Below are 479,010 nucleotides of genomic sequence, written 5' to 3'. Positions count from 1 at the left end.
TGTCAAGTCTATGCAATATTCTATATCAGTTCATTTAGAGTCAAAAATATTATTAGAACTAACAATGAGCCTGTTTTGTTTACTCACTGGCATTAAGTTATACCTTTTTCTACAAGTAAAATAATCTGTAGATACCTAAGAAATTAGTAAGTCCCAGCACTCTGGTCTTACTGTCTCCACTGGTTGCTCTGGTGTACTTAACTTTTTTTTGGTTGCACCAGCACAAAAGTTTGATGCACCCAAATATTTGACAGGTATCTTAAAGGCTGTGGAGAGAGCGGTCACTTGGGAAGAGCAATGTTTTTTATGTGCTTTTTCAGTGTTTCAATACCAAATGTAGTAGAACCAGGAGGCATTATGAGAGGTTCATTTACATACACTTTGCTAATTTTCAAACAAATACATCAGGCCGAACACGAGGAGAGTCAGAGTGGAGTACATGCCGGAACATGTATTGAGCAAGCATGTGTGAGGTTTGAGTGCACATTTGACAAATTGTTTGTTCACATAGACATGTGCCTTAGTGTCACTGCATACTCAGGTGGGTGGCTGTGCATTGAGGTTAAAGGCACATTTAGAACAACATAATTACCAGCAGCGCAACACAAAGGAACCAGACTGGAAGTGATATCTCTGATTGGCTTAGACTACGATAGGAGTCTAATCTATGTTTGTATCACAGACTTTTTTTCTCAGTAGCACCAGTGCAACCTCTTACTTGGACAGTACTTGGGCTAGGAAGTCTAAGCCTACTGTTAAATGTAGCGCATGCACATAAAGTAAAATTAATCTAGATAGTGAGTGTGAATTGTAGAATTTTAGGCAGGCTGGGTAACAAAGTAAAACTGGGGGTAACAGCCAATTAGACAAAGCCAGGTTTTGTGTTTCACTGCCAGAAACCAAGTAAGGTAAGAAAAGGTATGGTAATTGTATTTATATAGCACATCTTCAGCGACAAGGCAGTTCAAAGTGCTTTACATGAATTAGAAGGAAATATAAACAAAACAAAAAAGCCAAAAGAAAGACTAAAAGGTTAGAGAGGTATAAAACTAAATGTTGGTTCCAATTGTTCTGGGTTGGGTTTTAGATTTGGATAAAGCTAAATGTTGGTTCTCCATGTTTGATTCTTGTGCTGGGGTGCTAAGTAAACTAACAGGAGTTTCTCTGGGTCTTTCTCTGATATTAAAAGTATAAAGCTAAATATTGGTCTAAATAATAAGTACTCCACAATTTATAAATGCAATAAACTAAAGCGTACAAAGCTAAGTAGTTCTCCACTTATCTGTTTGAAATGTTCAGTTGCCTAAGCTCCCAAAATGCTAACTACATTTGCTATTCGGCATCTGGAATGGGTCTAGTTTATCAATCAAATTTAAAATTTTAGTTGAAACCTCTTTCTTTCTTTCTTTCTTTCTTTCTTTCTTTCTTTAATAATTGATTTTAATACTTGGTTTCTCTAATGTTTCTGTCTGTGTTGGCAGAATTACAGTCTCTGTTTGTTCTCCAGGTTGACCATAAGGTACTCTGAGTGTGTCTTATATGCTGAAGCCATTCCTGCAGATGGAGATCAAGATGACAGACGGTAATGCCTCAGTGCTTCATTGGGCCAAATACATTTGTTTCTCATTACCATGTATTTGCAGTAATTCTCTTATCTGATTCTCTGTTCCTGTTTTGCTTCAGTCTGAGTTTGCTCTTGTTCCAAACGTCATGATCTGTAGCTGTACCGCCACAGATACCAACGTTCTCTTTTCAGTTTCTTAAGGACATGATATAACCACATATGTAGACAGCTGCAGCGAAACACCTCCTGTAGGATGTGACGTAGCCAATGATTAGCATTTACGTAACTCAAACAGTAGTCGGAGGAGTCTGTCTGTGTAAAACCACAAATGACAGTGATGACACTGTGGAAGCAATTTTTTCCATACACATGGACACCCCCTTCTGTAGCTCATAGTGTAGGCGATGGCTGACAGAGCCCTATATAATGTCTCTTCACATGCAACTAGAAAGTGCAAAACTGAAGCACACCGGTATGAAACAAGAGTTTAGAGGCAGATTTTATGCCCTTGTGTTAGAAATATCAAGTAAGACACAAAAAAGTTGTTAGCGGCATTATGTATAAATGAAAATTATATTCTTGAGCTCAAAGGTTGTGTGTGAGTCAAAGTTAAAGAAAACCAAAAAATGTTTTTCAAACCTACCACAAATTTCACTTCATTGAACACATTGAAGAGTGTTTGTCATTTACCCAACCTTTTATTGGTATTTTTCCTTTGTGGGAGAATGGAGATTTGTATGACTAATCAGAAGAAAAAAAACATACATGTTTTATGTAGCCTTGCAGCTACTGCATAAGTTTGCTGTTTGCAAAGATGCCAGTTTTTTCCCAGATTAATTAGCTTTTCTTTTGTCAGGTTGAAAAAAAAAAGATATTTAGTTAACTGACAACTTTTAATTACCTTTCTTTATATTTGCCCCTTTATGTATAACTAAAGATACTCAAACAAAGGTGACAAAGGATCGCAGCGACAGGCCTCACAAGAATAAAGGAAGTAAATGAAACAGAATGCATGAAAGGAAGCGGGCGACCACAATGCAACAGGGACCACAGTTCAAAACAGCACTGGAGATAAGACATCCGTCCATTTTCTGTTCACCCTTGTCCCTATTGGGGTCGGGAGGGTCGCTGGTGTCTATTTCCAGCTACGTTCCGGGCGAGAGGCGGGGGACACCCTGGACAGGTCGCCAGTCTGTCGCAGGGCAACACAGAGACATACAAGATAAACAAACCATGCACACACACACTCAGACGTAGGGAGAATTTAGGGAGACCAATTAACCTGACAGTCATGTTTTTGGACTGTGGGAGGAAGCCAGAGTACCCGGAGGGAACCCACTCATGCACAGGGAGAACATGCAAACTCCATGCAGAAAGACCCTGCCAGGGAATCAAACCCAGGACCTTCTTGCTGCAAGGCAACAGTGCTACCAACTGCCACTGTGCAGCCTCTTTCGGAGCTAAGACATGAAAATCCAAAACCATAAAATCATCACAATTTACAAACCCAAAGATTATCACATCGGCATGGACCCACTGATTGATCCATGCCTGTGTAGCCACAACAAACTGTGATCCATGCTGTGATGGTTTTATTAGAACCATCACAAAACTTTTCAACAGTTTGAGCTACATTACTTTAACTTTTGTAGCCCTACTCAGCCACCATGTTGATGAATGTTCAAATCACTTCCTTTAAGGATCACTTTTAATAGACATGAACGCAAGAACTGCAGTTTTGGATATGATAACCATCTGCCCATTTTTCTTACTTTCAACACCTTTGATGATCAAATATTCATTTGTTGCCTAATATATCCTGGTCCAGTTGACAACCACCAAGGTGTAGTCCTCAAATCAAATCCAAATATTCGATGTCTTTAAAACTGTATGTTAACTTTTAAAATAAAATGGATGAGTTCATGTTCGTTGACATGAATTTTTGTGAAGCTAAGATTATCTTCCATTATGTAGCTATTTGAAAACAAGAACATGATAATGATAATGAACCTTAGCCCATAAGTTCTAACCAGTGACAGCTTGAAGAGTGTACTTTATCCTTTTATTCAGTGTGATTATAAAAAGGTTAAGTTCAACTGGTAACAGAGAAGAATATTTGAAAAGCACCATACTGTGATGTGCACAGTGGATATTGTAATGTTAATCAACTACTTAAAATAAGGGTTAGTGAATTTAAAATACACACCAATAACCGTCTTAAATTTACAGAAATAGCACAAAGAAAGTCACAAAAGCTAATTCAGAGATCAATACATTTTTACTCAAATAATATACAGAATATAAATACAAGTTTGTCGTACACACACGAAGAAAAAACATACGATATGGGTAAAAAAAAACAACTAGAAATATACATAGACACCAATGAATGGATGATATTTATCTTCAGGTGCTAGTAAGTCAGGCTACAACTCAAAAAACCCCAAACAAGTTTGTTCCATGTAAAGTGTGCTTAATTTCTGTGAAACTGCACACCAACTTCCTGGATCAGTGACATTTACAGGCAGTTTTGGGGAGGTACTCTTTCATCTGTTATTCTGTCTGCAGCAGACCTTCACATTTAGAAGCCATGGTGGTTCTTGCCTAAATATCACACCTTGTGCAACTCAATCCATCAATGGTAAATAATAAAATAAAAAATTAAAAAAAATACAACTTTTCTAGAACACTTAAAATATTGATCTGGGAAGGTTTCATTCCAGAAAACTTAGACTTAGACTTAGACTGACTTTATTGTCATTTTGCATGCACAGGGTGTATACAGAACGAAATTTCGTTGCATATACGGCTCAGGACAGTGTTTTGAGCTTCCCATGATAACATCCGAAGCGAGTGAAAGTGCAGGACTGACAGTAAAATAGAAGTTATTTAGCTCTGTACATGTGCAAGGTATAAAGTGGAGACCAGATTTTGAGTGCAGTCCAGTTAAGAGTTCAGCAGTGTGATGGCAAGTGGGAAAAAGCTGTTTCGGAACCTGGTGGACCTGCACCGGATGGCAGAGGGCAGCAGGGAGAACAGTCCATGGTGGGGGTGTGAGGGGTCACTGACGATGTTTCGGCCTCGGGACACGCAGCGCTGGGATGAAATGTCCTGAATGGAGGGAGGGGGGGGCCCGATGATCCTCTCTGCTGTCCGCACCACTCTCCTCACGTTCTTCCAGTCGGAGGCGCTGCAGCCTCCACACCACACAGAGAGGCAGCTGGTCAGAATGCTTTCTATGGTGCTTCTGTAGAACATCTTGAGGATGGGCGGGGGCAGGTGTGCTCTTCTCATCCTCCGCAGGAAATACAAGCGTTTCTGTGCCCTCTTGACCAGAGACGTGGTGTTCACAGTCCAGGTGAGGTCGTTTGTGATGTGCACCCCCAGGAATTTGGTGCTGCTGACCACCTCCACAGCCGAGCTGTTGATGTGCAGTGGAGCGTGGCTGGGCCGGTTCTTCCTGAAGTCGACGATCATCTCCTTCGTCTTGTCAACGTTCAGGATCAGGCTGTTGTCTCTGCACCAGTCCACCAGCTGCTCCACCTCCTCTCTGTAGTCCAGGTCGTTGTCGTCTCTGATGAGGCCCACCACCGTTGTGTCATCCGCTTTTTTCTTTTATATGATTTCACGATCAAGACGATTTTTAATTTTATTATCCAGCTCTAGATTTTAAACTAGAGGTAGTAAAAAGCATCCCAGACTTCTAAAAAAAAAACCACAACAATAGTCTCTGATGTTTTCTTTATTTTTTTTATTTATTTTTTTTACAGTGCCTAAACTTTACATACCACATGAGGGCGCCCAACTCTACTGAACTAGTAACTTGAACATGAGCAGGAAAACTATTTAGGATTCAACAGAGAATTGTTTTGGTTTTGCTTTGTGTTTTTCCATTGTGGTGTCTCCCCCTTGGCCAGACAGAGAGATGTCATCGGTATAAAAAAACCCCACCATTGCTCATACATAGTTCCAAAAGCTATAGAAGTAAAATGTTCATAACTTTACATCAGTATAAGTGATATTATTTCAATAAATAATACATTTTCAGAAAAACTTGAATAGAGGACACTTTACTTTACACTGCATATGTAACATGTTCATTTTAATGTAAAATAAAATAAACAAATACAAAATGAATCCAGTCATGGTATTTTTAAATATTTTTCCTACCTAAACCAATATCACCTTCTTGAAAGGAACCTTCAATTCTTAGAATGAATCAACATATCTGCAGTTTCCTTTTGGGTCGATTTTACAACTCACTGAGACGCAACCAGGCATGAAGCTACTTAGTGCTCATCTGGTAAATGGTGAAAGGTAATTAGGGCAAAGTTTCATACTCCTCTGACTGCACTAATCTGAAAAATATTTCCAGCAAGGCACAAACAACATGAAAGTATTCACATTTACAATATCAGTCTTTCCAAACACCAGAACAAGAAAACAGAGGAGGCAACTCTTGGTGGGGGGGAAAAAGAAGCACATTTTGCTCCATGTGGTACTTTCCCTCACCCCACATATTTCTGAAAACAGATTTTTTTTTTTTTTTATCTTGTACAAAAGAGACATACGACTGTTGGAACAGACCAAGAAAACACTGAATAACACAACAAAGAAACTTAAAAGCAATGTAAATGAAAAAGAGAAATTTTGTTCTATAGTTTTTTTTAACATTTGTATAGGGTATGTTTTATAGTTTATACCCACATTATTGTTCAAAGTGCATATTTCTCAGAGTTGTCCCAGCCCTATTAGAGCATGTATAATGTCAGCAGAAGGTCTATAAAACCTCCATATAAATGCATATAGAAAAAGATTCACCAGGTAGTACTGGCAAATGTATACTTATGAGAAAAAAACCATATACATCATGTCAGCCATTATAATTCCTCCTAAGAAGTATAACATCAAGAATACAAATGTCTACCTTGAATGGTTTCACAGTTTTAAAAAGCGAGGTATAATTCAAAAATCCTACACTGTATTACCACAGAACAAACTGTCAAATTTTGACCACAGTATAGATTAAAAACACACCTGTTACAATGCAGATGTTCTGTGTTTTATGTAACACACAACAAACAATACAAGGAGGATCTGAGGGGTCGGCAGTAAATTAAACTTTTCCAGGAATGGCTCTCTGAAGTATCAGATGAGGGTTTTCGTCAAAGAAAAACTTCATCTCACGGCTCTGGGTTTAGTTTCAAAGAGGACTCACTGCCATCACCGCTTTCCTCAACTGGCCTCCGACACAAAGAGTCTTTGGCTGTAAACAAAAATGCACATATGATTAAGACAAAAGTAATTAGGAAACATTTACCACTATTTTCCATTATGCTATGCCAAACCATCTTGGATTATTAAATCAAAAAACACAAAAAATAACTTAGACAGTCAATAAAATGCATATAAATGTTTTTATTTACTAAATAATGTGTTGTTTGATGGTAAGTTAAAATGGATAATCAACTGTGCAGGAGAAACACACTAGCATCTTATTCCAGTATAAAAACTGAATGACTTTTTTTGCTACAGGTGTCTTCAATGTTCTTGCACTTAAATGAACATATACAGTTCTGGAAAGAATTAAGAGACCACTTAAAATGAGCATTTTCTCTGACTTTACTCCTTATAGGTAAATGTTTAAGTAAAATGAACATTGTCCTTTTATTCTATTAACTACTGACAACATGTCTCTGAAATTCCAAGCATAAATTCAGAATTTATTTGCAGAAAATGAGAAATGGTCAAAATAACAAAAGGATGCAGACCTCAAATAATGCAAAGAAAACAAGTTCATGTTCGTTTAGAAACAACAATACAAATGTTTTAGTATTTAACAGGAAGAGTTCAGAAATCAATATTAGGCAGAACAACCAGGAGATGTTCAGTGCAGTGGTCTCAATTTTTTCCAGAGCTGTATATTTTGTCACTAAATTAAGACCTGTGAGCCCAGATTGCCTTTAACTTACTCTGTACTGCTGGTTTTGACTTCCAGCAGGGTGTAACATGCAGCTTGCAGGTCATTGCTGTCAGCCCGAGCAGTCCAGTAATTCCCAAAATGAGAATGGCCGTACCTGGAATAAGATGAGACAGTCCAGCTACAGCTTACATCACCCTAAAATCTGAGCGTGACAGAAAGCAGGAAAAGTCTTACCTATGTGAATGCTTGTGAGCTGCATTGTGTTTCTCACAGTGGTTAACTGAACAGTAGTTGTGGTGGTACTTGAGAGTGTCTGTGTTGGAGCCCCCTCATGTGGACGGCGTGTCGTTGAAAGTGAGGGGAAAACCTTTTTGATTGCTGTGGGGGCTACAGTGGTCTGACTATCATTTATCATCTCCTTACACACAACGTCAGAGGTTGAATTTCCAGCCTGTTTAATCCCTGCAGACTTACAGCTGCAATAACATAACAAAGACAAAAACAACAGCTTTTAGCTACATGTGTACTTGAGGTTTCAAATGGTGTGCAACTACTGAAACTCACTCTTTCCATTTTTGACATGGTTTGTCAATATCCTTGTTGAAATAACCTTCCTTGCACTTTGAACAAACTGCCAGTGGGAAAAATAATTGTTTTAATTAAGGTTCAGCCTTTGAATCAAATAATAGAACCTAAGAAGTTTGTTTGAGTCTATACCTTACCTCCATTTTCCAGTCCAGAGCCTATATCACATTTACAGACGCCTGAATCGCTTGAAAATGGAACAAAGCCATCACGACATCCACATACAGTATTTTTCACTGTGGTGCACTTATCTTTGATGAAGCTTCCTAATTCTGTAAAACCCAAAAAATAATACATTTTAGGATTTAAACTACAGAGTCGTTGGTTTAATTTGTAAAAAAGTAGCTAAAGGACAGAAGGCTTCATTCAATGTTTACACTTTATCATTGGCTGTTCACAGAACAGCTTTTAGTCAGTACATGTTAGCAAGGCTTTTACTACTACCTTCATCACACAGAGTGCATGCATCACAACTTTTAGAATCCTTTGGTGTTGCCCGAAAAGTTCCTTCCCCACACGGCGTACATAGTAGTTTGCCTCTATGGGATTCCGTCAATTTCTCACCTACATATTTCACAAGTTGGAGAAAAACAAAAGTTTAACTTCTAAGTACTTCAGAAAAAAGACAGAAACAAAAGAAAATTCTACATCATTACACAATTTTTTAAAAACACCCAAAAGGTTATTTTTCCTACCTTTGTTACATTTTGCGGCATCCGAATCAACAATAAACACATTAAGAGTCAAAATGAAGATGAGCAGATTAAACAGAAACATATTAAGTCGTTCTCTGTGAGTCGTGACACAAGGTTGCTTGTGCACAGCTCCACTCGATTGTGAAACAGGAACCCTTGTGTGGGCTTTTAGTCGGCATCACGTTGCCTTTTCCCCTTAAAAAAAAAAACCCAACCCACTATGTCAGTCATATGGTTGGATATCTGAAAATCTACAGCTTTAAAGCTAAAACTAATTTCAAAAGCACATTATTTATTTACATTCATAACTTCAAAACTCATTCATAACTCTCCCCATTAATAAGCTTAAACAATCTCTCTTTTTTATTATTTTATTTTTAAAAAAGATAGAGAATTGCCATAAAAGAAAATCTTATGACATATAAACTTAGAAGGGATGAAGTTATGTGTCTCTAAAAATATAGCAACAAAAAATAAAACCAACAAAACCTGATCCTTTTTGCAGGAATTAAGTTATTAATAATGTCCTTCTGTGTTAGATTACAATTTATCGATGAAGGTTAGTGACTTCTCAGAGGTGTTCAACAAGGTTCCACACTAAATCCACTGTCGTTTACATTTTCTCTTTGTAAATATAAATCTGTTTTATTAATCACTTTTGTGCTTTAGAGCCCACCAGCCTGATGGGCCATCTACCTTGATTTCCCTCCTTGTCCAACTCTGGATTCACATGCTACATCCATCAACTAATCTTCTTTCCTTTAATAAAGAAACGCTGGTAAAGCTAAACCTGCTGAAAAAGCAGCTCATATTTTTGCTTCTCCACACTTAAGCCAGTGTAACACAATGCTTACTGGACAGGAAAAAGCATTCCCGAAACCATCAGTCATAAAAATGTTCTAGTCAGGTTTTAAAATGTTCAAACGGTGAGGTACTAATTCACCTCTGTGAAACGTGTTTGTCTGATCTTTGAACTAGTAATTTCATTGACTCTAGCTCTTTCTGTTCTAACCATCATTCCCCACAAAGGAGGTCAGTAGTTTCAGGTTGTGACTGAGGATGTTGCCTAAGCAATTGCATTGGTTAACTCATTAAAGAAAAAGATGTCAAAGACCCATCAGGCATTTACATAGAATCATTATTGCATCTTTAAATTTATCTTCTTACACAGTCATACTCAGTAAATGACACAGATTATGCATACCATTGAGGTTTGTTTATTACATTGAAATTACTTTTAGAAAATAACAACTTTAACCAAGTGTTAAACATACTTTTCATTAAGCCCACATCAGTCAGTGTCTAATGAATCTGCATAAACTCCTAAATATGTTTTTTACGTATACGTATTCTAATTTAATGAATGTGGCTGTATATTATTATTCCTTTATTTAAATTCTTAATTTTATTTTATTACCTAGTTTTAAAATTGTTCCATGTATTTGTTACATCACTTTCTTATTCTCCTTCTTACTTATGCCGAGTAATCAAAGTTCCCTTAGTGTTTCTACACATTCAATAAAATCAGCAAAACTGTTTTAGTGGTCTTTTATCACCCAAGAATTATAATAAATCATTTAGCTTTTACACTGTGTGTCATATCCTCAGAGATGTGCAGTGGTTGGAGTGTGTGTCTGGGGTGTGTGGCGGTGTGTGTGTGTGCGTGCTCCTACCTTCTCCCAATGCAGGGTGTGACTGGCAGGTGACTCCCGCAGTTGATGTTCATCCGGTGTGATCAGGAGGAGCTCACCTGGAGCAGGTTTCCCTGAGGCAAATAGTTCCACCTCATAAGTGGTACGCAGACCTCATCTTGTCAAAGCTGTAGTTTATTACGCATAGTTCCTTCCTTATTGTCTTCCTTCCTAGGAAACCAGTTCACTCTGCTCTCTGGAATCCCATTTTTGAATCTGCATAAAATGGAAACATCCGTTAAAGGAGTTCATGCATCTGATCAAAATAACTCCTTTCTGAGGTTTTCCAGGTCAAATCCCACTGCAAGGAGATCCAAAGGCAAACCCAGGGACTAAATATGCCTTTGGTGTAGGAACACCTTTGTATGCAGTCACAATGAGTTGGAGCAGGGCTTTTCAACGAGAGACATGCCATAGCTCTTTGGTGGGGGTCGTGACATGAAGGTGAAAAGAAATGAAAACGTAACTGTGGACTTCAGCCAACTATCCCACACCAGTGACAGAAATAAAATTGAGAGATTTTCACTGCCCAAAGTTATAGTGAGTAAGGAGATAGTCTTAGTCAACAAAAATGTGACTAAATGACCATAAAGTTGGGATTTTCATGGGCTGGATCTAAAATATGCTCCACTGCCACAAACACGAGTTTTTGTTTTATTTTTATTTTAGCAGTTGTTGTAGAAAGTTCATACTTTTAGCATTATAAATGACAAGGTAAATGAAGCTTCATATGTTGTAGCGCTACACGTAGCTAAAGTAGGGAAACACCACAACATCAGTGAAACATATGACTGTCTGGAATATGAAGCATAGCAACAGCAAAACGTTTACAGAAATAATAGCAATTATATAGTTTGGGAGGAGGGGGATAGCTCTTTCAAACTTTGAAAACTTTTGAATTAAGAGTATTACTGGGTTGGTTCTCTCCAGCAATGCTCCCTTTGGGTGTGGTATCCCTGCAACCAGTTCTCACATTAGGTGGAAAACAACTAATGGAAGATTTTCATCTTCCATTAAGAAATCTTAATGGAATTTTAGTAATAAAGAGGGTAACTAAAACTGACAAGTTAGAAAGTTTTAATACTCACACATAGTTTTAAAAAGTTAGAATCCTATGTATATTCAGCTGTAGTCCTTTTTGTTAATATCCTCCTCTACATCGATTACGGATCCTTTTTGTAGTATGAGTGACCAGTTGTCTGTCTTCAGTGTTCGATTTCAGCTGCTAGATAAAAACAAGTTCTAGGATGAGTCATATGCCAGATTTATTCATTCAGGCTCAACCAATCCAAGTCCAAACAACTCCTCATAAGAACATCTCTGTCTATACACTGAGGACAAACTCTATGTTTTTGGATGATGAGACAAAACCACATTAAGAGCTGGAGTAGTTCTATCAAGCCTGACATTTCTCAGATAAAGGCAACTTTTTAGCAAGATTACTGTCACATCTTTGGTTAAGTATAATAATGTTGGTGAGTTCATTCCAGGTAAGTCAATATTTTGTGCATATCATGCAATAACTATGTTGGTTCTGGTAACTCAAACTTTGTCCAGGTTCCTGAAGAATAACATTAACACTGGCTTCATTCATGAGTTTTTGGCATGGTGTATTGTATCGCAGCAAAAAAGAAACCTTACATTAATAGATTTATAAATTGCCCTGATTGGAAGCTAACGGGTTGTAAAACAAAGTATCCAACTTGGAAGTTACTCTATGCACGCTGTTGGTTTTTGACTCAGCTGTCCAGAGTTAAAGTCCTGATCTTGGGGAATTTGCTGCATGTCTTCCCTTTTTTTTTTCCTGCTCATTTTCTGTTGGAATGTAGTGCCACAGAATTAAAAAACAAATCTACCCAGTATATTTAGTAAGCCAGTCTTGATGCATACAAGTTTTGGCTTTGTTTAGTAAGTATAAACTCAAATACGGCTACAGTTTTAATCTTTATCTCAGCTCACCATACAGTCAACTGCTATATGGAAGTAAAACTGCTGACTGTTTTCCTTCTAACTCCTGATTTTGGAAAATTTGCTGCCTCTGGGGCCTCCTGAGTTATTTTTGGACTTCTTAAACCATTTTTTCTTGAATAAGAGGCAAAGATTAGTTCCTAACACTGAAAAAACTGCCTCAGTCTCATGCTAAGTTTTGAATTTGTTTCTGAAGTAATTAGCTCAGAATCTCATATAGGCATTGTGAACTGCATAAATCTGTTTCCAAGCGTTTGTTTCTTGAACTTTTCAAGTAAATAGTTGTTATAGCAACTACTTTAGCCTACAATGCTCTGTAAGATAATAAGGTGATTTAAGTACTAAAAATATGTTTTTCTTTGTACTGTTTATTATAGGGAGATTAAGATTGAAATCTGTGTTTTCCAGTCTTTTCAGCAGTCTCCATTACAATAGAGGTTATAGTTAGGAAACAAAACATTACCTTCAGTAATTAAAATTTACACTAGAAGTATTTTTGTTATGTTTTTCTAACCTTTATCTGGACCATTTCCTCCTTTTTGAGGGAAAAAGTACACTGCGGTAAAGGTAACGGAAACTTAGCAGCTTTTCGGTAAGAACATGACAGTGTGCGTTTGCATATGGAGTGCACATGGAAATAACCACACACTGATGATTAACCTGCAAGATATACAACCACTCACCAGCATGCTTCTTAGTAAACGGATGTCGAAAACACCTCCACCCTTGCTTGAACTAGCTTATAAGTACGAGCGAAAATACAGGTTGATTTTTTTATGAAAGGCACTTCTGTAACTCTGCTCAAATACTGTCAAAAGTCAGTTTAACATTACTTTGAAAACTGTGAATGAGTTTCAGATGCGATGCATTAATCTTTTACTCATAACCTGAAATTACCAGGAGATAAACATCTTAATTAGTAGAGAACCTGAGTATTTATTTCTATTTGACCTCACATGAAGAGAAGAGTACTAAGAGCTACTACTTTAAATTGGGGGAATAATTCACCAAAACGTTTTGCTCATAAGATAGCAAACCAGAATCTTCCTTTTTGGATCAAGTACGTTTACAGATATTTTAATTACACTTTATGCACATTTCTGGTTTCTGTGTATGATTTCATTTGTGTGAATATTACTATATACTATTTTCTTTTTATAGTAGATTTTTCTGAAGATTTGCTTCACTTCTCAGAAAATAAATGAAGTAGTCGATAATTCTAGACTTCTCTATTAAAACGTCCTTCGGTAGATCACCTTTGTCTTGTGCAAACCCTGTGCAGTCTTGATTTTATTCCACCCAAAACCACTAAACAAATTTGATGTGTATGTAGGGATTATAATACATATTCTTCTGAGAAATTAGTCTCATCAATGCAGAATTTTGCATTGTCATAAAAGGAAAATAACCCATAAACCACTTTTGGTTTTGTAGAAACAGCAAAAACCTCTAATGATGTATTTTCTGGGAAGATAAAACTCAACATAAAATTTGTCATTTAAGACACACAATTAAAATACTCCTACTTTGCAAGAAATGTATCACACTAGTGTAGAAAACAACTCAAAAAAGTAAACTTTTTTACCACTGCAGTTAACATTGAGCTAAATATAAGTATGAGTTATACAAACTTGTGCAAGTTTTATATGTAATAATAATGTACATTTTAAATATATCTATTGTAGTTTTGCCTAAAATGAAGTTGCAATATATGGAGTTTCTTTCCACAAAATAAATAATATTGGTCTTTCATTGGTGCCTAAATATATGTCATTAAATGTCTTGATATTGACATTTAAATAGATAAAAACTCCATATGTCTAACATAAAAACTATTTCTTTAAACTGTCTTTCAATTTTAACCTTTTTCTGTCTTTTTATGATGTGAAGTCAGTCATACCTCGATGCACAGGATGTGCTCTGATGTATGTTTCCGGTAGCAGCATCAGCAACCTGTATCTGGAATAATAAAGAAGGAAGACGGTGGTTACTCTGATCTTATCTGTGAGCACAGCAGAAAATCTTAAGCTGGGAAAAACTAAGCAAGCTAACATGGTAACTGTGGTTTTACAAATGCAGAAATGTGTTTATATGAATTAAGACACTAACAAGCAACACTGATAAGGAAAATGTTTTTCATGTAAGATCCTAATTTGCATGATTTTCCTATTATTAAACCACAGTCCATGTAACCATAGCAATAATAATAGATAATTGAAAAATAACAAAGCCTCTTTGACTGATGTGCGTTTAAAGCCTGATAAATGCATTTTGCAGTAATAATAACAACATGATTCTTATACTTGCCAAATAGTTTTTGGTGGAGGCAGTAGGTGGGTTGGTAAAGGTCTGTTTCAATACAAATAATAGCACCATGTCAGTCTTGGTCTTACTTACTCTCAGCGCTGCATTTAACACAGTTGATAATAATATAGATCACTTGAAGAAGAACTAGGTGATACTTTCAGGCACAGCACTTACCTAATTGGAGTCTTATTTAAGACTATTTTGAGTCTTTATGTAACTGTAAATTAAAACAAATAAAAAATAACATGTGGAGTTCCTCAAGGTTCAATGGGACCATACAGATGCTCAGCATCTATTTGGTCCCATTTGTTTAAAATCTAAAAAAAAAATAATAAGAAAATGCATTACCAAAACTACACAAATAACATACAGTATGTCTAAATAGCCATCTCGCCAGGAGCCTACAGTTCAATTAAAACATTGGTTAAATATGTTAATAAGATAAAGATGTGGAAGTGCCAGAATTTTCTTCAATGAAATGAAGATAAAGCCTGATAAATGCAGGCTATATCCAGTTTCCAGTTTTCTAGAAATAATCAAGTTTATCTGTATAACTTATTTCAGCAACAAGACAGTTCAAAGTGCTTTACATCATGAAAATTTAAAAAATAAAAACATCATAAACACATCACACAGTCTCCGATTGTGAAACCAGTAACAGACATTACATTACAGTGTCAGCATTAAAATCATCAACACACATCAAATATGTTGGTCAGAAGCAACTCTAAACATGTGGGTTTTTGATTTAAAAGAACTCAGTGCTTCAGCTGTTTTGCAGTTTTCTGGAAGTTTGCTTCAGATTTATGGTGCATAGAAGATGAATGCTGCTTCTCCGTGTTTGGTTCTGCATGTCTTTATAACAAATTATGATTTTTGGAGCCAAAGAAGAGCATTTAAAAGTCAACACTGAGCTTTAAGCAATAAAGTTAATAATTCCTACATTCGGCTGCAGTTCATTTGTTTTGTAGCCTCAGAAAAAATAAATAAAAGAAGGCGGCATATTAGGTAGTTAGACCAGACCAGAGCACTTTCTGCACACCTGTCAGTGTGGCGTAAAAAGTTGCAAAAGTTTGTACAAAGAGAAGCTATTTCTGTCAATTTATGTCACTAATAGCACATTTAAACACCTGTGTTTCAGTGATACACAGTGTACCACAATAACCAGAGTCAGATCAGGCTGAAAGTGCTGTATCATTTGAAGATTAGGTGGAAGTAATTTACCTAGCTTTAACACATACTGTATTTTATCTACTGTAAATACTGGTTTCATAAATTTTATGTTGAGAAAACAGAATTTAGAAAAGTGCCTCTTCTGCCTGAATTTAATTTGTAATTATGTTATTTATTTATTTTTTTCATCTTTACTCTTTAAATTACCAACATTTGTGCATTACCTTGTATTTTTGTCTGTCTGATTCCATCTATTTTTGATCATGCTTATTCAAGAAATTGTTGCCCTCTCATTATGCAACACAGAACAACATGAAGAAATAGCATTCCAAAAATAAGTGATGAATAAAAATATATTTATCCATACATCAGGTGAAGCTAGCAAATAGTTTCATCTCACCAAAGTGGGATGTTGTTTAATAACATGAAACCACGTGCCTATAAACAAGTCTTCAAATAAAAACATGCAGTATTTTTTTCCATTACATAGACATCTAAACCTTCTTGCCACTGCTGATGTGTGGGAGGTACAGCTTTGAGCCAAACATTTATTGTTATCAATGACACCATTAAACAGATTTTGAGAATTTGAACTTTCTTTCCAAACCACGCAATGACATAAATCTCAAAATATAAAAGTTTGGGTCAAGTGGAAAGTTAAGCTTCAATATATGGTTTGGATTGCTCATTGGATCCCTTGCTAGTAAGATCCTGGCAATCCCATAAAATATGTAAATTGTACTTTTGCTAACTTCTACCTGAGACGTTTCTTGGGCGTCTTCTTTTTACTTTTACTTGAGTACAAAATATGTTGAAGCGCTAAGTATAATTATTGTGTATTACCCTTTTCCTTCCTGTAGGCGGTGCACTTTCCCATGAAATGCTTGCAACGACCACAGATGAAGAAAGTGCTGTTGTGCGACATGCCGTAAATTATGTGGCACTGTTGAGCAATACTTAATATTTTGTTGTTCTTAAAAGAGAAACTGTCACATCAGGCGTTCACCAACTGAGTCCAAACAGTGCCTGACTTTCGATTTCACATTACTTTCGATTTTTGATGTGATTTGTACCGACATACACGTTTCAGTTTTTCGGAAAATCCGCGTAGTGATCGTGTTTTCCTGTGTGACACAAGGAACTACACTAACCGCATTCTGTTGTAGAAGAACAGGGTTTGTCCACTGATCCTGTTTCTGCCACCCCCCGCTCCACAAAACGATGCTGGTCACCGTTTTCTGCGCGCCGAGGGATCGCCCAGAAACCACGTTTGCCCTCGACGTGTCCCCGGAGCTGGAGCTGAGGGACTTTGTAGCACTTTGTGAACTGGAGTCAGGAATCCCAGCTGGGGAAATCCAGGCAAGACCCAAACTGGATGTAGCCGCGGAGCTAACGCAGCTAGCAGCTAACGTAGATAGCATGAATCGCACTGTTGATGATTTGACGCTTGAGCTGTTGCGAAACATGAGTTATTAACAACAGATATGCTTTTAGACATATTTTCACTCATTTATTAGGACATTATGGGAATAGAGTCATCTACCATAGCGTGAGCTTAGTGTCAAACCTGTAAAGTTAACTGTTATGTGAGCAAATTAAGTAGTTATCTGTAGCTAAATGTTTCTGGTTGGGTTATCAAGATAAAGAGAAACTGTAAGCTCATAGCTTAAGGTCCGGTGAATTTTTAACAGCTTTAACACTAAACACAGCTGTATAAATCTGCTGTTATTTTTGTTTTAGGAACCAGTTGGAAAGTTCAGTGTTTTCACTGGCCTTGTGTTTGATCTCAACTAACAACTATTTAGATGCACCAATCGACTGGCTAGAGGTCGGACGTAGACCATTTTTCCCTTGATCAGGTCCAAACAGAGATTGACGGATCAAATACTGAAGTCATGTTTTATTTCATATTTATGAAAAGCGTCAAATCAAAGAAATCCTATTTATTAGCTATAAATATATCACTGAATCATGTATACTGTGGTCTTCTTTTGAGTTTAAGAAAAATAGTCTTTATTATCCCTCAGTAGGGAAATTCAGGTGTCCCAGCACCAAAGTCCAAGCATGTAGTTTTACACAAAAGTAAAGATATGTACACATTTAGAGCATATAAAAAATACTGTGCAGTTATTAAAACTAATTACATATTTTGGTACATATGTGTGTACCAAAAAAACAAAATGTGTTTCCCTTAGCGTCCAGCAATCTGTTACTGAAGAAGCACTACAGTTCAGCAACAGCTTCACGTTGGGTGGGAAACACTAGGAAAAATAGAAAAAGAACAAGAAAAAAATTATTTGATGTGTAAATCGATACTGTGATAATCGCTTCAGTTTAAAAAACATTGGAATATGTATCAACCACAAAAGGCCTGATTGGTGGATCTCTAAATATTTTTCATAGACTTAGACTTAGACTTGTACTTTATTGATCCTTTGGGAAGACTCCCTCAGGAAATTGAAGAAAATGTAAGAAAATTTAAATAGAATGCATTAACACGTAATTGTATACTCTTTGGTCTAAGACTGTACAAAAATTAACTGATTTAGTTTGACGGAAAAGCAGTCTTCTGGAATACTTTGCCAGATTTCTAACGGAATCTTCTAAGACATTTTTAATTTGGGATGTAGGCCTCCTTTTCCAGAAGATCCATGAACTGTGTCAGAAATGTAGAGGTCCTGGTTATTTGGATATCTGTTACAGAATATAAAGTGTGTTAGGAGAAAAAGCAGGCAGCGGTGAATCTGATAATACTAATTTCTATTCTCTGCTCGAAACTATAACTGTGTCTATAACTGTTTGTTTTTTACATTCATACAGATCTCTACTAAACATACTGAAAACAAGAATGTTAAATTAAGATAAACTGTTGCATTAGACATGCTGTCCGTGGACATAGACCAGTATATTCTCTGACTAAAATAACCTTGATTAAAAATACCAAGCTTTCACATTATCATTTTATTTAAAACAACAAAAAAAACGACTATTAATGCTGTTACTTCATAACAGTTATCAAGTGTTGCAATGTGACACTTTGTTTACAAAAAAATGTGCTTATATCCACAGAAATTTTTTATTGAAAACGATTCTCTGAAAGCCTGGAGACCACTTTAAAAAAGAAGAATTAAAATGTGTTCAATATAACAATTCCAATTTTCCAAAATCTGCTTTGATGCAAGATTTAGTGGGACCTAATATTTTAAATTTCTCCCATGCATTCAAAGTTTATTTGTCTGTAATCTAGTTGGCCAGCATATGAGTTTGTTCCAGATCTTCCTGACCAAGATGCTGAAGTTCAATGCGGTTGATGTGATCATTGTGATGATAGAAGTGAAAAAATATTTGAGGATTAATCAGAACTGAGATCTTGCAATGTTTTGCAAAAATATTATGATTATATGTTGTAATATTTTACCACATTACAGAATCCTCTATTATTTTCCAACAAAAATTAAATTACTCATTATGCAAAAGGACAAATTACTGTTTCATGTTATCTCTTGTTGTCAGGTAAAATTCTTGTAGCATTTTAAATTCAATTTACTAGAACAAGATACTTGCAAGAAATAGCTCGTAGTGAGTGCAGCATGATTGGACTGCAGTGGGATCTCCATCGATTAAATAATCTTAACCTTTCTTCCAAACAGATCACGTATGTAGAGCAGCCCCTAAAAGACCCCACCCGTGCCTTGGGGACTTACGGTGTCAAGGATGGAGATGTGGTTGTTCTTCGACAAGCTGACAGAAGGCCTCCACAAACTCAACCAGCCTTTCCAGGTAACATGTCTGTTGACATTTCCTTTGACCAGCAGTCTGGCTTATTAGCTTTTAGGGCTTGACACACGGGAGGCAACGTCACTCCCTCTGCATTTATTTCCTTTGGAACTTATATATATGGTGACAATCGCTTGTCCTCCTTCAACCAAGCGACCGGCAAAATTTGTGCAAGTGAAATTTCGAACTTAGAGATGTGAAACAGAGTTGAAAGTGTGAAAGAGGTAGTATTATGTATTTTCCAGGCATGCAGTGACATTTTTAGCACAATCAAGCAACTATATTACCTTCAGTTCTTATAAAGATGTTGTGTATATCAAGCAACTTAAGACATTTGACTTCCCTGCCTTGAAATTGGGTGTGTGTCTCTTTAAGAAGCTTCTGCTCTTTCTGGCACTCTGCCTTCAACAATGCCTTTCCATTATGCTGTTTACAACCGTTCTTTGGAGAGTTGGTCTGAGACGTAGTTCATATGATTGCTTTCAATACCAGGCATGGTTTTGATTGGGGAATAAACATTATGGCATTATACAAAGCTCAAAAAAGTTAATTTTATATATTTCCCTCCCTTAAATGTTTGTCGTTGCTGCTATTCGCGTCCCATGTGTCAGGTTAGCTTTTGCCTTTCACTGTCATTCGTGCATGTTTGTGCCTGGAAGGATAATAAGCTCTGTTACATGGTGGTGAGAAGGTCCCATGTTCAAGTCCCAGTCTTTCTGTTTTTCCAGTGCTTGCAAGGATTCTCTACGGGTTCTTAAGCCTCCTCCCACAGTCCAAACACAAGTTAAACAAAAATTACATTTATTGGTGTCCCTTAACTTCTTTTATGTGTGAATGTGTGTGAGGGTGGTTGTCTTTGTGTTTCCCCGTGTACTTTGCCTTTCATCCAGTGACCGGTGTCGATAGGCTCTAGACTCCTCCACCCCACCACCATTGGTTGGAGTCGATGGATGGATGGTTGAAAAGTCTAACTTCTTTCCCTTTTTCCTTCTCATCAGGCCTGCCCCGTATCGACTTCAGATCCATCACAGTCCCTGGCACCTCATCTTCACCCAATCAACTTCCTGCCCCGCAGCCGCGGCAACAAGCTCCGCAGCAGCCACCACCGCCGCAGCCGCAGCCGCAGCCGCGCCCCACACAGCCTTCTACGCCGATGGCCTTTCGCGGCTCTTCGCCACAGGGCCTGGACAACCCCGCCTTACTACAACAGATGCTATTATCCAATCCACATGAGCTTTCCCTTCTCAAGGAGAGAAACCCTCCACTTGCTGAGGCCCTGCTGAGTGGAGATTTAGGTGAACACATTAAAGTTTTTAGTGCCTTAAAGAGGCTTAATAACTGGGGAGTTTTTTAATATTTTTGTCACATTACCAACACTAACTTCAATATAATTTATTAGGATTTTATGTAGGGTATAATTGAGAAGAGAAACACAGAAAAGTGTGTTATTTGTTTTTAGTATTCTCAAGTCAACACGTTTTAGAACGACCATTTGCTGCAATTTCAAGCATGTCTGCAATCTCCCATACACAATTTTTGGCAAACAAGATTTTTCGTAGTTTTTTTACTTTCAAAAATGTCTTTCCTCTTGCTTGTTTTGCATAAAGATCAAATTGGTGGCGTAAACTACGTACGTGTGTTGTATCAACAGATTTCCAACTAGCAGTTATTTGATCCCTCTTTTTTTCAGAGCGTTTCACCAAAGTGCTGCTGGAGCAACAACAGGATCGAGCCAGAAGAGAGCAAGAGCGAATCAGACTTCTGACCGCTGATCCGTTTGATTTGGAAGCTCAGGCAAAGATTGAGGAGGACATCAGGTAGGAAAACATTTTAAAAAATCACTATAACAACTTACTTCAATGCAATACAAAATACAACACAGCTCTGGTTTCACTGATAATGAAAGTGAAAAATTTGAACATGATTGTTGTAATTTCTAACCTAATTCAACCGTGCATTAAAATTCAGTCTTGACCACCATGTTTTAACTTTCTTTCTTTTACCAGGCAGCACAACGTGGAGGAGAATATGACAATTGCAATGGAGGAGGCCCCTGAAAGCTTTGGACAGGTGGTTATGCTGTACATTAACTGCAAAGTCAATGGCCATCCTGTGAAAGCTTTTGTTGACTCAGGTAATGAACATAAAACCCTGATGCCTGATAAAGTTTCTACAAGTTTGTTGGTCAAGAAACGGAGCGGTAATAAAACATGCGAGCGCTGAACAGTGGTTTAGTTTCAGCATGTTCAAAAATATCTTGGCTTCAAAGTTAGTGGGAATGTCACTTTTAGTTGATCAGGATTTGTTTTATACTTGAATTTACCTTTCTGTTTGTCGTCCTGTCATATTTGAATACATGTAAAAAGCAACATTAACTCACCAGCCATCAGTATCTGACTTTAGTTACAGTCATTAAAACTGACATTCAAGCATGAATTAAAACGACGCAGTATGTTTGATACCGAAATTGCACCTTTCAGTCCTGTTTTGTCAATTTTTGTCCTCCTTTTATCCGTTTTTTGTTTGTCATGTTAAGGAGCGCAGATGACCATCATGAGCCAGGCATGTGCAGAGCGCTGCAACATCATGCGACTGGTGGACCGGCGCTGGGCGGGGATCGCCAAAGGAGTGGGCACTCAGAAGATCATCGGCAGAGTTCATTTGGGTAGATGGCTTCATATGAATACAGCTCTTCAACATGTTAAAATGTAGTACATTAAAATACAACAATAATGGTTTTATATTCACTCAGGCATTATCCTCTTTAATTTTACAACACAGGTTGTGATTTAATAAGCGTGAAGCGATTAGAGGCTTTTTTCCTGCTTGCAGAATCAAATTTTTTAAATCCAAACCAGCAGAGCTCGGTTAAATGTAACTATTTGGATACTAAATGTCCTGATATTATCTGGTTATGGAGCATCAGAAAATATTTTTTTCTGAAATCTGGGTTTATCGTATTGTTTATAATTTATTGTGATAAAGAGTTTTTATTTATTGTTGTCACAATAAATATCAATTCATAATGTTTAAAAACTCCCAAAACTCTCCACATGGTTCAGATTATTATTTTAACTGTTTTCTCCACTGTTTGTTCAATGAAAACATTAATAAATAACAATATTTTTGAATATATGATTAAACAGGGCTACTGTGTGCAGTCTAATGCTACAAATAACACTTCTTTACATGACTGGTGTCCTACATAAGTACCCAAAATTGGATTGTTTTTCAAGGTCAATATTTGTGTTTGTTGGGCTATAATTACTGTGACACAGTCATATGCCTTCCTTACAAAATAATGATACAACTTTAAGTCTTTATTCACCTTTTTCTCCTTTTTCTTCCTTCTAGCTCAGGTCCAAATAGAAGGAGACTTCCTTCCTTGTTCTTTCTCCATATTGGAGGACCAGCCGATGGACATGCTGCTAGGCCTGGACATGCTGAAGAGACATCAGGTTAGCTGTATTCAAAAAGTATATTTAGATGATAAAATAAATAAATAGAATAAAATTTACTGAGATGAGTTATATTGATGACATTGTAATTTATCAATGCACGTGCAGAAAGGCTTTTATTTTTCCTCTCAGTAATTTAGGGACGCTTTCTGTCCGCTTCTCCTCGTAGTGTTCAATCGACCTGAAGAAGAACCTGCTCATTATCGGCACCACGGGCACCGAAACGCGCTTCCTGTCTGAGGCGGAACTGCCGGAGTGCGCCCGGCTCGCGTACGGACCAGAAGGACGTGAAGACGCGCATCCAGAGGAGATCGCTGACAGAGAACTGGCAGAGGCGCTTCAGAGATCTATACAAGAGAGTGGTAAGAAGCTGTGTCAGCGCTCTGGTTTCATTTATTTACTTTTTTTTTTCTTTCCAGCTCTGTTAGATTTACATTTGCATGTGCCACTTAAAGCTTCTTACTCGCAACCTCATTTATGCACTCATCTGAATTTCCAGTCACTTCATGTCATCACCTCGACAGTTTGAATGTGTTTCAAGAAAAAGATGAGATCAGATCACTGTCAAATGAGATTAGGATCTAATGTCATCAGAACTAGGCTCCTGGTTACAGAGAAACTGATATTTATGAGGTGAAACTTAACTTCTGCATCTCGTCATTGGTGTAACGGACCTGTCAGCTGTACCGCTCATGGTGGGTGTCTTCCTTTCTGTACTGAGTCAAAATCTGGAGGAAATCCCCTCCAAAATGATGCATTAGTGCCAACTTACAGTACCTTTTTATTATGCAAAGATATGAAAGTCTAGTATGAGCTTCTGCTGCGGATGGCAGTTCAGATGGATGTCTGAGGAGCTCGACAGAACCACTCGGAGCCGCCTACTCAGATAAACTGAAAAGAACATGCAGTTCAAGCCGAGACGTAGGAGGTTATTTTTTCTAAATCAGATTAATAAAATGCAAGCCGAACATAAACATCCGGTGGCAGGAATGCAAAAACAACAAACTGGAGACAATTTTCCATCAACAGAAACTCTCTGGTAATTGGTGACATACGTTGCGTTTTGTGTTCTCTCTGAAGTGGGAATATCAAAGCTCATAAACAAAAAGAAATCAAGCAGTGCTTCCCCAGACGTAGGATTCCAACTCGGAAAATTGGAGATCTGTGAGCAACAAGGCTTCTCCGTGTATAAAACATAAAAGCTTCATGAATAACCAGTTTATTTTCTCTTCCAACCACCAAACTAGAGGTGCACATCGTTCTTAAGCTTTTTTGGAGGGCAAGTGCCTTTGAAGTTGTGAAGCCAAACATTGGAGAGAAATATGTTTAATATTCACTTTACTGTCAGCAGGTCAGAAAATCACAGAATTAAATTAAGAATCAATTTCAGCACACCAGTAAAAAAAAAAAAAATCTGCACAGAAAAAAAACAACATTGTGCCAGATTTGTACTTATAGCTCAAACAAATACTGGCTCGACAACAATCCAGCAAAAGTCAAACAGTTCAGGTTTTCAAACATGAACCTGAGACAAAATTAATGCAGCATTGTTAGACATTTGTGAAACTGCAATAAAAGGCCATTTTTATCCTTTTTTACATTTAGATCATATTAGAACTGCTCTAATTCCAAAACCACAACACCAAGACACTTCAAAGCTGGACTGGATTATTCTGCTCTAATAGCAGAATATTTAGAACCATGTTTGGGATTTGTGAAACCTTTTTCTGATTTGTGAAACTTCACTGAAGTTTAGATTACTATTCACACTTATTCCATGCAGTTTTTTTCAAATTCAACTCTAATTCAAAACCACTTTATTAATCCCAATGGGAAATTAAATGTTGGTGTAACTCATTAATTCAAAGAGTTATTGTAGATGGTGATGGCTGTTGGAAGGAAAGATCTTTGCAGCGCTCTGTTAAGTGAAGTTTCACATATTAGAAAAAGGTTTCACAAATCCCAAACATGGTTTTAAATATTCTGCTACTAGTTGAAAATAATCCAATCCAGGTTTGAAGAGTCTAGGTGTTGTAGTTTTGGAATTGGAGCAGTTATACTATGACAGAGATCCAAAAAAAGTGGTGAAATCAACCTTTATTGACGTTTCACAAATCAGAAAAAGGTTTCACAAATCACAAACATGGTTTTAAATGTTCTGCTATTAGAGCAGAATAATCCAGTCCAGGTTTGAAGAGTCTAGGTGTTGTAGTTTTTAAACTAGAGTCAATTAAAAATGCAGAAGGTATTGAAAAATTAGGTGGTATCGCCCTTTAGCCATTTCCCCAATCGGAAGCTGGAATCGGAAACCAACTTCAGCTTCGTCACCAGTTTCCACTTGTCAAACCATGCGATCGATAGAAAGTTTTGATCCACAATCACGTATCTGAAGGTTGAGAGGCATATGAGTGAAAGACAGTACTATGGACATTTGCTAAATGCTTACCAAACGGCTAGAAGCCTATCTGCAGCAGGGTCTCCTACCTAGGCTGGTGAAAAACAGCAGCAGCTGTCTTTAAGACGCTGACGTGCAGCTGGTCATGTGACCCTAAAGCCACGTGATCATTGACACACTGAATAGTGTTTGGTTTATTTTTGTGCCAAAGAAATTAAGAAAAAGAGCATTTTATTTTAAAAGAAATCTTTAAATAAAAATACATAAAAGTGAATCTAACAAAAATGGAAAAGATTATCCTGGTTACACTTACATATACTTAAATTAATTATGAGTATTATAATATTTTGAGATTTTGAAGATGCACTTAAAACATGTGGACTGATTATACAAGAGATAATTTCACCAATTTTTCAGAAACTAGAACTGGCTGCACTAATTTGAATTTGATGTAAATTTTCTGTATTCAGAGACTGAATTATATATATACGTATATATAGACTAGACTTAGACTTAGACTTGTACTTTATTGATCCTTTGGGAAGACTCCCTCAGGAAATTGAAGTTACCAGCAGCTCCCAGGCAAAAAACAAAAACATATATATATATATATATATATATATATATTATACTGGGTAAAATACACACTTAAACTCTAACCTTTTAGGTTTACAAGCATTCTCCTTCTGACTGGACCTAATATTAATGTTAGTGAGTCGGAAACAAAACAGTTCAAGCTTGAGTTTGTGTAGAAAGCTTAAGACTGGGGTGAAGGCTAAGAGCCCTTCCAATCTCAGATACATGGAGTTCATTTTAAAAGATAAATGATCAAAAACAGCAGCGGAAACATTTGGTAGCAATTATAAGAAGCGCTTCACTGCTGTCACATTAAAATAATGGTCAACTCTAGATGAATGAAGTCCCTTGGCTGAAAATATTTTCTCAAACATGATGATTTCTTATGATCTGATAAATGCGGTAGAACTGCAGTAAATTATGCTCAGCTTGTTCTCAGTTGGAGTAAACCAATATATGATAAGATTAAAAGTTTTAATAATTGATTTTAAACGTTCAGCCGAAGTGACTTCATTCAGGAGATCTTCTTCTGCGGTTGACTGATGGGTTTGTGAACATCCCGATGAAGAACCCGGCCTGGGCTCAGGTTGTTTTCAGATGACACTTTTCACATCTGACATGTGTGAAAAGGCCGACAGTTTGGTTTGGTTGCATGCTCTGTGTGTGACTGCTAACTTTCTCCGTCCCTTTGCATGATGTGTGTGGTGTGTGCCCCTAACCCCTGAGCAGGAGAGCACTGATGCATTTGGAGACAGCTGAAGAGGGCCCGACCAACCAGGTACTGCAAACTCACAAGACCATTTCCAGAGCTAAGTCCATTGCTGTTGAATCATTTAGTGTTTTATTTTGCTGTTATTTTGCTGCTGTGTGGTTGTTGTACCTTTTTATGTTTACTTATTGGTGTATTAAACCTGAGTTTACAACATTTAAAAATAGCAAAAGTGGCATTGTTCATAAGTTATTAGTGTGAGAGAGCTGAACATTTATAAATGTGGTTGAAACGTCGTCCAGCTGACTGAGTCCCAGTTCTGCTTTCTCCCATATTAGACACTGCAGATGGACAAACTACCTCACTGCAGCCCTCGCCATTTATGTTACCAAGACCCTTAGACCGAATGGCCATACCCTCCTCTTCCTCTCAAAGCCCTTCTAGTTGTCAATCACAGAACCCGACCTTGGATCGCTCCCAGTCTGCGCCGGCCGCCGTGCAGCAGGCCCCACAGCTTCCTGAACCTTTGACCCCAGAAAATGATGCTTCTCCACCTCATAGCGACCATTTCCACCATCTGCCTCACCAAAGCGAATCCGACATGTCCCCCACTCCCAGTCCAACATCGGATATATTCGCCAGTGAGTCCCAGGACCCCAGTGGGGTGGCGCCAGCTGACGGTGTTGAATCTGACCAGGTGGAGAGCTCTTCACATGAGGAGTGTTTGCCTGAACAGCCCATGGACCAGGAGGTGAACGAAAGCGAAGCGGCGGAGACCGCAGAGGCCGACTCCGTTGAAATGGCGTGTCCCACCAACTCCGCTGAGAGGGAGCAGCCTGACAGTGACCGCTGCTCCAGCTCCGACAGCATCCCGTCCCTGGCGGCAGCGCTGAAGGAGCTCCACGAGCTGCTGGTGCAATCGCAGAACCGCAGCATGTCCTGCTCCCCTTCCCACCCGCATGGGCAGGACTCAGACAAAGCCTCCCCCGAGCCAAGCACACCAACGCCAGAAAACACCCAGTCTGCTCCTTCTACTGCCAACGCAGCTGCTGCAGAAACAAGTGATGCCAAAGCTAACTGTGCTGCTGACGAGAAACCATCGGAGAGTCCTGTCCCTGACCTCCAAGGTCAGGCTGAGCGTCTGCATGAAGACGCAGCAGAAATAGGGGAAGGGCTCGAACCGCCACTGTGCCCCGACAGCTCAGAGGATAGAGAAGAGACCTGCGTTAGCGACAGTTCTCAGCCTGAGCCGGAGGTTTCCCCCGGTTCTGCAGCGGTGCCCGAGTTCAGGGAACCACCGGAGGGGCAGCACGGACGAGGAGTCGCAGACGGACAAGCCGCCAACACCCCGGATTCCCTTCAGATGGAGCGAGCTTTCCTCAGCCCTGCATCAGCGGCTGTTAGCCCGCCACAGGAAGTTACAAGCACCTCGTCCTCGTCTGCTACTCTTCTCACTCAGGCCCCTCCACCTTCGTCGTCCCCGGCCCCCGTCCCACCCTCTCCACGTCCCTTTATGGAACAGTTCCCAGCCGAGCACATCCAGAGGATCCAGGCAGCGGGTTTTTCTGCCAGCGAGGCGGTGGAGGCACTCGAGCAAGCCCACGGCGTAGTAGAGATCGCTCTACTGGCTCTTCTGGCTCGCAGCATCACTGTGCCCACCTAAACTCATGAGCAATCACACAAGAGTCCCCGGCCTCCCGACTCAGCATCTGTCTTCTTTATACCTTGTTGCAGATCCAGATGTCTCAGTCTCCTATATGAAAGGGAGCTTGGAAAAGCCACAGGGAACAAAAAACACAAAATCTTATCTAGTATTTTTTGGTCTACTTTGTAACTCAAATATCTTTAAATACGCTTGAAATAAGACAGATGTAACTTACAAGTAACTTTTTAACAAGATGTAGGAGCTTGTTTTATGATGTGAATAATTCCTCAAGTGCTAGTTCTACTTATAAAGTGAAAAATCTCTTGTTATAATTCAATCTGCCACTGAAACCAGTACTTTTTCATCAATATTAAGGAATTATTTACTGAAAACAAGCTCTTACATTTTGCTGAAAAGTTTGTTTTATCTTATTTCAAATGTAATAAAAAAAACTGGACCAAAAATACTTGGTAGGATTTTGTGTTTTTGCAGTGAATCCTGTCTCTTGGTTTGTCATAAAGAAAATCTAAGAGGAAACAAGAGAACTGGTCATTTGTTTGTGGCTATTACAGATATGTGAGGAGTGTTTGCATGCAGATGTTTTGGGTAGCCCATCAATCAAATTGGTTTTTTAAGCAATTTGGTATCATTGGATTTTTTTTTTATTTTTTTTTTTTTGCCTTGTTTTGTTTTCCGACATTGATTTGTCAATACATACAAATAGTACAATTAATTCTCAAACCCTTAAATAGTCAAAGTTTCTCTTTCTGAAAAATCTGTTAATCATGAATACAGTCTGTGCTCCTTTGCGGTTTTTCTTGTTTGTAGCCCAAATGATGACAGAACTGCCTATTGGGAACGTAAGCAGCTCATATTCAAAGTGAAAAATAATTGGAAATCTTTCAATTAACAGTAAACATCACTAAAATACCAATTGTATTTAAATGCGAGAGTAGATGGCATTTCTGGTTCAGCATGTCTCTTACAGAAGGTATCTTGTACTGTTTGTATGACTCTGCAATCCGAAAGCTTTCCAACATGTAGATTACAGAACCTGTTTTAAGCTCTTGTTCTGAAACTTTTTATGTGTCAAATCCTCGTAGTGTGTTTATACTTGAAATTATCCCTTTTCTTTCTCATTTTGAGTCTGGCCATCTTGTCAGTGCATCATATATCAAGGAGTTTCATGGCTTTATTTGAGTCATACCTACAATATTCAGGCAGATTTCATTATTTACTTTTATCTTGTAAGAAATTTTAAATTGCAAATAAAATGAAACTAATATTTGTATACTTTGTCTGTTTCAAGTCATTTTTCATTATTCATATGCTAAACAAGTAGTGAGGTATTTGAAATATAGTTTTTTTAACTTTGTATCTTACTGCTAACATTGGTTTCTCATTGAAGTGGAATATTATCCACAGTTCATCTATAAGTTATTCATAACCCTTGCATTTTACTTTTCAAAGATTCCAGTTTAAGGAGTCCTGACTGCACTTTTTGTCATTATTTCATTTTATTTATTTGAAAACAAATTAGCATTTGCAGTACCATTTTATTTATTTTTTTTTTGTGTAAAGCGATAGGAAAGGGGCGGTAAAAGTAAAGTTCTACAATATTTATTGAATTGGACTGTGAACCTGAATAAATGTGAGTACATGACTGCATTATACAGTATATAAATGAACTGGGTATATTTACACGTAAAGATGGTAAATATACTCCTTCGCCTCCTCGTCATCCTTTCCGGCCAGGTCATCCACCGGCTGACTGTCAGGGAGTGCCGCTGTCCAGCTGGGCGTGTCTGAGATTATGCAGGCGGAAAAGTCACACCGGTTTCTGCTCCTGTGATTGCTGCTCAGACTGGACCCGACTGGGTGAACGTCTATTTAGTCTTGACTGGCTCTGTTGCTGTAGTTTGTGTCCATAGTTATAATGTAAGCAAAGTGTAGGAACTTCTTCATACAGTCGTATACGTATGGGACGTTTTCAGCCCGGATTCATTCTTTATGGCTTCTTTTAATGTCCGAGCAGACGGCATGTATGGCTTTAAAAACGACGCTGCAGACAATCTGGAGCCTGATTTGGAGCAAGGCAATGAAAGTCATATTGGGTTTTCTAATCTGGAAAATAACTTTCATGGAAGTGGTGACAACGCAGACCTTCCTGAGGATTACAGGTGAGGTGAAACAGGTGGACTCGAATAACACAGGATGTTTTGATTGCGACTTTTATTCCTTTTTAGTCTAGATGTGTCTTCAGCTCTGAAACGCACCAAACAGGAACAGGCGTGGGATTTGCTGAGTCCTTTATTAGACCTACACACTTGCCCTGAATCTCAAAAGGATGATTCATCTTTACCTGACGAGGGGAATCTGGAAGAAGGGTGAATGAGGTGTAAAAACTCAACTTTGTTTTAACAGGGTTATAGTTTAACTAATGTGGCCTCTTCTTATAAATCCAGGGAAGCAAGTTCAGATGAGGAATTGCAGAGTGTGACATTCCAGTCAAAGTACATCAATATTTGTGAGTTAAAATATTCTTTATCTCTTGTTTTTACTGAAAAAAGGATTGAACACCTTTGATTCTTTTTCTTTTCAGGCCCTTTGTATCAGGACTACTCCCTGCAGGCTATCGGAGACGGGATTCAAAGACTCAAAAGCGGGCTTTTGTCAGACCTGGGCAAATCTGAGTCCGTTTATGGTCTGTTTTCATATTTGAGGGCTAGCAACCATTTAGAGAGCGAGTCTTCTTTTCTGACCCCTGTCTCGACTTCACCTACATCTCCAGCTTTTTTTCACGGTCGGCGGTCTGCTTTGAGACGCCACAGCCACTTTGGAGTAGTATCCCCTCATCAGTCTGCTGATTCAATCTCAACCGAGTCTTGTTCTAATGGACGAGCTTTTACCTTAAGCATCGCAAAGCGTTTGGAGTTTGAGGATCCATCCCCAACTCAACCACCCAGTATTAGATTGACTTCTTGCACACTCTGGCAAGACTTGGAAGAGGTGAAAGCTTCTGGTCTGCCCAACATCTTGACACCCAAAGAGATTGACCTTCAGGAGGTACGTGGCTTAAAATGTTGAACAAAATGATCTCGGTAGATTTGGTATTTGACGACTTTTCATTGCTTTATTAGTCCATGTTTGAGCTGATCGTCTCTGAAGTGTCTTACTTGAAGAGTCTCGGCGTCCTTGTCAACCATTTCTACGCATCTAAGGTGCTGAAGAAGACGATGTCCACAATGGAGCATCATACTTTGTTTTGCAACATCCGACATGTGATGGAAGCAAATACAAAGTGAGTTCCTCTGATGCGACTGGATGGTTTTTGTTTTTTTAATTTTATTTATTTCAGTATGAATGACTGTTTCCATTTTGAACTGGTGTCTTTTAAAGATTCCTTCTGGATCTGGAAGCTCGACTGGGAGAGAGCCTGACCATATTTCAAGTTGGTGACATTGTGCTGCAACACTGTGGAACCTTTAAGCGACACTATGTCCCATATGTGATCAACATGACGTATCAGGAGTCACTTGTCAACCAGCTGATGTAAGCATATTCCGATAGTAATGATACTGGCCTAAATGGATATGGACAGTACTTTATAGTTTACTGGGAATGGGGAAAATTGATAATAGGTCAGACTGTAAGTTTCTAATTACAATTAAAAGCAACTGTGTATCTTTAGATGCATCTTGATTGGAATGTCATTGCACTGGCGATCAATTTCTGTAATTCAAATCAAAGTAAAACAAGTTTATAGCTGTATTATGCAGTGAAACCTCAAGTATTAAGTTGAAATATGGCTTGCAGCAAATGAAGCCTTAAAAAATGATCTTTCAGTTAGCTTTCAATATTGCATGGGCCAAATAAAAATGTTTAATACAGAAATGTTGGACCACCGAGGGGCAGTTTAGTCTTTTCTTGTTACCCCAGGTGGGAAATCTCTGGTTGAGGTCTGACTTAACAAGAGGTGTGGGACAGTTTTTACCAATGTCCTGGATAAATCTTAAGCTGCAGTCCATTCTTTGTTAAATATTGAGTGGATCGGTTTGTGTGTCTTCCTATTTGACCTTTTCAATAATGTGTGGCTACAGCAGATTCAGCAATCACATCTTGTGGATGGACAACTAAGTCAATATTCTCCATGATTCCCATAACAAAACTGTAAACTTACTTTATCAAATTGAATTTTGGGGTTTTGTTACCAGTGGATTCTAATTTGCGATGCACCTAAACTGGGTCTCTTAAGATAATCTGTTGAATGTTAAAAGCTTTTCCAGTGATTTGATGCCAAACATCTATTGCTTAAAATTGAAATGTCACAAAATATTGACTGATTTTATGTACTATGAACATTGGACTTTATTGCACATAACTAAGCTAATCTTTCCTTGTTTAGGCAGCAAAACAAAAACTTTGTGTATGTTCTGAAGAAGCTTGAAAGGGACCCGGTTTGTCAAAAACAAGGACTGAAATCATTCCTGATTCTCCCATTTCAGAGAATAACGCGTATTAAACTTCTACTGGAGGTAAAACTTAACATGGGTTGATTATGAATGCCTGACTTTGCACACTGCTTTAATTTTCGATTTTGATTTCAGAGCATCTTAAAATTGACCGAGCCAGATTCTGAAGCAGCTTCAAATCTCTCAAAGGCCATAAAAGGCATCCATGAGGTACGGCTGTTTACTCCACCGAGTTGCAGAAATTACTTTTTCCCTGTCCCTTTGAATCCAGAGTTGATACAAAAGTTAACGTAAAGCAATTTTCAGATTTTATTCCACAATTAAATCATCTGTAAACATAGTAACTGCATAGTACATTGGCTGCAGCTTCCTAATGCCCACTTATGAACAACCCAAAAATTATAACTGGGCATTGTTTGATTTCCTCCTGGATTCAATGAAATAAGATTTAGTGTTAAACATGGCCTTTAGAAATACTTCCATTCTCTAATTTTAACACATTGCATGTTCTTTCTTACATTGAGAAAGATTGTGTTGGAGTGTGACCAGAAGGTGGAAAAGATGAAACGCTTGGAGGAACTGATCCGCCTGGAAACGTTGATGGACTTTGATGACATTAAGGTGTTTGTTTCAACATTTCTCTTCAGAATTTGCCATGGATGCCCATTTATGACACTAATTTCCGAATTAATCCCTATCCATGCCAGTTGGTTCCTCTGGTGAAAAGCACACGCTTTCTGGTCCTCCACGGACCCCTGGACACTGTGGTGACCTATGGGTCAAAACTGTCAACAGTCAGGATCTACCTCCACCTCTTCAATGACCTCTTGATCATCTCCTCAAAAAAGTACAACACTTAACTCTTTTAAAAAAGGCTGAGGTGTTTTTGTTCAGGAAGTGAATTCTGCAGTGTTCTTTAACTGATTAAGTCCAACCTTTGTACTCCTACTTCCAGGTATGAACGCTTCGCTGTGCTGGATTATGCCGTCTTCCCTGAACATGTAACTGTGTTGGCGAATAAAGTTCTGGGACTTCCTGTGGATTCTTTCCTATTAAATCTGTCTCAGAGTCAGATAGGACCGCCAACTGCCATTATATTGATTGCAAGTAAAAGGTAAAATTAGGTAAACTTTTTTTTTTTTTTAAGTTCAAACTGGTGAATTAAACTTTGTTTTTTTTTTTTTTCCAATTGCAGCTTTGAGAAAGAAGTATGGATAAAAGCACTTTCTAACAAGTGATGGCTGGATTTGGATCATTTTTTAAATGGGGGGGGTGGGATGCATCTTGTTGGTTATTTTGGATTTTTTTATTCTTTGGACTTGGTTCTTTCACACCAGTGCACATTTTAATTATTGGCTCATGGCACTCTTGGAGAAATGTTCAACATGATGTTGGGAGTATACAGGTGTCACCATTTCATTGGGGTTTAACTTTAATGTATTTTATAAATAAAACATTTTATGAGCTGGGTGATTCTGAATGTGTTAATAACGTGGTAAAATCTTATGATAAAACGGGTTTTAAATCTGAAGAACCTCCGATTTATGTGACTCAAACGGTTCATCTGAACATCAGTTCACAGAAACTGATCACATCAGCTTGTATGAACCAGAAACGCTGGTTCACACAAGCCAGCATTTCTGTTCTGGTTCTCCTGACGCTGTAATACAAAGGTTTCAAACTGCATTCCTTGAGGGCCTAAGTCCTGTAACTTTAGATGTGTCCTACACAATGAATTAAATGGCAAAACTGCCTCACTAGCAAGCAGACAAGCTCTACAGAGATCTGCTAATCCTCTGCTGAAGCATCTAAAGGTTGCAGGACTGGAGCTTGGCTTCTCCTCGATCAAGTTTATTTGTAGTGCATGCATCAGCAACAAGGCAGTTCAAAGTGATTCACGTCATGAAAACATTTACATAGTGTTTATGAAAACCAGTAACAGACGATGCATCAGATATTTTGCTGTACTATTTATTTTCTACTTAAACACCTTTTTAGTTTCATATGATTGGTTATTGAAATTAGGTGTGTGTGGCTCCTGAAGCATGTATGGCAGTGTGTTAATTTAAGGCAGAGGTGTCAAACTTAATTATAACTTGTTAAAGCCACAATGTGACAAGACTTTGACGAAGATTTGCAATGCAGAATTTTTGCTATAGTCTACACAATAATTGGGAAGAGATCTGGAGGCCAATCACTGCTGATTCTAAGTATTCAAAGGTACAGAGGTTGGAAAAGCTGCACAGGTAGCAGTTATAACTGCAGTTTTGATTATTTTGAAAGCTAACTCTACAGCAGAAAAAAAAACCTGTTCATATAATGCATGGAAATGAGTTTTGCCTTGAAATTGTAGCTTTTTTTTTTTTTTTTTAGCCACAAAATATCCATTAGATTCCTGCTCCCATTGTCGTCACTGCATATTAGGAGATACCGGTCGCTCCCTTTAGACTGTAATATACCAAAATGACTTTGATCAGGGATTTTTAAGGTAGAGTCCTTGTCTTGTGCTGCTGTTGCCGACCAGCTGCTCCAGCTCTAACACAGTCCTGATGCCACAGGTTCTCGGCGAGACAGTTGAGTATGGGGGCTACGTCACCCAGCCTATCGCTGACCTCCCCACCTGAGTGGAACACCGGTAACCTCCATGTCTCCTGGAACTTCCTGACATCTCTCTCTGCCACATCGCAGTGCATGAAGAGGTCAAACCTGAAGCGAGCATTAAGGGAAAACATGCCTCTCAAAAAAAGCTGCCAATTCCAGTGCACTTCTGGCCAGCTGTGTGAACTATGCCTTCTATATTTGATCCTCTTGCTTACAAGAGGAACTAACTGGTAATATTTCCAGCTGCAAAAACAAACAGTGTGAAAAGTACAGGAGCACTATCTGTCAATCTTTTTCTTTTTAGTTAGTAAGCCAACTCTGAGATGAGTTGCAACCAAAACTAAACTCGGGTCATCATATTCCCAGTGTACTTTGTAATAAGCAGAATTATAAATATGTGCTGCAAAACAAGCACTTAAAAATAGCAAATTTTGCTTTGTGCTTATTCTGCATTATTCATAAAGATTGTGACTAGAATAAGCAAATATTATGCATAGGTTTTACAACTGTAATATTTTGAACACCTTATGCTTTTCTGTATTAAAAGTGATTATGACACACAGGTTTTTCTTAATACACTACTGTTTGCAAAGACAAATGTACAGCTGCATAGCAAAAACTGCTGTGAAATATTATTTCTTCATAAGGATACTTTGTACCAACCACCACTTTGACAAGACAGTCTGTTGACTCGGTCCATTTAGTCATTTGATTTGACAAATCTTGGAAGGATGTCCTGTCGGTGAAGGAAAAAAGGAAGAGGACAGCGTCCACCTGTTCCTTACAGGACTGGAGGAAAGGAAAAAAGAAAAAATCTGATTTTAAATCAGATTTAAAATCTGATTTAAAATCTGATTTTATGCACAGTTCTTCTCAACTGTGCATAGCTTCATATTTGATACATACTGGAAGCAAATGGTCAAATCTGCGTAAGGCATTCTCTCCACAGTCCCACAACTGCAGACGGAAGAAAAGCACTCTGCCATTTTCCCTCAGTTTCACAGGCCAGTACACCACTGTCGTCTGAATCCCTTGAATAGCATCAAAAACATGACAAGAAAGTTTAAAAGCAGAAAACTCTCTAAGTGTTTTCAGAGAGTTGTAAAGAAAAAAAAAAAAAGATCAGTGGTGCAAATCAAACCTACCTGTAGTTTCATGGTGCACACTAGGAATATTTAGACCAGCAAGGCGTGCAGCGAGAGCTGTTTTCCCAACTCCACTCTTACCAGAGATGAAAACCTTATAATCAAGTGTATCCACGGCTGCATGTGGGGGCATCACAGGAGACTCCAACAGACCTGGTTTAAGAAGAAAAAACATGTTTACTATGCTGGAGAGAATGTTTGTCAGTAAGTGGTGTTGAGATCTCAAAAATAAGAATTGTCTTTAAATTTGATATTTGTTTCAAAAAGTTTAAATGCATTTGAGTCTAGGTGTCATAGAAGAAGAAGGCTATTTGTACTGGCTTATTAAGCAGTTTTTCCAACAATTGACATAAATGTTTTAGTTGACTTCTAGTACTGAGAAGACTTGATACTGGAAATAACTGAATTAAACCTCAATTTAATGTGTTAATAATTACCAAAATTCTTCCGATTCTTCTTTTGTATAATTTTGTTGAAGTATTCTTTGCTATCTTTACATCGATGCCAGTCAGGGACAATAAATGCTCCAGGAGTAACTCTTGCCATCATATATGCAACTTATGCAGCTAGCATCAGAAACTCTTCGGTTTGGTTAAAAACAAATAAAACGTTTTGCTTGGTTGATAGAATCCAGCATTAAAATAACGATTCTTCACATAAACGTGCCCAAAAAAATCAAAATTCACAATTAAGTGAAAGGTAATAAGGAAAAAGATATATTTTAGCAAAAATGCTAGCAGTTCCGTAAACTAAAATCCGTTTCTTGACAACCGTTTATGTCACTTCCGTTTTGAATGTTGCCTTCGTTGTCTGTCGGACGTAATAATTCCACTTTTAAAATGTAGCATTTCGAAAGAAATATTGTTGAAAACATATATGTTACGAGAGATTATGATAAATTTGAGTTCAGCTCATACCGCATTTCTTTCTTTTCATCAACAAGTTCAGTTATGTGATTATAGATTTCCGTCCGTTTCAAAGAGTTTATGTGCTGCTGCACTAACAGGAATGCTGAATTCAGGTTGGTTAGTTTTAAACCACTGCTATTAGGGAACGGAATGTCATATATTAAAAAAAAGACCGTAACATTCTCTAGTCTGGGAACTTTGGGATTTTAAGATTCCTATTTTCGCTCACCTTTGAATGTTACACAAAGACATTTCACGATTCACCACCTGGGGTCGCTAGAAAACAACATTTCTTGAAAGGTTTGGACATTTTTATATTAGTGCTGGAGAAATATTACAGAGCAGCTCAAAAATGATCCCTTGAGGAATCCTTTGATTTTTGTGTTACACCTGTCTCTCTCACGCAGAAAAATATTTTGTCATCAATGTGTTTATTTTGTTTGTTAAATGAATGCTATTCAGTTCTCACAATTCAGAACAAATATTTACTTGTTTTCTGAACAAACAAACAAAAACTTGAATGCCAGGATTAGTGATTAAATTGCCGCTAGAAGAGCAAGAAAACCTGTTTTAGCTTGTTGTTTCAGGAAAAGGTAGAAAACATAGAGCATTTTTCATTCAAAAGGGGAAAGGACAAAACCTGCAGGATGTTGTTCTGTTACTATTTCTTCAGCAGAAAGCTGACTGAAATCATTTTGCAGAAGTCCTTTGTCTTAAAACAATAAGCAACTAATCTCTTAGATTAGTCTTATATTAACAAAGGTTTAAGAAATACTTTGTAACGCTGTCTGACTATGTGAAATTATCCTCTAAAATAAACTAACACACATCACACAGCAAACTGGAAAAATGTTGCTAATTAGCCACATTTCCTGTAGGATGTGGACATATTAAAATCTTTGAACGTGGAAAATACTTTTTTTTATACAGGTCATGAATCTTCAGAAGCCTATTTGTTTCTGTCTTCAGGCTTGTAATTTACCTCCCTTTTGTTACAGTTGTCAGCACATATGAGGCTCCCATAATAGACTGTGGGTGCCTGTGGAATGGGTGTGGATGCTCGATCTCCGCTGATGGAGACACAGTGGAATATGACACAGATATTGGACATTTAATGTGTCAGAACTGTTGTTGAACTCCTTTTTGGAGGGTTTAGCATTTTTAGACACACCCTAGCCTGGCAGTGTGTCATTCTTTGTGTATGAGTGTGAAAAAAAGGTGTGGAGATGTTTCGGTAAAGGACTTTATGCTAAAATTATAAACTGTTACCAACATTATATTTAAAAAAAAAAGTCAAAACAGACATAAAGTTAAGATTAAATCCACATAGGAATGCATAGGAAAGAGTGTCTCATGTTAGCTCATGTCAGCAACGTCATCCCCAGTGAGCATTAAGCCGAGCCTGGCCATTTTAACTTGGCTGAGCAACAGATGTGAAATGGAGCACAAATGGTGTGAGATTCTGCTCCGCCTTGCAAAGTCAAACTTCCTGACAGCCAGCAAAGGACGAGCTCTGTGAGGCAGAACAGCTAATTAGAAAGTAAAACAAACTGTAAGCTGACCTTTACAGGTCTTATTCACAGCTGTCGAAGATGTTTGATTCATATGTAACACATATCATAACAGACATGCATGAAGCATATACAGTGGCTTGCTAAAGTACTTACCCTATCCCTTAAACTTTTTTACATTTTATTTTACAGCTGAAGTGTATTTTATCAGTATACACTTCAGTTGTTTAACTGGTTTCCTTTCAGGTTTAACCATGTATTAAGATACACCTATTGTCACATCAAGTCTGACCAGCTTCCCTCTTCCTGCTAAAAGAAAATGCATCCAAGCAGCATGATGCTGCCACCACTGTTCTACAGTGGGGGGGTTGTTTACAGTCAAATGTAGTGTTATAGTTTTTCTCCTTTCAACCATCTGAGTTTTCACAGAACTGCTGCGTTTATGAGGAGACTAAATTACCCATGTGAACTCTGTTTGCTAATTTCTTCTGAAGCCAATGGATTTTATTTGGGGTTGTCAAGGTAAAGGGGAGCAAAGTTCACACAGACACATAATGAAAAGAAAAAAAAATGCAACCAGGCAGTACTGGCGACAAACATTTTATTCCAACATATAAAAAACTGCTGGGCTCACATTCACCAGATCTGTTATTTTGTATGACAAATGACATAAATATAAAATACAATAAATATTAAATAAAAAGTGAACAGTTGTATTAAGACATGATGTAAACAAACAAATGAAAATATCCGATGAAGACATGAACTGCAAAACATAAGAATCTGTGATTTTTGCCCTGAGTGAAATGAGATTTACAAATTTATAACCAAGTCACAAATTATAGAAAGTAAAAGAAAAAAAGGCTGACGGATCCAGAATAGAAAAAGGTGAGTGCTTGGTATATTTCAGTCAGTTACCACAAGTGCAAGCACTCTCACATTATGCATGTTTTCATACATTTTTGTAATCTACATCATAGAAATCATATATGTTCAACATATGAGACTTTTTTTTATATAAATTATTCTCCTCTGTTATGATATGGTACACAAATGTGCTCAGTTCTCAGTCCTTTCTGAGTGGCTTGGTGGCTCCTCTTTAATCATCCAATGTTGGGCCACATAAAGACGGAAAAAAAAAATCCTTGCAGCGTGGTTCGGTTTCACTCCCCCCCTTCAGTCCCCTCCTGGTCTGAGTGAAATGGCATGGCCGGTCAGTGCACTTTGATTTAAAGGAATGCTTAGATCACACTGCAAACACGCTGAGGGAGCTGGTCTCGTCTTTCAGGCCCAGGATGCTGTATGCTATCCTCTTCATGTGGCCGGGCAACCGAACGCCAATGTTCCTAATGTCTCTGAAAAGAAGCAAATCAACACACTGCTGTCAGAAGGCTGAACACAAGTGGGAATCTGTAACGTATGCAGATATAAAAGTCACATTCCGTAGCTAAATGTGCTCCTGTGGAGTAATTACAGCTCAGAGCACCAGAAAGTTTAATTTGCACAGACAAATAGGGTGTGTAACAGTCTACAGTTCCTTGAATATTTAACTTTAAAAGTTAAAGCCATGCAAGAATTGTTTAAACTGTCCACACATAGTTGTGGCAGTTTATGATGGAAATTAAATTAGCACATTAAGTATTTATAATTCCTCAGTGTGCTGATAAAAATGCAGCATGCTGAAAGATGAATCAGCACAGAACTTACTCAGGCCTCAAGGCGAGCACATGGTCCATGGTGGTTATCCCCGCTCGAGCAAAGCTTTCGTTGTACTGGCTCATCTTGATGGACTCGAGCCACTCGGGCACCGATCTGAACATGGTGGTGTCACAGCCGCTGGTGCTGGGCAGGCGGATGGAAACGCTGCAGGGAACCACAGGAAATCAGTATTCACAAGCACATGGTGCACATTTCTGTGCAAGTAATGATGAAAATACACCATCGTCTATTAATCTCTCTCTCTGTAAACCTTCTCACAAACTTTATAATAATATTTATACCAACTCTTATTATTTAAAAAAATGAATATATATATATATATATATATATATATATATATATATATATATATATATATATATATATATATATATATATATATATATATATATATATATATATATATATATATATATATATATATATATAATATAATATATATATAGGATGCGGTCAAGTAAATGTATTTACTTAAGTAAATATATTTACTTAACCGCTGAACAATTAATGCGATAAATCATGATGAATTGATTATAGAAATAATCATCAACTAATTTAGTAATCAATTAATGGCTAACTATTAATTAATTTCCTTAGAAAAACAAATATTCACAGCAGCAATTAAGTCAAAACTGCAAAAAACACATATACATTTTGAATTTCAGATAAAAACTTCATTGTCTGTAAATATGTTTCACCCAAAACTCCTCCAGTGGCATAATTTTCACTTCCTCCAGTTCAAATTCGCTAAGGAAATCCTATATTATTGTATGTTATTAAAAACATTTTATTGATTTACTTGTTTATTTGCATCTTTTAATGTATTTCTAATATTGTATAAAAAAAGCTTAAGAGGTAAAATGAAAAATCTGCAGAAAGTGCTCTTTTTTTTATCAAAATAAGTCAGAATAATCAGCTAAAAATAATCATTAGTTGCAGTCTTAATATATAACACAATTTTGAATATAAGAGTTAGGTAAAATTAGGTATGCAGGAGCTATTAACACTATATACAGTACAGACCAAAAGTTTGGACACACCTTTTAATTCAAAGTGTTTCCTTTATTTTCATGACTATTGACATTGTAGATTCACACTGAAGGCATCAAAACTATGAATAACACATGTGGAAATATGCACTAAACAAAAAAGTGTAAAACAACTGAAAATACCCCTTATATCCTAGTTTCTTCAAAGTAGCAACCTTTTGCTGTGATTACTGCTTTGCACACACTCTGCATTTTCTTGATGAGCTTCAAGAGGTAGTCACCTGAAATGGTTTTCACTTCATAGGTGTGCCCTGGCAGGTTAATAAGAGGGATGTCTTGCCTTATAAATAGTCATGAAAATAAAGAAAACCCATTGAATTAGAAGGTGTGTCCAAACATTTGGTGTCTGTACTGTATGTTTGCAGTAAAAACAATTTTAAAAAATTAAAAAGATGAAATGTTAGCATAAGCACATGTCCTCAACATCATAAACAATATATCAGTTACCTCATGTGTCTTTCTCTAATAAATAAAACAAACATTTTGTCCTTACTGTGGGTCAAAGTCAGCGATGGTTTTCAAAGATTCTGGACTCTGCAGAAGTTTGTCCAAAATGTTGACGATGTCTGAGAAGCGAGGTCTCTTGGAGCGGTCGTGCTGCCAGCACTGAAGCATGAGCTGGTAGATAGCAGACGGGCAGTCCATCGGAGCAGGAAGCCTGAAAGCCTCGTTGATAGCCTTCATGACCTGAGGAGGAGAGGGAGGCCGAGTTAAGGCAGCTCTTGAATTTAAGGTAGATTTATGACCTACAGTCAGTTTGAACAGGCAGCAGTCCAACAAACTGCTGTGCACCTACACTAACATTAAGATTTGATGAAAATGGTGAGAAACCACATGCTTGGCCGTAAGGTTGCTTTCAATCACCACATTCCAAACACAGGCCAAAACAATCAGTCATCACAGCCATAAGGGTCGTGACAGATGAAACATACCTCATGGTTGCTCATGTCCCAGTAGGGCCGTTCTCCGAATGCCATGACTTCCCACATGACTATCCCGAAGCTCCACACGTCGCTGGCCGAGGTGAACTTCCTGTATTCAATGGCCTCTGGAGCGGTCCAGCGGATTGGGATTTTACCTCCCTGACACCAGAGAAACATCAACAAACCAAGCTTAACATGTGACAGGAGAGGAAATATGAGGCGGTGAGGGACCAAACGCTTATGAGTGGAAACACAATTAACAAATGTGCAGTGGATAGAGACTAAACCCAGCTGAGTTGGAGTTTCTAATTCTGTTTTAAAGCTGCAGTATGTAACTTTTACAAAAATATGTTTTTCCATATTTGTTAAAATGTCACCATGTTGAGGCAGTATGACATGAGACAGATAATCTGTGAAAAAATCAGGCTTCCCCAGTGCCACCAATGCCGCCCCCAGTCAAAAACAACCAATCAGTGCTAGGAGGAGTGTCTTAACGCTGTCAATTATGCTCGCACATCTAGCATCGCGTAATACGAAATGTGCTAATGGCAGAGAAACAACTCAACTTTACAGGAAAACCATTTATCCGCTGTCATCGGTGGCCATGCTAACTAGCATTAGCACTCATGGCTATGATGTGGTGAACCAGCCAAGTGCAAGCGGGATGGAGTGAGCACAAGAGTGACTGACAGAGCTAAGACCCTCCCCCGGACTCTGATTGGTTGTTTCTGAACAAGTGGTGTATTTCTGCATCTAGTACCGGGAGTACTAGCTGCCCGTTTATTTTTTCAGATTATCTAAAAAACACATTTATTATAAAAGTTTCATACTGCAGCTTTAAAGACGGTGAAATAAAAAGCTGGACTCACTCTGGTCGTGTAGGTGCCCTCGGCGTCGTCCTCCAAGACACGAGAAAGACCGAAGTCAGATACTTTGCACTCCAGGCTGCTGTTGACCAGGACGTTTCTCGCCGCCAAGTCCCGGTGGACATAGTTCATGTCAGAGAGGTATTTCATACCAGCAGCTATTCCTCGCAGCATTCCCAAAAGCTGGTATGGAGGAATCTCTGTATCATGTTCCTAAATTAAATTAAAAAATATATATTTCTTGTTTATGTTCTTTATATAAGCATTTAGTGTTCTAAAAATGGTATAAAAATGACAAATTAATGTTCTCAATTTTCACAAAGTTTAAGGAAATTTAGACACCTACCTTTAGATATGTATCAAGAGCTCCATTCTCCATGTATTCTGTTACTATCATGGCATGCTTGACTGAAAAGAAATTTAAAAATATCATTATAATTCAAATTAAGCTTTACATATCCATCCAGTTAAACAGAAGGTCTGACTTAAGCTTCATACTTACATTTGGTGACGACGCCTTCGAGCCGGATGATGTTTGGGTGTGAGAACTGGCCCATGATGCTAGCCTCGCTAAGGAAGTCCTGCCTCTGTTTCTCTGAGTAGCCGGGCTTCAGCGTCTTGATGGCTACAGCCAATTCTCCTTTCCTGGGAACCTTCATCATGCCCCGAAACACTTCGCCAAACTCACCTGTTGAGCACAGAAGATGAAAGGAAACGTTTCAAAATGGTTCAAAGAAATGTCATTAAACTTAAAGCTGAAACTGTCTGGTGACCAGTGTTGAAAGACCCAAAAAGAGACAACTTTGTAACTCTTTGATTTTACTATCAAAATGAAATAGAAATAAAGCGTTTTGAAATTCTAAATGACTAAAATCGATCAAATTTTGGTGATCGGAAATCAGCCACTAAATCTCCAATCACTGTGTCTCAAATTAAACTTATGAATATTTACCGACACCGATGACTTTTTCCTTCCTGATAATATTTGGGTCAATTTCTTTGACAAATTTTTGGATGGCAATGTTAGGGTCCTCGTACGTATGAGGGTCGACGTACGCCTTCAGAGGCTTAAGCTGATCTGAAGAAGAAAACAAAATAAGCAAAAATAAGTACAAAAGCAACATTTCATTACCGTTTGACAAAACACTGCTTTCCTGGTTTGCTAACCTGTAGAGAAGTAGGGATCTTCAGGTCCTCCTCTGCCCCGGGAGCACAGACTCCTGAGAGGAAAAACAAGACCAATCACTGTGAGACTAAGCAGAATAGATGCCAGCTTTTAATAATTGCAGGTCAGCCTCGGCTGAATCAGACAAAGGATTTATTCCACAGCAGCCCTAACTATTACTACAACCCCTCCTTTGTTTTGAGGCTGATAATAATACAGCTGACAGGTTTGTAAATGGTACACAATATTTATCTCAATGACACACACATGTCGAATGTGGATTTAGAGTCGATGGAAACGTACCTTCTTCGCAGCAGCAGGACGGCGACGACTATAAGCAGGATGACAGCCACTCCGACCACCGCTCCCATCACCAGCGTGGGCTTGTTTTGTGTCTGAGATTCAGCTGCACAAATCACACAAGATCATTGTCATTTTGAAAAACACACACATTTACAGGACATATTATTCTGATGTGCGTTGGATTTAGTGGCTTTTATGGATGTTTGTACCTAAGGCTGACGTGTGAAATGGTTGGTCCTTGCTGTAGCTGCCAGGCATAGCTTCAGGACTCAGTTTGACCAAAACTCTGAACAAGTAGGTCGTATCTGGGGTGAGGTCATTAATCTGGACAGAGTTTTTGTCCAGAATTAGGACTGTGTAGGTGGTCACATCGCTCTCTCCCTCAATATCCTGCAAGGAGAATTTAAAATTGTGTTAGAAAGATTTATTCTAATGCTAATCTATATTAAAAGCCAGCCATAGTAGCGCTTTATACATTTTACATGGGAAAAGAAAAGCTCTCCATCTTACTTTTTTGCGGTACATCAGCTCATAGTGGTGACTGATGTGGGCTGGAGGTCTGCGAGACAGAGTCCAGGACAGAGACAGACTGGTGGGCCCACGGTCATCCAGATGGATCGACGTCACCTTGGGGGGATCTAACGGTCGGCGAGAGACAGAGCGCAAAATAATGGTTAGTGACTAATCATAGTGTTTGGAAATGAAAGCCTTTGGGATTCAGCGGGTCAGACCAAATTCCTCCCTGTGTAGTAAGTCCATCTTTTGTAGAAGCCTTTAATTGAAACGTTGTACAAAAACAGTTTTTTCCTCTCTTAAGCTGGTTGGAACCCTAGCTCACGGTAACTCAATAAGTGACTCTTATCTGAAAGCTTCAAGACTTTAGTTATATCACACAAAGACACACGGATGTGTAAAAAAAAGCTTAAAAGACGTTCAACTTCTAATGCAGCAGCACACTGACACATTCAGAGGAAAAATCACCCTTTAATCTGATTACATTTACTCTTTACGTAAATTAATTGTATTAATAAATAGCAAATTATATTTTGTTCTATATGTAAGGAAAATATAGATTTTTTTTCTTTATATGACATATAACAATAAAAAAATATACAAAGAAAAATCTACATATTGAGAAATTCACTAGTGTTTCACAATTATTGACCTAATTGACAATTCCTATTGAATAAATGTAACAGACATATTTCAATTGTAGTTTTGTACATTTATCCAGGCATTGTTGTAAGTAATCCATGACTAATCCCTTAAATATGGCGTGACACAAAAGGCTACTCTTTAAAAACAGGCTTTTATTTAGATCTAATTTTAACACCTAGTATTTACTTTGTTTTATTGTTTCCTTTTTTATTTATTTATTTTATTTTTTATTTAGATTGAACTCATGCAGCATTATTCAGATAAATTTTAGATGTTATGTGATGTCTGACATTTAGTCGGTTTGTTAAGCTGACACAAATAAGGTAAAACTGAACATTTCATGTGATTTATGTATTTTATATTTTATTGTAACGCATTTGTGATTCATTTATTTGTTATATAAAAGAGCTATATTATTTAAAAAATAGCTTACTAACATAAGGCCAAATTCAGAAAATTACAAACAAAAAAATCTTAGGTGAGAAACTACAGTATGTTCTCATATTTTTTCCATTTTGACAAAAATGGCCTCTGTTTTCTAGGAAGTTGCGGATTATTGGTTAAAAGTCCCTCAACAATAGCGAAACTAAAATAAGCAAATTATAAATTTCACAAACTCCTTTAGGTACATTCATTTAAAAGAATTGTTAAAGATATAAATGATTACTTAGTATCTAATCAGATTAAATGTTGGATACTTCTGAAACCTTGAGAGATTAATTAATTTGAAGGCCTTTTTATACATTTTTATCACAATAATTACATGGTGGTAATGTAAGCTTACACTAATGATCAATGAATATTTATAGGAAATGAGGCCCATAAATCTCACTTGTATAATCCAGAGTAGTGGTGATGGTTGCAGTGGCCCTCTCTGTGCCGTACTGCGACACCCCGCTGTGAGCCTCCACAGTGAATGTGTAGTTGTGATGCGAATCCAAGTCACTAACAACAACTCCGGGCTCCTTAAGTTCTGTCGGACCGGTCTCAAAGCGGATCTTCTCGCCACAGGCGACGCACTGGGACTCGTCACAGATCTCACACGCCACGCTGTAGGTCAGGTCGCTGCGGCCTCCGGTCTCCAGAGGTGGGCTCCAGGACAGCAGCAGGCGGCCATCTCCCGACAGCGTGGTGGAAGTGAGGTCGCGTGGGGCGCTGGGCGGAGCTGAACCAGGAAGTAAGTCAGTCACTCAGAAAAGTCCTCTAAGACAGACCCAGTGAGTCCAGATGGAGCTAGAAGTGAGCAGGATCTCTTACCAGAGCAAGCTGCTGTCAGAGGATCAGATGGGGATCTGAAGAAGCCGTCCTCACAGACACACTCGGCTGCACCGGCTAAAGACGACTTGGTGTTATCCGGACACACTTGACAAAACTCGTTGGAGGCAGACGGTTTGAAGTAGCCTGGTTTGCATTCTGTGTGAGAGAAAAAGGGTGTGTTCATTTCAGTGTGACAAATGAAAGAGACAAACAGAGGAAGGAATGAGCGATCAAAAAGCAAACAATAAGCTTGTCCCTGTCAGTCTGGCCCTTTTTCAACCAAAAGGAAGCATTTGTTGTGACTAACCTATAATCACATAGTCTTTGTATCCGGAAGAATGAGACGGGATTTCCCTGTTGATCTGCCTGCACTCGTCCTTTTTTTTTTTCAGCCTGAAGGCATGATCTCAGGTCACAGTGCCGGAGCCTACCGGATGGCAGCGGGGCAGTAAATCCATCAGGTGATCGGATCTCTCCTCTCCCCTGTGAACTATGCGGCTCAGATTTCTGGTAGATAATATTTTTTGTTTTTGCCAAAGGAAATGGCAGCTTGGAAACTGCTGGAGTGGTTTAAATGGACTTTTCATTGCAAAGATAAAGAGCTTTCCAGGGCATGAGAGGTTAATGAACATCCATGCAGGACAAAAATCAGAAAGTGAGCTGCAATTCAGTCAGAGGCTGTTGTTTCCGGCCTTTCTTCCTTCCTTTGTGGAAGCAGATGCGCATATTTTCTGACTGGGGTAAGGCCTCAGCGGCCGCTGGATGTTGGGCCTCCACCCCAGGCTCAACTCTTTCACAGATTTTCTTCCAGGTTTCCCCTGTATTTAGCTCCATCCATAAATATCTAACCAGCTGTCCAGGAAAATGGTCTCTACAGCATGATGCTGCCACCACTATGTTTCATTATAGAGATAATAGTTTTCTGCCACACCCAGCTTCCTGAATGCCAGGGCTGGACGACATGCCTGAAAACTTATCACATTTAACATTGGCTGATATCGATAATTAAGTATTTGGTTTTTTTTGTTTAAAATATTTGAAATACTGACAAACTTCATCTTCTATCCACAGTTTTCACTTCACACCATTATTTTTCTGTTTTTAAGCAGTTACGAGGCAAAGTGGTAAAACCTTAAACTGCTACTGCGCAAGTTACTCAACAGGTTGTTGCTAGGTAACCACAAGTAACTCAACAGGTTGTTGCTAGGTAACGAAAGAGGTAGAATTCTTCAGCCTACCTTCCCAGAATGCTGTGCGGTTCTGGATCGTAGTTCAGTGAAATTATTGAATACTCTATCAAACATATTATCTATTGATATTGGCTATTGATTTAATGTCCAGCCCTATTGAATGCTTGCCTAAAACTTTTCATTTTGGTTTCCTCTGTCCAAAGCAAACCTTGTTCTAAACATGTGAATGTGAGAGAGGCGTCAACTCTTAACTACAGTGGATTAAAAAAGTGACAAAGTTGTGTTTTTTGTTTGTTTTTTTCAATATTTAAAGATCTCGTCTACAATGCTTTCTGAGGACCTGCCTTTAGTCTGGCGCCTGCTCTGGTGACAGAGAGAAGAAGTCTGGCGAACGTTGGATTAAAGACATGGGCGCGTTGCTTCCCCACCAAAGCAGGAGGACCTTTGCACCCCAAGTAGTGCTGGTGCACAAGAGGAGAAGGAGCAGGTTGAGTGTGGGATGAAGATGAATAGAGGGGGGACGGCAGGGGCTAAGGTCTGGAGCACCAACAGAAGCGCTCTCTGGGGAGTCACTCGGCGACAGGGGGGGTGTAGCCGAGGTTATTTCGAATAAGAAAAGGGGGCCTGCCCATTTTATCTGGAGCTGGAACAGCAGGACCTCTGTCACGTACTAAAGGAACTACGGCCCCATTCATCCATTGTCTGTGAGATTGGACAGAGTGGTGCCATAAACAAGTTACATTGCTCCATATAAAGCTCATAAATGGCAGCATGTGTGCAGTGTATAAAAACCCCAAACATTGTTAATGCAAACTTTGGCAATAGGCAACGCCTATCTAAATGCTAACCATGTGTTTGCATTGCATATCTGATGCAAATTCCAATACAAAGCATTTGCATGAGATGGCTGAAAGTTTTCCAAATTATTATCTCTGCGTTTATTCTTCTGATGCTCTCACGCTCTCTTATGCTAAAACTCTCAAAAGAACATGAATTACGCACCGCTGCATCCAATAATCGAAGCAATTTTTTCGCTCTTTGTGGCTCAAGCCATTGTTATAATGAGTGAGAGCGTGGATTAGGGAGCTCGTTGCGTGTGTTAACAACCGGATGAAAGAGTAAAAGGAGACCGAGTGGGGCATGTCATTGGCTAACAGCTGTCCTGTGGCTCTACTAATCCTCCTGACTAAATTACACCCCACACCTAACTAAGCAGCCCTCAAATCTAACCTCCCCTCATGCACCAACTGTCCACTAAAGAACAATCTGCTTATTTGTGTCAGTCAGCATTCCTCCTCATGTCGCTCCTGCTTCCTTTTCCCACAGCAGTTGGACTCGCCAGTGGAATCCACACGCAGGACATGAGCCTTTTAGGATATCACTTTCTCTTGTTGGCTGACAGAAGATCACAGTTTTTTTCTTTCCTTTTTGTACCCCCCCTTTGTGTAACAACAGATGTTTCCTCTGTCTTATTAATCAGGTTATCATCTAAACTTTGGAATCATACATTTCCCTGTTCAAAGAAAATTTCCTGCCTTTTTGTGCCAACTTCCGTTTCCATTAAGAAACCTTAAAGATTAAAACAATCCTCTGTTCCATCTTGATTTTTTTTTTTTTTTTACAATGTGATTGCGACACTTGTGCTTTGAAGTGCAGTGCTTATCAGTTCCTGGTATGTTGGGCTGAACTTTTCAATATCAGTTAATTGGCCTTCTAATCAATTGTTTAGTCTATATAAAGCAACACAAAATATGCAATTGCAGCTTCCCTGGTGAGTAACAGCAAAAAGGATTAAAATAAATGTAAAATTTGAATATTATTTTGACAAATCCAACCTTTCGAATGAAATTGCTGCAATCACAATTAATGATTCCTGTAAAATAAATGAAAATTAATTATTTGTTGACTTAAAATTCACTTTTTAAAGTTATTTAAAGTGTTTCAGAAATTTTTATTTTCAATCCATGACTTCCGGTTCATAAAATGACCTGAAACTCTTCAAAATGTAGAAGGTAAGTAAACATGCCTTTCTTCTGGTACATTTCTTATCTACAAAGATCAAACACATCTATTTTACGTAAAGGAACAGATAATATTTGTATTAAAAGGTGCTTTTCCTTAATATCCGTTCAATTATTATTTTATTTTGGTTCTTTATCACTTATATTAATTAATTAGTTTTTTATTTGCATTTTAATCATGTTTTGATAGAATATTTTTATGCCCCAATTTTTTAATCTATGAAAAAAATATCTAATTAATTAACTAAATCACCTGTATTCTGGTCTATTCCATTTTTTAAGAGTTGCTAAGTGAAGCGAAGACCATTGATATAATTACGAAACAGAAACTCATAAAAAGCCCATTTTAAAAATGTAATTGATTTTAAAAATGATTAAAAATGTTAATAATATTATAAGTTTATTTTTTTGTGGCCATTGAAAATTATGAGGACGGTAAAGAACACATTCTCCAAATCTCATTGTTAGCCAATGGTATTAAAGTATCTATTACAAGAATTTATTTTAATTTTAGTTGCACAATATTTTACATTAATTGTGGAGGAGGTTGTATCAGTGGGAAAAGAGTCAAAATGCAAACAAAAAACCCATATTTTTCCACATTAAACAGCTTCAAAAGCACTTCATTAACCACTTAAAGGATTATTTCCCTTGTGTTTAGAACCTATAAAAGCTGATCCCTTGACTCTGCATGAATGGTCGTACAGGAACAGGTTAAGAAAACACATGTCTTCGCCAGTCAAGGTGGCTCGGACTGTGAGGAGTCATAAAACCGCAGCCTGACTCAGTCTAACCCCTGAAAGGTGTGTCAGCTTCTTCCCTGCAATCTGTGGTTCTGGTTGCCTTAGCGACCTGCCCAAAACAAATTTCTGCGAGGAGAAGACACACGCCGCTTTCAGGTAGTCACTGCGACACATTCACACAGCCCTTCCTCCAGTCAATCAGCGCTGAAGGTACTGCGGTGACGTGAGGAAGAAAGAATTCCTCTCTGAAATCCCCGCAGCACACTGACGGCCCTTCCTCCCTCCTTCCTCTTCACTCCGTACCGTTTCTCCTCCCACGTTTCCTCCAGATAGTTCAACACACCACACCCCAGAATACCAAAGGACAGACCAACTTTTCTATTCACGCAAACAGAGCACATAGAGCATGAATGCCAGCGCTCTGTCCTTTTCTTATTTAAGAAACTTACTTCTACTTACATTTATATTTTGACATCCATTTTATTCGATTTTTTTTAGTTGAATGTAGTAAAGTTCATCTACATATATATATATATATATATATATATATATATATTTTTTTCAAGATTTTGGAAAGTTGAGTGGAAGAAAAAAGTGTATAAGAAAATTGTTCAGCAGTAGGGAAAGTAGCAGCCTTTGTATGTAATAATATTTTATTCGAATAAACAGTTCTGTGTTTTCATTAGATGTAATCCCCAAGATTAACTCAAGTAAATCCCTTAAATATCTATATTAATCACTTCCTATATCTATCTGTGTGTGGATAAGGAACATATGAGCTTCAGTTTGGAAATTATATTGCTTAAAAAAAATTTAATCTGTCAAAAATGGTAATTCCTAAGAGGCAGGCTGTTCAGTGAGTTGTGTATGCAAGGATATATTTAGAAAGTTGGGTGGAAGGAAAAAGTGTGTTAGCAAAACGTGTAGAAACAACAGGGATAACTGCAGCTTTGAGGTAATTATAGTGGAAAGCCAGCTCAAGAGTTTCACAAGATCTAGAATGAGTCATTTACAAGGTGGACATACTGGAGTTTGAGGTTAGGATTGTTGGGAAACGTTTGATTTTTACAATGGAAATTTAAACTTCAGAAGCAGCCTAAAGGTAATGTTTAATTAATTGGAATAATACATTATATTTATAAAGTCCAACTTTTCATCAGTATTGTGTTGCCAGGAAAAGCTCATTTTTGTTGTGAAATTTTAAAAACCAAAGTAATACACAATTCATTGGGCAATTTTAACTACCTGTAATATTTCTAAACATTCAACATTGGACTTTGTATGAATGTCTAAGAAGAGAAGAAATTACATTTTATGTCAGTTTTAAACCTTCTTGGATTTGTACTTTTCATAATAGAATTTGTGTTTGAGTTTTCAAGAAATTTAACTTTAGCTACACAGCAATTTTCCATCATCTCATTCTAAGGCTTTAAGTTCAGAATAAATACTTTTATGACATAAAAGAACAAAACTTTCAACGGTCATATAGAGTTGCATTTAACAGGAAGTCGTAAAACCGTGCCTCATTCTTAAAACCAAAGAGACCAGGGCTGGAAACAAAGGGCTGTTGGGCAACAGGTACAATTATGATGAGGCATCAGAGGAAAACAGTTGAAATTTACTCACAGATTGACTCTTCTGTGTAATATGAAGAAACCTTTATTTGCTGCCTTCTCTTGGCATTTATTTCCAAACAAACCTGATATAATTAGCATTCCTGCACACTCATTGCCCACCGCCGAGACAAATTTGTTACAACACCCAAAGTAAGACAAACACAGTTGAAGGCAGATTTCTGGCAAGGCTTACCTTGGCAGGAGTTTTCTGTGGCTTCGTATCCTGGGAGACACTGGCACTGCACCACGGGAACCACCCATTTACCCTCAGCTGTGCAGTAAATGCGTGGGGTGGTCTGACTGACGGCATTCTTCACGCAGACTCCCTCCACCTCCCTCAAGGCATCTGCAACCGTCTCCGGGAAGGCTGCCAGGCTCTGCACGGTGGACGGACACGTCTTGTAGTAAACCCTGACAGACAGCAGGGCCACGCAGGCGCCCATGTCCTGGAAAGCCAGGTAGAAGCCCTTTTTGGACAGGGGCACCACTGTTCTCGTCTCGGTGTTGACCTTCGGCACCCGGCCTCTTGTGACCTCATCGGGGGCGATGGTGGCGACCTTGCGGAACTGCCCCTTGCGGAAACTGGTTCCCACGTCGGCGTCAGCCTCCGAGATGAAGAGGTTGAACGTTTCTTTGCAGGTGACAGAAGCGCCGCCGAAGGTGTTGCAGTCCCGGACGATGAACTGGAGCTCCACAGAGACGCGGCTGCTCTCCGGGCGTCTCTGAATGAAAGTTGTCCGTACCCAGTTGTCCTGGTCAGCAGAGTCTACATTACAAACGCTGTAGGTGTATAAAAGTGAGCTGTTCACCACCGTCTGAACAATCTCCCACTGCAAGAAGATAAAAAAATGGCATCAATATCACCGAATGAAAGCGGAAAATTTCCTCATGCTTAGGCCTGTCACGATAACAATCATACTGGATGATAAATTGTTCCACAAGTTATTGGGATAAGTGATAATATGGTTGTTTTGAGACCATTTTGAACTAATATAATGTCAATGGCATACAAATGCAAGATTAATAAGCAAAACAGAAAGAACAAACGCAATGAATTGTGAAGTCTCTGTAAACTAGACATTTGTCGTCTAATTTTTAGTAGAAAGAAAGAGAAAGAAGAGAAAAATGATAAATCATGCAAATGGAAGCTAATTTATAATGCGACTACTAGATTTATAGGTTATTGCAACAGGCCTACTCAAGCTTTCTTAAAAGCCCCTAAAGCTCAGAAGTCTGCTGAAGCTTTTTTCCCAAACATTAACATCGTCTGGGCATGTGCCGTGCGCTCTCAACGTGTGTGGTTTTCCATTAACACACATGGCTGCATGCGTGGAAGGAATCAACCCAGCAACTACTACAGTAGAACCAACATTTATGGCCCTTAAACAAGCTTTGTAAGCACAGCGCTGAGAGAGGCATGGCAGCAAAGTCACCAGCAATTAGAGGGTTTTTTACTGGAGGGAAGCACTGACGTGTAAAAAGATTAAAAGACTTAAGTCCTGATTAAAATTTAACACATCATATGTTAGCAGTTCGGTAAGGTTTTAGGGAAAGCTTGAGTCCTCAAACTTTACAACTGATGTGGAAAAGACAGTGCACCGCAGATGAGTTGAACACAGACACAGAAGAGAGCGTGTTCCTATTAAGAGTAACTAACTAGTAGAAAAGTATGTCTTTGTAATAAAACAGTAGCAACTTAAAGAACCATAATCTTTCTATTTTTTAAACCATTTTACTTTTATTTCAAACAGAACTCTGACTGGAAAGCCTTTGCATACCCTGTTCACTTGTGGTGCATCATTTCCTGTCTCAATTTTACCCGACTCTTTGGTCAATAACATAATGCAAATTGGTGACAGTGTTTATAAAGGTTCATAAAAGACCAATCGCATGGAGTGCAATAACATTTTAACCATTTTAAAATAAAAAAGCTTTCTCGATTTATTCCATTTATACATTTTAAAGATGCTGCAGCCATATTGGACGCTGAACTCTTGATAAATTCCAGCTTTCCAGCTTAATTTTGACTCCATGGGAAGTTCTTGATTTGTTTTTTGATTGAGAACTACAAAAGATTTTAAAATTATACTACTTCCCAGGGAGGGTGTCAACTGCTTAAAGTCTTCGAACATGCCAATCCCTTTAACTATGCAACTACTGAGGAATTTTACAGCCAAAAAATAGACTCCAGAAAATAATGATCCTACGTGCAAAACTAAATAAATCTTGCAAGTGGAGACAAAGTTGCAATAGAACAAAGCTCAAATTGGACAAACAGGGAAATCCTTTTTAATACAACGCCAATCCGTACATTCTTAGATCTTTGAGTGCAACAAGAAACAGAGACCACACTCTGGAAATGGCCATATCCTGTTTCTTATTTTGGATGGAAAGCCACTGAACTATAGATAGAGATGGGAAAGATGGCTCTGTACATCTGGATGAGACTTTTTTTCTCTCTCTGTAATGTCTTTCCATATCTCTTCTGAGTGTTATCTCTGCTTATAGAAGGAGAGAAAATTTAGCTTTATGGTTTGGACATAACGAGTAATCCACTGTAGGCCTGTAAAACGCACTTTGGTAGAGTAAATTTAAATGTAGGTTGAACCCTGACATTTTAACGGCATTCATAAGCTCTTTATGAAAGGGTAACATTAACACAAGACAAGCTGCGCTCTGCCAAACCTCATCGAGCTGCCGTTCATTCCATCTCTCCCAGAGAGCTTTTTTAGTGGAGCTAAATGAGCAAGAGGAAGGCCTCTGTCATTGTCACCAGGCAGGTTTTACTTTCACAGAAGTCGTCCTCGTAAAAAAAGTCAAGTTTCAAGTCGTGAATCTGGAATCCTAAAAGTGCCTGTTGAGGCATAAAAACTCACCCCGTTCTCATTCGGCGACGTCAACCATCCCAACTCTGACCCAGAAGCTTTCATATCTAGCAACACATCTGCAGGGACAAACAGAAATATATGACTTAGTTACAGCCAGTTCAGGCTCAACTGATAACGTCTGACTCATAAAACCGTGACACGACTGTCCTGTTTTATTTAATTTATGTAACCATTATTTTACCAGCAATAATGTAACCATTATTTTACCACCATTATTTTACCTGCAAAAAGAGAGAAAATCTCTTTTTGTGAGGGAGTACTCCCCAAAAGGCCCATTGACTAAAATTTAAAAAGGACAGACAACTATTGGGCAAAGCATTATAAAATTCACTTAAGTAGAGATGAAATAAAAAAATAAAATAGTAGCACATGAGATTAAGAATAACAATTACACTCTTTGGTTAAGCAGTTAAGTTTAAAATTTGTTCATCAGAATAAATTAAAGTACAAATTTGCCTTAAATGTGCTTGGGTCTAACTTAAAGCCCAGAGGACCAAAAAGAGAACACAGCTCTCAAAGGAATTGTAAAAAAAAAAAACTCAATGAATTAGAATTTTATGAAATAATGTAGTTATTTCAGTAATTCAGCTGAAAAGTGGTCATATTTAAACTTTTAATTGTGTTCTTAATTTAGGGTTATGTGTGAGGGAAAAAAAACATGTTCACTTTCTCAGTAGATAAGAATGTCACAGCCACACTTTTTCCATCCACTCAACTTTCCATTACTATGCTTGGATAGAGTAAGAGCAGCTCATTTAGCAATGGCCTTTTGTGGTTTGCTTCCTTGTGGACGGTTTACCTTGCTGCTAAGGTGTGCAGTAAAAATAATGTATAACTTAAGCTAGAGCGTAACAAGTCTGATTTAGATTTCCTTCTATTTAAGTTTTCTTGGAAACTGATTTGGGGTTTCATTAGCTTAAAATAATCTGTAAAACACAGAAACTTCAGATTCTGAACTGGAAGGAAACTCCAAATTAAGTTCTTCTTGGGTCCATTTGAACAATGCACCGTCTCTGAATTGTATTACAGTATAATATAAACATAAGTAAGCACAAAAATCCCCTTTGGCCAACGCAAGGCTCAGATATAAACTATTGAGCTGTTAAGTAAAACTCTCAGCTTTGATCTGAGGGTGGGGAAGCTGTTTTATGGGGGGCACATGCCACGCTCTCACGTTTTAATCAGCCATGTCGGTCTTATTCAGATTTTCAGGGACCGTGTCCTCCAGGGCTCAGGGTGCAAGATTTAATAGTGTCTGAGAAAGGCGTGGGCTTTTAAACGACCATGAAGCGGGGAAATACATGAATCTGCGTGACCCGATAGAAACAAAAAAAAAAAAAAGAAAAGTGTGACATGTTAAATCATGAAACAGGTGCCCCCCTTCAGCAGCTCCAGAGCCAGGCGCCGATTCAATTTTAAAGAAGACGGATGGAGTTATTAAGAAAAGGCGATAATCAAAGCATTTCCATAATCATTGTGTTTTATTACAACTGCAAGTTCAATAAATGAACAGACGAACTCAAAACACGCTGCTCTGGGTTATTTTTTTTGGCTAAGCATAAAGTAAATACAAACAAAGAAAATAAATGAAAGTTAAAATAAAAATCTAACAGCAAGAAAGTTTAAGCTGCTACTGGAAAACAATAGAGCTAAATCGGAAGCAAAACTTTAAATTCCAGCCTCCTGACTCATAAGGTGCGGTCCAGTGAAAAGCTATCAAACTACTTTTCTATACAACGTGATTTAAAAAGTACTTACGTTCTTTTGACTGAAGGCTGATTAAAACTCGAATAATAAATAGAAAGAAGCAAAAGTTGACCCGAGGCTGCCCCATGTTTCCACACAACTTTTAAAAAGTCGTGTATCCCGAACTCATGTGCTACTCTCCGCCAGTCCCACCGTCTCCGGTCCCTGAATACTTTGTCCACACCGGCTGACTGAACTGGAGCCTCTCGGCCCATTCAGAAACAGGTGGCGTCATAGCTCCGCCCACCGGCCCGTGGAATGTGGAAGTGCTCCAAATATGGAAATAGGAGGGCGGAGCCAAGCAGCTGTTTCATTGGGGAGAAGTTGATCCTTTTTTAATTGCTCCAGGAATGTATCAGCCATAAACTAATTCGTGGAATAAAAATGTCCTCAGGGCAATAAAATGAGAGCTGATGAGAACAACACATGGCTCACAATGTAAAAATTAACTATAGATGTAATTTATTTAACTGTATTATTATATCCATATTAATTTTATAAATAAATATAAATAGAGGCGATTCTGGAAAAAATGAAGAGCCCTCCGCATTGAATCCCATTGAAAACCTCCTGGTTATTCCACCAACTATTGATTTCTGATCTCTTCCTGAATTAAAACATTAGTATTGTTGTTCCTAAATGAATATGCATTTGTTTTCTTTGCATTATTTAAGGTCTGAAAGCACTGCATCTTTTTCCTTATTTTGACCATTTCTCATTTTCTGCAAATAAATACGAAATTTTTTGTTTGGAATTTTGGAAACATGTTTTCAGTAGCTCATAGAATAAAAGAACAATGTTCATTTTACTCAGACACATATTTATAAAAAGTAAAATCAGAGAAACGGATGATTTAAAGTGTTCTCTTAATTTTTTTTTTCAGAGTTGCATATGCATATTTGGAACAAACTTCCAGAAAACTACAAAATAGCTGAAAGGCTGAGTTTCTTTAAATTAAGACACTGCACTCATCAATATGTAATATTTGCTAGTTTTCTCAATTGTTCACTGCAAGGTGTATTTTATGATTTTGTATTTTTGCGTTTTTATGATGTGAAGCACTTTGAACTGCGTTGTAACAGAAATGTGCTATTCAATTGAACTTGATTGATTTGTTGATATACATGTAATTGTATTTTAGGAAGGGAATAATACAAACATCTGTCAAATTTGAAAGGCTTAATTAAAGCTTCCACTGATATTTTATCAATCTGTTTTTCCTGATGAGTTGAGTAGTTGAGGCTGGAGGGCAGCGTTACCATCACCCTAATCTTAAGCTCCCTTGAAGTATAGTAGGTCAGGAGTCATCTGGTGTTGACGTGTTGTAAAATGTTGATCAAGTTAAAATATTATTTTATGCCTAAATTTATCAGGCATATAAATAATTATGGGCTTATCTACCTTTATTTAATTGAGACCAGTATGGCTAAATTGTAGTTCTAAAAAGAATATTTGCTTTTCCAGTCAAGCAAAATTGACAAAATTGGAAAAGCATGAAAAATGGTTTTTAAACAATCACTTTATAAAAAAAAAAAAAAAAACCTCACTTGAACCTCTTGATTTTGATATGCAGACATATAAACATCTAATTCTATTTCTTTTCATTGGTACTTCAGTTTTCTTAATTTACTTATAAACCACCTTAGATGTTTATTCTATGTATAATGTTACAACTAAATGACTGTATTACAGTGCAAATGGTGCATATTGTGACATTAAAAGTGTGTTTAGGCCATTCAATGATTTGACCGTCTCTCAAGTAATTGCCTGAATCCTCCACAACTTGTCCAGGTCTTGTCTTTCCCACGGCTGGTAAAGGAGGGGTCAAGTGGGGGGGTTGGTCTGGTATGAATATATGACTACTAATGAGATGTTCCTGAAAAAGAAGTTTAGGATTTGGGTATGAATATGAGGCCACAAAGAAAAACCCAACAATGGCATCACCTAGCAACTGTTATCTGCAGGAATGTCAGAGTCAAGTCTTCTCCGTGGAGCGGATTGCACTTGGAAAGAAGAGCCCCCTCAGACTGAGAGCAGCAGAAATGAAGAGTGGGACAAACTGAGGTGGGGGGGCAGAGACCATCCAGACAAAGAGTCCCCCCAAAAAAATCAGCTGAAGGGTCGAACATTGTCTTGTTCAACGTTACTAAACACGGGCATTAATCATACAACACGGAGAATGGAAGATGCTGATAAAAAGAAGCAGATTAACAAGTTAAGTGTGGGTTGAATTATGACTTTCTGACCTTGTAGGGAAAGAAAAACGATCTGACGCGTTAACTACTTTCAAAATTAATTGCAGTTTAAGTCAAAACTCATGTTAGTTGTGCATTTTGTTCTGTGTTATATCAGATGTAAATATGTTTTGTGAACATAATTTGATTTATGGCAAAGTTAAATGGAGTTTGGTGTTATCTCGTCTTTTAATTTGCTCTCTTAATCTATTTGTCAGTTTAAACTTAACCAAATACTCAAAGCACCTCTTAAGTGACTGAACTTTTGTAATAAAACTCCCCTAAGGAGGAAAAGAAAATGCAATTGCACTCTTTTAACACCTACGTATCTCTTACCAATCAATTATACAATCCACATTCATCTGAGTGCAGACTAACACTTGAAGGAAACGTCCATCCCAAGCACTCACTTTGCCCTTTTCCTTCACTCTTCACGAGTTTTTGAAAACACGTTTACGTGCATTTAGGTGCTGCTTTCAAGCGCTGGTGCTCGCGCTCTGAGAAGTGCTTCCCGTTGTCATCCTGTTCTCGAGGGTGTCAAAGGTTAACACCCTCTCTAACGCACAAGTATGCAAATGCTTTTCATTACAATACATGCTCCTTTTCATTTACCTAACATAGCATGTGTCCTGCTGCAGAGTGTGGACTGCTGCCTCACAGATCGCTCGCCCCCTCCCTCTGTCCGTCCCTCATTGCAGGGCTTCTGAGGGTGATGACAGCACAAAAGTTTTTCACACAGGGGGTTGGGCTTGCATTTTGTGGGTCAGCGAGCAACGGCCGATGCAGCAACGCCATGTCATTCAGACCTGGTTCCCCCACCCCACGCACCTCCCCTTAAGCCTCACTGTTCCTGTGGCATCAGCAAAGATAGAGATGGAACGCTGCAGAAAACACCAGGGAGTTTGTGTATTGCAAGCATGAGATCTACCGGCTGCTTTCCACAACTCACAGTGAGAAACCTGAAAACCCTTGTTAAGAGATGATGGATTCACATGTTTGATTATCATGTGAATATGAAGATGAATCCTCATCATTTATTTGCACACAATACATCATTGCAAGATTTCACCCGAGAAAAGCAAACAGGCTCAAAGGTATTTAAAAATGTCCTCATCTGTATTTCACAAATTCATTAGTTTCCTTAGTGTAATATTATATTTCAAGTGGCATGTATCCATTCAGTGCTTGCCAGTATTATATTTGGCCCCTTCCTAAGTCTCTAACTGCCCTTAATGCCCTGAACAGCTGTATATTTTTGGTGGCTAAGATCCAAAAGCTGTTGGAGACATTATAATGAAAGAAAAGCAAGACAAATTCAGAAAAATGCGGGTCCACCGCAATCTATATTAGTGCCATTACATAATTGTAAAAACAAGAGCTATACCTGGATTCAAGTTCAATTTAAATATTATCAGTTAACAATATTTTACCACATAAACATTGAGTGCCAAATACATATCTTAGAAGATATCAAAAGATGCTAAAGAAATTAGGTCAAATTTAATCTAAACATAAAAAAATAAAATAAAAAGAAAGACTGGGATATTAAAGTACAAATATATCAGTGTTGGAAAACTCCAGATGTACAGTTCTGGTGAAAAGTTTATTTACCTCAGTGTTGTAGCTTATAACAATCATTTGAATCATTCTTTTTTCAGACTAACAGTATCATACAACTAACTTCTGTGAATTTCAAAAGTTCAATGTGTCTATTTTGGATTTTCTCAAGTCACAAAGTGGGAAAATTATTCAGACATGCTTAAACCACAAATATTTACTTGGGTATTACGTTTTTTTGTTGACATCTTCAAGCTTCAGGAAATTGTTTTCTCTGGGGTTGTTAAGGAAGCCTATTGTTTTTGAAACATACAGTTTTATCCAAATTCCAGCTATTTGACCCAACCTTTAAAGTAAAGCAAGCTGGTTGGAATGATTCAGGACCAAATTTTAATCCGATGAAGACTACGTGGAAGTTGTCACAGCATTAGTGCCATGAATAGAGAGAGCATTGACCAAGTAATAGGCTTCAACTCCATACTGGACATCTTCTGTCTCTTACTCATTTTGGAGGAGAGTTTCAGGGTCAGACAAGGCAAACGCTGTTTCACCACAACATTTGCATGCTTTTGTAAGCTCAGAGGAGACAAGGTGAGACTTTCACACCAAAGAACTGTACCAACTACCAAGCATGTAGGTGGTAACATCATGCTGTGGGACTGTTTCGCTATAAGAGGTAATGATGGGTTGCACAATATGGGTGGAATGATAAGAGAAGACCAAATTCTTCAACTTTGTCTAAAATAATCATCTAGATGATTGAAAATTGACTCAAATGACTGGTTTTGTAATGGATAAAGCAGATAAGGCTAAAGAGACATACTGACATCAACTATGCTGGAAATATACAGACTGTGGTTGAAATTTGTGTTCTTTAAAACAGAAAAACATTATTTCAAACTACTTTTGATGGGTACAGAAAGAGCATGGCTGAGGTGTTGCTTGCTAATCAATCGTTTGTAAGGGTGTATGTATTTTTGAGGAAGTATACATAATTTTAGCTGCATGGATTAGTAAAGATCTACAGTAAATTAAAATTTTCACATCCAAATTAAGTTTTAAAAAATTGTGTGTTCATTTTCACGCTGTAAAACAAGTGGATGTAAGCTTTTCATTTTAATTGTGTTACACATTTACACACAAGCTAAACATATTCTTTACAAAATAAGATCTAATTAAAGAAACAGATCAATAATTTGCCTTTAAATCAGTTAAAAGTTCTGTTTCTGAGGTTTTTAGCTACATTAAAGGAGTCATTAAAGCTTTGGAGTTAATCCTCGTGAGTATTAAAGGAGATCTGATGATCCTACAAAAGATACAGGCTTTTAAACCACAGAACATTGTGCAATCCCACATCTGATAACAGAAACCACACAAAGCATGATCTGTGAAAAGAAAACAACAACAAAACAATGTGCTGACAAATCCAGGAGATATCCCTGCTGGGCAACTACAATGGCATACCTCTGTTCACCACCCTTGGTGTTTTAGACATGACTGGGCATCACACAGGATGGAAATTTCATCAACATGAAAGAAGTATGCAGAAAACCTCTGTTCTAATGACAACACAACAAAAGCAACATTCTTTCATCCCTGCAAACATTGAATGGATCTTGTAATCGCTTCTTTATCCTTTACTCTCTTGTCTACTCTTTTGTAGAAAAGCCTTCATGTTTTTTTTTTCCCTCCTTCATGTCTTGAGTCATTTCCCTTTGAAAAGTCCACATGCCACCGCTGAAGACACTGCCTCCTTCAGCTCAGGGCGGGTGTCTCTTGTCCATAAAGGCTCCCCCGTGTGCGGGAGAGATCTCGGAAACAAAGGAAACAGCACGTTCTGACAAGTTTTGTATCATGAACAGAAGAACTGTGAGAATGTGGTTAGAAACCCAGGAAGTTACTCATAGGGAACATTGATCTGGTCCCGATTAGTGCAATTACACTGACCTAAACCAACGAGCAGCAGCAGACGAACACAAAAGGTCTCTCAGCATGACAGCAAACTAAGATACTTTGAAATATGAGACCATCTAGACTTACCTTACACTTCAGACATAAAGTCATTTTTATATTAAATATGAATTTTTCACATTTTGTTACAACTGCAAACTTCCACCTGCATTGCTGGACTTTTATGTGTTGTTTTTTTTCAGATTTTTTTCTTTTCATATTAAAAAGTGAAAAGTATGACTCTCTGAATCAATACTTTATAGAACCTCCTTTCTCTTCAACAACAGCTGCAGCTCGTTTTGCGTTATGTCTCTACCATGTTTGCACATGTACAGATGGGAATCTCTAATCATTCCAGTTCGCAAAATAGCTGAATCTTAGTCAGATTTCAATGGAGACTTTCTGTGGAAGCCAATTTTCAAGTCTTGTTCCTCAATTTCAATTAGATTTAGGTCTGGATTTTGATGTGAATATGCTTTGATGTAAGTCTATATTTAGGGTTGTTTTGCTGCTGAAAATGAAACCTCTGTCTCAATCTTTGGTCTTTTGCAGCTTCTAATAGGCTTTCTTTTAAAATTGTCCTTTGTTTTAATGCAGCCATCATCCTGTCAACTAGCTTCCCTTTTCTTGAGGAAGAATACCATCCCCACAGAATGATGCTGCCATCACCATGCTTTATGTACTTGCATGTTGGCCAAGACATTCTCTCACATATTTGCCGTGTTTCACATGTAGGAAGCTGCAAACACTCCTTCTTAAAAGCTAACTTTCAAAAGTGACGATTGTTGCCATGACTTCATAAAGAACAGATTCCTAGAGTAACTAATTGTATAATGCTCAATCAATCAAGCAATCTTGTAAAGCACATGTCAGCAACAAGGCAGTTCAAAGTGTTTTACATCATAAACACACACACACACACACAAAACACAAAGTTATACAACAGTCAACAATTGTCAAGTGCCAACATAAAAATGTTAATTCATGTTTCATTTATACTGCTTCAAAAGCAACTCTTAACAGCTGGGTTTTTAGTCTAGATTTAAAGGAACTCAGTGTTTCGGTTGTTTTACAATTTTCCAGAGGTTTGATCCAGATTTGTGGTGCATAGAAGCTGAATGCTGCTTCTCCATGTTTGGTTCTGCGTACGCAGAGCACACAAGAACCAGAGCCAGAAGCATAAGACCCAAAAGGTCTGGAAGGTTGGTACAACAGCAGATCTTTAATGTATTTTGGTGGTAAGCCGTTCTGTGATTTATAAACTAAATCAGTGGCTGCTTCTTTGATGGATGTTGTAGTTGCTTACAGTAGATGGAGATTCATACCTTTGTAGGTTTGTAATTGTGCCATAATCTTTCTATTTTTGGATGGGATATTTAATCATGTTCTGTGAGACATACAAAGCTTTGGTTTATGGTTTTAAAACCAAAGTCGGATTTAGACTTTTCCACTACAGAACTGTCTACAACTCTCCAATTTGCATTATTTATTGTTATTTCAACTGCTAACTCTATGTTTTCTCTTTGTTTTGTTTTTTTTTTTCTTCCATTTTCTGATTGGCTGTGTTGCCTTCCTGAGAAGTTCATCAGCTGAGATGATGCTGCCAGCAACTAAACATTCTCCCTCTGCTGCTATTAATGTTTTACTTTTCATTACCAGAAGGTTCTCCTACATCAGTGCTTCTGTTCCTTTTTTGTGTATTTGCTGTCTTCTCAATCCTCAGTCGTGGCAGATGGCCGCTCATACTGAATCTGGTTCTGTGGCTGGTTTCTTCCTGATAAAGGTGAGTTTTTCTTCTCCACTGTCACTGCATGCATGCTTAGTATACGGGATTGTTGTAATGTTAACAACACGATGCATGTGAAGTCCACGACTGGATTCAATCTGGATGGAAAACTTTTAAATCTAATTTGAATAATGAACTGAACTTAATGCGCTGCTTGATTCTTGGAATATATGTATTATTGATTGAAATTAATTTTTTTGCATAGTGCCTTGAGATGACTTGCTAACTAAATAAACTAAATCAAATTAAATTGAAATTGAATCTGCTGTGTCTCCATGATTTAGTTTGTTTACCAATGCTCTAAAAAAAAACTGGAATTATACTAAGATTAAACGACACCGGAAATCTGTTTTAAAAGGTGGTTTGTAAAAACCAGTAGCTACACTGGGTTTTCTCCAGGCGTATCAGAGAAAATCAAATGAGAGTAGAAGAACTTTTTTGTGAAAAAAAGTAAGAAAAGAAAACAAAAGAAGTAAAACATTTTGTTTTCCTTCCCAGTCACAATCAGGCACTGATTTGTGTTGATCTATCACTCAGAATGCAAAGCAATACAGTGAAGTTCATAGTTCTCACAAACTATAAAGTAGAAAAGATCGAGGGGTATAAATACTCTCAAAGTGCATTGTGTATATCAAATAACTAGAGCTTAACATTACTGCAAGGCCCTGTGAGCCATTTAAAAATGGGCCTGTCAATCATTCCTGTGTATTATGTTCACTTATTAGCATGCAACAGGTTGTGTATTCAAATTTATCCCAAACTGCAGTCGCTATAATCCTCCTCGTCTGGCAAATGAGGACTGGGGGTGAGGACTGAGAGTGAAATTGCCTTTAGTAAAGAGCTGTGTTAATTCTAATGAGTGTTGGCAAAGCAGCCTAATAAAGATGACAGCACACATTCATATGCATTCATTTGTGTGCTCAGCTTGACGAAGTCTGCCCCGCAGGCTTAACAAAGGGGAGGAAGGAAGCCGGGGGGGATGTGAGCTGTGGAGAATGACTGGGGAGGGGGAGACGTCCTGAAGTCTCTCCATGTCTGAGGTTATGGCAGTGACAGCTGGCTCTGCTGGGGCTTATTCTCTCTTCGGCAGTCTCCAACCATCACCTCCACAATAACAGCCAGACTGCGCAACACACACACACACACAAACACAAACACAGGATGCTCCATCCTGTTTACTGTTTACATTTCACAGAGACTGACCAACTTGGGAGGGCTTGATCACAGGCATTACAGCTGCCCGAGAGGCAGCAGTTTGTTTTTCTGACCACTTCTCTTATCTGTCACACCTCTTAAATACTTCTCAAACCTTTTATCTAAAATGTTGCAAGTTATCCTACAAGAAATATAAACAAACTAATTCTCCAAGGAACTAGGGGTGTAAAAATAGCATTTTGAGTCTAGTTTTCAGAAAGTGAGAAGCTAAGTAGCTATGAAACATTGAACAGCTGGGTCAAGGGTGCTCTGACGGCCACATCTGTTCAGAGGAATAAAAGAGCAGGACCAGAGACAACAACCTGCAGTGTGGTCCACAACAATAAGATCATTACCGAGTCAAAGGGGACACATGCTTTCTCTGAGGGACGCTAGGAGACAGCTGAACAATGCAGGTCGAATAGAAGCTGATATTTGTCCACCAAAAATCAGCTGCTCCTCATCAGTTTTCGTTTTCTTTTCACTTTTTTTAAATAAAGTTGTTCACTATGTAAGAGAGCTGTTATATTTAGTATGTTGAGCTAATAGGACCAATGCTTTAAGGGGCAACAGGACAGCTGTGAAAAGCAGCGGTATCACTCAAAGACCAAAAGAGGGCGCTATTGGTTTAACAACACAGCAAGTGGAAGCACAGTCATATTGTAAACAGCTGATAAAAGCAATTATGACTCCTGAATTTTTTATTATTTAATTGAATCAATACCAATCCATTTTAGAATACATTTAAGAATCCTGATTATGACTTTCAGGACTCTGCATGGTTAAGATGTTTCCCATATTACTGAACAGTTGGACCATACTACAGATCTCATGGCTTAGACCAAAATCCTAAGGTCTAGAAGTCACTCAATTCAGACTGTTGCACCTTGACTGTGGAAAAAAAACAACTAATTTATCAGATTTTTTTTTACCAGCTAAAAAAACTTAATTTATATAGAAGAGGATTGGGGCCACTGAAAAAAAATAATCTGAGATTAAAGTCAGATTTTTTTTCAGTGGCCCTAATCCTCTTCCATACATTTATTTGAAATTAGTTTTCAAAAAAAGCTTAATTTCTGCAAAATTATGTAACTTCAAAAAGTTCAAATCAAATGGTAATAGAACTATTGATATTTGAATAGTTTGTTCAAATACTAACAAACTATTTGAACAAACTAGTTGTAGGAAGGGCGGATTCTATAACAATCTGCCTTTTAAAGGCATCATATCGATGTGTCTCAACATGAAAGTGAGTTTGACAACCCCTGATTAAGAGAGACCAAATAACCTGACAGTCAGCTTGGATTCAAAGCCAAGACTTTCTTGCTGCAAGATAAATTCAAATTCAAAATACTTTATTGATCCCAAAGGGAAATTAAATAGCTGCTTACAAATAGTTTTTATCTATACTCTGTTTTTCATAAGTGTATGGTAATAAAACTGGGTAGAAAAACCGAGAGGAGCGTCCGGAAGAACTATTGCTTCAAAACACCGCCCGCGTGGAAATAGAGCCACGCAGATCACGTGACTGGGACAGGAAGCGTCCTTTGATGGAGTTGTAGGCAGCTCAGTGCAGGTTCGTTGTTTCACTTTTATGTAGCTTGTATGTCCCGTTTATATATATTTATTTACGGCGAAGAGTTATTTATTATCACTTTCTGTCGATTTTTACATGAGGCCACAAGTAGCAACGGCGCTGTGCTGAGTGTTAGCAGCGGAAGTGGAGTTTGACAGCTAGCAGGTGGAATCGAGTGACCAACGAGTTTTTCAGCAGTAAATGTTTGTCTTTTGACACATGAACAAACATCTTTGAGGATGTAATATCGATGAGCAAGTTTAAACCTGGGTCCTTGGCGCTGTAAGTCCTATTTGTTGCCACCTTCGTTAACGTTTAAGTACTTTGAAGCAGCAGCTGTTCACGTCGTTTGTAGCAGTTTGGTGACGTTTATTCATTGCAAATGTAGCCTTTGCACAAAAAAAAAAAAAAAAAAAAAAGCTACAAGGGATTCACCGAGAAATAGTCTCCAGAGGTTTAACGGTGTTTAGCCGGAGATGAATGCGGTTGTCGGGGTAGCAGGTAACCGGGGCACCAAATTTGACACAACGTGAGCGATAACGGACATCAACAGGCAACCAAAGGATACGCGGCGTGTGCGTTAATGTGGGGGACAAACTCCAACACTTTGTCATTGTTTAGGAAAACTGACTAGTTAAGAGTAACCTATTACAAAAATATTTGTTATTTATTTCTTTAAATATATTTTAAAAAGCTTGCATGTTTATGTTCTAGAGGGGCATATGTACAATTTAATGGGGAAATAGCATTAAGATATACATTTTAAATTCCAAGACCAGATGTGATTTAACATTAGTACAGTACAGATCTCTCCCAATTAATATTGACATTTCTGATCCAATATTCTTCCAAATTCTTAGTTATAATACGTCTTTCAAAAATCATTAGTAGTTAGAATATTCTTATACTTGTATATTTGTAAAAGTCCTTTTATTTTACCAAAAGATCTTGGTTCTGCATAATATGATATAGTCATCATTAAAACAGGAACAGGGAATATTCTGCTTTGAGATAAAACTAGTTTTATTCTCTTTCTAGATGAAATATTCTGAAATTAGACTATAAAATATTCACTTTTTTTTATTAAAATGGATTTCATGAGGGCTAACTATCCCGTTTCACATATAAAATCAGTTGGGTTTGTAAAGTACAAGAAATGGGAAATTTTAATCAACAGGCTGACAAAGTTGTGCTTGTCCACAGGGAAAATTAAATTTCAACAATAAACTCCAGCTGTGTTGTCAATAGTGAGGGGGAAAAGACATTGAATAGTAATGCTGTGTATGTGTTGTTTGAAGGACTTTTGAAAATTATGCAAACTTAAATTATGTTTCCTTCGGGATGCTTGTTTTTCCAGAATATTTGTGTTTAGGGAGTGGAAAAAGAATATAAAATGACAATCAATACTGGTTCCTAATATCTTTTTATTGCCTCTGCCCTGCATAGACTGTGCAGGAGCAATGTAAATTACTGTTTAGGACACACAAGTGTTTTGAAACCAACATTTGTGATGTAATAAAACATTACTGCACTGTAAATATTAAACTCAACCATTCAAAGAGACCTTTCTGAACATGATGAACTTTGCTGAGGGGTTCATTGTTAGCTGCACTGTGTTAAAGATCATTTAGATTATTAGTTTCGGTCTGTAGAGAAAATATGTATCAACCCTGAAGCTATATCTGAATGCATAGCATATTCTAGCTTATTGAATATTGTGACTGTACTCCATGACGGGGAAAGAGGAAATATTAAATGTAGGAACGGCACCGGAATAAGAATGTGTCCTCTGATCATTTTTACTTTATTGTGCAGCAATTTTAAATGGAATAGAAATATTATTTATAGTTCTACTGTGGAGAAACTATGCAAATACCAGCTGGGATGTAAACTTTAAATGAGTTTGAAACAGCTGGAAGCAGTGATGGTAGGAAGGATCTGCGATGACGCTCCTTTGTGCACCCAGGATGCAGCAGGTTGTTAATGCAGGAGCTCTCCAGTTCACCAACAACGTTATGCACATAAAAAAATCAATCTGTGCTCCAAATGTTGTACATGTCTTTTTTTTTCTTTATTTTATTTTGCTCGCAGCTTAAGACTGAGGAAGTAATAGGCTAAAACAGAAGCTTATATGTTTAAGATATTTTCCAGTGGAAAGCAGTAAAACACTTTGATCATTTTCAGTTGTCTGGGCTACATTTAGTATTTTTGCATTTGGAAAGCTGATATTTTGTAGCTGCTCATGCAGTTTGGCCTTTGCTGTTTGCATTGCTGCAGTGCAAACATTACAATCAGCAGCTGGGATTCCAGATGTTGCTCATAAAGTCAGCTTCATCCTGTGGGTGTTCTAGTCACTTTGCAATTTTCAGTCTCCCTTTAGATAGTGGAAATTAAACCATTTTTCCTCCGAAATGATGATAATACAGGTGTTTTCATTTACTTAACTACATTATGTAAGCTTTACTTAATCTACAGTATTACATTGAGACATTAAGTGCTGCAAAATTTTTACAATCTTGTTCTCCCAGCGAAAAAAATATGAATTAAAATCAAACATTTTATTAGATTACAATAATCTTATTTTGATTTAAATATAAATGGCTTTTTCAATATTTGTTCTTTTTATCTGTTTCTGCTTGTATTATATTCCAATTAATTTAAACAACTCTAACCCTTCTTCTTATTATTTCTAATTAGAAAAATATTAAAGTATAAATATAAATATTAAAGCACTAAATATAAAGTATAAGAAAACTATTTGGAGTGATTGCTCTTTAAACATAAACATTTAAATGGGGCCTGATAAGTGAAGTAAATAGACAACGGCCAAATCAACATTATGAGCTGATTATTCTTTTCATAATGTCAGAAAAAGTAAAAACGAATGAAGCAAAATAAAGAGTATTTTGCTTTCTTAAAATCAAGAATTGAAGCTGTTATCCATAAAAAAAAATACGTAAGGCACCTGTTTTTTATTTACCTATATTTCCAGTTAATTAAAAACTGTTAACTGTTACATTAATTCAGGCATAGAAGAATTGACTAATATTGGTGTAATGTGAAGCATTCAACATTTTGATCCGTTGGGTTCAACTTAATCAATAATAATCTACTGACCAATAACGTTTTTCATATAATTTCTCCAAGTGTGGAATAGGATGACTTAATATGTTGCAGATTCAAGCCGCTCAATCATCCATCTTTTCTCATTTTCATCAAAATATCCATTTTGTTTAAGTTTTTCTGCCTTTCTCAATAGAGGCCTTTTATCCCTTGCAAAATCGTCAGTAAGTGGGCAGGATTTTCCCAGAATTCCCAATCAGTCCAGCTCTCAGACTGGAAGCTTAACGCCCCTGTGCAAAGAGCAAAAGTCCACACCCCTGGCGGGTGGTCATTGCTGCACACCAGTTTGGATCAATGCCTCTAGAGTCTAGAGGAACAAAAAAAGAACAAGAAACGACGACTTTAAGTAAATAATCTCTTCTGTCATTGCAGATGGAAACGTTTATGGTTTTAAAAAAAAAATTTTGTATCTCTGTTATGTTTAAATTTTGCTTGAGAAATGAGATTTGTTGCACCAATAAGTACAATAACAATGTGTACATTTGTAATTTTATTAATGGAGTTGAACCTTGTCATTTCACCCTATCCCTACATATTTGGGTTGTCCATTAATTGATTAAAAAAATGGATTATTTTGTTCTTCTGTGTCCACACAGGATTTTTGGACAGTTGAGACTAGAAAATGTCTTTAGCTGTCTCACTGCTCCTCATCGCTCTATGTGCTGGCGGAGGATACGGTGAGGAGGGAAAGCGAACTCAGAAAGCTGGCCATGTGTCTGTGGTCATAGTCGGAGGAACTGGAGACCTGGCGAGGAAATATTTGTGGCAGGGATTCTTTCAGCTGTATGTGAGCCAGGTCAGTGGTGGAAACACCTTTTCTTTCTATGGGGGAGGCTTGTCCCCGTCTGAACAGGCCACACCGGTCCTCTTTGAGATCCTGAAGGCGGTCACCTGCTCCAAGGACGTTTCTCAGGACCGCTGCGCCATCCTGAAGGATCAATTCCTGCGGCTCTCGCAGTATCGGCAGCTGAAGACTTTGGAGGACTACCAGGAACTGGCCCGGCACATCGAGCAGCAGCTCCAGCAGGAGGGCATGACAGAGGCCGGACGCCTCTTTTACCTCTCAGTCCCGGCTTTCGCGTACGCAGGTGTTGCAGAGAAGATCAACAGCAGCTGCAGGCCGGCCGGCGGGACCTGGCTGAGGGTCGTCCTCGAGAAACCGTTCGGACACAACTACCGCAGTGCTCAGGTGTTAGCTACCGAGCTTCTGGGTGCATTGAAGGATGAAGAGATGTACAGAATCGACCACTACTTAGGGAAGCAGGTAAGAAAAGATCCATCACACCATGTTACTGTCCCACCAGGCAATTTACATGTTTAATTACATTTTTTTATTCTTCTTTTCATGAAAAAAGGTGGTGTCAAAAATACTTCCATTCAGGATAGAGAACAGGAAGTTTTTGGATCCCATTTGGAACAGGCATCACATTGAGAAGATAGAGATTGTTTTAAAGGAGACTCTGGATGTTAAAGGTGATTAAAGGTTTCCTCCATTTTGTTTTTACACATCTTCACACTCACTACTAGCCAAATAAATTATTATTGTTTGGAAGTAGCATAACGCTACACTGAAACATTTAGATAAACCGAGTTAACCGAGTCAGGGGGAAATAAATCCATGTTTAGAAATATTAGAAATGACAAAACCACTTTATTTTCTAAGTTGAATAGTGTGTCTAGGAATTTTAATCAAAAATCCATGACATATTCTTTTCTTATTGTGTAAATATAGGTAGGTGGCATTGTGAACTCTTTTAAATAACAGAACATTTCCAATAAAAGCTGATCGTCTCTACAAAGAAAACAAAAATGTTTCCTCATTTAGTCTTTAAATATAATAATGATCCAAAATATAAGACCAAAGTAACACAAAAATGGTTCATCTTGATCTGAAAACCTAAATTCTGCAGAAAACATGTGCAGAGAATAGAAGAGAACAAAGGACTCTGGAAAATGAAGATATTTTGTAAAAGCAATTCTCTCTTAATGTCATTTTTTCTCTTCATTTGGATTTTTTTCTAGTTTTTAGTGGGAGAATATTGCAACAAAGGGTCTATAAATGACATAGACATCTTTAACAAACTTATTTAGTTCTTTCATCAGCTCTTATCCTGAACTAAATTTGATTAAGTGTAAAAGTGTTTGCTGCTTTTAGAAAAGTACTAAACGTCATCTAACTCTGGAGGTTGTGCACCTTTACTCTTTTAAGGCTTGTCATTCACCCCATGCTAATTGCTCCATAAACGGCTACATAAGACAATAAACAGGGCCATCAGGTCATCTGTTGTTCTTTCAACAATACCCAATCCAGAGAAACTTCAGAAAGGGAGGTCAAAGTTCAGATCAGAGTTCATATCCTTAAAAAAGGGTTAGTTAGTGCTTTATTCTCTGGATCAGAAAATATGAAATGTGAATGTTTCAATGTGAATGAAGTTAAGGTGGTGATCGTGACAGTTTCAATCTTGCTATAAAAATGTTATGCATACCTAATGTAAAACGAACTTACTTATTGAACCTTTTTATCTCTTCAGATTGTTAAAATTAAAGCAGTGCAGCCCTACTTTGGTCAAAACTGTCTCAGTCCAACACATAAACAAGTTACTAAATAGATATTCATGGAATATATATTTCAAAATGTGTCAGTCTGTTACATAACTATATTTGAAAATAATTCATTACAATTTGTATCTATTGTATAATCATATAGAATATCGTATAGAATAATTTCTGTATAAATTATTTAATTGTAAAAGTTATAGTTAGTTAGATAAATTAGTTAAATGTCATGAATAACACTTCTGAGCAACCCTACAATTCTTAAAGGGACCAGAGTCCAATAATTCAAAACTTAAATATTTTTAATTCAGAATTATTTAATTAATATTTAAGAAAACTTTGAAGAGTTATTTCAAACTTGTGCATCTAAAGCTTATATTGCCACATAACATATTTAGATATTTTAAAATATTTGTAATATTTTTTTTTTCAAGCTTATCAGAGTGGGTGGGTGGAAATAACGATGCCAAAACATGAAGTTTGGTGGAGCTACACTGATGGCTTAAAGTGTGTCATAATGGACTGCGGCACAGAAAGTATTTACCATAAACATTTACTAAAATATATGTAGCGTTTAAACATAGGAATGAATTCACATAGATATGTATGTATTCAGGTATTTAATTTTAATTTCATTTATCAAATAAGATATTTCACTTGATAGATATTTTGTATTATATTTTTTTCAATATAACCCAATAACTGATTTCATTTTTGAAAATATGGCTCCATGCTGCCTCTTGTTTTGGTGCCTCAGGTCGGATTTCCTTCTACGACGAGTACGGAGTGATCCGAGATGTCCTGCAGAACCACCTGACCGAGGTCATGACCCTGCTGACCATGAAGCTTCCTGCTAATGTGAGCAACAGTGGAGAAGTTCTTCGAAACAAGCTGGAGGTCCTCAGCTCCATGCTGCCGTTAGGAAAGAGTCAGGCGGTCATCGGACAGTACCAGAACTACAAAACCGAGGTCCAACAGGAGCTGAATAAAACCAAAGAACATGTCAGTATGACATCAACCTTTGCAGGTGAACACACAACTTTCTTTCACAATATTACTTGTCTTTATTTATGGCTATCGTACTGCTTGAATGTCTCATTTGGACATGTTACACTCACAAATGTCAGTTTAATTTGTTGGTACGTTGTGAGTCATAAAATGGTTCATAAAAATGTAGAAAAAGGAAAATAATCAATCGATTTGTAATTTCAAGAGGGTTGAGAGATTTTGGACTGATCTTAACAAAATGTCTCAAATTGAGTTCGAATGGAAGCATCTGTAAAGGTCAGATTTCAAGTCATACCCCAAATTCTCAGATTTAAAGTTTCGCCTTGGACTAGGCCACTCTGAACTCATGCAAATGCTTTGTTCTAAACTATTCCATTGTATGTCTATGATTGTTTTTTTGTAGAGCCTCTGACATGATCTGCTCTTATTTAGCTTCATCTTTCCTGTTCATGCTAAAGGAAGACATTTCCACAGCATAATACTGTGTAAATGAATGCTGTGTTAGGCGATAAAATGTTTATTTTCCTATTTTAAAAAGTTATTGAATAATTTTTTTACTTGGATCTTTTAATGTGTTTGTAATATTGTACAAAAAAGGCTTAAGTGGTTGAATAAAAACTCTACAGATTGTGCCTATTTATATGAATAATCTTTAGAATAATTAACAAAATAATCAATTACTAAAATAGTCAGTAGTCGCATCCTTAGTATTTTCTTTACTGTGTTTGTTTAATTTGTAAATATAAATTCTGCTTTTGTTGCAGCCGTTCTGGCCCATATCGAGGATGCGCAGTTCGAAGGCGTTCCTGTTCTTCTGATCTCTGGGAAGATGTTAGACGAACGCGTCGGGTACGCGCGCATCCTTTTCAAGAACGACGTCTTCTGCCTTCAGAGCCAGAACAATGTCCACTGCAAACCTAAACAGATAGTTTTCTACTTCGGCCACGGCAGTCTCAAATATCCAGCGGTTCTGGTCAGTAAGAACTTATTCAAACCAGCTCTGAAAGGCGGCGAGTGGAAGGAAGTGACGGAGCACAAAAACGTTGACGTTTTGGGTTTGCATATTTCCGATTACTTTGTGCAAACTCCGACAACAGAAAGGGAAGCGTATTCAGAGCTCATCTATCACATTTTTGCTGGACAGAAGAATAATTTTGTCAGCACTGAAAACCTGCTGGCCTCCTGGGAAGTCTGGACTCCGCTCCTCAGCGCCCTGAAGGGCTCCTTCCCTCGGATCTACCCTGGCGGTGCCGACAACGGAGACATGCTGGACGTTCATCTGAGGGGGAAGGAAATCCGCTTCTACAGCGAGGCCGTGATCATCAACCCGGATCAGGTGGGAGGGGCGTCGGCCAGCAGCTTTCAGGTGATGCAAGGGAAGTTTCGCAGTGCTCAGATGGTGTCCGCCTGGTCGGAGGAGCTGGTGGAACGGCTGGCCGCGGATATGCAGGAAGCAGCCGAGGCAGCCGTGCGGGAGGGCGGAGTCTTCCACCTCGCTCTCTCTGGGGGATCCACTCCGCTCGCTCTGTTCCACAGGCTGGTCCTGCGCCACTTCTCCTTCCCCTGGAGAGACACACACATCTGGATGGTGGATGAGCGCTGCGTCCCGCTGACTGAGACGGAGTCCAACTTCCACAGCATGCATGAACACCTGCTGCAACACGTGAGGATACCGTACTACAACATCCACCCCATGCCGGTGCAGCTCAACCAGCGGCTCTGCGTGGACGAGGACGGAGGAGCCCAGCTGTACGAGAAGGAGATCAGCAGACTCGTTAACGTTTCCAGCTTTCACTTTGTGCTGCTGGGCGTCGGATACGACGGCCACACCGCTTCTCTGTTCCCCGGCGGGAAACTGAACGAGACTGGAGGAAGTCTGGTGGCGCTCACAGAGAGCCCCATCAAGCCCCATCAGAGAATGAGCCTCACCTTTAGCGCCATCAACCGAGCTCGCACCGTCGCTCTGCTAGTGATGGGCAAAGGCAAACATGAGCTGGTCACCCAGCTGAGCCGAGTTAAGGACAACCTGGAGAAATATCCCGTCACCTGGGTGAAGCCAAATAACGGAAGGCTAGTTTGGTATATAGATTATGATGCACTTTTAGGATAGGTGATTATGCACTGTAAAAACACAAACACCAAGTATTTTCAAACTGTTTTCTAATGCAAAATATCTTTGTACACCAGAAATAAGATGAAATTAACTTTTCAGCAATAAATAGGAGGTTGTTTTAAGTAAATGATTAATATTGATGAAAAGGTTCTGCCAGTGGAATAAGACATTTTTCCCATATTATAAGTTAAAATGTCATGTCCCAGTTATAAATAGCACTTTTTCAACAAAATAAAAGGAAATACAGACTTAAAATACTCGCATGTAAAACCGATCTTATCTTAAAACTGGGATGCACCTCTGTCCTATATATCGTTCTGAAAAGTTACTTGTAAGTTTGTCTTGTCTTATCTCAAGTGTGCTAAGATATCAGTATTAGAAACCGGATCAAAAATACTTAGTGAGATTTTGTGTTTTTGAAATGTGTTTTTCTTATTTTCGATCAGAGAATGCAGCTGCTTTTAATGGAAGTGGTGGTTAGGAAGCAACACAAGCACCAAGATGACCAGGAACGTCAAGTTTTTGCTTTAACTATAAATCACATTTACTAAACATTTTCTTGTTTGAGCTCAGGACAACACACACATTTCACTTTAAGAAGCCCTTTAGGCAACTAGTTATGAGTTATAAATAAAGTGTGGTGATAAAGTTAACCTTTAAATCAGGACGGAGTGTTCAGTATTTGCAGTTTATAGTTAATGGCTAAAAACTTCTGGTTCTTTCCTATCAAAAGGTGAAATTTTATGTGAAATCTGTGTGAGTGAATGCAGTTGAAGATTTGTTTTAAAGCGTTTATGAAAAACTGTGATTATTGTTTGTGGAGATGTAGACAGATCACAGGAATCCAAGTCTCCAGCTCAGAGCAGGAAGTTTGAACCATGTGATGCTGTGAAATCTGGTGCTTAGAGCCAAACAAACACAAGAGAGATTTATTTTAGACAGAATTGGTGTGTTTGTTTGTCATATCAAATCTCAGGTGTTTCTGCAGATACTTGGTGGCAGGGTTACAATGCAATTAAGAAAAGTCTTAAGATTGAGGTTCTCTAGAGTGATGACGGTTATTTGTGCTGCAGAGATTTTTAGTCAGCGTATCAATAACCCCTAAATAAACATTCCTTTCAGATTATTTCTGTACAATCTGCAGGTGATTTTTTTTTTTTAGAAACCTATTAATTACAGACAGAATTGATTGTATTTCAGTGAATTGTTTATGAAGTTTGCCTTGAGAGTTCTCTTTCAATAAAAATCTGATTTATTATATTCCTGCTCAAATCATCCTTTATTTGATTCATTAAAATTAATGAATTTTATTTGATGTCAGGCTGTTGCACCTACTGGAGATTGAAACGTTATTATTAGTGTTATTTCCTAAAAAGAAAATATTATTTCTAATATTTTAGGTCTGCTTGTTCAGAGAGAGAAACAATTTGAGTTTTATTAAATTTCTGAACAGCACCAGTAAAAATATGTTTGTTTGTTGCAACCTTAAACATTAAAAACACAAATGTCAGCCATTATTGCAAAATGCTGGTGAACAGATTGAGACAAGTGAAAAAGGACAGAGCTACTTCCTGTGTGTTTTAACAAATTAAGTGCCTTGAGCCATAACAGTAATGCAAAATAATTTGATATTTAAGAAAGAAGGCATTGCTTTCAAAGTTCAAAATGTTTCAAGGATTTAGAAATTTGTGATGCTTTCTTTTTTTTTTTTTTTTACATATTTCCATATTTTCCTGTGAACAACCCAGACTAACAGCCAGATTTCTTTACATTTATGATCGAAACAACAAGCTTCCCCTAGAAAACTCAATCTGATCAGCTCACTGTTCTCCACTGGACATATTGCAAAATATAATCTAATTAAAGGATGAAAATTAGATCAAACATTCACATTTTTAAATTCTTTTCTAATCAATATCTAACATCTAATCTAAACTCCAACTCCTCACAGTTGGTGCTGGAAATTCTGAAAAATCTTTACATTTTGAATAGTTTAGAAAAGTTTAGGAACATAAATGCTTTTCATCAATAATAAAACACTCTGATTTACTGTTTTAATTAAAAGTTTTCAGTCTGCATGTGTATTATCTGTAGTTTTCAAACAGCTTTAGTCTTCCAGGAGTCTATATGCTGATATTTTTAATTAAACCAAAACTGGGGTCATTTGTTCAAAGTTGGTTTCAAAGAAAATTCCGTTTCCTTTCCAAAATCTGATGAATAAGCCATCAATTTGCCTTTTTAAACCAGGAAATCTTATTTTCGTGACAAGAACATCTTAATCGACATCTTAAGCTTTTGTGCCTTATTTACAGACGTAATGAATTTTAAAACAATAAGGTGATGGGAAAGAATGGAAATTAATGCTTCAATTTGATTTTCAGACTAAAATGTAGATATTGCCTTTTATTTATGAAATCGTGATGCAAATTTGACATCTGTTTTTAATCAGCTTGGCTTTACAACATATACATATAAATACAGTTTACATTACAGTGTAAATTACACATCTCAGTTTATTTGACAGCATGTTGCATACATTTCAAACAATCATCACATCTGTTTTTCTGCAGCCAGCATTAAACCCGGAGCTTGATTAACTCGCCTGCACTTTTGTCCCTCTGTTGGTGGTTTTAAGTTTCCGTCTGCTGCCGGATCAGATCCCTCATGAATTCTTTAAAGTGAACTGTATCCAGTGTCGATGGCGCGGGGACAGCTGGGTCTGTTTTATCACACGTTGTTCCTGCTTGTCGCCTGCCTGTTGGTTAACCACAGTCCTGCTCTCACCATGAAAAAGCCTAAACGGACAGAAACAGGTGTCAGATCTGCGGAGACGCAGATTAAAGCCGTCAGAAATGTCTCACCTGCGCTGAACGCAGAGGCGACCGTCAGAGCGACGGACAGGTAGTACAGCTCTGTGGTAGTTTTGGCCTGTGGGCAAAGACACAACTCATTTTGATGCAGTAATTTTGCGTTTTCTCACTATTGCTGCTTTTCTTTTCTTACACAAGCGGCTGCTGTGAGAGTCAGGATGGCGGTGCACAGTCCGTGGCCGCATGACAGAAGTCCAAACACATGATAGGCAGCCCACAAGCCCTGAGGAACCGGATCTAGCAGCGTGAATACCACTGAAAGACCTGAGAGGAGAGCAAAAGTTAAAATTATTTTTTGTTTTTTTTTTAACTGCATGTGATTGGACTCACCTGAAGCAACGATGGACAGGGCAACAGAGGCCGACAGGTTGTTCAGAAGAGGTTGCCTGCAGTATCTTGAGGATTTTGACCTTTTATGGCAACAAGAAAAACACTTTTACATGTAAACCCATGACTTGTGTGTGACTTTACGTGATGTCTACATCCCAGTTACCTCCCCATGACGTAGAGCTGGGGGGCCAGCACCACCACTATGAACACTGCATTCACTATTTGGCTGTTAATGAAAATTACACATCAGCTGTCATGCCTGAACGTAAATAATAACTCTCTCTCTATAAGTGTACTTACAATTTTAATCTCTGGTTCAGTGGTATCCATCTGCTGCTGTGATAGGCCATGAAGACCAGCATGTAGAGAAACATCGATGCTGTGCATTCAGGCGAGGGCGGGTAGAAACACTGCGCTGTTGGCTAAATGTGCTCCAAGGAAAGATTGGGTTTCATTCACTATTATTATCAGGGTCACTAACACAATACAATTCCCATCAGATGTCACAATTTATCTTAGATCGTCATATTTATGTGTGCATAATCTTTGGATAAAAAACTATGAGTTATGAATCAAATGTTGATATCAAACATAACTTGAGTAACATTTTTTTTTAAAATCTATGTAAATCCAACTTGGCCCTTTATGAAAAGGCAAACCTTATAATTGTTTCTTCCAATCTAGTGTCATCAAGCATTTACAATGACTGCTGATGAGTTTTTCACATCACAATGCAGTAATTTAGCCCGCTTCCTCTTTGGAGATTTGTTTTACTTCATCAACACCGGAGGAATTTTGAGGATAAACAGCTCATCTTACTTTTATTATGGTTCCTCCTGTCTAGGGTTTCCACCGACCAGGTAACTGGTTTGCCTTCCAGTAACACTATGAATAAGCTTGTATAACCGATGGATGGATCACATTATCCTGGCATCCTAAGCCAAAATAAAAAAAATGTACCAAGTAGTATTTTAAAAGTAGAGTTCGCAGCATAGTCTAAACAAAGAGAGGGCAGACAGAGGAAAAGCAGCTCCACCTGGTGTCCCTGAACAGGTCTGGTGTTCCAGTCAAAAACAGATTTGTTTTGGGAAACCAGAGTCTTTGCCGTCCTCAAGGCTGAGAACCAGTTTGTTAAAAGTTGCTAGAAAGTGGAACAAAATCCAACAATTCTTTTGAATGAAGTCAAATTCATTTTACTTTAGTTAAAAGACCAGCCTCATAATTTTCTATTTTAGCCTGCAGTTTGCAACATTTCTCAGGCCTGATCTTTGGCAGAGCCAAATCCACTTCGACACACCTGCTTCAAATTGATGCTTAATCAACAGGCTGCAGAACCTAAATGTGTGGCACTGTGTGCAGGGAGCTTCCTCATATTATGCAAAAACTATTTCTCTTCCTGTGTGTCTTGAATAAGAGAGGTGAGCGTTGCAACACCCTGCCTCATGCTGACGCTATAAAACATCCAGGAACTCGCACTGCCAAGTTTTCAAGACAGCCAAACCTCCAAAATGCCTGCAGACTACAATGGAACATGGGAAATGGTCAGCAATGACAATTTCGATGGTTACATGGTTGCACTTGGTAAGGTTTTCTTCCTTTAATTATTAGTTCGATGCATTAGCTGTGTGGATGTCTTAATTTTTAGTCAAAATAAGTGTTAAAAAAAACAAGCCTGTGTTATGGATGATTTTTCTGAATTAAACTGGCTTATGTCTTGCAGACATTGGCTTTGCAACACGCAAAATCGCCGCTATGCTGAAGCCTCAGAAGGTGATCAAACAAGATGGAGATTCTTTCACCTTCCAAACCACCTCCTCTGTGTTAAAGTACGAGTGCTCCTTCAAAGTTGGAGAGGAGTTTGAAGAGGTGACGAAGGGCATGGACAACCGCAAGTGTCGGGTAACTGAACAAATAACGTTTAAAACTTTCAAATCGGCATAAAATTAAAACATACCGAGAATTAATAGTGTTTTCTTTTACACCTCTACCAGTCTGTGGTTAACTGGGACAATGATAAGCTGGTGTGTGTTCAGAAAGGAGAGAAGAAAGACAGAGGCTGGATTCACTGGATTCAGGGAGACGAGCTTCATCTGGTATGCTGGCTCACTTTTTATATTCAGTTGGAAAAGACACACTAGTCCTGCATGCCATATTTAGAATTAACCCCTTTGCTCTAGTGGAATATGATTGTACTGTTTATGTATGAGAAGTCCTACAAATTTGATAAAACTTTCATTTTTCTCTTTCAGGAGCTGACCTGTGAAGGTCAAGTGTGCAAGCAAGTCTTTAAAAGGATGTGACCCTGACTTTAAAGATAATGGCATATCTTGTACATGTTTTCATCATAAGATGAGATGCATGCAAAATAAAAAAAAGCAGACCAGTGATCGTGATTCATTTCAACACTAAATGCAGGTGCTTTGCATTCTGTTCTTTCTTTTTTTTAATTTCATTATCAGAAGGCACAGAGAATATACCCTAGGTATAACAAAATTATTTTTGATTTGACTGGAAGTGATGTTGAGCAGCAAACGGAGTTTTTTTCCCCCTTGAAGGTCTGAAAAAGAGTTTGGTGGGAGGAGATGTCCCCTTTAAACCAAACGGTCACTGCCTGCACAAAACAAGTCTTTTCCCCAATGTGTGTTACTAGTACAAGTCACAGTGAAGAAACTTGTATTAGACTATAGTAAATCTATAGTTTTATAGATTCAGTGATGAATCTATAAAACCATGTTCTAGCTGTGCAAGCAGAGAAATTGTTACTGATTAGGATGATAATGGCAGATATTACATAACTTAAAAAGTACTGCAAGAACAAAAAGCTACCAAATGGTGTGTAAGATGCAAATTTTACGTTCCTTTTTATTGCTCTTGTATGCAAAGTAGTCAGTAAATTTTGAGGTCTGAGTTAACAAAAACAAAACTCTTCCCTGAAACCTGAAAATTGGTTATTCTTCACCAAACCACTGCAAATATTTAGTTTTTATTTAACAACCAACTTCAAATGTCCCAAGTAATGTACCACTATTTTTTGTTGGTCAGCATAACAGTACCTACAAAACTTTGTAAAGTGAAATAGCTTATAAAAATGTTTGAGACCCAGTTACAGTAAATCAGCTTTGTTTCTTATAAACCTTTCAAACCCACATGAGTTGGCTACATTATTTTCTTTTATGCCTCATTTAACATCCCTTTGGGATCAAAGTTTGAATTTGAATTATGGGCAGATACTTGTTTTGCATAAGGGCAGATCTGACCTTTCAAATGCAACTAACGATGCTGTTAACATATATAATAAAAGTACAACACACACTGAATTATACAGAGACTGCAATTCATATTGAGTAGATTCACTGACTGTTTATAGTATCCAAATATTTTAACTATACATTCAAAGATGCCATGTGCTTTTAGCACATTATCAAGCTTTTGTAGCATTTAATCAACAATCAAAACCTTTCTAAATTTGGATCACATCCGAAGGTGGGCACCGGCTTCCCATGAATAGGTACTGGTGAAAGGAAATCCAGTCCGTTAACAATAAATGTAAACCACTTACCATGCAGATAGCGTTGAATGTGACATACCTTGCAGTTCACCATTAGGGCCACGTGGGGGCGCTGTGTAATTTCTCAACTCAGACTTTAGAGTCGTTGGTTTGTGCCGCGAGTTTTTGTTTCGTCCGCCACTAAAAAGTTGAATCAGTTAACAACCAGATCAAACCATGAGCTAACAATACGCTTCAGCCCGTCATAAATCGTATTTGTTCGACATTTTGGTTATTTTTGAACGTATCTCGCAGCCGCTCAAAAATGTCAGTAGACAAAGAGGAAGCTCGTCAGGTAAGAGACATTTAGTTACCATTGCTATTATATCCACTTAGCCAGGGTAGCCAAGGTCGCATTAACATCCCTCTGTCAAAGTTTGTAATGAGTTGGTTTTGTATTTAGAGGTTGAAGGCAGCGGTTCATTATACGGTGGGTCGTTTGTGTCAGAAGATCGGAGAAGAAGAACACCGGAGGGAGTTCAGCCGACAGACCATAGCAGCCATAGCGGAAACGACATTCAGAGAGTGCGGTGAGTTTCTGAATCATACAGTGCGATTTTCACACAACACCGCCGCCTCACATAGTGATGGAATAAGTCATTCAATGTTTCACTTTTATGTGGCCCAACCTGCCAAACATAACATCTAAACTAAGGTTGTCCAACGTGTGGCCCGGGGGCCATTTGCGGCCCTTGCCCCACAAGCAAAGAGAGCAATTTTTACAGACAAAATCTTCTTTAACATGTTTTCAGATAAAAGACAAGTATTTTCCTTTACTAACGATGTTTTTCTTTTCATTGATTGCCCTAAACAGCAAGCACTGCCCAGTTTGTTTTGCCTTGCATAAAAATAAGAGAAAAAGAGAATAATGAGCCCAAGAAAGGTTGAAGAATATTTACGTGGCATTTAAAACTGATCCTGTTTACATTTCTATCAACAATAATTCACTAAATTTCTAAATTGACATTACTTTGTTATAATAAAAATATTGTTCATTTAGTAAGCGATGAAAACAAATGTCTTCAGAAATAAATTTTTAACTCTTTGATTAAAAAAAAAATAAAAAACTTTGTGGCACTTGAGTTTTCTCGGTCCCAGCAGCCAACAGCGTCAACACTCCTAAACATTTTTTTTATTATATTGCAATATTGTGCTTTTTTTTAAAGTTGTTTCACATTGCAACTAAAATGTATGGTATTCTGTTGTGATAGACCAATAATTTGTCAATTACATCAGGTTTGTTTGGCATCTTCCATTAGTGAAAATGTTTCTATTTTCACTACTCAGATAAAATAAAGCAAGAAATGGGGGACTGATAAATGTAAAATGGCACAATGCGATCCTTATTACTGTCTAATGAAAGCAATGTTTTTACATGTAAAATCTACCTCAAATGTAATGTCTAAAATGTATTGCAATTAACACAAACATCACATAAAATCCTGTGATCAAACATTAATGATCTTTTTCCAGTTCAACCTGTACAAAATTAGGCTCATAATGTTAAATTTTAATCTGCAGATTTTTTTTCTTTACATTTTGAAACTCCTGTCACAGTTGTGATGTAATATGTTGACAGAAAACATAACAAAATGGTTTTCTTTCCTTCTATGCAGACATCTTTGCCAAGGATCTGGAAGCTTTTGCCAGGTAAGGCTTTCCGAAGCTCAACCATTTTAATTATTCAGGGTTTTATTCCCCTAGTAAAAAACAGAAAAAAAAATTATATTGTGACTGCTCTATTTTGTTTTATCTTTAGACATGCCAAAAGAAGCACAGTGTCTGCAGAGGATGTAAAACTTCTAGCCCGCCGCAGTAGAGCTCTGGTAGGTTTGAGAAAAATAACCAAGTTGCACGAATCCTCGTCACACTTTCAGTATACTACAGTTGTTCATGTCATATATGTATATACATATTCTACACAAGACGGCACATTTTTATTGTTTCATTTGCCTTTATTTAGTCCAACCACATACAAAATAAAAGTGAAGAACTGGCCCAGGAGCAGCGAGATTCCAGAAAGAAGAGTACAGTGAAGAGGAAGAGCAGAGAGACCGAGGAGGAGAGCAGAGAATGAGGACAAGACACAGGGAAGCCGGCAGTGTCTGACTTTGTGCTCAACATGCATAGAAAAATAAGAGCTTGACAAGAACAAACTGCTTTAATGAACTTTACAGCACAAGACTGATATATAAAGCTAAACTCGTCTCAGGAGGCATTTAGTTGACATGAAGAGACGAATGATGAGCAACAAAATTTTAAAAGAACTGTTCATGTAACATTTACTGCGTCCAATAAATCCTATATTCATCTACCTGGTTTGGGTTGTTAAACATACCATTAAATCCTCTAAAATACTGTTTGACATACCGACTAAAGCTTTAAGGCAGTTTGCCCCTTCATTATTTTGTCCTGACTGATTCACACCCAAAAGCCTATTAAATGGTGGTTACGCTGTTTAACAATAAAACCCAGAATAAATAAATAAATAAATGCATATTATTTACCTTCATATTTTCTGTAATTTTTATATAAAAAATCTGGGTCTGAATTGTTATTCCAATATGCAATTTTGATCCTTGATCAAATAAAACACTATGCAGGTAAGTATTTATAGGAAATAACATTCCTTAAGAAAAACACTGAAAACAAAAAAGAAACTGTTTACCAGTTGTAAAAGCAGCTATGAAGTTATAGAATAGAATTACTTTATTCATCCCAGCAGGGAAATTATTCCCTGCTGGGAAGTTTCCCTAAGGAGAGTAGGAACTGATGCATGGTTACTACTTTCTGTAGATTTGAAGGTTTAAAAGCAACCGAAACTGCAGAAGAACTGGCAAGGGGGCGAAAAGGAAAGTACCCGCAATTACAGTAAACCGACTGGCTTACAATATTAATTTAATCCATGCATAGAGCTCAATATTTATAAAGCAATAAAGTAGAGATGCACCGAGAAACTGGCTAACTACTCTTATTTCATGATGATCTGAAACCAACATCTGATCTTTTTTCTGATTAGTAAAAGTACCAACAGGTCATGCAGAAAACTTCCCTCTGTGAGGAAGCTGTCACTAAGACTGTTAGCTATTCTCAATGTTGTTGTTTTTTTAAGTTCAGAGCGAGTGAAGCTTTATCATCCTTATAGAAGGGACAAACACTTTCTACAGACATGATGGAGGGAGTGAAACTTCCCAATACAGCAAGCAAATGAACAACTTAGTCCAGTAGCTTCAAACTCCAGTCCATGAGGGCCAGTGTCACACAACTTTTAGATGCATGCCCAGGTTAAAGATTTAGGTCATTAGCAGGATAACAAAGTTGAATGAATGCTGAGAAAGCAATTCAGCCACTTGAATCAGATGTTAGAGGGAACGTCCAAAAACTGCAGGACACCAGAGACACAAAGACTGAGCTCTGACTTCAACAATCTAATTAGGTTGGAAATTTGATTTCAATGGAGCTTGCCAAAAAAATTTAATATTGTATTTTTGTGAACAATAAACTTTAACATTTATTGCAATAACTACTAATAACATTTATCATGCAGCAAAATTTATCATGACACGTTTATTTAGGTTGCTTCTTTTTTGGGGGTAAAGAAATCTCTTAGGAGAAACAGTTTAATTTTCTTTACATTCAGAAACTTAAAGACTAATTTGTCATTCTGAAATGTAAAAGAAAAATCTGATTCTGAAAAAAAATCTGTATTAGTATCAGTAGGTCAGAGCTAAAAAAAATTGATCGAAATTCAGCAACTGCATCTCAGATCGGTGCATCTCTACAAAGAAATTGTCCAAATGCAATATTTATATTTCCTTTGAATCATTTTAGGAGAAAACTAATAAAAGCCAGATAACTGGGTGCGTGTTTGTTAAAATAACTTACCACAAACCTTCAAAGCTGATGGTTAGAATTGGGAATGTGCTCTAAAAAGCCAACAGAAGCAGCAAAAGGACAGGTACTACCCCATGTCATGTCTGAGAAGGCCACACACTGAAAGTGTTGGAACTTCCATCTTCTTCCTTCAGGTCAGGGTTCAAACGGAGACCTCGACCAGCAGAGCCCAAGGTCCCTAGATATGTGAATCGAATTAGATGCTTTGGATTCCACAAACCGACTCAAGCAGTATCAGCTAAGTAACTATTCAAATGAACTTTATTAGAGAACTCCCTTCATTTGACATGTTTTTCTTGTTAAAAACACCTCACAAACAACAAAGAGCTACCGGGCACCATTGGACACACACGTCTCCACGTTCTCACATCCTCACTCGCGGCCCCCCAGAGTCTTCAGCAGGTGTCATCCACATCAAGAACACACTTACAGATCAGTTCAATTAACATGAAAGCACACACCATACAGCATTCAAATCAGATAATATAAGCAATACAAATATTCATCACAACATTCCACTACAGGTTTTATATTTCTGCACTTAGACATACTTAGAAGGAAGGAAAAAACTTGCAAAGAAAAAAAAAAAAGAAAAAGGGACAAATCTTGAAGTACTAATTAAAGAATGTCCATGTTAGGGGGGAGGCGCTCGTCGCATCCGCAGCTTCCACTCACACACTCAGAAAAGCAGTCAAATTGGGCTCTACCACCGCACAACCAGTCCTTTCCACGCGTCTCTCTCCGTTCGCTCACTCATAGCTTCACTCCTCGCCACAAGCCATCCTCAATCGCACTCATCAGTTCTTAAAATGTCAGTTGCGCAGTTCTCTCCTTTTTTTTTTTTTTTTGCTCTCTTAAAAAAAGTGGATAAAAGTGAAAACACCCACCGTCTCTTAGAACATGCGGAGTGAGGCCGTTCTTTGATGGCATAGCATTTACAGGTGGGAAGAGGGAGAATGATACGGGTATCACCCCAAGAATACTGCCAAAGAGGAGCTTCGTCGCGGGGAAATGGAAGAGAGGTGAACTGCAGAAGAGATTTCAGTGAAGGCTTTTCCACAAAACTTGACTGCAAATAAAGTTGCACTTAAAAAAAAAAAAAGACATTTAAGTTTCAACCAGATTCTTTCCAATGCAAGATTGCCTCTCAAGCCGATGGTGACAAAAGCCGGATAATGGTGAACCGCAGACATTCATGCATTTTCTAAATGGGCATCACATTTCACAATACATGCATTAGAGAATCCAGTTGAAATGGATACAAACAAACAAGACAGCAAAAATAGCACTTTAGTCAGAGATCCTGGTAAACAATTCACTTCAACAGTTCCTAAATTAAATCTTTAGCATTTTTTTTTGTCTCCAAATGTACAAAACGTCTTTCACCAAAGTGTTTAGTTTTCAGATACGCATCAACACCAGAAATAAACTTTTGAAAAAACTCATCTCTCTCACAATACTTACCATAGAAACACTTAACTTACATACCCCACCCAGAGGACTTTGACTCCATGCTGGACCCAAACCCTGAGCTAAACCCACTGCCACTGGTCGTAGAGTTTGACCCTGAGCCCCAGCCCAGACTGGCGGAGCTGGTGCCGTAGTTGCTGTTGCCTGTGCTGAAAGACTGACCCTGGTCCCTGCTCGAACTGGTCCCACTAGAGCTGCTGCCTGAGGTGGACGTCTGTTGCTGGCTCGCCAGCATACCCATCATGCCCCAACTACTCTGCAGAGCGGCCTGAGCAGCGGCCATCATGGCGGGGTTCAGGCTAAACGACCCGAAGTTAGCCAGACTACTGTTAGCGCTGCTCCCCAACCCACTACGGTTGCTACCGAACGCCTGGGCCCCGAAACCGTTTCCAAACCGGGCCGTACGGTCAAACTGCCTATTGCCATGTTTGGGCTCAGCGTTTGAGATGTGAACACTGACTCCTTTGATGATAAGGTCCTCTCCACAGAGAGACTGGGCGACCTGTCGGGTCAAAACAACAAAAAACAGCACTTAACCCCTTACACGCATCATCTGTTTCTGCTTTTACGTCACTTTAAATGTTTCAGCTCAAACCAATTTTAATAGAGAAAGATAACCCAAGTAAATATAAAATAACAATTTCATTTATTAAAGAAAAAAACAATCCAAATAATAAGTAATCGCTCCCTGTTATGAGGAATTACTTTAATTATATTTAATAGTTAGCAGTAGGTCTGTTGGAATAAGCAAAAAATCAATTAATTGCATGATAGATTAAAATGCGCTCAATAATTTCCATTTGCATGATTTATCATTTCTTTCCATCAAAAACTGGATACAAAAGTCTTCAATCTGGTGCTTTGGTCTGAAGTAGCTCTTTTTGTGAAGGACAGCTTTGTTTACAGAGACTTCATTATTAATTATTGTTTATTTATTTTGAATATTTAAAATGTCATCCAGTTCCAGTGTTAAATGTTCATTAGAATCTAAAGTTTATTGAACTTTGAGGATTTGTTCTTGCATTACCATTATTATACCATTTGAAAGTGATCTCTAAACAACTGCAATAATTTCTGGGACAATTTAACGTCCAGCAAAATGTCTTTTTGTGTCAGGCGTAGTTGGCAGTTCACTCAGTTCCTTTTAACTGCTGGTATGTTGCATTTTTCTAAATGCTGCATCAGGTGTAACATTGACGCCACTTCTCAAAAGTCCCCGAAATATTTTCTCAACAATTTCTGCCGTGAAGATGATTTTTTGATACTGACAGAAAATAGGATTTTTTTTTTGTTTTTGTCCAGTGTCAACACTGACCTTAACTGAGAAATGCAATATCTGTGGTGCTTCGGAGGCTTATTTTTGGTTCTTTTGTTACGTTCTGGATGCGATGTTGATGAAGCATTGGACCAAGTTTAGTTGGCCAGCTATTTCTGAGGTTTGCTGGAGTCCCAAGACTTATAAAATGTTTTTGTAATTCTTACAGGATTGATACATGCTAGTAATTTTGTTTCTTATTCTTGAATTTCTTTGGATGGAATCATGAATTGTTCCTTTTTAAGACCCGCCAGCCTACTTCCTGGCTTCATGCAGGTTTTTTATAAATGTGTTAGTTATGGAGGTTCTTCAGTAATCAAGCTTTGATCTCTGTTTTGCAAAAACATCGAGCTAATCACAATCAACATACAAGATATGTTTTATTTTATGAGGAGCAAAACTAATTTAAACTACTTTTCTTCTCTGGTTATTGTTGTCTGACATTAAAACCAGTTTAATTAGCTGAAACATTTAAGTGTGATAGAAAAGCAAAACAAAAATGTATTAGACATAATGACATGTTTCTTTTGCATTTAACACAGTACCTGATCATCTGCAAATGTCACAAAGGCAAAAGCCCGGAATGGTTTGGGGATAAAGACGTCTGTGACTTCTCCATACTGCATGAAAAACTGTCGAAGGTCATCTGTGGTCATGTCCTCTGTGCAGCGTCCGACAAACACTTTCCGGCTCCTCAGTGGCTCGTCGGGACCTTGCTGTAAATAAACAGCAGAGGGGAAACGTAATTGTTGCAGAGTGGCAATAGCAGATTTTTTCTTGCTAATATATGCAGCTATGTGGATGGACATTACCATATTCACCTTCGAGTTAGGAAGCTTGCAGTCACACCATCTTCCGTCAATCATGTGGCGCTGGGAAATCACTTTTTCCTGAGCTTCGTACTCTGTGAATCTCACAAAACCAAATCCTTTGGAGTTACCAGTCTTAGCATCTCGTTTAACCTGAGAGAACAATAATCAATAATAAACACACATCCGCATAAAAAGCAATTTAAAAATGCAGTTTATCAAATAAAAAAAGCAGTATGAGACGCACCTGGACCATTATAACTTCTCCAAATGTGCTAAAGTAGTCTTTCAGGTCCTGTTCAGTTGTTTTCCAGGGCAGACCCAGAACAATCAGGTCAGAGGTCTTCATGTCTCCCCTCTTCATCTTCACAGCCGAAGAGGCATCAATTTCATCCATTTTCCTTTTGTTATCTAAAATCAAATACATCAATTAACCTTGAACAGACATAAAGACCTATTCTCTTCTGATTCATAACTCTGATTTCGTTATCCGACACGTTTTAGGTGAGCTTACAATCAAATAGAAATTTTTATCCAATGTTTATATGAACAAAGGCTGGATTTAGCAATTATCTGCTTCTTTTATGCAATCTATCCGTCTTACCATTTATAATTAAAGGGCTTTATTGGCTCTGTTGTACCCACGTGTTCCCCAGTAAGAGATTGTGTTTGTGTTCCAAAACCCATAAAAGGAATTATTGTAGTCCTTTAATTCAGGCAAACAAAACTGGTAGCTATGATAAGTCACACTGTATTTCATATTTTAACTGGTCCTGTTTTTTCCTCTTCGTGATGCATTTTTTGACTTTTATATTTAAACATTTGTACCATACTGTAAAATTCAATCACTTTTGCAGCTACATAAATTTTATTTAGCTGATCATTTATTTGATAAAACATTTGTAACATTCAGTCATACAGAAGATCCACAAACCATGAAACAACATGCAGAATTTGGCCTCCCTGGTTTGTTTTCAGCATCTCTTACCCTTATTAAATCTGGACTGAATTATCCTACACAATCTTTAAAGCGCAGTCGCTAGTCAGTGAAATATTTATGTTGTTTATATCAATTTAAAAAGAAGCTGCATTACCTTAAAATTTTAGATGTAAACAAATTAACTCCAGCTTAAATTCATTCATAACTTAAATCAGTGTAGAAAAGAAAAATGATCAAACTTTGTAACTGGACAAAAGCTGATGTGTTATGACACTTTAAAGATGAGGCATTTTGAATAAAAATCAAGCTAAATTACCACTTAGTATTCAAAAATTCTGATTTCAAATGTTATGTTATGTATTGCTATGGTGGATGTAGTTCAGAAGACAAAAACCTTTTTCATGCTTACCCAGAGTTTCAAAATTGTTCAACTCTAATAAAGCATATGTAACAACTTGTGACCTTTCAAGAGGTAACATTTTTGAAACTTTCAAATTTCACTGGATGCTTCATGAAACTGTCCAGTTTCGGCTGCTCTGCTCTAACTTGGAGGGCGTGGCAAAAAAAATAAGTAAACTTTTTCCTCACTCCGAACACTACAAATCAAAATAAATAAAACGCCTCTCCGTCACACAGAACAAAAGTGTATTTAGAAGGTTTCCGTGTTTACCTTTTGGGTAGTTCACTACGTATACAACGTTCCCCCATCCGTTTTCTGGCGCGTGCAGGACCCCCTCCACGAGACGCACTCCACGCATGCACTGGGACACGGGGCTCCTGAACCGCAGGCCGCAGGCCCCTGGAAACTGAGCCGCTACTGTTGACAGCAGAACCGTACCGTCGTCCTCGGCCGGGATCTCCATGGGCTCCTCGTTTTCCTCTTCCGCCACCCGAATGTACCCCTCCGCCATTCTCGTATTTAAGAAAAAACTTGTTTTCTGAATGAAAACAGAAAAGCGGTTAGCCCCCCGTTTGTCCGGCTAACCTTAGCTGATGCTAACAGAGCTGAATCAGTCAGCCCAATCTGTTGGTTGTCTGACGGAGAAAAGCTTCTCAACTTAACGTCACTTCACACAACCACGCCACGATATGTTTAATACCAACTTTCTTCAACAATTCCCGTAGATTGTGCTACAGGACGAACATCAGTTTTGTTCTTCCTTTGTTCGATGCAACACTGGGACAGCGATCTGTTTCGTCAACACCGGATGACAACAGTTCCAATGCGCTTCTCCGCCGGCGGGAACAAAACTTGACAAAACTATTCCCCCCCCTACAAAACTAATGTTCGCAAACTTGAAACGTTTCAAAATTTTTTGCAAATGACTCTTCTCGACTCACAAGTAAAGCAAGACACTCGGTAAAGGTGAGTGTTTTTCCACGAGGCGAAAACAGACGACACCACGTCAGGCCTTCCAAAATGGCATGGGCTAAGCGAAGCAGGACCTACGTCACTTGGGTGGGCGGTATCATTTTTAGGAGGGGTCCTTTTCTGTACTCTGCCTCATAAAAACGACAAATCAAAATATCTGTCGTTACCTAACGAACAAATCGACCATTATATGTTGTAAAAAATGCTAATCTATTACAGCATGTTCGTGGCTGTGATGAACTACACTGCAGATAATCAGTTTGATTTGTTGTTTCGCCCCTCGACATGAATCGTTCAGGCAGAGTTTTTTCATCCATACAGACAACTTCCGTCAGTTGGTATGTCGGGAAAGGGAAGATGGCGGTCGTCCGCACAACCTAGTAAAGAACGTAGCGTTTACACTTGACCTGCTTCGTTTGGAACAACTCATTTTGGCATAGTTGTCTTAAATACCTTTTTACCAGACTAAAATAGAAAATAGATTCTGAATTTATTTTTAAATAAAAACCTATACTTTTGTTTTAAAGAAGAAAAATGTATGAAGACAGAGCTTTATGTGTAGAGACAGAGTGCAATAATATTAAGGTTAATTTTTACATTTTTATCGTCAATAGCTTTAAATAGGTCCCATTTACACTATTTCTAAAATATTTTTATATATATATTTTCACATGCATAATGTAAAGTGAGAAGAAACTCATTTATAACCATCATACTTGTAAGAATAATGAAGTTGAATTATTTGTCTTTGTTGTTTCTAATTGTTTGGATTCAACTAAAATGGGAATCAGTGATTTTGAAAAATAACCACAGATTCTATAGGCCATAAAAAACATCCAAATATTACTGGGCAAACAAAGTGTATAAAATGTGTTGTTTTCTATCAGAAGATGCCAATCGCATGAAGCTGTTACTGAACTGGAAAGCTCTATGTGTGAGACTACTGAATCCTAGGTGCACAAAAGTGTCTTATAGTAGTTCCTTCCTCTCAGCAGCTGTTAGACTCTATAACCATTACTGTTTATACAATTGTATTCTTTTGATTTATTGATGCAAATTAAATCTATACTGTAAAATAAATTTATCTACCAAAAGGAGTGCATAAGATTAAGATTTATACACCTCAGACTTCTCTTTCAAAGAACTTAAGATATTCTGGAAATGTTTTTAGTCTTGATTATTATATGATGACATATATACAGGTTGCAAATGTTATTTTTCTTTGTAATTCAAAACACTTAGATTGATCTTAGAATAGGAATCAGTGACAGATATGTGCATGGGCCAGTTTTCAGTACCAAGATCTACGGTATTTTTAAAAGCTGTGTTTTTAAAACTGCTAAAATTATCCATCCTTTTCAGCATAAAGGTGACTTAAGTAATAGAATGGTGGCTACAAGAAGCATTTTAAGCAGACTGGCTACCTGAACAGATTAAGAATAAAATTTTTATAGTTGTGTCAATCTATAAAACAGTAAAAATGGATGCCACTTTGCTCAATAAGCACACAAAAAAACTCCAACTCAAAAAGGAGCTGTGATTATCTGTATAGTTTTTTGCAGCATAAGTAATTCTTGATTTTCTGGTTAAATTAATTGATGCTATTTTAAATCCAGATTATGTGACTCTCAAACCTGAACATCCTAAGGCTCAACAAAAAAATTAAGACAATTTGAACAAAGCTGTCTTAAAATATGTTCCCCTTCCACCATTAAACTGAAACTAATGTTATAAAAGTTTAACTTGTGCATTATTAGTATTACCCTTACAGAGGGAGGAAAAAAGCTTAGTGTTTAAAAATAACTAGTTACAACTTGATGAATGTTAACACAAAAACATGTAAAAGTCAATTAAAGATTTTTAATGCACCAAAAGAGATCTCAAACAGCTTTTTATTACATTTTTCAATCAATAACAGTACAATTTAGTACAGTATCTATCTTGCATCCAGCTCACCGTGGAACACCAACAGACTGAAATGAAATACAAAAAGTGGAAAGGTACATAAGGGTGCCGAGCTCTATATTATCAATGGAAAGAGAAAAGGAAAATCCATCTCAGTTGAATCGCATTTTCACTTGTGGCCACACACGAATACATCACATTTATTGTACATCATTGCAGAAAAAAAAAAGAAAAGTGAAAGTATCTCACAACCTTAACAAAAGTGCTTCTGTATACAGTGAAATGGCATTCAGATGCTCCGATTTTCAGTTTAAGACCAAAAAAATAAAATAAAATTGTACAAAAGTTTTAGTATGGACAGTATGTGAGGACATTTTTGTTCCATTGAGAGTGAAGATTGGAAGGAGAGGATAGATTTCTCACTATGATTGTTATAATTTTTTTTTTTATTTAAAATGGCATCAATAGAACTGGTAAGCATAATTTACACTAAGTATGAAGTTAATATCAAGCCTTTCATCATTCTTGCCCACTCTGGTGCATAGCATTACCAGTATTAGTACATGATGTATGCAGAGTTTGAGCCTAAAAATGGCCTCTATTAAGTTCAATCAATAGGTTAACTCTCCTTTTTGGTAACAAAAGAAAATCTAGGATTTTTTGCACCATTGAAAGCAAGTCTACAGCATGCACATCTAAATTAACTCGTGGCAGACAAAATTTTATGTCTTAACTTAAAACATCAGACCATTATTTTCAGACATTGATTTGTACATTTCATTCACAGAGTTGTAACTGCAGTCCCAAGCAAAGGAAGTGTGTATTTAAGTCAGGTGAGGTGTTTCACTCAAAGTGGATACAGAACACAAAACCCCTTCTATATAGTAAATTCAAGCCATGCCTTATTAAACTCTGAACCTAAATCACTACCCTGCCCTTCCCCACCAAAAGCCAAAAAGGCATGTACAAGAATCGAGGGGTTTAACTGGATAGTTTTCCTCATAATAACTCCGTTTGTACTGGAATGAGCATTCATAACTTATAGCATGTGCCTGGTTAATTAACAATGTTATTAGTTTAGAGGCGAAGCTTCATGTGCAAAAAGCCGTGATGGAACAAAAACAGCTAGAATATAAATACATCCTGGACATTTTCGAAAGCTGCTCGTGTAATATGATCCAAGCTTTTACTTCTGCGTGTTTTTTTCTTTTTTCTCATTTGATTTACCTGGATTACAAAGACAAGCTGTAATTCAAACATATCTAAAACCACTAAAGAAATATGACAAAGAGAAAAGCCATCGAGAATAATAAACCATCAGAATAGAAATCTTAAAAAAAAAAAAAAAAGTTAAATAATTTGTACAATTACACTCCAACATTTGCTTTCAAGACGCACACATTTGCATGGGATGATAGTGTTGTTTTCTCTTTCAAGGTAACATAAAATGGTCCAAGAAGGAATGCACAAGTTTCTGATTTGATACCACAGGAGATCCTTTCTTAACTAGGTGATAAACAATTGTGCTCTTCTTTGTGTAGGAAAGGCATTGGTTTCCCTTCGTTTTTGTGGTGTCCAAGTCAGTTTAAACAGTGTTGAAGATGACGCTGTGAACATTCTCAAGTTGTAATGGTCTTCCAGTCAACTTTGGAGTTAAAAGAACATCTGGGGAACAAAGAAAGACATTTTGAGAAGCAGCAGAAGAGAGAGTCATGGAGAAACAGAGAAGCAGAATAGCATACAGATGTTTATGCCTAGCAGCTGAGCCGGCCCATGAATTCTCAGAATATTTATTAAAGTCAAGATAAACTAATCGTCTTCAATTAGAGATGCACCGAGAAATCAGCTGGTGATCGGAATCGGACGATTCTGTGCCTCTCCTGCCCTGACCGGCGATCAGCTGGTTAGAAATTCAACAATCCAACTGATCCATTTACAGTGAATGAACTGTTCCTACATACTAACAGGGGTGTAAAAACTGCACTTTTTAATAAGGATGGTGCCCTGAGGCATTTAGATGACGTCAGAGGAAACTGATGTAAGAAGCTATATACAAGGAACGTTTTCTTTGTCATATAAGATGTCTGTGGTTCAAAAAGCTGAGAGAAAGACAGCAAGACTTCCAGCTGAGAACAGGAGGACTGAACAAAGTACAGTAAAGTCTGAGATTTTACTTCTGCCTGTCATAAAACTTTGAAATGCTGGCAGCCTTTTGAAAATTTCAGAGTTCTATTCTATAGATTACACAGAAGTATTTTATAGAGATGCTAGCAACATGTTAAAGCAAGCATGACACTTAGGCTATCATAAAAAACGAATGTCCGCACAACAAAGGAAGGCTGGCAAAATGTAGTTAAAGTAATGTTCCTAAAGAGAAACTAGAACTGATGAAGTTAGTATTGGCAGGACAAAGCTTAACAAAAAGCAGAAATAGAAAGTCAGGTACAAAATTCTGATCGGTGCATCTCTACCTTTAATGCAAATACGACAAAAAGAACCTTCAGGCTTCAATTCCAGATCTTCAGAAAACTGTCCCAGGATCCCGTTGCAACTGCCATGCCATCGTCAGTAACTCCCAGGCAGCTAACGCGGTTGTCATGTCCAGCCAACACACCTTTAAAAAAAAAAAAAAAGAACTATCAGTTGTCAGGTCTGTCAAAACAGTATGGTGCCACACTAACAGGTCAAATGTAATCACTTTGGGAGTTTATTGACTTTATTCTCAGCTCAAAACTTCAGCAAATATCTGAATTTCTTTAAGACAAATTTCTTGTCAGTCACACAACTCCAGCAGAACTACATTTAAATTACTGATAGTCAAAAGAAAGTACAATAAGTCGAGTTCAGGAGCAGAACTTTTAACACACAACTAAACCTTAGTGTAGTAAAGCTGAAGGTATTTTTGACCTTTTAAAGTTTACAATTGAAATTAAGTAATTTAAGGATTTTCTGAGACTTTAAGAGGCCTCAGGAAAAATGAATGGTAAAAAATTAACTTGTCTAGAAACTTCCTGTGACCTTAAGATGCTTTAAAGCAACTATTGTTTGACAGCTGTAATTCCTGGTTTCTTCTTCATGTTTTAGCTATTTCCCAGCTGCCACTCCCACAACTTAATGAATGGGTGATTAACAGGTATCTGTAGCATCTGCTAAGGTAGTGCAAGCCTCTGAATGAAGCGTGAGAACCACTGTTCATACTGTTAGGCAGCCTGCTGACAAAGGGAGAACTTCATCTTACTGCCATTAAGATGGCTGCTGATTAATGCAGAATATTAACTCTAATCATTGCAAATGTTTAGGTTTCACACCAAATGTACCAGCTGTTAACCAGCACATTCCCTTTGAGGATTTTTATTGCACACATGATCATGCTACTAATCCAATTTTAAATACACCATCCATCTTTAGCTTTCAAGGTAAAAACTTCACCCTCTCTACCAATGCTGGGTTAATGATCAGCAACAAAGTGATCTGACACCATTTTTGTACAAAATGTAATGTAGTAGAAGAGTCTATTTGAGACAAACCTGTTTAAGACATTGCTCAGTTACTTACCAGCACGGTCAGCTTTTAGTGTGTCCCACACATTACAGTTGAAGTCATCATATCCTGCCAGAAGAAGGCGGCCGCTCTTGGAGAATGCAACAGAGGTAATGCCACATATGATGTTGTCGTGAGAGTAGATCATCAGCTCTTGATCAGCTCGCAGATCAAACAGCCTGCAGGTGGCATCATCAGAGCCCGTGGCAAAGGCATTGCCATTAGGGAAGAACTGAAACGTGCAAATGCAAATATTGAAGCACAACAGTGGTACATAACTTGGCCACATTAAGAGTGTGCATTTAAAAAGTGAAGCCGAGCTTAAATGACTTACACAGATAGCATTAATGTCAGACTCATGGCCAGTGAAAGTCTGCCTGCACATCCCCTCTCGAACATCCCAGAGTTTAGCAGAGGCATCGCAAGCACCAGAGACGAATGACCGAGTGTCGGGGCTAAGAGACAGGCTCATGACATCACCTGTGTGTCCAGCAAATGTGGTTGTCTGCTGGCCTGTCTCAATGTCCCAAAGTGCACTGTGAAAAATAACAAGACAGTCAGACTGTTTTCAGTTCCCTTCATAGAAAAATACTTAGACAAGTTAAGAGTTTCTAGCCATTTTTTTTTTTTACTTACCAAGTGGTATCTCCAGAGCTTGTAACAATCTGGTTGTCGTCAAGAAAGCGACAGCAGGACAGGTATCCTAACAGTCAAATAACCAGCAGATAAATTTGATAAATAACCCAAAAATCCAATGCGGTTTTATGTAAACCTATACTTGTACACAAATACACTGTATTTGTGAAGTATCCTATACCTGTATGTCCTGCGAGCTCACGGCTCACACGTACATTCCCCTCACGTGTTTTCAGGTTGTAAATGGAGCAGATGTTGTCTAAGCCACCACAGGCCACATAGTTTCCTGAAGGTGCATATGCACAAGTCATGACCCAGGAAGATCGAAGTGGAATGGCATGAACCTGCAGAACACAGCAACACACACAGAAAATTTAGTTCAGAGAAAATGCAAGTTTGAAGCAAGAATGTTCCGTTTTTGACAGAGGAAAAGATAGAAATTTAAACAGATTAGAAGCTTGTTTAACTTTAAACAAAAGGAATGCCAGTAAAAAAAATATGCAGAACTGAACAAATCTCAGTACTGCTAAAGTTTTTCCTACAAGATCTGACTTCACTTTTATAATGCAGCAAATATTACTGAAAGCCAACACTAAAAAAGAAACAAAAAACTTGAAATGAGATTTTAAAACCTCTGAAGATATTAAGGTATACAAGATGAGAAAGAAAACTTTCTAATCATAACTCTATGCTTGCTGATGTCATCCTGCATTGAAGCCTGATGGAGCGCGGTGTAGAGGAGTAGCCATCCCACAGAGGCCATCAGTCCTCAACTCAGCCATCTGGGGTTCAATTCCTACCCAGGAACCTTTGCTGCATATCTTCTCTACCTCTACCCATTTCCTGTCTAATCTACCACAAATAAAAGTTACTAGTGCCAAAAAAAACCTTAAAAGGGTATTGGGCAGAGTTTTGACCTTGATTGGTACTGACCAGTCAGAGACTCAAAATCCTCTCTAAACTATCAGGTGACTCAGATAACAGCCTTCAACTTGAAGGCTGTTATTTAAATTCAAAGCCTCAGACTAAGTGATGTTCGATATCAGAGAAAGCAAAGACTTGTAGGTGACATATCTGTGGTTAAATCAGGCTGAGAGAGCAAAACTTAAAGCAGATAACGGGAAGGTTTAATAAAGTAACAGAAAGTCATTCTATGGTTAAGAATTTAAGCTTTCAACCTGTTTGGATTTGGAAATATTTGCAGCTTTTTGGGAAATCTTTTGAAAAGAGCTTTGGTAAGGATGCATCGTCTTCAGGAAATCCAGACAGTTACTGGAGTTTTAATAATGATGGCCATTCTAACCATTAACACAAAGCTAAAACTGCCAAACCTGCTGCCTTTTGTTATAAAATTATTTTTTTTTCTTACACAACTGCTATCTCACACTCATTGTTTTTCCTCCTATTGTGAATAATTAATAGCTTCTATCAGCAGGAATGCTAGGAAATATAATCTGAATGCTGCGCTAACATGTTCTTGTAATACAGCTCTTTAAAAAACTGTCATAGATATAAATTTAAAGTAGCAAATCAAAACTTGACATCAGCAACAAAACTGCTTGTTGAACCTATAGTAAATTACTCACTTACGCTTAAGCAACGTGTACAGGTTAGAGAAGACTGGCGTATCTGTACACCAGAAGAACAACTAATATTTTATTACACATAAAAAAAAAACATTTGCTGGGAGTTTACCTCAAAAGCATTTTAATGTGCTAAAAACAACAGAAATTAAAACCCAACTCATCAGTTTTGTTTTAAGAACTAAAGTATCAGCTTCAGCACATAAAAAATAGGTGTTGCAGTATAATTCTGTTTTTGCTTGGATCAGTGCAAAGAACCACCAATAAACTAATTTTCTTCTTCTGAAAGAGGAACATATTTATTTATGGAATAAAAAAATCAATTGTGCAAAAAGCAAAATCACTGATTTGTGCATCCGTGTATACTGCTGCACATTTCATTTTTACTGTATCCTTAAATAAAATTCACCTTGTTTGTGGTATAGCTATCCCAAATAATGAGTTTTCCATCTTGAGAGGCGCTGACCAAAAGCCTAAAAACAGGAGCAAGAACAACATTAGACAGCTGGAAAATGGTTTCAGCTAAAAATCCATGTTTAGAAAATAACGTTGACGTACCTGGAGTCTGTCCCCCAGTGCATGGCATAGATTTTGGCCAAATGACCCCGCAGCGTTCGTCTTGTACGCATCTGGATTCGGCCAACGGCTTCGACATTAGCTGTAATCTGCAAAACATTACAGACTTTTGTTAGGCTTAGAATGATCCACTGAATTCTGCTGTATTCACAATGAATCTTTCAGAGCAAAGCACTCTGTCAGACATTACCTGTGATAGTGTGGCATCTGCACATGCTTTTCTAGCATCCTGGAAAAAAGAGAATTTAGCTCTTTAGCATATTTACATTTGTACACATCACATGCGCCAACTTCTATATAGACAATCGAATTTTGTTACTTACTCTTATCTGATTTTTGAGCTGCTCTGCCTCTTGGCGTAACTGGTCCAGTTCACTCATCTTATCCTGCTTTTTTTAATTACCTTACTCCAACTACCAGGGCACTTGTTGTTCTAAAAACAGACAAAAAAGAAAAGGAGAGAGAAAAAAGTAAACGTATACAGTCAATATTTTATTTTAAGAGGAAGAGCAACATTATTTTTAAAATTAGTTTAGAAATCTAAAATGCAAAATGGTAATGGCCCAAAAGCAATTTTAACCAGCAGATAGAACAAAATGGGCAACATACTGCTCCCTGTTCAACCTTATAATTCTGCTGCAATGTCGATGTGTCCTGACACACAATTCAGATCAGCAGACAAATCCTGTTAAGGCATGACTTTCCTGTGATCCGAAAAGCAGTCATTATCCTGTTGACCTCAATCCCTGGGATAGTCAGAATTTTCGCCAAGTGATCAATAAGCCACTTATATTAATACAGCACCAAGAGGACATCTAAATGTCCATCTAATAAAGTAAATATATTCAATTCAAGCCATAAAACTAGTTTTTATACTCGTATTAAACCATCTAATGTCTCATTTATCAGAAGTTTAGAACGCAATTAGATTAATTGGCTTACAAAACAAAAGTATTTAGTTTAAGACGATTCTTATGCAACAGTTCATTAAACTGTATGACAAAAAACTTTAAAAATAGCAAATCCCTAACAGTATTTTTTATTTGTAGGTAGTCACAAATTACTTAGAGATTGCAATTATAATTTAATACAGCTTTGTATTAATACAACTACAACTGGGAACACAATTACACTCCATTGTTTGTGATTATTAATATTTAAAACTATCTCTGCCAGATTTGATGGATTTTCTGACAGTTGGAAACATTAAAATCTGAGTGAACAGGAATACATTTATTTTTTTTAAATATTTCTTCTGCAAGCTAGATTTCTATAGATATTAAGCACAACCTTTAAAAAAGATACTCCTGACATGAGCTTTAAGTATAAATTAAATTATATCCAGTAGCTAAATCTAAATCAATTAAAGCTTCACTAATAACCACACCCAAGACAAACTATAAATAACGACAACGTGAGATAAGCAGTGAATAGCTATGAGTTTGCTTCTCAGTTCCCTTACCTGGTGTCTTTCAGTCAGTACACTAATGTCACTGGCAGTTGCAGGACGTGTTTGACAATCTTCTCTACCTGTCTACGTCATCTTTCAGATTTGCTGATTGGTTGACCTTTCTAACATAGATGATCCTCTTACGCTCATTAATCTTGTAATAAAACGTGTCATGGAATATAGTTATTATTTAGTTACATCCAGAGACAGGAGAATGCAATCTTCATCACGATAGAATTTGAAGTTTAAAGTTAATATATAAACTCAGATTTAGCCTCTTTGTACTTTTTCAATCGATTTGATCAATTTTCAGATAATTCTGTTTATTGAAGTCTAATTTGCAATATTGCCACTAGTGTAACTGTAACATTGTTAAGCTCGCTATGGACAAATCTATAATCACAATTATTTATGCTCAACATTATTATTAACACAGTTCCATACTGTTATACATAAAATATTATGTAGCCCTAATCCTTTGTGAATGATTTATGTCTACTTTGACAGCAATTCATATTTTTTTATTTACTTTTTTTTTAAATCTTTGATTAGTTTTTTGTGGTTTTTAAATCTAATATATTATTATTTATTATTGAACATTGCCTACAGAAACAACAACAAAACCCTTCTATTTCCAGTTTTATCTGAGGCGCCTGATAGCATCTGGAGAATATTGTTTAATTTGGGTTTCAGAACCACATTATTTTGGTCTCAGATGTGATACTAACTATTTCTGCAGCAGTCCGAATCACTTTCAGTACCCTTTAAAGTGTTACAGCCCTTTTTTTCCCTACAAATTGAATTTAATTATTTAGATTTCTTTCTAACTTAGTTGTAATTTGCATTCACCACTTGAACTTTGATGTGTAACATCTTTGTGCCGTAACCAAATTTTACATATCCCGAGTAGAGAACAGAAATAGCTGCACATTTCCCATTAAGATCTGTAGATGCCTACAGTTACGGAGTTCCTCTCTCTCATCACTTCTCCTTTCCAAGCGCCTGATCAGGGTCAGCTGACTGCATGATAAACAATGAGCAGTAGCAAACAGCCTGGAGTGGCAGCTCACTAGCTGTTTCCAAGTCCTGCAAGGCTTAAAGAGATGTGTTTGTTTGCGATTGCTGTAACTGAAGCTGCAATTTTAACCAACTTAGAAGAAAAAGGGCCACATGTAAACATCTGTTTACAAAAGACGGCCGAAATCTGATAATGCAATGTTTTACAGATCTAAAGCTGGATCATGTAAAAGGCCATAACCAGCAATATCACTGAGCAACTCCATAATCCTAAAAGCTGAAATCCTCAGTCAATGAGTCCCTAATCCAATCCATGTCTGCTAACAGAAATAGTAGCAAAGCCAGTCCAGGCATTAGAAATATGTTTTCAGCCTAATAAAAGGATGAGTTTAATCTTAATTCTTTCATAAACACATGAAAAAAAAAAAATTCCAGGCACTTGGTTTGAAAAAGTGCCTAGATTAATGGCTGCCATTAAAGTGACTGTCCTGAAGCAGAAATTCTCTTTTAGTTCTTGTACAAAGAGAGGGGGAAATGTGCATTATTAAAGAATATATACATAAACTAAATACTAAAAATTAAACAATGAGTTTGGACATTAAAAGTTAACAGAAATTATGCAATATTTAACAGGCAGCAGTAAAATAAACTGCATTAACAAACCTGACAGGTAATCTCTTACTGTTTGCAGTGTGCATGTTGAACCAACACTGTATTCAGTGTGCAAACAGCTACGGAAGAAGTTCTGTGTAAGCACTGTGATTTGCCTTCAACACTGTTACAAACAAATCAAATACTTTGCATTGTATTTGAATGCCTCTCTGAAAGCTTTTCAGTTAGTTTGTTGTTTGTAAGGTGAGAACATTTCAGTAATTCCGCATAATATTGCGTCAAGAGGCTACGAATCAGATTGCTGGTGTCAAAGTCCAATCAAATATATGCATTTAGTTAGCAACACACTATGTGTTGATAATATGCTATGCACTAATGAAAATGTGAGAAGATGCAGCTAAACGCCATCTTGCAGACTGCTGTCTGCTAGTTAGCTTTGCTAACAGATTGTCGGTGTAGGCCTACAGGCAGGGCAACGCTCATATTCGGAAGAAAAACTCACATAAACGCTCAAATTCCTATATTTCACTTAAGCGTCAACAACGACTTACCGAAAATGGAGTCTAACCACAAGTTTCTATGAAATTTACACCACGGAAACCGAACGGCTTCATCGTCTAATGCAAAATAACGAAACCACAGCCGCTTTCAGGGAGGACTCCGCTGATCTTCCGCAATTGCACGGAGTGCTATGTAGTTAGCTTTTAAGCCAACACCGGATAAACCCAGAAAGTGTCTTGTTTACCGTCCCAGAGAAATCCACTTACTCGGACACCACCAATCTCTTTAAACGCTACTGGCCACGGCTAATTTAATTGCACCGTATCAGAATATTTACGGGTTTTTTTTTTAATCTTGTAGTAAAACCCAAGAGTGTAGAAAAAAAAAGAAAAAAAAAAACAGCAAGGTCGGGCGGCGGTGGCCTGTATCGCCACAGTGAGACAAATGTAATTAACACACACGGGGTGTTTTATCCCCCCCCCAAAAAAAAAGTAAACGAAATTTGCTATTATGTGTTACAGAAATTTAGATGGTTTCAAAGGAAAGGCGGTGCACATCTGGGGCCGAAGTAAGCTAACGTATTGGCTTCCAAAAACAGGGTGTTAACGCGCCCACATTAATGTTCCTTCTATCCTAAAGTGTTGACTTTTTATAAGCATAATTAAAGAAAGCTGATGCTGCTAAGGTACAGAATTAAGCCATGTTAGTAGATTAGTTATTATTGTCATTTACAAACATCTGATAGCAAATTTGTTTACAGGACATTTGATTCAGCCCAACCCTATGTGTCAACCTGAATCCACAGCAACATCTTTACATTTAAGATTACAATATTATTACACTTTGCATGCAACATATACAACATGCGATGTTTCTTGTTGTTATTTCTTAAATCTTTTTTTTTTTTTTTCAAATTTTCAGGCGACTGAGTAGCTTTGAGACTGGTATTTTAGGCCAAGAAGCACCTCCCCTGACTGGGCCATTATTGCCTTCACTGACAGCAGTTTTGAAAGGCTAACAAGAACGCTGCTTTAACGAATCCCAGAACCTTTCGGCGACATTAAGAGTAGTTAATGTTTCGTAATTGCCTGGATGTAATGCACACAAATGGTTGCCACCATCTTCCCACTCGCTCCTGACACAAAGTTCCGAGATTAACCCGAACCCTTACGGCAAACTCTCATGCAACCGCTCATAATAAAATAAGCTTATCGTTAGCAAACCGATGCTAACTGATGGCTAAGAGGCTAGCTGCTGCTACCCCACCCCCGGGCAGTTCGATTATACCACAATTCACCAGCTAATGGGATTAACATTTAACTGTTAAATTGCGATAACGCAATATAATAGTCTGATTTTGCCTTACCTGATTCAATCTGCGCCTGTTTTTGCGTTTTGGCATTGACTGGAACCCAAGACGGCGTATTCCTCCGATCCACGCATCAACGAACAGCACAGTGCTAGCTTTCTAACTAGCTAAGCCAGCTAGCGTAGATTTCTGAGGAGCAGCCCTTCCCGAACGCAGGCTACGGCTGGGGAGCTTGACAACCAGGCGGAGAGGGGAGGGGGTGGGGGAAATCACACCCACAAGCCTTGTGTGGATGACAGTGCACTGGCAGTCAACCGAGCTAATTTTAAAAAGTCACTATTCCTCACCAACAAGGGAGCCTAGACTCTCACCTTTGCAAAACCCAACACCTGCCCTGTCCGTAGTATGACTCTCAAGCAGCCATCGACCGATGAGATGGGCGCGGTAACCCTGCAGTCGGGTCTGGGAAACCCCACGTTGCAGCAGCAGCAGCGATGGAAAGAGGAGCTTCGATTCGATTGGAGTGTTTTTTTAGAGAACTGAAGACGCAACTCTTAATTGTTTCTTTCCAGCAGTCTTTCACACATCTCATTTGCGACATGTGTTTTTCACGTAGATGCTTAAAGAACATGATGTTCATTTTGAGCTTCCCCCCTCGCAAACCAGCCTGAATAAAACGGTCAAATTTCTAAAGTAGGAAGCAGAGGTGGGCTGAGTATCCAAACAATGTACTTAGTACAGTAGCACTACTTCAATAATATGTTTACTAAAGTAAAAGTGAAAAGTAGCTGTCTATTAAATTACTAAAGAGAGAGTAAAAATGCTATACAGTAAAGAAGCTGATTGTAACATCTCTTTAAATATATATATTAAAAAAAATCATATAGACAAGATATGTGGAAATCCTTGTAGTATATAGATAGACTGAAAAAATAGACATAAATAAATAACATGATTAGGCTCCAGCACCCCACTAGGGACAAGGGTGTACAGAAAATGGATGGATTGATGGATGGATTACAAAATAACAAGCCATAAGAACTGTACACGTCACTTTTTCAATATAAAACATATTGTGTGTCTGATATATTTCAAATTATATCAGACAGGCAAAATGTAGTTATGTGGATATCTTAAAGACTAGAATGAAAAAAATAGACACAAATAAATAACCTGATTACAAAATAACAAATTGAGCCAGATGAAACTGTTCACTTTTTAATATAAAACATCAAACTAATATTTACAGTAAGGTATATAGAGTTGAAACCTGATATTTACATACTGAGTATAAAGTCAAACAATTTTTTCTCACTGTTTAATGTTAAATCAAACCATACGTTTATTGATTTAGATTAGTTAGAATTACCAAAACTATGTCTATTTACTAAGTGCCAAAAAACTTGATGAGAATATTTTTTTGAAAATTATTTTGTAGCTAGACATTTCAGCAGTACCTGGGATAACTGTCTTTTAAACTGCATGACTTGAGTCATAACTATATTTCTGTGTGTGCGTGGGGGTGTGCGTGTGTGTCTTAGAGGAGGGTAGAGTACTATCGTTGTTAAATTAAGCTACACATAGACAATAAAGTTTCAATTTTAAGATCTACCAAATTCTCACCAGATAAGTTGGAGGCTGCCAAACACATCAGAGTTTAGTTTCAACATTGTCACTGTACAAAAAAGGATGTTGAGAAAGTTGCAGAGGTAAACTGTTTATTAGCATTTCTGCTGGTCTATGTTCTCTAGAGGTCAAACAATGAAATGAAGAGAATACATTAGAAAATTACACTGATTTTCTTGGCTTAAAAGAATGCTCTTATAAGTTGGATGTGACATTATTGCAAGATCTGGGGTCTAATTTCTTATACAAATCAAATCCACCGTTGGTGTTGCCATTGAGCAACTATTGTGATAAAGAAATTTTGTGGGCATATTTAGATTTAATTTATGCTTGTAAAACAAATAAAACAAGGCATTTAAAGTTGAATTTCCAGGCCAAGCAGTGTGGCTAGGTATTGAAATATTTATTTCTACGTCATCTGGATGTTTTTAGAAATCAAATAACTGCACCACATTTGTTCTGGTTGCTGGGGCAGGTGCAGCATTTTTTTCCAGAAGTGGTTGTAAACAAAGTAGACTGGGACTTCTTCATTTTGCTCTTCCCCTGCCATTTTACAGAGGGTCACCTGCCTCCTTCTCACCCAATCCCTGTCATCTTCTTCTCTCACACCAACTCTCTCCATACTGTGCCTCACAGCATCAATTAAACATCTCTGTGTGCTTCCTCATTTCCTCTCTTCCATCTAACAGGTCTTTCCTATATATCTGCCATCCCTCTGCTATCTCAGCCTCGCCTCTTACATTTGTTTCTAAACTGCTCAGCTTGATCTGTCTTTTAGTCTCATTTTTGTTTTTTGGTCTTCAACAGGGAAACTGCGAACATAACGTCTTCCACCTCCAACTCTGTGTTTGTGCTTTTGAAAATCACTTTCTGCTTCATGTATCTCTACTGAGGAATCTCAACATTGAACTGATATGCTATACCCAGAAAAAGTTATTTCACCAATCCATGTGCTGAATTGTACTTTTACACTTATTGTAAAAAAATTTTTTCCATTTCATTCAAATAATCTAATGATCATTTGGTCTTTCATTGCAACAGGAGTCGCTGTAAGTTCTAAAAGAAAAGCAGCCTCCACCTTGTGACTGGAACTAAGCTAAAATTTGTTTGATTTCACACAATCTATAAACTAAATTTCTGCTAATATTTTTTTCTGGGTCTTCAGTTAAAGTCAAATGTTTTATGACTACATTGTTACATCAGCTTTCATTTTCGACCATTAGAGAAATGCCTCCTATCTCACAAAATTAATTAGTTCTGGTCTGTGAAATAAACAAAAAAAAAAAATTTAAATATGCAGAAATTTTCTGACTTAACCATTTTTCTTTCCAAACAATGCAGTCAGCTCACATGCAATAAAAAATAACTCAGAAAAACACAAAGGCACTTTATACCGATTAGAATAAATTTAATACGAAACTTGTGTTACGGTACAGGAAAGGTATTCAGCAGAACGAAATACATGAGAGGATGACAATCAGAGACCTCTGTTGAGTGTATCCAGCTGATCATTATTCTTTGGTTTCTCTCAGTCTCACTCTCCCACCCTTCGCCTCACCCATTCAACATTTTATCCCATGCATCTTTTTCACTCATCCTCTTTCATTAAAACCTCTCCCTTCTCTCTGTCCTCCAGATATCGAGGGCTCAAAGTGGGTTCAGATGACATAATGCCTGAGATAGCCCCACTAATTGCACATTAATTTCCACCACAACGGCTCAACCAACATACACTGCTAGCCCACATCCTCGAATTAATGCCTACAGCACAGTCCATCGATGTTTGTCCTCAGTAGTTTAATACAAAGTTTTGCCTAAAAGGAGGCTCAAGTCTAAAAACCTTACATGGTTCAAAATCAGCATAAACAACCAATGAAAACATAAAACTCTGTTACATCCTAGAATTACATCTCCCACAATCACTTAAATGATTAGGATTATCTTTGTCACGAATGCATCTAATAATATTGATGTAAAATTGCATTACAACATTTAAATGAGCTAATTTAAAGATATAAATGTCAAAGAAAACTTAATTCTGTCATATGCACTGGATGCACGAAAAATCAAAATAGCATTTGAAAGGGACAAGGAGGGAAAAGTGGAGCAGAGACACAAAAGTACACAACATTTTGTTGGTAAAATAAATGCAGGTTTCATGTTTTTGGTTTCTTTTCCCTTATTTGTCACACAAGTTTCTCAGATCCAGCCGAACCTGTTGGAATACATGAAGCAGGTTAAAAGCGCTCAAAAAGCATCACTTTGTGCCCTGATCCAAGTGAATTCAAGAACAGATGTAGAACAAAGTATTAAAATAAAAACATACTTAGAAAAAAAAACAACAAAGGTCCTTCTCACATTCTGGAAAAATATTCTGTGACCCGAGGAGACAAAAGCATGCATTGCATTATATGTGGGATAAAACTAACAGAGTATTTGAGGAAAATTGCAACAACAAAAAAATTCCGAGATATTAGAGTGGTCTAGTCAAAGTCTGGACTAAACTTGGATTTGTTTAGATTAGACTCAGTGGGCAGAGCACTTTCCTTATACCACATGTTGATGTGTCCATGGGTGAAGCATTTGTTGCATGTTGGTGTGTAAATGAGTGAATGTAGCTCATTCACTTATTCAGCGCTTTTAGTGGTCAGTTTGCTTAGAAAATCACTCCAGTCCATTTCCTTAATAAATGAAGTCTGTCTGAAAATTTTTGTTTTTTTACTCCAGATATCTTTGTCTGATATTAACATTAGTGATCTGAAATGTTTTGGTGAAATTTCTACATAAGAAAAATTTGCATATGTATTAGATTGATAGGTTCAGTTTCTAGCAACTATTCTAACACCATGTTATGATGCTGTACAGTAAGTCTATGTTAAATTGGGAGTTAATGTTGTTTACAATGTGAGCTGCATCTGGAGGTGTGTATTTTATTGTCTTTTTAAATCAATAATCAAAACGCTGCAATTCTCTGCTGGTAAAATGTATTTGTTGTTCTGAACAATTTGAGACAAATGTTAATAATATTGCATATCATTCATATAACGCTATGGAACTAAAATAATGAAGAGTTTTCCTATAATCTTTTTTCTATTTTCTAAATCAAAGATATACTTCACGTATGTGAGAGAAAAGCTTTGTATTTTAAAAACACAATGTTATCTAATACTGCAGTACCGCTGCAGTGATGCCACTTCATCGCTAGGTGGCAGTGGTTCGTAACAGTCAAAATATTAGGCTGAATGAAAGAGAAAAAAAGTTCTGATCACATGAGTACACAGCAATCAGTCCCATAGTATTATAAGAGTAGATTTATGTGCTGTAGAAAAACATATCCTGGAGTTCAGAACAATGTAAAGGTCTTTGCTAAAATGTTTTAAATCAATAACAATCAAATTAAATATTTATGTAATATTGCAGATTGATTTTGTTTTAAAATTTCCTGGCTTATTGCAACATTCTGAAGTCAGATTAAAGCAATTACTATTTTAGTATTTTTTGTTTCATTTCTGTGATAATTAACAATCCAATAAAGTCTCATTTTAAGTGTAAGTTAGGAACATTATCTCATTTTTAATTATAGCAATAAAATGCTCATTTCTTTCAGCCTGTGATATAAAGTTTTCATGGACATTCCCTTTCAGAAATGCACACAATTAAGCTGTATTTTTGTTATTTCATCTGTAGTGCTGGAGGATATCAATGCCACTTCCTTTCCTGTTTCCTATTTCCCCTTTTGCGTTCCTGCTCGTCTTGTGCCTCCTTTTTCTCCGTGAGCAGAGAAGAAGAAAGAACTGGTGTAACGTGAGATACTGCAATTTGAGATTGTGTCTGAGACGCTCTGTAAATATTTGAAAAGCGCGTCCCTTTTATTGAGCAAGCTACAGTTTACAGTTTCACAAACCTTGTGATGCTGTGCAAAAACGTACATACAAGCAGCTTGGAGTAACCTGAAAACTATGCAGGGTTAATTGAATGAATGGATGTGTTTTTTAAGAGGGGTAACATGTATCATCCCCTTAACTTTTAGAAAGACTGCAGCTATAGAAATCTAGAAGAGAACTGGAAAGTTTTGTAAAGTACTTTAACATCTTATATTCTTGTGAGTCATCCTTAAAAATCTGACTTAATACTAAACTCACCTAATCCTGTTCATACTGATGGGCTGCAGCAGGCTGCAACCACAGAAAGAAAAAGAAAAAAACAACTACTGTACGTATGCTCAGCTTTGTATCTATTTAGAAATAGAATAGAATAGAATAGAAGTACTTTATTCATCCCAGCAGGGAAATTACTTCGCAGTTACAGCATAGAGACAAGACACAATAACAACTACCACTGAGTAGTAGTTGTAGATAAAATAAAAAGTAAAAAATAAAATATAAAATGCTATAAATTGTAAAAATATAAAATGCTGTTAATATAAAAAGCAAGTTAAGAGCAGTCCTTGCAAAGATTCAAAAAATGCAGATATGTATATATAAATATATGTACAGCAAGTGTGCCACAGTGTAGTTGTGCAAAATTGGACTGATTAGCGCAGAACAATGATTTAGCTTTTATTGTACAGTGAGATGGCATGTGGCAGGAAGGATTTCCTGTATCTGTCCCAAAATGCAATTTTGTATGATATCTAAAGCACTTTAACTGATTTGTTGCTGAAATGTGCAAAACAAATAAACTTAATTGATTGGATTGAATTAACCTAACATGCATTGATTTAAATGGTGAAAGAAAGGCTTGGTTCAGTGTCAGGCAAAAGTATTCATGACCTTTGAACAACCAGCATGTGGCTGGCTGTTCAAAAAACACAGGCTGATTATTTCTCTGGAGGAGCTGCAGAGATCTACAGCTCAGGTAATATGCCAACAGGTCAACTATAAGTTATTCACTCCATAAATCTGGACTTTATGAAAGAGTGGCAAGAAGTAAAAGGCATTGCTGAAAAGAAATTATAAGATTTGCAGCTTGTTCTCAAGCCATCTAGGGGAAAGCGCTATGATTGGATGATATCAAAATCAATCTTGTTTACCTGTAGAAAAATCCTATAAATGGCAGAAAATAAAAACTGCATTTTATTCTTAAAATATCAACTGCACTGTGAAACATGGTGTTAGTGGAAGCAAGATGTGGGGAGTCTTTACTTCAGCAGGAAGAGGGACGACCATAGAGTTTATGGGAATGCGGAGGGAGCAAAATAAAAGACCATTCTGTGAAAAAATTCCACGAGGGGCAAAGATTTTCCTTCCAGCCGGACCATGAGTCTGAAGCACAGAGGAATGGTGTTACTCAAATCATAATCAGATTAAATAACAGTCCAATTAAAGATTCACCTAAATCAAATTGATAATGTGTGGCATAACTTCGCAAATGTATTTTTATGAATACTATCTATTAAATCTGACTGAACTTGATCTATTTTACTGAGAAGAAAGTGGAGAAATTTCAGCCTCTGTGCACAAAGCTGCAAGAGACATGCAATAATAAATATGGAAAACACACCTTTTCCATTTGTACAAAAAAGCAAACATCTTTCTGCTTCCACACAAAAATTATGCACAACCTCGTGTTCTATTAAGGAAAAAAAATAAAAATAATTTAAGTTTGTGAATCTAATATGACAGAACATGAGAAAGTTCAAGGGTTGTGAACACCAATGCAGGCATTGTGAGAATATGATAAATCCACTCTAGAAGACCTTCAGGCATTATTGGTTAAAAGTTCAGCTATGGTTTGAACTAAAGGCCTTCATGATGGGAGGATAAGGCATGACCACTGTGCTGCCTAATTTTGATTGCTAATTCTTCTTCATGGAACAAAATGCAGCCAGGTTATCGCAAATCACCTTCACTACAGAACCATAGAGTTTTAAAATTGTTAGCGTACATGACGTGTATTAATCTGCAGGGGGTTTTTGTTGTTTTTATTGCATTAATCCATTTACATCAGAGACTCTAGCTGCTTTTAACCTGTACAGATCATATACCAGATGATCTCACTCTTCTTCTGCTCTGATGGTGCTTTGCCCTTCATATCCAGCAGAAGTTTAAAATCTAATTTGTCACACCACAGGACGCTTCATTTCACCTCGGTTCATGCTAAAAGCTTTCTGGCCAACAGAAGCCATCAGTTGTCCTGGATCTCTTTTATATATGTTTCTTTTACATCTATAGAGGTTTAACTGTGCCATATGAAGGCAACAATGAACTCCTTTTACTGTCAACGATTGTGGGACGTCCTACTGAACCTGTGATGTATGGCCATAACCTATGCATTGTACGGTAGTGTATTCTTCATGCTGTGCAGCGTAGCCCATGATTCTCAGCCATTTTCAGTTCTCTGCATGTTGCTGGCATTGCCAACAGAAATTGACATGGATTCCTAAATATATTTTAATATTATGCAAACAATAAACCCCCTAAATTTGTTCCAGTTTTGTTGAACCCCCACAACAAAAACGGGTAGACATTACACTTCTTTATGTTTGGTGTAAATCTGATGACCTCTCACTAGATTCATCATCATACAGAGAAATCAGAAGCCCTTAATATGCTATAGCTCTGCATTTCTGAAATACAAAGAAAGTTTTACAATTGAATGTTCCTGAATTATTTTAAAAACATTTTTCAAGAATTTTAAACATTTTGCTTTCAATAAATTGGTGCAGAATGATCTGAAAATTGATATAGGGCCCTTTTGACCTTTTTAAATAACATCTCAGCATCTTAAATGACATGGATAATACGTCTGTAGATCCTTTCCTGACTGATTTCAATAAAAGCGCAAATCAGTTTTTGTGTGTGCACAAGTAGTTTAATTGTAACATTTGCTGTACTGCTGCCCATTTTGGACAACCTTGAAACGACATTGTCATGTAGTGGCGGTGTTGAGGTGGTGAGGCAGACGCTGTAGACCCAGGATAAGATAATAAATGATTTTAATAATGAATGTCCAGAAAACACAGTCCAACCAACGGGCAGCACGGCCAAGCTGAAGCCAGGGCTTGAAGCCGGTAGCAGCCGTTACACAAATGGACGAGACGACGGACTGGGAACACAGATGACAGACTAGAAGTCAGAATGAGACGAGGACCCGACAAAGACACAGACACACAGGTGACACTAAATACACGGGAGGGTAATTAGGGAACGAGAAACACCTGGGAGTAATCGAGGGGAGAACAGGACAACACGGAGGCACAGAAAACTCAAAATAAACACACAGAAAAACACGGAACATGACAGACATTTAATCCAAATGAGGATTTATATGTAGATAACTAAGCAACTAACTACAACTCCAGATTCCTAAGAGTGTTTTATTATCTTCTTTTTCTTCTTTCTTCAAAGTGAAATTTAAACCACTGATAAAAACATAAATTTTCAATGGCTTTTATCAAATTTCAGGTCTGAGATTATTTAACTCTGTGAGTTAACTCTCTGGGGTTGTGTCAGAACTAAGAATATATCAGATGTATTTTTATTTGTGTGTTTTGGCAATTGGGACTTTCTCATCAGAAACCACTTATGAAAAACAACAGATTTTAATTTTAGTTTTTAAAAACAGCATATTAAACTGTAATGCAGCCTTTGTACTTTTGTGGAAAACATTGGAGGAGTAAAAAGTGTATTTGTTTGATTTTTGTGTATTTTCCGGCTAAAAATACTTCACATAAAATTGCCAGCAAAAAGGGGATAAAAGAAAATCATTTTGTGGATCTTAAAAATGTACAATGGGAAGTGATTATCACATGGTAATAGGGTAATAAAATAAAAGGAAAACTATCCAGCTTTTCCATTTCTCATTTAATCATTTTAATTTTGAAAACAAAACAATGTCACATTTCTCCTTTAAACCACAAAATAAAAAATACTTATATTTCTACTTAATGTACTGTAAGCTATTTGAAACCAATTTTTGTTGGTGTGCTATTTTCTTTATCACTGCTACCTGATGGGGGAAAAAAATTCTGTACATGCACAGATTTAAAAGTTTAGTTAATTTTTTGTCTGTTCTTGTTTGCTAAATACATTATTTTAACCTCTTTATTAAAGGAAGCCTTTGAGCAAATGGGCCACAAGTTAAATGCTGCACTAATTAGTGTTCCATCCATCCATCCATCCATCCATCCATCCATCCATCCATCCATCCATCCATCCATCCATCCATCCATCCATCCATCCATCCATCCATTTTTTTTAACACCCTTGTCCCTTAGAGGGGTTGGGAGGGCTGCTGGTGGTGTCTCCAGCTAACGTTCCGGGTGAGAGGTGGGGTCACCCTGGACAGGTCGCCAGTCTGTCGTAGGGCAATAATTAGTGTTCTAATTTAATTAAAATCATTATATAATATTTAATGAACACAAACCATACTAGGAAATAGGACTTATTTTAGAAATTGATCTCTTACATCTACATTCATATTTATCATGAAAGACATTTTTATGTTTAGACATAAAAACGATTGCTTTGCCTTTAATCTGAGCTGTAGCGAATGTAAAATTTTCCTCATGCTTTTCTTGGCTAAAAGGACTTTAACTTTCCACACAGGGTCCATATAAAAAAGAAAAATAGCTTCTATTAAACATCCTAAGCTATCTTTGTTAGATTAAAATGTATATGGTCTGTAGCTCAATTCTTTGAGATAGAGATGAACGTACACCCAACCATGTTTTTGTTGTCAGTGGCAAAACGTGTTAAGATTTACAAACTTCAAGTATAAATTTTGTAATGCAGAAACAAGAAAATAAAAATATTAAAACACACTTTTGAGTATCTACGTTTTACTTCACTTTACATATTTGTGTTAGTGATTTCTGCAAAATTACATGTAATCTGAAAACTTGATTTTGTTGACACTCTCCTTTTGTTGTTGCTAAGCATACTATTTGGCCTAGAAATGACTTAAAATAAAAGTTATGACTATTTTAAAAAAAAGAAAACCTGAACAGTATTTTAATTCCTGCTTGTGTGAGTAAAGTCATTGGATTGAGGGTTAGCCATCACAGGGTTAATTTCCTTAGACCTACCACCCGGATGCAGTCATTCACATGGCTCTGACAGCATCTGGTGGTCACAGCCATTAAATCCCATTCTCATCCCTGTAAAGCCAAACGGGCAGCAGATGCAGCCAACCACATTCATGATCTTGAAGCCATCAGACCAATTGCAGGGTGCAGGGGGAGGGAGCTCACAGCACTGATCTTCTGTTTGCAGCATCCCAAGAGCAGCCTCTGTTGTGTGAAATACAAGAAAAAGGGCAAGACAGCGGGAGTGAATCCAAGGAAGCAACTCGAAGAACTGGAAGGGTGGAATCTCTTGGGGGGTGGCAGCCAGGATAGGGTTACTTTTGATTTGTGGAGCTCATCCTTAGAGCAAATGGCTGTTGTGTCAGTGTAAACAGCCTGTGCAGTACCTGCATTGCTGAAGGGGGAAGGAGAAGAGGAGGAGGCGGCACAGACACTGGAGCAAATGTTACCTCTTCCTATGAATGTTTCCTGTTGTTAGGTAGCCCCAGACCTGCTGTTGCTCACCTCTTAACATGCATGTTGTATGTTGAGGTACGTATGCATATCTTATCTGAGGGTAAGACCTGCTCATGTTGGCAGGATTAGCAGCCGAGATGCAGCACAACTTAACTAAAAATAACATCAAGAGGAGCATGACATGATCCCATCCAAAGAGCTGTGAGCGTTTGTTTTTGTGCAGAGCAGGGCAACGCAGACTGAACTACACCAGCCGACTAAAACCAGCCTTTGTTTTTCATTGGTTGGCTTCAGTTGCACATGTTCCTCATTAAGAGCAAAAGCAGACAGGATGAGGAGGGAGGTATGGATCATATGTCTGTGCCTTCCTGTGTCACCATAGAAAGCATGCTCTTTTAAAAAAGGAACCTCTTCATATGTGTAAATCTCGGGGAAAAACTGCTATTCGCTCTCATGGGACTTGTGTAGTACGCAAGTAGGTGGGAGGAACATGGGCTCAAGCCATGCAGTGGATATTTATGGAACCACTGTGTGTGGGTGTAAGTTGAGTTTGATGTCTGAAAGTGCTGCCAGCACATTTCCTAGAGGTGAACGTTACAGTTAGAGTGGTTAGTATTCCTCTGACTTTATGAAGGATGTACACCAGATTCCTCCTGTACATTTGTTACCCACATCCTGCCAAAAAAAGAAGAAGAAGAAAAAAAAAGAAACACCCGCCACAACCTTGCTGGCACTAACAGCCAGGGGCTCAATAAAAATCTGGATTTCTAAAAAATGATTTAAGCATATCATCAACAGATACATGTAAAGCATTTTTACTTGTGTCTCCTTTTGCAGCTCATATGGAGGAAGAACCATCAATGCCTCAGCAGACCATAAACCAACGGCAGGGCGGCTGTATTGACCATGAGACACGTTAGAAACTAAGCAACACATCAACATCCACACCAAAATAAAGGGAAAAAGTTTGAGAAAATTTGCTTGAGAAACCTACACCCGACCATGGCTGTGAATACTGCCAAGACAACGTCAAGTTTTCTCTCGACAACTGCAACAACCGCCACGGACCCGTTGCTCTCAACGAGCCTCGGACCCAGAGAAAACATCACCTCAAGAACATTTATGACTGTTACCCTAACAACGACAGCAGCAACAACAAACGAGACCAGTTTCAACGCCACCGCGGCTCCAGACGTGGTGATTGAGGGCTCGAGTGTTGGAATGCTGTTGGTGCCCTTCGGCATCATCACCCTCATTGGCTTAGCGGTGGCAATAGTAAGGAACTGATTCAAGATTCTCCTATGTTGCTCTTAACTCCTTTTGATGATCTAGTTAATAAATATTTTAATGTCATTTTTACTATAGATGCTGTACATTCGGAAACGGAAGCGGTAAGTGTTTACATTTTGCTGAACTATCTTTACAAGAGGCTAGAGAAAGCGTTTTTGTTTTTCTTAATTTGTTGCATAATTTGCATGTAAAGATGTAACTTAAGGTGGACAAATGTGGGTTTTTCGGATGCAAATCTGCTTAGCAATTTGCATTATCTTTATGTTTTTAAACTGAACTTGGAATCTCTAAGAAAAATGGTTGATTGACCAGAGAGCACAGATGTATAATAATGATCAGAGCATCATTATGAGGCCTTTTGAGGGAAGTTCGCCCTGCTAAAACATTTAATTTGATGAGCTGATGACTGTTGAAGAAAGACCGGACACCATAGATCCAAAGAAAGCCTGAGGCCTTCAGAAGAAAGACGTGCAACTTTTCAGTCTGAAAATGATAAAAACAGCCATTCTATTATATGTGACAAAAAGAAAAAAAAGTTTACCTACGACTGGAGATCTGAAAGGAGGAAACTTCTGCTTTCTACGAAAGGCATGAAGGCCTGAGAGAAGTTTGTCAGAGAGAACATAGACAAAGATCAGGATGTTAACAATGATCTTTGCACATTTAAGCCTAAAACTGAATTATTTTGACACCAGAAAGGAGGAGTTTTAGCATAAACCAAATTGTATTTCTTATTAACTGAGAAAAACAAGTTTAATTTCTATAATGTTTTCCTATAATTAAATCATTTTCTTTTTCATAGACAAATTTAAAAGATGTCGATGTGTGAACACTTCTTTAGAAAGAACTCAAAAGGGGTCTCCTAATTTTCCCCCCACAACATTACAATAGGAAAAATGCTGACATGTTCACATCTATTCATCAATACTCCAACTCAGTACAACTAAAAACATTTCCAACATCATCAGAACAAGAACAGTTTGTAAAACAAGAATTACTTATGAAATCAAATGTCCTCTTGGACGCATTTGCTATCCTGTGGAAAACACAAGGTGACAGTGGGGAGGAACAACTAATTTCTCACAGGAAGGAACCTCCAGCAGAACCAGACTCTGTTTGTGTTTCAGGTTAGAGAAGCTGAGACATCAGCTCATGCCCATGTACAACTTTGACCCGGCTGAAGAACAGGACGACCTGCTGGAACAGGAACTACTGGATCACGGACGGGATGGCAGCCTCGCAGGTCCAAACGCCAAGGTAGGCCGGACGGCGCAGAGAAAACATCAGCACATTTCTAATCTAAGCTACATCTAATTATGACTATTTTTTGGTCGAAGTTTTCGTTTTTAGTTGTTAATGTGTACTTGTGTATAAAACTTTCACTTGTTTATAATGAGGTTATTATGATTTATTCTGTCTTTGTGTTAATTTTTGCTTTTTTTTTTATTTCTGTTTAAAGTTTTGACAAAAGGGCAAACATGGTAAAGTATCACCCGTGTGACCTTTGAACCTCTTCTTTTAACCTCACTGTTCTTCCCTACACTCATGCTGTCCCTGTTTCAGTATCCACAGTAACAACAAGAAGGCAAAACGTTTGAAACATTTTTTTATTCTAAAGAAAATTAATTGATTAATAAAAGAAACAGTTTTGCTTAGTCTCTTTCTGTGAACCTGCACCCTTATAATCTATCACTTACTTTCATTATTTATCCTTCACCCATGGATTCATAGAAGATGTAGCTACTGAAGGCCACTGAGCAAAAGCCTTTAAAATGGCGCCGTGTGATACAAAATGTGGGACTAACAAGAAAACTAACAAAAACCATTCAGTACAAGTAAAATCACACAGTGTAAGTTTTTGTTTTAGACAAAAAAAAATCTACAGTATTTTTTGGACTATAAGCCGCCACTTTTTCCCCCACGCTTTGAACCATGCGGCTTATAGCCCGGCGTAGCTTTTCTGTGGATTTTTCTTCAATCACCAGGGGGCTCTTTAGCAGGAAGTGAATCATTGGAAGTCAAAATTGTAAATCAAAGAAGAAAGTGCTGATTTTCATTTAGAACAAGCACATGCTAGCAGCATGCACTTCGGAGAAATTTCTTCAAACTCATACCCCCTCATCATGGAAACCACACGAAAAAGTTCATATGATGCCGTTTTTAAGTTGAAGGCTATCAATCTGGCAGTACAGGAGGGAAGTACAGCCGCTGCTCGTAAGCTCGGAGTAAATGAATCCATGGTTTGGCGCTGGAGACGCAGGGCTGCGTCCTTAATAGCAGATTTATTAAAAGACGCAGCCCTCTGCTGCGTCCTTGTGGAAAACCGAGAGCGGCGGAGATACCAGCGGTTTATTGCCCGGTGCGGCTTATATTATGTATGCGTCCAGTTAAAAAACAACAAAAAAAACCCGACTTTGTGGGTGCAGCTTATAGTGAGGTGAGCTCTGTAGTCCGGAAAATACGGTACATATTTTTATTAGTTGGACACATAAAATGTTAGTTTCTGATTTTAAAAGTTATCTAAGCACTGCTTTGAGTCTTAGAGGTTTTAAGCTGCCATTCATCTGTTTAATTACTATTGGAGAAATTTATTTGTACCTCTGGCAAATATGTGCCTTATTATGAATTAGTATTTGATTTACCAAAGTGATTAGTAAATAAATGTATTTAAAGTAAAGGTTGGATTTTCCAAGCTTTTCAGATTAAGATTTTGTTGCTGTAACAAAAGTTGGGTATTTTTTGGGGAGTTTTACTCGTCTTTATCCGGAGTAACAAAATATATACCTACATTTATGTTTGTAGCATCTGGTGTTAATTGTACAACTGCTCAAAATCTGAATGTTAGGATTAATGCAAGAGCTTTAATTACCATTTAACATGTTTAACCATTTAACCCCAGTCATTTTTCTACATATAATTATTACACTGTAAAACCTTTTGAGGTGGTTTAACTTGGAAAAGGTAATTTAAGTCAACAAGAAAATTGTTTTGATTTTAACTCAGAAATTAAAGTTCATGAAGTTGATTTAACAACAAGAGACAAGTTTTCTAAACATTGTTTTTAAGTTAATTTATCTTTAATTGTGAGTTTTTACTTAATGCTGCAATTTAAACCAAATAATTATTTCACAATATGCAAGAAAAAAAAAACTGCTTTCTCCTAGTTATAGAGCCACCTTTCTCTATTATTTTCACTCACAATATCAAGTTAAAATAACTATTTTACTTTAGAATAATTTAAATTCTTCTTTCAAATTGTATGAATGAAATTTCTGATCTGATAATGAATTTCATTAAACATGAAAATGAATTGTTTAAAAAGGTTTAGTGTGAACAGGACATTAACCTCAAGCTTTAAAATAAACATTTGTCTTAATAACACATGAGTCAGATCAATGTAATGCACTTCCATCTCAGGATACAAAATCAAGCCGCTAAGCATTCTGGGAAATAGATCCCACTCCTGTCATCAGTTTTTAAGCATAACCTAAAAACTCTAGTTTATTCAACTTTTGGAGGTTTGACAAAATTAATAAAAAGTTAACAGCAGTTAACTGTTGTAGGTTTATCTTTCACAAACTCACATTCAGGTTCTAATCTAAAACTCACTAAATGTATTTGGTTTAAAGAGTAGGAGATGGTACAGACAACTAAATGCAGCTCAAAGGTTTTACAGTGTATATGAAAAACCTACACTTTTGTCTGTATCAACACCATTTCTAAACAAAACAGCAGGAGTTGCAGTGGACTCATTATAAACTTCCTCTGCTTTCTCCTCTGCAGACTCTCACAACCTCCCAGGGGACAACGCAGCGACCCAGTCGTCTGGTCTTCACAGATGTTGCCAAAGCCCTCAATGCTTAACAGCCCCTCTGCCCTGCCTGGTCAACCCCAGCCTGCAGGAGAGCTGCAGACCACATACCCAGACACAGACTGTCACTAACAAGGGACAAACAAAGGGAAGTTAGACTGTTTTAGGCTTAAACTGGAGGTCTGATAAATGTTGTCTTCACAACGCGTCAAGTGGTTGTATCAAAGAAAAAACTCAGAACAATGCAAAGGGTTAGTAATGATCTTGCACTATTATTATTATTCACTGGGGGCACCAATTAAGTGTGGCACCCTTGTTTTTTTAAAACTATGCTCCGTCATTGTTAAAATATTTAATAGCTTGTCAGTTTCTGCATCTATGTTTCTGTTTCATATGAGGAAATTGTGAATCTGTTATAGTGATTTTGTGGTCTTACACCTCGTATGCTGGATGTGTCGCCATCCTCAATCTGTTTTCCTCCCTATTTGTCTTCTTTATAGACTGTGGATTAATATCATTTCCATCTGTACACATTAAAAATATATTTAAAAAATCCAGAGGAAAAAAGACAGCACAAATCCATGGCAACAAATGAAGAGTGTGATATTTTTATTGATAAGCGATATAGAAGCAAGGTAACACAAATCACAACGTAAAGAATCATAACAAAATATATATCACAGGTTTGTGAGTTGTATTAAAGAAGTGGATGAGGACATATCAATAACATAACTATTACATTGTGTTAAAGGTAAGGCATTAAAGATGATTTCTCAAGTTACAGTTCAACTTTTCAATAGTTGAAACTAGATCAAGTACTGTATGTAACTATATCACTAGCAGTAAGATCACAAAACAACATTGTCCCCTTACAGAAAGAGTAAATATCCAAACACAGCTCGTGTAAAATAACACACTGACTTAGCTGGAGTTAAATTAAGAGGCACCTTTCAGGGTGACTCATTCACTTCTGGTCATATCAATATAGTGAGATGAGATGTGTGTGTGTGGACTACTGCAGTATTCAAAAGTTATTTCAAGATTTTATGATCCACTCTGCCTGCAGGGCTGATGGACACTTCTGGCCTTAAAAGGCCGCAAGTGTCCCTAAAAAATGGCCCAGGCTTGGTTCTCTTCAGAGGTAGTCCAGGAGGGCTAAATAAGTAAAGTCAATGCAACATTGAATAAATCGGTAATGTGGCAGCAGCTTAGGCAACGATGCTGAAATACATAAAATAAATGATGTATCAGTAAAAACATAAAAAAAGTGTTTGAATATAAAGTAAATGGGTGATTTTCAAGTAATAAGCAATGCAAGAGGGACATGTTTGATGCATTTTTAAAGAGATTTTATAAAAAATAATCTGTAAAAATTCTCATTTTATAAGGAATACTTCAATATGTCAGCGTAAGAACAGAAATCCCAGCAAGAAAAGGTGTCCAGATATTTTGGATTAACTACTTTTAGATTAACTACTTTTTGGAGGTTTGTTATTCGCTGTTGACGCAATTCTAAGGTAGGGTTCTGTGGATTACTTATCAGCAATCAGTATTTTATCTTTAGAAGAGAGCTGTCTGAAGATTTCAGATGTCAGACAACTGCTAACTAAAAACTCAGACACTTTTTATCAGATGTGTGGTTGCAAACACTAGTAGCTCAGAGTTTCTTAAAGATAACGTTACAAATAGTGTTAATTTAATCTGTAATAGTGACTACATGTTGAAAATTATTATTTGGTTCAAATTATGCTTTTACTAGAACTAACTTAGCAAAAGGGCTACATTTTGTAAATGGGTTCCTGCTCCAACCCACCTGATGACAGTTCATTATTTCCTCAGTCTGTCATCAAACCCTTCAAAATAAAAGCATGACCCTTTCATTTAAATCAAGTGTGTTCAACCAGGAGAACATCTCAAGGAGGTAGAAAACCAGCAGCTCTGAAGGACTGGTTACAACATTTTCTGACACATTTTGCTTTGGGTATTGACTCTGATTTGCTGACCTATTTTAACACATTTCGCATGAATTCAGAAAAACAGGCAAGTAACTAAATTCACAAGTTCTTAGCTCTTCTCTCTAATCTCTTCTTTTACAAACTCAAGTAGTTCAGACAGTCTGCAACAAGTGCGACTCTGACTGATAATAAATACCAAATAGAATCCCCCTTAAAATATCAGAACCTTCTCCTTACAGTATGTTTAGGATGAACTGATGATAATTAACAGTGGTAGTAATCTATAGTGACCACTTGGTATTTGGAGGCACTCATAGCTGAAGGAGCATTTAGTCTGCCATGGAGGGCAACAAAGAGACTTAACGACTAGATCAACATGTTGTGAGTGTTTCTGCTCACACCTAGAGCTGATCAACATGCAACCTTAAACCAGACGTGGCTGGTAATGAAACTGGCACTGTGAACACCAAGAAAACTCTGTAATTAAACGGTATACCTTGATGATTTATTGTAAAAACCAGATCAAATACTTAAATAAAGTGACATTATCAATGATTTTTCTGCCCAATAATAACTAAAAATGTCATAGCTTTGATCATGGTACAAACATGCATTTATGACTGAGATTTTTGCTCTTAAGTTGACTTATTAATGAAGAAGCAACCATTTTTTTGTCTACAGGGGTATTTCCTGTAATTATCAGCCTAATTTTATAACTATATATTTTCTTCATTCTTCTTCTAACTTCACCAATATAAGATCTAAAAATTATCAACGCACCTGCAGGAAACATGCAGGTCTATAGTTCATGTCTTGGGATTTCTGCCAGCACTGAACACACCATTAAAAAAGTTGTATTTTATTTATTGTGAACATGAAAGTAAACAGAAACAAAACATCTTACCCGGAAAAAGCAGCAAACCTCTTAGTTAAGGGGTTTCATTGAATCATTTCAGTGAAAACTAATGAGTGTTTTATGCCCAACTAATAAAATCCTCTGTGCTTAACTGAAGCTTAAATACAGTGGCTTGCAAAAATATTGAAACTTATTAAACTCTTTAGACATTTTTGTTATATTACAACCAGAAACGGTAATGTATTTTACTGGCCTTTTTATGCAGTAGACCAACAGGAGGCGATGCACACGTGTAAACTGGACGGATACATGTTTCAAAATGTATTTAAAATACAAATCTGTATTTAAACCCTAATAATCTGATGTAACCAAATGCATTGAGAAGCCACCTAAACCAAGGGATTAAGCCAAGGAATACTGCAGGAATAAAGTTGTGGAGAAGCGTAAAGCGGTAAAGTTATTAAACAACATCCCAAGCTTTAAACTTCTCACAGAGATCAGTTCAGTTCATAATCTGTAAATAGAGTATGGCACAACTTCAAATCTACCAAAACACGGCCTAAACCGCCATGCGGGGCGAGGAAAGCAGGAGCTGCAGAGATCCAGAGAGAGATGTGGCAAAAGTACAAAACCGAAGTTCAGAGAAGCTCTCCCTTGAGAAGTTCTCTCTTGAACTAAATGGTAAAGAAAACATGCAAAGCTGGCAAAAAACATACTTTAAAAGCCTGCACCAGTAATCGCAGTAAAAAGTGATTCTTCATCTTCTAACTTCTTCACTGTGTTGGTCAAAAACATAAAGTCCAAATAAAACACACTGAAACTTGACAAAGTATGAATAAGTTTAAAAAGTTATGAAGAGTTTTGCAAGGCACTGTATGTTCAGAAGCAAATATTATCCTTTAAAGCAAAAAACTCTATAAGACCCAACCTTTTTCACCTTGAAGTAGTAAAAAAAATGAACTCATAAGCAATAAAACACACTATCAGTTGAGTACAATCCTGTCGTGTTATTGTAGCACAATTGGGTCAAGTACATGCAAACATTGAGGTTCATCTAATGTATTTCAGCACGTTGCGGCTATTTTGCTGCCAAGAATTAAGTGTCACACATACATTTTACAGTGTAAGAATCAGAGGAAAAAATACATGATGTAGTAAAATAAGAAAAAGAATAACAATCCCCTCCCCATACCACAAAAAAAATCAAAATAAAAAAATACAGGTTTTCATAAGGTACTACACTCTAAAAGGCAAGTATTTCATCAAGTTGTTGTAAACTATTGGCTGCACTTTAATTCCCAGGAGATCAGAGTCTCGCTTCAGTTTTTTTATTTTTTTTATTTTATCAGATACAGTTATTTTTCTGAAATGATATTGATACTTTATCTGTACACCTCCGCTGGAGTGTAACATCCTTTTGTTACTTGTGTGTATTTGTTGGTTTGTTGGCATTTAGCCCTGAAACTTGTTGATTTGCATTGGTACACATGCCTGTGGTTGTGTGTGTGTGTTTTTTGCGTATACAGTATCACTTCTGAGGGAGTGAAGGATAACTTTGCAGGAGGATCTTCTGTGTTTTTGTGTCGCTGAGGTAGAATGAGAGATCAAGAAACTGAGGCTGACTGAGGTTTTTACATGAGGTCTTTGAGTCAAGGCATACTGGTAATGTCAAATACAGATCAGAATCGCACAACAAACACAGCACCACAATTATTACTGAGTAGATATCATGTTCCTGAATAGATATGTACCTGAGGTTTTCATAAATGACGTAAGAGCACTGTTAAAAAAGTGAAATCCTGAGAGTGGTAAAAATGACACCTCAACACTGCGGTTGACTCAAGTATTTCTGAAGGTTTTGTTTTAGTTATTTCTTTTTTGTTCCAAAACGAAATATCCATTTCAACCTTTGGATTTAAATCAGTCACTTTCTGCTTGGAAGAATTTACTCAGCAGAGGTTAGGAAATAATCTCTGAAAATGGATATTTCAATTTGAAATCACACCAGCTTTCACAAAAATGAATTCAGCTTGCCATGATTATGTTGTCACATTGGTTTGAAAATATCAAGTTTAAAACAGCTGACAGAAAATGTGCTGAAACCCGGTTCAGTTTGGTTCCTTTTGTCCTTTTTTAAAAAAATTCTGCCTCTTTCTTTTTGTCTTTCTCTGCGTCTCTCTCGCCATTCAAACACAAAACATACAGACATGCGTTCCCACACATGCAAAAAATCTCACAGAGACGCTCAGGGCAGCTGGCAAAATAAAGGAATAGTTCCACTTTAAGGGAGAAGCATTCTTTCAGGTCTTAAAAAATGCAAGAGAAAAGATTACATTAGATGGGTTTAAAAATTTGCAATCCAGACGATTAAATTTATTTTAATTCTCTTTTACATGTAAGACATAAAGGTTAAATTGGGTGCATTTAGTTAGTGGGGTATTAAACCACTAATTATTCCATATCTTTGAGCTGATAGCCTAATATAGAGCTAGAAGGCACAGGAGGAACTTAAACATTTATTAGAAATTTTACATAGAACTCATATTCAGAGATCCACACATCTGGCTTTTCCTGATACCGATTAATACAGTTTTCTTTGCTTTTTGACCTATTGCATTTTTTTTACTAAAGAATATAAGAAATAAAAGAAATAGAAACGCGTAGCAGTTTTTTTTTAAAACAGGCTGCAGCTTTGAATCCAACAAAGAATGAAGGAATCATCCATTAAAGCATTAAGCGTCAAACCTAAAGGACTGAATAGCAAATAAAATAAATCTCATGAGGCCTTCTGATCTGATCAGAGCCGATTAAAGGAAAATTGGCTGATTCTGATCTCTGATTGATTAATTAGTGCATCTCTAGTTATATACACACTGCCCTCCATCTTTATAAATAATTAAACTCTATCTTTTATTGCAGAAGCATAATCTCATAACCTCAAACAATTTAGAAAAATACAACTTTTAATTTGACTATATTTATTTAGTCTGGAAACAAATATATCTTATGGTAGAAAATAATTGTTTTTAATAAAATAACCCTCAGGAAGTACTAATTATGAAATAGAATTTTATTGAATGATTTACTTTTTAAGCTGAATGTTCATTACTTATTTATAGTATTTCATTAAAGAGGCCCAATTCTTTTAGCCATCCATTCAAACCAGAAAAACAAGAGAACATGTTAATCAATTAAGGTATGTTGATAATTGTAAATGGACGTAGAAGCAAGAAAATAGCTGAAATACTTAGTTCCAAAATAAAATTTTGAATGTTTTAAAGCACTGGAGTTGTGACAAATAAGGCTGGATGCTAAGCCAAGTGTATCTTGTCACCACACAGTGAGGAGGGTTGAAAGGGTTGTTGTTGTTTTTTACTTTAATGTTAAGCTGTTGAATTTCTTTTACCAATAACTATGGAGGGTGCTGTATGTTGGAGAACCTGTGCTATATCACTTTGCTGTTTTCTAAAAGGCACATTCATGCTGTCACAAGACAGGAAGCGTACGTTTTTATTTTATTTTTTTTGCCTCCTGTCTATATATAAAATACAAATTTTCTTAATATTCAGCAACTTTGCAAATACTTTTCCCAAAAGCTGGAACCATGCCTTTACAAAGGCTCAAACGATCAGATACTCAAAGCAACAACAAATCCATGGTGCTGTTTAGATCAGGAGAGGAAACTGCTGTCTGTGAGGATTTTCGTTTTTGGGTGTGAGTGTGTGTAAGTGTGTGTGTTCCTGATTTCCCATCACAGATAGGGAGTCAGATTGTACCCCTGTTTGCTTGAGGCCAAACACTGAGGTAGGTAGAGAAGGATCCCATCTACTCCGATTCCTCCTGAGCAGGCACCTGAGATGAGTGGCCCTCCTCGGCCTCCTCCGAAGGGCCCTGGAACATCCGAGGAGCAAAAAAAGGAGAAAGATCAGTTATTTTCTGAGCGGTGACTCACGCAGCTCAAAAGGTACTGAATCAACGATAGAAAGAGCACGCGAGTACAAGAATGAGTGGCAAAAACTTCACGGGGCAATTGCGTGCGAGAGAGCGAGGCTCCAGCCGTCAGACCTAGAAATGTGAGGAAGACGACGGTTACATCAGGAAACCAAGAAGACAGGGGAAGAGAGCAGTTAGATCAGGTTTCCCCTCGCAACACTGACTCATTCTTCCCCTTCGTGTGCGTGCCTCTGAGAAAGGAGTCTGTCTCAATGGTTTCAGTTCTTTTAGGCGCCCTAACCTCTTTGACAAACTGCTCAGCGCAGAGGATGCGATAAGGCGAGGCGAGGGGCATCGTGTTGGTAAACGCTGTTGTGCAACGCTCTCGACAAGATGGCTAAAACAGCCTGAGGTTTCTGAGAAACGCTCCAAAGGTGGATGAGACCAAAGGATCTTTATGCCATGTGGGGAATTCGGCACCAGAGTCTGTGAATTTCCAAGAATTCGCCACATCAACATGAAGTCAGTTCAGAAAAAACAATGAAACTTGTGCAGAGACAACTTACTGAAAGTTGTGCTTATGTACAAAAAACACTTTCTGCATTTTTAATATTAGGGGTGATTAATTTAACCGTTTGAAACTGTCACAGGTCTGGGGAATGGAAAGTTAAAAAAAACATTCATATATTTATATTTTTTTAATTTTTAACTTAAAACAAGTTTTTAAAACTTTTTTTTTACATTAATAATTTGCTGCTTCACTTTTAGATATTCACACATTTACTAATTTAGTTGTTTTTTATTTTTTTTTTTTGCTAAGCTTAGTAAAAGTAAATTAAAAATATCACAAACATCCAAGATTAAAGGTGGAAATGTGAAATGAAGAGTAGGGCTAATTTTTGTTGAACTTTTTTTTCTGATCTTTGTACATCAGTTCAGGTAAAAACAACACTTTATGTGACAAACGATTAATTAGCAAGCAACTTTCAAAACTTGTATTGCTAAAATAAGGTTATGTCTGGTTTTACTAGTGCTGATTAACTCACAGTCCATACAGCATGACACTAACATGGACATAACCTCTGGAAAAACCTCTTAAAATGATCCGTTTCTCTGATTTTACTCTTTATAGACATATGTTTGAGTAAAATGAACATTGTTCTTTTATTCTATGAACTACTGACAACATGTCTCCAAAACTCCAAGCAAAAATTTTGTATTTATTTGCAGAAAATGAAAAATGCAGTGCTTTCACACCTCAAATAATGCAAAAAAAAAAAAAAAACAAGTGCATGTTCATTTAGAAACAACAAACTAATGTTTTAACTCAGGAAGAGTTCAGAAATCAATATTTGGTGGAATAACCAGGAGGTTTTCAATGGGGTTCAGTGCAGTGAGCTCTAAGTTTTTTCTAGAGCTGTATTTATAGTAAAATAGAAGAGACAATATCTCAATAAATGCCAGCATTCTTTTATTTTTTGTCATTTATATTCACGAACCGCTTTAATTCTGGCTTTCAGTAGGAAGTGTCACAAAAAGATTATTAGACTTATCTGGTCACCTTTGGAAAACTTTCCTGCATCCCTACACAAAATGATCAGTAAAACCAGAAAGTCAATGAAATATTGTGACATTTATACATGCCCTTATCTTTATTATAAAATAAACCAAACACACAGCATAAAACATGAGTGAGGATGTATTACAGGGTGATGCCCTGAAGCAGATGGCAGGAGATTAACAAAAATCCCACAGGAGAGATGATCTGCCTCTTCATCCACCTCTGCTTAGAAGCAATTTCAGAGGGAAGTGAGATGAACCCAGACTATTAACTATTAACAAGTAAACTGTTAACTAACATGTGAGTCTGGTTAACAGGTGACTTTTTGACGCTTTAATCATTGTAATGCAACAACCTGAGGCTCCTGGTGGCTTAATGGATAAAAAGCCCAGGCGCATTTTTCCTGACTTTCATTATCAGGATTTAAGGGAGATGTTTCTGGAGCGGCACGACATTTCCAGTAATTTTACAAAGATTTACTTGTTAATGTTTTTCAGTTGAACCCCTGAATATTGAGGGATGATTACAGCATTTTTTAAAGGTTTTTAAATTAGTGGTAGACATTAGACCTAAACCTCAGCTTAACCACTGACATTTAACCAAGATCTTTTTTTTTGCTGTACTTGTGCCAGTCATGAACCGGTTACCGTTATTGAGGCATAGCAAGCTGCTGTTTCAAAACTACTAGTATCTCTGTTTAGATACTAGTATCTAAACTAGTATCTAAACAGAGATACTGTTTAGATACTACTGAACAGTATCTCCTGTTTTGAAACAACAAAATAGATACGGTTTTATCTCCTTTTCATTAGATAAAATACAAGATATAAAAGTGAACAAAGTTTTCTTTAACTGCATAGAGCACAGAGTTACAAAGTATTGCCCCTCTCCCACCTGTTGATAGCTACTACACCTTTTTCTTGCTCAAAGGAAAAACAAATACAGCCATAAAACACAGTGTGGAAACTAAAAGCATCCACCACACTTATGAAGGTAAAGCTGTTTTAAAACTATAGCTGGCCAAGGCTCTCTCAGAGCAGACAGACTGACTGATTAACCAGCTTATAAAGGCAGAGCAGCAAATACTAAATCTGCAGAATAAGCCCATAAAAAACACAACATGCGACATGTTTGTCTTTTCATCAAAATTAAATAAAAATAAAAAGTTTATAATTGCAGTAATAATGTCAGATCAGACTGGCGATTTCCAAAAATGTCAGCATGAGATTTCCCGCAAAAGGTGATTTTTTAAAAACCTCTAAAATTTTTAAATGATTAAATCAACGAGCAATTAAATGACTCAAAGTATCACATTTAAAAAAAGGAAAGCCAATATTTAAATTGTGAAGACAGTTTTGTGTTCTAGTCTCAGCAATCATATCATGACTGCTCATGTTTCTGTATTAGTATTATGTTTAAAGTGAAATGATATGAATCAGATGGACCAAACAACAGCCTACTTTCATAACTTATCATTTGATTCTCTATCTCTACAGTGCACCTTATGCACTTGATCTATTATGCTTGTTATGCATTTATTAAAATACTTCTATATGCAATACTTTCTAAGTATTTTTATGTTTTGTTTTTCAGAAAAAAAACCCAACAAATAATCGTAGCCAAATATTTGCATAAACTGTTTTCTTAATGTCTGGCATGAAATTAATCAAAGTTTAACGTCAAACAAGAAGATGTCTGTCAATATCTAGATGCCTGAAGGTGCAACATTCAGTTGTTACAGGCAGCATGGGAGTGTTTAGCTATAATAAAATTTAGGAAGAAGATGGATTCTATTTTTCTTGTATGAAATCAGCTTGCATAAATCCCAGGACATAAATAAAATATCTTGTGAAGATGCTGGGTGAAGATGGTAAGAGAGCCATTATGGAGAGTGAAATCAGTCCTGTATCTACGTGGGCTGAAAGGCCACTCTGCAAGGAAGAAGCCAATACTCCAAAAGCAACATAGGAAGCCAGATAGCAGCCTGCACAAAAGCTGTAGTTTTTGGAGAAATTACCTTGAAGAAACAAAAGCATCAATATCTTTTGAGGAAAGAAAATAGAAACTTGCAAATTTGAGAACATCCCAAACTGTGGGGTACAGTTGGGGAATCTAACAACATTATGATTTTTTGCCTGACAAAGAAAGGACTGGTGAACTTTATAAAATACATGACGTGGAAATATTGAAGCACATCACAAGATATCTGAGGTAAAGCATCTTCCAAAAGGATCAATGACCCTAAGCATGCCACCAAATTAGAGACGGAGTGGCTTAAGGATGGAGTGGCCATCGCAAAATGTGTTTGTGAGTGCACAAATCTGACCCAGTCCCATCATGTCAGTCAGGTGGAATGGGCCCAAATTACACATAACTCTATTGTGAGAAGCTTGAGGAAGGAAAAGTTGATTGTAACAACCGCAAATGAAACAAATGTAAAATTCTCTTTAGAAATGTCTATCATTTTTCTAGCATTTAGGGAACAGAAATAATTTAGCAAATCCTGACATAAACAGGAAAAACGTTTTGACTGATTTAATGCCAAACAGTAAGAAAAAAATGTTGTCTTTACAAGCTGCACATAAATATCTGTTTCCAACTGAGTGTTTTTCCTTCAGAGATGCTGCAGTTACGCAAAACATCTAAGGAGTAGTTTGATCACTAACTACCTCCGACATATATTTACTGTAACAGCTTGTAGATCAGATTGTACCTTTACAGAGCACTGCTGTCGATTCGCAGAACATAGTGACTCTGCAGCTGAACGTAGATTTAAATGTGATCAAAGCTTGACACAAGAAGACTTGCAAACTGGCACCAGTCAAAAGGCAAACGTGTGACACAGAATGAAATTTCTGTTTAACTGAGGCGACACGCTCAAAAACTCTCTCCACCTATAGTTTGATCTGATTGTAGATGTAAGTTAGACTATAAAAGAGTGGCAACAAAAAAAATGCTGAAATGAAACTTGGTGCAGCTGCAGTCAAAGACAAGTTTACTAAAGGGTATATAAGGGTAGAGGCCTCAGTAATTAAGAGCAAGAGCGGCAAACATTTTGAAAATTTTATATATTAGTGGGGGAGAGAGGTTATTACTGTTATTTTATTATTTTTGCCAAACAACTAGGCTTTAATGCCTTAAAGAGCTGCATTAAAACAAAACTAGACCACCCTGCTACACCTTTTCATTTTCCTCACCTGCTGCTCTTCAGTCACTTCTGGAACAACTTTCCGGGGCTGTAAAACAAAACATAAAACACAAGACAGTAGAAGCCATTAAAGACTGATGGAAAATGAGAGTTTCATACTGAACAGCTCCAGCACACACACACACACACACACACACACACACACACACACACACACACACACACACACACACACACCCCTGCACGCACGCACATACACACACACATCCACACACCCCTGCACGCACGCACATACACCCCCACACACACGCCCACAGACACAAAAGCTTTAGACACAAAATGCATTGCAAAAGAATCCATACCCCTTGGACTTTCAACCACAAACTTTGATTTTATTTATTTGAATTTTATCTGAAGATATTTTTTGAAGCAGTGCAGTGAACATTCATGTTTACTGTGATACATCTAGACACAATCCAGTGCAACTATAGGTATTTAAAAGTCACATAGTTATTAAGAAAAAGGGGGGGAATAGTACAAAGATCCACTATTCATTTGGGAAATCAACACAAATCTAGCTTTTATGGAAGAGCGGCAAGAAGAAAGTCACTGTAGAAAACACTGTGTCACATAAAACTAGCAAAGCTCACCCCTATGGCAAAATATGGTAGTGGCAGAATTATGATGTGGGGATAATTCTCATTAACAAGGCAGAGAAAAGTTGGTTTGGGTCAAATACAGGTCTATCCTAAAATAAAATCTGTTGGCTCTTATGAGTCCCCATATATCAGGACAACTAGATCAATACATATTCAAGAGTTAAAATATCCCAATCAAATGTCCAATTAAACCCAGTTGACAGATTCTCTTTAACCACACTGGGCTGTTTTGTAAGGATGAATGGTCTACATATTAATTGTCTAGATGAGTAAAGCTGGTAAAGACATTCCCTTCAACCTCTTACAGCTGGAGCTGCAGCAGACGGTGGCTCGACAAAGTATTGACTCAGAGGATGAAAACAAATGTATTCCACACTTTTAAGATATTTATTATTAAAAAACTTAGAAGACCATGTATAATTTATTTCCATTTCACAATTCCAAATCACTTTGTGTTGGTCCACTGCATAAAATCCCAGTAAAATACTGAAAAGGTGGGGGCACTGGGCGGCCCAATTGGCAGAGATTGTGCACCATATGCAGAGGCCACCGTCCGTGACGCGGTCGTCCTGCGTTCGATTCATGCTCCGGGACATTTACTGCATGTCTTCCCCCTCTCTCTCCACCTTGTTTCCTGCCAGTTTACAGTTCAATGAAGACCAGTAGTGCTAAAAGTGTGTGGTTGGATCTTTAAAACTGTGAAAAAGTTCAAAGGGTCTGAGTACGTTTGCAAAAACCTGCATATTTTCAGTCCGTCCATACGGGCCAGTGAGAACTCCATACCCATTTTCTCGGTCGCCCTCGTGGTCGCCTCTGCCCAACAGGCTCTACTTTCTGAGGAGAAACCAAATCAGTGGTGGGAAAAGTTTAGATTACATGCTACTATATTCACATTCCTCTCAGGAGGTTTTATGCAGAGGTAACTTTTGGAATATGCAATGTCCTTCTGCTTCCTGAATGTAAAGAGCTGCATTGATACTGAGCAAAAATAATTAGTCAAATCTCTCCTCAGTATGTTGACATCTAGAGTACCTGCACAGATTTCAAGTACTAAAGATGCACTTACCTTTATGTAAACAACTCCACAGATAAAAAGATTGCGTCTAATCAAACAGTAAAACCTTCGTGAACTCATGTTAATGTTTTCTCTAACTGAACTTTCCACAGAAAGATGGATTTGTGTGATTGGCATGTCTAATTGCATCCACTAACTACCTCAATCTGTTGTGTTTTAACAAGTTTTAGAAGCTAAATTGACTGACAATAATTGCTACCTCAGAGCCACTGATGCACAACAAACTAGTTTATTCACTGGAGGTTTAATAAATGCAACTCAGCAAAATCCATCCATAAAACAGAAAAAACCCCAACTTGTTTTAATCTACAGTTCTACCTTTTAACATGGTTCAAACAGAGAGATGTGACAGGAAGGTTGCAAACAGAAGCTCAGCATTTGAATCTGTTTATATTGCAGCTTCCACAAGTGTTCAAAGTAAACTATAACTTGATTTATTAGCATTTATCAGCAATGCAATTAATATCTGGATATTTACAAGTTAATAGTCAGGTGTGAGACTTGTTTTTCAGAAAATAATTGCTTTTGTTAATTGGGTTATTTATATCTGGATTTCAGCAGAGTCCAGTACCGGTTCTTCTTAAAGTCAACAGTGGGAACACATTGAACAGGTAACACTGTCCTGACACAGCAATACATTTTTTTTATTTTGTTGTTAACTGAATGGCAGCATTTTTGTTGCGCTTTGGCCAAATTTCTCAGAACATTTCTCATTTATCTATGGAGTCCCCCAAGGTTCAACACTGGGCTCTGTCCTTTTAATCAATATGTTCCTTTACACAGAAGTTTTAAAGAAAAGTGAAGAGATGATACCCAATTATATTTGTCTCTATCTGCAGATGTTTTCTGGATCACTTAAGTCTTTGGTTAGTTGCATTGATAAAATAAACATTTTTAATCTTTTCTTATTAACTTTATTAATTGATGCAAAAATACACTTACAATAATGTTTATGGAGTTTCTGTCTTAAAAACAAAGAGTTCTGAAACCTTAAACACTTTTGACACTGATACCATACTATCACATGTGAAAGTTTCAGAGCATGTTTTTGTAATAATTATTGTGAAAAGTATTTTATGCTATTGTGTCATCTCTCTTTGCATCTATAGTGTACATAAATCTGAATCTTAAATGATTTTATTTCATGTCCAATGTCTCCAGGACGTTGGCTCCTGTGTCTGATTGAGTTGATTACCAGGGATGCTCTGTCCAGATTAATAAGGACGGCCACCGATAATCTGGAAATCATACGACTCGAATGAAGAGGGAAAAGGCTGCTTTCAATTATAACAGCTCAAAGCTCTGCAGAACCGTGTCAGAGATTTTAAGAGCTGCTGTGTCTTTCAATGCTGTTAAAACTGGCTTAAATTTTGTATATATACATATATTTTTTTGCATTTGCTTTAATTAAGTTACTTTTATACTGTGGGGTTTAATTTTTTCATTATTATTTCTTTGTTTACTTATTTTTAAACAAAGTGAGTGAGATGACATATGAATTAGTACATCTGTTTACTGATACCTCAGTTTAAGTTTGAGAGTTTTTGTTTTTATTGATCCTTTTTTTCTCTGTAAAGCTATAAGAAAGCACTGTTCCTCTACTCTTAGTATACAAATAAAGATGTCTTCTTTTTTCTCACTATTATTATGACAGGGAGTTTACATATTATGCTGTAAACTTTTGTTGTCATGATGATGACGTACTAAATTAATCTGACTTTAAATATTTTCTGGCATTTTATTTACAAAATGATAAAATTATTGTAAATGCAGAAACCTGTCAGTGACTTTGGGATTTGTGATATATATATACATATATATATATATATATATATATACTTTCTGCAATAATTTAGTTATGACATTTTACTGAGTCAGCTGGTTTGGATAAGATTGGGGAAAGTTTCTGGCACACCTTCACTGACTCCCAAGATGTGTGGAGAAGGTCTAAAATCTGCTAAGGTGAAGATCCCAGCAACACATGAAGTGGTAAGAAACATATTGATTTGTAGACCAATTGTTTCTGGCCTTCAAATAATCCTGACAAAGGTCACAAGCTGAAACAACTCACAAGAAAATGATGACTGAGACTTCCAATCATTTCATCCTGCAGAGTGCATCAGCAAGTGGCTGAAAATGCAGAGCAGATACCCATGGATAACTGATTTTATATGAGTTTGTTTTTTTTACTTTTGTAAGGTGAAATATTTATTGTAACTAATCAAAATGCATTGAAAACAGAAAACGAGAAAAATCACCCAATCCCTATGCGTTATGCGACAAAATGCAAGTATTTGTATTCCAGGTTCCAAATTATAGTGAATGTCATCACATGTATGATTTCACCATCAGTTTCTGAACTATTCACAAAGGTCTGAGTTTACAGATTAATACTTTCTTGGTAAAAACAAAATGTTGTTGATCTTTTGACGTCATGGGTATGTAGTTGTATATAAATATGAAAGTGTTGTGGTGAGTTTTAACCTTCAGTGCAGTTCTGGGGCCTTTGCTCTTGCTGCCCTTTGGTCGTCCTCTCGGCCTCTTTGGGGTCGGTGGTCCAACGGGCTCCTTTAGAGAGAGATTACATCTGGAGCCAAAGCTAACCAATCAAAAATGCATTTTCCACCCACGCTCTACAAAAAAGACAATTCAGCTATAACTTAAAACTAAATATAACTGGCTTTTGAGGTGAGTGCAGCCTGTAAAGTTTTACCTGCTGCTGTTTCCGAGGTCGACCCCGACCCCTGCGCTGGGGCTCCTCAGGCGACTGGGCTGTGCTCGACTGAGGAGATGGCTCTTTGGTCCCACGGTCGCTCATTCCTGCGTCTGTCCACCTGCTTTAGAGGGTGTTGGCATCAAAGCCTGGAGCAGAGGCCTCTGGGGCTTTAACAGGGGAAAGAAATGACTTTTAATAGCAGAAATAACAATCTCAACACCTTTAATAAAGCGATGCAACAATCCTTGTCAAATTGCTTAATCAAATATTAGTACTTTCAATCGTCTACTTTTTGAGAGGTTTCAGACAAAGGTGTTTAAATAAGAGTTGACTGTATAACAAGTATAATTGAGGACCATGCAGGAAATGTTTCCAAGAGCAACTGTGGGAACCACTCATGCTCAAGCCTTGGCACTGGGAGCATCGGAACATAGACTCTGGCAAATGTTGAGAAACATGAGAATGGTGTGCAGAGACTAAAAGTAGCACAGATATTCACAACTCAATCTGCCATTCAAGATCTGCATCTATTGCACTGATGTCTGCCTTCCCTCTGTCAGCTGATTCTCAATGGGAAAGAAGCAAAAGTTACTGCAGGTTAACTTACAGCTGTGGCAGTAACACACAAATACGCAGACACAAGGAAGAAAACGAACCTATTGGTAAATACACAAAACTGAGAAACAATCAGACAAAAGCATGTTTGGGACTGTTGTCACTGATCTGTTTTGGTATTATGTGGACAATTGTAATCATTATTTTATTTTAGTTTCTGTCAGTGGTTTGGGATTTATGTAAAGCATTGAATTGTAACCATCAAGGCAATGTCAATGTTTCTTATACTGCCATTGTAAAGGAACGCTGGAGTAAGATATGTGGCACATTATTACATTTCAAATTAAATGAAAATAGCATATTTGATCAACTGGATGGACAACTATATCTCTTGTTGTCCTCACCTGAAATTGATTTTAGTAACCAAGCTGCTGAAGATCAAAGAGTGATGGAAAAATTGTGATGATGACGCTGATTAAAATTAGCCCACATTTTCCTCTCTCTTTTCTTTCTTTTCCACTATCACAAAGTGTCTTCACTATCAGTCCTGGTCATTGAAATCTAGCAGAATCAGCAAATATAGAGTCAGCAGGTGTTGGCATAACGGACAGTAAACGTTAACCCAAATAACCAAATATTTTATTGCAAAGTAAAGTTTAAATGAATTGTCCTAGAAATATTCCAAATATTTTATAGCTGAAACATTTCTCACATTGATAAAACAATAATGACTGAAATTAACATGATGTGCAGGGGTGCATACAGAAAGGTTTAAAATTAGTGGTTGAATTAAAGGATAACTAACAACTAATGAATATATTATGAGTCAATACTAGCGTGGTGTCATGCATTCCCACCATCTTGCATTAATATGGTAAACAATTAGAAGCTTATTACAAGGATTTATTAACTACTTGGTAACAGAAAATGGTGACTATACACCCTCTTGAAACTTCAGCAACTGAATATGATCCTTTATAAAGTCATTTTAACAACAAAGTCTGCAGAATTGCAATTGCAAACAAGCGCTTGAAACTGATATTTGGTTGATTATAACATTTGAAGTGCCAAACTTATATTTAGTGAGCTGGACAGAGTTATACCTCCCTCAATGTATACACCTGCAGGAAGTTTTAGTGTCAAGGATGCTAAAGCTTGCAGGGAATTATGGGAATGCTGAGATGATGAAAAAGGAAGTAGAGCGGGGAACACCCAGGAAGTTTTGAAAGGGAAGACCAAATGGGAAGCACTAACAATCTTGGACAGGCACAAAAAACCCAAAGCTGCTGCTGAAATTTCTTATGAGCTCAACCAAAATGTATGTAGCTGAATCTGAATCTGATTGGATTGATTTTGATTAAATAAATCAGACATGTTTGTCAGGTAAAGTACAGTGAGATGACATTTGAATTAATTAAATAAGATAAATAAATGAATAAACATCGTTCAGGATAACTAAATACTCGTGCTGCTTTTATTTATAAGGGTTTCCTACGAAAAAAGGAAAACTGACATAAAACATTTGTTAAACAATCGGTGCAACTAGTTAAAGTTCATTAGTTTCTGTCTTGAATCCATATTTTATGAAAAATATTTTGTACTTTGAATTAATGGTTAGGGTTTATTGCACCAACATCGTGATTTCAATATTCAAAATAAATATCACAATGTTTTGTTTGCTTTAAGTGGCCCGTTTCCTTTTAGAAACCGTTGGATAACTTAATTATGAAAACATTTCAAAATAGCTCAGTCTACAGCTTTTTTATTATTATTATTAATTCTCTCCAGCATGCAGTGATATGGTGAACAACGCGTCCTTGTGTTATGTAACCCATACCAACTTTATTTGCAGGGATTTATGAAGTTTTCGGTAACAGAAAAAACCGAATGGGAGCCATACATCTCGCAGAAACTAGGTGTCCCAAGGTGGTCATTCACTCAGAGCCTGGCTCTGTGAGGAATGTGCCAAACGCTAATTGCCATCACAGCCTATTAAAACGGCCGCACCGAAGCAGGAAGTCGGAGTAATTCGAGAAATGCGTCCTCGCTGGACGGATTTAAAGCCAAACGAGACGCACGACGTCGCTTCGTCGTTCGCAAAACACTTCTCGGAACAACAACAACAACAGTACGCGCCGATCTGATGTGATGTGATCGGCGGCGCAGCGTCCACTCAGACCGCTCCGTGTTTGGCTCTCCAGTAGGGGACTGAATGTACTTTCTGCATATGGGCGGCAGAACCATAGTGAGCAGAAATACACACTAAAAGCCGAACTCGACAGTAGGAAACAAGGCGAATCCCCTGTTGAGTAGCTGGCGCGTGTTGACGCCAAAATAACAAGTAGAAGCCATCGACTTTTACGTCTCCTTTCTTTTTTACATTTTTTTAATTTATTTTAAAAGGCAGAAAGTCGACAACATCCCCCTGCTTCCATCACTTGCGCAACCCATCTCTCTCTCTCTCTCTCTCTCTCTCTCTCTCTCTCTAAAGTGTGTTTGTTTTTTAGGAGCGATAACACAGCAGGTCTACATGGGGGGAGAAAATTGGGGAAATGTCGCGCTGAAGAGACGGACAAAAAAAGAACAACTTTCCATGGGACAAAAGGCAAAGAAACACAGGTGCAAAATCTCTCCTTTCAGAGCGTGCATGTATGCAGATATATAGGCTCCATGTTCAGGCTGAGGAGTCATGCAGCCACACACACTGAGGCAGACAGAGGCGGGAGCAGAGGAAGTTGATCCTTACCTTAGGTCGGTTTTCAGCTTTACCTGGAAGTTCACACACACTCCGCTCACTTTGTGCTCCTGCACAACTATGAAAATCTTAATGTATCGGCTGTCTCATTGGCTGGATTGAAATGGTAATCTCACCCCCTCTCTCTCTCTGTTTCTCTCTCTCTCCCTCACTCACTCCCTCCCTCCCTCTCTCTCTCTCTCGCTCCTTCCTAATCGGAAATGTGTGTGATCCCCCAGACGTCCAGTCACGAATACCCCAGATGCAGTATAGTGGGGGGTTGCACCAGAGCAGTATGCATTGCATACTTTCTCTATTAAAGCATGTTTCAAGAAAGAACGGGGGTAGGAGGGTTGAAAACAGAGGACCCCGCCCCAAGGGCTGCTCCACTGGACCACCCACTTGAGAGGGGGAAAGAAGACAGGGGTATTACCAGACTAGAGGGTCTGGTTCCGGGGTTCACAAGGAAAAAACAGAAAAAGAAGAAGTGGGGGAGGCTGGGAAGTCCCCCCCTTCTCTACCCCCCCCCCCCCCCCCCCCCCCACCACCACCACCACCACCAAAAAAAAAAAGAAGGGAGGGAAAAGGTTCAGTTTGCTTCATAGTGAGAGCAGACAGTCTGCACAGTTTCAAGCAGAGCGTTTCACTCACTTTCCCTGCTGTTATCTCCCCACCTACATGGCCAGAGATACACAGTATCACTAACCTTGTAAGTCATAAAGGGCCGCTGTATCAAAGGGCTTCATGGGAACCTAATCTGCTGGGCTGTAAACTGTTGTGCTATTGTTTAGAGGGGGGAAAATACAGAATGCGTGTCTTATTTAATCAGTTGTTCTGCAAACATGTGTTGTGTTACACGTCTCAGCTGTATTGAAACAGTTGTAACAGATGATTATTTTTTTTAATGTCTATGCTTCTCCTTTCTTCCGAGTGGAAAGCCTGTAAACAAGAACAGCTTTAGCGAACGAAGAACGACCGCCGTCTTCTTCCCCAAACTCTGTCTCTTTATTACAAATTGTCAAAATCATGAAATCATGCAATCATACATTGAACATTCCTTTGTGCATTCATGTCCATGTGTCCTTCCGTTGCTCCAAAACAACCATATTCCATCTACTTCAATAAACAACATCAGCCCACACCAGCTGTGACAGCATCCAAGGGCCAAATCAAAACAACTCAACAATCAATTTAAATCTTACAGATTTACATAAAAAGAAAACTATTTCTCAAGTGCACTGACATTTTAAGACTACAAATTTCTTTGAATTGTAATAACTCTTAAAATGTAATCATATTATTAGTTCTATAATTTAATATGGACATATTTAGATGGCTACTTTAAGCTCTGAATAACTACACTAGAATCGATTACACAGTAGGGTGGATAGTGGTAACGTCTATAATAAATGTTTGAGACTCTGATGAGAACTGATTTCATGTAACAGAGTAACCTTAACCGTGTTGTGTTATCTGTTAACAGATAACAGGAAACCACCGTAACCTTAATAAGGTTGGGTCGGGGAGTGGATCGGAGTTTATAGATACATGTAGCAAACTCTCTATAACTGTTTTACGACCGTTAAAGCTAAAATCTCGTTAACCGTAATTCTGAAAAAAAAAAAAAAAAAAAAATCACTCTTTTTTTTCCCCTTGAACGTCTAAACACGTCTAGCATGTAATTACGAAATCAGCACCAAATGAACTTGTAACTTTACACTTTAGCGGGGACAGTTTCCACTAGCTTCACACCACTAACCTGTAAACAAGAACAGCTTTAGCGAATGAGAGAACGACAGCCGTCTTCTTCCCCAAACTGTCTGAGGAGCGAGGGGGCGGGGCTCCTCACTCTAGGACTCCTGGTGAAACTCTGTCTATAATTTGGTTCCCTGTTTTTTTCTTTAATTTGACGTGGTATTTTGGTCAATTTCACCCTAAAAAAACATATATAATGCATCGTAATACTAATAATTTATGTGGTGGCTTATACCCTTAAATTTTTTTGTCTATAAACAAATGATTATTACAATCTCCCACTTTATGGTGTATCACAGTTGCAGATGTCTTGAACATTTCCACATTCTGTCCTGTTACAATGACAGAACATTGTATTTAGTGTGATATCTGTATGGAAGTAGCACATAATTGTCAAGTGGAAGAAAAATGACACATGGTTTCCAATTTCCTTATTTAAAAAAAACTGAAAGGTGTGGCGTGTAAAAATGTATTCAACACCTCTGAGTCAGTACTCTAGAGAATCACCTCCAGCTGCCAGAGGAATGTCTTCCACATGTTTTCCTCTGTTTTATTGCCGCTCTTGCGTACATTTTTAGATTTGTGGAGTTCAAAATAAATAGTTATCTGAGTTGTGCATCTTTACATCCTCTCCAAAGTTACTATTAGCATCTTGGCTGCTTCTCTGATTAATTATTTCCCCACCTGGTCTGTCAGTTTAGGTGAGCAGCCATGTTTTGCAGTTGTGCAGTGCTGTTTTTATTTTCTTATATTTTAGTGAACAGTATCCTCTCATGCTATGTTTACAAGGAGCTGGACAATAAATCAATAACAATATTGTGATAGGCACTATAATAAATCTGAGAGATTATTCTATATTCAATAAAATATCCTGACCCAAAACCGCATAGCATTCTGGGGGATGAAGGCAAAGGAAAGGCTTTGGTCGCTCAACCTGTCACAGCAAGCTAAACAAGGTGGGTGGGATCAACTAACTCACTCATTCTTTGGTTACCTAGCAACAGCCTGCAGAGTAACTAGCAGCAGTTTCAGGTTTTGCTTCTGTGCCACATAACAGCTTAAAAATAACAATAAAAGTAAAAAAAAACCTATGAAAACTGTGGTCACGCCACCAGTTTGGCAGTATTTTATATATATATATATAAACAAAAAGCTAATCAATAATTCTCAATATCAATAATTAATATGATATCATCATGCTATTAGTTGCATTTCAATTTAGGGAATACAAGTAAGGGAGCTGAATACGTATATGTGCCTCATTTTGACAAGACATCTTTCCCACACCACTTAACAGTGTTTTAAAACATATTAAAACATTTTATTTTATCTATTTTGGAGAAAATGCTTGCTATCTTAAACCAAACAATAAAACTCACTCTTTTTCTTTCAGCTTTATGCAGAAGTTTATTCAAAGTGATGAATTCAGCTGAAAAGAGTTTGCAGCACACATTCCAGCGGCGGCTAATGCTGGACCTCTAGTGGAGTCTTGTCAGGTGAGCCTGCTGGCAAGAGCCCAGCATATAAAGCTGTACGTTACAAAAGATGGAGCCCACCTCTGAGTTGGAACCACGGCAGTGACAGGTTCATGATGTAATTCAGAAATACCCAGAATGAATATCCAGTGAAACCACAATATTACACAACGTTACATTCAGTCAGAGACCAACACGGTAAAGCGTTTAATTCACTAATAATACACCTACTTTTCAAGTTATTATAGCAAAAAGCAGAGTAACAAGGAAAACATTTGCATATTTTTGTGGCAGTTTTTCTCAGCATTTTAGTCAGGGTTACCAGAAGCTTCTGCAAGAGCTGCTGAGAACTTGTACTCATTTATGAACCGGACCTGTCATCATCTTTATGTATTACTAAGTGAAAGTGAAGAAAAATGATCCATCAACGTCCACAATCAGTCTCTATTAGTTTCTGCTTGTGCAGAAAAAAACAAAAACAAAACAAAGATGTCGCACGCACAGGTAAAACGTTGGTGCCAAAACCAACAAGAGGAAGACACTGCAGGGAGTTTTTTTTTTTGTTGTTTTTTTTGTAGAGTGTCCACGTGTCAGAGTTCAGTGGCCCTCTGCAGTCGGAGATTTGGTCGGACTCTGATCTTGAGGTTTATTTAAGCTGAATTCCGTGGGCTCATCAGGACCGGGTTACAAAAATCCTCCTATAGAACTAGAAAGAATGTGCAGCGCATACAGTTCTGCATAAGGCACAAAGGCATGTCTTTGGAGGTGGGGGCAGGCATCAAAAGACAGGCAGAGGAGGGATTTCTTTTAGAGGCTGGGGGCAAAGAATGTATTTTGGAGCTCCCACTCAATGCCAAGGCGAGACAGGGGGAGGCGTACAGTTTTGTAGTAATGGGAGTACTTACAGGGGGGGTGAATGTTCGGATCTTTAAAACTTTGCTCTAAACCAAACTCTTCTCTCGCGGTGCTCCTTGTCTCACCCAGATGGGAAACAACTCATTTGATACAGTTCTTTGCAAAAGTATTCACACCTCTTTAACTTTTTTTTACACAATTTATTGGGATTTTGTAAAGGGTAATTAGAAAGTCTAAAGAAAATGACGCATGCTTTCAACTTTTGGTGTGGATATGTATTCATCCATTGTCCATACCAGCTTGTTCTTGCAAGGCGCGGGTAGACAACTGATATCCCCTCCCTCCAGTGAAATATGGTGGAGGCAGCATCATGCTGGGGGATATTTTTCTTTGGGGATGGATAGAGATAAACACAAGAAAATCTTTGATGAAAACCTGCTAAAATAGACTGGCAGAGCTTCACCATCAAGCAAGACAACAATCTTGATCTTAAGCCTAACATCAGACTAAAGCAACAATTAAATGGTTTAGCTACAAACATATTAATGTGTAAAACTGGCTGAGATCTAACTGACAATCTGTGGCGATACTCAAAACCTAAAATTCACAAACTTGTTTTCTTTTAAACTGCTTCAACCATTTTGCAAAGAAGCACGAGGACAAATTTCAGTCCTCATGCTTAAAAGCTGATAAAAATACCTCAAACGATTTGTAGCTGTGATTGCAGTGAAAGTTAATTCACGATTTTGAGCCAAACATTTTAGATTTTAGTTTGCAAAAATATTGTACAAACCAAGTGTGAAGCTTTGTGTTGATCTATCAAACAAAATCCCAATAAAAGACAATACCATGCTCAATGTGCTGTTCTTGTTTCAAAACCTTTTTTTTTGTTAATTATCTTTTCATATTTGGCAAGAGGCTACATTGTACAACTTTAAAAACAGTAGTTATTATCAGGAAGAAAGTTTATTAGAGTAGGAGTCAGAATGTAGATGTACTTAAATTAATCATGGAGATGTACGCATTAGCATATTATACACTTGTACACAAATTCAACTCTGACGGACTGAAAAATCCCAGAGGATGAACCAAAACGTTGGATTTCCAACTTGGAAAGTCAGAAATGCCTCATCTGTTCTTCTAAAATGTGGTTAGAAATTTAACATTTCACCTTTTACACTTTTGTCTGTCCCTTTGTCACAAAATTACTCCAAAACATGCATAGCAACTTTTGTTAGTAAACATGTTGTTAGAGGGATTGAATGCATTAAAACAGATCAATATGTTACTACTTGCAGCTTCTCCTCGTTTCAAGATGCAACACTCAGCTCCTTCAGACTAGCCAGAAGCAATTAGCAATCACCAAGTGGAACTGCATCTGCTCAGTTCATTATAGGAGCAACGTCTGAGTGAAACGCTGGTAAAACGTTGTTAAAGGGTTAATGGAGGAACGTTGTTTTGATGACCTCCTGAAGGCGGAGTTTCAGAAAGAGCAAGAGCTTCTTAAAGAGACAGAGGCCCAATTTCAAGGCCTTAAATTAGAAAGCAAAATTTCTTTTAAGTTGTGTTTGTTACATGCAGTATTTTTATAACAACTGAAAGTAACGTAGTTACTTTATTGTGCTATCACACGCCACTATATGTCTTGAAAATACTGGCCCTTTAAAATGTAAGGAGTCCATAATGTAAAGCATAGCAAAAAATGTTAGCAAACACCAACATTTTCAGAATGAATTAGCTCCAAGTTTCAGTGCAATAAAAGAACTTAGAGCAGATACAAAACAACAAATTACACTGTGTTAATGTTTACAGTAAGAGCCCTTTCTGGTAACACTGTGGCATCACAGCTACATAACATTGGACATAAATCCCAATTGTACAGTTTGATTAGCACAAGTTTTAACTTCTAACAAAATAAAAATGTCCATCTCTTGCGAATGTTGAAGCATTTGCTCAGTTCCTAGATGGTTAAGCCATCTCCATGACCTTCTTGATCCAGTCTACGTACACAGACACGCGAATGAAAATGTTGGGCTGTCCCGGGTGTCCGCAGCGCCTCATGGGGATGATCACGCCCTCCAGCACCCAGCAGTCGGCGTTCTGACACGCCAGAGGGCCGCCGTAGTCTTTCTGCAGACACACAGCAACAACACTCTGGAGTCATTATTTGTCTCTGTTATGACTGAGTGTCACTGCCGAGGTGGGAAACATCTTGCAGTCACATCTTGCCAGTTCACTTACATTAGCCATATGGTGGATGCGTTTGATTTATAGGAACTTATAAATAACTGTATGTTCTCTCCTCAAAGCAGGATAAATCAACCGAGGAGTTTTTTTTTTTTTGAGGGGATTTAATCTATGGCGGTTCACATGCTTTACTTCTTGTCAAAGAAAAAGTTTCATGTTTGGGGAAATACATTTAGTCACTTTTTATGAAAGATTTGGAAAGCATTATTTATTAGATTTTATTTTCTGGAGTGACATTTCTGTTACTGCTACTTTTCTATTATGTCATTGTTTAGGGCTATTGGAGATGTTAGTAAGAATAAAAGAAAATGCTAAGAGTTTAGGTTATCTTGTGGGCTTGGTAGTGGGCAAAGTCCAATGTTCTGTGTTATATATGCTGGTGTGTAGTAAACGTAAGGTTTGTTTCCTCTACCTGCCATCCCAACAGCTCTGGGAACATATTATTACTTGACCTAAAACAGAGTTTAAGTATTTGCCTCTTTGGGCCCTTCAGAGTGACTCCTAACTCACCAAAAAAAAGAAAAAACAATAATGCTTTTAACACCGCTTTTAAGTAGATAAGGTAATTTAAAACACAAGTGTATTTTAAAGGTAATTTTTGCACAGACCTTCCACAACAGATTGACGATAACGATGCAAGAAATGCCAGAAAAGAAATGGTTATTTAATTAAATCACAAAATAAACTTAACATCTAGAAAATCAACCTCATGATCTCCATGATCCTGTTTGTTCACTAATGTTTTCTAACAAAGTTGTGAATTCTTCATTTGCTTACTAAATAGACAACTTCTGACGTCAGTTGGTGGCACTGGATTTCATTTAGAGTGCAAGGGGTCTGGATTACAAATGCATGAAATGCTTTTTATAATTTTTATTCGTAGTTAAAGTTGAAAACTTTGTTGTATTTTCTTTTCAATTAACCACTCTCCTGGTTTATCACAATAAATCATAAAGTGCATTGAAGCTTTGATGAGATAAATTGAGAATACTTTTGTAAGACACTGCATACCTTCAAACTACCACAAGGGGTCAGCTTAATGCTTGCGTGATCGTCAAAAGTGTGTTTATTGTACAGTGAACCCTCGCTATAACGCGGTTCACCTTTCACGGCCTGGCTGCTTCGCGTATTTTTTGTGCAGTTTTTTTCCACAGTGCATTGTGTTCTGCGTCTTGATTGGCTAAACAGTTTCCACGCTTCTTCTCTACTTGTGTGACAGCAACGTTACGGTATTTAAATATACGCAGTGGCCTGTTTTAGGGGCGCTAAAGCACATTTCAAACTGAGTTTATACACCTCTGGGAAAAATTTAAAGTTTCTCTGATTTTACTCTTTATAAGTATATGTTTGAGTAAAATGAACATTGTTCTATTGTTCTGTGAATTACTGACAACATGTCTCTTAATTTTGTTTGTGAATGTCTGTAAATAGGCAGTTAGATTTAGAATATCTTCTCATGGGTCTTAGCCCTGCTGGGGGCTAAGCACCCCTAAAAGTCAGATCCTAGAATCGCCCCTGAATATACGTAATACAGCTTGGCAAATTTTGGTAAATGTTTTTGCCCAGAAGAAAAAAAGAGCGGCAACTACCGATAACTATGTTCTTCTTTCAAAAAAACACACCTGCACCACAGGCTTCAGAAGAAGAAGACACCAGAGAGCGCAGCAGCCGAGGCACAGTGAAATACCTCGAGTCACAATTTGTCCTACTGTACTTCGTATTTATAATTAAAATTATTATTTTACTGTAGTTATTTGTAAGAAAGCGTTATATTTGTTTAAAAAAATGCTTGGGCCTGAAAACAGGTTTTGGTCTTTGGTTTCAATGTAGAGTATTTAATTATACTGTATAATAATTGTAAAACAAAATAAAGGTAACTACTTCACGGATTCTTTTCGGAACGCAATCCCCACAAAAAACAAGAGTTCACTGTAAATATATTGTTTATTATTTCTGTATAAGTAAAGAAAACTGCATGAACTATGAAAAAGGCAGCCATCAACATGTTCACTGCAGACACCTACCTCACAGGCACCAACTCCAGCCTGAAAAGAGTTTGTGCACATCTCATTTTCTCGAACGCGACCTCTGAAGTATCTGTTGCATTCAGTGTTGCTGATAACTGGCACGTGTGCAACATTGAGGACAGTCTCATCTCCCGTCCCTGAAGAAACAGCGACAAGAAAACTACAGCAAGTAGCATGCTCAGAAAAGGTGCAGAAATGTTCCTTTCTCTTATTTGCATGCGATGTTACTTTAACCTCAAGTTTTAATCTTTTGCAGAAAGTGCATCAGTAGCCTTCTGACTCCAGAGTCTCTCTTACCTCTCGTCTCACCCCATCCGGCTATTTCACACTTTGTGTGCTCGGGCACTATGTAGCGCTCAGGAGGGAGGCAAATCTGAGAGACACGCTCGTTGAACTGGGCCGGACTTGAGACAGACAGAACGCGCAGTCAAAGGAGAAGCTTTGGTAGTTATTTTGTTCAAGTGGTTGTGTGTGAGGGCGTGTCCTGATGCACGATTATACACACTACTCCAGCTGCAGCATGACCAGCTGAGACTCAGAGGGTCCACACACGATCTTGGTGAGAGGAATGGTTTGCATGCTAGGCTCTCCTTCCTGCGGGTCACGGAAAAGAGTTCCCATCATGGCGGAGTACCCAGGAAGGTCCACATAGCTGTCAAAAAAAACGAAACATGAAGACAAACAACAAAAAAAGGCTGCTGCTTATTTGTTTAAAATAAAACAATAAGATTATGTCATGCATTTTTGTTTTAAATCTTTTCTGTAAATACCAAAAGGGTCGTAATTTTACCCAAGGTTATGATAAATCTCATACAGGCCAGTGCTTGTGTATGAATGTAACAACTAAATGGTTATATTTTTCTGAAAAAAAATTCCTGTGCTACAATACGCTACCACAATAAAACATTATTTTATTTTATTTTTTGCAACTACCAATCTACTTTTGAGTTGTCTTAGGATACAAGATCCAGCTAATGAATGCATCAAGAAAGTGACGCCATGTTTAAACCAAATTGATGTAAAATGTTAGATTTTTTTTCCTTTTCTGTATTTTCAAAGTTAATAATCTGACAAGAACTTAAAAAAACAAACAAAAAACAGTTGTAGTTGGAAACTATTACAATTTATAAACTAAAAGTAAAGGTTGGTGTACCACACTCACTGACTATAAAAGGGTTTTCCACCAGATTTTTATTTACATGTTAACTAATAAATTAACCATTGTACATTGGCATTATTGTTTCAATTGAGCTATGTTATCACTATATTTTTATAATATATTTTACATTAAATATATTTTAAAAATTTGTTTGCTCCACGTTTCACGTGTAAAATCTCAGAGCCTTCCTAAATGAACTACCAGGAGGAGAAGCACTGCTTTGTGCTGATCACCCATCTGGGATTCACCAGAGATCCTCCACAGAAGTGGTTTCCTTTCCTGCACACAAAGAGGTCAGAGGTCATTCACGGCGCAACAGAGACTGTTTTGATAGTTCATCACTAAACGCCGTCAGCTGTCAGCCTGACCTGTCTCTGAGGCTCACAGTCCACGGCGAGTTCCCAGGGATTCCATTCACGATACGCAACCTGGTCGGCTGGGGACGGTCGTCTCTCTTCCCGCACTCGCTGAACTCCACCGTCTCTGTGTTCACAAAAACACAACAATATGACGGCACAAGAAAACCGTAGCATCTTCTGAGCAGCTTTTTGTCCATATTAATTTGCAAACTAACCTACAGTTTCTGTCAGTGGCACTTTCTCTCCAGCTGTTTGAAAGCAACAGAAAAAAAAAACTGTTAAAGTAATAAAAAGAGGATTGGATAAACAGTTTTCTTGAAGTATTTTAAACTTAACACACAAAAAGCAGAGGTAAGTACCACACTGTTTAATGGCGCAGTAGTCAAACTCAGTTTTGGGGTCAGTGGTGTAGCACCAGGGCCCGTGTTGGTCCCCGTCTGGGTTACGGCAATAGTTCTCCGTCAGGTTGGCGTCCGGGTGCGTCCGTGGGTTTATTCTAAAAAATAAATCACACAAATATAAATATATTAGTCATATGAGATAAGAGCTTTGCTTTGTAGAAGGAGGTTGGCTTTTACTTTGGATTGTTTGTATAAAAGCCTGAAAGTATCACCACACCTGGTCTGATGAGGTGTGTTCACGTTCCATTTCTGACAGGTGATGCCTTTGCGAGTTTTGCGGACGACACCTCTGTAGTTTTTTCCATTTTCCTGGTAGCAGTCTGGGAAGATAAAAAGACTATTGTCACAAGTAGAGCTGGACAATGTGGCTGGGAAACGTATCGTATCGCTCATATTAGTCGATATTGATCATTATTGATTAGTTTTTTGCTTTAAATATCTAAAATACTGTGAAATTGGTGACATCACCTTTCAAATTTTATTTATAGCTTTCACTCCATGCAATTGTTTATTATTTTTAAGCAGTTATCAGTGAAACCTTAAACTGCTACAAAAGTTACTCAACAGACTGTTGCTAGGTAACCAAAGAACGAGTGAGTTGCTAGGCAACCAAATAGCACGTGATTTAGTTGACTCCATCAACCTAGCTTAGCTGGCTGTGAGAGATGGAGGAGTTAAAGATTTTCATCAACCTGTATCGGATGTATTATCTATTGATATTGATCACGTGTTTATTGCAGTATATATTGCTATTGATTTATTGTTTAGCCCTAGTTATAAGTGAAATAAAATTGTCATTAAAGTGGAGGAGTGCATTAAGACCTTCACTGGATTTATTCTTAGATCATTTCTGAATCAAGGCGAAGTACCCTCGGCCTCTATGTCATCAGCGCAGCGTTTGATCTGCAGGCAGAGAACAGTCCTCATCTCTGGCACTGACGTAAAACACCAGGGAGCCTCAGAACCGTCTGGGTTACGACAGTAGTTTTCCTCTAGACCCCTAGATGAGACATAACCAAGAATCAGTTCAGCACACCAATAATCCTCCTAATTTAGAGAATTAGACAGCCCACTGAATTATCACAGTGCCTGGCAATAAGTGTTCTCACATCTTAAATATCTTTTTATTCTTATGCTCTTTCTCTTGAATGTTGGTATTTATGTCCATTTTGGTTTTAGATCTTTTCAGTCCAGTTCAGCCATTTATTTGTTTTTCCCTAAATCTACCTGTTTGTGTTCTAATGCTAAAGCTAATGATCAAATCAAATCAAATTTTATTTGTATAGAACATTTCAGCAGCAAGGCATTTCAAAGTGCTTTACATCATTTCAAACACAGAAACACAATGCAACATAGAATCAACAATCAAAACACGACATTAAGTCAAGTTCCATAATTGATTACGTTTCAAATACAATCTGTTGAGACGTTTACTCCAGACACGCACGCACCATACATGCACGCACACTCAACTACGGACACAAAGATTCTGCACAAAAGCCTTTTGTCTCATATGGACACTTTCTGTAGAAACGAAACTTAACTTTAGCTCATCACCTGTGGCAGTGATGAGCCACAGGTGCCTATCCCTGTGGCAATAGGCAGTGACGTAACACACCAGCAGACCAGGAGGCGGACTTTAGGATATAAGTAAGGTGTCTTCCGTGTTTGAGCAGATGCTGTATAGATTCGGGTCTTTACACTTGACATCCACATAAGCCTGTAAGGGTAAGCGCCTCTTTCTTTTAGCGCTAAAAGAATAAAATAAGTAAACTCTGATTGTTCTGTGTTGGCTGATTTCCTGTTCGTGTGCTCACACGTTTTGGGTCCGTCGAGTTCTATCTTAACAAATGGTAGCAGAGGATGGTTTCGTGTTGAGATACGAGCAGAGATTGGACGGGCCGTTTAAGGCAACAGCCTGCCGGGACAGTACATGGGTGTTGGGCCCAAATAAACAGGTGAGGAAGCTTTAAGAACGCGCTGGCCAATCTCGGTCAGCTCGAGAAACGCTAAAAGCGGTGAGAGCTGGCCACCATAGGACAACGTATATATTGGGTTAAGGTTGATCGCGATCTGCTCCTCAGATGAAGTATAAGTACAAAGTATAAGTAAAAGGTTTTGCCATCGAGGACAAAAATAGGAGCTCTGTGGAGCGTGGATCCATTTCTGTGTCTTGTGTAAAGTTGTCTCTTTTATGTCAGCTGTGTGTGTGTCCGACTCTGCCGCCGAGCAGGCGTTTTGTCCATGCGTCGCTTTTCTGTTTGTTGTAAATGTGCTTTGAAACCATGGTTGGGGTCTGGGAACTGTAATTTGGGGAGAAGTTTTTAACTTTATCTGCTGTGTTGGTTTTCTCGCCGCCGTGCGAGCAGAAAGAAAGAAAAAAAAAAGGAGACAGGGGCTCGCCGCCGTGCGAGGCAGTAAAAAAAAGGCAGATAAGAGGAGAGGTGACCTCTGGGTTTGAACATGGCGGAGGAGGTCGACAGGGAGAAATACGATTTGAAGTGGGGCACAGGGCCCTGGATGACGCTCGGGGAGCAAATGGACGGATTAATAACTTATCTGGGAGAACATGATGAATTCCAAAAGGACTGGGATGGACAAAAAATACAAACTAAATTAAAAGGTCTGGTGGAAATGGATGGAGGCGATTTGCTAAGCAGACAGCCCCTGGGGAAACATTTGTTGCAGGGAATCAACAATTCTAAAAAACATTTGATAGACACTATGCAAAAAGAAGGAGAAGCAGGAGTTTCCACTAAAAGAAGCTGTAAAACAAACAAGCACCGTAATGGGCCCGGGGGATGTTTTCCGAACAGTGGGCAATGTCTTCCTCAGGATGTGTTGCTCCCCGAATGTATGATGATCTTTCAAAGATGTGTGGTCTCTTAGAGACCAAAAGGGGGAGTTGTTGAGACGTTTACTCCAGACACGCACGCACCATACATGCACGCACACTCAACTACGGACACAAAGATTCTGCACAAAAGCCTTTTGTCTCATATGGACACTTTCTGTAGAAACGAAACTTAACTTTAGCTCATCACCTGACCAATAGGCAGTGACGTAACACACCAGCAGACCAGGAGGCGGACTTTAGGATATAAGTAAGGTGTCTTCCGTGTTTGAGCAGATGCTGTATAGATTCGGGTCTTTACACTTGACATCCACATAAGCCTGTAAGGGTAAGCGCCTCTTTCTTTTAGCGCTAAAAGAATAAAATAAGTAAACTCTGATTGTTCTGTGTTGGCTGATTTCCAAATGTTCTTCAGGTGATAGAAGGCCGACTTTGTGACTGTCTTTATGTGGCTCTGGAGGTTCAGGTCAGAGTCCATCACTACTCCCAGGTTTTGGGCCTGATAGCTGGTTTTAGTTATAATATCTGAAGCTGTGCATTGAGTCTAGATCTATAACTCTAGATCGTTCCTCTTCAGGTCCAAAAATAATAACTTCAGTTTTGTTTCTGTTCAGCTGGAGAAAGTTTTGGCACATCCACACATTTATCTGTTCAGTGATTGGATGGGCTCTGAGTCACCTGGTGACATCGTAATGTAGAGCTGTGTGTCATCTGCATAGTTATGGTAGCTAATATTATTTCCTGTTATAACCTGAGATAGTGGGAGCATATAAATATTGAATAAAAGGGGTCCTAGGATTGAACCTTGGGGTACCCCACATGTGACCTTTGACCTCTTTGATGAGAAGTTTCCAATTGATACAAAGAAATCCCTGTACTTAATGTAAGATTCAAACCAGTAAAGCACTGGACCGGAGAGTCCGACCCAACTCTCCAGTCGATTCAGTAATATGTCATGGTCAACAGTGTCGAAAGCTGCACTGAGGTCCAACAGAACCAGCACTGTGGTTCTCCCACAGTCCGTATTTATATGGATGTCATTGAACACTTTTACGAGGGCGGTCTCTGTGCTGTGGTTAGGAAGCTATTTAACTGTTTACACACAGCTTTTTCAATAACTTTACTTAATGATGCACTTCCACCTGAACACACCATGTTCATGGCAAAACACAGTGATGGCAGAATTATGTTGTGGAAAGAATATTTGATGGGAAGATTAATTTAGCTAAAACCTTGTTGTTAAAGGTGGCAAAAGTAAACAATGTAACATTTGTCTTTCACATCACAATGATCCACTACTTTATGTTGATCGATCACAAAAAATCCCAATAAAGGACATTGGAGTTTCTGTTTGTTACACAAGCTAAACTAGTGTGATTGCTTTTACAAAGCACAAGGAATAACATTTACTAAATGAAATTATGTAAATCGTTGCTGGTAGATAAGTGAACAAAAAGTCACAGGAAAACTTAAATACGTCACTCTGCGGCCAACCAGTTTCACTCTGGAATTGCTAATAGTCTGTTAGCAAGTGTTAGCAGAGAAATAAAACTGCAAGTTATTTCCTGCACTTATTATACTAATATGCAACCTGTCCACCCCCTCCATTAAAATCAACACAGTGCTTACTTGCACTCATAGATGTTTGGGATGAATGGATGTCGATGAGGAACCTGGACGTCCCATCGCTGACAGGGGATGCCAGACGCCGTCTCATTGACTTTGCCACGATAGTCTTCGCCTCGGCCTCTGAAGCAGTTGGTGGTGAAGCTGGAGCGCTGCCTCTTCTCCACAAGGACTTCAGCTAAAGTCACGGAGAGATGTTTTTAAGAAAAATTAGCTTTCATATGCACAGATAAGAGGGACTGATGCTATTATTAGAAGAAACATAATTTATTTAGTGTTGCAGCATTTTTGTATTTTCCGTGGAACGTAATGACATTTCATAGCACAATCAAGTAACTATGTTGCCATTAGTTGTTATAAAAATGCAATATATACCAAATATAACTTGAAAGGAATTTAACTTTGAAATTTAACACCTTGAAATTGGGTCTCTGTCTCTTTAAGAAATTCCTGCTCTTTTTGAAACTCCGCCTTCAGGACGTCATCACAACATGACTCCTCTATTAAGACTTTAACAAACATTTTTATCAGCGATTCATTGAGAAGTAACTCCTATAATGAGGTCAGCTGATGCTCGGTTCCACCAGGCGTTTGCTAATTGCTGCTGGCTAGTCTGAAGGAGCTCAGTGGGGAAGGGCAGCTCTGAGGATGAACGTTGAAGGTGGATCTATATCCATCGAAGTGTTTTGCACAGCTGAATGGTTGCCATGAAGATTAAAGGATTTCTCAAACATGCATGGAAGAATCGAGCATTAAAACGTGACATAAAGTTGATTTTACATGTAACTGAGTAATATTTTAGATATATTGCTGTATAATTCAGCCTTTGGACTTGGTGAAACACAATGAATTAACACCAGGTGGTTACATGGTTCCTCAAATTATTTCAAACCGTGGAAACTTCGCACGGATCCACAAGCAACTTCTGAGCCTCTCTACCTCCAGACTCTGGAAACTTGATTCCCAAATGAAATTCTACATGTTTTTAATCTAAAAATAAGAATTTGGACGACTGTTTGTCCTTCACTGACATTAAACATTTCTATCACACCTTCTGGTTCAAAGAGACTCAATGAAAAAAAACACTGCTAGTGTGGCCCATATCTTTCTGAATATTTCTGTTGCGGGTCTTGTGGTTCATCTCAACTGAAGCTATTGAATGTTCTTTCCTTTGTAATACTCTCAAGTCCACATTTATCCCAGTGTTTTCTGCATATATTTTGCCACATTTTCCCTTTTGCGCAACTTTCTGTTATATGCTCTATCACAGCCAACATTTTCAGTGATTATTCAGTGATTTAGGAAGACAACAGTATCCCTTATGATTGGATAGCTTATGATGTAATATTTCTGTTTTAAAGATGAAATTGTGTTGGTTTGGCTATAGATATAAGTAATATTAATCCAGATTAACAGAAATCAAACATTTTAATTCTCACATGTCTTCATTCTCACTATGTTGCTATGAAAGCAGTTACTTTTCTAACAGGGACTTTCTTTGTTGAAACTTTTAAACGTTTATTTAAACTTAACCAGTGTTTCCAAATAGATTTTAAAACACACAAAAAAAAAGTCAATCAAAGGGAATCAAGAAAATCTAAAATATGCAATGCAATTAAATAATGTAAAATAAAGTATTAGAGAGAGGCGTGTAATGTTTTCATCAATTATCTCTCCACAAGATGGCGTTCTTTTCAAACGTTTGTGGCGGCATTGATCTGCTTTATCACCAGAAAAGCTCGTGTTGTTCTTGACACATTTCACAACTCATGCTGAATGCTGGGGAAAACATTGAATTGCTGCTTAAAAAATAATTAAATAATAATAATCCTACACATTAAATTCTATTAGATTTTCATTGATCAGTCAAAACAAATCAGGAGAAAAAGAACAAATAAGAAACCAAACAAATAAAAACTAATTTAATCCTTAACAAGTTGCATAAACAATAAAATAGCTAGGGAGTTTGCTTCAATTAACCCTCACTGACCCGAAAGACGTCTGGGAATAGTCAAACTTAAAATCTTGGACAAACATCTGTTTGGTTCTGCTGCAATCAGCCCTGAACCCGACACACCGGTACCAACCCTTAAATGTGTCATATTTAAGAAACTATTGTGCCAAACAATAACAAGGTGATTTAATTACTTTGAATTAATAACATAACCTAGTCCCATTGTGTTTTTCAGGAATCAGCTTTTTTTTTCTTTCCACACTAAAGCAAATAAATAAAGGAAAATACTAAACTAAACTTTATAATAAGACAGAGACCATTGCAGTTTAGTTATTAGAAACAAAAATGTAATCCACAATGCTTAAATTTTGCATTCAGTGACATAAATCTGTCTATCCAGCTTAAAATGTGGAAAACATGGACAAGTTTAGGATTTTTGTGCAGAAAAATAAATATTTTCTTACTGCATTTGCTGATGTCGCAGCTCTCTCTCTCTGTTTCAGTGTCGGTGGTGTAACACCACGGCACCGGAGAGGCGTCCGGGTTACGGCAGTAATTATCATCTAAGCTCTTGTCAGGGTACCTGAAATAGATAGACATCGCATTAAAACATTAACATGATAAAAGATTAAAACCAAATATTAAACAATGTTGATGAAACTGCCATCACAATTATTTGCACCTCTTGTAAAGATATGTTTTATCTTTTAATCTTGTCTACACTTGGGTCCGTGGTCAGCCTTGTTTTTCACAAGATTGTATTATTTTTCTGACTGGAGATATTGGCCAGTTCAGTTTAGCAGCTATTCTCTACATATATCTGGTTTACTTTAGCGAAATGTTGTTTTGCGCTTTCCATTTTAAACAACTGTCTGTAGAGAAATAGGTTTCAATTTTGTATTCTACAAAAACAGAAATGCCTGGATACATTTTTGAAGGAAGTAAAAGTTCCTCAACACTGAACATGAAACAGGTAGATATCCTAAAATTTGTCCAGTTTCATTTGTCCTGAAAAAAGTAAACTATTTGCGGTACCAAAATGTGCAGATGATTTAAAACAAAATTATTTCATAATGCCCCCATGTCTATGCTAATAAAAATGTTACTTTACTTTAAAGTTTCAACTCTGAGGTGTATTTCTTAACTACTCCAACACAGCCCAGTATTAAACTAAACGAAAATTTAAACTTTAAAGATCATTACTTCATCTGCTGTGCATGTTTTTTGCTCACTGACTTCACAAGAGGCACAGGAATCAAAGGTTCAGCTGGCATAGCTTTAGCTACAGCCTGGGGGATTTTTGACCGAATTTGACAGACTCTGAAGCATTCAAGTTGCACTTGATGGGGTTCAACCATAAATGAACCAAAGTTTTACTCTGCTGACTCCCTCGCCTTGGAGGATACTGCCACGAAGTAAAAGCTAAAGGTAAAAGTAAAGCAGTTTTTTAAACTACAGCTTTTTATTATTCTGATTCTGAAAACGCTCTAATCCTCATATACCACCTTAAACAGAAGCGCTATTTCCCTTTACAGTAGAACTGCAGGTAGTCTGAACTCATATTCCCAGAGCAACTTCTCTGTTGCTCTGAGGATGAGACATTTTTATTTATCATTTCCTCTAGTTTGTCTGGAATTATGCGTCAGCTAGTCATGACACAATAATGGCTGAACATCTTCCATAATGAAATGGAGTTTGTGTACATAGAAGCAGTTCAGAAACTGTTTCTATGTATTTATATATATATATATATTGGACTATCTTATTGAAATCCATGTTGAATTTTCTCCTAGAGCACAAATGTTTTGCTACTGTTAAGGTAAATGGAAATGGAGAAATTTGATTGAAAACATGCAAAAAAGGGAGGAAAGACATTTCTGCAAAGGATTTAAAATAAGTTGCCTTATATACTGCTCAAAAAAATAAAGGGAACACTTAAACGACACAATATAACTCCAAGTAAATCAAACTTCTGTGAAATCAAACTGTCCACTTAGGAAGCAACACTGATTGACAATCAATTTCACCTGCTGTTGTGCAAATGGAACTTTGTACAGAACAAAGTATTCAATGAGAATATTTCTTTCATTCAGATCTAGGATGTGTTATTTGAGTGTTCCCTTTATTTTTTTGAGCAGCGTACCTTTAGTGATGTCCTCCAAGGATATTGCACATGGAAGCTTAAATTGATTGTTTATCCTGATTGAAAAATTTTAAACTGAATACCTGGAAAAATATCAAAACCACAACATATTTCTCTATAGGTGAACAGCAACATCTAAAAAATAGCAATGCATTGCAGCAAAGAAGCTAATCAATTTGGTAAGCTCACTAAAAGCAGTGCAGCTATGCATGAACATGTACTTTTCAGGCTGGTAGATGTGTTGATGAGGGAATTGCTGATCCCATCTCTGACACTCTTTGCCGCTCTCAGTGTGATCCACCTGGCCTCGGTAGTCTTCTCCGTTGCAGGTGATACACACCTCTGTAGACACAGGCACAAAGTCAGACATTTTTATGCAAGCAATGAGAAAAACTCCTCAAAAATAAGCAAACCAGCACATCATTTGTTGCTAATAGAGTTACACTTCTTTAAGATCTGTTAATCTATTTGTGAAACACAGTAAGAAGAACAGGAATTGTTTGATTTTTCTGTCATGGATCTGTTTTTTTTAGGCAAATGTTATTACAAAGATGCTGAAACTTGCACTTGCCACAAAACTGCAGCCATGTTTTCCGTGTTTACACCGTGTTCCAAATTATTATGCAAATTGTATTTAAGTTTCATAAAGGTTAAATTTTTTGTTGTGCTATTAAATGTATAGATGGTATTGAGGGTCAGGGCTCTTTGAATCGCTATAATTAATTTCAGATAGCTGTGTTGATTAGTTTGTCTGGTGAGCTCAATTAAAGGAAATCTACTTAAGAAGGATGTTCCACATAATTAAGCAGGCCACAGGTTTCAAGCAATATGGGAAAGAGAAAGGATCTCTGCTGACCAAAATAATCAGATAGTGTAGAGCCGTATGACAAGATATGAAAACATCAGATATTTAACAAAAACTGAAGCGTTATCATACTGTGAAGAGATTTGTGGCTGAGTAGTGGATTGGTGGTGGATGGACACGGCTATGACGTCAGCAAGGAGGTGGTGGAGTCATGCTTTGGGCCGAAATCATGGGGAGTGTCATGAAAAGGAGTGGTGATGAACGTGGTGAGGCTGACGCTGTAGACCCAGGTTGAAGTAAATGAATGATTTTAATAAAGAATGTCCAGAATGACACAGTCCAACATGGTCCAAACAAACGGGCAGAACGGCCGAGCGGAAGCCAGGGCTCGACGCCGGTAGCAACCGTAACACAAACGGACGAGACGAAGGACTGGGTACAGACAACAGACTAGCAGTCAAATGAGACGAGGACCCGACAAAGACACAGACACACAGGTGACACTAAATACACAGGAGGTAATCAGGGAACGAGAAACACCTGGGAACTAATCAAAGGGAGACAGGACAACACGGAGACTCAGAGATACAGGAAACTCAAAATAAACACACAGAAAAACACGGAACATGACAGGGAGAGAATCATTGGTCGGCCTCTTCAGAGTCCATGAAGGTGTGAAAATGACCTCAGCAAAGTATATGGACTTTCTGACTGATCACTTTCTTTCATGGTTCTAAAAGAAGAGCCGTACCTTCAGTAGCAAAATCATCTTCATGCATGACAATGAATGCTGCAAGGAATACCACTGTGTCATTGGCTGCTATGGGCATAAAAGGGGAGAAAGTCATGGTGTGGTCACCATCCTCCTCTGACCTCTGACCTATTGAGAACCTTTCCTCAAGCAGAAGATCTGAGGGTGGAATGCAGTTCATATCAAACCAGCAGCTTTGGGAAGGTATTCTGACATCCTGCAAAGAAATTCAAGCAGAAACTTTCCACAAACTCACAAGTTCAATGGATGCAAGAATTGTGCAGGTGATATCAAAGAAGGGATCCTATGTTAACATGTAACTGGGTCTGTTAAGATGTTTTTGATTGAAATAGCTTTTGATTTTAGTACATGTGACCACTTAATGCTGCACATTCAAAGAATGACCGTTTGCAGTTCTTTATAATCCATGAAATGTTTAGAAAATCTGCTGTGCATAATAATTTGGAGCAGTGCATTTTGAGTTTTTTATTTTTGAAAAAAATACTCATGGGGAGCTTTGTTCAGTAAAATTTGATATATACTGTAATAGTTCATGACTTGAAATTTATACTGACCGTCATTTGCATCGACCATTTAGGAAAATCTGAGAAAATATCACTTGCATAATAATTTGGAACACAGTGTATGATGTTTCAACAAATCAAAAGCTCTAAACAGCGTGTTCTTTAGTTTCTTTTTCCATTGAAGTTGTACATATAACAATCTTATTTGCAAAAAAAATTATTTTCACAAAAATATCTTTTGTGAAAATTAGTGAGAACCTAAATTTTTCTGTCAATGACTTGTTTTTTTAGGCAAATATCTTTACAAAGATGCTAAAACTTGCACTCAACCACAAAACTGCAGCTATATTTTCTTTACAATATTTCAACAAACCAAAAGCCAAATCAGTACATCATTTGTTGCTAATAGAGGAATAGGTTTTTTTTTTATTTGTGAATATAATCTTCTTTTTAAGAAACAAAGTAAAAAAGAGCCTGAATTGTTTAATTTTTGTATCAAAGATCTTTTTTTAAGGAAAATGTCTTTACAAATATGCTAAAACTTGCATTCAAAGCTGCACCTATATTTTCTATATAACATTTCAGTTGCGTGTTCTTCAGTTTTCCATCCTGTCAGAGTCGTACCGTCTTTGCACTGTGGGATGTTGCAGCTTTCGTAGCGTCGCTCGGGGTCGGTGGTGTAGCACCACGGACCGATTCGATCCCCGTCCGGGTTCCTGCAGTAGTTCAGCTCCAGACCGTTGGTAGGCGAAGGAGTCCATCTGAGACAAACAGGGTGGTTTTAACTGAGTGACAGATTGACCCGCATAATGTGTGGGTGGTGACATTCAGTTTACACGCTCACGGCGGCTGGATAAACTGAAGCGCAGGACTTGGACTGAGAGAGAAAACCCACAGCGCTCTGATGAGTCACTGCGATGTTTGTTTTACTAAAATCTACAGAGATCTGGATGTTTCATCTGGAGTTGCACAATTTGGGTTTCCCATGAGGCTTGCACACTGTGTGGCGAAAACAACTATTCAAATGTTTAACCAGAGTAATCAGACCATCTTTATTTATATTTGTGTCCTTTTACATTATTTTGATGTCCTTTACATGTTTATGAACAAAATTGGGAACAGATTGCTTCTGAACTACTTTCTCTCATCTTTTTAACATTAACATTGGTTAGACTGGAAACTGAAGACAAAAAGAAAACAAATAATTCAACTTAAAAAATTGAGTTAATTAGTTACAAGTAACTAAATTAAGTTTATCCAAGTACATATATTAAGTTTAAGTTGTCATGTTAAATGCGTAAATAAATTAACTGTGACGAATTTTATTTCATTACATGTCACAAATAAAGTAAATATTTTAAGTTGGAGCGCCATTCTCTTCTGATATTAAGATTTTAATTGTTGCTCATATTTTGTGCCTGCATACAGTGTATATTATGGAAATAATTCAGATTAACTGTCAAGTTTTGCTATTTTGCTGTCAAAAAAACTGATTTATGTAACACTTATTTCTTAATAGATATTACAAACAGAAACAGGAATTTGATACTCTTAAGTATTTTTGTATTTCCTTCATTGGTGTATTTAGTGTTATGTATTCAAAGCAAAAACCGGATCTTCCAAAAATAACCAGAGGGTAAAGTATCCCCACTTTTTCTTCAACTAGATTACACATCTTTGTTTTTATATATTTTATATATTTTAAATGTTTGAAACAATGTTATTTTTTGTTATATACGTGCAAAATAGGGATTTATAAGGAATGCAACTTGACATTTCTCAATAAAGAGCTGACTATGTGACGATTTGTCATTTTTTAAATTGTTTGTCACATTGGAGTTTAAAAGTATTTTCAAATTTAATTCAATTCAAAAGCAATTCATTAATCCCAAAGGGAACCCGAATCATAATTAATAATATATCATTAATGTCTTTAAAAACCCTCTCCATACTTTGAAAGGATTATTTCTCTTGTAATATGTTTTAAGGCATATTTATGATAATTATTGACTTGTACAGGAAAAACAAATCACCTGTGATCGTGAGGAAACTTTGACCACCACTGCTGGCAGGTGAGTCCACTTTTTGTGGTGAAAACTTTCCCCCGGTAGTCTTCCCCTTTACCTACAATGCACTTCCTTACATAAACTGCAAAAACAAACCAAAACAGTTATGTTTAAAAAAAAAAAAAGCAAAATTACTGCAAAGCTGATTTTCACCAGCCATCTCTTCACCTTTCTTCTCGTAAAGATCACAGTTGACGTTTCTCTTTACTTCTGCGTTGCTTCCGTCGGCAACCCAGGGCAGATGTTTACAGGTGCCAACAGGACGAATCTCGTAGTTGAAAGCTCTGGAGATGAGAAATGTTTTTCAGTGATTTTTACAACCAGATAAATTACCAGTTATGCATGTTTGTAGAGGGAAACTGTGAGCGATGTTATCGGATGTGGGAGATTCAGTGTCTACTGAATGTGTGGGGAAATGTGTGCAAATAAACACTTTTTGTCACAAACAAAGCTATACAAACAGTAACATTGAGTATATCTCACAGACTATTTCCATATTTAGGAGCTTCAGCAACTGCTCAAACTTCCAACTCTGACAGATATGGATGAGGGGTCTAATGCTGAATTTGCATCATAATTCATCACGATGTAACATGGGGGGAAAAAGTGTGCGTGGAGAGAGTTTCTCCTCTCTTTGGGCAGCAATTAAGATGTTTAAAGTGACAGCAGGAGATAAAATTAGCCTGGAAGAGGACAGCGTTTAGTGTAGGCTGATGGCAAGACACCTTCTGTACATGCAGGCTATGTTGGCGTTTGTTTACTGCTCACTTTTAGAAAATTCAACTAGAAAATGCTGCAGAAATCCAGAATATTTATGTTTAAAATTAGCATAAAAAGAGATTGGAGAAATTTTACTTAAATTTTACTTATTGTTATTTTGTTCTGAAAAATTCAAATGTAACTAATAAACAGGGATACGTTCTTACAAATTCATCTAGTTTATGAGCCTTGTAAAGATTTAGAGAGTGCTTTATATTTCTGCTGACTTCTTTGATATCTGAAAGCAAAACCTTGGGTTTTAATATAAATACTATATTGGGGGTAGATTATTGGGGATATCAGAAAGCACTGGTTGTTTTTTTCATGTCATATTTGAAATATACCAAAAAAGAAATGCTATATCTACCAGACTGAATTTTATGCCCATTTTTACTTGTCTAAACAGCACAAGTGTAACTAACTTGAAAGGAAAGAGTCTGTGAACATGATGTTTACATTTTTGTAAAGTATCATCAATTGGTTTTAAGTTTAGACTTTGACTGGGCCATTCAAATACTCCTTTTTAGTTCTGGTTTTATATGTAGGTTAAAAAAACTAATAAACAAATAAAAACTAAATCAAGCCCAGTATAAGTCTCTTGCAGCCTCTAACATGTTTTACTCCAAAAGAAACTATTCCCACAGCATGATGCAGCCACTACCACACTGAAGACAAGGGATGGTGTGTATTCAGAGAAACACGAAGTGATTCTTGTCTGCAGACATTGCGGTTTTACCTGCAGTCCTGAGATTGTGAGCAGCGACTTGCGCACTCCTCCAAGTTCAAACCCGGCAACATCTGCATCCGAGCTGCGTTCCAGGCGGTCGGAACGAGCTCCCGGCCCTCGGAGCGCTGGTAGTCGTTGAGAGAACTGCGGAGCGCTGCTCATGTACAGCAGAACCCCAGACATAATGCAGATGTGAATGTGTTGATGCTGATAGAAACGGTCAGCAGCAGAACAGTGGCACCATCAGCAACGTTTGGACATGACCCTGCACACATGTAACCTTTGGACCAAGACTCTCCTGCTGCTGTTTTGTGTACTGTGACAAAAGAGAGCTACAGATAGCTGCATGTTTACACTTAGCTGCTAAAACACACCTAATACTTTAGTCATTTTTCATCATATATCCAAAACAAATCAATCTTCTAACTATTTACAGGGAATTATCAATTACTTTTTCTGATTTCAATTTTCTAAATCTTATTTTCTCTCTGTGATACAACTTAATGTCATTGTTAATCTGGTAAAGTGTCTCTAAAAGTAAATCAAACATTTAAAAGTCTTAACTAAGTTTAAATATGGGAAAACTAGGGTCTTACCGGTACTCAATCCAGTAGTCAGGAGAATACAGAGCAGAAACAGCTTCATTTTTTGCTTCTAAGGAAGATAGAGCTCTTTTGTAATGATACTGTAATCAACTCTGATTTAATTACAATGAGGTGAGTCTGAATTTTGCACTTCTGACTACAAGCCCACCTCAAATAATTTTAAAAACAATAAAAACCCTTAAAGGTTCATTAAATTGTCAAAATTCCTCACAGAAAGTCAGAAAGCAGAAATCCAACAGCCCACAGCAGAGCACTAAGCTGCTAACCAAACAGTTGCCTTAATCCCCCAAACAGCTAATCAATAAGCTTATTAATCATTAATAAGCAGTGACATATCGCCTTGTGGTCTGTAGTTTTCCAGAAATCCGCTAGGGGGCAGTAGGGTAGTTTTTAGCGGTGTTTTACTTCTTCCCATTTTCCGGGGAGTTAAAGTGAAACTGCAGCTGCTTCCTTGTTTGCATCGCTTTATTTTCTACAGATTAATCATCGCTGTTCGGGTAAGAACATGCTCACATTCTCTCCGTGGTTGTCATGAAGGTGCAAATAGCGTGAACTGAATGGAAAATGAGTTAAGGTGGACTTTGCTCAAACTCCGACACGCTGCAAAGCTGCAAACTTTTTCACCGTGCAGTGATCACACATCAGCTGCAAACACAGAAAGAAAAACACGTGGATGAACAATAAATGGAAACATAAAGCAGATAGATGTTGCTATTTTGTGTGAACGGCCTAATGTGTCGCCGCAGGTAATCTGCAACCTGGGATTTTATTGCCAATCCCTTATAAATCAGCAGGAAGTCACTTCAACCTATTGTTTGTCTGCTGTATCGGCGGGAATACTTTAGTTTTTGACAATCTCAACATTTGTTCCAACACTTATCAGAGCTTTTGTAATTTCTTCTTTGGCTCCACTGTGTCTGGTGTCTTTCTGTGTTGGAAAAATACAAAATGTTGACCCATGCTCCACATTATCCATTAACTGAGCTTTAGTGCTGCTTAAAAGTATTCACTACCTTAGTGTTTTACAGCCTGTAATGGATCACAAAGCCTTTTCTTTGGCTTTGAGGCTGGAAAATCCCAGTGAGAGCTTAACAAAATTACTCCAAGAGCGGGTAGTTCTGCAACAATGATCCATACCACGTCAAAGTCCACCTCTGACTTACGTAAAGCAAACAAATAAACAGAAAAAGATTAAAATTGTATGCTGGTCTAGTCTAAGCCTTTACTAAAATGAAGCACAGATTACTAATCAAGCCATTAATTATCAAAATTCCTTCAATATGGCTGAAATAAAACCATTCTGCAGAGACGAGTGAGACAAAATTCCTCCACAGCGATGTTAAATAAAAATAAATGTATGCAAGTGTAAAAATAAATAAACTAGAATAAAAGGTTGATGGTAGAATTACATTTTAACCTAAGGCGATGCAGGTTTGAATAGCTTTTTCCCTAATAAGGGAAATTATCACTAAAAATGCTCTTTGCATTTACTCAGGTTAAAATCTGTTTACTAAAACTGAAACATTTAAATCTAACAAAACAAACAAGCAAAAAAAACTAAATAAGTTTGAAGGGGAACATTTTTTTTTAGAGCTTTGTTTTCAAAAATGCTTTTCGAGGCAACGATTAATCTGAAGCTCTGGTATGTCACTTGAATTTTAAAGAATATTTCTCACAAAACGATTAAAGAATATGAATGCACAAATTAATCTGATTTAATGACCTCCTGTCAGTTTTAAGATGTTTTTTTTTATCGTGTTTATTTATTGAGTTTTGTTTTAGAAACTAGCAATACCATAAATAAGTCCTTCTGGGGACAGATAAGGGTTTTTATATTGAAGTTGTCCTCTAGGCTTCCAGTTCTTTTTCTAAAAGTTCAGTTTCCCTATAGATTTAAATTAATCAGCCACTGGTTCTTGCAGAACATGATGAGCTGATATTTCAACCATTCATTCAGGTGTGTTCCAGCAGAAACACTCCTCTCTTTCAGAGGGTTCAGTGTTCAGACTGTGCAACTTAAAGTTCTGGGGTTTCATGTTTAATTCGGCTTGATTTGGTTGTTTCTCTCCAGGATGTCGGCTGTAAAGATGAGCGAGGGCAGTGTGGAGGTGGAAAGCTGCAAAGCTCCACTTTTCTACAGACAAAGCGAGCCGGCCGAGGGAGAAGCAAAGATGTCGGTTCTTCTCCTTCACGGTATTCGTTTCTCATCGGAGAACTGGCTCAACATCGGCACTCTGGAGACGCTGGCCAAAGCTGGCTGCCGAGCGGTCGCCCTCGACCTGCCAGGTGCGTCCAGTGTGAACAACTTTCAGATCAGTCAGTCGAAGCACTTAGGTCATTGCCATTGAAAGTGCTTCACAAAGAGTAAATGCTAAAACTATTGTCATGTGGACACATACAAATACAACACCGAATATAAGACAATAAAAGTTAAAGGGGCAGTACTATGTATTTTCCAGCCACATAGTGCCATTTTATCACATAATCAAATAGTTGTTATCTTTGGAGTTTATAAAAATGCCATATATAACAAATGTGACTTAAAATCAATTTGGGTTTGTAATTTAACACCTTGAAATTGGACCTCTGTCTCTTTAAAAGCTCCTGCTGTTTTTGAAATGCCACGTTCAGGAAGTCAACACAACATTGCTCCACTATTAAGCCTTGAGCAACATTTTTACCAACATTGCACTGAGAAGGAGCTCATATAATGAGCTCAGCTAACGTGCAGCTCCACCAGGTGTTTGCTTATTGGTGCTGGCTAGTATGAAGGAGCTGAGTGGGGGAGTTACACGGGAGGGTTGCTCTGTGAGGCAGAAGTTTGGAAACTGCAGCTCTGAGGAGGAGCTGCGTCTCAGAGGCGGGGCTACGTCCACCCAGGCGTTTTGCACATCTCAATGGAGATTAAAGGATTTCTGCAAGAATCAATGCATGTTTTTGATGAGGGAATAACATAAAATATAAAGCTCATAAAAGTTGATTTTACTTAACATATGTCTTTATGTAGAATTAGAAACAACAAAACTCAGAAAAGTAAAGGGATATCAAACCGTTTAGACCAGTGGTGTACAAACGTTTTGCACTGGGACGACACTGGCACCTCGGTGATCAATTTGTTTTCCTATTTAAAACAAAATAATTTTATCTGCGCAGCAATAAATTTAACATGAAACAAAATAGAAAAGACCAGATTGTCAGTCCAAATAAGAGTCTTATATATTTGCCTTTGCAAAAAAAATAAAAAGGTTTGCATCTTGCTAACTTTTCTGGTTGAATGTTTTCTATTTTGTTGGTCTAGAAAACAAATTTCAATCTCCTTTAGGAGTCCTTTCTATGTCTACTGTCCACTTTCCTGTCCTCAGAACTCGGTCGGTCCAAATCGGCCAAAGCGCCGGCGTTGGTGGGAGAACCGGCCCCCGCAGCGTTCCTGAAGGAAGTGTGTGAACAGCTGAGTTTGAGCCCTGCCATAGTGATCAGCCCGTCACTCAGTGGGATGTACTCCCTCCCTTTCCTCCTGGAGCATCAGCCTCTAATACGAGCCTACGTTCCCATAGCGCCAATCTGCACTGAAAAATTCACAGCAGAACAGTACCGGAGCGTCAAGGTATTTATGCGAGAATGTGCAGGAAATATGGATTTTTCAAATCTAAAAAAATTAACTGTGTGTGTTCAGGTCCCGACGCTGATCGTTTACGGCGACCAGGACCCTCAGCTCGGAGAGGCGTCGCTCCGTAACCTGAGCAGTCTGACGAATCACAGGGTGGTGGAAATGAAGGGAGCGGGACATCCGTGTTACCTTGACGACCCAGACACCTGGCACAAAGCGCTTACCAACTTCCTGGAGACTCTGTGAGGCACTTCGCTCAATTTCAAACAAAGAAATTCCCAGCTAACACACAAAGGACTCAAAGGAGCCAAACAAACAAATCACTCACAAGACATTCCTCATGCACTACAAAACTATGATTGCAAATCAAATCACTGGAAGGTTTTTAATGTTCATTTTATGTTACATTTTGAAAGTCAGCGGCTTCTGTGACCACTAAGACAAATGTCAGAAATGTGATATCTCTACTTTTGCAGTTAATAGTCAGACCAAATCAATGCCCATTAATTACTTGCATGAACTGCTTTGGCTTTTTTTCCCCATAATGTTGTCGACCATTACTGCCCTCTTGTGGACTGTATCAGTAACTGTAGGAAAGCCTTAACACCTGAACCTGTTTGTAAATAAACAAATACCAGCATGCACGTCTATTAAAAACCTTGAGAGATAAAATTAACTCATATAAAGTTTGTAATTAATTAGTTTTAGTATCTGATATACTAACAGGACTGTTTGATGGTTGACTGGAAAACAGACCAAACCAAGGTGTAGGTTTGGTTCTGGTCATTTGATCCCAGTTTCTGTTTCCATCCTCAAATTACGTTTTATTTACTTACATGAGCTCCTAATGCTGCACTTTGCATCACATCTGAAACCGAGGCAATGTAAAGATATCTTACCAGATCTATAGAGACAAAAGACTGGATTGTTGCTTTATGATCCAAACTCATATTTTTAGATTTAAGTAAATTTTGCATTTAATTTGGAAACTGAAGTCCCAGAGTTTGTGCCAAAAGAGGCACATAATCCAAGTTTCTGGAGATCCTCTGTGATGATTTAGGAAGCCCTCTGCTGGTATTGGCCCACTGTAAGGAAAATACCTGGACATTTCAGAGCACAACATTCTCGTCTGCTGACGAGCTTTATGCAGATGCTGATTTTAATTTCCTGCAGGATTTGACACCTGCCCACACTACCAAAAGTACCAATACTTAGTACTTACTGGCCATGTTATCGCTGTAGTTGATTTGACAGCAAACATGTACTTTAAAAGTTCCTTGAATTCACCTGAATAAAATGATTAGGTCATCAACAACCCTCTCTCTAATTGTAAGATGCGTCTGTATCCATAAAGCTATTTGCAGATACTGCATATTTTTGTCCCAATTTTTTTGCCCGCAGATAAATAAACACACCACACAGTTAGATGAAGTGAAAAATATGAACATTATTTAATAACTGATTCTCTGTAATAAACAATTTGAAAATATTTTACAAGGAGTCACAGACACAATATTTTACAAATTTTTATTTGCAGAAAATGAGAAATGATCAAAATAATGAAAAAGATGCAGTGCTTTCAGACCTCAAATAACGCAAAGAAAACAAGGTAATATTAATTTAGGAACAACAATATTAATGTTTTAACTCAGAAAGAGTTCAGAAATCAATATTTGGTGAAATAACCAGGAGGATTTTAATGAGGTTCAGTGCATTTTTTTCCAGAGCTGTATTTCTAATACATTTAAATCTAACAAAGCAAAAAAAAAAAAACTAAATAAGTTTGAAGGGGAAAAATTTTTTTTAGAGCTTTGTTTTCAAAAATGCTATTTGAGGTAACGATTAATCTGAAGCTCTGGTATGTCACTTGAATTTTAAAGAATATTTCTCACAAAACGATTAAAGAATATGAATGCACAAATTAATCTGATTTAATGACCTCTTGTCAGTTTTAAGATGTTTTTTTTTTATCGTGTTTATTTATTGAGTTTTGTTTTAGAAACTAGCAATACCATAAATAAGTCCTTCTGGGGACAGATAAGGGTTTTTATATTGAAGTTGTCCTCTAGGCTTCCAGTTCTTTTTCTAAAAGTTCAGTTTCCCTATAGATTTAAATTAATCAGCCACTGGTTCTTGCAGAACATGATGAGCTGATATTTCAACCATTCATTCAGGTGTGTTCCAGCAGAAACACTCCTCTCTTTCAGAGGGTTCAGTGTTCAGACTGTGCAACTTAAAGTTCTGGGGTTTCATGTTTAATTCGGCTTGATTTGGTTGTTTCTCTCCAGGATGTCGGCTGTAAAGATGAGCGAGGGCAGTGTGGAGGTGGAAAGCTGCAAAGCTCCACTTTTCTACAGACAAAGCGAGCCGGCCGAGGGAGAAGCAAAGATGTCGGTTCTTCTCCTTCACGGTCTTGGTTTCTCATCGGAGAACTGGCTCAACATCGGCACTCTGGAGACGCTGGCCAAAGCTGGCTGCCGAGCGGTCGCCCTCGACCTGCCAGGTGCGTCCAGTGTGAACAACTTTCAGATCAGTCAGTCGAAGCACTTAGGTCATTGCCATTGAAAGTGCTTCACAAAGAGTAAATGCTAAAACTATTGTCATGTGGACACATACAAATACAACACCGAATATAAGACAATAAAAGTTAAAGGGGCAGTACTATGTATTTTCCAGCCACATAGTGCCATTTTATCACATAATCAAATAGTTGTTATCTTTGGAGTTTATAAAAATGCCATATATAACAAATGTGACTTAAAATCAATTTGGGTTTGTAATTTAACACCTTGAAATTGGACCTCTGTCTCTTTAAAAGCTCCTGCTGTTTGTGAAACAAAACCTTCAGGAAGTCAACACAACATTGCTCCACTATTAAGCCTTGAGCAACATTTTTACCAACATTGCACTGAGAAGGAGCTCATATAATGAGCTCAGCTAACGTGCAGCTCCACCAGGTGTTTGCTTATTGGTGCTGGCTAGTATGAAGGAGCTGAGTGGGGGAGTTACACGGGAGGGTTGCTCTGTGAGGCAGAAGTTTGGAAACTGCAGCTCTGAGGAGGAGCTGCGTCTCAGAGGCGGGGCTACGTCCACCCAGGCGTTTTGCACATCTCAATGGAGATTTCTGTAACATTCATGAAAGAATCAAAGCAACAATCCAGGCATGTTTTTGATGAGGGAATAACATAACATGATAAAAAGCTCATAAAAGTTGACAGTTCAGACCAAAAGTTTGGACACACCTTCTCATTGAATTCAATGAGAAAGTGTGTCCAAACTTTTGGTCTGTACTGTATATCTTTATGTAGAATTAGAAACAACAAAACTCAGAAAAGTAAAGGGATATCAAACCGTTTAGACCAGTGGTGTACAACCGTTTTGCACTGGGACGACACTGGCACCTCGGTGATCAATTTGTTTTCCTATTTAAAACAAAATAATTTTATCTGTGCAGCAATAAATTTAACATGAAACAAAGTAGAAAAGACCAGATTATTGTCAGTCCAAATAAGAGTCCTAGATATTTGCCTTTGCAAAAAAAATAAAAAGGTTTGCATCTTGCTAACTTTTCTGGTTGAATGTTTTCTATTTTGTTGGCCTAGAAAACAAATTTCAATCTCCTTTAGGAGTCCTTTCTAAGTCTACTGTCCACTTTCCTGTCCTCAGAACAAGGTCGGTCCAAATCGGCCAAAGCGCCGGCGTTGGTGGGAGAACCGGCCCCCGCAGCGTTCCTGAAGGAAGTGTGTGAACAGCTGAGTTTGAGCCCTGCCATAGTGATCAGCCCGTCACTCAGTGGGATGTACTCCCTCCCTTTCCTCCTGGAGCATCAGCCTCTAATACGAGCCTACGTTCCCATAGCGCCAATCTGCACTGAAAAATTCACAGCAGAACAGTACCGGAGCGTCAAGGTATTTATGCGAGAATGTGCAGGAAATATGGATTTTTCAAATCTAAAAAAATTAACTGTGTGTGTTCAGGTCCCGACGCTGATCGTTTACGGCGACCAGGACCCTCAGCTCGGAGAGGCGTCGCTCCGTAACCTGAGCAGTCTGACGAATCACAGGGTGGTGGAAATGAAGGGAGCGGGACATCCGTGTTACCTTGACGACCCAGACACCTGGCACAAAGCGCTTACCAACTTCCTGGAGACTCTGTGAGGCACTTCGCTCAATTTCAAACAAAGAAATTCCCAGCTAACACACAAAGGACTCAAAGGAGCCAAACAAACAAATCACTCACAAGACATTCCTCATGCACTACAAAACTATGATTGCAAATCAAATCACTGGAAGGTTTTTAATGTTCATTTTATGTTACATTTTGAAAGTCAGCGGCTTCTGTGACCACTAAGACAAATGTCAGAAATGTGATATCTCTACTTTTGCAGTTAATAGTCAGACCAAATCAATGCCCATTAATTACTTGCATGAACTGCTTTGGCTTTTTTTTCCCCATAATGTTGTCGACCATTACTGCCCTCTTGTGGACTGTATCAGTAACTGTAGGAAAGCCTTAACACCTGAACCTGTTTGTAAATAAACAAATACCAGCATGCACGTCTATTAAAACCTTGAGAGATAAAATTAACTCATATAAAGTTTGTAATTAATTAGTTTTAGTATCTGATATACTAACAGGACTGTTTGATGGTTGACTGGAAAACAGACCAAACCAAGCTATAGGTTTGGTTCTGGTCATTTGATCCCAGTTTCTGTTTCCATCCTCAAATTACGTTTTATTTACTTACATGAGCTCCTAATGCTACACTTTGCATCACACCTGAAACCAAGGCAATGTAAAGATATCTTACCAGATCTATAGAGACAAAAGACTGGATTGTTGCTTTATGATCCAAACTCATATTTTTAGATTTAAGTAAATTTTGCATTTAATTTGGAAACTGAAGTCCCAGAGTTTGTGCCAAAAGAGGCACATAATCCAAGTTTCTGGAGATCCTCTGTGATGATTTAGGAAGCCCTCTGCTGGTATTGGCCCACTGTAAGGAAAATACCTGGACATTTCAGAGCACAACATTCTCGTCTGCTGACGAGCTTTATGCAGATGCTGATTTTAATTTCCTGCAGGATTTGACACCTGCCCACACTACCAAAAGTACCAATACTTAGTACTTAATGGCCATGTTATCGCTGTAGTTGATTTGACAGCAAACATGTACTTTAAAAGTTCCTTGAATTCACCTGAATAAAATGATTAGGTTATCAACAACCCTCTCTCTAATTGTAAGATGCGTCTGTATCCATAAAGCTATTTGCAGATACTGCATATTTTTGTCCCAATTTTTTTGCCCGCAGATAAATAAACACACCACACAGTTAGATGAAGTGAAAAATATGAACATTATTTAATAACTGATTCTCTGTAATAAACAATTTGAAAATATTTTACAAGGAGTCACAGACACAATATTTTACAAATTTTGCCCTCTTCTTCTTTTTGTTTCATTATTTTTTTTCTCTTAAGCTTCATCTGTACAAAAGAATGGAGCGACATGGACCAGTGCCCAAAAGAGAAGGAGCTAAATCTTCCACACGCACAAACATTCACGCTCACACACACGTACAATAAGTAAAACAAAAACAGAACCAAAAAAAAAGAGAAGAAAACCATTTCGACGTCAGATCTCAAACTTATCAACAGTGCTGTTTTCCTATATATAATTTTTTAAACATCACTTTAACTTTGACTGATTTAACTCTTTTTTTTTTTTTCTCTAAATGTTGCTGTTTTTTCACACTCTTTGTCAAACATGGTCACATAGCACCAGACTACAGACTACAGAATCACATACGCACGTCTTTCCCACAGAGACGCACCAACACAGAGGCAGCGAGGGTCGCGGGGGGGACGCTCTTTATGAAAACATTGCTTGATGTCTTAAAGCTGATCCCTCCCTCTCATCCCCAAGCTGGTCCAATTTGATATAGTTTTTCTTTGTTTTTTTTTTTGTTGTTATTTTTCTGTTTTTGGCAAAAGGAAATCTGTCAAACCAGAGAAATCAGATGCGTGTTTCCAGTCGGGATTCACGCAAAGATGAAGCTGCAGGATTCGTCCGTTTGGGCCCGTGCTGCTCTGTGGAGACCCACTCCCTGAGCTCACACAGAAACAGGGCTCCTACGCAATCTTGAAAAAAAGACACAAAATTATGGGATTTGATTTGAGAATTTTACCAATCTATGATAAGAAATTGAAGTAATTATTCTATAATTTAAAGTTTTGTTTTCCTGTAAAGCTACTAAACATCTCACCTATTTTCTTACTAAATAGACAGCTCTGGGAAAAATTAAGATACCACTGAAAATGATCAGTTTCTCTGATTTTACTCTTTATATGTACATGTTTGAGTAAAATGAACATTGTTCTTTTATTCTATGAACTACTGACAGCATGTTTCTGATATTCCAAGCAAAATTTGAGTTTTTATTTGCAGAAAATGAGAAATGATCAAAATAAGGAAAAAGATGCAGTGCTTTTAGACCTCAAACAACGCAAAGAAAACAAGGTAATATTAATTTAGGAACAACAATATTAATGTTTTAACTCAGAAAGAGTTCAGAAATCAATATTTGGTGGAATAACCAGGAGGATTTTAATGAGGTTCAGTGCATTTTTCTCCAGAGCTGTATTTCTAAAGCTGTTGTTGACAAAGTTTGCACCACATGTCAGTAAGAATCCAAATAATCCACACATACAAAAAAACAAACGCAAATTAATTTAGAAATTATGTGAAAAATGTATAAAGACACAGAGAACAAGTATTGATGACTGTTGTTCAGAAAGCAATCCTACCCCCTGATGGTGTCAACAAATATTCTCTGGCTTAAGCCTAATTCATGGTCCATCAAAAGGTCTTCTCATTACCATTATTGCACAAGAAACATCTCATCTGCATTTCTAAATCTTTAAATGTACCAGTGCACCGCTGGATCCATGATCAAAAAGTAGAAAGAAAATTATTTCACCTTAATCCACATCATTATCGCAGAAAGATAAAATAATAATCAGGGGGACATAAGGATGATCCACAGAGAGCTTCCAAAATACCTGGAATTAGTAGGTGGAGTGATTTCACAGGAAAAAAACCCCGAATGCACAAAACAGCTATTGTCTCTACTACACTCATTGCACAAGACTCCACTGCTGAAGAAAAACTATGCATCTTAACTCTGCTGCGTAGCTTTTGGAAAAGTTTATCAAATTCTGGGAGAATCACTGGACCGACAGTGACGTTTTAAGGAAGTAACATCATCATGGTGAGGGGTTGAGAAAAACTTTGACTAGAGGAATGGAGAAAAGTCCATCTAAAGATAAAATGGTAGAGGGGATGAAATTCACTTTAACACATTTTAGCAGGTTTGTATGTGTGTTTCACTTGGATTCATGTTGTCATCAGGTGAGAACTTAACGTTACTAGTTCCTGTAAAGTTACATATTTACTGAGAAAAATGTGTTTAGTGGTTATTTTTCATATTAAATCTTTCTTTTGCCACATCTCAGCATGGGTATTTGTGGTAACACTTTATTTGAAGGGGTGTGCATAAGACCGACATGTCATAAACATGACATAACATCTGTTATGAACATGAAGGAGTCTTCATTAATGGTTATGACTTATCATGAAGTGCCATTCAGTAAATAATGACACTTTGAATGCAAAGTTGTACTAAAAGTTGCATTGAAAGTCCAACTTTGCGTTTAAAGTCTTATTATTTACTTAATGACACTTCATGACAACAGTCATAATCATTCATTCATTCGTAACAGGTGTTATATCATGTTTATGACAGTATTATCTCAGTCTTATGCACACCCCTTCAAATAAAGTGTTACGGTATTTGTTAACTTTGACTCATGATTTTTAATTTTGGGTAACATATAAAGGCACAGTTAGTCATAGATAAAAATTGACCATTTTACAGGTTTGTAGGCTTCATGTCACCCATCTGCGATAAATCAAGACGTTATAGATCAGAATCGGCTTTAAAGACTCTGGACTTAGTACAGGATGATCTAGTCCTGATCGAACAACTCTTAATTTAAATAGATTTTAAAACACTGATAATGTCAGTCCAGATTCCCCAACAAACATTTAAATGCCTTTTACTGTACCGATGAATCAAAATTCAGTTGATGATTTGGGTAATTTGAGGAAAAGGTTTTGTTCTTCAATGTGGCAAAAACTACAAACAGGAAAAGTATGAAAGTTTTGAGATCGGTAGGAACCCTGCAAAAAACACCTGTGGACTGACGTCCCTGTCTTCCGTCCGCCCACCGGTACAGCGTCTCCCAACTGGGCACAAATAAGTGTCATTACCACGTCTGCTTACAGGTGTGTGTGCACAATGTCTCAGTGCAGGTGCACAAAGTGTAGGTTTTCATATTTAGTGTACGGATCCTGGAAAAGGGGAAATATCAGGGGGCACATTTCCACAGGCACGTGTTTAGCGTTCATTTACAGACAGTGGAAATAGGGAATTACAGACAGAATTAATGGCACATGACAGAGACAAACAAATGCCAGAAAAGTAAAACTGCATCAGGCATCAAAAGACGCCAAGAGTCCAATTAATAACACTCTTTAGCTTTAAATTTAGCTCCTTTAACAGTCTCTTTCTTTTTTTTTTTGTCTCAGGTTTACTAGGAGCTGAGCTGCAGTTACTGTGCCAGCGTGATTTGTCACATCAAATAGTACCGACGACTGTACAGTGTGTGTGGTGAAGGTTCAAACTGTTGCATGACTCATTCTCACCTGAGCTGCACAGTGAGATCTGAGTGGGTGTGAACATCCAAGGTCAGAGGCTTTTAAAAGGGGAAATCTCCCACCCGCGCTCAAGCATTTTTAATGCAAACATGCACCGATCAACAATTCATTAGGAGAGAAAATAAGTAAAAAAAAATAAATAAATCAGAGCTCAGTGCACCTTAATGCATAACACTAAGAAAAGTCTGTGAAGGGAGTATTTTAGAATCGGTTAGGATATCCATGAGAAACGGGGTTTAAGTGGGGAATCAAAGCTCCTCACTGAGTAACACTAAGGCATTTAAAACGGCTTTGATAACTCTTTTGCATTCAGACAGAAAACACTAAAACTACACATTCTTCACCTCCTCAACATCAACATTTAAATAGAGTGGCACCTATCACTTCTGGTCAGAAGTTTACATGCACACTATCTGTATATATCCCATGGATTTAATAAATATTTTCTTTTTTTTTTGCTGGAAAACGTAGTTTTTTTTAAAAAACATTTTAGTTTACGTTGGATATTTTCTAGTTCTAGTTCCGTCCATTCCTGGTTGGATATTTGACCTTTCCTCTTGGCAGGATTGGTAGAGCTCATTAAAAACTGTTGGTTTCCTGGCACAGACCCATGTTTTAAGCATAGATCACACATTTTGATGTCAATGCCATTTCAGAAACTTATTGTTAGCCAGCTTTATCCATTGAAAATTTGGTTCTGATTGGGATTTTTGTCTTGTTGGAACTTCCATCTATTTCAAATTTCTAAGACACTCAGTTGTTGATTTCTACTGAAGTCGAGTAACTTTGAGGTAGTCCCTCTTCATAATTGTTGCACACTGCAAAAACACCAAATCCCACTGAGTATTTGTGACTTGGTTCAAGTGCAAATGCCTCAGTACTCTTGAAGACAAAACTAGCTTACAAGTAATTTTTCAGCAAGATATTTGGACTAGAAACTAGACCAAAGTTACTTGATAGGATTTGATGTTTTTGCAGCATGCCAATACCATAAGCAGCAACTGAACCCCAAAATGTTGTTAAATGTGCAGAAGATGTTTATCCAACTATTAAATTTAGCCAAATAATACATTTGAGATTGTGTATTTGTAGAAAATTGAATTATTATTTATCCAAAATCACAGAGGTGATATGTAATTATTCTAAGAATGTAGGTCTGAATGATATTGCTGAAAAAACACATCACAATATAAGAGTTTCATATCAATTGATATCAATAATATTTGATTAGATTTTTTTGTTTTAAATATCTGAAATACTACCAAACTGGTGGCGTGACTGTTTTTGTTCTGAGCATTTATGAGGCAAAACCTTAAACTGCTGCTGCGCAAGTTACTCAACAGGTTGTTGCTAGGTAACCGGAAGTTCTCAAGTTACTGCTAGGTAACCAAAGAGTGAGTGAGTTACTAAACGCCACAAATCTTTCTTAGCGTTCCTTGAGAGGTTGAGCAGCTAGAAGTGATCTTCTGCTTAAATTCCCAGAATGCTGTGCGGTTATGGATCAGAGTTCAGTGAAATTCCATCAGATATATTATCTATTGATGCTGATCCCGTGTTTATTACGACTTATGTCACTGATTTATTGTCCAGCCCTATAAGAATGATTCAAATTCACCGATACCAAATCTGATATGCATACGAAGCTCTGTGACTTCATGTAAACTCACGACCGGAGTAATAGGTGGATCTTTTAGTTTATTTCTCCACCACAACACTAGATTTTGTCTGCTGCCACACAGAAACAGTAAGAAACAGCTGTTCTAGCTCAAATATTACCCCCGCCTCCCGGCCCCAAACCCGCTCACAGAACCGAAGATCCTTTCGAGGGCTTTTAAAACAAACGCACATACGCACACGTCCACAAACACACACAAACCAGGCAGAACGATAGCAGTCAGGTGGCCCTACGAACACACTATGGCCAGTTAACTCGCTGTATATCAATAGTGTATCATAGCTCTATACATGGTTTTGTAAAGGAACTGTATAGTAATCCCCGTGTGACGGCAGACCGGAGGCTCTGGAGGGGGGGAAGGACGTTAAGCGGAGCCGGTCAGCGCGGAGGCTCAGTGTAAAGCTAGTTCTACAGCATCAGCCGACAGATTCAGTCTCCTGCAGCGTCTCAAGCCTCAAACATGGTACTATACAGTAGCTTCACTCTTATACAGCCAAAACAAAGTGCGTAAAGGCACTATGAAACAGCTCCTAAACGCGGGAGTCTGAACGAAAACAATTATTATTATAAAGAAAATCCATACATTGCAATGGCGAAAGGACAAACTGTGACTACTACTGTACGTGATCACCATATTTAGTGGCTCCTACTGCGCTATAGATGGAAAATAAAAAAAAGCCCCTATCCCCCAGCAGCGGATGGTTTTAAAGATTAAACAGTGTCAGTCAAAGGTAAAATTAGACATGATTGGCCCGTCCCAAAGAAAGGCTTTGATTTTGACACGAGTAAACCACATACACACAACAACTGTGATTCGGAGCGTTGGTGAAGTACTTTTTCTTTAAGAGGTGAGGTTTTTTTTTTTCTTCTTCTTCTTTTTTTCCGAGGTCAGAATGGTTCGATTGATCGTAAAAGAGAGAGTAATACCACACGACATCAACAATGTTCCAGCAGCAACCGAAAGCTGATTCAGATTTTACAGCCTGGGGGCCTGCGAGCCAGAAAGCACTAGCACTGATAGACTATAATAAACACTTCAAGAAAAGCTTGGTATTCTATCGTGTAATTACAACAATGCTCCCCAGTGGATCTCGTTTGTTTCTTAAAAAAACAAACAAAAAACAATAATCTACTAATTAGAGCTGCACAAAATGAGTCAGAATTCAGCTGCTGCAAATCTAATTCTGGTTTCCTCTTTGTGTTTTTGGCTACAAAAATAAGACCACGTGAAAGTATATCTCATTTTGGCAAGTAGATATAGCGCATTTTAGGTTAACACTTAACTTTCTTTTCAAATTAAATCCTAAGCATACGGCATGTTTGGAATACTCATCACTTCAGCAGGTAATACTTGACATTTTGAATACTTGTTTAGTTTTTTTTTTTCTTTTTTCTTATTATCGTCTGTGGTGGAATAGCTGGCTGGAGGATCCACAGCCTTACGAGAGGCAGATGGTGAGACTCTGAGATGAAGGAGAAGAAGAAGTCCGGTCATCGGAGGAGGAGGGCGGACAGTCAGCCCCAAATCTCCAGTCTGTATCAGGATCTCTCTCTTATCTAGATGAAGGTGGTATTTGGAGAACAAGGGGGTTGTTTTCTCTTTTCTGGGGTGCTTTGACGGTCCTGCACCGACAGCTTGGCTTGGAGATGTAGGCTGGTCGGGCTGAGGACACAAACGTCCAGCGTCCGAGCTGGACGGCGCCGCACTCTGGGCTTCCAACTGACCGCGACAGGAGGTCCCGCAAGTAACTATGAGTAAAACAACATGAGGGCGCGGGTATGGAGGCGAAGAGTCGGGAGGGATGGAGGGTTTTTTTAAGGGAAGGGAGCGAGGATGAGGAGAATGAAGTTAATGTAACAGAGAGTGATGATGGGGGCTGAGAGCTGAATAAAGCAGCATCAGCTGAATGAGCAGGAGGGTGTAGAGAGGCGGACGGAAGGAGTGACCTCTTCCACAGTCTGACGTGTTCTCCTGCAAAACGACACAGAAGATATCAGACTTACGCATCTTTTTTTAATTCCAAAATACAGACTGCAAATGTAAAATAGTTCCTGATTGTAGCCTGGAGTGTGCGCTTTTCATTTTGGGATAATTTTGACCAAATTAGTTGGACTAATCTTCAGAAATTACCTTCAGATACAAATCTCAAACCTCGCGGGTTTGAGATTTGTATCTGAATCTATTTAATCAACATTTCCGTTAATTACTGTCAAGCTGACATTTTTGGAAAGTGTTCAGAGGGAAGCAGAGTAACAACTAAGTCAGGTTTTTAATAATAAATACCTGAAATGCTGAGTGAGCACCAAAACCTACACAGAAAAGTTGCAGCTAGTTTTACATCTACATCAACATTTGAAAAGTCTTACTCACAGGTGATGAGTGTGACCTGTGAGCATCTTTTAGTTAGCAAAACAAGCCATTGTTGATTTCCTTATCTCCCACAAAGACTGACGAATATTAAACTAAACTATAATCAATGTGGTTATTAAAAATCAGAATTGAGTAGTAACCAGTTACATTTACTCAATTACATTCACTTGAATAACGTTTTGGGAAAAAATGTACGTAAAGTCAGAATCTGCTTTAAGTCTATTTCTGCCTATAAAGGGAACAATTTAATGACACGACTCTGAGTATACAACCGTTTGAAATCAAAATGAAGAGTTTGAAAAAATTAATGCAGACTAATTATTTCAGAAAAATTTAAAAACAAGTAGAATACTTCACTATTATTGATACCCCAGGAGAAGATCTAAAACTTTAAATAAACATTGTCGACTCCAAGATCAAATTCTTCGCTGTAATTCTCTTTATGAGGCGTGGAAATTCATTTTTGCTTCTCTTACCGTCCTCGTCTTGTTTATCAGAGGACGTCGAGATGCTATAAACTTCCTCATTTAGGTTTTTTTGTCTTTCCAGTTTTAAAGAGAGAAAAAGAAATATGGATTGAATCATATTTTTACCCAAAGGAAACAAGAAGTGATAGCGTATAAATCAAAAGTTCCTTGACACTGATAAATCAATAACAAAATTCTTTGGAATCATTTTGTTGAATTTATTGGGGTTATTTATTATTAAATGTTGATCTTTTTTCCCCTGATAACACACAGTGGATCCCTCGTTTATTTGCGGTTCAGTATTCACAGATTTCTCTCCAGAGCGCAACCTAAATATTAGCAAACAAATGCAGCTTGTATAGCTGAAATATTTAGCTGCAATGTTACTTGACAGCCAATCGAGGACCGTCGTTCTTTTTCTTTTTCCATTTCCGTTGAAAGGCTGTAACTCCGATAAGGAAGCCTGTAATTTTAGCTTCTGCAACGAAGCTTTTTCTCTGTGTGTATTAATGGTTATTAAGGTATATTTAAGGTTAGAACTGTTAAAATAGACAGTTGTAAATGTTTTAGAGGGGATTTCAAGAATGTGTTGATTTTAATTATTCGGTGCTGAAACTCCATGAATACCTGGGTTCAGTGTTCTCAAATCAAAGGTATCAAATTTTATGTTTCTCTTTACTCTATCAGCAGCCCTGTGTGTGTTAGGATTGTTATCAAGGTACACGCCTCCTGGATTATCTAATCCCTGATGGATTGTACCTCAATTCCCATCAGTTACGTCACTAGTAAATTTGAAAAATACATTTTTCAAATTTATTTTTACATTCTCTCTCTGATTAAACCAGAAAAGTAGGTGGTCTTTATTCACGCAACAGAACATAAAGTAAAATATACTCAATTACATGTTATGTACTTCATCTTACATATCTTTTTACATTTAGGTTGTCAAATGAGCCTATAATAACAGGATTTTATGGTTGTCTGAAACCTTTGAAAACAGGTTTTGATGATAAAATAAGGTTGTTGCTTTAATGATTGCTCATATTCTGGAATTTGCTCTTCTATTATGACACATTTTAGGGAACTATTTTCAGGTGTGGATTAATACACATTTAGGACAATAAAAACGTTTTCACAGCAGGAGACTGCGTGCTATCTTGAGCCAATTTATGCTAGAGTGTTGACAAATCATTACATCAGTATGTTTTAATTACAAAGTAATAATATGAAACGCTATATCATTACCTTCCTAAAATAAGTTTTTTGCCAAAAGTGATTTTTGTTTTGCCTACAATATTTTGGAAAGAAAGCTAGGTGGTGATTTCTTTTTTTACAAAAGCACTTTTGGCAAAAATGACTTGTGCCATTATTTTAGGAAAGTGACGATCTTGAAAATAATGGAATTTTCTATGATTTCCAAATGTGTTATTGTCTGGTTGTCCCTGAACAAGTGCGGTAAAACTAGCTGACTGAATAAATCTCAATAGCTGCGGAAATTAATAACATCTAAAACTCTTACAGCTGCGTTGCTGTCGAAACAGGTGGAAGGTCCTTTTCGATACCGTGCGGTCGTCATTTCTTCACACGGATTTTCCTCCTTGACTGATTTATTACTCCATTAAGGAACATTTAAAATATTCTAGGAATTAAAAACCCAACAGCGTTGAAGGAGAGGCAGGTTTGTTACTGTGTCTGTAGCAGCTGGTGTGTAAAAAGTGGAAAGGATACACTCCTCCTTGTCCTGGGAAAGATCTTCTATCTCGCAGGAGCTGCATGGCAGCTTTTCTGCTACCACAAACAGCAAGTTGGTGTTGTTAATCCTTTTGGCATGAATCAGCCTGCAGTGAAAAAGACAGCTTTGTCAACAGCCTCCCTCTGCTTGCTTGCACCTCGCACTCATTTGCTAATGGATCAGCAAGATTTATGAGACAGCCTTACAAGGCTCATTTAGCCAATAATGTGACCATTTCATTTAAAAACGACGCAGGTTTACAGGCTGCTTGCCAACCGTGCCTCTGTCTATTCACATGATTTGCGTGAAAGGACACATGCATGACCTGGAACAGTTTCCGCAGTCTTGGAGGATGTTGTAGGAGTTGCTGAGGTTACTGAAGTAGTACTGGGTTTGGATCATCACGCAGCTCCTCTCTTTTGACTCTATTACTTCCGCTTCCACCTCATCTGCAAGACCAGCAGAGAGCAGAGACACGTTGGTCACCCGAGGTTCTGAACATGTCCAATGATGGTGAATTTAAAACTATGCTCACACTCACCTGTGACAAACCAGCTGTGATAAGCCAAACCGTATAAAAGCTGTTGGAACAAGGACCTGTTGTGACAAGAGATGCAATTAACAACGTGGAAAACCAGTAACAGGTTAGAGGAAAATTATGTGGAGTTATATTTTTTGCTGTTTTGTCAAACAAACCCATAAAATACAGTATAGAGAGCTGCAGGCAGACATTAATTCAAGAAGACAGAGCTGGAGGGAAAAGAATATATTCTGAAACATTTTTTTATACAGTTCATTAAAATAGTTTTTAGTTAGCAAAAAGTGCCACTGTGGATTTCCTTATCTCCCAAAAAGACTGACAAATACTAAACTAAACTATAATCAATGCGATTACTAAGAACCAGAATTGGGTAGTAACTAATTACATTTACTCTATTACATTTACTTTTTGGAAAAAAAAACTACTTTTCAGAGTATTTTTACTACATTTCACTTTTTACTTTTACTTGAGTAACTTTAGTATGAAGTACTGCTACTCTTACTTGAGTAAAATTTCTGGTTTCTCAGTAACTTCACTGAATTAAGAACACGTTTGTTTTAACCAAATATTCACCAGACTCAGACGCATATTAGCAGTTTTTGCTAAAGTTTCATAAGTTTTATACTGAAAGAAATTGATTTGGAAATCTGCATGACTTAAATATTAAATGGCTGATGTTATAATCAGTTACTCAGTACTTGAGTAGCCTGTTTAGTAAATATTTTCACTTTTACTTGAGTAAAAATATGTTGAAATAGTTCTACTCCTACTTGGGTAAATTCTTTGGGTTCTCTGCTCACCTCTGTTAACAACACTGATATTAACTACTGATAATAGACACTATAGTCCATAATAGTTGAAATAATTGTCAAAGGAGAATATTTTGTATTTTATTGGGACAAAAAATATAATATAATTATTTAAACTCCATTGCAGTCTTTTTTATTTGGGACTGCATGTCACTGTAGTCAAAGCACTTACACAAATTTACAAAACAAATCCACAAATAACTACTTAGTTATTATTGAACGGGATATTTATTGACACTGCACTGCACTTAGTCATATTTTTAAAGATATTGATATTTGTTGCTGCTATTGGAACTACCACAGAAAAACAAAGAGTAAAGGTAAATATCCCAGCCCTACTTCAGCATTTTGTAGTTTGTAAATATTGCCATGTATAGTTCAACATTGAAAAGATAACTCAGTTTTTTTTTTACGATGACAAAATAAATGACCGATCACCACCAGAGATCACAGACCCATAACATTTGAAGCGATGGCTCATGTCCATAATCTGAGGCATTTCTAGTATTTTATGGCTGTGCTGCGAAAGAAACAATAACTTAAATATAAACAGGAACAACTGAAGATTCATTCACAGCCATTTTTTGTTCTTATCTACAACAGAGCTACAGATTGAGACATTTTTATCAGGCTTCAGCCTATAAAAAAGTTTGATGTCCTTTGCTGTTGCTGCTTGTATAAAAGTAATAAGTTGCTTAAGTGTCCTTTTGGCAGCTCAGGTGTGATGGTAGCAACAACAGGGAATAAATGTCGGCACTAATGGAGCGCTTAGATTTTATCATGATTTAGTCATTATGACTCAACATGACTTAAACTTGATCTATGAGCCTTTTAAATATGGAAATCTAATTTCAGTGTGAAAGCTATAGTGAGCAAAAAAGTGTCTTCTCTTTTCACCCATATTACCAAAATGCTACTGCCACAGGTATTACATCTAAACCAGGAAGTTAGCAAGAACCATTTACCAATCTTTAAGAGCTTTCCGTGCCTCCATAATCGTTTATTATTTGATGAAAAAAGCTGGTTCTGTTCTGGGGACTAAAGTGAAGCCTGGGAGAACTTGCTATTATGTGTAAGTATTGCTTTTTATGTCTGCCGGTCATAATTATTGTATTTCAATGCTCAAAAATGTATCCTGTGTAGAAAAAACATATTAAAAATCTATATTTTTTTATCCACTGGACAATTTCTTTGACCAAAAAAATAACAGCAGTAAAAAAAAATGCAATGAATCTTTGAAAGCACCAACAATTAACTAACTAGATAGCCAGTCTCCTACTTTGAATCCAGATATAGCTAAATAGCAAAATGTGCACATTATTTTGTGCAGTTTATTGACCCAGAGTTCAAACTGCAAGGAGCGAGGTGCTTCAAATCTTACCATGCAGCAGCTGACGTCCACCATGCCAGGTTAACAAAGTCTGCAATCGTAGGCTGCAGACAAAGAAACATTTAATCATTTCTTTCTGCTTAACGGGTCAGTATAATTTATTTGCAGTTGCCTCTTACATGTTTATCTTTCTAAAATTACTACTTATATTTTTGTTTTTGACATAAAGTAGCATTAATTAAAATGAAGGAAAAGTTTTGTCCATTTTGGGACCACTCAGTTACTTTTCTGTGATTTCACAAAGGGAAATTATTACTGAAGATGAAGACAGAAAAATAGTTTACTAGAAGAAAAAATGTTTTGTGGGGGAGTTGTTAGGTAATGCCATAATTTTGTTGGGATATTGGAAAAGGTACTCAGGATTTTGAATACCTTTTCTGGATCACATAAAAGTAACTCAAAAACTTGCAAAGCTCTAGCAAAATGAACTCAGTCTCTTGAAACGCTCTCCAGCATTTTGAAAAATCCTTTGCGTAATCTTAAAAAAATAACTCTGGATCCTACTAAACCTTTGGAAAAGTAAGGAAATATCCCAATGAACCTTGGAGGTTTTCTAATTAAAAAAAAAAATTGATAGTTGCACAAATAACTATCAGTGTTGCTAAACTCTGCTGGAGTCTTAAAAAACAAACTTGGATTTTGTAAAAGTGCCTGGTATGTTTGGAATCGTGTTCTTACCACAAACACTCCTCGCCTTGCTGCTCCAGTATCACTGTTTTGTAATAGTTCACACACAGACTGATAATCAAACGACTGCTTGCGCTTGTAGAAGGAATTGTTGTACAGAGCGTACATCAAGTTTGGGTCAACGACACCAAGAAATTTGCCCACCTGCAACGATACAAAGCTCTGCTCAGCACTTGGTGATGACTAGAGTAAATCTGTGATGTCTGAAAAATACATCTGATTTTTAATTAAACCTCGCTCCAGTCATCCTTCTGATTTGACATGATTAGGAAACCGCCGTCATCAATTAAATAGCACAGGAGATCCTGCAAAAAGACACACGGCAACAGGAGTTTGAAGATTATTCAGGAGAGAAACAGAATATTAAAATACATCATTTAAATTTGTACGGCTAGCGTAAATACTCACATCACTATTAGCTTCACAGTCCATCTCACAACCTCTGTTTGGTCCACACTGTCATGGAGGAAAACACAATTTGGTGCAGGAATTGAAACTCCCATCAAAATTATTCTTTTTCTATTAAATTAACATTTAAAACATTATACTTTATACCGTATTTGAGCCTTGACGGCTGTCCGTATGGTTGCTGGCAAGAATCTTGAATTTATCGGTCCATGCTTCCAGGTCTAACTTTACTCCAAGAACTGAGAAAAACGGAGTAATATAAGCATTAAAAATTATATTTAATGCATAAAATAACAGAAGAGAAGTTACATACTTCCCCTTTATCTTGATCTGAATCATTTTCCCTACCATTTGTAATGACGTTTTTCTGTTTGCTCACCTGCAGGTTTGACCGTCTTCCCGCCTATTGTGATATCCAGAGCCGTGCTGACCAAAATTCCCACTGTGTCGTTTTCTGGGTTCAACAGATCGGCCCCAGCTGCATGAGACACACACACACACACACACACACACAAATCAAGACACATGAAGGGGGTCGGAGGTTCAAGCTGTGGTTTAGTTACGCAACCAAAGAGGATCATTCACCTGATCGATACGGTGCTGTGAAGATGTAACCCTTGTTGTCAAGGCTACGGCGGTAGTAGCTGGCATTAAACGGCTCTGGGTCTTCCTCCCAGGTTTCTGCAGCTCTAAGATTTAAAAGTAGCAAATATCTGCTGTTCAAGCTCCCTCCTCGACCTTATGTAACATCCTAACTTATCATCCAAAAATAGAACCGAGTGAGAAATGTAAGATCTAAAGAAACAGCTGCAGTCAAGACACACAGCAGTGATGAAATCTGCTCTTACTTGTTTGGAAAGACTCTTGTTATGCCTCCATCTGTTGCAGCAAACACAGCCAGGAAGCCATATCTAAATGTCAGGATTGAGGAAAAACAAACAGGCAGGACTCAGATCTACAACTTCCCCACTGGTGATGTTTGAGAATAAACTTCAATCAAAGCAGCTTGGTGCTACTCACGTATTTAAGTCTTTATTCTTCCACACTTTATCGACCAGCTGCCGGATGATGCCAGTGTCAAGAATCAGATTGTGAAGGAGCAAACTGTCACCTGGATGAAAATTTAAGAAACACAGAGAGGATGGTGGAGTAGTACTGAGATTGAAACAAATTTTATTACTACCTTGTCTTGCTTTTGTAGTCAAAGCAACATTAGCTACACGTGTTTCTGTGCATTTAAAAAGAATAAAGTTGCTTTCATTTTGTGTGCAACAAAAATAAAAAGTCCAGCAAAACATTTGCTAACTGGATCCTTCAGAAACAGAGCTGCGTTCGGGGTTTGATTGTAAAATCCGCATCGCTGAACAATTTCACAACCATTACTCAAAGATGAATCTGTGATGCATTTGTTAGAGACTATTTTCATCTGCAGATTAAAACATTTAAAGCACTGCAGCATTTCTGGCAGCAGGATAGTGGATATGGGATTTACTCAAAATAAACTCAACAAAAAGGGAAAGAAACACAAGGAAAGGACACTTTATCAGTGGAAAATGAAGAGCAGACAGAAACTGCTGCAGAATGTTGCACTTAGATTATCTGGTCTACATTTATTTTCTTAATCAGATTAATTTAGAGATTTTTCCTTCAATACGCAGGGCTCCAGACTAATGTTTCTGCACAGGTTGTTCTGGTACACCAAACAGTACCAAATACATAATATTTTTGTTATTTCATGTGCATTTTGACAGAAAAGTAGTATTGCAGGCTACAAAGATGAGTAGTAGTCGTAGTAATTACATTTTTTGCTTCTGCTGCTCCACAACAGATTATATCTTGTTTATGTCTGAAAAAGGTTTGTCTAAAGAATTAGAGCTTGTGTTGCATTTAGAAAAAATATGAAGTCAGAAAAAGTTATTATCTTCTAAATTTGTGTATCTTCACCGTATTCTGTCTGAATGTGTTATTATTTAAGACGGTGGAGGTAAAATCAGTGTAAAGCGACTCCTTTACAAGGGTTTTCTGTGTCGATTTCACTGCTGCGAAAAATTACAAAGAGTCCAACAACTGAATCAGTAAAATTAATTTATTAGATGAAACATACAGCTCTGGAAAAACTTAAGAGACCGCTTAAAATGATCATTTCTCTGATTTTACTCTTTTTAGGTTTATGTTTGAGTAAAATGAACATTGTTCTTTTATTCTGTGAACTACTGACATCATGTCTCTGACATTCCAAGCAAAGATTTACTATTTATTTGCAGAAAATGAGAAATGGTCAAAATAATGAAAAAGATGCAGAGGTTTCAGACCTCAAATAACGCAAAGAAAGCAAGTTATTTTTAATTAAGAAAGAGCAATACTAATGTTTTAACTCAGGAAGAGTTCAGAAACCAATATTAGGTGGAATAACCAGGAGGTTTTCAATGGGGTTCAGAGCAGTGGGCTCTTCAGTTTTTACAGAGCTGTATGTGAGGAGTGGATCACAAACACAAACACAAATCACACATTGCTCAGCATTTAAACCTTTTCAAGTCATATTTTTTTGACATCTTTAGGGCTTATTTTGGACACTTGACACAGGTTGTTTCTCATCTGAGCTTCTGAGATATTCGTTTTGATAAAATATGGCCACCTGACTGCTGCAGGCAATAAAATGTGTTATTGTTTCGGTAGTAATCTGGAGCACAAACATGATGACTATGATGCAGCTGCTTCACTGGACAGACAAACCAAAACATTATGATGACAGCACCCAGCAAAACAGTAACTAATTTAGCATTAGCTACAGCTGGGCCGTGATATGTATTGCTGCTTCTAAGAGACTTCAAATGTTGGGAAACCAATAAGAAAACGGTTGTTTTTGACAGATATTTATTTGCTTGTGCAACCAAATTGCTTGAACTCTGGAGTCCAGGCTTGTAATAGGAATAAAACTTACATTGCTTGGAGTCTGGAGTCACCTTCTCCATCAGGGCAATGAAGTTGAGCAGGAACTCGGTGTTGTTGTTGGAAAGTTCGAGATCATTGCAGTACTCCCTGAGAAAAAGGCAAAGGACTCAAATGTGGCAAAGTAAAAGCAAACAACAAAAAAGCAACAATGTTGTCTTTGCCATCAACACTGACTCTCTCAGATGTTTCTCATTGAAAGACACACAAAACAGGGTGGGGGAAGCATGAGTCCACACTCACGTTGAGTGTTGCTAAAGTGAGTGGCATGCTCAGGTTCACAAAATACTTCCACAAAGGACGGGACAGCGAGGCAAAGCATGAGAATAACTAAACTTAGTTTGGACTTTTTTAAAATGTGGGCTTTGGAAGAGAGGTTATGAGTTTTATTTTCTCAGGTTGGCCAGTCCGACTGGGAAACACTCCTAAAAGCTTTAAAACAGTTTAAACGACTAGTAATTAAGTTAGCATATTTTTTCTTTTAAATTAGAGGCTAGTTTACCTAGCAAACAATCTAACTTTATTAAAGATCACATTGTTCTGCCATCCTTTATCAGTAATGTTCCAGGTAAAACTTTATTAAAAATAAGATGTAAAAAAAAAAAAATAGAGTCTCTTTATTACATATATTTTTTTTAAATTCTTTTTGTGGGCTCTAGTGTCCCTTATTTTTTGAAAGTAGGCTGACAGGAAAGGGAAATATGAATGAAACATTGAGCTAGAGTGAAATATTTAAAGTCTACATGGTGTCTTGTTCTTTCTTTTATGAATTTAGGCTAAATAGCCAACTCTATTTTTTTTAAATAATTAAAAAGAAATTTAAGATATAGTTAGACAAAAATGGTTTCTACTGGGCACTAAATGATCAACAAAATGTATTAATTGTGGCTTAAGTCTACAAAACAAAAAGTAAAGAAATTTATAAGAAATAATGGTTGATTACACCCAGTGGCCAGCACATGTACTTTTAAATGTTTCTTCAATTATAGTAGATTATCCACGCAATCAGTGTGAGGCAATCTGCACTGGATTAAAGAGATTAGAACAAATATTTAATTAAGCTAGAGTTATTTTACTTCTCTTTCTCGACAGTAGGGGTCACTGCTGATTTATAAGGGTCACATAAGTAGCTGAAGAAGAACCTCAAATGAATTTCAAACTTCCTTAGCTTTTATTTTTCCTTTAAACAGATTGGATTTTAGTGATTCAAACATTTAAAACTAATGTATCTGCTCTGCTCAAAGCTGTTTCCATTATGTTTATACCAGATTGTTTTACATCATATTATCATTCTGGCCAGCTATGCCAGATTCATAAACTCTCCAAAAGACCCCACTTCAAAAACTCCAAACTCATCAAAAAAAGGTACAAGGATTTTTTTTTAAACAGAGAACAACACATGCATTTTCCCCTTTTTGGTTAAACCAACGATATTTGCTTCATAAAAATAGTCTTTCCTGAATAGAATCACAACCTAATGGCTTCAGATTGTATTTTTGCAATGCAAACATGCAGGATCACACAACAGCACCATGCAAACATCCAACACGCTTTTGTAGTTAATTTTTCAAGAATTTAAAAGTATGGAACAACAGTTGTGACAGTAATTTATGATCCAATTCAAAAGTTGTAGGCTCCATTACGTACATAACAATAAGACGAACTAACAAATATAAAAACTACATAAAGTGACTGAAACACGGTGAAAAACTGATGACCACCAACGACAGCAAGCATTCATACAAAGGGCTACCTGGGAGCAATGAATACATGTCCTTCAGACTCAAAACTGTTTGGCAGCAGAGATTCAAAATCTGCAACAGAAAGGGGAGATTATCCAGGAAGAGCAGTGGGCAGAGCAGCGGGGAGTAAACTGGGTAAACAGCAGCTGTTCTTCAGAGGTGCAGGGACGCAGAAGGGACTTTACCATAGCAACAGTGAGGTATCATGAGAACACCAGCGTTAGCCAATATGGTGCCTAAAACACAACCTGACTCGATGCATCACCACTTTTTACTTCCACAAGCACTCACATATTCGGTTTGATTGTTGCTTTGCCAACAAAGACCCTTTTTTCTTTCTGATTAGGTTTGATTTCAGTCTGATTTTTTATTGTATTTTTTTTTTTTTTCAGACATCTGAGAACTGACTTTATCAGGCGTGATGTGTCAAGAAGCGAGTTCTCAGACAGATTGTGCATAATGAGTGCTTTTAGATCAGGCAGGCATCAACATGGCCAACTATTTGCAGGGGGGGAGGAGGTGGGTGAAGGTCCTAATGGAAGTGGTCACCCCTCAGACCGACAGGGGGAGAGGACTCAGAGAGACACTTAATCGGGGGAAATGCATCACATTGTGAAAGGCATGATGTGGGGCAACTTGGGTTGATCCATCTGGAACAAAACAGCAAGAAGAAATGCCACTGAACCCTCAAAAGAGTCCCATATTTTCTAATTGACTCAGAACCAGAAGAGAAATTTAACACATGCTTAGACGAAATAGAGTGCCCAGGTAGTTTTCCGCCCACAATGCCATGCACATCCGGGGTCAGGTTTACAGAGGAAGCAGTGGGCCGTGCCCCTGGCGGTCTGAGGGGTGAGGAGGGAGGGGAAACAAGCCAATGGAGACGAGGAGTACAGAGGGACAACATTTAGGAGTCAGGTGAGAAACCTGACAGCATGGGGAGACCTGAGAGGCCAGGATGGAGCTCAGCCCTGTGGCATTAGTCTGCACACTGCACTGTTTCCAGCTAAAGGCAGACAAACTACGGCAGCCAAGCTGTTACAAGTCTATCAAATTTGGTCAAAGTACATCTATACCACGGTGTCAATAGCTGCGTTTCCATTAACAATAAAACTGTGCACATCGAAATTACGAAAATAAATTTGCTAAATAGAAACACACCAGTTTTGAAAAACTCACAAAACTCACATTTTTTGTAAAACAGTATTTTGTAAAACTGCAGTAGAAACACTTTTTTGTGCATCATACGAGTCACGTGGTCAACAGCCTTATGTTGCTACTGGTGAAAACGACGCAGAAGACGACAGGAAGTAGTAAAAGGATGATGGTTTGTCTTTTTCGGACAATGTGCGGGTCACAGCATCGCGCAGTTCATAAAACGTGTCATTTTAACATGTTGAATCCATAACTCTTCTGTAAAATCACCGACAACAATTTCCCCAAAACACCACATAAGTAGCTCCAACACCTGAAGAAGGCGTCAACGTCTCCTCTGATCATTAGCGCCATGACTAAATTACAAATATAGTCTGATGTAGCTGTTAAAATTCGTTGCTGCTATGATTTTTAATGATAATTGCCTGAATAAACTTATTCTTGTGTTTTTAGTTTAATTTCTTATCTAGCAGAAACACTGAATTAAAGAAATTGTGTTGTTTCGACTTTAGTTGAATAAAAACAAAGATTTGTGCACATTTGTAATGGAAACGCGGCTAATGAAACTTTATGACTTTATAATCTGAAGTGTCTTGTCTTATTAGAAAAATATGAGAATGTTTTACAATTATAAAAAATATGTCTGTTTACCTTCCAGGTTAAAAGACTCACACATGCATCACTTTATGTTGGTTTAACTCATAACATTCCAATAAAAACACTATAAATTTTGGCTATAATGTGACAAAATGTGGAAAAGTTCAAGAACTATGCATAATTTTGCAAAGCAGTAAATAAATGTGTGATTGTGCAGATTTGGCACTGGAAAAAAAATTATATTTAAATCTAATACCTGAATGCTAGTGTAAAATGAACTAGTTACACTGTAGAAAGAAGATGAAAAGAGAGAGACTGAAGTTAATTAGAGGGGAAAATAGAGAGATTATGGTGAGGTGAAAGAAACAGAGCCAGAGAAGGGACAGCTTCTCTGAAACTGTCTACCAAAGAAAAAGGGATTGATGTGGGAGTGGGGACAGAAGACAAATTTAAACAGAAAACATTAAAGTCTATCATCCGTGGGTGCTGTTGCTTTGCTTTTTCCCCAAAATATATATCTATATATATATAGATATATATTTAAGGTTCCTGGAACAGCAGATATGTGAGAGAGAGAGAGTGAGGCTGAGGACCGGAGGAGTCATTGTGGGATCTGAGCTGCAGCAAGAGGGTCAAGAGGAGAAGGGATTAACGAAGGAAGAGAGGAGGGGAAAAGGAAGAAAGAAAGGTTGAAAGGGCTGAAGGCATGGTTGGCAGGGACAAAGGCAAGCAGGCTGGGACAGGTGAGAGGAGGGAGGAGAGGAAGGTTTAGGACAAGGGGTGAGGTAAGGAGGAGGAAGCGGTAGGGATTAGGAAGTAAAGGTAGGGAATGTGGACCGATATGGAGTATACTTGCCCTTGATGTATGAGACTGTGTGGATCCATCAGAGAAGGAGTGAGCAAGAAAAGAAACAGAGGATCGGGTAGGAAGGGGAGGGGGAATCACAGACAATATTTTATTCAATAACTGTTTGAATAAAAATATTGTTTTCTTGAAAGAAAAGAAACCAATTCAAGTCAAACCAGACAACAGAGAGAAATAAATGAAGAACAAACATTCTTTCTGCAAGACCAAACAAAGAAAAACAAAGACATCCTGGGCAAAGAAAGCCAGGAAAGCCACTTAACACAAATTGTGAGAAATAACCATGGCAGAACAAAAGAGAAAACATAATAATAATTAAAAAACACCAGGAAAAGAGAGGAGAATCAGGGTCTGGACAAAGAAAGAATGAAAGACACAAAATGTGTCCCAAATCAGACCCAGAAAAAAAAAAACTCCCACAGTTGAAAAGCCATAGTTCCAGGCCATGTGGGAGTTTAGCAATCGAATGATTCCAAAGCTGATCAACATCTCACACCATCCAAAAGAAGAGGAAATAAATTCCCACACATGACAGAAAAAAAAAGAAAAATCATAAAAATAATCATAAGGAGTGAAAAGCATGCATTTTTTCACAGCTTTCTGGTCAGAAACATCCAATAATTTAAAACACAGACGCTTCAGAATCATTACTATGGTGGAGAAGAGGCGAGAGCATTTGGTAAAACAAAAAATAATAGCACAAAGGTCACCATTATTTTCACCTGAGGAGTACAGTAAAACCACAGCTTTCACCTTTCTGTCTGTTCAGTTATTTTTTTCTTCAGCCAGTGTGAAGAAAAAACATCACCATTTTACAGCACAGCATGAAGACAGGAGGGAGCGGGGGGAGCGGAGGAGGAGGAGTCGAGGGACTCGGGAACCGAATGATCCTGCCTATCAGAGAGCATAGAGAAGGGGGAGAGGGAAGCTGAGGGGCCGGGGCAGACCAATCCCCTCGGACACTCCATATGATGATGTTGGAAACCCGCAACAAATGACTGAATTCGAGTGTAAGGTCACATCAGAAAGAGAGAGCAGAGAAAAGAGGAGGAGGACAGACTGAGGGGAGAAGGACGCTGGGTCTGACCCAAAGTACTTACACTGCACCTGAAGGATCTGGTCACTTAGGTTGGCCTTGACATGGTTCTCACTATATGTGGGCAGTACCAACCCTAAACTGAGTTGGGAAAGATAAGGAACAACGTAAGCAGACATACAAATACAGCTTTGGAGAAAATTAAGAGCCCACTGCACTGAAAACCTCCTGGTTTTTCCATCTAATATTGGTTTCTGATCTCTTCCTGAGTTAAAACATTAGTATTGTTGTTCCTAAATGAATATCAACTTGTTTTCTTTACATTATTTGAGGTCTGAAAGCAGTGCATCTTTTTCCTTATTTTGACCATTTCTCATTTTCTGCTAATAAATACTAAATTTTTGCTTGGAATTTCAGAGACATGTCAGTAGTTCATAGGATAAAAGAACAAAGTTCATTTTACTCAAACATAAACCTATACAAAGTAAAATCAGAGAAACTGATCATTTTAAGTGGTCTCTTAATATTTTCCAGAGCTGTATTTCACATTTTCGAAGTTTATTGAATGAGCCAATGAATACACCTTCATTCTACTTTCAGATTCTTGCTTAATTCAATGCATTCAACAATGTGCTAATAGTAGCTCTAATAGTATTAACAACAATAAGAATGATAACTGGGGCGCACCAATTGCAGTTTTCTTCCCTATCGTCGATTATTGATCGTTAAAAAGCCTGACCTGCCAATTCTGATTTTGACCAATACCAATTTTTTTGTCTGAAATTTCGCTAAATTTAGCAAGAAAGTCACCAAGTTGATAACAGTGGGGAGAATATTGTCAACTGAAAACATGCAGAAATGACCTGGAGGGTCAGTCTATCAGTGAAACCTCTGTCATTGCGGAGCAGAAGAGGTCAGTGGGTTATTTTTTGATATATGTATGTAGACATGTATATATAGATATTGGGGTGAGGTAGATAAGATCGACTTCACATATAAGTATCAGCAGATCACCAATCTCCTAAAATAAAAGCAAATCGGCTGGCCGATAAATTTGTGAAACCCCTAATTATTAATGACGCTAACATTGCTGTGTAACAACAATAACATAATACATCAAGACAGTTTCTCATATTCATTGTAGACTATTTCTTTATACTAAAGTTTGAATAGTCTAATGTTTGGACATTGCTTTAATGCCACAATCAGATTCTTCCATAGTTTCACACCACAGACTGAAACGCAAAAACTTCTTTTCCTGGTTCTGATCTCCAAGCTTTTAATTTGCATTTCCCTCTGGGATTATAAAGTCCTTCTTCTTTTGAAAACAATTTTTGAATATTTTCTGGTAGCTGTTCACTTTTAAATAAGATGCACACCGTTTGTAAATTCACCATTTCAGTAATAATTTAGAGTTTATAAATACTGGATTTGTGTGATACAGGTAACCAACCTTATTGATAATTCAGCAAAGAATGTGCAGTGCTTTCTGTTTATTTAATATAAAAATACTCTTTGATATTTTATTTTGTACCTGTATGTGTATTTCACAGAAAAGATATTTTAGGATCATTCCTGCGACGTATGTGGATGTTTTAATTGAAAAACATCACTCAGTTGTGCAGAGCTTTAGATGTTCTCCATCTTTGATTTGCTGTAATTTCCTAAAAGCAGGAAAGCCTTTTTCTCTTTGTGCGACAGAAGCATTTGATGTGCCACATTTTCAAACAGACCCTATAATCCACTGAATGTGCTATGATTTCCTTTTTTACATAAAAGCAAATCTAATTTAGCACATCTGTGCAGTGACAACCTTGCAGACCCCCTGTGATCTCCAACAACCCCATTAGTGATGTCTAAGGATGGGAATAGTGTAAGCGCTTCGAGTTTCACTTCACATTAACTAATTTTCCCCACATTACAAGTGAAGCTAACTTGGTCCTCATCAAACTGTTCATAAATCCGGATGTTTTGGTAAAATCTGACCTTTTCATTTTACCAAAAAATGAAGAGGTCATTTGAATTTTTTGGTATGAAAATACCAAAATGAAAAAACATTTAATCTATTTTAAGAGACACAAAATCATAAAAAAACAAACAAAAAAAAAAACAGCACTGTCATCAGAAACAGCCCAAATCCAAGTACAACTTTAACACTTTCTAATGTCATCAATAAGGCCAACTTGTAAACTGATGGAGGAGAATAATAAGATCCAGGCTAATGGTTCGGCCTTTATTGCATCAGTCTTGCATTTGCACATTCAAGAGAAACAAGGTACTCATCCCCCCAATGCATAAAGCTCATCTATCCCTCCGTATCACCAATAAGCTTTAAGAAACTACAATTGAATAGCCGAAGATTAATGCTAGCTTATCTTTGGCCCTGGTTCTCACGACTGAATACTTTTCAAATTCATTTTTAAACTAAACATGAAATGTTCAAAAGGTTCACTGATCCTTTTCTAGTCTTTGTGTGACTGTATTTTACTTTGAAATGTGAATTAATTAGGAGATGCATAAAACTCAAGCTTTCCAACAAAGCGTTTTATGCATCTTTGCACTTTAAAACACTGCATTTAAATGACGCTCACACATTTGTAAGCATTTCTAGTCTACTATTGATTTATACAGCAAGAAAAGGTATACAAATAGGCTTAAAATTTTAGTTTGCCTTTCTTGTAAATAATTGTCTTTGCCATAAATTGAATTAACACATTTTATAAATCATAGTTAAAAATATTAAGGTTATACAAACACACACACTGCTTGCATTTGGCTTAAAAGACAGAATGAGGAAAGAAAAGCACAATTAACAACTAATGTATGGTTTATTTATAAAGTGGTGAATAAAAAATAAAAAGGTGAATTAATATGATTTTGTTGTTGATCTTAAGGCAGAATAATATTTTCCCCTTAGGATTCTTTTGAAGGTTTTTATTTCAACATATTTTTCTTACTTTTTACTTTAATGACGCTAACAACAAATTCAGTTTCAAAATTCAGTTCTAGTAATTTTTCAGGAATCAACAGGTGATCGATAACTATGTTAATTTATGAAGAGACTTCATTTCTCAGATTTTTGGTCAAATAAAATATCATGGAAGAAATCCAGAATATTTTACTCAATGTGTGCAAACCAAAGACTTTTGCTGCAATAGAAGCAACACTTTGTCCTGATGCACTTTGACCAAATTCATGTGAGGTCTTACAGAGTTAGTATAAAAATATACATATTTATGTTATAAGTGGATTCTGCCTAATCCATCAATGTGTTGCAGAACTAAAGAATATATTGAATTTAAAGCAAATACTTCAGCACAGGGCATTGCTTTTTAAATTTTGTCCTTTTCAATGCGTAAATGTACGAAAACACCTGAAGTACAACACATAACAGGACCATGCTTTAAAATATCTCATTATTGCAGACCATAACAGTCAGATTTTAAAATTGGATAATCATATAATTTCGTAGATAAAAATTAACAGAACTGGGCAAGTATTTGCAGATGTAAATCAGAAATCAGACTGTGTTAAAATTGCAACTTAAATTGTAAAAACTGGTTTGTATTTAAATAAGTTTTAGACTTAATTTGGCATTTTTAGTCTCTTAAATGACCTAGTTTTGGTATTTTTTACTACCTATTAAAACAGTAACTCAGTTTGGGAGATGCAGCAGCTGCACTTCATATTTATAACTGTGAACTGCTCCAAAGTGAAAGAAGATATTTAAAAAACACTTACAGGTTCGAATATTTTGTTCTGAATGTCAGGTAATGCGTTCTTAGATGCAAACCTACCTGTAGTTTGTACCTTCTACGGGCGTCCATGTGTACGTTCGCATGGCTTCGTCGATGTATCTCTGTGGGTAAACACAAAAGAACTACAGTGAGCTAACCCTGCTAAAGGATCTGCACATTTCGCCTCCCATAATTAGAAGGAAACAAAGGGCAGTGAACACATTGACTGATTCAGATTCATTACCACACTATGCAGGAAGGTGCTACTTTGGATCATGATTGAGTCACATATATTGATGACTTGCCTCATCAACTGACTTAATGAGCGTCTTGATTTTTCTTTGCCCCGATTTGCCATCAATCATCTGTCGGCGGATCTGCAGGAAAGCAAAACAGAGGATGCAATGAGAAGGCACACAATACGCAGAAAAACAAAAGAATTAAATATAACTGAAATCTGATATTTATATACACTGTATAAAAACAAGTCACAATTTTTCCTTCTGTCTAACATTAAATTAGACTAAAGTTTTTTTGTTTCATGTCAGGACTTAAAGCAGGAGTTTTCTGCTTCTTCTGGCATTGAGTTGCAGAAATACATGAATCTAAAGGTGTTGTCTCCAAATGATTTTAATTATGTTCTTACTGATTTCGAGAAGGAATCACCTGTCTGTAAATGTTTCAGCTGAGGAATCTTTTAATTAACGTATTTATGACGTTGTGCTGCTGATGTGCTTTTTTAATCTCAATGGTATTTCCCAGGTGAAATAATGGTTTTAAAAAAAATGGTAAAAGTATTTCTGTTTGCTAAATGCCAGAATAATAATAACAAGGAAAAAATGATGGACTTTCACGTGTCTGGTTTATCCTGGCATGTATAAACAGCATGGGAATGTCCAGACATGATACCACAAAAACAAAAGTAAAAGAACTTGTGAAAACGCTGGATGAAGCTGGGAAGAGTATCATTATCCACAGTGAAATGTTGTCCTCAGAGAAAGAAATCATTTATTACCGAGTGTACCATAAAACACAGATACACTCATGGGCAAAGATTTTAGTCTTTGGAGGCATGTCCTGTGGTATAACGACACTAAAATTGAAGTATCTGACCCTAATGAAAGCCTGACAGTAACATCCTAACAATGTAGTACAGGGGTGGCAGCATCATGTTGTGGGCTGCTCTGCTAAAGGGACTGGTGCATTTCACAAGATACATGATAACATGAGGAAAGAACATTTCAAAACATTAGCCATGATGTTAAAGCTTGGATATAAATTGGTTTCCCAAATAGACAATAACTCTTAAGTATTCTGTCAAATTAGTTACAAAGAGTCTCATGGACAACAAACTCAATGATTTAGAGCAGCCATAAAAAAACGTTCTGTTCTTAGTAAGAAATTATGTGTCTAGAGGAGTTGCTGATGATGATGGCAGCCTATAAATCTGACTCAGTTACACATATTCTGTCAACTCAAGATGCATATTGATAGAAGCTTGTGGAAGGATAAAAAAAATCATAAAGTTTTTGGGTGTTTTCCCCCAAAAATTTGCTAAATCCGGTGGAAGGACGCTAGATGACTGCCATTTTTTGAGTTAAAAAATGTTTGAAGTTGACAGAAAATGTGAAAAAAATGTTACTTGATAATTATGTATTATTGGAAGAGTAACACTTGGACACTAACCATAAAGTCTTAAAAAAGGGGAAAAATTTAAAAAAGCTAAACTAAATAAATAATGCTTAGCCTAATGGGAGCACAAGTAAAGCCTGGTGGCCCACCAGGCTTATAATACGCTGGGGGAAACCCTGAAGTTTAAATTCTGTCAGTCACTGAAGAAATATGTAAAATTATAAATTATTATTGATATTGTAGTCTACTGAAATGAGATCAAACGTTTGGTTGCTTCAGTGTGAGTAAATGTTGTCTGTTTTATCCAGTTATTTCTGATTTTAACTCTACTAAAAACACCTGAGAACCAATTTGTTTCTGATAACTCGCTTTACCTCCTCCTTGTTGTTATCTTCTAGTTCTGCATCCAGAAAGTCCAGAGTGACAGGCTCCCTGAAGTTAATGATCTGAACAGCACAGAGGGGTGGGAGATAGTGGGGGAGGAAAAACATAATTTAAAACAAATGAAGTCCATATTTAGATTTAGAATTAGGAAACTAATTAGATGCGCAGAGGCGGACCTACCTTGGGTCTTAGGTTAGGATGCAGCAGCACGTAACCGTTTGGGTCAGTAGCAAATGTGTAGCCATTGGCCCCAAGCTGCAAACAAAATAAGTTAGAAAATGATTTATTAACCTTTCAAAGATAAAATATGTGGGTATGATAATGAGACCAAAGAATGCTCACTCTGTATGTTGGAGTCTTCTTCTTGATTTCATTAATTGCAACATCTACTCCCATAACCCCAAGGATGAGCTGATTCTGTAGGATGAAAAGAAACTATTAGGATCCTAATATAATATTAAGAACTCCTCTTTTCCTGGAAAAGGAGGAGATGCAAAGCGCCGCAGCTCGAGCTGGAAAATCTATCAGGACAACGATTAGTCATGCATTTCACAAAGAATGAGAAAAAGAAAACCACAAGCAAAATGTAAAGGGTGTTCTCTGGAAGACTGGCACAGAAATGTAGCTAGCATTTAGTATCTACGCCAACAAAAGCTGCACACCATAGAAAAACATGGTGGTTGCAGCATCATGCTGTACGGATGTGTTTCTTCAGCGGGCACAGCGAAGCTGCTCAGAGTTTGCTCAGATGGATGTACAAACTCAACTTTCAGAATTTATCTTTAGACGTAATTTGTTTGTAAACAGTGTTCAAAACCATGCATCCTATTGCTTAAACTTTACAAAACGTTGTGTTCGTCTATCACATGAAATTTGTTAAAGTTTGTGGTTGCAACCTTGTTCCTACATGACTGAGGAAAACCTCAAGGGATATGAATATTTTCAAGGCATTGCATCGTTGTGGTCAGTGGATACCACAGACAATTTGTTGTAATGTCGGATGTCACCTCAAGGGGGAGGTGTTGCCACAGAAAGTCAGCGCTGTGTGAACATCATTACAGATGATTGATGATGGTGACACGCAGATAAATAATGAATATAAAAGCTGAAATCATTATGTATGTTTGCGTGACTTTAAAGCTTCGCCCACTTAAAGGGCAAGAAAAACTTTTTAACAGAATAATAATATTAATAGATTGGTTTGTGAGTCATACTGATTTGTGTGTGGGTGAGTGGATTGGTAGAGACTTTAAAAGTCAGTTGTTTTTACCTGAGAGCTAGCGCTATCTGCAGTGAGGTTGAAAACTGGCATCGTTCCTGTGATGACAAGCCCCAAACCCTTAAAAAAAGGTCAGAAATTTATAACTACAATTAGATTTTAAATAATCAAAATTTCTCTTCAGTAGAAACTGGAGACTTGTAAATAGAAATTAAGTGCCTTCACCTTGATTTTGCAAATGAAAAAACCTTACAATGATACACAATATGTTCAATAAGATAAGAAAAAAGAAATCTAAATGAGCAAAAACATATATTTTTTGTTTAAATATACATTTTGTGTACTTACCAGAGCATCCTGGTAGACATTGGTCCACTGCACCTGTTTACCTTTAGGCCCAGCCAGCACCATGGGACGTCCCAGGACATCCAGGTATTCCTTAAGGCAGAAACATTTACACTTACTGCTGTGAGTGTCCACAGTAAACATAAATAAACAGACATTTATGGCAGCCATCGTGCATTGCCATTAAAGGTAGAGAGCTTGTAGAGCCCTCCGATGTTCATCTGTCATAAAACCACAAGACCCTGACCGGCCTTGTCTTTGTCACCACATAAAACCAGCGGGCCACCACCAGCGGCAGCAGCATCCTGGTCCGACAGAGCCATAAAGAACCTCACCCTCACCCCCCAGTCCCGAAGCCACTTCAGGCACTTTCTCATCGTTATGAAGCAGCTATTAAAAACACATTAGGGTTGTCAGGGGTGCGACGTACAAACATTTCCCAGAAGCTCTACTGTCAACAATGGCAGTGTGAGAATATCCCACAGCAATTCTGAATGGAGGTGAAAAGTTAAGTCTCCTGGTAATTTGATTTATTCTGCTTTTCTCAGGAGACCCCATGTCAAAAAGCTAATATTATTTTAGGTAAACAATTATTGACCCTTGTCACTTTGGAGATTATGTGGTAAAATTATTAGGTGCATAACCTGATGGCAAACTTAGGAAACATTATGGTGCCTGATTATAAGCATGAGTCACTACCTTTGTTAATATTTTCAGAAGCTTTGAATTCATTCACCTTTTGACTGTTTTTACAGTATTGTGAAAACATTTTGTTTGTTTTACACACTTAAATATTTCAGATTATTAACCAGAGTAAATGCAATGAGTCTTTTACACTCTTCTTTGCAGAAATGTTTTTATTTGGCTACATGGAAAGGATTTCAAATATTGAATGGCAAAAACCTTATAATGATACATAGTATTTCCAATAAAATATTGGGAATATTTTATTGGAAATATAATGTAAGATTGACTCAATGATTGAAAACATTGAATGAAAACCAGTGGCCATGCATGGTGACTCCCTATTATTCCAACAAAATTTAAAACCTGACTTTAACTACTCTAAAACCTTAATTTTTATGTGTTTAAGATATTCAGAGTCCTGCTTCATAACTCGAGTGATAGAGAAGAATCAATTATGGCAAGTCATCTATGTCTTAAAGTAGCAAACCATCAAATGACCATAACATAAGCCCACCATGTCTAACCATTTGAATGAGGTTATTTTCTGAAATGCCTTGTCAGTCTGATAATAACTACCAAGGCCTTGCTATTATCAGTTTATTATTGAATTAAACTAAACAAAAATACTACCCCTCCTAACCTAAGAAAACTGAAAAAGTAACAAACTTATTGACACAGTTACAGCCGTTATCCAAAAATGGAGAAAACAGGAAGAGTTGTGATCTTTCCTGTGTATCAAAATGACTCCAAGAGCACATTGACAATTTAACTGGGCAGACATGTTATCCAAGACAGAGTAAATCCCTCTGAGTTAAGGTGAAAAACTGTGGGTAATGTAGGGCTGGACAATAAATCAATAACAATATATAAAACAATGACACATGATCAATATCAATCTGATAGAATATTAAATATTTAATATATAGAATATTCCCTGAACTCTGATCCAAAACTGCACAGCATTCTGGGGGTTTGCAGGCAGAGGAAAGACTTTAGCCGCCCAACCTCTCACAACCAGCTAAGCAAGGTTGGTGGCACCAACTAGCTCATTCACTCTTTGGTAACCTAGCAACCCTCTCGCTCTTTGGTAACCTAGCAACAACCCACTGAGTAACTGCCGCAGCAGCAGTTTAAGGTTTTGCCTCATAACTGCTTAAAAATAAAAAAACAACGGTATGAAGTGAAAACTGTGAGTAGAACAGGAAAAGCCATGCCACCAGTTTGGCAGTATTTTAGCTATTTAAAACCAAAAAAAAAAATCAATAATTATTGATATCAAGTTTTTTAGCCATATCGCAATGCTTAAAAGCTGAATTTGTTGTGCCCATATGTCAACCACTTCAAATGAGTTGTACCAACTCTGCCAAGAAGAGTGGTCAAATATTCAACCACAGTTATGTTTACAGAAAGTGTCTGACTGGGTAACAAATAACCATGTAATATTTATTCATATATGAATAGCTATGGCGCATTCAATACTTAAAAATTTTGAAGTCTTAAAAATGAAACAGGTTTTATGCTGAATTAAAATCCCACCTTGGAGAAGGAACTGTTAAAATGTATAATTAAAAGCTTAATAATATTGTAACAATCAGGCCCATGGTGGAAGTATGTAAACTTAAAGCATGAAATGTAATTTGACTACATCTTAACAAACCTTTCCACATTAAAATGAACAGAGAAATATGTCCAACGCATACTTCATGCATAAAAGTAGATATATGCATAAAAAGTAGCCATTTCAGTGAAATGCTTTTGTCCATTTTGTTTTCTATCGTCTGAACAGCGAGCAGCTGACAGCCGTAACCTATTCTATTATTAGCTCAATAAAAGTCCAGTTTAATGCGCCACGGGGAGATATTCCATCAGGACAGTGACAGCCAGACCTTTTCACGGGATATAGTGGAAATTTTCCGCCTGGCTAGAACAATCTAGGAAAGCATAACAAGTCAGCAAGAGACATGACACAAAGAAAGCAGAGCCACACAGAGTACTGCTATATCCCCGTGTGTTGATTAAATGCTATTTTCGTCCTAACTGGGAACGAGCAGCTATAATTGCTAAAAGTAAACTTATCGGTGTGCACCAACACCAACTATTTCAAGACTAGACTTGCAGTCCTATAAAAGTGACTCAGGACAGTACTTGTAAAGTTTTTCCATCTGCAGTCCATCTGTTATCCGAATGCTGCCATCTTATCCAAGTGAGACGGTGTAATGAGTGATTTTGAAGGGCAGAGTACTGTTAAATGATGTAAGGTCTCACTGTTTTCTTCTACAACCACCTTCAGAAAACCTATTAGAGTAAGTGGCAGTTCTCAGAATATAAATATGCCGGAGTTAATGGAAGAGCTGACAGTCTATTCCTGGGCTGGCTGGCTGGACTGGGGGGTGGGTGGGTTGGCAGAGAAGTGAGGAATAAAAAACAAGAAAGTAGGAGGAGAGTGATGGCGTCGTAGCTCCACCATCAACGGAGAGACAATTTTTACACCTGGACTGAGGCTCTACCAAGGGTCTCTCAAAGGTTGTTGCCTTGAACAAATGTGACATCACTTGAGGGGCAAAATGTTCTGAACGCAAGAGGAAACTCAAGCAGAGTGTGCAAAGTGTTAAAGAGTGAAATGTGGTAAATCTAACTTTCTGTAGCTAATTCAGCTGTTTATCAAAGTATACCAACTCTAACCTTTGATTCTACTTTGTGCACTAAAAATACATTTGGAAAAAAATATATATTTTCTTTATACTTTGCTTTACAATATAACTTTTTTTTCTTAACACAGATAATAAATGTCTGACGATGGAAAAGCTTTGTCAGCATTTCAAAGGAAATCTTCTCCCACCTCTTCAGTGAGATTTGCTCCACAGTTATATTAAAGGTGTGGTTATCCCTGATGCTTATACATATTTTTCTTACAGTTTTTCCTTCCACTCAACTTTCTGTGGTTTGTTACAGCACTCAATTTCTTCAGAAATTTGTCTTTTGTGGCTTAGGAAACTCAGTGTCTGTTGGAAAACTGCCCTGTCAAACTAAATATGGGGCTTTGATTACCCATACGTTGCAATTACCATAATGAGAAACACTTAAAAAATATCGTTTTGTGTAATGAAGCTGCATAACTTATGAGTTGTGAATGCTGAATTGAATTGCTAATATGAATTTACTTTTTGATGCTATTCTGAATTAATGCTCCTGTACTATTTAAGGATATGACTTTGGTCATCTGCCCTAAAAGATGTTAAATGTCCTTTGTGTAAGAAGGTGGCAAAAAAGAAACCCAGCAGAGCATTTGGAGAACTCAGTGCTATGAGTCCATCTTACAGAAGTAACTTTGAGAGCATTTCACATAAACCCACGTCATCTGAATCATCACTACGGTGCTAATCCTGAACGAACCTCCATCAAAACAAGAGGGATTTCATCTACTGGGAAGTCAGGTTTGATCCAGGCAGTTTCTCAACATTTAGATGTCAATTAAAGTCAAGATCTAGAGAAACTCATCCATGCGTTCATCTTCAGTCGTATTAATTATTGCAACAGCGTCTTCACAGGTCTGTCCAACAAATCAATCAAACAGCTGCAGCTGATCCAGAATGCTGCTGCTCGCGTTCTCACTAAAACCAGGAAGATGGAGCACATAACACCAGTTTTAAAGTCCCTCCACTGGCTCCCTGTAGCTCAAAGAATAGACTTTAAAATACTGTTAGTTTATAAATCACTGAACGGCTTAGCACCACAATACATTAAAGATCTGCTGCTGTTGTATCAACCTTAGGGTTGATACAACAGCAACAACAGTTGATACAACCAGAACCCTCAGGTTCTGGTTCTGATCTGCTCTGCATCCCCAGAATCAGAACCAAATGAGGAGAAGCAGCTTTCAGCATCTATGCACCACAAATCTGGAACAAACTTCCAGAAAACTGTAAACCAGCTGAAACACTGACTTCCTTTAAATCTTCACTAAAAACCCACCTGTTTAGAGTTGGATTTGAAACGTAATCAATTATGGAATTTAATGATGGCATTTGACTTAATGTAATGTTTGATTATTAATTCTAAGATCCATGACTTTGTGTTTTTGTGTTTGTTATAATGTAAAGCACTTTGAAATGGCTTGCTGCTGAAATGTGCTATACAAATAAAATTTTATTGATTGACTGATTTACACACCTACGATACTCTGTTTTACACAAATTAACAAAACGAGCCAACACAGATTTCACAGCACTGTTAATGGGAAGGAATTATGAGTTTGTAGGCTTTTGATTTGTTTTTATGCTGTGCACAATAACTGAGAAGACGTTAAAGAAATATCATGATGTAATTGTTGCCCCAAATGTCCAATTTATGCTCAATTCTGACTCTGTGTTGGGTCTATAAATGTACTGTGTCTTACCTGTGTGTTGATTCTGATGGCTCCAATTGATGGTATTTCAAAGTAGTAACCTGAAATAAGAAGAGACAGACAGTACAGTTTAGAAATAATAAATAATACATTCAACTTTCTTATTGGGTATGCAGGTGTCATATTCAGTTCATGCATAAATTTCAAAGTGTGTCCTAATGTGAACCATTTTGGAGACCGCAGCCTCATCTCCTCATGTACTTATTAGGTGCATGCATGGTCATAAACCCCAGCGGATGACGGTGGGACACACGGACACGGCGGCGCTCGTAGCCGCTGACCCTTTGTGTTTGAAGATGTACTGCAGGATGTAAATGTGGAAGCTCATTGAGAATGCTGAGCCCCAGGCACTGCGGCTGATTAGGAATGGACGAGAATGACCGACTGGGTCAATAACCGGGCTGCTCAACAAGTTATTAAAGCCATGAGTGTTTATACAAAGAGCCGTGAAATGGAGGCAGCGTCTCCAGAATGTTAAAAAGCAGAGGCAACTTTCATTATTTCGACACATTAGGCAGTCTCCCCGCCCCCGCCGTAGTGTTTGGTGGTGAAATCTCCCTTCTCAGTCTCAATTCATTAGAAAATGAGAGCACTCATGCACATCCGTAAACATTTTTGAGTTTATAATTCACAAATGCACACACACTGGCACAATGTTGTGCTTGGTGCCAGGGCTCTTGTCTGTATGCTAGACAAGTTGTGTTCAGACAGACGGGTGATTTTAGAGCAAAGCACCACAAAAAGGTGTAGAGAGGAAAATATGATTTGGATTTTATAGGTTCACACAGCAACAGATGTGATTTTAGAGTCGTGGCTACACTCGATGTTCATGAAGAGGAGGCCCAGTGTCCAGTCTACCAGATAACAATGATTTAGATCTGAATACCTTTGTTTAGACGACTGCTAACTGAAAGACTTCAGCTTTTACAACCTCAATCGCTAGAAATCTAGAGATAAACCACCATTGACTGTATCCTACTAAAAAACAGATCAAATTATGCAAATAATTTAATAATTTAAATAAGGTACAATTAAAGTACAATTAATTGCAAAATGAACGTCAAAGATAAAGATAAACTATCTTGTCAAGAGATGTTAAGAAAAATTGCAATTATTGAGCATGGGATATTATCTCAAGACATGTCATGTAATCATTACATTTTAGTAAAATTAAAAATGTAATAGTAAATTTCAGATGCTATATATGCACACACTACATATAAAGACAATATTTCTTCAGTCATATTAAATCAAATCACTATTTCTTTTAGTTCAGTCGGGATTATTTAAGTTCTTTGTATTGTAGAATGAGAGAACATTTCTTTAAAGAGTTTGTTTTAACTTTTTTAAAAGATTTCTTTAAAGAAATGTTCTCTCATTTGTGTGAAACTGAGAAGCAGCTGTGAATACACCATACCAACGCTCCGCTTCCATTTTACATCATGGAAAAATAAAAATAAATAAAAATCAACCAAGAAATTAAGAAGAGATTTATGGACTACCGCAGGTCTGGTTCTTCCTTTTCTATAGATTCTGGCTTCCTCAAGGTGCCATGTTAATCTATTAGAGCAATAATATGTGAGAATAAACATTATAAGCCAACATAAAATATGTTGGAGATGTTTATTTATTACTCTGTTCATTTCTGTGTCCCGCAGATGGACGTATCTGTGTTTCAACCCCACAATAAACCAAAACACCTTGAGAAAATGCTGACTGAAGCTAGTAGGACATTCAATTAACCACAATGGAACAAGTTAAACGTTAACATGGGCTGAAAATGCCACTCAGAAAGGAAGAAGCCTTTACTGCAAAAAGCAACACCTGCATGTATCCCAGTTATCTGTTAGGAAGAATCAGTTGATTTCCCTCAATCAGTAAATTTCTTTGCAAGACGCTTGTTAAAGGATCCCAAAAGGGATCATAATGTTTCAATTGCAATTTTTTACCAAATACAATGAAAATATATGGAAACGTGTGTGTTTATCTCTCATTATTGTGGAATTGAGCAAATAATTTGATCACAACTGACATAAAATAGAAAATTTTAGGCTAATACAACAGCAGACATAAAAATAATTTAGTTATATAATATATATATATATATTACATATAGTATACAGCTATATAAGAAATCATTTAAATATCTGGTTTCAGCTGTATAGACTAATAGACCCTTTGCACCTCGCTCACCAAGACAAGAGCAGCACTTGTTACGCAGAGATGACAAAAAGATGCCTGTGGGATATTATGCAGGATAGAGTTGAGCTCACATTTCACAGAGATTAGAGAAGCGCTTGTGGCCGGGAGCTGGCGAGTTTGATCCTTGTCCCCGGAAGCCTTTATATGAATAAAGTCTAAATATAGAGGTCCAAAATTTGATTTACTGTATATGTGGCATGACTGCATACAATAGCTGACACTGATTTTAAACCAGCAGACCTTTTCTGTATTTGCTCACTGTCCCTATGTGTATCTAAGAGTCAAATAAATGTAAAGATGATATATATTTTATAAATAATATTATAACTATAATACTATACTTAATACTATCTTTCCAACAGATGTAATAGATGTAATAATTTCTTCTTCATTCTTTGCGTCTTCACCTTTTTAAATCCATTATAAAACTGTAACAAAGTGCAATACTGTTAACAAGAGTTAATAATCTATTTTCTTCATAGTGCATAGCAACGCTATTATAGATGAACTTAATGCTTTATATTCTTTGAGCAACTTTAGAGTTTGCAGAAAATATCAACATAATTTAGGATGTTTCTGTAGTTACAAGTTCAAGGATGTAAAATACATTTAGTTCTGGGATTTAAAAAAAGACCTTAATAATCCACTATTATTTAATACATCAAGACAGCTGACCTTTAAAGCAATTCAGTAAAGCATTGTGACTGAAATACACAATGGATTACAATTGGGCTTAAGATTTAATAAGCACTGGCTTTTTCCAACTCCTTTTCAAACTGATAATGAAAGTTTTGAGTTTTCACTCTGATGTATCTGTTTTTAGATACAAAATTAATATTTCAATCACATGTTTATATGTTATAATCATGTTGCAACATCTTGCTTGCCAAAATATATGCATATGCTTAAACTAGCACTTTGTTGAAGCACAGTTTTATTACATTTCAATATTTACTCCGTTATAATGAGCATAATTGTAGCTGTTGTAGTAAAAGCTTTTGGACATTTGCATCCTTTAGGTCAAGCCATAATTTGGAGATTGTCAAGGATCAAAACGTATCAGTCAGGAGAAGGGCAGAAGAGAAGACTACACAAAAGCGTCACAACATTATGCACATTATGACAGAGGCAGTGATCAATAATAGTGGAGAAAATATTGACCAGGGACATGGAAAACTGACCATTTCTCCAAAACTGATGGGAAAACAGGAATGAAAACATTCAGTGAAAATAAGTCAGGCTGAGCAAAATTAACATTTTTGTGAAATGATTAGCATCACCTTCTCTATGTAAGCTTATTTCTCTCCGTTCTGTTATTTGTTAGAGCAAAACTCTCAATAAGAGCTTAAAAACACACACAAAAAGTTAATTTTTTTGGACAGGATTAAAACAAAATTTACATTTTGCACATTTTTGTACTCATATTTAGTTTTCTACTGCTTCTATAAACATCACAAAAAACCCTTAAGAAAAAACACTCATCTAGTTTTTGGAAATAAGTTCATGTTTTCTGGTGTCTATAAAACGACCCATTTCAAAAACCTCTGGAATGTAATGTCACAAATCATTAGGCACAACCCCAGCCAAGCCCAGCCCGTTACCTAGCAACCCCAGAGAAGCCCAGCCCCTCACCTAGCAACCCAAGCTGGAGCTGAGCTTCAGGACATTTGGTCAGCTGGTTTTACTGCTACAAGAGCTGTACAACTTTTACAAAAGAGTGTAAATTAACAAGGAGGCATGGCCAGCAGCAGCTTATTTGTATTTAAAGTGACAAGAGCCCCTAAAACATCTCAGTCTGAAAGGAATCAAAACATGAAGAACTGACCAGAATAAAATTTCATTATCCAAGAATGATTTAGTGCAAAAACTTTTATTGTATTGTTTTGTATAGCCCATAGGTCTATTGTAAGCTGTTCAAGGAAGCCTAATTTTTTACCTATAAAGTAAAAATTGGACAAAAGCTAGCGTCTGCAATCGCCCACATGGGTGTCAGCGTCTGAGTCTGGAGCGGCAACACTATTGTCTTTAGTACTATGATAATCACTACAGTTGTGAACAACAGAGAGCATGTTGGCTCAGAGGCATAATCCTGGACTTCCCCCTGTCTGTCAGGGAGATGGTATGCTAATCACTGCTACCAGACTTCTGCTGCTAATTAATAACAACTGCTGGGGAGATGCTTCCACGGCACTTGGCTCCATAGGCAATGTTTATGGGTGAAAAAATAATAAGTGTTCAGAAAAAAAGCATAGCAGGGGCAAGACGTTAACGCAGACCAACATGAGTAAAGCGGAGATCAGGCAACAGAGACAACAGGAAACGGAGCTGAGTCATCTGTCAGACTGTTAGTCAGAGACCTGCAAGTCTGCTGGGTTACTTCAGAGCTCAAGGCTGAAACAACAGATTTCATCACCCACTAAAGTCCGACAGTCATTTTTACATAGGTTTAAAATAGCCAGAGCAAGTCAATACCACAGTTTTAAAGCTATTTTCTGGTTTCATATCATTTGGTATTTCATTGTCTGGAAATAAACATCCAAAGAGATTGTGAACATTTTCACCAAAGAAGTGCTCTTCTGTTAGAAGTTTGTTACTCAATAAGGCAATCAAACAAACCATGACTTATATTTTGAAGCCTAATATTATTGAAAAACTTCTTATTTATTGTGACTAAACACAATTTTGTAGCCTTAAAAAAATAATAAGGCAGGCAATTAGATACAATAAACTAACTACAGTAAAAACTACAGAAATATAAACAAGGCTGACATCATTGTTCATTTTGCTAAACTCTAAATGCTTGTTTTGTTAGAATAAAATCAAGCAACAGTTCATTAATTTAACAAAGAAAATGTGGGAAACCCAAGTGGCAGGACTACAGAAGCTATTGTTTCCTCTTGCTCCCTTTTGAAAGCTTTACCTCTATTTTATTTTCACTTTTTTAATATATGTATAACACAATTAAAAATGAGGATTCTCCCATCATGGGTTTTCTAAGGATTCAATACTAAATAGACAACCAACAATAAGTTGATCACAGCCACAGTTACTTCCTTTTCTTTCTCTCTCTATCTTTCTTTTTTTCCTTCTTTCTTTCTCGTTTACAATAAAACAAAAATTCACTCTTCACTTACCTTTATTAGCACATGCTATCCACTGCAAAGGGGTGACATCATAGTTATGCTGCCCAACAGAGAAGGTGAAAACTCGAACCTGGTTCAGGACAAGAAAACACAGAAAAATAAACTATATTTCATTGTTTGAACCTCCTTAAAACAACAGTTTCTGTTGCAACTCTTCCTTTTGCTCTTTAAAGAAACTCTGAAAAACATCACTGATCTAAATATTTTACTGCTGATTCATTTTAATTTGATACAACCAAACAATTTCACAATTAAATCTGATTTGAACTGAGGTGGATTGCAAGGGAAATTATGTTTCACATCAGAATTTTAACATACAGGATATTATAGAAGGAATTACAGATAGATTAATTTTAAATGTGCTGAGGTGAATTGGATTTATTAGGATTGCAACCCAGTAAATTTTAATGGAACCTTCTTACTTTTTATGACACCTTAAATTGATTTCTCCCGCATTTTGTTATTATATAAATTCACAAAGCTGAATGAAGTTTAAAATGGCAAATTATTAAAATGGAGGAATTTGGTGTTGACAGCAAGACAAAAACGACAAAACTAGTAAAGCAGTGGCTGAACCACCATATGCTCTGATGATACAGCGGCTAATTAGTCATCAGGTCAGAGCTGTTGACACCAACTAAGCAACAAAGGAGAAAGATAAAAAGATAGAAAGAAAGGATGGGAAGGAAATCTAAAGACTGGAAGAAGGAGATAAATCATGTAAATCAAAAGGAAAGGGAAGAAATCTTGGAGAGGATGGTTTGTGCACAGATTGGGATGCTTGGCATGTCTGACTAACACAAATGTCTGCTTAATAAAGAGACAAAACCATGGAGACAGGAATCGATGGACAGAAAGCAGCCAAACAGACATACTCACAGTTTTGTTGGGCCAGTTATACTTCTCAAAGATTTCCTGAGCACGATCTTCACCGCCATCTGTAAACATCATTATCATCTTATTGCAGTTGGCCCTCGGGGCACTGCTCTCCTGTGACAGGCGAACGGAAGACAGTGAAGGAAAACAGAGAGACAGATTACAGAAAGTATAAAGCAGTAATGATATAGCTATCTTACACCACACCTATATTTCACATATCTTACTTATGTGAAATTTAACTTCGTTTTGAATACTAATAACTACACCGAAGCATCACCCTGAACACTCAGATTCCACAATAAAGCATGGTGGTAGCAGCATTGTGCTGTGGGGATGCTAGTAGGGAAAGTGAAGTTGGGCAAAACATTGTCAGACATTGCAAAAGATAGTTGCTCATTTTAGGAATAACAGAAGAAGGTTTGAACCTAAATCCAGATGAGATTTTGTGGCGTCTACAGTCAAACTGAGCTTAAGCTTTGAGAAAAGGTCACTAGACCACAAGTATCTTTATGATAAAGATTTATGGATCTTTATGAAAAAAAATAACGAAAAAGGAAGCCACGGCTGAAGGAATACCAAAAGAAGTCCCGTTTTCAGTTTGCCCAACCGATACAGCAAACATGTAGGAGAAAAATTGTTCAAAAAATGTAACTTTTTAGTCTAAGTGTGTGGAAAATTAACACTGCTCCTCAAACACAAACTCACTCTTAAACATGAAGCCTGACCTACAATGGAGGTGGATCTCCAAAATATTGATGAAAATTAAGTACAGTAAAAATGAATTCTATCCTATTGCAATTTTTATATGTAAATAATTAGAAAAACACGGTCAACTGGTCTCTCTAAATTGTCCTTGGCTGGAAAACTCATCACAATATAAATGTTTCATATCAGTTGGTATTGATAATTATTGATCAGGTTTTTGTTTTAAATATCTCAAAGGATGACCTTTCCTGTTTTATCCACAGTTTTAGCTCCACGCCGCAGTTTATTCTTAAGCAGTAATGAAACACAGTGGAGAAATCTGAAACTGCTGCTGCGCCAGTTACTCAGCAGGTTGTTGCTAAGTAGCCAAGTGAGTTGCTAGGTAACCAATGAGTGAGTGAGTTGATGCCACCAACCTTGGACCAGATTTTAAGAAATACTCTACTGACTGAAGTATGAGATGTATTCTCTACTGATATTGATCATGTATCTATTGGGATAATATTGCTATTTATTTATTATCCAGCTCAAGGTGTGCATGCTGGTTTGCCCTGTGATGGACTGGTGAGGGTGGATAAGTGTGTATAGCTAATGGATGGAAAGATCATTTTAAAACCCATGTATCAATTTTCTTCCACTTCACAATTACGTGGACATTAATTTAATTAGTTTGCTTCGGTTCATCAAAATTTACAGTAAATTACAAATACAATTTGAGAAAGTTGTATAAATCTGCCAAACCCTGTGAGCATTCAACCTAATCTTACAACTTCACTGCTATCCAAGTGTATCTCTCTCTCTTTATTTGCAGCACGCACAAAGCTAGAATTAAATCTAAAGTATATTATATTAATCAACCATTAAATATTGTTGCTCTCCGTCTCCCCCCACGATACGACAGCTGCGGCTGATATGCAGGCCAATCTGACAAGATTCTAATAAAGATAAATAATATTGCTGCGATTACATATTTTTATTGTGCTTCTGCCACAAATCATTCAGCGAGCTGGCAAGAGACAGCGATTAAGATCCCCTCTCTTCTCCTTTTTATTTCTCTTTTCTCCGACAAAATGCAAGGATTCTTGGCTCTGTGCCTCCCAAAATGCACAGAGGAATATAAAGTGTCTGTGGCTGATCTCCTCTGGGCTACACTCATCAATCATCCTATCAGAGCCCATTAGCGTGGCAGCCTCAGAAAATGCGCCGCAGCATACGGAGCTGAGGCAGCACCTGTGCCGGGAGCACGTGGATGGGCTGCTGCTGAGAAACCTCGTCTCCGTGTCGGCTGCCACTCCGCCGCAATGGCAGCCATAATCAAACCTGCCGTTAAAAATGACAGCCTTCTGGAAATGTCTAATGCAAACCTGGGCTGCTCACTGTCAGACATGTGGTATCACCATAGTTTGATTAATTAGATTAGACAAAAGCATCAGCCTTAGAAAAACAAAGCTGCCTTTCCAAGAAAAGCTTGTTAGCTCTTACATTGAGAAGTTGCTCGAAGGCAAACGTGAAGCCTGATTTGTAATCTGTGGTTCCTTTGGCCTGCATATGCTTGACGGCGTCCTTGAAGATCTTCTTGTTGCGAACATTGGCTTGGACCAAAGTCCTGAAGCACGGGACGACAGCCTCTGCCTTTTCGTTAAACTGGAAGACAGAGGACAAAGAAAGAAACAACACGTATCTGAGCATTGCTAGGAAAGAATACCACAAAGTTAGCCAAAACACAACTGTGTCCAGCTGAGTATCTCTGTGTTATTGGTCTGGTGTGTGCAGTTCATGGAGGCAGGATGCAGACGTGGGTGTGTGCAGATGCAAGCTGCCCTGCCACTCTCCACCTGGCAGTAAACACCGATAATTACAACTTTCCCCCACAAAGAACAGGTGCACCTGAAACGATGCTGCAGCGCGCCCAACGTAAACCCAGCCAAGGTAATATCATCTGTCTCATCTCATCCACCAAATTAGCCTAAAATTGCGCTTACGTCCCTTCATGTCTGTGTGTTTACATCTGCGGCCATGTCCAAATTCGGTGTCTATGCATGATCATGACATTAGCAGCGATGTCTGAAACGCAGTGTTTCAAATGTTTCTTCTTGAAGGTCAGATTCAGATTTCGCTGACATTTTCAGCACTGATTGATGTGAAACGCTGTGTGTGAGAAAAGCTGACATTTCTCATAGGAGTCGTTGTCACATATTTAAAGAGGCAAAGGAATCAAAAGCAGGCACCAGCAACCCTCCCGACCCCATTAGGGACAAGGGTGAACAGAAAATGGATGGATGGCTGGATGAAGGAATCAAAAGCACTGTGAGTTAATATTATTACATTGTTCGTCTGCATAATGTAAAAAGGCTGAGTTCATGTAAATAGCATGAAGGAAAAATTATTTTACATAAAAAGTTAAACATTTAATAATTTTCTAGTTTCAGATTTTTAAAGCTGACTTTAAGCTATAAATTACTAAAATTAACTATTATATTATTGAAAAATAGCAAATATTATAGTGGTAGTAATAGTAGTATAAAAGAGCCAAATAGAAGGAAGGAAGGAAGGAAGGAAGGAAGGAAGGAAGGAAGGAAGGAAGGAAGGAAGGAAGGAAGGAAGGAAGGAAGGAAGGAAGGAAGGAAGGAAGGAAGGAAGGAAGGAAGGAAGGAAGGAAGGAAGGAAGGAAGGAAAAATTCAATAATAAATGATGGAAGGAAGGAAATAGGGTGCAAGGAATGAGGACATGAGAAAGGAAGGAAGGAAGTTACAAAAAGGAGGACAGAAATAACAGAACAAATGAAAGTAGGAGACAAGGAAGAAGATGGAAGAATGTTGAACACAGAGGCAGACAGGAAGAAAGGAAGGACAAAAGGAAAAATCAAAGGATAAAATAAGAAAGCGAGGACAGAGATTAAGACAGAAGGAAAGAAATAAATGAGGATGCAAAAAAAGAAAAAATGACACAGGGAAAGAATGGAAAAATGTTAACCACAGAAAAAGAAAAAAGACACAAGTAGGGAGTAAAGGGAGCAAAGATGGAAGGAGGATAGGAGGAACAGAAGTTGGACAAAAAGAAATGGAGTAAGGAAAGGAAAGAAGATGGAGTAAGATGAAAAAAATGAAGGAAAAAAGGACTGCAGAGAAAGAGCTGTGACACAAGGGAGGAAAATAGAAAGAGGTATTTAGTAAAGAAAGGAGAGGCACAAAGAAGGAGGGAATAACTCACAAAAGGAAGGAAAGGAGGAAGGACACTGTGGCAGTGTATAGGACATGAAAAGTAGGAGAGAAGGTTGCAAAGAAGGAATGATGAAGGAAGAACAGAAGAAAGGAAAGAATGAAAGGCAAGAACAGGAATGAAAAGCAATAAGATGTGATGAAAGAGAAGAAAGGAAGGACAGAAATAAATTAGGAAAGACAGAAGCTGAAAGAAACAAGATAACATTTATTAACAGAAAATTAAGTTTGGAAATACAAATAAGTTCCATACTTATCCAAACCTGCCTGTTCAGGAGCCCAAATTTACAGAAAAACAATTATTGTTGTATCTAAATTGGTGTCAGAAGTAATGTTTTAAAGTCCTGAAAAACGGAGATGCAGAAGACAGTGTTTGGTGTTAATTTTTGGCTAAATTCTCATGTCATTAATGCGTTTTGCGTTGTGCAAATAATTCGCAGCAGGCTTGTGTAAACCCTCACTTCCTTCACAGTGGTGAAAATCAGATGCGTTCCCACCCAGATTAGCATGCTCATTTCTTGCTCTTGGAGATGGGATTTAGGGCCATACAGTGGCTAAAAGCAATGGATTATGAAGGATTACCGAAGAGAGTCGACAAACAGAAGCACCACACCAAGCAAGCAGACGTGTAGGGGTGAGGGAGTGTGTGTGAGTCTGTGTGTGTGTGTGGGTGTTTGCACTGCAGAAAGCAAATTTTGTGTGTTATCTGCCCTGCAGAATAGAATAGCAATCATATTCCCACACATATTAGTTCTAGTAATAGAAAACCTGGTGATCAGAAAGACACAGATGGACACAATCCTATATGGACATAAATGTAGGAAGAGCAAATGCTCTGCAATAGAGGAGAGATGTGGTTTCCACCGCAAATAAACAACAGGGGACAGAATGAGCCCACCGCTGCGCCTAATGACTCCCAGCTTAATTAGAAACCGCCAAATAAAAACTGCAAATACTGGCAGTAATATCACTTGCAGTAGTGAGTCATTATAATAATTGCAAATAATGATTTTACAGCTTTGACGTACCTTCGCCACATTGACATAGTCATCGTCTGATAGCGTGTCAAGCATCGCTATGACGGAGGTTTTCATGAGCTTTAGAGTGAGTCCGCTGACACTGCCGCTCCTGCAGACAGCAAAGAAACAACGATGCTCAGAAACATGCAGAAATATTACAATTAGTTTCCTTGTTTTAGAAATTATAAGTTGGAACTTAACTATCATTTGCATCTAATTCCCCCCATGATCCAGTTTTTGTTCTTTAATGAGTTGATGATGAGGATGCAAATAAAGGATAAGATGTAGAATAAGATAAACTAAAAAAATCTGGTAAATTAATCCCAATTAAACTGTAGTGAGTTGATAAAAGAAGTGAGATGATAAGTAGTAGATTTGTCCACATATGTTCATAATTATTATTTCTCTCATATTATATAATATACATATACAGTATATACAGCTCTGGAAAAAATAAGAGACTACTAAAAATGATCAGTTTCCCTGATTTTACATTTTATAGGTATATGTTGGATTAAAATGAACATTGTTCTTTTATTCTATGAACTACTGACAACATGTCTCTGAAACTCCAACCAAAAATTTAGTATTTATTTGCAGAAAATGAGAAATGGCCAAAATAACAAAAAAGATGCAGTGCTTTCAGACCTTAAAAAACAAGTTCATATTCATTTAGAAACAACAATACTAATGTTTTACCTCAGGAAGAGTTCAGAAATCAACATTTGGTGGAAAAACCAGGAGGTTTTCAATGGGGTTCAGTGCAGTGGTGTCTTTAATTTTTCCAGAGCTGTACATATAAATCTACTACTATGACTGAAATGGACAAATTATAAATACAAAATAAAGGACAATTACGTAGAATATTTATGTGTTAAATTTTCAAAAATATTATAATTTAGAAATCAATCTCTTTTATGGCAGCAAAGCAGGCTATTTTTAGATAGTCACCACATTTTTTTAAGGCTCATAATATAATTTAATGCTAGACAATTATCCATAAAGAAATAAATGTGAAAGAAAGAAATATGAATTTGTTTGAGTGAGGAAAAAAAGACTTTAATAACTACATTTCTCATCATAAGTTACATTCAGCTTGCATATTTAAGTCCTCTGGTTCTTAAGTTGTCCAATGTCACTTTTCTCTCCCACATCTTGAAGATTTACCTGAACCAGTAAATCAGGATGTAAGGCTTAAAGGTCAGAGGATAAGAAGCAATCATCGTCTTAAACTTTCGCCTCCCCTCAGACCAACAGGTGGCACTGGTGTCCTTTGAAGGCGATAATCTCTGCTGGATCCAGGGACAAGGTGAGAGAAAAGCGAAATACTTACACATCTACAATGATGACCATGTCCTTTGGAGACGATGCACCTTGGATATACCTGCACAAAAGAGGCAAAGAAAGGGCTTTAATTCGTTCCCATAATCTCTGAAAATTGCACTGAAGAAAGAGGCCAGAGTCACAATGAGCCCAGTCATAATAGTACGAAGCAGCCATAGCTGAGCCCACTTAAGCTACAGAATAGTGAAAAGGCTTATGTGCTTAGAAGAGTTAATAAGTTGTTATATACTTCAGTGTTGGCTACAGCCGCTGTTGGCTGACTTCAATGCAGATAGTCCTCTTCAGTGAATACCAGAGCCTGGTCTGAATAATTGTTGCATAAGCCGGAGTAATTACTAGTTGATGGTTTCAGCATGTAGCAACACATCTGGCACAATAGCCTGCAGTGAACTGTAAAAGCCTCCAAACAAATGTGGAGATGGCCATTGTAATGGGCCCAACAAACACATCTTTAACACCATATTATCAGTGTTATTATACTGTTAAAAGTGCAATCATCTCTTTAAACAAAGGCTGAATGTGTTCAATGTCTTAGATATTTTTAGATGGTATTACACTAAACAGCAATCTTAAAAGCTGCTTAATTATATAGATTTGTTTTCTATTTTGGCAATAATGACAGAAGAAATTTCAGGGAAACTTTACACAAAGTCACATTTATTTAAGGGTAGAATAACACTTCCTTTTCTGATGCTAATTAAAAGACAGGGGGATTGTTAGTGTAACTTTTATATACGGTGCCTTGCAAAGCTATTTATACTATTTGAACTTTTTCACTTGTGCACTTGACATTTTGATCTGCACTTAGTGTTTCACACGTCTGGTTTACATTCAAAGTCTACGTGGAGGCGCGTCAAAGGCGTCAGACGCTACAAATTGCCCTAGCCATTGTTTTCCGTTGCCGACCTATTTGTCTGACACGCTTAGCTCTTCAAGTCGTGCCGTGACTTTGAATGTAAACCAGATGCGCAAAACCAGCACACATTATGCTGGTGTGAATGCAGCATAATACCTGACTCTGCTCCCAGACCAGGTCTTTAAAAAGCCTGACCTGTCGATTCTACTTTTGGCCAATACCAAATGTTTTTGTCTGAAATGTTGCTGAATACAGCAAGAAAGTTGCTGATTTTGTAACAGCAGGGTGACTATTGTTAACTGAAAACATGCAGGCATAAACGTTTGGCTGGTTCTGTCAGTCAAACTTCTCCCATAGGAAAGCAAAACAGGACAGTAGTTGATTTTTAGACTTTCACTGAGGGAGATGAGATCATTGGATAAGATCGACTTCAAATCTAAGTATCGTCCAATCACCGATCTCCCAAAATTAAGGAAACAGGGCCAATTTATTGGTGTACCCCTAGATTAAGTGAATTTTCTCAAAGGGAATGCCAAAAGCCAACTTTCTGGTGCGTTACCCATTGAAAACATTTTTTTTTAAACATGTTTAGGACTTTCATAGACAACACCTGCAAGACTAAAGTCCCTCTTTGCACCTTTTATTTGTAACTGGGAAACTACTAAAACCTCATGCTCTCTATCCACTCAGCTAAAATTTACTTGTCAAGGAACAGCCAAACTAGAGCTGACCTGAGCAGCGGAAAGCCCAAGTTGACCCGAGTAATTTCAGTAAAATAAGGTATCTGACGTTCTGTTCCCTCGTCGGCTCTTCAGCTGGATGTCAAATACATTATCGAGTCTGGCGACGGCCCTGTTGCTGCTTCAGATTGTTATACGAAGCACCTTCCCAACGATGTGTGTAAGCTCACCGGACAGAGACGGTAATGAACTAGCCGGCGTATGTAACATCTGAACATTGTTGATAGGGGATGACATACAGAGGGAAATCAGAAATGCCTTCAGTCTCTTCCAGTGGCAATTAAATTCACATTTGCCAGCGATACAAAGAGAGCTAAGATGGATGGACAGCCAGGGCTTTTCTGCAGCTCGATGGCGGAGGGGAGGGTTGTCTCAGATGTGAGTATTAGTTTGACATTCTGAGGAAGTGAGCAGGCAAGCAGTTAGCAGCCGTCTTAGGCAGAGCCAGAGCAATCATCAGGGGTCTCTTTCTGCTGATTATCGGCCGTTCTGCTGAGTGCGGAGGGAAGCCAGCTGCCCGCGGGCCAAAGAGGCTCTTTTCGCTCGCTCGGCCAGGCTGATATGAAGGTTTGAGCGACAGAGCCCCAGTAGGCACCACTCTAAACTGCTGAGTGACCCCTGACCTGTGTTGACTTCTCATTGCCTGGTCTGCTCGAACTGCTTTGGTGAAAGGCTTAAGTGGAAATCTCAGGAGAAACAGGGGCTGCTTCATATGAGGTCAATAATTGAGCTCAGCTGGTAGTGAATATAGGCAAAATATATGTGTGTGTACATAAGAGGGAGATGGAGAGAGGGAGGAAGATGGAGGAGTGAGAATCCAATTATTTTCAATAATAAAGGATGCTACATCAAAGGTAGAACTTCCACAGCTTTCCACTTCTGTGTGGCGACAGAAATCAGGTCTGGAACCATGAGGCATATAGGCGTGCATGACTTTTATCAATTTAATTACTGAAATCTTAATTCAAGGCAGTGAGGGAGAGGGCGGAGGAAGGACCTGAGACTCCACACTGCGGGGGCCGCTTTCTTTTTAGCAGACTGAATTTGTGAAAGCGATCATCGATGCGGGACGGAAAGCTCGGTCAGAATGAGGCACACGTCTCAACTCCCCGAGGCTCCCAAACAGATTCACCTCGTCTGGAGATTAAAGGAGGGTCATTTGGCAATGGCTGATGCTCGCAGACCAACTGCGAGATTTCATTAACTTCCTTGGTCAGTCTACTTCTCATCGAGGAGAATGATCGTTTAATGGGAATTCAACTTATTTTCTAGGGGGTTAAATGTTAATTATAAGGCATTGCAGGCTTTCATTACCATGTCATTACAGGTCATCTTCATCTCCACCAATGCAAAAATCTCAGACTGAAGAACTATGCAGGCTGCACCCCTAAAATATGCAGAGGAGATATTACTTTCAAGCAGATCATTTCTCTGCAGCTGTGAAAGAGGCAGCATTGATCAGTGGTAATAGGGTTTAAGAGAAATGTGTGAGCTGTTATGGAGTAAGGAAGAGTAACGCCTGAGTCAAAGCTATATAGTGCTGCCATGGCTGATCTTCCACACAGATTGGCCTGGCATATCGGCAACATCCCCAGTTTTTTTTTTTTTATTCGTCGCCTGAAGTGCGACTGAATTTTGTCTCTGCCTCTGAGCAGGAGAACATCAAGATCAGAGAAAGTGGGATATAGAATCAAGGATTTTCAGTCTACAGACCCAATATCACACTTCTGACGGATAAAAATCATGAACTGAGGCTGGTATCCGGGTATAATACACCACATTTTTGACTCTCTGATCCAGATGTGTCGTTTCTGCATGGATTCCAGTCCGTAATTACCTCTCGGCTCCTGCCCACTGATGCCATTCTTTCCCTGTCATTACCCGGTCTCCTGCATGCCAAGGCCAGGTGACAAGCAGATGGGCCTGGCTGGTGCTGAACCGAGCCCGCAGGCAGGCAGTGGACCCAGCCTTTCAGCTTTTTACCATCCACTAAAGGTTATAAAGAACAACTCATCACTGCCAGTGAGCCATCAAGAGCAGTATCCTGTATCAGACATGGCCACTGTATTTCACATAATGATGTGTCAGCTCCTGTTTATTCTGATGCGCCAATTAGAGAAGATAAACAACTGCCATCTGAGACTTTATATCAGTGCCACAGTTCATTATAAAAAATCTTGGATCAAGATTTAGGTTGACATAACACGCTAATTACAAGTTGAGTCATGGTACACCTCCAGTGATTTTTTTTTTTTTAGAGTAATCCTTACTGAAAACCACAAGTCACGTCTTCAGTGAGCTAACTGATGAATCCAGCTTATAATAAATAAGTAGTTAACAGCATCGTTCAGTTTTTGCAGTATTCCTGTCAATCAGGTGGATTAATTTAATCCTAATAGTATGTTTACCGAAAGGCAGATGCAGCAAGCCATAGATGCAAAGAAGGACTCTTCATAAGCTCAACGAAATTATGGGCAACCCTGACCATCCTTTTCATGAAACTGTCTTGGGAAAACAGAGTGTCTTCAGTCAGAGGCTTTCTTAAATTCACTGCAATACAGACCGCTACAAGAGCTCTTTCCTGCCAACAGCCATCACTATCTGCAAAAACTCTTTGAACACTTTGAATTAATGAGTTACAAGAACATTTAATTTTCTTTTGGGATCAATAAAGTATTTTTGAATTTGAATTAAATTTGACTTTGCATCAAAATCTTTTACTTGCTTTCAAAAGACCACAACTGTGGATCTAGTAGCTAAAGGAGAAATGTTTTACTGAGATAAAGACAGATTTCCTGTAGCACCATCAGCCTACATTAGGGTTATGGCTGGCCAATATGGCTGAAAAATATATCACAATATCAACGTTTCATATCAGTTCATATTGATAACCATTGATTTACTATTACTATTTTTTCTATATCTGAAATACAGATAACTGGTGGTGTAACCTTTCCTGTTTAATCCACAGTTTTCACTTCACACCGTTGTTTATTTTTAGGAAGTTATGAGACAAAGTACTGAAACCTTAAACTGCTGCTGCTCAAGTTACTCAGCATGTTGTTGCTAGGTAACCAAACTTGAAACTTGAAAGGGGTGAACTTGAACGTTCTTGTTACCCGGCAGATTGTTGCTAGGTAACCAAAGAGTGAGCTAATCAAAAATTGATTAGCTCACAGTTGAGCAGCTAAAGCCTTTCCTTTGCCTACATTTCCCAGGATGCTGTGTGGTACTGGATCAGAATTCAGTGAATACTCTTACTGAATGTTGCATATTCTATCAGCTGTGTACTCTATTGATCTCGATCATGTGTCTATCAGAATCAGAATCAGATTTATTGTCATTGCCAGTAAACAAGTTCGCAGGCTCGTAAATTGTTTTGATGTATTGATGCAAAAATAAATACTGAAATAAAATATGAATATGAAAAAGAAAAATATGTATGCATGTGAGCGAAGAGAAAAATCCCAGGTAAAGGTGTCCGTGGTCCCTGTCTGCAAAGCCACACAAGAACCCCTAACTCTTTTAGTCAAGAAATACGCTGAATCTGCCGCAGATGCTAAAAACATAGGCAGTAAATCAGTGGAGGCAGAAGATCTATTGTTTAGGAGCTCTGCACAGGTGTAACAGCTTGTTGACACTGTATTTAGACATAAAAACAAACAAGGCAGAGAGCACCAAAACATATATATCATGTTGTATATTGTTATTGATTTATTGTCCAGCCCCAGCCTATGTCTAGTAAAATCACAATCCAGATGCAACAGCATGTAAATGCATTTCAGATTTTACAATCTGCATTGCATTTACATTGTTTTAAAAATTCATGGCCAGATATTTAATGTTGGCTTGTGATGTCATCCAGAAGTATTGGCTCCCCAACAGATTTCTTCCATTGCTGCTCCTTTTTCCAAGCCTTGTATATGGTGGAGATATCAGCACATTTTTATCTAGATGGAATGAACCCTAAGACTATTTGTTATATATCTGTTTTATTTTAAGACATATGATGGAAAAATGAACACAGCAAGACTTTCTCTAGCCAAGGGCTACCACACTTTCACAGAAATCATCAATAGGAAGGATTTTTGCATTATTTTCCAACTGCTTACATTATTTTGGTAATAATAGCTAAATTATGTACTTAGACAGGGAAATCCTTCATTAAAAATGTTGAAAAAAAAAGCTGATATAAAGCCCAACTCCTCACATATCTGCACCATCAGCTTGTATAACCATAAAATACTAACAAACTCTAAAATATATCACACATTTTGTAATATAAAAGGGCTCCCAACATAACAGATCTGTTTGTGACAACATCTCTGATCTAGATAAGGCCTGGTACACGCATGCAGCCAACGTGTGCTCTTTACACTGAAGGCAGAATAAGGTATCGCTCCAAGAGAGACGAGATTAAAGCGGCTACATTCACAGCCACCCCCTCCTTTGCAACACCCCCCGAACCTCCACCAAAATAAATCTAAAAGAAATGCAATATACAAGCGATGAACACAACAACATATTCTGCGTTGCGGTGATTGCAGTTCGCTGCTTTTGTAACAGTCAGGTAAAAGAGTCTCATTGGAATTCATGAAATAGTTTTATCACAGCCCAGCGCTGTACAATCAATACATTAACTGCGCTGGGGGGGGGCGACTCTCTCGCAGGAGATTGTGTTTATGCACCCTGACCCATTGTGCAAAGTGTTGAGCGTTACATTTAAACGGCGGGAATAATCTAAAGCATTTTTAGAAACATGCAACGGATGCATGGGATGGTTGGGCCATGTTTTATAGTGAAGTTTACTGTTGATATGAATTGTGGTGATTTTTACTGGTAATCATGGGTGTGCACATGGTGAGCATGCTTTGACATTAATTCATCATTTACAAAAGATGTGAGGACAGTAAGCACAAAATAATGGGGAGACTGTATAGAGCGCAGTGAGAGAGCGAGTGTGTGAATTTGTGTTGTGCTGATGGGCTTATTATTTTATGGACTGCTGCTCTCTTAGTGCTCCTGTGGATGTGCAAGGCGAATTGAGATTGAATTAAGATAAAAATATAGGGGGACAGTTCCCAGCGAGCCTGCAGGAGACAGAGATGTTGTCTGCTGCTTATTTATTCAACTTTGTGTTGATTACTGGAAGCGTTGCTGCCACCGTTTAAATTTCTGTATTTTTGTGTGTCGAGGAATGTGCAAAATGTTCTCTCTTTCAACATTTCTGCTGTTTGAGTATTTCTCATGCAACCCGTTCACAGACAATTGCAGCCCTTGATGCACTTTCATCTTGTGGTAAAACTCTTAAACCTTGTGTCACCTTCAGCAACAACAGCGATGTCCTCTGACTCAGCGTTCACCTGAAGTGGGGTGAAAAAAAAGAATGAAAGGAGGAGGCAAGGCTCCGGGCTCGGGATATTGGGAATAGTGTTTTAGGGAGCCTCAGCTTCAGGGACTGACCAGCAGTCATAATATTTGTGACGAGGTCAGATTGACTTTTTGAAGAAATCAATATGTGATATAGCCTACATGCTGTTGTGAACCTGGGAGGTAATGGGATCTTTGCAACGCTTGGCTAACAGGACTCCATGCCTTTTCTCTTGTTATTCCTCTTTCTATTTTCCCTTTCTCTTTCCTCTGCCTCACCTTACCCTCTGCTTTGCTTCCTTTGATGAGAAGAATAGTCATAACAATGAATAATGTTAATATTTAATGTCATTGTAATTGGTGACAATTAAATGCAATGACTGGATCATTAATTTTCTTGAGGGAGCTGCTGGAAGAGGGGAGGGGGAAAAATCTGCTGGATGGTTTTTCATTTTTTAAAGCCACCCTGGTCAGACAAGAAGCTGTCGACTGGAACCAGTTAAAGCCACAAATTTACGATCCAACAAACAGTAACAGCTTCCTCCATGCCAACCAGACTACAACCAGACTGCAGCTTTGACAAAGGGAGTATAGATACAGGTCTGCATCAATCTAGATGTTACAGAAACATGTGATTAGATCTGTTGCAATCTGCTTGCAGCATCTACTGTATCTTGCTAATCGACCAATGAGATCTGACAGATGTGTAAGACCTGCACATCTGTCAGATCTCACACATATAAGAGAGGTGCCGTTCTATGTTGTTCATCATTAAAAGTTATAATAATACATTTAATCAGGGCTCCTAAATGTTTTACTTCAAAATTTCATACATTTTAAGATTAAGCTTCCCAATTTTACTGTCTATTTCTGTGCCAATGTTACATCCACATCAGTGATTTGTTTTTCCATTTTTCAGACTAATATCCATCTCTAACTGTAAATAAGAAAAAATAAATAAAATAAAACTATCTGAATACTTTTTATTGTAAATGTGAACTATGTCCTTTTTGTCCCTGGACCGAATAAATAAAGAAATAATAAATTCAAATCTGTTTTTTATAGGAATGAATATAAATTAGAATGCTCCATCAGCCCATTGTAGACGTAAAAACAACATTATTGCAGTCTTAGTGCGACGCTAGGGAAGATTGTGGTAGACGTCACGGACTGACAAGCGATGGGGATGTCCCGTCAGACCATCAGTTCCCAAAACCACAGAAAAAAAAAAAAAACCTTCTTGGGACTCTGGGAGGATTATGAATGTTAAAATGAATTTGAAAACAAGAAATAAAATAAAAACATTCCTGAAGAACCACGCCTATCAAACTAAAATAAAAAATGAACTACTTCAAAATTTTAAGTCTTGTTTAATACAATGAGATGTTCCTATTTTCAATGTGTAATTCTTGCTTGGAATTTCAGAGACATGTCAGTAGAACAATGTTCATTTTACTCAAACATATAGCTGTAAAAAGTAAAATCAGATAAACTGATCATTTTAAGTGCTCTCTTAATTTTTCCCAGAGCTGCATGATGAGAAAAAAATCTGAATGCAGTGAATCCAAAATAACCTCAACCAAAACAGATGGGTCAAAACAGCAACAATCTTTGCAACAAGTGGGAATGTAAAACTGTTTCACTGACCACTTCTATGCTTTATGCATGTGATCTGTTCACGTTTTATGTAAACATTGAAAGTGTTATTCATGTCACTGTCACTCTGAAGGATGCTGGCCTCCTCTGATATCACAGAGACACATTTGATGACCTCGCCTGACCCCAACCAAATGTTCCAGCGACTGTTCGACCTCCACAGCGAATGTCAGTCAAGAAAGCAGCATGTTAGGCTATAATCACACAAGCCTGACCTGACACATCATGACCCCGCCTTCCGCGCACCCCGCTACTCCGCTCCGCTACGCTTTGGCACAGGTTGCTAAGCAACAGGCTTACAGGAGCACCTCTGAGTCCAACATGAGGGAAAGCTCAACACAATGACAGTGACAAACATGGAAGGCCACGGAGGTGACAAGGTGTCCCTTTGCAGAGAAAAGAAAATCACCCTCTTCCTCTGCCTATCCTGGTCACACAAGCCGCTTCCGCTCATCCTTCCCATCCATTGTTTCTTCCTGTCTCCGGTCACAACACTCAGGAATTAAGCTCCGGTGTAGTTTGGGTTTTGAGCTGACAGATGAGAGACAGGATTAATGTTCGAACTTGTCCTTCAGCGCCGCAGTTTCTGTTTACAGCAGTTTGCATGTTCACGGCGAAGCCTCAAGTGACAGTGCAGCACTAAGGAGAATTTTGTCTGCTGTTGACTTAATTAAGTTGTCAGAGGGAAGCCTTGTTGGTTTCATGCTTGTAAAAACAGTGCTAAGTGATTTATTTATTTATTACTTAATTTCAAGCACAGTCTGACATGAACTGATATAATAAAATAATCTGTTTGCATGAAAGTCATCTGCAGATGAATTTGACATTGATGTCTTACAAAATAAGAGATAACAAAGGTTGAACCATTTTACTTTACTTTTAATTAAATAATCTATAATCATAAAGATAAAAAAAATCACTGAAACATTGACCAATATATTTGATGTGTACTGATGACAAAATGTGATGTAAAATAAATAAAATATTACTGGTTTCTTAACTGCGACTGTACGATGTTTTTACGACTTTTTATTTTTGTGTTTTTATGATGTAAAGCACTTTGAAACTTCATTAATTAATTGTTTGATAATACAGATCATTTAGTGTATGTTCTGAGTTCATGTTTGAAATGGCTTGAATGTGCTGTAAGAAAACAATTAGTTTTAGTAGAAAGTTGGAGATTTATGACAATAAATAATAAATCGATTTCAATTAGAAGAGAAGGCGTTTAAATTCAACGTTTTCTATTTGCTCAAACCTTTAAAACTCAATGTTTTACATTTACTTACCACCAATTTTCTTCCACTTTCAGTCTTTCTCAAAGCTCAGCTTAGTGTGCAGATTGAATATTTGCTTGATAAAAAGAATAATAACACTATTGAACGTTTCTCCTGTGTGTGTTTGTTCAGTGCAAGCTCTCTGGCCTGACCTCAAACAGCCACTCAGTTTAAACCGGCCGGAGACCGAGATGGAAAATGGGGTCAGGTCTAATCAACACCGCTGTCATGATTATGTCCACTCCACTCCAACCTGTAACCAGGCAACAGGCAGGGCTGCCACAAAACCGATGTGACAGCTGCAGGTAGATTGAAAGTGTAAAGGGTGGACAGAAACCCGTGGGTGGGTGTGTGAAGAGGGTAAAGTGGGTGAATGGCCTCATTTTTTTCCCCCAGCCAGATTTTCTTTATGTGTCTGTTTGTCGTCACCTACATACAGGTCAAGAAAATGCTTTTTTATATGTATAATAAACAATATTTCTGAACCCAAGATTACAAAACATACATAAGAATGGAATAATAAAGCTAAAAAATACATTTTTTATAAAATCTTTCACTCCTCCTGTGTTTCAATCTTCTTTTGAATGTATTTGTTTTAATGCATACCTCCTTGATTGTTTGCTTGTTTGATACTTTTATTGCTGTTACTCGTTCTATTATGTGGTTAATTATTTTGTAGATCAATACCCGTTTTTGCTTTTTGTCACTATGTATTGTCTTTGTGTACACACTAATTGGTGAATTAAAAAAGTGCATGCCCATATGTGTTTTGCAGATTATAATGATTAAGTGATCTTATGGCCAGGTTCTTTTCAGAAGTCAAAATACGATCCAGTACATATTCAAGAATGTCAAATTAATTTAAGGATTTTATTCATGGAATTGAGTCAATATTTTATGAGGTTTTGAAGATTTTACAACAAAAAGCATCTGTGACTTTTAAAAGCATGAACTGGGTGCTCATGTTTTGATTTATTTGAGAATATTGTCTAATCCATGCTGGCTGAAAGAATTATACATGCAGGTTAATTTTACTTCTTGAAATGCATATTTTTATAGGAACCAGAAAAAATTTTAGCTAAATTGCAATTTTATGTAGTTTAATAACTTGAAACTAAAAATAAAAGTTAAACTTGGCATTCATATGTGTTTGCTGTCTAAATAATTAGACATATTATAATGATCAAGTAATCTTATGAGCAGATCTTTCAAATGGATATTGTAACTTTAAAGTCACCAAATCTGGAGCTGCTGAATGTTTAGTGTTTAGTCTCCACAAAAGCTCAACACAATGATACAACAGTACTTTAGAGTTCACCATCTTCACCACTTTTGCATTATTGTTTTAATGTTTGGGATGATTTCCCTAAACTGCAAGACAAATTCAACATTCTTCCAAAAAGTTCAGACTTCTTAGGGAATTTCAGTTCATTTTAAGACGAAGACTTTACGAGTTATCTGGGAGTAACAACAGCACAAAGCTACAGTATATTAAAGTCGAGCTTTAAATATCCTTCACATTTTATGAGAATTTGAATGAGCCAATTTCTTATTGAGTGCCAGAAAATCTGTTATTAAAACATGACATCCGTATAATACTGTAACGCCAATTATAAAATCTCCGGTAGATCCTTCTTGTAATAATCTGGAAGGTAAAAGCTACTAAGTATGGAGTTTATTCCTACCATGGCCTTCTGCGAACGTCGTAAAGGTCGATCTTGTTGGGCGCCCTCCAAGGAGTGGCTGCAGAGAGCAAGAAAATAAGTTCAAATAATCCTCTCACTGTCGGACATTTTCCACCAGATGAGATCAAAGTAATCATAATTTCATTCTCTCTATCAAGCTACTAGCACAGAAAGCTGATAAGATGTTCTGCAGCGGAAAACCTGATGGATTCATTTAGACTTTATCTTGCCATAACGCAGAGGGCAGAGTGTTGACCTGATGAAGCCTACCTGGGTAGTACCGCGTCACGCCCGTGGCGCTGCCGAACACCTGCCAGCGCAGAGAGCTGTCCTCGCGCCGGTTTTCGATGAAGACTCGCTCCAGAGCCTGTGTCCAGTTGAGCTCATTCAGGATCACAGGCGCTGAAAAAGAAAGAAGATTACAAATATATAACGAGCCCCAAAATAACAGAATCATGCTTTAAAAAAACATTTCAAAGTAATTTGAGATTTAAGTTGGTTACAGACTACAAGGCAAGCCTGAAACTATGCAAAAACATTTTTTTTATTTATTTGTGAATAAAGCAGGCCGGTGAAAATAGTAAATATTAGACAGGTCTCTTCATTGACTTCATTCAAGTCCTTGAATTAAAACTTACTTGCATAATAAGGTTTTTAATATTTGAATCATTTTGTATTTTTATTATTTTACTTTGTCTTACATTGTTATGTATTTTAATTGATTGGGTGTATTTTTTGTGTTTGTTGTGTCATTTAGGATGTTTTAATTAATTTGTTTCAATATGACGCACTTAACATTAGTTTAAAATGTGCTATTATTAATTATTATTATTATTGTTATTATTACAGTATCTCATCACTTCGTTCAAAAACAAAGAAAACTTGTAAATTCATAAAAAATTGCAATAAAAAAGTTTATTTCTGTATTATTGTAAATACGGAGAACAATACATTTAATAAAGTGGTCATAACATTTTTTTTAAAACTTTCTTTTACATTTCTGATGTAAAAAGTTATTTAAAATTTGACTGAGAATTTGATTTTCTTTAATGCTATAACGGTATTAATAATTTGTTCAAACTAATACAAGCTCAGTTAATTTTCTGAGTTGTTTGTTTCAGACATCTTGATCTTAATAATTGTATCTTTACACCTTCCCATTTTTGTACATTAGTTCTCTCCTTTTTTTAATTTTGTGTTATAATCAAGTTAAAACACCCAAATAAAAAAAAATACTAAAACATGTTACAAAGACACTGGTCAATAAAAACCAACAAAACTTTGGGTTTTTCTCTGTAAATAAGCCAAAGGTTGAGGTGAACAACCTTGTCTCTGCCAGCAGAAGTGGGTTGAGAGCATCAGGATGGATGCATGCAGGAACCTCAGGCCATCTGAGCGCCGCATTAGTCTAATCTGTCTGATCTTTGTGGCGCACACAGAGGAGGTCACCTTGAAGGAGGGTCATCCTGCACGTCACTCACAGCATGCGGAGGAAGTCTGCTGAATGTCGGACATCAGACCACTGCAACTTTTTTCTGCAGGTCTGGTAACAAATTGTGGTTGTTTGTTTAAAGCAGTAAATTTACTGTGTGTGCTCCTGCAATGGTGGCCATTTTATAGAGGGAATATAACATTTTTAACCTTTAAATATTGTAATTGTGAAACATAGATAAATCATAATTGGATATTCTGGTTTTGTATAGTCTTTAAAAGCACTTTTTTTGGCAAACATTAAAAGCCACAATCACTTTAACTGCTGGACACATTATTATTAGCTTGATAAAAAAAATACTTTTTCCTTTTTCAACAAGAATATGAAGGATGGATGTGCACTGTAAAACGTTTCAGCCACATTTAGTTGTGTCTACTGTCTTCTACTCTTTAAGTCAAATAAATGTAGCAAGTTTTAGGTCTTGAACCTAAATGTGTGAGTTTGTGAAAGATAAACTTACAGCAGTAAGTTGTGTTAACTTTTTATTAAAAGTTGAATAAACTAGAGGTTTTATGTTAGCACTTAAAAAAACTGAAGAAAAAGACAGGAGTGGAATGTATTTCCCAGAATGCTTAGCGGTTTGTTTTTGTATCCTGAGATGGAAATGCGTTACATTGATCTGACTCCTGCATTATTAAGACAAATGTTTATTTTAAAGCTTGAGGATAATGTCCTGTTCACACTAAATGTTTTTATACAATTCGTTTTCATGTTTAATAAAATTCATCATCAGACCAGAAATTTTGTTAATTCAATTTGAAACAAGAATTTAAATTATTCTAAAATAAAATAGTTATTTTTAACTTGGTATTGTGAGTAAAATAATAGAGAAATGTGGCTCTTTAAAAGTTTTCTTCTTGCATATTGTGAAATAATTATTTGGTTTAAACTGCAGCAATAAGTTAAAATTCACAAGTCAAGATTAATGAACTTAAAAACATTATTTAGAAAACTTGTCTCTTGTTAAATCAACTTCATGAACTTTGATTTCTGAGTTAAAACCAAAACAATTTTCTGTTTAACTTAAATTTCATTTTCAAGGCAGCAGGTGGACTTTCATTTTGAAGTTAAGCCACCTTCAAATGTTTTACAGTGTGCAGCTGATTGTTGCAACACAGAAAGAGGATGGAGTTAGTTGTTTTTGTGAAATTATGGTTTATTTCACAATAATTTTTAAATTTCTGTTTTCCATCAGTAGCAATTGGGACAAAAGAAGAATTGCTTTTCCAAATGGGTCCCAGTGAATGATATTTGACTCCACTTTCAATCTGAATGTCTTTAATCAGTATTTTAACTTTCCATCCATCCACCTTGTTATTAGAATTACAGTAACGTGAAACAACATGTTGCGGGAAAACAAACAGCTGAGACACTGATAAAGTTTCAGTGTTGTTACAGACAATATCATTGAATTATTATTCTGATTCCATTACTGTAGCTCATTTAAATCTAGAGGAGTAAAACAAAGCTTGATGATGTGGAGAAAAGTGAGACTTGCACACACTCTACATGGTTTGCTAATTTAAAAAGTGTGTATTCTGGTAACACCGCTGTTGGGAGGAAAGTTTTGATGAATTAGAGTCAATCTGTCAGCTGACTCCAGTTTTGTTCAACATTGTGGAGAATTACAAGCTGGCTTGGTGTGCCACGCGCTTTTAAATCTATGCATAAAGTGCCTGCTTGCTATGTCTCCAAGGTACTGCTCTCAGACAACATCGCTTCTTCTCACAGGATAAATCAGTATAAAAATCTCAACCATATGAGATTAAGCTTGAACTGGGGACTGGTTTAGTATGGGGTGGACTTTGCATTAAGAGTTATAAAGTATCATTCCTGTGTGAATTGCAAGCTACATTCCATTTAAGTTTAAAAAAATAAGATTTTTTCGTGTGCATCCAGAATAAACCCTTCATCGCCTGTTCAACAGTAAGTGGTATAATACACCACAGGTGGTGAATAACACAAGTACCAGATCAATATTCAAGTCTCTGACTTCTACTTTGCACAGTCCTTATTTTCCTTCCACTTGTATTCATGTAGTTATTTTTTTTTCTATTCTAATAAATTCCTTCAACAACACACGACATGGAAACACACAAACACACACACACACACACATCCAGACACTGCAAATGCTTTCAGTCTGTGTTTAATCGCCAAGCTGAAGTCAGAAGACGGGGAGTGCAATCAGAGGTTTAATAGCCACCTGATTAAAGAGGAAACAAGAAGAGGCGCTGAGCTGCGGAGAACTTCACTCGCTCCTCTGATTTAATTACTCAGCCAACCAAAGCTAGATAAGCCTCAGAACAGACAAGTCCAGCTTTTCTCAACGCTGCGTTTTAATTTTACACAAATAAACGCTCATTATCCACTTTTCCCATGCTTCCAATTACTGCAGCGTTTCTGACGAGACATTGGTCTAAAGGTAGCAAATAGGCAACAAGTATTTTCTCATTCTGCTTGTCTGCTGAAAGGTCACATTTTAAAAAATATAGTCAGATGAAAAATCACTCAATCATTAATTTATTTTCTTATTTTGCCACCAGGAAGCCATGTTCCATTGTGCAAAATTTACAAAATTGCAGCGCCTAAAAAAAGCTTGGCATTATTACCGTCTATCAGAGTGCAAAAACAAACAACACAACAACAAACACACAGCCAAATCAGGAGGACATGAGTGTGTGAAAGCCAAATTGCTGCCATCACCCAGGGGAGCTCCTAGATGTGTTTTTCTTCAAAATTTAAAGACAGGAGCACAAAGGAGGAGCGGAGGAGGTTAGAAACGGCTCTACAAGTGAGCAGAAACTTAAAGACCAATCTAGAGAGGGGGTAACGGATGACTGACGGAAAGAAACAAAAAAATCAACTTGAGTGAATGGCTGCTCTACAGAAAGGAAAAGGGAAATTTCTTACCCATGAAATCAAAACTATAAAAAACAAACAACTGAAAAAAATCTAATAAAACATTCAAAAATATATTGATCAAATTCTAACATTTTCAAATACGTTTTGTAAAAGTTATTGAACACAACACAATTGGTGGTTTATCATGAAACCATTTTTTTTTTTTGCCTTGAGTATTTTCAAGTTTTGTCTCTGTAGCTGTTTGATGATTCATGCCAGTGATTCACTGCAAACTCCCAGAATGAGAAAGTCAAAGAGCTTTACCCCTCATAACTCAGTGTTTACATTTGCCAAGAGTCCAGATGGCGTGAAGAACCAAACGGTTGGAGCTAGAGAGAGACATTAGTGAAGCTTTTAGTGTCAGCAACATTTGCAGCATAAAATATTCTGACTTGTGATGTCTGTGCTCTAAATATTTGTGGGGGAAATGGTTCAACCAACATTCCCAGAGTTATCTAACCCTGAATAAATAACCACTAACAATATACTATAACAGCGGTGTCAAACTCATTTTCGTTTGGGCCAAATCAAGGTCAACAATGCTCTTAAAAGGCCGGTTGTGCTAGAATGTATTGATTAAACCTGTTCACAAATTTCTAAAATATCAATGAATTATTAAAATTAAATAATATTATTGAACATCTTTTCAGTCCGTCTAGGATTTCGTAATACATTTTGCAATTTTTTGCAATAAAAATCAAAATGTTTGTGGTGCTAATCTGGAAATATTTGGGATATTTGCACTTATTTATGAAGGTAAATGCAACACTTTATTACTCGCTGTATAGATCATGGACTATAATCTGACATCAATTAAAGCTGAGGCAGCTGTTTAGTACAAGTAATAAAGTTTTTGACAATTTTTGAGAAAAATCTGCAATAAACTCCCAATTATTAGCACAAAAATTATTCTTATTCAGGGACATGTTGATTTTTCATGAATTTCTACGGTACTTCTCAAGAACCTGAAGGGACTAATTGATATAATTTGGCAGTAAGCAGATAAAATAACTGCATTGATTTGATTGATAACATAATATTTAAGCACATTAGTGTTTAGAATCTAGAGGACCACATACAAAGCTGTGGCGGGCCGGATTTGGCCCAAGGGCCTCAGGTTTGACACATGTGTACAATAACAATATCCATCAATCAATTAGCTATACCTGCTTATCCTTGCAGGGTTGAGGGAAAAATAACAATTTAACACACTATTATTATACTATAATAATGCTACAATTGTATTAACCAGTTGGTAAAGAAATCATTAATTTCAAAAACAGTAAAAAAAAAACTCCAACTAAAACCCAACATACAACCTAAAAAAGTTTTATCTTTTAATTGGTCATAGGTTAGTATATTTCGCATTAACTGAGAATATACCTTAAAGTCTTCAACTTTATCACAAGTCTTATTATAAAGATCCAAATTGGTTTCTTTTCAAGATTTCTGGCAATTTGTCAAAAAAAATAAATCCTTTCTAGGTAATTTAGATTTATTACTGCCTTCCAGAAAACTGCAAAACAGCTGAAACGCTGAGCTGCTTTGACCCGTCATAACTAGAACATTGACCATTTGATGTGTATTCAATATTTTAATCCATAAATAATTCATAATTGGTGACTATATGATGTTTTTAAATTGATGCAAAGTATTTTGAACTGCTTTGTTGTTTAAATGTGCTATAAAATAAGCTTGAATTACCTTGATTTATTAGTGAGTGGCTTAAAGTTAAACAAGGTCAACAAGCAGCCAAAGTGCAAAGAAAAAAATATTTTGAAAACCTGGAGAAATGTTAACACATTATCTTAAAAGATTACACGAAAGCAAAGTAAAATCTAAAGAATGTAGGTTTAAAACTTTCGCACAGCTAACCTAACACAGCTAGTATCGAACACTTTTAAATTTTCTTCAGTGCGAGTCTGTGCCTGACGGCTGATAAGAGCCAGAAGGAGGTCCGTGTGTGTTTATGCTGCTAGCCAAAACTAAAACAGTCACATTTGAACCGCCTCCCGCAGCGTCGGGGCAAATCTGCCAAAACACACACATCCGCGCACGGGAACGCATATCTGCAGGTGATCTCTGCAGAAAAACTGGCACATCAGAGATAAGAGAACACAGCAAACTAATTCTCTTTGATTTATTCAGTAAGGATATGCTGCGACTTCTCTGGACAGTTGATAAAAAGACAAATTTCCCCTGGGTGGTGGTGGAGGGAGGGCACGCTCACCCCGTCAGACGGGGCCTAGGAGCGCCAGTGTGGCCTCATCTTTCACCTGAAATGCGCTTCTCTCTGATATCTTTAAAAGGTAATTCATCAGCGCGCCGCTCCCTTGACATTTAAAGCACCCTTGGCTTTGCACCTTTATGGAGCGAGACTGCACACCAAGTAGGGAAACAATTATGAGCGGGATTTATGGAGCATCGCTGCGTGAGATCATTCCTCAACTCTCACCGCCGCGGCTTCTCCCCTCCCCTGAACGCCGGCGTTCGTACATTCTTCACAGTGATGTATCTCAGATTAAGACTGAACCGATCTGTCCCTTATGCCCTGTATTAATCCAACTTTATAAAAATAAGTACATGGCCTTATTATGCACACAGAGCAGAGAAACAGCACCGTAGTAAAGCCACAAGTGGTGCCTCATGGGAAATCCATGATGGTATTTGAAGCCAAACGCTGAAGCACTTTGAAGATTTATAATCATTTACACTGAAGTGCTTACACATTATGAGAAACGAAGTTTCAGGAACATTCTGATGCAATCATTGAAAACTTTACATGAAAAGAGGAAAAACAGACCCTTTAATAATTTCATAAATTGGAATAGAGTCACCTGAAGGTGGCGGTAAAGAGTAAGATAATAGGGATTGTAACTAGTTACATTTACTTGAGTAATTTATTGAGAAAAAAAAACATATTACCTTTACTACACCGTACTTTTGACTTCTACTTGAGTAATATTATTATTTATTCTTATTTGAGTAAAATTCTCAAATAAATAATATTTATTTGAGAATAGATATTCTCAAATAAATATTATTTATCTCAGCCTCATTTAAGTACAGAGCACTGAGTAGGAAAAACCTTTTTGGGTCTGCCGGTCCAAATCTTTTTGGGGCCCTGAGCAGATGTCCATATGTAGCCCCCCCCACCAACATGTCAACACCAGATGCTTTATCATTTCTGTAACATTTCTGTTGCAATGTTTTATTTTTAGTTTTTCTTTGTTGATTTATTCTATTGTGTTTTCGTTTTTGCAACACACTGTGGTGAAGTTTTAACCTGTTTTTTAAATGCTGTGTAAATAAATTTGACATTGACGTTATGTGTGTAAGATGGCTACTGTTATTAGCATTGTTTGTAACTAGTGTTGTTATGGCTATTAATTTTAACCTTACAGGAGTAGCGAACGACAAAAACTAAGTAACTTTGAGAAGCAGAGTGGTATTTAAGTGTACCATATCTCTTTAATTATTTGAAGGTAACATCAGCTGATAAACACTAAATTTACAGTAAACAAAAAGATTGATATCTTATATTTCAGCCGCCAACAGCATAATTTATATTTATTACAGAGGAGGATGATTACTGTCACTGGAGTGCGGCTCGATTAATTTTGCTTCATGTCTTCAACCTCTGCAACTCGACGCAGCTCTGCTTAATTGTTAAACTTTTCAGCCTTTTGTCTGCAAGGGATCACCAAGACAATGCTACTGACAAAGACTGAATTTAACTAACTAAAATTACTAATCAACATTCCACTTTGCAATTATAGTTATTTTGCTTTCTTTTTGCAAATAAATGCCCCGTCTTTTCAAACCCAATTGGTTGGAAAAATGTGGTTTTCAGTGTAGACCACAAGATTTGAAATGATGATTTTCCTCCTTAATTATGAACAAAACAATTATTTAGCTGATGAAACAAAGAAAGGAAAGAAGGTAATTCAACATGAGCAGCCCAATGATCATCTTCTTAGTCAGTTTGTGGCTGTTTCTTATTCTTGTGTCAATAAATACAATCATTTTTAAAAGTCATTAGACTTATGAAACTCCCAGGAGTCCAAGATTAAAGTCCAAGACATTTAATCTTGGACTGAAATCCTTTAATCTGATGACAACAATGTTCACACAACTTTTAGCACATTTGTCTGTGCTAAAAGATTATAAACTAAGATTTTGTTATTAAGTGTATTTGTTTTAAATACAATATTCTAAGTAATAGTTTAAGTTATGAGCTGCATTTATCCAATCCAGCTGTTAAAGTTAATACTTTATGATAAAGTGGATTTAAGAAGAAAACAGGACACCTGATCACCCCATATGACCAACAAAGTCCTGACTCTAACTTGGATAAGCTTTGGTCCAACCAATTTTCTTGCAAAGATTGAATAGAAAAGAATCTTATTCACATTCCAGTTTGTTCCTTTTGAAAAGATTGGGGCCAATTTACTTTGCTAGTGAATGGGAAACTATTCTGCGCTTACAATGGAAGGTTCTTTTCACACTTTGTATGTTTTATATTCATATTTAAATTTCAAATTAAATAAAATCCTTTAAACCTTTCATTTTTTTCTTAGTCACATAATCTAAATCATCTGAAGGTAGCTCTGCTACTGTCCGAGTAGAAAAGCGGTGCTGCACTCATTCAGCTTGCTCTCCACAGGAGTGGGTTTATATCTGAAATTCAAAGCATTAGAGCTCAGATAATACACCGATGCTCTATTTTTTTTTTTTTAAATCCTGTTAACCTTACTTTGATTTTGTCTATATTCACTTGTCTTGATTGACTGTTGCATTATTTTCCATATTTCTGGATTTTCACTTCTCGTATCTTTTTGCTTTGCGCCTCTGAGCTGCAGAATTTTTCCCACAGCGATGTGTATTTCTGAGCAGCAGAGATCAGATGCTGCTGTTTATTCTGAAGACCTCACAGACTCCAAATAAAAACAAACCAGCAGCCTGATGTACCAATAACTTCCTCCACAGTTCAAAAATCACTACGCAGCGGCACCTCTGCTTCTGCTGCATGTATCACCTTTCTTCTCTTCCCTGCCGTATTGTCAGCACAGTTCATTCTCCATCTCTCTCCTGCTGTTCTCCTGTTTCCTTCCTGTCTCCTCTTCTTTCCTTCAGGCCTGATTTTGAGCATGGCTGAGTGTTAAAGGAGCTTGAACCTTAAAGCCTTTCATCCCGCGGAGGGAAAAAGGCAGCAACAAGACCTGGCAGCATCTCACACATTCGAACGCACAGATTTATTTTTTTTTCCGCATCTTCAGAGAAAAAAAAAAGTATTTTTATGGCTTTGTTATGAGGAGAAACAAAATGTAGAGAATAATCCAAATTCCAGTTTTTATTCTTTAAAGTTCACAAAACTGTCAAACTGTAAAGCAGCTACTTAAATTATTTTTAGCCTTAGAAATATCCTTTTGTCAACATATTGTGTAGTAAGGTGAATTTGTTGCACTGGGTATTTACTAACTGCAGAAAACTTTCTCTAAGCTAAAACCAGCCATAACAAAAATATGACTTCAATGGTTTCAAAAAAATATTTATACGTTTTGATCTTTATCCCAATTTGTCACAATGCAACAATAAACCTCAAAGTATTTAACAGGAATTTTTGAAGAATAGATAGAAAGCAGAAAGAAAAGAATGCATAATTGTTTTCAGTTTTTTACAAATAAAAATTAGAGAAGACTGAGTTTGGATGTGTGTCTGGACTTTGACTGGGCCATTCTAACTCTAATAGTGCATCCACACCAAATGCATTTTGCGTCCGATGCTTCAAGTTCGACGAGTGTGCACTTTGTAGTCCGACGTTTGACATTTTGCTCTAGATGTGCGTCAGTCTTGTCAAAATCGCTCTAGGCTGGATTTGAGAGGAAACTCAAACGATTCCACCGTCTCCTGCATATTTCATCCAAATATTTGGATTTGGATAGCTCAAATGTAGGGATATTTTGTAACAGTAAAAGTTATAACTTACTCGACATTTCTACTTTCTCGCTGATCCTCTTCCAAGTCAGGTCCTTTCTGTTCCTGCCTCTGTAGTCATAATTTAATCTGTCGTAGATTACAGGTCGAAAGCAAACAGCGACAATTAGTTTATCCTCCATGGTTCTTTTTATTCTGAGATCATGTCGGAAAATGCACCACTACGTGCTGGTTGATGCTCCGCGTCGAGTGGCAAAAGTTCAGATTTTCCAATTCAAGCATTGGATGCATCAAATGCTTTGAATGGCACTGCGCTTGACGCGTGAAACGCATCTCCACATAGACTCTGAATGTAAACCAAACGCGCCTGACGCTCAAAACGCGGTTGGTGTGAACGCACCATTAGATCAACTGCCTTCTTCTTGCCACTAAATCCAAAGATCAGATTTAAAAAGTTCATGAATAATAACACTGGTGTGTACCTTTGTTTTTAAGTTACTGCTTGTTCAATAATGTTCTGTAACAAACCTCTGAGTCTCCACAGCTGGATTTACACTAGGATTTAAATACACTCATACGGACTCTATTCACTAATTAGGTGACCTCCGAAAGTGATTGGTTGAACTGGAGTTTTTAGGGGCATCAGTAAGGCAGCTGAATATAAATGCTTATAAATAAAAGTCCATTGTTCAGATTTTTATTAATACAAAAATTTTAAAAAGCATATCAGTTTTGCACAAATTCATGTTGCTCTGCCACTCAAAATCCAAATAAAATACCTATAAGTATGTAAAATGTAGTTGTGACTCTGCATGCTGAGCTTTTATGTAAAATCTTAAAGATGCAAATCATGCCAAAACATAATTTATTATACATTATGTCCTAATTTTTCTGTCTGACAAATATTTTCTGGTGAATACACTTTTTTCCAAATAGTGTGCTTGTTATTAACAATTTCAGTTTTTGCAAACATTAATCTCATACTCCGATGGTGGGCAAACAAAAGCCAAATCTTCAGAGGAAGTGCGATAATTCAGAGAGAAACAGACAGGAGACATCCTGAGTGCACCTCAAAGTAGTTTTTCCAATTAAAACCGGAGCAGTAAATAACAAACACAGAAAATGTAATTTGTGAGCCTGGTGGTGAGTGAAGAAGAGTTTGCAGTGCTGACTGTTCTAATTAGAGTGAGGGTAAATGATAGTGCCCCTTCACTGGGCACACACTATAGGCCTGGGATGGGTGCAGGGCAAAAAGAGAGAGCGAGAGAGAAAGATGTAGAGAGAGAGACAGAGAGGAGAAATGGAGTCAGTAAAGTCAAGAATGAAAGAGATGCAGCCCGCGGGTTTTAGACAGTCTTTTGGTTTTACTTTAAATCCCTTTTCCTCACTTTTTTTTTCTATTTTCACAAATTACTTTTGCTTTTTTCCCCTGCATTTAAATCTGGTTTGATGTTGAGAGGGACTGAGTTGATCTCCACCATGGTGTGAGCTGGTTGACAGTGAAGCTTCCTCTGCTGGAGGCAAAGTGTTAAAATGAAAACAGACTACATTTGTACAAATGGAAACACACATACAGATGTACTCACTGGCTGACAAAAGCTACACTTATTTATTTGGCTGTGCCCAATCCTTAAATTATATTTGGGTTAAGAAGGAAGAACTTTAATAGGTGGCAAAAATATTAAGGGGACATTTATTAAGAAAGTAATAACAAGAACTAGCAAACATATTTTGTTATGGACAAACCTGCGTGTCTAAAATGTTGCTATTTTTTAAGATTCACTTTAAACCAGGTAAAATTTAAAGTTTGAGTCATAAATAACCTGACAAATGCGTATCTGTTTCTCTTTTTTTTTACCCTTCACACATCTCAGCCCTTTGTTGGCTTTATCTGCTGCATCTCTTGCACTCAGTTTCTTCACGCGCTGCGTATGATCTTCCTCCAGAGGTGCCCCAAATTGTTATTTTTTATTGTTACTTAAGCTTTTTGCTGGGAGGCAGCCACAAAGCAGACAGAACTGCAGCAACATAAAAGCAGCATTTCAACAAGCAGCAACTTTAAGGAGGTGAATGCAACATTTTGTGTTGTTTGCTGCATTATAAGCTTGATTTGGCTTGGAGTTTAGGCTTTTCCATGCTGAGCTCATCTTACCTTAGATTTGGTTTGATTTGATGCAAACCAAATCTAAATTGGCTTGATTTGATGCATTGCCTTTTATTTATATGCAGTAATAACAATAAATCACTGTTGTACCACAATGTAGCTGCAGCCAAGTCCTAAAATATTTGTAAATAGCTTTAAATTTTGGCTGCAGATTGTGGTTTATGATTTTAAACCCATAATTGAAAAGGCCAACAAAATTGTATTTTATGATGTTCCATCAATTTAAACCCATTTTGGTTAGATGTGAAGACTAGGAAAGACTTTTTCTGCATTTCAATAAGGCATCAAGTGTCATTACCCCAGTTCCCTAGTGAGCAGTCAGTCATCTGTTTACGGCAACAAATTATATTCTGTAAAATTTTTCCTAGTTAAAAAAATTTACAGAAACCTGGAAGTTTTTTGTCTCCAATAGAAAACTCAAACTGCCATGGCTCGGCTTATATCATGGGAAAATGTGTTGTAAATGAAATGATATTAATAATAATAATATTCATTTAATCTGCTTGAGATCCTCTGGTTTAGAATCTAAAATTTCTTGACATGTCAATATGCAAGCCTTTTATATTTGTTTCTGTACAAACAAAGGTTTTATATGCACATTCTTAGTATGTAGTAGGACTGTCTTTTAAACCTTGGGATCTTGGGTTTAAAATTTTGGGTATCCTTTAAAAGACACGAGAAATGTTGCGTAATTTTGTTCCGCAGAGAGGCATATTATTGAGGTCACATTCTCAAATTACGTCCTCTGGAGTTATTTCCAACTTTAGAAACATGCTTTAAGAGAATAAAACCTGCTTCTCCAAGACAACCGTGGCCACATCAGTTTATTCATCTGTGCCAATGTGGCGGTGCCCGTTTTGTAATAGGCAAAGATAATTAGAAGTAAACTGCACAAATGTTTGACCTGAGCTAATTAGGAAGTTTGCAGACTTTGCAGCAGAGATCAGTAGAGGGATAATGAATTATAAAATGGTTCATTACTGCGCTTAAGGGACCTGCTCAATCTCAATAAATGGACATGGGGCCTAGCAGACGCATCAAACCAAAACGCACACATCGCCTCATTGAGCCGCTGAAAGACTGCTATTAAGAGATTTTTTTCCACCTCTTTTATTTTATTAAAGAGTCTCCTCTTCTTCTCTGACATCTAACCTTTTGGTTTGTCACAGCTTTTCAATTTGTTCATGAATATCTACTTTATGTGAAAATGCTGTTTTTGGGAAAACTGTCGAATTCTACAGATAATCTAAAAACAAACATCAACTGTTTGCATTATACTGTACTTTATGCTGTGAGCTCCACATTTTTAGCTTTAACTTTCCCTGCCTTTCCTCCAGCGTCTCCCTGAGGACCGAGTCTGCCCACTCGCACTGCCCGTCTTCTGATAATACTAAACCCACAGATTTATTGTAGATCTAGACCCATCAAGACCCAGAGGACAACAATCTGCCCACATTAGTTTCCCCAGACATGCTCTCCAAGGCAGCCTGCAGGCTGGACGTAGAGCCAAGCATGACAGAAAATAATCCTCTTCTACCAGCCGACAGCTCCTGGTAAAGCCGTTTGGTCTAGGTTTAAAAATATTACACCAATTCTGCAGCTTGGTTTGACATTTTCAGACAAAGCTATCGAAAATAATCAACTGAACTTGAGACCCCCATGCAAATAGAGATATTAATTAATTTTATGTCACATTGTTTTTATTCAAAATGTGGAGTCTGCATGAATGAGTCCGGCCTAAAGAACCTCAAACTGCTGGATTTCAGAGGTTATAACAGCGGACGCTAATTCAGCCTCAGGCTACAAATGGCCAACAGGGATGAAGAGCGGTGAGCTTCACAGCCTTGGATTTGTCTAATTCTTTAAAAGTTAGCTTGCAGGAACCGTTGCTAACCTCAAATAGATGACCAGATACTGAATACATGCAGCTTGTTCAGATCTGCCATGAGGGAAACACAGACAGGCACCAATATAGACTCTTTGTGTGAATGAATTAATGAATAAAAATACTTCACCAACAAAAATCAAATACAAGCTGTTTACGTCTGAGTTTTTGTTACATATTTATCAATCAAAATACTCCACGTTGACTTGTTGATGTCCAGCAGAGGTAAAAACATTAAACAAATGAATATTTCTTTACTAAGTCATGATTGGTTTGGCTGATTTAATAAAACTCAGTCGTCTCTTCTACACAGAATTGTTCCAGTTCAGCTACATTAGAGACGTTTGAGCATAAACTGGTTTAAAACCATCCTATGGGTTCTGATAAGATTTAAATCCAAACTTGGCCCTTATAAGATAAAGTAAGTTTGCAGTATCATTCAAAAATGGTCAAATGTACCTTAAAAGCTTATAAAATATAATCTGAACAACGTTATGTGTTTATGGTCCATGAAAACGATGTTACCTTTAAAAATCCTTCCTTTCTTAGAATAGTTAAGTTTGTTCAGCAAAAATATGATTTTAACGGTAAAAAGCAGAAGGAAGACACTTTTCACATCAACATAATTATAAAAACAAAACTTTAAGAAATCCAGGTGTTAGCATCAGAAGGCACATCCACGGTAAAATATTGATTTATATGGATTTTACTGTATTTTTACAGTAAATGTCTGATAACCACAGCTGCTGGTATTTTACCAAAATTAGAGCTGTGTTTTTACAATGTCAATAACTCCAAAAAAACCTAATTTTTATTTTAAAATGTTATTTTAATGATAAGAAATTTACTATCTGTATGTTATAAAAGATATTCTGACTTCCCATGACTTCATATGCAGACATGATGCAGTAATAATGTTCAAAATTTACTGCAATATGTCTGCATTTCAATCATTTGACAGCTCAAATCAAATGAGCAAACATAATGTACAAAGAAAACGTCGAAGCAGCTCAATGCATGTCAGAGAAAGAGGAACCCAGATGTACAGCCCCCAATTTTTCTTGAAGTAATTTCTAAATGACTGAAAATTCAGTTGTGCTCAGCTTGAAAAGAGACTCATACTGTCATCTAGGGAGCAGGTGTCCTGAGCTACAAGCTGCTGGATCCCTAGTTTAACAAGCTGCAGACTATATAAACGTACATCGCTCTGAGCCGAGAGGCTGCAGATAAACAGACAACAAAACATCTGATCCAGGATCCAACCCTCAAATATTTTACGACTTGTAAACATGGGCAAACAGAGAACTTGAGGTTCTGTTAAGTTTAACAACACCTTCTGTTAACGTATGTGGGTGCAGACATGCAAATTTCAGCCTGAGATAACCAACAATTGTCAAACCTTTTGATGCATTATTCGATTCTATTTCCGACTTAAACCCCAAAATGTAACAAATCATTCACCTTGCAGCTGTTTCGCTTTATAAAGAACATTAGCAAACCGATTACCATAAAACAAAGTTGGAAATAAAAAAAAAACATAATAAGATGCTGCATTTTGCATCAAACTAGGTCTCTGAAAAGATGTAAGTGTTTGATCAGAACTTTGCCAGGGACATGCAATTTGGTTACAAAGGACCTTAAAGAATGACTCTACACATGCAAAGCTAAAATAATTCTCAATTGCATTTTTATCAACAACTATAACACAACACACATGCTTATAATTGGATTGGCACAAATCTGCAGTTGGCAATCTGAGCAGTGCAGATCGTGCAATGGGAGCTAACTAAACAACATCAATAGTAAACATTTTCCACAGAGAAGAAGAGGAGAAAAAAGAAGTAATTCCATGCACCGTGCCACTCTACTCCTTTAGATTTCACCAGGCTCAATCAAGAGCCCTTTATCCTCTGGCTCACATCCTCAGACAGGGGATCCAGAGCTGCCATAAAATGGGTCTGGGAACAATGCACAGCCTTGATTGCTCTATTGTGAGTTAGCTTTGGCCTTTGACATCTTCTCCTGAACCAAGAGTGTCTAATTCTGACAAGATTTGTCTGGAGAGACGCAGCTGGAGGGCATTGTTACAGACAGGTGCCATAAACTGCCTGCTTGACAAAGAAAGTCAAGAGTAAGACAATGACGGAGAGGAAGAAACCGCTGCAGTAGAAATGTTTGCTCATTCCCTGTTTCTCTTTTTAGTTGTTTTTTAAGAGTCAGGGTGAAAGTGTCCAAAAGGTTAGAGAGGTGAGAGGTAGATAACAGAGGAAGCATGTCCATGGAAACCCTAGAGGGTACATGTGTAGGATTTTGCTCATTTAGCGGCTGCAGACTAAGGATGGTGTTATGTCTGCAGGGCTGAAGAATGCTGCGCAGGAAGGGCAAGGTCTACGATAAAAAGCACGACCGCTAAAAAGAAAATACAGAAAATACAGTACGAATCAGTTCGAGAGCGAGTATCTGTCATCTGAAATCACTTTACTGTGCAAAAGTGCAAACCAATATCAAAGGAGATTGAGTTACTGAGTGAGAGTGAAGAGGATGTGTCATCTAGTCATGACCTGAATGTCTGAAAAAAACCAGGAGGACGTTTTGTTTCACCGTAAAAACAGATGGCAGGCATTCATCTATATATACACTCAGTATTTACATAAATATTAAATTAAAAATAAGGCTGATAATGAGTTTTATGACAGGACATTTTGAACCTAAAACAAAAATAAGAGTCAAAAACGTTTGACATGATCTAGTTGCTACAATATAAAAACTGAAAAGCATTAGTGGTTTCCACTAATGCTAACATAATAGACTATTACAGTTATAATGTCTATAACATTTAATCAATGCTACTTTAAATTCCATACATACAGGACAAATATAGAGTAATTAAAGCTAAATTAAGTGTTAGATTTTAAGTGATCATTACGCAGTTAATTAGTTAATTAAAGTGAATGTCTGCAGTCGAGCGCTTCACTGACATGCTGCTTGCATCGCAGCTCGTTAACTGTACCTCTAAAACAACATGGCGGACCACCACTTTCCACACAGTGGACATTTACTCCTTTCAGATCATCTCTACATGCAATTTTTAACCCTGTAATACTTCAACATCTCTATTTTGAATTAAATAAGTTAAACAAATGTTGACTTTTCTTCACGCTTCTTAAGCAGACTTAGAGATTGTACCTATTTTTCAGTCGCTGAATGCTTTTGGATAGGAAACTGTAGTTTGTACCCCACATGACCACAAACTACAGTATCTTGCAAAATCTTGGCTGAGCAAGATATCTGTGAAAAACTCTGATTCTCTGTGCAAGATTAATCAAAAAAGTATGTAAAATGCCTTCCAAATTTTTGGGTGATCATTTCAATGTCTGGAACATGTGTACATATGTAATTTGTATACAACAAATGTAGAAAATACAAAATAGAGCATGTTTTAGAACATATTTGACATTAAAACAGTTTCATACAACATTACAAAATCAAAAAGAATCAATTTTTATCTTCAAAATATCCATCTAGGTTTGTTTTTCTATGCCCAGGTCTTCCACAGTTAACATCTACCAGGTCTTGACATGAAGCAGTGGACTGAGTTTAGCCCACCATTATTATGTTGCTGATGTAATAAGAGAAAAAAAACAACAATCTTTCTAATTACGTTTATGAATTTCGGTTCAACTTATTGCAGAAACTTCAACTTGTCAAAGTACTTTTTGTTTATTTTTACAAAATCATGGTAGTAATAATAACTATGATGAATTTTCACACAATACACTGTCAAACATTTGAGCTGCATTTAGTTGTGTCTACTATCTTTTACTCTTTAAGTCAAGTAAATTTAGCCAGTTTTAGATTTTGAACCCAAAAGTGAGTTTGTGAAAGATAAACTTACAGTAGTAAGTTGTGTTTACTTTTTATTAATTTTGTCAGAAAGTTGAATAAACTAGTTTTTATGTTACCGCTTAAAAAAACTGAAAAAGGAAAAAGACATTAGTGGGATCTATTTCCCAGAATGCTTAGCGGTTTGTTTTTGTATCCTGAGATGGAAATGTGTTACATTGATCTGACTCCTGTGTTATTAAGACAAATGTTTATTTTAAAGCTTGAGGTTAATGTCCTGTTCACACTAAATGTTTTTAAACAATTCATTTTCATGTTTAATGAAATTTACTAGCAGATCAGAAATTTTGTTCAATCAACTTGAAACAAGAATTTAAATTATTCTAAAGTAAAGTAGTTATTTTAACTTGATATTGTGAGTAAAATAATAGATAAATGTGACTCTTTATCTAGGTGAGAGAAGTTTTTTTCTTGCATATTGTGAAATAATTGGTTTAAATTGCAGCATTAAGTTAAAACTCATAATTCAAGATTAATAAACTTAAAAAACAGTGTTTAGACAACTTGTCTCATGTTAAATCAACCTTATGAACTTTAGTTTCTGAGTTAAAATCAATTAACTCTTGTAGAGTTAAATTACATTGTCAAGGCAGCAGGTGGACTTTATTTTTCAAGTTAAACCACTTGCAATTGTTTTGCAGTGTAGTTATAATGATAAACTTTCTAATCTCACTGTAATAGATGCAGAAACCTGACCCAGTGACAGCTGACAAGATGCAGCATTGCTGCCACTGACATCATCTCTGCATTATTCAACGATAATATTGTAATCATACGATTGTCTAATATTGTGCAGCCTATTAACACTCGTCTTTTTCTACGCACACGTGTTTTTGTCTGCGTGTTTTTGTGTGTGTAGTGAGGTGAGAGATTTTTGAAGGATATTCTTCTACTGTCTCTCAAAAAGCATTTACATTACATTACTGGTGTTTTGAAATGTGGAATAACTTACAGCCTTTGTATATATCTGTGGGAATCTGGACGGCACTGGAGGAGTAGTTGACCTTGTTTTTAAAATTTGGATCGTCGACAAACTCCAGCTCCAGGGAGGACGAGGTCTCCAGCGGAGCTTCCTCCTCTCCGTCCTCTGTCTGCTGAAACACACACAGAGTGGAAATAAATAAGAGATGAATCTATATTAAAAAAAAAACAAGATCACTGAGCTGCATTTTGTAACTTTCTACACTGTGATTCTGGAAGACATATTTGTCCTCGGCATATTATCTTTCTTCCTGATTCGCCAAATTTGAATCATGTTAAGCATAAAAATGGTGATTATTCTGCCTTCTGTCTGACCTCAGATTCAGTGGTTCTGTTCTCTGCCTCTAATCAGAGAAAAACAGCAGGTATGAGCTCAGTTATGAAACAGAGGGAGCCATTAGTAGCTATGATAACTACCACAGACCAATGTGATGTTAGAAGAATTAACCCCAGCAACCGGCATCACTTAATTACTGTTTATTTTCTCACCCAGCATATTTGATTACAGACTTTCTTCTCTCCTGCCTCATAATGTGAGAATCAAACTCCCTTTTTAGGGTGTTTTGTTTGCAATTTGAAGCCATATTTTGCATTTCAGAAGAACCAGATATCAGACAAACCCAACATATTGAAACAAAATAAAAGTTAGGGAAGGTTATGTGATTTATTGGATGAAATGATTGGAAGAAACTTTATTTGCTTGTTTCTGATTTGACATAAAGAAGTGCATCCAATAAAAAATTTTTAACTATCACAACTTTACCACTTATACAATTAACTCATTCATTTATTTTATACTTGTTGAATAAAGAAAGTCCTAAATCCTAAATGATTTTGATAAAGCAGTAAGGGTTAATTGGATGTGACATGACTAAAAAAATTTTGTTTTTTACAAAGAATGTGAATCAGAAACTGATTGATGGCTTGGCTGTAATTGACTATTAAAACGCAATTAGAAACTGCTGCCAGGATGAGCCAGGGGAACTTTGAGACGACGCTCCGCTGTAACAAAACAGAGGCGGAGATAACGTTACGAAAGAAAATGACCCATGAGACGATTTCCAGCTCAACAATTGTCATAAAAACCTGAGGTTGACCTGGAAATGAGCAGCAACGTTTAAAAAATGCTAAATAAAGGCTTATTGAAAACATAATTCTGTATATTTCTCTTGCTCTTAGATATCTCTGTAGTTATGCTGCTATAGTGTTAGGCTGCTTGAGGACAAACCAACCACTTTTTCTCACTTTCTTCTTCTACTACTCTCCGATTTGCATTACTGGCTGTTATTTCAATTGTTCATTTTATGCTTTAAAAATGAAAGAAGAAATCAGTTAAGATATTGCTGCCAAAATCTAAATATTATCCCTCCCTGCTATTAAAGTTTTACTTTTTATGAAATTAGAAAACAATCCTACATCAGTGCATCTGTTTCTTTTTTGTGTATCTGATTTCCACTCATACTGAGCCTGGTTCTGCTGCAGATTTCTTCTTGTTAAAGGGGAGTTTTTCCTCTCCACTGTCGCTACATGCATGCTGAGCATGACGGATGGCTGACACAACACAGGCGATTGTCTACTGCCTCTATATGGTTGTCCAGGAGGAATGAACGGTGGTAATCAATGAGATAATAACATTTTAACCTCCTGAGACCCGGGCTTTTGTTTGATGTGCATTTTTTATGTCTCCTTACTATTTGGGATTAGTATGACCTAATTTTAGTTGAAATTAAATTTTAGCTTTCTATGTGCTCTTGAACTATGTCAAAACCAATGCCCTCATATGAGGACAATGGGTCTGTTTTTGCATATACATTTCTCCTTGTCATTTGGGATCATAAGGACCCAATTGGCCTAAAAATGAAATTTCAGCTTTCTACAATAAGTGGTTTTCTCAAAACCCAATGTCCTCAGACGAGGACATTGGGTCTATCTGTGTGACGATAAGACCATTCAATCAATGTTATTATTTACATCTGTGTTTACAAAAATGTAATGTCCTCATATGAGGATGCAGGGTCTCAGGAGGTTAAATATTTTTTTTTTACAATAGTATATTTTTTCTTTATTTGAATAATTAAAATTTCCACAAATAGCTAAAAATGTTTTTGTTTTGTTTTTTTGCGACACAATTGGGTTTTAAAATGTTAGCTTTTACCTAAGTTGACTGTCAGAGCTCAGTATTTGTTTGTCATTTAGAGTGACTAATTCTCTCAGTGTTGAGCTGGTACCCCCCCTTCCTCCAGAAGAGCCCAATCATAATTAACCAAGGCAGTGTCTAATTAGAAGCTGAATAAATCCACACAGGAAAGACTGATTGGTTCATTTTCTTCAACCATCTACCACCTGTTTTGCTCGATTCATTACCCAATTTGTTAATTTTATCTCCCCGTTCTCGAGGCTTAATTAAAGGCTGAAGGGGCCAGAGATGACATTTCAAAGCTTCTTCCAGTCCCGCCCTGCGCCGACCACGGCTAACCTGAAGCATCACTCATGGACCTGGGTGTGCGTCAGATCAAAGCGACATCACACACACACCTTCTGCCAGGGCAAAACAAACATTCATCACCCCACAGATGGGAGCATTGTTACGTGACAGTCCGGGATATCGTGCCAGTCATGCTGTAACAGCCTAAAAGCAGAAAAAGTTTGATTGACCAACATCATAATCAAAGTTGTAGTAATTCATTTTATGTGTTTGAAAGTCCTGCTGCAAGCAAATTACAACCTAGAGTCATGATTGGCAGTATTTCTCTACCAGGCAGATTAAAGTGCTGCATTTAATGTGAAATTAAGCAGACCAAAGAATATTTTTATGTTTTAATTATTCTTTGCTATAGAATGAGGTGTAGCCATTTCTTTCTAAACATACAGCTCTGGAAAAAATTAAGAGACCATTTAAAATGATCAGTTTCTCTGATTTAACTTTTTATAGGTATGTGTTTGAGTAAAATGAACATTTTTCTTTTATTCTATGAACTTTTGACATCATGTCTCTGAAATTCCAAGCAAAAAATTTCTATTTATTTGCAGAAAATGAGAAATGGTCAAAATAAGGAAGAAGATGTAGTGCTTTCAGACCTCAAATAATACAAAGAAAACAAGTTCATATTCATTTAGAAACAACAATATTAATGTTTTAACTCGGAAAGAGTTCAGAAATCAGCATTTGGTGGAATAAAAAGGAGGTTTTCAGTGGTCTCTTAATTTTTTCCAGAGCTGTAGAATTATTACCACCATGGTAAAGATGTATAAAAGGCCTTCATTTAGATTACTTACTGGTGAGACTCACTCCCACACAATAAAACATTTAAAACAAATCTAATCTTTAATTAAACACATCTATTTAGGAATGAAATCTTACATAAATAAATTATTGTAGAGTCTACATAGGTTTTAAGGATCAGGAGAAAGCTCGGAACTAAATTGCCTTTAAGGTCCGCGTGGTCTTGTTCAACAGAGGTAAGAACAGTGTCCATATCTTCTGCACACAGTCAAACTTGTTTCCTGTGCAGTTTGGATTCCACCAATCTGACCTTTTTAGACAGAATATGATCTAAATATATCAACAAAATCTGTCCTGTTTAGGACAGTGGTCCAAAGTTGGTCTTTGAGTGCTGCTGTCTTGCATATGTTGTGATCTTCTTCTTGTTTATCACAATGGAAAGATCAAAACCGTCGTTCATTACAAGGCTTCTGTAAAACCCGATGACATGCTGTGAAGGTAATTAGGCTGTCTGAATCAGCTCTGTTAGAGCAGGGACACATCTAAAACATGCCGTGACCTTCAGCATGCACAGAAGTACTTTGCAGTCGAGTGTTGAGAGTACAACCCAAAAAGGTCAAGTGCTTTCTTTAAAATTAAGAAATGTTGGTGTCTTGTTCATAAGTAAAGGACGGATGCAGCAGGAGAGACGGGAAGGCAGCATTGGGAATCTGATAGCGTCAAGCCTGCTGTAGTTTATTGCTGTAAAGACGGAGCTATCCGAAGAGAAAAAGCCTTTTAATTTACCATGTTTAGACTCTACTTGTGGTTATGTGATATGGATCTTTTCTGAAACAATTGCCAATAAAAGCGCCTGATATGAGTTTGTTGTGTTGAGCAGCTGCACCCAGGTTTCAGGATGGGGTGAGGTGCTAGCTCATCCATGAGGGACTAAGGGTGCATTCACACCTACCCTCTTTAGTCCACTTTAATCAAACTCTGGCTTATTTGCCTAGAAAGTCCAGTTCATTTGGGGAGGTGTGAATGTGCAATTAAAACCTAGGACTCTGTTCGTTTGACATGAACTCTGGTGTGGTTTGAATGTATATGTGAATGCCAAGTGAACTGGAGACCGCAAAAAAAGCAGGAAGTGAACTGTAGGGCAGAGCATTCTGGGTAAATAAAACCTAAACAAACAAATGCTAGAGCTAGGCAAAGTGTCTAGCTCTAGCAGGAGAAATGGATCATGGCCTTTTACCAAAAACAAAAGAAAAATCTTACAATTGCTAAAATTTGATGATACTCCATTTTTCAAAAAAGGCAATTGAGCTCATGTCTTCTGTAGAGCTTTTTGTGTCGTTTCCTTCAGTAGTTTGTGATACAGCGCCACCACAGGTGAGGAGGTGAACAGGTTTTTCAAAGAGCTCAGATCACTTCATACAGTGCAGATTGAAATTTAACCACATGAAAATGTGACAAATGTTGCGATTTTGATCCCTAAATGAACAGAGTTGGGTGAACTGTCAGGTGTTAAATAATCCTGAGTACTTCTGCTGCTCATCGGCATAGAAAGGAATCGGTTTGGTTCCAGCATCTCTTTGGAGGTTTTTTTAAGAACATCGCACTAAAAGAGAGGAGCTGTCTGTCCATTCTGGACTGGGTTGATCGACAGAGGGATGTCTGGGTGTTTCTCCTTGAACTGCTTCTCCAATGAGCAAATCCACAGCAAAAGACATACAAGGATGGATAGATTTATTGCAAGGTTTTATACATAACTTCACCAGGATCACCAATAATTGCGGATGTAATGTATATTTTATTCAGTATCCAAAAAGGCTTCTTTGTCTGGTTTACAGCAAATTAAAAAAAAGCTAAGAAAATCTGAAAATGTCAATACATTTTTTTACCATAAAAATGAATATCGGACATGCTCGGGTACATTACACTTCACTTTTGTAATAAGGGTGAAGCGACAGGAGGAGAAATTAACGAGGTGAGGTGCACAGGAGGGGAAAAGAGCCTGACAATGACTTACCTTTTGCTTGAAACCAATTTCATGTGACATCCTCTTTATAGTTCAGGATTATATTCAAGCATCAGAGCTTAACTGAAGAGATTCACCAAGTGAGACCGACTGGGAGGGTAACTGGTGGGAACTCAGAGAACGACCTCTGCCTGACTCCCGCCATCGGTTCTGGGAGGTCGTAAAGTTGTAGACGAGCGGGTCAGAGGTGTGTCACAGACTCGGCCTCAGTGTGCCATGTTAATGATGACCGATGTTCTCCAATTAGATGTGCTGACAGGCCCTAAAGCGCTGTGTCATTAATCACGACACTGTCGTGCACAAAGAGAAAATCACACCATGATTTATTGCTCCTCTGCTTCTCTTTTCTCACTCTCTGCTCCATCTTCTCCCTGCTCTGGTGATCTAAAAGGGATTCTTCCCTGCCTCCCTGAAACTTAATCAATCAGTCGGTGTGATTTCAAAACGTACTATGTGCAGGAATTTCAGGGAAAATCTATTTGTTTAGCATCTGAAACTTTTCTTTGAATGGGATGACTGACATAAATAAGAGAAAAGCTATGCTGCTGTTGGACGTCGTTGCGCGATTTGTGTTTGAAGGACGGCAATAGGTCAGGTTGACCGCTAACAACAGGCTCATCCATCGGACAAAAGAAACTCCGGAGAGAAGGTCTGGGGGAGGACATCAGAATTCACAGACTCATGCATGTCGACCTGGCCGTGCTCAACATACAGCAGTGCCAACTCACTTATGCACACAGACAGCGCAGGATCCTACGACCTGAGAAGGAAGGGCATCAACACCGAGAAGGCCAGGGGAAGGGGCAGGAAGGGCTTGCAGGAAGGGGTGAAAGGGAACAGGAAGTGGATGAGTGGGATTTTGTGTGTCTGGAGGGGTCAAGGCAGGCAGACGGTGCGAGGAAACGGGGGGGCGGGGTTAGGGAGCAGTCCATACTGTACTCACATAGTCTGAATCCGCTTTCGAATCGTAGTATGAAATGGCATTCTCCTGTGCAGAAAAGAAAAGTAAGAAGAAAAGATGGTGAGAGAAGATATAGCGGTGCCTATATCAGTCCCGACCTGTGGTGGTGAGCAGGAGAGAGAGGTCATGGTTATATTCAATCACACCGTTCAGCATGAGAATATAATCAGCATCACAGAACACAGGAGGAGTAGTGTGATGTAAAATGATAGTCATGACGAGGCAAGATGTACAAAACTTGTGTTCAGCACAAGTTTGAATCTCATAGTGTGAAGTCAGATGGTCTGAGATGAAGCCAGAAAAAGGACCCAGCAGCGCAGTACTGCATTTTTCTCAAATTAATATTGTTTTTTCTGTGTTCTTACAAACATCCCCATCCAGATTTTAGAAACCAGAAGGTGGTATAACATAAAAACCTATCACATAAATACATAAATACAGGGGAAGAACATTCTAAACATGGAAAATTTTAATGAAAAGATAAATTAGTGAATATTTATATCAACATGGAACCAAAACAAAGAGTCTCGCATACAGTGGACCCCCGTGAATAATGTGCACGGATTCACCTATTTGCAGATTTTTCTGAGGAACATTACTTCAAATTATTTGTGGAAAATTTAGTTATTTGCAGATTCTTTTGTAGAGCAGATCTAAAACAATTTTAAAGATTATGCAGCTTAGGGAGCTGAAATCCTTAGGCACAAAGCTAGTTAGCACACTATTGGCTAAGGTTTGCAAAACAGCCAATCCAGGAGCACTATATATTTTCATTGGAACTGACTGGCTGTATTCACAAAGGGAGATGCATTAACTAGCTTATGTGATAGTACTAAGACAGATTCCAATATAGATATTAATGTTTATTAAGGTGAATTTGGTGTTTGAACTACTAAAATAGGTTTTAGAGGGGGTTTCAAGAACTTCAGCAAGGGGTTAGGGATAGGGTTAGGTTTCGGAGTAAATACAAAATATTCAAAATATTCGCATTAAACAAAGACCTACAATTTTTTTTGAGTGTTTGGATAAAGTGTTTTTCTATTTCTTTGTCTAGATTTTAAGTCTGTCCTCAACATTAAAACCCCTTATTGAAAATGTCCTCCGAATTAAAAGATTTTCACTTTTCAGAAAATATCACCCTATAATGGGCAAAATTCGTACCAATCTTGAACTGCGGTCAGCAACCTCACAAAATCATTCAAGGGTTGCAAATGACGTTGGAAAAAGTTTTAAACAAATTTAAATTAACCACATATTTTAAGCCAAGTCAAATGTTGCACAAAATCATGTTTGAAACAAATAAATATTGTTTTGTAGAATCTTTTAGCAGCCAGTAAAATTTTTCTCTAACCAGCCACAAGGGTGTCGTTTCTGTTGTTTCTTACCCACATAAAGCAAATGTGGGTGTGGAGAAAAAAGTCAGCTTTCATTTTATGCTTTCAAGCTTTCTTTTCCATTTACATAACTACATTATAAAAAAAAAGCTTTGTAAAATCTTCACTTTGGAAAATTTGTTTTTTTCACCTACAAATTAGTTTGCAATTAAATGAAAAAATCAAGCAGAGAAAAAAGACTTCTTTGAAAGCATCAGTGTTGGTGTGGACAGGACCTTTTCCTCTACTTTTTCTCCTCTGTGGGAGTTTTATCACCCTCTGCTGTTAGTGTGGAGTTGTGGTAAACAGCTCCCAAGCAGAGAGCAGAAATACATGTAAAAAAACATTAATAGGAGTGAAAATTTATACCACTCCATTTAACTGTTTCGTTCCACTTAACCACTTGAGTTTTTAGCTACCAGATTCAGATTTTTACACACAAGCTTTCAGACTTTATCCACCCTCGTTTTCAGCAGGTTGGCTACGCAGTCGTCCTCGTTTCCCTCTCAGCTGGAGTCCTTATCGGCTCCCAGGTAGGCGTGAGGGTTGGCAGTGTTTGGCAAGCAACATCCACCGTGTGGTCTGCCTCATTATGATGAGTAGAGACTGGCTGAGGATGCGTTCTCAAGGGCAACGCTGTGACTGATGCGCCCTCACTGGCAGAGCTGCGGTCGCAGTCTGGTGAGGGACGCCGGCTGACAGAAAACTGTGGTTTCATGTTTTATACGCTTTCTATTTATTTCTATCTTAGCATTAGAGATTTTTGCTTTTTCACACATGCATCCTCTTCATTTTAGGTTAAAATTAATTACCTAGGGTTAGCTTTATATTCCTTGGCACTTAATTCAAAATTTCACACTGTAAAAACAGACACTCGTTGGAAAGACTGATACGTTATCATAATTAGTAAACATGTTTGGTTTAATACGCTGTAGGAGTCAAGTAATCAAGCCCAGATCAGGTACTGCATTTTGCCTATTATGGAGGAGAAAACATATCAGCAAATGTTACCTATTAAGAAAGTAAAATCTACTTTGATTTATTTAAGAATATTTTAATTTGATACTGTATCGCAAAATATTCTAACAAAATAATTAAATGTACCTTGAAAAACTATCAATACCCATGTAGAATTTTCACATTTTGTCATACAAGTTCAATCTGCAGTATACAGCTCTGGAAAATATTAAGTTAAGTTTTTCCAGAGGTGTATATTACTGGGATTTTACATCGTAGTAGTAGTGTATACCTGTAGAGTAAGAGGGAAATGATACATGGTTTGTGTAATGTGACACAAATAAATATATGAAAAGTGCAGAGTACATATTTATTTGTGCCCTTCCACTCATTTACCTCTGGATAAATCCAATATAAGATGATGGGAAAGAGGTTCAGGAAAACATCTCTAAACATACAAGAGGAGATACAGAGAAATGCCTTAGATCAGAGCATATCCATGCATTTGAATGACCTACACCCAATCTAAACACCTAAAATGAGACCAGAATGAGAAATGAGCTTTAACAGATATTCTGCATCCAGTTTGACTGATACAATTATTTGAAAGGGAGAATGAGCAAACATTTTGGTCTGTAAATATGCCAGATGAGTTACTGATGACAAATGCTTGCCATCATTTTCAAATTACTTGCAAAATAAGTTAAATACCATGTATCATTTTCCTTCCACTTCATAGTTATGCTTTACTTTATGCTGATTAAACACATGAAATCCCAAATAAATATACCGTAATTTGTGGATGTAATCTGAGAAAATGTGAAAAACTTTGAGTCATTAATACTTTTCCAACACACTGCACTACATAGTATAAACTTGTTCCAAAATAACAGACTTGAATTATGCTGATAATTAATCAGACTGCAACCAGAACTCAGTACAGCAAAATTTAATACACTTCCTGAGATAATTTTTCTCTTGGACAATTAATCAAAATACTTTCTCCTTAATTTAGATTGTTGAAATGAACAAAATTAACAATATACTGGTTGGTAAGAGGGTAAAATATTTTAAATTGAACATTTTTGGGATTTCTTTGTGATAATCACCAACAATTAACAGAAAAACCAATAGTATTTGAAGACTTAAAACAAAACATCACTGCTGTTATTGTCCATGAAAATATGTTTATGTTCAATTTCCTTCTGTTATCTCCTGCTAATCTTTGTTTAGTTTAAGAGTCCTTCCCCTTTTTCCCTAATTGAAGGCCCCAGCACTTAAAAACGTAGCACTTACATTTAATAGCAAGGAATGAAATAGGATTCAGACACACCCTAACAATTACAAACATCATATTCAAAGAATTACTATTTTACTTTTCTAAATTTCTCTGGGTTACTCTCAGGATACGCCCCCTGAAGACATCACTGCTACGGTCAAGCACAGGTCAGCCAAGAAAGTGGAGTACCAAAAGAGTTGGAAAAAGGGAAAAGGTATGATCAAACTGAAACTGACACCAACACAGGGTGCCGATTGTGGAACAAGAAGAACAAGAAGAGAAAGAAAAAAATTCTCTGACACACATCCTCAACCTGCCAGCAGCTCCATCTTCCCTCCAGCTCTGAAACGGATCAGGAGTGAAGATGGAAGGAAATGAGAAGAGTGGAGGGATCGGAGCGGATCAGTCAGGGAGCAAACTGGCTAAGTTGGAGGTTAGGTTTAGGTCGGGCTGATATGAGGGGATGGACTGAGAGAAGGGAGATGTATGGTGGTCGAGTGTGTAGAATGAAACAAAAAAAGACTGCCAGGGCTAAAAATAGCTGATGCCTTTGGAGAAAGAGTAGAGGAGAAAAACAGTGAAAGAGGGAGGGGAGACGGGGTGTCGTGTCTGCCAACAGGATGGATCCAAAGCCCAGTCCTGCTCAGACTGGTCTGTCATTTCTAAGGCGTTCACTCTTACAGCTGCTGCATTACAAGTCCTAATTCAGGGCAGCTTTCTGTAGAGAAATGCCTGGTTCTCCACATCCAGAGCACAACATGAACAAACAGATACAAGACAGTGACTGTGTTTCCATTACAAATCTTTGTTTATATTCTGCTGATTTCGAAAAGATATAAGTAGTTCTCATGTGACGTCACACCTCCATGAACAGCCATCTTGGCAGGCGGTTGCTATGACAACAATGAACAAGCCACAAGCTTAGAACTAGCTCTTGCCTTGTTCTTAACTTATAAACAATACAATAAGTACATTATAAGTATTACTCAGTCACAGATATTTATACTAATGTAAATATCAGTAATGTTTACTGTAGTTATTACTGCCAAACTAGCAAAATTAGTTTAGCTAATGTAGCTTTTATCTGCAAGCAAAGACGAACATGTAGCCTACATGTATGTTACTACGTGTACTTCCTTTGCGAGTCACCAGAACCTTGTTATCCACATGAAGAGATCGTACGTCCTTTACTAAGTTATTGAAACATTGATTGTATCCATCCCTGGACTTCAGGCTGTGAAGCTTCTCCATGGTGTACACACTGTTCATGTTCACTAGGTAGTGAACTATATTTTAGTAGGAGATCGGAGGCAGCTTGTCCACTTCGTCTGACTTATTTTTCTTCTCCATCTCATACGGGGCCAGTCTGACAGCAGCAAGTTTGTTCATGTATATTTCTCTAGCACATTGGTCAACAATGTCTACATATTTTCTTTTTGTTGGTCTCAAACCCATGACTCCCGTATGCATTGCACAAGTGTTTGCCTATTAAGATGGTGCAGATCAGACTTGTGGGAACAATGTATTGCTGTGTTTACATTAAATAAAAAATAAAATCAAAGTCAAAATCAAAATCATAAGATACATCCATATATCTCATATAGCTGACATTGTCTTATCAGTCGATATAGATAATTATTGATTCTTTTTTGTGTTTTAAAAATCTGAAATACTGCCAAACTGGTGGCATGACCTTTCATGTTTTATCCAGTTTTCACTCAACGCCGTGAAAACTGCTGCTTAAGCTGCTGCTGCGCAAGTTACCCTACATGTAGTCGCTAGGTAACCATGAGTTATTCAACAGGTTGTTGCTAGGTAACCAAAGAGTGAGTGAGTTGATTCCACCCACCTAACACTAGGACTACCAGGATTTTGAGAAATTCCTATCTCTACCAAGAGGGGCCAAACTGGGTTATTAGCATCCAAATGTGGCCAAACTGACGACTCTGAATGGTCTAATTAGCATCCCTGTAGATGAGCAGGGGGGAGGAGAGCCAAACTCACTACATCAACTTTCACGCTCAATACACAGCAGTTAAAGTCACCTTCTCCCCACTCCCCAATTCAACATTTAGGCGTATGCTCACATTTTATACATATAAAAATGACTGCAAACAGACGTGCAATTGCACTGTTTCTCTTAATTTTAAAACATTTCAATGGATAATTATGTAAATGGAAAGAAGATAATTTATTTTTAAGATTTTTTACTCAATTTTTACCATTTGCATGTGAAAAAGGCAGAATTTTGTGTTTCATAGACTCAAGTGTGCTCACCAAAGTGTTTAATGTAAACATTTTCATCAAATCCAAGGTTCTTTATTGCATTTACATTTTTATCAACCCTGATGGAATTGAGTTACAGAGACCAATACCTTTACCCAAGCAATTCAGAAATGTTCTTCTGACATTTTTACTGTACCAGCTTACATCTTATTCAGGCCCAAAAACTGGATACAGTTATCTGTCGATGATAGGCAGAATGTATCTTAGGGAGAATTTAAAGTTCAACACAGGGCTAACACAGAAACACACCAAGATGGCTACTTAGATGTACTAAAACAAGGTATTTTGAATATTATTAATATTTATGCTTTAGCACTGCTAGAGGAAGTCCAAACACTAGGGCACGAGAGAACGCAAACTCTACAGAATAAATCCAAGGCTACGATTCAAACTGGAGATCTTTTTTTCCAAGGAGACATTGGTAATTACCACACCGCTGTGCTGCTTCTGTGTAACTTTGTATTTATTGATATTGTACATGAAAAATGTTTGAAATGTATCTTTGTTCAATGCATTTGTGATTTTTTTTTCACAAGTGAATTGGATAAAATACACAGCAATCTTCAGCATAAGATAGCTCATCTTCTCCACAAGTTGAAAAAAATTGCATTTCCTTTCCCACTTATAACACATTGGCATGTGATGTACAAGATATTGAGAGTGGATTTGCACACATCTGCCACAGGTTCCCAAAGTTTCAGGAGAATTGGGGTAAATTCACACCAGCCCTCTTTAGCCCACGTTAATACTCTTTTTCATTTGCCTAGAAAATTTGGTTGATTTAGGGAGGTGTGAATGTGTACTCAAACTCTAATGCGGACCAAAGAAGTGAACTCTGGTCCTCCTAAAAGCCTAGGTCTCGGTTCAGCTGAAGTGAACTGTAGTGCGGTTTGAATGTATACGTGAATGCCAAGTGGTCCTGAGACCGCTCCAAAAGCAGGAAACGCACTACAGCAGAGGGTACTTGTGTGAAAAACAACATTCTCCATAGTTTGATGCCTCATCCCCGACTCATGCTGAGCAGATTTTGTTGAACAGTGTTTGTTTTTTCACATTTACCCAAAGACAAAATAAACATCCAACAACAGCTAAAATCTGAGGCCACCCCACTTTTGCTTACATTTTTAAGAATCAAGTTGTGCTTAGTGTCTTGTTCAGATTTTGTTCTGTCATTTCCTTCAGTGATTCTTAGTGCAGCATTTTCACAGGCAAGAGGATAAACAAGTTGCTAATGGGGTTTCATTTGTTTAACACAATGCAGTGTGAAAGCATATCTTATCAACTTAAAATGTAACAGATGTTACAATTTTGAATGTAATGATTATCATGACATGTAAACAAAAACAGAGTCACGTCAGATTTTAGCAGTTGTATGACTTCATTTTTATCTTTGGCAAAAGACTACCAGCAATTCCTCCCGCTAGCGCAAGACATGCACATTTGCTTTGGTTTATTTATCCAGAATGCTTTGACCTACAATTCACGTTTTGCTTTTGGAATGGTATTCACTTTGCTTGGCACATACTTATGCATTCAAACCACACCTAATAACCCTGGTTATTAGGTAGACCAGAGTTTGCTTTTCGATTTCTTTATGGTTCCATGTCATAAATGCCGGGGGTTATTTCTGTGTTTTTTATAGAGATAAGAATAACATTGATGCTGTGTAAAAGATCGACAGCTTGTTGAGTATTTAAACCTACAAAACCAACAGCAGAAGAGGCAGTCAACAGACGGGGGTGAGGATGCATGCAGTGTGATAGGCTTAGACGTTGACAATTGTTGAAAGGATGTAGATGACCTGCATGGAACAAGTACTCTTAGTTTTCCTGCTAATTACTCTCTGATTCCAACTGAACACACCTGGAAGATGGCAGCTAACATCCTTTCATCGACATCATTAAATTGACTTTTCACCATAGTGTGCTGTGAAACCCCAGTCCTCTATTGCAATTTCAGAGAAGAAATTATAGAAAAGACCATAACCATCCACCAGTCACTACAACAGCTTATTACTAAATAATTAATATAGGCTAGTGGACAGACATTTCTGCCTATAGTACACATTTAAAATCAATTAAATGGTGCAGTTGTTGTTGCTTGTTAGGTTAACAACTGACCTAACAAAACGTATGCAGTAGATCATGAACAGTTTATTAGCTGATAATTTAACCACTAAGAAAAGACATTTAATTTTGTTGTAAAGTTTGCAAAAAAAAAAAGCCGTAAACAAAGGATGCAAAATATACAAAGTTTTAGAGCGCATCTGCTATTAAACTGGTTAACATGTTGTTTAAAAAAGAAAATTGAGAGTCAAGACAAGATACTAGAGGGACAAAACTTAGAAAACAACATCAGGATTTGTTGTAAGAATTACCATGCAAAGAGAAACTATGCATGGGACTTGAAATATACTGCATTTGGTGAGCAGGGGGGAGGAGAGCCAAACTCACTACATCAACTTTCACGCTGATTGTCCTTGGAACAGGATAGTAATGGCCTTATTTACATAACAAAGGCGCCTCTTCACACCCTCTCTTGGAGGGCCAAACTGGCCCCTCTTTGGTAGCTCTAGGGACAGGGCCAAACTGGCCCCTCTCTGGTACCTGGACGAAGATTCCCATTTTGGGAATCTTTGGTAGTTCTAAGTTTGTTTTTCCACTGCCAACTTTAGACTTTAAAATTAAATAGCATAATATTGCCTTTATGCTGTTTCACTGTAAAGAACTGTACTATAATAAACTAGAAGCTACTAAACTGTATTACCAAAAACAATGAACTCACTGCCTGCTTCTAAACAGACCATCCGACACCCATGACCTAGATACCTAACCTATTCTGATAAAAGCAACTAAGCTGTTAAAGTCCAGAAAGGCAACATACATCAAGACAATATTGGACTAGATAAAGCCATATTTTAATCCAAATATTCCACAACGGCACACAGCAGTTCTTTCCCTAGCAGCCCTGGGTAATTTGTAGTTACTCATGATTGCAATCTGAGCACACATGCACAGATGAGACAGCTCAATGCTTGTGTTTCCAAAGCCACCATGACCCTGAGTCATGACCAGGGTCAGGGGAGCCATCTGCTGCAGCTGGTCACAGGTCTCTTTGGGTACCGATTTAGGTTAAACACACATCTGATTCCACATAAGCACAGCAATTATCCTACACTGATCTCCTTACCCTTTATGCACATGAAATGTATGCTGTTTACATGCAAAGAAAATTGCATAAGGTGTTGATTTAACTTCTAAATTCATTTGCACACATATAGATTGGGCATGGGCTCAGTGTTGAACGTAGGAGAAATTCCCACCAACACAAAGTGCTATCAGTAAATTAAATCTATGACTCAGAGTGAACCAACAAATACAAAAAGGGAGACAAACACTGAGGTCAGGTGATGATCTCCTGCCCCTCCCCTGCATCAATCTCCTGCGCTCATCTTCTACACCCCCTATCCTCTCCTCGCTCTTATCTCACTCTGCTTCCTTTCCTCTCATTTTGCTTCATCACTCCTCCACCTCTTCCTCCTTCTATCCTTCTCCTTCGTGCCATGTCTTATCTTCATCTCTCTCTCCTCCCATCACTGTTTCTCCAACCAGGCTCCTCGCACCAATTTCAGACTTCGGCAAAAGCAGCAGCGTGTAGGTTAGATGTCTAGCGTTGCTATAGAAACCGCCTCTCTGCTCCAGATTACAATGTGACTTTGTCACTGCTGAAAATGTCTGCTCACTTGAACATCTGAGCGGATACGTGTTCTCCTGTCTTTCGCTTTGTTTTTCACTCAGTTTCAACATGAGATTGATTTTAAAAAACATCAGACGGGAACATAAAATATCCATCACCTTAAAGTTGCAGTATGTAACATTTATAAAAAATATGTTTTTTTTTCCCCCATTTTTATTAAAACTGTCACCATGTTGTGAAAGTATGAGACAGATAAATTGTGAAAAGATTGATCTCTTTCACCTCCTACCTGAGCTACTGCTGCTGTCTGAAGAATCACACGGCTCCCAGTCAAAAACCACCAATCAGAGCCAGAAGGAGGCTCTTAGCGCTGTCAATCAACCTCATGTATGCTGATTAATGTGCTAATTTTGAAAAACAATTTATTGTTACAGAAAACATTTGCCTAGGGTCATCAGTGGCTATGCTAACTAGCATTAGCATTCGTAGCGGACTATGGTGTGGTGATACAGCTTAGCAAAAAGGAAGAGGGAGTTGGTGAGCATGAGAGTGATTGACAGCGCTAAGACCCTCCTCCTGGCTCTGATTGGTTGTTTCTGTCTAAGTGATGCATTTCTACAGGAAGCACTGGGTGAAGACACAAGTACTTTATTTTTTCACAGATTATCTGTCTGATATTATACTCTCACAACATAACAATAATTTTAAAAAAATGTTATAAAAACCTAAATTCTTTAAGGTCACATCCTTTAACACCTAAAATTTCAATATGTGCAATTTGTTCCATTAATGATTTGTTTGAGCAGGGCGACAACAGTGACTGAAAAATGGCCGAACATGGAGACGGCTGTCATGTTCACGCCATGAGTGAGTACAGTCGCTAGGAGTAAACCTTTTGAATCTGAATTCCCCCGATGTGCAAGTGGAGACAGGTTGACATTTGAGTGTGTGACAAGCGCTCCATCATGGGTGAGGACAGATTACAGTCATATTCATATCTCCTCTGGACACCTGCTAATGATTTTATAATTACAGAAGACACTCTCTGGCTCTGCTGTGCCCTGGGGTGTCCACACAAGCGTGAAGTAAAAAAGCCAAACACACGCAAACGGCACACCCTCTCCCAGATAGTCTAGCAATCATTCCTTCCACCAGTTTCCCTAATGGAAGCTGACATTATATCAAACACAATAAAGGATTTCATTTACTGCTCTTCATTAACCCGCACGCATCGGCCCCGAAAGGTAAACACCCCACCTCCACCCCAACACACACACACACAACTCAGCTGGTGTGGAAATTCAGCAAGAAAATCTTAACATTAGTTTGTAAAGTTTTCAGTTTGGATGCATTAAGAATGGCGGGTCAGTGAGTAACAATGCTGTCCAACTCCTGTGTTTGAGTCCTGGCCTTGATTGTTTTTTTCATGTTCTCCCTCTGAATGTGTGGCTTTTTTCTGGGTACTCTGACTTCATCCCACAGTCCAAAAACATGACTATGAGACGAGTTGGTCTCTAAAAATGATCTAAATTGTCTTAGGTATGAGTGTGTGTGCATGCTTGTCTGATGTGTTGGGGTGCTATGGGCTCCAATTTGACCTTGTAAGGTCAGACACTGAAAGTTTTTACCTTTTTCCAATCAGTGAATGCACCATTTTGGAGGTTGAGGGACCAAAACTCCTTGGTGAGGTTACAGATTATAAAAAAACTCATAGTTGACTCTATTAGGACCCAAAAAATAAAGTTAGAGTAACAACAGAGATTTAAGAAGAAACTTTTTTACATTTTCTACATACCTAGACAAGCGATTGATTGACTGAAGGAAAGTGATACAACGAAGCAAAATAAAATAAATGTGTTAACTGAGACATGCTGTTAGCATGTCTTAATAGACCATAAGGTTAAAAACAAAACCATACATGGAAAAACTAAAAGAAATAACTAAAAATACATTTAAAAATAAATAAATAAATAAAAAGAGTGGGTGCAAGAAAGAGTGATTCTGACAGCAGATAACAGGAAGGTCAGCGCCATAAACATTTGTCTAAATACTTAATGACTGCATACAACAACAAAATAAATTTTAAAGTGGTTTTCTTTAAAACTTCTTACAACAATTGAGAATGTGGGATCATCTTAAATCAGTGTTGAAAAATTTGATCACAAATTCTGATTGTTGCATCTCTGCTTCTTTCTCTACTCTCTCACTTCTCGTTACTGCTCCTTCTTAGACCCCAGAGAACCTTACCGCCAATATTAAGTGGTTAAAAGTACAAAAACATGAAAATACTGAGTTTAAGCAACAGATTAAGTACACCAGTATAATCTACACCTCTCAAACAACACTTCTATTGCTCACACACCAAACTTACACCTTACAATTTGCATTATTTTTACTAGGTAATGACTGACATCTAATTTCTTCTGGAACACAAGGGCATTGTCACTAAAAGGACAGTTGTCAAAAAAATAAAAAGGAAAATCACATGAACGCCATCAAAAACTAATTTGCTCAGCTCATTTCCTTTAGTTTATGTGGCCCAGAGGTTTTTCCCAGTGTGAAAAGGTGAACTTGTGATTTTTAAATGGCTGTAAATTAATCATAGACATGTGAAAAATGTCAGAGATCTAAAAGCCCTCTAACTGCTTTGATCTTGAATTGGGGAGGTCATCTGTGAATAAGATATGAAACCTTTTATGTTTTCAAGAAACATCAAATCTAGAAAAGGTGCAGGTGCTTAATTACAAAATATGCCGTTTTCCTGTTTTACTCTAACGGGAAGGAAAAGACACTAGTGTGGTTTAGTCGGTGTGCGAACTTTAAAAACACCTTTGTACATTTTGTACTTCATTTGTTGATTGCCCCAAAATCAGTCTGCCCAGGAGAGAAGTGACTGGACAACAACAACACATCCTTTGTGAAGGATGCACAACAATTTTGTGCAGGGCTGCTACTGAATTTGAATTTCTTTTGTCTTTTGTTTTTCATGCTCCAGGCTCTTTGTGATGAAATCCACTGTGATCGTCTCCCTTTGTATCAAACATTCAGCCAATCGCTACACACTGTGTGTATAAAGAAAGAAATTAGATGCAACTCCAAGTGTTAAAGTGTTTTTTCGCTTGATTCTTGGGGATTTATGTTTATAAAGATAATATATCTGTAAATATCGCAGTACTTAAAGGGCCAGATGTAAAATGCTCTAAAACCAGAATGCACCTGTTGAGTAGCCAGACTGAAGTCTGTTTCTCTTCTCTTTTTTTTTCCTGGTACTTGAATGTGCCTTTGTGAAGTGGCCAATCTGCACCAGCAATAAACACTTCTTCTATGTGAAAGAGAGTGAAGAAGTATCATTTCCAGATGACTTCATGTGTTTTTCACAAAGAAATGTGCTATTTATGTTATAACGATGTTTTACAAAGAAAAAGATTCCCTCATGATGCAGGGTGGATGGCGTGGGAGATAGAGCACCACATAAAACGGTCTGGCTAGTAAACAGTGCAAAAACACAAAATATTACCAAGTATTTTTGGTCTAATCTCTACAAAACTAATTAATAAATAACTTTTCAGCAAGAAATAGGAGCTTAAGTCAATAAATCCTTAATATGGACAAAAAAATACTAGTTCCATTGGAAGATTATTTCTCAAATGACAAAACATTTTTCCATGTTATAATAAGTGAAATAATTTACCAATGGAATAAATATTACAGAAATATTGACTCAAATGAAGCTCATATTTCTTGCTGAAAAGTTAGTTTTGTCTTATTTTAAGTGTACTAAGATATTTACACTAGAAACTAAAGCAAAAATACTCAGTAGGATTTTGTGTTTTTGCAATGAAAAAAGCATATTTTAACATAAATATTTTTCTGTTTGGATTTAACTTGTGGTTTTAAAAGCACAAAAACAAAAGTAAACCAAACCAATATATTTTTTGTGCCCCATAGGTCTAAACACTAAATGAAATGTGTTTAAATGGAGGTGGGGAGTTACTGTTGCACAGACAGAATCCCTCTTTAATTCTCTTATCTCTTCTTATTGCATCTTATTGCATTGAATCACAATTGGCAATTTGGATGCTGGCCTCAAAACTATGTGGCCAAGGTGTTTGAGTTAGAATGCTTTTAAGAAAATGTGTTGTCTCACAAAAATGCCTGCCCATAATGTGAAGTCAATAAATAAAACCTTTCTATAAAATTAAAACTGTTGGCCTGCAGGAGGAGAAAGCCAAAAAGGGAGAAAGCGACTGAGCTTAAGTGAGACGCAGATAAAGGAGTGCATGACAGCGGCCTTGGGCGCGGCTGAATCCCTCTTCTTCTGTTTTCTCGTTGGCATGCCCCACATCTCCAGGCTCTTAAGCGATTAGGGAGCTGCGGAGACCGTGCCGTCCAAGCATAGCTCCATGCAGATGTTCATTTTTATGCCAATAAACAAACGTGCCCCCAGATTAAAGCTCCATTGCACAGTGCAAATTCAGCAGAGTGAATGGCATTCTCCATACTTGTGTCATCAGTGTCCTGGCCCCTCTTCAGACAGAGCCTCATGGCCCGTTCCAACTGCACACTCACTTGAATGACTTGCACAGGGATGGGCAAGACAAATACGATTGAATAAAGAAGTGAAAACAAAATGAAAATAAATGCTCAATTTTAATAAATGTGGCTGAAAATGTTGTAGTTATATCTCATGCCCCCAATTTTACCCATCAATCTGCAATTTCCAGCCTTTTAACATCTCTTTGTAAACATCCTGCAGGTCTCATTATTACTTTCCCCTCCTCTTTTCCGTCTCTGCTGTGCTGTCTCTCTCTTCCTGAGCCTGACACTTCCCCTTGGTAAAAGCAGCTAAATCACTCTGTGAATATTCCAATCCCTGAGATAAGAAAAGGAGGCTTTGTCCTGCTGCACTCTGGGTAATGCTGTTCTCCATTGTTGGATGACAGGGCTCCATAGAGAAGCAGGTTTTAATTTTGATAGCATCTCCACCCTGCATGGACACAATGCCAGATAAAACCCCTATCCAGCGTGACACACACATGCCAGCATCCCCCAAACAAGCCTCAATCTGTGCAACACAGGAGAAAGGTGGTGTAGCACACAAGATAAACCGGTCACAGCAAAATGAACACTATCACATGACCCCAGAGCAAATGCAATTATTGCCCTCGTCTAACATTTTACATCTATAGCCACGCTGACAATTTACGTACAATCTGAACCTCCACATCCAATCCCACCGCAACCTTTGTATGACAGGGATGCACCAACGTTTCTGAGCGAAAAACGATGCCAGGTTCTACTTTTGCAGATAGGCTGAATGCCAATTTTCGTTTCTCTCAGATTTTTCAAGCCACATTACCTCAGTTAGTCCTGAAAAGTCAACCGCCCTGTCCCATCCCCTACCCGCTGACCGAGTGCCCAATCAACAATCAGCACTGGCCAAAGGAAACCTGTAATTTTCGACCCTGTAATCATTTCTATCAGATGCTTTGCTGTCCTTCACAATGATTTGAAAATTTAAATGACAATGGCCACTTTGCTTTAACATATCTGCAGGCAGCCACGAAGGACAGCAGGGATGCAATACGGCACGAGAAAAACTCCAGCCGCAGCCTAACAAGCATCTGACCACTCAGAAAGGTAAAACAAAGCTCCACTGAGACGACACATCCTCAAAATGACACAGTTAATGCAGCCTGGAGGGAAAAAACCTTTAGAAGTTACACAGATTAGAGCGCGTCACAAAAGTATTCACATCCTTCAGCCATTTTTTACACTGTCTCTATAATAAGCATTCAAAGAACTAAAAAAAAAATTTACTCAGGTCAGATGAAAAAACAGTTAAAGCAGCATTATGCTGAGGGGATGCTTTATTTTCAATAGGAGCAAGCAAGTTGGTCAGAATTGATTGGAGTTAAATTGAGCTTAACATGAAGTAAAACTCGAAGAAAACCTTTTAGAGGCAGCAAAATCCACGGGTGTAGAGCTTCACCTTTCAAAAGGATAACAATCTTAAACATACAAGCAGAGAAAACATTTTAATTTAATTCAAGGCAGGTAAATTACAGCAAAATTGTACTCAAGTAAAAGGAGAACTACTTCAACATATTTTTACTCAAGCAAAAAGTAAGTAAAAAGAAATGACTGAAGTAGAGTAAAAAAGTATTTGGTAAAAAGTCTAATGAAGTGCTGAGAAACTGATCATTTAATATTTAAAAATCATCAGATGGATCAAAGTATAAAGTTAAGTGGAAAGTTTGGTATTTTAAGGTAAAAATGACAATAATTCATATAGGTAACAAAAATAACAAAAACAGGCATAAAAAATGCATTCAAATCAGCTTTTTTCAGTATAAAAACATACAAAACCTTAACAGAAACTGCAGGTGTGTGTCTGTGTCTGGTGAATTTTTGGCTAAAACATGTTTGTTCTTCATTCAGTGGGAAGAGAAACCAGATATTTTACTCAAGTAAGAGTAGAAATACTTCATGATTAAATTACTCAAGTAAAAGTAATAAGTACAGTGAAGAAAAATATTGTTAAAAATATACATTTTTAAAAAGTTACTCAAGTAAAAGTAAGTAGTGTAATTGACTAAATGTAATTAGTTACTACCCACCTCTGAATTGAATTCTTTTGCCCCTGCTGCTACAAAATTAAATTTATGTAAAGCGGAAAAGAAAAAAAAAATCAAGAACAAAAATACTAAATAAAATAATCTGTCATGAAAGCTAAGGGAATTAAATATAAATGTAGTTTACAATAGAATGAATCATCTAATTGCTACAAAGAGGAAAAAACTTAATTCTAAATGACTGAAAAATGAAAAATTATAAAAAATATAAAGCAAATAGGAGCTAAAAAAACATTAAATTGCTTTTAATGTTCCAGTGGTGCCCAACTGTTATAGATGCTCTACGTTTTTATGCTATTCTCTATGGATATACTGCATAAAAACATTCAGAAGAATTGCTAAAATCGGCTTATTTTCCATTCATAACCATCAACATTTCTTATTTGGCTCTATAAGAGCCCAAAAGCTGAATGTGGCTACATGTGTAGTTGCAGACTCTTGGTATAGTCAAAGTTCAGATGTATGGTTCTACAAGGTTTTGAGTTATAAGGCTCAACAAACATGCATGCCACACTTTTTAGATTTTTATCATGTGTCCTTTTCGTTTTTTTCATGCCACTATACACTGAGAAAAATCCCAATAAAATCCATACAAATTTGAAGTTTTAACTTAACAAAATGTAAAAAAGGTCAATGAAATTAAAAAACGCATACAGTCACGTTTAATAAATAAGAATATTAATTCCTATGAGGCTCATTTGTTGGATTAAAAGTATTTTTTTAACAGATTTTAAGCAGGTATTAAATATATTTTACTTTGAGCTCACATTTCTGGATTTAAATGTTTTTTTTTACTCATCTGATGTAATATTCCTAAATGTCATGTTTTTTTATTAGCTATATACAGAAAATATCATTAACAAAAAAAACAAAGACACAGCAGTTTGTGTAATTTATCCATATAATGTGTTTCACTGAGTGCAATGAATTTCAGAAATAAATTAACCTATAGACAATATTCTCATTTAATTAATGGATCTATAGCAGTGAAAACAGATATGTGTCTTGAATTTTGTTGCAGAAACTTAAAAATGTTCCCTCTGTAGCCAAAGTGAGATATCTGTCAGGCTGTCAGTGGAGGCAGCAGACATTTACAGCCAAGAGCATAAACAGAAACATATGTGATTCAGGTCTCGTTTGTGACCCATGCATCAACTATCTTTCTCATCTATCTTTTTCTCACCTTTTTTTCCTCACTATAAAAAGACCAAAATGGTTTAAAAACTTCCCTCTGGCCAGAAATTATTCTGATAATCCCTAAGTATCGAAATCTGTCTCACATTCTGTAATGCTAACTCAGAATCCGAAAACGTTTTTCACCGAAGAAAGTTATCGCCAGTCCATATTTCATTTTTTCATGAGTCTGCCCCGAATGGACGGCACAAATAGAATCAGGTTTACCCTTTAAAATGACATTTCATGGGTTTTGACCGTGTGGTGAAATGTGAAAATCAGGGTCTGCAACATGGCTCGCTGGATTCCTCTCACTATCGATTCCCATCTTCTGTGAGGCAGGGCATCGATCGGAGGGATTTAGACATGGGGGCCGCTTTCTAAACATTCCCTCCTGGCAGGCGGCTGCATCCCAGCTGGCCCGACTCCGCCTGACAGAAAGCTTTACCGCCACACCTGAGCTTTTTTTTTTATTTGCACACATTTTCCATCTCAGCTTTTTTCATTAGCTCTTTTCTTATTTTAAAGCAGTGTAGACTGTGTTCACACTGCAGGATGAAGTGACCCAATTCCCAATTTTTGTCAAATCTGATTTTATTAGAACTTTATTTTTTTCAATATCCAAATATACAGTATGTGACTTGCATGTGTTCTCCAGTGTGAACTCCAAACGACCAGAAAGTGTCCCGCATGCTCAGTAGAGGGCGCAATAACACATGGAGAGCGTGCTCAGTGTTTTGCCAACAGCCATAAAAAAGAAGAAGAAGTGCTCAGTGTTTACAGAAGCATGCTAACGGAGGCGCATATTTTACGATTTTAAAGTTGTTGTCTCATAGCAGCCAGTATATTAACAACTTAATCCTCATTACGGTCCGTTATGGTTGTTGTTTTTATTCCACTTATGCGTATCAAGACGCAGAATAGCGACGTTTGTCGAGTATCAGTGACGTTAAGGTAGGATGAATGTGATCTGAACATTAGGTCACATTTGAATTGGTTACGTAACGGATATCCAAGTGGCCTGGGTCACATTTTTTTTAAAAAAATCCTAAGGCTACATTCACACTGCAACCTGAAGTGACACAATTCCAATTTTTTAGCCATAATGCGACCTATATCTGATCTTTTCAAATGTGACCTGAATTTGAACGGCCAGATCACATTCAACAGACCTGAACATCATTGATACTTGACAAACATCACTACTCTGCAAGTGGGAATAAAAACAACAATCACGGCGGACCGTAATGAGGGTTAAGTTGTTTACATTCTGCTCCAGTCGGACAACATCTTCAAATTCGTAAGCTATGCTCCACCATTAGCATCCACATTTGCTTCCGCAAACACTGAGCACGCTCTCTATGTGTGACGTCATTGCGCCCTCTACTGCGCATGCGGGACACTTTCAGGTCGTTTGCAGTTCACACTGGAGATCACATACAAGTCGCATATATTTGGAAGTGTAAAAGACTACGCTAAAAAAATCAGATTTCACGAAAAAGTCAGACTTGGTTACTTCAGGCTGCAGTTTGAATGTAGCCTTAGATTCAACATCTTTCTTAATGTACCTGCAGTTTTTGTTGAGAAGAAATAATTGAGACAAAATTGAAACATAAACGGCAGGGGAAAAGACACAGAAGCAGCAGCAGGAGGAAAAAAAGCTCAGAAAAAGGAGGAAAAAATTTAAGTAGGCCATTTCAACACTGTCAAGCACCACTTAAACAAATTACAGAAGCTTACAATCAAGATACAGAAATTACAAAACCATTGGGTCACCACAGCAACCAAAAGTCTAATCAAAGCTGTGATCAGTGCAGTAGCTGATGGAATGAGAAGAGGAGGAGATGATGAAGACGAGAGGAAGGCTGCAGTCAAAATGGACCTTTATGCCGTAAATTGGGTTGAGGAAAAAAATCAACTAAGTAAGCTCAACCAAAGAGTGTAAATAGGACAAAGTGATGATCTAGAAGAAAGAAATGAGTGAGACGTAATCTCAACAAATAACTAAAAAATAATCCTGCAGATGCAAGTTTTCTTAATTGAGTTAAGAATTAAATTTTTTGCAACCTTAGAAAAATATTTCAAGCTGTAGTTCAGTCACACTTCTCCTCAATACTATAAAAAAAATCTTTATCAAGAATAAGATAATTCACTGCTCTACATATGTTGTAGTTTTACTGAAATGCCACAGTGGCTTGATGCATGTTGGTAAAACCTAAAAACTGTTGGGATGAGACTCAGTCAAGCTCCATTCATTTAAATCTAATTATCAAATAAAAACAACACAGTCATGTTCCTATTCAAATGCAGTTGCATTAAAAACAATTTTTAAAAATGTATACCAGTGAACGTTTTCAAGCGGGTTTGTTTTGTTTTATGGCTAAAAGAATAATTTACAGACAAACGCGACTAAAGTTGGCCAGTTGCTCAACAGTTTAACTGACAGCGAGCGATGCGACGCGGTCGGGAAACGTTTTACGATGACAAAAGGCGAAATTAAAGTGCAAAGAGAGTGGAGACATAAAAACAAAACCATGCGTGAGTGTTGTGACATCTCCTCATTTCTGTCTATTTTACCAGAATCTGAATCTGTCCGACGCAGCCCTCATGAGATTAATGTATTCTGTGGATAATGGAGCTGGCAGCCTTGAGGGCTACGCTGAGAGTTGCCACAATGATTCTCAGTCATTTCCTCTGAAGGACCAATTTACGTAAAATAGAGGCATTATAAAAGGAGTCAAACTTGGACAAAGTGAACAAAACCCTTGCAACTTTCACTCGCAACTCTTCAGGTCATGCTACACCTCTTAAAGGGAATTCATTGTGAGTTCAAAGCAGGTCATATTAAAGTTTCTATTGAAATTGAATTATCTCAGAGGTTTTGCAGAATACCACTTTCAGAACTGCCAACATAACTTTACAGGCTAAAAATGTGAACTACCGGTTTTATTTTGCAGCACTGTAAAACATATGAAGGTGGTTTAGCTTGAAAATGTAAGTTTACCTGCTGCCGTTAAAATGCAATTTAACAAGAAAATTGTTTTGGTTTTAACTCAGAAATTAAAGTTCATGAAGTTGATTTAACAAGAAACAAGTTTTCTAAACAATGTTTTTAAGTTCATTAATCTTGAATTGTGAGTTTTGACTTAACGCTGCAATTTAAACCAAACAATTATTTCACAATATGCAACAAAAAACTTCCCTCATTTAGTTAAAAAGCCACATTTCTCTATTATTTTACTCACAAAATCGAGTTAAAATAACTATTTTACTTTAGAATAATTTAAAGTCTTGCTTCAAACTGATTGAACAAAATTTCTGATCTGATAATGAATTTTATTAAACATCACAATAAATTCTGCTAAAAACATTTAGTGTGAACAGGACATTATCCTCAAGCTTTAAAATAAACATTTGTCTTAATAACAAATAGACTCAGATCGATGTAACACACTTCCATCTCAGGATACAAAAACGAGCCGCTAAGCATTCTGGGAAATAGATTCCACTCCTGTCTTTTTCTTCAGCTTTTTAAAGTGCTAACATAAAAACTCTTGGAGGTTTGACAAGATTAATAAGAAGTTAACACAACTTACTTCTGGAGGTTTATCTTTCACAAACTCACATTTAGGCTCAAAACTAAAACTCACTAAATTTACTTGACTTAAAGAGTAGAAGATAGTAGACACAACTAAATCCAATGTTTTACAGTGAGGTGGCTCAGAGGCTGGATGCAGCTGAACATGCATGTGTACAGAGGCAAAGCGTGAATATTACTCCTATGTATAAAAGTGGGTGGCTGAGTGGAGATGAAGGGAGAAACAGAGGAAAGAAAGGAAAGAAAAAGAGGAGACTGTGTTGTCCTATGATGAAAGGCTTGATTGATTAGAGAGTGATGATTGCAGTAAATGGCCTGGAAGATGGCTCCATCTCTGTTTCCCGTTTCCCCCTCGTCTCTTCCACCTTCTTCCCCCACCGCTTTCTCTCTCCCTCTCCTGGTTTCATCATGGCAGCCCATCAGCAGAGTGCCCCTCTCTCTCTCCTAATGGCACAGCTATTAGCACTAATGCATTTCCCAACGTACAGCAGCTGCCACATCACAATCTGAATGAAAGGACATGTCTTCCTCCAATCTCCACAATCTCCGTCCCGTCTTTCATCCAATCTCGTCTACCGGTTCCGAGGTGCCACGCTTCATGTCAACGCCTCTTCATCTATGTCAAAGCAGTCATCATCAGAGCCGCGGTGTGACGGAGGGGAAGAGCGGCTGATGATAATGTAGCAGATAATATATTGTTGATCATGTCATCAGTCTTAAAGTGATGATGACCAGAGACGATGTTTCATTTCGTGAATTCAACCTTCGGTTTGCTCAAAGTTGTTATCTTAGTGACTCTAGGAAACACCGTCTAACACTATTTGTACATGTGTCAAGATTCTCAACAGGCTTCATTAAGCGTTAAACAACTGGAAGTCAGAGGCAGCTCACAAATGACAGCGCCAAGCCCACAATCTGTGATTTTAAAGCTTTCTAAGAGAGCACATAAACAAACAGCAACAAACTATCAGTGTTCAAGCTGACATGTGTTTGTATTTGCATTCTGTGGATTTTTTCCCTTTTACTTGTAGCAGATAAATTCAGTTTTCAGTTGTTTTTGGATACTAAGGGACATGCATGCATACAAATCCAGAGCATGTGCTTGACTACTATTTTAGCAGGAGGATAAGTAAATACCAAGGTGTTCAAAAGTTACAGCTTGAAACGGCAAGAAAGAAAAAAAATAAGATACAGAGACAAAGGGTGCACCGATTGCAGTTTTCTGGCCAGTCATCAATTAAGATCAATAAAAAGTCTGACCTGCTGATAGTAATTTTGGCCGATGCGTTTTTTTTTTTTGTCTGAAATGTTGCTAGATATAGCAGGAAAGCGGGGTGACTATTAATTGCAAACATGCAGGCATGACCTGATGGGTCGGTCTATCAGTCAAAACTTTCTCACAGCAGAGCAAAAACGGACAGTGGTTGATTTTTAGACCTTTGCAGAGTTTGATAAGATCAGTGGATAAGATCAACTTCACATTCAAGTATCGGCTGATCACTGATCTCCAAAAATTAAGTAAATTAAGATAAATTTTTCAATGCACCCCTAAACAAAAACGACGCCAAGGAATGCTCCAGATTGAGCAGAGTTTTCTGCAGATGTTGCAGACTGTGTCACATTTTTCCAGAGGTTGCAGAAACCCAAACTGCAGTCACACCGTGTCTTCCCTAGTTATATATGGCGGTGTTTTAAAAAGCACATGCTACAAGGTAATGAGCATGAGGAAACGGAAGGGGTGTTGTGGACAATCCTGCATGTGCTTCACTTTGAATAGTGTGTGTACATGAGGAGCAAAGCTGTGTGTTCTGCTGGGTTGTGACATTACTTTCACTTGACCTCCTTATTTGAAGTTTCCCAAAAAGTTCATCTTCTGACCGTGTCGTCAGAGCTGGAAAGTTGCTTTTAAGAGAATGATACTTTAGGCTGTTTCCACACTAAATTATTCACATTCTTTAATGCTACTGTAATGTTCATCTATTTATTTTGGCTTACATTACACTGCTATGTGCTTCAGGTGTTCACTGTGTCTTTACTTTAAGTGAAATGTTAAATATCTCCATGAAAAACCCTATCATACACACAGATGTTACAACATTAAATGTTTATGTGATACAATATATTCTATGTTAAAAAAGGAATTAAAAAATGGAAGTTGTCGGTCAGCCCTAGCTTTCAACTTTTATCATTTTTTATTAATTTTTTATGGTTTTAACGAAGATTGACTTTCAATAATTGTACAAAGAGCCACCAGCATCTACAGCTGAAAATGATGAATACAAGAACAAATACAAAACAAATCCTTCTCTAGCCCAAAAATAAATTTTACATCCAGTAATTTACGTCTTTTATGTTTTATGTTGTATTCTTTTCTTCATTCACATATTTCCAATGTAAACATTTTCAGATGTGTGTAAAAACTGTGTTAGAAGGAGTTTCACTGATAGACAGTGACATTTTATCCCGAATTGGCAAACACCCAGTTAATCACATCAGCCAGAGAAACGCATACTGGCTTTCAGACAAAAAATATTTTAAAAGGATTTCATCCTTTAAAAAGTTATTTTTAAGATTTGTTAAAGGAACCAGACCAAAAATTATCTAAAAGCATAAAAACTAGTTGCATCTGGATGCTCCTCACCAAGGTCTCATCATTTTTTGTCTCCCATCTTTTGTGAACAAAAGGACAGAATAATGTGATATTTGGCTCCAAGCCTCAACTTTCTCTTTTATTCCAATGAGGATTGCAAAACAGCAAAGAAAATCACTCTGCCACCTTAGTGACTCTGCTGCCAGCGCCATTTTCAGGAGCCGCAGAAGGACGGACACCTGACCTTGACAAATCATCAGCTAGCTGACACTGAAATGTCTATTTCACACACCATTTCATTCCAAAGGATTTAAAACCCTGAACGGCCATCGCAACAGTTGTTACAGTCAACATTTTGCCATCCGTAATGTCCAGCCGGTCAGACGCCGGCTCCGCTGTTAGTCCAGGAAGAAAAGAAGGAGCAGACCTTCCCATCGTTACCAGAACAGCTGCCATGGCAGCCGCCAGGAGGACCGGGCGCGTCGCTGTTGTCGCTGGTTTGGTGAGGGAAGCAGCTGGGCGGGCCTGGTGTTAAAGAACCCATCGCTGAACACAGTGGATCTCAAAAGTGCACACACCTGTCAACAGGTTAAATTTGAGCCTCTCCATCACAAGACCAAACAATTTTGTCTATGGAGGTAAACCTGGAAAGACTACGTGAAACCTAAAGGATCTGATTTCATTTTCAGAGTCCAGACTTGATGAAACCACCCTGGTAATCCACTTTAAATATACCTTATATGCTTTTGGTTGGTGTATTTTTGATTTATTTGTTTAGCTTGTTTTTTTTACATTTCTAACTATTTCAGTTTTTCTTCTTTTACATTCTATTTTTTAGTCCCATCACCAAAATCTTTCTCGGCAAAGTGGAGTTGTAACTTAGTTTTGTTTCCATAAGGAAATGATCTACTTGTCTTACTTCTCCCAAATGTTAAAGTTGACTTTTTAATGTTTATGCATGTTTGGGTAGTAACTAGTTAAATTTACTCAATTGCATTTACTTGAGTATTTCTAGGAGTATTTTTACTATGCTGTACTTTTTATTTTTACTTGAGCAGTTTTATTATGAAGTATCATTACTCTTACTTGAATAACATTTCTGAAAAGCGTGGCATGCATATGTGTCCATCTCAAATGTAGAAACATATGATACATCTGAACTTTGACTATACCATATATTAAGCTTCTGGGCTCTTACAGAGCCAAATAAAAAACATTTTTAATTATAACAGTAAATGATCTGATTCTAGCAGATCTTCTGGATGTTTTTATGCAGTACATCCAGAGAGTATCTACAACAACAAATTAATGGTTTTTTTAGCTTTATGTACTTCATATTTTTAAATGAACTGCATATTTTCGTAGTTTTTCATACTGAAAAGAACTCATGAATTGTTTTTTTTCTTTGTAAGTCAGATGATTCAGTTTGCTGTAAAATTAAACTATATTTTTTATTTCATTCCATTAACTTTCATTACATATTATTTGATTTAGTATTTTTGTTTATAATTTCTATTTATTTATTTTTGTTGCTGTATACAACATTTTATTTTGTAGCAGCAGAAAGAAATAAGAAATAAATTCAGAGTTGGGTAGTAACTAATTATATTTAGTCAATTACTTTTACTTGAGTAACTTTTTAAAAATATATATTTTTAGGAGTAATTTACTACAATATACTTTTTATTTTTACTTGAGTAATTTCATTATGAAGTATTTCTACTCTCACTTTAGTGCATTTTTTGGTTTCTCTTCCCACTGAATAAAGAACAAACATGTTTTAGCCAAAAATTCACCAGACACAGACCTGCAGTTTCTGTCAATGTTTGATAAGTTTTTATTGAAAGAAACTGATTTGGAAATAGTTTATTATGCCAGATTTTGCTAGTTTTTCTTATTTATATGATATACTATCATTTTGGGCTTTAAAATACCAAAATGTCCACTTAACCTAATATTTTAGTCTATCTGATCATGTAATTTTTAACTATCAGATGATAGTTAAAAAAGTAAAATCATTGATAATTTGACTTTTTAATAAATACTTTTGTACTCTTACTTGAGTAAGTTGTTGGATGGCCACATTTTACTTTTACTTGAGTAAAACTATGCTGAAGTTGGGCTACTCTTGCTTACAATACAATTTTTGGGTTCTCTGACCACCTCTGGTCATAGGTTACGCTCTAAAAACACACACACACACACACACACACACACGCACACACACACACACACACACACACACACACACACACACACGCACACACACACACACACACACACACACACACACACACACGCCCACCCCCGCCCACACACATCAACTCTACCCAAAAAAACCTCGTCTCTCATGCATCAACACCTTTTCTTTCCATTTGACAGACTGCTCCACCCGCTAGTTTAAGATGCAACGCGTTTCTCCTAATATGCCCAAAGAGCACGAAGCCCTAATCTAATTAGAGTGTCAGTCAGCAGAGTGTTCAGCCAAAGAGAAATTAGGAAAGCACAAAATCTACAAACAGGGGGGAAAAAATCATCTAGCAGGGATGTAGCATATCTAACCGTCCCACCAGATTCTCCCCTCCCCACCCACCACCACCACCTTCTTTTTGTGATATTTTTTTAATGGGCTCACTCTTGCCCCCGCTGAGATTCATTACCTGGCCTAATTATAAAGGCAAATGAAATCAACTCAATACATTATTAATAGAGAAGCACCATTGGGATTCATTTGCAGCATTTGCAACATTATGGTATATTCCAACTGTTTTCATGCCTGATTTAGCACACACACCGATAAGAATGAGGTACGTGAATAAGGTGGAAGTGAAGAGAGCGAGGATGACTACAAAGCTGGACTGGACAGAAAGAGTTTTGAGCAGAAGAGGGGGGAAAAGGATGGAGCGAAGAAAGGTTTTAGAGGAGAAGGAGGAGGAGGGGGTAGGGATTAAAGAGAGAGCTGGTTTTTCCACTTGAGGGGCTATTGATGCTATATTGGATGCAGCTACTTATGAACAGGTGTGCTATGTGTGGAGGACTGTGACCCAGGCACCACTTCCTGCATGGCTACACATCCGATTGAGGCGCATTGGAGCCGGACAGAGAGAAAGCCAGAGAGAGAGAGGCAGGCATCAACCCCCTCGGGCCTAAGATGAAGGGACAGCCGTGCCGCATCCTCCCTCCTTCAAACCAGTAGGGTGAAAGCGAGGAGTGCAGCCCAGCCACCGCAAGACTACAGCTTCAGAGTGTAAGCAACCATGAATAAAAACGGACTTTGCAGAGAAGTAGGGCTTATAATTATTCGCTCTGAATCAGTTAAAGCCTTTTCTCAAATATCCCCCAGGAGGTATCAGGTTAAAAATCCATTTGTGGGAAGTGTAGCATGACAGTGAGCTCGTCTCCCTGGAGACAGACGATATGACAACAGGGGAAGTGTATAAATATCTATTTTACATATTTATATAAAACATATACAGACATGTGAAAATGGAAGGTTGTCGTGTTCAACTGGTATGTGTCTCTGTCTCTGCGACATGTAAAGAAAAATAAATGTTCTTTCAACTGGACGAGCAGATTTTATAATCTGAATTTCAGTCGTTTAATAACCAAATATTCTCCAGTATTCTCCTTGAAAAAGGACACTGAAGAGCTCAGATCATTTACTGCTTGAGCAAAACCAACTTAACTGTAATTAGTTTAAATCTGAAGACAATTTAGTTCATTTGAAAACTTTTGTTTATTCCACAATACATGGAATCAATTCTTTAAAAAAAAGCCTTTCTTAGTTTTATTAAACCTAAATTCAATAGAAACCTTTTAAAAAACTGAACCGTTTCAATGTTTTGATCTAGTTTTATGTATGAATCAAAGAGTAAATGTACTTAAGGTACAGTTGGCACATTTAGGTTTAAATTAATCTTTTTAATTCAATTAACGATTTGGAGTCTCAACTTGAATCTAATTGAGAATCTGTGAAGGGAGTAAAAATTAGGGTGATGATAAGGAGGCCTCCTAACCTCAAGCTGGTCACCAAGGATAAATGGACAAAACACCAAATGACTTGTGCCAAAATCTAGTTTGCATTTGTAAGAAAGGTTTATTGTTGAAATACCAATAAAAAATTTCCATGGACTAAAGAGAAAAGTGAACAAATATGTAGTTTTTAAAATAAAATGTAGATAAAAATGTATAAATTGCTGAAAACCGAGCCTCCTTTTACATTCTCTTATTATCTTCTGAGAAACACCTGTCTCATCTCCTATCAAATACAAAGTTTTAATAAGTGTTCACTTCCTCCTACTCCTTTTCAAACAAAAAATAAGTGGTAAACTTAGTTATGTGTGCAGATGTTTTCTCCGTCCTACTGTCTGCTGTCCTCTTGTTTTTACAAAGCTGTTTGAAATAAATAAATCAATAAAATAACTCAAGCTTCTTGGCTGAATGATCTAAATCTACATCTGCCACCAGTATGAATAATTTTGGGTTTAACAGGAAATGTAGGTGTGAATGTTATGTTGGCATTTAAATGTTTATAAATTGAACAGTCAGTGAAGCACAGCAGCATACACATCACAGTATTTCATTTTACCTTTTCTAGATTGAAAGTATGCACCCTATTGCTTTAAAGGTCAACTGCAAGAAATGCAAAGTTCAACACATTGAAAAAACAAAGCTCTACCACACGGTCTGATAATGAAAAGGGCCATAAAAATACCAACGTTAAAAGTGAACAGTTTTACTGAGTGTGAGTAAACACAGAGCTTGTTTTTGCACTAATTATCCTTGTGATGCTGACCACATTGTCATTTAGCGCTAACAAGTTGGGAACTGATAGACTGAAGAGGAGGTTGGTGGGAACGGGCTGGAGGTGGGAAGTTATGTTTGTTTATAAGTAAAACAGAGAGGAGAAAAAAAAGACCCTGGGAAAGACGAAGACAAGCTGGAGGTCTACTTTACCGTCACGCCGTCTTTCCACACATGCTCCTTCTGCAGCTGCTCAGCCTCTCGGACCAGTTTCTGGAAGAAAACATAAAAAAAGTAAACATCAGAAATCTGCAGGATATGGATTTAGAGGCAGGATTGGGGACCAAATAAGCAATAATGATCCAGGAGAACATTTTTGAAGTCAACACATTATTTTAGCCGCATTACAATTGTTTATTTTTATCCTATATGTGACATTTATAGTTTTGCTCCGTGCAATTAATTTTATTTTGTTTGTAACTGTGGATAACGCAAACTATTAAATACTTTCTTTCATGCTTACTAGCACAAAAACTGTGATTTGTAACAACAAAAAAACAGACTTGTAAGTGCAAATGTATGGGAAAAAAATAAAGAATACAATTTTAAACGTTTATTGTATAGCCTTTTATAGCCAATGCTATAAAAAGTGTAGACTACATTTTTCTACAACTAGTAGTCCAATTAAAATAGTGCCAAACAATGCTTCAATGCCTTAGTTCTGCAAACCTCTGTTATCAGGTTATATTGAGATAAAATGTTCAAATACTTAGTATTTTTCTTTTACTTTTGCTGTGTGTTTTTATCATAACATTTATCATTTATCGAGTTGAGGGAAAATTCACTTCATATTTGTGTCTTTTACTAAGAAAGAGCTCCATGTTATCCTGGCATATAAACATGATGCAATACAAAAGCACTTTTCTTAATGCATTCAAAGAAAGGAGGTGTGTTGATCTTCATAAGTCAGGAACACCTAAACTTACTCGTTGCAGAGCAATAATTAAATTGTTTAATGTGATTAACAAAGCTGGATGAGGATGAGAAGAATGGCAGCTGATGTGAAAAACTCTCCAACACTCAAAGAACTGCAGCACAGAGTGACATTTTCAGGTAATTTAGTCGACCATTAGATGATGTCAATAGCACACACCAACCTACTGATATGCAGGAAAAAGGTTTTTCTGTCCTACCTTCACAAATGTGGAGTTAGTGAAAAACCGCTGGGTATTTAAGCAGATCTGAGCTTTGATTAAAGGAATAACTTCAGCTTTTAGGAAACGTTTACTCTTCTTGTAATTGCAAATGATGAACAGGTGGAAAAGAACCTCAAGCCCATATTGAGTGATGCTGTGGGCCATTTTGCCTTGCATATGCCTTTTGAAACGGCATCATAAACTTCTTGAAAAGTTTGAAGAAGTTGAAATGAACTAGTTTAAGATAAAATCTGGCAGGCTCTACCAGAAAAAGAAACAAAAATGGGAAACGTACTGAATACAGGTTTGCTTTTATAGAATCCAAACTCTTTCCACAGCCATTTCAGTCCTCACTTCAATCTAATGTGTCTGTGAATGTTTTATCCTAAATTACCATAAAGTACCCCTGCAAGGTTATGTTGTTACAAAATGTGCTGTCATAATGTATCCGGATCTACAGCACTTTTTGGATAACCTTGAAAAAACCTCTGCTACGCATGCTTCTCGACTGGGAAGTAATCCAACTAGCAAATACATCTCAGCCTTCAAAACGTCCCATCCTTCCTCCTCTTCTCCTTCACTTCCATCTTGTGTCTGTATCTAGGTTTCCACAGACCTCTAGGGGGCGATGGTGAAATTATTTTTGTCCCAGAATGGCGTGATTGGCCACAAATCCCCAAGGCTCTGAAATTACTCACTCTATTTAGATGCCCTGTTACAGTTAGAGCTCATTCATCTGAAGGAAGATTGCCGTCGCCTATCAAGAGAGACATTTTATCTACAAAAAACACTCAAAATATAAACTCTCACTATAATAGAAGCTATCTTATTTCTATAAGGCGCCCTGCCCACCTCTTCTTAGCGGTCCCAACAAAGCCTCTTCATAAAATGTAAACAATTTCCCCGGGATAAGAACGTAAAGCTCCTATCATGAGGCAAACATACTATGCTGACTTAAAGTGTCAGCATAGTATGTTTTAATACATATAAAAATGCAATATGTAGAGGAATTTGCACTGATTTTAATCCCTTGATTGCATATTTTATTTTATTAAAAATAGCTAAAAATAATTTTAAAATGAACTTATGATGGTGTACATTTGATAGGAATATAAACAACATTATAAACTGCCAGCACAGCACAAACATAAGCTTGAGACGAAAGCCAAAGTAAGGAGATTTAAATATCTCGACCGTCTGTTAACTGGGGTAAACCGTCCTATAAATTTGGGGCAGCCAGTGAAAAAGCCTAATCACCTTTATGTTGGATCTGCAATGCAGAGAAACTGGCTGGTTGACAGCAGCCTTCTTATGTTTATTGGACTGGATAAGAAAGATGGAGCCAGTCCACCAAAACCTTGGAAGTAGACGCTACTTTCAAAGTCAGTCTGGAAATGTACATCTAAAGAGGGTAAATATACAAAGACTGGATGCAAATGACATATTAGAAATTAGTTTATTTTTAAAGGCTACACTAAATTGCTAAAAGTAGTGATTCTCTTGCTTTCACACACATTAACTTTAATGATATCCCATTTTTATCAAAAGGTTTAATATGATGTCAGCCCATCCAATGCAGATATAAATGCTCTTCTGGGAAGGCTTTTCATAAAATCTAGGAGTATATTTTGGGAATTTTAGAAAAGAAATACATCACAAAGGCAGAATGGATCTATACTTTCATATAAAAGTTTTACCCCATCCTCTGAATGGCGTAGCTAGAATTGAGTCTCACTGGATCAGGAAACGCTGTCCAGTCTTTTCGTGTCTAATTTTGGTCAACCTATGCAAATTTTATTCTTAGTTTACTATTCTTAGCTGACAAGACGGGATTCAGTGTTCCCTTCTGCTGCTGTTGCCCATCTGCTTCAAGGTCAGAAGTGTGGTACATTTCATATGGATATTTTACATACACTGGTTGTAACAAGAGGTTATTATTTGAGCTGCTGTTGACTTCCTATCAAATCAAACCAGGATACTCATTTTCCTCTGACATCAACAAAGGAGATTCACAGTTTCTGAAATATTCAGCACAACATCCACCAACAACAATGAGCTAGCCTATAGTGCTTCCTTGTTCAGATTAGGTCAATGGTCTATACAAAACATGTTCATCACATTTTTGCACAAAATCTGTCTTAGATAATGAGATTTCAGTCTGGTCAGTCCTGCCAATTTTGAGCTCCTTGTAGGAGCTCAAAGTGACAAGACATTTAGGACGTCTTGTCACTTTAAATCCAAATGACCTGCTGCTGGCCACGCCCCCAACTCAACATTTACACTCACATGTGAAAAAGGCTGCAAACAGAAGCACAATTATATAACTGTACATCTTTGAAAAGCAGAACTATATCCACCTGCACAACCAACAAGAACGCAGCAAGTGGTTTCTCAATAGTAAGTCAACAATTAAACACGTGTCTATTCCAGCAGCCAATGTACAGTGCATACAGCAGTAAAACCAGCTGACCAAATGTGCTGGAGCTCTGCTTGGGTTGCTAGCTCCTGGAAATGGCTAGATAACGATGTGATGCCCGTGGAAAGTGACTTAACAAAAGGGAGATTTTTGAAACAGTTTATTTTCAGATATCAAAAAACCAAATATGTAGGTTTTTAATCACTTTAGCTTTGGAAGCAGTTGAGACCCAAATGGAAATACAAAAAAAAGCAAAATATGGATTTTTAATAATAGGTCCCATTGAAATCTCCTGTAAGTAAGTAATATTCTAATAATATTGTACGTAATATTCTGATACTCAGTTTGAACTTAAGGAAGTCACGTTAGTAAATTCATTGAGTTGCTGCCACATGATTGGCTGATTTTTGTTTCTGTGGTTGACGAGCAACTCTTCATAATCCAAAATATCACCACCAACACAGTTATGGAGTTTTAGAAAGGACAACAATTCAGCAATTTTTCATTAAACAGGATCAGTTTTGCAGCTAGTGGAATCACACTGGTAATCTCTTGGTGAAACTATAAACATTACAGGAATCAGTTTGGGATCAATAAAAAAAACAACAAAAACACCACACAATAATCTCCAGGGACATTTCATTTCATTTCGCTGTAACAATATATGTGACTTAGCTGTTTATTAATGTATTGTATTTTGCATTGGTTGATATTAATCACATGTTATCTTTAATCTGGCAGCTCTTTCATCCCTTTAGCTCAGTCTTTTTTGGGAGATTTAATCTCTCGGCAGAACTGTACTTTGTTCTTTTTGAATTTTCAGCTCATATTTCTATCTATTCTATGTTCCTCCAGCTGTTTCTCCCTACGCATTCCTCCAACCACTCCCCCTCCTGCTGGACAACCAATTCTCAGAGAACCTCTCTCTTCCAGAGCAGGTTAACGCAGCCCCCTGCTACAAAATCGCCATGTGTCTTAGCGTGGTGTTCGCTCTTCTGTGTTAGCCCAGATGGATTGGCAAGACAAACAGCCAATGAATCACAGTGAGAGATGTGGGAAGGAGGGGGGCAGGGATATATCATCTATGCTGGTGGCTGAAGCCCAAGAAGCTTATTGCGCTGGATGAACATAGTGAGATCAGCACAGAACAGCCCAGATAAGCTCTGTACTGGCCCACACAACACAGAAAATAACACAGCAGAGTACAGGCACAAACACACCAGAAGAGTCAACAGCACTAACATATACTGCAAAATACATCATGTTGTTGGTTATTTGTCAGCCAACAGTCAAGGTCAAGAGCCAAACAGAGTTCTGTGATGGATAGTTAAACTTGAAGTGTGGGCACTTAAACACGGAGGAATCTGACATATATAGCACTGTGCACATGTTAAAAACCACTTCTGAGGCATTCTTTGTAGACATTGTTTTAAAGATGACTTCATAAATAGTGTGAAGGTCTCTGGAGGTCCTAAATTTTACTTATGCACAACCATAGCAGCATGCTTTGAAGTATCTTCTTTAAAAATATGACAATGTGGACAGATGGAGGACAACAGAAGAAGAAATAAAAAACTATTGACAGATGATAAACAGTATAGCATTAAGTAGCTCAAGTGTAATATATTTAACAAAAGGGACTAAAGGACATGAAGTGATGATCATCTGCTATTTAACAAGATTTAATCTAATACAGACTATGGCTGCAACTAATAATTATTTTAGTAATAAATTATTCTAACGATTATTCTGACTGAGTAATCTTGGGGAAAAAATAGGCACATTCTGCAGAGTTTTCATTTAACCACTTAAGTGTATTTCATACAATATTACAAATGCATAAGAAAAAAATAAATAAAAAAAATTGTATTGCTTAAAATGCAATAACAGGATTCTTTAGTGTTCGCTTGATAATTTGTAGAAGGCTGGAAAAAGTTATTCTGACATCAACATGTGAAAAGCTCATCCTTTCTGCTCCAACTAATACTGAGTAGTTGTAATGTGTTATCTTTTGATTAACCAATTAATAACTGACTGACAATTGATTAATCTCGATTAATTCAGTCCCATTAATTGTTGACCTCACGACGGTCACTCGAGAATTTGACCTTCAACATATAAAGCATTTTAAATTATTATAGAAATCAGAAAACACAGCTTTAATCTTGAAGGCAAATTGGTTTTTTTGTTTGGTAGCTGCATTAGAACACAGGCTAATTTTAAAGTAAAGGCCGCACAATATACAGTATTCACAATATGAGTGTGCACAATAATAATACTGTCCAGAATGCGGGCTGCACAGTGGAGCAGTTGGTAGCACTGTTGCCTTGCAGCAAGAAGGTCCTGGGTTCGATTCCCGGCCCGGGGTCTTTCTGTACATTGTTCTCCTTGTGCATGCGTGGGTTCTTTCCAGGTACTCCGGCTTCCTTCCACAGTCCGGTAAATTGGTCTCTCTAAATTCTCCCTAGGTGTAAGTGTGTGTGTGTGTGCGTGGTTGTTTGTCCTGTCTGTCTCTGTGTTGCCCTGTGACAGGTCACAGGGTGTACCCCGCCTCTCGCCCGAAACATTTGCTGGCCTCTTTCTAACTATACATTTGTGTTGAAATTTTGAAAAACTCCCCTAAATTAGGCGGGATAAGAGCAACAAAAGTGCATGATTCAAGTCTTTAGCACAGCCGTTTATGCAAACACTGTTTAAACAAACCACTTAAATGGCCAAAATACAACAAGCTGTTGAGGAATTACACTGATGAAAAAGTTGTGGTCGCCCACAGTTAATTCACAGAGCAAGGCGACAGCGCGGGGGAAATAATCAGAATAACGGAAAGCTCAGCAGGGGACGATCGGGATCTTTAATATTCATAACAGCTGAGTTCGCTCCGTTCCGGAGGGGAGCGGTTTAATCACTCAAAGTCATGTTGTTTCTGGGGGAATGACAGCACAACAGGGACGACCGGCGTCACGCTGTGGTGAGCGCCGACTCGACACCGGTCCGCCTTCTGTGATTGCTGGAGCCCGTTCGGCCCCTTCACTGAGCATTAACTTAAAGGGCACTCGACACAGCGCTCTGTCGTCCGCGTGAGCCGCAGGGACTCTTCAAAACGGCCCTACAGTGTAGGTGTTAGAGCGAGAGCGCACTCGAGAAAGACGCAACATGGACTGTACATGTGATTGCGGCTTTGAATAAGGTACTCAACATGTGTCAAATTAACCCCCTTTGCCTAGTCTCTCAGAGCACTTGAGTAACCTTGGGGACCAAAAAGACTGTGAAATGACTCTGTTGGGGTCATTTAACCGTCTCAGAGCCACTAAGGCAGCAAGGAAAGACCTCTACTAAATTCTGCAATGATTGGCTACAATGAAGAATCACAATCACAACAGCAAGTTCCACAGCTCATTGAATATGATCCCTTAATGTAGCAGTATAAATCCATCCCACATTACAGAAAAAATAAAAATCTAGCATTGATACGATTTTTAGAAAAAATCTTTTTATACTGACATGATCAAAAAGAGACATACTTACCAGATTATTTAAAAACATCTCTTAGGGATGATCAAACATTTTTCATTACAGCTCAAAATGCAAAGAGATTTAATACTTAATTGAAAATTTAATTTGATGCTGATTATTTTATAAATTAGTTTTCTGTCATGAGCTGAAAGAGCAGTTCATGCTATGAATGCTATGCCATGCAGCAGTTGTCCATTAGGGGGCAGCAGACAAAGTAAGTGAGCAGCAGCAGCCAGTGGAGCCTGTCAGAGTGAGAGCAGTCTGCTTTAAGCTCTTCATTCTGTCTTCTCCACTCGGCCGGGATTAAGGCCAATCATAGAAATCACTGAGTCAGAACCGGCCCCACAATAACAGATGGAGGGACTTTCCACTCCAGAATTTTAAAACATCACAGACAAACTCACTCTCACTTCGCCTGGCAGCTCCTCGTCGTCACCATTCCCCCCGCCTCCTCCTCCACCGTTCTTTTTATCTCCCCTCTTCGCCCGTCTTTTTTTTTATCCTGCCATCATACCCCGTACTCCATTTCTCTCCATCTGTCTCAGTTTGCTGCCCTCAATCTCCCCCACTCCCCTCTTTTCCTCTAATGCCTTATTAATTCCAGCAACATAGTTACAACTTCAACTTCAAAACAGTTTAACTGACTTCACAGAGAATGGGGCTTGTCGGTAACAAATGACAGAGTTGGGAAGAGGCTTGGGAAGTTGAAATGGACCCGTTTGTGTTGCTTGCACTATTATTAAATGATCCATTGCACCAAATACAAACAAATTGGTGTGTGGTGGTAAGACTGAAGGGTACAGCTGAAAAACTTATCCCAGCATGTGTTTCATATCAGCTGAAATGTAGATAATTACTCAAAAGTTTTTTTCTTTTAAATATGTGCAAAACACCAGTTTTGCAGTATACCTTTCCTATTTCATCCACAGTTTCCACTCAGCTGATGTTTTTTATAAGGCAAAACCTTAAACTTTAGAAACTATTCTAAAGCTATTCACAAGTTGTTGCTAGGTAACCATAGAATGAGTGAGTTGCTAGGTAACCAAAGAATGAGTAAGTTGAAACCACCAACCTTGCTTTTCTCATTGAGCTGCTAAAGCCTTTCCTCTGCCTACATCTCCCAGAATGCCGTTTGGTTCTGGATTGGAATTCAGTGAATATTTTTTTGATCCTTTGTACGTGACGTCACGCTCTCCAGAACTCTGCCCAGTCCGCCATGACGGATGTCAAAACAACCAACGCGCTCCTTTAAAACTATTCTAAAAACAGACATCTGTAACTTGATATCGCTTCTATTTAGTTGACGTCACTTTAAAAATGGTCATTGGGTGCTGCACGATCGGCTGCACAAATGGACAAGGATAGTCATTTTGTTTTATAACTTTTAATGAGGAAAGATGCGGCAGCCAAGGATAGCAGCCGTCAATCATAATGAGAATCAGCCCTCGATGTAATCACAGATTTACAGAGAACTAGGTAAGAAGACTAACTTTCATAAACTTTATAAATAAGCATTATTAGAAAGACATCAAATATTGCATTATGGAGAAGGGAGGCATCTAACCATGGAGACAATGCCGAACCGTCATGTAACGCAAAATGCATGGAAAGAAACTGGTTAGCATCTTGCCTTTTGTACTTTTTTAATCCTGCTCCGGTGTAAGGAAAAACACTGTTAATGACATAGTGATATAAATCATGTGGTGTGAATTCAGGCAAAGTCTGTAATTTGATCAACACATCAAACTTTTGTAAATACCACCGTCTGTGAGCCCCAACAATATTGATGTGAACGTAACAGGTGTGTAACGTTCACAGACTAATAACCTCGACTGGAACAAGTAGAGGCCATGAATAAACCGGCAAAAACAATTTCAGTTGCTCTGATCAATACTCCCATCCGTCACTTACGATGTTCGTCATGGCGTCTTGAATGATTAAATGACGTAGTTGCAAAGGGTCAATACATTTATTATTGAATATTATCTTTTGATATTGATCAAGTATCTGTACTGATATATATATATTGTTATTGATTTACTGTCCAGCCCTACGTGGTGGATATTTCTTTAATAGATGCTCCTCTTCAGGGTCACCACACAATGTACATGTCCATAACGGCAAAATAATGACCCATAATTCCATGTCCCTGGTCGAGTGACGATTGGCAGATGGGTATTGTAGTCCTTATTAGCAAACTGTAACGGAGGATGTTCATGGATGGGTGGGAAGGCATGTCTTTGTTCTGAGATCCAGAGCACCCTGAGGCAGGCCCGTTTGCAGGCGCCATGCGTGTATCACTATTGTAGCATTTGCTCAGATAATCCCTGCCTTTGTTTCTATCCCATAATCTTCCCCCACCACAACGGAAATGTGAACAGTTTCTTTAGCCGTTCTCCAGTCGTTTCTCACTCCACTTTTGCTGTTTCTAAAGAGACTGGATCTGGAGCAAGCTCTCACCTACCCACAGCAGCAGCATCAGCAGCTAGTCACCAGCTTTTCACAAATCAAACAGCAGCTTTTATACGCTCAGCGAAGACCCAGAGAAGCACCATATTGCAACAGCAGCCTGCCAGCATTGTTCTGAAGCCTCTGTGAAGATCACTGAGACAAAAAAGGCACATTTCTTTACTTTGGAACAATACAGTAAAGCTCTGCAGCAGCTATATTCATTTATAATGGATCCTAAGAGTTTCACTGATAATAATTGACCTTGATCAGAGGCTGTTGTGTGCTCATCACTCTCCTTTTAAATTTATGATGAGGGTATAATCAAACTACGATTATGTTAGAAGCTCAAGTCAAAGAAGCAAATAAGCTATTACAATATACTGACTGCTGATGTATCTCCATCAAAAGCAATTTCTGAGAATTTATTCTTTAGATGTTGGGATGTTAGAGGTCGACTTTATGACAATAAAGACACAAAACTATTATAACTTGTGGATGCTCAGACAAAATGGAGAGTAAAAGAGCATTGTATATACAAACTGTCCTTATGATTCACTGACAGATAAATACATGATATTAAATGGCATTATATTCTCAAGCTATAAGGAATACCATCATGTAGGACCACTCTGCACAATTTATTAAATTGCAATCCTCAATATCAGTGTGTGCAAAATTGCAATTGCTATAAGAAGTGCTTGCATGTACATTTTATACATTTATATTACATATAAATAAAAGGTTTATACTTTTGTTCACACTGTATATTAATGAAACATTCAGACAGTTGTGCCTCCCTATATGCCCACAGCCATTAGAGATTTTATTGGCTGAAAATGAAAATTTTTAATGAAGCAAAATAAAGTTGAGGTGAAAACATACATTTATCTCGACCAACAGTGCAATATATAACAATATTGTCATTACATGTTTCTCCTAATTCCATGCAGCACTAGCTAAACTAAGAGCATCATGCATTTAGATTAACCTAAATGTATCTTGTAGTCAGAAACTGATATAACATTGCCTTTTTTGCTACAATATTTACAATAAAACTACAAATACCTCTCTATATTTGTGGTTTAATTATTGTATTATTCACTTTCATTAACTTATTTTAACATCACATGAATATGAACAGTTTAATTTTCTTCGTTGTCAGCAGACTTTTATATTCAAATGTGTGTTGCTGTGTGTTTGTTTGGTTCCTTACGCCATGTTTTTTACTAGATAAATGTTGTTTATTAATAATTGAGGCATTTATTTGGGTCGAGGGTCTGATTTTATATGAGGAAAGCACTTTTCCTTGGTTAATTGGCATTCAGCACAAGCAGTCCATCGCTGTTCTTTGTTCTTGCTCAGACTCACTTATTTGCTTCCTTTCCCTATAGTTTCATAAACTACTTTTTATGTAGTAGGCGTACATTTAACTGGAGAGTTGCTGCTGCTTCTCACCGTTTGAATCCATCTACAGGGTTTATCTAATCACTCTAGACTGTCTAAGACAGAGCGTGCTTCAGATCTGTCAACCTACTTCTTAAATGTCAATTGTACTTGACAAAAGCTGGCAAATTTGCACAAGCTGATGAAAATGAGATCTTCTGTGGCCTTAATGCTTTGTTATATGACATTAAGTGAGATATATTTGCACAGGAAAATGGTGATAAAAACATGATTTTCATTTTGCTGTGCAGAAGGGGAAAAAAAACATATGGCTTTATGTTGTTACCAAATTGCCCACTTCAATGCATTTTATCAATTGAATAAAGCTTTTGCAAAAAAGTGAAAATGAGAATCCCCACGTTGTACAACCAAGCAATGTAACCACTTCACTGAATAATCTGTAGAATGTAGATCCAAAGGGTTGACACAGTCAACAATGAAAATTTACCTTTCAACTCCATTCACACTTAAGCTTATAATGGCTTATTATTTTAAAACCTTCTGAATTGAGCAAAATACGATTTTTACTCTCAATGATGCTCTGTGCTCAGTCTGATCTGAGGGAAATTTTCAAACAAGCTGGCAGCACTTGGACAACTAACAGGACAATATAAGTTGAGAAAGGCAACAGACTCATCGTGTTTTGAGATCACAGCCTGAAACCTGCATTGAATGGAGTTTGTATTGATCATTTATTGCTTTAAAATGACCTACAAAAGCTGAGTTCTAAGCTAAAATTAACACCTTGTGTGTGAACTTTGCAACATAAAACAAATAGTCCTACATCCCATGTCTGTCACTTTTGCTATGTGAACACAGATTACGTGAGCATACAAGCAAGGAACATACTAGATAATAATTCTGAATTTCCAGAAAACAAAATCTTTGAACTGGATTCCAATTTAGCAAAAGGTTTGTTTACTACACTATGAATTTTCCATTAAAAATAGACAGAAAAAGTCTCAGTTTAACCCAAAATTATGGCTCATCCAGACTCTTTTGGGCATGTCAGAGCTTGAAAAAAAGAAAATGACATCTGAAAATATAGCTCTTCTCAGTGTACATCAAACCAGAATGTGAATCAGTGTCATTCATCATAGCAACCATTCTTCCAAACCAGTTTTTCATGTTCATCTTTCTCCATCACAGATGTAAATCCATGTAAAATTACACAGATATTAAGGTAAGGGTGCATGTATGCCGTACCAGCAGTACAGTCTCCTCACAGGTAGCATGAGCTGTGCATGCAGCAGGCCTGTAGGGGGCTCAGGATGAGCAGCAATGAGTGTGCTGAAACAGGCAGAATCAGCTCACTGACATCAATGTCTGCTTGGGTGGACTCACACTATATTGTTTGATTCACAGTCATGGCCATGCGCAGCCTTTTTACAGGAATTAACGAGAGAAAATCAGAGAAATGGAGTGAGAGAGAAACGATGCTTAAGAGTGGCATTTACATGAGAGCAAACACAATAGTTTCATCCCACTCTAGCAATATGCAGCGCGTCTCAGACGGACAAAATTGCTCTGTCTGGAGCAAGTGAGAAATACATATAACAAAACAAAACAAAATATTATTCCACTTGAAGGAAACTGAGCCCATGACCGTTAACAGATGCATATGACTGCACGTTTGTTTTGTCCACTTCCTCAGCAGTCTGAGGGGGGAGGAGCAGATTGAAGTGAGAGTGATGAATACAAGGATGCTCTGACAGAACAGCCGAGTTAGATTTAAAGCTGTTGCCTGTAAACTGATGCATCTGAAAACATATTTACAGGAACTGTACAAAAAGACAATCATTGCTACATTTCACACTAACATATGTATTTCAGAGTTTGGATTAATTTTCTTGCACAGTTTGCCAAATAGGCTCAGTATTTGGTACCATTAATTTGAACTGCATGATTTGGGCATAACTTTTCTCTAAAAGCTTCTTGGCTCATTCCTTCTGACAAACCTGGTGAAGCTCAGTCAAATTTGCAGGTCTCCTTGCTAAAAACATTATTTTTTACCTCTACCCATACATTTTTTATGAATCTGACATCAAGCCCTTTAATGTTGAATAAAAAACAATTATTTTATTGTTCTTAATCCACTTTATAAGAAGATTTTGTGAGTCATTGTCCATTTTAAAGACCTATATAAGTTCCTGGCTGATGTCTTTAGATGTTGCTTCAATATTTCCACATAATATTGTTACCTCACTAGGCCATTTATTCTGTGAAGTGCACCAACTACACCAGAAGTACAACTACACCTGATGTTAACCACTAACTTGATTTCCTTTTTTGTTAGAATAAATACAATGAACCTGAATGTGTCTGTTGTGAAGCCAACCTACTGGACCTGAGACAAACATAGAAGGGGTAAAAATGCATCTGCAGATTTTAATCCTTCTTCCTCTCTGATTGGCCTTAATTCCTAGTTTAGTTACAGCGCACATTTCACTGTGGACAAAGAGACACTGTGAACATCTTCAGGCAGCTTCTTTAGCAGCTTCCTTGCTTTTGTTTGTGGTTTTATATTTACATTTATAGCTTTAAACACATGTCCCAAGTTTTGCCTCAGATTAGGGCTGAACAATATCAAAACATGCGTTATGTGATAATATTGCTAAATCTTGTTTTAACAACATGACTTGCAATGAATAAACAATTAAAAACTGTTGATGTCTTTTAGCTTTTGATTCATACTATATATAGTCTGTATAAAGAGAATGTTATGCAGCAACTTTTAAAAAAACACCTAGGATTTGCCTCTCAATAATTTTAACCTAAAAGTTGCTTCTGGTTTCTGGTATTGCAACAAGTTAGTTGTAGTTTCTGATTTTGGGATCTCACTACTTCTTTATCTTATAAAGCCTTTTATGTTGCATTAAACAACAAGTGTCAACAAATATACAGGTGCAGGAAGAGAGCCTGAGTCCATTGTACTTAAATAATTGCCTGACACTTATTCTGGTCTTGGCAATTCCTCAAAAAATGCAGATTTCAAACAATGATGTTGTATTACTAATACGTGCCCCGAACACTGATTAATCAAAATGTTGTTAATTAATCAATCAGAAACTTTTGAAAGCTGTGAATTCATCTAGTTTTCCTCAACGTTTTATAAAGGTAAAGCAATTTAAATCATTGAATTTGAAAATAGAAATTACTTTGGCAATCCTAACTGATGTAAAACAGAAAACATTTAGTCAAACGTTAATTTAGAAAGTGAGCGAAAGATGCAATGTGCACACACTGTATGTATACATTTGTTTTCAACTTTATATGCATGTTCTACATTTCTAATCAGGTCAGAAACGGCCCTGCTAATCAACATGCAATCAGTTAAACACTGGCATTTGCATTGCAGTTTCAATGAATATAAAGGTGGAAAAAGCCACTGCAATCTTCATTTCTGAAGGCTAGAGTTTAGAAATACTGAATCCACTTCCCTCTTTCAGTCTATAATTTCTTTCATGTAACCATTTCACCAAATAGTGACTTCAATAGGGAGTCAGAACAGAATGATGTCAGAGCAAAATAGGCAATTCACTGGAGGAAGTGAGGTAGTTGATTTTATTCCTCGTCTCATTCCCACCTCAAAGCCAGACTAAGATAATCTCCGTCCATCAGTTTAGAAACCTGTCATTTCCCCTCACCTCCACACAACAACGTCTGCAGTTCAAGGGCAAACAGTTTATTTTTTGCCTCCCGTTTTTGCCCTTTCGCTTCAATCAGCTTCATTCTTACTTGAAGATTGCTGATAGATTGCTGAACGCAGTTCACGCCCGTGGCTTGTGAGGGCAGTCGTTATTCAGTTAAAAGGTCACAATATGTTCCAAGAGCAATATTGTGACGTATCGCAGATTTACTTTGCTCCCTCCTTCTGTCTCTGCTGCTTCAAAGGAAAAAAATATGACAAACCCGTTGTCAAATCGTCAGGGAGCCCGGTGACAGAAAACGGGGTTTGACAAAGTGTATCACTGACAGTGTGTGGCCGGTCAATTGTTCAAGATTTTACACACACATGTGCCCACACACACGCACCCTACAGAGTATTCCAGCAGACATAGGAGTGGAAAAACATGCAGACACGGCCGTCTCTCAAAGCAATTACAGCAGATTGAAACCAAATTAAATTTGAAGCCTAGAGCAACACCGGCGACTGAACGCCCATGACAGATATGACAGGGGAGGAATGGGAGTGCTGCGGGACCAAAAGTGGGAGCAGTGATGTAGGAGAAAGGCAGGTGTGGGTCACAGAGGGAGAAAGCTGCGTGGAAAGCAGAGAAGGTAGAGAGAAGTAGGGCAGAGAGTTGGTGTCATATAGAAGAAACATCAGCAGTGAAGTCTACAAGATTTAACACACCATATGGATGGTTTTAACTATATATTTTATGTGATTCTGCAGAGACTTTTGAAAGCAACCCATATGTTTCTGGTCGTACCTTAAGGGCTGCCGCTAGTTGAAATGACTTTGAATTTACACTCATTACAAAAATAAACCAAGTTGTACATTTTAAACTGGCTTAAGATGTATCCTCTATCACAGTGGTTCTCAAACTTTTTTCAGTGATGTACCCCCTTAAAAATATATTTTTAGTCAAGTACCCCCTGACACGGGCAAAACATTTTTGGAATTAAAAAGAGGTACAGTGCTGTAAAATCACTGTCTGATTTATTAAAGCCAAACAACTTATATCAGTGAACCTGACAAATACATCCATATTGCAAACATTGCATGGTTAAACAAAAAAGAAAAACAGAAGACGGTGACCACCAGGAAGGAATAAAACCAGTCAAAACTGAAATATGCAAAACGCTGCTAATTTATATTGGTCTCTTTAATGGTACAAAATTAAATATATACATAAATAACTAAAATGTGTTCACAGAAATAAATCTGTAATTTAATTATAAATAAATTATATTTTGTTTACAAAATAAATTAACTTAATAAATAAAGATTTGCTCACAAAAAAATAAACGTTACGTCTTTTAGGATAAAAAAAAGAAGATTGCACTTTAATCACTTTGCATTGAACATTTGATTTGATTTGAACCCAAGACTTATTATGAGGTGCCTGCTGATTTTTTAAAGATATTTTGAAAAGCTTCACGTACCCCCTGCAGTACCTCCACGTACCCCCAGGGGTCCGCGTACCCCCATTTGAGAACCACTGCTCTATCACATCGCGTTTCATTATATGCACTTTTCACAGCTGGAGGCTTGCATGGTGTACAGTGTTTTTTAATTCAGCCAGTGACAAAATTCACATGACTCAAATTACCAGCTGTTTTTTTTTTTCTCTTGTATTCAACTAGTTTAAGTTGCAACTACAAGCTGTTGTTGTCCTGCAGATAAAGCCACAATAATAAAGGGAAGAAAATGTAAAAAAAAGAAAAAAAAAGAAATGTTTTTCAATATTAATTTAAAACTAAAGACTGAGACTAAATTTATTTTGAAGTATTCAATTTATATTGGGAGGAAATCAATATAAAATGCAAATAACTTTTGCAAATAATGCATTTTTACAGTCTGAAAATTTATTTAGCTGTAATCATTTCTGCAATAATAATAATAATAATAATAATAATAATAATAAAAGGTTGTTTGTAGATGGTGTTTCATTGATCCATTATACTTCAGCTTTGTTTGATGTTATACATTGTATTTTAGTTGTTTTTGTGCAAATGGGCAAAACTGGCTAAACATATGTGAGCTGAGCTGTGGATCCACAAAGTATTGAGTGAATACCTATGTAAATATAATTTCTTAGTTTCCTATTTTTAATACATTTCCAAATCAGTCAAAAACGTTTTCCCGCATTGTCATAATGGGTTGTTTTTGCATAAAAAATCTGAGGAACAAGATCAATTTCTTACAATTTAGAAAAAGGCTGTAGAATAACAAAATGTGGAAAAAGTGAAGGGATGTGAATATTTTCCGAATTCACTGTACACCAAGCCAGTAAAAGTGTACAGCAATCTGGACAGCGGGAAAAATTTTAAATACAGTACATGCTTCGTACAGTTAAGTAGATTTTCACAGTTTTTAGTCCTCCACAAAGTATCACTTCTCCACTTTCGTTATTCTAGTCAAAGAAATCACAGAATTAGTTCTGGTGGCTCTTGAACATCTGATGTTATCTCCCCCTCCTGAGTGAACAGCTAATCCTCCTCTCTTCGTTTTTTCTCTCTCTAACCAAGCTCCATCTCGTCTCTGTTTCTCCTCCCCAACAGCAAACTGTCTATCTCCCCCCGAGGAGTTTTTTTTTTTTTAAACTAGAGAGGAATAACGCTAAGTGGCACTGCATTAAGTACAAACAGAGTGTGCTGTGTAGCTATGTGAGCACACATGAATACTCTAATCACCAGCCAGTGGACTTAAAGTGTCTGATAACTCAGGAGTTCTGGCTCTTCTCTCTCTCTCTATCATTTCCTTCATTGCTTTAAGTCTGAATTTAAAAATCCGTTAGTAAAAACATAATTATGGATCTATATTGAGGTCTATACTTCTGCAGCAAAATGATGTTATTTCAATTGATAATCTGCTGCAGCTTCCTATAAGGATGAACAAATTAAAGATAAAAACAAGGTTTATGTGGCAGATATTTTACCACTTCTTCATACAAAAATCATTTTGAAGACAATCCAAATGCTCCGTCTGCTCTGCGTCCTCCTCATTGAGTCGTAATCTATCACTAATAGTTTGTAAAACAAAAACAAACCAAATATTCAAAGAGATGCAATTTACAAACTATGTCACTTTCTTAAAGAAACAGAGGCCCAGTTTCAAGGTGCTAAATTACAAAGTCATATTTCTTCTGTAGAGCATTTTTATAACAACTGAAGGTAACATAGATACTTGATTGTACTATAAAATGACACTATGTGCCTGGAAAATACATAAAACTGACGCTTTAAGCAATCTTTTTGACAAAGCTAAACGCAAACAGTGCACAGACTCTGCAAAAACAATAAAAAAGTTAATTTACACAAGGTGGCACCAACAAGAACAAGAGGAAACTTCTGTATTTTTGTCATATCGACAAATATCTGTTGTTCATTTTGGCTGCAAGAGAGAGAAAGCATGTCTTCTGATTTATATAAATTATAAATATACACAATATGTTCTGGTTTTCTCTTGATGGCCTGTGTTATTTAACTGTGGCCAAATTGCAGCAGAGGGAAGTTGTTAGCTTGGAAGAGTCAATGTTGGAGCAGACATACCTAATTTTAGGATTAGGGGCACAAGTAAACTCAGACTTAAAATCATTTAGCACAATCTGTTCCTAACAGAAATCATTAATGGTCACTCATGGCTGAATGAATAAAAAGAACACTGTCCCTTTTTCTTGCATTATGGTTCTTAAAGGGAAATATGAATATGCTAAAATCAGTATCAGTGCGTCCAAGTGTCACAAACCCTGAAGATTTAAAATAGGCAACAGACCTCTGAATAGTGAATATTTAATTATTTGTCTGTTGGGTCTTTGTGGGACACCGAAAAGATTTTTGGAAAAAACCTCTACTCAAGCTAATAGAATGGCTTCTAAATATACAGAAAAGAATAAAGCAGAACACATTAGCAAGTCAGACACTTCAGAAACACATAAAAAGCGAGAAGGAGGGAGAGGCGAGATGACAGGTGGGCAGCAATGGCGCAGTATAACCTTGACGAAGAGCGTCTTCTGACAAGCATCTGCCTCGCGTAATAATTTAGAAATAATCTCCATCCACAAAGGCCCAGCAGTCTGGCGAGGAAAGCGTTCTCTGGCTGATCGATCACTCCGATTCAGACAGCTGCCGCTCTCATTGTGCACAGGCCTGACATCGATCTTAGCCCATTCTCCTCCCGCCTCAGTCGGACGGAGAAGGAGGATGAAAAAGTGGGACAGAGTGAAGCTGGCGGTGCCAAACTAAGGGAAATAAAAAGGCATGCAGATTGGAAATCTGATTTTAGAGAATACAGAGCCCGGAAAACTGACTGAGGGGGAAACAAAAAACCTTAACAAAAGCAAAAGGGCGCATTTCCACAAACTATTAAACAGGGCACATGTTGTCCCCCATGATGCTTCGCTGTTCAACCAATATCATCCACCGGACAGCAGACAAAGCTTTTGTTGAAAGCCTGTGAAAGAGCAGCAGGTGGCCACCCACTTTCATAGAAGAACACACACTAGCACACGCCGGCACAACCCTTCAACACATCCAATTACTACTCAGCATTGTGACAGCATTAACTGCCACCGTGCATGTGGCCCCTGGCTATTAATTGACTTTTAAATAGTCTGCCATTAGCACCAATTTAAATGAATAGATGTACTCCTCCGCCTTAACTCAGCACACTATGGTGAGGCTGCTGTTAGGAAGCAGAACCACTGAGTCATCTGAAAAAGAAAAAACACTGCGCAACAAGAACGGTTTAAAGTAGCAGAGTGATGACAAAGTGAGCCTCTAAAATATGCCATTATCATACACGCCCTGATTACAGTATTAGAAATGCAGTGGAAAGCCACACTGGAACCCCTGAATGTAGCACTTGTCCTATCTAGAGGTTTCAGCTTCTGGAGGACAAGAATAGAAATTTTAGCCTTTCATCTTTGTTTACTCAATAAAACCTGAATAAAAATGAAAAACGGAGAAAATGCAGAAAGACATTTTTTTTCCATCTTCAAAACAAACTGTTGACACCAACAAGAAAGCAGCAATTATTTGATTAGTAGCCTCCAGCCTTAGCCAACATTTAAGAGTTGGAAGAGCTGTTGAGAGAGAGAGGGAAAAAAAACAATTAAGCCAAAAAATACAAGTATACTTAAAAAAATAACTGGTTTCCATGGATATGTTGTCAGCCATTTTGTATGAGATATTTTTGCACTAAACTGCATGTTTGATTTTTTTGACAGTTTTTCAGTTTGACATTGAGCCTGGTTCGGTTTATCAACTCTGCCGTTTTTGGGTGTATCACAGATAGTCAGGAAGCTGAATATAAAGAGACACGGTGTGGAAACAGTCATTTTATCTTCAATGTGGGGCTAGACAACATGGATGAAAAATTTATCACGGTATATGTGTTTCATATCAGTCAGTATAGAACATTTTTGTTTAGTTTTTGTTTCAAATATTTTAAATACTGCCAAACTGGTGACATGACCTGCTGTTTTCCACAGTTTTCACTGCACACTCTATTTTATTTTTAAGCAGATGAGGAACCTCAAACACTTAAACTGCTGCAGTTACTCAGCAAGTCGTTGCTAGGTAACCAGAAGTTCCTCAACAAGATGTTGCTAGGTAACCAAAGAGTGAGCGAGTTAGTTGATAACACCAGCCTTGCTTAGCTGAGTGAGAAAGCCTTTCTTCTGCCTTCTTCCCTCAGAATGCTGTGTGGTGTCCAGGTCAGTGAAACTATTGAATCAGATGTATTATCTATTGATATTTATTACATGTCGCGACATATTGTGCTAGATTGATTGACCAGCCCTACTTGAATGTGTAAAGCAAAGGAAATGGTTGTAGATTTCAAGAGAAACAGGAATAGGTAAACACTATTTCTGTCTTGGGAAACGAAGTGGGAGTGGTGGAGGAGTATAAACACATCCGTGTTCACATGGACAAGAGAATGAACTGGAGTTGTAACAAAGCAGCCAGCAAGAAGAGACAGAGTAGACTTTATTTGAGGAAAATGTTGCATATCTTTGATAAGTCTGTTATGGAGACTGTAATCTCTTCTGCCATCATCTGTTACAGTAGCGTTATCAGAGCAAGTAACTTAAAAAGACTAAGCAATCCACTAAGTGTCTCCAGTCAGAGGCCTCTTTAGAACCGCTGTAATGCAGACCTCTACAGGAGGTCTCTTGTCCATTGCATCAACAACTCTGAAGAAAATTGTATGATATGAGTTATAACAACATTTAATTTCCCTCTGGGCTTAATAAAGTATTTTTGAATTGAATCAAATTTGAACTATGTCGTAAAAATGAAACTACATCCGATTAGTTTTGTTTTAAGGTTGCTGTTAAAACAATATCTAGACCACCAAATATTGGTGGTCTATATCTGTTATGACATCATTTAGATGTCATGGATGTTCAAAGAGGGTAACTGGGAATTTATTTATGAGTTCTGTCCACACATGATTGGCTGAAATACCACAGAAATATGTTGAGCAGCGTATCAGAGCCATTTTTAAAATACATAGTATGTTTCAACTCCAATATATCTTTGGAAAGAAACAACTGTCTAGCAGAAACTGGAGCAAAATATCTGTCATGGGGGGAAAAAAGAAAAGAAAAACATAGTACAGCATCTGAAACATCAGGGGGGAGTGAGTTTAGTAGGTCACAATCGCAATATGTAGGCCAAACAACATGTTTCTTACATCACATGCAAGCTACCAAGTGTTACAGAATTTTCATGAAATTCATTTCCATAAAGTATTGTTGAATGACTAAAATTTGCATCAGGAAATAAAATCCTGACCAGAGCATCCGTTGTTATAAATATGTGATCCAGGTGCCTGGAGGATAGAAGAAGCTTTTGATGGAGGTCAAAGGGTCACAATGAGAGCATAGATTGTTTCTGTGGCATTTTATAAACATTCTTTCTCCTCAAAAAATAAGCAACATATCAGTGAAATATGTTTAATATATATAAATATACGTTTGAAATTCTGACAGATTATTTTTGTGGTTATAAAGTCTAATTTTTGAAAATACCTTAATATTCCTTGATATTAGTAACAAGCCAATTCAAATTCAAATTCAAATTCAAACTCAGGACTACTTTATTGATCCCAAAGGGAAATTAAATGTTGTTGTAACTTATATTCATTCATGCATTTATTCATTAATCCTACAAATACATTGGCACATTTACAATTCCTCCTGGCATTCTTGGTCTCAGTGGTGTTCCCATCCAGGCAAACTGTTTTAACAATATCCCTCCTTTAAACACATGGTTGTAACTCTTAACATGGTGGTTCTGAATTTACTCCTTCACTTAATCTAATACTTAAAATTAAGATTAACTTGGCTATTTGTCAGTGACAACTTCTCTACTTAAAGGCATACTTTTGTAAAAGTAATCACCACAGGTCACTTCATAATTCCAATATGAATTATATTTGTAACCATGGTGACAAACAAGGATTCAAAGTAATTTTCTATAATCTAATATAAGCAAAAAAAACTGGTTATGTGACTAATAAATATTTTTTGCAACAACTGGGAGTTGATCAGAGTTAATTTGGTTTCCACTGCAATCATATTTGGTCATATTTTCATAAGTCTCCTGGTCCAAGTGGAGATCAGAATCACAGTGAACAAAAATTGGTTGTAATTTAAAATGTTTGGTAACACATTATTTGAAGGGGTTTGGATAAGACTGACATAACCACTGTCATGAACATGAAGGAATCTTCATCAATGTCTATGACTTGTCATGAAGTGCCATTCAGTAAATAATGACACTTTGAGTCAAAAGAGTTGACTCTTAATGGACTTTTAAGGTAAATTTTAATGCAACTTTGCATAAAAATGTCATCATTTACCAGATAATGAAAAGTTGACAGTTTTAACGCACTTTAATGCAATTTTTAATGCAACTTTGCATTAAAAATGTCTTTAGCAGATGTCAGTATTATGCACACCCGTTCATAAAAAACAAATGTTGTTAATTAAATATGTATTGATCTGTTTCTAATCAATTGCCAATAGTTCACTACTGCTATTCTGCAATGTCTGGTGTACAGCACAACATACGTCTTTCAGTATGTGAAGTAAGAGGTCAGATGTTCTGGTCTTATTGAGATAAGTTGAACTCTAGCTTGTAAATTTGTAGTCATTGATAGGGATTAATGTGTATCCAAGGAGGAGAAGAAGAGGTAAGTTACTTTTATCAGCGGCTGCTAAGATTACAGAAGCAAGAGATGCCGACAGAGAAAACGTGCACAAAAAAAAGAGGAACGAGTGAGATAATTATTATCACAAAGGTGGTTTTCCAAGGTCGATATTTGAGATTCTCCTCAACTATCTCTTTGAAGCAGAAACCCCCACCAGTGTCTCGTCTCTCCTTCGTTGCCTCCAGGTAACCTCCTATCAACCCTTCACCACCTCTCCAGCTACAACTGTCATTCTCCCAGTAGGAAAAACTGCCTTCAGTCCCTGTGGTCACTACGGCTCACTTCTTTTCAAGCACAGTCATCCATTTAGTTGATAAACAACAGGGCTTCTCTCCATGCAGTTTGGGTAACCACCGGCCGATGAGGAAATTGGGTAACTTGGCATTAAAGCACTTCTTTTGGCTTCAACTTTATTTGTACATAGAGGAGGGGAAATAACTGCCAGTCATAAAAAGTTTCAGGTTATTAGGTTCAGACAGGCTGAAACAGGGTGACAGAGTTATGACGAGCTGTCAAAGTTCAAGACTGGGGGGCAAAACCATAAATGAGGAAGAAGAGGAGGAAACATTGGAGGATGAAGGGTAGTGAGCCGTAACAGCGAGGCAGGTGAACTGAAAACTCCTCCTGAGGACTGAGAAGTCTTTCCGTCTTAAATCACTGAAACAAAATGATTTGCAAGACATTTAATTAAGTATTCTATATTTTCTATATTTATCCAATATTCTGTATTTTACGCTTCATGTATTGAGAAACAGCACAGTTAAAGACACATTATGATACTACAGTGTTTATTCGCTGCACTGGCCAGCTTATATGAGTGATTTTTCTCCCTAATTGACACAAAGTTGCTAAAAATGAGCTGAAAAATAGCCATAAGTGAATCCAAGAGAATGAATAATGCTATGCACACTAAAAATAAACTAGATCACAGTTCTGCAACGCTATGAAGGCGTGAGAAGATACTGAGCTCTTTAACATCTCCACACTTTGTTAGACTATAACCACAGACCTTTGTGTTTTATAACTTTATGTGACAGACAAATAAAAAGTTATACATATAGTAATATTCAATAAATTAGAATATATATCCCCAAATGAGTTTCTTTTGTTAGACTAAAAGTACCTTTTGAAATTAATTACCTTCAAGCAGGTATTACAAATATTTTCATTAAGACAATATTTCTGTATTTAATAATAGTTTTTTTTTTTACTATTTTAATATATTTTAGACTGATTTATTAATATACATTGTTTATGAGTATTTTTTCTATCTTTTGTATATGTTTCATTAATGTTCTCCATTTAAGCCATGTTTAATTTTACAAATGTTAACTGCTGCTAGCTGTTGCTAGCTGTTCATTGGGAGCTATTGCTTTGTAGTTTGTTTAGGGTTATTTATTGTATTTTATTTCATGTATAGGGGCAGAAGCTGCTGGACTGATGTTAACCACCAACTTTATTTCCTCTTTTGTTACAATAAATACACTAAACCTGAATGTGTCTGTCGTGAAGTCAACCTACCAGACCTGAGACGAACATAGTAGGGTTAAACGTATACACTAAAAAATTGTTTGTTCAGGTTCCAAGCTGTTTTAAAACAGAAACTACAGAACAGGCTTTTCACATTCAAGACATTTCTTGTTAACAGGATGTCAGCATATGTTGCTCCTAAACCTGTAATAGAGTTCAGCCTCAGCGGTGCCTTCACAGATGTGCAAATTTCCCACACCATGTGCAGCAACGCAGCCCCAAACCATCACTGATGCAGGGTTCCTAAGTGCTGATAACAAACCACTCACTTCCTCTCCCCTTCAGCCCTAAGAGGATGTGAACTCCACAATTTAAAAAAAAAGATTTAAAATGTTGATATTTCAGACCACATGCCAGTTTTACCTCAGTCCATTTTAAATCAGGTCATGTTATGAAAGGCAGCAGTGTTTCCGAGTCCTTAATTGGGATTGGTTTTAAATCCTAGAGCATTTGAACATCATTCATCTCCAGTATAAGAACTTATTCAGACACGTTGCCTGTGTAAACCAGCAGTAGGAGATCATACTTTAATATTTATGTTTGTGCAAACAAGAGAGAAAACTATGCTGCTGAAAATGTCCTGTTTACTTTTGATCTTGAAAAGATGCTAATTGGGAGAATTTGTAATGCAAATAGATAAATGCTACTGTAAAAGCCAATGCTTTAAAAAGGAAAACAGGCAAAAGAATTGAGTATTTTTGAGAATTTCTGTTTATGTACATTTTCAAGCCATCTGTTTTTTGTGCAGCATCACAAGCTTTTGGAAACCAAGTTGAATTTGCTCATACGGTTACAAATTCTGAATAAAATGCTTTGTTTTGAACTTGAAAGAAACACTTATTGCTTATCTGTTAAAGCAGGGGTGTCCAAGCAGTGGCCCAGGGGCCATTTGCACATCTTGGAATGATCTTGAATTGTAGAAATTTTGCCCACCAGCACAAATGGAAAAGGACATATTTTCAAAATGATAGTGTGAGGGGTTTTTTAAACACTTTTTTCTGGCATTAGTGCCCTATATTTGTTAGTAGCTTGACAGGAAGAAGGGCATAGAGAGAATATAGAGGACTTGCTCTATCACTGATCCACCAGGTTTTACTGTAAAAATAAAATCTTCTGAACAAGAAAAACATTATTTACAACATAAAGTGTCTCTTTCATTAACTACCATGTTTTCCTATTTTTGATATAGAATGAAAGAAATCCTGCATATAAAAAGAACCTATTTTCACATTTTTAATTTTAAAAAGTGGAACGAGAACCAGATGAGTCTAATTAGCAGAAATGTTTGTCGGCTGTGTCAGGAACTACAAAATGCAATAAACATGGAACACCAGCAATGTTAAATAAAATCAATACTCCCCAAATCATGACAAAAAAATGTACAACAGGCTATTAATTATATAAACAAATACATTTTAACAAGAAATGGTTTGTCGAAACTGGATTTCTTTTATTTATTTTTTTGCGACTACAGCAATCAAAACATTTTGAGTAGCTAAACAAACATTGCTAATACTATGATCAACTTAAAATGTAGCATTTTTAAAAAGGATTTAGATATATATATATATTTGTTTAATTCAGATTAAAGATGAAATTTTTCTGGTTTTGTCAGTTTAACATAAGGCTGCTGCAAAAAAAGCACATTTAACACCAGTGTGCCAGTAATCATTGAAGGCACTGTTAAAAGATGTTTGTGGATGTTGGCGTCAATAGTTGTCTCAAACCTGTTAGTAAAATATGCTTTGTTTATTTTCCTGAAACACACAGACAGTGTGTGTGTGCGAATCAGTAGGCAGGCTCTGGCCAATCACTTCAACGAATGCCTTTATACATCAGTAAAAGCCCTGCTTCTGTTTCGTATAACCACTATTCCACACCACTGCCAAAACTAATATGAGACGAAGCAACAAGCAGAGACAGACTCTGAATGGCTTCCACTTAAGGAACAAACGCAACAGAAGAGAAGCGACAGCAGAGTGCAAATAAATGAAAATGTGGGAGAAATGGAACGGAGAGAATAATTTAATCTGAATCTCCTTCATTCAGCCAAGGAGAACCGAGCTTGAGGGGGAGACACAGGCAGGGAAAAGGAGGTGAGGAGCCCCAGGCGTGTCAAGTGCTCTCGCTTGGAGGGCAGAGCTAAGGTGGTGGAGGTCCAGAAATCTGGGGCCAAGAAAAGATTTTCTCTGATGAAAAAAACCCAAATCGAAATAAAAGGCAAGCCAACCTATAACCATCAATGGCCTCTGAACCAGTGTCCTTTACAAAGTGGAAACAATTCAGTTTACTTATGTTGCCCCAAATAAAACAGGCATTTTAAAAATCAATACTCATATCCATAAAAAGTTTTCCATCCAATAAAAACCGGTGGATTTTATGCAGCAATTCATCCTGAACGAGAGTGTGGCTACATCCTGATAGCATTGGGTCTTTAACTTTGCAGCAATCTTTCACACTGAACATGCATGTAGTGACTTTCTCTTTAACAGAAGGAAACCTTCTGAGGTTTCTGAACCATGATGAGCATTTTACATAAAACAGTTCAGCCAGAAAAATAGAAAGAAGACGCTGCTCCTTTGAGATATAAGCTGTATGGGTCTTGAGGTGTTCTTAACATCATTTTAATTTACTATTATTGTATAATGATACAACAGCACTAGTGGCTAAATAAGAATTAGAAGTGACATTGTACATCCACCAATTAGAGAAATCATATTGCAGAAAGATGAAAGTACATTTTTGGTTATCTTTTCAATGGTCTTCTAAAGAACCACTTTCATTTGGTGTAACTGAGCTAAAATTTTCTAACTTAACAAATTTTTCAGAGCACTACTTTTCACCTGTAATGCCGTGACTTTAAATGAAATAATGGTTTGTGCTCTGTACTGAGAAAAGCCACAAGCTTTTCATTCCATAACACGGTGTCAATTAAAAAGTCTAAATAAATGTCCTGAAGTTCAAAGTTTTTCAAGAATTCAATCTTCTATAAAACAACTTTTAAAGAAGGTGCATAGGGAATCATTTTAAAAAGTGCTACTAAGGTGCTGGTGGGTTCACTTTCCAAATGTATAAAAAGATTTTCTCTAATGCTGCTACTATCATAGGCTTATCCTGAATTTATCTGGATCGGATGAACTAAACCTTTTAATAATCCTATGACACACACAAATGCATATTATGTAAGCTTTTCACTCTTAAATACAATAATCCAAAATTGTAATTACTTTATAAGTTGTTTCCAAGTACATGACAAGAGTTTAGTTTGTTTTTTGTTTGTTTTTCTCCAAGTGTTTAAGAGCAAAACCTATCTGGGTGTTCAAAGATTATTTTTTGTTTCAATACATTTCTTGCAACTGGAAATACTTTCCAACAGCTGAATAGATGTAAGCAATAACTGTGTAATTTAATATTATCAAAGAAAAATGCAAATGAATGTATTTTATAATTTTTCAGGTTACAGTAAAACGTAACTTTTTCAAACCCCTGCTCTTACATCTTGAAGAACCTTCCACCACAGACACTGTGACTAAAATTGTTGTAGTTTTTAGTAACTTAAAAGCATAGCGTACTTTAGTAGAAAGAAATAACCAATGCTATTTGGTATCTTTGAAAATAGTAGTAGTAGATCTACTTCACCTCTAATCCTCCTAGATCTCCATCTTGTAAGTGATTTAACTTCATTACCTGGTTGATTATTCAGCTTATCAGGATCAACCAAAATGGTTCTCATTGGAAGATGTTGGGTACAGATGTTTTTGTATTCAAACAACACAGATGCTTCCATAGAAAGTCCTATCTTTGTTGCTCAAAGATAGTAAGTAGCCGTTGTTAGTGAGTAAATGTTTCCTTTTGCTGACAGCTGGCCTGTTATCCACAGTCCACCTCCAATCCTGGAAAGCTGGGATTTATTACAGCCGAGTTCTGCTTGAACGAGCGCCTATTCTTGTTTCTTGTGGAAACAAAAGGGACAAATAATGGGCTTGTCTTCTGATAAGGAGCTCTTAGTTTCTGACAGAGCATTGATTGGGAGAACAAGGGTTATTTTCACAGCATGTCGCTCTTTGGGAACATGATACACGCAAACACATAAAAACAAATACCATATTGATGTTACTGTGAAAGCTAATGTTCCTAACCAGTGTCCAATGTTCTGGATTTTCATAGTGCTTTAGACAGCAGGGTGGCGTCCTCTGTCCCATCCTGAATACCTGGAAGATTTTTGAAATCTTTGAGTTAGGGAACTTGAGGATGTGTCTAATAATTTGTGACAGAAAAGCAATGACAATAGTTTGTGGACTATTTTTAACAACAACAAAAAAAAACACATTCCACAGCATTTGATGTTTCTTCCTTGTATTTTGCATTGCCCTCCATGTTCCCATCACCTCGTTTTCTGATTGTTCAACAGGAATGCCATAATGTACAAGACAGGAATGCACAAGACGATCCAACGAGCTAAATATAGCGATTGGAGGTTGGAGCAGTCCCGACGTTCATTGGGGCAGACTAGGTCACTCTTAGGGCGCCACACACAGCAGGAATATCTTAGATTATCTTCATAGCCGTCATGATAATCTGCATAACTATCTTGCCATGTAAACCAGGTATCACCTGCATGTGCCAGGTCAGACTTGCTCTACCAAATGAATATCGCAAGAAGCAATCCTAACTGGGTGACTGACTTAAGAAAATAACCTGTTATGCTTCTGTAAATAGTTTGGGTTGGTTTATACTAAACATGTTGGTAGGTGACGAGTTGGAGTTCTACTTGGGTTGCTAGGCAACGGCATAGTGCCTATTAAATGTAAATTAATTGGTAGGTTTTTGAAATGGCTCAATTTTCTGACACCAAAAAACATTAACTTATTGCCAGAAAATGGCTGTGTAGTATTTTTAGTCTCTTTTGCTGTTTTTAGAAGCAATTTAGACCCAAATAAAAGCACAAAAATATGAAAAATGTTAATTTTGCATAATAAGACCCCTTTAATAAAATAAGTCTGCCTCTAGCATCAAAGTAGATGGGCCAGATTGCTGGAAAAGGATCCTGTTTGACCTTCAACCATGTGGATTATTTGTGTATGTGCAAATGGGAGGTGCTTCTCCTTTATTATCACCATAGTTTTACTTCAGCATTAAATAAATATGAACTTAATAGCCATCAAGTTGGAACTACTTAAACTCCATCCAAATTGTTACCTCTGTTTCTCTGTGTTTTTCTTTATCATTGAGATTTACCAAATAATTGTTGCAGAAAGAACAAAGAGCAGAGAGCCCCTTAAGTAAAAAGATTTCTAGCTATAATAAAGTATAACATGCCTGTCTACCTATTAGTTTCTGATTCAAAACATTAAGCATTGGTTAGAAGACATTTTATTTTGAAATAAAATTAATCTAGTTTTTTTTTTTTCAGGTGTGTTTGTGGGGTTTCCAAGAGCGACATACTGTGAAAATGGCCCTTGTTCTCTCGATCAATGGTCTGACAAAACTAGGAGCTCGTCGGCGGAAGACAAGCCCATTATTTGTCCTTTCTATTCCACAAGGAAGAAAAAAGAAACTCACTCAAGCAGAACTCGACTGGAATTACAGCACAGCTTTCCAAGACCGGGGAATACTGTGGATAACAGGCCGGCTTTCACCAAAAGGAAACATTTAGCTTACCAAAATACATTACAAACTGCTAATCAGCATAACATTTTCTGAACACAAGAAAATACAAAATTACAATTTTACGGCAGAAATAACTCTCCACAGAAAGATGCAAAAATAATGGCTTAATTTTAAAAAAGGTTCAAAAAGTCTTGTTCTGTGCATCCTTATGGACTATATCAAAAAGCTTTGTCCTGTTTGGTTTCTCTGTAGGTGCTACTTAAAAAAAAGGAAGTAAAAGATGATCAGTGAGAGAACTGAAGGTTTGAAAGGATTATGACAAAGTTGGGCAGTTGGATAGAGTAGATGTGTTTTAATTTATCATACATTTGAACAAGTTGGAATTACAAAAATGCATTTATTTAAAGAAAATGCACCAACTTTGAAAGAAAACATATTTTTGGATAAAGAGTTTTTGTGACAGGATGAAGTAGTTTTTCAGCCATATTAGAATTGGTGTTTTTTGGAAAACTGCAATGGAAACATTTTTATTTTTTTATTTACATCCCACCAGTTTGTGAATACAGCAGCAATGTGCTCATTTGTAGGCATTGACCTCCTTGGTACAGCTGGCTTCACTAGAGGTCTCACAACATCTCAGTTCATCAAAAGTTGAGTTTGTCATTTGAAAGTGTTATATCCATAGCAATTCTGTAAAATTTCACACTACAATTTCTCCAAAACGGCTCATCTATACGTAGCCACTTCAACGCCTGAATATGGCTCCACTGATGGCTTGCGACAAGCGCTGAGCTATAAATATATTATATCTCATGTAAGTGTTTACATTTGTCACCATCATGAATTTTAATGACTTGTCATATGAACAAGCTTTTACATGTGTGATTTTGAGTGCATTTCTTAAGTAAACACAGGAAATGCAGCAAATGTGACATCAGCAGAACATTGGAAAAGTTTTGCACACAATTTTAGTGGAAACGCAGCAACTGTCAGTTTTTTATGAAAAAAATATAGTTAACTGTTTTGCAGCAGGAACACAGAAAAACAAATTTGATGTCGCCCCATTACGACTAAAAAACAATCCTAACAAGTAGCTACTATTACACTTCGCTTCCTTTCTGCATAGCACCATGTCCATTTTTTATTTGAAAGCTCAGGCGTTTTTCAAAAAAGCTCCTTTCCTAAAATTGATCTTTTCAATTGTGCCTTCTAGAAGAGAAAACAACGAGTAGACTTCCTTACGGGGAGAAAAAAAGGGTTGCGTTTTAGCACAGCAATTCTCAATTCAAGTGTCTGTGTCCTTTTCTCCCTGCTCTGCAGATACAAAAATCACAAATGGGAGACTAAAAATATATGTTTCATGCCGCTTGGAGAGACAGCTGCATGAAAGCACAAAGCAGACATTTCTATTCATTTGTCTCTCGCTGACGGGGAAATGAAGGAGTGAAGCAGATGCTTTGGATACGTGAACAAGTTGCTTAAACAGGGAGAGTCTTTTTTCACTTTTGTTTCAAGTAGAAATTTGATAATTAATTGCTTTTAATAGCCCTACTGTTCCCACCACCACAGCTAAAAAAATTAGGGGGAAGTAGTTAGTGAACTACCCTGCTAGTCCAATTCACTATCCAACTGTGAATCAGTTTAACTTGCATGGATGCAAATGAAACAAAAAAGCAATCAGGAAGAAAAAAATTATGAGACAAAAGTTGCCTTTGACCCATTTTTATGGCAATTTCTTCGATAGTTATGCATTTAGCACCAGTTTCACTACAAGTAGCATGAACCAGAACCTGAATCTGGTTTATAATGTTGTCTGGTTTTACCAGTATTTTATAAGATTGATTCCCTGCCTTAACATGGAACCTTTTTTTTTTTACCCCTCCAGGGGGTCTTTTGTGGGCTCTAGTGTCCCTTATGTGACAGTAGGCTGACAGGAAATGGGGAAGGAGAGGGGGGAAGACATGCGGCAAATGTCGTCGGGTCCGGGAGTCGAACCCGCGACGGCCGCGTCGAGGACTCAAGGCCTCCAAATACGGGTCGAGCTAACTGCTACGCCACCACGGCACGCCCCTGGAACCATCATTTTATACAAAGATACTGTAGCTGGTCAGAACCATAGGAGATCAAATGTGTGTTTGTAGAAACAAAAATAAAACGACTCGAGATATACCCTCACTGGTCACGTTACTGGGAACACCTGCCTCGCTGTTTAACACAAACTGTGAATGATTAAATTAGCAAAGCAGGAAGTACATTAATGAAGATGTGGTGAAATGCAAACTGAGCATCGGGATGGGAGAGAAATGGGATTTAAGTAACTATGAACATGGCATGATTCTTCCAGATGGACTGATCTGAGTATTTCAGAAGCTGCTCTTTGGATTTTAAAACAAAACCATCTCTAGGTTTTACAGAGAATGGTAAAAAAAACAAAAAAAACAGAGAAAATATCCAGTAAGATGCAAATGGTATGGAGGAAAATGCTTTGTTAATTTCACAGATCAGAGGAGAATGGAAACACGGGTTTGAGATGCTTCAGCGTTTCAACCTTTGCAGCAGTTTCTGTGAACTTCAGATGGTGTAGAAAATGATGTAGTGTAGACCACATAGCAGTGATGTTTAAGACGCAGAATGCATTAAATAAAGGTAGGATTCACTTCCTGGAGCTCCTGCTAGTCTGCTGATAACTTACCATATAGTAGTAACTTTATTGTCTGTTTTTATTCCAATTCTTGGTGGTATAGTTTACATAAGGGTACAATGACTTCATTTGACTTTTCCTACTTTCCTGCCTCAGAGGTGAAATGCTTCTAAATAAACATCTCATCTTTTTAACAAAAGAGGAACTTTACACCTCCTGATTGTAATATTTTACTCTTTTATATTCTTCTTGCCATGATTTATGTCTCATGTTTGCATTGGTAAAGACTTTGCTAATAGGATGTACAAAGTCTATACTAATACTGACTCAGGCTTAATGTTTTAGTCTTTTTAGTTAACATAAAATCATTTTTAAAGATATAAAAAAGGTTCAAACAAATCAGTATTCAGCTTGTGTAGCAGATACAATGACAACAAAATGTTTATGCAATGGATATGTGGAGAAAGGTGACTGCGGCTGCATACCGGAGCAGATTAAGCGGTGACATTTTGCCGAGGTGCACTGGGTGCCGTATTGTGACCTTTATCAGTGAGAGTGATTGAAGGACCAAAACCTGGAGTTAATGTAATCTACAGATAAAAGACGAGATACATACAGTATCTGTGTTTACAGCAGAATGCTAAGACTTGCAACTTTGTGTGTGTGACCTCACATTTTGTCTCCGAGTACAAGTGCGTGTCTTAGGGCTGGTGACCCATTAAAGCGTTCACAGGGTGGCAGCGTAGCATGTCACAGTGTTTTTGTGAATCTGAAGGTTAAACAGGCAACCTCTCTCAAGGCTTGGAAGAAATTTGCCAGCCATACTTTGGGTGAGGTAGATGCTGCCATTCTTATCGTTTGGGTGTGTGTGTGTGTGTAAGTGTGTGAAGTGTAATAGCTTTGCTGCAGGTTGTAACAGATGGTTGCTAATGGAAGTTCATAGATCTGAATGACAGGGGCTAGACGATCAGGGATGAGATTAGGGGAAGAAATCTGTGATTAAGTGCATGGTATGTTTGTACGTGACGGCGTGCACAAGGGTAGTTAAGAGTTTGCCCTTGTTTCCATGTTGAAGCTCAGTCCGGCTGCATAGGAAGAATAAAACCCAGCAATACTTTATTATTAAATGACTGCAGTTAGAATTAAAACCAAAAAAATGTCAATAATTTCTTAACTTTAAGCTTTATAGTTTACAACATGAATTGTTTAGCTGGATTGCAACTTGATAAAAAAAACAAAAACATTTATTTTAAAGTATAAAACAAGGTTTTATGTTAGTTAATGCTTAACTTTCTATACACAGATTAACATTTTTAGAAGATTGAATTTGGGTCAAGTACTTAAGTGTAAAAAAAATAAAACAATGTTTTTGTCAAAGCGAAAGCAGCATACTTTAACATGCATAGATCACAGATTTATGTTACACATAGATCACAAACCACCTACACCCATAAGCGGCATATATTTCATAGAAGTGACAGGACAAAACTGTATTTATTTCTTCACATTTAGACCAACGTGACAAATGTTTTTTTAATATCCACACCCACATAGTAGGTAAATAAACATTATGACAGAAGCTTTCGGGGTACAATGAGAAATGCAGCATATTTATGTGAAGCTTATCTGCATCAAAAGTTGCCAAATAAGTTGTTTTAGGCACCTGGGTTGCTTTCCATTAGGGAGGCATTTCATCTACTAGTAGGAAAAGTGGAAGGATGAATTTCAAATTTCCAATCAAAATTGAGAAACTGGTGAGCACCTGATTTCTTTCCATGAGAATTACTGAAAAATTCTCAGATTCTCAAAATAAATATCATGTGTCAAGACACAGTTTGGCCAATTCAGTGTAAAGTTTTCTCCGCTAGTTTTACTCAAGTAGAGCTTGGCCTACTTTCCCCGTTCTCCGCTGATGGGACCTGGGAGTTATAACTGCCTCTCAAAAGGCCTACAGGAAATGGAAAATCAAATTACTTTGTTCGAGTCTCCTATGTCGTTTCTTCAGTTTCTCGAGCTGGTAATAGTGGGAGGTTGTAGTATGCAGCCGTATACTTTCTCCAGCAGAACTTACAAAATGTTCCAGTTCATGTTAAAGTCGACTTGAGACCTGGTTCATTAGTTATGCAAACCATCTGACCTCCCCACAGCACTGCTCAGACACAGTCATTATAAAGCCCTTGTAATTCATTAGGCTGCCTAAATGAACCCAAACCATACCAATGAGTGCTTGCTGTTACCAAGTGACATGCTGTGCCTCGGGGAGGGTAATAGTAAATTTGAGGATAAAGTTTAAATGCTATGATGAGGGTATGGAGGGAGTGTAATTTAGCTACCTAGACCCTAAAAGGCTTTAAAAGGTCACACACTGTAAATAGAGTAAATAATTAAAAATCCACTTTTGTGTATGTAAATATGGTGATATTCAAGAAAATAATCAGATGGTCCCTGTCCAGATTACCAATCCCATACTGAATTCCTGAGTTTACATGTCTGCACGGCGTGTGTGTACATGGGTGTGTGTGTGTAGTCCTAGACTGTATTCCCACAAGGGCAGAAAACCCGACGAGGTGTGTGAAAAACACCGAATTTTATGATGTATTAAAATAAATAACAAAACACATTTCAATACAAGGTCACAAAACACGCCGACCTCACTTAGCAGCAGTCCCTACAATCTAGTCACAAAGCAACAAACTGATCTGGCCAGTAAAAGAGTTAAACACAGTCTGTACTGGGCGACTTTCACACAGCAGGTCTTTTGTTTGTTTTTTAAAGGTTTTATTGGCTCTAGTGTATAAAGCCCTCTGAGGGACATGGGGAAAATCTTTCTTTTGCGTTACCTTGGAATAAAGAAATACATCCTGTTCTATTTTGCATACAGCCACAAATGTCAATTTTAAGTTTCAAATATATACACGTTTAAAAAACGTCAGTGTAAACGTGTTTATATTTTCTTAATTCTTTGGTGAAAAAAACTGATTGGAAATTGATTTATTCACTGCATGTTTATGTCCGTTTGTGTAAGGTTGAGATGAAACTGCACATGAAAACGGCCCTTTATTAACAATTTATTAAGTATTTACCAACACAGAAAAACCACAAACAACTGAAAATCCCATGGTTGATCTGTTTATCTTTTGCATTTTGCACAAAGGTGTGTGGTGCATTTCTATCCTAAAGAAAAATATATAAACCTTCAGATATCTTACCGTTGAGATATTAGCATACATGGGACCTGTATGTAAAAAACTTATATTACAGCAGAAAGTACAGTGGCCACCGTAAGAAAGACTTTCACTATTCAACTACGCTGCTAGAACTGATTAGGAAACTAATAAGTCTTTCGTGGAGTACAACTTCTGTAGAGAAGTCTGTTTGGATGCGAAGTCGGAACCAGGAGTGGTGGGATTGTGGTTTGATGCAATTCAGTGATCAAGACTTCTTTCGTAAATATTGCAAGAGAACGCAAAAGTATTGAGAGGAAATGCAAAAGACAAAATCCTCCACGCTCGGTACAACTGGCCTTTACTTGAAATTGGTCAGACGAGAAAGTGGATAATGAGAGAGGGCAAATGTCACCTGGTCGGGACTTGAACCTACGACGGCCGAGTCGACGACTAAAACCTCATTACATCGGTTGTGCGCCACCACAACACATAAAATCACATCTTGATGCTCAATTCTGATTTTATGCCTAAACCCAATTTTGTTTTCTTCTATTTTGTGCGTGGTCATTCACGCTGCTTAATAAATGTGATGGCAATGAGATTTCTGTGAATGGTTTACGACCCCAAAGCGACCTGCATGTGCAGAAGAAGAACGTAGAAATCACACAGCACACATCGTACAGTTTATGGACCTATTTAAAGTTATTCAACAATGAAAGCCAATAGGAACGCCAGATGATGATAGAAAGATGAAGGAAACTAATAAGTCTTTTGTGGAGTACAACTTCTGTAGAGATCAAGACTTCTTTCATAAATTCAGAATTTTCAGAAATATAATTTTCAGCTAGTGCTTAGATCCAGATTTACAGCATCTGGCTTTTACGGGTGAAGAATTACGACGCATGTCTCACGTCACGACATCGAATAAAATGCAACATACCTGTTCAGACTGCAGATGCTTTGAAAACTACCGGATACGAATCTGAGTGAGTTGGGCCATTCACACTGCCATGAGAAAGTTATAAAGGGGCAAAAAATTTAATTTGGGTCACGTTTATCTCCTGTGTGATCAAAGCCTTATAACCGATGTTGTAAATAAAATAATTGGGGTTGCTGGAGAATGTGAGGCAGGGTGACAAGTCAAACAAATCTCAACCTGAGGTAGAAACAACAAAATGTCTTAAACAGACGTGCCTAAACTGTTTGAGATGCTCATCTGTGAAGCAAAACAATGAATAAAAATGCATAAAAGAAATAAAACATTCTCTAATATTCAAAACAATATATTGGAATATCACATAAAATCATACTTTCAAAGCTTACTAGATAAAAAGGTAAATAAGTATGTGCATACTTGAACCAGTGATGGTTGGAGTTTCAAGCTTCTGCCACTTCACTTCTAAGTCTAAGCCACATATTGAAAGTATTACAATTATTTATCTCACCAGTGTCATTCAAAGGAGAGTTTCACTTTATTAAGCCCCTCTCAGTTGTACACTCGACCACCAAAATCCCATCAGGTTCCAGTGACAACTTGCACTTGTTTCAAACGCTTCGCACCGGTCTGCTAGCAGGATCCCGAGTTTTCAGAACGGAGAGCTCTTCAAAGACTGAAGGCTAAATTTAGATGGAATAAATTGGTTATTTGTGCCGGATGCCTGTTCAATTAAAGCCCGGCATCACTGAGGCGCCTGAGATCTCCCAAGGATGACAACCTCGAGATATCAAGCACACACACCGAGGAAGTGGTTATATTCCCAGAGTTATATCAGTCAAGGTTAGTTAAGTGCATTTTTTTTCTATTTATTCCTTTCTCAGCTGAAAAATATAAACTGTCTTTGTTCTTTTTATGTGGCAAAGTAATATAAAACTTAACTGATTTCTAAAAACAAGAATTGTGTGCACTTGCTTGAATTAATTATCAATTTTCTCGAATCCAGAAAGGTATGAAATTATAAATACATAAAGTCCAATAGTATTTGAATAAATACTACAAACATTTGGTTTCCAAAACAGAAACAATGCACTGTGTTTTCTAGACTATAGGCCACACTTTTTCACCTTGGCAGTTTGTTAAAAAGCAGGTAATTGAACACAACGTGTCATCGAATCATCCACGTTTCTAAGTAAATTCAACTTATAATCCAGTGAAACTTATTTACGTAAAATATTAACCTAAACTGACACAGACTTTGTCTTCCGGTTCATGCAACAAATATTTAAATTGTGAATCAATTTTTGTAATTTTTCTATTTCTGAAGCCTAACTTGTAGTTTTCTTTTTTTCTTTCTAGAAACTGCAAAATTATTCAGGGTCATTTGTGGTGAGCAAATTAACTTTTCAGTGCTTTTTGGTTTGTAGTTTTGAAAAAAATATAATAATAAATAATAATAAGAAGAATAAAAATAATAAATAAATAAATAAATAAAAATAAGAATTGTTTTTAAGTAGTACATGAACACACACGTACATAAACAGATCTGGAAAATTATATATATAATTACGAGCCCACTGCACTGAACCCCATTGAAAACCTCCTGGTTATTCCACCGAATGTTGATTTCTGATCTCTTCCTGAGTTAAAACATTAGTATTCTTGTTTCTAAATTAATATGAACTTGTTTTCCTTGCATTATTTGAGGTCTGAAAGCAGTACATCTTTTTTGTTAATTTGACAGTTTCTCATTTTTTGCAAATAAATACAAAATTTTTGCTTGGAATGTCAGAGACATGTTGTCAGTAGTTCATAGAATAAAAGAACAATGTTCATTTTACTCAAACATAAACCTATAAAAAGTAACATCAGGGAAACTGATCATTTTGCAGTGGTCTCTTGATATTTTCCAGAGCTAGTCAAGTTCAAGCCCCGCCGTAGCTTTAGATCCCAGTGGGAAAGTGACTCAACTTCTGAATATTGCATGTTAGATGAAGTCACAATCCTTTTGAGTTTCCAGGAGGTTATGTGTTTTCCTAGACATGGTAATATACTACCAATAATGGGCTTTATAAATGTTAAGATGCTCTGCTTTGTTACATAAAAGTATGAAAATGCAGGCCAGGAACCAAACAGTCCTGACCCAGATCATGTTGCACCTGTTTTGCAGTTTACTGATAGTTATTATGTTCCTTTTGTGTATATCTAAGTTGATACTTCAACCACTATTTGAATGTAATGTAAAAATGTTAATCTACTGTAGAGTGGATATTCCAAATGTTCACACCTGTGTCAATAGGAGCACGCTCACACTCCTTTCAGCATACAAGTTGGCAGTGCACGCACTGGGAGTCAGTGTCTTTGTGAATTACTAATGATTGTAACGTAATGTCAGATGACTCGGAGTGGCCTGACCCACCCCGGCTCTGGCCCGGCTGTGTCATGTTGGTTTCCACGGTCAGGAGGAGACAGAGGCCCACATGCAGCCTGAATGATTAATACTGTCAAACACACTTTTGCTGTCCTTGCACAGTGTCTAGCCAATGCTCTCCAGTGATCTAAAAACAATCACTGTAAGCATGACTGCACTCATTTCTGTCTGGCTTTAAAGGAGCATACATTAGTCTATTAGAACTTCTGAGTATTAAAAAAAGAAAGGAAATAAACCATTGTAGAACAAAATATTCATAAGTATTCTTTCAGTTAGCAAATTTAAATTACAACTGCTGTAAAACAGGGAAGTTTAGTTTGATTCAATGTCAGCCAGTGAGGAAAAAAAAGATATTAGTCAAAATTAAAATTTTCTACTGCATATTTTAGCTGTGAGTGTCCCAGATTTAACTCCTCTATATCATGAACATCTTTCTGTTTTAAGTTAGGTTTGATTTTTGTTCCTTCCTTCTTATTTGTATCTGTGAGGATGTTTTCTACTTGTTTGTCTCCTCCTCAGTTTCTGTTGGTCTGGCTTTTTGGTTCCTGGCAGTCCATTTGGTGCTGATCCTCATCAACTCATCACCACACAGTTTATCTTCCCTGGGATTCACTCAACTCTTGAGGAGATTTTTGTACTTGCCAGTTGGATCTTCTGCCACTTGCCTTCCTGGTCTATTTATGTTGGTCCCCTTATCTCCTGATAAAGAGCTGATGCAACTTGAAGACAGAAGCGTGCTGCCTGAAGAGCAACCCAGGGATATTGGGGCAAGAGGAAATGCTGTATTAGAGTCAATCTGGTCATGTTTCATGTTGTATTTGACAAAGAGATTAGTTTCTTTAGGCTCGTAAATAAAAGTGACGTTATATCTCCCACTCAACTTTACCATCCACTAAGCCTGTGTAAACACATCCTGGTCATTTCGGCCCTTCATGATTTTGTACCGGTCTTGTTCAGTGGCTGTCTAATACTATAGACAACATGGGTCAAACTCAAGGCCTGTGGGCCACATCCGGCCCACCACAGCTTTTTCTGTAGCCCTCCAGATTCTAGACTAAACATTAAGTGTGCCTAAGTATTATGATATTAATCAAATCAATGCAGTTTTTATCTGCTTACTGTCAAATTATATCAATCAGTTTCTCCAGTTTCTTGAGAATTATTGTACAAATTCACTTAAAATCAACAAATCCCTGCACTTTTTTGCACTAATAATTTAGAGTTTGTTGAAGATTTTTCACAAAAATTACCAAAGATTTTCTTACTTGTACTAAACAGCTCCCTCAGCCTTAACTGATGTCAGAATATAGTCCATGATCTTTACAGTGAGTGATAAAAAGTCATATATAGGCACAAATATTGCAAATATTTCCAGATTTGTACCACAAACACTTTCAATTTTATTGCAAAGAATCACAAAAAGAATCACAAAATCCTAGAAAGACTGAAAAGATGTTCAACAATATTATTTAATTTTAAGAATTCATTAATATTTTTAACAGGCTTAATCAATACTTTCTGGCACAACCGGCCCTTTAAGAGCATTCATGACCTTAATTTGGCCCAAAACGAAAATGAGTTTGACACCTCTGCCATAGACTTTATTGTCTTTCAATTGTACATTTGAAATGTACATATTGAGTGAAGTTGTGTTGCAATACTACAAGAATATTAAAATAAACAATAACACAAAGCTTCAATAAATTGTACTTTACATACCAGCCATGCCTCAATTCGTACCCACTAAGGAGACATTTTATACTCACTTTAAAAAATATACAAGTGTACTGTAAGGTAATTACATAGGTGCAATATAATTTCTTTACATAAGGAGAGAAAGTAATGGCAATAAGAAGAATGTGGACTACAGCTGAGATAAATTTCCTGCTTACTACAGTCAGGAGTTTCCACATTTCCTCTTTCAGAGACAATCTATAGATTCCTGGACTTTGCAAAGACACTCATACCTTCATTCATGTTATTTTAGGGTCAGTTCAACCAAATGTCAGCCGGTTTTTATGCCCCGACACAACCTATGTGAAAACCGCAAATATAAAATAAAATAATTTCACTAAAGATCCTTTTCCATCACAGTAATATTTCTTCAGCCATATAAACTCTCTGCTCTTGATTGTTGTAAGTAATTTAGCTGATGAAACTTTTTTTTAGACTTCAATATTGCAGCCAGAGCCTCCCATAACAGTGAGCGGACATTAAGCAATAGCTTGTAGGTCAGGTTACTAACATCACTAAGCTCATCCTGTCTGGTAACCATAACGACACGATCCTCTCCAATTTCATTAACCCTTAAGTCTTCACCAGCTGTGGGAGTCACACAGTTCAAAGATCACAGGGATTCAGAAGTCAGCTGCAAGACATGCAGGATATTTTGTTTTAGTCTTGAATTCAGCCATTCTGTCTGTTCTGTCTGGGTTTTGTAACAGCATTAAAATAGGAATTACAGTACTCTGTCCTTACTTCTTATAACATAATGACTGCAGCCAGAAGGCCAATGAACTCCAAAGCTCTTGTTTTCTGTTATTTCTAAAAAAGTACAGACTGCATTTATTATCAAGGTCTCAAAGTTACAGGATACATACCTATTAGAATATGCACGCGTCTACCCAGCCCCCTGTCTTAACCAGAGAGTAGAACCATTTACTCACCTAATCTTCCTGCCTTTTCTGAAGCCCTGAGGCCAAACAAGCTTTTAACCAGAAAAATGTACACATAAAATTAACTCGTGGCCTAAGATACGTCAGATGCAGATCTCCAGTTACAGCGCAACTTGCAGTCGGAGTGAATCATATCCAATTATATGGGTCAGTCCTTGTTTCTCCAGAGCACAGCATGAACACTTGTTAAACTAAAAAGGGTCGGTTCAGACAAAGCTCTTCCTTGTGGCCTCTATCTGTACTGCTTACGGCTCTGCACACTGCAGTGGCTTTTCAGTGTTTTCTTTTATCAGAAAATGCTACATTTAACCCTCAATCCATACTTTATTATCTAGAATTTGACTCTGTAAATGTCCAATTCAATAACTAACAAAGTTGAGGACATAGTTGTTGATTTATTATTTACTTCTGCAAAGCTAGATTATATCATTTGCTTACTTTTGTGTTTTTCATCAGTCATCTCTGTGAAACCAATATTAGTTTTGCTTTGCATTTGTGGAAATGTCACTTTATGTAGCTCATTGCTTTTCTCGCTGGTGCTAGAAAGCCCTAAAACTACTTCACAGGCAGAAGCATCAACACCGCCGAGCTTTGACGGCACACAGGACGCTATGCTGTCTCAGCTGGTTCTGAAGCGCCTGACTGATCTCAAACCTCTGTCGCAGTCATATGACACATCACAGACAGGAGCAAAGAGGAGAAGAGGGCTAGTCAGTGGGAGGTCTGCTGTACAGTATTACACCGGTTTGGCTTTATGCACATGGCAGATTAAGCTAGTCTGGGTTATGAAGCATCCCAGAGTGATACTTTTGCAGAATTGCCCTAAAGCCTGTTGCTCTGATAGCGCTTACAAGCATACAGAGAAAACATCAAGAGAGAATACTAGAATTACAATCATAAATACTAAAAACTATCTTTTAGAAGAAAAGAAATCGGCTGCTGACTGAAATTAGTTGATTATTAGGAGGGACAAAATAGGGTTGGCTGTTTTCAGTATGAGGAACGTGCTGAAAAAATTAAGTCAGAGGAAGAACAAAATATGATAGAAGCTACTACAAAGAAAATGTCTATGGAGGTACATTCAGGCTGCTAAAACAAAGATTTAGAATTGGGTTGGTAGTGGACATTTCGCGTATTTGCCATTTACTCTTTTGCATATTTGGTTATTTTGTACCAGATCTTTTCTTTAAAAAAAAAAAAGAAACAATCTGCCTTGTGAAGTCAATTTCTACCTGCTGTGAACTACTGAAGGACAATGTCGACCTCCCACTAAATAAAGTCGATAAATGAAAGGTGTCATAGTTACAGAAAAGTTATGTTTTATTGTTTTACTCTTTCACGCTCTATGATGGATAATAATTGGCTTGTTGGCAGCCTTTTCAAAATCTTGGACTTAATGTAACAGTCTACATCCTCTGCACTGACAGTGACATTTACAGTTACTAGTGCTAACCATGCTAACCATGCTGATTATGCTAATATTAGAGCCTAACAAAAGTTGTTTATGTTGTTTCTATTTACTTTGTGAATGAGAAAAATATATTTTCTGCTTCTAAAATACATAGTAAGAGCAACAGCAAGAGTGAAAAATAAATACTTTGAATGTTGTCATTTATAGTTGAGAAGAAATCGGAATCGGGTTTTACAAAACAATCTGAAATACAAACCTCTAATCTCTAAATAGTGAACTTTTTGCACTAATCACAAAAATACCTTTTATAAGGATAGAATCGATTAAGGTTTAAATTTTTAGATGATCGTACATTTACTGTTGATGAACTTCTTTTGTAAGTGCAGTAAATGAAATAGATTTTTTAAGGACTTGCAATACCCAACCACATGACGTTGTTTAAAAGTTAGTGAATAGAGGTAATCTAATGGAATAATTTCTTATTCTGTCTGTAATTAAATGACCTTCTTAAAAGGCTATTTAGAGATCAAAAAGTTGAGTAACAAGTTAGCAGTAAAGGCTCTAAATGTTTCACTGCAAAAGGATAACAAGCTACAACATGCACAGGTAATGTATGCAAAAAAATAAAAACAATATGCAATGGACCTTACCAGAGGAGACGCTTTTCATTGGCTGATGCCCATTCTACGTGGTCACGTGACGTCTCACACGCTTCCCGTTAGCTAACTACAGCATAATGGCAGAACTGATACAACTTCTACACCTTGAAGCCTGTCTGCTACACAGTCTTACGTTAGCTAAACAGATCAATATGCAATGTGTCTGTATCTGACATACACTAAAGATTTTATTTTAGCAGAAAAGGCTTTGGACTAAACTGTTACTCGTGTTAGCCACGCTAGCACCAAGTACAGCTAGTCAATCAACCATCTGTGTTCAGGGAAGCGCTGATTAATAATCGAGAAATAAATATCAAGCCTGGAAACTTGATATCGTAACGGACTGAATGTTATGTTTTTAACGTAATCTTTGCTCGCAGGCGGTTGCTACGGTAACAGGTGTGCTTAAACTACAAAGAAAGAGAGAGAGTAAAAAGGTAGGAGTGGTTTTGAATTGATCACCTGTTCAGGTTATTTTACCTTTGTTTACCTTTGCTGTGGCGTGTTACAGCCGCTGTAGTTTCTAAACGTTGGATTAATTACCTCGTTCGTTTGTGAGTTTATGTCATTCACAACAAACATCAAATACAACACATATATTTCATAAAATTTTAACAAACAAATGGCTTCTCCCCCAATAATTATGTGAAATTAAATTAATTATATCCCAGCTTCTGAAGATTTGCCTTTACCTTTACAGAGCTCTTTGGTTCCTCCTATCAGTCTGTAGCTTCTCATATTGACGTCATCAAACCAAATTTCAGATCTACCATAACTGACTGACACCTGCTGGCCTCATGTTTGCAACCAGCTTGTGACTGAGAAACCAGTAACCTCCTCCCAGATGATGACATTAACTTGTTAGTTCCTCTGTCCATTTAGTAGCTGATATATTGTGAAAATCCGGAAGAAATGATGCACTAATCGAGTCATGTTTACATAGAAACAACGCGCCGCGAGGCTTTGCTTGTGAGACTTGCCGTCACGTGGGTCGGTTGTGGGCGGAGCTTGGTAAGGTCCATAGTGCTGTGAAAAAGTATGAGTCCCTTTACTGGCTTTTTCTGTTTTGCTTGAGATTATTAAACTAACTTTAACATTAGACATTGTCTGTGAGACATTGGGAATAAATTTAACCACAATACTATTGCTGAAAATTGTTAATTTGACATTGATTATGACATTTCTTTCATTGCATTACACAAGTATCTCGTTACTATTAGGTGACAATTAAGAAAATTAGAGTACTTCCAATTGGCCAACTGTGTTAAAATGAGTAGTGTGATTATCTGACATTTGAAATATAATAGCCTCCCTAATATTTAATGCAAGCAATCCTTTACCAGTGTGACATTGCACACTGATGCTACAATTACTTGAATACATTTAATTAAGTGTTCAACTGGTTTCCCAGTTATCCAAACCAAATTGGCTCTACATGAAACTGCAATTAACCTCTGAGTAGCTCAAAACATTCCAAGACAAATGTTTAAGAGTAGCCTAGTCAAAGGCGGGGCTTGAATCTCATTGTGATGTAACCTTGAACAGGTCATTTATGCTCCAGTGTGGTTGATTTAAAACAATTTCCCCCCCCAAAAAAGTGGGTTAAATTCCCTTCAGTGAATAAAAACAAGGCGCCAGGTGGACAGATTTTATTTTTTTCTTGAAACAGATCAGAGAAAAATCAAAGAGATTTTGCATTCAGTATCCATTGGCAACTTGCAAGTGTTTCAGCCAGTGGCAGTTTATGCAGCGTTTTAATTTTGGCACCGACCGCAGAATCAGATCATTGTTTAAGATGACTAAAGCCAGAGGCAAGAACGGAAGAGGAGCGAACACGTACGCAGAATGGGGGAGATTAAGACGACGGAAGAAGGAGAACAAATAGTGGCTCGGCTTTTGATGAGGAGTAAGTCGTTTCCATTTTTAGAAGGAGGGGTACGTCGAGTGCAATGATACCTTACATATAATAAATATTGAGATTACAGCTTAAATATACAGCACAAAAATAATGTGCATTAATTGTGCTCCCTTTAATAGCTGCAACAAATTGTATTCTGAAGACAGAGCTGGACAGAGTAGCCAAAGAAAACAAACTAAAAAAAAATAAAAACCTATTTCCATTTGAACTGCAGGGGGAAAAAAGAGCTTTAAATGAATAAAACGTTTTGCTAATTAAAAAACTGAGGGACTAAATCATCTAAATTTGGAACATGGAGAAATATTTCCAGTGCTACTATAAATCAGTCACTAGAGTCTAGAGTCAATGTGTATTTTCTCATTAGTAATATAAACATGGATTACAAAGAACCACCCGAAGGAGCAAAAAAAAAAATAGGTTGCAGAAGAGTAATTTATTTCATTCGTGCTTTCAAACACAGTCTACATATTCACACACACAATCACACCCCTGCACACATTCCCCTTTCTCAAATGTGTCTCAGGAAATATTTGGGACTAAATAACCATTACAGGGCACAGAAACTGCCTGGAATATAAAACACTGTCAATACTGAGCCGAGGAGAGAGTGAGACCTTCTTATCTACAAACTGCATTAAGACATGGCTTTCACTTTTCCTCCTTGAATGAATAATAATTCCACATAAATATATTTGCCTGCAGCCTTAAATATTCAGCTGGAGTAAAAAAAAAAATTTTAAATCACAACCTGGTTCAATTAAATATTGATTTGTTGAATAATTTTTGTACTTTTATTGGTGATTTTTATTAAATTGGTTACTCCCTTGTGATGTTTTTTATTTCTTTCTGCCTCTCTTACGCCCCTCATTCCATCGCGCCTGCTGCTCATTTTTAACATCGATTTCTTGATTTTCTCTCCCATGCCCCAGGGAGACATTCTCATTCCAGGTCTCCTTTTTTCTCACCCCATTTCCTCTCGCCCCTCGAGTCTGAATCTCCCAGACAGGATGTAAGGTGACACTGTGGAGGTAAAGGTGTGGAGGTTAGATTGTTGGCGTGTGACTGTGTGTATATTCAAGAAGGCAGAGGAGGTGAAAACCGGTAAAAAGTTAGTAAAAAGAGAAATGTTCATATAGATGGTCACTGCCATTCCAAATCCAATCCCAAACTTGGCCAAGAGACACGTGAAGGGAGGCCTTCTTTTACTTTAGGGATTCAAGAATTAAGTATGCTTTTCACAGACTCATGCTCCTTACTGTGAATATGCCTCATTTTATCCCACAAGGCCTCGTGCTTCTGAAAGATATACACTTCTGCTCCTTTATGAGGCTTTAAGCCAGTGCTACAAAAATACTGCTTTGGCTTGAGTGGTCAAACTTAAACAGAAACAAAAAGGACGGAAAGTGGACAAATCTTTTTTATGCACACACTGATACAGCTGCAGATGTATCCGTACACATTTTTATACTCATGCATGTAAAAATCAAAGCAGCTCAGTAGGAAAATAACACAGCTTTGTGACACATAAGCACTGGATGCAGAAGTTTTACTGAGGGCGAAATATTGAACATGCTGCTTTGCAAAATATGTAACTGATTTTGCTTGTTTTTATGGAACAACTACAAACTTTGATGCATTGAATGGGATTTTATATGATGAACTATCATTAAAACCACAAATAATTGTAAGATAAAACCTTCTAACTGTGTCTCTGCCAGGTTTGTCCATCTAGAGACAAAAATGTCTGAAATAACTTAAGCTCATCTGTGAGTAGCAATTGTCAACTATTGACTAACTAAGCTTTGATCTAAATCATGTACGTGTATTATTGTTCTTCTGCTGCAAGGTGAAACTTACTTCAAATTTACCCTGTTTACAGAGCAAAATTAGAACCAGTCATATTTTTGCCAGACATCAGAGTAAACACAGAGTCAATCTACAAAGATCACACTGGACCAACAGATGTTGTTAATGTTCATTTTCACAGATCTCTTGCTGCTTCGGTAATAAAACACTCTAAAAATCAGCACTGTCCGTTTATGTGGACCAACATGTTTCGTTGGGTTTCCAGCAGTGCTGTTTAATTTTTGGATGACAGATTAAACAGAGAGATGTTCAAAACTTGGTATTTTATTTTATGATTTAATACAGCTTCAAACTTCTTCACAACTTTCCCTACGTCTGTCAGCTTTCTTGGTCTTCATGGTTCAGAGACTTTCTCAGGACAGACAAATTCATAGAGATTGCAAACACGTGGGCCCTATAATTATGCGTCTTCTGAAAATGGTTATTTGCACCGTATCTTATTTGGAATTATAAGGGTAATAGTGGCTAAGAATGTTCTGATTTAATTTGTAAAACTGTTTGAATACCGTGCGTCATTATTCCTCCACTTCACATTTTATGACTACTTTGTATTGGTTTATCACCTAAAACTCTAAGAAAGTTACAAGGGTATTAATAATTTTGCAAGGAACTGTATATTGATTGATATATAGATATAAATACAACAGCATCCGTCATCTGCCATTGTAGAGAGACGGGATGAGATTTTATGGTGTCAGCTGAATTTGTAATGCTGTTCTTCCCAATTAGAGCTCCTCTACTTTCCCCCTCGATTTCTAAAATTAAAAATTGATTGTTTGTACTTTTCTCATTTCCCTTCATGTCACTCATCCTTCCTGAAACTGTATCCCCACCCTACCTTTTTTCTCAGAGCAGTGAGAGATTTCTAACTGAGACTGAAATGCATTTTTAGCTAATCACAGGGCCTGCCTGAGCATAACAGCAGCAATAATTATACAGCAAAACATAAGACATTGAAATGATAACCTTTTCAGGCACAGCCTCAGTAGAATATATTTTTTTAATAAAAAGAAACTTGGGGAAAACTGTAAACTGATGCAGAATTAGATGAGAGGAAATAGCATAAAATTATATATATGTTTTTTTACTCAATTGAAAAGAAAAACATCCTGATGTTTTCTGCTTGTAATATGAACATACCTGTTTAAAGTACAACCTTAAACAAAATGGACACATACTGTTTGATGAAAATCTTCAGTGGATTTATAAATCAAGAATAAGTTGAACAAGTTGATTTGCAAAACTTGATTTTTTTAACTCTCTTATGCTACACAACATGTCAGAGTCATGCAGATCTTGGTCTGTGGCTGTGCTGAATGCAACATGACAGTGATGAGGCGGTGAACAGCACTGCGCCCCACGCTGACTAACTGCATCTTAACACCTAAAATAAAATTATTTACAATGGGCTATCTACTGGTTAAAGAAAATGTTTGTGTTTTTTTCTAAATTACAAACAGCCCTAAAACAATATCAGACCACACAACACTTGTAGGAAAAAATATTTAGATTTCTGTGTGTTTTATTTAATTGGAGAGCTTAGAATCCAAACTTTCAGAATCTGTAAATAACTAAAAACGCCCAAGTAGATGTGTTCAAGGTTCATGACTAGTTACATTTACAAAACAGCGACATTCTTCACATTAGGAGGAACAAAGACATTTAAGAGACTAAGAGTTGTGTTACTGCAGGGGCAATTTGAGAACCTAGATTAGATATATATTTTTATGTATTTAAAGTGAAGGTACAACCAGCTTTTAAGGTCATTGGAAACCTTGATGTTAAATGGCTGCAGGTAAATACAGCAGCTCAGACTGCTTCTTATAGTGTTTGGCATTTTCCTTTTGTCTTTGTAGTGAAACAGATGAATTATCCTTACTTGTATGAAAAGCAACTGAACATTCAAAGACTCCATCATGCATATGGGAAGTGAGGCATGGCATAAGTTTGCAGACAGGTGACACAATACGTGAGGAGTCTCTTACCTCTAAGGCTTTGCTCTTGCTGTTTAGCAGCTTAGAGATGTCCCGCGCCACTCGCTCCACCAGATCCTTGGGGTTGTTTCTCTTGATTTCAAACTGGCTCTTCTTCTCATTATAAATCTGCACATGGACAGAAAAAAGGAGGGATCAAAGGTCACGCAACCACATCCATTAGCTTAATTAAAGAGATCACAGAGGGGCTGTTTGCTTCTTTTCTAGGTAGCACACAAGATGGTAAACATTTACTGTAGAGTAGGCTGTCTGCCGACTGTCATTATACCCACAAGCCTCTGCTCTGTTGAGGAATTAAGCACAGAACAGAGCCTTAATGGCAAAACACTTAGCTAGCCAGCTGCAGTCTGGCAGTCAGAATGAAATTAAATAAACGAACACCCCAGCAGATTCTCACTGCTGGCTGAACACCTTGTGTCTCTACAGTTTTAAGTCTTAAAGAACAAATAAATGGGGACATTTTAAACAGTTTGGGAAGGAAATCTTTGCATTTTGTCCTTTTTTGTAGGAGATCCTTCCTCCCAGCAGATGTTAGACTTTGCAACCATCACTGCTCCCAACAAACTCAGCAAGGGTTAATTTACATGCCATTATCTGTACAACATCAGTGCTGCACAGTTTTTCATTGTCACTATTTGTAAGTAATCTTTTAATGCTCAAAGATACATGCATATTGTGCACATCTTTTACACTCTTCAGAACTGGAGTTCATTCTGTCTTTATGTGACTTTGGTTGCTGTTATTGCACAGAAATTTCCCCGTTGTGGGAGAATAAATAATATTTCTACTTATCACCTCAGATTAACCAGCACAGTTAAATTCGCAGAGTGTCTACAAACTCTGAAGCAGCACAATCATAAAGTGTAAACTTACAAAAAAAAAAACATCTCCAAGGGACAAAAGTTATATTTAAGAAATTTTAAAGAAAGTCAAGATTTGTATGAATTACAAAAATAATAGTTATTTTAGACACTATTTTATGACTTTAAACGTACAAATTAAAGTCCCAAAAATGTACATCAATTTGATGGCAGAAGCAATAAATTAAGGAACACGTATTTATGTAACTAAATAACATTTTGGACCTATGATGGAAAATGTGGGCATATTTAAAGGGGCGGTATTATGTATTCCACCTGGAGAAACTGCAAATCTACTGAGCTTACAAACTCCTTCTCAATCCAACACCACTAACAATGGTTTTAAACGGCATAATGGAGGAACATTGTTATGGAGACGCGCTCTTTTGGAAAGAGCAGGAGCTTCTTAAAGAGGCAGAGACCAATTTCAAGGTATGAAATTGTGAAGTCAAATTTCTTTGACGTTTGTTATATACAGCATACTTACTTGACTAAAGTGCACTTTAAATGCAAATACTGAATAAAGGAAAAGACAGTTACCCCAATTGTGAAACTAGTAATAATTAGATAATCAAAGACTTTCCTGATAAATTTATCAAAAAAAGTAACAGCAAGTAGAACGTTGGTTCCATGAAAGATGGGAATGTTTGTAAAGCAGGATCAGGAAGTGATCGAATGGCAGCGGTCTGGATAGCTGACAGAAGAAGGTACTTGGAAGATCAATGAGCTTCTCTGTAGGAAATGTGAAGGCTGACTCAGCAGCCTGAACTCCTCCTGTAGTCTCCAACGGAGGGGAAGACAACATTTCCTGCTGCCTCCCAATACCAAAACATCCAGTTTCATAACAAAACTAGCTTATATTTGCTTTCTAGGATAAAATCAAGCAAAAGTTTATCATTTTTGTTATTTATCACAATGCCGTAAACATCTACTTCTGCCTGTTTTCATGGTACTATATGTGTCTGCCCATATGTATGTAACTATTAAACTGTTCCTGCAGAGGGGAAATATCATATAAGGTAACACTTTATTTGACTTAACACCTGTCAAGAACAAGAAGGCGTTTTCATAAATGTTTATGATTCTTGTGACGAAGTGCCATTCTGTAAATAACAACACTTCTTATGCAAATTTGACATTTTTAATGGACTCTTAATGTAACTTTGCTTTAAAAGTGTCATTATTCACCAAGTAAAGCAAAATTGACACTTTTAATGTAACGTTTATGAATCTTTGCATTACAAATGTTATTATTTACTGAATGACACTTCATGACAACAGTCATCAGCATTCATGAAGGCTCTTGTATGGTCATGGCAGTGGCTATGTCCTAGTTGTCATGTCAGTCTTATGAACACTCCTTCAAATAAAGTGTAACCCGTTTCCATCAGCAGAAAAAGGTTCACAAAGATAAATGCTCTTGAATAAAATGGCATCTAAATCTTCATCTTGGTGAACAAAATACATCATATGTACGTAATGATCACATCTGGTGCGAGACGGATATTGGTTCATAGCTTCAATATAACCAAACAAATAAAATAAGTTTCTTAAACGTCGACTGTCATTTATGCAAAGTGAAGCAGGTCGTTTTCCAAATCCAGATATTCGTGTTACTGAAAAAGGTGGATTTCATCAATTTTGTAAGATTTTGAACAATAAAACATTTAGGTGCTACTGAGAGCTGAACATGTTCAGATTTCAAACGTTTGACAGGTAAAAAATGTTTTTTTTTTGTTCCTAGTATTGTAAGTTGAAAAGTATTATAACACAAACATTCTTTTAAATGAATCTATTAAGTGATATAATGTGCCATCTGTGTGTAGCGGCACTACCCTTTGGCCACTATCTGATTTGTAGTTCAACATTTGTAAACCTGTCAAGTGTACACTAATAAAAAATACTATTATCCTCCAATCCAGAGTCAGACTACACACCTGATATATGAAATAAGGAAAGATAAGCAGACAGTGATAAAACTGGTTGTTAACTTTATCACATCTCTATCACATTTACTCAAGATAAAAATATATAGTATATCCCTCAGACAATAACAGAGACTCTGGGTTTGTCTCTACAGAAACCACTGAAGCCTATATGATTGTTTTAGGGCATTTGTCTAATTACCTGCAGAAAATTATCTAAAAGGATAGAGTTCTAGAGTTAATACAATGCCAACATATGTTGTGGTATGTAGAAATATGGACTGTATCATTTTGATCATGTAAAATCCCTGCTGTGCAATTTGTTTGTTGATGGCCTCATTAAAGATTTTAAAGTGTTGGGTAATACAGAACTACAGTAAATTACATAACAAGAAGACCGCTATAATATTTTACAATATTACAGAGTTCATGTCGGGCTGTTTCTGGTAATACAAACAGAGACGACTGAACTTTTCAAAGAACCTGCAATCAACACACTAACAACGCCCGCATTCTCGCTGTGCACACTTTCAGGTCATGTTAAAGCGCCAATATAAATAAGAATTAAACAGAACATGTTCATTTTGTAATGTTAGGATCAATATTTACATTTAAACATAACCAAATGTGTTCTGTGTAAACAGAAATGAAACAATTTAATGACTGCTTTCGTTCTAAGGGCAAATATTTGTTTTATATGTGTTCATTTGCATCAATGTATAAACACTTTAGCACCATAAACTTCATCTTAAAAATTAAAATTCAAAAGTTTTTATGAAATATTGTAACAGTTGGTGTTATTCCTGTCAGTACCGGTGTAACTGAGTCAGGTTTGAAGTTAAAATTTAGCTGGACAACAAATTGTTCCAGTACCTATTGAGATAGACGGTAATATTGTTGTTTTGAGAATATTTTCACTTATTAATAATGGCATAGTAATGTAAGTTCACCCTCTCAAAGACCAATAAACTTTAGTTTTGTGAAGAACCCTCCAGACTGGAACTAGATAAATAAAACACAAAAAACAAAAACAGATAATAAAAGGTAAATAAAAATCACACACATCTGAATCCATAAATAAAATGGGGTGTGAGGTGTAAACAAAATTACCCTTAAAAAATAGTAATCGTTAAAATGTAAGTTATTGAGCTCATTTTAATTTAAAATTTGATTAACTGATTAGTTGCTTATTATTGCAGCAGGCTTACTATGATGGCCACTAAAACTATCAATTTTGCTGTCTTTAAGTCAACAAAAATATTTAGTGTTGATGTCAACTTTTAAGGCTTAGTTGTGCCCAAACTAAGTCTCTCATAATGGCATATTTTTCCAGAAGTGATAAACTAAATATTGTTGTTTTGAGATAATTTGCAAGCAATTCAATGGTAATGCAGGAATGCAACCTTAAAGACCAATAAACTTTCAATTCTAATCAACATTTAACACTGGAGCCAGAAGACATTTTAATATCCAAAATAAACAAACATCACAGAAACAACAAATAAAATTCATTACACTGTATACAGTAAATTGTCCTTCAAAATAGTTGCTAGTTGAGACCAAACTGAAGATTTTATCATCCAGTTTTAGGCAGAAAGAAAGAAAAGAGAATTTATCATGCAGGTAACTGATATTTTGCTTATAGAATAGAATAGAATAGAATAGAATAGAATAGAATAGAAGTACTTTATTCATTCCAGCAGGGAAATTACTTCGCAGTTACAGCATAGCGACAAGACAAGACAAGAGACAAGACCCAATAACAACGTCTGGGTGTTGAGTCTGGAGTTTGGCTGTGTCAGAGCTGATGACGTCACAGGCCACCGCTGCATCAGCTGATGGGGGAATGTAAACAGCGATCAAAATGGCGGACATAAACTCCCTCGGTAAATAGGGAGTGGGCCGCATTCCCACAGCCAGAAGTTCAATGTCCGGGCTACAAATCTGTTCCTTCACGTTAACATGACCGGGATTACACCACCTCTCACTCACATAAAGTGCAATCCCGCCACCCCTCTTCTTCCGACTCTTGGAAAAGTCCCTGTCCCCGCGCACCAAGGAAAATCCACGGACCTCCACGCTGTATTCCGGAATAAGCGAGTGCAGCCAGGTTTCCGTGAAGCAGAGATACTGCACTCCCAGTACTCCTTCTGGGTCCTAACCAGCGCCGTGAGTTCATCTGTCCTATTTCCCAAAGACCTCACGTTCCCCACAATAATCGCCGGTATTGCTGGCCTGCGCCGTCTCCTCTTCTCCCTCTGTTTAGCTCCAGACCCGCAGCCCCGTCGTCTCCTCCGTAACTCCTCCGGGACCACAGGCCCGTCTCCGGGCAGCAGCAGAGGCCCACACAGCGCAATCAGCCGTTCACGCGAGCAAACAATGCCGCTACTCCGCTCGGCGAGGTTCTCCGCAACCAAGAGTAGAAAAAGTAGCAGAAGAACGCGGAGAACATCGACAGAACCACATCCAGCCATTGTACAAAGCCCAACTGATGATCCATGGGTTCTTCAAATCACGGATCCTTAATCGGTTACAGACACTGACAAACACACACGACAGGAGCTGCGTCTGCAGGTAGCCTGCTGCGCCGGCGCCATCTTGACGAAACTATTATTGTGACAGGCCTTTGCCCAAACTTTAACTTTCCTGCTGATGTTTTGAGATATTGCTTCAAAGTTGTTGTTGTTTTTTTGGTCATGATGTCATCTACGTTATGAAGCGCACCAGTCTCTCCAGCTGTAAAACAGCCACACCATGTGATGCTGCCTCCCCTGTACTTCACAGCTGGGATCCTTTTCTCAGGCCTGCTTCTCTCTTCTCCCTCCAAATGTAATGATGATCATTATGACCAAATGCTTCATTTGTTTTTTCCATCAGACCACAGGAAATGTCTCTAAAAATAAGATCTTTGTCCTTCAGCGCATTTGCAAACTGCAATCTGACTTTATGTTGCTTGTTAAGTAACGGCTTCTTCCTCACCCTTTCTCATCCTCCTGGTGTTCATGCTTGCATGTGACCACAGAAATGTCAAATTGCACCCAAATATGAACCAGATTTGTGAAGTTCAACTATTGTCTTCCTGATTTTACTTTAAATAGATCCCCAGGTGAGAATCCAGTTAACACAAAGGTTGTTTATTATGATGCTATTTTAATGTTGTTGTATCAGAAGCTAACAAAGAAACGACATCATCAATCTGTCAGTACAAATGCAATTCAAAACTACTTTATGTATTCCGAATGGAAATTAAATAAGCACTGTAATAGTAGTAATCTTAGTATATGTAAAAATCTCAGTTACTTTTCTGGCCTTTAAATAGTAAATTGAAATATTTTTGGAAATCATAACTTATCGAAAAAATATTTAATTTCAAAATTATATATTTTTTTAAATGCAGTTCAGGAAAAACTAAGAGCCCACTGCACTGAACCCCATTGAAAACCTTTTGGTTAATCCACCAAATATTGATTCCTGAACTCTTCCTGAGTTAAAACATTAGTATTGTTGTTTATAAATTGTCCTGAGCCGTATGCAACGAAATTTCGTTCTGTATACACCCTGTGCATGCAAAATGACAATAAAGTCAGTCGAAGTCTAAGTCTAAGTCTAAATTAATAGAAACTTGTTTTCTTTGCATTATTTGAGGTTTGAAAGTACTGGATCTTTTTTGTTATTTTGACTATTTCTCATTTTCTGCAAATAAATACAAAGGTTTTGCTTGCAATGTCAGAGACATGTTGTCAGTAGTTCATAGAATAAAAGACCAATGTTCATTTTACTCAAACATATGTCTATAAAGATTCAAATCAAATAAACTGATCATTTTAAGGGGTTTCTTAATATTTTCCAAAGCTGCATATATATAGCACATATAAATATTTATTTTTCTTACTAATCTAAATCTTGGTGTCACTTTAGTTTCTTTACCAACTGGGAAATAATGGTGGGCTGAGGCATCCAACTCTGCCCTCTACTTCTGTAAACATCATACAAAATCAGACCTAAATGCACTTGGGCCGCCTCTACATCCATGCAACAGTTTGACTTCACATCAACTGCTCTCTTGCATCATGCTGAGACCTTTGTGAAAGCATTTATTTCTATGATACTCCTCTCATCTCATTTATTCATATTATTCTTTAATTTGCAGCCCATTTTCAATTCATTAGTTGGCTGATGCATTTAAACCAGTTAAGGGTGAGAATGCACTTATCTATGATCTGATATAATGTTTCATTCCCTCTCAGCATAATTAACAGCAACAGGATAATTCGTACTGTGAGAATGATTTCAAAATCTGACATTTTTCAAGAAAACAGTTGGTGATGAAAAGAAACGTGCAGTTCGAAAGCTCAAAACCTCACATCACGATTCTGCAGAACAAGCAGCACAAATGTGATTATATACATTATCGCTAACAGCTGGGTAATATAAAAACATATATACAGAACAGCAACTGCGTCACCGTGCAGCCATGTTGGTTTTAGTAGTGAAAGGAAAAGACCTGAGTTGACCAACTGGGCAAAGCGCTTCACCGTTTCAACTAACACATCTTTGTTTGGTCGATTGGTCTAAATAAAACCTTGTGTTGTAAGCACTGTTGCCTTGCAGCAAGAATGTCCTAGGTTCTGATCCGATATTAAAATCTGTCGATATAAAAAAAAACTCTAGACTAGGTATCTGTGACAATGAGCCCAATCCATGTAGGCAGATCTATTCAGTCTAATTCTCTGCTTTGTGCTTTTCGCGTCATGCTTTTTTTAGTTTTCATTGGCTGTTATACTCCTAATTTAACCGACTGAACAAACTAAAGTTGTGTTTTTACACGTTTGACCAAACTTGTGAAGCTATTGCTCTATTTAAGTGTTATGTACTGGTGCACAGTTATCAAATACATTTGTAATTCAGTACATTTATGTCTGTGTTTTACAAAAGGAAACATTTTAAGTCAATACGGCTTTTCTGTATCGAATCGGTTTCGGCAGATACAAAACCTCAAATCTGTATCGGTCTTAGAAGTGAAAACAGTGGATCGGTGCATCCTTAATGAATCCTGCAAGGTTAAGAAGGTAAAGACAATAGATGGATGGATTAAACCAACAAATTGTATTTACTATTGTAACTACTATAAACTATTTACTATTGTAACTACTATAAACATGATTTCTTTCCTACTGTGGGCTCTTGTTGTGTTCTGATAAACAAAGATCTAGTTTTATCAGAACAAGAATCCAGAAAAACCCCTAATAGTTTATAGTTTATAAATGATCAGCTACTTATTCTTATTAAACATGGGGAACCAATATGCAGTTTTATACTTTTACCTTTTTGCTGTTTTGTTTGTATTTCCTTCTGATTCATGTAAAGCACTTTGAACTGCCTTCTTGCTGAAAATGTGCTATACAAATAAAATTACCTTTGTTTTACTGTGCCTTGCAATAGTGTTCATACCCACTGAACTTTCCTACATGTTGTGACATTACAACTCAAAACCTCCATGTTAGGATTTTAGTAGTGAATATTTGTGAAGTGGAAGTAAAAATCATTCATTATTTACAAACAATTGTGGCGTGCATTTATAATTACCACCCTGAAGTTCATGCTCCAATCCTGCAAGTCCTGCGTTTGTGTACTGACATAAACAGCTTTCATTTGATAACTGCTTCATATTTATCACATACTTATCATATTTATCTATTCATATTTATCACATAAAGTACAAATAAAATAGAAAAGTTGAAAGAGTACAAATAGTTTTTCAAGGAACTGTAGCAGGGCTAGTGGATGAAAAGTTTTTGAGAATCTGTAGAACATCCCAATCCACTACATGCATCTACATCAAGGATCAGTCGCTCAGTTATTAAATATTATGTCAGAGGGATTGATGAGTTGATGTGCTGCAGTTAGAGAGGGGGGGAAACAGCATCTGCTGTCTAACCAATCCGTCTCTGTCTAACCAAAAGCTGGACGAGCAGCCGGGGGGAGTTTCCTTCCACCGGCCCGCTAAGCTAGCAAACTTGGCCCTGGAGACTAAAACCATGCAAGCGGAGCCGCTTCATTGAGATCGCCTGGTGTCTTATTTTAGCAGCCATCAAAGGGACAAGAAATCCAGTTCACACATTTTAAATGACTCCAGGCAAAGATTGTGTTTCTTTCCCAATAGAATTAAAGTATTTTTTTTTAATAATCTTTCTAAAACACAAGGTGGTTTAATTTGGTTCAGCTTTAAATGAAACCATAACCTGTTTTCAGTAAAAGCCTCCACTGGAAACCTATTACATCACAAAACGAGAGAGCAAAGTTTCCACTCCATTGACAAACTACGGACCATGACGTCTTCAAGGGAAGCATTTCTCGAGTCGATTTAAAAACCACATGTCAACTTTGTTTTAAAAATCAATATTAATTCGCCTAATGTGCTGATACTCTCTGGATCTGCCTCCTCCTGGAAGATTCATGGCAGTCTCAAGGACATTATAGACAAAGAGAGATTTTTCTCTTCACACCTTGAAGACAAAAAACAAAGAGGAAGAAAAAGATCAATAAAAGTTAGATCCAATAATGCGGGAATCATTTTATTGGCTGCACAAAGATCATTATTTAATATTTTCATTCTTGTGTCATAATTTTTATAGAAATTTCCAGCAGTTTTCAGCAGGGAAAGGAATTTTCTAAAATGCCATTTCCATCATTTAGGGAGTTGAAATTATCCCAGTGTTGCTGTATAATTGTGCTACTACTACAGAGTGTACTCCTCAGACAGCCTCGCTGGAAAATGCCTTGCCCTAATCTCATCATCAGAAAATTGAGCCAACGCACTATTGGGAAATTAAGCTGACTACTGTCACTGCGGTCCAAAATGTATGGAAATTAGCTCCAGCCACACAAGCTCAAACTACTGCATGGAAAACGCAAATAATAGAGGGATTAATAAACGAATGCTGCAAACTGCATGGCAGAATAGAAGAGAGTTGTTATCATGCATCATCTTTCATCAGTTTATGTTGAATTATTACTAATTAAATTATAATTTTACAATAAGAGGAACTTTACTATTTTGTTTACTGATTGATTTTTAAAATATGTCGACTCCTTTGTCATTTACAGATGCAATATTTATGGAGTTGATGAAGATGTGCCAGAAATATTTTGGACTAAAATCCTTACAGAGCTATGACCATTAACATTTACTTTATTAGAACATACTTAAACTTTAGTAGAGGTATTGCTTTTAAATAAATTTAAACAGCTTAGTAATACGTTTTTTTCTAAATGTTGTAAATTAGATCCATGTTTTGAAAGATTTAGGTTTCTCTTTTACCGTATGCCACTTGGTAATCCTGTCATTTATATTGTTTTACATATTTATTTTAAATTTTTACATATTACTTTCACTGTAAACTATTCAAGAAGTTTGTGCGACTGTTTCAACATTATAGGATAAAATGAAATAAATAAATTCAGATACTTAAAATAATCAGCTAGGCCTTTTTAAATGACATTTTTATCAACTGGCTTTATAAGTTAAGTTTAATTGAGTATGATTATCATCACGTCCATTTACCTTTAACTTGCTGAATATGAGACAATAAAGGGACTATCTCTTCTATTCTCTTTCTATGCGCCTGTAAATATGCAATAAAGCAGATGCACAGAAAAAGCTGAACTAAAGAGCAACTAAAGCACATTAACAAAAAAAATTTATTTAAATACACTTCCGGAGTTAATGGCTTTATTTCCCACTATAATTCCCACAGTATGGACTTGGAAGGCTGCTTCACAGGGAAAAATGCTCAATAATTTATTAATTTATTGACTTGAAAGTATGTTGGTGAGTGATGTATTTTCCCCCCTCCCCACAAAAAGATTAGGGGCATGGCTAAGCCCCATTTACATTACACAGACGTGTCATCTCTGAGCAGCAATTTACCGTCTGAAAAAATAAAACCCTGAAAACAAAAATTGTCTGTTAAAAGTGGTGCCCATCCCTTTTTTCTTTTCTTTTTTTTTTTTTGCAAAGACCGCTGATAGCTTATGGACTGGAATGGCTGTGGAGCAAATTAGCAGTCTTAATCAGTTATGCTGTTGGCTCAGAGCTTCGCGGCTCAAACAGCTTTCTGTGTAGGTCTGTCATTCTCACGGGGGAAAGAGGAGAGGTGGCTCGACTGTCTGTGCCGCTAACAGCCAACCCAGCCTTCTGCTGCTAACGCTCACACAGAACACGACAGAAGTAACTATGCCAATCGGCACCAATATGCTTCCTCTGGCAGCCAGGACGGTCAAACACACAGAGAGAGACAGAGAAAATCCCACACGCATACACATGGACAAAACAAACTCGCATTTCCACTCTGTGCAGCTCAGACACGTCAAAGAGAATTCACATTCTCATCATTAGCTGTGATGACTGGTTTCACTGTGCCAACCTCTGAGTATCACTGTAAACACACAGATGGAAAGACAGAGGGTGGCAGGACTCCAGGAAATTACTGTTAAAAGTATTATGCAGATTCATCTGGCTCCAAAAATACATCAAACAAGTTCTCCTTCTTTGAAAGTCTAGTCATGCACGCCTCAGCTTAGGCAAGTAAATGCTGCATAAAAGTTTAGCACCGAAACACTCTGTCAGAAAAAAACTCAAATCTGATGGTGTGACTTTTCAATGTTCACTTTTTCCTGCTGTATTTCCTAGTAGTGCTCACGCTCTTTGCAAGAATTGAGTAGTAACTAGTTACATTTACTAAATGAAATTTATTTAAGTCATTTTTTGGGGGAAAAAATACTTTTAGGAGTATTTTGATATGTTGTACTTTTTACTTTTACTTGAGTAAACCTACTAGAACAAACTTAAGATCCAGAGAAACTCCTATTAGTTCATGAATTGTTCATTAATTAATTATTCTCACTCCTTAGAGAAACTCCTATTAGGTTGTAATTGTGAAGTACTTTTGTTTTTCTTTTGCTTGTTTTGTTTGTAGTCCTCTAATACATGTAAAGCACTTTGAAATGTTTTGTTGCTGAAAATGTGCTATATAAATAAAATGACCGTACCTTACCTTGAGTAGTTTTATTATAAAGTATCGGTACTCTTACTCGAGTAAAATTACTGGATTTTCTACCCACTGAATGAAAAACAAGCAAACATGTTTTAGCCAAAGACTCACCAGACACAGACACACAGCTGCAGGTTTAATTACAGTTTTACAAGTTTTTTTATTGAAAAAATAAATCTGATTTGGAAACTTCTTCTTCTTTTGATTTTGTGATTTTTTGTTACTTTAATGTATTTTTATCATTTTGGTCCCTAAAAAAATACCAAAATTTCCACTTAACTTCATATTTTGGTCTGTCTGATTATGTAATTTTTAAATGTTAAATGTAGACTCTTTAGCAAATACTTTTTTACTCTTGCTTGAGTAATTTCTTGGACGGCTACTTTTTACTTTTACTTGAGTAAAATATGTTGAAGTTGCTCTACTCTTACGTAAGTGGAAACAGAAACCTCTGCTCCCTGGTGGCACTGATATTCTTGACTTTTCGCCCGTGTCTAAGAAAGAGCGGACTGCTTATCTCTCTTTGAATTCAGCCACAACAGGGCGACGTCTGGCTGTGGCAGCGCTAAGAAAGTTGACAGAGACAGATGGCGCGTCATTAAGGAATATTAGTGGGCTCCGCCAAGCAGACCCAGCTTCCATGGGCCCCAGGAAGAGTTCAATAAGAGAGAACACGAAGGGAGTGAACGGGCCCCTCGGAGGAGCTCGATAAGAAACAAACACACCAGAAAGCTTTGGTAGTTCAAACGGGATGGAAGCCTCCGGAGGAGTCCAGTCAGGCACATAAAAAGCTCAAACATTGACTGCTACTGTCAGACTACTTTCTCTGGGAGGTTTTTCTCTCTAAATCAGAGACAGGAGGAGAGAAAAAACCTCCTGTGTGACTGTGATGGACAATTTGCCACCAGCTTTGATAAAACACACGACTGACTGCATCTGAGATTTGATGGTTTCCTTTAATCAGCAACTTTCTACAAACTGGTATTTTCCAATTAACAATCTGACCATGGTTAACTTGAACTGGACTTTATTTAAATGAATATGAACCAGTCTGCTTTTGATTGGACTGTGCTGGAATGAAGTGGGTCGATTATAATTAACATGGTCTGCATTAAACAGAAATTTCACCAGTTTGTCTTTAAAAATGCCTTATGATTATTTTTGTTATAATTTGGTACAATATAAAAAGCAGAATTGGTTGCAATTAAGGAAATATACAGGATTCTCTCAAACACATACTGTAAAATTTAAGAGCCCACTGCATTGAACCCCATTGAAAACCTCCTGGTTATTCCACCAAATGTTGATTTCTGAACTGAGTTAAAACATTAGTATTATTGTTTCTAAATGAATATGAGCTTGTTTTCTTTGCATTATTTGAGGTCTCAAAGCACTGCATCTTTTTTGTTATTTAGACCATTTCTCATTTTCTGTAAATAAATACTAAACTTTTGCTTGGAATGTCAGAGACATGTTGTCAGTAGTTCATAGAATAAAAGAAAAATGTTCATTTTACTCAAACATAAACCTATAAGAAGTAAAATGAAAGAAACTGATCATTTTAAGTGGCCTCTTGATATTTTCCAGAGCTAGTCAAATTCAAGGCCCGCCGTAGCTTTTTATGTGGCCCCTCTGTATTATAGAGAACCTTCAAGATAAGTTTAGTTTATCAATCAAATCAAAGCAGTTCTTATGTTTATGCAACCAAATTACATCAATATGAAAAGATGTTCAATATCTCTTACTTTTAAGAAGAACTGATTGAATACAGAGATGGTTATTTTATTAATATTTAACAGTTTCTTTATGGGTTTTATTGATACATTCTGCCACAACCGGCCCTTCATATGACCAAAAATGAAAATGTGTTTGACATCCTTGCTCTAAATGAAACAAAAGCGTCAAAAACCAAACCACAAATTAATGAAGCCTCGTTTTGTGGTGATTGCTTTACATTATTGGGCACTAAAACATTAAATTTGACAGGAGTGGATCAATGACCGTAGAGGTAAGATTTAAAAAGCTATTCCTGAACCCAACAGCCTTTTCTATGTTTGAATATGTATCATCTTGTTTTAAATTGGAGAATTTGGCAGGTAAATAATCTGAGTGATTTGACAGACATGATCTAGTTATAATCTGCTTTATGTGTTTTGTGTGTTTTCCTATCAGCAGTGGTAACAATGGAAAAAAACTTAGCGTACAGCGTGTACGGGGTCTTGGTATGTGACACATCCTGGTGTCACATAACAAGATGTTTGGTCCTGTACAAATTCATGCTTCAGCAGGCCGGAGCTGTAATGTTGGCATAGAAAACACTGAGGGGTCAGTTTGTTTTTGCTACAACACCATCCAGAGCAGGGCTGTCTAAACAGATCAGTGGAAATCCGGCTCGTTTTCTGGCGAACAGAATCATTCAAAGATGATCCTTGAAGAAGTGGAAACAAAAAGCAGATTTTGCCTCAGTCTTTAAGAGAGACAAGACAACAAATTACAAGGAGTTGTTCACTGAACTTTTCCACAATGACAAATTTCAAAGTTTTTAATTGGGATCTTATGTGATAGACCAACATATAGTACAAAAAACATTGTGTTTTCCTCTCAGTTAAAACGTTTCACTGCAATGACAACTGGGAGACAACCACAGACTTAATTTTTGCCTGTTCATCTTTGTAAAAAGGTTCAAACTGAGTCGGACTGGATGACATGCAGCTGTGATCACCAACCTTTTCAAGTCTTGCAATAGATTCTTATTGAGCTGCCTGGACTTTGACTGGGTCACTTCAATCAAAGAATATCCTTTGATCAACTCTGGCTGGGTGTTTAGGATTATTGTCCTACCAGAAGCCGAATATTTGCTCCAGTCACGTCATGTATGAAAGCCCAAACGTTCAATTTATGTTTTATCTGGCTGAAGTGTCCTCCGCCACACTTTTCAGATACTTATTAAGCCTGTCGCCATAAACAATAATTTACATTCTGATGATTAATATTTTTCAAAGGGCAATTTTGTTTACAGAGACTTCATAATCCATTTTATTTATGATTTCGGTTTTAAGAGGTTTTTATTTTTGTTTAATTTATTGATTTCAGTTGTATTTTATTTTGGATATTTAAAATGACTTCTAGTGTGTATTTTAAAAACATTTAATTTATTAGTCTGTGAGAGGGCAAACTTGTATTATTATGCCATTATCAACATATTACTTGAAAATATTATCGTTTATCACAATAATCACTTGAAGAATTTATCATTTAGCATAATTTATTTTTGTAAAGAAAATGGGAAACAATACACATTTTACCCGCTTGACAAATTATTCATAATATTCTGTTGTAATGTTTCATTCTTGCTACAAATTTGAAACAATCATTAATTTTTATTGTATTCGCCTTTCATATTTTAATGCAGCCAAATTCACTTTATCGATGACTTTTTTTTAAATCAAACAATTTCTAATCTTCAAAAGCTACAGATGTAAATTCAATAAGCTTCTAAATCAAAATCCCTGAACTATGTTCAAAGATGATCCTTGAAGAAGTGCTGCCCTCTTACCAGTAGGCATAGAAAAGCAACAGGGGTCCAAGTGAGCCGATGCTGAGCTAGAACATGAAGCAGAGGCTTCCTGTGGACATCTGAATAACAGTATGCAAAGGAAACAGACATCCCAGCACAGTTTGAAAAGCAACACAGTGTGCCAGTGCCTACAGAAAACAAGTAAGTGCAGACCCTATCCTGGCAGCTGATCCTGGGAAACAAAAGGCTAGGCTAAATATTTACATAGAGCCCGAAGGGAGAGTTTGAGATTAGCGAGAGAGGAAAAACATAAAGATGAAATAGAGGGTGGAGCTAGGATGGGCTGGCTGCTGCAACATTATCTGAGGGGCTGTTAACCTGAGATACAAGCAGGTCAAAACAAAGGAAAACATTGTTCACATGCACAAATCCACCCCTGCACACAAACATCCCACAGAGACACGATCCTGCATTTGCTCAGCTTCGCATCATCCTATGGTCCTCTTCAACTGCAGGTAACAATATGATCCTATTCAAATGTCTGACTGTTCTTATTGTCTCAAAAATCAGATGGGAAGCATCTGACACAACCAGAAGGATATTTTAATCTGAGACACATATGCACCACGTTTTTCAAACTTCAAAACAATAAAATAGTTTTAATTCCACTTTCAATGATCCTGGTTATAACATTTTAACTCACAGATAATTGAAATCTTTAACTGAACAGAAATTTTCATAGCTACACTTCATCCAATAAATAGAAAACAGACAAATTTAGGAAAACATGGAACCACGTTTGAATATTCCAGTGATGATTTTGTTGTCATAACTCTCCATGATCCAAATTTTAAGCCAGGTGTGAGCATTAAGAGCAGATGAAATTCATACAACTAACTGGATGTATTATCATCATTCAAAGTATAATTGTCCCTGAAATGAAACGCAATAAAATGCAAGGCAAATATAGCATCAAACTTTGGGATTAAAATACTGAACACAGGGTTGACAGCCAAGGTTTCATGTGCAGGTACATCTCAGTAAGTTAGAATATTATCAAAAAGTTTATTCATTTCTGTAAATCATTTTAAAAAACAAAACTCAAACTATTTTAATCCATCACATATTGGATGATTATGGCTTACAGCCAATCAACAGACAACATTCACTTTCTCAGGAAATTGAAACTTTACATAAAACCAGTACCAGGTGTTTTAACACAGAAATGTCAGCCTACAGAAAAGTGTGTCCTATTACGCAAAATTCACATTTGCAATGTTTTTGTACTTTCATTTGGGTCTCAACTGTTTCTAAAGGCAGCCAAAGCACAACAAAAAAAAAGAAAAAAAATCCGCCATTACCTAGCAACCTCAGCCAAGCCCAGCCCATCACCTAGCAACCGAAGTGGAACCCCTCCCCATTGGTCAGTTGGTTTTACCTCTGTATTCTCTACAGGGTTTGGATCAAGTACAGTGACGTAATAGTAAATAAACCGGGTATTTGTAGGTTTTTGGTGAGGGCAGGTGCTGAGTCCTGCTGGAAAATTAAATCAGAATCTCCATAAACCTTGGCAGCAGAGGGAACCATAAAATGCTTTAATATTTCTTTGGTGGATAGCCACACTGACTGTTGACTCCATGAAACGCAGCAGACCAACAACAGCAGGTGACCCAGTTACCCAGATCGTCACTGAGTGTGGAAATCGCACACTAGGTCTTGATTCTGTGCTGCTCTGCTCTTTCTCCTGACTCCGGGACGTTGATTTCCAAATAAAACTTAAGATCAACAGTCACATGTACAGAAGTATTTGAACCAATGAGGTTGTTTTTTTTCCTCTTTGTTATAGTTAAGATGCTTTTGAAATCGTCTCTGGTTGAGAAGAGGTTTGACAAAAGAAATGCATTAGTATTCACATTTATGGATAATAGTGACTTTAGCTGCAGTCTAAACATTATGAATTTACCCAAACTATTGAATGGACTTTGATTTTAAATCCTCTAAAGCACATGTGTCAAACTCAAGGCCCATGGGCCAAATCTGGCCCACTACAGCTTTTTATGTGGCCCTCAAGATTCTAGACTACACACTGTATGTTTAAATATTATGTTATCAATCAAATCTATGCAGTTTTTATCTGTTTAGTCCCAAATTATATCAATCAGTCCCTCCAGTTTCTTGAGAATTATCATGGAAATTCAAGCAAAATCAATAAATTCCCATACTTTTTTGCAGTAATACATAATTGGGAGTTTATTGCAGATTTTTCTCAAAAACTGTCAAAAACTTTCTTACTTGTACTAAACAGCTGCCTCAGCTTTATTTGACGTCAGATTATAGTCCATGATCTATACATCGAGTAATAAAAAGTTGCCTTTACCATCACAAATAAGCTCAAATATCGTAAATATTTCCAAATTAGTACCACAAGAACTTTGATTTTTATTGCAAATAAATCACAAAAAGTGATCCAGGAGGGACTGAAAATATGTATAATATTATTTAATTTTAAGAATTCATTGATATTTGACCTCATCTGAGGTCAAGTTTGTAAACAGGTTTTATCAATACATTCTGACACAACCGGCATTTATAATCTTGATTTGGACCAAAACAAAAATTAGCTGGACACCCCTGATCTAATTATCCCAGTTGTTTGTGGACCTTCCACCCACTTTCCGTTACCATCTTATGGATACATCCCTCTGCTAGCATCCAGCTTCTTTAGCAATGAACTGTCTTAGCTTAGCTTCATTGAGGAGGCTAATATTGACTGACCACCGCCTCTCTTCCCCATAACTGTGTAGTCATGAGTAACTGAACAAAACAGTTCTTTGTCATTTATGTACTATCAAACAACGACAAAAAAGAATCGATATGTGAGATATATTCATATCTGTACCTTACTGAAATAAATTAAGTCTTCAGTGATATTTAGCTCCACTGAGAGACGTCTGTATTCAACATGAGCAGTTCTATAAAGGATTTAAAAATGTTGTCCAAACAAATAAATCATGGAAATATGTAATCACAGGGAAGATATTCACTATATCATGGCCCAGACAAGGTGAACCAGCAGACATACAGGCAGCTGGACGCCAAAATGTTGTTTTTTTTAAATGCCAGTTTAGTATCCATGTATTAATGTTCGCTGGGAGACGAACCAAAAAGGGTCCAGCTAAAGTGGAGTGTTATTCCAGAGAAAACCAACAACCAGCCAGTTGGCAACCATCAAGCACAGGGATTAATAGTAAAAGACTTGCTGGAAAGAGGAAGAACCAAGGTAAGTGTGGGGCATCTTCCTCCTTTTTTCATCTCCGCCTCTCCATCCTGCCTCAGTCAGGACATTTGTCTTTCCGACAAAGATAAACTGCAGTTCTTTTATGAACTTGCTGATGGTTGGGAATTGTTTCTTTCCCCTCATCCAAGAGATTTACTCAAACAGACAGCTGCAAAAAATACCCTCGCTATAATTATTCCTCCTCCCCCCGATTTAATAGTTTATGTTGGACCAAAATTGCATGCATATTGTCACAGTAAAGTCACTGTCAGGAGCTGCTGCGTATCAAATGCACAATCATCCAAAATCCATCACATCCCATCGCATTAGGGCATAGACGAAGGAAAAATAACAACCTATGCCTGTGAGGGATCGAGTACGTTATTTTGGGACGTGGATGCATGTTGTGTCTGTGTCAAATAGACGTAATTTAATTTGCAAACAGTAGATTATACTATAAAATCTGCATGAATTTGTGTATACATGGCTGCATTTTTATGTTCGTGGGTCGACGGAGGTACTCCTGCTGAGGAGACACACCCTCCGGGGCATTCGCTCTGTGCAGCGTCTTCTTCTCTTCCTCTTCATTTGACAAATTACTGTGGCAATTCCACTCCACTGAGGCAGCCTGGCACCTGTCCATCAGTCTCACTGCGAGCTTGACTTTTCTCAGTCGAAAATGTTTCCTGTGCACTTTGAAAATAAATGCTGTGAATGGGAAAAAATTTGTGATATTTTAAAATAGCGCTCAGTCGCATTATATTTGGTTTACACGCTGATGCTCATCTTCCTGACGCTCATCTGAGGTCATCTGTGACAGAAATTAGATCTTTCACGCCATCTGCCCGTCTCCTCCTCAGGCTTTCATCATCTTCTTAAACAGAAAGCATTTCTCTACCACCTCTGCCAAGTTTAAACAATACATACTTGTCATGTAACGTCTAGGCCTATTACGATATCAAATTTTGCTGAGCAATTAATTGTCTCAAAAATTATTGCGATAAACGATAATATTGTTTGAAGACCTTTTTACACTGATTTAACGGAAATTATGAAATAAGGCACGCGATTTCCTGCCAAAGATAGATACACTTTATTTTCAAAAGAACACTAAACACTGGAACTGATAAACAAAATAACCAAAAACAAAATAAAATGGATTCTCAGTCTCCATTAACAAAAATGTACTTGAATAAAAACTAAACAACATAAAGCCAAAGTGGAAATAAATACTGCATTCAACCAAAAGATTATGAAGTCTGTATATTATGCTGCCCTTCAGTAATAATTAGATTTAAATAGAGAAGATGGGCACATCGACTACCTGATGCAATAGTTCACAGTACACGTTAGTTCACGCGTACATTTTCCCCTTGCGACAATCTTAGAACATTGAACGTTCTAAGATTGTCGCTTGCGATTTCATAACCGATCATCCTGTAGTGTGTGGTGTGTTATGGTAGATCGTTTGTTGCCGCTCCGATCCAAATCAGGGGTTTTCCCCGACTGGGAGCTTAACGCAGCCTGTTGAATGTGACAGGTAGCCAATCAGAAAAACCCGGATTCTCCTCCGAGCTTACCGAGGGGAATCCCAAACAGCTGACACAGCGCAACCCGAAGTCCAGCGGACATTGGGGATGATATGTGGAAACAACATTAATGTTTATTCCAGGTTCTTGTAATTCAGTCTTATTGTTACATACATTAGAGGTGCACTAATTACAATTTAATTAATTTGATTCAATTCCTGATTTTCTAAGTTATCTGTTTAAAATAAACTGCATATTAGGCAGTTTAATATCTCAATATCTAAAACAAAAGTTTTCAATTTTGTTATTGTTACTTTTCATGAAAATGCAAGCAAGAATACCAGCATTAAGTAAAGAAACTTTTAAGTTTATGTTTACATTTGTCTCTCAGATGCAAATTTTGGTTTTGTTTTAGCTAATACTTACATTGTTTTTATTCAATCTAGAAAAAACGGGATATGTATATTGCCCATCTACGGATGGAGAAGTAGAAAAAAACATGAGCATTTATTTGTGTTTGTTTATCTATTCACCCACTCATGTATCCACCCATCCATCCATGCATCAATTCATCCACCCAGTTCCTGTTTATGAGCCAAAACAGTAATAAAAGCATATTTAGGGGTTTTATTCAGCCACTAAGCCAGTCTACATAAAATAAAATGGTCTGATATTAATCATTTGTCCAGCCCACAATTATTGGTAGATTAATTAAAATTATTCTTTCATGCCAAAAATACATCTGCAAAATTTCAATTCTCTTAAAGTTTAAAGAAAATTAAATTGAAGAACACTTTGTTAGGAACTGGCTGAACTATTTCTACATTACTAAGGCATGTCATGTTTTCAGATAAAATGTGAACATTAAAATTTTTATAGTCTTGAGATAACAGCTAATGTGGTAGTAAAATTAATATCACTGTTAAAAATGAAGTTCAAGTGCAGGATGTTGGTTTGTAGGTTCAGTTTAACGTGTGACTCCTGTGGGCCCAGCACACAACCTGACTGACAGCGACCATGACAGCTATTTTCCTCTGGCCAACTTATCTCTGCCTTACCACAGGCACAACAGAACAAAAAGGGAGGAATTCAAAAACAATTTAAGCTCAGTGCAGATTACGTTTCAAAACCCCCCAGAATGAATATTTAGCTGGTCTGCCTTTCGATAAGCGATATGGGGAAATTTCACTGAGTCAGGAAGTCAATTTAAACTCCCCTGAGAGAGGAACGGCTACTTAAACGTCCTGCAGGATCGCCCTTGGGGACGGACAAAGCCCTTCCTCCCTCCTGCTGCATGGTGTGATGCTAACAGTGACTGTCTGCTCAGCCTGATACAGACAAGCTCCATGCTAAGTCATTACACAAGGTGAACTGCCTAATTACAAACAGACAGCCCCCTCCCTACACCACCGTGACCTACCAACTGGGTCACTGCAGCTCTTAAAAGTGTCTCAGAGAGAAGCTGTACAAATCCTGGATGAGAGAAAAAGAACATTTGGGATGTTTTCTGCCTTTCATGTGAGTCTCTTTGCTAGGTTTGGGGTGTAAGGTCAAAGTTGCTTCTTTTCCTCTCTACTTTACGATCAGCAACTGAAGCAGGTTTAAAGTGACAGACGTAACTGGGCAAAACCATCAGTCGAAAGCAGACAGTCCTTTGTAAACGGAACATCAGAGGCCCGTTTTTATAGCGCGCCAGCTCCTGCCAAACTGGTTGTTTCCATGGAAACCTAGCAGCTAATGACCGGTAACGAGAGAGAACGACTTGTTTGATAAAAAAAAAAGAAAGGTACTTGAGGACGAAAAAGAAAGACAGTGACAGAGAGGGATGGAGGGAGAAAGACAGAGATCTTGTGGAACAAAAGAAGCAATTTAGTATCGGCGGACAGCGTAAAGCCTGATTATGTCATCAGTGTAAATGATCATTAATTTCCTTCTGTCCAGCTGGACCAGATTAATGTCTATCCATTTTGTTTTGGAAGAAGGGAACCAGCTAAACCATTTCACTGGGAAGCAACACAAAACCACAGACAAATATACCATACTAGGCAAAAATATTATACTTTCATAGCATTACGGAAATAATAATAATAATTAAAAAACATAAAACAAAACTTAAAAATATTAAGCATAAGGCAATCTTATTTAGTTTAAATCCATATTTAGGAATACATAAGAATATCATAAAGGTTGGAAAAACTCCTGCAGTATTACTTATGGACATGAGATTTATAGTCACTCTAAGCTCACACACCAAAACGTACACAGTGTTTTAAATTACCGTATTTTCCGCACTATAAGGTGCACCTAAAAACCTTCAATTTTCTCAAAAGCCGATAGTGCGCCTTATAATCCGGTGCACCTCATATATGGACCAATATTGAGCCACAACAGGTCTCGCAACTACGGTAAGCAACCGCCGACTTCATTTTCCCCCGTAGAAGAAGAAGTGCCCGGTGCACGCTGGGTTTTGTGTAAAGACCCCAAAATGACTCCTATTAAGAGACACGCTTACAATGCAGAGTTTAAGCTCAAGGCGATCAGTCACGCAGTAGAACATGGGAATAGAGCAGCAACGAGAGAATTTAACATGAACGAATCAATGGTGGAGGAAGCAACAGCTGTTCATTCATTTTGGGAATGAACGGAGTTTTCACAACGCTGGTTTGTAATCTATTAATAAAGTTTGACTGACCTATCTGACTATTTTGTTGACATTCCCTTCAGCGCAGTTCCATCTAATGGATGCATAACGTAACCCCAGCCTCTACTGTAGCGTCTATTCTATGCGCCTTATATATGAAAAAAGTTTAAAAATAGGCCATTCATTGAAGGTGCGCCTTATAGTGCGGAAAATACGGTACCATAAATGCCAGTGGTGGTATTAAATTAAATTTGTTTATTTTACAAAACATTTGTCCTTTTTTATCTGTTTGTTATTTCTACGTCAAAATAAGTCAATTTTAGCTTCAAATCCTTTGTCATTTAAATTTGAGGCAGGTCTCTGGAGTACCCTTTGAAGCCAATCCTTTCCAAAAGATTAATTGCAGGCTGAACGGGAGATTTTTCTTCTTGTAACAATGGCGCACAAAGCAGGAGAGAAGCACCACTTTAAATATAAATCTGGCGTTAAAAACTTTAAAATGTTAAAGAGGTTATTTTATTAGCTTTTTATCCTTTTCCTAGACATGTTTTTTTTTTTTTTTAATAATTCTTGTTAAAAAAAATTAAAGGATTAAATGAGTAATAAAACTCAACAAGATTTTGAGCTGCATATTTGCCAGCTTGAGATTAGCTCTGTCGCGGTTGCTAGGCGACAGGACATGTACCATGGTAACGGCAGTAACAAATGTGAAGATTAGACGATCCAGTTTCACAGCCACTCACTTCCGGTCTTTGTGATGGACAAAGGCTGCAGCCAGTGAAGTTGGACAAACCCGGTTTGTTTACTAACAGACATGCTAACGGTACCAGCTAACATTCATTTAAGCAGTGCTATTTTAAAAAGACTGGCGATTAGCTTGTCTATTAGCGAATGAATGACTAGTGTAAGTTTCACTAAGTGCTACTTCCTGCTCTACTTGACCAGAGGAAACTGAAGCCAAATGTCTTTTTGTTCTTCGTAGACCTTGAAATCAAAATCTAGCTCATGATAACATACAATGCTATCACTAAATAACAGTTAAAAACACACAAAAAAAACCCAAAAATACATGCAGTTTTTTGAGCAATCAGATGGATCCGTTTTTGTTAAAACAGCTGAAAGATTATGCTTTCAAACATAATTTTTAGCAATAAAAATGGACTGGCCTTTCCAGTGGAGGGTTTTAATCTTTTGGAGAACCAACAATAAACTATTCCAAAGATAAACATTATTGTAAACCACGCCCTAAGAGCACAAACATGATGTTGCAAATGCTTGCAAGCACAAAGAAAGACCACAATTTCATTTTATGTTCACTTTATCCTCCTGTAAGTTCAACAATGGACGTACTCCAGATTATTAAAAGAAAAGACAAAACATATTTTTTTATTTTTTAATGGAATAACATTACTGACATTAAAAGAAAATTAAAGAACTAAAATGAGCTGCCATTCAAACACCCCATCTCTAGCACCGTGGTGAATTCCTGTTTTTACATCGATGCAGAACTCTTTCACTGGTTTCCACATAATAAAAGTTTTAACCTAAACATCTGAACCAGAATGCTGCACAGCGTGTGAAAGCCCGCCATTTCACTTTTCTTTACATCCTGATCCAATTATTTATAAAGCCGGCAATTATGCATCCATTAAACCTGTGAATCCAAAGCTCAGGATCAACAGCGGTGTCATGTGGATCGGCTTCATTACTTAAAAGCTCAACAACCTCTGTGAAAGTAAAAACACGTGTGGCTGACAATCAATTCCAATATAATGGCCATATATGCTTTTAAAATATTACCCATAAGGGCTTCACGCAAAGTTTTCAAATCTGCAGGTCATGGTTCACGTCATAAAATAATCCCCCAGTAAAACATTAACAGGAGTCTTTTAGTGTAGAAAAACACAGTTTTAAAACATTGTAATTATGTATATAAAGACTTAATTGTACCTTATTTATTAATATAACAACAAGCTTTCGGTAAAAACAATATTCCACAAAATTACATAAAAAATTTATTATTAATAGATAAAATAGAAGACATTACATCATTTAACTAATCCTGATTTAATTAATCTTTTTGGGCTATAAAATGTGCTGAATATTAAGTCATTCCAGTCAGTGGTTGATTTTTAAACCTTTGCTTCAGTAGAAAAGATCAGTGGATAAAATCAGCTCCACATGCATCAGCCCATCACCAATCTTCTAAAATTAAAGAAATCAGTTGATTTATCGGTGCACCCATAATTTTTATCTGAAGCATAGATAAAGTGCAGCAAGCACTTTCCCACTAGTTGCTGTGCACTGCCATTCAGATGGCTAAAACAAGCTGAAACTTTGCCCCAAATTTGACCAATTGGAAATATTTGGAGTTGATTGATTTTTCCTTTTTTGCTTTAAATAAAATCTGTTATTATCCTTTTATAAGGTAGGTCATTTTATTTCTATGGTACATTTTCAGCAACAAGGCAGTTCAAAGTTCTTTACATGAATAAAAAGAAAGACAAAAGGGTAAAAGTATAGAGATACATATTGGTTCCCCAAGTCTAATAAGAATAAGAACAAGTAGTCCATAATTTATGGACAGGGTTTCTCTGGATGAAAATCTAAAAAGCATAAAATTGGTCTACATTAATGAGTACTCCACCACTTCTAAAAGTAATAAAAATAATTGTATTAAATATTTTCCCTTAACCTTTTCCTAACCAAGGTTATTTTACCATTAAAATAATGTCTCATACTGGCAAAATAAAAAAAAATTCAACAAAATAGGAAATATGTTTTGTTTTTTTAAATATTCCAATACTACTCAGAATCTATACTTGCAGTGAATCCAAAACCAAAACCATGTTAACATTGTTTGCTTCTGTTCATCTGAAACTGTGCAATCATCGCAATATTTCAACCACAATGTTGCACATAATGTTTTCCACAATATTGTGTTGCCCTATTATACGCAGACATCTAATCACAACATATTTTTTCTTTAAATTTCATACCATTCGAGTCAACAGCTCTCCCAGCAGTGGAGGAAAAGAACGCTGAAGTGTATTTAGACAAGATCGTGATGTAACATCTCATTTTACAGAGATAATTGGAAATACTGTCCTCTGCTACTTTTCATTAAGACGAGGGCAGCTCAGTGTAACTGACAACACTGTGTGTGTCGGTGTGTGTGTTTTAAATTAGGTGTTTACCTGTTTTATGAAGTGTGTAATTGAGCTCTCTTTGTTTTCAAATACTTAACAATAGTGTCTTTAATGCAGCCTCAGCCCCAGTTTTTTAGTCAAGCATCCTTTCGCATTCAGATTCCTCTAGCCACAAGCTTGACATGAAAGATTTAAGAACTCCTAATTTTAGCTTAGTTAGATAACCTTATAGAAACGATGACAGCACATGCTCATTCTCAGAGAAGAGAGATAAATTAACACAAATGCAGAACAGGATTAAAGATAACCTAATTCAATTTGAAGAAAGAAATTCAGATGTTCACCCAAAGGCAGAGTGAACTTTAAAACGTCTATATGTCTGGGTGTCGCAATATCAAAACTGGAAGATATTTGCTTGTCTTTGTGCCATCTAGTTACTGTCAGCATGTGAGACGTAGGTGGAAAATATAATTATCTGATCACTTTTAGCTCAAAATATAAAATAACTGATCAAACCTAAAGAGAATTAATCAACATTGAACAGAAAAGTCTTTAAATCAGTCTGAAGTTAATGAAACTATGTAACAATTTTTAGATTAAATGAAATTATTCACAATTCTCATTCATTGAACCTGAGATTTACCACACTGTAGCTGGGTAGATGCATCAACAAAGAGCATAAACTTTGACGCACTCTTTTGTTTAACAAACTCGACATTAATGTGAGGGGAAGGGCTCCATATTATATCACAAATACCTTTTCCATTATTGTGTGCAATATCAATATGACAAAGTATCTTCTTCAGGCAGAAGATACTACAGACACTGTAAGACTGACTGTTACAATCTACAGCAACTATGAAGAAAATTGTACTTACATCAAGATTTAATTTCTCTCTGTGATTAGTAGTGTTGTTAAATAAGATATTTTTGTAAATGCATCATGAATGTGTCAGGTGCATTTCAATAAAAAACTTTGTTGGAACAGAAATTGTGGCCTTTATTCCAGTATCTAGATTAATTATTTGCTATCGCGGGTCAGTATTTGCTGCATTTCGCATGTTCTGATTTCACGCAGCCCAAGCCAGCAGTTAATGGTTTTGATGCTTAAATTGAGATATTTTAATTCCTCATTTTCTGTTTGACTTTATGCTACTGCCAAATATAACCTGCAGTACTCAAACAAAATCTGTAAATTGGCATCAGTGAAAAAAGCAGGATTGGTCTATATTACATTCATAATTTTTTGTACGGAGAGCCATTCCAGCCAAAATTAAATGAATTAATTAGTAAATAAGTAAATAAATAAATGATTGGCTTCTTTATCCTTATTTATTTATTTATTTAAACATTCATGTATTATTTTAATTGTTACTTTATTTATACATTTATTATTTTATTTATTAATAAATTTACACATTTATTACTTTATGTATTTATTTGTTTATTTCTTCCCACATTTATTTCTGCCTGTCCTTTTTCCATTTCCTTATTCATTTCTGCTTCATTATGATAATGAGATAAGCACCTGATCAATTACAAAAAGCAAAAAATTAACAGCAGCATAAACTAGCCGACACAAGAGTGGAGCACTTTATACTTTTTGCAAATTCCTAATTTGTGAAATATTTACTGGTGAAAAGAGCGAAAGAAAGGTGGTATCCAGACTTTCTTCCATAAATAATGCTACAATCTTGTGTCACTCTTATAAACCCATTTTCGTCATCACGGGTCGTGAGCTGAACGTATCCAACACTACTCAGAATAAAAACACACGTCTTCTAGTTTCCGTTTATTTTTTACCCATCACGACTTTTGGAAAAACCAAAAAGCTCCTCATTTTATGAGTCAAGATTGTTCGCCATTTTCTCTTCAACAACAACTCAGTTTTGAAAATGAATTTTAGAACAACACATTTAGAAAGCCAAAGAGAGTAGACAGCTTCACTCCCCCCCCCCCAACTCGTATTCAAAAAGCAGCTGTCGATCAGCATTTCCACAAAGGCTTGTGACTGAACAACAATCAATGCCTTGAAAACATGGGCTGCTCTGTGAAAAGCTCTCCAAACACACTATTAAAATAGAGATCAATGCCGGGCCTTGCTTACAGCGTTATCATACAACACAGACACATGCTGGGTCCAAACGACGTCTTTGTGCTGACGAAGACCAAACAGAAACACTTTTAACAACATCCCCTGCACTGACGGTTCAGACCCAGCATAATGACCATGTGCCTCAATTCAGCAGCATAGCATTCTGTTTATTTCACAACAGAAGACTAACCTTCAATTTATTTAAAAAAAAACATATTTGTTAAACAAAGTAAAGGGTCATCTCATAAACATTCACATAATTCAAGAGTGAATGTAAACACAGGAAGCTACAGCTTTCTTTGATTTCAACAATTGATTAAAACTTAAATGTTAGGCTGCAAATTTCACTCCATTTCCTGCCACCTATTTAAAAAGAACATACATTTATATTGGTTCCAGCTGATCTATCTTTATTATATTAAATTGTTTAAAGAGAAGGCCTCACCAGGACGAGCGTGGCGCTCAGTTGTAGCGATACACTGATGAGAAATGTCATTATTTCATCACTCGTGTCTCCTAAGTATCCCTTTGTGTCAGAAATATCTACAGGACTGTGAACCTGCCTGAATAACGGCTGGAAAGAATTATCGTCTTCAGAGCAATAACGTTTAAGCTTCACCACAAGCAGTCGCCAAGCTGCAGCACAAAGAAAAAATTTCTCATACTGGTCTATTTTTTATATAGTTTCACTAAAGTGGCTCTGCAAATGCGGCCACTTTCTGTCTGCAAGACAAAAGAAAGGTTCACGAAGATACTTACGCCTAAGTTACCTCTTTTGTATGTTATATTTTTTTGTTTTTTGCCTCTCTGGAAGAAAATTGAAGGCAGAATGAGGTCATTTGAGCACAGTAACAACTTATTTAATAGGAGCCAGCTATTACATGTTTCAGTTGCTCTATAGATGTAGCCTAATTTGCACTTAAAACAATTCTGAACTGCATATGTGTGACTTCATTACACCAATCAAGAGCAGATGGCTGAAAAGCATTTTATGCTTTTGAGTGTTTGCCTGAATACCTGTTTCTTTCACCATAATTTGAAATTATGTGTTATGTTTTATCACTTGACTTAATGGAGATGGTGCAAACTTTCAGTTTATGTTTCACTTGTAAACAGTTCATCCACAGTGAAAATAAATTGCTGACGATATTCACAGCTTTACAGTTACAACGACTGTGAAGTCTTGTTTCTCTGTTCTAGCTGAAACAAGGCTGTATTCTTTACTTTAAGTTTTTAAGCCCCTTACACTGTACCAGTTTCATGGTGTATGGTCCCAATTTCTTTTCTCTGTATTTGTTGTGTTTGGAGAATTGTAAATTATTATGCTGGTCTCTGTTGCGACAGTTTTCTCTTGCAGCTTAAGATTTCCACGCTCTGGAGCGGCTGCAGAAACTTTACAACGCATGCAGGCTTTTGTTAAGCACAGACCCTTTATTTTATGTTGAACTTTAATTTAAAGACACGTTAGGGTCTTTTTAGGGTTTCACAAATACAATTCAGAGTACTCCAAAAATAAGGCTGGAACTATTAATTCAATTAATCGTGATTAATCGATAATTGAAATAATCGTCAGCTAATTTAGTGATTGATTAATCGTTAACTGGAGAATACAGATTCATAATGCCAATTTAGTGGATAAGCAACATATTCAGAGCAGTTTTTTGAATTTAAGATGTGAAAAAATATCTTCTTTGTCTGTAAATATGTTCTACCCAGAACTTCACAGGTTGCAGTTTTAGCTCCACCTGATTTAACTAATGTAAAAAAATAAATAAATAAATCTCCTATTAAACACGTTTTGGTGTCCAATTATTAATCAATTAATCCAGAAAATAACAACAGATGAGCTCTACGTTGTATTGATGTTAAGTCAAGAAGAAAGCTGATCTTTTCACAAGTCGATGTTGGGAGTATTTTTAGCGGCACAAGCATCATGCTTTGCTACAAATGATCAAATGTACACTACAGGAATGTTGCTATTGCATTTCAGGCAATAACATTTTTATTTGCTTATTTAAAAAAGGAACTGAATTATTAGTTTATTTGAGAATTTTAATGTATTACTAGTGTTGTATAAAAAGGATAAAATCTGCAGCACATAGCCTTTATATGTATAGGTATAAAGCTCTGAAACAAATTAACAGCCCACTGCACTGAACCCCATTGAAAACCTCGTTGTTATTCCACCAAATATTGATTTCTGAACTCTTCCCGAGTTAAAACATTAGTTTTGTTGTTTCTGAATGAATATAAACTTGTTTTCTTTGCATCATTTGAGGTCTGAAGGCTCTGCATCTTTGTCATTATTTTGACCATTTCTCATTTAAATAAATACAAATTTTTTTTCTTTGAATTTCAGAGACATGTCAGTAGTTCATAGAATAAAACAACAATGTTTATTGTACTCAGATACATATAAAAAGTAAAGTCAGAGAAACTGATCATTTTAAATGGTCTCTTAATTTGTTTCAGAGCTGTATATACATATGTGCATATAATTACTTGTATATATATATATATATATATATATATATATATATATATATATATATATATATATATATATATATATATATATGTGTATATATATATATATATATATATACACATATATTTGTTAAAACTGTCACCATGTCGTGACAGAATAATATGAGATGATCTCCACTTCCTCCCTGAGCTGCTATTGCCGTCTGAAGAAATGTATCGCTCCAGACCAAAAACAACCAATCTGAAACAGGAGGAGGGTCTTAGCACTGTCAATCAATCTCATGTACTCGCTGCTAAATGTGCTAATGGCGGAGAAGCAATTCACCGTTAAAAGTGCTTATCCACCGTCATAAGTGGCTATGCTAACTAGCCTGAGCATTCAAAACAGAACCTGCTGACAGGGAAAAATTGTAGTAGTAGCAGAGAGCAAGGCGGGAAGAGGGTGAGCAGCGCCACACAAGATTGTGATTGACAGCGCCACGTCCCACTTCCTGGCCCTGATTGGTTGTATCTAGTCAGCAGAGGAGCTTGATCTTTTCACAGATTGCCTCTCTCTTACCGTACTGTCTCGACATAGTAACAGTTTTAACAAAAATATTTTTCATAAAAGTTTCACACTGCAACTTTAAGCAGTCAAATGGAAAGTCTGCAGAATGTGACAATTTTTATCAGATCAATCGATTGACAGACTGATCATCAGTTGCAGCTCTACTCTGAATTATTAACAAATCCATTCATTCTTCATAAATGTCCATGGATAAAATTTTGTACTCTGTCATCAGTTGTGCAATGAGAAGACCCTCCAGATAGTGCACAGTTGACCTTAACCTTGCCTGTCTTGCTCTCACAGAGCCCTCATTGTTGAGTCATACAGAAAGCTGTGACTAAAAGCTGCTAATTTGAGAGCAGCAGTCTGCTCAATACAGATAGACTCTTGCTTGTGTTCGATACAAGCCTTTTGAGACGAGAGTCGACTCTATCTTAATGGCATCACAGGCATAAGCCCGAGTGACTAACAGGCTGTTAGAAACTGTAGACATGGTTCTGGTAGAACAGGAGTGACTAAACCTTGGAGGCCAACGTGCAGCTTTCAAGTCTGTGTGTCATTAGCTCATGTGGACTCGTCTTGTGGGGCTGAGGGGATGGCGGTCTCAACAGGAAGCCTCTAAACACTGAAGAGTGAATTTAGCATTATAGACCTTAGAGGCCGTGAAGGATTTACATCACTGGCAGGCGAGACTGTTCCCAATCCCCGAAAGACCGAAACGCGCATGCCCCTGAGCCACCTCCGGCTCCAAAACCTCTTCACATCGCGCTGGCGAACAAAAGGGGATTTTACCATCAACGTTTCTATTCTGTCTTCCTCTTGATGATGTGGCTGTGACTTGTTATCTCCCTACGTACACAAACATAGACCTCAGCTGCACGCGCGCACACATGCATGGTGCATTACAGTGTCGCATCCTGGCTTCTGTTTCACATTATGAGGCTCTACCAGCCCTGGTTGGACTATTTATCCTCCTCATTTGACGGTAAATCCTATCCAATACAAACAGCTTTATCCCTTTCCTGACTGTGCAACCCCGGCTACAATCACAAACACACACAACATAAAAATACACCTAGATCATTTTGGCTGAGTGTAATTAATAATTCATATTGGACAAATGTACAGCAAACCTTCATTATGAGCAGGAACAAATGCTTGTTTTTAGGATGCTACAAAACATGTTAGAGCTGGAGTTTCAAACCTGTTTTCATTTTGGGCCAAATAGAGATGATGAATGTTCCCAGAGGGCCAGGATGTATTGATAAAAACCCATTAGGAAACTGTTAAAATACTAATCAATAAAATACCAAACATCTTTTCACATTGATCAGTCTCTTCAGGATTTTGCTTTGGTTTTGTGATTTTGTTTTGTAATCGAAATCACTGACTTTATTGTGCAACATAAGAAATACCTGCAAGAAATTTTGCAATATTAATGCTTATATAAATTATGTAAATATGACTTTTAGTCGATCATGGACTTTAACTTGACATCAAGTTAGGGGGAGGCAGGAGTGGAGTAAAAGTAAGAAATACTGCCACTTTCAGGTGGGAGTTAGCATCACTTAAACCTGATCTTTTTGACATTTTTTGCAGAAACAAAATGTAATAAACTCACAATTATGCATCATGACGAAAAAGTCTGGCGATTTTGCATGAATTTCCACAATTGCAGAATCATGAAACACTCAAGGGACTGATGCAATTTGACAATATAAAGAGAAAAACTGTTAAAATAATATTCTAATGCATCCCTCTGCAGTCTACAGGGCCACATAAAAAGCTGCAGTGGACCGGATTTGGCCCCCAGGCCTTGAGTTTGACACCTGTGTCAAACTCAAGCAGTGACATTACAACCATATCGGCAGGCAGAGATAAACCAATGCTGCTAAACTACACCACCATTAAAATGACAATGTTGTAGCTCAGCCCTCAAAATGATCCATGGGATTGAGATTAAAGCTTTGTGAAGCTGGTCGATAACTTTGTAACTCGTTTACTTAAAGTCATTGTCCTTTTGGAAGACCAGCCATCTATTTTGTGAAGCGCACCAGTCCCTCCTGCAGCAAGACACCAATACAACACAGAGCCACTTTTCCCTTAACTGAGTTTGGATTGTGTTTCCAAGTGTACTGGTAGTACTTCAGATGTGGTTCTTGGTGCCTCTCTGAACTGTTGTGAGTAATTTTGATAGACTGGTCACTCCTAAGAAGGTTCACCACCGTTTCATGCTTTCTCTATTTGTGAATAATGGTTTTCACTGTGAATCACAGGAGCTAAAGCCTTAAAATGGCTTCGTAACTCTTTAAAAGATGTAAAGTGGAGTTTTTTCCAGATTTGTTCTTGAAATTCTTCAAATTAGGAAATGATGGATGTTCTTTTAGGTTATATAGCTTATTTCATGATGTCAAACTGGTTCTGTTTAAGTTATTTATTGATTATTGATTATACCTGTCTGTCAGTAATCAGGTCTGGGTTTCGCAAATGAGATTGAAGCCTACATGTTAATCCCAACCAAATTATGACTTGGCAACAATTACATTTTCAAGGTTAATTTAACTATTTCCCCCTCTTCAGAAAAAAAAGATCATTTAAAACTGTTTTTTGTATTTACTTTATTTTTGTCTGAAATAATTTGTTAGTTTTCAACTAAAACAGCTAAACTAATACATTGCGAAACATAAAATCATCAAGTATTTTGGTCTAGATTCTAGTGCAGATATCTTAGTACACTTGAAATAAGACAAACTAACTTAAAAGTAACTTTTCAGCAAGATTTAAAGAATTGTTTTAAGTATATTTTTTTCAAACAACTAAGTCAGAAGTGAACTCGGAAGAGTTCAGGAACCAAAACGGCCTTTATTTGAAATTTTTGGTTTTAGAACTGAGACGTGTTGATCAAAAAAATGTTGTTTTTGGCTCCTCACACCGCCGTATAAAAACAATATAAACAAATGTATCAGCCAAATAAATCTCCACTGAGTTTTAACATCTACTTGAAACCACGTTGCATAAATCACCCAGAAAAGGCAACAACAAAAAAACGGACATTCGCTGGTGATTTGTCAAATTTACTCTCAAACTCCAGAGCTCCCCTATGCAGCGCCGCCCACAGGCCCAGAAGGGTTACATAATGTTATATCATCCATTGTGTGCTCTTTGAGTCTTTCTCTAGTGTACTAAATGAGAAAGAATATGTGGGTGAACATATACCCACACAAAATCCACGCAAAAAGCATCTTCAACATTTCAAAATGTTATGAATCAAATTCCTTAATTTTGATCAATCAATCAAAGACGTGTTTCAAACAAGTAAAATGGCTTCTATATGAGGATGTATAAACAATGTACAGAGAGGGCTGGATGCATGTGGGTGTATACAAATAAGGGAGGCATATAGTGTTAAATTTAGCAGTCATTCAAACAAGAGGGTAACAGAGAAAAAGACTTCATACTGTAGTATTTTGAGCTTTCTGTGTGAGTTTAGGTGTTAATAACACAGAGGGATGCGTTGAGGTTTCAGTGGATTACCAAACAACCTCTCAAGGAGACAAAGAGGCCATCAGGGGGAGGAGAGAGGAGCCGCAGGATCAATGAAATATTAATGTGTTTGCTGAACAGTTGTTATGGCAGCCTGTTAATGTTTGGACTATATTAAAAGCACAGAGGGCGGCTGACACGTTCACCTGCGCTGCAGCGACCCCCGCCATCTTCAGAGACCACTCTAATCAACATACAACTCGTCGCAATCACGGTCGCCCAAAGAAACGATCATCATCATCGCTCTCTTCATCATCATCATCATTTCCATCTCCGCCATCACCAGCCTGTTCATCTACATTATCGCCTCCGTCGTCCAACAAGATCGAGGAAATTGAAGTTGCGCCGATCAATAAACACAATATAAAAATTAAATTAGCTGCCAAGATGGGAATGAAAACGTGGAAGTAAGTGTTTACTGAGGTAACAGCTTTCAGGGAAACCATTAAAAACACATTTTAGACGCAAGCAACCAATGTTCACGTGTAAAAGGTAAAGGTGGGTCCAACATGTCACAAAAGTATTTTTTTCTTAAAAATGTCCACATTTTGTCAAGTTTCAGGCATTTTATCAAGATTTGTTTATATGTTGGACTGGCTAGAAATAGCACATAACAGAAAGGGAAAGAAAATGACAAATTTCTACAAATAAGAAGCTACAGAAGTGTCAAGAGTAATTTACTGCAACCAATTAATGCGCCTATATAGGGACTTTGGGAGACAACATACTGCAGACCAAGGAACAAACCAGACAGGTCAGGGATAAGGTTACAGAAACATTTTAAGCTTTGTACATCTAATTGAGCAGTCGATCATCAGAAAAAAAAAAGAGTATAACAACTAGAAAACAACCTAGATTTAGCAGTCCATCTGATTTATTACTTTATCAGTGAAGAGATCGAGCAGCAGGAGAATCTGTTGACAGACAGAGGAATAAACAAAACATTTGCAACAAAGCATATGGAAAAAAAGTCTTCTGGTCGTACAAAAATACGCAGCATCCTGAACACACCATCCCCATGGTGAAACATGGTGGTGGCAGCATCATGCTGTGGGGATGCTTTTCTACAGAATCCCAGAAGCTAACTATAGTTAAAGGGAAGGTGGTTGAATCGAACTGCTTCCTGTTAGAGCCAAAAAAGACATCAAACCGGGACAGGTGAATGTGTCTAAACATTACAGCAACAATGAAAATGACTCAGGTCAGCAAAAAGCAATAAATCAATTAACTGCATTATAAATAAAAACAAGCTCAATAATTTCTTTTCTCTCTTTTTACCAAAACCTGGATAACAAAAGTCTTCAGTCTGGTGTTTGGGTCTCAACTAGTTGCTTTGTTGAAGCAAAATTTAGTTTACAGAAACTTCATAATTGATTTGTTGTTTCTGTTGTTTTGTTTATTTGTTTTTAATTTTTAAAATGTCTCCCAGTTGCTTTGTTAAATGTTCATTAGAATTTAAAGTTTATTTATCTTTAAGAATGTGTCCTCAAGCCATTTCTATTACATTACTTGAAAATGGTTTCTAAACAATATTACTGTTTATCGCAATAACTTGTGGGACAATTTATTGTTCAGCAAAATTTAATGTGACGGGCTGAAGACCCAATCAAAGTCCAGACTGGAGGACTGGTGATGTATGATGTTCACAGATTCTCTCCAACTAAAGTTAAGCTATTTTCAAAAGAAGAATTAGTCAAAATGTAGATTTTCAGTTTTCCATTAAACAATTTTTAAATGTGGAAAAGTTTAAGAGGTGTGAAAACTTTTGCTTTTAAGAGTGCTCCTGTTTGGATCTGCCATTTCCTGCGGTATCTAATCATGGAGAAAGTGAGTCAGGTTTAATAAGAGTGGTCTAATGGAAATACAATTGACCCTCTTTACGCTGGAAAAACAAGACAGCTGCACTTTGCCCACACTTAAAACAGAGACAGCGAACATTTCCACTTCACCTGCACCCAGAGTACACTCAGCAGAAGTAAAAACTACTGAAAGATCCATATGCATCTCGGCTCGTTTGAAGTTTTATCTCCCCTCAGCGAAGGATGACGATTCGCTGCATCGCCAAACTCCATTTGTTCATTTCAATATGAATGGGCATGTAAGTTTGGTGCTGCTGGAGCGACGGGGATGTGAAATTGCGAATGGCATGCAGAGTGGCCTCGACACGCAGGGTTAATTCAAGCCCCCTTTGATGTCTGCCTGCGTGTGAAATGAGCTGCTGGTCCAGAGTTCACACAGGCGCTCTCCAGCACATACATAACCGTACGGCATGTTCGAACCGTCATGCTGAAAACTCAAAAGACCAATCGCACAAGGCCACGTAACCCGAACCGCGCGGCGAGTGAAACCAGTTCATATTCCAAATAACAAAAGTTTCTTCTGTCGCGTTTCAGTTGAGCAGCAAATCCATTGCACTCCTCGGGGTTTAACTCCTGAGCATCCCCAAACATTCACTCACATCGCATTCACATGACAATAGGAGCTAAGCTGCCTGTAGGCAATAACAGACTGCGGGCTTATGCACACAATACCTATGTATAGCAGATGGAGGAGCTATAGAGGAGCTGCAGTCAGGGTGAAATATTATCTGGCACACACCAAATGTATCTCTTTGCTAAATGTCATATTGTGAAACTGAGGTTATCTGCATAAAAACAAGAGACGAACCAGAGCGTACCATTGTTAAAACAAACAAAAGGTGCTAAACCCTAATAACCATTTTTGGGATAGAAAATATTTGTGCTCATGTTACAAACATAGAAGTAATAACACAAAATTCAACTTCTATGCACAACAAATCTGGAACAAACTTTCAGAGAACTGCAAAACAGCCGAAACACTGAGTTTCTTTAAATCAAGACTACAAGCTGCTGTTTAGAGCTGCTTTTAATATTGACCAAAATATCTGATGTGTGTGATTTTAGTGATGGCACTCATCAAAATATAATGTCTGTTAAACTGTTGACTGTATTCTGTTTTCTTTATAACTTTTTCAGTTTCTGTATTTATTAGCTTGAATCGCGTCGCTGTTGAAACACTGTAAAACATTTGAAGATGGTTGAGCTTAAAAATTAAAATTCACCTGCTGACTGGAAAATGAAATTTAAGTGAAAAGGAAAATTGTTTTGGTTTTAACTGAAACATTGTTTTTTAAGTTCATTAATCTTGAATTGTGAGTTTTAACTTAATGCTGCAATTTAAACCAAATAATTATTTCACAATATGCAAGAAAAAAAAAACTTCCCTCATTTAGTTAAAGAGCCACAAGAGCTATTATTTTAATCACAATATAAAGTTAAAATACTTATTTCACTTTAGAATAATTTAAATTCTTGTTTCAAATTGAATTAATAAAATTTCTGATCTGATGATGAATTTTATTAAACATCACAATAAATTCTGCTAAAAACATTTAGTGTGAACAGGACATTATCCTCAAGCTTTAAAATAAACATTTGCCTTAATAACAAATAGATTCAGATCAATGTAACACATTTCCATCTCAGGATACAAAAACAAGCCGCTAAGCATTCTGGAAAATAGATTCTACTCCTGTCTTTTTTTTCTTTCAGTTTTTTAAATGCTAACATAAAAACTAGTTTATTAAACTCTTGTAGTTTTGACAAAGTTAATAAAAAGTTAACAGAACTCACTACTGTAAGTTTATCTTTCACAAAGTCACATTTAGGTTCAAAATCTAAAACTGGCTAAATTTATTACAAAATTTACAGCATCCTGAAATGGGATCAATAAATAATACTTGCCTTAATTTATAAGAATCGTTCAGGTCCGATGTCATTATATAAAATTCAAACTCTATGCCAGTGTCTTCATATATCTAATCACTTTGTGCTTGCTTAAGCAGCCCTGTCCTCTCACATTTTAATTTCACTAATTTGTTTTGACAGGCCGGTGCCAACACAGACAGAGGATCAGATCTTAAGTGATATCAGTAAACACCTTGGCTAGATTTCAACTTCAGGAACCTGTTCCCAGAGCAAGGCCATTTTTTCTGGTGTCTTTTCCCAGATGATCAGATTTTGCAGCTCTGGTATGGAGGTTTTACCATTTTTAATCGCGAACTATAAAAAGATTTTCATACTGGTTTCCCAACATTATATCTAAGTTGTTTTTTTTTTCCAAAGAAAACTTTTCTTTAAGTTTTCTTTCACAAAAATTTAAAGAAACTTGCTAAGATTGCAGCTTTCTGGCTGATCACCAGTTATCGATCTTTAAAAAGCCTGATCTGCTGATTCTGATTTTGGCCGATACCAATTTTTTTTGTCTGAAATGTTGGTAAATTTAGCAGGAAAGTCGCTGAGTTGGCAACAGCAGGGTAACTAGTGTTAACTGAAAATGTGCAGACCAGATCTGGTGATGATCTGTCAGTCAAACGTCTTTCATGGGAGAACAGTGGCTGATTTTTAGACCTTTGCTGAGGTAGATAAGATCAAGGGATAAGATCGGCTTTTCATTTAAGTATTAACTGATCATCAATCTGTCAAAATAAACGAAATCGGCACAGAGAAATCGATATACCCCTACTTGAAATCCTCAACTGTTGGCTTTTTTTTTTTGGCTGACCAGTTCACATGATGGCTTTCATTTTTGTTTGTCATGTTTTGCTTTTTACAGATAAGATAAAAAAAAATAAAAAAAAAACATTTTTAAAAGTCCCAATCCTGAATAAGGAAGCAAAAAATGTGGATTGGTGCATCCCTAGACGAAATGTGACTTTTGCAGGCACAATTTTGTAACTTGGCTGCATGTACCACTGCACTGAACCCCATTGAAAACCTGCTGGTTATTCCACCAAATATTGATTTCTGAGTTAAAACATTATTATTGTTGGTTCTAAACTAATATGAACTTGTTTTCTTTGCATTATTGGAGGTATAAAAGGACTACATCTTTTTCCTTATTTAGACCATTTCTCATTTTCTGCCAATAAATAGAAAATGTTTGTTTGTAGTTTTGGAGACATGTTGTCAATATTTCATAGAATAAAAGAACAATGTTCATTTTACTCAAACATATACCAATAAAGAGTAAAATCAGAGACACTAATCATTTTAAGTGGTCTCTTAATTTTTCCTGACATGTATGTTCTCCATCACAGAACATGCAGATCTGTTTGGGTTTATACATGCAACACACACCGATACATGCATATAAATGTAGGTTTACAAATCTATTCAAATAAAACAGTCAAAGGGGAAAAGATAAATCAGTCCAAGCTGAATCTAAAATGAAGGAGGTTGACTGGAGTGTGGAGAAAGTGGAAGGTTCACCTCCGCCCTTAACTGGGAGAAGAGCAAACCAGCCAGAGGCCATCAGGAGAACAGCGTTAAAACATTTCGCTTACGGAGACTGCTCTCAAAGGCAGAGGAGGTTCCTCACTGCCTACATGGTGAAAATTCAAACACTTTGCTAAGTCTTAAACAGAATCTGTGCTCTTAAGAACCACCCACCACTGAGGGAAGCCAATTAAAGTTATTCAGAGCTGTGACCAATCAATGGCAGACAAGAGCAGGTGGAGAGGGAGAAGAAGAGGAAGACAAAACCTCCAAGAGTAAAACCCAAAATCATTAAAAAAGGCTCTTTTAAACAAACAGAAACAATAGAAATATATAAATACACATGCGATCAAAACGGGAAACAAACGTCACGGCAGCTGAACAGAAACACCCCCTCTGCAGTGAAATGAATAAAACACTTCACACCTGGAATTTTCTAGGGCATCACGCCACTCCACATTACCACTGCAACCCACACAGGTAACTGCACCCCGTTGTTTCTCTCTGTCAAGAACGCACAGCACCAACGACTCCCGGAAACATCAAACAAGATGGCGAATACAAATTACACACGCATGTGAACACATATATCCTGAAATATCTAAAAAAAAAAAAAAAATACATGGAGATGAGAAGAGAACTGCAGCATCTGCAGAAACACTGAATCACTCTGTCTGTTTCTCTAAAGGGGTTGGCTGGAGCTTTAGCAGAGCCCTAATCCTGTTTTGACACGTAATGCAACGTATATTGTCTCCTTTTAAACAAGTGCACGGCCTTTTTTCCTCCCCTAAAAGCCACACGGACGCACTGGCTTTTTGTTTTCCTTGAACTCATCAAAGCAGCAATTAGCTACGCAAATGCAGTATCCAAACGTTGCCACAGTGAGTCAGACGCTGCTCTGCTCTGCTAGAGCTGTACTCTGGTTGCTTCCTTAATTCAGAATTTTTTTTTTTAGATATTTCAGCCACTATAAACACAAACAGAATTAAAGCTGCAAGCAGCCTCGGGCGGCCCTCGCAGCAAGCGCCGCTCCGGCCTATTGGCCACCGCGGGGGTTCCGGCCACCGCAGAAGCTCTCGCGCGTTTTCCAGAGCCGCAGCCCGCTCCCCACCGCAGAAGCTCTGCCGCAGTTTCCAGCACTGCCGCCCGCTAGCCGCTGCAGAAGCTGTCGCGCATTTTCCCCAAATTACATCTCAAACCCGTTGGGCTCTTTAGAGCAGAACAAAGGTCATACATATCCAGTTTGGCGCCAATCGGATGATCCATGTGTGAATTAGAGCCAAACGTATGTATATGGCGAGGGACTGATATTCGCCATTTGGCCACGCCCACACGGTTCAGCCAGCAGTGGGCATTGACAGAGTTTATCATCTGAATCATCTTGATTAGGTCAAGAGAGCCATAAACAGAGCTTTCCAAGGAAAAAAAGGCACTTCCGGTTCCGAGGGGGCGGGGCTTAGATGACGTCACAATGTGATGACGTAGGATCGACGGGCAAGCCTCCAGGATCACTCAGGCCAAGTTTGATGCAGCTCGGTCAAAATATGTGGAATGTAGAGGCAAACGTATACGAACGGCGTTGCCGCCATTGAAAACTCTTGGCACTTTAAAGCAAGCGAGACCAACTTCCTATCTGTCATCCAACACAGAATCACCTTGATTAGGTCAAGAGAGCCATAGATGAAAGTTTCCAAGGAAAAAAATAGCACTTCCTGTTCTGAGGGGGCGGGGCTTAGATGACGTCATAATCTGATGACATAGAATTTTCAGACATCACACCAGCATCACTCAAGCCAAGTTTGGTGCAGCTCGGTCGAAACATGTGGAATCTAGAAGCAAAAGTATGGCATCGGCGTTACAGGTCACTTCGCCACGCCGCCACGACCAGCTGCTATCTCAAAGCCGGTCAGGGTTGGAAACCTCAACACACCAACATGTCTTCTGTCTCTGGACACAGGTTCATGTTGATTAGGTCAAAGGGCTAAGAGAGCGACCGTTCACAGTAAAACATGACACTTCCTGTTCTCAGGGGGCGTGGCCTACGTGATGTCATCATTTGACCATATGGTATTGTAGGCCACCTGATGACGATCAATCACTGAAAGTTTGGAGTCTCTGTGACTTTTTGTGTTAGAAATACCAATTTTTTATTTTTTCCTGTGTATTACAAAATCGAAGAATTTCATCTGCAGGGCAATGCTGCCCTCTGGTGTCGAATTACTGAAATAATGAAACTATTTCAGTGGCCAGCAGAGGGCAGCATTGCCCTACAAACGACGAACATGTACTGTTTATTATGTAATTACACAGAAGATCTCTCTAATTCATTCTGAGGGGGCGGGGCTTAGATGACGTCATAATATGATGACATAGCATTGTCAGGCATCACAACAGCATCACTGAGGCCAAGTTTGGTGCAGCTCGGTCGAAACATGTGGAATCTAGAAGCAAACGTATGGCATCGGCGTTACAGGTCACTTCGCCACGCCGCCACACCCAGCTGCTTCATCGCAGCCGGTCAGGGCTTGAATCCACAACACACCAACATGTCTTCTGTCTCTGGACACAGTTTCATGTTGATTAGGTCAAAGGGCTAAGATAGCGACCGTTCACAGTAAAACATGACACTTCCTGTTCTCAGGGGGCGTGGCCTACTTAAAAAAATAATTTCACCACAGGGTATTTTAGGACACCCGATGACGATCAATCACTGAACGTTTGGTCCCTCTATGTGTTTTTATATAGGAAATATAAGAGTTTCGTGTTTCATGGCGAGTAGCTGAACTTTGACCCCTGGTAACCCCCCTTCAGCAAGCTCATACAGTCACCAATTTGATAACTTTAAATCAGACATGCCTTATGATCAGACTGACCGAGTTTGAAGTCGATCAATCGAAATCCCTAGGAGGAGTTCGATCAAATGCAAAGGCTGTAAACGTCAAACTCGAGGTCCAAAATGGACCTTCAATACAAAATGGCCGACTTCCTGTTGGGTTTAGAGCATGGCTCCAAGAGACTTTTTTGTACGTCCTGACATGATACACATGTGTACCAAGTTTCGTAATTCTAGGTTTAAGCATGGCTTGGGGCTGTTCATTTAAAATACTCTAGGGGTCGCTATAGAAAAATTAGGCCACGCCCACCAAATATCGCTATGGATTCCTGTTCGGGGATGGATAAGGATCCATCCTAGTGAGTTTGGAGCAGCTCACCCCGAAACTGTGGAATTTAGAGCCAAACGAAATTCGATGGCGTTCGCAACGCCGCCACGCCCACCTGCTTCATCGCAGCCGGTCGGGGTTGGAATCCACAACACACCAACATGTCTTCTGTCTCTGGACACAGTTTCATGTTGATTAGGTCAAAGGGCTAAGATAGCGACCGTTCACAGTAAAACATTACACTTCCTGCTCTCAGGGGGCGTGGCCTACGTAAAAAAAAAATTTCACCACAGGGTATCTTAGGACACCCGATGACGACCAATCACTGAAAGTTTGGTCCCTCTATGTGTTTTTGTATAGGAAATATAAGAGTTTTCTGTTTCATGGCGTGTAGGTGAACTTTGACCCCTGCTAACCCCCCTTCAACATGCTCCAAAACTCACCAATTTGATAACTTTAAATCAGACATGCCTTATGATCAGACTGACCGAGTTTGAAGCCGATCAATCGAAATCCCTAGGAGGAGTTCGATCAAATACGAAGGCTGTAAACGTCAAACTCGAGGTAAAAAATGGACCTTCAATACAAAATGGCCGACTTCCTGTGATACTTGCACTATGACATTACTTGTAAATTCTGAGCGTCTTAGTGAGCTCTACAACTGTACCGAATTTCAAGTCTCTACGATGAAGTAAGTGAATAGCAATGGGTCTGTTGAAAATTGCTAGTTGCTGCCGTTGAGCAATTTTTTTTGCGATTTTTGCGGCGACCTTAAAATTCAAAATTTTTAAACCGCCTAGTCGCTTCCGCCAAGTTTGGTGAGTTTTTGAATATGATAAAGCCCCCAAAAAGGCTCCTCTTTGGGGGGGCAGAATAATAATAATAATTAAAGCTGCAAGCAGCCTCGGGCGGCCCTCGCAGCAAGCGCCGCTCCGGCCTATTGGCCACCGCGGGGGTTCCAGCCACCGCAGAAGGTCTCGCACGATTTCCAGAGCCGCAGCCAACTCCCGACCGCAGAAGCTCCGCCGCAGTTTCCAGCACCGCCGCCCGCTAGCCACCGCAGAAGCTGTCGCGCATTTTCCCCGCCCGTCCACCAGGCGACACGCGTGAATGCGTTCGGCAGCGCTCCCCGACGACTGTCAAAAAATCTGGCGCAGATCGGTCGATGCGTCGAGGAGATACAACCCATGTATTAACTTAGGGGGCGCAGTGGAGTCAAATTACATCTCAAACCCGTTGGGCTCTTTAGAGGTGAACAAAGGTTATACAGATCCAGTTTGGCGCCAATCGGATGATCTATGCCTGAATAAGAGCCAAACGTATGCATATGGCGAGGGACTGATATTCGCCATTTGGCCACACCCACACTGTTCAGCCAGCAGCGAGCATTGACAGAGTTTATCATCTGAATCATCTTGATTAGGTCAAGAGAGCCATAAACGGAGCTTTCCAAGTAAAAAAACGGCACTTCCTGTTCTGAGGGGGCGGGGCTTAGATGACGTCATAATATGATGACACAGGGTCGTCAGGGATCCCACCAGGGTCACTCGTGCAAAGTTTGGTGCAGAAGCTATCGACCGTTCACAGTAAAATACAAGACTTCCTGTTGTCAGGGGGCGTGGCCTACGTGATGTCATCATTTAACCATTGGATATTATTGGACACAAGATAATGATCAATAACTGAAGGTTTGGTGTCTCTGTCAGTTTTTGTGTTAGAATTACAAATTATTTAATTTTTTCCTTTTTAATTCAACATTGAACTGTCATTCCATAGGGCAATGCTGCCCTCTGGTGTCGAATTACTGAAATAATGAAACTATTTCAGTGGGCAGCAGAGGGCAGCATTGCCCTACAAACAACGAACATGGACTGTTTATTATGTAATTACACAGAAGATCTCTCTAATTCATTGTGAGGGGGCGGGGCTTAGATGACGTCATAATATGATGACATAGGGTCGTCAAGGATCCCACCAGGGTCACTCGTGCAAAGTTTGGTGCAGAAGCTATCGACCGTTCACAGTAAAATACAAGACTTCCTGTTGTCAGAGGGCGTGGCCTACGTGATGTCATCATTTAACCATTGGATATTATTGGACACAAGATAATGATCAATAACTGAAGGGTTGGTGTCTCTGTCAGTTTTTGTGTTAGAATTACAAATTATTTAATTTTTTCCTCTTTAATTCAACATTGAACTGTCATTCCGTAGGGCAATGCTGCCCTCTGGTGTCGAATTACTGAAATAATGAAACTATTTCAGTGGGCAGCAGAGGGCAGCATTGCCCTACAAACAACGAACATGGACTGTTTATTATGTAATTACACAGAAGATCTCTCTAATTCATTGTGAGGGGGCGGGGCTTAGATGACGTCATAATATGATGACATAGGGTCGTCAAGGATCCCACCAGGGTCACTCGTGCAAAGTTTGGTGCAGAAGCTATCGACCGTTCACAGTAAAATACAAGACTTCCTGTTGTCAGAGGGCGTGGCCTACGTGATGTCATCATTTGACCATTGGATATTATTGGACACAAGATAATGATCAATAACTCAAACTTTGGTGTCTCTGTGAGTTTTTGTGTTAGAATTACAAATTATTTAATTTTTTCCTATTTAATTCAACATTGAACTGTCATTCCGTAGGGCAATGCTGCCCTCTGGTGTCGAATTACTGAAATTACTGAAATAGTTTCATTATTTCAGTAATTCGACACCAGAGGGCAGCATTGCCCTACACATGACAAAGCCCTTTGTATTACACAGTCGATCACAGGGGAACTTTGAGCCTTGCTAACCCCCCTTCCACCTGTTCAAATGTCACCATATTGATAACTTTGAATTGGACATGCCTTATGATCAGACTGACCGAGTTTGAAGCCGATCAATCGAAAACCCTAGGAGGAGTTCGATCAAATGCAAAGGCTGTAAACGTCAAACTCGAGGTCCAAAATGGACCTTCAATCCAAAATGGCCGACTTCCTGTTGGGTTTAGAGCATGGCTCCAAGAGACTTTTTTGTACGTCCTGACAAGATACACATGTGTACCAAGTTTCGTAATTCTAGGATAAAGCATGGCTTGGGGCTGATTTTTTAAAATATTCTAGGGGGAGATGTAGAGAAATTAGGCCACGCCCACCAAATTTCGCTATGGATTCCTGTTGGCGGGTGTATAAGGATCCATCCTAGTGAGTTTGGAGCAGCTCTCCCCGAAACTGTGGAATTCAGAGCCAAACGAAATTCGATGGCGTTCGCAACGCCGCCACGCCCACCTGCTTCATCGCAGCCGGTCGGGGTTGGAATCCACAACACACCAACATGTCTTCTGTCTCTGGACACAGTTTCATGTTGATTAGGTCAAAGGGCTAAGATAGCGACCGTTCACAGTAAAACATGACACTTCCTGTTCTCAGGGGGCGTGGCCTACTTAAAAAAATAATTTCACCACAGGGTATTTTAGGACACCCGATGACGATCAATGACTGAACGTTTGGTCCCTCTATGTGTTTTTATATAGGAAATATAAGAGTTTCGTGTTTCATGGCGAGTAGCTGAACTTTGACCCCTGGTAACCCCCCTTCAGCAAGCTCATACAGTCACCAATTTGATAACTTTAAATCAGACATGCCTTATGATCAGACTGACCGAGTTTGAAGCCGATCAATCGAAATCCCTAGGAGGAGTTCGATCAAATGCAAAGGCTGTAAACGTCAAACTCGAGGTCCAAAATGGACCTTCAATACAAAATGGCCGACTTCCTGTTGGGTTTCGACCATGGCTCCAAGAGACTTTTTTGTACGTCCTGACAAGATACACATGTGTACCAAGTTTCGTAATTCTAAGTTAAAGCATGGCTTTGGGCTGTTCATTTAAAATACTCTAGGGGTCGCTATAGAGAAATTAGGCCACGCCCACCAAATATCGCTATGGATTCCTGTTCGGGGATGGATAAGGATCCATCCTAGTGAGTTTGGAGCAGCTCACCCCGAAACTGTGGAATTCAGAGCCAAACGAAATTCGACGGCGTTCGCAACGCCGCCACGCCCACCTGCTTCATCGCAGCCAGTCGGGGTTGGAATCCACAACACACCAACATGTCTTCTGCCTCTGGACACAGTTTCATGTTGATTAGGTCAAAGGGCTAAGATAGCGACTGTTCACAGTAAAACATTACACTTCCTGCTCTCAGGGGGCGTGGCCTACGTAAAAAAAAAATTTCACTGCAGGGTATTATAGGACACCCGATGCCGATCAATCACTGAAAGTTTGGTCCCTCTATGTGTTTTTGTATAGGAAATATAAGAGGTTTTTGTTTCATGGCGTGTAGGTGAACTTTGACCCCTGGTAACCCCCCTTCAACATGCTCCAAAACTCACCAATTTGATAACTTTAAATCAGACATGCCTTATGATCAGACTGACCGAGTTTGAAGCCGATCAATCGAAATCCCTAGGAGGAGTTCGATCAAATACGAAGGCTGTAAACGTCAAAATCGAGGTAAAAAATGGACGTTCAATACAAAATGGCCGACTTTCTGTGATAGTTGCACTATGACATTACTTGTAAATTCTGAGCGTCTTAGTGAGCTCTACAACTGTACCGAATTTCAAGTCTCTACGATGAAGTAAGTGAATAGCAATGGGTCTGTTGAAAATTGCTAGTTGCTGCCGTTGAGCAATTTTTTTTGCGATTTTTGCGGCGACCTTAAAATTCAAAATTTTTCAACCGCCTAGACGCTTCCGCCAAGTTTGGTGAGTTTTTGAATATGATAAAGCCCCCAAAAAGGCGCTCAAAGAGGGGGGCAGAATAATAAAAATAAGAAGAAACAGTATGAAAACAATAGGCCTTCGCAGCGCTTTGCTGCTCGGGCCTAATAATAATAATAAACAGTACAGATACAATAGGCCTTCGCAGCGCTTTGCTGCTCGGGCCTAAATATTCTCTAAAGTCTCTGACAACATGAAGTCAGTGCTGCGTTTCCAAGATCTGAATTATTTGTCCCACTCAGCTGACTGATGAATGAGTATTTAAACACAGGAATGCAAAATATATCGTTTTATTGCAGCGATATCACAAAAATGCTGAAATTACAAGAAAATCTAAACATTTTTCTAAGAATTTCCTGGTGCAAACAGAAAACAAGGTAACCTTACAGAGTGCATGCAAAAAAAAACAAAAAAAAACAAAGGGGATTAGATGCCCAATTAAAAGAAAAATGTATATAAAAACACAAAAAATAAATGTAGTTCAATATAATTCAATGTTAAATTAAGCATGAGATTTGAACAGTAAGATAACACAAGTATTAACTTAAGAATTGCTTTTTATTTTAAACAAACAACTGTTTGATTGATTGATTACATGTTACCTATCAGCTGGCTGAAAGCGGAGCGCAACACTTTTCCCTAGCTTAGGAAATCACAAATTGGGAAATTAAAAAAAAGAAAAGACAGAGTCACAGTCCTGAGGACCATCAATCACTCTTCTTAAGATATCAAAGCTTTAAAATTACTGTTTTCTTAATAAAAAAAATTACATTTAGTGGGTATGTAGGCAAGGATTTTATTTTATTTTTAAATTATTAATTAAATGAAGTAAGTTAGTGAGCAGCAGATAGAGTATTTGTTGTTTTTTGTTTAAAAAAATAAGTATATCATCTTTGACACATTTTTTTTATCTATGACAATTGCATATAGCTATTTTACAATAATCAAATAAACAAATACATGAGGTAAAAGTAAAGACTGCAGCAGATTTTTTTTTTTTTTTGGTGTGTCATGAAATATCAGTGGTCAATTTGGCTTTAAACTTGGAGAAATTAGCATATTGAGAAGCCAGGGACAGGGCAATGGCATTATACAATGCAGTTCTTTCAAAACCATCACATTTTCATTGCAAAGCCATTTTGGAATAATTCCTTCAACACCAACTCATGGTTATCTGCATGCAGGGCTGCACTCCGCAGATATATGTATTTTCATTTATATAAACACCGCACACCGGTGCCAAGCCATCAAGCCGGGGAGCTGAGGAATCCTTGTAACCTTCCCCGGTGTCAGAAAACCAATAAAAAGGCAGAAAAATAAATACGGGGGGTTTGTGTACCCTTCTGTTCGGCTGTCAGCCCAGGGGAGTCTGGGCTGGGTGTAATGTTGTTGACTGGCTCTCGCACTCTTTAACGTGGAGCCGATAACTGGCTTTATGCGGCTCCGACGTCCACGATTATTTTGTTGTGTGCTCAGTTTTTACAGGTTGGTGTGAATACGCAGCGAATGGCACACAAACAAAGAGAGACCTGCGTTCTAAACAAATAAAAGCTGGATTGGTAGCAGAGCACGCCTAAGCTTTTACAACCCTGACGTGAAACCGTCAGACTGACAGGACGTCTGCGTGCGGGCCGAGCCAGACAGCTGGAAGCTCCGCAACGGTTGGCGAAGCGTCAGCGTAACATAATTAGTTATTTGCTCTCTTGATTTGGGATTGTTTTTGAGCTATTCCTCGTTTGGCACGTTTTAAAATGTTGCTTTTAACTCACATTTAAAATGAATTTACAACAGCTCGCAGACCCCTCGTTTATCTGACATTTCTATTCACGTCACAGTGTGAAATCCAGCAAAAAGCCTTGCTAAAGCCTGCTAAATTCATCTGACATTAACATTTCCTTTTATTAACTGCACATTCGCTGACACTTAAGACAAAAAAATGTAATAAAAAGCCCAGAAAATTAGCAACCTGTCAAATTATTTTTTATGTAATATTTGGTTTTTAACATTCTGTGTGCAAGTGTGTAAAATTTCAAATAAAATAATTCCAACAAGCTGAATTTCTGCTCTAACATTACCATAATTTTGGTTGTATGAGCAATAATCTATCATTGTTCCTTGCAAAAGTATAAATACTCCTTAAACTTTTTCAAGCTTTGCTACAACCACCAACAATAATGCATTTTACTGAGAGTTTACGAACTAGAGCAGCAGAGTCGTGGATCACTGAGAATTTGAAGAAATAATACATGAATTTAAAAAAGTTTTAACAAAGAACATGTAAAAAGTACAATGTACATTTGTGTTAAGGCACAATAATAAAAATAAATACCAAATATGTCTTATAGCCTGAACAGTTAGGATGGGGATTAATCAGAGGAACATTAAGGAGTCCTACAGTAAAGCCAAGACGACTATGAGACCATTTTTTCTCTTTGGACGAGTAGAAAGAAAAGAAATGAATGCATGGTCATTTTATGCTCATTTTTGGATTTATCTATTCCAATCAGCAGGTCAGTTTAAGTCCAGACTGCCTTCAAGACCACCTAAAGAGAAAGGATAAAGGATGGAAAATAGTCGTTGCAGCTAAATTTTTAAATTGTTTGCTTTTTATTTATGCTATTAGATTTTGGTATCTCTGACAATTTTAGATTTGTCTTATTAGTTTTACTAAACTTTATTTAATCTCTATTTTTTTCATTTATGTTCCTGTGATGTTGTTTGTTGTGAAGCACTTTGGTCAGCTGAGGCTGTTATAAATGTGTTATATAAATAAACTTTGGCTTGACTTGACTATTTGTTCAAGTGCAGAGAACAAGTCTGAATCCTGCACCATTTTTCAGAAAGTGTTTTGTGAGAAATGAAGGAAAGGAATAAAAATCAAGATGTGTTGACTAATTGTTATTATATATCCATAATGCTGTGAATTACATTAAATGCATGGGTTTTAACTTCAGAGCTTTTTTCAATATTTGTAGAAAAACTAACGGCCGATCCTCGAACGTGAAGCCGATCTTATCCAACGATCTTATGAACCTCAGCAAAGGTCTAAAAATCAATCCCTGCCCTCTTCTGATCTCCCATGAAGAAGGTTTGACTAGCAGACCGACCCTCCAGGTCTTCATGTCTGCAGATAACAATAGTCACTCATCAACTTCACTGCTATATTTAGCAACATTTCAGCCAAAAAAAAACAACACATTGATATTAGCAAAAATCTGAATCGACAGGTCAGGTTGTTTAAAGATTGACTTTGCATAAACTGCAATCAGTGCATTTCTATTAAACATACAACCAGATATATAATAGAATGGCTTATATCAAAGCATATGTGTGTTAGAATGGCCCAGTCAAAGTATAGACCTAAATTAAACTTTGAATCTGTGATTAAGTTTGAACATTGGTGTTCAGAGGTGATCTACATCCAATCTGACGGAGCTTCAAATATTTTGCAATAAAAATTTACAAAACGTAAATCTAAATGCTGGAGCGGCATTAACAGTGAAAAGTGGATATACAAAGTATTGATTCAGGGATGAACACAAAGATATGCCAAACCTTGAATTTTTGCTATTATGCTTTAGTCTATGACATGAAATCCTTACAAATTACATTAAAGTTTGAGGCTGTGACTTGACAAAGCGATAAAAAAGTTAAAATGGTATTAAAACTTTTCATCAATGCTTATGTAAAGGAAAAAAGGCTTTCCATTCACTTTTTTGTAAACATCAAATTGCTCAGTGGAAGCTATTAACTATTTATCTCTTTCAACTTAAAAAAAAGCAGCACAGAAAGGACGACGAACTGAACTGATAAAGTAGTGACTAAGGGTTGCAGGAAGGAAGCCAGAGCCTTAGAGTAAGCGATGAAGCTGAAATAGCCTGTGAAGTTTCACATAAACAGATAACTTAAGTGTTGGGGTCCAAACCAGAAGACAGAAGAGGAGAAATCAGAGCGAGAGAGAAAGAGTCACCAAATCTTCTCCCTCTCTCCTTTAAAGGAGACGTCTAACTCCTCTCTCCTTGCTTTTATCAAAAGGAGCTCTTTGCAGTAGCCAGCTCATTAAGAGTGCTCTGAAAAAACGCTTGGACTCTTACAGATTTACTGCTCACTTTATCATTACTTTTTTTATTAAAGAAAAAAATGCTACCACAACCAGCCAGACCCCATGTTAAGAAGTAATTGTGCAACTAAATTCAGTAATTCTTTGCTTCAGCAACACTTAGCAGCAACAAACAAGTGTTTGCTGGGACTGGGAGTGAGTTTCTGAAATCGCTCTGAAGGAGATTTGACTCATTATTCTCTGCAAGAACTGCTTTAAAGGAGCAATATTCTGTCATTTTCTCACATGTAGTGTCATTTTACACCACAATAAAATACCTGTGTTACCCCAAGTTCTTATGAAAATGCTGTAAATAGCAAACATACACACACACACACCCACACACACATTGTAATTCCACAACACTTTGCGCTATCTGAAAACTTTCCAACGGTTTCTGAAAGGGGAGACGTTGCGCTTTCCAGCCAACATCAGGTTATTACGGTAATTTCTCCTTCACCGTAACAGGGAGCACGTGAAGAGACACTCTTTTAATAGACGATAAATTGCAAAAATAAGTTGCTAGATATTGAATGTTCCAGTTGTTATGGAGAAATGGGCAAATATTTTTATTCACAGGACATTTTTAGAACTTTGTACAATTAAAATAAGCAAAAATATCCAGGCGGAGATTTGAAAGTTATGGTTATAGAGATGGACAGAGTACCCAAAAATTTTACTCACGTAAGAGTGGCACTTTTAGTTTGTATAATAAGCTCAGCAAATACGCAAATGTTCCACAAGGTGTTTGTGAATTGTTGCTGCTGCTAGTCTGGAGGAGCTCAGTGGAAAATGTGGAACTTTCTCAAACATGTGTTAAAAATTCAAAGTAACACATCAAGTATGGTTTTAAAGTTAATTTTGCATAATACCTCCCCTTTAACATTATTATTTTTTGCAACACTGTATGCATGTCCACACAGACACAGATGAGCAGGCTCGGTTAAAGCTGACATCACTTTCAGGAAAAGAGGAAGGGGCTGAGGGCAGAGAGCAGGAGTGATGATGTCTGGCAGAGCAGACTGGGCATTTGAGACAGATTATTGGAAAACTCTGTAGTCAGCGATACTGTATAAATCCACCAGTGCACTTTATGGACTTATCTGTTTGTTGGGGCCGACTGCGGTGGCTGGGAGCAACACAGAGGAGCAACAAGAGACATCAGAAATTGTCTTCGACCTACATCTAACGTCGCCCTCCGGTAGCAGCTACATACGTGCTGTGATCAAATGGAACAAGATGCCTCTGCAACATAAACAAAAAGACAAAAACAAAAAAAGACCTGCTGCTCAGAAACACACACACACACACACCAACGCAGACAGATGACATACATGTCAAGAGCATGCACGACGCCTGGCAACACTGGAGGCGAGAAGGTCTGTGCAAAGCTGAGATAAACCTTGAGCCAGCATGTGGTCAGCAGCCCAACTGATGTGGTGCTGACAAAGATACGGAGTGAAGGGGGAAAAGTGATAGAACGAGAGCAAAAATACAGAGCAGATGAAGCTCATGCAAAAACTGAGCAAACGCTGAAAGCATCTCTTGGCAATCTGTCTCCCCTTCACATCGATTGAGAAGCCGCTCTCAGGTTTCATCCAGAGCAACAAACACGGAGACGACGAAGCATGGCAGCAGAGCAGACACACCCTAACAGAGCCGAGCCGCCAGGCGTCAGCCTGAAACCAAGGAGTTGAGGATCCGTCCTCTTCTGCAGCTTAAATTACTCATGCTGACTAGACTCTTCTCATTGCAATGAATTTCAGTTTCACTTGGACTGATCGTTTTAAACATGTTTAACAGTCGTGCTCTGCTAAAACCGTGGAAATCGCCCTGACACTATGAGCCCGTCTGTTTGTGAAAAGTGCAGGTTTTATGAAATGCAAGCGGAGAATTCGGCTCAGTATATTTACTCATAAACTTTACTTTAGGAGTTCAAAATCTCTCAGAGGGAAACGTCGCTATTTGTTCAAACTTCATGTTCTCAAGCATTTCAGGCTAAACACGTTTAGTGAGTTTATTCTTCTTTTTCTTGTGTTTTAAATTGTTAGCATGTTGTACATTTTAACCAATTTTAAAACATTTGTCTTAATTTCCAACAGAAAATATAAATAGCAAAAACTATGTACACTTGAAATCACTTATAAAGCATGACCTGGTATAATTTTAAAAAATAATTTATGCTCTGATATTTAACATTATAATCCAATTGTTTTTATTTTCAGTAAAAACAAATGCAGAAACTGTTAAAGCTAAAATTCAATCACAAATTTAATAGTAATTATTAAAATAATAAAATAATAATGATAGCAATGCATCTTTATCAAACACTTATTAATTTAAAGTAGGTTTTACTTATGTCAAAGCTGCAAAATATTATTGTGACGGAGGAGCCGTCACGAGCTAAGACTTAATTATAGAGTCAGCATGCGCGCGCACAATCACTAACTTACTTTTTGTTGCAGTTTAACCTGATGCGGTTCGTCGTGGCTCCACACGCGATGTTCCTGCTTCAGTTAATATTCTAACCTGTTTTCAGTATTGAACATTTTCCCGGTTCTGATTTCAAGTGACGCGTTTCCGGATTGTGGCGCGCAGGGAGGGAGTCACATGAGGTGGTGACGTCATCAGAGGGCACTGAGTGTTGTCTATTAAATTGAGTATTGTATTTTGTTTACAAGTTTATTTTATTTTATTTTATTCTCTTATTATTATTATTATTTTATTATTTTGCATACTTCAAGAGTTGATTTGAGTTAGAAGTAATTGCTTATTATTTTTGCTTGTTTGGATTGTCTGTGGGCGGAGCCTGTGGCTTTAAAAGCAGGGCTCTGCTCCACAGGAAGACAGAAATTTTTGAAGGTAACATGATTATATGTAAGAATTTAGATTGGGGGAGATGCTCTGGTCCACACTCCAGCACAGTAGATGGCGATAATACATCTTAACGTTAGATGTCACCCGCCAATAAAAATCACAAAGAAGAAGAAGACAGTCTGTGGTTAGACTCCTGAAGAAGTCACGCTGGAGGTGATGGACTGTTGCAGTGAAGGTACTGATAATTATTTGATTTCTAACCTGCTCTGGATATCCTTCGTGTGTGGTCTGCACCTGCCATCTTTGTGCGAGCTTAATAAATTCCTCTAAAACGATCTCTGACCTGGACCAGTCATTATGTTTGACCAAATCATAATAGAACCCCGTCACAATTATAAATATTAGTTAATTTTCCTTGTTTCTTCAAATTTATCTTCTATAGTTTTAATCCATTTTATTTTATTTTGATTTCGTCTTTGCCCTCAAGGGACTACAACAATTTTGTAGGACTTCCTCTATGACAATAAATATTAAATTAAATGATTGTTAGAATTAAATTAAAGGAAAAATAGTTAAATATTACTTAAAAACTTTAGCAGTCTGAAAAACTGGTGTTAGCTATTAAGACGTAAGTCAGTAAAGTTTATTTATAAAGCGCTTTTTACAGACATAAAATCACAAAGTGCTGTAGAAATCAACCTTAAAACTATACAAAGAATAAAACAAACACCCAGGTTGTCTCTAGTAGGTTGTTTATATAACTAACACATATGCTAACTCTTATCCATTTGGCATGCCTTTCTAAAGACTTTACAAAAAAACAACTTTTTTTGTTTTATTTTAATTAGAAGAACGCTTCAGGCCTTGACCATCGACTGAATCTTTTAAGCAACTCTTGCCTCTGTAAACCTTAAAACAGAAACATTAGAATCAGGCATCTAAAAAAGCATCTACTTACACAAATCAAGCTTACAAATATGAAACATTGAGTGTTTTTGCATATTTTCTTTCCTTGTTTCTTCTGAGTAAAATTCTTTAATACATTTTCTTCATCCATTCCCGTTATAATGCGTTGTCTACCAATACATTCTAGTGTTGTGGTTTGACAAAACACTAACCATTCATGAAAAAAGAAAAAGAAATTCACAAACAATTCCTATTTTGGAGCCAGGAGCCAGTAACTGCTCTGCATCTTCACCTAAAATAACACAAAATATGTTAATAATAAAACAGTGCTTACTGGACTAATCTGATTGTTGAAGCTTAGCCTGTATCTCTGATAAAGCATCGCTAATGACAGCTTGTGAGTGTGGGCGCACTATTGTGAATGTGCCTCAGGATATGAAAACAATGGAAGTGTCCGTCAGCGCCTCTCATCTCTACATACTGCAGCACATCAAACTCAGCAGCTCAACAAGACGAGCAAGATAAGGACCGTAAGCAGCTTCTGTGTGCTCACAGTTGAGTTTATCCGTCTGAGGAAGTTTGACACACATGAACATCCATCTCACTTGTCAAGCCATCGTTCAGTGCCCCCCCAGCACCTTCTAAAATGCCCACCTCCTCGGCTCCCAGTCGCCCACTCGCCTCGTCTATCTGAACGCCACGTTTCTCCATTTTGAAACGTCCACCTCCTCTCCATCACTCACCCTCCGTCTCAACAATGAGAGCTTGACTTAACCTGTCTACAGTAAATTTGAGGGCGTTTAAAAATCATTTTGGACCTAAAAAAAAAAAAAAAAACTATACATAGAAGTAATATGGTTATTTTTCTGATTCAGACCTCGGCCTCACTCCCACATTCGTCCGCTACTTCGCTTGTCAAAAAAGATAACATCTCAACCAGGAGCGGGAACTGAGCAGAGCGCAATACATTCAACTTGGTTCACTTGTGTCCCTCCATGTAAGACAAACCCAGAAATAATTTGCACACACTTTACTTTTTTTTTTGTCTCATGTGAGAATAAACTGCGCATGAAAAGGAAGGGGGCGCAGAGGGAGGCAATCTTGTTACGAGCCGGCATAGCCCTGGGAAGATTTCTATCAGACACACGTAAACAGAGAGGCATCCATTTAGAAAATGGCTTTTCTAGGCATGCTGGGCCATTTAGCACACCCTGTGACGACTCCTGTTTGGGGCAATGATAAATGTTCTTTCACACACAGTCTGTGCACCTCGTCAGACCAGCACACACACACACACACACACACGCACGCATACACACACACAAAGCCATATGGGCAGCCAACACAAGACATCTCCGGTAGTAACACTTTTAGAGCGAGACAGGCTTCGTTGGGTTTGGCTAACGGACACAACCTCACGCACTTGTTGACTCAATTGGTTTAAATACGAGGAACTTCACGTTTACCGAGCGCTGAACATCAAGTCGACACTCAGAAACAAGGAATCGGTTCACTTAAACGTGAGAAACTGCGTCCCACTTTCAGAAAACCCACAACTGAAAGCCACAAAGAGCTTTCTAACAAAACTAAAGCAGCATTAACTTGTACAGTTTTCCTGTTAATTAGGATTAGTGATCAAATCAATCATGTCGAAAAAGCTTGATCGAAATCTTGTTTCCATTTAAAAACTAAACATTATCAGGATGCATCATCAACTTGTGGACTTAATTGTAGATTTTAGAAACCATAATAATATGACTTATCTGCCTTGTTCTTCTTTTTTTTTACTTTAATACTTCAGCACTTCTATCACAAGTCTTAACCTTTCTTCTCAGAAAAGCCCTAAAGTGACACATTTTGGGGGAAGCAAATGTCAATTTGCTCCTCTCATCTATTCTAGAAGAATCCAATTTTTTTGGTAATGGTTGAGAAAACTTTTTTATTTTTCAAGCTAACAAAAAAGACTCCTTTGGGTTTTTAAAATCTCACTTGTTACTTCAACATCTGCTGTACACCATGTCCAAACCAGCAGCTTCATGCACACCTTGTAGCTCAGAGATGCATGATTTCTACCAAACAGAGTCAAGACACTTCCACCTTGAAGCCGTGTTACTTAGTAAGTCTACTCCTCAGCACTACTCAGCAGGAGTACTGAGAAAAATATTTACACACACTGTGAAAAGCAAACATTTTGACAGGTAAATACTCCGCTCTGCTGTGTTTACACTGGATAAGTGCTAAAATCAACCTTGCTATATCAGACACTCCGAGCGTCTGCCTTATATCAACTAATGGTCATTACCCTTTCCACCGGGACGAGCTCCGCCAGCTCTCCTCCTCCTCTCTGGGATCCATCAATGTCGCCGCCATACGACCAGTTATTACACAACCCACTGTTACTGCTAGCATTAAAGCCACAGGCGTCACACGGGCCCGATGAATCACACTCACCCAAACAGCAGTAATGAAGCATTTATCTCAGGGTGCATTACAAACCCTGGAAGCATGGCAAATGTGCACATGGCAGAAGTACGATGAAACAGTGTCAATAACACGGCGCTCAACCATCTGCTCTGCCACAAGACACACATGTTACACAGAAACTGTGATACTGGAGACACTAAAACCAAATCTGCACTCTGGAGAGTCTGCCCATCTCAGGAATTGTATTTGGTTCTCATGTGTTTTTATGTAAAAGAATTTTAAAAAGTGGTAAGACTGACATGACGCTGTGACAAACCGGATATAAGATTCATGACGGAGTCTTTGTGCATGGTTATGACCGATGTCATAAACATTGCATTGTTTAATACAAGGCTGCCACTTTTAGTGAACTTTTAATGCACGTTTTAGTACAACTTTGCATTAAAAGTGTCATTATTTACCAAATGACATGTCATGACAACAGTCATAACCATTCATGAAGACTCCTTTGGGTTCATAACATGTGTTATAACATGTGTATGACAGTGTCATATCAGTCTTATGCACACCCCTACAAATAAGGCGTTACCAAAAACTTAAAACTCCCACCATTTTCTGTCCATGAATGTGTCAACTTATAGTTAAATGAAAGAAAATCTTATAAAGTTAAAGGCATTTGCTTGTCAATAAATATGAAAAAGCTTGTTGTTTTCTGCTATGCCTTTGCAGTCTTTGATACTCACACACACACACACACATTTATGTTGTACAACCAAGCCCAGAGGAATCTGATTAATAATGCAAGGAAACGCAGCTCGTCACATGTTCGCGTGACGTCAACTTACCGATCTCATCTGCTGAGCTCCGGTAACGTGCTGAAGAACCTTTTCCAGCTCCTTCTCAATGCGTCCGGCCCAGTGAATCATTCTGCAAAAAATAAATAAAACACATGTCCCTCAACATCTGCATCTGAACAGGTTCTCACACAGCTCTCTGTCACTACATATGAATAAATGACTGAGTACGTCTGTCTGTCCCCAGTGTGTTCTGCTGGAAAGCTGCCACAATCTGTGCCAATGTTTCCGAATTCCTATCTGGACGAATCCTTTTCCTAATGTCCAACTTTCTCATCAGCACTTCCTTCGCTCGTCAAATCCTGCATGCATCTATCTGGTTGGGCCTGGCAGGACCGGCGGCGACTGAGCCTGTCTTGCCTCAGCTTTGGATCTCCAGCTTCATAATAAAATTGCTGGGGTCTGACAGAAGTGCACCCTAGGCAGGAGCTGATCTCCGTTAGACGGAGCCAAGTTGGGAATTAAGAGATCAAACGCCTGGAGCCTGGAGCTCACCACTGTATATCTCTCACAGAGCAACAAATGACTTAATGGATCCAGATTTAGATCATTTTAAAGAGAAGGAGCCAGCTTGGCAACCTGGATGTATGCTGCTCAGTTCACAGAACAGTTTAAAAGCTTTCAGCAATCAGATGAATAAACTCTGTCATGCGTTCACGGTCCAGCCACCGGCTGCCAACCTTTTTAAGATAACCAATCAGTCGCATCAACATCTCAACACAATGTGGTCGCTTGTCTGTTAATAAGATGACAGAAACAAATGTCATCTTCAAATGTCAGATTTGCTCAGAAGATGAGAAGGAAGAAGGCCGAGTTAATAGAACGCAGAAAATTGCCTTGCTGCCAAAAGTGGGGAGCGAGAAACAACAGATCCAAACATGGACGCACGATTTGTCTGTATTTATCGCACAAGTTTAAGAGAAAACTCTTAGTGTTTTCTAAAGAGGGAGAAGGAGGCAGAGTGAGAGTGTTTACTATGACAGGTCATAAAAAAGGCAGGACACTACGAGTCCAGGTAATACTTCAGTCTCTCCTTAATACGCTAAAGCTTCAATTAGTCAGACTGGGATTTGCTAATTTTCCCATAATTACCTCTGAGTGATGGAAAAAAAAAGATCAAAACTAAGATTGACTACCATTTTCAGCCAACGAACATGTCAACAAACCGTCTGAGCCAGAAAAATCCTGATCTCTGAATCTCTAGTTTAATTCATCATTAAATTAGTTATTTACAAAAAACAACTTTTTAATCAAGCAAACTAGAAGGTCAGTTTCAAAGAGACTCGCATGAATACTGCTGATCAAAATAAAAAGTGGTTTAAATGAATGAATGAAAACTGGCTAATTTTCCCAACCGTTTAGCTCTGATTATTGATTGGGAGGTCAAATATTGATAAATCAGATTTAATTAAATGCATGAAAACTAAACATGTTCTATGTGAACATGGTGAACTATTTTAATGAACTATTTTAATAGTTTGGTCAACATGCTGTGATGAACATGGTGAGGATTTTGTAATTCATTCATATTAGTTACGAAAAACGACTAATTGTGATCAAGTGGTGCTGATATTGACTAATTAACCACAATTATCAATTTGCTCATGTTGATGATCGAACTCAAATATAATGTGGAAAATCAAATGAGTTTATAAGTAGAAATGAATGAATCAATCAGCCAAATATCTTAAAAAGACATTTATGAAATCCATCAAAGTTACAAACTCACAACATTTTGGTCTAAAAACTTTTCAACAACCAACAGGAACTTTGATCCACTTCCTGAATTTATGTTTAGGGACATAAGTTTTGAATAAAAATGTATTATATAGTGTTGATTCAAAACAAATGTCTGAACAAGGCACTAAACATAAAAACAGAACCAATATGGAGTGATATTTGCTCAGCTGAATTCAGTCAAATAGTTTCAGTATCTATTATATATATTCAAATTTGGCCAAAGAAATAAAACAATTCAGCCAAGTTGAGCTTATTCTCAACTTGACTAAAGATTTATAAAAAGGTTTCTAAGTAATCCTCTTGAACAAGCATGTGGCGACAGAGGAAAGGAAAGCTCCGTTATAATGAACTTTATAAGGAATGATGAGAGTAATTCTTTAACTTTCCACTGGATTCAAAACTCATACATCTATCATAGAAGCTGCAGATCACTTTTGTGCTACAATCTATAAAATGAAACCCTGGAATTGGTCAAAATGGAAATCAGCAGGTCAGACTTTAAAGAAAACTGAAAACTCACTGGCAATAAAGTTTACATTTATAAATAGCTAGCTGGCTAGCTAGCTGCCTAGCTAACTAGCTAGAAAAACAGACAGACACTATATTCATCTCCAATGCTATCCAGAAACCCAAAAAGAGCAAAAGATTTGTAAAATGATTAATAATAATCTCTGTACAAAGGGGGTGTTACTTTAAAAGCACTGAAATAAAATTTAAACCAGAAATCAAACTAATCAAGCTAATAAAAATTGGAGCTATGTCCATATGTTGTCCGTTGTCTCATGTTGTAAAAAAGAATAAATAGAAATAGATGCACAAATCAATCAGTTGATTTGAGTTTTATAAATGATTTAAAGATCGTTTTTATCTGTTCACTAAAAATCTATTTTCTGTCAATGACCGTGTCAACCAACAGCCTGCACTTTAATAGACGTGTTATAGTTAAATAAAATACATTCCTATAGAGGTTAAAGGCACTTAAGACACAGTTGGATTCAGAACCTGAACCTCTATTAAAAAAAAAAGCCTGCCACACTTTATTTTTCTCTTAATTCTTGGATGAAAATATCAGAAGAAGTTAAGATCCAAATTGGTCGGGAAAGAAAAGCTCGATTGCTGCAACTCTAACTACAGGGAACATCTGAACTGCCGGGGGAAATAAGCAGTCAAGCAATATCTGTTAAAATGTTCTTTTTCCAAACTACTTTATCGTGACTTCTCAGTTTTACTGGACTAAATCGAATGAGAAACATCCTCCAGTCTCAGATGTGCAGAACTCCAGCTACTGAGATATCAGGACATGGTTATTTAGGAAATTATATGCACTACTGGGGCCTGATGCTAAACGCACGCCTTTAGACCTCGTGTGTAATGAAAGCTGCGATATCTTTTTTTTTAAAACAAAGAAGTTTTCATGGTTCAGCACATTAAAGCCGACCGCGTGCTCTCTGGCTCTTTCTATGATGTAGTTGTAGAAACACCGCCATTTGTTCGCCTGCGTTTTTGATGGGTTTTTGTCAACGCATGCTGATTTATGCCCGGCCCGACATTACGGAAAAGCAGAAAATGTGATGAAATGAGTTCGGATGGGAGACCTGTGTGCCGGCAACATGCTATCACTGTGTCCATTCTGCTGCGATGGATCTCATCACTCGCACTGCCACGCTCAAAAATCTATTAGGGCAGGAGGTTGACTATTTTTTGATGTGTGGAAATAACATTTTGACAAGATTGCTGTTGATATTTTACCATCATTGGAAAGATTTAGTTTCTGGGGAGGAAAACCTGCTATCAGAACCGATTTCCCCACATCATTTAAACATATAGAAACTACTCCCTCTGCTAGAAACTCACTGAAGTGTATACCGAAGCATTACCGCCATGCAATTTGAGTTTTCAGAAAATGTGAGCGCTGCTGGGAAATTAAGTTAGTCTTCAAAACAAATAAAAAAAAACTCAGATAGGTTGGCTCAGAAGCTGCATACAAAGACACACACATGCTTCAATTATGTAGCAAAATCTGGCAAACGTAATGTGGGTGACCCAAAACCCAGTTTAAAACCCCAAGAGGAAGCTGAATATAATACAGACTAAAACAAGGGCACCTCAGACCTGAAGGGAGGGAGAAGTAAGATGTTCCTTAAAAAAAAAAGAAGGGAATCAACTCAGAAGCTCTTAAAGCAACAATTGAATGACATAAATTTCCTGCGCCACCTTTTTTCATTGGGCTTAAACAATCAAATCTGCGATCCAGCTAATCTGAGTCAATGGCAGTTGCACTGAAAGTCACCTTGGACGTCAAACTAACAAACCCCTGGAGATTTTCATCAGATAATCCAGCAGGACGCATCAGGAGTCACTAAAATATATTTTTATTTCTCTTCCTTTGAGACAAATGTACACAATGACATCAGAAATAAACACTTTCATCAAATGTCCTCCAGAGTTCAGCAGCTGATGCACTTTAAGGGTTTATTATTGAGCAAAAAGGGATAAATAAATCTAATAAAAACAGATGTGTTGCCACCTTAGAAATGGGGTAATTAGGTTGTGCTTTAATCAGCCGATGTTCACCCTTCATTTTCTCAAGGAGAAGTAAATTGGCTTTGCATTTAGCTCAGTTGTCGGAACTGTTTCCCAACAGGTGCGCTGCAAAAGTCAAGCTTCAGTTTTCCTGCTTCAGTTTCAGGCTTTACTGATAACAAATCTGCTCAAACCATCATCTTCATGAACAGCTGGCCTTCTAGGAGATTTTCATAATATCCATGCATGGTGAGTTTCTGGTATAGAGTAAGTTTAAAACATCAGCTTTTACTTACACGCTATTATTCCCACTATGTGTGTGGGCGTGCGTGTGTGCGTGTGTGTGTGTGTGTGTGTTATCCGGAGGACTTTAAAGCTTAGATCGGATGTTCTCCCACATGCAGAGACAGCCAAACAAATTCCCATTTTCCATTTCATCTCCTTATTAATGTTTCTCAAAATCCGCCTCCAGCACGTGTCTGTGCACCACGATGCCATATTTACAATTATTCTCAGCATCGGTATTAGATGATGTCTCTATAAAACAGGATGCGTGGGGACTGATGTTGATCTCGCTGCATCACACGGAGCATCAGGAAACATCAGATCCTGCGAGGTAAACTGCGCACACTGCCTTGTTGGGGGCCACCTGTCCTACTTCAGCCCTCTCCCTCCCCTCCTACCCTTACACCTAAACAGCGCTTAGTACTTACGTGTAGTGCTGTGGGAAGTGGTGGGTCCCGGCTGTCGGTGTGGAGACGCATATAATAAGTACAGTTTGTACGGCGAAGAGGCAGAAAACGCCGATCGACTGCGCGCAGATCGCCATTTTCCATGAAATATTCAAGAAACTGGGAGAAATAAGAGAGAGTGCCGGAAGGACAGTCTCCCACTCTCTCTCTCTCTCTCTCTGTTTGTGTCTCTTGCAGCTGAGCTAAGAATAAACCGAGCTCCGGAGGAAAGTGAGCGGCAGGAGGTGAACGGTCGCCGGATGCTTCTGGACACTTCAGCCCCGAGCTGTGAGGGGCTCCACCGGAGGCGCACACGCCACGCAGAAATTTGGCACCAAAATAAATGATGATAGAAACAGAGTCAGGAGGCGAGGATCGGGGGAAAGATGCTCAGCCGCTGTTGCTGATGTGCCCGCCTGGCTGCTGCCTGTTCGCGCACTCGCTGTCCTCCCTCCCCCCTCTCTCTCTCTCTCTCTCTCTCTCTCTCCCAGCTAAAGCGCATATTCGCTCCCTTTTTTTTTCTCCTCGGTCGTCTCCAGTGTAACAACAGCCATACAAGGTGAAGCTCAAAGCGACGCCACTGTTCCCCATTACGCTTTCAAAATAAAACCATTTGTAGTTTCTGGTGCAAAACGTCGCACTGACTGCGCGCAGCCCCTTTGCGCGCTGCTTTTCCCTGAGAATGTTTTTTTTCAACAACTTGCTCCTCTCCTCTAAATTATGATTTTTGTTATATTTGACTCCTCGCTTATTTTACAACATTAAATGCGCAAAGCGAGTTTGAGAATTGCCTCTTATGTTGACTCAGCTTTGACCTCAGTTTTTTTTTTAATGCGTTTAATATTTTATTTTGTAGGTATAGCTTCCTGTGTTTCACCCTTTGGCTCACTTGATTCATCTTTTGGCACATCAGAGGTCCTTCCTCCTTCTCCAAGCGGCCCGTTCCTGTGCGCTAGACGGGGGCGCGCATCAGGCCACCTCCCCCTCTTTACGCCCTCCTCTTCCTCCCCCTGTGCCGCCGCCTTCTTCACAAACTCTGGATTAGAAGCAGAAATCAAGGCTTTATTTTTGCTAATTAGAGGCTCGACTCTGGAGGGGCCCGTTGTATTCACTGGAGTGTAAACATTCAACAATCACAGGCTGATCCGCAACTACATTTGTTCCACTCATTGTCGCATCTGGTCCAGTGAACGAGTTTGAATGGATGCAAAAAGAATTATTGACGTTATTTTGGAGCTGAATGCGAATGTTTCGTTCTTTTAAAAGCTATTTGGGCGGAGGAGATTTGTGTTGAACAGATGAGCACAGTTCTATCTAAACATGTATAGAGAGCCTATAGTCAGGCCTGTCGCAATAAGCAATAAGTCAATTAATGATAAATAAAACAAATCAATTTCCACTTCCATGATTTTTCTCTTTCTACTAAAAACTAGATGACCAAAGTCTTCAGTCTGATGTTTTGGTTTCAAAAAGCCCTTTTTTTTTTTCTTTTTTTTTTTTGAAGGATACGTTTATTTACATAGACATCATTTCATTTATTTCCGTTTGGTTTATTTGTTTTGGATATTTAAAATGTCTTGTGTTAAATATTCATTAGAATTTAAAGTTGATTCATCTTTGAGAATATGTTCTTGCATTAATAAGCCTTTACTATTATATTAATCGCAAAGCAACATTATCGTTTATCGCGATAACTTCTGGGACAATTTATCGTCCAGCAAAGTTTGCCCGACCTATAGTTCACATTTTGCCATTTTACCACACAAATAGAGCATAGAACAGGAGAAAATGATCCATAAGGGAAAATTATTTTCAACACTTTTGCAATGGAAACTTTAAAAAGTTTCCCAAGGGTTTGTACACAGCACCCTTGAACTGTGAAAGTTATTTGGAGGAGCTTCCACCAGAGTTACACCTTCAAGCCTTTTTAGATATGTCTGGACCAGCTTTGTCCATCTGGATAGATTGGATTTAGGTCTGGACTTTGACTGGGCCATTCTTTTATGCTTTAATTGAAATTATGAGCCTTGCTCCAATCTCAAACCATCATGTTTTACAGTGAGGATGGCTTGTTCAGGATCCTGTGCAGTGACATGTCGTGTTCCACATCCAGGCCAAATGTTAAATTTTGATCCCCAATCAGAACATCTTTTATTTCCCGTGTCCGTTGCATCCACCAATTTCTTCACATCATTGTCAAGGTTTGTTTTTTGACCCAAACACAGAAACCACTGTGAGAGCATAGTAAGTTTTTTGACATTTATTAAATAAGTAACCGGAATCTGTTTCGGCAAGGTCAGTTCGTCTGAAAGGATGAGAGGAAAAGATGTTAGCGAAGCGGCAGGGATAATGGAGGAAATGTTCTGAGAATGAGATTAGAGCCGGCTCATGGGTTTGAGGAGAGGTAACAGCGCAGAGGTGGAAGATCCTGTTGGTTCAGAGGTAAGTGAAGTTGTTGATCCAGAGAAGATATGTCACCTGCTTGTTGACAGGTGACATGTGGGAGAGAGTAACTCACAGGTAACAGGAGCTCCTGATGCTGAGTTTCTTACGGGGAAATATGGAGACTTTGGTTTTGGCTTTGTGGACACTGGAGATGTGGATGAAGCAGAAAGCAGAAGGTTTCAGAAAGTGAGAATGTGGTTCGAATAGATGTTTAATTTTCTTCAATTTGGGAGATCGGTGATCGGCCGATACTTAAATGTAAAGCCGATCTGATCTTATCAACCAGGTGTAAAATCAACCACTGTCCTCTTCTGCTCTCTCATGATAGAGGTTTGACTAATAGGCTGACCCACAAGCTCATGTCTGTGCAATAGTCGCTCCACTGTTGCCAATTCAGTAACTTTCTTGCCATATGTAGCAACATTTCAGCCAAAAAAAAATGGTATCAGGTAAAAATCAGAATCGGTTACTTCTTAAAGATCGGTAATTGGCCAGAAAACTGCAATCAGTGCATTCCTTTCTTCTTCTACTACTTCCATTATTTACTGTTATGTTTGCAAGTTTTATATTTTCTCTAATTCTTTCTTTGTATAAAAGCTACATGTGGTTTGGTGTTTTGCTTGGCTGTGTTGCCTTCCTGGAGGAGGACATTGGCTGAGATAATGCTGCCAACAACAAAACATTAACCTTCTCCTGCTAATAACTCTTTAACACAGATTGTTCTCCTACATCAGTTCATCTGTTTCATTTTTGTGTATCTGCTCTGACTTCTCAAACCGCCAGTCAGTGGCAGCAGATGGGCGCTCGCACTGAGCCAGGTTCTGCTGGAGGGTTTTCCTGATAAAGGAGAGTTTTTCCTCTCCACAGTCACTACATGCATGCTCAGCATGAGGAATTGCTGGAAACACAAGCGATAGTCTACCATCGCTACATGCTCGTCCAGGAGACAAACTTTTAACTAATTTAACAATAATGTATTGAGCTTATTGCACAGTTTGATAACTAGTATGTGTGGCTGAATTGAAATAAATTGCTTGCAAAGTGCCTTGAGATGTAATTTACTCTGAATTAACTCTGGTAAGGCGTTTTCCAGAGCCGATCTAAAGAAACACAAAAAACAACATGGAGTCTGAATGTTTGGTTTGATTCAGATCCACCATCATCACACAGCTCCTCATGAACTCAGGCTCTCACACCTGAGAGCAATCAGCTGCATCAGGAACGCCCACCTGTCACTGAAAGTGGAGGTCAACACACACACACACCCACACACACACACACACACACACGCCCACCCACACACACGCCCACCCACACACACACACACACACACACACACACACACACGCCCGCTCACGCCTGCGCACCCCCCTGCATACACACACTCCAAATCATGAAGCGGTCAGAGGATGAGAGGGAAAATATAAATCTTCAAAAACATGCCTGACTTATCAGATTTGAACTCATAAATACATGAAATCATGTATAAGCTTGTGACAATAATCAATAAATTAATTAATTGCACAATAAATTAAAATGAGCTCCATAATTTCCATCCTGATTGATATTTTTTAAAGAGGAATTTTGTTTATGGAGACTTCACAATCCAATTCATTTATGGTTGTGTGTGATTTTTATTTCCATTTTAAATACCCAAATTAATTGCACAATAAATGCAATCATTTATTGTCCAACTTAATCATAACGTAAACTGTAACTAATAATGTCAATGAAGAAAAGTTAATAAATACCTAACCCAGTGTTGTGCTGGTAGGAGCATCCACCAGAGTCAGAATCAGGGGAAGTTTTGTTTTTTTTTGCATATGAATACAATATGAGGCTAAAAATAACGTAGGTTTCTTTTTTTTATTTTCCAGCTGTCCTCCTGGAAAAACTGCGGACTGAAACGCATGAGCCCCCCTCAGGGTCGACTGGAGGAGTCTCATCTCGCAGCGCGTACGGTGGCAGCGGCCCTGTGGCTGCGCCGTCCGTGACTCGGTCAGTCAGCAAGGAGGGGCAACACAGGTGCTGCGCAACAGAAAGCCACGCAGCAGTCAGCAGGGTTGCTGCACGGTGTTTCTGTGTCCTCGGTGACAGAAGAAGAAGAAGCTGTTTCGGCAGAGAAGCGCTGCGGGGCACGGGCCTGCGTAGGGACGGGGGGAAACCTACCTGATGGCAGGCGGACGGCGAGATATGCACCTCGATGTCATGGGTCGTTCAGTCAAAACAAATCTGTGTGCTTTCTCTCCCGGGGATACGGGACCAAATAAAATGTTCAATTTCTGATAGCTGTGAAGTTTGGAGACATATTGTGCAGGAGTTTCCCTCCAGACAAATGTGGCAAAGAGACAGGACAGATTTTTGTTTTGATTTATATTAGCTTCCTAAGCTGAGGGAAATGGCCTTAATTGATGGCTTCTTTCACACATTAATTTACACTCTGTTACCTCCCATCACCTTCCTATCACATAAATGATGGCAGCAAGCAGACGCTGGTTGAGCGATGGAGCCTCCAGTGAGGTTGACTCACACTTAATTTTCTGCTGAGTCACACCCATTGTTCTCTTCCTCTTTTTGTTCTCAAATTTGCACAGGGCAAACTTTTATCTAAATTTACCTGCAGCTGTGACAAAGATAATCAGGCTCCAATTTAGCTTTGAATAAGTAGTTTTGTCTTATTTAAAGAGCGATTCAGAGTTTCTTTTTTTTCAAGACATGCAAATAAAACGCCAGGTGGTTGAGAACCGGCCTCCTGGTGAGAAAGAGGCCGAGTAATAATCCCAACAACAAAACAGGCGGAGGTTGGTGGAGCTCCCAAAAACTGAACGCAGGTAAGAGTAGCACTACTTTAACATATCTTTATTCAAGTAAAAAAGTATTTGGTAAAACGTCTACTCAAGTGAGTAACTGATCAAAACAATCATTTAATATTTAGAAATTACATCGTCAGATGGACCAAAATATACATGCCTGTGGAAATTTTGGTATTTTAAAGACTAAAATGAAAATAATTCACATAAATACCATAATTACTAAATAAAATCAGGCGAAAATATTGTGCAAACATATAGAGGTGGAGATGGATCGCTTTTTTCTTTTTACAACTTTATAAGTTTTCAATACAAAACTTCAACAAAAACTGCAGGTGTGTGTCTGTGTCTGGTGAATGTTTGGTTGAAAAGTTTGTTCATCCAGCGAAGTTATTGTGGGCAAAGTATTCAGAAGTTTTACTCAAGTAAGAGCAGCGATACTTTATAATAAAGTTACTCAAGTAAGCATTAAGGACATTTTTTCCAGAAGTAACTGAGTAAATGTATCTAGTTTCCACTCCACAGTCTGGGACTGTGGAGCGCTCAGAGGTGATTGTCACACTGAGACCTGAATCCTAGTAACGCTTTAGGAAATCCACTCTCCATCTCAGCTGATTGATCCGACCCGTTTACAGATCCACTCAGTGGAAACCCAGAGATCAATGACGTCTGAGTCCTACAAACGATCAGTGGGTGCACTGTAAAACATCTGAGCTGCATTTAGTTGTGTCATCTATCTCCTACTCTTTAAGTCAAGTAAATTCAGTGAGTTCAGACTCACATTTGAGCCTAAATGTGAGTTTGTGAAAGATAAACCTCCAGAAGTAAGTTTTGTTAACTTTTTATTAATCTTGTCAAACCTCCAAGAGTTTTTATGTTAGCACTTAAAAAACTGAAGATAAAGACAGGTGTGAGAACTATTTCCCAGAATGCTTAGCGGCTTGTTTTTGTATCCTGAGATGGAAATGTGTTACATCGATCTGAGTCTATTTGTTATTAAGACAAAAGTTTATTTTAAAGCTTGAGGATAATGTCCTGTTCACACTAAATGTGTTTGAACAGAATTTATTGTGATGTTTAATAAAATTTATTATCAGATCAGAAATTTTGTTAATTCAATTTGAAACAAGAATTTAAATTATTCTAAAGTAAAATAGTTATTTTTAACTTGATATTGTGAGTAAAATAGTAGAGAAATGTGGCTCTTTAACTAAATGAGGGGAGTTTTTTGTTGCATATTGTGAAATAATTGGTTTAAATTTCAGCATTAAATTAAAACTCACAATTCAAGACTAATGAACTTAAAAACAATGTTTAGAAAACTTGTCTCTTATTGTTAAATCAATTTCATGAACTTAAATTTCTGAGTTAAAATCAAAACAATTTTCTTGTTGACTTAAATTGCATTTTAACGGCAGCAGGTAAACTTACATTTTCAAGTTGCACGTTTTACAGTGTAGTTCTGTTTCACGTTGGCCGGTACAGTTTCTCATGAAGAGCTTGACCTGCGAGTCTGTTATTGATCCCGGGAGTGAAAGCGGACAGGCCAGGCTGTGCTGCGTCAGGCTGCAGCCTGCTTTCTGGGGAACGCTCCCCCAGACGGAGGTCAAGCAGGCTGGGGAAGAATTAATCACACCTTGTTTCCTTGTCTGCGGGCCGCAGGGAAGTCACGAGTAAAGCTACACACCCCACAGAAACACAGCTGCACCGGCTGCTTATCTCACACTTCTTCCACCTTATCCATCTTTTTTTCTCTGCCTGACCTCTTGCTTTGTTTCTCTCTGCCCTATGCTGATGTTCAGACAGAAAAAACAAATGCTTTACATGATATAAACCAATGCAGAGGTTTAATATTTGGGATTAGAGAGGCAAACAGTGGACGCTTTACCGTGCCTTGGTAGATTATATCCTGCAAGAAAATTGCTGCTTTAGATGGTCAATAAATCTTTTCTTCACTTTCAGTGTTTTCATTTTCAAAACAAAATGTTTAAATAAATTTATTTCAGAGTCCATCTTAATATTTTCAGTTACAATCACAATTTTTTAATGCCAGGATTTATTTTCAGTTTCATTTTAAAGGGGACCTGTCATGCAAAACACACATTTTGCTCATTTTTTATACTTCCGTTTGTGTCGGAAAACAACCCAAGTGCTTAAAAAAACACTCAGACATATTTTGGGCAACAAGTTAAAGTTTTTTGGTGTCTGGAAAATTAACTGCTTTAAGAGCCCCTCCCATTTGTCACAGTTGCCTAGCAACTCCAGCCGAGCCTCGCCCCGTTACCAAGCAACCCAAGCTGAGCTCCAGCATCTTTAATCATGGCACATGTGCGCCATTTCATAGCGCTATATGAGCTGTGCAATGGCTGCTGGAAAGGACAATAGATTTGGTGTTGAATTAACATTCAGAAACTACTGCAGTATTCTTGTTGGTTGTGCAGGAGACTCCACTTCTGCTTTTCAAAGATGTGTGGCTGCATAATAGCGCATCTGTTTGCAGGTGTTACATGTGTGAGTGTAAACACTGAGTTGGAGGGCGTGGCCAGCAGCAGGCATGTCAGAGAACCCAAAAACTGTAACAGTAGAAATACTTCAATATATTTTTAATCAAGTAAAAGTAAAAAGTATTCATTCAAGAAATTACTCAAGTAAGAGCATGTGTTGAACAACCAACAAACCTGCACCCAACCCTCGACCATCACCAAGGAAGATGTCGACCCAGACAAACCGTCAAACCATCACAGGGCGAAATACGATGCATCGAATTCACCACAAATGGCAGACACATTGCACATAAGACACTCAAACTCTTCAGCAAACGTCATCAAGAGCACTCTGCAAAACAGGTACTTGACATACTTGTCACACCTTTTCTTTAAGGGCGGCGTGTTTTTAACAGCTGCAGAAAGTCAAAAAGCATTTGTGCTTCATGAGGAAACCTTAAAGACGTCCAACCAGCCAAGCTTATCTGCCTTATTTATCACATTCCCCCTCTCTTCGTCCTAGAAATCATCATCATCCGCTCATCAGATAAGCAGGGCTGCGCTCAGTAATACTCAAAATTTAAAGTACATGATTTAAATTACATTTATATTGATTCCCATTTGTCTCGTTCATCGCTTGCCCTAAAAACTTTTTTAAAGGAATCAGTAGGAAAAGGCTCTCTTGTCCCTGCTATTCCTGTAAAACACAAACCACAGCCAGAGATGCTGATCCACAAGGCATTCTGGGACTTCTTTCATGCTCAAATGTCAGAGCGTTTCATTCTGATGATGATGACTCACTGCCCTCGATCTTTGTCTGCATGGGAGAACAACGCCATTAAAAAACGACCCGGCATCCTCACGTGAAAAACCACAATACTACAAACGTTACGTAATAACACTGAACTGTGTACTCATGCTTTAACAACTGAATAAATAGACTTGTATGCATTAAAAACAGGATTTTATCATCTCTCTTACCTCCTCACACAGACATATTGGTGGTTGGGGTGGAGGGGAGATTTGAAAACAGAACAAGACTAAGCAGTCATTGACATGCTCTACTAGAGGCCTAATGGGCCCTGGGTAATGGCCCTCTCTGGGCTCCAGGAAATCCTCCCTCATGCATACATCAAAGCCGGGATTGAAAAGGATACAGAGTGAAAATGGAGGAAAGGAAAGAGATATCAGAGCCACACAGAGAGGTAAAATGCACGTTTTGTTTAGCATACCACCTTAAATCGTTACGAAACACCATTTAAAAAAAACGTTTGGTGAACTGAAGCTGGACGATATAACTCATTCAAAGTGTTTTTATTCCTTGGAATAACATTGTTGTGTTTGAGATCAATTAACAGATACTAGGCAGACCTACACTGCAAAAACACAAAGTCTACCAAGTAATATTTGTCACGTTTCTAAAGCAAATGTCTTAGTAAACCTGAAATAAGACAAAACTGACTTACAAGTAATTTTTCAGTAAGATATAAGAGCTAGTTTTAAGTCAACAATTTCTTAATATTGATGAAAAAGTACTAGTTTCACTGGCAGATTATTTTACTGGTAACATAAGTGAAATAATTATTCACTCATTCAATTCAATTCAATAATTATTTTATAATTATTTTAAATAATTAACATTAAATAATTATTTCACTCGTAACATAAGTGAAATAATCTGTCAGTGGAACTAGAACTTTTTCAACAGTATTGAATCATTATTTATTTAAACTCCTATATCTTCCCAAAATGTGACTTGAACATTAATTTTGTCTTATTTCAAGTGAACTAAGATATTTGCACTAGAAACTAGACAAAAATACTTGGTTAGATTTTGTGTTTTTGCAGTGTTCTCTACATGTGGAGGTCACTCAGAGACTGTAAAATTAAACATTTTACCACATTCTACTCAAAAACAATTTGAAGTAAACAACAAGTTAAGAATATTTTTCTCTTTGGGATTGTTTGGTCTTGATGCCAGATTCCTCTGTTCATCAATAACGAACACAATAACGAACATATGGCGTTTGCCACAAGACAAATTGAAAATTAACCACCATTACGCTCACATACTGTATTTTGGTTTCTTTTCACTTCCACTTTTTAAAATCTCCTAAACAGAACCTGTCTAGCAACATGAAGTAGGCCAAAAGATTAATCTTGCCAGGTGCAGACTGAACCTTTAAACTCCTGGGTAGGGTGTCGGTTCATTAGGTCTCCAAACAACTCCTCTCAGATGTACATATTTCCCAGTCTGAGAAAATAAATTAAGAATAGTATACAACTGGAAAGAAAAAGATGTAAGGACATCATATTTGCTTCTTAAAATGCTAGTGAGAGTTAAACACTGCAGGTTCGTGATGACATCTCAGATGTTTCCGTCTTCTGTCCAACCCTTTCTCACCAATATTGTCCACCTGACTTTGCTGACACATTATTTGTCAGCCAGCTGCTGCAAAACAAGAACTGCAGCTCATCACCCTGCAACATCCACCGCCTCTCCTCTCACTGCCCATGAGCCATCTGCTTCATCTGCATAAAGCAGATCTGTCAATAACATCTAATTGTGATTCACACAGGAGTGTTCAGTGTGACCCTGACTCTGTTTGCTAAAGTTTCCCCTGCAGGCCACATACGATGAACGCGTTTGTGCGCAGCTACGTTCTCAAATGAATCTATCTCTATGTGGGATCTTTCAGGGGTGAATTCAGTGAAGAAATCCTCACCCACGTTCAGAAAACGCTGGGACCTCCAGGTGTCCTACTCAGGGAAGTGGAGCATGTAAAACCTGCCACATTCGCCGTGATTGTCGGCTCTTCCTCCAATTTAACCTTTGACTTCTGTCCCACCGTCTGGGGGGACGTGTCTGAGAAAATGTTTCAGTAGTTGAGAGCAATCATACACTGAGGAGAAAATGAAGTACGAGCTGCCTCACAGTGCCACGCTGACTTTAAATTATCCTTCAACAGTTTTGCGGCCAGAGCGGTACTAAGTGCCATCGTATAACGCGTTAAGCAGCGTCGGTGCTAAAGAGACAAAACTAACAGGCCTGTGCAGCCTTCAGTGGTTTGATAATCTGCACAGGTGGTTCCATCTGAACATGGCCTAGACTTCTCTAGTTACTGTGGAGTGAGGAGCGCACAGACAAGGGCCCGCCCCGCCATCAAATTAGAGTCAATTTTAATTGGCATTAAGGCTGGTGATAAGGTTTTAATGAAGGAATTAACAGATAACACAAGTCAAGTTCTGCAGCTTCAAACTGAGTCACTTTATGACAGACAAACACAGAGATTTTACAAACTGAGTTCAAAATGTTGAAGGAAGTGACAAATTTACTGGACAAATCCAGATTATGTAGCTCCGGGTTGTCCAAAGTGAGGCTCGAGGGCCATTTGCAGCCCTCAGAACAATTTTGGGCGGTCCTTGATTATACTTCATGAATAGCCTAAACTTGGTTTGGTGGTAAAAACATTAAAATCTTAAGATGGAAAATGTAATATGCAGCAAAAACTATTCATTCAGGGTTTTGCTTTTAATTTAATGTATTAGTAGTATTTACTATTAGACTTTTACTAAAATGCAGAACTGGGTACACTCATTTAATAAAATAAAGCAAGAGTGAGCCATAAAAGGGACAAAAACAATTTAATGTTTATTATTATTATTATTATTATTATTATTATTATTATTATTATTATTATTATTATTATTATTATTATTATTATCTCTCTTTTTTCAGGAACTTATTCTATTGTGTTATTGTTTTTGTACAGCACTTTGGTGCAGTTTTAAACCTGTTTTTAAAAGTATTATATAAATAAATTTGACAGACATTTACAAAACATCCAGAAAAAAATAAAATAAAATTTAGGATATCATTTGCTGTTTTACTTTTTTTTTTTTTATCTGGAAAATCTGCAAGACCCTTTTTTGTTTCAAGTCTATAAAGCACTGCAGACATCTGAACACTTTGCTTGTATCATTAAAATGTTGTGTTGTTTAGTTTACTTATTGAGTAAAAATAACAAAAGAAAGTAGTTTTTTTTATTACGGTTAAAAGTACTAACATTTTTGTGGCTACTGGAATAGTTGCAACTTGACCGTTTGGCCCCCAGGCCAAAAAGTTTGGACACCCCTGGTGACGATGGATGGCTGAGTTTCTTTACTTTTTGAAAATTTCCATCCATCCATTTTCTCTCCTTGCTCTAATCCACAAAGGTTACAGGTGTTGGTGCCGATCTCTGGATGTCAGTGGTTGAGGGGTCACTTGTCCACTACAGAGTCAGAGGACAAACAATCTTTATGTTTCTCTTGATATTCATATTTTCAGAGTGTGGGAGAAAGAAAATCTTCAACATGACAGACAGAAAAATCTCCAGTCCTCCTTGGTTGAGCATTTAATTTAGTCTGCACAAGTCTGAATCTGTCTGGTCTAACATCTCCTGCCACACATTCTCGGAGTTTGGTTCATTTTCCAAATTGAACTGATTAATAAACATTAATGGAAGGTAATAATGTAAAGTATGAATCAGGAAAAAAGTCTTCTGTTAGATTCATCATCTATAAAACGGTAGGAATATCAATAGGCATTATTTTTAAGTGTGGCAAAATCAAACTTCATTAAAAAGCTGAACTTATTTGAAATCTTTCTTCACCAGATTTTTATCAGTGGTTTCAATAGATTTAGAAGTTTCTGAAGATACCAGTGCATTGGGATATTTATCATTTATCAAAATAAGTTTTCCCTGCACGTCCATTAACATAAATAAATGACAGATATAGTTTATTGGAAATGGTCAAATCACTGAGCAAATTCAGAGCAGTTAGATGATAAGCAGGTATGGATTTCTTATGAATGTTTGCAATAAATGTTTAAATATATTTCTCTTTGATAATGAAATAACTGAAGCAAATATGTAGGAAAAAAAGGGGTCAGCTTATGTGACGCATGTGAAAAATACCTTTCTGTTGTCTCAGTGGAGGTGTCTGCTATAAAAGTCTTTTCTATGGGTCAAGTACATTTTATCAGGACAGAAACAGATTCACGGCTCTGACATTTTATTGCTTGAATTTGAAAATAATTTGATGTCAAAAACAGAAACTGCTGATATAAAATACACGTGTTAACAAAAACAAAATGAAGTGAAACGGGAGACATTTACGTCCCGTTTCCAGTTTGTGTGAAACGGAAACGAAACATTGATGCAGCCAATTACCATCAACAATCTCAATATTACTGAGCAAACTCCAACTGATTTTATCCAAGTATGAAAATGACTGAAGTTTCTTAGAGTGAATTAATAAAGAAACAGCAAAATAAAGACCAAGGAAGACAGCAGAAAGTTGGGAGACTATTTAAAGCAGGTTTGGGTTATAAAAGATTATCCCAGGCTTCCCACACCTCACAGACGTTGCACTGTTTAGTCTAATATCTGAAAATGGAAAGAATATACGGCACACCTGTAAACCTACCAAACATGGTCTTCCTCTTAAACTGACAAGAGGCAGACAGCTGAGGTAAGAGGATCTGTTGACACTGCAATGTTTTATAAGATAAAAGTCCCTGCAAAAAGAAATCTATGAAATCTAGTGGATAGCTTTTTTTAAGTGTGGATAGTAAAGAGTTTAAGGGAGGATGAATAGAATTAAAGACTAAAAATAATTAAAAACAAGAATGTAAAAGTCTTGAGACTGAGGCAGGACAATGATCTGAAGAATACAACCAGTATACAACGGCCTAGTCAAAATCCAACTCTTCTACTTTAAAAAAAAAACAGACTAATTATGAATACAAACCACATTTTTCAGATATTCATTTAGCAGAAATGATGCATCTTTTTCCTTTCCACCTCACTGTGTGACTACCACATGAAGCCTCAATAACTCTACATGATGAAATGTAACAAAAAAAGGTAAAGTACTTCTTCAGGACACTGAAAAATGAACTATAAGTTCAGTAAAACAACCACCGTCTGGTTCTACGATCTGTGGTTTTTCCCGGTCTGAATGATGTCTGCAGCATTAAAATAAATTTACAAATAGAAGAGCTAACCAAGCAGGTGAAACCCTGAGCTTTGTTCTTATTGGGGAAGCTCCTTCTGAGCACCTAATGAAGCCTGCAGTTTAAATCTCCCCTTATTACAGCTAATGGATTGTTTATGTGGTTATTTTATCCCTGGCTTAGAAAAGTATTACATAAATCCTCATTGTTATCAGTGTTATTACCGCATCACCTCAAGCATGCAGGGATAAGCAGTATTACAAGAATTGGTAATATACAATGATAATTAGGATGCACGGATATATCCACATAAATGATCGGCGTTTTTGTTCTGCTCAATATTTGTTTTTTCTCTCCGCCTCCTGCCGAGCTGCGAATTTAGGCCATTTTCCCAGAAATGTGTCTGACAGAGAGAGGCAGATGCTTTCCTGTCCTCCCAGAGGAGACCGAAGCACATGTGGATAGTCAGTAGGCTGGTCATATTAAACACACCATGTGCACACTGCATGTGACTTTGTGTGTGTCTGCGTGTGTGGAACGAGCACAGCCATGGAGTGAGACATCTAGTGGCACCCTTGCAGCACTTCAACAATAAATATGTCTTTAAACAATAAAAAAAAAACCTAACTTGATGGGGGTTTTTTATCTGTCTAATGCAGTTTTAAAGAAAAGAAAAGAAAAAACAGCAACCTTAATTTGTGTTTGCTTCTAATCACAGTATGTTAGTTGGATTGTGGATATTGTTGCAGTTTGATACCATCTTCCCCCGCTGTCATAACAATAGCTCTTGCGGTTGATATCATTTGTCAAGCTATCAGTGGCAGAATATGGTCCACTGCTCCCATGAGGCTGCAGACTTGATACACTGCTGCTGTTGTTTAGTTTTTTGTTCTTTTTTTTTTTTTTTTTTACCTTGGGTGTCTTCTTTCACCTCTTCGGTAGATTCTGGAGCTCAGGCTTTCAACGCCCTCTGCACACAACCTGCATGAATGATGCAGCAGAAGGAGGATCTGTGAGCAGAATGGCAGAGAGTAACTAAACTCGTCTAATGGGCTGATAACGAAGGCATCTGAACGCAAAACAGCCGGATTCCTGCATATTCCCCATTACCATGGAGATGGATTCATACTCTTTTCTACATTTTAACAGACGTAGCGCCTACTGGCAACGTTGAAGGAAAATACAAAAATAATTGTTTCCTATCAGGAATATTAACCTTTTGCATGTGACGTCACGATCTCCAGAACTCCGCCATGACGGACATCAAAACAACCAAAGCTCTCCTTTAATAAAGCCTGTCAAACGACAGACATCTGTAACCTAATAAAGTTGATTTCACTTCAGAAATGGTCATAGAGTGCTGCACGATCCGCTGCACAAACAGCCAAGGATAGAAACCAAACATTTTATAATAACGTTTAATGAGTTAAGGTGCATAGGAGCCTCAATCATATGACTGGCAGCCCTCTGAGTAACCATGGATTTGAAGCGAACACTTTTTACAAGGTAAGAACGTTCATAAACTTTATAAGTAAATATGACTAGAAAGATATCAAATATTGCATTATCCACCTTATTCCTGGGAAGCTTACTGGGGAAACGATTATGGGTCTTACTTCCAGCGCCCACCGGAAGTAGCAGTATTTCATTGTATGGTATTTTGCTAATCTATATTCATGATAGAAGTTACATCTCTCTTTTATGGTTTTAATACAATATTTAGTAAAACTTGTTTACGGACACACCGTCTGCTACCAGAGAGCTGCTCAGTGCAGATTATCCTAATTGTAAGTCTAATCAAGGGGAGCGACAGGAACACGATGGTTAAGATTTGTAACGAAATGACCGTGAATTAGCAGCGCTGCTAGCAGCTCATGATCTGAGTCTTTACCATTATGATTGGGCCAGCAACCATAATGAGGCCCTGGGGCCAAATCCGGCCTGCTGAAGCTTTTTGTGGCCCTCCAGACTCCAGAGGGACACATTATTATTATTTTAATAGTTTTTATTTGTACACTGCAAAATTACATCAGTCAGTCATTTTTCATGATTCCACAATTGTGGAAATTCAGATCCCAAGACTTTTTTGTGATGTGCATAATTGCATTATTGCAAATTTTCTGCAAAAACGGCAGAAAATATCAGGTTTAAGTGACACTAACTCCCACCTAGAGGTGGCAGTATTTCTTACTTTTACTCCTCTGCTGCCTCCACCTAACTTGACATCAAGTAAAATTTCTTATGAATGTTGATAAAGTAGCACCACAAAATTTGTGATTTCGATTGCAAAAGAAAAATCACAAAACCAAAGCAAAATCCTGAAGAGACTGATCAATCTGAAAAAATGTTCAGTATTATTTAACTGATCAATATTTTAACAGTTCACTAATGGGTTTTATCAATACATTCTGGCACAACCAGCCCTTTAAGAATATTCATCATGATTTGGCCCAAAATTAAAACGATTTTGACACTCCTGCTGTACAGCCAGAGTTAGTGTCGTGCTTTAGGTTCCTGGTTTGATGGAGGCGTGTGGGTAGGTGAAGATACACGACAAGAAAGAAGAACTTTACTTCTTCCAGCAACATTTAAGTGACACTGGCAACTGAGTTGTCCTAACATAGGAACTGCGTCGTTTCCAGCTTCTAGCTCTGGCACAGACAGCATTTAGCAATGTCCAGGCAGTGAGCAGAGAAAGCCACAACCAACAACACAACATGAACAACGAATCTCGTGATACTAGCCTGGTCTCCAGAGCTGTGTTGTATTTACTGCTCTAACTTAGGCTCAAAAAACTAAAATAAAAAATACAAAACAAAACTTATAGTCTAATAAAGTTTAACCTTCCTTACTCTAGCATGAATGGTCCGGTCAAAGTTCAGACCTAAATCCATTTGAGAATAGATGAGAAAAACGTAAGTGCTCCCCATCCTCTTGGACTGAGCTTGAACTGCTCCACAAAGAAAAACTGGAAACAATATTCAGCGTCTCAATGGGAAAAGCCTTAAAAACCTGTAAATTAAAAAGCTGTAATTACAGGAAATGACGGTTCTGCGGTGCGAGTCCAGAAACAGAAGGACTAAATGTAAATGCATTCAGCAGTGAGGTGTTTTGCATCACTGATGGTTCCTGCTGCATGTGAACACATTTCAAAACACTCTCTAAGTGGAGATGTTTTACACACTGTGCAGCATATCCAAGAGGAATTTACAAACATAAACTATTATGACTGATGAAGCAGCTTTCCACCTGCTCACCGCCACTTCCTGGATGAAAGCATGAGAACACCAGAGCTGATCTGAGCTGTTTTCACTTTGTTCTGACTCCAAATGAAACTTCAAATGTGAGCTGAAAAAGTTTCTGAGCGAAAACTGTAAACAGAGTGACTAAATTCAAAAAAACAGTCGTGGAAGAATCTTTAGCTGCTTTACGGTACTTTTATTTTAGACATCATCACCTACTGAACTTCAAGAATTCAATCAGTGAAGACATCTTAGATATATATCTGACTTTTTTCATTAATAAGGTAATTTCTGAACTCTTTCCACACCATTTTTGTAATTTTTATTACTAAATGGGAGTACAGTGGTTTCAAATCCCACCTTGTTTTTTTGTTTGTTTGGGTTTTTTGCATGGAGTTTGTATGTTGAGATCAGAACCAGTTCTCCTAGAAAATGGTTGGACCAGAGAATAGTGTAAGTGATTTTATCTGCATGCTTCAAAGATCATGAAACATCCAAAGAGTGCCTGCAAACCTCATAAATAAAGTTTTTAAATCAATTCTTGATGTGGATGAGTCAGAAATGACAAAGAAACATTTGATTTTTCCTTCAATGTCAAAATGCTTTGGTGAAAAATCCAGTTTTCTGTTTTAAAAGATGGAGCAGGGAAATTAAAGTTTTTCCTGACTGTTCTCTTTTTCCAGACATGGAAATTCCTACAAACTTCAAACACTACATAGAAAACCCTGCAACAAAATTCTTAATTATTAGGTTAAATTCTAGAAAAATATGAGGAAATTTTGATTTGTGAGATAAAAACCACGGAAAGCTATCTATAAGGAATCAGTATTATGTCATTTTGAGCTTCACATCATGTTTTACTCTCTCATCAAAAACATACCTAGAGTGTCACCTTGAGATTTTCATCTCCATGCTTCATCTCAGCTATGCAATGCAATGCAGCTATGCTATGCAATTTTCATCTCAGCTATGCAAAACGCTTACGACAACCTTGCTCCGCCTTCGAGGACGAAGCTCCTCCTTGTAGCTCAGCTCCTTCAGACTAGCCAGCAGCAATTAGCAAACACCTGGTGGAACTGCACATCTGCTGAAATCATTACATGAGCTACTTATCAGAACAAATCTGTTAAAAACATTTTTAAGTGGTTAATAGAGGAGAGATGTTGTGATGACTTCCTGAAGATGGAGATTCTTAAAGAGACAGAGGCCTAATTTCAAGGTGTTACATTACAAAGTCAAATTTATTTTAAGTCATATTTGATATTAACAGCCTTTTATAGCATCTGACTTCAACAAAGCTTCTTGATTGTGCTATAAAATGATAATATGTGGCTGGACAACACATAATACGGCCCCTTTAACAGGTTGTTTCATCTGTAGGTGTGTCCACAGTCACCGTGGTTACAGCCAAGATAAACAGGGTTTAGGTTACATGCTGCCTGTTTGAATCTCCAGCCTCTTTGTTACTACTCAGCTGGAAGGCGGGACCTGCCAGCAGAGAGGCAGACAGGAGATTAAGTCCTGAATCAAAAAGCAGATCAATGCTGTGCTGGTGTGACAGTGTGTGTGTGTCACTGCTCTCAACCCAAACAGATCACCTAATTGAGTAAATATGTCACTTTGAATACGACTCTTGGTTTCTCCTGACGCAGTGTCGCTGCAGTCGACCAGCAGCGGTTAAACAAACACGCAGACCTCGTCTACAATTCGCACGCTTTCCTAAAATAAAAGCTGGAAAAGCTGATGCACAATTATCCCCATGCAGCTTGAGAAACGCTGTGATGCACCAGATAGTTTGAATGTTGCAGCAGCTGAGTGAAAGGTTGCCGAGTGCGCCGACATGTGCAGGGCGCATTTCATCATAGGTGACTGGTGGAGACGACAGCGTGGCAGCAGGTGTGCAGGACGGCACCAGCAACAGGTTTACTGGGTGATGGGGCAAAAACAAAAGGCACACCTTGAATTTAAATCCCTCCTCGGATGTTTTGATAATTGAGTTCAACTCCACTGAGCGAGAATAATGACTGGGCTTATCAGAAAATCCTGTGTCTGGGTCGCCTCAAGCATGTCTTGGACTGCAGTGAATTTTGGAGCCAAAATCCTCACAGAAACCTGATCGCCTTCCCTGCAGAAGATTGTGCAAGTAATTAAGATAATGGAGCAAGAAAGCACTTATTTCAACCAATTAAAATGAACTGACCAAACAGCTGGACTCATCTAGTGTAAAGTTATAAAGAGAAAAACAGATAAAAAGGTTCAGATAAAACCTTACAAATATTTTCCTACTTGATCTGTTAAATTCCAGCAACACATTTCAATTAAATCTACTGGACTTTATGCAAAAGAGCAAATTTTGCATAATTTTGAAGCGAGTACAATTATTCAGTTACGTTTACTTGAGTAACTTTTTTGGGGGAAAAAAATGTACTTAGTATTTTTTTACAGAGTATTTTTACTACTTTGTACTTTTTACTTTTACTTGAGTGAATTTATTGTTAAATATTATTACTGTTATTTCAGTTAAATTTCTGGATTTCCTGCCAACTGAATTAAGAACAAACATTTTTTTTAACCAAATATTCACCACACACAGACACACATCTGCAGCTTTTGTTCAAGTTTTATACTGAAAGAAACTAATTTGGATTTTGTTATTTTGTAATTATGGTATTTATGTGAATTGTTTTCATTTTGGTCTTTAAAATACCAAAAATGTTCACATTTCTTATTTCAGTCTGTCTGATTATGTAATTTTAAAATATTAAATAATTCATGTTTGATCAGTTACTCAGTACTTTCTACCAAATACTTGTTTACACTTACTTGAGTTATTTCTTGGACGGCTACTTTGTACTTTTACTTAAGTAACTTTTGGGTACTCTACCCGTCTTTGTAATAAACCCGCTCTTGGTCAATACTTTGTGGAAATACACACAGAAATGTTTTGCAACAAAACCAACATGGCCGTCAAAAACACAAACGCAAAAGGGCTGAATTTTTTGGAACAAAATTTGTTAGAGTTAATTTATTTTAAAGTGGAAGGAATCTGCTTTGGAAGTGGCAGAACTCGCTAAAATTAGCTTGACTCTCGAGGGAAAACAATTCTCTTTTCTCTCAGCTCCTCTAATCCTCCAAATCCTCACTGAAGCTGAGCAGGAACCTAAAGTAGCTCAGACTGGGCCATGCAGCTCGGTCTGCAACCAGCAGCAAAAAAAATAACAGCAAAACCTTAAACTGTTTACTCACAATCAGATTCTGAAGAGAAATGGTACAAAAACAAAAGAACAAACTATAGTTTACTTTTATTTTAGTTTAAATAAGATAGTTCTGATGGTCTGTGTTGTTTCTACACTACGATCATGAAAAGCTTTTAGATAATATATTGCAGGATGACTCAGCTGACCATCTCGCTTGTTCCCACGTCTCCGTAAACCAATGGCTGCGGTTCTGCACCACTGGGCTCTCAAATCTGCATTCATCTTCATGAGAGGCCGACGCGCCGCAACACCATTTTACTATTCATGTCCAGATAACCGTGGACAAACCCTGGCTGTTGACAGTCAGATCACATCCGAGTTTTTCTGTACACATCACAAGTCAGTGAGAGCGCTCCAATTTTTCAGCCCATTTACTGTTGTCTTTTAATGGATGTAAACACAGATGCTATTCATTTATCAAGAGCTTTCCTTGGATTTATCACCGTTTGTCTATGAGGGATTTAATTTAAATGAGGATGTTGTATTTGTGTTTTCTGCTGATACCCAGGAGCCATAGACTGAAATACTACAGTATGTTAACTGTCCAATTTGAAATATCACACGTATGTTACATTATTATTTTTGGGGGTGATATTTACCCAAACAAGTGAATGAATTTAGATTTTCTTCTGTTTTATTTGTTTTCTGTATTTAGAGAAATGACTGCAGAGCTGAAGTTTAGTTTTCATAGAAGTAAAAAGTGATGAAGTGATTAAAAAATGTATTAAGTCACTGAAAATATGAAAGTGATTACTTTTTGTTTTGTTTTGTGACTTCTTGTGTGTTTAAATGTTGAAATTGTTCATGTTATGACAAAACAAAAACAAACGTTGGGGTTTCTCTTCGTATGCCAGAGCTAAATGTGTTTATATTTGTTCCGAGAACCACAATAAATATATCTTATGAATATTTTCTTGTTTATATGCAAATGTAAACAAGAAAAGTTTCATAATTGCTGACAGTTTTGATATTTTAATTGTAACGATTCCCTTTAAATTATGCACAATATTAGTTGTAAACATCCTGTCAGAAAAAATCTTAATAAAACACATTAAATATTTTGGATTGAACGAGAAAATATGAATTAGATGACTTTAAGACTTAACTTTGCATTTTTATGATGTAAAGCCCTTTGAAATGCTTTGCAGCCAAGATGCTAAACAAATAGAATTTGGTTTGATTTGACAAATAGTTTTGCAAGGTGCTGTAATGTTAGTTTTTTTAGATGTTATGCCTGTAAATCACTATAAAAGGTAAGAATATCTCTTCCAGTATGAATACATTGAGTATAAATGTGACTGGGCTGAAAATAAAACACTTTTTCAGCAGGAAAAGTAACTGGATGAGGAAATTAATGTCATTCTCATTTTCATAATTCATTTGAACAAACAAGAATTAAAAGTATTACATACAGCTGTGGGAAAAATTAAGGGACCACTTGAAATGATTAGCTTCTCTGATTTAACTTTTTATAGGTTTATGTTTGAGTAAAATGAACATTGTTTTGTTATTCTATGAGCTACTGACAACATGTCTCTGACACTGCAAGCAGAAATTTGCAGAAAATGAGAAATGATCAAAATAAGGAAAAAGATGCAGAACTTTCCGACCTCAAATAATGCAAAGAAAACAAGTTTATATTCATTTAGAAACAACAATATTAATGTTTTAACTCAGGAAGAGTTCAGAAATCAATATTTGGCGGAATAACCAGGAGGTTTTTATAGAGTTCAGTGCAGTGAGCTCTTAGTTTTTCCAGAATAAAAAGAGATTGTAAGTTATTTAAAGTGAATAGGATGAACAAAAAGTGTTTTTCTTTCTATCTCCTCTTACAATTAGGAGTTAATGAATTATATTCTATATAAATTAGAATACAATTCTAATTTATATAGAATATATCCTACAATGTTTTGGCGCTTTTACAAAGCATGTGATGAGTTGATGTTTGAAGCGATGAATCCACGCGTCTCCAAACACATCGCAGCTTTACCAGCTGAAATGAAGAGTTTTCCATCAGAGCCGCCCTTGACTCGTCCCAGGTATGGAGAGGAGATTTTCTCCTGTTTGTTACCCCAGAGACACAGACTGACAGAGACCATCGCAGAATGTAAAACAGTAAATAACGAGGTAACGCCATCGAGGCTGCTGTCGTCTCCAGTCCAGCTCCGACTCTTAACCCCGGGATATTAGCAGGTAAATCTGAAACGCCTCTATGAGAGGCTTATTGATCAGAGGGTCACATGCAGAACGGCGGCAGAGGAGGAGAGTTTATTAATTAAGGATTTGCAGCCAATTCCCTTCTCTTATTCCCAGATGGACAGCTTGGGAATCCTGATGAGCCTTTGCTGTGAGAACCTGCAGAGGGAATTCAACCAGTCGCCTGTTCAGCCTGAGGGACGATAAGAGATCAGCCGGGCAGCCAGGTGTAAAATTACCACCCAGCTCACTCCCGACAAGTTCATCCTACCCCGATCACCTGAAAATGTAATTAATCATATGCATGTTTTTAGAATATGAAATCAGAGGTGAGTAGACAAAAAGTTTACTCAAATAAGAGTAACACTACTTCAAAATAATTTCACTCAAGTAAAAGTACAAAGTAGCCATTCAGGAAGTTGTTCAAGAGTAAAAAGTATTTGGAAGAAAGGCTGAAAGTACTAACTGATGAAAACAAATCACTTTATATTTAAAAATTACATCGTCAAACACATAAAGTTATGTGGAAATGTAGGTATTTAAGGATCAAAATGAAAATAATTGATAAAACATACCAAAATTCTGAAATAAAATCAGGCAAAAGAAATATTTTTTGAAACTGCCTGTGGTTTTGGTTGAAACATTTTTTTTTTCTTCATTCAGAAAAGTTACTCACAGTGAGTAAAGTATCCAGAAATTTCATTCAAGTAAGCTTAGCAATACTTTCTAATAAAGTTACTCAAGTAAAAGTAAAAAGTACAGCGAGGTAAAAATACTCGTAAAAGTAATTTTTCCCCCCGAAAACATTACTCAGATAAATGTAACTGAGTAAATGTAATTAGTTACAACTCAACTCTGATGACAGTTATTTTCATTTTAAAGACCAAAATGAAAATAATTGATATAAAAACCTAATTATGATGTGAAATCAGACAAAATAAGCATTTTTCCACATTTTTTTTAAACAAAAACTGTATGTGTATTTTTGGTTAAAACATGTTTATTCTTCATTAGGTTTAGTTACTCACAGTGGGTAAAATATACAGGAATTTTACTCATGTAAGAATAGGGATACTTCATAATAAATATATTCAGGTAAAATTAAAAAGTACAGTGAGTTAAAAATACTCCTGAAATGAAATGTTTCCCAAAGGCTTACAGCAGTAAATGTAACTGAGTAACTGAGTAACTGTAACTAGCTCCTGCTCAGCTCTGATGGCGTTTTCAATAAGACATTTTTCAGGTTTCGGCTGTGAATTCATTGGCTTCATTCAGTCGTCTGAAGCGACCTCTTCAGTTTGTTTCCTCCTCGGTGCTGCTGGCTCCATGGCCATTCTGCAGCAGGTCTGCTTCTCCCTCCTAAACTTCAGCCTAATAGGATACTGGGCTTTTCCACTGATTGGGTATCCAGAGAATAAAATTGGCTCTTAACTTTAGCTCGGTGCCGAGCAGCGCCCCAATCCCGCCGCCCCCCGGGCCGCCGGGCTCCGTTGTTCTCCCTCAGCTCCTTCGTATGCTTCGATACGGATCTGATCCCCTGCACAATTTCATGCCTGCTTTGCCCTCTTCTCCTGCAGCAAAGCATCAATTACCCTCATAAAACAAATTCTGCCCCCCTTCAGAAGCTTCAGCCAAACGCAGCAGCCTTCACAACACACACACACACACACACACACACACACTTCATGCTGCAGCCAAAAAACCACGACTTTGAGCTCAAAATCACAAACATAAAGGTTTAAAAGTACCAACTCGGAGCGTGACATCCACACAAGCAAACAACCTTAAAGGGATAGTTTGGATTTTTGTGTGTGTCCAATTATTTTTCAGTGTATTGATTTATTTTCACGATTTATTTTGACTAGTCGTTATGAAGATGCTCAAATCTCACTTGTAATTTCATAAAATTGTTTATCAAGATCTAAAAACATTTTAAACACACCCTCTATTTGCATATATTTTAATTCTTAAAGGTAAAGGTAATTTTATTTATATAGCACGTTTTCAGCAACAAGGCAATAGAAAGTGCTTTGCAGGATTTAAAAGGAAATACAAACAAAATAACAAACCGAAGGAAAGAGCAAAAGAAGAAAAAGAATCTAATGTTGATCTAAAGTATGTAAGCTACTGTAGGTCTCTGGTCCATTTCTGCATTGGGAGAACAGGAGTCTAAAAAATAGTCTAACAATGTTGATCCAAAAGTGTCTTCTGGTCTCTGCATCTAAATAGTGAGAACTCTACAGTTTCTGATCAAATAAACTAAAGAGTGACTAATCTAACTCCTTTTCTGGGTTAAAAGTGAGCAGTCACAGTTTCTAAAAAGTGGTATTATAAAAGTAACTCCTTGACTTGAAACAAAAAATATGTGCCATTCATTTGGAAATAAAAAACATGTTTATATTTATATTTTACTGTTATTTTATGACTGTTGTATTTGTGTAACCTATTTTGGAGTTCAGCTTAAAACTCTGCAAACAATTTTAATCTTGCTCATAATTATAAGAATAACATCTTTGTCAAATGGTATTTAAAATTGCTTTGCCACATTCTGCTTTACAATAATAACACGTTTAATAACAGGTTTTGTCTTTTCATTATAGTTTAGTTTTGTTTCAACGTTTGTTTAAAATGTTATTCACTTTTAAAACACTTTTTAAGACACTCAAAGGTGCAACACCGTAAGAAAGATTAAAAACAATATCAATCAAACTTAGTGTATAATCAGGTAAAATAGTGAAGCAATCATGATTCTTTCTATGATCAATTGATTCCAGTTCATACAGCATATATATATATATATATATATATATATATATATATATATGTGCTGTTTTTCATTCCTTCCAGCTCCAGGTCGAGCTGCTTCGGTTCGGTTCCACCAGGAATCTGGAAATACATTTCAGGCGTCATGAGATGATTTATGGGAGACTACAGAAAAGCAAACAATTGTGTTAGACAAATGCACTCCTGAGATGTTTCTCTGTGATTCATGAATGTTTCAGCGTTCTTGTGGGTCTCTGGCGGAACCAGCAGAAATGTAAAAAAAAACCCTGCCGTGGTTTTCAGCAACAGCTGTTTCCCTGCGCCAGGCGCTTCATGAGCTTATTATTTGTTCCACTGTGCAGAATCCTAATCAGAAGCAGTGAAGGTTAAAAAAAAAAAGATGCATTTTATTTTTTTCTGAGGGAATGACTGCAAAAAGAGAGAAGGCATTCTGTCTTTTTCAGCTAGCAGCATACTGCAAATGTGTTTATTGTGGATGTACATATATATTGATTCTAAACTGCAAGAAAAGACGATTTCATTTCATTAATCATTGATTTGATGGAGCACTCACCTGTGAGAGAGAAACTCTAAGATAATATGCAAACAAAATGTTTGACTGCTGTGGAAAACAGCTGCAGAATCTGCTTTTAGATTTAGCTGACTTTTATAAAGCCTCAGCTAAATCTGCTTCTCCTTTTTCCACTGATTATGCAGGAAACACAGCGGACAGCGCTCTTCCAGAAAGATGCACAAGAAGCAGCTCATTTCATATGTCTCAAACATTTAAGTGTTTTTACATGATCTCTATCGTTCCACCTACACACATGCATCAGGCCCATTAGGAACAAATAACAGGGTTTTTAATGATGCTTCAAATTTGGTAATAACTGGGAAAATGACTTCCAAATGTTAATGGTTTATGCTGCAATTAAGAGACATGTAGCAAAGAAAAGCTCAGTGCAAATTTCAATCCAAGTCCAAGCCGCTCTAACTATTGACGCTGATGCTCAGTGTTGGCTTGTTGTGTGTAAGAATGAATGAATTTAAAAAAATGAATTAATTATTATAGAAAAACATCCAATTCTTCACTGAGAAAACACTTTAAAGTATGCAACTTTTAGAAAATATGTTTTTTTTTTACATATTTGTTAAAAGTGTCACCATGTTGTAACAGTTTATGAGATAATCTGTGAGAAGATTATCTATCGCTGAGCTGCTATGTCTGAACAAATGCGCCGCTCCTGACCAAAAACAACCAATTAGAGCCAGGAGGAGGGTCTTACCGCTGTTAATCATCCTTGTAAAAGTGCTGCTAAATGTGTTAACGGCAGAGAAACAACTGACACTTATAGAAAAACTGTTTAGCGCCTTATTCACCTGAGTGAAGTCGGCCCCTTCACCTTCTTCAAATCAGACAAAATTGGTGTCGATCAACTCGACTACATTTGTGCAGCAAACAATTTTTGTTTGTGCTGCTTTGCCTTTGAAGATATTAGTAGAAGTTTAACGATCATTTTGATTTCGTAGAAGTGTTGGGAGCTGGTGGACCTTTTGGTCCACCAGCTAAAGAACTAAAACACCGTTTTAATGTTTTCTGGTTCATTGCGGTTCTTGTAGAGTAGGTAATATTTATCCATTAAAATAACACAAAGACTTTTTTACCGACTTACTGTAAAATAAGATGATGATACGGGATGAAATAACCCGCTCATCTTTGCACAACAATATCTCAGTTAAGCAATGTTGAATAAGGTTGTTTTTAATGTATTTAGGCAAGAATTAATTAACCATAAAATACATCTTTTTATCAAAATATTGCTTTATAGTTTGATAAAAAGCCGTCAAGTTTGTATTATTACCAGCTTGTGCTCAGTGCTTCACTGCTGAGCACAAGCTCCATAGTGAAGAACTATGTTCGTTTTAGTCAAACCTCCTTGTCTATACGTATAAATAAGCAAAGTGCAGAGAGTTTATTTTCTATTATGTTGATGTGCTAACAGTTCATCTGGCTGCTGTCCCTCACTCACTTCTCTCGAGTTCAACAGGGTCCCGTCCCATTACTGAACTAATCTCTCCAAAGGATATTCAAACGATTTTCTGTGCAATGCGAATCACTTCTGGACGAGGTCGACGTGCGCGACTGTGCAAAGTAAGAAAGCTAAAAGTGAGAAGCGACTGCAGAAACTTAGAGGTCAGGGCAAAGGTCAGTGAAAGGTGAAATTAATTGACGTGAATACAGTTAATCACATAAATGAAAGAATCCAAACATTTATGTCTGCATTACTCACCAACCCCAGAGTTTAAAATGCAATCTACTGACTGTGTTACTATGGTTCATATTTTTAACTGTGAAACATTTTGTTTTTTACTTTGAGTGAATAGAAAAGGAAATATGATTACTTTCAATTTTATGATTAATTCCAGTTTTAACTCATCGTGTTTAACAGTCTGTCTGCAACTGTTTCCTAATTCTGGAATAATCGTCTCGCTCTAAAGCAATCACACCAGAAAAAAGCTGCATTTACACCAAAATTACACGAAAATGAACTTTACTCAATAAATAACCTGAATCAGCTCTTTGGACTTTCCACAATGGCTCTTAAGAACTTAAAAATTATTTTAAAAAACTGCAAAAATTGGATATAAAACAAAGGCATGTGCATTAACAAAAAAAAAAGTTCAGTTTAATAAAAACTGTATAACTACTTACAGAATTATAACTTATAATTAAGCAAACTTGAGTTACAAGTGCTTGAATTAGAAATCTCTGCTGTACTTTTCAGATTATTGCTCTACCTTCCCACATTTATACAACTGTGGAAAAAATTAATAGACCACGTAAAATTATCAGTTTCTCTTATTTTACTTTTTATAGCTATACAGTATGTTAGAGTAAAATGAACTTTGTTCTTTTAATCTATACTGACAGCATGTCTCTGAAATTCCAGGCAGAAATGTAACATTTATTTGCATAAAATGAGAAATGGTGAAAATAATGAAAAAGATGCAGAGCTTTCAGACCTCAAATAACGCAAAGAAAACAAGTTCGTATCCATTTAGAAACAACAATATTGATGTTTCTGGTGGAATAACCAGGAGGTTTTCAATGGGGTTCAGTGCAGTGGGCTCTTTATTTTTTTCCAGAGCTGTATATAGTTTACATTTTAAGTTTAACTTTGTCTAAAACAAAAAATAAACAAGCCAGATTTGACTGTTTATGTTGCATCTTATTGCAAACGCTGCTTGACCATCTGTCTGCAACTCATTCCTTAAATCAGGTTCTTAGATTTTAAATTCTTTTGACATCTAAAGGCAACTGGATACATTCAATTTTACTTTGGAGCATCAGAATAAATACATCTGCTATACTGCAAAACATATTCAATATTTTTAGCTACATTTAATCTAATTCTCTTATGAAACAATATTTTATTACTTGCTTTTTAGTGCTCGTCTCTGCAGACAAATTACAATCCATCTCTGTGTTTTTAAGGTTCTGGTTGTTCTTGGAAAGAGGTCAAATTTTTAAGCAACAATTTGGTGAACAAATTATTTTTGCTTTAATTGCTTATTGAGTATTTCTTTTCATCAGTTAATTAACATTCAAACTCAAGAAGGTGCTTAATTTTAAGGCAATTATTGAGTGATTGGCGGAGCGTTTGGAAAAGACCGCCTGCTCTCCGTCCTGTAAAACCCTTGTGGGTTTCTGCCTGGTTTCATTGAGTTCGGTCTCCTAATGCCGAAGGAGCGCGTGTAAGTGTGTACTCAGTATCCTTCACGGCGTCCATGTAGGTCCTTGACTTTTTTTATAATTATTTCATGGCGCAGGCAGATACCATGTGGCAGGTGGACAACATCTGCTGTGTAAAACGTTGTAACCTCGAGGTTTTCCATCACCATAATTGCTTTCACACAAACTGGTGTGAGCACACACACCTCTAGCGCGCTACAGCGGGTCTTCCGTGGTGTTCTGACGCGTTTTTAAGTCTTCAAACATCAAATCCTATAACCGTCAGCTTCTTTGTCCTAGCAGCAAAGAATCCGGCGTGTGTGTGTTAGAAATATCCTGAGATTTTAAAAGTTAATTACAGCATCAAATCAAGTGCAGGACAAGTGCCAATAGAGGGCCAGCGGAGGGGTTTTTAATCCCCCTGGCTCCCACCCTGGGCTTCTCAGGCGCCACCTTGGCCTCTGTTTACCAAATGACAAAAAAATCCCAGCTGTAGGAGGCAATCAACAAGCCCGTGGATTTACACGACTCCTTCCCCCTCCACTTGTTTGTTTGTGTTACTGAAAAGAAAGTGATGCATGATTCAATTGAACGAGGTCCCCTTTTGCAGCCGGTTTAGGGGGTAAATTTGATTGCGGTTTTAATTAACCAGCATAGTTGGCCCCTTTCATCGGTCCAAGGGATTACAATTATGAGCACAATGAGGCGGCGGCGTTGTGGTGATTTGGTCGTTTGTACTCAAGTGAGGGCTGTCGAAGCCGCACCGATGCCTGAGCTATTCATGGCCGCAGTGAAAGGTGGCAGGAGTGGGGATTCAGGGGCTCTTTCATCCCAGCTATGGAGCCGCGCATTTTAACTGGCGGCACGTAAAACTGTCTGGAGAAAAGAGCCATAAGTGGGTCCAGATTGGAGGCATACATTGTTTTTATATAAAATAATTCATTCTTGTCTTTTACTGTGCTAGATTTTCCATCAGCCTCGACATTATGCACATATTTACTGGCAGAAATGGAGATATGAGGAAAAAAACCTTAAATTTCTCTTTTACTGCAGCATTATAATCTCATTCTGAAAACATTGCCCCAGTTTTGTAATATTGAGCTTGATTTTTATTTTTACGGGTTTTTCCTTCTCTTTAGACAGCATGGTGGAAAGATAAACTTTGTTTGTCCTCCAGCTATGAAGGACGGGCTGCAGGAGGCTGCCGTTAAGGACTGTTAATCCCACAATGCACTGCATTAACCCACTTTCAGCTTCAACAGGAAGAAGATGAGTTTCAGGAAGGAAACGCTGTGATCATGGAGAGCCAATATAAACAAACAACACTCGGGAAAAACAACAATCTGCTAAAACTTCCCAATCCTCCTGGCAGAGAGAAGACCCGCTATATTTAGTGACATTTCAGACAAAACAATTTATGTCAGCCAAAACCAAAATTGGCAGGTCAGGCTTTTTAAAAATCGGTAACAGGCCAGAAAACTGCAATCGGTGCAGCCCTGCACACATACTCATGACATTCTTTTGATTAAATAAATTTCTCTTAAGCGTTACTCCAATAGCTAAAAATTTAATTTACACCAGGTGAGTTTTTCTCCCCTGAGAATGTGGACCGGTACCGGTACTGGACTGATTCTGAGCCTTCAAATGATTTTAACAGAAGTTTCACATAACCTAGAAGTTGATGTAAAAATGTTTGCTTTAGCCACAAAATGATTAAGCTCAGCAGCAAACAACAAATCCCCAACTACAGCATATAGTAGCTCATCGATGTAGCAGCCATGTAGTCTGACGTAAAAAAACATTTTGCTAGACAATGTCAGACATTGAGAAGTTTTAATTATTATCAAACGTTATCAAACACGGCGTTTTGAAGCCAAAAATACCTCAGAAATATTCAGAGCCAAGCATGAGAATCAACTCATTTAAAGTTTAAACTCGGTTTCCCACAAACACAAAGACCCCAGTATAAATGTTGTGCTGTTGAACTGGACCGTTCCAGGTCCCTATCAACCTAATTTTCTATTAGCAGCTTTACAAATCTTTTACATTACATTACGAAGGCACATTAAAACAAACCTTTATCTTGGCTTTTTTCTATTCTTCCTCTTTCTTTTCTCCCTCTCAGAAGGATAAGACATTATTTTTTCTGAGACATTGTTTTGCTTATTTAACTTCTGACTGGAGCTTTGGACGTTTGGATGCTCTGCACGGCAGCTCGTTGCCAGCGAAGCGTGCGGTACCGATCGCGGCCACCAGGGGCCCCAAGAGCAACTTATTATTTTTTTTTTATCCATGAAATAATGATTTCTATTTAAATTATCAAATATATACTATTGTAAAAACGAATCACTTCATAGTAAAATTGTGTGTTTTTGATATTATAATGACATAGAAATTATTACCAAAAAAAATTTGAATAAAAATCAGTACAAGTACAAAATCGAATCAATAAAAAGTAACACAGAGGATAAAAAGTGAATGGGAGAGCATGTAAGTTTGCAGGTTTTCTTTCATTATCTTTCTAATTTTAAGACACAATGAGACTGACCCAAATGCTTTGAAGTTTGAAAGCTTCGGCTGCTGCCACCATAATCAAAACTCAATCAGTGTTTAAAAGGTCAGTTCAGTTAAAGTTCAGATTTATTACGCAGTGGCTGTTCAGAGCCAAAAGTCATCTCATGGCATTTTATGCTGAGAAAAAAAACAAACAATTATCTTCAGGCAAACAGCAGCAACACATTTAGGAAAAAGAAGAAACTAATTTATTGTCTGTGAAGTACCGGAAGAATAAAAAACTCAACACGTCATATCCAAAACAAAAATGGGATAAAGTCAGTTTCCGTGCAACTAGTCTTGCTTAGACCCAGACAAGGACAAGAAGGTGAGGCGAACACAGACACACACCTCCCTCTTCCTCCTCCTCTTCCTCCTCCTCCCTCACTGTAAAAGAGCAGCACTGGTGTAGATCAGCTCCTCTCGTCCAAATGGGTTGTCAGCTCACAGAGAGCGTCATCATCGTGCTGCTTAGTTTAGAGCTGCAGTCCATCGGGAGGAGTGAGCTAATGCATTTCAATCCACACACACACACACACACACACGAAAGAGAGTAATAAGCTTCAACCACAGAGGCAGAGGTCGCTGCAGGACAGAGGTGGCTCTGAATTTTGATACAATTGAGGAAAACGTCAAGTGAAGGGTGAATTAAAATTTTACATCATCAACGCATTCCCACAAAAAAAAACGCACTTCCTATTGAACACCCAAAGTGTTTTAACAAGCACGTGTGTTTTTATTTAACGTGAATGTGCGCTCACACCCTGCCCGCCTCTCTGTGCAGCTTTTGCAATGCGGCACAGGACCCCAGTGACAGTCTGAGTTTAATAGCACACTGATGAGGTCAAAAAGAGAGGGGAGTCAGGTTAATTGGGAGCTGCTTGGGAAGTCTCAGGTTGAATGATGATTACAAATCCTGCAAACGTTAACTGGGGGAGGGAAAAAAATTAGATAAATATAGCTTTTGGTTGAACTGAATGAGAATGTGGAGCAGCGTGGCGACAGAAGGAATCCTCCTAGGAGATGGTATCGCTCAGAATTAGGTTATGATACTAGATAGAGGAAGGGACAATTATCAAATCTCCTCCCGTCCAGCCGCAATCAGTGATTGATAAGACGCCCTGTGGGCTCAGACACTTCTTATCAAGATTAGACAAAGTCAAGGGTGGCTGTAATGATCCTTTCTAAGCCAGAAAGGAGCATTTTGTTTACTGATGCTGCTGTTTTATGGGTTTCATACTTTGATACGGCATACAAATTATGCCGTTGTCACTGTATTTTTAGGAGTAGTTATTGTCCTTGCTTATGGAAAGATATCAGCACTATGGCCTTAAATTGTGAAGAATCATCAACAGTTTACCTGATTTGCAGAAGTACAAAAATGATTTTTACAAATGGTGTAGAAAAAGTATTCTTTTGCTCATTTTCTGTAATGTATTTGGCTGTTTTACAAATTTTTTTACTTCTTTTTACTTTTTACGTCTCGTCTTTTTATTCTTCAGAGTTTGTTTGTTTTTTTCATTCAATGTGAGTTTCAAAAGTCGGAAATTTTCAACTTTTGAAAATTTCAACTCAGAAAATTGAAGTTTCTGAGATTGATCTCAAAATTTCATTTTTCCCCCACAAATTTTCAACTTTTTGAGCTCAGAAATTTTCTTGTATTTTTCCAAGAAGAATTCTGAGAATTTGGCAGAAATGTATAATGTCCCTAATAAGCCACCGTACCTTTCTCTCTCTTGGTAAATGTGTAATGTCTTTTGGTTACATCTCTTTTTTGTTACTTTGTCATTCACTCTTACCAGCATTCAGGCAACATATTTCTATTATTCATATAACAATCTTCGTATTTCCCACTGAAGAGTTTTTTTAAAAATAATAATAAAATTGATCAAAACTCAAGTACAACACAAATTAGCGCAATTTGCATAAAAGCGCCAAGAGTTATGTTAAAAGAAAATAAAATATAAACACACAAGAAGTGTCAAGAGCTTTAGGAGAGTTGAATAAACTCAAATAACAAGCAACAAAATATTTATATTTTACTCTGTTCAAATTGTTTTGGGTTTTTTTTCTCACTGCAAGTCCAAATAATAATCAGCCCATTTCAGGAAACAAGTCTGTTCCTAAAAGTATCTAATTTTCTTTGTAGACACTGAAATGGATATGAAATGTTCCTCAATTTTCCTAAAATATTATTTAAGTTTCATTAAGCTATGAAATAAACTCATTCCTGGGAGAAGCTCTGTACTCTGATTCTGCTCAGTCCTTTTGCTGTCAAGTCGTCTTTCCAGCGAAGCGTCCAACACATCCTGCTCACTCTTTCACGCTCTTTACCTCCATTAGTTTTTCAGAGAGCTGGGAAACTGCTAATTGTTAAAATGAAGTGTGAAGGGTCAGAGTGCTTTTTAAAGCCTTCAGATTTTTGTCAGAAGGCTTGTTCTAATATTACAATATGGCCGCTCTAACAGGCTAATTAAAGTCCGGCACTCCTTTGGAGGTTATCTCACAGTAAAAATCGGTTTAATGGATCCCCTTTCTCATTTCCTGCTCCTGAAAAATATCAAAACCACAGAGACATGAAAGATGGGTTTGTCTATAATGTCGTTTTTTCTAAACAAGTCCAAAACTGGTGGTAAGAACTATTTTGACCATGGATGTTTGGCTTTTATCAAACATCTATGATTCTCAGGAAACATGAAAACAACTTGAAACAGTTTGATTGCTCCCCATCTTTCAGATTGTCCATGAAGTTTAAATTGCAGGAGCAGACAGAGCTTAAAAAACACAGAGAGAGAGAGAGCGATGGCTTCTACGGTAAATAAAAACGGGGATATTAAGAACAGTAACCATGACAGGTTAAAAGCTGGAAATGTCACATCAGAAAACAAACTCGGTTGTATTTCGTTATTGACGATCAGCTGCACAAATAAAAAAACTCTATTTTTATCCCGGAAAAACTCAATACTATATTTCTACTTTAGTTAAAACTGTTTGCCTCAATGGAATGAAAATATATTAAGATTGTAATCTGTCAATTCATGAAGAACTCCCAGATGGATTTTGTTATTTTTGTTTTATTAATTATTGTAATAATTAATAAAACAAATTAAAACAAGCTTGTGAATGCTAGCACATTCACAAGCTTGTGTGAATGTGCTAGCTGCCACCAATGCTCGTTGCAAATGAATTGCCACTCAGAGACCTAATAAACTTGAATTGAATGTTTGTACAGCTGAAATAAGACAAAACTAAGATATTTGCACCAGAAACCAAAAATACTTGGTAAGATCTAAAATACATATATAGTTCTGGAAAAACTTAAGAGCCCACTGCACTGAACCCCATTGAAAACCTCCTGGTTTTTCCACCAAATATTGATTTCTGAACTGAGTTAAAACATCAGTATTGTTGTTTCTAAATGCATATGAACTTGTTTTCTTTGCATAATTTGAAGTCTGGTAGCACTGCATCTCTTTTGTTATTTTGACCATTTCTCATTTTCTGCAAATAAATACTAAACTTTTGCTTGGACATGATGCCAGTAGTTCATAGAATAAAAGAACATAAACCTATAAAGAGTAAAATCAGAGAAACTGGTCATTTTAAGTGGTCTCTTAAATTTTTCCAGAGCTGTGTATATAGAGACCTGCTACTGTTAGCATGCACTTTTTGTCTCTATCGTTTATTTTCCCTGCAGTCTAACAGACCATTTGCCTTTGTAAGACACTAAGAAATGTCTCCAGCAGTGAATAAGAACATTTATTTATATGAAAACCCACCAACTCCCTTGTGTCATGAACTTGCAGTAGGACAAAGATGCAGTGGGACATTTCAATAAATATATGCAAATAGCGATTCTCCTTCTCAGATCAGCTGAAAGTGCTGAAATCTTGATTTTCCTGCATTTTCACAGAATCATCCATATGAATATCTGCTCTCTGGCGCAGCAGCTTCTCTGTCCTCCCAGCATCTGAGGGAACATCAGGAAGCGCCGTCTGCATCTTTTCCCGATGGAGACCTTATCAGTGAGCGGTGTTTGTGTAATGGGCTTTAGCAGGGCCGTCCTGCAGGTCATACAGTCTGAAGCAAACAGAGAGCCAAAAGAAAAACAAAAAAAGAAGGGCACGGGACAAAGGGAGGAAGAATTACGTAGGTTGTAGGCCTTATCATGTCTTACACGCTGGCTTCTCTGTTCAACGCCTTTCAGCAGGATTGCATTACTGAACCGTGGCTTAACTGAGGGCAAACAAAGACGGGAAAAAGCGCTCCTCTAACTCACACCAGTGTTTGATTTTCTTCTTGTTAAAAAACTGTTCAAATTGCAGCGGTGTCAGTTTTTTCATTTTTAATATTGTTATTATTATTTGCTTTTGTCACTCGCAGCACACCTCCCACACACATGCACCCACATCCACACAAGCAGGACACACAATGTCTCAGAATACTTCCCACAAGTCCCCACCTACATTCCCCTTCCAAACGGCGATAGCGGGCGCATGTATAATTGCAGTCGGCAATGGCGTGCACCTTAGAGGAAATAATTACCACCATAAAAAGAGCAATTACTAACCTGGCAGAGAGCTGCAGTGGATTTTAATGCCTGTGCCGGTAACGTCTGTTCGCGCATTGCTTTTTGTTTGTTTGACTAATGGTTTCTTTTGAAGGATAAACAAGCCACATTTACCAAAATGTCCTCTGTTTCGCACACATGTTTGGACGTAGAACAGTGTCTGCTTGTTTTGAGACAATCAGGAAGAAAAACAACACTGTGAATGCTGGGAAAGATGAGCAAGGCTGAAAGGTTAATATGAGCTTGATTTATATAGCCTAACATTAAAGAGCCTTATAAGAATTGACTGTTGAGAGAGGCTGGCTTCAATTCAATACTTAATATCCAGTTTTGATTAGCTCATGTTTCATTTCGTTCCCTTTCATCTGTTTGGAATAAACGCTCACCAAAACGGCTGTCAGTGTAAGACAATTAATTGCTTTCTTCCTCGGTGTCATTATGAGAGGATCACTAAAATGATAAGAACGGAGCGAGCGGCTTTGTGATTTGCATCGGAACCACTCGGCTCCATGAGCGAAGCATGGGCAAGATGCATTAAGGCGCACGGTCTCTCCTACGTGCGCCATTACCAGACAGAAAGGAGGAAATAACGTTGGCAGCTTTTTTTTAAGATACTAATTTCGCCGAATCAGTCATAGAGAATTAATCACCGTCTGTTCCCTGTCTGTTTCAGAGAATATGGCCATCTATCAAAGCCTTCACTTGTCCTTACAGAAACGTCTCGCAGCTATTGTTTCCGGGCTTCATTGGTTTGATGGGTTTCACAAAATGGGTACAGATTACCCACATATCCTTGGTTTAAACTGCACTGCAAAATCCACGTTTAAACACACTGGACAATAGGAGAGCCACTATTGTTAGTTTTAATACGTCATTATTCAAGAGTGAGGGATTAATTTGCCTCATTATTGACACAAACTGATCAAAACGTTGAACAGAAACAAGCCCCACTTAATGTTATGATCCCTCTTAATGAATCATTTTAAAAAGTCTTTTTAGGATTATTGTTATTATTGGTTGGTGTCTTCATAAAGAGGCACATTTATAGCATTTGTTACCAAATTACGTTTAAAACTGCAGTATGCAAGTTTTATAAAATAATATTTGTTTTTACATGTTTGTTGAACCTGTCACCATGTTGTGACAGTTTGGTATTAATCTGCCAGTGCCGAATAGAAACAACCAACCAGAGCCAGGAGGCGGGTCTTAAACGCTGTCAATCACTTTCAGTGTGATGCCGCAGCTAGCATAACCTGTTATGAATGCTAAGGCTAGTTAGCATAGACACCAATGACGGCACATAAGCAGATTTTCTGTAGCGTTGTTTCTTCGCCATTAGCACATTTAGGAGTGAGTACGTGAGGGTGATTAACTTCTTCCTGGATCTTATTGGTTGTTTTTGTTTGGAAGCGGAGCAATAGTAGCTCAGGAATTAAGTGGAGGAGATCGATCTCTTCACAGATTATCTGTCTCACATTACACCGCCACGACACGGTGACAGTTTTAACAAATATGTAAAAATGAACTATTCTTTTATAACAGTTACATAAAAGTTAAGAAATGAGGAAGGACGCAAGCTTATCTCATCACCATGGAGACGGAGGAGGAAGGTAAGGGAAGTAGAAAAATCTCCCACGCTCAATGTTTGAGAGCTGCAGAGTCTTGGTCTCCATGGCAACCACAGGAGTCAATCTACAGCTGGTTGTTTGGGATGCACGGAGACACTTTCCTGTCAGAAGTTAGTTTTTTTAAAGGATAACAACGTTTTCCACAACAATGTATATTTAGGATTTAGATCTGATTGTAAAATAATCTCCAATTGACATTTGAGGAACGTTTTAGTAAAAGTTTTTAAAGTTGCGTCGTAAAATGTTGTATATTTTATCAAGTTTTGGTACCCTGGTAAATAACTGGGTCATAAAATCTTCTGGAAAGAAGAGCAACATATATACAGCTCTGGAAAAAATTGAAAGATCACTTAAAATTATTAGTTTCTCTGATTTTACTCCTTATAGGTTGATGTTTGGATAAAATGAACATTATGAACTACTGACAACATGTCTCTGAAATTTCAAGCAAAACTTTTGGATTTATTTGCAGAAAATGAGAAATGATCAAAGTAATGAAGAACATTCAGTGCTTTTAGACCTCAAATAAGACAAAGAAAACAAGTTTATATTCATGTAGAAACAACAAAACTAATGTTTTAACTCAGGAAGAGTTCAGAAATCAATATTTGGTGGAATAACAATGAGGTTTTCAATGGGGTTCAAGGCAATGGTTTCTTAGTTTTTTCCACAGCTGTATTTTGACCAAAAATGTTATGTTTTTGTAACATGGTGCACAGAATATTTGGTGTTTTCTTTATTTCCAGCCACATAGTGCCATTTTTAAAACAATAAAGCAGGGGCAACAAACTCATTTCCATTTTGGGCCATATCAAAAATCTGAATGTTCTTAAAAGGCCGGTTGTGCTAAAATATATTGACAAAACCAATTACCAAGACCAGATTTGGTCCCCAGGCCTCGAGTTTGACGCCTGTGCAATAAAGTAATTATGTGTGTGTTACTTTCGGGTGTTATAAAGATACTGTAAAACTTAAGAAATCTGACAGTTTATGTTAACTCTCCTGATTACCACCGTCTTACGTTTCAAATATATAAAACTACATCTGTTAACCGTCTTCATAACAGAGCCAAAGGCTGCAGAAAACCAATCAACCGAGAATGGTAAACATCTGAGATAGCTGCCCCATCAGTGCCTGATGAAAATGTGAATCTAATCTAAGACATTGTGACTGTCAAAATCTTTGGGAGGCCGTCTGAATACAAAGAAGGGCAATAATTGAACAATATTCATTATTAACAGGAAGATTTTACATTGAAATCTATCCAAATAGTTTGTTTTCTGTTATTACTAAAGGTGATTATAATTACATAAATAATCTCTGACTTGGACTCATTGGATGTCTGGGAAAGCTTGGCTGCTCTGAGCAGCTACGGGCCATCTAGACCAGAATCCATTAAACAATCTGCCAAACATTTACAGCCGCAGACAGGCTGATAAGTTTAATTGTAGATGACTAAATTAACATTTGCCGTCAGCTTTTCAAAGACTTTTATGGCCATTTGGATTGACATTTTCTTAATGTGTGCAATTTAAATGTAATTTAATGCACTTTATTAATGTCTCATTATCACTGGAGCCCATTTGACCAAATGTTTAATAAATTTGCTGATCGGAAAAAAGCTCCTAAATGTATTCAGAAAAGTTACAAAGTTGGATATCAAACATCACAGACACACAAGCAGCGTTGCTATCAGAGAGAACATCACTTGGGTCCGCTTCAATGGAAAATCAATAAGCCTAACGGCATTAAAAAAAAATCCAAATGAGGGGAAATGGGATATGCTCAAAGGAATAAATACAGATGCAAAAACAAACAGCATCGGAGAGCAAAAGTGCCAGTAAGTCAATATCACATTACCTGTATTTTATGGTGACTAAATGGTGTGATGCTTTCTTCCAGATGGGACTGAAAGGGCCAAGCTGAAGGAGAAATGTCAGCTTATATCAATAGTTCTAATAAATAAATAGCAGCAACTGCAACAGATTATTAGTTACAGTTTTTTTTTATTATTATCATTTTTATTTGGAAAAACAAATTTCTATTATTTACAACTTTATCCATTCAAGGTCCTGGATAAGGATGGAAGCAGAAAGTCCAAGTGATTTTATTCATGTTGCCTTTCTGGTATTTTCTTGCACACTACATGTTTTAGAGTTATGCAAGAACAACAAACGAACTACAGAAGTGACTAGAGCCGTTGAGCAAGAAGAATACAATGTTTACTTATTGCAGAATTGATCCAAAACCAAAAGAAAAAAGCCTTGGTACATGAAAACATGTAGCTGTGTTTGTGTCCTTCTTTAGTGAAACACTTTGCATGAATATTGACAGCACATGTTTTTAGGAGACGCAGCCTCGTGATCACATGTCCAATATTCTACCTGCTAACAGATTGCTTGCTGGGTTTGGGAGCAATCAGCACCACTCCTGCTAGCAGTTTAAGTAACACAATCTGGTGTCTAATTTCCAACAGCTGTCCTCTCTGCTAGAGGACAGCAGCAAGGGCAGAGGGCCAGAAACACCTTGATGAATCAGGGCCTGCAGAATTAAGACAAATATTTCACGCAAACCGACATTAAAAAGGCAGTATTGTGTGTTTTCCAGGCACATTGTGCCATTTTGTTGCCTTCAAGTGTAATAAAAAAACTGCACATATATCAGATGACTAAGAACTCCTGCTCTCTCTGAAACTCCTCCTTCAGGAAGTCATCACAACACTCCTCCTCTACTAACCCTTTAGCGATGTTTTTACGAGAAGTAGCTCGTATAATGAACTCAGCAGATGTGCAGGTCCACCAGGTGTTAGGTGCTAATTGCTGCGGCTAGTCTGAAGGAGCTGAGTGGGAGAGTCGAGGAGGAAAGCTACTTTTGAGGCAGGAGCTCAGAAACTTGGAAACTGCAGCTCCAAGGAGGAGCTACATCCTTGAAGGCAGGGCTAGGTCCACCCAAGCGTTTTACATAGCTGAATAGTTGCCATGGAGATTAAAGTATTTCTTAAACATGCATGAAAGAATCAAGGCAACACTCCATGTATGTTTTTGATGAGGGAATAGCCTTATAAGATAATATAAAGCTCAAAAAGGCAATTTTACATAATACTGCCCCTTTAACTTTAATTTGATTAAATGACAGCCCAGTAAATGGAGGCTGGTGTAAAATTTTCTTTGTCCTAAAAATTAATGACAAGTATTTCTTATGTTTCTTACTTTTAGTACATTTTTGCCAGTGTAGCAAAATATGTCACACAGTTGCCTGAAATAATGTTTCATTTCAATTTTCTGCACAAATTTAAAAATTGGATTTAATTTCTGCCTTCATTTAATGTCCTTAATCCTGTTAAGTAATTTGCAATGCATGCACTTATGGTTGCATGCACTGCGGGATAGAAACGTGCATCCGTGCAGCATGTGTACGCCTCCTCGTCTTTTCCCTTTCTAACTAAGTTTGCAGGGGTAAATCGAGTGTGTGACTGCATATAATTCACTCTCAGAGCGGCCCTATTTCCTGCTGCCTGCCTGCTTGGTCACGCTGATTCAGTGCACCAGCGGCAGAGCAAAATCTATAGCAATACATTTCACCTCCAAGAGGCTATGTGGCACATCAGCCAAAGATGGCCCTGCTAGAAACCAAAGCATAGATGGTTAGCCACAAGAAGCCAGCTGCAATCGGCGGCCGCTGCTCCTCTCTGAGAGTTTTCACCCTTTTTGTATTATGGTTGACTGTTATGATCACTTAACCTTGACAGCCCCTTTAGAATACATCCACTCTCGCTGCTGCGCTTATAAAGTTAAATCAACATGAACCCGCAGAAGGCTGACTGCGTCGGTCATCTCATCTGGCCCGTAATGGCCAAACGCCGTCTCCCTGATTGATTCTGCTTATTTGATGCGCTTCTCGACAAGGGTCACAGGCCAGGCACAGATCAGACAGTAAGACTTCAATGCTCCGAGCTGATGCATGCTCCACTTTCTGCAGGTAGCAGTCTGGATTTTATATGTAACAGTGGCTTCACACGCCATTAACCTGCGCCACGGCTTGTCGTGTCGTTATCGATTCTTAAAGGGCCGCACCGGCTGTGGACGTTCCCGATGCCCTTCAGAGATATCGCTCCGATTTGGAGCGGGACGAGAAGACAGAGCGGCAGAGCCGGCCCAAGGCACATGCGAGCCAAGCAGCTGCTTAGAGTCCTGAGAGCATCATTTGATTTTATTTTCTAGTGATAGATTGAACGTTTTGCACGTTTTTTTTTTTGTTTACATCTGTTCCAAATTTTAAAAACAAAAAGATATTAAACTCGCTAACTTGTTTACTGTAAGAGTTTGTAGGCTTGTCATGATAAATTTTGTCCTGGAAGTTATTGCAATAAATGACAATATTGTTGCTTTGAGACAATTTTCAAGTAATATAATGATAATGGCATAATAATGCAAGACATATTCTTAAAGATCAATATTCAATTCTATTCAACATTTAAGACTGGAAGTGGAAGACATTTTAAATGTCTAAAATAAATAAACAACAAATAAAATGAATTATGAAGTCTCTGTCAAACTTCTTCAAAAAAAGGGACCAGTTGAGACTAAAACACCAGACTGAAGACTTTTATCATCCAGTTTTTGGTAGAAAGAGAGAAAAGAGAAAAACAATAAATCATGCAAATGGAAATTATTGAGTTTGTTTTAATGAATCACTCGATTAGTTGATTCATTGCTAATTGCGACAGGCCTGGGTGTTTGTCTGGAGATGTTACTTTCAGTTAGTTAAATTAATATACCACACTCAAATAACACTCTGCATTTCAAAATGCTAATTAATTAGAGCCTCTTTGCTACTCTGTTAGGTTAAAATCAACAGGTAAGGTAATTTATTTATATAGCACATTTTCAGCAGCAAGGCATTTCAAAGTGCTCTACATCATATCAAACACAGAAACACAATGCAACATAGAATCAACAATATAAACACGACATTAAGTCAGGTTCCATCAATAAATTTGTAATTGATTACGTTTCAAATATAATCCTAAACAGGTGGGTTTTTAGTCAAGTTTGCATCCATAAAAGGTTTACCTGTTACACTCCTACTGTGTTATGGAACAAAATACCTGTTGCTATTTTTATTCCCACTCACGCTCACAATCACACAGTTTAAAACGATGTAGACAGCATTTTAATGGGCTTCCGGCACCAGGCTCCGTACACCTCTTTCACAGAATTTCGCTCAGGGACTCCGCCGTCCCTCACGGATTGTTGTGCAATTCTATGGTACCTGTTAGTGTCTAGAATTTACAGGGTTTGTGTTGCGCGCAGTGACCCTCAGTCACTCACCGTTTTTCTTCCGGCACCAGGCTCCGTACACCTCTTTCACAGAATTTCGCTCTGGGACTCTGTCATCCCTCACGGATTTTTGTGCAATTTCAACATAGAATCCATAATCAAACCATGACATTAAGTCAAGTTCCATTATTAAATGTGTAATTGATTACGTTTCAAATACAATCCTAAACAGGTGGGTTTTTAGTCTAGATTTAAAGGAAGTCAGTGTTTCAGCTGTTTTACAGTTTTCTGGAAGTTTGTTCCAAATTTGTGGTGCAAAGATGCTGAATGCTGCTTCTCCTCGTTTGGTTCTGGATCTGGGGATGCAGAGCAGATCAGAACCAGAAGACCTGAGAGGTCTGGAAGGTTGATACAACAACAGCAGTTAATTAGAAGGAAGTACAAACAAAACAAACCAAAAGAAAGACAAAAACGTAAAAGTATAAAACTATTGGTTTCCCATATTTAATAAGAATAAGTAGTTGATCATTTATAAACTAATAGAGGCTTCTCTGCCTCTTAAGAGAGCCATAATAACCCAGATATCTAATTACAAATGACACTAATATCAGTAGGTATGTTACAGGCCTGGTGTAGCCTAAAAATGATGAAGAATCTACTGTTGACATGTTGGTATGGAGGCCCCCGAATTAAAACCTGCTTAGGGCCCCAAAAAGGCTTGTGCCGGCCCTGCAGGGATGTGATCTGCGATCTCTGTAATTAATGCCGTCTCATTGTGTGTTTGTTGTTACTGATGAAACTGTGTGCTGTTGCTGACACCCAGCCACATTCTGCCATTTTCACACCAAAAAGTCACAGAAGAAAACAAAGACGGTCAAAATGAGCGCAGAGCAGCCGCGCCATCTGCCTCCACGGTCTGAGCCACATTTGAGATTCAAGGCCTCCCCTCGTCCCTCAGAGCCCTTATCCCATATTCACAGACAAGATTGTGGTTAAGCAAAACATTATCACTGCTGATTAAGCGCAGATTGAAATAAAGGGCCAGATTTTCCCTGCTATTTAGATCCATGTCTTGATTTTGCAAGCAAGTTGAACTCTGGATGTGGCGCTTTACTGCCAAACGAATTAACAGTAATCAGTCTAATTAGACACATTGAGATAACAGCGGTGTCTTTCTTTACTTTCCCCTGAGCTTGACCAGAAAAGTGTATTTTGTGTCACTTCCTGTCAGCGGAGACAGGCACCGTAGCAGAACGCCAGATGGGTACACAGTGCCACGGATGTTTGACGCGCAAAAGCTGGTTGGATTTCCATCATTTAGACTGCTTTCGTCCCGTTCTCCTTTTAATCAGTGTTGCCCGTCTATCACGCAGGGGAATAAATTTTACTTACACCGCACAAGATGTATTTACTTTATTTAATTGCTGTTTAGTTTGCTTCAGTATGCAAAGTATGCAGAGCAGCGTTTATTAAAGACCTTGAAAAAAAGTGCTGGAAACTGTTGAAACAGAAAAAGAGGTCATTCTCCTCATATAGCTTCTTATATTAGCTGTCCTAGTCACACACTGCATCACTTACCTGCTATTATATTATGAATTAGGTTTTTTATCAACTACTTAGTATAGTTACACATACATTGGAGTGAGAAGTGGTTTGTTGCCCCCTACTGGTGGCTAGAGGACATAACATAACTATTTGAACTATAATGGAGGAGCAGAATTTAAAAAAATACAACTGAAGTAAGATCTAATTTTTCTTCTTGTCAGTAGCTCATGTTGGCCAAGCAGCACAGCTAACTGCTGCAGGAAGTTAGTAGAGTAGCAATTCGGCAAAACTCCAGAGACAGAAGGTCTTTCTTTGCATTTTTTGTGCTTTATTGATTTTTACCAATCAATCAGATATCGATCAGTTTATGAATCTATGCTAAGATGAGCTGACTTGAATAAACAATGTAATTTCCACCATTTAGAATGTAGTCTTATAACAACATACAACAATGGCGTTTTGAAGGGAATTTCAGCGTATTTTATGACGGTCTAAGTCATAAACCGGGTATTTTATGTGACTCTTTAGCCAGATGTGTGGTAAAAGTTGCAATTTGTGGCCCCTTTGATCTTCCATAGTGCAGCACTGACCAACTAGCTCGTCAAGCTTGCTAATATCCATCTGGATAGTTGGAAATGAAGGAGTTTGTCATGAGAAATGTAGGCCATCAATCCGCACACAGAATACACACAGTACACCTGAGTGTGTGGGAGCAGTTTCAGGTTTTACCTCTTCACCTCATAGCTGCTTAAAAATAAAAAAGATAACCCGGTGGAGGGAAAGGAGAAAATTAGTCCAACAGCTTAGGAGGAAATTGTGGATAAAACAATGAAAGGTCAGGACTGTCATTGAGCAGTATTTTGGACATATAAAAAGGGTTTTAAATAGTAGAAAGATATTTCCAGGGTGTACAAATGTTATTTTAATACGAGATCATCTCTTTGGGCACCTAATTCTGCTCAGATTTCTAATTTGGGTTTACTGGGTTTACCTCGTAAACTATATTGCAGATCTTGTGAACGTATGCTACTGTGCATGTGTCAAGCCATTAGAGGATGAAATAATAATAAAAAAATACAACCGGTTGCCGTCCATGTGGGAAAGTGATATATTTGATGTATGTCTGCACATCTTGTGCTGTCAGCTGGCCACTAATGGACCAATAAACAGGCTGATGGGAAGAGGCAGGAGACAATCAAGCAAATGTCTCTTTCTTTCCCTGCTGTTGACTGTGTTCATGGTTCGCTTCAAATCAGTAGTCCTATTACGGATAATGTGCCTTATACCTCTTATCGGGGTCTCCTGAGCAATGACCCAGCTAATGCTAAATGGGTGTCTTAAGCTGTAGTTAATATCTCCATGTAACATTAGCAGCAGCCTTATTAGATAACACTATTAATGCTGGAGGGATGATGAGAATGGATGGTATCAAAACAACCAAATGTTCACGTGTCTCTTCTGGATTCAAAAAAATAAAAAGGTAAAGAGGAAAACCAGCCTCTGTTCAATGAGGTTTGACCACATCGAGGTGTACGCCTGTTTTGTGTTTGTGTATTGTTGTGCGAGCTTGTGAGTGATGCAGCAAATTGTCCATTTGCAGTATATCCGATGGGCTCAGGGATGTCATTAGTCATAGCGTGCTCGTTTTCATTAAATGGCCCAGTCGCCATGGCAGCCCCACAAAGGCCAGCCCCCTCCTCGCCAGAGCAACAAGAGTGACAGCCCAATTAGAGCGGGGCGCCATGACACGCAGTATGCTGTGATTACAGCTCCGAGGAGACGGCAGCCGGGCAGGAGGGGGTGGGGGGGTAGGATACACTGACGAAGGTCCCAACGCGGTCCATCTCCAAACAAACACGATGAGCCATGACCCCGGCGGTCAGGCCTGCTCGGAGGGCGCCATATCTTCATCCCGCCATTACATGTGGCACCTGCCATCAAGCGCAGCTAGCCACGGCTGTTCAAGCTACACCACCCAGAGGGCTTCAGGCTAGCATCAAACAAACGTCGGCCTGTCCGGCAACGTTCTGTGCTGAAGATCTCTATCACCTAGCAACGCAGGATACCACACACATTTCCTAATCCTCTGCAAGCCTCCATGTTTTGTGGAGAGCATGTGACAGTTAGGTGTCAGAGACGCAGCAGGGGAGTGAAGCGGGGCTCTAATCTTGGTGATGATGAGAGTATAATGGAAAAAGAAAGCGTGAAGCAAAGTATGGCATTGAATCTGTCAGCCTCTCTGAAAAACACATTCAAGATATAACAGTCATTATGCCAAACCCAAACAATGGAGACTCATCATCGCATTGTGAAAAACACAGCTTCTACTTTTAAGCAGAATAAACTTTTTGAAAAGCATATCCCACCTTAGCTACAATCGTCACCAAACTGTAGTGACGATTTGTCATCCATTAAGGAGTTTAACTTGAGACTTTATGGATGCAAATAATACTCTGTAGAGACTAAAACAAAATTGCCACCTAACTAAGCCAAAAAGGTACAAATAATAACTGCATTGGTCATTATTTTGCAGCTTGCAATAAGTTATTTAACCCCAAGTGATATAACTTCTTAATTATTAAACTATCTTGTCAAAAACACATCCCATGGTCAGGAACATTCTTCTTAAGGGTCAAATCATTGGCATCAAGAAAAGAAAACATCTAAGAAGATTGCAAAAACTGCTAAAATATTGAGTTAAAACTATAACGCGTTATTAAAACTGGACATAAAGTGGGGACCAATTGGCTTTCAGTCAGAAATGTGGTTAGAAAAAATTCTGAATTATCATAAACGGTGAACTTAGATCAAAGAAAGCAAGACCAGAAGAACTCAGGGATATGTTTAATAGTAAAAGTTGCCTGATTTTTACGCAAAACCTGAAGGGATTGGAACAGAAAAGCTGTGTAACCACAAGAAAACCACTAATCAGAGAGGCCAACCAGAGAAAAAAGGCTTATGGTGCATTCACACCAAACACGGCACGCATGTCAAATTTGACGCGTGTGCACTTTGAATCTAGATGGTTGACATTTTGCTTTACACCTAGAGTTTCACGCATCTGGTCCGTCTGGTTTACATTCAAAGCCTGTGGAGGCGTGTCAGACGAGTCAAAAATCGCTCTAGCAGTTGTTTTCCGTTGCCGGCCTGTATGTCGGACGAGTTGGATGCTCTTGAGCCGCAACGGGCCCTCGACGAGCCTCCGTATAGACTTTGAATGTAAACCAGAAACGCCTGACGTTCAAAATGCGTTTGGTGTGAACGCACCATAAATTTGCAAATCGGGCACAAATATTGAACTCTGGAGCATGTGGTCTGGTGAATCCATATTTACCCTCTTCCAGAGGGATGGGTGCGTCAGGGCAAGAAGAGAGGCAAATGAAGCGATGAACCAATCATGTCCAGTTTACCAGCCTATGGAGGCAATGCTTTGACCTCTGGTTGTCACATCCAGGTTCAGCAACATTATGTGCCCAAAGAATGAGGTCGGCTTCCAAACACCTTTTTGTATTTAATCTTTATCTGATATTAAGATTTGTTTGTGAATCATTTGAATGTGATACAAGAGGATATTTTTTTTACAGCATGCTAAGGAAAATGATTATTTAATGCTAAAAATACACTTAATCTTACAACATGTGTAAAGGGATAGCCAACACTTTATTTGGAACAGTTTTCTGTGGAGCATGGGGGAGCTCACAATAGCAGACATTCAAACAAAGCAGGGCCCTTTTCCTCCCCCGCTGACACACAGAGCAATAAAATTTACAGTCCGAAAGGGGTCAGAGACTTCTTGGCGCCTCTCGGCCCGGGTCGGATGGAGATGGGCACGAAGTGGTCCGCCTTTACTTAGATAAAAAACAGACACCTTTGCTATAAATCAGGAAGTCCCAACTTTCTTTGGGGGCCTGAGGGAGTTCTAATTGGTCGAAGAGCAGAACGCCTTCTTTGCATATATTAAATAGGGAAACACCCTTTTGGTTTATAGTTTCAGGTCAGCACAGGAGAGGAGAGAGTTTTTTCATCTTTTCTCCACGTGGGCGCCTTTGTCTGTCTCTGTGTTCGTTTGTCTTCCCTTGTGTGTTTTTATTTTCATGAGAAAATGCATATCTCTGTATCTCTGCAGCTTTGTTGTCGATTGCTCTGTATGAATTAAACTCTGTGATCTGTGACGTCATTCTGTTTCGCCGTACTTTTGCAGCCGTGATGACATCCGCTCGCGACCCGGCTAACAGGAGGAAAAGGAGAGCCATGCTTTTTTCCAAAATTTAAGCTAACATAATAACTTTTCTCCTTAACAAGCACTAAAGTTTCTTTACCATTAAGAGGCTGTGTTGTAATCTGCTTCAATCTAGCTCACAGTGATTTTCTTTATTGAGTTTAGCTGGCTTTGCGCCACAGTTAAATTTTTCAAAACGTTGCTATTTTGTTTTCTGTAAAAGGTACTGAAGAGTTTTCCAAAAAATATTCCAAAAATGAAGTTAATGCTTTGATACTGTGTGATTTTTACTTCGTTTTCCCAAAGTGATGATTTTAAGCTTATTCACAGTCGTGTTCTGGCCCAGATTTTCCCACGGCTCATATTTTAATCAGGTTTTACTCAACAGACGGTTTGCTAGGCTGAACCATGTTGACATTGGAAGATATTTAGAAAAAGGGCAAACATTTTTAAATATTACTTGGCCGCCCACTAGATAAACCATCCTTCCAACACATTTCTTCAAACCATCTTTACTGAATCAACAGACTCGACTTTTTAAATTTTAACTCTATCCAACATTCTCCCAATAAATTACAAACATATGGCAAAGAAAAGGCATTAGTGTTGTAAACATTGCTGAATTGGCTTTTCTTCCAATGAAAAAAAATGTTTCCAGCTCTGATCGAATAGGTTTTATAACACCTATACACCCACATGTATCTGCAAGGTCAGGATAGGTTTTCTCATGGTTGGTTGAATTTTTGCAGAGTACAAGCTATGCTGCCATATCAAACTGTTTTTAAAGATTTGTTTATGTTTTGGAGATTCTGAATCAATTCTGAATGTATGAATCTTGGCATTCAAACAAATGGGGAATAGGGCGTGCCGTGGTGGCGTAGCGGTTAGCGTGACCCACATTTACACATTTGACCTTGAGTCCTTGACGCGGCCGTCACGGGTTCGACTCCCGGACCCGACAATATTTGCCGCATGTCTTCCCCCCTCTCCTTCCCTCTTTCCTGTCAGCCTACTGTCACATAAGGGACACTAGAGCCCACAAAAGACCCCCTGGAGGGGTAAAAAAACAAAAAACAAATGGGGAATAAAAGAAGTAAAATAATAATAATTTAAGATCTAGAAGTTTATAACAAGTAAATAGTCCACTTCATATCAAGATGAAGGTCTGATGAATATTTTCTGTTAAAATCCTGTTGTTGTTTTTTCACCATAACAGTGCCAAACTACCTGAACTGTATCTGGTCCTACAAAACTGTTCAAAAAATTTAGAGTAGATTCTTTCTTTAAAGAACACAAAGAAACGAACAGAGGACAGACACTAAATACAGAAATGTTGGCATTTGAAAAAAATGAGTTTGCACCATTCTTCAAGCTGTGTTCTCTGTAAAATTCAAACTTCCTGGTAAGAAAAATAAACTGGAATCCCCTCGAAAGTTTGATTTCCCATTGAGAAACTGGAAGCAACTCCAACTACCCCGAGTTACAAGTTTTAAGGACGACTTTGTGCTGCTTCTTTGTGCTTATGCGAGAAGCATGCTTATTTTACAAGACGCACATGTAAGAGCGCGTCAAAAATCAATGTTACATGCAAAGCTTGGAATTATAAACAGAACCAATTAAAAGTGATGTTAAAAATGTTTGTAAGTGGTATGAAAAGCAACATTTACAGGCGCCGCCATGTTGAAATTCCTGAGGGATTCTGACAGACTTCTGATAGGCTACTGGCGCTACTGGGCTCTCTGACCTTAATGCATATTAAAGGATATTTGGTATTTGTACAATACAAATAGACAATTTTAAGTGTTTTTAGAGGAAACTTTAAGTATTTACAATTTGGGGCGGCTGTGGTCTTTAACCTCTGCAATAATCAGGAATCCAGGGTTTTAGGTGGAAATCTTGTTTTGAAAACTTGTGTCACTTAATGGCATTCAGTTCAAGAGACTCTGGAAAATTGTGCATCGAAAAACAGCCACAGCGTTCTCCCTCAAGGCAACTTTAGTTTCTACTCTGTGTGTATTTATTCACATTGTCTATTTAGGACCTTTTCTGGTATAATCACATTTTGAAGACCAACAAGCCTTCCAACGACTAAAGTCCAGTCAAAAAAAATAATTAGTGGTTAAAAGTATGATGTGAATTAATTTCAGGTACTGGCAATACTTAAGGTGAGACATAAATGCAGTTTTTATAATGTATAGTCAATTCAATGTTCTACTACAGATAGAAATACAAGAACACAGACATTTTTCTATGCAGTTACCATCAATCATTAGACAGACATATCTTCATCAAGGGATTAAAACGAAAGATTCAAATGTGACCAGCTTCAGCTTGAATAATATGCATCACAATTATCAAAACACAAACAAAAAATAGATTTCTAAGCATGTTTACATATGTATGCCGAGACCTAGGAAAGTATAGCAGCCGCAGGGCATTTTTACAGCAAAAAAATAGAGTTAAATACCAATTAAGGATTTTCTTTCCTGTGAACCTCATTGGAAAAATCAGAAAAAGGGAAGAAGAAAAGAACATTCTGTCAGGGCAGATCAAGCCATTAGCCTCTCTCACTGTACATCTTTTATGTTTCAGACAAAATGGTTCACTGCCTTCTGACAATAAAAACCACGGGTAGAAAAAAAAAAAAGATAATTTTCTCCAGGCGGTACTCTGCTCCATTGCTAGCTTCGGCATGAAGAGCCTCACAATAAGCTGGAAATTCACATTTTGGCCTCACATTTTGTATAAATTGCATCTCTAATTGTACGTAAATATGCTGGGATTCTTTCATCTTGCAGAGGCGGTTATGACAAGGAAGAGCAAAGAGGCTGCGACTAATGATTTAATTGTTGGGAGAAAAACATAGCAAAGACATCAAGTTATTCATCTTGTTGTCAAACAAAATTGCATCCAAGTGTAGAGGTACGTCTACAACTGAAGGAACAATTCAGCTTTTCTCTTTAGGCATTCTCCTTAGACTCAATCCAAAATCAAAGAAGAATTTCTTCATTTTAACAAAGTTATCGGTTTAGATATTACCATGTCAAACATTTGTAGATCTTAAAATTTTACACCTGATATTTGTGAGAAATAAACAGGGGTTGAGACACGAGGCTCTAATTGGCATAAAAATCAGAGCAGAAAAGTAAAACCATCCGAACCGTGAAGTTTGAGTTATAAAACAAAGAAAAATAGATGTACGAGTGCCAATAGAGGCAAGGAGTTTTTCTGGAGTTTTGAAAAATAAAGAGCAAAAGTATGAAGGGGGAGATTGAAAGAGACAACGAGGGAGAGGACGCCGTCTGGAGGGTTAAGGGCAATGCTGGAGTCTATGTGACGGCACCAAAGCCACAGTAGCAGCAGAGAAAAGCTGTTAACGGGAGCTCACCGTCCCTTAATCGATTGTGAACAGTGCTGCAGAGCACAGCCAATCCCGAGAGCTCCTGGAGACTTCTCTGGGTTACAGCACTTACACGCTGTCTGCCGCCTGATCCGGGAGACGTCGCAGGGAAAGCAGAGTGAAAAAGACAGAAAAGGAAGAAAAAAACAAAGAAATAAGGATGGAGGGCTGTGATTGTGAAGGAAAGGGAACATTGGGGCTTTGAAGATTTAGTTTTCATCTTTGTGACCTTGAAAGTCTTCACAGGCAGATGTAAATGTGGGATTGAGATTCTGTAAAGTGTGTCTTCATGTGCTTCATTTATGTATTTCTACATTATTTTTCTGTTTCTACTTTAGATCACGAGGACCTGCTTCTGTTCTGCATGGGGCTGGTTCTAAAACAGAATCTGATTTGGGTCTCCTTTTCCTTTTATATGTGATTCCTTGCTTCCTTGAACAAGTTTAAATACTTCTATAGGCAACACGAAACATTTTCTTGCACGAAATCATTCTTAGGTAATGAGATTTCTGCCTGCTTTGAGATGTTTTAGGGTCCCTTGTCACTTTAAATCCAAATAAGCTTCTGCTGGCCACACCCCCAACTCAACGTTTACACTCACATGTCAAAATGGCTGCAAACAGATGTGCAATTATACAACCGTAGATCCTTGAAAAGCAGAAGAGGAGCCTCCTGCACAACCAACAAGAACACGAGTGGTTGTGCAGCGCATACACAAACATGATTGGCAGCACTAGGACTGTCGTCCTGGCTTTTATTGATTGTTTTTCAGATCATCTGTCTCATATAGTCAGAACATAATGAGTTTTAACAAATACATTAAAAACATTTTGTATTAAAGTTACATACAGTACTGCAGCTTTTATATATGAGATCATCATCACTTTTAAAGTTTATGTACCTACATGGTTTTTCATATTGTTTATCTCAAACATTTATGTGTGGCAAAAAAAAAAAAGCAAAATCAGAAGAAATCTATAAAGTGTTGAAGCTTCTGTCAGCTGCAAAATGAAAGATGTGGTCTGCAAATGATTAAATGTTCTTATTCTTAGAGACCCAGTGGGCTGGGTCAGTTTGTTTGGACAAAGAAAGAAGCACTAACATTAGTTTGCTAAAGCCAAATTACTGCCCTCAATGGAATGGAAACCATTGTTTTGTGAATTTCAAAAGAATGTTTTCCCTCCATTTCAAATGAATGAATGACTAAATTACACCAACCTTCCTCTTTCTTCCATTCGTTATTTCAGCAGAGCAGCAGAATAATGATTGATTGGACTTTTGCTGCAGCACCTGGCATAGAGGCCCCCTGGGTCAGAGAGATGCTGATTGCCTTGACCAGCGCTATAGTGCTGCTGCTCCTGGTGTTTCTTTGTGTGATCCTGCATTTTTGTCCTTTTTTAATCTTTGGACTGTTATTTGATTTAGCCCTTTTCTTCTCCCTGTCTCTTTTGTTCCTCTCCATGTCTTTCGAGGTATGACCCTATTTTGGTTCACAAGGCAGAAATGAAGAGTTTTACCCCTCTGTGCACGGCTTGTGTTGTCCTGAATAATTATACCAATTAAATAATCAAAGTTTGAAATAGCACAGAGCTTCACCTGCAGTTATCCGACAAGATTCAGAAAATATATTGGGTTGATTTTCTTCATACGTCTACCCAATCTAATTCACAACATTAGAAATCCAGTTTCCCCTTTGAGGTGAAATATATTCTCTTTGTTCTCTGTAAAAGCAGAACAGTTGTATCTGATTGGCTTGATAGTGTGAAAATGAAGATTATAATGGGAGTAATGTAACATTATTGAGAAGAAGAATCCAGGTCAGGTAAAAAAAGAAAATCTGATTTTACATTAATCTCTGATGGTTGGCTTCAGTGGTTAGATTTGCTTCCTAAAAGCTCGAAGGTTGCGTGTTCAAATTCTGATCAGCGTCTCTCTGTGTCGGGTTTACTAGCTTTCCCTTTGGAGGGATTTCCTCCATGTTTTTTGTTTCCTCCTCTTGTTCAAAAACCTGCATCCTAGGTTCACTGTTTTGTATTTATGTATCTGAGTGGTAAAATGCTGCACTTTATAAGGTAATCCTGAGCCCACCTCCATGCGCAACACTGAGCAGGCACAGAAAATTAATAGACGGATTCTACACGATAGTCTTAGAAGAAGGTTTTTCATGTTTTGCGTTTTATTTAACAGATTGTTTAAAACTTCTAGAACAGGGGTATCCAAAGTGTCCATTTGTAGTCCGTTGAATGGTACAAGTTTGGTTTTCCAGTGGGAACTTTTGTAATTTTTCAAATTTAATTATTCTTTAACAGAAAGTGTCATGGTGCGTTCACGCTCAAACGCGTTTTGAGCGTCAGGTGCGTCTGGTTTATATTCAAAGTCTATGTTTCACGCATCTAACGCGGCGCAATTTTAATCGTTTGGGGCGTTTGACCTGTCTGACACGCCCTCGATGCGCTTCCGTGGACTTTGAATGTAAACAAGACACGCCTAACACGCGAACCGCTAGCTGTAGAGCAAAATATCAAGCGTTTGCATTCAGAGTAAACACGCGTCGAACCTGAAGCGTCGGACGCATTTTTTATGTGCGTAACACATTTGGTGTGAACACACCATTTCTCCCAAAGTATTTTTATTTGAATTTTAATTTCATAGTAAGTAGGGCTCTAAGCATCAAGCAACTTGTACTCAAAAAAAAGACAGGAACACATTAATCTTTCTATTAATCTTAATCATTAATCTTTCTATTAAACTTTGTTAAGTTTTTGAATAAAGTTCTCATGTGGCATAAGGTCCAAAACCAGCACTGCTGGCAAAGTCCAATAAAACCTTACAAAATAACTTGTAAAATAAAAATAAAATAAAAAAACTTTATAAGACTAAAGTACAACCGGTTCTACTATTGTTTTATCAGGTAAAAGGTTTGATTTTGATTAGTAGCTTCTGCAACGATGCTACAGTTTACATCTTGTTATTCATTAAACAAGTAAAAATCTAAACACTACGTATATCCCTTAAAAAAAAATAAAACATAACATGGATGCTCTTAATTTTTTTCCATGTCTTTCTGTGTTTAAATTTTCACATGTTTTTAGCAGAACAGACACATTTTCTCCATTCTTTCTTACAGTAAACATCAGGTTTTAAACACAAAAGCTCTGTTGCTATTCTGAGATGAGAAATCCCATTATTCCTGCTTGACTGGTTTCACCTGTCAGTGAATAATTTCCCAGTAATCATCGGCAGGAAACGGGAGATGACTGCCAGATTGAAACATCAGGCTCTGTGTAGATAACATAAAAGAACATACAAGGAGGCTTTCACCACGAATCAGAGGAGGAGGGAAGGAACATTCTCCACCACATTCATTTAGCTCCTTTAATTTTAATTTCAAGTCATGGCGGCTGTACTGTACGAGCCCAAGTCTACATAAACCTGTTAGCTAGTTAGTCAAGAGAATTAACGGCTACACCTACACAAGAAATGTGCTGCCAGCTGATTTTGGCAATGCAGCTCATTTGTTTTCCCAAGTTAGGCAGATTTTCCACCTTAAGCATAAACCATGACTCAAATCTGCTCTCATTTTGAAACATTTTCTCAAAAAAACCCCAAAACGACGCTATTTCTTTGTGTTGCTCTGTTGCTAAAATCAAAATGTTCGCGTGCCGTTTTTGCTCAGTGCCGCCCTGCCGTGGCAGTCATTTGGCAAAGTGGCAAGAACTCAAATAGGCAAAGGCTAATGCAAACAGTTTTTTAAGAGCAAACAGAGTGCTGGTCAAGGTCAGGCAGTCAGCAGCCAGAGCTGCCCCTTTAAATGTCAGTTGTCTAGGAAACAGCTGCAGAAATGGAGTATTTGGACAGTGGCTAAGCCTCCGTTTAGCGACGCCCAAGAACAACAGTGTGCCGAGCCAATGTCACCCTGTGGAGCCACTCAGCTCCACGGAAAGCTGCAATTCGAGCAAACTGGGATCTGGAAAACCATAAAAAGGAGAGAAGTCACCGGATGGTATAATCCACATTTGAAGTATGACTCATAATAGATGTGAAAATTTTTAAATCGTGCCGAGATAGTTTGAAAAAGAACTGGCTGCAACAGGTTTAGATCAGTTCAATTTTTAATTATATATTTTTTAAGAACCACCATCACCTAAAATCCACTAATCCACCTATCAGAGTTTGATTTTATCCTGAAAGATGAAGTGCAGCATTTACGGCGATAAAGGAGAAGTACAATCTGGTGACCTCGCCCTGAAATACCGGCACAGAACCAGAATCACGGAGCAGAGTTTCTCACTGCGTCTTGCTTCAGAAACTCTATTCACTACTGCCCCCTGCTGTGACCACAAAGGCCAATCTGGGCATTAATGGATCAAAAGTGACCAACACTTTGACCTGACATGATGGATGTTATTCTCTCCTGAAATTTACTTGAGCTGGGAGACAATTTCCTCAAGTTTTAGGAGCAAAGCTTGAGGAAAAATGAGAACTTTGTCACCAGTGACAGAAATGTGAGACAATAAAGAAAGTCAATTTAACAGAAAGGAGAAAGCTCATATCGACTGAATATATTATGAAACACTACATCAAATACCTCTTTTGCTTTTATAGAAGCAGCCAGAAAAAAATGCAAATAATCAGAAATCTGTAAAAATAAAAGCACAAAGAGCTTCACTTCATGAAAGTCAAATAGGTTTTTAGACAAGGCTTTCATTTATTATTTGATTTCTGGGGGGAAAATCTGTATTGTGAACAACCATTTCTGTCTTTTTAGTTTCAAAAAGCTGCAAGTTCATCTCTAGCATAAACCATGTTTACACAAACGAGGTTGGTCATTTTAATCAATGTTCACCTTTTTTAATCTACATCTTTTTTTAAAAAAACATATCCAAATTAAATACTTGATCATGATCGGAGTGATACAACAGTCTGAATCTAGTTTTACAGCAATAAATATATATTTTATCTCCATATCCCCACAAACTTAAATGAAATGATTTTTAGAAGTTTATCTTTACAATAGGTAGCATTTTATATTTTACAGAGACTCGCTCTAAAACACCAAATAGATTTTTAAAAATTAATATAATTAATTGCAGGATCGGTAATTAGTATTATATGATTAAATTACTAATTATTTTACTAGTAGTTCACTTGATGAATAGCTCTACTTTCTATTAAACATATTTTGCTTTTCAGTCTTGAAATGCATGTTCTCTTGTCTTTCCTATTTTGAGAAATGGTTAAAAGAAATTGGGCTTTGTGTAACAATATACTGACAGTCAAGGGAAACAGGAAGTAACTGAATAAACATTTCAAAACGATAAAAAAAAACAGCATTTATGTTAAAATATGCTGCAGTTAGTTATTTGAATAAAGTTGCTAGAGGAGTAGAAATTTGTGGCAATGGAGATTATGTAAATATTTTTAAAGATGGTATTTTATGTTCCAAGTCAAACTAAAGGATGCATTTTCCTCCATTTTGAGCGAGAGCATGCGGCTGCAACAAATGATTAATTCATTCTGGGGCTTTTTATGCCCGTTTTCCAGGGGTGCCAATTAGTTTTGAGGTTATAAAATAAATGGTGGAGAGCGATTTCGCACATTTGGTGCTGAGGAAACATGTAGCGATCCTAAGACGGAGAATCACATCCCTGCAGCTGCTTTAACATGCTCTGTGTAATTCAGATTTCCATTTGTCTATCCAAGTTGACATCAAGGATATCCTCTGATCTCTGTGGTTTAGGCAAGTAGCTGGCATTGTCAGTTTCATAACTCATGAGCTGCGATGACATATATACATGTCAGCAGTTCTGCAAACAGATCTGCATTTATTTACAGCAGCTACATCTGTCTTTCCTCCCTGCAGCCTCTTCTACATTCTTCTATCGCAGCATTTAAGCAGGGAAAAAAAGAAGAGAGCAGTTCAAACATGTCAGACAGATTTTTTTTATTAGAATCCTCTCTGTGTCATGTTCCTTTGCATCAAGTGTCAGCTCCTCTTGAGCACAGGGTGACCCAGCTCCACTTCTCCACCCTCAGCTGATTAATTAGGGCCAGGGAGACGTGGATCCAGAGAGACAGATCAGATCCTTGAAACTCTTTGGCATGTCTTTGTGCTGGTGTTGCTGAACTGTGGAGTCAAGATAGCCGGTGGGCACGGCTTGAATGGGGACCTTTCAAATCCAATCGCGTGGTGTTGGTCCCCATCCCGGCCCGGCCGCGCCATCAGAGCAGATAACGTGCTCCACTAAAGGTTACGACTCACTGTGACATTTCTCTTGAGACTAAGAAAACCCAGATTGCTGACGACTAACCTTAATTCATGTAAGAGCCCATTTGTTTGAATTTGTACCTCCTGTGCAGAGACATGAAGGCACCTCATTTCTTTTTATTTATGATAAAACTTAACTAAATGAGCAGATACAGGTGGGAAATAAAAACAAGAAGAGAATTTGTTTGGGATTGTCAGAGGAACAATGACTACTGCTAGCTTACACGTAATCAGAGGTGGGTAAAGTACCCTAAAATTGTAAAAGTAGCATTACTTCAACATATTTTTACTCAAGTAAAAGTAAAAAGTAGCCATCCAAGAAATTACTCAAGTAAGAGTAAAAAAAGTATTTGGTAAATAGTGAGGTCTGTAACAATAGTCAAATGATCAATCATTTAATATTTAAAAATAACCCCATCAGACAGACCAAAATATATATTTTTGGGTAAAACATGTTTGTTTTTCATTCAGTTGGTAGAAAATCATGACATTTTACTCAAGTGTAGCGATACTTCATAATAAAATTATTCAAGTAAAAGTAAAAAGTACAGTATAGTAAAAAAATACTCCTAAAAGTAAATTTTTGCAACAAAAATAAAAGTTACTCAAGTAAATGCCACTAGTTACCACCCAACTCTGCAGCTAATATTATAAGTCTATAGATCTTTGAGAGTAGAGTGGATGATGGGGGGAGAAAATAATCTTTTTTTACTGTTTACTTTAAATTATTATCAATAAAACGTCCATTTGTGCTTTAAATGCATCTCTTTGTGTCTCTAGCCAACCGTCTTAAAATAATTATTCTAAAGGTGTATTTAGCATTACCAAAGTTTTAAGTTTTTTTCTGCACTTTGAGAAAACCAGTTCAGTGTCCAGTATTTTCACTATAAGTGTGCCAACAAAGTAAAGTTTTTACAGCAACCTATTCAATACCCTATTGACTAACAGCGTCACGGTTTTGGTTATTTTTAGAAACATTTGAAAATATCCTTACCGCTGATGAAGTGATGAGCTCCGTTGTTGATTAGCAAGCCACACTCGTCGATGCTTCGTAGCAAAGTTTGCTCACCTTCACAGAAGTTAATGAAAACTTCTTCTTACTGTTTTGTCGCCTTAGTGTTTACATCCTTGAATCGAACAGTATCCAAACATCGCGGTTTTCTTCCGTCCGGTCAATGAAGTGGAACGCAGCCGTACCGTCAAGATGGCGGCAGAGCACCCGGATGTAAGAGGAGTGACGTCTTCTTCTTCTTTAGATTTTAACGGCAGCTTGCATCCAATATTGTTGCACTACTGCCATCTGTTGGATCCTAACACTTATTCCTCAAATTCTCCTAATGAACCCAGTATTTTTTTTAAAACGAGATATCTTCTCTTTTCCTTCATGCTATTTAAATGAGCAATCACATTCTCAAATTTCAATTACCAATTAAAACCCATTTCCATATTCAGTAATCTTCTTTGATTCACATATTTCCTACAGCTAATAAAAACATGCCCCATCGTTTTTACAGCATCACACCAACTACAAAAACCAGGAAGATGTTTCCCCGTCTTAAAAAGAGTGCCATTCAAAAAACCGGTTATTATTCTATTTATAATTATCTCCTCCCTCCTGTTTATTCCTCTAATCCTTACAACATCAAGTATTTTGTGTCCTATATAAATGATTTGCATTTATTTCATTATTCCACCTAATTTTCCATAACTTCTTACTTTCTTTCCAACTAACTATACTTTTGCCTTCAGATTTAGATAACTTTATTGGCATATCAATATCTTCTTTTTTAACATTAGCCAACCTATCAGCTCTTTCATTACCCAAAATGCCTACATGAGCAGGAGTCCAGAATAATACTACATTTTTGTTTTGTTCACATAGTCTGTGATGAACAGCCATAACCTCATACAATATATTTTGATGATTATTTGTACTTCCCTTTTCAATACTCAACAATGCCGAACATGGAACGATCCATTCTTGGAGGATACTATTAGCGCTTTATGGAAACGGTGAGATGGCTGATCAAAGCAATGAAGTTAAACATTATTCCATGTTATTCCGACAATGAGATTCTGCCATTCAATCGTATAATAAAATGAAAAATATCCCTAAATATCATGTTTTTATATCCAAAGTACTCCTACAAAACAGTCTGAAAGGTTGTAAATCCACCATTGTTGTCATCTTCTGTTTCAAATTATAATTGCACTTGTCCACTGAAATGCCCAAACCATGAGCTTTTTACAGAAAGTTTACCTTTTGGGTACAGAAATTTAACACAAAATGACTAATAATCAATAATAAAAACATTTTATTATCATAAAATTTGTATTAACAAATCCTTCATTAAAATATTAATATTTCAAAGATATTTTTACTTATCTCCTTCGTTCTTGCTAAACTTGATGTTCTGAACTTTTGGCATTCAGACTTTGTCCAGAAAAAATTACAAATCATCGTTGGTCCTCAACAATAGATTAAATCTGATATCCAATTAGCAGTTCCCCCGCTGACTTGACCAGTTTGACAATCTTTGAGCAGCAGCAGTCTCTGCTCTCTAACAAAAGCATTTTTCTTCTGAGATCCACTTCATTACCCACACTAATATGAAGCAAAAATGTTTATTCAAATGAGCTCAGATCAAATCCGGTAAAATGAACGAGAAAAAGGCTAAAATGAATTACGCTTGAAGAGAAAAATGCATCGGAAATAATTACAAACTAAAGGAGGATCATGGATTTTTAAAAGTCATTTTCTCATTATAATACTTTTATTTATTGTCATCAGCCAACTGTGCTCAATGTCATCAATGTGTATTCATGGAAGCAGACCATATTTAAGATTCATCAGGATAAATTTGACATCAGCAGGCATTTTGAGCACCTGCTTGGAAACATATTATACTTTTTGAGGTTTGATTTGCCTCTTCTTTTACTGACTTTTAGGGAAATTTATTTTACAACTAGGTGTGAACTTCACTATGTGACTCTGCCACAAAGAGGTTTAAAAGTAATGTTTCTTTTTGGTCCTAAATGGAGACACTTTTCAGGTCTGACTGGGTTTTGCAGGACTGTGGTTGAGTGCAGTCATCTCATGATAAGCCGCATGTGACAGTCTGTCAGGTCTCATCAGGAGGTATTCAGACAAGGAGTCAAATGTACAACAGAAATAAAAAACCATGGATTAGACCCCACAAGTGCTGTTTATACCCATCATCTTGTACTTTCCTTTAATTGAAGGTTGAATGCCCAGATCACCATGAGTCCATCAGCATCCACCCAATCTTAGAGGATGTGGTGTAGCTGTGATTGCAACTGTGGGGAAAGAAGAAGAAGAAAAAAGGAAAGTTACAGGGTTGTATCCCGTAACAAGGAGGATGTTGTGACCTCTGTGCAAATACATTTTTCAGCCTTTACATTTAATGTTGCTGATCCACTACTCTTGATTTGATTTACATGAGGTGGATGTTATTAAAAGGTAGTTCCAAGGCTGCTTTCTTTCAATTTACATGCTGTTCTTTCGCAAATAAGATTTTACAAGATTAAATGCAAAAATCCATTAAGAGTTTTTGATGGGAATAAAAAGGCGTTCTCATCAGCAGCTTAAAATCAAAGGTCAAATTTAGAACGATAATTGAAAAAGTGAGTAGCAGGAATATATTTATAACATATTTTATCTTATGTTTAAAGGGGACTTATTATGCAAAAATTCACATTTTGCATTTTTTGTACTTCCATCTAGGCCTAAACTACTTATAAAAATAGCCCAAATGTTTAAAAGAAAACAAACACTCAGACCATTTTCTGGTAATAAATGAATGTGTTGGTGCCTGGAAAATTAGTCGTTTCAAAAACTTCACAATTCTTAAGACACATTCAAAGGGATTTGTGCTGTTACCTAGCAACCCCAGCCAAGCTCAGTCCCGTTACCTAGCAACCCAAGCAAACGGTTTTATTGCTGCATGTGTTGTACAATGGCTACTGGAAAAGAAAAGTGTTTTGTTGTTGACTTACCATGCAGAAACCACTTGATGCATTCTTATTGATTGCGCAGGAAGCTCCACTTCTGCTTTTCAAAGATATACAATGGTATAATTGTGCATTTGTTTGCAGGCATTTTGAGTTTAAACATTGAGTTGAAGGGACCAACTCAACTCAAAATAGATCTGCTAGCAATAGGCAGTCCAAAGCACGAGTTAATCTATTTAAAAATAGCTATTTTTTTTTTCTCATTCCTTATCGTTTCTGAACTGTCCGTGATGTGTGATGGAGCCTCTACCCCTCCTGCTATCTCCCTCTCTTCCTACTCCCCCCTCCTGGAGCGCGTAGCTTTTGTCTACAGTAGAGGTACCCAAAGTCAGTCCTGGAGGGCCGGTGTTCTGACTATCAGTGCTACCTCGTCAGATTTTAATACTGTAGCACGGATAGATAGCTAAATCTATCTGTCAGTGCTACGCGTCCAAAACTCCTACCGTCATGTTTATAAACAGAAAACTATGGCGGGTTGTGTTAATGTTAAATACATTGAATAACATTATTTGAGTGAAGGGACTGAAGTGGAAGCTTAAGAGTTATGCTTAGCTTAGCATTGGAACAATTTATATACATAACAAAACCACAAGATCGCTTCCTTCATCTGAATATCCTAACCATTTAAAATGAAAAGCTGTAGATTTATGTACTAATCCTTTTATCAGAATATCCTACCTGTTAGAAATGTTTTAAATACCGAGGCGTTTGTAAGAATAAAACTGTATCAGACAGGGGAAACAGGTTTCTATTGGAATTAAATTAAAGACAAATACAGATCACCGCAAATCTTTTTGCGCATGAATCCATTGTATAACAGACTTTATTAAATGCAGCGCAGCCATAATGTGTCCACCGAACTGCGCACCTGAAATGATAGGATATGATTCATATACACTAATATTACACCGCTATTACACAGCTTCAATCTCACATAGTATCGCTATCAACATCTATTTAGCAAGGTTTAGTAATAAAGAGTGTTATTAAACTAAAATATTTTAAAGTATAGAGACACAAAAGCCCACAAAACAATGTATTTTGTCCTGATTTACTGCCAAATAATAATTTGTTTTCAGAAACGACATTGCATATGGCAAACTAAAGCCATTTATAAATATATTTACAAGCTGCCTGTTATGTAAACTAAAAACAAGAAGTAAAACAGCAGCTTAATGAAAGCCAGGTACAAAATAAATTAAATAAAGCTTACCGTAATCTGCGATGAAATAAAACACGAGACGAAACTTCCACAGGTAGGACGTATTTATAAGAAATCTGCTGAGTAAGCAGTATGTGACGTAGCATCGATGTGCGCATGCGCATTACCACAAGGTGGGACGGATTTAAAGGTAGCGCAGATAAACAGAACACCGGTGTTAGAGCCATAAATAGGAAATATTTAAGTTATTTGTATGATGGTTTGTTTTTTTATTTTATTATATTTAGTAAGAAGACTAATATTTGTTCAGGCCATTTTTATTGTGAAATTTAGATTTATTTTGAAAGGCTTGCTTCCTGTCGGGCCATATATTGCATTAGAAAAGCTTGACGGATTACCAAGACACGGAGCAATACAGTTTTTGACCGTGTAAGCTGTGTATATTTTGGAAAAGGAAAAATAAGAATTGTTAAACTGATGTATCGTCATTTTTGTATTTTTCGCTATATTTTACTGATAAAGAATTTTCGTTAAATTCACGGTTTGCACGCGTCCTTTACTTCCAGTGTCTAAGGAATGACACAGATATTGGATCTGTTGCCATAACATTAGTCAAAAACTCGCTCCAAGAGGATAAAAGGACATTCAAGAAAGAAAGAAACGAAGCGGAGGAAGCTTTGAGAAGACGAGAGGTTAAGAGTCATTCTCAAGACTTGGATTGCCGTGAGTAGCTGACTAGCTAACATGCTAATGGCGAAGCTAACTATGCTAACTGAGGGAGCTCACATTTACACTACACAAGTCGTTTGCAAGAAGACATTAAAGCTGGAGAATATTTTTTACGTTTATGGACTATAAAAGCCTTTTGTGAACATTGGACAGTTTGTCTAAAATTTAAAAAAAAATTATTGGACATTGTTGAGACCAAGACATGGAGGAGAAACGATCGTTTGCTGCCGCATCGGACGCAATGCAGGCGGGTGACCACAAGAGGGAGCCAAAATACACACAAAAGGCACTCGAAGAGAAACTCCACAGGCTTGTTGGACAAAGAAGGGCAAAAATGGCTCAGAATACGGCTAAAATGAAGGAACTAGACAGCATGAAAAGTAATGACGAGCATGTTGATAATGTGGAATCAGAAACACTTCAAGGTTTTTACAAGCTGCATGAAGAGTTCATATTGCTAAACAACGTTGCACAGATGTTACCTGAAGATGAAGCTAACACAGATCAGTGTGACTAGTACGAGTCAAAGGCAGCTACTATTAAGCAGTTTTTGCATGAGACAGAAAGTTGGATTCAAGAACGTAAAAGATATGTTCAAAATGAAGAGGAGGTTACTCCACATGACAGTGTTTCTGTGATAGCTGATCTTCGTCGTCAAAGAAGTAAGAGCAGATCGAGTTCCAGCACTGAAGGTTCTTCAGTTGTGTCAAACACTAGTTCAGTGGCTCGAATGAAAGAGGAGGCTAAAAGAGCAACTCTTCTAGCACAAGCTGAATCGCTAAAGAGGAAAAAGGCAATACAACTACAGGAAGCAAAGCTAAAGGCTGAGTTGGAGGAGCTAGAGATTGAAACTGCAATAGCACCCTCTACCCCTAAGCTCAAGGTTTTCCAGAACCATGAAGATCCCCGAGATGCCATGAATGAATATGTGAAACACAGGCTGGAAGGACCTCTATCAAGTCTTCCAAGATCCCAACTTGTACATGAAATTCATGCTCCAATGACAGCAAATGATGAAGAGAAGGAAGATCATCCGATTTTTGATGTGTCTGCTAGTATCACGAAACATTCATCTCAGGCATATTTGTGTCATCAGGATCACTCGGATGGAGCCCCACCTACAGGTCCTCAGGATCCCACATCTACAGGTGACAAGATTTATGAAGTGATGCATCATCAGAACCTGATCACTGAAATGTTGGTCAAGCAGCAAAGCCTGTCACTGCTGCCCAAGAGAGACATTCCTGTGTTCTCAGGTGATGCACTCACATATAGATCTTTTCTCAGAGCATTTGACAATGCTATTGACAATAAGACACAAAATGAGAAAGATAAACTCTCTCGTTAAATTCACGGTTTGCACGCGTCCTTTACTTCCAGTGTCTAAGGAATGACACAGATATTGGATCTGTTGCCATAACATTAGTCAAAAACTCGCTCCAAGAGGATAAAAGGACATTCAAGAAAGAAAGAAACGAAGCGGAGGAAGCTTTGAGAAGACGAGAGGTTAAGAGTCATTCTCAAGACTTGGATTGCCGTGAGTAGCTGACTAGCTAACATGCTAATGGCAAAGCTAACTATGCTAACTGAGGGAGCTCACATTTACACTACACAAGTCGTTTGCAAGAAGACATTAAAGCTGGAGAATATTTTTTACGTTTATGGACTATAAAAGCCTTTTGTGAACATTGGACAGTTTGTCTAAAATTAAAAAAAAAAATTATTGGACATTGTTGAGACCAAGACATGGAGGAGAAACGATCGTTTGCTGCCGCATCGGACGCAATGCAGGCGGGTGACCACAAGAGGGAGCCAAAATACACACAAAAGGCACTCGAAGAGAAACTCCACAGGCTTGTTGGACAAAGAAGGGCAAAAATGGCTCAGAATACGGCTAAAATGAAGGAACTAGACAGCATGAAAAGTAATGACGAGCATGTTGATAATGTGGAATCAGAAACACTTCAAGGTTTTTACAAGCTGCATGAAGAGTTCATATTGCTAAACAACGTTGCACAGATGTTACCTGAAGATGAAGCTAACACAGATCAGTGTGACTAGTACGAGTCAAAGGCAGCTACTATTAAGCAGTTTTTGCATGAGACAGAAAGTTGGATTCAAGAACGTAAAAGATATGTTCAAAATGAAGAGGAGGTTACTCCACATGACAGTGTTTCTGTGATAGCTGATCTTCGTCGTCAAAGAAGTAAGAGCAGATCGAGTTCCAGCACTGAAGGTTCTTCAGTTGTGTCAAACACTAGTTCAGTGGCTCGAATGAAAGAGGAGGCTAAAAGAGCAACTCTTCTAGCACAAGCTGAATCGCTAAAGAGGAAAAAGGCAATACAACTACAGGAAGCAAAGCTAAAGGCTGAGTTGGAGGAGCTAAAGATTGAAACTGCAATAGCACCCTCTACCCCTAAGCTCAAGGTTTTCCAGAACCATGAAGATCCCCGAGATGCCATGAATGAATATGTGAAACACAGGCTGGAAGGACCTCTATCAAGTCTTCCAAGATCCCAACTTGTACATGAAATTCATGCTCCAATGACAGCAAATGATGAAGAGAAGGAAGATCATCCGATTTTTGATGTGTCTGCTAGTATCACGAAACATTCATCTCAGGCATATTTGTGTCATCAGGATCACTCGGATGGAGCCCCACCTACAGGTCCTCAGGATCCCACATCTACAGGTGACAAGATTTATGAAGTGATGCATCATCAGAACCTGATCACTGAAATGTTGGTCAAGCAGCAAAGCCTGTCACTGCTGCCCAAGAGAGACATTCCTGTGTTCTCAGGTGATGCACTCACATATAGATCTTTTCTCAGAGCATTTGACAATGCTATTGACAATAAGACACAAAATGAGAAAGATAAACTCTCTCGTTAAATTCACGGTTTGCACGCGTCCTTTATTTCCAGTGTCTAAGGAATGACACAGATATTGGATCTGTTGCCATAACAACCGGCATCCTGCATGTTTTAGTTCTCTCCCTGGTGGTAGTAAGAACCTTTTCAGCATGTCAATGTTCTTCTTAGGCCTCTAACGAGCCAGAATTGGATCCAGGTGCGTTAAACCAGGAAGAGAACTAAAACATGCAGGATGCCGACCTTCCAGGACCGACTTTGGGTATCCTGGTCTACAGCTGTCAAACCGTTCAGCATCTGTCTGCTTATTAAAAAACGTTCCAATGTAAAAGCAAAAGGAGATTCTCTAGTTGTGCTTCGTGTTATTTTGCTCAATTAAAACACAGCACACCTCGAAAATAACTGCTTATTAACTTATAACCGAAGATTTCACTGGTATTAAACAATAGCGCATGGAGCGTCTTCGGATAAGACGATTCTTCCTGATCGGATTGGTGCGTTTGATTTATGGACTAGGGTATTTTATACAGGTGGTCCACAGACATAAAAAATGACGCTTGTACTGGGACGGGATGAACAATAAACCGCTTATCATTTATAGATTAATAAACCTGATAAAAGTGCAGAGAACAATTACTAATTTGTTCAAAGGAAAAGACAGTGATGTCGAAGATTTTAAAAAAGTTTCTGCAGACGTTACAAGATCAAATGGTTTATCAATGTTTATACATGCCAGCAGAGGTGGAAAGAGTACAAAAATAATGTAGGCTACTGAAGCAAAATGAGTTATTTTTTGATGACGATTTGTGATTAGCACCTCATTAAAATTTTACTTTACTTACTTTATGATGAGTAAAACGAAGTTCAGCTCATCACAAAGGAAATGAGAACATGTTGGTCCCAAGCTATTTTTATTTAAAGGAGCAAAATTATAAATAAAAAAGCAACACAAAATATTATGTGTATTTTTATTGGGACATTAATTTCCCATAAATTATGTCGGCTGCTGTTTGTCCCTCCCATCTAACAGTTTTATATAACTGACTGATTACTGATTTGTTGCTAAAATATTATTCAAGTTTACAATGTGTAATAAACTTCCTGCCTTTCTCATACTTGCAGTTAAATTGATGCCTTAAGTACAGCAAAATGATTTATTTTTCTCAGAAGATAACTTGAGCTACACTTGATGGGTTTTGCTCCTCTGTCTTCCTGTTGATGCAACATGAGATCTGAATACAAACCCAGCCGAAAGATCGATGCCATTTCTTCTGGTGTTTTCTCATGTTTTATCTTTTTACTCATTAATGGATATGATTTCAAATGTAACTGAGTAACTTTACTAAAAAAAAAATCAAGTAAAATTCAGGTTTTTAACAACTTAAAGGACAAATTAGACAAACTGTAATTACAGCAATAGATATAAATGTAACTAATTACTTTTCACCACGTATGGAAGAATATACATTTTTTTCACATTGTGAAGCGTGTCTACTTTCTGTGTTATCCAAACAAGGAGCTTATAGTACAGTAAAATATTAATCGTTTTATTTGCTTTGGTTTGTGCAATGAGCCACTGACGATTTTCATCATAGCAATAGCAAGGATTTAAAACTACTTTCAGCCCTGCATGGGACCAATAATAGTCCTGAAAAACTGGTGACTCGGTCAAAGCGCAGGGCGGCGGCGAAGCCCAGTTCAAGGGTCGCATTCTGGGGTTTCTGTGGGGACGCAGAGGGCCGTGAACATGGGGCGACGACCTACTTGGGGTTCTATTTTCATTTATAGACTGCACTTTTTCAACAGTTAAAGGATTATTGACTTCAAACAGCTGAGTAATCAGACTGAAAACGGACAATGCGATCCTAAAAACTTAACACACCTACCCCAAGAGGAAATGAGAAACGGTTCTGACTGTGCAGAAAAAACACAAAACAAAAACACTGCTTTTATACTGGCTCCGTATTTAGATTACCACTAAGTAAAAGCGAGGAGCGGGATCTGAAGGAACAGGAGATTTGAACTGTTTCTCCAGCAGGACGCCTCATGATGACTCCGTCTGCATAAAAAGAAGAGAATAATCTCAGAATGTCATCTGTGTTCATGGGGCATTTGGGCCGCCTCCAGTTTTAACTACTTCGAAAAGTCCAAATCTCGGTATTTTTGTCATGCTTCCAGAAGTAAGGTTTGTCTGCATTGGAAATACTTTTGTCTGCGCCCAGAAGCCGTGCCGTGCAAAGTCTCTGATGGAGAGCTTCCTTTCAGCAGGAGAGTTTATACAAACAGCATTCTTTCTCTCAACAACATTCTTTCTCTCAACAACATTCTTTCTCTCAACCGCAGGCTTGCTCTCAACAGCAGGTTTTCTCTCAACAGGCTCTTCATTAATGTCCAGATCTTCCAAGTTTAGTGACTCAATGTCTTCCAAAACTAGATCACCAATATTCACATAGGGATAGTTTTCATCTATGTCCTGGTTCTCAAAGTGTACTGATTTGGTATCTTCCAAAGCTGTATCACAGATGTTCACATGTGTAGATTCTTCATTGGTGTTCTGTTGGCTTTCCGTATTTTCTGGTTCAGAACTTTCCAAAACAGGATTACAAGGACGCACCTGTATGAATATTGGACAACACTTGCCTCTAAATGGATCATTCATTTTGTAGGGAGGTCTCATGGGTGAGTTTTCGGGAAACAACTCTGGGGTTTCATTTTCACTGATGGAAAGTTGACTTTTGTCCTGGTCTTCACTCTTGACAAACTCCAAAACAAGATCACAAGAAGCCACATCTGAAGGGGCTTCACTTGCATCTTGGCTTTCCAAGTTTGTTTGTCCTAACTCAGAGGCTGGCTCAATGTTTGGTCCACTGTTACAGGGTTCTTGAGTCTGAACAACATCTGAATCATCTGCACAACAGAACGCATGTTTAATGCACTTCCATGCCTTTTGAAGATTGTTTTTTTGAAGATTAATTTTCCAGGGACGTTGCAGGGTTCTTTTGAAATCCAGTATAATGTTGTGAAAGAACAGTGGGCTTTCATCTAGACTGATAGGTGATTGACTATCGTCCAGGTCTTCATCAATCTCCAAAACAATATCAAAAGGAACCACATTGGAACCACATCCACTTGTGTCTTGGCTTTCAAAGATTGTTTTCTTCATTCTTTTCCAAAAAGAAGGTCTCTGATCCATTTTAATCGGTGAGCTTTTGACATTCATCTCTATTGCACTGAGCTAATGAAATTTGTGCCAACTGACCAGAGAATGAACTGATCACTTTGCTCATGCACTGGCCTCTATGACATCACAAAGTCAGCCTTAGAAGGGCCTCATGACACAGACATCATTTGAAGTCATGCTGATGACATCATTGTCAGCAGCATGGCAACTGTTGCTAGGGATAATAATAGCAGGCAGTGAGCATGCGCTATGAAAATAAATGGAATCTGTGGGCACTAAATACATTATTCCCACAAGTCTGAACCTGAAGTGATCTGCGCAGCTTCGCCAGAACAGGGGGGGCCAGGGTATCATTGGCCCCTCCACTTTACCGCCCTACCCATTTTTATTTGTTATTTGGGTTCTATCTCTTAACAGGCATAGGGCAAGTGTCAATGGGACCACTACATCCAACCAGTTACTCAGCAAATCCACCGCTTTAACCCAAAGGGTTTGACCATTTTGCAGTCCCATATTCAGTGTAAAAAAGTTTCTACTTTTCATCTGCTCTCCAGCGCAGGAATCCACTGCTAATGAACGGTAGACGTTCCACTCGGTTTGGTTCGATTGCAGTGACGAGGTCATATTTATATATTTTTTTTTATGCCTGTTTTACAAAGCGCTTCTCTGTCACCTGGTCATCCAGGCAAAGTTGTGAAAACGTATATTTTCTCATGGTGACTCACTAGTCTCAACACGTTAGGCGCAGCAGATCGGACAGCGAAACCAATCGAGTCTACCAACGTCAGCTTAGGTCCTGGGAGTAAATATAATTTTTTAGTACAGATTTTATAGTTAAAGGAACTTAAAACAAAAAGTCAGCATCAATGTAAAATTCTAAATATATTGAAGGGGTCATGAAATGTTTTTTGAAAAATTTACTACCAACTCAAATTCTACTTGTTACCATTTACTGGCCTTAATTTGGGCTAATTTCATTTACTACCTTTTACTGCCGCACAGAAGCCCTGTTACATGAGGCAAATAACTTCTGACCCACTGTAACAGTTTATAAACCATTAACCTAACCTCAACACGCCTGATTAGCGCACCATTCTGTCCTAACATGTAATAAATGTAACGCTGGCTGAAACACAAGCTAAAATTTAAAAAGAAAAAAAAAAACACAAAAAATAGCACCAAAGGAGAAAAGCGAAGTTGGAGAGGTCGGGGGGATCTGGAACGATCGTTTTTTTACCCCCTTTGCCCCCCTCTTATTATTTTTCCCCCCGGTTCAACGGTTGTGTCTCCCCCTGAACCCTCCACCCCCTCTCGTTCCTACGTTCGTCTGTCACCTGGACTAATGGTCAAACCCAAAAGAAGTCCAAAAGATAGATGTTCCAGGGTCCAGTTAGCAAGAGAAATGTCGTCTGACCACTTTTCGCGCTTCGCAAAGGTTCTTCTTCCTATTGTTGCACTCACGAAACAGACAGGAGTCCTTCAGTTTCGGCAACTTTATTTGCCCCACGCTGTATTTTTTAATTTATTTTTGTTTTTGTTGTTCTTCTCAGAAGCAGTGCTGCCATAAAAAGGACACATAGATGAGGATCGGCTGGAAGAGTTGGGGTTGTTTTCTGAGAGTCTCTCTACTCGGGTGGAGCAGCTCTGCAGGACTTGGAAGGTTTGGTGACCCAACTGATCATAAGTGTAGATTCTCCTGGGCAGCCTCCTCCTTCTCGGGCGTTCTCCAGGTGATCCTTCATTTCTTCGACCTTCATTAGATTCAGCGGTATCTGAGTCGACCTCCTCTTCCTGAGGGTGTAGCTCCTCTACTCCTTCCTCCAAGACCTCGTTTGGCTCAGTCACATCTTCAGCTCTCGGATGAAATTCCTCAGCCTCTGCATTTAGAGTTGACTCGGCTGATCATGTTGTAGACATCTTTCTTTCTCTTCTTACTTTGTTTTGATTTGTTTTTGTTTTGTCTTTAGAATTTGAACTGCTGATGTTGGCCTCTTCCACCAGGTAACGGCATGATAATAGCAGGTTGCGATGTAACACTCGTTCCCTTTCTGTTCCATGCAGTGGTTTTACGGCAAATACTGGGCTGTTTGGTCACTTCTGGGTCCTCCTCCCCTCAACGTCTCTTCGCCCCCCGCCACTCCCTATTCTGGCTCTTCGGTACGCTCTACCCACCTCGCTCTGACTGTAACAGCGGACGATTAAAAGTTCTCAAATCCAAAACTTGTCAGCTCTTACGGCCATAATCATCCACTGCCGTGAGTTGAGAAGTTCTGCTGAAGAAACACATCCAGTTTTGACACTTTCTGACAATCTGTCTCTCCCTGGATCTCCGTTGGTGAGAAAAAGTCCTGTAAACACCGTTATGCATGAGTGCGCACAGAGCCTGACTTTGACGCAGCATAGACGCACACATTACGCGTGGTTATGCATGCAGCTAGTGGATTTATGTCAAAACAAACCCCAAAATGCTTTATATCCTTATAACAGGACACATGTTGGCTACACATTGGTGTCTTTAAATTTAGTTTCCGAGTTGACCAGTCAGAAATATTCCAGAAAGAACACAGGCATGTCAAAACGAGCTCAAGTCGCTCTCTGGATATTATGGGCTCTTTGCACCTACAGCGCTGACGTCACATCCACATGCGCAAATGCAGCTAATTTTTTTCCGCTTTGAGTGACCATGACCGCAAGTAAAGACAAAATCGTATTTCAAAGCAGACCAGAGCCAGACAGCCGAAAAACTGATCCGCCTGTGCGATGCACTTCTGCAGATCACTATTAGTGCTCTGTCCCAGAACCAGCTGGCCTGGACATGGCAATAAATGAAAACGAGAAATTACAAGAAGAAATAAAAGCCCTAACAAACCAGATCGAAGAACTGAAAATCCAATCTACCTTTGGATTACAAAGGTTTGCCGGGTCTGATGACGACATCTGATTTTACACAAGGTAAGTGTTACATGTCTCAGCTGTATTGAAACAGTTGTAACAGATGATTTTTTTTTTAATGTCTATGCTTCTCCTTTCTTCCGAGTGGGAAGCCTGTAAACAAGAACAGCTTTAGCGAACGAAGAACGACCGCCGTCTTCTTCCCCAAACTCTGTCTCTTTATTACAAATTGTCAAAATCATGAAATCATGCAATCATACATTGAACATTCCTTTGTGCATTCATGTCCATGTGTCCTTCCGTTGCTCCAAAACAACCATATTCCATCTACTTCAATAAACAACATCAGCCCCACCAGCTGTGACAGCATCCAAGGGCCAAATCAAAACAACTCAACAATCAATTTAAATCTTACAGATTTACATAAAATGAAAACTATTTCTCAAGTGCACTGAAATTTTAAGGCTACAAATTTCTTTGAATTGTAATAACTCTGAAAAGTTTTATCATATTATTAGTCACATAATTTAATATGGACATATTTAGATGGCTACTTTAAGCTCTGAATAACTACACTAGAATCGATTACACAGTAGGGTGGATAGTGGTAACGTCTATAATAAATGTTTGAGACTCTGATGAGAACTGATTTCATGTAACAGAGTAACCTTAACCGTGTTGTGTTATCTGTTAATAGATAACAGGAAACCACCGTAACCTTAATAAGGTTGGGTCGGGGAGTGGATCGGAGTTTATAGATACATGTAGCAAACTCTCTATAACGGCTGTTTTACGACCGTTAAAGCTAAAATCTCGTTAACCGTAATTCTGAAAAAAAAAAATCACTCTTTTTTTTCCCCTGGAACGTCTGAGCACGTCTAGCATGTAATTACGAAATCAGCACCAAATGAACTTGTAACTTTACACTTTAGCGGGGACAGTTTCCACCAGCTTCACACTACTAACCTGTAAACAAGAACAGCTTTAGCGAATGAGAGAACGACAGCCGTCTTCTTCCCCAAACTGTCTGAGGAGCGAGGGGGCGGGGCTCCTCACTCTAGGACTCCTGGTGAAACTCTGTCTATAATTTGGTTCCCTGTTTTTTTTTTCTTTAATTTGACGTGGTATTTTGGTCAATTTCACCCTAAAAAAACATATATATTGCATCGTAATACTAATAATTTATGTGGTGGCTTATACCCTTAAATTTTCTTGACTATATAAACAAATGATTATTACAATCTCCCACTTTATGGTGTATCACATAAGCTTGTACACTGCAACGAACCTTTTTCTTTTTAAAATTTGGGTTACTCGCCCCACCTCTGGTTTCTTAATTAAATATGTCTGAACTCAACAATACAAGGCTTGACGTGCTTCCTCATGCTTCGGAAGCAAAAAGACAGAACCGTAGTCTCCCCTGTTAGACACTAACGACAACAAACACACATTAAAGCAATACACTTAAAAATAAATACAAAATAATGTAAGAACATTGTCCGTGAGAAAGAATAAGAATGTTTAGATATTTAAATAGCACAATTGTATAAGTAAAATGTCAGAGAATATTGCCTGTTAGCATAAGCTAAAGCTAATGTTAGCCACGAAGTTTAAAGAACTTTAAAGTAAGACTCACCTTCATATCCATGAATGTATGACGATACATACGTCTTAAAACCTTTTTTCCAGTTTGCTTTGGACGCGGTTGGGGACCACTGGTTTAAAGGACAAATTAGACAAAATGAAGCCTAGGTGTAAATTCAAACCGGAAGACTCCGGCCCCACCTGCATCATCCAATCGGCGCGTCCCGCTCATCATCGTCGACCTATCACCGCTGGACCAAGCCACGTCACGGCCAATCACAGCCCCAGTTGATAAGGACCTCCATCCATGGCATCTTCCGCTTTCCAGCTGCGCTCAACCCACCTCCACCCCTTCCCCACCTCCACTCTCCAGGCCTCCACCATCAGTGTCGCCCGGGGATGACATTCTTCTTCTTTCTGTGTTATCCATACAAGGAGCTTATAGTACAGTTAAATATTAATCTTTTTATTTGTTTTGGTTTGTGCAATGAGCCACTGATGATTTTCGTCATAGTACCGGCAAGAATTTAAAACTACTTTCAGCCCTGCCTTAGACCTAAGCTAACTTTTTCAAAGAAGCCTACTTGCTCACCTTTAAATAAAAATTACAAATCTTAGATTTTATTCTTTTTTTATTATGAGAATAAAGTCACAATAAAACCAGAATAAAGTTGTGATATTAGGTGAATAAATTAGTAATTTTATAATAACTCACACACTAAAATTAACAGAAAATTAAAATGATAAATGTTGAGCATCTTGTGAAGTTATACTCTGGTATAAGTTTTCATGGCACTTAGTAATTTGATGCTGATGTGTTAAAAGATCAAGTACTTCTGTTATCAGTAGCAGGACTTTCAAACTATTTGTGTCCGTTTCCAAGAAAGAACCACACAGAGTTAGGTGTGACACCAGATTTTGTTCATTAAACAACTTTTTTCTCATAATTTTAAGATATTTTTTTATAGTAAAATAACATCTTTATCCTGACTCCATTGTACTTATGGAAAACAACAAGCATTAGCATGACGACCTCTTTCTTTGTACAGACCGTAAATCTGACCACTTAACAGGCACATTGGCCATTTCAAGGCAAACTCTTTGTTTTTAACAGCCTGATCAGTGCGTAACACGGAGGGCTTTGATGACTTACACAACCATAAATTATGTAAACAAGTGTGAGCACAGGATCAGTAAGAACCCCGATCAGAGAGTGGGAGTCCTCTGAAGGACACTGAGACAGAGCGTGACAAAACCGTGATTAAACCCAGAGCAAGCGAGACGATCTGCAGACCGAGCGGCGAAGAAAAGGGAGGACGTGACCATGGAGGTGGGTGACAGAGCGAGACGCCAAAATGAAGAAACGTTGAGATGGAAGGGATAGGAAAATAAAAGAGGCCTGCCAGACCTGGCAGAGGCTGGAGAAAGACGAGGGATCCACTCAGAGCAGATAAACAGATCACAAATGGCCTTTGTGGAAGTGTGGAGGCAATTCTGAAATGTGTGATAACACATCGAAACGCAGCTCCCAACAGGTAAATCTTACTCCAACTGTAAGGTGTAAAGTTTCATGTCTTGATTTAAAATCCAGCCACAATAAAATATATTTTTTAAATGATGGCAACAGGTGTTGAATTATTTGGCTGTGTTCTGTTCTAATTTGGATAGAGGAAGCAGATTTTAGGTTGCCAGGGTGAGAGAAAATTACAGCAACCACAAAGTGACTGACAATCAGCCCTGAACGTCTATCAGTGGGAGCCATTTTGTATCTTCCCAAATTTATCAAACAGCTCCAGGTAAACATTCGCCCTTGGACCGAAAGAAACAAGTTCAGCAATTTGTCTTTCTCTGACAGTTACTGCAGTAAATGTTCTTTTTCTCTCTATAAATATATATATGAAAAAAACAGAAAGCAAAACTGCAAATGTGTTGCTTCTGCTTGCAAAACAAAGTGTCCGCCTTGTCCTCATTTTGTAATAATTCAGCCTAATAAAGCTGGAGGCTGGGAACAAGGGAGTCTGATCTTCCAGCCTTTTAATCCTCGAGGGACACAGGAGGTAAAAATCACCATCAGTGACATGAGTTTGCAGCAGTGGTGGATATCAGATAAGAAGACATGGTACGTGGCATTCCCATCCTAATCAAGGTCACTTCTCGCCCTCTGAGGTTCAATCAGTCACTTGAATTTATTATAAATCCTAAACTGCTGCAGAAATAGACAATAATCTGGATCAAGTAATGAGTAAAATGTGTTTTTAAATAATATGATTTGACTACTGTTGTGATTTAAAACTCCCGTTACCGTGACCTTGATGTTCGTCTTTGGTTAGCAGCCCGACAGCACCA

General features: G+C 37.7%; 16 protein-coding genes across 37 annotated transcripts; 7 read left to right on the top strand and 9 right to left on the bottom strand.

Moving 5' to 3' along the window:
• Positions 1–5,339: 5,339 nt before the first annotated feature.
• On the bottom strand, positions 5,340–8,905 carry LOC102221805 (tumor necrosis factor receptor superfamily member 4-like). The gene is made up of 7 exons (XM_014475948.2): positions 8,768–8,905; positions 8,517–8,636; positions 8,210–8,344; positions 8,052–8,118; positions 7,722–7,963; positions 7,537–7,641; positions 5,340–6,830 (listed from the first exon to the last, which is right to left on the bottom strand). The coding sequence occupies exons 1-7, from the start codon at positions 8,847–8,849 to the stop codon at positions 6,748–6,750; spliced, it is 834 nt and encodes a 277-aa protein (XP_014331434.1). The 5' UTR covers positions 8,850–8,905; the 3' UTR covers positions 5,340–6,747.
• Positions 8,906–16,823: 7,918 nt separating this feature from the next.
• LOC102222075 (protein DDI1 homolog 2) lies at positions 16,824–28,892 on the top strand. Of its 4 annotated transcripts, XM_023324750.1 has the most exons (10): positions 16,825–17,265; positions 19,557–19,686; positions 20,682–20,978; positions 21,374–21,500; positions 21,690–21,817; positions 22,220–22,348; positions 23,038–23,141; positions 23,311–23,503; positions 26,842–26,890; positions 27,160–27,252. In XM_023324750.1, exons 1-9 carry the CDS (start codon positions 17,128–17,130, stop codon positions 26,850–26,852), a joined length of 1,257 nt encoding a protein of 418 aa, XP_023180518.1. In that variant the 5' UTR covers positions 16,825–17,127; the 3' UTR covers positions 26,853–26,890; positions 27,160–27,252. The 4 variants fall into 4 exon arrangements, with proteins under 4 accessions (XP_023180519.1, XP_023180518.1, XP_023180517.1 ...); XM_023324751.1 differs by having other exon boundaries at positions 16,824–17,265; positions 26,842–27,253; XM_023324749.1 differs by lacking the exon at positions 26,842–26,890 and having other exon boundaries at positions 16,826–17,265; positions 21,690–21,753; positions 22,228–22,348; positions 27,160–28,892.
• A 29-nt stretch (positions 28,893–28,921) lies between these two features.
• LOC102222591 (rho guanine nucleotide exchange factor 19-like) lies at positions 28,922–34,408 on the top strand. Of its 4 annotated transcripts, none has more exons than XM_023324747.1 (13): positions 28,922–30,404; positions 30,502–30,646; positions 30,713–30,853; positions 30,932–30,993; positions 31,069–31,532; positions 31,607–31,767; positions 31,866–32,018; positions 32,872–33,001; positions 33,074–33,148; positions 33,467–33,559; positions 33,646–33,785; positions 33,894–34,052; positions 34,134–34,408. In XM_023324747.1, exons 2-13 carry the CDS (start codon positions 30,507–30,509, stop codon positions 34,174–34,176), a joined length of 1,761 nt encoding a protein of 586 aa, XP_023180515.1. In that variant the 5' UTR covers positions 28,922–30,404; positions 30,502–30,506; the 3' UTR covers positions 34,177–34,408. The 4 variants fall into 4 exon arrangements, with proteins under 4 accessions (XP_023180515.1, XP_005797073.2, XP_023180514.1 ...); XM_005797016.2 differs by having other exon boundaries at positions 28,922–30,646; positions 31,069–31,170; positions 31,258–31,532; XM_023324746.1 differs by having other exon boundaries at positions 28,922–30,646; positions 30,718–30,853.
• A 53-nt stretch (positions 34,409–34,461) lies between these two features.
• Positions 34,462–37,437, bottom strand: rsg1 (REM2 and RAB like small GTPase 1). Its single transcript, XM_005797017.3, has 5 exons — positions 37,122–37,437; positions 36,685–36,837; positions 36,446–36,570; positions 36,192–36,328; positions 34,462–35,644 (listed from the first exon to the last, which is right to left on the bottom strand). Exons 1-5 carry the CDS (start codon positions 37,231–37,233, stop codon positions 35,422–35,424), a joined length of 750 nt encoding a protein of 249 aa, XP_005797074.2. The 5' UTR covers positions 37,234–37,437; the 3' UTR covers positions 34,462–35,421.
• Positions 37,438–39,695: 2,258 nt separating this feature from the next.
• LOC102226201 (ephrin type-A receptor 2-like) lies at positions 39,696–57,944 on the bottom strand. The gene is made up of 17 exons (XM_023325641.1): positions 57,760–57,944; positions 55,990–56,057; positions 53,307–53,943; positions 47,544–47,699; positions 47,119–47,451; positions 45,639–45,766; positions 45,338–45,518; positions 45,129–45,231; positions 44,828–44,880; positions 44,613–44,738; positions 44,163–44,348; positions 44,007–44,068; positions 43,664–43,873; positions 42,804–42,953; positions 42,365–42,558; positions 40,811–40,966; positions 39,696–40,458 (listed from the first exon to the last, which is right to left on the bottom strand). Exons 1-17 carry the CDS (start codon positions 57,833–57,835, stop codon positions 40,350–40,352), a joined length of 2,928 nt encoding a protein of 975 aa, XP_023181409.1. The 5' UTR covers positions 57,836–57,944; the 3' UTR covers positions 39,696–40,349.
• Positions 57,945–67,949: 10,005 nt separating this feature from the next.
• Positions 67,950–76,925, top strand: h6pd (hexose-6-phosphate dehydrogenase/glucose 1-dehydrogenase). 3 transcript variants are annotated; one of them, XM_005797018.3, is made up of 5 exons: positions 67,950–68,044; positions 71,764–72,431; positions 72,523–72,640; positions 74,481–74,750; positions 75,496–76,925. In XM_005797018.3, exons 2-5 carry the CDS (start codon positions 71,790–71,792, stop codon positions 76,839–76,841), a joined length of 2,376 nt encoding a protein of 791 aa, XP_005797075.1. In that variant the 5' UTR covers positions 67,950–68,044; positions 71,764–71,789; the 3' UTR covers positions 76,842–76,925. The 3 variants fall into 3 exon arrangements, with proteins under 3 accessions (XP_005797075.1, XP_023181345.1, XP_023181344.1); XM_023325577.1 differs by lacking the exon at positions 67,950–68,044 and adding an exon at positions 68,051–68,326; XM_023325576.1 differs by lacking the exon at positions 67,950–68,044 and adding an exon at positions 71,410–71,513.
• A 1,639-nt stretch (positions 76,926–78,564) lies between these two features.
• LOC111605820 lies at positions 78,565–83,712 on the bottom strand. Of its 3 annotated transcripts, XM_023324654.1 has the most exons (7): positions 83,632–83,708; positions 80,345–80,466; positions 80,208–80,270; positions 80,045–80,124; positions 79,848–79,978; positions 79,706–79,772; positions 78,565–79,599 (listed from the first exon to the last, which is right to left on the bottom strand). In XM_023324654.1, the coding sequence occupies exons 1-7, from the start codon at positions 83,644–83,646 to the stop codon at positions 79,475–79,477; spliced, it is 603 nt and encodes a 200-aa protein (XP_023180422.1). In that variant the 5' UTR covers positions 83,647–83,708; the 3' UTR covers positions 78,565–79,474. The 3 variants fall into 3 exon arrangements, with proteins under 3 accessions (XP_023180422.1, XP_023180421.1, XP_023180420.1); XM_023324653.1 differs by having other exon boundaries at positions 79,848–80,124; positions 80,345–80,475; positions 83,632–83,712; XM_023324652.1 differs by having other exon boundaries at positions 79,507–79,639; positions 79,848–80,124.
• On the top strand, positions 80,471–82,431 carry LOC102219978 (retinoid-binding protein 7-like). The gene is made up of 4 exons (XM_005796921.2): positions 80,471–81,625; positions 81,765–81,943; positions 82,036–82,137; positions 82,294–82,431. The coding sequence occupies exons 1-4, from the start codon at positions 81,553–81,555 to the stop codon at positions 82,342–82,344; spliced, it is 405 nt and encodes a 134-aa protein (XP_005796978.1). The 5' UTR covers positions 80,471–81,552; the 3' UTR covers positions 82,345–82,431.
• Positions 83,713–83,728: 16 nt separating the features above from the next.
• On the top strand, positions 83,729–88,097 carry LOC102220240 (centromere protein S-like). The gene is made up of 5 exons (XM_005796922.3): positions 83,729–83,886; positions 83,995–84,121; positions 85,208–85,241; positions 85,351–85,417; positions 85,555–88,097. The coding sequence occupies exons 1-5, from the start codon at positions 83,857–83,859 to the stop codon at positions 85,666–85,668; spliced, it is 372 nt and encodes a 123-aa protein (XP_005796979.1). The 5' UTR covers positions 83,729–83,856; the 3' UTR covers positions 85,669–88,097.
• LOC102220505 (TAR DNA-binding protein 43-like) lies at positions 86,008–93,459 on the bottom strand. Of its 3 annotated transcripts, none has more exons than XR_002751837.1 (6): positions 92,690–93,459; positions 91,327–91,490; positions 91,083–91,232; positions 90,816–90,986; positions 88,373–89,457; positions 86,008–87,663 (listed from the first exon to the last, which is right to left on the bottom strand). XR_002751837.1 is itself a non-coding variant. In XM_014475925.2 (6 exons), exons 2-6 carry the CDS (start codon positions 92,928–92,930, stop codon positions 88,966–88,968), a joined length of 1,218 nt encoding a protein of 405 aa, XP_014331411.1. In that variant the 5' UTR covers positions 92,931–92,957; positions 93,361–93,459; the 3' UTR covers positions 87,729–88,965. The 3 variants fall into 3 exon arrangements, 2 of the variants coding, with proteins under 2 accessions (XP_014331411.1, XP_005796980.1); XM_014475925.2 differs by lacking the exon at positions 86,008–87,663 and having other exon boundaries at positions 87,729–89,457; positions 92,690–92,957; positions 93,361–93,459; XM_005796923.2 differs by lacking the exon at positions 86,008–87,663 and having other exon boundaries at positions 87,729–89,457; positions 91,092–91,232.
• A 1,805-nt stretch (positions 93,460–95,264) lies between these two features.
• Positions 95,265–107,001, bottom strand: LOC102220768 (guanine nucleotide-binding protein G(I)/G(S)/G(T) subunit beta-1-like). Of its 2 annotated transcripts, none has more exons than XM_005796924.2 (11): positions 106,578–107,001; positions 101,955–102,064; positions 101,822–101,860; positions 101,614–101,720; positions 101,465–101,528; positions 99,654–99,816; positions 99,473–99,539; positions 99,171–99,372; positions 98,852–99,068; positions 97,795–97,910; positions 95,265–96,961 (listed from the first exon to the last, which is right to left on the bottom strand). In XM_005796924.2, exons 2-10 carry the CDS (start codon positions 102,009–102,011, stop codon positions 97,804–97,806), a joined length of 1,023 nt encoding a protein of 340 aa, XP_005796981.1. In that variant the 5' UTR covers positions 102,012–102,064; positions 106,578–107,001; the 3' UTR covers positions 95,265–96,961; positions 97,795–97,803. The 2 variants fall into 2 exon arrangements, with proteins under 2 accessions (XP_005796981.1, XP_014331446.1); XM_014475960.2 differs by having other exon boundaries at positions 97,768–97,910; positions 106,578–107,000.
• A 10,329-nt stretch (positions 107,002–117,330) lies between these two features.
• On the top strand, positions 117,331–123,638 carry LOC102221026 (uncharacterized protein C3orf18). Of its 3 annotated transcripts, none has more exons than XM_023324730.1 (6): positions 117,331–117,705; positions 118,468–118,905; positions 118,996–119,021; positions 120,048–120,177; positions 120,380–120,401; positions 122,704–122,790. In XM_023324730.1, the coding sequence occupies exons 2-5, from the start codon at positions 118,633–118,635 to the stop codon at positions 120,383–120,385; spliced, it is 435 nt and encodes a 144-aa protein (XP_023180498.1). In that variant the 5' UTR covers positions 117,331–117,705; positions 118,468–118,632; the 3' UTR covers positions 120,386–120,401; positions 122,704–122,790. The 3 variants fall into 3 exon arrangements, with proteins under 3 accessions (XP_023180498.1, XP_023180499.1, XP_014331392.1); XM_023324731.1 differs by lacking the exon at positions 122,704–122,790 and adding an exon at positions 120,484–120,502; XM_014475906.2 differs by lacking the exon at positions 120,380–120,401 and having other exon boundaries at positions 122,704–123,638.
• Positions 123,326–142,373, bottom strand: hmga2 (high mobility group AT-hook 2). The gene is made up of 6 exons (XM_023324732.1): positions 141,936–142,373; positions 138,632–138,801; positions 138,403–138,486; positions 135,627–135,677; positions 134,234–134,272; positions 123,326–129,433 (listed from the first exon to the last, which is right to left on the bottom strand). Exons 2-6 carry the CDS (start codon positions 138,734–138,736, stop codon positions 129,368–129,370), a joined length of 345 nt encoding a protein of 114 aa, XP_023180500.1. The 5' UTR covers positions 138,737–138,801; positions 141,936–142,373; the 3' UTR covers positions 123,326–129,367.
• Positions 142,374–145,235: 2,862 nt separating this feature from the next.
• Positions 145,236–167,281, bottom strand: LOC102223362 (hepatocyte growth factor-like protein). The gene is made up of 18 exons (XM_005797019.2): positions 167,007–167,281; positions 166,420–166,564; positions 165,093–165,208; positions 164,892–165,006; positions 163,483–163,619; positions 161,000–161,120; positions 159,100–159,218; positions 156,685–156,859; positions 153,071–153,201; positions 152,419–152,521; positions 152,160–152,296; positions 152,016–152,048; positions 151,810–151,924; positions 151,643–151,720; positions 150,788–150,934; positions 150,580–150,686; positions 150,280–150,419; positions 145,236–148,138 (listed from the first exon to the last, which is right to left on the bottom strand). The coding sequence occupies exons 1-18, from the start codon at positions 167,053–167,055 to the stop codon at positions 147,977–147,979; spliced, it is 2,130 nt and encodes a 709-aa protein (XP_005797076.1). The 5' UTR covers positions 167,056–167,281; the 3' UTR covers positions 145,236–147,976.
• On the top strand, positions 155,319–175,905 carry LOC102221455. Of its 3 annotated transcripts, none has more exons than XM_023324687.1 (7): positions 155,319–155,383; positions 169,087–169,301; positions 170,378–170,619; positions 170,689–170,864; positions 172,911–173,125; positions 174,289–174,530; positions 174,600–175,905. In XM_023324687.1, the coding sequence occupies exons 2-7, from the start codon at positions 169,088–169,090 to the stop codon at positions 174,777–174,779; spliced, it is 1,269 nt and encodes a 422-aa protein (XP_023180455.1). In that variant the 5' UTR covers positions 155,319–155,383; position 169,087; the 3' UTR covers positions 174,780–175,905. The 3 variants fall into 3 exon arrangements, with proteins under 3 accessions (XP_023180455.1, XP_023180456.1, XP_023180454.1); XM_023324688.1 differs by having other exon boundaries at positions 155,333–155,377; XM_023324686.1 differs by lacking the exon at positions 155,319–155,383 and adding an exon at positions 167,413–167,512.
• Positions 175,906–182,417: 6,512 nt separating this feature from the next.
• On the bottom strand, positions 182,418–402,300 carry LOC102223620 (voltage-dependent calcium channel subunit alpha-2/delta-2). Of its 5 annotated transcripts, none has more exons than XM_023324995.1 (39): positions 401,805–402,300; positions 396,820–396,901; positions 337,869–337,985; positions 288,346–288,405; positions 259,785–259,829; positions 253,567–253,708; positions 234,600–234,731; positions 234,330–234,387; positions 222,735–222,785; positions 221,411–221,510; positions 218,646–218,807; positions 216,459–216,569; positions 215,571–215,649; positions 210,226–210,275; positions 205,146–205,235; positions 204,849–204,917; positions 203,921–203,995; positions 203,759–203,833; positions 203,569–203,640; positions 201,868–201,939; positions 201,623–201,684; positions 197,890–197,966; positions 196,781–196,795; positions 194,184–194,244; positions 192,423–192,520; positions 190,502–190,592; positions 190,330–190,392; positions 190,067–190,170; positions 189,861–189,959; positions 189,629–189,720; positions 189,482–189,529; positions 189,307–189,378; positions 189,065–189,217; positions 188,378–188,430; positions 186,188–186,243; positions 185,972–186,095; positions 185,643–185,752; positions 185,434–185,516; positions 182,418–183,048 (listed from the first exon to the last, which is right to left on the bottom strand). In XM_023324995.1, the coding sequence occupies exons 1-39, from the start codon at positions 401,918–401,920 to the stop codon at positions 182,926–182,928; spliced, it is 3,342 nt and encodes a 1,113-aa protein (XP_023180763.1). In that variant the 5' UTR covers positions 401,921–402,300; the 3' UTR covers positions 182,418–182,925. The 5 variants fall into 5 exon arrangements, with proteins under 5 accessions (XP_023180763.1, XP_023180764.1, XP_023180765.1 ...); XM_023324996.1 differs by having other exon boundaries at positions 253,567–253,705; XM_023324997.1 differs by lacking the exon at positions 196,781–196,795.
• Between the last annotated feature and the right edge of the window lie 76,710 nt (positions 402,301–479,010).

The sequence above is a fragment of the Xiphophorus maculatus genome, chromosome 20, assembly GCF_002775205.1.
Source record: "Xiphophorus maculatus strain JP 163 A chromosome 20, X_maculatus-5.0-male, whole genome shotgun sequence".
Lineage (NCBI taxonomy): Eukaryota > Metazoa > Chordata > Actinopteri > Cyprinodontiformes > Poeciliidae > Xiphophorus > Xiphophorus maculatus.
Note: the sequence above shows the minus strand (reverse complement) of the source record. Positions and strands in the feature narration are given on the sequence as shown.

Bases quoted from the DNA above. Each gene is read 5' to 3' on its own strand.
- h6pd (XM_005797018.3), top strand. From the start codon at position 71,790: ATGTCTTTAGCTGTCTCACTGCTCCTCATCGCTCTATGTGCTGGCGGA. The intron at 72,641-74,480 runs GTGATTAAAGGT...TTGGTGCCTCAG, and splicing joins GGAGACTCTGGATGTTAAAG to GTCGGATTTCCTTCTACGAC. The intron at 74,751-75,495 runs GTGAACACACAA...CTTTTGTTGCAG, and splicing joins TATGACATCAACCTTTGCAG to CCGTTCTGGCCCATATCGAG.
- LOC102222591 (XM_023324744.1), top strand. From the start codon at position 30,477: ATGGCTTCTTTTAATGTCCGAGCAGACGGCATGTATGGCTTTAAAAAC. The intron at 31,768-31,865 runs GTGAGTTCCTCT...TGTCTTTTAAAG, and splicing joins GTGATGGAAGCAAATACAAA to ATTCCTTCTGGATCTGGAAG. The intron at 32,019-32,871 runs GTAAGCATATTC...TTCCTTGTTTAG, and splicing joins TCACTTGTCAACCAGCTGAT to GCAGCAAAACAAAAACTTTG.
- LOC111605820 (XM_023324652.1), bottom strand. The intron at 80,271-80,344 runs GTAAGTACACTT...TTTCATTAACAG, and splicing joins CTGAACCAGAGATTAAAATT to CCAAATAGTGAATGCAGTGT. The intron at 79,640-79,705 runs GTGAGACATTTC...CTGTCCGTTTAG, and splicing joins CGCCTCTGCGTTCAGCGCAG to GCTTTTTCATGGTGAGAGCA.
- LOC102221455 (XM_023324687.1), top strand. From the start codon at position 169,088: ATGTCGGCTGTAAAGATGAGCGAGGGCAGTGTGGAGGTGGAAAGCTGC. The intron at 170,865-172,910 runs GTGAGGCACTTC...GTTTCTCTCCAG, and splicing joins ACCAACTTCCTGGAGACTCT to GATGTCGGCTGTAAAGATGA. The intron at 174,531-174,599 runs GTATTTATGCGA...GTGTGTGTTCAG, and splicing joins AACAGTACCGGAGCGTCAAG to GTCCCGACGCTGATCGTTTA.
- LOC102223620 (XM_023324995.1), bottom strand. From the start codon at position 401,920: ATGGCGATCTGCGCGCAGTCGATCGGCGTTTTCTGCCTCTTCGCCGTA. The intron at 204,918-205,145 runs GTAAGTACACAA...CCTTTTTTTAAG, and splicing joins ATGTCTACCAGGATGCTCTG to GGTTTGGGGCTTGTCATCAC. The intron at 189,721-189,860 runs GTGAGCAAACAG...CGTTTTTCTCAG, and splicing joins GAAGACGGTCAAACCTGCAG to TTCTTGGAGTAAAGTTAGAC.
- LOC102223362 (XM_005797019.2), bottom strand. From the start codon at position 167,055: ATGAAGCTGTTTCTGCTCTGTATTCTCCTGACTACTGGATTGAGTACC. The intron at 165,209-166,419 runs GTAAAACCGCAA...TCTCATCTCCAG, and splicing joins TCACAATCTCAGGACTGCAG to AGCTTTCAACTACGAGATTC. The intron at 153,202-156,684 runs GTAAGCACTGTG...TGTCTCATCTAG, and splicing joins CCAAACATCTATGAGTGCAA to GGGTCTAGAGGAAAACTACT.
- rsg1 (XM_005797017.3), bottom strand. From the start codon at position 37,233: ATGATGGCAAGAGTTACTCCTGGAGCATTTATTGTCCCTGACTGGCAT. The intron at 36,329-36,445 runs GTATGTATCAAA...CCTTTCCTCCAG, and splicing joins GATTTGACCATTTGCTTCCA to TCCTGTAAGGAACAGGTGGA. The intron at 35,645-36,191 runs GTATCCTTATGA...TGCTCGCTTCAG, and splicing joins AAAGTGGTGGTTGGTACAAA to GTTTGACCTCTTCATGCACT.
- LOC102222075 (XM_023324748.1), top strand. From the start codon at position 17,128: ATGCTGGTCACCGTTTTCTGCGCGCCGAGGGATCGCCCAGAAACCACG. The intron at 17,266-19,556 runs GCAAGACCCAAA...TCTTCCAAACAG, and splicing joins TCCCAGCTGGGGAAATCCAG to ATCACGTATGTAGAGCAGCC. The intron at 19,687-20,681 runs GTAACATGTCTG...CCTTCTCATCAG, and splicing joins AACTCAACCAGCCTTTCCAG to GCCTGCCCCGTATCGACTTC.
- LOC102220768 (XM_005796924.2), bottom strand. From the start codon at position 102,011: ATGAGTGAACTGGACCAGTTACGCCAAGAGGCAGAGCAGCTCAAAAAT. The intron at 101,861-101,954 runs GTAAGTAACAAA...TCTTTTTTCCAG, and splicing joins AGCTCAAAAATCAGATAAGA to GATGCTAGAAAAGCATGTGC. The intron at 99,373-99,472 runs GTAAGTAAAAAA...TATTTTTCACAG, and splicing joins AGCTCTGGAGATACCACTTG to TGCACTTTGGGACATTGAGA.
- hmga2 (XM_023324732.1), bottom strand. From the start codon at position 138,736: ATGAGCGACCGTGGGACCAAAGAGCCATCTCCTCAGTCGAGCACAGCC. The intron at 138,487-138,631 runs GTAAAACTTTAC...CTCTCTCTAAAG, and splicing joins GACCTCGGAAACAGCAGCAG to GAGCCCGTTGGACCACCGAC. The intron at 129,434-134,233 runs GTGAGGAAAATG...CGGATGTTCCAG, and splicing joins AAGTGACTGAAGAGCAGCAG to GGCCCTTCGGAGGAGGCCGA.
- LOC102219978 (XM_005796921.2), top strand. From the start codon at position 81,553: ATGCCTGCAGACTACAATGGAACATGGGAAATGGTCAGCAATGACAAT. The intron at 81,944-82,035 runs GTAACTGAACAA...CACCTCTACCAG, and splicing joins TGGACAACCGCAAGTGTCGG to TCTGTGGTTAACTGGGACAA. The intron at 82,138-82,293 runs GTATGCTGGCTC...TTTCTCTTTCAG, and splicing joins AGGGAGACGAGCTTCATCTG to GAGCTGACCTGTGAAGGTCA.
- LOC102221026 (XM_014475906.2), top strand. From the start codon at position 118,633: ATGGCTGTGAATACTGCCAAGACAACGTCAAGTTTTCTCTCGACAACT. The intron at 119,022-120,047 runs GTAAGTGTTTAC...TTTGTGTTTCAG, and splicing joins TACATTCGGAAACGGAAGCG to GTTAGAGAAGCTGAGACATC. The intron at 120,178-122,703 runs GTAGGCCGGACG...TCTCCTCTGCAG, and splicing joins TCGCAGGTCCAAACGCCAAG to ACTCTCACAACCTCCCAGGG.
- LOC102221805 (XM_014475948.2), bottom strand. From the start codon at position 8,849: ATGTTTCTGTTTAATCTGCTCATCTTCATTTTGACTCTTAATGTGTTT. The intron at 8,637-8,767 runs GTAGGAAAAATA...TGAAATATGTAG, and splicing joins TGCCGCAAAATGTAACAAAG to GTGAGAAATTGACGGAATCC. The intron at 6,831-7,536 runs GTAAGTTAAAGG...TTTTGTTTACAG, and splicing joins GTCAAAACCAGCAGTACAGA to CCAAAGACTCTTTGTGTCGG.
- LOC102220505 (XM_014475925.2), bottom strand. From the start codon at position 92,930: ATGGCGGAGGGGTACATTCGGGTGGCGGAAGAGGAAAACGAGGAGCCC. The intron at 90,987-91,082 runs GTAATGTCCATC...GTTTATTTACAG, and splicing joins CTAACTCGAAGGTGAATATG to CAAGGTCCCGACGAGCCACT. The intron at 89,458-90,815 runs GTACTGTGTTAA...TTGACCCGACAG, and splicing joins TGACATTTGCAGATGATCAG to GTCGCCCAGTCTCTCTGTGG.
- LOC102226201 (XM_023325641.1), bottom strand. From the start codon at position 57,835: ATGGGGCAGCCTCGGGTCAACTTTTGCTTCTTTCTATTTATTATTCGA. The intron at 42,954-43,663 runs GTGAGTCCAGCT...CTCTGGTGTCAG, and splicing joins AGGGCACCTACACGACCAGA to GGAGGTAAAATCCCAATCCG. The intron at 40,459-40,810 runs GTAAGTTCTGTG...GCTTCTTTTCAG, and splicing joins GTGCTCGCCTTGAGGCCTGA to AGACATTAGGAACATTGGCG.
- LOC102220240 (XM_005796922.3), top strand. From the start codon at position 83,857: ATGTCAGTAGACAAAGAGGAAGCTCGTCAG. The intron at 83,887-83,994 runs GTAAGAGACATT...TTTTGTATTTAG, and splicing joins ACAAAGAGGAAGCTCGTCAG to AGGTTGAAGGCAGCGGTTCA. The intron at 84,122-85,207 runs GTGAGTTTCTGA...CCTTCTATGCAG, and splicing joins AACGACATTCAGAGAGTGCG to ACATCTTTGCCAAGGATCTG.